At 39.3% G+C, this 576,716-nt stretch overlaps 5 protein-coding genes across 25 annotated transcripts; 3 read left to right on the forward strand and 2 right to left on the reverse strand.

The window, feature by feature from the left end:
* Positions 1-84,490: 84,490 nt before the first annotated feature.
* Positions 84,491-350,810, forward strand: ENOX2 (ecto-NOX disulfide-thiol exchanger 2). 9 transcript variants are annotated; one of them, XM_047715861.1, is made up of 16 exons: positions 84,491-84,665; positions 85,951-86,010; positions 193,098-193,241; positions 273,627-273,782; positions 285,817-285,951; positions 299,796-299,951; positions 307,044-307,250; positions 312,974-313,207; positions 315,722-315,934; positions 318,199-318,305; positions 326,776-326,890; positions 338,049-338,224; positions 340,734-340,841; positions 344,248-344,356; positions 346,859-346,944; positions 349,295-350,810. In XM_047715861.1, the coding sequence occupies exons 5-16, from the start codon at positions 285,855-285,857 to the stop codon at positions 349,424-349,426; spliced, it is 1,740 nt and encodes a 579-aa protein (XP_047571817.1). In that variant the 5' UTR covers positions 84,491-84,665; positions 85,951-86,010; positions 193,098-193,241; positions 273,627-273,782; positions 285,817-285,854; the 3' UTR covers positions 349,427-350,810. The 9 variants fall into 9 exon arrangements, with proteins under 9 accessions (XP_047571817.1, XP_047571816.1, XP_047571815.1 ...); XM_047715860.1 differs by lacking the exon at positions 273,627-273,782; XM_047715859.1 differs by lacking the exons at positions 193,098-193,241; positions 273,627-273,782 and adding an exon at positions 277,659-277,747.
* Positions 265,772-266,222, reverse strand: LOC125091826 (short transmembrane mitochondrial protein 1). The gene has a single exon (XM_047715867.1). The coding sequence runs from the start codon at positions 266,176-266,178 to the stop codon at positions 266,035-266,037; it is 144 nt and encodes a 47-aa protein (XP_047571823.1). The 5' UTR covers positions 266,179-266,222; the 3' UTR covers positions 265,772-266,034.
* An 81,514-nt stretch (positions 350,811-432,324) lies between the features above and the next one.
* RBMX2 (RNA binding motif protein X-linked 2) lies at positions 432,325-542,501 on the reverse strand. 3 transcript variants are annotated; one of them, XM_047714970.1, is made up of 7 exons: positions 542,402-542,501; positions 542,085-542,200; positions 540,905-540,956; positions 535,574-535,703; positions 533,586-533,763; positions 532,872-533,143; positions 432,325-432,348 (listed from the first exon to the last, which is right to left on the reverse strand). In XM_047714970.1, the coding sequence occupies exons 1-7, from the start codon at positions 542,404-542,406 to the stop codon at positions 432,343-432,345; spliced, it is 759 nt and encodes a 252-aa protein (XP_047570926.1). In that variant the 5' UTR covers positions 542,407-542,501; the 3' UTR covers positions 432,325-432,342. The 3 variants fall into 3 exon arrangements, with proteins under 3 accessions (XP_047570926.1, XP_047570925.1, XP_047570924.1); XM_047714969.1 differs by lacking the exon at positions 432,325-432,348 and adding an exon at positions 523,650-523,891; XM_047714968.1 differs by lacking the exon at positions 432,325-432,348 and having other exon boundaries at positions 531,676-533,143.
* LOC125091380 (fibrous sheath-interacting protein 2-like) lies at positions 444,435-521,962 on the forward strand. 11 transcript variants are annotated; one of them, XM_047714959.1, is made up of 24 exons: positions 444,435-444,745; positions 445,101-445,226; positions 447,785-447,946; positions 448,864-448,953; positions 449,319-449,458; positions 450,562-450,703; positions 451,395-451,505; positions 451,932-452,052; positions 459,685-459,750; positions 463,331-463,431; positions 465,344-465,398; positions 466,512-466,582; positions 468,515-468,575; positions 478,452-478,488; positions 483,909-483,942; positions 486,739-488,872; positions 488,906-495,622; positions 496,778-506,133; positions 509,140-509,631; positions 510,675-510,775; positions 511,888-511,934; positions 516,740-516,783; positions 519,784-519,850; positions 521,641-521,962. In XM_047714959.1, exons 1-24 carry the CDS (start codon positions 444,629-444,631, stop codon positions 521,784-521,786), a joined length of 20,538 nt encoding a protein of 6,845 aa, XP_047570915.1. In that variant the 5' UTR covers positions 444,435-444,628; the 3' UTR covers positions 521,787-521,962. The 11 variants fall into 11 exon arrangements, with proteins under 11 accessions (XP_047570915.1, XP_047570914.1, XP_047570913.1 ...); XM_047714958.1 differs by having other exon boundaries at positions 486,739-488,864; positions 488,898-495,622; XM_047714957.1 differs by having other exon boundaries at positions 486,739-495,622.
* Positions 542,502-562,084: 19,583 nt separating the features above from the next.
* On the forward strand, positions 562,085-563,092 carry GPR119 (G protein-coupled receptor 119). The gene has a single exon (XM_047716591.1). It carries the CDS (start codon positions 562,085-562,087, stop codon positions 563,090-563,092), a length of 1,008 nt encoding a protein of 335 aa, XP_047572547.1.
* The last annotated feature ends 13,624 nt before the right edge of the window (positions 563,093-576,716 follow it).

The raw sequence follows: 576,716 nt of genomic DNA on the forward strand, positions 1-576,716 counted from the left end.
TAGGGTTCACCCTTTGTGTTCAGTTGTAGGGGTTTTGACAAATGCAAAATCAACTTTAAAAAAAAAAAAAAGCTCTACCGGGGATCACCCGATCCTGAGCTTCTATCTCAGGCTAGAAGAAGGCTAAATGGGAAGCCTGGGGGAGCAAAGCACTTATTTGGGGGAAGAAGGCAGATAGCAGCCCCATGCTATCTAAACCTATGCCCCAGCCCTTTGTCCTCGCCCCACATAGTTGCATAGAAGACTGCTCCTGATGGTACCAGAAACCGGGAGCCAAGAAGGTGACTCTCATTGCTTCCTAGAATGCCAGGGGCATGAAGCAGGTGACAGGAAGGTTGAGGCCAAAATGTTAGCCAGAAAAGGTCAGCTTTCTATCCCTCCATGGGGCCCCAGCTGCTGGACTTAGCCCTGGCCCTGGAAACATGACCCCTATGACTGAAATCCCCATGCTAATTTCAAATTTAGCCCTGGGCCTCAGGCCAATTCATAAACTGCCACCTCATTTGTTCCCCTTCCTACCACCTCCTCAGAGTTCAGGGCCAGAATTTGGTAGAAGAGGGGAGGTATGAAATATGAACCTCAGTTTGGCCTGCTTAACCTGTCTTCAAAAAATAAATCTTAATCAAGTCACTGGAGAGAATCCTTTCTGCCCTGGCCACAATGCTTTCTCTCTCTGCTCCCTTTGTCCTTCTTCCACTCACTCCCTTTTCTGCCTTCTTGGAGCCCTTGCCCTTGGCCAGCCAGCCTTCCTTTCCCCTGCAGTCTTTGCTGGGCGCCACAGGGTGAAGTAGTGGAAAAAGCACGTGTTTGGGCTGCAGAATAAAAGTTAATCCTGACTCTGCCACTTACAAACTGTGAGATCCAGGGTAAGTGGCTCCCAACCTCTGAGTCTGTTTCCGCTCCTGAAAAATGGGAATAACAATTCTCCTAATAAAGCTGCCATCACAATTTAATTAAGTGAGACAAAATGTGTAAACATCTCCAACACCTAGTAGGGGCATTTGGTCAATATGTGTGTGTGTACACACAAGCATGTGTAGCCTCCACCAGCCATAGCTACTCCCCAAACTTGACCTTTTTCCACTGCTGTCAGCCTCAGCGAACGGCACCTACTGCCAGCCATCCTTGGTCATTCCTTTATCTTCCATGTTTGATCCATCACCACATAATCCCGTCAATTTTACGTCCCTGTCTGGGTCACATTCTGTCTCATGTTACCATGTACCTCTGTCACTGCTTTGCAAAGTTACAATTTTACATTTATGGCTGTGATTATTTGTGCTTATCTGCCTTCCTATCACTGTATTCACAGTATCCTCTACAGTGACGGTCATGCACTTAGGTGCTTAATAAATATTGTCGAATAAATGAATGAGGTAGAGTAAGCCATTTGAGACTCAGAGAAGTTAAATAACTTGCCCGGACTCACACAGATAGTAAGCAACCAAGCCAGGATTTGAATTAAGATTTGTCTGATTCCAGAGCTGGTGCTCTTAACCATGGTGCTAACAGTGATAAGGATGGTATACCAACAGCGCGGCACATGGGACAGGTATGGGGTGGGGCAGAAGGTCTCTAAAGTAGCTTTTTGCCTATTTCTGACTGTGGATTGGACTTTAGGTTGAGCTCTTTCCCTTTACTAATTATGGGCTGCGTCTGTGTGACTCTGAATCAGAATTCTAATCTGGTCAAGATGGGGTTTTCACCCTTTTCAGTGCTCATGGCAACTTGATCCAATTTGGAATGGTTATATGTGCATGTATGGAAGGATCAAGAAAAAGGGACAGGCAAGACTAGGCCAGGTAAAATGGAGCAAGGTGTGGACCAACATAGACTCCCTGAATGTTGAAGGCGATAGGAATAGGGGGTTAGTATCACCTGGTGGTTGCACAGAAATTCCTTAAGGCTCCAGGCTCATTTCCAAGTAGAAAATGAGTGGGGACAAAAATGTTGGAGAGTCCAGGGTAGAAGTGTGGAACCAGAATAGGAATAAGAATTATAATCATTATTGTTTAATGTATTTGATGCTAGTTTAATCCTCACACTGATCCAGATCAGCAAAGACCAGAGTGGTTAAGTGACTTTCTTGAGATCACATAGCTAGAAGTGTGTCAGAGCTAAGACTTGGACCCAGGTCTGTCTCTCCTGAGCTCACATTCTTTCCACTATGCCATAATGCTGTATATTGAAATGGTAAGGAGTACGAGAAGGAAATTTGAAGGAAGAACAGAAGTCAGTGCTCAGGGAAGTTCTGCTCAAGAAAAGCAACAAGCCACAGGCTTCTGAGCCCTGATGTTCCCAGGCCCCCTTGCAAGCTGCTGGTAAAGAGCTGACAGTAATATCAAGATGACAGTCATGTCTTCAGGCTTGCATGCTGGCCCAGCACCCTATCCCTATGTCATCCCCCTCACTCTACCTCATTGGCATCAAGTTCTTGATGCCTTCGTGTTTCAAAACATTAAGTACTACTCTCTTGGACCCCCTTCTACTCTGGCGCCTCTAAGACAGGTGGGGGGGGTGGGAGGTTGGGGGAACCAGGTGGTGGGTATTAGAGAGGGCACGGATTGCATGGAGCACTCGGTGTGGTGCAAAAACAATGAATACTGTTATGCTGAAAATAAATTTAAAAAAGGATTTAAAAAAAAAGACAGGAGAGCAAGAAACTTTAGGAAGGCCAAATCATACAAATTTTGTTTAAATTAAAGTAAATTTAAATTTAAATTAATTTAATTAAAAATAGCTGAGTGTAGGGGCGCCTGGGTGGCTCAGTGGGTTAAAGCCTCTGCCTTCGAGTCAGGTCGTGATCCCAGGGTCCTGGGATGGAGCTCCGCATCGGGCTCTCTGCTCAGCAGGAAGCCTGTCCCCCCCACCACCCTCTGCCTGCCTCTCTGCCTGTTTCTGATCTGTCAAATAAATAAATAAAATCCTTAAAAAAAATAAAAATAGCTGAGTGTCTATTCTAGAACAACATTCTAGTCTGGTTTTACATGGTCTTTAAGGTTATGAATTAAATGTACACCTGAAATACTGAACTCCTAGCTCTACCACTTACCAACTATGGGATGTTAGGGCAGTCACTTCCTTTCTCTGATCCTTGGATTCCTCATCTGTAAATGGAGATCATCCCTTTCTTTCAGTAGCATTGGGAAAATTAAGAGAGAATGTATATTAATTAATTAATTAATTAATGTATAACATGCACTGCTGTTATTAATGATGGGCTGTACCAAAGATAACATCTTATTCCAGAAGATCTTATTAGTTTCTAATTACATGTTTAAGGATTGTGTTTATTTATTCATACATTTCATTTTGAACACAATTGACAAGCTTATTCTATTCAATATAAACCTTAGTGAACCTAAGGACCAAACTTCTGAGTGATCAAACTCCTGAAAGAGCTGTCTATCTGTGACAAAGATGGGTTGGAAAGGTGTAGCACTTTCTGTCAAAAGTCTGCTCCTTGACTCAGGAACACATCCAATTCTAATGAATACTTTCATGTACTTACTAATTTTCAAATACATGAGACACATTTAACAATAAACATGATAAGGAAACTCTGTGATTCATTTTTTTATTTAAATTCAATTAGTCACAACTGAACCAGGAAGAAATAGAAAGCCTCAACAGACCCATAAGCAGTAAGGAGATTGAAACAGTCATCAAAAATCTCCAAACAAACAAAAGCCCAGGGCCAGATGGCTTCCCGGGGGAATTCTACCAAACATTTAAAGAAGAACTAATTCCTATTCTCCTGAAACTGTTCCAAAAAATAGAAATGGAAGGAAAACTTCCAAACTCATTTTATGAGGCCAGCATCACCTTGATCCCAAAATCAGACAAGGATCCCATCAAAAAGAGAACTACAGACCAATATCCTTGATGAACACAGATGCAAAAATTCTCGCCAAAATACTAGCCAATAGGATTCAACAGTACATTAAAAGGATTATTCACCACGACCAAGTGGGATTTATTCCAGGGCTGTAAGGCTGGTTCAACATCCGCAAATCAATCAATGTGATACAACACATTAATAAAAGAAAGAACAAGAACCATATCATACTCTCCATAGATGCTGAAAAAGCATTTGACAAAGTACAGCATCCCTTTCTGATCAAAACTCTTCACAGTGTAGGGATAGAGGGCACATACCTCAATATTATCAAAGCCATCTATGAAAAACCCACCGCAAATATCATTCTCAATGGAGAAAAACTGAAAGCTTTTCCGCTAAGGTCAGGTACACGGCAGGGATGTCCATTATCACCACTGCTATTCAACATAGTACTAGAAGTCCTAGCCTCAGCAATCAGACAACAAAAGGAAATTAAAGGCATCCAAATCGGCAAAGAAGAAGTCAAACTATCACTCTTCGCAGATGATATGATACTATATGTGGAAACCCCAAAAGACTCCACTCCAAAACTGCTAGAACTTGTACAGGAATTCAGTAAAGTGTCAGGATATAAAATCAATGCACAGAAATCAGTTGCATTTCTCTACACCAACAACAAGACAGAAGAAAGAGAAATTCAGGAGTCAATCCCATTTACAATTGCACCCAAAACTATAAGATACCTAGGAATAAACCTAACCAAAGAGACTAAGAATCTATACTCAGAAAACTATAAAGTACTCATGAAAGAAATTGAGGAAGACACAAAGAAATGGAAAAATATTCCATGCTCCTGGATTGGAAGAATAAATATTGTGAAAATGTCTGCTACCTAAAGCAATCGACACATTTAATGCAATTCCTATCAAAGTACCATCCATTTTTTTCAAAGAAATGGAACAAATAATCCTAAAATTTATATGGAACCAGAAAAGACCTCGAATAGCCAAAGGAATATTGAAAAAGAAAGCCAAAGTTGGTGGCATCACAATTCCGGACTTCAAGCTCTATTACAAAGCTGTCATCATCAAGACAGCATGGTACTGGCACAAAAACAGACACATAGATCAATGGAACAGAATAGAGAGCCCAGAAATAGACCCTCAACTCTATGGTCAACTCATCTTCGACAAAGCAGGAAAGAATGTCCAATGGAAAAAAGACAGCCTCTTCAATAAATGGTGTTGGGAAAATTGGACAGCCACATGCAGAAAAATGAAATTGGATCATTTCCTTACACCACACACGAAAATAGACTCAAAATGGATGAAGGATCTCAATGTGAGAAAGGAATCCATCAAAATCCTTGAGGAGAACACAGGCAACAACCTCTTCGACCTCAGCCGCAGCAACATCTTCCTAGGAACATCGCCAAAAGCAAGGGAAGCAAGGGCAAAAATGAACTATTGGGATTTTATCAAGATCAAAAGCTTTTGCACAACAAAGGAAACAGTTAACAAAACCAAAAGACAACTGACAGAATGGGAGAAGATATTTGCAAATGACATATCAGATAAAGGGCTAGTGTCCAAAATCTATAAAGAACTTAGCAAACTCAACACCCAAAGAACAAATAATCCAATCAAGAAATGGGCAGAGGACATGAACAGACATTTCTACAAAGAAGACATCCAGATGGCCAACAGACACATGAAAAAGTGCTCCATATCACTCGGCATCAGGGAAATACAAATCAAAACCACAATGAGATATCACCTCACACCAGTCAGAATGGCTAAAATTAACAAGTCAGGAAATGACAGATGCTGGCAAGGATGCGGAGAAAGGGGAACCCTCCTACACTGTTGGTGGGAATGCAAGCTGGTGCAACCACTCTGGAAAACAGCATGGAGGTTCCTCAAAATGTTAAAAATAGAACTACCTTATGACCCAGCAATTGCACTGCTGGGTATTTACCCTAAAGATACAAACGTAGTGATCCGAAGGGTCACGTGCACCCGAATGTTTATAGCAGCAATGTCTACAATAGCCAAACTATGGAAAGAACCTAGATGTCCATCAACAGACGAATGGATAAAGAAGATGTGGTATATATACACAATGGAATACTATGCAGCCATCAAAAGAAATGAAATCTTGCCATTTGCGACGACGTGGATGGAACTAGAGGGTATCATGCTTAGCTAAATAAGTCAATCGGAGAAAGACAACTATCACATGATCTCCCTGATATGAGGGAGAGGAGATGCAACATGGGGGGTTAAGGGGGTAGGAGAAGAGTAAATGAAACAAGATGGGATTGGGAGGGAGACAAACCATAAGTGACTCTTAATCTCACAAAACAAACTGAGGGTTGATGGGGGGAGGGGGGTTGGGAGGGGGGTGGGATTATGGACACTGGGGAGGGTATGTGCTATGGTGAGTGCTGTGAAGTGTGTAAACCTGGCAATTCACAGACCTGTACCCCTGGGGATAAAAATATATGTTTATAAAAAATAAAATTAAAAAAAATAAAATAAATTCAATTAGCGATCACAAAGTACACCATTAGTTTCAGATGTAGTGTTCAATAATGTATCAGTTGTATGTCACACCCAGTGCTCATCATATCACATGCCCTGCTTAATGCATTTTTAAAGCAGTAAGAAAATACATGGTCAGAAAGGCCTACAGTCTCATCCCAGAATTCTGTCAATATCAGTGTCTATAAATAGGAAGGCTTGGTTTTCTCATGATCACTGAATGCTTGGCGCACATATTGGCTGAAGATATCTGTGAAATACCCAACTGAATATTACATACGTAACTGAATATTACAGAACACACCTTGATAGGAAACGCTGGCAGTTAGTAGTCTGGAGCTCCCAGTGATGACAGCAGCATGTTGGTTTTGAGGATGGGGTGGGCAGGGAACTCCTGTGTTCAATGAACCCATAGCAGGACACACAGGTGAAATTGCAACACTAGAGCCTCCTTAGACATTAGTAGCAACTCTAGGGGCACCATTTACGTATACCATGAAATGTGCTCCCTCTAGAGTTGTACAGCGTGGTAGTCCTGTGCAGAGCAACAGAAGAAAAGGAAAGATATTCTACATAAACAGACAAATGATACATTTTCTAGAATGCATGGCTTGTCTGAGTTGGTCAGAGTGTAGCCTGACTGTCCAAGCCAGTCCATGGCTCTGTCTGGTGTGTGGAGTTCTCTCTCTGGTATGTCTGGACCTATCAGTCCCTCCAGAATGGTTAATGTTTCCAGTTTGTCAGTGTGTCCGGTTCTATGTCAGTCCGGTCCAGTGTCAGTGTTCTATCTGCCCATCAATCCCAACCATTGGTAAAACCTCTGGATTTCTTCTATACCTTTGCTAGGCCCGAGTGATGTTTCTCCAGCTTGATGTATAGCTCAAGAATGGCCATGGGTGAGACTAGAGCAAGGAAAGATTTGGGATACTTCAACAATTCCTTCTAAGACTCAGGCTCCTTTGACCTTAGCAGTATCCCTTTGCCCTGGTCCCATAAGGGAACTGTCTCCATTGGGAGGCAGGGATATAAGCCAGCTACAGAGGGAGACTTGACCCACTTCAGCATATACTCCAGGTGGCTTGGGCAAAAGGGCTTTCCCTCCCTCAACCACAGCTTCTCCCCAAACCAGCCTTTCACCCCAATATAACCTTGTCTGTGAATGACCTCTGTGGACCCAGGACCTGCCCTCTCCAACATTCTGGACTTTGTACAGAAAGGACAGGTAGGGCACTTCTGCAATAGCCATAGCTATCCTTTGTGACTATAAGGGACGACAGTTCTAGAGTCAGACACTTTGGATTTGAGGTTCTTCTTTACCACTAACCCAGCTGTGTGACCCTGTGTGAGTTGCCTAACCTAATTCTTTGTTTTCTTGTCTATAAAATGGGGCAATAATAGTGTCTACTTTGTAAAGTCATTGGTAATATTAAAAGAAATAATCCACATAAACTACAGCATATCCTTGGTCAAATTACTAAGCTTTTCTCTGTGTTAGTTTCCTTTACTTTAAAATGAGAAGAATAATAGTGCCTACCTCATAGGAATGTTATGAAAATTAAATATGTTAAAAATTTTAAAGCAAAGACTGGTACAGATTAAGTGCTGTATAGGTGTTTGTTAAATAAGACAATGTCAGATTCTTCTTCACTCATTCCACAAATATCTGTCAATTACCTATCATGTGCCAGGCATTATTCTAGTCACTAGGGATGCAGAAATTAGCAAGATCAATAAGATTCTTCACTTTTGTGGAGCTCAGAGACCAGTGAGGTAAGATATACAATGAGTCAACAGTAAAATAAACAAGGCAAATGTAAAATAATTGTTTCCAGGAAGGAGGAGAAACAAGATAACAGAAAAGAGAGTGACAGGGAGAAGGCACATGCACTGTTCCATAAGGTGACCAGGGAAGGCCTTCATGAGAAGGTGACATTTAAACCGGAACCCAAGTACAAAAACAGAGCTAGACTCCAGGAGACAGCCTTCCAGGCAGAGGGAAGAGATAGTGCAAAGATCCTGAGGTATGGTTGGAATAGAAAAAGGGAGGGATGAGCAGGAGATGAAGGCAAAGAAGGAGACACAGATATGATCAAGTAGGGTCCTGGGGTCCATATAAGAGTGTTCAAGTTTTATTCTAAATGCAGTATGAAACCAGTTTCATAGCCCAACCACTTGTTTTACATTTGGTTAATAATAGGAAGTGACTGTCCAAGATCACACACACACACACACACACACACACACACACACACACACAAAATGAGTAGCAAGTGTGGGATAAATACTAAACTTCTCTTATTCCCCAGTATCATGCATTCAATTCCCAGCCATATCATACTTAGCACAAGTTATATCATATTATACCATTGCAGATTCATTGAATATCATTTGAATAAATGAAATCAATGACCTAAAAATGGGTTTCAGGTCCTCTATTCAACCAGTCCTTCTAAACGTATGCTACTTGCTCAGCCCCATGCCAGACACCAAGGATAGATAAATGCCAAAGAGTTTCTGCACAGAGAGGCTCTGAAGCTGCCAACGCCACCCCTCTCCTTCCCGTCTCCTGGGAAGGAGCAGGAACTTCCACACTAGGAGGTAGGATGTAGGAGTCTGGTGGGAGGAAAGCAGAACCTGCTCCTCCATGCAAGCAAACAGATGAAGTATCTATCCTAAGGAGGTCAGTCTGACATGGGGAATTGACTGTATATGTTATTGTCTTCTTGGGATGACTAAAAAAGCCCACTTATTTGTAAAAGAATGTCATTTCATATTGCAGAGGCTGGCTTTAGCAAAAGAGAAAGCATCAGCAGAGCAGCCTGGACTGCTAGTTTTTTTTTAGACTACTTTCATAATGCTCCACTAATTCAGTTAAGCTCATCTGGGACACCCTGTCATTTTCTTCCTGGTATTTTCAAAAACTTTTGAAGGGGCAGGGGGTGGGAGGTTGGGGGAACCAGGTGGTGGGTATTTGAGAGGGCACAGATGGCATGGAGCACTGGGTGTGGTGCAAAAACAATGAATACTGTTACGCTGAAAATAAATTTAAAAAAACTATACAGTTACTAGTGGTTATCTCTGATTATGGAGTTACAGGTGATTTTAAATTTCTTCTTTACATTGTATATACAAATGTGTTTTGCTATCTAAAATTATGAATAGTGTCCCAATTCATTAAATATCCTCAAGAAACATGATCTCACTAATTTCTATAGAATAGTCTTATAAAATATATGCCTTAATTTATATAGTCTAACCCTTAGTGCAGCAGTTACCCAAGTGTGAAGATATTAGTAACTTTTAATTTAAAAATAATAATATTAAAAGAGGGATCCATGGTCAGGTGACTTTTCAAATTCTGACTCAAACAGAAATTCACAAGTTTCTTTTCGATAAGACTGATCTCAGAGCCATATTACATCAATCTGTATTGGATTCTTTAAGGTAGTGTGGTATGCAGCATTTCCTGTTTGTTCATGGATCCCCTTTATTGGACTGACGCTCTATAGAAAAACCATAGTGAGATACCGCCCCAGTGTGGACATTTAGAAAGTTGCAGTGCTTTACTCAAAATCATTCTGTCATAACCATACTTGCATAGACATCTTTGCACACTCATCTGGCTTTCTTTCTAGAAGAGATTCATCTAAAAGAAACTATAGTTTATATAGTTCTAATTCTGTCCCATCTAGCTTTTATGCTGGGTCTCCATGAACCCCACTTTACAAGGGACTCCAAGAAAAAGAGTATCCCTGTGACTGCGTTTTTTTCTGCCCACCTCAGGGTCTGTCTCTCTGTACTATATGTGTTTGGGGGGCGGGTGTGTGGAGGGGGGTAAATAATTTTTTTTTTATTTTAGAATGATTTTAGGTTGTAGGTAAAAAATGGGAAGATAGTACAGGAAGTTCCCTTGTACTCAACACCCACTTTCTCCTATTATTAATATCTACACATTAATATGTTACATTTGCTACAACTAGTGAGCCAGTATTGGTAGACTATAATTAAAGTCCATGCTTTATGCATGTTTTCTTTCTAATGTCTCATTTCTGTTCTGGGATCCCCTCTAAGATCCATATTACATTGACTCCCAATAACTTCTTAGGTTCTTCTTTGTCATGATGTTTGTTTCTCAGACTTTCCTTGTTTTTGAAGACCTTAAAACTTGAATATTTTCTAGAATGTCCCTCAATTTGGATTTGTCTGATGTTTTTCTCATGATTGACTGTGGTAATGCATTTTTGGCAGGTAGAAGTTAGAGGACAAGTGCTGTTCTCTTCACATCATATCAAGAGGATTCATTATTAATATAACTTACCATTATTTATGTTAATCATAGTCAACTAGCTTGAGATACTGTTTGTTAAGTTTCTCCACTGTGAAGTTACTCTTTTTCTTGCTTTCCATACTCTTACTCTTTGAAAGGAAGTCACTCTGCCAAACCCAGATTTAAGGAGTAGAAGTAGTACTCCATATTGGAGACCATTTTCAAACAGAAGATATAGCTATTTATTTGTGCCTTCTTTCTTTGAATGATTTCTTTAGGTCCATATAGTATGCAAGGTATCATGGTTATATTAAACAAAGTCTTCTCTAAAAACTTTTTATCCACTTGGACACATGTTCCAGATATGATATCCTACAAGCACAATGTAGTATTGACACCTGTGAAAGGAGGTTTGTTTGTTTGCTTTGGAATTCTGAATCCCCTTTAAGTTATAGAGAAAAGCAGGCACCAAAAAGTGTATGGCAATGAAGGTACTTGCCTCCCAGTAAAACAAGCATTAACTGGTAAAATTATTTTTAAAAACAGCACTTAAAGCCTCTCAAATTGTCCTAAGGCAATACGTCAAGTGAAGAAATATTTATTCAAGAAAATCTACTAAATCTTGGTCAGAAGAGTGACAACCCCGTGGCACTTGAGCCATGACTCCCTCCCTCCCTCCTTCTTCCCCAGCTGAGCTTGATAGGGATCCTTCTCTCTTCAGCCCCCAGTCAAGGGGCTCAGTAATTCCCTGAAAGGGACAGGACTCCAGAATTCCTCCTCCCTAACTATGAGCAGCAAAGGTTAAATTCCTAGTATGTGTGACCAAGAGGAATGGTGAAGGATTCTTTCCTCCACCCAGTCCCCCCTGATAGAACAGAGGCTTTACCCCAGGTATGGCTGGATAAGAACACTGGGGGCCCAACTGCCCTTGTCCCAGGTTTCTCATAGGGCAGAGGTCTGACATTAGGAAAGGCAAGCGGAGAAGACCAAAGCTCTGCCTCTGCTAAGCACCCTGGTCATAAAGCATAGGTGTCATTCTAAGAAAAGTGACCCACTGTCTCTGCACTCAGTTCTGGAACTGTGACTCAAAGATTTTTGGCCAGTGGTGTGGGCGAAAATAATGAAGGAATGACTAATTCTTGGAAAAGATGTTTTAATATACTCCTAGAGTCATCATAACCCTAGAAGAAGAAAGATACATATGTAGTAATCACGTCTCATTGCCTCACAGAGATTTCCCCAGCATTCTGACTCCCACCTCCATCAACACACACACACACACACACACACACACACACACACACACACATATACACACGGTGCAAAAACAGCCCATCCTTTGGAAGTGAGAGTGCTCTGTGGGCTCAGTCAAAGTTCACAGTGCAGTTGAGAGAGCAGTGAAGGGCTGGCAGATCTAGAGCTGGACAACACATCCCCATCCTGGGTTACTACATGTTCAGTGGCCTCTTCCCTGTGTCTCTTCTGGTGCTTCTCATTTCTGCCTTATAGTTTAGGAAATGGGGCATGGCTTGTGAGGAATAAATGAACTCGTGGAAAATACCTTTAGCTTATAACTGGCACACAGTAGGTACTTAATAAATAGAAGCCCTTATTACCTCTCCTACTGATTGAATTTCCTTCAGACTGTAATTTTTATTCTAGGTAAGTGGCTCTCAGTCTTAATAAGACCCATTCTCTCTCTTTCTATTTTTTTAATATACTTTGTGACATCTCCATTATTATCCTGAAATGATATTCACAGCTAATAAAACCTACACACCTACACACATGATTTCAAAAATACCAACATAATGCTCTACGATGTGAAAAAGAACAAAAAGAAGATAATTTATTATTATTTACATATTTATATAACATGTAAGTCTCAGGAATTGACTACAGTAGAACACTTAAGATGAAGTGGTCTGTATGAAACCACCAATAAAACACCAATTACAAATGCAGATTGACACAGGTATACTTTATCAGTGACTCTAATACTCTGAATGTTATTGATGTTGGTAACATGAATTTCCAAAGTGGAGAAAAACTTACAGCTCCTATAAAAAGTACAATTCCCTCTCAATTTACATTGCAGTTGGGTTCCTGAAAAATTTGGTGCCTACCAAAACACTTTATGTTATGTAAAAGAAATTTCCATTCTAGGCTCTGATCATTTATAATCAAGTCTTTCACCTATATAAATGTCCAGCAGGACATCTGAAAGTCTAGTGACACACAGGAGCAGTTTTCATTGGGAAGACTGTCCTTCAATTATATTCCTGGATTCTACCTGCTATGTGTCAGTAAGAGCCCCCAGTAATTACAAAATACTCCTTAGGGCATGATATTGTCCTGTTGAGAACCTTTGGAACCACTTATCCAAAGCCAAAATCATAAGCAAAAAGCACACGTGTCAATTCATGTCTCTGTGTGGGTGCATAGCTTTCAGATTCTTAAGGGGTGGGGGGGTCCATTACCCAAAAGGAACTAAGAATACATGAAGGGATCCTGCTACATATATCTCTCTGTATCTTCATTCCCACAATGCACACAACAATATAAAAGTATGTCACTGAATTAAACAGAATAATGTAGGTGCTGCCCAGTACCATGTGCTGGGTGTGAGGTTAGCTCAGTTGGTGGCAGAGCAGAACATGCCTCTAAAGGGGACCGTGTAGTTTATTGTTTAGGAGTGCTGGCTCTTAGTCGCATTGTCTATTATTGTGCAATTTGTTATGTGGATATTTAATTCCTCTCCTGCCTCTCCTCTTCCCCAATCAAAGAAAAACTCTTGCTTTCATGACCAATCACAAAGCTTTAAAGCCCTATTAGAGTCAATGCTTTGGTTAAGGCCCTAAGTCTCCAAGAAGCCCCTGAAATCGTGCACATATATTTCTTGAGAGGATCACCATAGTAGTGTTTCATCCACCTTAATGCCACCATGTTGGATGCAGTTATTTAAATTGTGAGTGGTGAGCGAAAGCAAAAAGCAAGGCCCTGAGGACTGAGCCACAGACTAAAGAGTGTCTGGAGGCTGGGTTGGGAGGCAGCACAGAAATGTTAGGAGAATAAGATAAAGGTGCTGACCAGAAAGAAGGGGAAACACATGAAAAGGAATTTTCAACCATTTACACTAGCCTGTTCTGGTAAATTAGCAAGCAATCACTTGGGCTTCAAATACTAGTTAGAGTGGTAATATATCTAAGTAGTTAAGAGAGCGATAATATACTATATGTTAACTAAGTTGAATTTAAATAAAAAAATTTAAAAAAGAAAAGAGAGCAGGCTGTGCACTTAGACTATCCGGGTTCAAAACCTACCTCCACCATGCATCATGCAGCCTCTTTGTGCTTCAGTTTCCCTTTTGTACAGTAGAGAGGGTGATAATATTTACCTCATAGTGTTACTGAGAAAATTAAGACATGTAAAGAGCTTGGAACAGTTCCTGATGCATAGCATACACTTGATAAACATTAGCTTTTAATTTGTACCTACTGTGCACACCACCCTGGAATATTGTGTGTACCTTGGTTTGAGAGAAGGAAGAACCTGAGCATACTGGTCTCAAATATCACCTTTGGGAGGGGTTATGATTGAAATCTTGTTTTTAACATTCAACAGATACTTTGTGCCAAATAGCACTCCAGCTGCTGTGAAGGATATAAAGACGAGCAAGCTAGTTCTGTGGCTTCAGTTACTACTTACATGCTAACAACTTTCAAATCTATAGGTCCAGCTCAGACATCTCCCTTAGCTGCACACATATCAATTTATTCTTGCTGAGCCTCTCCACCCAAAATGCCAACATGTACCTCCATGTCACTATATCAAAAAGAAAACTCACTTCCACACACCTCCCTAAACTGCCTCTCCTATGTACTTTACTGAAATTAATGGCACCATTGTTCACCCAGTCACCCAAGCTAGAAACCTAGGAATCATTCTTGGGATTTGTTCACTCCCCACATCTCATCAAACACTAAAGTAATTAATTCTACCTACTAGATACCCCTTAAATACATCCACATGTCTCAATACCCCCTGAAACTACTTTAGGACAATCATATCACTTGTCTGAATGACTCTAACAGTAATACTCTTGCTCCCAGTCCCTCCAATTCATTCTCCAGTGAACAGGTGTGATGAATTTTTTAAAAATATCACATCACATCACTCTCTCTCTCTCGCTCTCAAAAACCCTCTATGGGAAAAAGTACAAATTCCTTAATCTGGCCACCAAGGTGTTTATCTCTCAAGTTTCATCTCAACTCTGACCTATCCCACCTCCCTGGCACCTTCACTTCTAATGTTTCAACCAGACTGCTTTTTCTTCTCTTATTTCAAGATGTCAAGATTTTTCCAGTCTCAAAACATTCACCATGCTGTTTTTCCACTCCCACAATTTATTTTTGAGTCATTCAAGTTTCAGATAAAAGAACACATCATGAGGAATTTCTTCCCCAACCCATCAGATTAAGTAAGACCTCCCAGTTAAATGCTTTTATTCCCTAACACTTTTCATTCATTTTTTGGGAAGAGATAAAAATACCTTTATTCACAGATGACATGATCTTCAGTATAGAAAATCCCAAAGAACTCACACAAAAACTGTTAGAGCTAATAAATAAGTTCAGTGAGTTTCAGAATAAGAAATCAACACACAAATTTAAGTTGTATTTTTATACACTATTAATGAACAATTCAAAAAAGGCAATTAAGAAAATAATCGCACCTACAATAGCATCTAAAATAATAAAATATCTAGGAACAAATTCAACCAAAAAGGTGAAAGAGTTGTTGTATACTGTTAACAATATGCTTAATGTCTTTCTTCCTTAGTAGGCTAAGAGCACCTAAGGCAAAGCCGTGCTTTAGTCACTGTTACATCCCCAAATACCCAGTACAGTGTCTTTGCACACAGTACATACTCAATAAAAACTTAGGGTGAGGAAGGAAGGAGGGAAGAAAGGAAAGATGAAGGGAGGAAAACAGGGGAGGAGCAAGAAAAGGAGCAAAGATGTTGTAGGAGGTAAGAAATAAATCAAAAATGTTCCTTGACCTTAGGGACCTCCTAGACTGGGGACAAACAGACAATTCCATACAAGATAAAAGTGCTATGGCACCAAAATCTATAAAGAACTTATCAAACTCAACACCCAAAGAACAAATAATCCAATCAAGAAATGGGCAGAAGACATGAACAGACATTTCTGCAAAGAAGACATCCAGATGGCCAACAGACACATGAAAAAGTGCTCCATATCACTTGGCATCAGGGAAATACAAATCAAAACCACAATGAGATATCCCTCACACCAGTCAGAATGGCTAAAATTAACAAGTCAGGAAATGACAGATGCTGGCAAGGATGCAGAGAAAGGGGAACCCTCCTACACTGTTGGTGGGAATGCAAGCTGGTGCAACCACTCTGGAAAACAGCATGGAGGTTCCTCAAAATGTTGAAAATAGAACTACCTTATGACCCAGCAATTGCACTGCTGGATATTTACCCTAAAGATACAAACGTAGTGATCCGAAGGGGCACGTGCACCCGAATGTTTATAGCAGCAATGTCTACAATAGCCAAACTATGGAAAGAACCTAGATGTCCATCAACAGACGAATGGATAAAGAAGATGTGGTATATATACACAATGGAATACTATGCAGCCATCAAAGAAATGAAATCTTGCATTTGCGACGACATGGATAGAACTAGAGGGTATCATGCTTAGCGAAATAAGTCAATCAGAGAAAGACAACTATCATATGATCTCCCTGATATGAGGGAGAGGAGATGCAACATGGGGGGTTAAGGGGGTAGGAGAAGAGTAAATGAAACAAGATGGGATTGGGAGGGAGACAAACCATAAGTGACTCTTAATCTCACAAAACAAACTGAGGGTTGATGGGGGGAGGGGGGTTGAAGGGGGTGGGGTTATGGACATTGGGGAGGGTATGTGCTATGGTGAGTGCTGTGAAGTGTGTAAACCTGGCGATTCACAGACCTGTACCCCTCGGGATAAAAATATATTATATGTTTATAAAAAATTTTTTAAAAAAGTGCTATGGCAGAGGTGTGTATAATGTGCTGGGAGAACTCAGAGGAAGAAGCTACCCTGTTTGAGAGACAAAGAATGCTTCACAAAGGAGATGCTATTTGGGCTGGCTCTTTTTTTTAACAGCTTTAATGAGGCATAGTTTACACACTATACAATCCACTTATTAAAATATAAAATTCAATAGTTCTTAGTATGTTCACAGTGTTGCACAACAATCACCAACCATCAATTTTAGAACATTTTCATCACCCTGAGAAGAAACTCCATACCCACTAGCAAACACTCCTATTGCCCCCTCCCCCCAGGTCTTAGCAACCATTAACCTAATCTATTTGCTATTTCTATAGATTTTCCTATTCTGGACATTTCATATAAATTGAATCATACAATATGTGGTCTTTTGTGTCTGGCTTCTTTCACTTAGCATATTTTCAGTGTCCATTCATGTTATACTGTGTATCAGTATTTGACCCTTTTATGGCTGAATAATATTCCACTGTTTGCACTTATCAGATTTTGCTTCTTCATCAGTTGGTGGACCTTTGAGTTTTTTCCACTTTTTGGCTATTATGAGAAAGCTGCTATCAACATTTGTGTACAAGTTTTGGTGGAACATATATTTTCAATTCTCTTGGGTATATACCTGTGAAATTGTTGGGTTATATAATAACACTACATTTAACATTTTGAGGAGCTTCCAAACTTTTCCAAAGAAACATCACCATTTTACATGTCAATCAGCAATGTACGAGGGTTCCGGTTTCTCCATATTTTTGACACTTGTTGTCTGCCTTTTTGATTATAGCCATCCTAGTAGATGTGAAGTGGTATCTCATTGAGGTTTTTGATCTGCATTTCCCTGATGGTGAATGATGTTGAATGTATTTCATGAACTTATTGGACATTTGTATATTCTCTTCGGAGTAATGTGAATTTTATCAATTTTTAGTTGGATTATTTTTATCTTTTGAGTTGTAAATATTCTTCAAGTTTCTTATCAGGTATGTAATTTTCAACACTCTCACCCTTCTATGTGTTGTCTTTAGACTTTTTTGAAGATGTCATTTGAACCATAAAAGTTTTTAACTTTGATTAAGCTCAATTTGTCTATTTTTTCTTTTATTTGTACCTTAGGTGTCATATCTAAGAAACCATTGCCTAATCCAAGGTCACAAAGATTTAAGGTCATGAAGAGCACTCTTCTGAACATGTAGAATGTTTCCTGGGCTGGTCCCTTTAATTCCCACTTTCTATGAAACTGTCTTTTCTTGACTACAAAATTCCATCCAACACTTTCTGTGCTCCTTGATTGATCAGGTATTGCCTTGGGGGTGACAATGTAAACAACCTCCCTATTTCCCTGCTCTGCATTGATCAAGCCGTAGGCCTCTGGCTCTATAGATACCAGCAAAGTGGTGGAATTGATCCCTGCATTACTTACATCTCTGCTGACCAGTGTCTACACACTTCACAGGGCTGTTGAGAGCATTTAATGAGATGATAAGAGAGCTTCCCTGACCACCGCATCCAATGTAGCTGCCACCCATTTTCCCTTATATTACTGTTTTATTTATTTTACAACAGAATTATTATCAGATATCCTTTCTCAGATTTTTCTTCTTTTTTAAATGTTTTAAATTTAAATTTAAGTAACTAACATAGTGTATTATTAGTTTCAGAGGTACAGTTTAGTGATTCGTCAGTTGCATATATATATTTTGGGGAGGGTGGATAAAAATTTATTTTTTTAGTTTTATTTTTCAGTGTCCCAAGATTCTTTGTTTATGCACCACACCCAGTGCTCCATGCAATATGTGCCCTCCTTAATACCCTCCACCAGGCTCACCTAACCTTTCACTCCCCTTCCCTCCAAAACCCTCAGTTTGTTTCTCAGAGTCCAGTCTCAGTCTCTCATGCTTCTTCTCCCCCTCCAATTTCCCCCAATTCACTTTTCCTTTCCTTCTCCTAATGTTCTCCATGTCATTCCTTATGGTCCACAAGTAAGTGAAACCATGTAATTGACTCTCTCTGCTTGACTTATTTCACTCAGCATAATCTCCTCCAGTCCTGTCCATGTTGATACAAAAGTTGGGTATTCATCCTTTCTGATGGAGGCATAATACTCCATAGTGTATATGGACCACATCTTCCTTATCCATTCGTCCATTGAAGGGCATCTTGGTTCTTTCCACAGTTTGGTGACCGTGACCATTGCTGCTATAAACATTAGGGTACAGATCACCCTTCTTTTCACTACATCTGTATCTTTGGGGTAAATACCCAGTAGTGCAATTGCAGGGTCATAGGGAAGCTCTATATTTAATTTCTTGAGGAATCTCCACACTGTTCTCCAAAGTGGCTGCCCAACTTGCATTCCCCCCAACAGTGTAAGAGGGTTCCCCTTTCCCTATATACTCTCCAACAATTGTTGTTTACTGTCTTGTTAATTTTGGTCATTCTAACTGGTATAAGGTGGTATCTCAATGTGGTTTTGATTTGAATCTCCCTGATGGCTAATGATGATGAACATTTTTTTCATGTGTCTGTTAGCCATTTATATGTCTTTTTTGGAGAAGTGTCTGTTCATGTCTTCTGCCCATTTTTTGATGTGATTACCTGTTTTTTGAGTGTTGAGTTTGAGGAGTTCTTTATAGATTTTAGATATCAGCTCTTTGTAGTGTCATTTGCATACATATTATCAGATATCTAATTTGTTTTCATGTTGGCAGTTGGTATTCTCCATTTAAGACCTGTAAGACTCAATCTAAAAGCAGGTATCAACCTAAATGAATTCTCTCCCTCTATCTCCCCACTTCTCCCCTTTCCTCTCCCACCCTCCCTCCCTCCCCATTCTTGGGCCTCTCAGTGGCCAGTGTTGGACAAATATCCTTGTAGTACTCCTACCTATGACTACTATGGAATAGATTTCTAGAAGTGTGATGGCTGAGTACATGTTTTTCTATATTTTAAGTATTAATTTGTATTTCCAGATTGTTTTCCCTTTTACATTTGCACCTTCAATGTAGGATAGTATACTTGACTGCACACCACTTGGAATATGGGTTTTCACTCTCCTTTATTTTGTATCAGTCTGATAGGCGTAAGTAAGGTCTGTTTCATCATTTTATCCTAATTTCAACTTGCAATTCCCCACTGATAGGAAAGTCCTTTTCAAATAAGTGTTTGCCATTTTGTTGAGTTCCTCTATGAATACAATGTTTGACTGCTTTTCTCATTCGACTTTGTTTTCAATTTGAAAGATCCATATGTTGTATATGACTGATATATCCATGCACCTGATGTGTATGTGTATATATATATATATATATATATATATATCCATTTCCCCCAATCTACCTTTTCTTCCCACATAACTTACCATATTTTTAAAAGATTTTATTTATTTATTAGACAGACAGAGATCACAAGTAGGCAGAGAGGCAGGTGGGGGGGGTGTGGAGCAGGCTCCCTGCTGTGTAGGGAGCCTGATGTGGGGCTCGATCCCAAGACCCTAAGATCATGACCTGGGCCAAAGGCAGAGGCTTAACCCACTGGGCCACCCAGGTGCCCCAACTTATCATATTTTGCCTTTCATATTTTTATGAGTTTAAAAATGTATTTTATTGTTAATAAATGGCTTTTGGCTTTCAAAAATTAAAAAAATAAAAGCAGACGTCAAGCTTGTCTTGTTTATCACCATATCCTTAGTCTCTATAACAGTCTTATGTACAATAAGCTTTCAATAAACATTTATTCATTGAATAAATAAATGAGTGTACATATACAATAGCTATTACAGTGCTTAACATATAACTGATGTTCAATAATTATCAGCTACTGCTGCCATTGTCATTACTGTCATTATCACCATCATTACTATAAGACCTGAGCTACATCTATAAAATGAGATTTTGTTGTATTCCTCACTTGCTGTGGACATACTGGATTCACTCCTGGAATAAATGGTAAGTAGTCCCACTACCTATTTGGGTGACTTTGGGAAGGTCGCATTTCTTTCCTTTCCAGAGCCTCAGGTTCATTCATATATGTATATGGCAATATTACATAATGGTTCTATACACAGGTTCTGGAGCTAGTGCCTGGGTTTACTACCAGGCTTTGTCTTCTTTTACTAGCATTGTGACCTTGGAGAAGTTACTCATACACCTTAGTCTAAGTTTTGTTATCTGTAAAATGAAGAAAATAACAGTATCTAACTCCATAGAGTGGTTGTGAGGATTAAAAGAGATGGTACAGTACAACACTTAGCACAATACCTGGCACATAACCAACATTCTAATAATAATGATGATAATAATAATAATAATAACAACTATGACCCAAAACTTCATCCTCTGGCAGATCTTATGAAAAAACCTTCATATAAATGATGCCAACTCTGCTCAGTAGGTGAAAACCTGTCAACACTCAAATACTACTCTTGACAGTGCCCCCAGCCATTTGATCACCACCTTCTGCTGTTCCACTTCTTCCCACTGTCAGGGCATCATGATTATGCTAAACCAAAATGGCAGAGTAAATTGAAAGTTGTATCTTCCATTCTGATGCACAGCCCACATCCATGAGCTTTCCTCAATCAAAATACCAAGGGATGCATGTGTCTCTAAATCCCAAGATAAATCATTTGGGCACTGTTGCCACTCAAGATTATCTGCAAACATGTTCACCTCCATCAGAGGAAATAATTAAAATCTCACATAGTCCCTTAGAGCAATATTCTTTTGCACTTGATTCAGTTGGATGACCATGATTATAATTCCTTACATTTGTAAGTCTGATAGATTTCAAAGAAATAACATATTAGTCACTTGGAAGGATGCAATCATCTGCAGGGTGAGGAGGTTTGGAGTAATTTAGCCACTTTGAAACTGAATAAACAGATGTCTCAGACCTCCTGACTTCTAGTTTGGAGAATTTCTCTTTGGTACCCTAATTCCTCAGGGAAGACTAAATCATTTACTCCTCTTAACAGCCGGAAAGTGGTCTCTTCATCTTGTAACAAAATCTCTCCTACTTCTCCACCTAGCAGATTATAACCACTTTCTGAGTAATCCATATCTGGCTTACAGTGTGGGTGACCCTGCTGAATTATTGATGCTCCCACTCCTTTCCCTCATCACCTCTGCATGCAAACTGCACTCCATTCCTCTCTGTCTTGGTCTTTCCCAGTTTGACCCATTTGTCAATTTTCAATCTTTAGTTATCACTTACCACCCAGGTGCTTATTATAAGCTGCCAGTACATTTCCATCTCGTCCATCTTCTCAGCCTCTGAATCTACCACATGAAAGGTCGTATTTCTCTATTCCAATTTCTGCTAATGGCCTTAACAACACTAAATGGGAACGGAAAAGGATTTCACCTTTCAAAAGGTGTCGATCAACTTTCAACAGGTTTCCCATTAATTCTGACTGTGTTTCCAAGGATTAGTTGAGCAAGACTGCTGACATCCTCTACCCTGGGGTTGCTTCATGATGTTTAATGTTCTGCTAGATTCTTTCTGTTGTCTGAGGGTCACTTATAGTTTAGCAAGTTATATTTAATCATAATCAGCATGCTTGACAAATGGTCTTAGGGGGCTGGTTATCTCCCAAGCACATTAGCTGTCCACTTATAGTTGAGTGGCACCCCAGAGCTACCAAATTGCCCACCTTTTTCTCACAAAGCCTAGATCAGACTTCCTAAGCTGAGGAGTTGGCATACATTCCCTAGTCCTAGGCTATGGTTCTGCTGTGCCTGAGGAATTGAAGCAAGGAAAAGTGCTCAACATGTAGTGCTCACTGAGTTGGTGGTGGGAGGCTGCAAAAATGGAGTAACATATGTGTAGAGTCTTACAAAGGAGCCTTTTGGTTTTTGCAAAAATGTTCCAGGACAAGACAGGCAAGAGCTCTAAAGAGTTGTTCAGAGATGCTGCAAGTGACTCACATGACATTCTGAACACATGTTCCTTATCCATCATCCCAGCTCCTGCCCACTATACAACTGGTTCCAGCACACTTATACAGGACAGCAGGAAGAAAGTAGAGATCACTGAAGGGAGAGTGCATCCATTCACTGTGTGAGAACTCTTGCAAATCCATGGGGAGACAAAGTTGAAGACAGAAATAGACTGTGCCCTCAAGCACTGTAGTCGAGTCAAAGAGACAGAAAAGTAAGTAATTACACCAGAGGGCAGTGGGGAAATCACTATTAAGGGGAAAATACAAGGTGCTATGGGAACACAAAAAGGGTACCTGGTATCAAGGAGGATCTCTTTGGAAAAGTAACACCCATGCTGTGAAGGATACCAAAGAGGTAGACTAGTGAGTGAAGGTGAGTGCGAAGGAAGAATGTTCCAAACACTGAGAACAACTGCATACAGCCAGGTGGGGAGAGAGACAGAGAGACAGAAATAGAGAAACAGAGAGAAAGACATAGATAGAGACAGAAAGAGAGAGAGAAAATGCATGCCTGATATATCATCATTGAAGTTCAGTGAAGGTCAAAGATAAGGCGGGCATAGTGTGCAGGGACCAAACCACAGAATTCCACTAGTATAGACTGTGCAAGGAAATGAGTTGGGATTTGAATAGACTTACAATTTCTATTGTCTTCTATATACATAGCATTAGTATGAGGTATTTCAGGGTCAGAGGAAGTGAAAGAAATTTAAGATGTGGTCCCTGTCTTTAAGGTATTCTTAGTTCATTTGTAGTGCACAGTCCAGATTTGAGAAAGACTTCAGAAACCCACAAGGCGTAGTGGCAGGGATCTGGTGTGTCCATAAAATCTAGATGTTTACATAATAGCTGAGGTACCCTAGTAAGCCCTAAGGAGTAAGGAAATATTAGGGAAAGGGGAGAGCTTTATTTAGAGACTCAGGCTCCAATAGCCCCCTCATACCAGCCTCTTGCCCCTAGACCACTGTCTTTTTTGGGGTTAGCTACATACATCCAGCAAGTCAGCTAAGGTCCTTGTCAACATTATAAGGCAGACAATGACCTTCAGCAGCATCTCCTAATGTTCTGAGCTTCAATATGGTTTTCTATGAAATAGGTACAGGTGAAAGCAGAGTTGGCTTCAGTCACCCTAAAAGTTCTTTCCAAAGGAAACTTTCTACATCCTGCTCCCCAAACACCTCATATTACTTCTTCATGGTGGTAGTTTGCCTTCAACATAATCAGCATTAATTCTATCCTTCTGTGCACACTATTGTCCTTCCCCTGTGCACAGATAGAGTTTATTCCTCAAGCCCCCTTGAATCTGGGCTGGTCTGGGGCTGCTTTGACCAACTGAATAAGGTGGAAGTGCCATTACTCCAGTGCCAAGCCTAGACTTTAAAAAAACTGGCAGTATCTACTTCTTACTCTTGAAATGATGCCATATTGTGAGAAATCCAACCTAAAGGAAAAAGCCATATATAGATGCACTAGTCAACAGCTCCTGTTCAGCTCCCAGCTGAAATCCAGCATCAGCTGCCAACCACGAGAGTGAGCCATCCTGGATGTTTAGCCCAACTGAACCTTCAGATGACTGTATCTCCAACTGCCATATAATTGTAACTACATGAGAGATACCAGATGAGAACTTCCCAGATGAGTCCGCTCAATCCACCGAACCATGAGAGATAATAATAAATTGTTGGTGCCAGCCACTAACTTTTGTTGTCATTTGCTAGGCAACAATAAACAAATCTCAGGCCTTTGCTATTGTGTAAATCCAGGGCTTGGCAAATTTTTCTATAAAAGGTCAGGTAGCAAATATTTTTGGCTTTGCTGACCATTCATCTCTGTCACAACTATTCAATTGTACATTGTAATGAGAAAGAAGCCACAGACAAATAGACATGGTTATGTTCTAACAAATTTTTATTTATGAAATCAGGTGGAGAGCTGAGGGCTTTGCCATGGTTTGCCAACACCTGGGCTAGTTGAATAAAACAATCATTGCAGAATAAGAAAGACTGATAAGTAACTAGGTCTTTCCAGTAAAATTAATCTTTTAGCAAAAGTTTTCTGGAAACACGAAGCTTTGACTCAGTGTTTCCCAAAGTGGATTTTGTAAGATAGACATAGAGGGAGGAAAACGTGTTGCTGTCAAATAATCTTTTTAAAGCTCTGGATTAAATCTGTTATATAAAGTTGTATACTGTCAGATTCCTCAGAGCCTTCACTCGCTTATCCTAAAGAAGTACACTACTAGAATTTCAGATTTAGTGCTAGACTGCATGGGGAGAAATTTTGAAATGAGGGAATTTGGGGTGTCAGTTCTTCCTACATGTAAAATCCTTCCCAACTCATTTCCTAGAGCTGCTGCTATTTATCCCTCTTCATTCACCTTCTCTCACTGCTCTTCAAGTTTACATTTTCCATAACACCCTAGCTCTGCTAATAATATGCTCATTGCTATTGGCATTTACCCTCCCCAGGCCTTGGCTTCCCTGTTATGTAAAGCTAACAATTCTTGCAACAACTGCACTCCAAATTCCCATTCCAAGTTGATGGAGCATTCCTAGCAATGTGAAGAGTTAGAGTGAAAGCTATAACAAGACAGTGGCCTGTTCTGCTCAAGAAACATCAAGGAGGCCACTGTGGCTGGAGCAGAATAAGTGAGGCGGAGAAGAGTGGGAAATGAAGTTAGAGAGGTAAACAAGAGTCAGATCTTACAGAACCCTGTAGACTACTATAAGGACTTTATCTTTAGTTCTGAATGAAATAGGGAGTCATTGTGAGGTCTGCAACACAGGAAAGGCATAATCTAATTTAAGATTTTAAAAACATCTCCCTGTATGCACCAAAATACAGAACCTCAAAATAAATGAAACAAAAATAGGCAGAGGTGAAAAGAGGAACAGACAAATCCTTAATTATAGCTGAATAACTTCAACACTCTCCTCTCGATGATTGGTACAATTAATATTCAATCGCTAAGGATATAAAATATCTGAAAATGCAATTAACCAATGGGTTCTGGTTGATATGTACAGAACACTTAACCCAACAAGAGCAAAATACACATTCTTTTTAAGAGTCTATGGAACATGGGCAGCTGGGTGGCTCAGTGGGTTAAGCCTCTGCCTTCAGCTCAGGTCATGATCTCAGGTTCCTGGGATGGAGCCCCACATCAGGCTCTCTGCTCAGCAGGGAGCCTGCTTCCTCCTCTTCTCTCTTTCTCTGCCTGCCTCTCTGCCTACTTGTGATCTCTCTCTGTTAAATAAATAAAATCTTTTTTTTAAAAAATGTTCTCAGCCCAGAAACAACTCCTTACTTTAAAAAAGCGGGGGGAGAGTCTGTGGAACATTCCCTAAGATAGACCATATTCTGCTATATGAAACAAGCTTCAGTAAATTTAAAATAATTGAAATCATACAGAGTATGTTCACTGACCAAATGGAATTAAACCAGAAATCTAGAACAGAAAGATACAAAGAAATACCCAAACACTTGGAAACTGAACAAGACTTGAATAATCCATGGGTCAAAGAGAAAGTCTAAAGGGAAATTAAGAAATACCTTGACTGAATGAAAATGAAAATGAAAATAAAAATTTGTGTTAAATATCTAAAGTAGCGCCAACAAAAAATTTATAATACTAACTGCTCAAAGTAGAAGTAAGGAAATGTCCCATGGCGCCCAGATAGCTCAGTCAGTTAAGTGTCTGATTCTTGATTTTGGCTCAGGTCATGATATCGGGGGTTGTGGGATCGAGCCCCCATGTTGGGCTCTGCACTCAGTGCACAGTCTGCTTCAGATTCTCTCTCTGTCTCCCTCCTGCTCTCTCTCTCTCTTTCTCTCAAATAAATAAATAATATATTTTTTAAAAAAGAAAGAAAAAAAATGTCTCAAGTCAATAATCTAAATTCCTACCTCAAGAAACTAGAAGAACAAAACAAATCCAAAGCAAGGAGAAGGAAGTAATTAATAAAGACAAAAACAGAAATAAATGAAATTGAAAACAAGAAAACAATAGAAAAAAAATCAATGAAACAGAAAGCTCATTCTTTGAAAAGACCAATAAAATTGACAAACCATTAGGAAGACTGACAAAGAAAAAAAAGAGAAAATGCAAATTACCAATATCAGGAATAAAACAAGGGATAACATTCAGCACCTGCAAATGTCAACAGAGAATAAGGGAATACTACAAAGGACTCTATACAGTGTGGAAGTTCCTCATAAAGTTAAAAATAGAGCTATCTTATGACCCAGCGTTTGCAGTACTGGGTATTTACCCCAAAGATACAGATGTAGTGAAAAGAAGGGCCATATGCACCCCAGTGTTCATAGCAGCAATGTCCACAATAGCCAAACTATGGAAACAGCTGAGATGCCCTTCAATAGACGAATGGATAAAGAAGATGTAGTCCATATACACAATGGAATATTACTCAGCCATCAGAAAGGATAAATAGCCAACTTCTGTATCAACATGGATGGGACTGGAGAAGATTATGCTGAATGAAATATGTCAAGCAGAGAAAGTCAATTATCATATGGTTTCACTTATTTGTGAAACATAAGGAATAGCATGGAGAACTTTAGGAGAAGGAAAGGAAAAATGAAGGGGGGTGGAATCAGAGGGGGAGAGACCATGAGGGACTATGGACATCAGGAAACAAACTGAGGGTTTTAGAGGGGAGGGGTTGGGAGGATGGGTTAACCCAGTGATGGGTATTAAGGAGGGCATCTGCTGCATGGAGCACTGGGTGTAATATGCAAACAATGAATCATGGAGCACTACATCAAAAACTAATGATGTACTGTATGGTAACTAACATAACATAATAAAAAATCAAATATTTTATTTATTTATTTGAAAGAGAGCATACAAGCAGGCAAGGGGCAGAGGGAGAGGGAGAAGCAGACTCCTTGCTGAGCAGGTAGCCCGATGCAAGGCTCAATTCCAGGACCCTGGGATCATGACCTGAGCTGAAGGCAGATGTTTAACGGACTCAGGAACCCAGGCCACCCGCCAAACTGATTTTTTTTTATAAAATTGCCAAAATGTCTCAATGGAGGAAGAATAAACTTTTCAACAAATGATACTGGAGCCATTAGACATCCATGGACAAACAACAACTACAACAATGACAAAACAACATTTAAAAAAATAACCTTACATCTTATTAAAAAAAAAAAAAAACATTCAAAGTGGATCATGAATGTCAAGCAGAAATACCAGTTACCAATGTCAGGGAGGACTCCAACTTCACAAATGACAACAAAGATCATTACTGTGTCAACCACCATGATTTGCTCTGCATCTTAGTGTTGGAATTGTCAAGGAAAAAACAACACAGTTAAGCACTAAATAGAACAGTGTTTTACTCACATAGAGAGAAGGCAAGATGGGCTTCAGTAGTGGGTATAGGTCCCTCCTGGCAAACACAGCAGGGCAACTGGCCTGCCTATACCACTCACATCCCTGCTGTGGACAGATATAGCTGTGGGGTTGGTTAGGTGCCATATGATGTACACACGTAAGCATAAAAAAGAGACACATTGAGTCTGAAGCTGACAAAGATATCCTCACACGAGATGATAAGCATGGCACAGGCTGTGAGGGCCCCTTATCTCTTGATAGAAATTTCAGGTCCAAGGCTCTGATGGGCAAGTCTGGGAAAAGGCAACAGGTCATATAATGGCTGCTTTCCCAACAATGCACTTAAGTGTAAAATATAAAACTATTTTTTAACAGTAGAAGAAAATCTTCAAGGTGTTGTGTTAGGCAAACATTATTAGACTTGACACCAAAAACATGATCCATAAAAGGAAAAATTGATAACTTAGACTTCATCAAAATAAAAAGGTTTTGGGACGCCTGGGTGGCTCAGTTGGTTAAGCCGCTGCCTTCGGCTCAGGTCATGATCCCAGAGTCCTGGGATCGAGTCCCACATCGGGCTCCTTGTTCTGTAGGGAGCCTGCTTCTCCCTCTGCCTGCCGCTCTGTCTGCCTGTGCTCGCTCTCTCTCTCTCTCTCTGACAAATAAATAAATAAAATCTTTAAAAAATAAAAAAATAAAAAAATAAAAAGGTTTTGTTTTGCATAGGACTCTGTTAAGAGGATGACTCAACAAGCAACATATTGGGAGAAAATATTTGCAAATGATGTATCTGACAAAGGACAAGTATTTTGTATATATAATAATTTTCCAAAACATAACATTTGAAAAAATCCAATTAGAAAAATGGGTGAAATATATGAAGAGATTACAGGGAGGAGGGTATATAGATGGCAAATAAATACATGAAAATATATTCAGTATCATTAGCCATTAGGGAAATGCAAGACAGACAACAATGAACTATCACCACACACCTATCCAGAACGGCTAAAATGAAAAACAATGACACCACCAAATGCTGACAAGAATACAGAGTAACTACTCATGGGAATGTAAAATGGTATACTCTGGAAAACAGTTTGGTAGTTTCTCAACATATTAAATATCAAGTTCCCACACGACCCTGTGTTACATGGATGAGCCAAAGATGGCCTCAGTATATTGATCCTATGTTGTTTATTTCTTCAAAGCAGACGAGGACCCATTTGCTCAAAAGCCCACCAGTGGCAAGCTTTAATTTTTATACATCCTTTTGTTTTAAATATAGCTCAAACCAACAGGTTTTCAGCCATTTAGAACCTACCTTCTTGGCATACCCCACAAAACTGTGCCCAACATTTGCTAACAATAGATAAGGTAAACTCCAGGACTATAAAGCCCCCAAGCCACTGTTGTCCTTTAGAGTCCTGTGACCCAGAGACTCCCCCACCATACTGCTGAGTGACATCACCTAAGCATGTAAGCTCCCTGTCCAATCCTCCTCCCCTTCTGCAGTTCCCTTGCCGTCCTCACTTTAATAAAATGAAAAAGGGGACAATTTGGACACATAGACAGACATGCACAGAGGGAAGATTATGTAAAATGGCCATGTGATAATGTAGGTAAAATAGGACTGATGCAGCTACAAACCAAGGATTCCCAGACAGCACCAGAAGCTAGGAAGAAACAATGAAAGGTTCCACAAAGACAAACTCTTATAGGGATCATGACCCTGCCAACACCTTGATTTTGGACTTCTAGCCTCCAGAACTGTGAGAAAATGGGTTCCTGTTGTTTTAAGCCACACAGTTTATGGTACTTTCTTACAGCAGCCCTAGCAAACTAATATAGCATGGACTATTACTTGGCAGTAAAATGAATGAACTATTGTTAAAACTCAACAACTTAGAGAATTACACTGAGGGAAAAAAGTCAAATCCAAATGGTTACATACTGTATAATCTCATTTTTATATCATTTTGAAATGGCAAACTTTTAGAATTGGAGGGCAGTTTCATTGTTGCCATTATTTAGGGACAGGGCAAAGGGATGGGAAAGGAAGGGGATGGATATGGCTTAAAAAAAGGGGGCAACACAAAGGATTCATGTGGAAACGCTCTGTATCCTGACTGGTGGTGGGTACATAAACCTATATAAGTGTTAAAATTGTACAGAATGTAATACACACATACACGTGTGCACATGCACACAGATGAGTACAAGTAAAACTGGGGAAATTAGAATAAAACCAGGGAATTATATACCAATATCCTGGTTGCAATATTGCACTATAGTTTTAAAAATATTACCATTTAAGGAATTGGGCAAAGTATCAGCAATTATTTCTTATGGCTGCATGTGAACCTACAATTATCTCAATAAAATTATAAGTTAAAATAAAGCATCATTTGGCTGTTAAAAACAGACATCAAAGGGAAAGAGTGACAGAAGGGAAAATAGTTAGAAAACTTTTACAGAAATGCAGGAGAAAAATAGAAGGTGGCTTCAATTAGGATTATACTAGTAAGGTAAAAGCAATAAAGAGAAGTAGATGGATTCTGGAGGTATAGTGTTTTGTAGGTGAAACCAACAGAATTTTCCTACAGATGCATGTAAGATGTAAGAGAAAGAGAAGTGTCAAGGATGGCCTCAAGGTTTTAAGATGTAGGTGGAGAGGGTTTGGCAGTATAATGGTAAGGGAAGGGATTAAGATAGTAAAATTGGGGGATTGGGTATCATCAAGGGAATAATTGTAGGTGGAGAAAAGGGGAAAAAAACCTAAGAACTGAGACTTCAAAGAATGTTCTCAGAGAAGGGCACAAAAACAAATAGATCAATGGAACAGAATAGAATGCACAAATAAATGCACAAATATATAGTCGATTAGTCTTCAATAAAGGAGGCGAGAATATCCAATGAGGAAAACACTGTATCTTCAATAAATGGTGCTAAGAACACTGGACAGCAATATGCAAAAGAATGAAATTGGACCATTTTCTTACACCTTTCACAAAAATAAACTCAAAAGGATTAAGAACCTAAATGTGAGACTTGAAACCATAAAAATCCTAGAAGAGAGTACGACAGTAATTTCTGACATCAGTCATAAAAACATTGTTCTAGAGATGGTTCCTGAGGCAAGAGAAACAAACGCAAAAATAAGCTATTGGGGCTACATCAAAATAAAAAGATTCTACATAGCAAAGGAAAAAAATCAACAAAACTAAAAGACAACCTACGAATGGGAGAAGATATTGCAAATCACATATCTGATAAAGGGTTAGTATCCAAAATATATAAAAAAAATCAAACTCAACATCCAAAAAACCAAATAATCCAATTTAAAAATTGGCAGAAGACGTGAACAGACATTTTTTCAAAGAAGGTATCCAAATGGCCAATAGATATATAAAAAGATGGTCAGCATCACTTCTTCATCAGGAAAATGTAAATCATAACTACAGTGAAATATCACCTCACACTTGTCAGAATGGCTAAAATGAAAAACACAGGAAACAACAGATGTTGTTGAGGATGAGGAGAAAAAGGAACCCTCTCACACTGTTGATGGAAATGCAAACTGGTGCAGCCACTGTGGAAAACAGTGTAGAGGTTCCTCAGAAAATAAAAAATAGAACTACCCTATGATCTAGTAATCAACACTACTGGGTATTCACCCAAAGAATATGGGAATGTTAACTTGAAAGGATATATGCACTCCTGTGCTTATTGCAGCATTATTTACAATAGCCAAACTATGGAAGCAGCCCAAGTGTCCATCAATAGATGAATGGATAAAGAAGGAGGTGGCATGTATATACAAGGAATATTATCCAGCCATAAAAAAGAATGAATTGTTCCATTTGCAACAACATGGGTGGATCTAGAGAGTATAATTGTAAGTGAAATAAGTCAGTCAGAGAAAGACAAGTGCCATATGATTACAGTCATATATGAAATTTAAGAAACAAAACAAATAAACAAAGGGGAAAAATGAGAAGAACCAAAAAACAGACTCTCAACTCAGATAACAAGCAGATGGTTACCAGAGGGGAAGTGGATGGGGGAATGGATGAAATGGGTGATGGGGACTTACCCTGATGAACTCTGAGTAATACATGGAATTGTTGAATCACTATATTGTACACCTGAAACTAATATAACCCTGTAGTTAACTATACTGGGATCAAAATAAAATAAAATAGAGGAAAAATGTATCTTAAAAAGTTTAGGTTATCCAATTATGAAAGCACAGAATATTCAAGTGTATGGATTCACAGGCTATTTGCAATAATGAGTGTGTAGCCCACAGGGTGGAGATTATTGAACTAGGACATTTTAAAAGGGGATATGGGGTCTCATGACTTGAATTCTTTTGCCACCCAAGAAAAGTACCTCCCCCCACTGAAAGAAAAAAAAAAACTCAGACAACACAAAACAAAACCCAGCAGGCTCAAAGTGACTGCTTTCATATTCTGCAAAACCATCCCCAAGTGAGGGGAGACTTACTGTGTAAATATTGTAAAGAATTACTTCATTCTGCCACCTGATCCAGTCTTTCCACTGAGAGCTTGGCTGCTTCCCCCAGATCCAACCTGTCAGTCTCATGGTTGATACAGGCTCCAGGAGATGTGCAGCTCTGGCTGCCACCCTCTCTGTCATGCTTCTCAACCCATCTGTTGGTTGGTTCTTAATTCTCTGTACTGGTATTAGAATTTCCCTCTGGGAACCCAATTAGGGCATGCTCACCAAGCAAAACTAACATGCCCCCATATGAAATGTATACAGCAATGTTCAACATGTTGATTTGGGGGGGGGCTCAAAGCAACAAACAGACAGCATTCCCATAATGCCTGTCACTCCTGGACAGGACCAGTGGGAAAATAGAAAGAAGGGAGGAAGGAAGAGAGAATGGGGACACTTTGGGATACAGCTGCCACCTACTGCTGTTCCACCATGCCTGGAAAAGCAATGAAAACTAAAGACAATTGCTTATTTACCTAGACTCCCAGTGGGACAACAATATCTCTAAGCCAATTAGTTACATAGAGGGTGGTAGGGTTGCTCAGTCTGGAGAAGTGAAGCATGGAGAGGGTTGGAGAGGAGATGGAAGCTTTCAGCTTTGAGGAACATGGTTGTCACTGTTGGTGACATGGAAATGAGTGAAAAACCTGGTTTCTGCATTATGACTTCAAAGCTCAGACCTAATGTCAGCAAAGTATGAAAGGCAGAGGGAATAGGTTTAGGTGGGGACAAACCTTTCTATAGCCAGAGCCTGCCTGCCTATCAACTTGCCTCCACATCATCCCCGGTGTAGGTGGCTGGTACCTTCTAGGACATCCCATCATTGCAGACATAAGGGAGAGGAGACAGATGACCAGAATTTGGGGGCACTGGTTAAAAGCACAGACTCTCAAGTCCCACCCTTTCAGGCCTCCTGAAAAGGATTCTTTATAGGAGGGATCTGGGAAATCTGAATTTTAACAGGATCCCCCAGATGATGCTGATCTGAATCAATCTTTCTTTCTTTCTTTCTTTCTTCCTTCCTTCCTTCCTTCCTTCCTTCCTTCCTTTTTGGCTATTTATTTATTTAATTTATTTTTATTGTCTTATCCACACAGTAGTCTTTGGAAATCTCTGAGTGAATGGCCCTTTAAGACCCCTTCCAAGAAGCTAGAACTGTAGTCTCTAGTCCCAGTTCTAGCGAATGTAGTCTAGAAGAGAAATAGGTCAAGGAAAAAGTTGCTTTGTGGAGCCAAGGAAAAGGAGACAATTGTCTCCAAAGAAAAGACTAACTTTCAAGAGGCTCCAGCTCTCCTTGTGAGGGATGGTACTGTTGTAGGAACACCATGTCAAGAGTCACAAATCACTCCTGCCCTTGGTGGCTACACTTTACGCATTTATTATAGCTCAGATAGATTGAAAGTTTATATGTTCAAATACTTTTACATACTTTTTTCTTCATTATTTTTATTTATTTTTTTAGAGAGGGAGGGAGAGGGTGGAGGGGCAAAGAGAGAGAGAGAGAGAATCTTAAGCAGACTCTATGCCCAGTGAGGATCCCAACAAGGGGCTTGATCTCACAGTCCTGAGATCATGACCTGAGCCAAAATCAAATCAGACACTTAACTGGCTGAGCTCTTTTTACTTCCTTATGACAGCCTTCTGAGATAGATATTATTATTGCCCATTTTTTATAGGCGTAAAAGCTAAGACTCAGAAAAGGAAATGAAATTTGCCCAAGGTCACATAGCTCTTTTTAAAAAAGATTTTATTTATTTATTTATTTATTTGTTTGTTTGTTTGTTTTATTATGTTGTGTTAGTCACCATACAGTATATAATTAGTTTCTGATGTAGTGTTCCATGATTCACTGTTTGTGTATAACACCCAGTGCTCGATGTGATACATGCCCTCTGTAATACCCATCACCAGGTTAACCCATCCTCCCAAACCCTCCCCTCTAAAACCCTCAGCTTGTTTCTTGGAGCCCATAGTCTCTCATGCTTTGCCTCCCCCTCTAATTTCCCCCCATTCATTTTTCCCTTCCTTTTCCTAATGTCCTCCATGCTATTCCTTATGTTCCACATATAACCAAAACCTTATGATAACTGTCATTCCATAAGATTTTATTTATTCATGAGAGACAGAGGCAGAGGGCCGAGCAGGGAGCATAATGTGGTTTGGGGATGGCCTGGGTTTTAGTAACTCTCAGGTCCAACACGGATTATTGTAGGGGGTGATTGTATGCTTCTTTGTTGCTGTTGCTAATTTTTTTCGGTCTAAACAATTCTCTTTTTTTTATTATGTTCAGTTGGCCAACATATAGTACATCATGTGTACTATAGATTAAATAAATTAATAAATACATAAATTAAATAATGTTGGCCAACATATAGTACATTATGTGTACTATAGATTAAATAAATTAAATAAATACATAAATAAATTAAATAAATAAATACATAATGTTCAATGATTCATTAGCTGCGTATAACACCCAGTGTATGCCTCTTTGAAGTGGCTTTTCTACCTGCCTTGAGTCTCATTATTTCCCTCCTGTCTCCACACCAGGACCCATTCTAATTAACAAATAGCCTCTGTGAGAATTCTCTGAGAGAATTAGAAAAAGGTGTCCCTTCTAAGACATGTAGCCCAATGGGCACAGGGCTTAGAGAGTAGTTCAAAACTTTGGGCAAATTAGAAAAGGATGATGCTCTCTCTTGATCGACACAACCCTGAATCAGTGTATAGTTTAGGAAGTGAAGAAAGGGCTGGATTACAGCCTCCTTAAACTCCTTTGGCCTTACAATTTTGTATGGGGTCTAATCTGCTCAGATATAGACAGCAGACCTCTGTCCACCCTACCCAATACTATGTCTTGTCTCTAGACTCAGAGGTTGCCCAATCTCAGGGAGGTGAGGAGGGAGGGAGCTCCTCACTGACACCCAGCCGCTAGAGAAGGGAACCAGACTCTTACGGAGCTTCTTGAATGTGTAAATCAATACCCTTTGTCCAGTTTGAGAAGTGTTTAGTCATTACCTTTTCAAATATTCTTTCCACCCCTTGCTCTCTCTCCTTCCCTTCTGGGACTCCCATTATGCTTATGGTGGCATATTTGATGGTGTCTCACAGGTATCTGAGACTCTTCAATTTTTTCATTCTTTTTTCTTTCTGTTCCTTCAGCTTCACTAATTATTTCTTCTGCCAGCTCAAATTATTGAGCCCTTCTACTGAATTTTTCATTTCAGTGTTTGTACCTTTCAACTCTAGGATTTCCCACTGTGTTTTTTTATAATGTCTATGTCTTTATTGATATTCTCTATTTGATGAGAAATTGTCAATATACCTTATTTTAATTCTTTTTTAAAATTATTTAAATGTGGTTTCCTTTACTTCTTTGAACATGTTTATAATAGTTAAAGTCTTTTTCTGCTAAGGTCAGTATCTGGGCACTTTCTATTGCCCAGTTTCTATTGACTGATTTTTTTTTTTGCTTGTGTATAGCCCACACTTTCTTGTTTTTTTGTGTATATCTCATAATTTTTTGTTGAAAATTGACATTCTAAATAATATTGTAGCAACTCCGAATTCTAATCTCCCTCTGAGGCTTGTTGTTTGTTTTTTTCATTTGCTTTTTCATTTGGTGGCATACTTGGACGAATTCTGTGAAATCTATTTCAGCTGTAGTGTGTAGCCTCTGGTGTCCCTACCGAGATTCTTTTTCCCCTTTGTTTTTATTTTTAAGTCTGGCTTCCTAGGGTTTGCACCTAGGTCAGCATAGCTTAGTGGTTAGTCACTGGTTGGCCAGAAGTTGTGCATAAATACCCAGATCTGGTGTGGCTTGGAAATTGCTTTCATAGTTCAGGAGAAAACTGTTCAGTCAGGGAATTGTATTTTGGAAGTACTTTTTCTGGTCACCCCTAAGAAAGTGCAGCCTTGAACACAGAAGTGTTACAAATCATAGGAAATGATTGTAATTTTATCAGGACTCTCTTTAGACTGTCTCCTTCCCTGATGTACCTGTTAAGCTTATGGCTGATTTCACTCTATTGATATCACCAAGTTGTTATCCTCCTCTGATTTTAGCCACTATGATATTTTTTAAATTTTTATTTAAATTCAATTTAGTTAACATAGGATGTATTATTAGTTTCAGGGGTAGAATTTAGTGATTTATCAGTTGCATAGAACACCCAGTGCTCATTACATCATGTGCCCTCCTTAATGTCTACCCCCCCACACCTCCCCTTCAGCAAACCTCAGTTTGTTTCCTTTGGTTTGCCTCGCTCTCTGTTTTTATCTTACTTTATGTTTCCTTCCCTTCCTCTAAGTTCATTTGTTTTGTTTCTTAAATTCCACATATGAGTGAAATCATATATTTGTCTTTCTCTAACTTATTTGCTTAGCATAATAGCCTCTACTTCCATCCATGTAGTTGCAAATGGTAAGTATTCATCCTTTCTGATGGCTGAGTAATAGTCCATCATTTATATATATATATAAATGATGTGTTATATATGTATATATACATATATAACATATCTTCTTTATCCATTCATCTGTTGATGGACATCTGGGCTCTTTCCATAGTTTGGCTATTGTGGACATTGCTGTTTTCATAGCATTTAGGAACCTCCTGGGGGGCAAGAATTCCTCCATTCTCTGATCCAAATAAAGTCTACTCTTTGTCTTAACCAGATCTTCCAGTCTCTGCAGCTTGCCCCACACCTCTTCCCGGGCAGAATCTCAGTGCCAAGTCATGGGAAGAATTGGGGACACTGACTTCTCCATCCAGATGCTTCCTATGGTGTGGGTGTTGTGGATTGAGGAAACAGGTACTACCAACTGGCTGCCGTCACCCACCCAGTGTAGATTTTTGCAGCATGGAAGTGGGAGAGATGGGATATTAATGAACTTCTACCACCTTTCCAGTGTAGATCTTGCACACCAGGGGACTAGGGATGATACAAACTACTTTCCAGGCTGCATCTGCTGAGTCCACCCAGTGTGTGTCTAACATGGCTTTTCCACACAGGGAGCTGGGGGAGAGATAGATGCGGCTCTTGTGCTAAGGCCTGCCACTGTTCTTATAGGCTTCAGTCAAATTTGTTGAGCGAAACCTTCCAATTTCATGTAAGCCCATTGTGCCACCTCCAGAGATGTTAAAAGTTTTTCTTAGATAATTTTGACCACTTTAGTAGATGTCTCTCTGAAGGAGAGGATTTTGTAAGCTCCTCACACCAGAGAAGGGATTGTGTGAACTTTTTCTATAAGCCTGAGATCAAGATCATGGCTGCAGGTGATTGACAACCAGAACCAAGGGTAGTATTAGTAGCTGGGTGGGAAAGTAAAATCACCATCATTAGTAGTGTGGCTCAATACAGAAGCAGGCAAGAAGAAAATGCAGCTATGACACATGCAAAATATATATGCTATAGCCACACTTGAACTGAGTTTAGAACTAATTCATCCTCATAGGATGTCAAAAATGGTTCTCTTGGGACACCTGGGTGGCTCAGTTGGTTAAGCAGCTGCCTTCGGCTCAGGTCATGATCCCAGCGTCCTGGGATCGAGTCCCACATCGGGCTCCTTGTTCTGTGGGGAGCCTGCTTCTCCCTCTGCCTCTGCCTGCCACTCTGTCTGCCTGTGCTCGCTCGCTCTCTCTCTCTCTCTCTCTCTCTGACAAATAAATAAATAAAATCTTAAAAAAAATAGTTTAAAAAATGGTTCTCTTTGTACAGCCAGCAACAGACTCATAATCTGTTGAATTTGTATAGCACTTGCCTTCTGGGGTGTATGATGCTTCCTTTGGGTTCACCCTCTCACTCTTCCTAGAGCTAGCGAGTATAAATTTGGACCCAGTCCTAGCCAGGACTAAGGAAAAACTCCTTAGAGTTTACCCCAGATAAATGATGGAGATAGGACACACATCAGGGGGGAAAACCCCTCTAAGTTGCAAGAAAGAGACAAGGGAGGCAACAAAATGAGACCAAATCTTCGCTTGACCCCCTACAAACTTTATGACCTTGAACAAGAGGCTTAACCTCTCAATTTCCTGATCTTGTCCTCATCTTTAAAAAATGGGGCTATTGATGCTTACTTCACAGGGTTCCTGAGATATCTAGATAAGCTGCCCCCTGCTTAACTTCTAAAACCACAGCTTAAATATCACTTCTGGAGAATGGACTACCCTGACAATTCAATCTAAACCAAAACAAAGCAAAACAAAACAAAAAATCCCTGGCTGCTTCCCACTCCAATCACTCTATTGCACTATTTTATTTTATTTCCTTCACGACACTTACAATAGAAACAACATAGTTTAATGTTATAGTAATAAATTGCCTGGATTTGGATCTTGGATCTACCACTTCCTAGCCCTATGAATTTGGATGAATTATTTAACTATTCTGAACCTCAGTTTCTTCATCTATAAATAAGAAAAGTAATAGTATCTGCTTCACAGTGTTGTGAAGACTAAATGAGTTAATACAGGTAAAGTGTTCAGCACAGTGTCTGGTAAGACTCTCTGTCCAAGTTAGTTCTTATGGTAGCCATCTTCCAAGGTGCCCCTCCAATGACCACCACCATCTGGTATTAACACCAGGGTTGTTCTGTGTGATAAGGCAGCAGTGATAGTATGTCACTTCTAAGTTTAGCTTATAAGGAATTTCATCTTTCATCTTGGACACTCTCTTCTGCTTGCTATCATTCTTGGATCACTTGCTCTGGGAGAAGGAAACTAGCTGCCATGTTAAATAGACCTATGGAGAAGTCAATGTGGCATGTCAAAACAGAGGCCTCTGGCCAAAAGTTGGAGGGGAACTGAGGCCTTCCTACAAACTCATGTAGTTTGTACTCAGCTTAGTAGCAGATCTCAGTCCCTCGCTGACAGCTTAACTGCAACCTCATGAAAGATCCTGAGACAGAACTATCTAGCTAAGTCACTCCTGGATTCCTGATCCTCAGAAACTGTATGAAATAATATCTCTTGTTTTAAGTCACTACATTTTAAAATAATTTGTTATGCAACAATAGTTAACTAATGAAGCTATTAAATTATCTTGTTGGTTTACCTTCTCTGCTCTGTCCCTAAACCTTTTAGTGGACTACTGAGTTTAGAGAGAGCACAAGCATTTTATGTGGTGGGTATAATTCAAAACTTCACTGGAGGGCCTGGAAAGGCTTTATTTGATTATTATACTATTTTTTGCTTCATGGAAGAGCACTGGGCTAAGAATAGAAGTATTTTCACTGGATACATGAGTGATCTTAGATAAGTCATTTCCCACTTCTGAACATTCTCATCTCTCACATAGGGAAATAACACCTGTCATGCACACCTGTGAAGGTAATATGAAGATGAAATAAGATTATTGCTGGGAAACCCAGTAAAAGAACAACCAATGTCAGGTCAGCATCAAATTGCTGCTAACAGTTATTTTTGTTGTTGTTCATAGGTAGGTAGGAAAACATTTTCTGAATTAAAAAAAAATATTTTGTTATTAATTCCTACAGCATTATGTGGAATTAAAGATTCTAAGGTAGTTATATTACACCAGTATGCTTCATTCTAATTTGACAGTTTCCCAATTAGCAATCTTTCTGCCAGAGCAAAGATTTTCCCCTAATGAACCAAGGTGTATCAACCCTAAAAGAATAGTTGAAAGAGGTTCTCTAGCCAGAAAGGAGGTAACAAAAAGAATCTTGGAGCATGAGAAGGGAAGAAAGAATACAAAAGGCCCAAATATGGGTAAATACAAGAGATTTTTCCTTCTTTTTTTAAGTTTTTAAATGAAGTATGATGTGTAGAACAAAAATTATAACATTGCCTTATATCATTCGAAATATACGTGAAATAAATATTTAAGATAGTTATAAGTGTAGGGGGTACTTAAGGATATAAAGGGAGGTTAAGTTTTTACACTGCACTTGAACTGATAAAATAATGAGACCTATCGACTGATTACATATACTTACAATTGACTCATTATTCACTATAGTTATGGTTTATAAAACTGCTTGAGCAATGAATTTGTGGCTACTGAAACATAACTTCTAGTATAATAAATTGTATTATATATTTATAGTATATGACAGCATAGTAGTCTATATATTGCTAGATTTTATTTAATAAAAATTTTAGATTTTTGTATTTATGCTGATGACAGATATTGGTGCATAAGTGTCCTTTCTTTATAATGTTCTTGCCAGGTTTTGATAAAAAATTATGTTGGCCTTATAAAACAAGTTTCCAAGTATAACTTGTTTTTCCTTCCTCAGGAAAAAGTTGTGTTAGATTTCTTCCCCAAGTATTAAAAATTCGCCAGTGTCGTCATTTGTCCTGGTATATTTTTTCCTGGGCCAAGGTTTTTAATTATTTTTTTATTTCTTTTTTTTTAAGTTTTATTTACTTTTTTGACACAGAGAGAGCACACAAGCATGGGGAGCAGCAGGCAGAGGGAGAAGCAGGCTCCCAGCTAAGCAAGGACCCCAATGTGGGACTTGATCCTAGGAACCTTGGATCGTGACCTGAGCCAAAGGCAGAGGCTTAACCAACTGAGCAATCCAGGTGTTCCTATAATTCTTTAACAACTATAGGAGGTTTCACATTTTCAGTGTTGTTTTTGGTAAAGTATGTTTTTATGTGAATTTGTCCATTTCATGTATATTTTCAAAGTTATTGGCATAAAGTCCTTCATAATAACTTATTTAATATCTATAGGATGTATAGTGAGTATTTCCTTTATTATTTGTGGAACTGTTAAATTTTTGTATCCACTTTTTCTTGATCAGTCTTGCTAGGGGGTCATATTATTTTTCTTAATGTTTTCAAAAAACCAACTTTTACCTTTGTTGATTTTGTCTATTACATTTATATATTTTTAAGTATTTTTTAAAGATTTTGTTTATTTATTTGACAGAGAGAAGGAGAGCACAAGCAGGGGGAGCAGGAGGCAGAGGAAGAGGAAGAAGCACACCACCATCCCCGCAGAGCAGGGAGCCTGATGCAAAGTGGGGCTTGATCCCAGGACCCTGGGATCATGACCTGAGCCCAAGGCAGACGCTTAACCAACTGAGCCACCCAGGCGCCCCTATTTTTGGTTTGTTTGTTTGTTTGTTTGTTTTGGTTGTTTGTTCGTTTTTACTTGTAGTTAGTTAACATAGAGTATAATACTAGTTTCAGATGTACAATATAGTGAGTCAACACTTCCATATATCACCTGGTGCTCATCAAGATAAGTGCACTCCTTAATCCCCATTGCTTATTTCCTCCATCCTCCCACCCCTTTCCCTTATGATAACCATCAGTTTGTTCTCCATAGTTAAGAGTCTGTTTCTTGGTTTGTCGCTCTTTTTTTTTTCCTTTGCTAATTTTTTGTTTGTTTCTTAAATTCTACATATGAGTGAGATCATATGGTATTCTTTCTTTGACTTATTTCACTTAGAATTATACTCTCTAGCTCCATCCATGTCATTGGAAATGGCAAGATTTCATTCTTTTTTATGGCTGAATTCTCTCTCTCTCTCTCTCTCTCTCTCTCTCTCTATATATATATATATATATATATATATATATATATAGCTCCAGTGTGATTGCTGGATTGTAGGGTAGTTCTATTTTTAACTTTTTGAGAAATCTCCATACTGTTTCCCAGAGTGGCTGTATCAGTTTGCATTCTCACCAACAGTACAAGAGTGTCCCCCCTTTCTCAACATCCTCACCAATGCCTGTTGTTTCTTGTGTTTTTTATTTTAGCCATTCTGACAAGTGTGACATGATATCTCATTGTAGTTTTGACTGACATTTCCCTGATAATGAGTGATGATGAGCATCTTTTCATGTGTCTGGTGGCTTTCTGCTATTATTTATTGTTGTCATTTTCTATTTTCTGTGAGTGAAGTTTTCTGATATTTTTCTAACTTCTTGTGTTAGATACCTAGATTGTTGATTCTTTATCTTTCATGTGTGTGTGTGTGTTTAACCATACATTTCCCTATTATAAGCACTGCTTTAAGTATATCTCAAAAATTTTATTGTGCATTTAGGTATAGTTACAATTATTTAAAAGAACAGATCTTAAACATACAGTTTCATGAGTTTTAACAAATGAATACACTTGTATAATCAAAGCTCCCTATCACTTAGAAAGTTCCCACATGCTCCTTTATAGTTAATCATGCCCCTTCCACTTGGAAGCAACCTTTTTGAGTAATGTCTAATTATGTCAATATACCACAGTTCTCTTTTTGATGAACATTTAAAATGTTTCTGCTGTTTAGCCATTCTGAACAAAGTTGCAATAAATGTTTAAGTGTTTTGGTGGACATGTTTTAATTTCTTCTAGTAACTACTTAGGAGTAGAATTACTGGATCATAAGGTATGCAATATGATGGTTAACTTTATGTATTCATCTGACTAGTTCATGGGGTGCCCAGATATTTGGCTAAGCATACATATCTCAGTATATCTGTGAGGGTGTTTTTGGATAAGATTACCTTTTTGAATTGATAAACTTGAGTAAAGCAGATTGCCCTCCTTCATGTGGGTTAGTATCAACTAATCCACTGAAGGCCTAAACAGAATAAAAAGGTGCAGGCAGAGTGAATTTGCTTTTTTTGCCTGACTGCTGAGCTGGGTTATTAGTCTCTTTCTGCTCTCATACTACACCTTACACCATTGACCCGAAGGTTCTCAGAAATATGCCACCAGCTTTCCTGGGTCTCCAGCTTGCAGATGGCAGTTTGTGGGACTTCTCAGCTTCCTTAATCACATGAACCAATTCCTTATAATAAATCTCTTTCTCTGTGTGTATATGTATATCCAGTTTTTCTGCAACCTCTGCAACATTTGATATTGACAGTCTTCTTAATTTTATCCATTTTAGTTTGCATGTAGTAATACATCATTGTGGTTTTAACCTAGTGTTTAATGTTGTTGAGCATCATTATTAATTATTGGTAAATACTATTCTTTGAAATGTCCATCTTTTATTGAGTTTCTTATTTTTATTATTGATTTGTAAGAGTTCTTTAAAGGTTCTGAATATGAGCCATTTGTCAGTAATATATTTCGCACATATACTTTTCAGTACTGTAGCTTGTCTTTTCATTTTCTTTATGATGTCTTTGGTTTGGTTTGGTTTGCTTTGGGTTTCTAATGATGTCTTTTGATGTCCAGACATTTTAAATTTTTATGAAATACAATCATCATTTATTTCCTTTTTTCATTGGTGCTTTATGCATTTAAGGACTCATTGCCTACCTTCCAGTTCACAAAGATAATTTTCTATGATTTGTTAGAAGAGTTTTATATTTTTAATTTTATATATAAGTTTAAGACACACTTTGAATTAATTTTTATATATGGTGATGAATAAAGTCTTGTGTTTTTTTCAGTATCAATACCTAGCTGTTCCAACACCTTAGTGCCTTTGTCAAAAATCAGTTGATGAAACTATAAGAGATATTGAACTCTAGGAAACAAACTGAGGGTTGCTATAGGGGAGGTTGGTGGGGGGATGGGGATAATTGGATGATGGGCATTAAGGAGGGCACTTGATGTAAGGAGCACTGGGTGTTATATGCAACTGATGATTCACTAAATTATACCCCCAAAACTAATAATACCATATGTTAACTAAATTAAATTTAAATAAAGAGTATTTTTTAAAATCATTTGGTGATATGTAAGTTGGTCTACTTCCTGATGCCATTTTGTTCCATTGATCTATTTTTCTTATGTAAGTACCACACTGTTAAATACTGAAGTTTGGGGCACCTGGGTGGCTCAGTGGGTTAAAGCCTCTGCCTTCGGCTCAGGTCATGATCCCAGGGTCCTGGGATCGAGCCCCGCATCGGGCTCTCTGCTCGTTGGGGAGCCTGTTTCCCCCTCTCTCTCTGTCTGTCTCTCTGCCTACTTGTGATCTCTCTCTCTGTGTCAAATAAATAAATAAAATATTTTAAAAATAAATAAATAAATACTGAAGTTTTATTTTACATAGTAAAATCAGATAGTATAAGTTTTCCTACTTTAGTCCTTTTTCAAGATATTTTGGCTATTCTAGCCAAGATGCATGTCTATATAATTATACAAATGGCCTACTTACGTGTATAAAAAAGCCAGCTGAAATTTTAATCAGAATTTCATTGAGAATGGAGATCAATTTGTGGAGAATTCAAATGTTAAAAATATGAAATAATCCAAGTTGTGGTTGAGTTATATCCTTCAGTATGTTTAGGTCTTCAATGTTTTGAGTGTTCACTGTACAAGACCTACATATTTTTCATTAAATATATGCCTATACATCAGATAGTTTTGATGCTTTTGTAAATATTTTCTTATTTTTCATATTCCAATTATTTGTTACAAAAGTACAATTGATGTTTAAATATTGGCCTTTTATCTTGTAACCTTGTTGTTTTTGAAGATTCCATAGGATTTATATGTTAACAATTGTATTGATTATAAAAAAAAAAAAAAACTCAACCAAACAGCAACAGTTCAACTTTCTTCTCAATCTTTGTGCTTTTTATTATCTATTGTTAAAAATCAATATTTTTCCTTAAGATAGCTTATTATGTATAAAATAATAAGGTTAATTATGATACATGAATAACAACATAAACTTACAAATTGCACAATCCATAGGGTAGGCAGTCATGAAGAAAAGATCATGAGCAGGCTCAAACTCCACAGACACAGACCAAAATTGTTGTCCACAGGCAGAATTTCATCTGCCTTTTAGAGAAACCTTAACCTTGCTTTTAAGACTTTTCAATTGATTTAATTAGGCCCATTTAGATTATCAGGATTATCTTCCTTACTTAAAGTCAATGGATTAAAGGCTTTAATTTCATCTGCAAGATCTTATTATAGCAATACCTAGATTAGTGTTTGATTGAGTAACTAACTGGAGGCTGTAACCTAGCTAAATGGACATATCACAAGAACCATCATGCTATGAGTATATTTACCATGTTTTTCTATGTGGTTTCCTTTTTTTTCCCTCTTCATATTTGGGCCAGTTTGTAGCTTGTTCCAGTGCTTACCTTGATATTACCAACCTTTTATAATACCTTTATTCTCCTTCTACTATCTCATTTATCTGATTTAATCTTTATTTGTTGTCTTTTTATACCCACACATTCCCAGTGCAACAATAAAATAGAATATATAAAAGTCTAATCAAAAGAAAAACTCCAGGGGAACCTGGATGGCTCAGCTGGTTAAACATCCAACTCTTGATTTCAGCTGAGGTCATGATCTCAGGTTCATGAGATTGAGCCCCATGTTGGGCCCCATGCTCAACAGGGAGTCTGAGTTTCTCTCTCTCTCTCTCACTCTGCCCTTCCCCCTGCTTGCTCTCTCTCTCTTTCTCTCTCTCTCTCAAAATAAATAAATAAATAAATTCTAAGGAAAAAAAGCTCCAGAAATAAAAGTACATCTGGATCTTCTCAGTGATATGGGTCACCATGTACCTGGGAAAACTGACCCGGCATAGTTAACACTGAAAAATATCCCAGTGCAACTATTAGAATTTAAAGGTAAAGAAATAATGCTAAGGGCAAAAAATGAAGCAGCTTCATATGAATGTAAATCACCTTAGCATCAGACTTCCCAACAACAACAACAAGAAAAGCAAGCAAACAGCAGAGCAGCATTTTCAAGAAACTCAAGGAAATACAGTGTGAGCCAAAGATTTTACATCTAGCCAAGCTGTCCTTCAATGGCCAATTACAACATAACCATCATTTCTATGATGATCTTATCTTCAATTACTTCCCTGAATTCAGTCAACTCTTGTTTCACATCTGTCTGTTTTTATGACCACTTAATATGTGCAGATTTTTGTATAATAATTATACCTGATAAATCTGTTAAAAATTAAAAATAATGAATTTCTTTTTTTTTATTTTTTATTTTTTAATTTCTTTTCAGTGTACCAGAATTCATTGTTTATGCACCACACCCAGTGCTCCATGCAATACATGCCCTCCATAATACCCACCACCAGGCTTACCCAACTTCCCACCCCCTGCCCCTTCAAAACCCTCAGATTGTTTTTCAGAGTCCATAGTCTCTCATGATTCATCTCCCCCCTCCGCAATTTCCCTCAACTCCCTTCTCCTAATTTTCTAATTTAAAGGGTTTTTAAATTTTTTTCTTAATTATTTTTATTTACATATAACGTATTATTTGCCCCAGGGGTACAGGTCTGTGAATCGTCAGGAATACACATTTCACAGCACTCACCATATCACATACCCTCCACAGTGTCCATAACCCAACCACCCTCTCCATACCCACCCCAGCCCCAACAACCCTCAGTTTGTTTTGTGAAATTAAGAGCCTCTTATGGTTTGTCTCCCTCCCAATCCCATCTTGTTTCATTTTTTTCCTTCCCTACCCCCCAAACCTCCCACCCTGTCTCTCAAATTCCTCCTATCAGGGAGATCATATGATAATTGTCTTTCTCTGATTGACTTATTTTGCTGAGCATAATACCCTCTATTTCCATCCACATTGTTGCAAATGGCAAGATTTCATTTCTTTTGATGACTGCATAGTATTCCATTGTGTGTGTGTGTGTGTGTGTGTGTGTGTGTGTGTGTGTGTATGACATCATCTTTATCTGTTGATGGACATCTAGTTTCTTTCCATAGTTTAGCTTTTGTGGACATTGCTGCTATAAACATTCGGGTGCACGTGCCCCTTCAGATCACTACGTTTGTATCTTTAGGGTAAATACCCAGTAGTGTGATTGCTGGGTCGTAGGGTAGCTCTAATTTTAACTTTTTGAGGAACCTCCATGCTGTTTTCCAGAGTGGCTGCACCAGCTTTCATTCCAACTAACAGTGTAGGAGGGTTCCCCTTTCTCCACATCCTTACCAACATCTGTCATTTCCTGACTTGTTAATTTTAACCATTCTGACAGGTGTGAGGTGATATCTCATTGTGGTTTTGATTTGTATTTCCCTGATGCCGAGTGATATGGAGCACTTTTTCATGTGTCTGTTGGCCATCTGGATGTCTTCTTTGCAGAAATGTCTGTTCATGTCCTCTGCCCATTTCTTGATTGGATTATTTATTCTTTGGGTGTTGAGTTTGATAAGTTCTTTATAGATTTTGGATACTAGCCCTTTATCTGATATGTCATTAGTGAATATCTTCTCCCATTCTGTCAGTTGTCTTTTGGTTTTGTTAACTATTCCTTTGCTGTGCAAAAGTTTTTGAGCTTGATAAAGTCCCAATAGTTCATTTTTGCCCTTGCTTCCCTTGCCTTTGGCAATGTCGCTAGGAAGAAGTTGCTGCAGCTGACGTCAAAGAGGTTGCTGCCTGTGTTCTCCTCAAGGATTTTGATGTATTTTTTTCTTACATTGAGGTCCTTCATCCATTTTGAGTCTATTTTCTTGTGTGTTGTAAGGAAATGGTCCAGTTTCATTCTTCTGAGTGTGGCTGTCCAATTTTCCCAACACCATTTGTTGAAGAGATGGTCTTTTTTCCACTGGACATTCTTTAGTGCTTTGTCAAAGATTAGTTGACCACAGAGTTGAGGGTCCATTTCTGGGCTCCCTATTTTGTTCCATTGATCTATTCGTCTGTTTTTGTGCCAGTACCATAGAGTCTTGATGATGACAGCTTTGTAATAGAGCTTGAAGTCTGGAATTGTGATGCCACCAACTCTGGCTTTCTTTTTCAACATTCATTTGGCTATTTGGGGTCTTTTCTGGTTCCTTATAAATTTTAGGATTATTTGTTCCTTTTCTTTGAAAGAAATTGATGGTATTTTGATAGGGATTGCATTAAATGTGTAGATTGCTTTAGATAGCATAGACATTTTCACAATATTTGTTTTTCCAATCCATGTGCATGGAACACTTTTCCATTTCTTTGTGTCTTCCTCAATTTTTTTCATGAGTACTTTATGGTTTTCTGAGTATAGATTCTTTGCCTCTTTGGTTAGATTTATTCCTAGGTATCTTATAGTTTGGGTGCAATTGTAAATGGGATCAACTCCTTAATTTCGCTTTCTTCTCTCTTGCTGTTGGTGTATAGAAATGCAACTGATTTTCTGTGCATTGATTTTATATCCTGATACTTTACTGAATTCCTGTATGAGTCCTAGCAGTTTTGGAGTGGAGTCTTTTGGGTTTTCACATAAAGTATCATATCATCTGCAAAGTGTGAGAATTTGACTTCTTCTTTGCCGATTTGGATGCCTTCTATTTCTTTTTGTTGTCTGATTGCTGAGGCTAGGACTTCTCTGTACTTCTAGTACTTATGTACTAGTACTTAGACTTCTAGTACTATGTTGACTAGCAGTGGTGATAGTGGACATCCCTGCCATATTCCTGACCTTAGGGGAAAAGCTCTCAGTTTTTCCCCATTGAGAATGATATTTGCTGTGGGTTTTTTCATAGATGGCTTTGATGATATTGAGGTATGTACCCTCTATCCCTACACTGTGAAGAGTTTTGATCAGGAAGGGATGCTGTACTTTGTCAAATGCTTTTTCAGTATCTATTGAGAATATCATATGGTTCTTGTTCTTTCTTTTATTAATGTATTGTATTACATTGATTGATTTGTGGATGTTGAACCAACCTTGCAGCCCAGGAATAAATCCCACTTGGTTATGATGAATAATCCTTTTAATGGACTGTTGGATCCTATTGGCTAGTATTTTGGTGAGAATTTTTGCATCTGTGTTCATCAAGGATATTGATCTATAATTCTCCTTTTTGATGGGGTCTTTGTCTGATTTTGGGTCAAGGTAATGCTGGCCTCATAAAATGAGTTCAGAAGTCTTCCTTCCATTTCTATTTTTTGTAACAATTTCAGGAGAACAGGTATTAATTCTTCTTTAAATGTTTGGTAGAATTCCCCCGGGAAGCCATCTGACCCTTGGCTCCCGTTGTTTGGGAGATTTTTGAAGACTGCTTTAATCTCCTTTCTGGTTATGTATCTGTTCAGGTTTTCTAATTCTTCCTGGTTCAGTTTTGGTAGTTTATATGTCTCTAAGAATGCATCCATTTCTTCCAGATTGTCAAATTTGCTGGCATATAGTTGCTCATAATATGTTCTTATAATTGTTTGTATTTCTTTGGTGTTGGTTGTGTTCTCTCCTCTTTCATTCATGTTTTTATTTATTTGGGTCCTTTCTCTTTTCTTTTTGATAAGTCTAGCTAGGTGTTTATCAATCTTATTAATTCCTTCCAACAACAAGCTCCTAGTTTCATTGATTTGTTCTACTGCTCTTTTGGTTTCTGTTTCTTTTATTTCCTCTCTGATCTTTATGATTTCTCTTCTCCTGCAGGGTTTAGGCTTTCTTTGCTGCTCTTTCTCGAGCTCCTTTAGGTGTAGGGTTAAGTTGTGTATTTGAGACCTTTCTTGCTTCTTGAGAAAGGCTTGTATCACTATATATTTTCCTCTCAGGACCACCTTTGCTGTATCCCACAGATTTTGAACAGTTGTGTTTTCATTTTCATTTGTTTCCATGAACTTTTTCAATTCTTCTTTAATTTCCTGGTTGACCCATTCATTCTTTAGGAGTATGCTCTTTAGCCTCTATGTATTTGAGTTCTTTCCATCCTTCCTCTTGTGATTGAGTTCTAGCTTCAGAGCATTGTGGTCTGAAAACATGCAGGGAATGATCCCAATCTTTTGGTACCAGTTGAGACCTGATTTGTGACCCAGGATATGATCTATTCTGGAGAATGTTCCATGTGCACTAGAGAAGAATGTGCATTCTTCTTTGAAGAATGCTTTGGGATGGAATGATGTGAATATATCTGTGATGTCCATCTCGTCCAGTGTGTCATTTAAAGCCTTTATTTCCTTATTAATCTTTTGCTTGGATGATCTGTCCATTTCAGTGAGGGGGCTGTTAAAGTCCTCTACTATTATTGTATTATTGTTAATGTGTTTCTTTGATTTTGTTATTAATTGGCAGAGGCTTTAACCCACTGAACCACCCAGGTGCCCCAAGAGCCTCCATTTCTTTTCTTTTTTTTTTTTTAGGTCTGACAAAGGCCCAGGGAGGTTTATTATGCTAGAAAAGTGTTATTCTTTCCTTCAGAGCCCAACCTTTTCATTTTCTTTTTTTTTATTTTATTTTTTATAAACATATAATATATTTAGACAACTATCATATGATCTCCCTGATATGAGGGAGAGGAGATGCAACATGTGGGGTTAAGGGGGTAGGAGAAGAGTAAATGAGCCTCCATTTCTTATTGCACCTCATTAATAGCTTTTTTGTTTTTTAGTTTGTTAAATTTTAGTTATTTTATTTCTCCAGAAAGATTTTCTCTAATATCGTCCATGCCTCTTTTGAGCCCAGCTATCGCCTTGAGAATAGTCATTCTGAACTCTCGTTCTGACATATTATGAATGTCTGTATTTATCAGGTCCCTAGCCATTGGTACTGCCTCTTTTTCTTTCTTTCTTTCTTTCTTTCTTTCTTTCTTTTTTTTTTTTTTTTTTGGTGAGTTTTTCTGCCTTGGCATTTTATCCAGATAAGAATATACGAATGAAAGAATAAAATAATAAAAGAGTGGCAAAGATCCCAGAAAAATGTATGTTAACCAAATCAGAAAAGACCCAAAACTGGGGGGAGATGAAAGGGGGAAAAAGAAATAAAAATAAACAATGAAATATATATATTAGACTGGTGAATAGAACAGAGCCAGCCACTTGATTTTGGGTGTATTCTGGTCTCTTAGAAGGAACTACCTCCCAAAATTTTTTAGGAAGAAAAACTTAGACATATACAAAATAAGAGTAAACATGATGATGAGATGGAATATGACTGTAAAGATGAAAACTTAAAAAATTCTGAAAAAGGAATTGATAAGATAAGTTGGTTGGAAAAAGAAAAAAAAGAGGAAAGAATGTACTCAGGCTGGAGACTAGAACAAAGCCAAGTCATAGATTTAGGGTATATTTTGATCTATTAAAAGAAATTATATCCCAAAATTTTAAAGAAAAAAAAAACCTATATGTATACAAAAAATAAGGTTAAATACAATGAAGGGATAAAATATGACAATAACAATGAAGGTTCAAAAGGATTGTTTTTTTTAGAAAGGTGTCGTTAAGATAAACTAGTTTTAAAAACATTAAAAGAGGAAAGAGGAAAAGTTAAAAAATAGAATAAAAAAAACAAAATTAAAAAAAATTTAAATTTGCAAGACTAAAGGATCATGGGGGAAAAGCCACAAATTCCATTCATTGCTTTCCCCTAGCTCTGGAGTTCCACTGTTCTCTTTGATCGGTAAGCTTGGTCTTGGCTGGATGTTCTTGCTGATCTTCTGGGGAAGGGGCCTGTTGCAGTGAGTATCAAATGTCTTTGCCCAAGGCAGAATTGCACCGCCCTTGCCAGGGGTCAAGCTATGTAATCTGTTTGGGTTCACTCGGTAGCTTTTGTTCCCTGAACACTTTCCATAGAGCTCTGGAGGACGGGAATGAAAATGGCAGCCTCCCAATCTCCCAGAGGAGCCGAGAGCTCAGGGCTCTACTCCTCAGTGTGCCCTTAGAGAAAAGCAGTTAATCCCTCCCGTCTCCCTGGTCTCCAGCTGTGCTCTGTGTTCACCTGGCCTGTGACTGAGCATTTCTATCTCTGGCACATGGCCCATTTGGTGTCTCCAAACCCTGCAGATTCCTGCTGCCTGTTCCTGTACCACTCCTTCTAGAGGAGGAAGGAGGGGATATCTCCGGATCTGCCACTTGTGGGGTCCCTGCTCAAAGAGCAGTGGTCTGACTGTGCCTTGGATCATGGTCTAAGGTAACCCCAAGCTGAGAGCTCATGCCTCGGTTTTGTCTCTGTAGTCAGCTTCCTCTCTCTGATACCTGGGAACTCTGAAACATTCAGACACTCCCGATCTTTCAGTGACCCTGTGGGACCTGAGACCACACTGTCCCTGCAAGGGCTCCACCCCCGCTTATGTTCTGGAGTGATGTTCCTCAATGGAGCAGACTTCTAAAGTTCTGATTTTGTGCTCCACTGTTCCCACCACCTGCCGGAAGCCGGCCCCTCCCACTATAGTCTATCTTCCCGTCACTTCAGATTCACTTCTCCACACATCCTACCTTTCAGAAAGTGGTCGATTTTCTGTTCCTAGAATTGCTGCTCTTCTTCTCTTCTATCTCCTGTTGAGTTTATAGGTGTTCAGAATGGTTTGATAACTATCTAGCTGAACTTCTGGAACCTGATGTCATTTCAGTCTGCTACTCCTCTGCCATCTTGGCCCCCTACCTAAAGGTTTTTGTTTTGTTTTGTTTTTTACTATTTTGTGATGTATTATAATTTTCTTTTGTCTAATGCTTATTTTGGGGAGAAATTTTCCTATCACTGAAATACTTTCATTTTAATTTTCTGATTTTTGTTCACAGTCGCTTTGTATGACTATCACAGCAATTTTCTGTTCATTTTTAATACATTTTTAAACAATGTATTTCTCTGGAAAGCAATAATGGTTGCATTAGAACATAGAGTCTAATTCGTGTTTTGATTCTAGAGTGCCCTTTTCTGTGGTGCAAAGATATGGGATTTTTTTAATTTTTGGTTTGGGTGGTGGTATTGATAATGATGGTGATGACGACTGTGGCATGTTTTCTTATTCTGCCATTTTTTGTTGTTTCTGCAGGATTTTTAACTTCTCCCTCTCCTTCCCTTCATCACCAAGTTTCTATGGGGTACTCCTTTTCCAGTTTTTCCCTTCTCCCCAGAAGAGGTAACTTCCTGTGTCTACTTTCTGTGGTCCAAGGAACTTCTTTTTAATTAAAATTTTATTTTGAGATAATTGTAGATTCATATATATTTGTAAGAAATGATACAGAGCTCCTGTGTATACCTTTATCCAGTTTCTCCCAATGGTAATGTCTTGAAAAAGCATAGAAAATCATCACAACCAGGATACTGATATAGGTACAGTCAAGATACAAAACATCCCCAACACCACAATGATCACTCACCTTGTCCTTTTATATTCACATCCACTCCCCTCCTACCGCTACTTACTTCTTGACCCTTGGCAACCACTAATCTGTTTGCAATTTTTATAATTTTGTCATTCTAAGAATGTTATATAAATGGAAAACATGTAACTTTTGGGATTGGCTCTTTTTTGCACAGCATAATTCTCTGGATGTTCACGCAGGTTGTTATATCATAGTTTGTTCCTTTTTATTGTATGCAGGTACAACAGTTTAATGACTCACTCATTGAAGGATTTCTGGGTTGTTTTCAGTTTTGGGCTATCACAAATAAATTTGCTATAAACATTTGTGTATACATCTTTGTGTGGACATAAGTTTATATTTTTCTGGAATAAATGTTCAGGAGTATGATTGCTGGATATATAGCAACCATATGTCTAGTTTTTAACAGAACATCAAGCTGTTTCCCAGAGTGGCTGTACATTCCCACCAGCAGTATGAGAGATTCATTTTCCCTGCATTCTTGACAGAATTTGGTATTGTTATTATGTTTTATTTTAGCTGTTCCAATATGTAGGTAGTGTGCAGTGTTGGTGGTATAGTGGTGAGCATAGCTGCCTTCCAATATGTAGGTAGTGATATCTCTTTGTGGTTTAATGTTCACTATACAAATGGCTAATAAGTTGAATATTTTTTCATGTATAATGTTAGCTGTAGGTTTTTCATAGAAGCTCTTTATCAATCAAGTTGAGGAAATTACCCTCTATTTCTTATTTTTCTGAGAGTTTTTACTATGAATGAGAGTTTAAATTTGTCATATGCTTTTTATGTATTGATTAATATAATCATATGATTTTTCTTCTTTAGCTTTTAGGTTGATTACATTGGTTACTTTTCAAATATTGAACTGGCCTTTCAGCCCGGTATTAAATTCCACTTGGTCATGGTGTATAATCTCTTAATGTGCTGATGAATTCCATTTGCTATAATATTTTGAGAATTTTTGTGTCTATATTCATGAAGGATATTTGTCTGTGGTTTTCTTTTTTGTATGTCTTTGTCTGGTTTTTGTATCAGAATACTGCTAGCTTTATGAAAAGAAGTGGAATATTTTCTGGAATAGATTGTATAGAATTATTGCTATTTTTTTTCTTTAAACATTTGGTAGAATTCTCCACTGAAAACGTTAGGGCTTGGAGATTTTCCTTTATTGAACATTTAAAAATTATGATCCAATTTCCATAATTGTTACAGAGCTATTCAATTATCTATTTTGTATTTTGTGAGTTGTGGTTGTTTGTGCTCTCTGATGAACCAGTCCATTTTTTCTAAATTTTCAGATGTATGTGTGTAAATTTTTTCATACCATTCCCTTTTATACTTTTTATGCCTGCAGGGTATAAAATGCTATCCCTCGTTTCACTCCTGATATTGGTAATTTGTGTCTTTTCTCTTTGTTTTTGTCAGTATTGCTACAAGTTTGTCACTTTCACTGATATTTTAAAAGAACAGTTCTTCATTTTTTTGATTCTATTATTTTTCTGTTTCAGTATCATTGATTTCTACTTTTATTTTTATATTTCCTTCTTTCTGCTTGCTTTGGAAATATTTTCCTCTTCTTTTTCTATTTTCTTGAGGTGGAAATTTAGATTATTGATTTGAGATATTTCCTCTTTTCTAATGTAAGCATTTAGTGCTATATATTTCACTTTCAGCCCTGTTTTAGCTGTGTCCCACAAATCTTCATATGGCATATTTTCATTTTTATTCAGTTCAATGTATTTTTTATTTCATATTTTTATTTTTTTCAAGTTAATAATTGTATTCAGAGATGCAAATTTATAACACAACACAAGCAATTCTGAAGATAAGGAGCAGTCCTGCCTGAAGTGTAGTGGCTCTAGAGAGATACCATGTAGTGTAAAATAAATCCTAGGAAGCAAGGAGTCAAACTGAGACTATGCAATCAGATACAAATGTAGACTGAAGAAACTCATTAACTGACTATACTGCTCACTTTCTCATCTGTAAGATGATGCTCCTAAAGTATACTGTGGTTTCCAAGTGATACTTCTCAAACTATAAAGCAACTTCTACAAAGATGCTTTAAGTTTTCAGTAAATGAAAGTGTGTTTTTCACCAAACAATAAGATTTCAGTTTTCTGAGGAACCCATTAGTTCATCAATTTTATTTATCTATTTGACATTTCAGATTTCCTGTGTAATGAATCTGTGGAAAAGTAGGTTTTGGTATGTTTTTCTTTTTTTAATTTTCCTTGAAACTTCCTCTTTGGCTCACAGATTATTTAAGTTTGTTGATTATTTTCCAAGTGTTTAGAGATTTTCCTGTTATCAATCTTTATTTCTGTGTTCTTTTCCATTGTAGTTGGAAGACACACCTATATGATTTCAACTCTTTTAAAATGTGTTGAAATTTATTTTATGGCACAGAATATTGTCTATGTTGGTATATGTTCCATGGACACCTGAAAAGAACATGTATTCTACTGTTGGATGTAGCATTCTATAAATGTTGATTGGATCCTGTTGGTTGATAGTACTGTTGAGTTCTTCTACATCCTTGCAGATTTTCTTATTGAAAAATCATATTGGGGCGCCTGGGTGGCTCAGTAGGTTGAGCCGCTGCCTTCGGCTCGGGTCGTGATCTCGGAGTCCTGGGATCGAGCCCCGCATCGGGCTCTCTGCTCAGCGGGGAGCCTGCTTCCTCCTCTCTCTCTGCCTGCCTCTCTGCCTGCTTGTGATCTCTCTGTCAAATAAATAAATAAAATCTTTTAAAAAAAAGAAAAAAGAAAAATCATATTATTGAAACAGGGATGTTGAAATCTGCAACTATAATTGTGGATTTGTTTGCTTCCCTTTTCAGTTCTAGTATTTTTTACTTCATGTATTTTGCAGGTTCATTGCTTGGTCCATGCATAGTTAGGATAGCTTCATCTTCTTGGTGGACTGACCATTTTATCATTATATAATATCGCTCTCTGGTAAAGTTTTTGCTCTGATGTCTACTTTATCTAACATGTGTAAAGTTAAAAAAAAACTGAGTTGCCCACAGTACATGTTTCCAGCAACACAAGGCTCTGCCTTCTTGTTTCAGGTGTCATACAGTTGATGACCAAAGGATAGAGATGCTCCAGGAAGCTCTGGCTCTCAGGACAGTTGGATGGAGTTTGAATCCCAGCTCTGGTGCCTATTAGTGGGGCAACCTCAGGCAAGTCACTTAAGACTTTTAATCTCTTTCCCCCTTTTTTAGAATAAAGAAGGTTGATTTTATCAGGATGAGTTGGCTTTCGGATTTAAGATGATAATCTCTGTGAGAAATGTACAGATATGTACTTGGAACAATAAACATATAGTTGCTCTTAGTACAGAAAACTGAACTCTATCAAAATTAAAGTATTTTCTCTCTGAAAGACACCAAAAAGAATATTAAATGCCAAACCACAGATTAGGAGAAAGCATATACAAAACAAATATCTGACAAAAAAGTTCTACATAAAACACATAAAGATATTTTATAACAATAAAACAGGCAAACTTTTAACAATAAAACAGGCAAACTTTTAAAAGGTACTTCATAAAGGAGATAATACAGGAATGGCAAATAAACATGTGGAAAGATGTTCAACACTCTCCAAAATAGCCAAAATTCGGACTGTTAATAAGAAATGGTAGCAAGGATACGGAGAAACAGGCAACCTCATAAATTGCTAGAGGGAACGTTAAGTGGTACAACCACTGTAGAAGAGCTTGAGAGCATTTTACAAAGTTGAACATACACTTATCCCTACAGTTTTTCAATTAAACTCCAAAGTATTTACCTAAAAGACATGAAAGTGTATGCACACACAAAGACTTGTACATAAATATGTGTAGCACCTTTATTCATAATAACAAAAAAATTGGAAGCAACCCAAATGCCCATCAACAGGTAGATGAATAAACACATGTGTTTATATCCATGCAATGAAATACTCAGCAATTAAAAGAAACATACTACTGATATTGCATGGAGCACTGGGTGTGGTGCATAAACAATGAATTCTGTTACACTGAAAAGAAATAAAATTTAAAAAAGAAACATACTACTGAAACATGCAACAAGATAGATGAATCTCAGAAACATTTTGTTGAGTGAAGAAGCAAAAAATAGAGAAATGTGTACTGTATAATTTCATTTACATACAATTTAAGGAAAGCAAACTATAGTGAAAGAGTGCATATCAGTGATTGCCTGGAGTTAGGGGTGAAGGAACTGACTACATTAGAGTACAAGGTAATTTGAGTGTCAGGGAGAGATGGAAATGTCCCATAGTTTGATTGTATTGGTTAATCAGGTGAATATAGTTATCTAAACTTATCAAACTGTACCCTTTAAATTAATACATTTTGTTTCATGTATCTTATAATTCGATAAACTTAATTTTTTTTAAAAGGGCAAAAATACTTAAACAGGCACTTCTCAAAAAGAAAGAAAGAAAGAAAGGATATCCAAATGGCCCATAGGACATATGAAAAGGTGCTCAACATGAATGCTTATCAGGTAAATGAAGATTAAACCTACCAATGAGTTATAACTACGTGATCATAAGAATGAATAATACTAAAAACACTGACAGTAACAAGTGTCAGCATGAAGGTGTAGCAACTATAATTTTTATATATTGCTGGCATAGGTAAAAATTATTTCAACTGCTTTGGAAGACCATTTGGCATAAAATATTGAAATTACCCATATGTCTACCCTATGGTGCAAGTAATTACACTCCTAGATATATTTCCCAAGATAAATGAGTATGTATGTCAAAAAATAGGTTCAAAAATGTTCTCATTGTATTAGTCATAATAGCCCCAAACTGAAAGCAACTCAAAATTCCAGTAGCAGTACATGGGATAAATGTTAAATTTATACAGTAGAATACCACACAGAAATGTAAAAATAGACTACTAGTAGATGCAACAATATGGATAAATCTCATTAAAATATATTAAGTGAAAAACAAAAACAAAGACTACATACTGTATGATTCTATGAGCATTACATTAAAAATAGACAAAACTAATCTATGATAATAGAGGACAAAGTAGTAGTTTTTGATAGAAATAACTGAGAGGAAGGGAGCACTACAAGCCTGCTAAATGCTGGAAATATTCTATATTGTGGTCCGGTGGTAGTGACAAGGTGTTTACATGTATAAAAATTCATTAAGCTGTATACTTAAGATTTGTGCATTTTATTATATATAAGTTATACCTCAGTAATGCACTCAAGAATGCAAATATAATAAACAATTTAGTAAAAGGACAAGATTTTCAAATTAGACCTTGAAAACCAAATTCTGTGCTCTTTAAGAGAGGTGCTTTGCATAAAGCACAGAGAAAAGTCAAAAAGGAAAGACTGGGGGGCGCCTGGGTGGCTCAGTGGGTTAAGCCGCTGCCTTCGGCTCAGGTCATGATCTCAGGGTCCTGGGATCGAGTCCCACATCAGGCTGTCTGCTCAGCAAGAAGCCTGCTTCCCTCTCTCTCTCTCTCTGCCTGCCTCTCCGTCTACTTGTGATCTCTCTCTGTCAAATAAATAAATAAAATCTTCAAAAAAAAAAGTGAAAGACTGGGAAAAGATATATACCATGCAAGCACTAACTGAAAGAAAGCTGATACAGTTATATTAGTATGATGCAAAGAATACTTAAGGAAAGAGGAATATTGCATAATGAAGAGGAATATTGCATAATGACAAAGGGTAAATTTGACAAAGGAAAATGGAGGAAGATATGAAAATCATTAATTAGTGCGAGATAATCCATCTTCAACAGGGAGCTTGAAAAAAACATAACTTTTGTGCACACAATTTCACGTCTTCAAAATATATAACATAAATTGACTTAAAGCAGAAATGGACAAATTTACAACCATTGTTGGAGATTTTAACACATCTCTCAAAGTAACTCACAGAAAATGCAGAGAAAAAGTCAATAATTATACAAATATATAGGCTACACAACAAAGTTGACCTAATTGAGATATTTATATAGATACATAGATATAGATTACCATCTGCAAAAATTGCAGAAAACACACTACATTCAAGACCTCACAGAATATTTGCCCAAATAGACCATATGTTGAGTGATGAAGCAGGTTTCAATAATTTTTTAAGGATTGAAATAATATAGGAGAGCATCTGTTAACAAAATGGAAATAAACTAGAAAACTAGAAACCAATAAGAGATAAACAACCAAAAAAAAAAGCCTAAATGTTTGGAAATTAAGCAACATCTTATAAATAACCCAGGAATCAAAACATTTCAGTGGAAAGTCAAAAATACTTTGAACTGGATGATAAAAGATATACAAACAATGAAAATGTAGGATTCAGCTAAATCAGTTTCCAATCAGAAGATTATAGATTTAAGTGGATGCGCTAAAATGAAAAAGGTTTAACTTCAGTGTTCTAATCTTCCAGCTAATAAAAACCAGCAAAAATATCAACCTAAAGAATGTAGAAGACAGAAAATGATAATAAGAATAGAGGTCATTGCAATAGGAAGCCAATGTACAATAGAAAAAAAGGTTTTCAGTACAAAATTTGTCCCTTAAAAACATAGAATTGAAAAACCCAGAGCAAGACAGGACAAGACTTAAAAGAACACTAATCACTAATAACAGGAATAAAAAAGTATGTATCTTAGGTTTTACATACATTAAAATAATAGAGGAAGTTATGAAAACTTTGTATCAGTACTTATGATAGTTTAGATAAAGTGGACAAATTCTTTCAAAAACACCACCTAACAATACTGGCATTAGGAGAAATAGAAAATATGGGCAGTCTTATCTATTAAAGAAAGTGACTCTGTTGTTAAAACCTTTCTCACAAAGAAAACTCCAGGCTCAGATGGTTTCATAAATTATTTCAGATGTTAAGAGAAAAAAATGACACCATTATAAAACATATTATCTCAAAAATAAAGCAGGAAATAACACTTACCAATTCATTTTATGAAGTCGGCATTATCCTTTTTTAAAGATTATTTATTTATTCATTTGACAGAGAGAGAGAGAGTGAGAGAGGGAACACAAGCAGGGAGAGTGAGAGAGGGAGAAACAGGCTTCCCACTGAGCAGGGAGCCTGATGTGAGGCTCCATCCCAGGACCTTGGGATCATGACCTGAGCTGAAGGTAGGCACCCAGGTACCCTGAAGTCAGCATTATCTTAATACCAAAACTTGACAGAGATATTATAATAAATAAAACAATAGACCACTATTCTTTATAAACATAAATGCAAAAATCCTTAACAAAATATTAGCAAATTGAATCTAGCAATATATAAAAAGCACAACATATATGTCAAAGTTGGTTTTATCTCACAAATGCAAGACTGGTTTAACATTTGAAGATCAATGTAAGTTATCATATTAATGGGATAAAGGAGAACATCTATATGATAGTCTTAACATTTGCATAAAACACATTTGATAAAATTCAGTACCAATATTTCAGAAAGTAAAAATAGAAAAGAACTTCTTTAACCCGATAAAGGACACCTACACAAAACCTAAACCCAGCATCATAGCTCATGGTGGGAGACTGAATATTTCCCCCCAAATATCAGGAACAAGGCAACAATGTCCACTATCACCACTTTTATACAGAATTGTATTCAAAGACCTAGCCAGCACAATAAGGCAAGAGTATGAAATGAAAGGAATTCAAATTAGAAAGAAATAAGTCAAAACTGTTTATTTGCAGACATGATTATGCTCAGAGAAAATTTCAGGGAACCTGATGAAAAAGAAAGCTACAAGAACAAATAAGTGAATTTAGCAAAGTCACTGTATAAAAGGTCAATATACAAATCTTGATTATATTTTTATATTGTAACAATGAAAAAAAGAAAATGATACTAAGGAAATAATTCCATTTACAATAGCATCTAAATATAAACACATTTGGGGTAAATTTTACAAAATATTTTACAAGTTCTGTACAGTGAAAACTTCAAAACACTGAACGGAGAAACTACAGAAGAAACAAATGTAATAATGTGACAGGTTCATGAATGGGAAGACTCAATATTGAAAGATCTCAATTCTTCCCAATTTGGTCTATACATTTAATGTAATAACATTCAAAATTCCAGCAGGTTTTTGGAAATTGACAAGCTGACTTTAAAATGTCTATGAAAAGAAAAAATATATGTATGAAAAATCAAAGAACACAGAATAGCCAAGATAACAAAGGAGGAGGAGAAGGAGGAGGTAGAGGGAGAGAGAGGAGAGAATCATTACCTCATCTACCACCACCAAGCTGGAGTACTTAAACTATTAGAGAGCAACAATTAATGCAATGCTATAGCAACTAAACAGTGTGTTATTGGTGAAACCACAGGTGAACAAATGAGTGGAAGAGTATAAAGGGCCATGAAACAGTTCTACATATGCAGTAATTTATTTTATGACAAAGGTATTATTACCACTCAGTGGTGAAATGATAATGCTGGGCCAAGTGATGATCCATAAGGAAAAATTAAACTTGACCTCTACCTCACATTATACACAAACATTAATTCTATAAACAAAAATAGAAGAATTTTTCATTACATTCAGGGAGACAAATTTTTCTTCAATGGGGCACAAAACCCAAAAATGACATATTGATAAATTAGACTTTACTAAAGCTAAGAACATCTTTTGATCAAAAGACAGGATAAATATAGAGTGAAATGGCCCACCAGACTGGAAGATATTTACACATATTGACAAGTATCCATAATATATAGAGAACTACATATCAACAAGAAAAAGATTGGCAAACCAACATTTTTTAATAATTGACATAAAAATTGCTCTCAACATTATTATTCATCAGAGAAACATGAAACAATAAAGAGATCACCTACCCTATCCCTTTCCCAATCAGAATGGCTAAAATTAGAAGTACTAATAATAGTGTTACTGAGGATATGAAGCAACTTGAACGCTCATACATCACTGGCAGTAGTGTAAATCTGATGGAATATTCTTTGATTAAGTAGACATATGTCCATGTAAAAGTCTATCAAGGTGTACACTTGAAATTTGTGCATATTACTATCTATAAAGTACACCTCAATAAACAAATAAACAGAAAAAATTAGAAAAGACATGAGACATTGGAGAAATTTGGACAAAAAATGTATATTTGCTCATATGAAGGAATTAGTATTAATTTGGTAGGTGTGAGAACAGTATTGCAGTTAGGTTTTGTTTAAAGTCCCTATCTTTAAGAAATGCATCCTGAAAATTTTGTAGATAAAATGACATGATGTATGGAATTTACTTCAAAATAATCCAGCTTGGGTGAGAGAGAGGAGATGGAAATACACATAAAGTAAGATTGACCCATGTGTTAATAATTACTGAAATTGGATGATGGGTAAAATGGATTTCACTACACTCTCTACTTTCAATTTGATTGAACTTTTCCAGAATAAAAAAAAAGTCCTTATTCTAAAAGATTATAAGCTCTGTGGTCATGCCAAGCTCCCCTACTGATTAGTGTGTTAATGTAGAAAAGTTGCTTAACCTCTCTGAACTCTTGTCACCCCCACTTTTAAATGGGGATGCTTATATAACCTGCCTCAAAGAAGTTGGAAGGCTTAGGTAAGATCCTGTAGTTAAGCACTCAGCATATAGTAAGTGCTCAGCGCTGCCTGATTCCCTTATCTTCTCCTTTTTTACCAAGCTATTCCCTAATTTCCTGATGAACACAGACGGCATCTGCTTTTGATCTTTTGCTCCCTATGGGACAGTGTTTTCTAAACATATCTCAACATAATAAAGGCCATATATGTAAAACCTACAGCTAACATCATACTCAGTGGTGGAAAACTGAGAGCTTTTCCTCTAAGATTAGGAACAAGACAAGGATGTTCATTCTCACCACTTTGATTCAACATAGTACTAGAAGTCCTAGCTACAGCAGTCAAACAAGAAAAAGAAATAAAATGTATCCAAAATGGTAAAGAAGAAGTAAAACTATGATTATTTACAGATGATATGATACTATATACAGAAAACCCTAAAGACTCCACCAAAAAACTATTAGAAGTAGTAAATGAATTCAGTAAGGTCACAGGATACAAAATTAACATACGGAAATCTGTTGTGTCTCTATATGCTAATAACAAAGTAACAGAAAGAACAATCACGAAAACAATTCCATTAATAATAAACCAGAAAGAATAAAATACCTAGGAATAAACTTAACCCAGGAGGTAAAAGACCTATACTCTGAAAACTATTAAACATTCATAAAAGACATTGAAGACAACATAAACAAGTGGAAAAATATTCCATGCTCATGAAATGGAAGAATTAATATTGTTAAAATGTCCACACTACCCAAAGCAATCTACAGATTCAATCCTTATCAAAATTTGTATGGAGCCACAGAAGATCCCAAATAATCAAAGCAATTTTGAGGAAGAACAAAGCTAGAAACATCACGATCCTAGATTTCCAGATATACTACAAAGCTATAATAATCAAAACAATAAAGAATAAGCACAAAAATAGACACATAAATCAATAGAACAGAATAGGGAACCCAGAAATAAGCCCATGCTTATATGGTCAATTAATCTATGACAGAGGAGGTAGGAACATATAATGGGGAAAGACAGTATGTTCAATAAATGGTTCTGGGAAAAGTTGACAGCTACATGTAAAAGAATTTTACAAGACCAGTTTCTTACTTCATATACAAAAATAAACTCAAAATGGATTAAAGACCTAACTGTGACATCTGAAACCTTAAAACTCCTAGAAGAAAACATAGGCAGTTATCTCTTTGACATCAGCCTTAGCAATATATTTATGTGTATGTCTCCTCAGGCAAGGGAAACAAAGGCAAAAATAAACTTTTGGAACTAAAAAGCTTTTTAGAAAGTGAAAGAAGCCATCAACAAAATGAAAAGGAAGCCTACTGAACAGGAGAAGATGTTTGCAAATTATATATCCAAGAAGAGGTTAATATCTAAAATATATAAAGAACTTACAGAATTTAAAAATAAAAACAAATAATCTGGTTTAAAAAATGGGAAGAGACTGGGGCACCTGGGTGTCTCATTTGGTTAAGCATCTGCCTTCGGCTCAGGTCATGATCCCGGCATCCTGGGATGGAGTCCCACATGGAGCCCCACATTGAGCCCCTCCCTGATGAGCAGGGAGCCTGCTTCTCCCTCTCCTTGTGCTCCTCCCTCCCCCCTTCTCGTGCCCTCTCTCTTGCTCCCTCTCTCACTCTCAAATAAACAAAAATCCTTTTTAAAAAATGGGAAGAGGACCTAAATAGGTTTTTCTAAAGAAGACATGAAGATGGCCAACAGACACATGAAAAATTGCTCAACAGGGGCACCTGAGTAGCTCAGTCAATTAAGTGTCTGCCTTCAACTCAGGTCTTGGGTCCTGGGATGGAGTCCCATGTCAGTCTCCCTACTCAGCCGGGAGCCTGCTTCTCCCTCTGCCCTCCCCTCTCTGCTTCTCACTCTCTTATATTCTCTCTCTCAAATAAATAAAATCTTTTAAAAATGCTCAACAAAACTAATCAACTGAAATGCAAATCAAAACCACAATGAGCTATTATCTAACACCTGTTATAGTGGCTAGTATCAAGAAGACAAGAAATAACAAGTGCTAGGAAGGATGTGGAGAAAAGGGAGTCCTTGGGTACTTTGGGTACTGTTGGTAGGAATGTAAATCAGTGCATTCATTGTGGAAGACAGCATAGAGGTTACTCAAAAAATTAAAACTAGAAATCCCGTATGATCCAGTAATTCCACTATTAGGTATTTACCCAAAGAGAATGAAAACACTAATTCAAAAAGATATGTACACCCGTTTTTAAAAGATTTATTTATTTATTTATTTATTTATTTATTTATTTATTTATTTGACAGACAGAGATCACAAGTAGGCAGAGAGGCAGACAGAGGGATGGAGGGGAGCAGGCTCCCCGCTGAGCAGAGAGCTGGATGCGGGGCTCAATCCCAGGACCCTGAGATCATGACCTGAGCCAAAGGCAGAGGCTTAACCCACTGAGCCATCCAGGCGCCCCTGTACACCCTTTTTTTACAAGAGCCAAGATATGGAACAACCTAACTGTCCATTTATACATGAACAGATAAAGATGTGATAGATAGATAGATAGATAGATAGACGATAGATTGATAGATAAAATGGAATATTGACTCACCCATAGAACAAAAGTGAGATCTTGCTATTTGTGACAACATGGATGGAACTAGAAGGAGTACGCTAAGTGAAATAGGTCAGACAGAGAAAGATAAATGCCATATGATTTCACTTATACATGGAATCTAAAAAACAAAACAAATGGACGAACAAAAAAGCAGAAACAAACCCATAAATACAGAGAATGAACTGGCCAAAGGGGAGGGGAGGCAGGAAGAGGATGGGCAAAATGGTTGAAAGGGAGTGAATGGTACAGGCTTCCAGTTATGGAATGTATAATTCACAGGGATGAAATATATACCATAGATAGTAGCTACACTTGTAGTGAGCATAGCATCTTATATAGAGTTGTTGATCACTATGTTGTGCACCTGAAAGTAATGTAATATAAGTAATGTAAGTCCACTATACTTTAGTTAATTTTTTTACTTGTTTCTTTAACTTTTTTAAAATTTTATTTTATTTATTCAGTGTTCCAAGTTTCTTTGTTTATGCACCACACCCAGTGCTCCATGCAATACGTGCCCTCCATAATACCCACCACCAGGCTCACCCGACCTCCCACCCTCCTCCCCTCCAAAACCCTCAGTTTGTTTCTCAGAGTCCACAGTCTCTTATGGTTCATCTCCCCCTCCAATTTCCCCCAACTCCCTTCTCCTCTCCATCTCCCCATGTCCTCCATGTTATTTGTTATGCCCCACAAATAAGTGAAACCGTATGATACTTGACTCTCTCTGCTTGACTTATTTCACTCAGCATAATCTCTTCCATTCCCATCCATGTTGATACAAAAGTTGGGTATTCATCCTTTCTGATGGAGGCATAGTACTCCATGGTATATATGGACCATGTCTTCTTTATTCATTCATCTGTTGAAGGGCATCTTCACAGTTCGGCAATTGTGGCCATTGCTGCTATGAACACTGGGGTACATATTCAGCCATCAGGGAGATTCAAATCAAAACCACATTGAGATACCACCTTACACCAGTTAGAATGGCCAAAATTAACAAGACAGGAAACAACGTGTGTTGGAGAAGATGTGGAGAAAGCTGAACCCTGTTACACTGTTGGTGGGAATGCAAGTTGGTGCAGCCACTTTGGAAAATAGGGTGGAGATTCCTTAAGAAATTAAAAATAGAGCTACCCTATGACCCTGCAATTGTACTTCAGTTAATTTTAAAAGATATATTGAGGGGTGCCTGAGTGGCTCAGGCAGTTAAGCATCGGACCCTTGATTTCAGCTCAGGTCATGGTCTCAGAGTCATGAGATTGAGCCCCCCATTGGGCTCTGTGCTGGGCATGGAGTCTGGTTGGAATTCTCTCTCTTCTTCTCCTCTACCCTTCCCTGCACCCTCTCTCTAAAAAAAAAAAAAAAAAAAAGGCACAATGACACACTCCTCCACCTGAGGGCTTTAGAAGACCTAGAGTGTAGGGGTGTGGGCACAAAGAGATGTAGCAAGTAATACTGGCCTACTGGGATTCCTGGGAAAAAATACCCTTACAGCCCACAAAGCCCTGGTTAGTGTTAGGTGTGCAACATAGTAACTCAAATAGTTTATACATTATTTGGCTACAAGTGTAGCTACTGTCTGTAACCATACATAATTATTACAGTATCATTGGCTATATTCCTTATGCTGTGACTTTTATTTCTGAGACTTAATCATTCCATAACTGGAAGCCCATATTTGAAGGTGGACATGATAGAGGTGGAGGGGTGTATGATACCACTGATTCCCTTCCCTCCACTGGCTCCAGAGCCTGCCTGACCTAAGCTCAAAGTATTTAATGCTCTTCCTTGTTTTTTCTAATTCCACACCATATAATTACCATTGGAATTTGCTACAATTTATAACATCATGATTAAAAACATGAACACCATTTCTGCTACTAACTAGCTAACTCTGTGAGTTGCTTAACCTTTCTGAACCTCACTTTACTTGTCTGCTTCCAAAAATGGCTGTAAGATTAAGTTTTAAAAATACATGTAAAATTTTTAGCTCAGTCCTGGCATGTGATAAGCACTCAGCAGTACCTTTTGGTGCATTAGAGTCTGTAGGCCAGGGGCTTTACACATACCATCTCTATCGATCTACACTCCTCGACTCCCTTTCCATGTTCCACCAGCCTGGCCAGGCACCCAGTTACCCTTAGGGTGCCCTAGACCCCCTTGCCCACCACAGCACTTCTCCGGAGTCCAGCCTCACTTCCTTTCTTTCCCCTCAAACATAATCGCTCTATTTCCTATATCCTAGTCACTACTCGTTTTCTTTTCTCCACAAGGTGGCACCAGAGAATGCGAGGAGCCAAAGAGCTGAGCGGAAACTTTGAAGCTTATGAATTCTGAGAAGTTTCCTGGAGAACTAAACAAGAAGTTATTATGCGAGAAGAGGTTTTGTTTCTTATCTGTTTGAAGTCTGCCCCAAACCAGACTTCATGGACTGATATAGCCCATAAATCAGGTTATAGCCCTGCCCTTACTTTTCTTTCATCCTTCCCTAACCCTTCCTTTCCAGCTTTTGGGCCAGAAGGCCTTTAAGACAAAGTATGCCTCTGAAATCCTTTCCAAAGGTTCTCTGAATCCTCTTAATCCCCTCTGCCAGGAGACAGCTGTTCCACCCACACTTCTAACTTCTCCCTGTTTCCCCAAATTCACTCACTGGTACTTCCTGGAAGTACTCCTGCTGAGGACAGGTCAATGAGGTGGGGAGTAGCAGAAGGGAAGATAGATAGCCATGGTTGGTTAGATTTTCAAGTCACCTTGGCTTGGGAATCCTCAAAATTCTACAGTTTGAGCATTTTCTCTTATACACTAGAACATTATTGGAATAAAACGTTATCCAAAAGGGTGCCTGGGGGGGGGTGCTCAGTCAGTTAAGCAACTACCTTCGGCTCAGGTCATGATCCCAGGGTCCTGGGATGGAGTCCCGCATTGGGCTCCTTGCTCAGCAGGGAGACTGCTTCTCCCTCTCCCACTACCGCTCTCCCTGCTTTTGCTCTCTCTCTCTCTGTGAAATAAATAAATAAAATCTTTTTAAAATGTGATCCAAAGATAAGACAGTTCATTAGTGGGGTTCAGGGTAGAGGGAGAGAATCAAGAAAATAGCCCTGAGAAAAAGAGGTGGTTAGAGAGTATTTAAAATGCTTCAGTTTCTACAGCTGTAAAATGGTGACCATAATAGTTATATATAAAGTTCTTATAAATAATAAGAGTTACTCTTCATAAAGCAGTTGTAACAATACCTGGCATGTAGAAAGTGCTATTTTAATTTTATTTTTTAAGATTTATTTATTTATTTATTTATTTGAGAGAAAGAGTGGGGGCAGGGGAAGAAGGAGAGAGAGGATCTCAAGCAGACTTCCTGCTGAGCACGGAGCCCCAGTGGGGCTCGATCCCAGGACCCTGAGATCACGACCTGAGCTGAAATCAACAGTTGGATGTGTAACTGGCTGAGCCACCCAGGGGCCCCAGAAAGTGCTATTTTAATTTATAGAATTGTAATACTACGATTATCTCATTATTACCAGTCCTTGGTCACACTGAAACCCTCCAGAGAGGTTGCTTTAGGAGGCTGACCTTTTCCTCGTTCTCAGTTCCTTCAGAGACTTCAGATTCCTACTCCCCCTGAACTGTTTCTGATACACCGCAAGATCGACAACATCCTCCTCTAAAATGTCCTTGTTGATGAACCGCCACTTATAGCTAAAATCAATGGGCAACAAAAGGGCTGGGATGAATAAGCAGAGAGGTGTCTCAAAAGGCCAAAATATGGCCTACTGGTGGGACCAGCCCATGGGTAGATGTCAGAGTGAGGAATTGTTAACACCAACAAGAGACCTAGAACTTTCTCCCTGATCCCATTTCCCCCATTCCTTCTGGTTAGTAACTCTAGCAACTGGATTCTGCAGCAGCTTCCCATGCTGGCCTGAGTGATTCTTTCCTCACCCCACCACACCACGTCATCATGCACTGCTTTCTGTGACTCGACTGTTTATTTCTAGGAGATTGGGAAATGTGCAGTGTTTAAAGTCATACAGTAAAAACCACTAATCTTAACAGAAAATGCTTCAACCAAGAGGTGGGAGAACACTTGCTTAAAGTCACAATGCCAGTCTGTTCATTTCTTCCCAAAGACTCTAGGCTCCTTGAGGGCAAGGACCATGATTTCTACTTGATTAGTATTTCTCTCTATATAACATCTTATATGGTGGAAGGCCGATGATATCATAGAACTAGAACTTGTCGTAAAGTCAGAAACCTGGGGTTGTGAGCAGATATCACTTACTAACTGCATGTCCTAGGTTGAGTCACCATGCTCCTTAGACTTGTTTCTGCCTTTATAATACAGGGTTTATCATCCCTGATTTATCTTCTTTACAGAGCATGGTCAGGATGAAGTGAGAGGATGGGCACAGATGTTACTTATAATCCAGGAAGTGTCACCCAAACTGAGGCACTTAATAGGTCTGAGATAGGCATAAAGAAGCTACCAAATAAATGTTCTCTAAATGAATGTAAGTCTTCTTCTGTCATAGGGCCACCAGCAAAGTGACCAGGACCTCAAAAGGCAAGGGTACAGGCAAGGTGTCCAGAGTCTTGAATAAACGTCTGTCTTTGTGATCTTGGAAAAGGGATATAAGAGCAACATCTCACCCCCAGTTTTCCTGTGACACAGGACCCATTGCCCTAAATCTACCCTTACTGCCTCTCATGTCCTCTATATCCCCTTCCACCTTTTCAGCTTTCTGTAAATCCTTCTCAGGGAGTGAGGTCATAGGTTTCAACAAAAATTCCCATTAACAGTAGCCCCCCAAGAACTGGTCCCCCCCCCACCTCTTCACAATTTACTAGCATTTACTAAGGGCAACTGCACTGCACAATTCTGGGGTGGGGGGTGGTGCAAGGGGCACCATGATCCTTGCCATTATCATTGTGGACTATGTGACTAGCGCCCTCTGGTGAGCAACTCCTGGAATACAATGGGACTGGTGCCCCCTGCCTGTACTTCAGTCCTGTATCTATGCCCATACACAGGCTATTTCCTTTCCTTGAAATGTCCTATTCCCATTTTCCCCACCCATTCAAATCCTCCCCACCCACTGAGGTCCTATTCAATGTCTAACACCTCCACAAATCTCTGATTTCCCTAGCTGAAGTTGACCTCTTGCTTCTATGAATATCTGATACGTCAAAAGTGCAGTCCTAATTTATCTAATTGTAGCACTAATCTTTTTTTTTTAAAGACTTTATTTATTCATTTGAGAGAGAGCGTGCACGCACAAGCAGGGGGAGAGGCAGAAAGGAAAGGGAGAAGCAGATTTCCTGCTGAGCCAGGAGCCCAGCATGGGGCTCGATCCTAGGACCTGGAGATGATGACGTGAGTTGAAGGCAGACACCCAACCATCTCAGCCACCCAGGTGCCCCTACACTTAAGTTATTATTAGCAGTCTTTGGTCACACTGAAGCCCTCTAGACAAGGTGATAAGCCTTTCCTGACTCTCAGTCACTTCAATCTCTCAAGACTCCTATATACTACTTGCCCTTAAAGTCAACATCCCATAACTTAACATGTTTAAAGGTTCTCTAGTTTCTTCATGTACTTTAATCTTCTCCCCTTAAGTGTTAAGTAGTAGAGGGCAGTGACCAAGTCTTAGATTCCTCCTGGTGTAGTGATTAACATAAATAATGTTACAGGAATAATAAGAGGTACTATTTATTGAGCACTTGCAATGGATCAGGCACATCAAATGAGACATGCTTTAAATAAATATATATCACTCAATCCTCACGGCAACCTCGTGAGGCAGGTACTGTTCATCATTTTTCACAGATGAGGACATTGAGGTTGAGAGAGGCAAGCTAACTTGCCTAAGCCTAGAGCCACTCACTAGCAGCCTGGCTGCAGTGGTCATGCTAAACAATTATCCTCCTGGTTCTCAGAATGTGTTCTGCATCAACCACCTACATTAAAATCATTTCAGGTGCACGTAACAAATAGCTACACACCCGCTCCAGCTGAGCTGAATCAGAATCTCTGAAGATAGGCTCCAGCAATATTGGAGGTTTATTCTAGGTGGTGGACATTAGACTGAAGTTTGAGAACCCATGCATCATACTTAACAGGGGCATGCTAGCTGACACAGAATCATGCATGTAAATGCATATCCATGCATGCACATAAATAAAAACATAGCCATCAACACATAATATTTTACATCAGAGTGGTCTTTAGGTATCCATGAGGGAACATTTCCATCAAGTCTGCTTTTGCAGCCAAATCATCACATCATGATATTCTCATAATAAATTCCATATTCCTGCCTCCATAGGAAAAATGGATATGAAAATATCTTGGCTTCACTGGGTAGCTGGCTGGCTGGCTACCCCAACTCAGAGTTTGTCCAGCCCCCTTCCCACCCCACACACTGTGTAGCCTGTCCATGAAGTTATGCCATAAGCCAATTTTTAAAGAAGGTGAAGGTGCGAAACAGGCACAATGTATATCAGAGTCTATGCTTGGCTAATTCTTAGTTGTGTGGACTTGAACACATAATCTCTCTTACTTCAGTTTTTTTAATCTGGAAAATTGAGACAATAATAATAATAATAGTACCCATTTTACAAGATTGTTATGAAGGTTAAATGAGCAAATACATCTAAAGAACTTGAATTATAAGTCGTAGAACAAGAACTTGCTCAGTTGTACTCAATGTTAGTATAGCAGTAGTAGTTATCAGGTTTTGAGTTTAGCATCCAGACCTTGATTCCAGCTGGATTTCAAGTATGTCCCTAGACAGAGAACCCTAGAGAGCTTGTCAATATGGTGTGGGAGAATATTATTTTAAATATAACCTGGGATGGGAGAAAAAAATAAAGTTATTATTTTGTTTAACACTTCATCTTATGTCATACTAATATAACTTAATATTATTTATTTTATGATATGCAGCTTTACTGCAAAAAAGTTCAGTGGACCCATTCCCTGGCCCTGACAGATGTTGCCAGGTTATGAGATAAAGTGAGGAAGGTGGTATCAGAATGAGACAACAAGGAAGAAAGGATGTTCATGTCCAAAATTCCTCATATAGAATCCTCAGGGTCAGGTGTTTTCTGAAATTCATAATTTGGAGGTCTTTTAGACTGGTAATATGGTGAATACATAGTATATTATGTAACCCCCTTGGTAGGTGTTACAAACACTTTAATATTTCAGAGCAAAATTGATAGTCACATGAACAGGTTAGACTGTAAACAGCATCACATCGGTTTGGGTCAAGTTTTGCTGCCTAGCAAGTTTTGGTGGCAAAGTAATGAAAACTTCAGGCTTTTACAAATTACTGAATTTGGGGATTACAGAAAATGTATCACGGTCCGTGGTTGGGTAGGTCAAAAATGTGAACAAAGGAAATTAGGTGAAATTTACTAATAGGGCCATTCCAAAGGCTCATTAGTTGTAGATTGGAGGCCCATTTGGCACTTTCTCCAGCCAGACATCTCAATCTTCCTCTAGCCTGGTGTCCCCAAAGTGCATATGACTTGAGTGTAGGACTATGGATCGGCCTTAAGGCAAAGTTATTCCTGCTATGCATGCGGAGAACATGATCTTGGGATAGTAGCACCTCATACACCAGGGCCAAGTGTTGACCAGGGGTTGCATCAGGAATCCAAGGACTAGAACAGAGTCGCTCTGCCTTGCTTTTTAAATGTATTGAGTTCATGCACTAGATTTTATCTGTAGAAAGGGTACTACATTGTAGCCAAAGAATATGTCAACCATACTATTGAAAAGTACATTGAATTGTATAATTGAAATTTTCTAAGCGAGTAGAACTTAAATGTTCTCACCAAGAAAAAAAGAAAAGAAAAGAAATACAAACATGTTAAGTAGTAAATGTGTTAAGTAACTCCATGGGGGGAGGGGACTCTCTCACAATGTGTGTGTATATCAAACCAACACATCATATACTTTAAATATCTACAATCTTATTTATCAAGTATACCTCAATAAAGCTGAAAGAAACAGGCCTCTGATTTTATTCTTTTTTGAGTTTATTGAGTTCTTGGATGCATGAACTCGTGTATTTCCTTAAATGAGAGACAATTCTGGCCATTATTTCCTCAAATGTTCTTTCTGCCATCTTTTCTCTTTTTTCTCCTTATAGGACTCCTATTATGTTGGTCTACCTGATCATGTTCCATAGGTCTAGTAGGAGTTTACCCTGCCATATGGAAGGCAGAAAGATAATCAATCCCTTTTGACCTTAGCATAAAAACTTCTTAGGGGAAGATGTGGATGCCTGATACAATGCAGATAAACCAAGTCAAGAACAGGCTGTGGAAATTATGGAAAGTTGGCTTCAAGTTCTCTTAGAAATACTATTTGCAAGGCTGGTCCTTGGACAGAGAAAAAAATATGGAGGCCCATGTCAGCGATCATCTACCTTTTTTCTATCCCCGTACCCTTCATACATACAACCCACCATTAGTAATTTTCATTTTGTACTCAGGGAGGGATTCTGATGGAGGGGGTGCTCTACAACTACATGTAACCTCATGGAGTTTGTTGTATACCCCCTTGTGAGTACTTTCAATCCCTCTTAGGTTCAAATCACCATAGTAAATGACATAGTAGAAGACAAACATGTTCCTACCACAAAGTCCATCCCTACATCAGCCTGCACCAGAGTCCAAAAGGTCCATCAAAAGTCATTCCTGGAGGCTAAGGTATTTTGAGACAGCAAGATAAACCAGGGAATAAAACTTCCACTGAGGGTCAGACATATTTAGGTTCTAATCTCAGCTCTGCCCCTTATTAGCTGTGTGACTTTAAGAAAAATCACCTAACCTCTCTGAACATGTTTCCTCAACTGTAAAAAGGGGATAAAAAGGAGAACCATTTTACAGAGTTATGAGAATCAAATGAGACAAAGTTTATAAAGTTAAGGGGCAAAGGTGAGATGTAAATCTCACAAGCTTACTACAAACAAAGGGGTGGCATGAAAGCAGAATAGGAGATTGAAATAAGATAAAACTGGATTCAAAACGTGTCTCTGCTTTTACTAGCCCTGTGACCCTTTTGAGGTTTTTAAATTAGCATGACTGGTTTTCCTTGTCTGTGTATTAGGGATAAGAAGACTTATCACAAAGGACTGTCATGAAGGCCCAGTGGGAGAATACAAGAAAACCAAACCTATGTACATACATTCCACAAATATTTATTGAACATACACAGAATGCGACAAAAGAGCTCAGCAAATGGGAGATCCCATCCTCTGTAAAGTTTTCCACCCTATACCACTTCAACCCAGACAACTTGTAAAAAGCTTCTCTCCTTTAAGAAGCATGTATTCACTTTCTTGGGGGGGGGGGTACCAACTCCCTATTTGCCAGTTTTTTCCTTTCCCCTCAGTCTCTTGTGTTTGCCCTGCCCCTCCTCACCTAAAATTCTGAGATATCAAGAACAATACTGGTCTTAATTCAGTAGTCAGCCTCTTGCCCTGGTTCCTTCCCTGTATTGTGCCTATTTCATTTGTAGGAATCTTCTTTGCTTTTAACTTTTTTATGACAACTCTATTCACATAAAATTAATAAACTACCATCATTCCACATCCCAAGCAGCTGGTCTCTTAAGTCTGCTCAGAGACCAAGCTGCCAACCCTGAATGCAGTTCTTTTGTTTAACCCTGGGCACCAATGAAAAACCCAACCCAATACATAGCCTGAGTGCCTCACTTTGGACTTGAAGTCTTAACCCTAATTTCACACCAAGCCTTTAGCCCTAGCCCCAAAGGGAGATCTTAACTCTATCCCATAAACTGAGCCCCTTTCTGGACTTAACACTCCAAGGCCTTCACCCTGATTCAGTGGAATCTTTGGGTCTAGTCACATACTCACTGTCTATGCTTGCTTCAAGAGTAAATACCTATGACTGGTACCTGGATGAGTCTCTAGCTTTGATCTCCTATTGAACTGTAACTATGGCAGCTGATAAGCTTTCTTGTGATACAGAGATCCAACCTATCCTCAGACATGGCCTTTTACAGGCTGAGTGTCAAGCCTGATCTGTAGACTGTGACCTAACTCTGAGATATACTTAATATCTTACACTGACCACAATATGAGTGCTCAGCATTGATACTGACAGAGCTCTAACCCTGACCAAAGACTGAGGCTCTTACTCGGTCACAGCCTGAGATTTGATCTTGGAAACCAACCCAGCTACAATTTCCACAGTCTTAGCACTAATCAGAAAATGACCCCAACACTGGCACGAGAATGACTACTAAACCTGGATTCACACAGAGACAAAAACATGTACAGAGACTGAACTCTAAACTTGGCCAAAGACTGTGCCTTAATCCTGGCCAAGAAGTGAAACCAAATCATCTACAGAACTTGAGGATATATTCTGACCACGTCATATGCCCTAATCCTGCCCACAAAACCCTGAACATAGACACAGCCAGAGACTTAACTCTGTTCAAAGCTCAAATTATGAACCTGGCCAGAAACTGGGTTCATAAATCAGACCACAGAATAATCCACTGAACCTGAGACAGACTTTGCCTTATCACTGGCCACAGATTTGGACCTATATCTTATAGCTTCTAACTTCTTAAACTGAGTTTCTGGCCATAGACTGAATTCTTAACTCTCAACACAGACTGAGCCCTTAAGTCTAACCTCCAACCTGAGTTTTCACCCTGAAAATAGAACTGATCCTCCCCAAAATGTTAATGACTGAGCCTGAATCTTTGACATAGACTAGACCCTATCTCTGGCTAAATGCTAGCCCCAGACTGAATCCAACTGCAGCTTTAACCTTAACTCTAGCCACAGACAGATTCCCAATACCAGAAACTGAACAGCATGCTAACCCTGGGCTAGGACTGAACCCAGGCCTTGAACATGAATTAAGGACAAAATGAAACAAATACTTTTCAGACTCTTTGTGTGACACCTAGCAAGATATTGAACTTTAACCCTAAGCACAGATCCAACTCACCAAAGCCAAGATCTGAGCCCTATTCCTGGCTACATATTGAGTACCACTCAGGGATGAAAAATGTAAATCCTGTCCACAAATCTGAGACCCAAAGTCTGAAGCCTATTCCTGGCTAAAGAATAATTCATCACACTGCAAGGTTGAATAAAACCCTCCTTGTATTATTAGGCCTAATATCAGGCTGAGCCTGAGTACTAACCTTTGTCACAGACTGGGCCTTAAACCCATAAACAAAGTTCACTATATTAGAGGCCACAGAATGTGTCCTAGCACTAGCTTGAGGTTGAGCAATCAGCCTGGCCACAAACCTAATCCTAAATTGGGAGAGATATACCCATGACACTGGGCACAGTAGAGGCACTAAAAATTAGCACAGATTGAACTCTACTACTGATACCAGAATGCCTGCTACGCTAGCCAGTCTAAATTCCAAAGTGACAACAGGACATGAACACTCTGAACTCAAACCCTGGCAACACCCTGAGTCTCTAAACCTGAACACAAGCTGGATCCTATGTGTTGCCTATTCACTAACCTTGTTTGTAGACTGACACATAACATCAACAACCTATATGAGAAACGTGTTTACACTCAGCCCTTTAAACCTTCTTCATAGTAAGCCTTAATCTGGCCATTGGTAACCCCTAAACTCTGGTAAAAGCTTAATAGGATACAAAAATCAGCTGTATCTCTATATATTAACAATGAAATATCTGAAAATAAAATTTAGGAAATATCCCATTTGTAAAAGCATCAAAATAATAAAGTACAGGGGCACCCAGGTGGCTCAGTCATTAAGCATCTGTCTTCAGCTCAGGTCATGATCCCAGGGCCCTGGGATTGAGCCCTGCGCCAGGCTCCCTGCTCAGTGGGAAGCCTGCTTCTCCCTCTTCCACTCCCCCTGCTTGTGTTCCCTCTCTCACTGTGTCTCTCTCTGTGTCAAATAAATAAATAAAATCTTTAAAAAAATAATAAAATACAAATAAACTTAATCCAGGAAGTGAAAGACTAATACACAGGAAACTATAAAAGCACTGATGAAAGAAATTAAAGCATATTAAATAAATAGAGAAACATCCCTGGCTCATGGATAGAAGAATTAATATTGTCAAAATTCCATACTACCCAAAGTGATCTACAGATCCAGTGCAATCCCTATCAAAATCCCAATGGCATTTTAAGCAGAAATTTTAAAAACAATCATAAAATTCATAAGGACCTGAACAGACAGTTCTCCAAATGGTCTTATATAAATGACCAACACGTATATTATATGCAACTAATGAATCATTGAACACTACATCAAAAACTAATGCTGTACTATACATTGGCTAACTGAACATAATAAAAAAAGAAAAAAATGAAAAGATGCTTATTGTCACTAATCATCAGGGAAATGCAAATTGAAATCACAATGAAATGTCACCTTTCAACTGTTAGGATGGTTATTATCAAAGAGGAAAGACATAACAAGTGTTGACAAGGACGGAGAAATTGGAACTCTTTTTTTTTTTTTGAGAGACTTGAAGTTTATTTTGCATCCTTCATATCCTCTTTTTTTTTTTATTTCTTTTCAGCGTAACAGAATTCATTGTTTTTGCACCACACCCAGTGCTCCATGCAATATGTGCCCTCCTTAATACTCACCACCTGGCTCCCCCAACCTCCCACCCCCCGCCCCTTCAAAACCCTCAGGTTGTTTTTCAGAGTCCATAGTCTCTCATGGTTTTACCCCCCCTTCCAATTTCCCTCAACTCCCTTCTCTTCTCCATCTCCCCATGTCCTCCATGTTATTTGTTATGCTCCACAAACAAGTGAAACCATATGATAATTGACTCTCTCTGTTTGACTTATTTCACTCAGCATAATCTCTTCCAGTCCCATCCATGTTGCTACAAAAGTTGGGTATTCATCCTTTCTGATGGAGGCATAATACTCCATAGTGTATATGGACCATATCCTCCTTATCCATTCGTCTGTTGAAGGGCATCTTGGTTCTTTCCACAGTTTGGCGACTGTGGCCATTGCTGCTATAAACATTGGGGTACAGATGGCCCTTCTTTTCACTACATCTGTATCTTTAGGGTAAATACCCAATAGGGCAATTGCAGGGTCATAGGGAAGCTCTATTTTTAATTTCTTAAGGAATCTCCACACTGTTCTCCAAAGTGGCTGCACCAACTTGCATTCCCAACAGTGTAAGAGGGTTCCCCTTTCTCCACATCCTCTCCAACACACGTTGTTTCCCGTCTTGCTAATTTTGGCCATTCTAACTGGTGTAAGGTGGTATCTCAATGTGGTTTTAATTCGAATCTCCCTGATGGCTAGTGATGATGAACATTTTTTCATGTGTCTGATAGCCGAGAAATTGGAACTCTTGTACATTGTTGGTGGGAATGTAAAATGGTGCAGCTACTATAGAAAGCAGTATGAAGGTCCCTCAAAAAGTTAAAAATCGAACTACCCTACAATTCAGCACTCTCATTTCTGGGTATATATCCAAAGGAAATGCAATCAGCATCTCAAAAATAAATTAACATATCAATGTTCATTGCAGCATTATTCACAACAGCTAACATATAAAAACAACCTAAATGTCCATCAACAGATGAATGGATAAAGAAAATGTGGTATAGAAATACAGTGGAATATTATTCAGCTTCTAAAAAGGAAGGAAATTCTAACATTATGACAACACAGATAAATGTAGAGGACACTATGCTAAGTAACAAAACTAGTCACTGAAGGACAAATATTGCATGATTCCACTTATCTAAGGATTCTAAAATAGTCAAACTCGGGACCCCTGGGTGGCTCATTTGGTTAAGCGGCTGCCTTTGGCTCAGGTCAAGATCCCAGGGTCCTGGGATCAAGCCCTGAATTGGGCTCTCCTTGCTTGGTGGGGAGTCTGTTTCTCTCTCTCCTGCTCCTCCCTGCTTGTGTTCTCTCTCTCTCTCTCTCTCTCTCTGTCAAATAAATAAATAAATAATAAAATAAAATAGTCAAACTCAAAGAAGCAGAGAGTAGAATGGTGATTGCCCGAGGCTGGGTGGAATGAATATAATGTTTCAGTTTTGCAAGATGAATAAGTTCTATATATTTACTCCACAGCATAGTGCCTACAATTAAAATTACAGTATTATGTACTTTAAAATATGTCAAGAGGATAGATCTCATGTTAAATGTTCTTATCACAACACACACACACACACACACACACACAAGCAAGGAAATTTCTGAAGGTGATGGATATGTTAGGGCCTTAATTGTGGTGGTGTGATGGTATTATGGGTACAGACACTTGTCCAAGCTAATTGATGTGTGATGGTATTATGGGTACAGACATATGTCCAAGCTAATTGAAATATATACATTAAATATATAAAATTTTTGTGTATCAATTATACCTCAATAAAGCTTTTTAAAAAATGGAAGGGCCATTGCCCATGATTTTTGTTCCTTTAGCCAGGAAAATAAAATTTTCCACAAATCAAACCATATTTCCTTTTGTGCCTCATTGATATAAAAAAATAGCACCCAAGAAAAAGTAGTGTTAAATTTAGAGTCTGTATTTTGAGGAGTATAAAGCAAGGGGATATTTTAAAGTTATTGGGTTAACCAATCAACAGTATTGCCCCAGCAAGCCAATATCATTATTAAACAATCTATTTAAAAATGTTTGATAAATTGTCCCAAAACTCAATCCAGCTACTGATCATTATAAGCCTTCTTCAAGTATCTAAATAAGCAAAAAATATGTGTATTGTGTATGGAATAATACTGGAGTTACATCAGTGAATATGTTAAAAGACAAATAAAAGCTTGATCAGATGGCACTAACAGCAGCACTCAGTGAACAGAAACTCTACACAGAGTCAAAATAGGACCACTATTTGCAGAATCAACTCTGACACAGGCCAAGTGTAAGTGCTAACATAGGTCACTGACTGAGCTGTGCTCTGGGCACAGAATAAGGTACGACATTGGTCACTGCATGAGTTAGCTCCACAGATCATTTCTGATAGGGGATTTCAATGAAGAGAGAACACTGACCTTGGCTAAAGCCAGAAATTACACCTTGGGCTTTCTCTGGCCAGATATGCATCCCAAATCCTGCTCATATGCATAGTTGAAATCCTGGCCACAATCTCTACACTCATATTGTCCGTGGATGAAATGCTAACATTGATCTGAGACAAAACTCCAGGGCATATCACAGGTAATGACCTAAAATGACAAAAGATTGAATATTAAGCTTAACACTAACTACAGACTGAGTCTAATGCTGGACCAAGAAAAAACTTTAACTGTGAACACTAATTGTCACTTCAACTGATAAAAGACTGATCATAAATCCTATTCAAATTCTTATTTAGCCCTTTCCAAGGCAACAAGATCATCATGAACAGCAGCCTCTGGCAGAGCCATAACTGGTCTTTGTTGATTTCCAAGCCTAAAAATACAAGTGATTCCAACACTGACCAAAACACTAAAGTCAAACCTTGAGCTGAGCCCTATCCCTCGTTGTAGTCCATCTAAGGCTGACCCACAGACAGCTCTGACATTAGTTTTATAACAAAGCCTCTTCCTACCTACAGACTAAATCTTCATATTGGCCAAAATTTGAACCCAAATCTTGTATACTGACTTCCCAATGAGGTATAATCTAGGCCATACTGGAATAATGACAGCTTCCAAGTGAGCTTTCATACCAATCAGAAACAGACTCTAATCCTTGACACAGATTGAACCATGGCTATACTTCTGGGGCCTAATGTTGATATCAGGCTGAGCCTTAAATTTGGTTGCATGGTCCTTTAACAAGGGATCCACACCAACTTTTAAAGATAGCAACAGACTGACTAAGCCTTAACCTAAGCAAAGCCTGAAGCCAAAAGCATTCCACATTATGAACCTGAACCGTGACCATGGCTTGAACTTTACACTATCCCTTGACAAAAGCTTAACCATGGCCTACCGATTGATCTATAAATCCTGCCAGACTAACATAACCAGGGCCATTATTTCACAAATTCATCTTCTTAGACTCAGGTATTTCTTTTCCTGGATATATTTTCAGGCATACTTTCTACCCACAATCAAGAGTCTCACCTTTCTATGTGTAACACACACACACAAACACACACACACAATCTAATAAGCCTTGCAGAAATACTACTTGTCACAGCTATGTATTTTAATTATTAATCTTATTTATTGATATAAATATATTGATATATTTATATCATGATAAATTGATATAAATTTATTGATATATCCCCCCAATTAGAGCATAAGCTCCAAAGGAAAGGGATGTTACTTGTTTTATTCCCCACTTCTCTAATCCCAACATCTTGAATTATGCCTGGAAAGTTGTAGGTACTCAAAAAAATATTTGTTGAATGGATGAATGAGTAGTTCCTTGTTACTCTTCTGCCTCTTATTTGACCTCTCTGTGTTATATTCTAGTAATTATACTTTATTTCCTCTTGGTTCATCTATGTGGCCATTTCTTCTCAGCTTCCTTTGAAAGCAAGGAAGCTTGACTTCCTCTACATACTCCTTGAATATAGTTATTTTCTAGGATTCCAAACTTAATCTTTGTCCTCTAAAAATTACTATTCTAAACACTAAGTGAAATTTAATCCATATTTGCTGAGTTAATTACCATCTATATACTGAAGTCTCTCAAATGTTTAGTTCCAACCCAGACCTCTCTCCTGTGCTTCAGACCTATACTTCCTTGCAGCCACTGGTTATCTCCCCTCAAATGTTCCACAGACTCCTCAAATTTTAAGTGTCCAAAACTTAATTTCTCCTATCCTTCACAAAACTTGTTACTCTTTCTGGGTTCCCTATCTAAACAAGTGGTATGACCACATACTCTGTCTTCCAAATCAGAACTTGAGAGTCCCGAGACACTCCATCCTTTCCCTTACTTTCCATATCCAAATTATCACCAAGTCCATCTGATCACACCATGTCCTTGCTTAAGATCCTGTGATAGTTCTCTACTATTTTCAGGTTAAATTTTGAACTCATTAGTATGGCCTCCTATTCCTGCCTGATCTAATTTTTTGTGGGGAGAGGTAAGGGGAGGTGTTCTCTGCACTTTCTCACATTCTTATTCCTCAGTATAAAATATGGTTGACCTCCCTACCCCCAGATGCCTTACCAGTTCTTCAAATCTCACCATTCAAGCATGGCTTCTTCCAGGAGTAGAATGAGTTCTTCCACTTCTATTGTCCTGTAGAGTCCTATGCAGACCCTTTTTAAGAGCCTTTTCACATTGTATACTCCATCTCCTCTTGTAGATTGTGAGCTACTTAAGGGCAAGGGCTGGTTTCTAATTCTGTAGCAATAGTGCTTAGCCCAGAGCCTTGCACAAAGCAGTTTGCTGAGTAAATTATTCACTCCATTAAGTCCTCTTATTTTTTCACTTCTCTTTTAAAATTTTAGGCAATTACCTTAGCAAAATGCAAACCCTCTTTGTTTGCCTTCATTCCACTTGTGAGTCAAAAAGTTGTCCTGGCCAGTAAAATTGTAGTAACCCAACTGTAACGATCAATTCAGCTATAAGGATTCATCTCTAACAAAGAAAAAAAGTCAAAAATTAGGAGTGAAATCAACCTTAATAAACCATCATTTTCCTCAGCTTTTAAATGGCTTGAAAGTGCTAGATGTCTCCATCTATTTCTTTATCTACCCCTTTTTAGCACAACTTTTACTAAAACAATAGTTTATTTTTTTAAGATTTTATGTATTTATTTGACAGAGAGAGAGACTCATGCGAGAGCAGGAACACAAGCAGGAGGAGCGGGAGAGGAAGAAGCAGGCTTCCTGCTGAGCAGGGAGCTGGATGTGGGTCTCTATCCCAGGACACTTGGATCATGACCTGAGCCAAAGGCAGATGCTTAACAACTAAGCCACCCAGGCGCCCCTAAAACAATAGTTTCTTAAAGAAATATACATTTATTTCTTATTATTCATGTTGTACTCTCTATCTGTTCTAAAATTGTTGCATTACACTAGTGACGTGGCAACTGTTCTTCGTGGCAACGATATGGCTTCCTTATGGGTTAAGTGGGCTTCTGTTGGTCGGGCTTAGATCACATTGCTCTGCCTCTTATGATACTACCTCAAAGGAAAAATGTGACACCCTACTAGAAACATAGTATACATTTCCCCCAGAACCTTTGAAGTGATTCTAATGCAGGTGGTTCACACAGAACGCACTATGACAGGTTTAAAGGACCAGTTATTCTAAGTCTATCGAGAGCATAAATAACATTTTTAAAAGTCGTTCAACCAAACTCAATGAGAATTTTAAATCACGACATAAAGTGCTTCTCCCAAAATGCTAATAGCTTAACCAATAGTAAAATAAATCTTGAACCTTCATCTACTCCCACAAGCACAACACCATACGCCAAGAAGCGAGAGTCTGTAGGGCACTACATTGCAAACTACAACACCCACAATACCCTCCCACATCTGAACTCAGTGTTGATCCGACTGGAGGTAGGAATTGTGGGTATACAGAAAGAAGGACCTCAACTCCATCTCCCATAATCCTTTGTCCTCACTTGAGTCTCTCCGCCAATGCCGATACTAGATCCCCCCAGGAAGCACAGCCTCCAGCGGCCTAAAACTACATTTCCCATGAGGACAAGGGACTGAGACTCAGGCTTCCCTGGTGACCAGTAACCAATAGGAGAGGCTGAAGCCGCCGTGCTGTGGGTGAGAATCTGGCCCTGGGCCTGAGCGTCCGGCCTAAGCCGGCTAGCACAAGGCGCGGAGTTGAGAAGACGGTTGCGTGACGTGAGGCGCCGCGAGGGCGCTGTACTCTCAGAAGCTGTCATGCCGGCCCGATTTTCCATGGCTGTATAAGAAGTAGCCCTTCGGTAGCCGGGAGCTGGAGGTCAGAGAGGCAGAAAGCCCGAGTGGCTATGGCTGGGGACTGTGGGACCGAGGGGGGCTAGGGAGGAGGGTGCTTCCGGGCCGCTGTCTTCAGCGTTTAACTCCGCCCAACTCCGCCTCTGCCGGGGAGGGGGTGTCGGGACTGGGAGTCAGGGGTGGGTTTTTGAGTTTTTCTATGGCAGTTTCCTTGAGCTTTGAGCCTTGGGAGCGCGCCCTCTTCTTCTTTTCCTACTTCGCCCGCTTTCTTTTTCTCCTCACAACGCCATCGTCTGTCCCCGCTCCCGTCCGGTGCCACCTCAGAAATCTGAAGTTAGGGTTCTCTACCGGGATCTTCCTTAGGCGACGTCGGGACTCTCACTACTTGGAGGAGTTTCCTCTCTTCCCTCAGTTTACATTTCAGATTTGGGCACACACCATTCCCAATGCACACACTCCCCAACTTCCTCTGGGGGCGTGGGAATTCCTCGCCACGCCTAGGGAGTGACTTTTTGCCAAATTTTCACTTTTTGCTTCCTTGCTGGTGAGATGAAGATCGTCGCCCTCTCTTTATTGGCCCTTCCAGCCACCTGGCCCTTCCCTGACCAGATCTTTGGAGTGGAAAGGGTTTCTCATCGGTTTCTAGAAGGGGTGGGGAGTAGTAGATAGAAGAAATTTCGCTTTTGAGGAACATGTGGTTAAGGTTCAGTGCAGTGCTTTGGTGAGAGGCAAAGGCAAGTTAGACCTTTTTTAAAAACCGAGCGCTTTTGGGTTTTCCGGTACGGACTCATACAGCACTAATATTGACAATGATTTAGGGGGCGTACTGACTGCGGAATAAATTAGACGGCGAAACAGACCGTATCAATTATTTTATTATTACAAAAACATGCAAAAAATTTGTAATACTGATGGGGTTGGGAGTTGACATTGTCCTCTGTCTTCCAGAACAGTCCTGGTAGGCTTTGTGGAGGAGGTGAATTTTAAATTTCAGCTCCAAAGGAGTAAAGAGGATTTGAAATGGGCAAAGAGGAGGGAGAAAATGCTTTCTGGTACCGGAACTGGTATCTGAGAAGGGTAGATTAAAGAGAGAGCACTTTTGTGAAGGGCGGGCATAGGTATGCCTGATTGGAATAAAAGGTGTCATCAAGGTGAGATTGTGAAAGAAATAGTGTTGGAAAGCCTGGGGTCATAATAACAGGATACTTTAAAGCATCCACATAGTTTGGATATTATTCTATATCAAGTAAAACTAAAGACAAAAAATTAAGATTGGGTGATTTTTTTGTGTGTGTGTTTTTTCATCCTAGGGGAACCTGATTTGAGATCATTTCTTGGAGAACACAAAGAAGTGTGGTGGTATGTTCCAGGTGTGAGTTTAATTTAAATCCAAGAAGAACTTTGCCTTATAGATGTTTTATTAGTCACTATTCTTAGCTACACTCTACAGTTGTCATTTTAAAGCCTGGTGCTGTAAATTTATTGTCTTAAGAAATGTATTTGCTGTCCTTATATGTCATGTTATCTGAATTGTCATTTCACTGGGCAATAATAATCACTATTTATTGAGCCCATGTAATGTTCCAGGCACTATCATAAGCACTTTGTTGCATTATCTTAAGAGTTTTACAAAGTAGGTACTATTTTTCACAGTTTTCTAGAAGAGAAAGCTAAAAGGCCGAGAAGTGAAACAATTTACCCAAAGTCATATGGATTGTAAGGAGTTGATTTGGCTTGGGTGTATAGATCTCTGGCTTGAAAGCCCATGCTCTCTCTGCCATGGTTTACTAGTCTCACTGTTCACTTTTGTTCTTGACTTTCCATTTGTGGTAAGGAAAGATTATTGTGTTGATCACCCTGGCAGAAACCCAAATGATTCACTTTTAGTTTCTACGTCAGTATGTGTGTGCTGTAAAGTAACTGCCAAAACCGAATTAGCTTAACTGCTATTGCAGCCGTAGCTAATTGTGTCTGCCAAAACTATAGTCAGTATGGCTATTTCTGAATCAGATAAATTCTCTTTAAAAAACATGTCTTACATGTAAGCTATTTGGACCTGGACAATACTTTAGGCTTTATTATAGCTTTTGTTTTAAGTGACCTCCCATGTCACTAGGTCTCCTCCTTTGCTCACATGCAGTGCTCAGGATGCAACAGAGTATGAGATGTGAGCTCTCCCTAGGTCTATCTGGGGAGGTATATGACCGTAATTCTGAGAAAATGTGTAGTATAACAGAGATAGGGACAAAGTGCTATTGGAAGGGTAAAGGAAGGAGTGTCTAACTGTCAGGGAGAAGTCTTCTGTAAAGAGGTGACCTGACAGGTCTTGAAGGATAATGAGTTTGCCAGGCAGAGAGCAGCGAGAAGAGGCATTCCAGATTAGAAAGAATAGTCTGTGAAAGATATGTGGCTGTAGAAGAGCAAAGCATGTCCATTCAATATTTAGGAATTCAGCATGGCTAGGGTATAGATTGTTTGGGGAAAGGAAGGTTTGTAATGGAAAGATAGGTTGGGGCTCATTTGTGAAGTACCCTGAATGCAGTGCTAAGAAATTTGGATGTGCTCAGGGTGCCTGGGTGGCTTAGTTGGTTAAGCATCCGAGTCTTAATCTTAGCTCAGGTCTTGATCTCAGGGTTGTGAGTTCAAGTCCTGATTTGGGCTCCATGCTGGGCATGGAGCCTACTTAAAATAATAATAATAATAATAATAATAATAATACTTTTTTTAAAAAAAGAAAAAAACTTGGATGTGCTCCCATAGGCCATTGTTTTTTAAACTATAGGATATCTGCCAGTGGTGGTTATGTTGTACTTCCACGAGCATTTTAAGTTTTAGTAATTATATATTCTGATGTGTCTCATAAAAGGTAAAACTGAATTATATCATCAAACCTAAGGTTATGGAGGAAATGGCTTAGTAAAAATAGAAAGTGAACAAGTTTTATGTTTATTTAAAGACAAATGTTATGTAAATAATAGTACACGTGGTGTGTGAATATGATAGTACTCAAATAAAATTTGGGAATTAATGATTGTAGGCAATAAAAAACATTAAAATATTTTAGGAGAGGAGCACCATAATGAGATTTTTACTTTAGGATGCACTGGAGGGGGGCCTGACCAGTTAGGAAGCTAGAGATGATGAGGACCCAAGGGAGCTGCATATGAGAGGAGGGAACAGATATAAGAGACATTTAGAAGGTAAAATTAGTAGGACTTCGTAGAGGTGATTATTATATTCTGTCAGTATCATCAGAATATATTTTGAAAGTCTTATGTCACTTGTCTGTTATCCTTTATATTCTAAGATGTGCATGTTATTGCCCAAATCAGTCCATGGACATTATATAGATGAGGGTAACAGTGGAGTCTGTTTTCACGAATGGGTTTGGATTGCAGACTGGCATCTTCACTGCCTTACTGAGTGCCCTTGACAGCATTGGCACAAATATTCAAGGCACTGGTAAGGAATATGAGTATGATCTGTGACCCTTAGTCATCTGAGGAACTCCTCCTTCAAGACTCAGTTCAAATATCAACACCTCTTTTTTAAAAAATTTTTATTTACTTTTTAAATTTCTTTTCAATGTTCCAGAGTTCATTGTTTATGCGCCACACCCAGTGCTACATGCAAAACATGCTCTCCATAATACCCGCCACCAGGATCAACACCTCTGAAGCCTTTCCTGCAACTCTCCCTGCCCCCACACTACACACAGACACATGCAAGCATACACGAAACAATGTCAGGCTCCTGGCCTCCATGGAACCCTGCACTTACCTCTGTCCTAGGCTGCACCACACTATAGTGTGTCAGTCTGTGGATGTGTCTGGCTCTCCCCTAGACTGTGAGCTCCTTGAGGGCAGAGGCCTGGTCTCTTATATCTCCATACCCAGAGAATCCAGAACAGCTCTTAGCACTTGGTAGATAAATAGAAAATGGTTATTCGATGAAAAAGATGGATAAACATAGTCATATGAATGTAATTCAGAACTTTGGTACCATAGTGCCAAATGTTACAAGAAAATTAGCTGTGTGCTACATTAGCTGCTTTTGCTGAATAAATTTGTTTGACAGACAGAGATCACAAGTAGGCAGAGAGGCAGGCAGAGAGAGAGGAAGGAAAGCAGACTCCCTGCTGAGCAGAGAGCCCGATGTGGGGCTTGATCCCAGGACCCTGGGATCATGACCTAAGCCGAAAGCAGAGGCTTTAACCCACTGAGCCACCCAGGCACCCAATAAAGCAGTAAATTAAAGTGACCTGAATGCACAACTTCACTAGAGGTTTCTTTCTTTCTCATTTTTTCATTTTCCTTCACTCTCCTGTAGTCCCCTTACCTTTTTCATTCTCATCAGTTACCCACCCAGCCACCTGTTCCTTAGGCCTGCTCATTGCTTTGCTCCACTTGACAGAGTTCACATTGTTCCAGTCCCAATAGTCTGCCAAGGATCCATTCCTCCTCCACCCACCAAATGTAGTTGACTCCATCCTTGAAATCACTCTCAAATGGATCTCCCACTCGTAGATGCTACTACTGGGACTAATTTGATACAACCCTTCTGGAGAGAAATTATCAGTATGTATCAAAAATCTTAAAATTGGACATAGCTTTCTATCTACCACTTCAATGTCTAGGGCTCTATGCTGAGGAAGTAAATGTGATATTTCCAAAATTTTAGCTCTCAGGATAAATATCCCAGGAAAAAAAGGAGAAAAACATAGCATTTTAAATGTCCCCAATACTAGAGATTTGGATTGAATCAATTATGCTATATCTATAGAATAGATTACTAAGTAGCCATGTAAGTTGATGTTGCTAAAAAAATATGATGTTGAAAATTGTTTATGATATATTAAGAGAAAATTCAGGTTATGAAGCTGACAAATTCCAGTTTAAACACACACATACTCATGCACGTGGCCACACACACACACACACACCCCTATGCATGCATATATCGGAAATTATTATCCTGTAATGTTAAACACACAAAAATGCAATAGTGGTTTGCTGTAAATGGTAAGGTATCATGAGTTCTGTTTTTAACCTTTTACATAATTTTACTTTCTAATCTATAATAGTATATTTGTTACTTTTTTAAAGTTATTAAAAATGTCTTTCCCATGTCTACCCCTATTATCATTGCACACCGCCCCCCCCACATATACCCTGCAACACACACACACACACACACAACTTCTAGCCTGGATTACTACTGTTTCCAACCTGCTTCCCTTCCAATCCATTTTCCACCAGAGCTGACAGAATGATTTTTCTAAATCGCAAATCCGAAGCTATCCAGTTCTGTATAAAATAGTTCAGAGACTGCCCATTGTCCTCAAGATAGAATCCAAACTTCTTAGATTGGCTTATAAAACTTCTGAAAATCAGCTCTCTGCTTTTCTCCCCAGTGTCACTTTTTCCTCCTGTGATTTACTTTTTCTTGGTGTCTTAGGCCAGTGCCTGACATATAATAGGTGTTTAGTTACTGCTAGCCAAATGTTGATGTGGACTGTAACTCTTGTGTGCCAGGATTTCATTCCATCCTCAGTAAAAATATTAAATACATGCAATAGTTATCCCTACTTTACAGATGAGGAGAATTAATTTAAATACATAGAAGTGGGAAGAAAAATCATCATCATAAAGAACATTTTTTAAAGGAAAAAAATCGAAACTTCTTTCTATAACACAGTTCTCTTCATTTTCCTGCGGCCTCGGCCAATCTTAGTCAGTATACGCTCAGACTTTGTACATTCCCTTGGGCAAGTTCTAGGTGACCACAGCATAACAAGAACGGTCCAGACTGACATGCTCTCACCATGTCACAGTTCACATTGCCCTATTGTACAGAAATCTTTCCTTTGTGTACATAACACTTCATGCAGGAGACACAGAAGAGCTCCGATTGCTTTGTTTTTCTTTCTGTTTTGAAATTCTATGTCTTTTGGGATGGGGATGTCAGCAGAGAGCTACGGAAAACTGTGATAGAATTGAATGTACAAGAAACAATGTGTCTCATGGGAGCCAATGTCATTGGTTAATTTATTTTTTTAAATGTCATGTAGATGTATTTTCCAGCAATTTCTCCCCAGGGAAGACCTTGGTTGAATTCAACTGTTAATCCTATTTACAGAATGCAGCCCATGCGTGCACTATATTCCTGCATTGTTAAGTGGTCTTAGACATATGTAGTGGATTACCGTAACGACATACATTCAGGTGAATATGGGATATCTGATTTTCTCTACAAAATGTATCAGTGTTCATATTGTCAATCAGGATCCTGCAGCATGGTCTTTCCTTCATTTGCCTTACAAATAAAATCCATTGTGCAGAAATGGATGCTTTTAAAGGATAGAAGTCCTAAGCATGAATTGTCTGAATAAAATGATACTACTTTATAAGGAATTATTGCTTTTAAATAATTCAAGAAAAAGAATCTATAATTCTCTTGTTCCATGATCAGATAAGTTGAATACAGAAATTACAGATAGAGGTTCAATTCATTTGATGGATTATTGTGGGCTTATTATGTGCAAAGCACTCTGTTAGACACTGCACTAGATACTTACAAATACCCTCTTTCAATGCCTTCCAGACAGAGAGGCAGAGACAGAGGTTGACCTAATGTACACACAAGAATGAGTGTGCAAGAGCAAACGACAGAGAAGATTTTAACAAGCAGGTCCATCATACAAATGAAAATCTACCCAGCTGAAAACTGGGATATGCGCCAGTAGGGACTTCTTTTTTTTCCGCCTTCTTTCCTCTGTGGGATATATAGGCAAAAATGAGCTACCGGATAGCTGATAAGCAAATGATCTACTTCTCTGTTTACAGTTTGAGAGAAGGAACAGTGACTGTGTACAGCCAGCCCTTTACAAGCCTGCTAGTGATGTGAGAGTTATGACTGTGTCAGCTTTTCCAGGGTTTCTCTCTGCTGCGGAGATTTGGCAGACACCTCAGACAAATTTTATGTCTCTTAAATCTTCTGCAAGCTAGGCTTGGCTTATAGATTTATGTGTACAAAAAAAGCGACATGTTTACCAGTTTGACATTTTTGAAGATCAAAACAGACTCAGTTTTTTTTTTTAATTCAGCATACACCTCAGTTTAGTTTACAGAAGGGGCTAATTGCTTTTGCTGTTTGTTTAAAACAGCTGAAATGTTTACTTTCCAGAAGTGGCAACAGATCATATATCTAAAGATTTATATTCCAGGCCTCAATGTTGCTTCCTCTTTTTCTTGCCTACGAGCGTCAAGTTTTGCTAAAGTCTTCATTTTCTTTCTTTCTTTTTTTCTTTTTTTTTTTCCTGTACTGATACATAGTATAAACCAATGCAGGATGGGAGGTGCTGTGAAATATATAGGTAAGTAGAAGAAAAATAAAAGGTCATTTTTATTAGTTCTGCCCTGCCCCCCTTTTTGGCTCTCAGTTTTTCAGTGGTCCCGTCCCAGCAAAAGGTTGTTCCTTGGTGTAATAATGACAGGTGAGAATGTGAACTGGAGAACTCTCAGTGACTACCCGTTAACAAGTCTGGTCCATATGTATCTGTAGGCAGAGCACAAATGGAATTTTGGCTTAATTCAGAAGAATCAAAACACTGTGTGGAGAATGTTACGTAAACAACTTTACTTCATTCAGTGCTGAACTGTGAAAGATAATGACGGGAAAATCCCTAGTAAGGGCCCTTCTTGGCTGCTCCAGCTGTTCTTCTTTTTAGCCAGCAACAGCGGCCAGTAAGAGCTTCCTGGGGTAGAAACTGTGCCACAGTAAGACCCCATAATATGTCCTCCCACTATTTCTCCTTCAGTCAAGTCCTCAAACATACTTCACTAGGATTACTTTGGTCACATAATATTCTAATTTTTACCTTTAGAGAGATGCTGAGTTTGAGTTCAAAGAGCACTTGATACCAAGCTCATTTATTCAATAGACATTTGAGCACATATACAGGACCAGACCCTATGGTAAGCGCTAGGAAGAGTGATCAATTAGAAGTAGTCCCTGCCTGCCCTTGGGGAGCTCACAGTTAAGTGGAAAGGGTGGAGATAAACGCCCAAACCAATAATCATATTACAGTAGGAAAGATATATTATGTCAGAGAAGGAGGTAATATACAAGGTGCCCTGGAAACATGATGAAGGGAATAATTGCTAGAGGTGGGTAACATAGACCAGAGTCTAACTATGCCAAATCACAAAGATGAGTCGAAATTGCCTTTAATCCAGGTGGAAAAAGAGGTAGGTAGGGGGAGCACCAACACATGCAAAGTAGTCACATGTCAGAATGGATAGTTTAGAAAAAGCTAAGATCTTGTGTGTGATTCACTGGGAGTTGGGTAGGGGACAGGACAATCTGAAAGGTACTTTGTGGCCAGTTGGTGAAGGAAGTCTGCTTGCTAAGGAGCTGGGCAGGGGTGATCCAGTACAGGGTGTTAAATGTGTGAGTGACATGATTAGATTAGAGGATGGGCTGGGGTGGGGTGGGAAACGAAAGATAGAAAACATCCACCTTTTAGTTTGGAAGTCTTAGAGAGGTTTGACCCTAAATCACTTGTAATATATTTAGCAGTGTCATCTGCACTAGGTTTTCTTTCAATATCCAAAAATCACTTTGAATAGTTGTTTCCTTCTACACATAGGACATACCTTCCTGTACTCCTTCACATGTTGCTTAGCTGAATATTCATTTTTCCAACTCAGATCAATGATCTCCGTAGTAACTGGGGCTTGATTACCATGAAGGAAATCAGAGATTCAAAGCTTAGCAACTTGGTTTAAAAAACTGTATGAGGCTTATTTATTGCTTACTGAGTCAGCAAGGCTAAGGTGAGTGCTGGGCAACTCACCTTGGGGCTGGGGGAAGGAAAGGGATAGAGGCTGGAAAGATGACAGAAAGTGGCTGTTTTAAAAATGGGCAGCATTCAGAAAGTTGAAAAACCTTAAAGGCCACATCCAGATATGGGAAGTAGATAGAAGGGCCAGAAGTATATGAATATAAAACAAATACATGTTGAAGGTACCTGTGCTTCAGCAGACTATACTATCTAACCTGTCGGTTTAGAACATATTCTTTCCCCGACTCAGCTATTGTAAATGGCTTGCCATTATCCATAGGATGAAGTCCAAACTCCTTCGCATGGCCTTTGGACTTTCTGCCATCTGGCTCCAACCTACCTTTCCAATCTTCATACTTCTTCTCTCTTATGGAATTTTTCTCCTCCAGCCAGTTACCCTTTCAGACACTGTTTGTTATGCCCTCACCTGCATTGTGAGCCCTCTCAGGGCAGGGACTGTGCCTATTGTGTCTTTGCATCCTCTACAGTGCCTAGCATGGTGTCTTGCATATAGTAGGCACCCAAGGTATATCTATGGGTTGATTATTAGCCCCCCATTCTTTCCAGTTTCTCCACTACTATTGACCCAATATCCTCTCTACTAAAAATGGCAACTGAGACATTAGGTAAAAGGGGTCAGCATTCAACAAATTATCTTTTAACCTTCTATTTTGAAATCATTTTAAATAAAACTTTCACCAAAAATAATACAGGACTGTCATGCCATTCACTCAGATTCACCAGTTTTTAACATTTTGTCCTATTTTGGTTTATGCTGCTTTTTAAAAAAAATTAAAAATATATTTATTGGCAGGGAGGGGCAAAGGGAGAGGGAGAGAATTTGAAGCAGACTCCTTGCTGCGCATGGAGCCCAAGGCAGGGCTGTATCCCAAGACCTTGAGATTATGACCTGAGCCGAGATCAAGAGTCAGCCCCTCAACCGACTGAGCCACACAGGTGCCCATATGCTTCTTTAAATACGATATTTTGTTCTGAAACATTTGAAATTGAGAAAGCTATACTCCTTATCCCTCTCCTTTATTCTCAACCTCTTATGGTGAAAAAATTTAATATACAGAGACCATTTATGAATTGTACAGTAAGTACCCCTATATCCACCACTTAGATTCTATAACTAACACATCTCTCTATTTGCTTTATCACCTATCCACCCATTTATACATCTTTTTATGATTTCAAATTAAGTTGTAGACAACCATACATTTTTTTTTCTAAATTCTTCAATATGTATATCACTGACAGATGAACAAGCTACTTAGTACTCTGAAATCAACCAGATCATTTTGTTATATCTGCATTTACTATATTGCCAAAACTCCAGTCTACCTGTGTATCTTTGATCTATTTGGCCATGGAACACATGTCTCTTCAGTTAACTTTTGGATGTCCCTCCACTTCACCTAGTGCAGTGCCCAGCACATTCCATAAATACCACTTAATGTTGATGTACAGAGACAGAGCTATGGCCAAGGAAGGAATCACAATAAAACTAGAATAAACCAAGAGGAGTATATGAGAAATGGGCCAAAAGTGAATGGGTGAGAGAGAAGGTAGGGCTTGAAGAATTGAGGGGAGAAAAGGGTTAGCCCACCTGGTACTTCCAGTAGTACTTCTGTCTGCTACTTTCCAACCCTCTCTTTAGAAGGATAGGTTCCAGGAAATGAGGGACAATTGCTGCTCAGCAGACCGCATGACAAGTCTTCTTGCTACTACTTAGGCACTGCCAATTAGTATATTCATGTTGTCTCATGAATATGCTAATCTACAAGATGCAGCTTAGTTTTAGAGGGTACGGGTGGGCCACTGAAAACTTCTTTCATGCGAAGTCTGTTCTACAGGCCAGGGAGCACTTGAGTTCAATGAATCTTGGTTTTCTTTTTCTTTACAACGTTTCCTTTCTTGTTCTGTTGCTTATGAGTACAAGGATAGATCTAATATGCATTTATTGAACAATTTTGAGCCAACCACTGTGCTAGCTGCTATCACATCATTAATGTTTCTCAACAACCCAATCAGGTAGATACTTCTTTTCCCATTTGTCAGGTGAAAAAAATCGAGAGGCAGCATGATTAAGTACTTTGTCCATAAGCCAGAACTAAAGCAACTGAGGTTTGTTTTACTTTAAAGCCCAGTGGTCTTAACCACATTGTCTGATGAAATTTTTTTTAAAAATTGCCAACCCAGTGCACGTGCAAGGAAGTTTGTTTTCACTGTATTGACTCAGCGTGTGATTTATTCCCTAAGCAAGTCCAACTGAATCACTGAATTCAGAAGGAATTCAGTCATTCAGACTTTAATCATTAGAATGTTAGTATAGTAATGGATTCAGATTGCTTGAATTCAAATCCCATTTTTATCACTTATCAGTTGAGTGAGTGTAAGCAAATCACTTAACATCAGTAAGCCTCAGTTTCCTTACCTATATAATGAAGATAATGTTTAGCATATAGCTGTGTTGTAAGGTCTAATTTAAGAAATAATGTAAAGTACTATGACTTGTCTGGCATCCAGTAGGTGCTCAGGAATTTCTAGATTACTTTCTTTCTTTCCCTTTTCCCATTTTGGGCGGGACAACTCACCTATAGCTTTCATTTGAAGAAAAAAAACTGCTCCTGGGACATTTTTTGAAAAGAAACATTCTGAAGAGGAATATTAGGCTTACTGTTTCCAAGGCTAAGCAAACATAGTTGCTTAACTCTTCTGTGAGCGTATTTCAAAGTAAGCTAGAAACAGAAACCATGAGTAGAGTTAGAGGGTTCCATCTCCCTCCTTCCTGGAAATTAGGGCCAAATTGTGACAGTTGTTTTCTATTTTGTCACTAGAGTAAATTTCACAATCAGCATAGACTATCGACCTGGAATATTGGTAACCACAGCCCCAGCCATTCCAAAGTAAGCAAGCTGAGACCAAAATAGTATATAAGTGACTTGACCAAAGTCAAATGGTGGAAAAATTTGGAGAACCCAGTTCTCCCAGCTTCTTATCCAGTGTTAATTTTATGGTTCCTCTGTGGGTTCTTAGGCAGGTGAAACCAAGTTTTGATGTGTGTGCTCTTTGCAGGAATTTGGACTGATTGGACTCTCGGGGTTTGTTACAAGTTTGATTGATTCAGGAAACAGGAGGTTTTTTTTTTCTGGTTCAAGTCAGCTTACTAGTTGCTGCTTTCAGACAGTTAGCATTACTATTTTGTTTGGGGTTTAGCAAATTGGTATTGTTTCTCCCTGTTTTAAGCTCATGGTTTGATTCAAGTTCTTGGTTCTTTGAAATCTTCCACTGGTATTTTTGTTTTTGGCAAAAATATTCATAAACTAAGGTGGTTAACTGTGGGAACTCATTGGAAAAGGTGGGTCAGGCTTATTGATGGCTGCTGTGAGGCAGCTTGGGTGGATCAGGGAACCATTAGTGCTTGCATTCTGGAGCTTGAAATCAAGATAATGGAAACATTGGGAAGGTTCTTGGTGCATATGTTTGTGTGTTGTTTTTTATCAGGATGCTCTGATGCTTTCATTCCCATTCTTGCTAATCTGGGTTGAAACTGCGGCCTCCTACTTCATTGCCTTTTGATACATGCTGTCAGTAATGTTCTTGATGTTATCCTCATCTTTTCACCGTGAGAAAGAAGCTAACAAAAAATTATCTTCCTTGTACTTTTACCCTTTACTTTGAATCACCCTACTAAGGAACTTGGGGAATATGAATTTCAAGCTTAAATGTGTGGAAGAGTTCAGTTGCAGTGCCCAAAGGCAGAACAGCCTGATTCTGAAATACAGCCTTTGTTCCTTTTTTACCAGTGTGGTTTTAAAAAATCTCAGGCAGCCTCCTTTGCCAAACCTGAAATTTGGCCAACACTTTTGTTACTGGTCAGCCATGCCACAGGTAAGGCTGTGGTGGGGTGGGGGTGCGGGTTGCATTATGAAACCTCTGGAGAACTGTATCCCACCTGCCTGACTTTCCACATGCCAGATGAAAGTGAGTTCTGGTGCTAGGGCTGTCAGTGGCTTTTTCAAGCTGTTGACTGTTTACCTAAGCATTTGGAAGGCTAGGATAGCAGCTGTGGTGGTAAAAAAGGCTATTTCCAATACCTCAAAAGGCAAGCACTTTCTAGGAGGTGAGGTTTTGGATGATTCCAGCTAGTATGTTTCTGCTTAGGAAAAAAAAAGCTCTCACTTTGGATTCATTTGCTCTCCTTACCTCCTCTCTCTTGCCCCCCTTTTGCTCTCCTCCCCTCCCAGCCCTCTCCTTTCCTTTCCCCTTTTAATGGTTCACTTCTTCTTAGCTACCAGTCACCCAACTCTTTGTGAGTCATATTATCCATTTTCCCTATTGACGTAACATAGATTTTGGATACATATTTACTGGCATTTTCAGTATTGGCAATGGCATTCAAAGGGGGCAATTAGAGAAAGTTTTCTTTCTTCTCTTAGGAAGTGGACTCAGAGCACTTGTTTAAGGACACAGGTGGCATTAGAAGGGGCCAAGGAGAGCTGACATCTGATATTTTTGCTATAGCTCCCACTTTTTTTTTGGCTGCTTCAGATTTAGCCCATGTGGACAGACACACACTTGGGTAACCACCATACAGATGGAAATCAGGACATGTGGGATTTGGCTGAACCATAGGTCCCCAAATGTTGCCTGGATCATTTAGTGCCCCAGGTGTGGCCACCCAGGACTTCATGTGCTAAAATTGTGTTCCAGCTTAAGCCAGCTGGTCACTGTATATATAGTATCAAGGCAGCTTGGAGCCTCATAAAACATGACTTTGGATTTTTACCTTGTGGATTTAGACTTTGCTGATCAACCTGAATCGTTCCACACACACTGGGCAGTAAGGATATACCAGGTTAATAGAAAGATTTAACAGAAGGTGGTGCTCATTGTCCTGTAGCTTGGATTCTAGATGGGACATAATGTTAGACCATACGAAAACAAATGAACTGACTTTCCAGAAAGGAAAGACGGAATTAGAGGGCTTCCGTTTCTTTAATAAACGTTGATGTATTATGTATCAGGTTTAAAATTTTTTCCTTTAAAACAATTTCCCCTCTGTGGCGCTTAAAGAGAACAGTGCTTCCTTCCAACTTTAAAACTGAAAGAATTGAGAATTCTTTTTATGAAATTATATTGGCTCTTTTTATTTTTCTTATGTGATAGAGGTGCCTGACTTTAACCGTTTGGGCAGACTTTGTTTCAGAGTATAACAATAATAATTCCATACAATTGTATAGTCTTTTAAAATTTACAAAAGGGTTTTTATATCTATTATCTCGTTAGCGCTTCATAGGAGTCCTGTGAAGCAGTCAGGATAGGTACTATTGTGTAAAATTTATAAACAAGGGAACTTAAAATAAATGAAACAAGATGGGATTGGGAGGGAGACAAACCATAAGTGACTCTTAATCTCGCAAAAAACTGAGGGTTGCTGGGGGGAGGGGGTTGGGAGAACGGGGGTGGGGTTATGGACATTGGGGAGGGTATGTGCTATGGTGAGTGCTGTGAAGTGTGTAAACCTGGCGATTCACAGACCTGTACCCCTGGGGATAAAAATATATTATATGCTTACAAAAAATTTTAAAAAAACAAAAAAACAAAAAACAAAAACAAGGGAACTTAAGCTCAGAGAAGTTAAATGACTTGTCCAAGGTAACACAGCTAGAAAGTTGTAGAACTGGAGCCTGAATCCAGGTTCCCTGATACCCAGCCCCAGTATTCCTTCATTTGAGTCATGTTTCCTTTCTAAGCGACTGTCTCCTTTTTGTTCCTACTCATGATTAGTCTTCAAATTGGTTTTAAAAGTGTGCTTCAGTTTAGCAGATGAGTAAAACTGAAGCACTTACAGGCAAAGTGCCTTCTTAAGGTCATCTGTGGGGAGAGGCTTGCATATAGCTTTTAGCTTTTCATCTTGACTTTAACCGAACTATTTTTAGGTATACATAGGTTGTTTTCCAGTGTTAAATATATACACAAAAGTTGTGTGATCTTAGTGTTTATAGGTGTGAAAGCTGCACCTGGGGAATGGAACTAGAGATGAAAAGTTGACTTAAAATAATTAGCTTCTTGCCTTTCTGTTAAGAGATGTCTGATTCGATATAATTTAATTTCTTCATACTTCCTTTGCTTCCAGCCTTTTAAATATAATTCTTTAGGGGAAATTAGCAAATATTCATTTTGAATGTTGATTTCTCAGGAACAGGAGTAGCTAGAGGAAGGAGAAAACAGAGGGGTGACTTTTTCTGCTCTATAAGACTGGGGAAACATTATTTCGTTTGGAGCTATGAGCTAAGATTTCTTCTAAGGCATGCAAATCGTAAAGTTCTGATTTGTCAACTGCATGCTGTTTCTTTAGGCACTGATGTATGAAATCCCGAACGAATTCTCCGATGAACATACTGCTAATTGCTTCTCCACCTGCTCTCCAACCTCCTCCTCCCCACCCCCTCCACTCCCAGTTCAGCCTATAAGTGTCCGTCATTGGAGATGGATGGTGACACATGCAGTACTAGCAATTCATAAAAGCCAGTTCCAGCCCTTGTCTTCAAGGCTCCTGGGTTTTCCACTGCCTGCTTTTGTGTAAGTGAAGTGGATGGAAGTGCTACTGGCATCAGAATCCACCTCCCTATGCTCCGTTGCTAGAGCTCAGTTGCTCAGCTGGAGCTGAGCTAAACAGAAGCATCGGATCTAAGCTGAATTGTAACTGGGTTTTTTTTTTCCCTCGATAGGGGGGTGGGTTAGGGGTAGTGTGTAGTGAGGTTTGGGGTGCTTTGGCTTTTCTTTTTGTGGAGAGAAGAGGGTAAGGGGAGAATAACTCACATTAGGATACAACGTGAAACAGTTCCCTGAAGAGTGTCACGATGTTCCTGGTACAATATACAGGTATAGTATGTTTTATTTTATCTGAAATTTCCCTTTTGTTTCAAAGTGCGTTCCTCTCTTATTTTGCGTCCAGTCCTACTGTACTGAAGGACAAATAAGGTTCTAATGAACTAAACAAAATAGCTGCATGAAACATGCCTGCCCCTTACTATAATGTTTATACCAGATTGCTATGTAAAATCTGGGTTTTCTGTTAAATTGGTAGTCCCGATTCCTTAATTGTGCGTGCTTCTCTGCTGTATTCTTGTGTTGAATTTTTGAAGTCTTACGTCTGCAACTGGTAGTATGTGATATAGCCCAGAGTGTTTGCACAGAAGACACAGTGCTTTGGAAGCAAAAAGCAATTTTTAAACACTTAGTGTGTTGTGTTTCTCTTGAGTTTTTAACTCTCATATTTGTTAATTGGTTGTCTAGATTTGGGATGTAGTTAAGAGAAGGGAAACTTCAAATAGGAAGCATTCCAGGATACATTTATTTTGGTAAATTTATTTTTATTTCATTATTTAACTCAGATTGATGAACATGATCTATTATTGTTGTTTGTTCTCCTGGTAGGAAAAAAAAAAAAAAACAACTCCTGGAAACAGCAAGGCTAAACATGCCAGTGGCAAATCATTTTGTATTGTAAAGTATCATTGGACCGGAAGTGTTCCTTAAGTATTCTCTTAAGCTTTCAGAAACATATTGGTCCATAATAATGAAGAACTTGAAGACTGATCAGACATTGGTGAATGTTGTTTAAAAGACTTCTTATACAGCAGTTAGAAAGGATTCTTCCAAATGAAGAAACCTCGAGAAAGTTTCAGTTTCCTACTGAACAGAACAGAAGCTTAGTTCCTACAACTATATGTTTTTATGAGTTTAAATATCATTTATTGTCAAGGACTCTCACCTCCATTCATGCTTTATTGTCCTCAAAATACTGTGCTCCTGTGCTTAAGAGGTAAAAGATCATGTTCTGTTTTGATGCGTGGTTTGACAGTTGATTTCGCTCCTCATTAATTGGACAGCATGCAGATGATGTGGAGAAGTGAGTGAGTGACAGTATTTCAAGGTTACACTGCAGAGCATACAGTGAACCTTAGTGCCTGGACCAACAGCTGCTGAATTGAATTGTCTGCAATTAAAGCGACAGCAGGTTTGTGTAGTCTCCCTGCAGCCTGTTTATTTGAATTTATAGCTTCAGTTTCTTCTTTGGGTAGCGGTTGGTTTGTTTCACTGAGTGTTGGAGAGTTGTGCTTGTTGGATGTTTTCTCCATATCCCGATGCATGCTTGACTACAGAAGAGCCATCTCTGTACATTTTTAATGTGAGAAGTTCTTGTGGTTTTTCTCTTTGGATTAAAAACAGAGACTATCTTGTTTTCTCTACTAAAAAAGCAAATAGATACATTTTCATGGAAACTATTGCTTGGTTCAATAAATAGAGGTTTCTCATGGACCTGTATTACTGGTTTAAATTGCTGGCAGTGAAAAATGTTGGACTTTGTTATGCTATTGGATTACTATATCTGGGAAGAAGTTCTCTGTGCTAATAAAAGTGTTTATGTTAAAAAGATAGCCATTTCTCAATTCCAGGGTGACCTAATGAATGATGTCAAACCCAACTAGGTGCCTTTTATGACTGAATTTTATTTGCATGTCACCAATGAATACATATTTAATTTCCTCATAGTTTTACTCTATTAAAAAATAACTTCTAATTACAGTACAGTTGTTGGTTATTGGCTGATAGTGGATGTGGTGATTTTTACACAGTGATTTCACATATACTTGATCAGCTTATCCTCATGGCAACCCGGTGTGAGGGCTGTGGCATTATGATCTCCATTTCAGAGGTAAGAAAACTGAGACTTCCAGGATAAGTAACTGGTCTGAAGTCTAACATCTAACAAGTGGCAGAGCCCGAACTCATGGGTTAAATTATCTGATTCAAGAATTTGTGATTTTTCTCCTCATATACTGGACTGCTTCTCAGTTGTTGGATTCAGGGTAAATTTGACTTAAGCTGTTAGTCAAGAAAACTAAATGTATTCATTTTCTTAAAAGAAAAAAAAGGTCTTATTTGATAGAACTCTAGAGACTTTTTCCCAATATTTTAATATTTTATTTTAATATGTGCATGCTTTCCAGAGTAATTTTACAGATATATAAAAAACATTAGTCTTTTGATTAATTTATACATCAGTATGAATGAAGGTAGAGCCTTGTGAAATTTGGGGGAATTAAAATGTTCAATCAAAAAGGTTAATGTGAAATATTTTCCTTCTAAAGCAGGCTGATTTGTTTTTAATATTCTGTTCAATAAAGATATGCAGCTGTTTTCATGAAAGTATATGTATTTTAAAATACACTGGCCATGAATGCGAAGTGGTACATGTTTTCAAGTTTGCATATTTTATCCAGATCAACAGAAAAAATATACAGCTAACTCAGTTTTATACTTTTCTTTTTGTTTCTCTTATCTATCTACCTATCTAAATAATTAGGCCAGCTTTCTCATCTTTTTAAATTTCCAAATGGTTTCTCAATTTTAAATTCAATAATTTAAAGGGGAAAAACATTTTCTGTCCTACTGAAGAAGGGATTACTGTTTAAAACTGTGTTACCACTTCAGCAGACAGCCCAGATACTTAAGGAGTTCCTAATAGTTCTCTGGTAAATGGTTTTAAAAACCTCTTTAGGAAACATTCTTGAAGCCATCATTCTTAGCTCTGAATTTATTAGAGACTATGCCATAGACTGGGGAAATGATTGGATGCTCACACCATAGACAACTCTTCCTCAGTGTTTGACAATGAATATTTGAGAATATTGTCAAGAAAAGGAACCAGAGATAGGGCCAGTATTATTGGGACCTATTTATGAGACTTTTGGAAAGATGGTAATGGATATATTGTCTCAGAGACTGTGTAATTAGAATTTATCCTTATCTAGGATGACATCTTTATATTTTAACATATCTTAAGGTAAAGCTATTATTCCTTGCTAGCAAAAAGGAAAAGAGGATGATATAAAGCCCTTTTTGTCACTCTTTAAACTTAAATGGAATTTGACCCTTAAAAAAATGCAGGAGGGAACTTGGGGGAGTGGGTCAGGGTTAGAGGGAGGGGAACTGGGAAAACTGGGGCTTTGGATTAATTGGAAGCTACATATTAAACTTGGTTGCAGGTGACACATTTTCTATGCAGTTGAAAGCTCTGGCTAATATCCCTCACTCCATTCCTCTTTCTGGGAAGAAACACTCTAAATATAAATGAAAAGGAGCTTATTAGGACTTTTTAAAATTTGGCATTTTCTGATTGGAGAAAGGAAAAGTGTTTCATCTGCAAAACAATCATTTTTCCCCCGATGTTCTTTGAGGCCAAGAGAATTTAGAGAGGGAGTAGATTTCTAGGATCTGGCTATTCAGGGAGCTGAAGTTGGTTGTCTGGTGAATTTTTCCCTTCATTATATCTCTGAGTATGTTGTAGGGTCCTGAAGTCAGGTCTGATAGATGGGGGTATGAGGGTAGTATACACCAGCCAGTGGTGTGCTGGAGCTGGCTTGCACTAGCTTATGTAAGGGGATCACTAAGAATATCTACAAATTTAAAAATTTACTCATATCTGTCTTTTTGCAAAAAAGACTTAAGGTACTCATTATGTGCAATAGTTAAGGCATGCTGTCTATGCAGGACAGTATACTACAGATGCCTTTTGATCCTCTAAACTACACTGATCCCCATCCCTTGGATGCAGCACTAATGCCTTTGAGGGTTCTTGAACATAGCAACAAGTAAGTGTACTTATACACATGATAACAATAGCTAACATTTACCGAGTACCTACTGTGTACCAGGCCATGTTATAAATACTTTATATGTATGAACTCATCAACTTTCATAGCACTCCTATGAAGTAGGTAGTATTATTTCTATTTTAATGTTAGGAAAACTGAGACACAGAGTTTAAGTAACTTCTGTACCAGGCCACACAATTACTAAGTAGCAGCATCAGGATTCAAACACAGGAAGTCCATCTACAGAACCTATGCCCTTAACTACTATGCAATATGTTCTGTATCTTTAAGGGCACTTCACTGAAGAAGCTGTTTGCCTTTGGTATGCCACCCATTGTCCGTACTTTTGGAAAACATAGAAAGTGTAGAGCTGTCTTTCTGCTTACCAGACTGTGGACAGTTCTGCTTTTTTCTGACCCTCACTGCTGGTCCTCTATTGCCAGAGTCAAGGTGGATCGTTGTATCCCCAGCATCTTCTAAACACTGCCACTAGACATGTTCTTTCTTCAGATGTTCGGCTAAAACAAAATCTCATATTCTGTTCCCTCTCTCTCAATTCCCAGCTTTTTGCAAGAACAAACATTGTCAGCCAGGGTGCAGTTTTTCTTCCGTGCAGCCACATAACCAATCATAGGACATCTTCCCTGCATCTACTCCCACTCCATTTTATGCCTAGCTGTTGGAGTGTTCTTCTTAAATGCTGATCTTGTTATATCACCTTTCTCCTTAAGCATCTAAAGGCTTTGGTTGTGGTGTTTTTTGCTGTTTTCCAAACAGGCATTCAGGACTACTCATGGTCTTGTCCCAGAGACACGGAGCATTATCTCTCACTACGCAAATTTCTCTAAACCCTGTTCACTTCTAGACCACTTCTAGGTCATGAGGTACACCCCAAATTTTCAAGCTCTTGTGCTTTTCCTCATGCTGTTCTCCGCATTTTAATTACCGTTCTTCCACATCTTTGACCACCCTAGTGCCACTAAACATTTAAAGTTCAGCTCAAACGACACCTGCTCCTGTCTTGTAATACTTGTTTGTGGTCTGTCTTCCCCCACTAGACTGAGCTCTTTGAAGTTGAAAAACTTATTTTAGTAGGCTCTTAGCACCTAGCCTAGTGCCTTGTACATACTTAGCACTTACATGCAATATTTAGGTCTTCCGAAACTGTACCACCAAAGTTTTTCTCCTTTCCTGCCAGCACAGGGTTCAGAGCTCTTCCCAGAGCCTGAGAGCTCCAGAAGCTGAATGGCTAGATAGCTTCTGCCCTGCCTACATATTATAGAATATTCTGTTCAGAAGATTTGTTTTGTTTCTAGCATGACTATTTCCTTGATTTTTTTTCTCTGTATTCACCTTTGTTCAGATCGACTATACCTTGAAAGCTCCTTCTTTTGCCTTTGTGGAACACTTCGCACCTTTGTAGAGAGACAAGGTCTTGCCTGTGTACACATATTCATACTTATCCACAAAAGAAAATGAATCAGAATGTGTAAAATGATCAATGAAGATTTCTAATGCATAATCATAGTGTTTCTCAGAATGTGGTTTAGCGACTAGTTGTGTTAGCATTAGCTAGGACATACGTTTCAAATGCAGATTCCTGGATCCCCACCCCTGATGTACTGACTCACTCTCTGAGTTATCTGCATTGAGCAAATTCCAGATGATTCTTCTGTACAACTGATTTTTGAGAACCACTGTCCAAAGTCAAAAATAAAATGTTAAATCCTAATCTATAGTCTCTACAGATACGAACATTAACTGTGTTATGAAAAAACTGTCATTAAAATGGTTTAGATTTTTTGGTCTGACATTTTAAGTCTTGGTCTTCTGATATTTAACCCAGTACTGTCCAATACAACTTTCTGTGATGGTGAAATTTTCTATGACTTCATTGTCGCATAGCAGCCACTAGACACATATGGCTTTTGAGCACTGAAATGTGACTGTTGCAACTGAGGAACTGAATTTTTAAATTCAGTTAAATTGAGATTTAAATAGTTACATGTGGCTATTCAATGCAATACTGGAAGTGTAGATCCAGAAATGTTGGCTATCTAGAATAAATAATTTCCTTAGGGTCTAGATGGCTACAGTGATCATTATATCCTGTAATCAAACAGGATATAATCAAACAGTAAGTAATTAAACAGGAAAATAATTTTCCTTGACATAGAGGACATTGCATTTCTTTTTTTGAATAGTTTAAAATTTAAAAATGGCCTAAAGTGAGTTATCCTCAGAAATGATTTACCCAATTATGATATCAGTTAAATTTAAATGAGATCTACACTCTGCATTTCTCATCAGTACTATTTTTCTAATCATATTGGCTTGCTATTGAGAGCTGGCTGATAAAGCCCTGGTTTCTGAGCTAGGGATAAGAAAGTTGAATTAATCAGAGGAAAGAGCTCCTGGCTCCAGTGTTTAGGTCATAGACACTTTCAGAAATTTTAGCTCTCATAGACCTGTTAACCTTTCTCTTTTGGATTGATTAGCCCCTTAGCCACTCATTACTCATTACTTTTTGGCTTCCATTTCTTTTTCTGACAAATCTTCCATGAACCAGTAGTATATCCCCTTGCAGCATGATTTCATTATTTAAATAGCATTGAGACTTTGGAAGAGTTTGAATCAAAAATGGATTATGTTTACGTAAAGAGACATAAATCTAGGTACCCTGTTTTAGTGTGTGAAGTTCATCATGTGTATTTTTTATACTTGGTGGCTTTCTAAATGAACTGAGTGCCAGAATCTATGGTTTGGGGGGGAAAACATGTAGGTAAAATAATGTACTAGACTATTGCTATCTGTGGAAACTATATGATAAATAATTATGCCTGTCTGACATGCTGCTATCGCCTGGATTCCAGTTCTTCGTACTTTTTTCAGTTGCTAAAAATTTTAGCACATCCTAAAATTTCCTTTTCTCCCTTCACATTCTTCACTTGCTTTGGCTCTGGTTTCTGTTTTCAGTGGATGACAGACCACCCCCCATCCCACCCCCACTTTTTTTGTACCATTCAGACTCCCAGAATCTATTGTTGTATCCAGCCTCACTGAACTGCCTAGAGGAGTTCAGAGCACTCTGTAAATAGGTTCTTTTGTTTTGAGAACTGAAGAGATGGTATCACAGCTACAGTTTTGAGAAACGCATAAAGACAAAACCCATTTGAAACTAAAGGAAATGGTTATCCCCTTGCCTCTCCCTTCCCCCTAAAAACAAACTACATCTATAATTTTCAGTGACATTTTTACTTTATTTAGGAAGCCAGATATTTCTGCTTACAGTGAAAAAGCTTACTCTGATCAGGACCCTTCATAATTCAAACCAGGGTCGAGAAGGAAGCAAATATATTTTAAAGGTATATTATAGAACTATGCTAGGATCTTTATTTAAGTTATTTCATTTAATCTGCATTAGCCATCTAAACAAATGTTGTTTGTCTGCATTACCCAAGGATGTATATACCACTAACTTGTCTCCAGCTCTGTGCCTAGACTCCAAAGCTTGCGTCCCTGTTGCTTTTTTACTTACACATGAACTTAGGAATGGTTGTCTTTCCTGTCTGGTGTGTGTGTGTGTGTGTGTGTCTGTTTGAGAGAGAGAGAGAGAGAGAAAGAGAGAGAGAGAAGGTTCTCAGCACTAGGGCGTTAGAGAGAGAGAGAGAGAGAGAGAGAGAAGGTTCTCAGCACTAGGGTGTTTCCTCACAAAAATCCCAGATGAGTAAAATGAGAGAACGTAAAGAAAGCATTCTCCGTGTTAACTGTCTACCAAACAGGAGTTGGGATGTATCCAGTTAAAGCTTCTGATGAAGAAGTTGTAAAGAAAGCCTTCTTTAAATTCTTTATTTAAGAATTTAATCTGCTGTGCTAAATTGCTAACTCTTGCTGCTAAATATGTTTGTCATTTTCCTGAACACTGCCCTTTGGTTTAGAGATGGGGCCAGAACTGCAAAGAACTACAATTTTAATGTCCTTTCCTGAGAAATTTCCTATAGAAAATTTGCCCCGCTTATTCAGTGGAAATTGTAAATCTGGATTCATCTAAACTTTTGATAAGGACTGTGAAGAATATAAAATAATTGTGACAATGCATATTTAATAAAAATTACAATAATCTGCAAATAAGTCAGACTATTCGGGGAAAGCTTTTTGCATGGCATATTACATTTTTTTTCTTGGTTGCAAATGTCATACAAAGTGGTTATCATCAAAAGTAAATTTGATTCATGCTTTTAAAAGTCTGCAGGTGATAAGAGATAGTAAATTATATGAAGAGTGCAATATGATCTGACATTTAAAAAATGAGTATATTTTTGAGTAACTGGCATGGATATAGACAAATAACTTCTTAGAGCAAAGTAGTGAGAATCCCTTTTTAATTGGTAATAAGACTATGCTGAAGTTTCCATTCTCTGGAAGTAAGATGCTTGAAATGGAAATGAGCAGTTGAAATGTTTAAAAGATCCAGGGAGAGTGGTTTATAAGGATGGGATACAAAGTAAATGCAATAAAGATATCAGTTTGATTAGTTAGTGACTATTGGTGCCCATGACTGTTTTGAGTGGTGTGAGGAATAAAGAGCACGATCTGGCAGAAAAAAGGATAAACCTAGGCAGAAATATGACCATTGGAGAAATGAGCCTGAGATTCCAGTAGTATCTTTCCCCCTCCCAAATAGCATTCCCTGAGTGCTCTCCTCTTGGGCCTTGTGAGGGTTTTAACAAGAAGGGAAAGAAAAGGTCTGGAGAGAAAAGGTCTGAAAGACTTGAAGTGACAAGGGCATAATTGTTTTGTTAAATATTTACAGTTGTTTAAAATAAAAAGAATTCCCACCTAGCACAAACTCTCCAGAACATTTTCTTTGCTGGCCTCACATCAAGACTAGATGAAGCAGGAGCTGTGGGGAAGAACCTCACTCTAACATGGAATATGATCTCAGGCAATGCCCTTCTTGGAACTTCTCCATGGGGATTTATTACTGGAAGTAACAGAAGAGTTATGTTAGAACATTAGAACACAGTTCCAAGGCATGAACCCTGAGGTTAGGATTTATAGTACAGCTCCGGTGTACTAGCCGGACAATGAGTACAATTTCATTGCAGATGTTTTCCATTTGAGATTTTTGATATAGGGGTTTTGTGTATGCCTAAGGTATCAATGAGCCAGGATAAGTCAGAATTACTTTTAGCTGGTACTGACTATATGTGTTGCCTGTACTTCACCAGTCCAGGAGGAAGGTACTTGACTTGAAGCTGTTTAGTCATTTCTGATGCTCAGGTCACTATTGGTAAGCTGCCCCTAGCAGAATATTAAACTGCCCCTTGCTCTTATGAAACAGATGATGGATAAGCATCAGCTTTTCTCACTGTGTCCAAACTTTCCTTCTTCAATATGGCATCATTCCAGCTAGTTCTAAAATGTAAAATAGAGTAGAGGACTGCTATCCCAGGAGGTTTTAAATCTAGATCATAATGGACCACTGGACAGACGATTGCACTTTATGATCCCAAGTTAAAGTTATTGACAGAGAGAAAAAGCATTATAGAATGGAGTGCCAGTTTCTTATGGCATTCATGGATTCAGGCCAAAATATTTGAGTCCTTCAGCCAAGAGGTTCATTCTGGAGCTTGGGAAGCAACTTGTAAAAATCAACCCTGCATATTCTATATCTGATGAAAGGACGAAGGATGATAGAAAAGACAGAGTCCGGAATGATTTGCATTCATTAACTTGATTATTATCAGTATTAAGTGCAATGTGGGATCCTATTCTTATTAATATTTATGAAATGCTACCCTTAAGCCATAGACTACAAAAGAGTAATCCAGTAGATGGGCCATTGCTAAATGACTGAGCCAGAGATAGCATATAAATATTAGAAATGGCCTAGACCACAGCATCAGGTTTTATTATTTCATAAGAAATCACTATTGGGGCTTATGAATCTGGGGGGAATATGTAAATACTCATTCCTGACTAATGAGGAGATGATTAAGAATGAGAAAAAGATTTATAGATGAAACTTTATAATATATGCATTTTGATAGAATCTTAGGATTATAAGAAACCATAAAGTCTATTAAGTCGTGTCTCTGTCTTCCACCACATACATATACAGTCTGTTACATGAACCCATCTACTCAGTCTTCAAATGGTCATCCAGAAAAAAAAAAAAAAAAGGTCATCCAATTTATGCCTGGATACTTCCAGTAATTTGCCACTTTCCACTATGAAGTAGCACATTTGATCTTTGAATAGCACCAGTTATTAAATGTTTGCATAAATGAGCCAAAATATATCTTCAGTGTCCATCCAGTGCTCCTAATCAGGCATAGCACCATTCACACAAGATGCAACACGAATTGAACCCTTTGGAGTTATATTGTGTGCTGGCCCTGATTCTGCTTACCTCTTGGGGCTTACACCAAACAACCTCACCCTATTTCCATATAGTAACCCCTCAAATGTTGGAAACAATTATCGTGTGCTTCCTACGTGACTGATTTTTTTTTTATTAATGGCTTTATTGGGATATAATTTACATACCATACATTACTCTCATTTTAAATATATAATTTAATGTTCTTCAGCAAATTCAGTGCTATACAACCACCATCAAAAATTCAATTTTATAACATTTCATTGCTCCCCAAATAAATAAACCCTGATCCTTTTAGTCATTATCTCCCTAACTCCGCATTCTCTCCAGTGTTAGATAGCTACTAATCCATCTCTCTATGGATTTGCCTATTCTGGACATTCCATATGAATGGAATCATGGGAAATATGTGCCCCTTTGCATTTGGTTCCTTTCACTTAGCATATTTTCAAGGTTCATGCATGTTGTAACACATAGCAGTACTTCATTCCTTTTTATAACTACACACTATTCCATTGTATTGCTATACCACATTTTGTTTATCTGCTCATGAGTTGATGGACATTTGGGTCATTTCCACTCTTCAGCTATTGTAAATAATGCTGCTCTGAGAATTCATGTACAGGTTTTTGTGTGGACATACGTGCTCATTTATTGTCAGTATATACCTAGGAGTACATACTTGGGGCATATGGTAACTATGTTTAACTTGTTGATGAGCCATCAAAATTGTTTTCCAAAGTGGTCACATAATTTTATAATTCCACCAAGTAATGAATAATGGTTCCAGTTTGTCCACAATCTCATCAACAAGTATTATTATCTAATACTACTAAGGAGTCATTCTAATAGGTGTGAAGTGGTATCTCATGGTTTTGCAAATACTTTCTATCACTCTGTAGACTGTTTTTTCACTTTTGTGATTGTACCATTTGCAGTACAAACATTTCTGATTCTGATGAAGGCAATTTATTTTTTTTTCTTTTGTTGCTTATGTTTTGGTGTCATACTTAAGAAACCATTGCCTAACTCAAGGTTGCAAAGATTTATTCCTGTGTGTTCTTCTAAGAGTTTTGCATTTTCAGCCCTTATGTATAGGTTTGTGATCTGTTTTTAGTCCATTGTAGTATACAGTATGAGATCAATATCCATCTCTATTCTTTTGCATGTAGATACCAATTGTCCCAGCACCACTTGTTAAAAAGACCATTATTTTTCCATTGCATGATCTTAGCACTCTTGTCAAAAATCAACTGATGGTAAATATAAGGGCTTACTTTTAGATACTCAATTCTGTTTCATTTTCCTGTATGCCTATCCTATGACAGTACCATCCCTTCTTGAGTATTGTGGTTTTATAGTAATTTTTGAAGTTGGGAAGTGGGAGTCTTCCAACTCTGTTCTTCTTTTTTAAGGTTGTTTTTGGTTATTCTGGGTCTCCTACATTTCTACATGAATTTTAGAATCGGCGTGTCAGTTTCTTTCTTTTTTTTTTTTTTTTAAAAGATTTTATTTTTATTTATTTGAAAGACAGAGATCACAAGTAGGCAGACAGGCAGGCAGAGAGAGAGAGAGAGGAGGAAGCAGGCTCTCCGCTGAGCAGAGAGCCCAATGCTGGGCTCGATCCCAGGACCCTGGGATCACGACCTGAGGCTTTAACCCCCTGAGCCACCCAGGTGCCCCTTGGTGTGTCAATTTCTTTAAAAAAAAAAAAAAGCTAGCTTGGATTTTGAAAGGGATTGCATTGAATCTACCTATAGAGTGGCTGTTGCTTTAAAAGGCACAAACATCATTTAGAATGGGACCCCAGGAAGGTGACTCCATACACAGATTCCATATGCCCTTTCTTACTAACAACACCACCTCAGAACTAAAGCTTATACCTTTTACAACTAATCTTTTATTTCTGAAGTAGCCAGAATCCCCATGGTGTAAGTAATATAAGACAACCAAATGAAGTGCCCGGTTCAGTGACCAGCACATCTCTTGCATTTGACTGAGATTTTTCCTATTGAAGTGAAGAAATCAAGAAACAAAGTTGAAGGAGAAAATTGGCTAATCAGAGATGATTTCTTTTCATTCAGTCCTATCCTGGAATGCAGGCATATGTATGTGTGTGTGTGTGTGTGTGTGTGCATTTGTTTTTTTTTATGTGTGTACGTGTTTTGATGTCAGTGTCTGTGTGAGTGCTGAGTGGCTGTGTATGTGAGTGTGCATGTTTCTGTTTTAATCCATATGCTCAGATGTGTGCATATGCTTATATGTGTGCAAGTATGTATGTGTGTGTTGTTCTCGTGTCTTCTGTGTTGTTTTTGCTTTTGAACTCTAGCAGTAGTGCCTTTGGATAATGAAATAGAGTGTTCCAAATAAGCATTGTGTCATTTCATCCTTTTAGCTGAGCTTATTGAGATTTCATAGTTACACATGAATCTGGCTGTCCCACCCGTAAAGGGGGTTTATAATCTATTTTTTTTCTCTGTCTTTTTCCTCCATATTTATTCCCTTTGCTTTATACCAGTTTCTGCATTTGCTTCTTGGTTATTGAACAGTACTCCATTAGATTTCTGTATTTCAACCTACCTCTCTGCTGCTGTGATCACCTGTGCTAACCGTGGGATACTGGTTTATTGACCTTTGTTCTTTTTTTCCCACCTCTTACTACCAAGGAGTCAGTTCTACAAAGCCTTTCTAATTCCCTCATACCCCATGCCTCAGATGGTACCAAAAGTGCTTCCCAATTACAGATGAAACAACATGTTTCTAGGCCACAACAAACGCTTCTTAGAGTATGGAGTATGAAGCCAGTCCTTAAGAATAATTCAGTTTGTACATTAAACCTTAGTCAACTAGAAGGCTGGTGGTATATATATATCCTCTAGCATTTTTTTAAAATTCTCCCTGCCTTTCTTCCTTCTTTTCCTTTCTTTCCTTTTTTCATTTCTCTGATTAGTATGATGATCATGCAGAGGTAGATTGGGAATGAAGGTAGGTAATAGTTGGCAAGTATTAAGTCTAGGCCAATGCTGAAATCAAGTAGAGAGGGGATATTCCACCTTGGGGAAATATCAAAATATCAGGGGCTGGGGAGACATCTTTTGAAAAGATTTCTTGGAGATTTCTGATACGATCTTCAGTGGGTATTACACCAGCCTGGTTGAGGATCACTGAGATAAATAAAATGACTGCTCTGTCATCCATAAGCATTTTACTTTTCATCAATCTGAAATGACTCTCTGTATCTTAATAATTGCTTTTGCCTTACAAAATGAAACAAAAGAACAAATTCTGGAGACAATAGAAACTTACTTAGAACAACTTCACAGATCATTCAAAATGTTTGCAGTTTGCAATATCCGGGAGCCAAATGAGGTAAAGAAGCTCTAGTGCTCCCTGCAGTGATTCTGCATCTTAAATTCTAGCAGATTATGCGGGGATGGGAACAGTACTCTCTGAAATGGACAAAGAAAAGATAAATGCTCTGGGGGCCTCTCCTAGCTTCAAAATACCTTTTCCACATAATTGTACTAATTAGAGACTTTTTCTTTAAGATACCGGTTTCCAATGAGAAGGTTAAACCTCAATCATATTTTAGCATCAATTATCTTAATCAGATATTCACATCAGTTCTTATCTGAGGTTTCTGCCTGAGTGGCTTAAAAAGGAAGGTGTAAGAGAGGTGCGTGCATTTCCTTATCTTCTTTACCTGTTTGATGGTGTTCTGCAAAGGAACTTTCAAAAACACTTCTGTGGTAAAGAACTCAAGTGTTGGGATAGGGTGAAGGTACATGATATAGGTTAATTTGATTCTTAGTTTTTCCCCATTCTTCACCTTTCTAAATCCTATCCAATTTACCAAACTCAAATTCTACGCATCACAAAAGGCCTCCCCCTTTTGGCCAGGCTACATTGATTCCCCCTTCTCTGAATTGCAACAGTATTTACTCGGTGTACCACCCAATCCAATGTTCAGTTTGGTATTATGTCTCCTCCTGTTCTTCAGTGAGTTTATATGTGCTAAAATTGTTCTCCTTATACAAGACTAGTGATATATGTGTACTATAAGAGACTGGTGGAAGGAAATGATTGTAAGTTCTTGAAGGCAAGGACTGTGTCTTTCTTATTCTGTTTTTTTTTTTAAAAGATTTTATTTATTTGACAGAGAGAGAGACACAGCGAGAGAGGGAACACAAGCAGGGGAGTGGGAGAGGGAGAAGCAGGCTTCCTGCCAAGCAGGGAGCTGATGCGGGGCTCAATCCCAGGACCCTGGGACCATGACCTGAGCTGAAGGCAGTGACTTAACCAACTGAGACACCCAGGTGTCCCTTATTCTTTGCTTTATTATTCTTCATGGCATATAGGATGGTATATTTGGGTCCAGGGGAAAAATAAAATAACTACTGTTATAATTTAAATTTTATTTTATGCTGTTACCTGCCTTAAATATACATTTGCAAGTGGATGCTTATGATTGATATGCTTCTTGAAATGGCGTCAGTCACTCTGCCTAAGCTGAGCATTCTTTTCTTGCTTTGCACTAACCTTAGCTCATGATGGCCTTGGCTAATCCTGATAGCTAAGGCCTTGATTCTGGCTTTTCTCATATTGAACAGTGAGCAATTAGAAATGCCATTCAGGGGCGCCTGGGTGGCTCAGTGGGTTAAAGCCTCTGCCTTCAGCTCAGGTCATGATCCCGGGATCCTGGGATCGAGCCCCGCGTCGGGCTCTCTGCTCAGCCAGAAGCCTGCTTCCTCCTCTCTCTCTGCCTGCCTCTCTGCCTACTTGTGATCTCTATCTGTCTAATAAATAAATGAAATCTTTAAAAAAAATGCCATTCAGTAGCTTCATGAAATAGGATAGGTCCATTGAAGAAAATATAGTAGTTTTCTCTTATTTCCCAGATTTTCAAATCTGATATATGTATATCAAATCATCACATTGTATACATTAAACTTACACAGTGTTGTATGTCCATTATATCTCTGTCTGGGGGGAAAAAAGATCTCTACCTGGTAATCTCAATAGTTTCTTTGTTAAAGTTCTCTCTGTAGAAATAGTGGGAAAAGTTTATTTAGACAAAACCTTTTTTTTTTTTTTTTTTTTAAAGATTTTATTTATTTATTTGACAGAGAGAGATCACAAGTAGACGGAGAGGCAGGCAGAGAGAGAGAGGGAAGCAGGCTTCTTGCTGAGCAGAGAGCCCGATGTGGGACTCGATCCCAGGACCCTGAGATCATGACCTGAGCCGAAGGCAGCGGCTTAACCCACTGAGCCACCCAGGCGCCCCATAGACAAAACCTTTTTTTTAAAACATAAACTTGAAAGGGCAAGAAAAAAAAATACCCTTCTAGAAAGACAGAGTAGCTTTTAATTCTCCTTGGCAGTTACTAGAACAGTAAATCACAGTAGCCATTGGCAGAATGTGTGTTAAAGGGATTTATATATTTAATCATTCCCCTCTGCATTTCCTCACCCTTGTACTTCATCCTTGTAACATCAGGTAGAATACAGTGCGAATGATTGCTTCTCTTACCCCCAGGTTTAAGTTTAAAATTATGAACGCTGTATAATGAAATGGTGATTTTTATTCTGTCCTGGTGGTAAAAAGGGATTTGCTGATGTGTAAAATGAGACAAAGATAAATAACAAACAGATGTTCTCACAAAATGTTCATTAAATCCCTGCCTAGTGAAAGATGCTAGATTACATGTGTTCAAACTCTAAATGTGCTAGAGAATAAGGAGCTTTTATAACTTAATGCTCAATTTAGGAAAGACTATAGCTTTCTCTGTAAAAATCATAGTAATCAGTGACTTACAGTCTCTTCCTCATTTCAAGTGGCTTGTCATGACTGTTTTAAAGCTTTTTTTATTGATTTTGACAGTTCCAATTATCCAAACAGACATCACCTTATTGAGAGATTATGAAGTAAAGTTTAAGTGTCCTGCATTGTTGTAAGGCCCCACATAGGGGTTATCCAACATGTAGAAGTTAAGACTTTTCCTTGGATCATCTCCAAAAAACTGTCTGCTGTGGGGATAAGATGGTGATTGTGGGGGAATAAAGTTGATAAGGGGGAGCAGGAAAAATACCACCTTTACTTTGTTCTTCTCATTCTTTCATAAAATGTGGTTTATAAAATTATAGTTCTTGGCATAGTGTATTGCTTACAGCAAGGACTACCTGCTACTGGTAAGCCACTGTTCTGCTGTGCTAAGTGCTAAGCGGGTGTTTGTTTCTGGTAAGTTGTAATATCTAGTTGATGTTCCAAAGCTGTGAAGGAGTACCCAGCTACCTGGAGAAGAGGGTAGCCAGAAAAGGTAAGTTCAAAGAGATAATATTTAATCTGAATCTTGAAATATGGAAGAAGTCCATTAGAAAATAAAACAAAAACTTCTCAATCAGAGCGAATAGCAGATGCAAAGACACAAAATCCTGAAATGACATGAGAAACTTTAGATGGACTCCTAATGATTCAATTTGGCTTTGTTGCTTCAGTTTTTTTCAACTGGAAGTTAGGCTAATAATGATACCTGTATTAAATGGTTGTAAGGACTAATTATGAGTTAATGTATATAATTTGGACAGTGCCTGGTATATAAGAGTGATTAATAAGCCTTAGCTCTTATCATAATATTGATAACTGGAGTTTGGCATTTGGATAGGAAAGTGGATAAAAGCAAAATTGAAGTAATAAGTAGAAGGGGGAAGATTATAGATTACCACTTTGATAAGGGATATATATATATTTTTCTTATAGTTGATTAGAAACTATTATGAAGTTTTAAGCTGGGATTTTAAATAAGTGACCAGATTCACATTTTAGGTCACTCTGTTTGCCTTTTGAAAGATCTGGATGGGGCAGGGAGGGGAAAGTATTTGTGGGGAAATTGGAGCCAGAGGGATCAGTTATAAAACTATTGCAATATTCTACGTAAAAGATGATGGAGGACCTAAATTAGAAGAATGGCAGTGGAGGTGAAAGACAGGTGCAAATTCAGGAGCTACTTCAGAGATACTTGGTATCACAGACTGGCAACTGACAAATGTTTTGTTTGGCCCTTAAAGTGTTTGAATTTGAATGCCTATATATATATATATGTAGGCTCCATGCTAGAGCCCAGTGCAGGGCTTGAACTCACAACCCTGAGATCAAGACCCTAGCTGAGATCAAGAGTTGGATGCTTAACCGACACAGCCACCCAGGCGCCCCAGAGTTGAATGCCTTTAAATGAAACATGCATTCTCTAGTTTGACTTGGGCTTTGTTACCTCTTATTGTATTACAATATTGATGTTAATCACAATATCACAAATTGATGTTATCTGGCCTTTTATGGGTGAGTGAGAGGAAGGAGTTAAGGATGACCCCTAGATTTCTAGATTGGATGGCTGGATGAACAAAGGTACCTTCAGCCTAGATTGGGAATTCAGGACTATGAAAGAATTTGAGAGAAAACATGAATTACGTTTTGAGTATATTATGTTGAAGGTATATGTAGGATATTAATCAGAATACATGTCTGTGGGTCAGGAGGTGTCTGCATTAGAGATATAGATTTGGGGAATTCATTAGTTTATAGGTGGTAGCTGAAACCATTTAGGCAGATGATGTCATTCATTAAATAGAATGCTAAAAGAAGAGGACTACACTCAACAAGAAATGAGTCAAGTGATCAGGGGTAATGTGAAAGGAGGAAAGAGCCCAGGCATAGTGTAGACCTCAAAATGTAGACTCCTAGTGTAGATTCATAGTATAGAACCACTTTGAATGGTTCCTAACATGTGGCCCATGGACCCATGGGCTCCCCAAAACTCTTTCAAGGAGTCTGAGAGGTCGGAAACTGTCTTCCCAATAATTCTAAGATGTTATTTGCCTTTTTTTAAGTTGACATTTTTACCGCTGGTGCAAGAACAATGGTGGGTAAAACTGCCAGTGTCTTAGCAGAAATCAAGGGAGTAGCACCAAATTATGCTAGTTAGTAATTGTATTCTTTACTACCATATACTTACAGTTAAAAAACAAAGTCATTTTCACTTAGTAATTTCCTTGATAAACCAGTAAATATTACTAATTTTTTAAAAATCTCGACCCTTGTATACATCTTCTTAAAACAATTTTATTGAGGTATAATTGATACACAAAGAACTGCATGTATTTAATGTACACAATTTGATCAGTACATATCTTTTTAATAACCTGTCTATCAAAATGGAAAGTATGCATAAAGTACTTCTGATGCGTACATAAGTATGATAGTGTTTCCAAGTAAAGCACCTGAATGATTGAGTTGCAAACTGAACTAGCAGCTTTTTACATAGAACTCCAATTTTACTTGAAAGAACAACTAACAAACTACTCAGACTTGGGTGTCTGGCAACCATTTTCTCAAAAATAAAGTAAGCCCATCACCTTAAGGAATGTAGCTGACAGCATTTGTCAACAGTAAAATTTGAGCTTTCAAGTGAAAATGAGAATTTTGGAACAGTTGTATCTGCCATCATAAGCTTGAGAGTTCCCCAGTATGATAGCTTTTTCTGATGAGATCAGCAGTGATATTACTAATGTGATTTTTAAAATATTGTATAATGAAATATGTCACCACTTGGAAGATCTGCAGAACTCAGCAAAACAATATTTGTCAAATGATCAGTGCATGATATAAAAGCATGCCTGTGTAAAAGATCCATAAAGTATAAGACTAGAATTTAAACAGTGGATTTTTATATAACAAATTCTAAAAAGTTCATTAATATGGATTAAGATTCCCCATTACATTTATCTTAAGGAAACTATCACTGTCAAATTTTGGTGTAGTATTAGAGAAGAATATCCACAACTATCTGAAAAGACTACTCAACTACTCCTCCATTTTCCAATTAAATATTTACATGTGGCCAAATTTTCTTCATATACTTTAACCAAAGTACATACTACAAAAGATTGAATACAGAAGCAGACATAAGAATCCAGCTGTTCTGTAGTAAACTCTCTGTAAAAAACGATTTGCAAATTTTTAAAACAATGCCATTATTCTCATTGTTTTTATTTTGTTTTTGAAAATATAGTTATTTTTCATACCCATGTTATTTATGTTAACATGTATTAGATTAATGGTTCTATTTAAATAATCAATACTTAAGATGTTATAATTTCTAATATAGTAGGTATTAATTGATATAACCTATAAAAATCAAAGTCTCTTTGAGATTGTCAGTGTTTTTAAAAAGTATAAAGGGGTCTCAAAAGCAAAAAGTTCTGGAACTGCTGTGGTAGACCACTGAAAAAGTTTGTGGGGGCTACAAATGCTGACACTTGTCTTACTGTTAAGTAGCCTCGGCTCCTACAGGGAAACTGAGATCATGAAAACACGGTATGGAAAAATATGACTAAGTGCCAAAGCAAGTGGCATAGACAGTAGGCATTAACCAAGAAAAAGAAGAGTGTGAACTAAGGTGGTAAGAGATTTGTTGGAATGGGAGACCTGGGCATAGGTAGGATTCTGTAAGACAAGAATGGGGAAGATTCTCCAAGCTTGACAATCACCATGAGCCAAGTCCAAGAGGCCAAAATAAGCGTAATGTGTTCTAGGAATAGTAGGAGACCATCTTGACTGGAGTAAATAATTTGCAATGGTGAATGGCAAGAAATTAGTTGAATAAAATAGACTAGAGCAGATTATGGAAGGCTTTAAATGTCAGGGCGAGGAATTTTGCTTTTACAGACAATGAGAAGCTATTAAAGCTTTGAGATTCGGGATGATGACATGATGAAAGTGATATTTCATGAAAATTAACCTAGAAGTAGAGTAAAAGAGAGATTGGAAATAGACTACAAATCAATGAGGACAATAATATTGAGGACAATATTATAGTCATCCATGCATGAAGTGATGAAGACCTAGTTGTGGGAGTGGAAAGTAAATAATGGATACAAGAGATATTGTGAAGGCAGAATGAATAGGACTTGATCAATTAGGAAGAGGAGGTTAATTTTGTGATTGGATGACTGAGAGAATAGCGCTGTCATTGATGGAATATAAAAGAGCATAGGGAGACCCATTTTAAGTAGTTGGTGATGACTAGGTAATTAACTTGTTTGTTCAAAGTATGGGATCATCCTGATGGAAATATGTATGCATAGGGGGTCACTAGATAGGAAGTTGGATGAGAAGTATAGAACTGAGAGACAACAGGGGCACCTGAGTGGCTGAGTGGGTTAAAGCCTCTGCCTTCGGCTCCGGTCATGATCCTAGGATCCTGGGATCAAGCCCCGAGTCGGGCTCTCTACTGAGCGGGGAGCCTGCTTCCCTTCCTCTCTCTGCCTACTTGTGATCTCTGTCTGTCAAATAAATGAAATAAAATCTTAAAAAAAAAAGAACTGAGACACTACATTAGAGAGATGATTATTGGATTTAAGGAAATGAATGAGTTTTCTGAGAAACAAATTATATAAGTCAGAAGCCCAGGAACTAAGACATATAATCTAAAGTATTGGGTTTTGATAGGGAATCAGGGTAGAAGACTGAAGAAACAATTGAAAACTATTAGGAGAACAGAATAGTATCAGAATACAGAAACCAAGGAAGGATAGAGTCAAGAAGGAAATAGAAATCCACCATTTCAGATTCTATAGAGAAGAGATTAAATATATAATGTAACCTCTGAAAGCAAGGCTCTTTGTATTGTATGTTTTACTCAATGATGTTTCCTAAGTACCTAGAATTGTACTTGGCACATAGTGTATATGATGAATAAATAAATGACTATATTTGGCTACTGCTGCTAAAATGTTTTGCAAACCTTACAAATATAAGAAGGAAAATAATGAGCAGTATCCTCAGATACAAACCTCTGTAGATATATTGATTCTATTTGCTTATCAGGCATGTTATTGGAAGCTAGCAGAGTTTTGTTTAAATGCACAGTGAAAATGGAGGTGGATTCTTTAGCTACTGACTTGCATGTAAGGCAGCTAGAGAGAGGTAGATGATGTATGTCTCTTTGCATAACTCCACGACAGAAACACATCTGGTACCTTACCTTCCAGTCCTGTTAGTCCATGCTGTTCATCTATATAGGATATATTCCTTTGCTGGTGGTGTCTGATGCAGCAATCCTTCATTGAAATGAATAACCACTTTAGAATTTAAACAGAATCATAGCAATTAAGAAATTTGATTTTTATATTTATTTTGGTATCATTTATAAATTTTAGTTGCAAGTCTTTTGAAAGCTCAGTGCTTTGGTTAGGTTGAAAAGACTATGTCCAATTTGGTGGTTAAAGTAGTTTCTTTTGTTTCAGTTTTGGCATGAGTTGCCATAATGGACACTAGAGAAATATAGGTGAATTTACTGGAGGAAACAAGTTATTTGATATTCATGGATTTCCTCACAAATGAGTTATATAGCAATGACTGAGTTTTAAGTTTGGATTTTGGTATTAGTTATTATCAAGTGCTGTGTAAGAAAGTTATCCCCAAACCTCACATGTTAAATAGCAAACATTATCTTATGGTTTCTGTGGGTCAGGAATCTAGACATAGCTTAACTGGATGCCTCTGGCTCAAGATTTCTCATGAGGCTGCAGTCAAGCTATTGGCTGAGGCTGTGATCTTATCAGATGGCTTGAATGGACGGATGCTTTTAATCTTACTTGTATGGTTTTTGGTAGACCTCAAGTCCTTGCCATGTAGGCTGCTCCACAGGGCTGCCCCATGACACAGCAACTAGCTACCCCAGAAGAGTGATTCAAGAGAGTGAGGCAGAATGCCCAAGACAGAAGCCAGTATCATTTTATGACCTAATCTCAGGTGTGACATTCCATCACTTCAGCATATTATAATTGTTAGAGGTAAGTCAATGCATTCAGACCATATTCAAGGGGAGGAGATTACACAAGGAATTGTGGACACCAGGAGGCTGAGCTCATTGGGAACCAACTTAGCAGCTTCCCAACCACAGGTTTGATGACACCTGTTTTACCTTCAAAACTCACAGCTGAAGTTGTAGGAGAGAAGATTCAGAGCTAAAGTCCACTGTTTTGTGATGAAACCAGAACACATCCTGTCTCCTGAAGTATGAAAATTTGTATCTTCTTCTGTAAAGGATTTTAGAAAAGTGCCTAAAAAACACGTGTATATTAAGTTATATATAATTTTATAAACACACACACATGATTTTTCTTTTTTTTCCTTTTTTTTTGTTAATTCAATTTTTTTTTAATTTTATTTTTTATAAACATATAATATATTTTTATCCCCAGGGGTACAGGTCTGTGAATCACTAGGTTTACACACTTCACAGCACTCACCATAGCACATACCCTCCCCAGTGTCCATAATCCCACCCCCCTCCCAACCCCCCCTGCCCCCATCAACCCTCAGTTTGTTTTGTGAGATTAAGAGTCACTTATGGTTTGTCTCCCTCCCAATTCCATCTTGTCACACACATGATTTTTAAAGACATAGTGTATTTACTGAAACATAGTGTGAGAAGTAACTGAAAAGCCAAGTGAGAAAAAAAGTTAACAGAGATAAAATTTATCTTTCAGTGATTCTTTCAATTACAAAACCACCCAGAAAGACAACAGAAAATGTTTAACATCAACAGTAACTACATTTTAATTTCTGTGCTGTTATTCAATTAATGTAAGTTAATATAAATAAGATACAAGCTACAATTAAATGTAGCCCCCATATTTTTAGTGCATCTTTGAAGGCAGAGATAAAGTAGACTAAACCCATGAGGAATTGAATTCTAAAAACAAATATAAATTCCCTCATAGTTCCTTTTACCTTTTCTTTAGCTCTATTACCTTTTAGTTTAATAACTAAAATTATAAAAATACACATTTTTGATGATAAAATGGTAATTTAGCAGAAAGCAGAACAATAGTCTTGCAGCAGATCTTTAAATTCAATTTTTAACTAAATTAATTTCATGAGGTCTGAGTTGTTCTAAATCCAGAAATTATAGTATTCATTTACACTCAGAAACCATTTCCCATTTACTCTGAATAAAAGATATAACCCTGTCCTTGTCTATAGAGACAAAGAAAGGAATAAAGTAAGAGAGAAAAGTGCTTTATTAATCATAACAAAATCAGATGCCTGTTTGAAACTGAGGAAGGAGAAAATATGTATATTTTTAAAAGAAGTATATTCATGTACATGTATTGCAAAAGGGTTACATTTATGAAATAGTCACTTGCAAAGACAGACAACTTTGCTCTCAAAAGGGAAAATAAGTGAAAGAGGAAGAGCTTTTATAAGATGGTCTCTAAGGTCCCTCCTAGCTTAATGTTCCATGTTCAGATTAAAAATTTGAGGTTTAAGTATTGGTTATTTGTCTTAATGAGAATGAGAGAACATACACAATTAAAATCTGTAGATATCCCTAAACTTCATTTTAACCTAAACTTGATTAGAGTCAATACCAAATGTGTGTGTGTGTGTGTGTGTGTGTGTGTGTGTGTGTGTATATGTGTATGCATGTGCACGCATGTGGTCAAGGCATCTGGGCTTGGAGGTTATGGAAGTGGGGCAGTGCTGTGTACCTTGCAATAGGATACTCAAATCTTTCTGTGTCCTACTAGGGAATGTAGGTAGTTGCTTTACAGATAAACTATCTTCGTATTTTCTGTAGATTAGGAACCCATTAGCATAAGAAGAAAGCTGTGATTAGTCCTCCCTATGCCCTTGGAAATTCTGTTCAAATAGGCCTTTTTTCTCAAATTCCCCTACTAAGGTTGTTGCTCCATATTTTCTCATTCCCCCATAGGTTCTGTTTCATACTCATTTATTCATCAAAATTTTTGAGTGCTTGCTATGTGCCAGGCATAGTTCTAGGTGCCGGAAAAACATCTAGTACAAAAAAAAAAAATCTCTGCCCTATTGCTTAGGTTCTAGAAGGAGAAGATAGGCAAATATTTTTTTTTTTAAGATTTTATTTATTTATCTGACAGAGATCACAAGTAGATGGAGAGGCAGGCAGAGAGAGAGAGAGAGGGAAGCAGGCTCCCTGCTGAGCAGAGAGCCTGATGCGGGACTCGATCCCAGGACCCTGAGATCATGACCTGAGCCGAAGGCAGCAGCTTAACCCACTGAGCCACCCAGGCGCCCAAGATAGGCAAATATTACACACACACACACACACACACACACACACACACACACACAGTCTTCAGTGATATATGTGAGATATATATGTATATATATAAAACATGATAAGTAATTATGTGTGTGTATACATATATGGTCAGTGGTATGGAAAAAGTAAAGCAGAATTAGGGGGATCGAGAGCTTTGGTAGGATGCAGGTTGTAGTTTTAAATAGGATATTCAGGGTAGCCTCATTGACAAGGGATATTTAAACAATTATTTGAAGGAGAGTGGCTATCTGAGGGAAGGGCATTTAAGCAGAGGAAACAACCAGCACAAAGACCTTCAGTCAAGAGAGTGTCTGGATGGTCAAGGAGCTAGTGTGGCTAAGGTTAGAGTGAGTAAGGGAAGCAATAAGAGATTAATTCGGAAGAATATAATTGGGGGAGAGGGCAGCTCTTACAGGGCCTTGCAGCCATTGTAAGGCTTTGGCTTTTACTCTTAGTAAAGTGAGAAAACTTTGGAGGGTTTTGAGCACAGTAGTAAGGTACTCTGACTTTTAAAAGGATGGTGCTGGCTGCTATCTTGAGAAGAGATTATAGGGGTATGGGTAGGGTAGAAGCAGGGAAGCCAGCTAGAAAGCAGCTGCAGTAATCCAAGCAAGAGATGATGGTGGCTGGGAGCAGTATGGAAATGCCATTAGATAGTGAGAGAAGATAGATTCAGGATATCTTATGAGAATCTAACAAACAGGATGTACTGGTAGATTCTTTATGGGGTATATAAGGGGAAAGTCAAGGATAAATTGAAGGTTTTTTGGCCTAAGGAAGAAGGGGACTTTTATTGAGATGGGACTGATTAGGTGGAATAAGCCTGACATGTACGAGTTCACTTCACGTTTGTTTGCGATATTTAATAGATTCGTAAGTGGTAATATCAAGTAGGTAGGTGGGTATAAGAGTGTGTAGTGCAGTGGAAAGTTGTGGGCAAGAGCTATACATTTGGGAGTCTTGTACATATGTAGCATTTAAAGCGCAGGGGGTGAAGACAGAGAAGAGAACCAAGGACTGAGCCCTGGGTCAGTCCATTATTAAAGAGTTGGGAAGGGGGCACCTGGATGGCACAGTCGGTTGGGCATCCAACTCTTGGTTTTAGCTCAGGTCACGATCTTGGGGTCATGAGGTTGAGCCCTCAACGGGTTCCACACTTAGTGGGGATTCTGCTTGGGATTCTCCTCTCCCTCTGCTCCCCCTTCCCATCTCAAGTAAATCTTTTTTAAAAACGGTGGGGAGAAGAGGAGGAACCAGCGAAGAAAACTGAGAAAGAATGGCCAGTGAGAGGTAAGAGGAAAGTCAAGAGAGCATGGCATCTTGAAAGCCAAACTGAATAATCTGACCATTGATTATAATCTCTTTTGTTCTCTCTATTTCTGTTGCCTTCCTTAGTTCAGCATCACATCATTACTTATCTAACCTATAACAGTCTCTTAATTGGTCTTCATGCTTCCCTTCTTACCCCTCTGATGCATCCCCTACACTGCCCAACTTTTCTATTTAAAACACAAATTAGATCCCATCACTTCTTTGCTTAAAACACTTACTCTATTTGTAGTTTGTGCACACTCTGATGCTTCTCTCCTCCCTGCCTCTGCCTCTGCTCATGTAGTCCGTTGTGTCTGAGATACCTTCTCTACATTTCTCATTACCTAGTTAACTCCTACTTGTCTTTAAAAACTCAGCTCAGGCACTGTCTCATTTAGAAAGCCTTCCCTGGTCTTTCCTCAGTACTTCAGTCATGCTTAATTTTTTATTGTTGCCCTGACCATACTATTTTGTAATTATCTGTTTTTCCCATTTAGGCTGTTATTTCTTGGAGTGCAGCAATGATATTTTACCTATCTTTAAATGTTTGGCACCAGGGCGCCTGGGTGGCTCAGTGGGTTAGGCCTCTGCCTTCGGCTCAGGTCATGATCTCAGGGTCCTGGGATCGAGTCCCACATCGGGCTCTCTGCTCGGCAAGAAGCCTGCTTCCCTCTCTCTCTCTCTCTGCCTGCCTCTCTGACTACTTGTGATCTCTCTCTGTCAAATAAATAAATAAAATCTTAAAAAAAAAATGTTTGGCACCTAGCACAAAGCCTGACACATAGTAGGCACCTAATAAATGTTGAATGAATGAGGGAATGAATGAATGGTCACTTTTTCTGCTTTGGATATGTTGGTTTCAGTGTAGAGGGTTATACATTTTTCTCTATAACTTTGAATTGTTTCCAATTCTTCAATTTAAAATTCTAATATAATAGTTATAGGACAGAATAACTGATTTGCATCTCAGATGCAGGAGCAGCATGCTGAATAATAATATGCTCTGGGTTTGATAGCACTGGAATATTATCTCCCCCAGTGTAATCAATATACATCTGAGTCACTGTAATGCAGCCAGTCCTCAAGATAGATTCGTTAGGTTCTGCATTTACCTCTCTGGGATATGTTTACCATGTAAAATAAGTTCTTATGGGAAGACTGAAATTTGTTTGTACCTCTGGGGAGAAAGAAAGAAGGTATTGCCATCCTGGACTTTTAAAAGGGTACTTAATACTCATTTACTGGGGCACCTTGGTGGCTCTGTCATTAAGCATCTGCCTTCAGCTTGGGTCATGATCCCGGGGTCCTGGGATCGAGCCCAGCATCTGGCTCCCTGCTCAGCTGGAAGCCTTCTTCTTCCTCTCTCACTTCCCCTGCTTGTATTCCCTCTCTTGCTGTCTCTTTCTCTGTCAAGTAAATAAATAAAATCTTTTTAAAAATACTCATTTATTATAAGCTAAAAGGGTAAATTTTTTTTCCCACTGGTGGCCTTTATTTCGTGGGTAGAAATGTAAAAAATGTCCATGATGATGCATACCTGTCATCCACCTGATTCAGTTACTCTATTTTCAATAGGGTTTTATGAGAAAATAATCATATGTCCACCTAATAACAGTCTCAAAATATGTAAAAACATGTAATTTCTTTCAATAGTCCATTATAAATCTTTGTCTGTGATTTTATCTAAAATTACTTGAATTTGTTTATTTGTAATTTTTAAAAATTTCACTATATTTGAGACAGAAGAGTTTTAGTTACATTTTGCTGTTTAAAGAAATACTTTTTAAATATTGAGGTAAAATTTACATAATGAGATGCATCAATCTTCATGTACCTTTAGGTGATTTTAACAGATGCTTATACCCTTATAATCAACACCAAAAGGGAGACAGAAAACATTTTCATTACACCAGAAATTTTCCCTATGATCCACTCTAGTTGATCTCTAGCCTACACAGGCAACCTCTATTCTGTCACCACAAATTATCTGTTACAGAACTTCATAGAAATGAGATCAGGTACTATGTACTTTCTTGTGTCTGGCTTCTTCTCCTCAGCATTTTTATTTTTTAGATTAACCCATATTGTTGAATATTATCAGTAGTATGTTCCTTTTCATTATTGAGTAATGTTCCATTGTATAAATTAACTATAATTGATTTAGTCATTCATCAGTTGATGCATTTTGGGGTTGCTTCCAATTTTTGTCTGTTTTGACTGTCTGCTCTGGGCATATTAATGCTGTATATTCTGCTGTAAGCACTGCTTTACTCTATCCTACTTTTTTTTTTTTTTTTGAGAGGGAGCAGTGGGGAGGGGCAGAGGGAGAGGGAGAGAGAAAATCTTAAGTAGGCTTCACACCCAGCACAGAGCCTAACATGGGGCTCCATCTCACGACCCTGAAATCATTGCCACTCTTCATTTGCTGTGAATACGTTTCCTGATCAAAAGGGATTCTATGTGGAATTCATGATGGTGGATGAGACATTCAATATGTTTTTATGAAACTGATAAACTTTTAGAGTGTGCCATTTTAATTCCCACTGGCAGTATGAGTGATCCAATTTCCCTGCATTCTTGACAGCATTTGGTGATGTCATTGTTTTTTATTTAAGCTATTTTGATAAATGTCAGTGATATCTCATTGTGATCTTAATTTGCATTTCCCTAAAGGCTAGTGATGTTGAATGTCTTTTCATCTGCATATTTGCCATCTGTATATCCTCTTTGGTGAATGTCTCTTCATGTCCTTTGACCTTTTTCTAATTGGATTGTTTGTATTTTCACTGCTGAGCTTTGAAAGTTTTTTATATATTTACGTACATGAGTACATTGCCAGATATGTGCTTTGCAAATATTTGTTTTGTTTTGTTTTGTTTGCCAGTCTGTAGCTTGTCTTTTCATCTGCTTAATAGTCTTTCACAGAGTAAAATTTTAGATTTTTGATGAAGTGTAGTTTATGAATTTTTTTTCTTCTGTGGATTGTGCTTTTGTTGTTATGTCTAAGAAATCTTCACCACACCCTAGATCCCATTGACTTTCCCTTATGTTGTCTTCTAAAAGTTTTAGTTTCACATTTTACAGACCCCATAATCCAAAATGAATTAACTTTTGCTTAACATGTGAAGATTACATTAATGTTCATTTCTTTTGCCTTTGCATATATAATTGCTCTAGCATCATTTGTTGATTACTGCAGCTATATAAACCTTGAAATTGGATAGACTGATTCCTCTTATGTCATTATTCTTTTTCAAAATTGTTTCTTTCTATTCTAGTTCCTTTGTCTATCCAAATAAATTTTAGGATGTTTATCTATATTTAGAAAAAATCTTGCTGAGATTTTGACAAACATTGCATTTAACCAATAAGTCATTTTTAAAAGATTTTGTTTATTTATTAGAGAGAGAGAAAGAGAATGAGCATAAGTGGGGGGCAGAGGCAAGAGGGAGAGGGAGCAGCAGGCTCCCCAGTGATCAGGGAGCCTGATGAGGGGCTTAACCCCAGGATCCTGAGATCATGACCTGAGCTGGAGGCAGTTGCTTAACCGACTGAGACACCCATGCCCCCCCCCACCCATATGTCAGTTTGGGGGAGAAATGACATCTTTATTATGTTGAGTCTCCCAATCCATGAACACAGTGTTTCCATTTATTGATATCTTTTATTTCTTCATCATTTATTATAGTTTTCAGCATATAAGTCATGCACACATTTTATTAGGCTTATACCTAAACATTTCTCTTGTTTTTGAACAAATATAAATGGTATATATATTTTTAATTTTGTTCACATGTGTATTGCTTGTATATAGAAATAAAACTAATTTTTGTAGTTGGTATTGTATCATCTGACTTTGCTGAATTCCTCATTATTTCTAGGGGATTTTCTACATAGACCATTATGTCATCTGCAAATAGGGACAGTTTTATTTCTTGTTTTTATGTTTCTTATTTCTTTTTCTTGCCTTATTACACTGGCTAGAACTTCCAGTATGGTATTAAATAAGGGTGGTGACAGAAATTATCTTTGCTTGGTACTAATAATAGGAGGAAAGTATTCAATCTTCTACCTTTAACTAAGATGTTAGGTGTAGTTTTTGGTAAGTATTCTTTACTAAGTTGAGGAAACCCTCCTGTTTTCTGAGACTTTTTCAAATGCTGTTTCTGCATCAGCTGATAGAAGTATGGGATTTTTTTCTTTTTAGCCTGCTTATATGGTGGATGGTATTGACTGATTTTTAAATACTGAACCAGCCTTTCATCCCCAGAATAAACCCCACTTGGACATGATGTATAATTTTGCTTATACCTGCTATCATTTTAATTGCCTTTCCTTTATAGGTAAAGGTGTTGTTTTTCTCTCACACTGATTTCAATATATTTTCTTTGTCTTAGTTTTCAGTACTTTGATTATGATGTATGTTGATCTGTATTTTTTTTGTTTGTCATATTTGGGGTTAGCTTTTTGATTCTGTAGGTTTATTGTCTTTGGAAAAATTTCTGAAAATTTCACCCATTATTTCTTTGAATAACTACTCTCCTCCTCTTCTGGGAATTCAATCATACAAATGTTAGATCTTTTGTTATTATCCCACAGCTCCCTGAGGATCTGTTCACTTGTATCAGTCTATTTTCTCTTTATTGCTCATATTAGCTATTTCTATTATTCTGTCTTTAAGTCTAGTAATTGTTTCCTATGTCATCTCCATTCTACTGTTGAGTCTATCCAGGGAGTTTTTTATTTTGGCTATTGTATTTTTCAGTTCTAAAATTTCCTCTTGGTTGTTCTTTATATCTTCTAGTTCTTTGCTGAGACTTTCTATTTTTTGATTTGTTTAAAGCATATTCAGAATTGCTTCTTCAAGCATGTTCATGATGGCTGGTTTTAAATGTTTGTCAGATAATTTCAACATCTGTGTGATTTTGGCATTGGTGTCTATTTTCCTTTAAGTTGAGACTTTCTGGGTTCTTGTTATGACAAGTGATTTTTTTTTTATTGAATCCTTAGCATTTTGAGTATTATGTTGTGAGACTGGATCTTATTTATAACTTCCATTTTAATAGGTCTACTCTGATGGTATGCTGGTAGGGAAGTAGTCACTGCTTCATTACTACCACATGGAAGTAGAAGTTCAGCTTCTCTACTCAGCCTTCAATGATACTCTGGAAAAGTGGATGGGGACCCCATTACTGCTGATTGGTGTAAACTCTAGACCTTTGCTCCCCTCTAGACCTCTATCACCCTGACTGATGGAGGAAATGGCACCTCATTCTCTGCTCACCTTGTGGCCTCTGCTGACATTGCTGGTTGGGAATGAAGGACCCATTTCACCTTCTCTGTTATACCACCCCAGTAGACACATTGGGAAACCTCATTAGAGACTGGAGAGGGTGGAAGTCTAGGTTTCCTACTTAGGCTTTGCTTATGGGGTGAGGGTAAGGCCCAAATTTTTCTTATGTTTTTTTGTCTATAGTAGGGTAATTATTGTCTAAAAGTTTTCTGTATTGCTGTTTGCCCCTTTCTTGTACTTTTGGCTAGAGAGATCAGGTTTTCTTGAAACTGGTTTTGTCTGTGCCCGTTGGCATCTCTGAGTTGGTGGCTTCTCCAATATCCAGTCTGGGATATATAAAGTAAAAGAATGCCCACAGAAGTCACCACTTTGTCATTGCTTGGGTCCTAAAGTCTCCAGCCAGTCTGCCTTCTTTTCTCCACCTTTTGGAGTCTTCTTGTGATTGTTTTGTGTGCTTAAAATTGTTTTATATGTAATGGCCAGGTTTTTAGCTGCACTTAGTAGGAAAAATAGGTAGAAGCGTGTCACTTTAACTTGTTCTGGAACCAGAAATTCGGATATACTTTTTATTATTCTAATTTACAACCTATAAAGTGTTTTTATACAATTGGATGTATCAGCCTACAGACTCACATTTGTAATGTTCAAAATGGTAATTGAAATTATTTATTTCAATCATGTCTTCTCTCAGCCTTCTTTCATCCCTTGAATCATATAGTTGACCTTCAGTGAATGATCTTTTCAGCTTTATTATGACTTCCTTGAATATCCTGATGGTTTTCCCCAAATTTCTCAACTCTGTATCTATTCTTTCTTCTAACTCCAAACGTAGTAATTTTAGTGACCTCCTGGATTTTTTTTTTAATAAAGGGAAAAGCCCCAACAAGTCTTCACTTCATTCACAGCTGTGCTCTAATGTCACTTCTTCAAAGTTGCCTTTCATGACCATTCTCTGTACACTTAACTCTGCACTTAACACTTACTCTGTACGCTTATTTTTTCTTATCACTTAACACTTGTGATATTTGATATCTAGGTTATTTGTTCATTGTCTCTCCTTCCCCCAGATAAAACCTTTATAAGGACAGGGACTGTGGTTTGTTCACTGCTGTATCCCTCATGCTTAGAAAAGTCCCTGGCATATAGTAGGCTCTAAATAAATATTTTAATGGGCTGAGTGAATATACACTTCATATAGGATTTGAGTAGATGACTGAAGGGAAAATACTAAGTCCTGGACACTTAGTCTAAGGAATTCCAACTAACTTGTGTGGTACTAGACAGTAACTTCCAGATTAGACATATACAGAGCAAACTTAGATTAAAATGTGTGAGGAGAAGAAAATAATTTTTTACTCTCGTTATTTTTTTCCCTCTCATCTGAGCCACATTTCTTGTTCTATGAAAATATTTTAGAATAAGAACAAAGTCTTTCCAAAGATGGCATTTGTAGCCCTCTGATGGGGAATGGCAAATTCAAAAATTGAAGACTACTGACCAAAGATTTCCACATTTTTCTTAGATAATGGGAGTCAGTGACAGTTTGGCCAGCTTCCCCAGGTGCATTAAAACTCACGTGGTCCCTAGAGTAACTGGATTTATTCCAAATCCAAGTCTTCCAAATGAAGCTCAAGACCTTGAATTAAATCCAGTTTTTACAGGAGAGTAGTTAAAATGAATAGAAGAAAGCAGTGATGTCATCTGTTGTCTGCAGTCAGAACCTTGCCATATTTCTCCCCACAATGTGACTTTTTGTTGCAGCTACCTATGAAGCCCTACATAGACTGGGATCTCTTCACTGGTTACAGCAAAGGAAGGGATGTGGCCTTTTCTCTTAAGATGTCATTGCACCTTGGAAGAAGGCTAGAAAGTAATGAGCTATTTCTTACTTTATATTTTAGCTTGATACCTCTCTAAGCAACTCATTCCAGGCACCGTAGATGGGGGGGGGCTGTTTTACACCCTCCCAGGATGTTCATAAAAATATGTCCATTCATAAGACATATTCAGAATAGGACTTGTATATAGTATACCATAATAAAATATTAGGGCTGTGCTAAAACAAAAATGGAATTTAAACTCACTTTAATATCTTTTCAAATGTAATAGCCTTCTAGGGAAACACAATTCAGGTTTGAGAACATTTGTTATATACAACACTTGTCCTGGATAACTGATAATACCTGAGCTATAAAACTACAGAACCACCTGGCCCTTTCCAGAGAGATTTCCTCCTGAAATTATATTGTTTCTTAAACAGGCAAAGCTTTTACTCAAATGAGCTGTCTCTAGCAAGCTTTCCGTCAAATTCTATGCCATTGGTGCAGTTGCCTTAATTTTACTTAAGTGCCTGCTGGCTGACTTTGACTCCAAAAAGACAAAGCATATCTTATGGGACAGAATTTAAGATTGGGAGGAAAAAGAAAAACAGTTGCCTTCTTGACCTCTCTGCCTTTTCCCACTACTAATGAAGATGAGAAGGAGGAGAGCCAGAAAATGGCCCTCATTTCTAACTTGATTTACCCACTTAAGAGACTTACTTATTTCTTGGAGCATACAAATATCTCTGTATTAACAGGCTTGTTGAAAGGTTGAAATGTTTCCTGCCAAAGCACAATTTAGTCTAATTATTTGCTCCCACAAAATTATATCTCAAATGGTTGAGCAGAATTTTGTCTTTATTTGTTCTGCTGACTCAAGTTGGGGGAGGGGCTAAATAATGGAGTGTACTCTTTGCTTTGTTTTTATTCTAATAAAATAATCATCATAAGCAATTGTAGATAGTAGATAGAATGAATAATGAAGAAATTTGGTTTCTTGTAACACTGTGCTTATAAGAAAAAATTCTCTAAATTATGGAAAGTGCTTTTATCTCTACACATTTTGGCTGAACTGCAATGAACATGAATAAGAGAACAGCCTTATCCATCCATCCATCCATCCATCCATCCATTTATTCAATATTTATTAAGTGCCTGCTAACTCCAGGCATTGTTAATATAGCTACAAAAAAAAAAAAGAGAGAGAAGTGGATCTTTTCTTCCATTTAGTGGGCCTTGATGGTGTCCTGCTCCTTAAAACCCTCTTTCCTCTGAAGTCCATCCTCATTTTTTTTTATTTTGTCATTTTATTTATTGTTGTCTTCCACAACAGGAGGGTGAGTATCTCCAAGGTGGAAATCCTAGCCTGTTTTTTTCTGTGATATTAGGCAGTCAACAAATATTTGTTGGATTAGATTGAACAAAGATTTTTGAAGGTGTAGGTGAGGAAAGTTTCAGGGTTAGCCATAGGAATATTAGATGTAGAAGGGCCCTTAAAGGTCTCCTAGCCCATAGACTTCAAAAGGTATCTATATAGGTACCTTTAGGGCTGTTTCCAGGGAATGGGGAAAGCCCAGCAGAGGGATTATGGAACTGTTATGACCTTCACTGTGCTTCTAGCATAAAATTTGCACTTCCAACCTTTTTATATGGAGGGTATTCCTATAATATTTCATTTGAAGAAAGGTTTGGCTGCTTAAAACAACAGAAAACCACTGATTGGTCCAACACCTCTACCTTATAGATATTTTATATAGGCCTAAGAAGGTTAGGTAATTTTTTTCTAGGTCACATATTTAGATAATCATACTCTTAAGACTGAAACCTAAATTTTCTAATTTCCAATTTGAGGTTCTTTTTATGACATTCTGTTGCTTACTAGTTCACAACTTTTTTTTAAAGATTTTTATTTGTTTTTTTGACAGATCACAAGTAGGCAGAGAGGCAGACAGAGAGAGAGGAGGAGGCAGGCTCCCTTCTGAGCAGAGAGCCCGGTGCGGGGCTCGATCCCAGGACCCTGGGATCATGACCTGAGCCAAAGGCAGAGGCTTTAACCACTGAGCCACCCAGGCGCCCCTAGTTCACAACTTTTGCATGACTAACATAATTCTTGATGTAACTGAAAGAAGGAATGTTAAAATCTACTTGATCCCCCCCCCTTGGACGTGGTTCAGTATCTCTGCACTTAGTAACGTGACTGGCACACATAAATGCTTAATGGTAGTTGTTGTATAGGTGGTAGATATCCATGACTGATTCTTTCATCTGTCCAGATTGTGAACTCTAATCCTTTTAGTCTTTTCTCCTAGCACCTCCACCCTCCACCATAGTTGCAGACAGCTTTCTTGCTCTTGTTCTCTGACTGCAGTCATTGGGGTGGACTGGGTGTGGAAACTGGCCCATGTATAGGAGGTTCTAACCATAGCTACCACTTAAATGGTTTTAGCTTACATATTTAACTATTCAACACTCAACAGTTGTCTGTTGAGATTAAGAAAATAAATAAATGGTTGTAAAACATGAGCTGTACTAAAACTGCTTTTGAGAGTTTAGTTGGGTTTTTTGTTTGTTTATTATAAAATGTAAGCATTGTTGTGCCATCATTTAACTGCACCCTTCTCACTGCATCTCTACAGATGCAAGTTTTGTTTTAATGAGTAGTTTTAGCTCTTGCTGTGGTAGCTTCCGCTTTCCTTCGCCTTGCTTGTTGCCTATTTACTTCCTTTTTCAGTTGAATGTGAACTGAATTCTCTAGTCCAGATTACCAATATCACTGACAAGGATTTTGAGCTTTCCTCAAGGGGAGGTTTCTTGGAATTGTAGTTTTTCACATTTGCAGATAGGTCCTTTAGGACCAGTTTAGCCATAATGCCCCCTCTCTGACACAGATATTTAAGGCTGCTTTAGAGCGGGTCTGCTGCCACCAGCACTCCTACTATTGCCATTACCAGTGCAATGGGAGAGAGGGGATTGGCTTGGTAAGGCCAGACAAAATTGGGTTTTCTTTGTTTTTCCAGTTTATTCTCGCTCTTGGAAGCTGTTACTTCATTCTTATCAGCATCCACAGAGAAAAGCATTGTAACAAAAGTTTAGAAATCAAAGGTGGATCTCACCTCCACTTTAAAGGTTCATACTAAGTTTGCAACATTTAATTTAAGGCTACTTTCACAATTTTCACAGTTTTCTTTTGCTTTCCACTTTTTTTTTTTTTTTTTTGCCTTAGGGATGACTTTGTTATAATGAATGACAAGTATATTTTATCCTTGCCCATCATTTTGAAATGGATGGATTATCATAAGGCAGTGTATCTACTGTGGTATAGATTTTGATATCATGTAAAATTCAATCTTTTGAATTTATAATTTAATCATTTGGGTATTCATTTTTATTTGTTTACATCGATAAAGATAACTTTGGCTTTTCTGTTCATAAGAACCACATTAATATCATTCTTAATTACAATAATTAGGTAGTACAGTTATCATTTTTAAAGTCTAGAGTTAAAGAAACCTGGATCATCATCATTTCCAGATAGAAGATGGCCAGACTATTTTTAGAAGAGATTTGAAACTGGGATCATTAGATGATTTGAGAGTATGAGACAATGACTTGGTAAGCTAGTTAAGTATGTTCTATTACTAATTAAGTTTTTTTTTTAAGATTTTATTTATTTATTTATTTATTTAATTTATTTATTTGACAGAGATCACAAGTAGGCAGAGAGGCAGGCAGGGGGGTGGGGAAGTAGGCTCCCTGCTGAGCAGAGAGCCCAGTAGGGGCTGGATCCCAGGACCCTGGGATCATAACCTGAGCTAAAGGCAGAGGCTTTAACCCACTGAGCCACCCAGGCGCCCCCTAATTCAAGTTTTTATACTGTTAAGGTATATAGATTATTCCTTAAAATGTATCTCTAAGTTAAACAGAAGACTAGGCAGCTGTCTGGGTTTTAGTCCTGATTTTTCTGTGGATCCTCTGTCTGCTGGCCTTTTTTTCTTAGAGGTTACCTAATAGATACCACTTTGCTAATGCATCAACTTGATTATTTCTTATAATTGGACTCAAGAAAACATCTATCACAAATAGAATTAATATCTAAGTAATATGTCTGTGCCATAGAATAATATATTTTTACAAACTTGGGGCATTTTTTAAAACACTGTATTCTGATAGGAGCCACCAGCTGTACATAAAACCAGAAATTATGCGTGTATGTTAATATATACGGACAGTTAAAAACAGACTCAAGGTTTATTTATTTGTTGATCTTAAGTATGTCAGACCAATACTTATATATAGTCTAAAAAACACCTTCTCCTCCAAGATCTATAAAGAACTCCTCAAACCCAACACACACAAAACAGATAATCATGTCAAAAATGGGCAGAAGACATGAACAGACGCTTCTCCAAAGAAGACATACAAATGGCTAACAGACACATGACAAAATGTTCATCATCACTAGCCATCAGGGAGATTCAAATCAAAACCACATTGAGATACCACCTTATACCAGTCAGAATGGCCAAAATTAACAAGACAGTAAACAACATGTGTTGGAGAGGATGTGGAGAAAGGGGAACCCTCTGACACTGTTGGTGGGAATGCAAGTTGGTGCAGCCACTTTGGAAAACAGTGTGGAGATTCCTTAAGAAATTAAATATAGAGCTTCCCTATGACCCTGCAATTGTACTACTAGGTATTTATCCCAAAGATACAGATATAGTGAAAAGAAGGCCATCTGTACCCCAATGTTTATAGCAGCAATGGCCACAATCACCAAACTGTGGAAAGAACCAAGATGCCCTTCAATGGAAGAATGGATAGAGAAGATATGGTCCATATATACTATGGAGTATTATGTCTCCATCAGAAAGGATGAATACCCAACTTTTTATCAACATGGATAGGACTGGAAGAGATTATGCTGAGTGAAATAAGTCAAGCAGAGAGAGTCAATTATATGGTTTCACTTATTTGTGGAGCATAAGGAATAACACGGAAGATGGGGAGATGGAGAGGAGAAGTGAGTCAGAGGAAATTGGAGGGGGAGATGAGCCATGAGAGACTGGACTCTGAGAAACAAACTGAGGGTTTTGGAGGGGAGGAGAGTGGGAGGTCGGGTGAACCTGGTGGTAGGTATTATGGAGGGCACATATTGCATGGAGCACTGGATGTGGTGCATAAACAATGAATTCTGGAACACTGAAAAGAGATTAAAAAAATAAAAATTTAAAAAACCCACTTTATCCTCCATTTAATGAGACCTTAATGCCTACCTTACTCTGGGCTCTTCAAAGATTCATTTTTAACCAAAATGTGAAAACACACTCCTTTCCAAATATAGACAGTTTAATTCACTCTTTTCAGGAGACTTATAAGTACCTTCTTCTCATTTATTACATTCTTCTGAATTTAGTCTCAGGCCTTTAAAATATTTCCAAAAAAATGTTTTTTGGTCCCTTTGTCATAAAACTCTACTTCCTCAATGGGAACAGTGATTTGTTGGATACTGTCTCAGTCTCCTGGTTTGGAAGTCTGGATTTTCCCTCTTCTGCCTGCCTGCCACAGAACAGGCATTCTAAGCTTTATGGAGACCCAGCATGCCCATACTTAAATTTATAAAAGAAAAATCAAAAGCAAGACCACATGAAGCTTGGTGGTACAGGGATGCCACACTTTATTTAAAAAAATGTGTTTCTAAGAAACCAAATGTATAAATTCCGTATCTATAAAAACAAATCTTACTTGAATGTACAATATTAGCTTTGCATTTTGAAATATTCCTATGTGGACTGCATCTGGCATTTTAAAATATTACTATGTGGGACTCTATCCCCAAATAGAATTTTTCAAGAAATGACTTGGATTTCTCAACGTGATCTCCCATGGTCTCTTGTGGTTTTATCCCAGTGAGTCAGGTGTACTTTCCTGCCCCTTGATCTCTGTTTTGCTATCACATATTAATATATCAGAATGTAATTATATATTTCTATATTTGTATGTGAGATATAGTTAGAATTTGTATAGGAGCCCTATAAACTATGTATTTATCTATTTACCTAAATTCCATGGTATCCAAGATGTAGGCACAGTGGGCATTGCTAGGGGTTGCTCTCTTTTTTTCTGTATGTTGCCATTTATGCTAAATATTCTTATTTTTCCTCTTAACCTTTACGCAACGTACTAACTCTATCCACTACTGAAGTGTAACCACTTCTGAAGTGAAACAGCATCTATCTAACAGTGTTGAAAATGCTGTTGGTTTTCTTTAGACTAGAAAGTGGACACTCTTCTTTTTTCTTTGCACCAAAAGAGTTTAACTCATCTTCAGTGTTGGCAAAGATAATGTTCTTTTGATTTGTTTTTAAAAGGATATGCACTTGTAATCTCATTTTAGACTTTCATTTTCCTCCTTAACTATTCTGCCCCTTGGCTTCATTTGCCTCTTCATAGGGAAGAATGCATCTGAGGTTTTCTTTGCTTCTACTCTTGCCATGATATGTAGACTAATTTATGGAGAAATACATCAACTGCCTGCTGTGCATTTAAATTCCCCACTTCCCTGCTGCATTTGTGTGCAGCAGCTGAAAGACAAATAGATGAATGCAAGGCCATTTTTGTCAGTGAAAGTTTTTGGATACATACATTACTGAGCACACGTATCATTAAATACGAGTTTAATATCTGGAAGCAAAAGTGGTAGTATATCAACTTTGTCCACAGAGGAGAAAAGGGGTCACTGTTTATGAGAACTAAATGGAAGCATATTCTTCCTTATCAATCAAAGAAATTAAGAGATGGGCATTGGTCTTTTAGGCCATCTGGTTCCTGCCCCACGGACCAGTATAGGATTGGTCCTTGCCTTCTTATATTCTTAGCGCTGATTATTTTTGTTACATATTCCTGTAGTTTTTCAGTAACTTCAAATGCTTCTGTAACCATGGTTCTTCAACTTCTCTTGACCAGAGAAGTTCAGGTTGTATGTCACTTCAAAAGAGATGTCCCCCTTTCTTTTAAACTTTCAGTAAGCTTTATTCACCAAATTTTATCAAGTTACTGGGACTCAACCTTTTTAAAGATTTTATTTATTTATTTGACAGGCAGAGATCACAAGTAGGCAGAGAGGCAGGCAGAGAGAGAGGAAGAAGCAGGCTCCCTGCTGAGCAGAGAGCCTGATGCAGGACTCGATCCCAGGACCCTGAGATCATGACCTGAGCTGAAGGCAGAGGCTTTAACCCACTGAGCCACCCAGTCACCCGGGACTCAACCTTTTTAAAATAACTTATGTCTACTTGGCCCTAACTTTTTCCTTACCTGTTTTTTGGGGGTTCATTGTTTGTTTTTGGTTTTTTCTTACTGTTCTGAGTGCTCTCAAACAATTTTAAGAATTTTGTCACCATACAGTAATTTAACATTGCCAACATCTTAAAATTAGACCTCTGAGAACAGCTATCATTTCTTACAAAGGATAGAAATGGGAAGGGAAGGATGTCCAGAAACTGCCTCACTATGTTTTGTTTCCCTTTTCCTCTCCCCTAAACTCTCTCACTTCCTTTCTTCCTCTTCTCCTTCTCTTTCATACACACAAACACACATATACATATTGGTTTTATGTCAAACCAGATCATCATGGTGCCATTTGGGTGGGGGTGGGGCATGTAGGGAAGAGAATGGAGGACCTGAAGTGGAATTTGGGGCATGAGAATCAGATATGTTAAAGATGCAATGAATTAGAGAATTTCCAAGCCATTAGGGACCAGACCATGGAGAATGTCTCCTTAGTTACACAAGTGAGGAAAGTGAGGCCTAGGGAGTTAAGGCCAAATTAAATTGGCTGACTTCTCTGGAGTCCATTGTTTTGTTCCTATGCTAAGTTGAAGGCAAAAAATTATGAGAGTTAAGAGTATAGTGTCAACATCCTGGATTTCCCATCTGTCCATTAATTCATTTAGTTAATCATTGTATATTTATCGATTAATTGTTTTGTGCCAGACACTTTGCTGGGTGCTAGGGAAACCATATGGCCCCTGACCTCAAGGAGTTTATAGTTTACCAAACTCTAGGGGGAAATAGAGAAGCAGAAAAATAGGCAATCACAACATAGAATGATATGTTTCCATAGCACATGTAGGATGCTAGCAGAGTATATAAAAGCATCCCCTAACCCATCTTTAGGTAGCTGGGGATAGGTTCCTGGCAGAGGTTACCCAAGCCAAGTGAGGCAGAGTGTTCCAGGCTGATGCTAAAGTATATGCAGTCCCTGAGGCAAGAACTGAAAATGGTTCAGTATGCCTAGAGAATATAGAGTGGTTAAGGGTTGAGAGGAGAGGGGGTTAAGGGGGTTAGTTAAGGGGACTGTAGAATATGGGTAAGACTATAGAGACAAGCAGGAGGCAGGAGCCAGGTCATAAAGGACCTTATTTGTTGTGTCAGGGAGTTTGAAGTTCTGTGGTCTAAAACTCATAAGTCGCTGAAGAGTTTTTAAGCCAGGAAGTGACATGATCATGTTTGTCTTTTAGAAGGATCTCTCTAGGGGCTTCTGGGTGGCTCAGTCAGTTGAATGTCTGACTCTTGATTTCGGCTGAGGTCATGATCTCAGGGTCATGGGATCAAGCGCTGCATCAGGCTCCCTACTGGGCATGGAGCTTGCTTAAGATTCTCTCTCTCCCTCTCCCTCTGCCGCTCCCCCCTCGCCCCACTCTTTCTCTCTCTCTCTTAAAAAAAAAGGGGGACGCCTGGGTGGCTCAGTGGGTTAAAGCCTCTGCCTTTGGCTAAGGTCATGATCAGCAGGGAGCCTGTTTCCCTTCCTCTCTCTCTGTCTGCCTCTCTGCCTACTTGTGATCTCTGTCAAATAAATAAATAAAATCTTAAAAAAAAAAGAAGGATCACTCTATCTGCAGCTGGAGAGCTGACTGGAGTCAGAAAGATATGTGAAGAGCCTGTTGGAGAAATCCACGTGAACTGAGAGATTGATAGTTGGGGTGAAAAGAAAAGTTCACATTTGAGATAGGAGGTAGAGTCCATAGGACTTGGTTACTAGATGTGGGGAACAAGGGAGAGGGAAGACTGGATAATTTGGGTACTGAATAGCTAGGTGGGTTGTGTGCTGTTTACGGACATGGAGAACATAGAAGAAAAAGCAGGATTATTGAGTAAAAATAATGGGTTAAATTTGAAGTACCCAGGGCTGCCCATACCTAGAACAATCTGGACTAGAGATATGATGTAGATATCAGAGTTATGAGCCTATATAGAGATATGATTTGAAGTCATGGGATCCCCAGAGCCAGTCTGAGGATCAGTTGCCCTTAGACTTTATTTGGCCATAGACTCTTTTAGGTATCTGACAACTATAGACCCTCTCCCCATAAAATTTGTAAATACACTTCTGCATGCAATTTTAGGAGCTTCTTAGACCTCTTGAAGTACATCCATGAACCCTTATGATGTCTAGATTAAGAACCTGTGGTTGTGGAATTAGAAGAAAAGCAGTGAGGCACTGGCATCGAAGAAGTGAGTAGAGGGTGAAGGAGACAAAAAGAGAAACCAGAGAGTTGGGGAGTTTCACAGAAGGCAAGGAAGAGTTTCAAGAAAGCAGGAGTGGTTGGCAGAGTTAAGTACTGTAGCGAGAAAGAATGAGATAAGGACTGAAAAGTGGTGACTGGCTTTAGCAGTAAGACTGTCAGTGACATTTGCAAGCATTGTTTCAGTAAAATGCTGTGGACAGAACGCAGCGATTCAGGAGTGGATAAGAGGAGGGGAAGTAGGGACAGCGAGTGCTGGCCACAAGTTTCCAAAGGGCAGAGTATGGAGGGAGGCTTGTCTTTTGTTAAGACAGAATTGAGGGTACTGAGTATCTTTTAGAATTTTCTTTAAATTTGTCATGTCATTTTCTGAGTCCTTACTATCAAAAAAGAAAAGAACAAATAAGCCAAAGAAATTAGGTCTGTAAGAAATAGAGTTTCACAGCTTTCTAGTGCTTCCGTTGAATATTAATAAATGATGAATTGTGGTTTTAAACCCTTACAGTTCTATATTTCTTCTTCAGTTTTGCTTAAGGTGTCCATCTATCCAGAATCTACAATGCCTCAGGCAGTACTAAATTAGCCCTATAGGTGTATTCAGGCCAGCCTGGCTGGGAATGAGAGAGGCAATAAGGCTGGCTTTAGACCCTTGATTGAGGAGCCAGCATTGTAATACCCAGCTTAGTAATTATGGGGGCTTTGTGTTTGCGTGCGTGAACCTTAGTTAAGCTTTGTCGTAGGTTTTCCAAAACAGCTGGGGCTTTTGGTCTATGAAGACATTAATTTGTGTCTCCAGGGGCTATGCATAAATCAAAGTGGGAAAGAGGGAGGAGGAGCGAATTTCTTTGTGTGAGTCCCAGCTCCCTGTTAACTGTTTAATTGAGGAGAAGGAAAGAGTCCTATGACAATTACTGAATTAGAGGTGCACTATTATCTTCTGCTTGATGTATTCGTTTTGGTGTATTTATGCTAAGAAAGGCAGTAAACCTTGTCTCCTCTAAGAAGGCCCTGCTTTGTTGACCTTCAGCAGAAATGTAGAATCAGATTTCACAGTTCCTGTTGTCTCAAAGGGAGGCTTAATGTTGGTGGTGATGGTTGTTAATTTAAACTTTGGTCCTCTTTTCTTACCATCTGCTGTGTAGTGGCCTCTCTGTCATAGTTCAGGGATAACAGCAAGAATCCCACCTGGGAAAGCAGAGTAATGGCACAAGCCTTTGGAAATTCTGCTGTTTTTTTCCCCTCTAGCCACAGAGAAGATAATTGGGAGACTATGTCATCATGGAAGGAATTGTCACATTGGAGTGAATTAGCAATGGGGAGTGAACCTGGACCTAAATTCTTATGACCTTTAGAAATATCAATATAAAAAAAAGAAATATCAGCATAAATGATGCTGTGGTGAGCCAAGCCACCCCCACAACTATTGTGGATTTATTGTTCAGCCACTGCATTAATTCAACAACAATGCCAGAATGTTGAAAAACAGAGGATTTTCATGGTTTTTCCTATCTTCATATATGCTGCCTTTTTAGTCTGATGGAGAAATAGATGTTAGCAAATAGAATATACTCTGTAAAATACTATAGGAATTCCTACCCTACCGGCGTGTGTGTGTGTGTGTGTGTGTTTGTGTGTTTTACTAAACATTCTTAACATTTAAAGGCATGATCATAGAGGGTAAGGATCATGTTCTCCTCTAAAACAGTCCTGTGATGCGATTGTCAGAGTTCAAACACCAGAATTCATAGCCCATGACTCATTATGGTGTTCCTTGACTTAGAAGCCAAAACCCACAAATTTTATCAGTGTTTTATCAGATTTTTAATTAATAAATATAACTAGCAATGTTGCTTCTTAAGACTTCTATGGGTATTGTATCTATAGATTTAATAAGAGTAGAGTAACAGCCTTCATAGACTGTCTTCTTAGAGGATTATTTAAAAAGGGGGTAACCTATCTAAAAGATCAACTTGCACGTTGGAAATCTCTCATAAACAGATTATTTTATATGCACCAAGAGTAAAAGGCATTGTTCTACAGTAGTTTGACTATTATCTTAAGATTTAACTTAATGGGGCACCTGGGTGGCTCAGTTGGTTAAGCCACAGCCTTTGGCTCAGGTCATGATCCCGGAGTCCTGGGATCGAGTCCCACATCAGGCTCCAGTTCCACGGGGAGTCTACTTCTCTCTCTGACCTTCTCTCCTCTCATGCTCTCTCTCTCAAATAAATAAATAAAATCTTAAAAAAAAAGATTTAACTTAATAACAAAAATTTTAAACATGCTTATGGTATGATTGCCAGCACAAGGTAATGGGTGCTGTATGTTCTGAGACATCTCCCAGCATATTACTAAGTTGAACTATGAGGAATGTAATATCTACTCAGGGTCAGGTTCCAAGTCATTCCTTATGGTTAATATATTATATAAGTCTTGCTCAATGTAGCTCTCTCTATTGTACCTCAGTCGCAGGCATTGAGCTTTCTCGTTCAGCGTGGCTATATAACAATAATCTTTGTAAAACACAATTTCATTAACTGCTTTAAAATTAAATAAGCAAGAGGTTGAGAAAATAAATATTCAACTATTTCGGTTCTCTATTTAAATGATAAAAGTTGTTTAAAAATCCCATTTTGTCTGGGCTATTCCTCAGCAATAACTGATTTAAAAGTTAAATATGGTACAGGAAAATAAAATTTTTAATTTATCCATAAAGCACAGACTAGAGCTATATATGTATAGATCCAGAAGAGACACTACAATTTAATCCAACCTTCTCCTTTTACAGATGTGGAAACTATGATCCAAATAGGTAAAATGACTTACCTAGGATCATATATTAAGTTAGTGGCATATATAGGGCACTATCTCAAGTTCCGTGATTCTTGCTTAGTGGTCTTCTCAGAATTCTGTACTGCCTCCAGAAAATTGGAAAGGTGGAAATTGAACTCCAGCCTTATACTTTCAAAGCATACACTCTACCTCTCTAATGTGCCTGGAGGTGCTTAATCAGTACTAACCAACAAGATTAAAATTATTATATTTTTAATTCAATAAGTTACATAGGAAAGCAGCCACACAAAGCGGATCGGAAGAGACACTTTGGCAGTAATGCCCGTCAGTATATGTGGCAGGAATTAGATTTACTGCATTATTATGCATCATAACCTGCAAAGAAAGCAGAGTCCCAGGAAAGAGCTACTGGACCTGGCGTACAACTGCTCTGCTTCAATAAGTAACTTGAAGTTTTGATGGAATTGATCACCCATTAGCCTGTGGGCCAGGAAAAAGGAAATCAGTGAGCAAAAAGAATAATGGTGATACGAGAATACACCTATCCTCTACCTTGCCCACATATGCCTTTACCTGAGCTGTATCTTCCCAAGATTAAAGAACCTTAAGATTAAAGTCCCACTCTACTCTGCACAGCGTACATGGGTCAAACCTCTAGAATAATGCTTTCTATCCCAGGTACTACATCTTAAGAAAAATGCTTGACAAACTAGAATAAAACAAAGATGGTCAGGGGCTGCAAAACCTGCCATATTAAGGAAGGTTAGAAACTGCAACTTTGTGCCTGAAAAAGAGAAGAGTTGGGCATAGAAAATAAGAAGGAGACTGATGTATTTTTAAGTACCTACTGTGTGCCAGGCATTTTGCACATACCTCCTTTCATCTTCATACAACTCTATGACCATACCTCCTAATACAGAGTTAAGAGTAATAATACATTTTAAGAGTAAGATAAACTCAAAGATCCATTTCAGCTCTAAAATTATATGAATCGAAGTTGCTACATCTACTGGTTAGTGAGCAGCCATGCTCTTTCTAGGCCTTTTGTGGACTTTGTTGGGTACTCAGAGCTCACAGTTGGACAGGCTTTACTTCTGTTACTATGTAGATGAGCTATCAGCACAGGTGAAGTGTAAGGTAATGCCCTGATCCATCAAATGGAGAGAGGCCATTTCAAGGGTTTGGTGTAAGAAGAAATTTGGAAATCACTGGACAAGGTCAAAAGAAATCCATTAATGAAAATTGATTAGCTTCCAGGGTTCTCTTTTCTAATTGCAACAGTTTATAATCCAAATGAATTTAGTACCCACTTTCACATTCCAGCTCTTTCACTTTATCTTAATAATTCCTTGCATCAGCTTACCATATGGTTCTTCCCTTTCCAATCTTATGATAATGTCATTTATCTATTCTTTCAGACATCTTTGTATTTCTAATATTGGCCACTTACAAAAGCCATCTGTGATTCATATAGCATTCTCACCTAGAGCACAAAGGGTTTCATTTAATTTAAAAATACAAGTGTATACCATGCCATGAGGAAAATAGCAGCTAGCTAGCTAACCCTTTCTACCTCGCCTTCAGCCTTCCTTTACCTTTCTTTGGCTACCTTTCTAAAATAAAGTATTGTATGAGAAAAATGAGCTCTTCAGGAATTCCATTACTGTCAGTGGTAGAAGTGAGAAGACACTATAATTAACCTCCTTTGCTCAATGGCTCTTGAGAGAATTGGAAAGGCAGCTAGGAGTATGGCTTATCACCATTTCCTATGGCAGAGATGACAGCGGGCTGTCACCTGGAAAGGCAAAGGGGCAGAGAGAAGCTAGTGAAGAGCTACTCTGGAGAAATACAAACATAAAAACTTAAGACTTTTCAATCAGTTGCTCCTCCAACTGGCTGGAATCCCTATAGAAAGCCAACTGAGTCTTTAAATGTGTCCATTCTTTTTGGAGACTCACTAATCAATTTGGCATTATGTATTGTACAAAGGGTCAAAAATCAGGGTCTGCCTACACTGATTGTGATCCAGTGTGTCTTGCCAAAGTTATGTGAGGTTTTTATAAAATTCCCAGATTTTCAGTCCCCTAGAGAAGGGAATTCACTAACTATGGTCTACTTATGTTTCACAGGTAGCCTTTCTCCCAATTTAACTTTACTAAAAGCACCAATGATATTTCAGAAACAATGTATGAGGCTTATATTCTTGGAACCATTTTTATTGACCTGAGGCCTTTGATTTAGTCACCCATAAACACTTTCTTCGGAAATTCCATGATTCTAGGCTTAGCAGTGACCCTGTAAAATGGTTTTCTCTCCATTTAGTTCTTGCCAACTTAGCCTCGACCTGGAGGTCCAAAATACTTGTAGACTGTCATCTTTAGTGAAGATTAACTGAAGCCTCTCTTTGGCTGATGGTGAAGGAGAGTTCAAAGATTGTACTGGCAGCACCATTTGCAATCATAAAAAAAGGTTCTCCTTTTGAAATCCTCTCCCTCTTTCTAGCAGATCTGCCTATTATGTCAGGAGTACACTTTTTAGCGGAATCTATTCCTCAAGTTGCTTTCAGTGTACATTATCCCCAAAGGCGAAATATTCATGGTAATACATATGACATAACTTATGTCAGTAGAGTAATAGAATGGCAGGGCTAAATGGGATGCTATAGAACTTCTAGCTTGATATCCTTATTTTGTAGATGAGGAAACTGAGGCCCAGAGATGTTGAATGACGCATCTGAAGCCATACAACTAATTAGTGTCAGACCCTAGACCCAGGTCTCAGGACTCCTGATCAAGTGCTTTTTCTGCTAGGTCATGATGCTTCATGCCTAGCTATTTTTAGGAATTATCTGTTATAAATATACATACATATTATATATAAGCATATATTATATAGATATGTCGGTTATGTATTCCATGAGTGGCAACATAGCCTAACAAGTAAGAGTAGATCTGGGTCTGAATTTTACCCCTTATTACTTGTGTGGATTTACACATCTAACTTAATCTCTGAGCTTCAGTTGCCTCATCTGTAAAACTGAAATAATGATACCCATCTGTTAAAATTATGGTGAGAATCAAATGAGAAAATGTATATAAAACACTTGCATAGTGCCCTAAACATAGTAAACTCTCGATGAATGGTTGCTATTTTTACTGTGTAGCTTTTTTCTACATAACTCATTCAGTTCTCCCTCCCCACTCCTAAGGTTGAGAATTCTCTTGGAAATCTTAATTTTATTAACAATAGTATGCAAATGTGTTAAAATGCAGCAAAATGGTTTTCGCTAACTGGAGTCTAGTGTATCAGGTTTTTGCTAAGTTAATTGCAACCTAATTTGGTTCTGCTCAGTATCACATCTATTTCCACAAACAGAAAATTGTCTTTTCTAGATTTTGATTGGCAGGAATGGTCTTAGAAACTTTATTGAATTACATTAGTGTTGCTCTGTGGTGAAGACACTTTCGTTATAAGCCTCTGTTCCTATGTGCTTATCTTTTTCATAAAATTACCATTTGGACTGAAATATTTTCAACTTGTTTTCTATTTAAGAAGGGATGGAAAAAATTGGAGGGTAGGAAAAAATGGAGAAATTTCTTATAACATTTTATTTGACTACTGAGTAATCACATTTTAAGATTTTCCTGTTTGAGCCTGTGGTTTCAAAATGTTAAACCCCATAAGAACCCAGAAATGCACAACACAATTATTTTAAAAAACAGCTTGCAGAAATTCCACAGGAAGCAACCATGTATATATGAGATCAGAGTCTTATGAAGACATGGTACCTGGCCCCAGAAGCTTTCTTTTTCAAATTATTTTGACAATTCCAGTTTTTTTAAACAAATAAGTTTATTTAAAATTGGGCCATGCTGTTTTATATTTCCAACTATATTCCTTTCTCAACTTGGTTAAGAAATACTTGTCAGGAAAAAATAGAGATACAAAGTAAACAAAAAGAAAAGATTACAGAGGAATAAAGGAAAACAAGGATTCATGCATGGAGCTGGAGGCTCAACTAAGAGGCTAAGGAAAGGTTAACCAGAGATTCTCAAGATGAGAAGCCAGAGCCCAGTGAATGCCCTGGTGATTTTGGTCAAATTGATGTCACCAGGATCTAAGAAAGATGGGGTCCCATTGCAAGGAGAGCTCTGTTCATTAGAGATAGTCACACTACGAGGAGCATGCCTGAAGACCTGAGTGGAGGCAGCTGAAAGAGAGCAAGCATTTAGGCTGGACCTAGGAGTAGAAGTGGAGTACAGAAACATCAGAAGCCATAGAATACATAGATGTCAAAGTTGGGCTCTAGAGTAGAAGCTAGAGAAACGAGGAACAAGAAGGGACTGTAATCATGTAAAACAGTATTAAGCTACCTGGTTATTGCAAAATTGACTGCAGTTTACCTTAACAACCCTCATTTAAATTGTAAACTCCATCAGAGTAGGACTGATCATCTGTTTGTTTACTGCTACATCCCCCACACCAAGAGTCATCCTTGGCTCACCATAGGTCCTCACTAAATATTTTTTGAATGAATGAATGAATGAATGAATGATCTGTATAGAAATTTAAGCTGAATAAAGATCATTATATATGTGAACTGCCTGATTGTGCTGCATTGGAGTAATGAGGAGGAAAAGGTGAAGAAGGACCTTCAACCCAAGATATAAAACCAATGGCAGTGGAGACCCAGGATCAGGGCAGGGGTGGTTTGGAGGGCTGCCTTTGGAGAGGGTTCCATTTGCCTTAGAACAAAATTGCCTTCATTTTTCAGATCTCCTTTTGCTGGGTCCTGAGCTGTGCTATGCTGGGATTAGGAGGGAAGCCAAAGTGATGTCGTCCTGAGGAAGAGGCTCCCCATTTGATATCTTACCTGCTATGGATAGCCTATGGTTGCTATTCCATTGCCTGATTAAAAACAAAAAAGAAATAGCCTTAGAAATCAGAAAGGCTTCTCTCCTGTTACTCTCTTAAGTTCATTTGAACCTGTACAACCCTTCTGTGGGCTTGTTATGCCAGCTTCTAGAGCAGTGCCTAATACCTAGCAGGCACTCAGTAAATATTCGTGGAATGAATGACCCTCCCTGGTTATGCAGTTTTGAAAGACCACCCAGTATGCTGGGCCCTTTTCCATAGTCCCTTAAAGAAGACAGGGCTATATCGGGATGAACAGTTACGAAGAAATTGGAGAAAAGGAATGGAAAGTAATTATAATTTTATATATTCCCAAATTCTGGTGCATTTTGGGGCATCCCCTAAGTGTCTCAGTTGAGTTGCAACTCCAAATCAACATATAAAGCAGTTCTTTTAAATGTGCAGTACTAAGACTCAGGGACGTTTAATACCTCCTTTCCTTCTAGGGTGAGAAGGAAATTTTGTGCTTTCTATATGTGTCATTGTACCTGAATACTTACACTTGGGGTGAAACTTAAAACATTTGTGTCTTTCTTGTGTTTCTCTGGCCCATCTGTTAATAGGTTATACTTAGATATGTAATTCAAGACTTCCTCACTCCTAATCCCAAAGCATTTGAGCATAACCAACGTTTTGCTAGAAGGGGGTGGCTTGTGTAGGCAGATAGGCTTTCTACAGGATGAGAGTTGGAATTTGAATCCCAAAAGGTTTATAAGCAGGTTTTGGAGGCTCCCACTCTAGAAGCCAGGAAGCAAAACATCATGGACAATATTTTTAATACTAGGCTAGAAGTGTAGGATGTGAAACTAGTACAGGAAATGTAGAACAAGAACATTTGGCAACTGTGTGCTTCCTGTCTAAAATAACTGCTATAGAACATTAGTGGGAGGTAGTATACTAGAGTGAATTTTATCATTTTCCTTCTTAGACTCCTTATACTACTGAATAATATTATAAATTTTTTTTCTCTTATTTTTCGTTCTTAGGTCACATCCCAACTGTGTATGTATAAGGGGATATCTATATTTAGTTTCTATCTTTAGGTACATTTGTTTTCCTGAGTTACCTCTTCAACAACTGACATGGTATTGTTCGGGCAAGACATTTATTTTGAGCTCTATAAGACTTCTGATGGGAGTGCTGTAAACTCCAGCTCTAAATTGATGTTGAAGAATCAATAAACTACTTAGCAGAGGAATAAATGACTCGAGGTAAAAATAACCAAGTAAAATGTAAGTCCTGCCTTCTGTGCAAACATGTATAGTGAGAAGGAACATATTTGATAGAGCCTTAAATGGTTATCGTCCTCAAGGTCCTGTCCCTCATCTGGGTTAACTTTGCAGATTATTTGTTTCTTTCATTCAGAGGGATATCATCACAAAGGAGATCAGAACCTGTTGATTACAGTTTGGCAAAATGTTTGGGATCGTGAAACCAGCCAGATTCTTTTCCTAGAAAAATCAGAATTATTGTCCTCCATTTAGGGTATCTTTATTTGCTAGTAATGTGTCAGTTAGTGATTGTAGAGGACCTAAAGAAGAACTCTTGCCTTCTTGAATTCTTCCTTTTTTTGATTTATTCTAAGGACTCTGACTCTCCCCATTTGATCATTGTTTCAGGTATTTTTCATGGGATCCAGGGATTAATTAATTCATTTCATAATTGAGCAAAAAATATATTGAGCACCTGCTTGGTGCCAGATACTCTGTTAGATATTGTAAATACAACAGTAAAAAAAAAAAAAAAGATATACAAAGTTCCCTGCCCCCATTGAACTTTGAGGCAGACAAGTGAACAGATATAAACGAGTACATATATAAAATTCTTACTGATGGTGATAAGTACGAGGACAGACAGCTATGGATGAGAAAAAAAAATGGCAGGACCTACTGAAATACCATGGAAAGAAGGTTTCTTTGAAAAGATGCATTTCAAGCTGAGATGTGATGAAGAAAAGGCATCTGTCACACAAATAGCTTGGGAGATGGCAAGCACAGGTTAAGGCAAGAAAGGCTGGGTATGTTGCAGGAACGGAGGGAAACCAGCATAGCTGAGCGAACGGGACCATGTCATGAAATAAGATTGGGAGAGGTAAATGGTGCCACATCATACAAGGTTTATAGGCCTTAAGAAGTTAGGATTTTATTCTAAAAGCAGTGGGAATCCATAGAAAGGTTTTAAGTACAGGAATCATATGAATTGTTTTATATTTTTTTGTAAAGACTACTTTGGCTGCCTGTGGAGAGTGAATAAAAGGTGGACAAGAATGGAAGCACCACCGCTAATTAGGCTATTTATTTATTGCAGGAGTCTAGGTAGGAGAAAATGCTGGCTTGGATAAAAATGATGTTAGCAATGGGGCACCTAGTTGGCTGAGTCGGTTGAGCATCTGACTCTTGATTTCAGCTCAGGTCATGATCTCAGGGCCCCGCCCTGCATTGGGCTCCATGCTCTGTGGGGAGTCTGCTCAAGATTCTTTCTCACCCTCTCCCTCTTCTTCTCCCTGCTGCTTGCTCAGTGTCTCTCAAATTAATAAATAAATTTTTTTAAAAAAAATGTTAGCAAAGATGAAGAGAAATGGAGAAATTCAACATGGATTATGAAGTTAGAACCAAAAGGCAGGATTTACTGGTGGTAGGGAAATCAGAAATGTTGAAAGAGTAGAAGTCAAGGCTGACGTCCAGTAGAACAGGGAAAAGTGATGATGCAGAAGAAAAGTAATATCAGCAGGAGCAAAGTCTTTGAGCAGGCAAGAGATGATGGCATTGGGGAACACTCCTTCCATTTCAACAAAACAGAAGAGAAAGAATGGATAAAGATCTAGGTCAGTGTGTAGACTTGGTGATGGGAAGATGAGAGAGCTCTTTCTGATGACTTTTGTTTTCACAAAGTATGAGGCAAGATCGTCAGCTAAAAGCAGGAAGCGGGAGAGAAGTGGGAAAGATGTGGAAGGTTTGAGGAGAGAGGTGAAGATATATCATGGTCACTTTAAAGAATGGGAAAGCAAGTTTAATGCAGAAGTAGCATTTTGGGGCAGAGATGAGTGCTCAGTTGAGGCTTGTGATCATATTGAATACTTCAAATGAAAGTAAAGCCCATCAACTCAGCTATGTGAATTTTGTACAGTCACGTTCAGTAGCTCAGGTGCAAGCCCACAAAAGGCAGTTCAATTGAATTTGACTTGTATCTTGCCATATGAATGTATCTGGAAGAACATAATGTGGTAGAATGGAATGAATGCATGTCTAGGGTTTAGAGAAGACCTGGGCTGTAATGCAGTCTCAAGCTACTTGCAAACCATGTGACTTTAGGCAAGTCCCTTAAACTTGGTCTGCCTCCTTTTTGTCATTGGTAAGATAAGAAGGTTGGACCAAATAATCTTTAAGGTTCTTTCTGGCTCTGAAACTGTGTGATTACTTTTTCCCTTTGGGACAATTCCTAATCTCAATCAGTTTCTCATTAATATAGTGTTGTGATAAGTGTGTATACTCTGGAGCCAGACTGCTTGGATTTGGATTCTAGCTCCACCATTTCCCAGCTGTGTGACCTTGAGTAAGTCATTTTACCTTTCAGTGCCAGTTTTCATTTTTGCAATGGGCATTACAATACCACATATTTTTACTTAGTAGGGTTGCCAAAAGGATTAAATGAGTCAATGCATGTGACACTCTTACAACAGCTCCTGTACTGGGTCATCAACAAATGTTAGCCATTACCCCCAACAAGTTCTAGTTCTACATCATCCCTTCAGACATAAAATGTCTGAAAGATTGGAATTTCTTCTGCTTGCAGGCATGCATACCACCTGACACTATATTTAGAGTACATCATTTTGTTTCGGATTGGCAATGTGGCATAGAAAAATTATTCTGGGGCCAGATGAGCCTTGGTTTAAATCCTGAGCTTGCCTTTTACTTAGCTGTGAGATCTTGAGTAAATAAATTAATGAACTGATATTCAAAGTCCTCTTCTACAAAATAAGAAATATTTATCTGATAGTTTGTGGGAGAAAATGAAATGAGATAGTGCGTGTGAAGTACATGATAGTACAGGGCTCAGCATACAGTAGGCATTTAATCAAAGCAATTATTACGATTATGGTACCCTGCCCTAGTATTTACCTTCTTATGTCAGTTCTTGAGGTATAGACAACTTTTGTTCCTGTTACTTGTTATTTTCCTGAAGCACGGAGGAGCAGCAAGTAGCCCATCAGAGAGAAAGACCTGAAAGTAAAAGCAGTATTAGCTAGTACATTAGAGACAGGGTAAAGCTAGAAGGGTTGGATTAAAGGGGCGTACAATGTTATTTGTTAAAATAAATACTGTAAACACATAGATTTCTTTTTAACATTGAAATCTTCCTTTAAAGTTTAAATATTGTCTGCCAGTGAGAACAGGTTACTAGAGTCCAAGAAAATAGTATGCCTGATCTATTCCACTCTGTCTGAGAAGGTCACCATTGCCTTTCACTTCTGGACAATGGCACCTTCCACGGATCCCTGCTGATCAAGCTCCAGAGAAGTGGCTGTTCCTGTGAAGTCCGCGAGCTCCTTGATGGCAAGGCTTCACGTGAGGCTGAAAATGTAATAAAATCTCATTCATATATGACCCTCAGAAAACTGCTTTGGAAGCAGCACCTACTTTGGTTCCTATATTTGAAAATACCCTACTGAGTTGTATTGATTTTTTTTTAAAGATTTTATTTATTTATTTTACAGATAGAGATCACAAGTAGGCAGAGAGGCAGGCAGAGAGAGAGAGAGGAGGAAGCAGGCTCCCTGCTGAGCAGAGAGCCTGATGTGGGGCTCGATCCCAGGACCCTGGGACCATGACCCAAGCCGAAGGCAGAGGCTTTAACCCACTGAGCCACCCAGGCGCCCTGTATTGATTTTTTTTAAGGAAAAGAAATAGGGAGGAGAGCAGTTCATTCCAATGCTCTCGTGTACCAGTATTCAAACTAGATCATTTATAAGGCTCAAAAGGAGCTCAATTAATATCAGTGTTTTAATCTCAGTGTTATTTTCCACATGGCATTAATTAGGAAGATGAATCAGACTCAACTTTTTTCTTATCAGTTATAGTTCAAAAAATAACATATTTAATTCTAGCTGAAATCTTGGACATTCTTGTTAAATGCATTGCATCTTATCAGCCTGCTGATTCTTGTGCTGAGCTGAATGACCAGTGTTAATGCAAAACTTTATCAACTTAAATGAAAAGTAAACTTTCATCCCAGTCCTAATATTTCCTTATATATGCCGGTTAAATAAGTAACTTAAACTAAGAAGCTAAATTTCCTTTATGAGAGCCTACAAAAAGCGGATTAGTCACTATGAATTAAGGGCTTTCTTTCTGTCTCAGGTATTTGCTTATGTCTCTTGCTCCAGCTCTAAAAAGATTGTGATAGTACTTGTGATCTTACTGGAATATACTGTTCTAGTGGCTGGAGCATCAACTTGGCTATTGTGATTTGGCAAGTTCACTTCACTTCTCAGTCCAAAAGGCAATGATAATATCTGTCCTTATCTGTTTTGTTTGGAGGTTGTAAGATTAAATGAAACATGGATGGAAACAGTTTGAGCATAAATATATAAATCTGAAAAATTATGACTCCTCAGGAATTATTTAGGTCTACTTGTATTTGTGTTCTTAGAAAGTCCCTCCCTCTCCATAAACAGATGTGTAGTATACTCCATCACCATCACATTTAAAGAAACACACATAGAGAGCCTCATGTTATCTAATATACTTTTAAAAAATGGTTACCTTGCCCTGTATAGAGTTTGATCAACACATTAATATTTGGCTACTTATGCATCCATCCATCCACTCATTGATGTATTCAGCAAATATTTGTCAAGTTCCTGCTATGTGCCAGGTACTGTGCTTTGCTGGATGAAATTTTTAAGAATCAAGACAGGGCTCATGAGTTATAGTCTAGTAAGGGAGACACCAGAAAGTTAATATAAAAGTTAAGTACTATCTTGGGTGATTGTCAGAGTGTAATAGAGTACCAAGAAGGAGTTATAGAACCTGAGATGTAGAGGGTAGAGAAGTTGGAAAGCCTTCATAGCTAAGGCCCAAAGAATGAGTCATTGTGGCCTCACAAAGCTGAGGAGGAAAGACTATTCCAGAGGCGACAGTATCACTTCACAGCTCTGCAGCATTTTGGAATGTGTATCCACATTGAGAAATCAGCTCATTTATAGGTACCTCTACCTAAATTTGGAGGTACTTCATGGCTTTTCAGACCTTGTGGGTTATTGGCTCTGTTCCTGGATATACCATGTAAATGAAATCCTGCCTTAGCATGAACTGATTTTGCTCTTTGATTACTTTTCTAACTCTGGTCTACGGCCATACCACCCTGAACGTGCCTGATCTCTTCTGATTACTTTTCTAACTCCTAAAAGTCAAGTTCTCAATTTCAAATGTTTTATTAAGGCCTTCTTATGGTTCTGAGTCTTGTTTATTTTGGTTATCACAACTGCAGATAATTGCATTTGCATTTAACATGAATTTAAATGGTTTTAATGAGTTTCTGAATTTTGACTGGGTTAATTAGTTTATTAGTAGGGAATTGTGTCCATCAACAGAAATCTGTTTTATCTATATAAACCCCAGCAAGTGTGTATAATTTTCTGATATTAGCGTAGGTTCAGAAATCACTCATCTGTGTGATTTAAATAGTGACCATTTATTTATAAACCATTTATAAAAACCATGTGAATCACTGTCTAAAATTAGTTGAAGTCATTTCCCTCCCAAACTTTCTAGGATTTTCTTCATCACTGAGTTCTGGCTACTAAAGAGTTTTCAACTGGGTATGTTTGAACTGTTTCTTGTTCACTTTTAAGAATTTTTCTATACAATTTCAAAGCATCAGGCTGCTGCCTTGTGTTTTCCTCAAGCTAAAAACAGCTTACCCTCCCAATTAATGTATGGACCTAATGCAAGCATGTCAAAGTTCACCTGAAAATAAAGAACCTTGTGGGTAAACAACAATAGGGCATAGTGAGTCATCTCACTGGATTGAATATGGAGCTAATGTCTGCAGATGCTATCATTTTTTGAGGCACAACAAATGAATGACTTAAAATGTAATCCTGGTATGCACTTGACAGTATACTTAGTGTAAGTTTATGATATGTTATTACATATGCTTATCTCTTTATGGGACTTTACTTAAAATAAAAAGGGCACCTAAGCCCAACTCTCTTTCACTTTGGAATTTAAAAGCTGATGGGTGACAAAATAGGGCTCAGAGTTAACATAATTTCTACCATATGTCTAAGTTTAGTTTTTCATCAAAGTGAACATTGATAGTTGTAATGGAAATGTACTTCTCTATTCTTTTATAAAAATACTGTATTGTGAAAAACTTCAAATACGGGCACCTGGGTGGCTCATTTGGTTGGGCAACTGCCTTCATCTCAGGTCATGATCCTGGAGTCTCAGGATCGAGTCCCACCTTGGGCTCCCCGCTCAGCGGGGAGTCTGCTTCTCCCTCTGAACCTCCCCTGACTCAGGCTCTCTCTGTCATTCTCTTTCAAATAAATAAATTCTTTAAAAAAAAACTTCAAATACAGAGAACATGGTATATACAGTTATACCCACCATACAGATTTACCAAACATTAATATTTTCTGTATTTGCTTCCAGTCTTTTAAGGATACAAATGTCATTGAGCAGTTGACGTTTACTTTGTGTCCCTCTCTGATCCCATTTTCCTACCGTCTGAAGTTGGTGTGAGTCTTTCCCACCCATGTATTTGTACAAATTTTTCACCTAGAAACAGTATTTAGCAATTTTAATATTTACAAAATTTGTATCATACTATACATATCATTAAGCAACTTGGATTTTTCACTCTATTTCTGAGATTTATCTATCTTGATGTGCATACGTGCCTACTCATTTTAACTGCTGTGGAGTATTTCATTTTATGAATATTTCTCAGTGCATTTATCCATGTCCTTGTTGATAAATTTTTTAGGTTTTTTTCTCATTTTTCACTATTATAAAAAGTACTCCAGCATACATCATTGTACATGTCTCCTGTGTATGTGTGAGATTTTCACCTTGAAGTGACGTTACTGGGTTGCAAAGCATAGGCATCTTTCAACTTTATAAGAGACACCTAAGTTATTCTTCAAAGTCGTCATGCCACCATCTTTAGCTTGGGCTGCTATAACAACTACCATAGACTGAGGAGCTTATAAATAACACAAATTTATGTCTCACAGTTCTGGAGATTGGAACTCTGAGATCAGGGTGCCAGGATGGTCAGGTTCTGGTGATGGCCCTCTTCCAAGTTTCAGACTGCCGACTTATATATCCACATATGGTAAAAAAGAGGACTAGAGAGCTCAGAGGGGCCTCTTTTACAAGGACACTAATCCCATTCTTGAGGCCTCTACCCTCATGATCTAATCACCTCCCAGAGGCCTCACCTTCTAATACTAACACATTGTGGGGAGGTAGGGATTTCAACATATATATTTTGGGGATACATAAAGCATTCAGTGCATAACAACTACTTTATACTTTCTTAAAGTGGTAGAGGAAGGTTCCTATTCCTCCACATCTTTGAGCACTCAGTATTGTCATTTAAAACATTTTGCCAATTTTGTGGGTATGAAATGATGTCTCACTGTGTTTAATATGCATTGTCTTGTTTACTAGTGAGGTTTAATATCTTTCCACGTATTTATTAACTATGTAGGTTTCCTCTTCTGTGAATTGACTATTCATATCATCTATTTTATTCATCCCATTACTCTGTTTGGTTGTTAGTCTTTTTATTATTGATTTGAAGGAGATTATTCTGCATACTAATTACTGTGCTTTGTAAATACCATCTCCCAGCCTATGGCTTGTCTTTTAACTTTGCTTATGCTGCCTCTGTTGAACAGATGTTTATTATTTTAATTAACTATAATTTATCAAAGTCCCTATTCTTTAAATATAAAACTGTGTGGAAGAAAATAATCATTCCCATATGATCTCGAGCCCTCAATAAATTAAAATGAAGCAACTTGAAGTAAGACACCAAATTGTATTGCTAGCTTCATATAACATAAACTTGGGAGGTTATCTAGAAATGCACAAGAGTTGCAGTCACTAAAAATATAATGTGAATGGACCATTAAAGAAAGTACATAAAGCTATACAAGATGAGGGGCTCCTGGATGGCTCAATTGGTTGAACTTCTGGTTTCAGCTCAGATCATGATCTCAGGGTCATGAATCAAGCCCCACATAGGGCTCCATGCTCAGCAGAGAGTCTGCTTGAGATTCTCTCCCTCTGTCCTCCCCCTACTCTCACATGCTTTCTCTCTAAAATAAGTAAATGAATCTTTATTTTTTTTGTGTTATGTTAGTCACCATACATTACATCATTAGTTTTTGATTTAGTATTCCATGATTGTTTGTGTAAAGCACCTAGTTCTCATCTTTAAAAAATACTTATACAAGATGAAAAACTCTAGAGATTTGCTGTATAAGAATGTGCCTATTGTACAGTAAGTGACAATACTGTATTGTACGTTGAAAAATTTGTTGAGAGGGTGGATCTTATGTTACATATTTTTTTGCCATAATAAAAAAGAAACTAAATTATTCAGTACAAAAAAAAGGTAATTGTATTCCTTGGACAAGTCATTTCACCTGTCTTCTAACTTTTTTCATATGTAAAGTGAGGAAATTATGTGGTCTCTTAGGTCCTATTCCAGCTCTAAAAGATCTATGGTATATGGAAATAAAGAATGGTTTGGATATGTTCTTACGATTTCAAACATTCATTAAGAATTTTCCCAATTTCAGGGGCTGCCTGGGTGGCTCAGTGGGTTAAGCCTCTGCCTTCAGCTCAGGTCATGATCTCAGGGTCCTGGGATCAAGTCCCGCATCGGGCTCTCTGCTGGACAGGGAGTCTGCTTCCTTCTCCTCCCTCTCTCTCTCTCCCTCTCTGCCTACTTGTGATCTCTCTCTCTGTCAAATAAATAAAATCTTTAAAAAAAAAAAAGAATTTTCCCAATTTCAGGAGTGCCTGGGTGGCTTAGTCAGTTGAATATTGCCTTTGGCTCCAGTCATGATCCCGGGGTCCTGGGATAAGGCAGCATCAGCCTTCCTGCTCAGTAGCAAGTCTGCTTATCCAGCTCCCTCTGCCCCTCCCCCTGCTTGTGCTCTCTTGCACACATGTTCTCTGTCTCTCCCAAATAAATGAAAAATAAAATCTTTTATTTTAAAAAGGTTTTCCCAATTTCAGACATACAGATTTTCAAGAATCCTACTAGTATTTCTTGGAGGCCTCCTAATATACATCTGTACTCCCTTTTGAACCTTGGGACCATCGATAGTGCTAAAGCAATTCCCATGCATGCTCTTAGAAGAACTAAGCTAAGAGAAGCAAGAAGAATGAAGAACAATAAGTTGTAGAAGATCAGAAGGGAAAGAGGGAGTGAGATAGGTATTTGAAGGGGAAGCCTTGGTACTGTTCTGTATTACCAAAGGCATGTGTTGGTGTCCTGTGTTCCAAAAGTCAGAAAAATGTCTTTACTTTGATTAAAAAAGAAACAGGTCTACTATATAGAGGTAAACTGATCAAATATGTGGGTCTTGATCAAATGCATCCATCAGCAGTATCTTCTGTAGAAAGCACTTCTCTTGCCAATTTAAAGATGACCCTTATCATGGCTGCTGATCTTTGTTGGCAAATGAATGCCTTTTGCACACTACTTCCATGTGAAAACTATCCCTTGATTTACAGTCAAAGCCATTACTAGATTCTTTTTTAATCTGGCTGTGCTGTGGACACTCTGGGCCCAAATTCTGGCTCAGAAACAACTACCTTGGGGCACCTGGGTGGCTTGATCAGTTAAGCGTCTGCCTTCAGCTGAGGTCATGATCTCAGCGTCCTGAGATTGAGCCCTACATCAGTGGGAAGTCTGCTTCTCCCTCCCTCTCTGCCCCCTCCCTTCCATGTTCATGCTCTCAGTCTCTGTCTCTCTCTCAAATAAATACGTAAAATCTTAAAAAAAAAAAAAAAAAAGAAACAAACATCTTATCCGTAAGGTCTGCTCCCATACCCCAGCACTGTCTCAGGTGCATCTTTAAATCATCCCTCTACTTTCCATTGTCCAATTTCTTTTTCCTGATTATCTTTCCATTTCATACTTTTTTTCTGCCTCTTTGTCTATATGTCAGTAACCTGGTTTCATTAGAGAATCTTAGTGTGGTTGGTATTCTTGTGTAAGACTTCTTGATGATGGGGACCCTGGATGGCTTAGTTGGTTAAGTGTCTGACTTGGTTTTGGCTCAGGTCATGATCTCATGGTTGTGAGATGAAGTCTGATGTCGGGCTTCACGCTCAGCAGAGAGTCTGCTTGAGATTCTTTTCCCCCTCCTCTCCTTCTCCCTCTGCTCCTCCCCATGCTCACTCATGCAGTTGCTCTCATAAATAAGTAAGTAAGTAAATAAATAAATAAATATTAAAAAATACTTCTTGGTAATGCTGATGAAACTATGCAAGAAGTCAGATAGCATCCAAGGCTCATAGCAAAATAAAAGGATAGACATGGCTGTTCTGCCTCTCAGTACCCTTTTACATTATACTGAAGCCCCACAAGACCACTAACTTTTCCTTGAATTTACTTTTATATTCTGCAGTCTGTGTCTCTGCTCCAGTGATCCCTTTTGCCTGAAATACTCTCCTCTCTTGGTCCTTCCTCCCATCTGCTCTACTTATTCTTTAAGAACCAGCTCAAATATGACTTACTGAAGAGGTTATGGAAGAATTAGTTACTCCATTTTTTAACCTCTTTGTTTATACTCTTTACATTGTGTTATGTCTGCTTGCTTACATCCGTCCTGCAGGTTCCCCAAACAGACGCGCGCGTGCGCGCGTGCACACACACACACAATACACATTCTATAAACTTGTTGTGTAAGTGGGGACTTAATTTTCATTTGTAATAAAAATGTGCCCCTTTCCTAATGGGAAATAAAATTTTCCTTGTAAACTGTTCTGTCCACAATTTTAATACATAAAGAATGAGAAGAGGGGGGACAAATAAAAGGAGTGACTTGGTTGTGGGAATCAAAACAAACTTCATGTTAGTCCAGTCCAAGTGGATTTATTTTCTCATAGGGAGAAAATAAAAAACAGAATTCTTGGACATACGCCTGGGCCTTATTTAAAGGACCATGAAAGAGCGAATTTTCACTTCCACTCCAGTAGAACCAAGTTCTACAGCAGTGATGCCAATCTTGGCAAGTGTGGAACTAGAATCATTACTTTAGGTAGTATACTGTCAACTTTCTTCATGACAGTGTTATAGATGCTATCTAAAGTGGGTATTCCAGCATCAGCACTTGTTAAAATTGTGGTGACTGGTTCATTGTGTTTTCAACAGCTGCACATAAATCAACTCCTTCTCTGTAATGGAATGGCTAGGGCAGCTACCAACAAAGATGAAACAATTGTAATTTTCTGATATCTTTAGGTAACTAAAGTAATGTGTCTCTGTTAATAAACTTAATAAAACTCTCATGAATATTGTCACTTCTTCCTTGTGTCACCTTTATCACCATTTCTTATTGGTCAATAGGGTCATAATAGAACTTACTTCCAGGACAAAGGATTTTGAAAAACATATTGACTAGTTGTAGTGAATCATCTAAAAATCTACTGATTTTATATCCTACACGAGGGCTATTGGGAGACTACCATAAATGTGTACTCCATGGCATGCTGAAAGATAAGAAATTGGTGGTTTAGTCTCTCCTCCTTTGAAGCGAGCAACAATAGACAAAATGAAGACCTGTACATTCCACAGCTCGATAAGGTGAATAGAAACAAAGTGCTTGGAGAATACAAATCAAGGAGAGGTCCTTACTTATGATATACATTTTTCCCAGAAGGCTTTTTTTGTCTTGTTAGGCTATTTACTCTCCCACCCAAATCATATTTGCTTGTTTGAGGTCTACTGTTTCTGCTACAATAAGTTGCAGATATCTGAGAACTTTGTAGATGTTACGAATTTTGAAATTTCTTCCCAAATTGAATATACCCTCCTTTATACCTAATTGGTGGTGATTTTATGCACATTTTGTTTGTTTGTTTGTTCCAGCTTTAGCATAAGATTAGAACCTGCTCTCCTATTCAGTAAACTAGAACCATTTTCTAAACTGTTCAGATATATAACTTACCTACTCATATCTTTTTTTTTAAATTTATTTATTTGACAGACAGAGATCACAAGTAGACAGAGAGGCAGGCAGAGAGAGTGGAGGAAGCAGGCTCCCTGCTGAGCAGAGAGCCCGATGCGGGACTCGATCCCAGGACTCTGGGATCATGACCTGAGCCGAAGGCAGAGGCTTTAACCCACTGAGCCACCCAGGCACCCCAACCCTACTCATATTCTTGTTCATTCCTCTTTACACCTCAAGATTAGAAAGGGCCATGTCAAGAAGTCTTAGTTTTTTGTTGCCCAAACTCTTAAAAAAACAAGTAGAGGACAAGAGACAACAAATGCTTCTGAGTCAATGCTTTTGTTAATAGGCCTAATCTAATGTACTTACTGATTTGGACAAAGCACTTTATCACTATTTGACATACAATATATTTTAATTATTTATTTTGTTTATTTTCTATATCTGCTACTGGAATGTGAGCTCCATGAGGGCAGGGATATTTAACCTGTTTGGTCACTCTTGTATTTCCAGAGCCTAGCATGTAATAACTGCTTGGTAAATATTGGTTAATTGAATGAAAGGAAAGTTACACACATCTTACTGAGGCCAGTATTAGCTCATGTACCAAGGGTAACTACAAGTAAGGAAGAGTGAGTAAAAGGTAACTGAGTTTTACTGAGTATTTTGCTCAGTATCAGATCTTCTGTTGACTCTCTTTTACTTGGATTATCTCAAAAGTTGTATAAAGCAGACAGTATCCTCATTTACAGATAAAGAAATTAATGTTCAAGAAGTTAATTGTCTTGCCCAAAGTCACACCATCAGTAAGTGGCAGGCAAGATTGTTACGCTAGAGTTCAACTCCAGAGCTTTGTTCTTCTACCACACCACTCTGATCTGGGAAGTCCAGGAGAACATTTATCTGTAATACAACCTGCTGCCATTTAAGTTGTAATCTAAGGGAACTGTATGTTCCCAAGGAGGGCTATATGATAGTCACCTTTATTAAGCAAACAAATTTATATGATAGGAAATCTCTTTGGCTGACACCTATAGAGAGGATATGAATCTCTGCTCCCATGGGGAGTTCTGTCAATAATGAGGCTTGAGTCTAGTTCTGGATCTCCCTCCCATTAGTGAGCCATCACTTTGCCCCTTAATTACCCGAGTTCTCAGCAAAATGGTAGTGGGGGAGTGGTTAGGCCAGATGACTGCCACAGTCCCTCCCAACTCTCAGACTTCTTTTCTCTGAATATGAATGAATGGAAGGTATAACAATTTAATAGGCATTGTTTATTTTCATAGTGGGAGCTCAAATGGCTTTCTAAATGTTACTTTTCCCATTATGTCTTACTGAAAGGTCCCTCTCCCAGAAAGTAATAATGATAATTGGCCCATCATTTTTTAAATACCCTACAAAATTTTCAACAACTCTATTCCAAACTTCACAGTGACTGAACACTGAATATCTTATGCTTTCAACTCACAGGCCTTATGTTACCAAAATACATGGTTGTATTAATATTCACAATGACTTTTTCTTTCTTATTGGAAAGCAAATGATATTATCATCCACTCTGGAATGTAGCTATAGGACTCTTTGCATATGAGCAAATGTAGTTAGGGGAGGTAGTGTAATAAGTTCATTCATTAAGTCAGTCAACAAATATTAAAATTACATATGTGTCAGGCACTGTTAGGTCTAGAATACTAAATTTGCTGTCTTTAGACCAATTCAACGCCTTATAAGCTATATTGGGCAAGTTAATATCTTTAAATCCGAGTTTTCTCATTTTTAAAAGAAAATAATAATAATTGCTTTACCAGCCCAACCCCCAGAGTTATAAAAATTAAATATGAAATGGTACAAAAATGCCTTTTAAAACCATAAGACACTATTTAGTATTGGTAGTTTTTTATTTTGGACTCCATGTGTAGGATTTTAATTAATGAGGTTCTTTTAGTCCTTGGACCCCATTAGGATATTTCAGAATAAAAATCATGAACATGAATTCAGTTCATTGATTCATCCAAAATATCTTAGTGTGTCATTGGTAATTCTAGAAGCAGAACTCTAGCTCTACTAATGATAAAAGTTAAATTATAGCACCTCTTGCTGATTCTTTTAAAAATCCTTATGATGCTTGTTCATATTTTAACATTCTATAGATCACTCATTGCTCTTCTTTTTCACAGGAATTTATAGAAATATTTATGCAATCATGCATTCCTTATTTGTTTTAAATTAGTTTGTATGGGTGTTAAAAGTATTTGAATCTGAAATGGTGGGTGCTCTTTCAGTGTGGCAGAGATAGCAATTTCCTATGTAGTCAGTCACACAAGGGTAGTATTAACAGCAGTGTTATTCTGTAACAATAGAAATGTTTGAATGAAGTGAAGTGGGCTACAGGCTGCTGCCAGGATGGGTTGTAAACTTCTCCTCTTCCCTAACAAATGTTAAATATCAGCCAGATTGTGTATATGAAAGCAACAGCTTTGCTGGTTCTATCTGCTGTAATCCATAGCATCCTTTATTTAAATGATGATGCACCCAAAGACCATACCCTGCCTAGTCTGGTAAAGGGAGTCACCTGCAAACAGATACAACTATGTCCATGTGAACTCTATCAGTTAAGCATATTATTGCAGCTGTGGTGTGGCATATGATGGGCTGCTGGTTTCTTTACAAGAAAGCCTTGGAGATGAACATTTCCAGTTTGGTTTTCCTCTGTTCCCCTTCAGCTGCAAGCAGGATCAGAAATTGTCATCACAAAATAAAACTCAGTTTTGGGTTTTGACGTTGGCATTGCTCCCTAAGTGAAGCCAACAATAACTCCATTCACTGTCTACCTCAGTTCCATGTCTCTAAGGAAATGAGAATAAGGAATGGCAGAAAGAGAATGAGTTATCAGGGAAAGATGTCCAGAGGATCATTATAAAATAGGTCCTCAGGCATTTATTGAGTGTCTGTGGAGTATAGTGTGGTATGATGTACTGCAGTGTGTGTGTGTGTGTGTGTGTGTGTGTGTGTGTGCACGCTTGTGCTGGGGACGGGGGCACGGTGAGCAAACGAGATGTCATCTGCTTAGGTGAAAGAAACTGTACTTACACAGCATGGCTTAGAAATAGTTCTAAACTAAAAAGAATTCAGGTAGAGTATGGAATGGGTAGCCAGGGTAGGAGAAAGATGCTAATAGTGTTGGCATGATCACAAGTAGTTAGTTACTGATGCCATCTCAGACATCGTTCCTAGGAAGCTACCTTTCTCTAAGTTAAGGAATCCTGGACTTTTATTTCTTACGCTTTTTAAAAATTTCTTTATTTATACCACATTCAGCTTAAATTTCTCCCAGAAGGGCTTACTTTTTCCCCTTTATTGATGACATTATTTGTAGAAAGAACATTTTTGAAAATATGGAAAAGCAGTTTTGAAGTCCAAAGCTGCCTTGAAACCATCATTGTAGTGGAACAGGCAGTTTTACCAAGAAGTGTGAGATCTCTGGGAATTGAAGTACTAATAGTTTATATAGCAGGGAAGTTAGCAGGTTTGAGAATGTGGAGTTGAGAAATGAATTTGGATCCGAGTTGAGTAGGTATCACAGGAAGACTGTCATAGACTGACATGAATTCTAAAGATGATATTAACTACTTAGTGGCAAGGGATAGATTGTGTTTTTGTGCAAAGATCCCACACATTAAGGAATGAGAAGTAAGAGGAGGAAAGAAGCTTTAAAGCAAAGTCAAAGAGAAGGGGTAGGTGAATGCAAAGGAACAGATCCCCCACAGCTAAAGTCTGGTACATGCATTGAGAGAGAAATCTGATGCTTAATTCCTAAAAGGCAATTAGCCAATACACTGATGCTACTGGAACGTTGACTCCTAATGAATCAACTCATCCTGCCTAAGGAACAGGAAGTACTGCTTTCAACCATCTCTTCTAGTGTTCAGGGCTCCTACAAGGGTTAGCAACACCTTTGAGTGCCAGAGACAAGCGAAATAAATAGAGGGACTGTCAAGAGGCTACTAATAGTGGTCCCAGTACCATCACTGGTTTGGCCATCACTCCCTACTAACGTTCCTCCAAACAGGGGCTTAGAAAATAAACCACAGTTCTGTGTTTGAGATGCCAAAGAAGAGTATACAATGATGGGTCTGAGTTAGAAATAATTGAGGTTTAAGTAAAATCTTGATTATTCAAGAGCTCATTATTGGTTTGTAGATTTTCCATACTCTTGGTATTCTTTATTCTCCATTCTGCTGTCTGCCTTTTGGTAATTTTACTGCTCATTAGTTATTTTACAAGAAGGTGGACAGGGAAGGAATAGGAGAATGACAATTTTATCAGCCAATTTTGCTACTTATTAGTGAAAATTCTGATGGGGAAGGAAACAGAAACCATGGGCCAAAATGAGAGGCTTGAGGTCTATATGAATTTCATTTTTCTTCACAGCCTCTATCCCCTGTGAAAAGGTGAACTAATTGTATGGCTTTTTGGGGGGTGGGGGACAGCTTCCTGATAAATGAAGTAAAATCAGCCCCTTTTAAAAAGTGCTGAAAGTTCTGTTTTTCAGACCCTTTTATTACTATATTAGGCCAGAAAATACACTATTAAGCAAGTGTCCTTTGGTTCCTGGGGGGTAGATTAAAAAAATTAATGTGACATTTGTAATAGTAAGTTGTGAATTTTTTTAGTGGTGGTGGTCAGAATTGTTCAGTTTTCTGAATTACCTCTAACAAGTTTGTTATTCATTAACACTATCATCTATGTTTGACCTCTCTTATAGTTATCCCAGCTCCTGTTTTAATCCCTTTTACTAGAATGACTGGGCTGTGTTCTGTTTAATTCATTTCCTTACTCCCAAACTAATTATTTAGGGCTGCTAATTAAGCCACATATGTCATTTTTGGCTTATGAAGCACAGATCTAATTGTGTTATAATGCATGTTTTGGAAATGTTAAGGGTTTTTATCATGGGTAAATTGATTTGGATCACAAAGGTCTATCCTTTGTGGTGGTCCAGGAAGCAATAAAAGTGACATTTATTTTAATAAAATGTAGCATGTAATATAGCTTGTGGTTTACTTACAATGAGGGAGAAAGAAGTCAAAGGCTTAGAAAAATCACTTAATAAAATCCTAGGTAATCTTCAAGAAGAAAAGGAGTTAGAAAGATGAAGAAATACAATTGTGTTTAATAAAATATTTTTAAAACAAAATGTTAGGCAAATCTATATTTGCAGAATTAAATAACAAATGATAATAAAAAGTCAGAAGTTCTTCAGTTTTTGTATAAATTATTCATTTTAAAAAATATTACATATGTTCCAGCAAGAAAATTTTGTGTCACATATACATGAAACTAATATTCTTATGTTTTAGAGGGAGTCTAGAAACAACAGAAATGCCTCATAAGTAATATCAGGTATGCCTTCAGTATTTGTGAGTGAAAGATGTATCATGGCATAACTAGCTCCATTCTTGCAGAACTAAAAGTTCTAATACAGAAAAAATATTAGTACCGTTGTTTTTGTTTATTTAAATCCTACCTTTTAGGGCTTAATAATGTTCAATTTGGAAGGATTGCAATGAAGGCTCAGTGTTCTTGAAAGAAGTTCTTTGTTCAGAATTGCCTGCTTACTGTGATGGCTTCCTCACTTCTTGTTTCTAGGAAATCATTTCTAAATGATTAACTAGGCAGTGGTACAAACTGACATAATTGATTAGTTTTTCATGACTCCTAGTAATTCTTAAAAATACAACTCTCCTGATGTCTAGAAGCCCTAACAGCCTGATCCTTGGAGTGGTTGTTGGGAGACCCAACCCTGCCACTCGCTTGCTGTGGGACTTCAAACAAATCACTTAACCTTTCTGAGCTTTAGAATATCATATGTTAACTGTATAATCATACTGTGGTCACTTCACAAAGATGTGAGATCGATATGAAGGAGAGTTGAAAAGGAACATAAGGAATAACATGGAGGGCATTAGGAGAAGGAAGGGAAATCAGAGGAGGAGATGAACCATGAGAGACTACGGACTCCAAGAAACAAGCTGAGGGTTTTCGAGGGGAGGGGTGTGGGGGGTGACTTAGCCCAGTGATGGGTATTGAGGAGGGCACATATTGCATGGGACACTGGGTGTTATATACAAGCAATGTATCATGGAACACTACATCAAAAACTAATGATATGCTGTATGGTGAATAATATAACATAGTAATGAAAAAAGAAAAGGTAATAGCTTCATCCTTTTGTATGTTGCTGCTCATTTGTTGAAGAGATGGTCTTTTTCCCATTGGGTATATTCTTTCCTGCTTTGTCAAAGATAATTATGTAATTTTGGGTTTATTTCTGGATTTTCTTTTCTGTTCTGTTGATCTATGAGTCTGTTTTTGTGCCAGTATCATACTGTTTTGATTATGACAAATTTGTAATATAACTTGAAGTCCAGAATTGTGATGCCTCCAGCTTTGCCTTTTTTTTTTCAAGATTGCTTTGTCTATTTTAGGATTTTTTTGTTCTACTTCCGTGAAAAATGCTGTTGGTATTTTGATAGGGATTGCATATTTTGATTAGGGATTGTTTGAGATAGTATAGGCATTTTAGCATTATTTGTTCTTCCAATCCATGAGCATAGAATGTGTTTCCATTTCTTTGTGTCATTTTTAGTTTCTTTTACCAGTGTTTTATAGTTTTCAGAGTACAGGTCTTTCACCACTTTGGTCAGGTTTATTCCTAGATATCTTATTATTTTGGGTACAATTATAAATGGAATTGTTTTTTAATTACTTTTTTCTGCTGCTTCATTATGGATGTCTGGAAATAAAATAAGTTTCTATACATTAATTTTGTATCCTGCAACTTTACTGAATTCTTTTATCACTTCTAGCAGTTTTTTGATGGAGTCTTTCAGATTTTCTGTATAGAGTATCATGTCATCTGCGAAGAGTGAAAGTCTTACTTCTTTCTTACCAATATGGATGCCTTTTATTTTTCTTTGTTGTCTCCTGTAGCTAGGACTTCCAGTAGTACTATGTTGAATAGAAGTGTTGAAAGTGGACACCCTTGCCTTGTTTGTGACGTTAGGGAGAAAGCTCTCAGTTTTTCCCCATTGAGATGATGTGATCTGTGGGTTTTTCTTATATAGCCTTTATTATGTTGGGGACTGTTCCCTCTAAACCTACTTTGTTGAGGGTTTTTATCATAAATGGTTGTCATTTGTCAAATGCTTTTTCTGCATCTGTGAAATGATCATATGGTTCTTATCCTTTCTTTTATTGATATTATGTATCATATTTATTGATATGTGAATGTTGAATCACCCTTGCAACCTGGAAAAATTCCACTTGATTTTGGTGAATTATTTTTTTAACATATTATTGAGTTCAGTTTGCTAGTATTTTGTTAAGAATTTTTGCATCTTGGGCGCCTGGGTGGCTCAGTGGGTTAAGCCGCTGCCTTCGGCTCAGGTCATGATCTCAGGGTCCTGGGATCGAGTCCTGCATCGGGCTCTCTGCTCAGCAAGAAGCCTGCTTCCCTCTCTCTCTCTCTCTGCCTGCCTCTCCGTCTACTTGTGATCTCTCTCTGTCAAATAAATAAATAAAATCTTTAAAAAAAAAAAGAATTTTTGCATCTATGTTCGTTAGGGACATGTAGTTCTGTAGTTGGTCTGTAGTTCTGGTCTGTAGTTTTCTTTTTTAGTGGTGTCTTTATCTGGTTTTGGTATCAGGGTAATGCTGGCCTGATAGAATGAATTTGTAAGTTTTCCTTCCTTTTTTATTTTTTGGAACATTTTAAGAAGAATAGGTATTAACTCTTATCTCTCTCTTTTTAAAAGATTTTCTATTTGTTTATTTGGCATATAGAGTGAGGGAGGGAGAGAGACAGAGAGCAAGCGCAGCAGGGGGAATGGCAGGCAGGAGAGAAGCAGCCTCCCTGCTAAGCAAGGAGCCTGATGTGGGGCTTAATCCCAGGACCCTGGGATCACAACCTGAGCCAAAAGCAGCCATTTAACCAAGTCACCCAGACAATCCATATTAACTCTTTAAATGTGTGGTAGAATTTGCCTGTAAGGCCGTCTGGTCTTGGACTTTGTTTATTGGAATTTTTTTGATTACTGGCTCAATTTCTTTGCTGTTTATTGGTCTTTTTAAGTTTTCTAATTCTTGTTTCAGTTTTGGCAGGTTATATGTTTCTAGGAATTTACCCATTTCTTTTAGTTTGTCCAGTCTGTTGGCATATAGTTTTTCATAATATTGTCTTATGATTGCTTGTATTTCTCTGGTATTGGTTATTATTTATCCTTTCTCATTTCTGATTTTATTTATTTGAGTTCTTTCTCTTTCCTTGATAAGCCTGGCTAGAGACCACTTTCTTACACCATACACAAAAATAATCTTGAAATAGATTAACAACCTAAATGTGAGACCTGAAACAATAAAAATCCTAGAAGAGAGAACACAAGGCAGTAATTTCTTTGACATTAGCTGTAGCAACTTCTTTCTAGCTTTGTCTCCTGAGACAAAGGAAACAAAAGCAAAAATAAACTATTGGGACTACATCAAAATAAAAACCTTCTACACAGCAAAGGAAACAATCAACAAAACTAAAAGGCAACCTATAGAATGGGAAAAGATATTTGCAAATGACATATCTGATAAAGGGTTAATATCCAATATATATAAAGAATTTATAAAACTCAACACCCAAAACCAAATAATCCAATTTAAAAATGGATGGAAGACATGAACAGACATGTGCCCAAAGAAGGCATACAGATGGCTAACAGACACATGAAAAGTTGCTAATCATCACCATCAGGGAAATACAAATCAAAACTACAATGAGGTATCATCTCATACCTGTCAGAATGGCTAAAATCAACAACACAAGAAACAATAGGTGTTGGCAAGGATGTGGAGAAAAGAGAACCTCCTTGCACTGTTGGTGGGGATGCAAATTGGAGCAACCACTGTGGAAAACAGTATGGAGGCTCCTCAAAAAGTTAAAAATAGGGGTGCCTGGGTGGCTCAGTAGGTTAAAGCCTCTGCCTTCGGCTCAGGTCATGATCCCAGGGTCCTGGGATCGAGCCCCATGTCGGGCTGTCTGCTCAGCAGGGAGCCTGCTTCCTCCTCTCTCTCTCTCTCTCTCTCTGCCTGCCTCTCTGCCTACTTGTGATCTCTGTCTGTCAGATAAATAGATAGAATCTTTAAAAAAAAAAGTTAAAAATAGAACTGCCCTATGATCCAGCAATTACACTACTGGGTATTTACCCAAAGAATACAAAACACCAATTCAAAGGGACATGCATCCCCATGTTTATAGCAAGCATTATTTACAATAGCCACTATATGGAAGCAACCCAAGCATCCAGTTATTGATGAATGGATTAAGATGTGGTGTATATATACAATGGAATATTACTCAGCGATAAAAAGAATGAAAACTTGCCATTTGTCACAACATGGATGGAGTTAGTATATACTGCTTAGTGAAATAAGTTAGAGAAAAATACCATATGATTTCAGTCATATGTGGAACTTAAGAAACAACAAAAAGGGGGGGGGATAAGAGAAAGGGAGAGAGACAAACCCAGAAACAGACTCTTAATTATAGAGAAGAAAATGATGGTTCCCAGAGGGGAGGTGTGGGGGTCGGGAATGAGTTAAATAGGTGGTGGGGATTAAGGAGTGTACTTGTCATGGTGAGCACAAGGTGATGTATGGAATTATTAAATCACTATGTTGTACATCTGAAGCTAATATAACACTGTATGTTAACTAATTGGAATTAAAATAATAACTTCAAAAAAAGGTAAAGGCAATCTCTGAATATAAGTTATTATTGTTAACCTAAGAAAGTCAAGTATTTATTTAATGATAACAGTATGGAAATGTTCTTGCTTTTGAGGCTTTTTCGAATTTATCTACATTTTGTCAATAAGCTCCAGCTTCTCATTGAATCAGACAAGACAGTACATTTGGTGATACAGTTTGCCACTGTGCTGAGGGGCAGAAGCAACCATTTTTTTTAAAATGTAGCTTTCTAGAAGATTTCTGGGAAACAGCAACAGATATATTGCCATTTTTAGCCTAATCGTTTTGTTGACCACAAGGCAGAACGGCAGCAAGCTCAGATGGGAGAACTGTAGTGATTATCCAAAGGTCAGACTTGATAAGCAGACTGCTGTTTCTTCCCCTAACTCCCATATGTCTGGAGGGGCATGTGGGCAACAGGGTAAGTCAGAAATCTTACTGTCAAAAAAGTATTTAAGTGATTTTTTGCAAATAGAACTGGATATATTCTGAACAGAATAACAGTCCTGTCTTCAAGGAGTCCTTAGTCTCAAGAAATGAGGCAATAGCAGGAACTTCAGGCAGAGTCCATATCTATCTTGTTGCTTGGCTCAAAGTAGGCATTCCATAGATGTCATTTGTATAGTGGGCTGAGTGAATGGTTGGACAGATGAGTAATGAATGAACAATAAACTCCAAAAGGTAACTCCTTGGCATTACTGTTTGGGAAAGCAGAGACAACAACTTGAAAACCTTTAGCAGTGTATCTTGAGAGTCAAGCATCAATTTTTTTTAAAGATTTTATTTATTTACTTATTTGACAGAGAGAAAGAGATCACAAGTAGGCAGAGAGGTGGAGCGGGGTGGGGGGGGAGCAGGCTCCCTGCTGAGCAGAGAGCCCTATGTGGGGTTCGATCCCAGGACCCTGAGATCATGACCTGAGCTGAAGGCAGAAGCTTAACCCACTGAGCCACCCAGGTGCCCCAGTCAAGCATCAATTTACACTAGATATTGAAGTAATTGAAATTTAGACCAAGGGTGGAAAATACATTTATTATTTTTATTAATTTATATGTAAAATGAAAATGAAACTTAAAATTAAGAAGTCTAGCTCTTCTACACTCCATTGAAATACTGTATTATGAAGATATAAGTTATGTTGAATAGTTTATCGTATTTTTTTTAAATCAATTTGATTTATTTTCTACCAAAACATCTTGGAGGTAGCATTTACACTTTTTCTTTCACTGGTGGTGATCTATCCATCAATAAAAACTTTAATCCCGTATAAACCCTATATGGAAGGTAACATACTACAAGGGAAAGGATATATAGCCAGAAGATGTGGGTTCCAGCCCCTCTCCATATTCATTATAACTTTGGGTAAATCACTGAAGCTTCCCTGAAATACAGTTTTCTCATCTACAGACCAAGGACATTAACCCTTTTCTTCATCACAGGGACGTTGTGGAAGTACTTGGTAAGTATAAAATTCTATAATAATGTCATTTATTGTTAGTGAAAGAATTAGAAATAATGTTATAGTGTTCCAAGGCTTTGGTTTCTGACATTCTGGTGTAGAAGGTAGAGTGTAGTCTCTGAATGTTGGCTACCACCTTGAGAACATTCAACTTAAAGATGGTTATATAGAAGATTCCTGGGGTCCCTGGGTGGCTCAGTTGGTTAAGCATCCAACTCCTGATTTTGGCTCAGGTCATGATCTTAGGGTCATGAGATCGAGTTCTACAGCGAGCTCCAAGCTGAGCTCAGAGTCTGCTTCAGATTCTTTCTCTCTCCCCTCCCTCTGCTCCTCCCCCATTCTCTCTCTCTTAAATACATACATAAATAAAATCTTTTTAAGAAAAACATTCCTGAACATTACCATTAAATAAAATGTATTTACATTTAATTGTTGAACAGATTGTAAGGTATAAGTTTACAATCCGTTTAGATGGTAGTACTCTTTTGAAGATTTCTCTTTATATATCTAGGCTTTATTTATATTTGCCAAACTACATGGCATATACCATGCATTTCTCTGGTCTTCAGTGACCAGAATCAAGTTGTTTCATTGATAGACCCTCATAGCATTTGACAAGCACCAAAGTTGTTAGAAGCTTTGCTTTAATATAAGTGTCACTCCCACTAAACTGTAAAATAACCATTTCAATTTGGAGGCTTATTATTCTATTAAAACATAAATCAATTCACTGTCCTTTAAAATGTAACTACATTTAAGAGCAATAGGCAAGACACAGCCATTCTTTGTGTGTTGGATGAGGTTTTAAGTGTGTCACCAAGTGCTCAAATCTGGTTGTTACTGAAACACAATCCAAACTCCAAGAGGGAAGACAACTATTAAAAATGAGCTTAGAAAAAAGACATTTTGTAGATGTATTAAAATAGAAAACATAAGCCGATTAGGCAAAGTTCCAAAGATTCATTAGTTTATTAAAGTAGATTGAAATGAATGTTTGAGAGATTTAAATAAATTAACCTTTAATGAGTACCCGGGGGCCAAGGAAAAAGAATGACAGAGGATTAGGAGTATTTTGTCTGATTGTTGCATAATGCACAGTGATTAGGTTTTTTTCTGAATGCTCATTGCTGTATAACAATACCAATAAATAAAAAAGATTAAATTAAAGTATCTCCAGATTGTAATTGTTGCCTGCTCTTACGTGCACACAAATACCATGCTTGGATTTAATAGCAGTCCCTATAACTCTGGCAGAGACAGATGAAAATTTTTGTCATTACATCATTATTTTTTGAAATGTCTCATATGTGAGCAACGCTTTGGTCCAATTAGGGTAATTTATTCCTGACATGCTGGACATGCCTTTGTCATTTTGGCATTAGATTCTTATTCTGAGTTTTGCAGTACACGTGCTCTAAATAATAGTAACTGATAACAAGTTACTTAGAAGATGTATTGGTATTTAAACATCTTTTTAAAAAAAAAAACAACTTTTCTGGACTTCCTTACAAGTTCTGGTTTATAATTGGAAAAATTCTTAAGGAGAGTTTTTGGGAGCAGTGTTAGAAATGCTTTGGGTTTTTTTCAGGGTGCCTTAACAGTATTACTTTCAAATCATTTATTGACTGTTAAATAAGTTTTGAGTTGGGGGTACTAGGACAGCATTCTTCTAGACCTCCCTCCTCTCTGATTTTTTTACTCCATTACTGAGTTTTATATCAAGTTTTTATTAATTGTCTTCCAGCTACATTTTTGCTTTTGTTTTACCTTAAACTCAGAGCTTGCCAATCACATGGTTCTACTCTCATTTTTTAGATGAGGAAAGCTCCACAAAGAACGACTTGCCCATTTGCCATCTGAGTTGATGGAAGAGCAGACACCATGGCCTCTGTCTTTATGACCTGTTCTTCCACTATACCTAACTGCCTCCTTTGCATTTTTCACATTTTACCAGACTGTTTTTTTTTTTTAAAGATTTACTTATTTATTAGAGAGAGAGGGAGAATATGCATGATGGGGAGGGACAGAGGGAGAGGAATCCTCAAGCAGATTCCCTGCTGAGCATGGAGCCTGACGTGGGGTTCTATCCCACAACCCTGAGATCACAACCTAAATCGAAACCAAGAGTTGGATGCTTAACCGACTGTGCCACCCAGGCGCCCATTAACAGATCTTTCTTAAAGTTCCAGTTTTATCACTGAAGAATCATTGAGATTGCAGGTGACATAGGCAAACCACACTGTAGCCTGATTTTATTAACAGTAGTTGTAGTTTAGACACAGTGCTTCCCAGCATTCTTCATGACATCATACATATAGTTAAGTAAAAAGAATGATTTACTTGAGGGCAGTGGTGACTGGCCTGCAGTCCCAAGGGTTGTAAGATTTGAAGCCAATCCCCTAGGCTGTTTGGACTCTTTCTCTGGGGATAAGAAGAGAGACACAATATTTTGAATTATTTTAGCTGGTATCTCCTGGAGCAAGGAAAGGAATGTAATCCCATAATTATACTTGCCTAAAATTTTTCCAAGACTTCAATTTCTTTTTGTTTTTGCCAGCAACCCTTCTAATCTTTCTTTCCATTATTTTCCATAGAAGCATCATAAAATGGACAAATTTAGGTCTAACCAATTTATACCACACAACCAATGCAGTATTCTACATATTGTAGATAATGAGTAAATGAACTTACCCTCTAAGTGTTGCCTGAAATTATCTAAAAAAAAAAACACACTTTGGTCAGCATATACTCATTTGCTCCGTTTATAGCAGTGGTTTTCAGTCCTGGTTGCACATTATAATCACCTGGCATCTTTTAAAAACTAGATCCTAAGGCCCCACCCAGACCAATTAAATCAGATTTATAGGGGTAGGGCTCAGGTGTTGGTATTTTTTTTAAAAGTTCTCCAGGTAACTTTAATACGTAGCCAGAAATGAGATGCACTGCAAAGTCTTGATCTTTCCTGGGACACTCCTAACAAATCTGTGAGGTTAGGGACTGGGTCAAGACAGAAAGTGCTTGCTGAAAAACAAAGGAATATGGGAGCTTCTTTTGACATTGTTCACTTTGTGGCAAACCCGATTTGGGGCACATGTGTATCAGAGAAAACAGTTGCCTTTTAGGAGCCCAAAGGGAAGACTCCTAAATAGAGTTGGTTTAATGCACTGGAACTATATGGTCATGTTTGGCATCTGCCCAGGAAGCTACGCTACTTGGTTAGATATTCATGGCCTTAGTTCATTGCTATTCTGTTTCTTCTTTCCACCATCGTCCTACGCAAGTGTGCAATTTCTAGGAAAATCTGAGCCTGTAAATATACCAAGGCTATAAATTTATCCATCCACATCTGTCTTCAAAAAATGCCTTCCCCCAGAAAATAACAACAAAAAGAACCTAATGGGAGAGGGAAATGGATTCGGTTAGGGACAAAAGACAAGTTGGAATGATCTTTTAAATCAAAGTAACCCATTTCAAGATCTCAGGAATGTCAGTTGGACTGAAAGGATGTTTGGGTCTGTTCCAGCCCTGGATTCTTCTTAAAGGCAGTTTTAGAAAGTTGCTGTGCTTCATGGTGCTCCCTGCTCAGGAGGGAGCCTGCTTCTCACTCTGCCTGTTCTGCCTACAGCCCTCTGTGCTTCTGCTCTCTCTCTGACAAATAAATAAATTTTAGAAAAAAAAAAAAAAGAAAGTTGCTGTGCTTCACACTCTAGCTTCACCTGGTACAACAGATTCCTTTATAGTGTAATCAGAATAATTGGACACTCCATTTGCTGCCTCTGGGGTGCCTAGAACTCTTAGGTGCTAAGGATCTGTGCAGTGTTTAAGGCCTTTACCTCATGAAGTAACAGAACTTTAATTTCCATGTAGTGCTCTTTTGTTGCAGAGAAATTCTTTTTTTTTTAAGATTTTATTTATTTATTTGACAGAGATTACAAGTAGGCAGAGAGGCAGGCAGGGGTGGGGAGCAGGCTCCCCACCAAGCAGAGAACCCGATGTGGGGCTCGATTTCAGGACCCTGAGATCATGACCTGAGCCGAAGGCAGAGGCTTAACCCACTGAGCCACCCAGGCGCCCCCAGAGAAATTCCTAAGCTGAACCGTTCATGGAACTGAATTCGGCTATAGGACTCTTGTAATGCAATCCATCACTTCACAATCTCCTAGAAACCCTGACTTACTCTGTCAGTTGTTTGTCTCAAAGCATCTTTCTAAAATGAATTTACCTTAAAGTTAAAGATGATTAGAGTGCTTCTTCTCCAGGAGACAATTACATTGCTATATTCTGTGGCAGAGTGAAAAACAACATAGCATTAATTTTTCCAAGTTTTCTTTGAGTATTGTTTTTTTTTTTTTAAAGATTTTATTTATTTTACAGGGAGAGAGAGAGAGATCACAAGTAGGCAGAGAGGCAGGCAGAGAGAGAGAGAGGGGAGGAAGCAGGCTCCCTGTTGAGCAGAGAGCCCGATGTGGGGCTCGATCCCAGGACCTGGGATCATGACCTGAGCTGAAGGCAGAGGCCTTAACCCACTGAGCCACCCAGGTGCCCCTTCTTTGAGTATTGTTAAAAGGAGAAATATCCGCTTAATCCAACATACTATAATAGCCAACAGACAACTGCTATTAAAATGCAAGATTTTCTAATAAGACCATTTTGAGGAGTTCTTTTGGGAGGAGAAGAAAGAGAAATATGAAGGGAAGAATGGAAGGAATTTATTAAGTCTTCCTGACCTTCAAATACACTTTGTCAGTGACTGTTGTGGACAAAATAAACCAAGTCTGAGAGCTATTATTAAAATGTTTTTCTCTCTCCTTAGCCCAATAGTATGTTATCCTGCCTCTTAGACTATTCTGCTTTATATTTTCTGGATGAATTGATATCTTTTGACAGGCTTTGTTAAGGATACATAGTAAAGGTCAAGTATAAGCCATTTGCTGGCATTCCCTGGCAGCCTTTATTTCATGGTAAATAGAGATTGGAAGTGGCTTTATTTTCAGCACAGCTTTGTGGATATGCTTCCAATGGATTGTGCTTTTTCTCATACTGAAGCCCACAAAACTTGCATGATTTTCAAGACTGAGATTTAAGAGCTTTAAAATGGAGTCATCTTGTACTCCGTTCTTCCCCCTCAACTCCCAGATCTAATTAGACACCAAATCCAGAGTATTCTACTTCATGGATATCCTGAAATCCACTCATTTTTCCCCCATGCATCCCCACTGTCTGAAATAATATTACTGTCATCTCTCCACCATGTCACTCTGGTGTTCTAACTGGTCTCTCTACCTCTGGTGACTTCTCACCTCCACTGCATCCTTCATTCTGCCATAAATGTAAGCTTTCTAAGGCACAGATCAGATCTTGGCAACCTTCCACCCATAATACACAGCAACCCACAAACACCCAGGAGGAACCCCAAGGTCCTAATAAGTGCTGTGATAGAAAGGTACTGTGTATTTCTGTGGGGTGAGCTTTTGGGAATTAAGAAACATTTCACTGAAGAGGTAACATTTCATCAAGGTTTTGAAGGATCAATAAAAGCTCTCCGGGTGGAAAAAGGGACAATTATAGTTCAAGCAAAGGGAATGGTATATACAGAGCACAGAAAAGAGAACCCAGAAACAAATCCATGCATAGAGTGTCCATTGAACACCAACAAGGGTGCAAAGAATGTACAATGAGGAAAAGATTCTCTTCAGTAAATGGTGTTGAGAAAACTGATACCCACATGCAAAGAATGAATTAGACCCTTATCTTACACATACACAAAAATCAACTCAAAATATGTTAAATATTTAAATATAAAATTTTAAACTAAAATTCCTAGAAGAAAACATAAGTACAAAGCTTTATGACATTGGTCTTGGCTGTGATTTAATGATATGACACCAAAATCATAGGCAACAAAAGCAAAAACAGACAAGTGGTACCACATTAAACTAAAAAACTTCAGAAAGGAAACAATCAACAGAGTGAAAAGGCAACCTACTAAATGGGAGAAAACATAAAGGCCTAATCCCCAGAATATATGAAGAGCTCCTACAACTCAATAGAAAAAAACCCTTAATAACCCAGTTTTTAAAAAAGGCTAAAGACTTGAACTGACACTTCTGCAAAGAGGATGCACAAATGGCCAACATGTAAATGAAAAGATGCTTAATGTCTCTCCTGTCAGAGAAATGCAAATCAAAACTATAGTGGATATCACCTCACACTTGTGAGGATGACTGTTAAAAAAATGAAAAGTGTTGGCAAGGATGTGGAGTAATTGGAACCCTTATATAATGTTGGTGGGAATTGGAAATGGTACAGCTGCTATGGAAAATATATGGAGGTTCCTCAAAAAATTAGAAATAGAACTACTATATGATCCAGCAATCCCATGTCTAGGTATTTATCCCAAAGAATTGAAATCAGAATCTCAAAAAGATATTAGCACCAGCTAATAGCTATGATATCTAATATCTACAATAGCCATAATGTGGAAATTACCTAAATATCTGACAGATAAATAGATTAAAAATAGTAGGATAGGGCACCTGGGTGGCTCAGTGGGTTAAAGCCTCTGCCTTCGGCTCAGGTCATGATCCCAGGGTCCTGGGATCAAGCAACACATCGGGCTTTCTGCTCAGCGGGGAGCCTGCTTCCCTTCCTCTCTCTCTGTCTGCCTCTCTGCCTACTCGTGATCTCTGTCTGTCAAATAAATAAATAAAAAATAGTAGGATGTACATACCATGGAATATAATTCAGCCATATAAAGGAAATCCTATAGAATGTAAGAACATGGATGAACCTTGAAGACATTATGCTAAGTGAAATAAGCCTGTCACAGAAGGATAAATCTTCCATGATTCCACTTACACGAAGTATCTAGAATAGTTGAACTCATAGAATCAGAGTACAGAATGGTGGTTACCAGTGGCTGAGGGGCAGGAGGAATGGAAAATTGCTAATCAATTGGCATGACGTTTGAATCACACAAGATGAACAAATTCTAGAGATTTGTTGTATAACATCATGCCTGTAGTTAAAAATCCAGTACTGTACACTTAAAATTGTGTTAGTGGTATAGATTTTATGTTGTGTTATTACCCAGTAAAGCAACTTTAAAAAAAAAAGCAGCACAGATGTGAAAAGGCATAGCATGTTTGAGGAATTTGAAAAGTTTGGTATGAATGAAGCAAAGAGTATTTGTGGAAAGTAGCAAGAGACAAAGCTGATGTAGTGATTTGGGCCAGATTTCCTGTTTATTTATCTGCCTTCCTTTCCGATTGTAATCTTTTTGAGGAAAGAAACTGTGTCTTATTGAGTCCTGAAATGCTAGGGCCCAGCACACTGCCCAGCACACAGAATTGTTTGAATGAATTCGATGAATGAGAAGAGACTATCTGTCAATATTATTTCATAGATTCAGTCATTGCAATACACATTGAATATCTCAGACTCCAGGCTGGAGCAAAATTAAGATCCTGCTTATTCTTTCATACAACAACAAGTAAGACTTGTTTCAAATACAGATTAGTTCTTTTTTGCAGGCTTTTTCCTTTAGAGTCATGTTATCTTCTCAAGGAGTAGATTCTAGCTTTTGCCTCAGTAGTAGGTTTGACTTCAGCCCAGGGACATCTCTAAAGGAGCTAATCACTGTTGACACCCCGATACTCCTCAGGGGGCATTGTTATAGTGAAGCTATGGATCTATAAAAGATGAATTACCATGTTACAGAAATCTGTTTTCTCCTATGTGTTTAATTTTGCAGCTTATGCAGAGTTGTTTTTCATACATTCTTGAAAACACTAATCCAAAGGAGGATCAAATATTAGGAGTGCAGTAAGCATAACTCCAGAACGGTAGTGATATAGTATAGCAAAATTAATGGGGTTGTGGAGGGAAGAAGGGAGGATAACATTTTTTGAATGTGTGAATGAAGATTTACTGTATTATCTTTAGGGAATGCTAAATCATAAACCCATCATTGGTTAATTAGAAGGCAATTAAAATTGTAGCACAGTGATTGGATAAATAGTTAATAAAGGCTAAATGAAATGAAAAAAAGGAAATCCAATGAAATTAGTGTGTACATTTTAGAGAAAACAAAGATAAAAATGTTATTCATGCAGTGCCTCAGTCTTGAAGGATACCAATATCCTTCTAGCATTAATTGATAAAATTAACTCTGCAAAGATCAGTCCAGCTCTCACTCTCCCCTCCAAAGCATCCAACACTGAAATGCAGATTTATCTGATTGCTACTTCGATTTTCACTGACTTACAGCATGTGAAATTATTTTGCTGAACCTTGTTTACAACGTATTTACTGGTGTTTTAAGAATCTGCTAGAACAATTTGGTGTACTCTGTGTTTAGTAACTTTTCCTACTGAAAGGGTTGGCTCAGCTGAGGCCCTTGACCAGATCCAGCTGACTTGCTAGTTTTCAAAACCAGCCGAGTGGTTTCTACAGGGAGAACTGTGCTTGCTTTTGATAATTACCTCAGTTTTATGAAATCAATCAGCCTGAAGGGAAGACCTCATTACAGATCTGACAAGATAGACTCCAGTTTCAATACCAGAACAACTCTCTGTCCTCAGGCTCTGAAATCTGCAATTATTTATTTTATTTAGACAGAGACACCCATAATACAGTGCCTCTGGGCACATTCTCAGGCAAGTATTAAACAGATAACCTAATGGTCAGCCTGTTGGGAACCCGCCCTTTTGCTGTCATTCAAGTGGAAAATTGGTCAACAGGAATTGTAGCATGGCCTAGAGCCAGCTCAAAGCAGGCACTGATGAATCACCATCTTTCTAATCCCTACCCTCTAAGATGTGGAGAGAAGGGTGGTTGCTGTAACTGTTCCCTGGGCTAAACTACAGGAAAACAAGACTTTTTCTTCTGAGTTCCTCTGAAAACCGCCAGACTTTATCCTAAGGAAGATGATAAATCGCCTACCATCTGTCACTTTGAACTGTTCTATCAAATCAACATTTTTTTGAACTTTTGTATCTCTGCAAGTTAACTATTTGTTTTTCATTAACATCTGGTCCCTGTGGCGCCACCGCCTAACCGCCCTGGTGATGTATGACTAAGTTGTTTTTTCAGGTTTTAGCTAGTTCCTCTTATCTCAAGTCTCGTACACCGGTACACCGTACACGGTGTCTGCCAGTTAGGGACGCTCGGTAAAATGGCTTCCCGTCGTTCAGGATGGCCATTCTTATGCTAACCCACTCTTACAGTTTTCATTGAGGAATATGATTTTGCTGTGTTTCCCAACCCTTAAATTGTATAGGGGAACAGAATCCTGAAGCATTCTTCTTCTTGAAGTTGGAAATATATATTTTGCTTTCCTGCTCATGGAACTCAAGCACCTTAACAGATTTAGTTCAGACTTTTCTGGAATAATTCACCTTTACTAGCCCTGAGACATGTCAGCCCCACAGGAAAAACACAGAGAACATTCTGAGCATAGGAAAATATGGATTTGGAGAGAAATCGTCCTTCTCCATTCCAGCTCTCATGTCACTGTTTGAAATGTTCTCATAATATAGTAGCCAGCTGAAACAGCACTGATTAAAGCTTCGAAAGGAGGCATTTCAGTTGTAAGGCTAAAGTGTGGTTCTTTTATGTTGGAAAGTTCAAGGTTACAAATATGGTCTTCTCTCCTAAAAATAGTACAAGCAAAGAGCCATCAGTGACTATTCCCAGCATTATTTATTAGTGTTTTACCTTGATGGTTGTATATTATCTGAAAGAAAAAGAGGGTTATAAAATGGATGCAGAGCTAGCATCTCCCAAACTGTAAATAGGATGTAGCCTGGGGACCTAAAGAGCCAGCCACTCAAACTTTCTTATTCCATTTTTGAGACAAATTCATATAAACCCTCGATTAGACTAGAAGAAGGGAGCTATATGCTTATTTAGTGTCTAATATGTGCTAGACCCTAAATATACATTCTCTCATTGAATTTTCCTCACTTCCCTATAGGAGTAGGCATTATTCCCATTTTATGGTGCAGAAGCAGTCTCAGATCAAGGAACTTGCTTTATACCTCTTGTAAATGATACACCTAGTAACTAGCAGGTGTGGGTTTGAATCCTGGTCTATTCTAGAGCAGCACCGTCCAGTAAAATTTTCTATGATGATGGAAATACTCCGCACTGTGCTTACTACAGTAGCCACTAGGTGCATATGGCTACTGAGCACTTGAAATGTGGCTTAGGGCTGCTGCCCACAAACTGAACTTTTCATCTCATTTCGTCTAAACTTAGATTTAAATAGTTGTATGGCTCCCGTGGCTAATGGCTACTGTGGTGGACAGCACATCTGTAGGAATTGCCTTTTCTTGGCTGTAGTTTGTAAAGCAGGAATCTGTAACCTGGCGTACATAGAATTCTTAAGAAAAGATCCATATATGGAGTTTCTTTTCTAGTGTTTTCTCATATAAGGGTCTTAGTGGAAGGACAGTTTTGCCTTTGGAAAGGGAGAATGAGGTTATGCAGAATCAAGGTTAGGGGTAGAGTGTATGACCATCTACACCACTCCCCAAAGAGTCTTCAGGCATCCTAGGATAGAGGGGAATGCTGAAGGAACCCAAAAACCATACTTCCTTCTTTCCTTCATGACAGCCCCAGCAGCAGGATGGTTGGCATCCAGGGTGGGAAACAGGACTGTGGTACCCAAGTTGTAGCTGAGTTCAGTTCAACATGCATTTCTGGAGTGCTATGACATTGTACAAGCCATTGTGTGGAGCATCATGGAGGAGGAGATTTTAACAATGACTGGGATGTAAAGTGTGTGTTAAAACAATTTATAATCTAGTGGCAGTGGGTAAGGCAGGAGAGAAGGGAGGATAAGACAAATACTCAAAGAACTATAAAGCAAGGTATGCTCTAAAAGGCATATGAAAAATGCAGATAAGATCTAAGGAGAACCAGAACAGTGTTTTAGAATTAAAAAGAAAAAAAGCCCAAGTTCCTTGCTATATTATTAGCTGTATGACCTTGGGAAATTTAAACTCTGCAAGTTTTCCTTTCTTTATTGTAAAATGGGAATAATAACTAAAAATAAAACTAAAAGATCATGTTTGTAAAGCATTTAAGTTTGTAAAGCATTCTTTTTTTTTTTAAAAGATTTTGTTTATTTATTTGACAGAGAGATCACAAGTAGGCAGAGAGGCAGGCAGAGAGAGAGAGAGAGAGTAGGAGAAGCAGGCTCCCTGCTGAGCAGAGAGTCCAATGCAGGGCTCCATCCCAGGACCCTGGGATCATGACCCGAGCTAAAGGCAGAGGCTCAACCCACTGAGCCACACAGGCACCCCCTGTAAAGCATTCTTAACAGCCAGTGAATGGTTGATCCCCTGGTAGCCCCGCTCCATTGCTGTATATGTAATGGGTTGGGTGAAAGTGGATGAGGAAGAGCATCATGATGGAAATAGCATCTGAGACAAACCATCAGAGAAGGATAGTGTTTTGAAGTCTGGAAATCAAGAAGTAGGTGGTGGAGCAGTGTGAGCTAAAGGTTTAGAGATAAGAAAGTAATGGAGGATTCATTGAACACCAGGTAGTCCCATTTTGCTAGAGTGTCAGTCTTTTTTTTTTTTTTCTTTTTTTGTGTGTGTATGTCAGTCTTTTCTACTCAAAGTGTGATTCCCCACACCAGCAGGATCATCAGCATTATCTGGGACTTGTTAGCAAAGCAGTCCACAACCCAGACTTTTTTTTTTTTTAAGATTTTTTTAAATTTATTTATTTGACAGATCGAGATCACAAGCAGGCAGAGAGGCAGACAGAGAGAGAGGAGGAAGCAGGCTCCCCTGCTGAGCAGAGATCCCCATGTGGGGCTCGATCCCAGGACCCTGAGATCAGGACCAGAGCCGAAGGCAGAGGCTTAACCCACTGAGCCACCCGGGCGCCCCCACAACCCAGACTTTTTAAAACAGAATCTGCATTTTATTATTATTATTTTTAGAATCTGCATTTTAACAAGCTCCCTTGAGAACATGTGTGCACATTGAAGTTTGAAAAGTGTTGGGGTAGAGTACAAGCTGGTGCTTGGTAAGAGACAGTGCTCAGAATGGGTAGGGCCTTATTTTGAAGGACTTGAATGCCTGACCGAGTAGTTTGGGGAGTCCCTAAAAGTTGCTGAATGATCACAGCCAATAAAAATCTGCCTGTCACCTGTATCACAGCTTGAGTGACATAAATGTACATTTTTCCCTGGAAGTTTTTGTGTTCACCATCATTCAAGAAAGTCCCTTAGTAGAAAAGGATTTTGGCCCTTTTCTTTCTCGTCACTTCCCTTGTTCTCTTCACTCCCCTATTAATCCTTTATGATGACTCTTGTTTCAACTAAACCAGTTACACAGAATATTGAATTCATGAAATTCACGAAAGTAGGTTTCGTTTGTTTGACATCAGCTAAGACCTGGAACTGAGAAATGTTCATTGGTTTTGGCTGCTAACCCCTGTGGCTGGACAGTGATATTGCAGCCCAAATCTGTGACACATTGCAAATATTCTCTCAGAAGTAGCAAGTGGAGCAGCTCGGTAGTGAGAGCTGAAAAAAGGGAGTCAGACATTTTCAGCCCTACACTGAGGAAGGAGGAGAGGCTCCCAGGGATGGATAAATCCTACAAAAGTACCTGCGAGCACATTAAGGTCCTGACCATTATCCCAATAACCCCGTGTTTCTCCAAAAGTTTTGAATTAAAAACTAATTTGGAGACCATCTACTTTCCCTTATTACCATGGAGTCCCATGTCTGATTTCAAAATGAAATCACTTGGAAAATAGGACTCAGGTTACAGAAAATTGTTTTATACATGAATTAGCTATAGTGTTACTTTTGCCAAAAATTGATACTCTTTTTTTTTTTCAATCTACATGTCTGTCTGGAGATTACTGCCTTGAATTGAATTCACCAGATTTCTCGGGACCTAACCATTTTCTTTGAAAGGGAACTAATCCAGAGTATAATTGTGTTTCCTTTTTGCTAAGATTGTGCCACCTTAAGTCTATGGGCCACAGCTGCAAATAAGAAGTGGCTGGGCCCCACAGGGTCATATTTCCCAACGATTACCTGGAGCAATCATTAAGTGTTAGATTGCATCTTGAAGGTTAGCCCTCATTTGACCTGATAGTGGAAAGCTCTGTAAAGTGAATTGTGACAGTAACTATAACAGCAGCTGGGCACAAAGAGATCATTGATCTTCTTTCACAAGAGTCATGAAAATTCTTCAGTGCTCTCCTCAAAGCCCAGGAATCATTTGCATCTGTATGGCAGACATCATTGCATGTGAACTCACTGAGAACCACACTTCATTCGGAGAGATTTAATTTGCTGGTTCCATTGGATGAGAAATGTCATTCTCCAAGGACCCCACCTCCACCCTTCCCTAATATGCATACTCTCTAAAGCAACCTCATTTGTGTTATGAAGTCAGATAATCTGTATTTTGACTTGACATGAAATAACAGCTGGTCAGCTCTCTAAATCTGTCAACCTGGTTGTAGATGAGATTACATTACTACATGGACTTGATTGTGATCATAAGCTACAGCAGTAGCAAAAACCTATAACACCAATGTTTATTGTTTTCCTTTATTTTTTTTATTAATTTATGGTTCCCTTTAGACAAACTGTATATTTTGTGGGATTAGGCAATGAGGGGACTAGATGTGAGGAGAAATGAACGAGCAAAGTTCAAAGTTTTATTAAATTTATCCTCAGGAATAAAAGGCAAGGACTATGAGAACTATGTAAGACTTTAGAAAATTTCTCCTTTTTTAAAGATGTATTTATTTACATATGAGAGAGAGAGAGAGAGAATGTGGGAGTGAGAAGCAAAGGCAGAGAGAAGGAGAGAGAGAGAGAGAATATCCCAAGTGGACTCCCTGCTGAGCACAGAGCCCAACACCAACTGCATCTCAAGACCCTGAGATCATGACCTGAGCCGAAATCAAGAATCTGATGCTCAAATAACTGAGCCACCCAGGCACGCCAGACTTCAGAAAATTTCTAACATTGCTCTGTTAACTATTCATGAGTCCCTCATTTGGTTTTTTTGCTGTAATTATCAGTAGAACCCTTAAAAAGTTAGACATGCCATGCTCTCATTTTAGGGACAATAAGCAAGTTAATAGTTGAATAAAATGCATCATTCTTCACAGGCAGTTTAGGGGAGATGAACCCTCAATGAGGCGGTAGTTTTGAAAAAGGTAAGCAAAGCAAGGTGAATCTCTGGGAACACAGCAAGGAATGGTCCCCAGACAAAGAAGCCCCCCTTAGCCCCTCAGGATTTAGGCCTGTCAGGAATTCTATAGATAAGATTCCTATATTGCTTAAAAGAATGAACTAAATAACCTCAAAAGTTTCCTCCTCATCTAATATTTTCCTAATATCTTCCTAATTTAATTCCTACTAGAAAAATAGGAGAAACAGCTTCTGTAAGAGATTTAAAGATAAATTCTATAGTTTTGGTGAGAATTACAATATGGTCATTGCTAATATTTTACATTTAAGTCATAATTTCTGCAGTAATAATTCTTTTTTTTTTAAGATTTTATTTATTTATTTGACAGAGAGATCACAAGCAGGCAGAGAGGCAGGCAGAGAGAGAGGAGGAAGCAGGCTCCCTGCTGAGCAGAGAGCCCGATGCGGGGCTCGATCCCAGGACTCTGAGATCATGACCCGAGCCGGAGGCAGCGGCTTAACCCACTGAGCCACCCAGGCGCCCCTCTGCAGTAATAATTCTTAAAATTAAAATGGTAGTTTTCTTTTCAGAATTTAAGTCATTTTATTGTGGCTGTTTTATTTACCGTAGCACTCAGCTTGAGTCACAAATACATGACACAGAAAAGCCTCTAAGTACCTATTGATTTACTAATTTATTGGTTTATTTAGTGTTGTCTTAGGGGAGAAATAAAACAATACAATCCAAGTGTCTAGAAAGCACTGGTGTCAAAGGATTTTGCTATCTCTATAGCCCTTGTTCTTAAACAACAAATCTTTAGAGACTGTATTGGGTCCCAAATAATACAAAATGTGGATTCATATTCAATGAATCAACTTATTGAGTGATATGTCTTTCTCAACTTGATATGAGAGCATTTTCTATAAGAAACTAGGCCTGAGATGGTGTGCTAAATTATCAGGATTTTCACATATCTGGATCATATATGAGGTGGATACACAGAAAATACTTGAAATCTCAGTTTTATTTAGTGTCAAACAAATATCTATATGCTAGTATGAGGAACAAAATACCTAAATCCCTAAAGTTAACATCTGGGACTAAATAAAAGACAAAACAATTATAGTCAAATATCTATGACTGAATACTTTTAATTTAGCAGATTCTTTTCCCAAACTCCAAGTTTTCAAACAGCAATGAAAAGACTCAGTTGAAGAAAGTAGGTTCTATCCTTGGATCAGAGCAAATTGAGACCACTCTCCTCACATTGTACATCAATAATTCTAGAAGTTGAAATGGAATAAAAATCAAATTCAAAATATGGTAGTGGCAGTTAATATTTATTGAGTATCTGCTGTATGCCAGATATAATGCAGAATGTTCTACATACATAATTTCATTTTACTCCTTTTAACAGTCCTATGAGTTAGGCACTGTTATTAGCCTCCTTTTATAGATTATGGCTCTGAAGTTCTATAACATCTTCGGTCAGCGACTTAATAAGGCAGGGAAATGGGCTAATATATTATTCTGTAAAATTATCAAATGCAAAACAAAATAAGAAAAAATTTTCTGATTAACGGTCATTAATCAGAACCTCCTAATCCCTGAGCATTCCTTTTGATCAAGCTTTCACAGTCCTGCAGTATGGTACTCAAATGATGGAGATGCATTTGAACTCTAATTATTTTAAGTAATGTTGATATAATCAGCATCAAAACTTTTAAGTTGTGGCATTAATTCTTGATTATCAGCTGTCACATCTTTACTCTAACTACATAGGTTAATAGAATGAGTCACCTACCCCCTCTCTATTGAGTATTAATTCATTCAACACTCACTATGTGCCAGGCGTGGTAATAGGCACCAGGGATACAGATGGGGGTGAGGAGAGAGGGTAGAGTGTTGGGGAGGAGATCCTCTTAAGAGTTTACAAACTTACAGGGAAAAGGTTTTTTTAATTCATTTAGAATAGTAAGATAATAACTTTAAGTATATATATATATATATTTTATCTTTTTTATGTTTGCAACAACTGGGTACAAATGTTATCAGTCCTCTTTTACACATTATGAAACTAAGACTATGGGAGATTATGAGAATTGCCAGATAGTAAAAGACACAGGATTTTAACCCCAGTCGGTCAGCCTCCAAAATATATACTTTTCCCCCAATACCATGCCATCTTACATGGAATTTGTTTTGTTCAGTATAATACTGCAGGAAGAAATACCAAGAAAAGGTTTGCAATAGTACACTACTCACATTTGACTTGGACCACTCAGGTGCAAGAAACCTCTTTATTTGTGAATTGTATTAAAATCTTGTCCTTGTAAATAGTCTTGGTCATTATTGGAATGTTTTTTAATACATAGCAATGGTTGTTTGTTTCTTTAGTTCTAATCATGGTAGGGATTTAATAGAACATAGATATGATGCAGTGAACAGTTGACTTAAGATGCAGAAGTGAGTTTTCATTCATTCACTTACTCAGGTGATATAAGAAAGAATATTTGACAAGTTCCAGAAGACTTTTAATGGAGGTATTCCAAGTGGAGTCTGATTGCTGAAGGAATGGTATTTGTTACATGGGCTGAAACATTAGCATAGGGATACTTTTAACTAAAAACAATAAAATGTAAGGACAGTTTGTTAGAACTTAGCATCATTTTATCGAAACTTGATTGATTTTAGCTGACCACACTCCAAGCTTTTATTGACCTTTTACAACATTGTCTCAAGGATTAGGGGGCACCTGGTTGTCTCAGTAGGTTAAGCATCTGCCTTCGGCTTGGGTCATGATCTCAGGGTCCTGGAATTGAGCCCCACATCCCCACATCGGGCTCTCTACTCAGTGGGGAATCTGCTTCTCCTTCTTCTTCTGTGCTCTTGCTCTTTCTTTCAAATAAGTGAATAAAATCATTAAAAATACATATTAAAAAAAAACAAAAAACAAAAAAAGAATTATACAGGTATGGGCTGCAGAAAAATTGAGGGTTAAAGAATGAGCCATGCCAAGTCAACCTGATTCCTCTTTTGATAGGATTAGAAAATCAGTGGCTAAAAGGCTTAAGAGAGATCACCTAACTTTGGTCTTTAACAAAGCTTTTGATTCCACCTTTCATGAAGTTTTAATTGAAACACTTGAAATTCCAGGTGCTGCTGTCAGAGGAGTAAGAAACTCTCTGCATGTCTCTGGCTAAACCATGTAAGACTTGGAGAGTAGAAAGTGCCTTTTGCCATTTTAGATGGTGTTGGAGCAAGTAGTAAAGTAACCATGCTCCGGCATCATTTGAAAAGGATAGGAGTAAAGCTACCCAAACCTGGGTCATAACTCCCCGTCACTCCAACTTACCCCTTGCAAGTTCCATATCTTTGTTTTCTTTTCTTGTTTGCTATAGTTGTGGTTTCCTTTTTTAGCAACTGCTATGTTATCATTGGCAGTGACTTTGACACCACGGTAGTCTAATAATTATAGCTACATTAACTCAACAACCCTTGCAGTGAAAGAGAGAATGGAAAAATGTCAAGGGATAACTGCAGAGAGGCGCCTGGGTAGCTCATTCCATTAAGTGTCTGCCTTTGGCTCAGGTCATGATCACAGGGTCCTGGGATCGAGCCCCAAGTCACGTCAGGCTCCCTGCTCAGCAGAGAGCCTGCTTCTCCCTCTCCCCTCCCCAACTCGTGCTCTCTCTCGCTCACTGTTTCTCTCAAATAAATCAATAAAATTTTCAGAAAAAGATAGAGAATCTGAGGAATACTTTTTCAAAGGAAAAGTGTGTTCAGCCATAGCCACATTTAATGAGGGTCCTATCTCTTTAAGGAAGGAGGTAGGAGATAATGGATAGCTTGTGGCCAAAAATGTTAATTTCCCAGAAACATCAGGGATCTTCTCAAAGATGAGCCACAGTCTTATAAGACCCTTTATTTTAATTCTGTACTCTTCAATAAAATTTGGAAAAATTACACATGGCAACTAGCTTTAAGGAATTCACCTGTTATTCCTAGGCTCTTGAGATTTAGAGTTTTCCTCTAGTGGCTCATAATCTAGAGACATCCCAGTCCTTAATAGAGTCTGGATTTTGGCTTTCTTTTTCTTCTTTAGGATTGAACCAGCTGCCCTTTGACCCTGCCAACAACAACGAACCCCTGCAGTTTGGTAGTGCCAGTGGCCCTCTGGTCACAGAAGGCCTCATTGAGAATGGAGGGGAGTCAAGCAAGAAAAGAAAGAGAACAAATGCTCCTTCAGGTAAGCTAGGCAATAAGACACCATCTTGAGCCAGTGATGTTGAGTTACCATTTTCCCAGAGCCTAGTCTGTGACTGGCACTGTGTGGGCATTTGTAAGAACTACAGAAATGAGAGAGTCCCCTGCCCTCAAGGAACTAATGGTGGGATAGAGAGGGGAGTAGGAAAGCACAGAGGTGAATAACTCTAATAATGAGGGTATCACTGGTGTTGTGGTTAAGTGTGGAAAAAGGGGAAAAACCAACAGGAGCACAAACGGGGAGGAGTGTAATTCAGCCTTGTGCCTTGTGGAACACTTCACAGCAGAAGTGACATTTGGGTGGCTCAGGCTGTTAAGTGTCCAACTCTTGATTTCAGCTCAGGTCATGACCTTGGGGTCATGAGACTGAGCCCTGAGTTGGGCTTTGAGATCAAGTCAGGCATTAGGCTCTGTGCTAGTTGTAGATCCTGCTCGAGATTCTCTCCCTCTCCCCCTCCCCATCCTTTCTCTCTCTCCCTCTCTCCTTCTCTCCACGTCTCTAAAAAAAGTGATATTTGTAGCTGACCCTTGAATGGGTAGGCTTGAGATTAAAAAAAAAGATGAGGGGACGCCTGGGTGGCTCAGTTGGTTAAGCAGCTGCCTTCGGCTCAGGTCATGATCCCAGCGTCCTGGGATCGAGTCCCACATCGGGCTCCTTGCTCGTCAGGGAACCTGCTTCTCCCTCTGCCTCTGCCTGCCATTCTGTCTGCCTGTGCTCGCTCTCTCTCCTCTCTCTCTCTGACAAATAAAATCTTTAAAAAAAATGAGTGAAAACATTGATTTAAGTAGGAGCATTGCATGAATGAATGGTTTTATTGTATGTTTTTCTTTGTATGTACATGTGGTGTGCTACCTTCACTTTTACTTGTAATGCAGATAACCACATATATCTGCCCCCCACCGCCACCCGCCTTTTTCCCCACAGTACACACTCTGCCACATGCATTTTATGCCCTCATAGCTCTCTTGGAACAGGTAATGAGAAGATTTTCCTAAATCGTTTATAACAGCCAACTGACTTTTTGTCCTCCCCTACAATCCCCCTTTACCTTCATGTTCCATTAGCCTATTCTCAGGTTAAATTTCTCCAAAATGAGTGGGGAAGCATTAGGAGAACCAAATTTTAATTCATCATTTGGCATTTTAAAATGTATCTCTTTATTTCTTGGCTATTCATTTGAAAACAGTATCCTCAGTATGTAGAGACTGACTGAGATTTGGGGGCGGGCCTAATACACAGGTTCGTGGTGTTTTTGTTTTGTTCTGTTTTTTTTTTTTTTTTTTTTTACTATTACTTTTATATTCTCCTTATAACAAGGAGCATGTTTGCAAACATATAACATCCTATCAGATTCTTAGATTATAGATCCTTCCTGCTTCCAAATCAAGGTATTTGTGAAATATGAGTTCGAAAAACAAAAACACAGTAAAACAGGTATCTGGATCCCTTGAGAAAAGAGTGATTTTTAGAGAACTGTATTTTCTGAAACATTGGAAAGGCATAGTTTCTAGCTAAGGAATTGGTGTGAGTTCTAATCCCAGCTCTATTTCTGTCTGTGGTCTGGTGGTATTTCCTTAACTTCTCTGAGTTTTACTTTCCTCAGCTGTAAAGTAGAAATGATACTAAAACCCACCTCTTAGGATTTAAATGCAATTATCTAGGTAAAGTGCTTAGCATGATATCAGTAATTATTTAATAAATGTTGCTATTGTTTTAATTATTATATAATATTATGAACTTTAGCTTTTTAAGCATCAACACATTTCAGGTTAGGTTAACCATTATGGATTATTTTAGGTTAACTGTTATGAATACAAGTTGTGTGTCTGTGTGTGTGTGTGTGTGTGTGTGAATGGATCTGCATTTTTAAGGCATGTATTCAACTCTGCTTGATCATTTAGAGGCATAGTTGTTGTACTGCATCATAATACTGTATTACAGTTTTCAGAGTTTGCTAACGAATATATAGGCCTTTTATCTCTACTCTAAAATGTCCTAGACTCTGGTAGCTTTTAAGTTATTACAGCCATATTTTATATATATCCTGTCTCTTTTCTACAGCCTGCAATCACTTCTGATTTCTCAGTGTCCTTTCATGCAACAGCCCATTTTCTCCTTCTCATCAGTTACAAACTTTAAAAAAACAAAACAAAAAGCCAGCCAGCTCCAAGTTGGTATTTCAGATTAGTATATTAAGTAAGAGTTAAATCAGCTGTAAGAGAACCTGCTATGGAAAGAGTTACAGGATTTAGGGCATCAACTTTTTTTTTTGATAAGGAGTTGTGTTATTTATTCAGTTATATTTTGTAACACCTTTTTAAAAAATTTTTTGAATTTCTTTTCAGTGTACCAGAGTTCATTGTTTATGCACCACACCCAGTGTTCCATGCAGTACGTGCCCTCCATAATACCCACCACCAGGCTCACCCAACCTCCCATCCCCCGCCCCTTCAAAACCCTCAGATTGTTTTTCAGAGTCCATAGTCTCTCATGGTTCATCTCCCCCTCTGATTTCCCCCAACTCCCTTCTCCTTTCCATCTCCCCATGTCCTCTGTGTTATTCCTTATGCTCCACAAATAAGTGAAACCATATGATAGTTGACTCTCTCTGCCTGACTTATTTCACTCAGCATAATCTCTTCCAGTCCTGTCCATGTTGATACAAAAGTTGGGTATTCATCCTTTCTGATGGAGGCATAATGCTCCATAGTGTATATGGACCACATCAACTTTAATACATCTATTTGGACTGCGCTGAGGCCTTTTTTGATCACTTACTCATTATTCCATTGTGTTCATGGTAAGTGATGTGCTAGTTTAGAGTAATACCTCCTGAACTGTAGTTAACTCATGAGGGTGAGGAAAGGGGTATGGGTTCATCTGAACTGTGAACTAACTTAAAAGAATTGCAGTTTTATTTCTAATGAGCATATTCAGTGAGAGCAAAGTAACTGTTGCAGATATAGGATTTTAATAGCAGATTATGCTAATCTATAATTAGCCAAATCAATTTGCATTCAAATAATGAATATGCTAAAGTTCTTAAAAAAGACTTTTTTCTTTAAATAGGTGAAATGGGCCCTGGCAGGCTAAATTAGCTCCCTTGCAATCTTTTTCACACTCTCTGCCTGGTGAACCCTTTCTTTGTAAGTAGCATCCTTTCTTTGTAACGCCAGCCCAGGTTAAATTACCACAAATTACAAAAAGGTGAAGTCCAAATTAATGAGGTTTTACTACATAGGGAGTGTCTTATAATTGTTCTGTTGACAATCTTATGGTATTATAAATGAGCAGATTACTTTATAATCATTTTTCTTCCTATGCAGTATGAGACATAAGGAGGAGAGAAGATATTTTGTGAATAGGAACTTCCTTCTTCCTTTGTCACTGTCCCCTCCCTGTATCTTGGCAAGGAGGAAGGCTAGGGTTGGAAGTCCTTAACATTTACCAACCATTTCATTTCTAAGCTGAGCTCTACATCCAGCCATTATATCGTTCAACCCTGTGACCCCTTTAAATCAAAGCCATCTTCCTCCCTCTCCTGTCACTGCAAATGAGGAGGGGTCTTTGACGGTAGTTCTAGTTCCTCACCATACCTTCTGTTTTTCTTCCTTTCCCATCCATCCCTCTCAGCTCATTTTAGCTCATCTTTTTCTATGATCTACCGCTCTCCTTTTATACTAAAATTGATTTCTTAAAGGTCACCAGTGACCTCCAAATTGTCAAAGTCAGTGGTCTTTTGGCTGGTCTCAACCACCTTGACCTGTTTGGTTCATTTGTTGCTATAAACAACCTCCCCTACCTTGAATTCTCCCTACTTCAGCTTTCCCTGGCAATATACTTTACAGATTCATTTTCCTTTGCTGTCTCCTTTAAGCACTCTTTCTCCTTTTTCTCCCTATCATTACTTTCAGTGGGTATACTATTATCCACATTTTTAGGTGAAGAAATAAAGGCTTGATAAACTAAACTAAGAGTGAACATCTAGCAAGTGATTTAGTCAGGCCTATAACTCCACACCCTTTCTCTAATTACTATGCCACATTTTCAATGCTTGTAGATATTAGGAGTCTGGACCTGTTACCAAAATGTATGTTAAACATTGGTGGCACACTAGGGAAATCCATATTCATGTGAGAATAAGGTGAGCAGAGCTTAGATTTGATCATTTCTAGGATCCTTTCAAACTCTGAGATACCATGGCCTCTTCAGCTTTTTGTTTTCCCCTGCAACTCCCCAAAACAAGTCTTCTAGTTCAGGCAAGGTGATCTGCTACCAAACAAGCATTGCGCCCACCTACTTAGCCCCTTGCTAATGCCATTTTTTTTTTAATCTAGCATGATCTCTGTCTTCTTTAACCTGTCAAAATCCTGTCCAACTGAAAGCGCCTAGTACAAGTCCAGCCTTCTCCAGGAAGCCTTCTGGATCATCCATTAGAATTATTCATTTGTACCTCCGAAACCCCTTGGTCATTATATTCATATGACTCATTTGACACTGATTATAGGTTACCTTGCAGTTATCTGCTCATAGGAATATGTCTTAGCCTTTTAACTCAGTCATTAGACCCTTAATGGAAGGGCCCTTGACTCACATGACTATTAGCAGAGATACAGTGTCTTGCACATAATAGATGCCCAAGAAATATTTGTTAAGTGGTGCCTGCGTGACTCAGTCAGTTGGGTGTCTGCCTTTGGCTCAGGTCATGATCCGAAGGTCTTACAATCGAGCCCTGTGTTGGGCTCCCTGCTCAGTGGGGAGTCTGCTTCTCCCTCTCCTGTCCCACACTTGTGCATGTACTCTTTCTCTTTCTTTCACTCACTCTCTTAAATAAATAAAATCTTAAAAAAAGAAATATTTGTTGATTGATCATGTCTCTCACTAAATAATTGCTTTATTGGCCTTAATGTTCGCTATTATTCTCCTATCATTGCTAGAGTGGAGCTGTGTATAAAACTTGTCACTTGGTATCTAATGTTGATCAGTTGATTTCCTCACTTGACCCTAAAGGTCAAACTCCAGACATTTGTAAGATTATATCCTTAGATAAGTCACACATCAAATCTGGGTGCTTGTGAAAAGAATACCTGACTCTAATGGAATCTTTGGCTCTTTACTAGGTGAAATTTCATGAGTGCCCAAGGGAAACTCATAGGTGGAGTTTGGGTGTCCTGGCCCAAGTCCTCTATGAAATAGAGCAGTAATCTGGATTAGACAATACTGCAGTATTTGACCACAAACTCCTCCTTTATAGATCCGGCTGTTTTGCATCCTTTATCTTTTTTATCAATTTTTTGAGGGGGTAGGAGGTGGAGGGAGAGGGAAAGAGAGAATCTTAAGCAGCCTCTCCACCCACTGCAGAGCAGGACATGGGGCTTGATCTCACAACCCTGAGATCATGACCTGAGCCAAAGTCAAGAGACAGATGCTTAACCAAATGCTGAGCCACCCAGGCACCGCTGCAGCTTTTATCTTAAGGTGAGCTCAGCATTCTTTAGTGTGTTTGCTCTCAAATTTCACCTTTTCCCAATGGAAGTATTTCCTTCATGATGATACAGTAGCACAAATTGTCAAAGATTGCAGAGTCCACTTATTCAGATGATACTCTATGGCTAAAGAGTAGACCACCATTAAGCCTTCATCAGATCATGATGCCAAGTTCCTGTCCAGAAGATGCCAGCCACCCTCTGGTGTGAGATCCACCTGAACTTGCAGAAGCAGAGATACCAATCTTCTTTCCAAATACTTCCACAAAAATGAAGAATCCATGAGTCAGTATGGCCATTGGGATGATGACTAAAATTGAATGCATTGTTTTAAGCAACATCATGATATATTAGTATTCAAAGGAAGTGTCAGCTCTCTAGAGGAGTGGGCAACTAACCTGGGGATAATTATGATACCAGAGTGATGATGCAGATGTAGACATTGTCTTGTTTCCATTATCTTCTCTCATAGGCCTGTTTTGAAAGAGGTTTGCACTTAAAGACATGATGCCCAGTACTAAACAGTATTACCGAAGTTCATGTGAATAATGAATAGCTCAGTATAAAAAGAGAGATTTTCAGCCATTTTCCTTTTGTAATAATGACTGAATCCTAAGAGTTCAGGATCTCCAAGAAGACCCTTCTATTCAGTAATAATTTGCATTGCTATGGTGATTCTTTCTTTCCTTTATATATATTTTTAAGTTTTATTTATTTTTTATTTTTTTTTAGAAAGGGGGCAGGGGAGAGAGAGAGCAGGAGGCAGAGGGAGAATCCCAAGCAGGCTCCATGCCCCAGCACAAAGCCCAATTTGGGGCTTGATACAGACTGAGCCACCCAAGTTCCTCTCCTTAATATATTTTCATATTTGTTTCATTTTAGAGATGAAGTGCTAATAACCAGGGAGAAATGACTCACTAAGGTGGGCTAGCATCTTCAGGGATGTTTGATACAATAGGGACCTCCAGTCCCTACACTCAATCAAGGAGCTCCAGATAGTATCTAAACTTGATCAGAGACCCCTAACTCAGTTTCCCAGGTTTCCTTTATAATTTCTGGAAGTCAAAATGAGACTTGACAATATGAAAGATGGTGAAGAGTTCTAGCACTGCCAACGCAAGATTAGTAAGAGGAAGTGGACCTGAGCAGCAATAATAATGAGTTGGTCAGACTTAAGGAAGAAATATATTGGAGTGAATTATTAGGGAAACTTGCTTAAGCCCGTTTGAAAGAGAAATATAAAAATGAGATGAGCATTCGTCTCTTTGGGAGTACTTTTGTTTTTTTCCTTTCTTGCCTAGAAGAGGGGCAATGAAGCAGGAAACTTCTCTATGACACTTAACAGCCTTTTGATTTACCTTGGACTCACAGGGCTGAGACTTTTATTTCACATGTACTTTGAAGTCCATAAATGAAAGCATTGATTGTTTTTAAAGAGAGAAAATGCCACTGTTTTATATCTTGGTGTTTGGTATTTCTAGCATGTCAGCTGAATTATTATATTGCCAAAGGCAAGAAGAGCCTATTGTTCCTTCAAATGGAATTAAAATAAGAAAAAAAACTAGACTAATAGCCCTACTCAGTTTCTTTAGTCCTTTGGACATTTTTATCTGATTATAGGTTTAAGAAATAAAGCTGTATCTTGATAACTAGAGGATCAAAAAAGTGCACTGACTTCTGTCTTTCTCAGGTTGATAGAAACTCAGTGTGAAATTTTTATATTCATGGACTGTCAGAGGGAGGGGAGATTGAAGGTGACACAAAAGAGGGTAGGGATGCCTGGGTGGCTCAGTCGGTTATGCGTCTGCCTTCACCTCAGGTCATGATCCCAAGGTCCTGGGATCAAGTCCTGCATCAGGCTCCCTGCTTTTGTAGGGAGCCTGCTTCTCCCTCTACCCTTCCCCTTGCTCTTGTATTCTCTCTCTCTCTCTCTCTCTCTCTCTCTCTCACACACACACACACACACACACACAAATAAATAAAATCTTAAAAAAAAAAGAGGCAGGATAGAAAAATGCAGATGTATCTCTCTTAAGTTGACCCAACCGTGGGAATAGCTTTGGAATGATTTTATGACTTTATTGTATCTAAGCTTTTAGTACTTCTCTCAGCAGACATGAAGTGTGAGTTAAATTTATGTGATGCTAATATAAAGGCTAGTTGTAGATGTTGAATCATAGTATTTTAGAGTTGGAGGCAACCTTGTCTAACTCCATCATTTTTACAAATGAAGAAACTAAGACCTAGAGAACGGGCTTTTCTAAAGTCGGATGGTTAATTAGTGGCAGAACCAGAACCGATTACTACCAGACCCATATAATCATTTCAAGTTGGTTAGGGCTGTGGCATGCAGTTGATTCATTTGTACTGCAGAAAGTATGTCTATAACCTAGAGGAGCTAGCTTCCCCCATGCTAATAGTATTGCATGATTTGTAGCAAGCTAACACAGTGGTATATGACATCCCATATCTGTTCTGCCTGCTACACAGGGGAGGGCCCTTTGATCTCAAGCTACAAAAGGAGTTTGAGACTGGGAAACACCTATGAGGAAATTGCTTCTGTAGAGCTGAACTTCAGCAGCTCAGAAAATCATAGAATAAGCTCTTGGTGACCCCTGCTTCCTTGGCAGGGGATGGTTTGTGTTCCCTACCCCAGCCTACCCTTATGGCCACTCCATCCAAATGTATTATGTTTATGATTTTATCATTATTAATTATTATTAGTTATTATTATTATTATTATGTTCAGTTAGCCAACATATAGTACATCGTTAGTTTCTGATGTAGTATTCAACGATTCATTATCTGCATATAACACCCAGTGCTCATCACAACACTTGTTACAGAAGGAAGGAGGTGGGGTAACTGGGTGATGGGTGTTTATCTATGATTTATACATTGTTGCATAACTTTTTCTGGAGGATCTCTTTCAGTTTCTTGATTTCTAAGTAAAGACTTGTCTGGAAAAAATCAGTTTTAGAGTTCAGAGTAAGAGAATTCTTAGATTTGAAGAAGTTGTTTTCCTCTCCTGGTAACTTAATAACATTATCACAGCTACTGCCCTTCTTGGCCTTGAGGTCTGTTCTGGCCTCCTTGGCTTTAATAGGAGAAAAGAGCGTACTCGCACGTGTACTGAAAAGAATACTGAAGATTGTAATTTGAGTACTGGACATGCCACTTAGTAGTAGTGCTTTGACCCTGGGTAAATCACAGAAGCCTTTGTGTCTAAGCCTCACTTTCCACATCTGTTAAATGAGTAAAGCATTTTGAAAATGGTCAGATTTTTACTTCTTTTACTTTTATAGTTCCTGTTTCTGCTTGTTAGGGTTTGAGAGGGTGAGTGCTTTTCTCCTTCCAGTTCTAAAACAAACTGAAAACAAACACAAAATGCCATGTGAGGAACAAAATTTGGTATCAGCTTTATTGTAAGTAAAACTGGGTGGAGGAACATGGCTTAAGCCTAAGGCCTAATGAGGCTCCCTACCATCTTCAGCTCCAAATCTATAGTTTGATATCCACCTATGGAGAAGATCGAATCTGCAAGGCAGACTACTTACCCAGCCACTGTCATTGAGAGCAATGACTTGTGTCACAATTCAGTGGAAGCTACAAATTAAGAGCAAGGTGGGCCTGTGGGCACACCACTAGAAAACATTGGGAAACCAACCATTAGAGTCCACTGTGTGGTACAAAGAAATAGGGTTGTTTTCCTACGTGTGTCAAGTATTCTCCCTGTATAGCCTCAAAGTAGTACTTCACAGTGAAGAGATTTCATTTTCACAAATTTCAAACACAGAATATCGCTGCTACCATTTTAGCACGGTCATTCACATGGGGTTGCAAACTCTACAAATATTCCTTTCTCTTCCATGACCCCAAGGTATAATAATTACTTTATTACTACTACTAGCTAATACTATAGAACACTTACTTTGGCCAGACACTGTTCTAAGTATTTCAAATGTGTCAACTTATTTAATTTTTCACAGCAACTCTATGATATCTTTGTTTTACTGATAGGGAAACTTAAATCCAGAGAAGTTAAGCAATTTGTCCAAATAGTAAATGGAGGAGAGGAGATCCAAACCCAGGCAGAGTAGCTCCAAAATCAGTGTCCAGAATCAATTGAATCAGAATAGAAATTGAGGGAGGGGGCAGGCATCAGTGTTACTCATTTAAATCAGAATTGATTTATCTGATGACTGGGACACCTGGGGAACTCAGTCAGTTAAGCCCAGGACTCTTGATTTCAGCTCAGGTCGTGATCTCAGGGTTGTAAGATTCAGCCCTGCAGGAGAGATTCTCTCTTTCCCTTTCCCTCTACCCCTCACTCCTCCCGCACTTGCACACTCTCTCTCAAAAAAGAGAAAGAAAAAAGAATTGATTTGGCTGATGACTGAGGATAAAAGTAAGTGCTCATTCAAGGCTTCACTTCTACAGTCTGGCTTTCAGGTCAAAATGCCCTTGAGTTAAAATGTCCCCTGTCTCTTATAAAGTAAGCAGAGCTTTGTCAGAGCACAAAGCACACACCCCAGATGATCCCACTTATGCAGCCAGGCTTAAGAACTAGTGTAGCTACCCATACTGCATCAGAGTAGCTAGGTATTCCGGGACCACTATGGTTCAGAATGTTAGACGTTTGTAGTATTCCATGACAGAGTATGCCTAGAGTCTTCTGCCAAGAACTGAAGTGACAGTAAAGCAGTAGACCAAAAGGTGGCAAATAAAAGTGGTTGTGTAAATGTTGGCTAGGTATTACAACACAGAACGAAGAGACCTCCTAATTTGCAGTTTTCTCTTTTTCTGCTCTATTTCCTTATATGCATTTATTATATATCAAAATAAAAATCCATGAAATTCCCTCTCGTAATGGGGTAGGAGACAGTCTTGATTTTTTTCTAATCTTCAATTTCCTTGATAATGTGAGCTATTCAGTGTAAGCCATGTAGGTTGTAGCATTTCACATTGAGCAACTGCTTGTGTTATAGAATGAATTTTAAAATATTTTGCTTATTATACATTTGAGCTTTAAGCAAAAGCAACTTTCATCTGCAAGTTGTTTTATGGAATGTGGTGAGTGAGGGTTGATGAGAGTGGCACAGAAGTCCAGTAGAGATATGTCTGACTGCTGAGATGGAGTGCACTGTTCTGGGAGGGAACAGGTTTCTGCAGGTGGCATTCCCCAGCTCCAGTTACTTCCTTCTGCATATTGGATTCAATGGCAATAGTACAGGAGTAACAACTCTTATTAAATATCTGTTATGGGGCACCTGGGTGGCTCAGTGGGTTAAAGCCTCTGCCTTCGGCTCAAGTCATGATCTCAGGATCCTGGGATCGAGCCCCACTTTGGGCTCTCTGCTCAGTGGGGAGCCTGCTTCCCCCCACCCCCCGCCTGCCTCTCTGCCTACTTGTGATCTCTGTCTGTCAAATAAATAAATAAAATCTTAAAAAAAAATAAAATTAAATAAATAAATATCTGTTATATGCCAACAACTATAACCAAGTGCTTTACATATACAAGCTCAAGAAAACTTCACAATAAATATGTAAAATAAATACCACTTTCTGTTTTATTTATCAATAAGAAAACTGAGGCTTGGAAGAGTAAGAAAAGCTTCCCATGCTGCAGCTAGTCAGTGGTAGAATGACTTTAACAGAAGGGGACAGGATAGCATTATTAATAGCATGCACTCAGAGTCCTGGCTTTGACCTTAGGCAAGTTATTGCAGTTCTTTGAGCCTCAGTTTCTTCACCTATGAAATAGGAAGAATAATATCAAGTACACAGGTTGTCTGGGGATTGAGTGAGACACCGAATAAATAGTGCTTGGTACACGGTGTTTATTTGTTCAGTGAGTATTTATTTGGTCTTAATGAGTGTGAGGAACTGTGGTAGGTATTAAGAGTACAGCTGGAAATAACACAGACTGACCCTGGCCTTGTGATGCTCACAGTCTAGTGAGGAAGATAGTCATTAAGCAAATAACTGTGCAAGTAATTATTTGCAATTATGCTGAGTGCTGTGAAAGAGTGACTGCTTGCAGTGAATACTCAGTAAATAAGAGCAAATATTTACTGAGTGTCTATTATATGCTCGGCACTATTCCAGGTAGAGAACTGAGTGCAAGTGCACCATGGAATGAAGAATGGAGGCATTTTCATGGAATTTTATTTCAGATCAGGGTTGAGGTTAACAAAGTCATCTTTGTTTGTCTAGTACAGTCAGGGAAGTAGGAGAAAGAAGATACACTTTCAGAAGCTGTTTGGTTAGTTCACTGAGAAGGGAAGATACCAAGTTGACAATGTATCTTCTTTCCCCAAAGTTAGTTTCTGGGGCTTATGCAACTTGTTTAATGTAAGAAGCATCGTCAGTACGAGTGGCCTTTGTATCTGGCAAGATAGAGCTTTTAAGAGGCTTGTGTGACAAGCCACAGGGACGAGGCTTGCTGTCTAAAATGAATGCTAAATGCTGAATTTGCCGTAGAACTTGGCATAAAGTCTGAGCAGGAAACAAGTCATAACTATATACTGTTTTCAAATGCTGATTTAAATATCATCCCATGTGAATATAGTGGTTCTACTGGCAAGCTATTTTCTAATCTGTTCTTTTTTATTCCTCTCCATAATTACACTGATCTAGGATGAACAGCCTGAGAAACATTGACTAATGCATCCTAAATTATCTCAGCAGGGTAACCACAAAGATTTCAGCTTCTCTTGATTTTGTGCCAGGTCTCTGTTAAGCAGTTATTACCAACATTAAGTGCGTGCAGAGGGAACTGGCGATTGCCATCAGTGAAGACCGTTGTCCTTTGCCATGAGGTGTCACTCTCTCTTGGGCATAACAGGCCAAGAGGGAGATGGCTTTTACTTTTTGTCCTCCTGTCAAACAGCTGGAGAGCTTTGTGTTGAAGCCAGACTGCCCAGAAGTGTTCTCTGTCTTGGTCAGAGTGAGTCAGATAAAGGTAACCAAGGAACTTGATTCTCTGCCTTTATTCTGGAACCGTAGCTAATGAAGTTAAGTTTGATTTAGAACTTGATGCATCTGTACCTGAAAGTCTGTTCTACATAACTCTGTGAAGGAGGTTTAATTTTGGACTTGTAAGCGTTCTTTCATATCATGGAAATTAATCTTTTTTTCTGTCAAGTGTGTTGCAAATGTTTTCCCATGTATTTTAACATTATGTTGTGTTCTTTCAAATCAAACCTATTATAAAGTTATTTCCTTCTTGTAGATTCTGTTGTCATTCCTGTTAATATAGAAAATCACATATTTTGGATTTTTCAGAGCAGCCCTAGTGTAACAGGTTCCAGCCTGTTGTCTCCAAAAGTACAAGTACATATGTCAAATCATGCTTTCTCAATTATAGTCAGAAAATTTAATCATTCCACCTATGGTGGTTGGCAGTACAGTTCTTGATCTGTATTCCAGACAGGATCCAGGGGCTCTTTGAGGGAAAAAAAATAGGGGAGCAGAACACACATGTCTCATAGCTCTGGAATCTGGTATGTGCTAAAGGGAATGTGAATATGGTGTAAACACTGACCATTGTCAACACCGTGTCCCCAGCTGTCTTCTAGTGTGACACTCAGACAGCTTGTGTATTTTGGAATGTTTGGTTGCCACTTGAAAATATTTGGTTACACAGAAGAAGGTCTGGAAAAGTTCTGCCTGGTGTCTGTAAAGGGAAATGGAGCTGCTTCTTTTGGGACACGGAAAAATCTCTTAAATTCCCACCTGTATTCTTTGAATCTAAGAAATAAAAAGTTTGCTTATCAAATTTGAAAGATTTTCAGATTGTACTTAGCCTATTTATGCAATCAGTTTAAAAGCATTCTCAGCAGTAGGCAATTGCAAACAAATAGTATGCTAATGTATTTATTCAGTAAACTTTTTTTGGATGCCTACTGTGTGTCAGGTGATATTGTATGGAAGGGTAAATGATATGCTAATTTCTAGCAGAACCTGAGAGTTGGATAAGACCTGGCTTTTGTCCACAAGATGCCTATTATCTGGTAAATAGAAATTATTCCCTTCTACTGATGAAAAATACATCCCTATGAATCCTAAAGGGACCATATTGGTTAGTTTTTAGTCAGAATTACTGAGTTTTCTTAAAAGCAATAAAACTACATTCACCTTCATTTAATCAGTACCCATACCTGTTTCCCGTATTTTTCTCTCAGGAGCCCCATTATTATACACTGTTTTCAGGAAAAGCTTGTATGAACATTCAAGTAAGCAAAACAAATATGTCTTGTCTTTTTCCATAATTTCCTCTGTCCAAGTGTCAGTGACACCTTTGGGATAGATAAGAAATGGTGAAAATAATTTTGGTTTGAACTGATGGGTATTTAGATGATAGAAATAAGAGAAAATGGTAATTTCGGGGCTTTAAGCCTTTTTAAGCCTTAAGTGCCATAAGGAATAACACATTTTTCACTGAGAAATGTTCTGGGGGTGATAATTGGCTTCCTGTTGCATACTGAACATGGCTTGAGAAGAAAATGCTTCCCCTCGATTATAAAATAGGCAGCGTTGGTATTGTATTTTAAAAATTAACTCAATAAACATTTGTTCTGATAATTAGACTACATAGAGCTTCATGCTGAGGGTACATTTTCATTTGTGTATGCAATTTAAAAGTTTCTTAAGAGTAGGTCAGCTTTAAAAAATGATATGAATATTGGACTGATACTTTTTCCCCCCTCCTACCCTGCCCTCTTATCTCCATCAAGGCTTTATTTGATGTTTGGGCCCCATAGTGAAGTTCTAAAGCATCAGAATTTCAAGGATAGCTCTGCAATTTGGAATGCCATCTCTGCACCCTGCCCTCCTCACAACATACATACTCACATCATTTCTCACAATTGTTCTTTGAAAGGATCAAGGTGACTTTGCTTCCAGGGGTGCTCCTGAGTTATTTTTACAAGTTAGCAGCATCCCAGTAATTCTGTCCCCTTCCTTGTAGAACAGGCTCTCAAGTCTTTCAGATTTCTTTGACCATTCTTGGCTAGTTTTCTTCCAAGATGAGAATTTGCAGTCCTGAGCATCACCAGTAGGGCTCAACAATTCCTGTAGAGGGTGGGAGATGGTCCACTGTTATACTGAAAGCTTAGTTTGGAATAAGAAGAGAATCAGAGCATGGAGTGGGGGTATTGGGAAGAAGAGGTGGGGCTGTGTGGAAAAAGGGACACTTAGAAATCATCTAATCCAGGGATTCTCAACCAGTATGCCAAAGGGATGCATTCATCTCTGCATTTGTTTTTCTTTGTCACTACAGCAGTAATCCTTGTGACAGGGTATTCTAATTGGAGTGGCTATTAAGAAAGAATATATGTGTAGTTTTTTTTTTTTAAGTGTCCTCTCCTCTCATTTTAATTGAATTGTTTCCAAACATCATGCAGCAGTTCAGTGTCAGAACTGTGACTTAATCCCAGATCTCTGGACTCCCTATTCCCTTTTCTTTTTCACTGTGCTCTGCTGTAAAAAGAAGAAGAAGAAGAAGAAAGGCAGCAGATGAAAAAGGAAGGAAAGGAAAATAACTGTCTGTGGCGGCCTGCCTGCCTCCACTATCACTTAGTCCTTAAAAAGTTTCAAATGGCCCAAGTTCTTAATTTCAGATCCCAGCCACACTATCTTTCCAGCCTCATCTCCTACCAGCACCCTCCCTAGAGCCTTGTTACAACAACAGTGGACTTCTTGACAGAATATGCCATGTGCTTTCAATCCATTCTCCCTGCCCAGAATATCCTTTCTCTTAGCCAGGCAAAGTCTAGTTCGCTCCCCACAGTGAAAATTATTTATCATGGTGCTGGGTACTTTGTGCCAAGATATCTGTAAGTAGTAGCTTTGGCTGAATAAATACGTACTAAACTTACACAATTTTCACCTTCTTTGAAGGAAAACATTGCCAAGCCCAGCTCTACCATGACCATGTGTAGCATTAAGCTTACCTTGATCTCCCAGTCTGAATTAAATTCTTTCTCCTGTGTTCAAATTAGCATTTTGTTCCTCTTGTAGCTAGTTACTATTTCTTGTCTTATATTGTAGAAATTTATATACGCACACATAGATTCTACTAGCTTGTAAGTTAATGAAGGCAAGGATTGTGCCTTACTCATCTTTATATTCTTTCCTCAGTACTCATCACAGTGCTACACATAAAGTAGGTACCCAGTAAATGTAGTAAATGAATGAGTAAATTTTTCTTATTTTCATGATTTGTCTTGAACTAACATGTTCCTTGCTAGATTGTCAACTCTTCAGAGACAGAAGTCTTATCTTGTTTATTCATTCATTCAGTCATTCATTCATACATACATACATTCATTCCCTAAATACTTGTCATGTGCCTGCTATGTGCCAGGCATGTTTTAGGTGATAGACATATTGCAGTTAATAAAACAATGTTGGTTCCTGCCCTCATGGAGCAGACATTCTAATGAGCGAATCAGAGAATAAACAAATAGATATATAAGTTCAGGTACTTAGTAACCTAAAAAAATAATAATAAAGCAGGTTAATGGTTCAGAATGGACAAGGGCTACAATTTGGATAGGGTGCTTAGGGAAAGACTGAGTAAGTGATATTTGAGCAGAGACTTTGTCTTTCCTTTATAACCTACTCACAACTCTACCTCAAACCACTTTATAGCTAGTATAGAGCTAACTATATAGTTTACCGCCTATGATATTTACTGACTTTTACTATATCCTTATGAGGTAGTAGTGTAAGAGCCAGTATTAATTATTGCTTAAACCCGTGGACTCTGGAGTATTGGGGTTGGAGCTGCCACTAGTCTGCGATCTTGAACAAGTCACTAACATCTCTAAGCCTTAGTTTCCTGAATCTGTAGAATAGAGAAAATAGCATCTACCTCATGGGGTAATTTTATGGATTACATGAAGTAATTTATGTTAGGTTGCTTCTTATGAAGACTGCATGAAATAATTAAAAATTTTTACAAATGTAGTAGAAAATCCAGAAATAGACCTATACATGTATGGAGCTCTGATATATAACAGAGATAGCATGTCAGATCAATAGGAAATGTAGAGATTATTTAATAAATGAAGCTGTAATTATGGTTATCCGTATGGAAAAAAGATGAAAATAAATCCTGTCTCATAGCATACATAAGATCAATTAAGAGTATAAATTTCAAAAACAAAATCTTAAAACTCTTAGCAGAAATTGTCAGTGAATATCTTCCTACCTTTGAAATAAAAAAGATACCTTAAAACACAAGAAGAATTAACTATAAAATAAAATATTGATAGATTTAACTGTTTAAAATTTAAAATGTTCATTAAAATATACCTTAGAGAACAAGAAAATACAAGTTACAAATTGGGAGAAAATATTCACAAAATATTCTGACAAATGATAGCAAGAATAGATGAGGAACCTGTAAAGATAATTTTAAAGCACAAGCAATCCCATAGAAAAACGGACAAAAGACATGAACAGACATTTCACAGCATTGTAAACACTTATGGCCAATTAACTTATGAAAAGATTCAACACCATTATTAACCAGGAAAATGTATATCAAATCATAATATGACACCACTTTATATCCAGTTGGTTGGCAAAAAAGTGTAAGGTGACAATACAAAGCAGCCTTTCTCGACTGAGGTTACTGGAGAGAACAAAGTGCTAATGCCCCAAAGCATCAGTTGTAAGTAAAGAATCAACTTCTTTCCTATGCACTAGAATGATAGCAGTTATGCACCATCCTTGAGAGAATTGAGGAGATAGTCAAATAATTTTCAGTGTTCTGTGGTTCAGAAGATGAACTCCGGCTTAGAAAGTAAAGTAACTCAAGAACATGATTTTCTTACATATTATTGGTAGGAATGCAGTAGTCCCCCCTTATCTGTGGTTTTGTTTTCCATGGTTTCAGTTACCCATGATCAACCACAGTCTAGAAGCAGATGATCCTCCTTCTGACTTATCATCAGAAGGTCACTAGTAGCCTAACATTGTATCATACTGCCTAGGTCTTTCAGTCTCACTTCATGCCATCCCCTGGACATTTTATCATCTCACATAATCACAAGAAGAAGGGTGAGTACAGTACAATAAGGTCTTTTGAGAGAGAGAGAGAGACCACATTCACACTTATATTACAGTATATTGTTATCATTGTTCTATTTTATTATTGTTAATCTTTTATTGTGCTTAATTTATAAATTTAACTTTATCATAGGTATGTATGTATAGGAAAAAAGGTAGTATACATATAGATAGAGTTCAGTATTATCCACCATTTCAGGCATCCAGTGAGGGTCTTGGAACAGATCCCCTATGGATAAGGGGAACTACTGTCTATATAAATTGCTGAGAGGACTTTGGGATGTATTTTGCCATTATCTCCTAAAGTTGAACATTCATATACCTTATGACCCCAAAATTCTACTAGATTTTCTAAGAGAAAACCTCTTATTCATATATGACAGAAGATACATACAAATATGTTTATAACAGCATAGCTCACAGTACAAAAATTTAGAAACAACCTAAATTCTATCAACATTAATAATGGATTAATAAAGTATAGTATATTTGTGCACTGGAATATTATATGGCATTCAGAACAAATGAACTATAGCCCTACATAAAAAAATGAATGAATCTTAGCAATAGTATATTAGATGAAAAAGTCCTAAAATATTACAGAGCATGTTATATTTTGATAAAGTTAAAAATTAAAATATTTAATTTTTATATTACATATAGGTGTAATAAACCCAATTTTTAAAAAGCAAAGGGATAATAAACACAGAAATCAGGATGATGGCTGAAGGAAGCTGTCCTTGGTTGGGAAGTAGAGGGGATGTAGGATGGAAGTGAAGGAATCTTTATGATTAGATTTAGATTATGGTCAAGGACTTAATTTTTATTTTGGGTTGTGAATTTGTGGGTGCTTATTACATTATGAAAAGGAACTAGCTAAATAAATAGGGGACCAGTGCTAAGAGCATGTCATAATGAAGTTTTATGATTAATCCAATTGTATGCACCTGAAAGCCTAAAATAAATGTATGCATAATAAAGTGCTTAGCCCAGTGATTTTGATATAAAATAAAGTTGGGTATATAACAGTTGTCATTACGAGCATTTTTTCTTCCTCCTACTGCTCCTCATTTTGCCTCTTGTCAAGCAATCACTCTTTTCCTATTGTGCCTGAGAATTAATGATTAGAAATATTATTTTGCATGAAGTTATACCAAATGACTGAGAGAACTATGTTCAGAATGTAATAGTTCCTGAGTTTTCAACCTTTTATAAATCCATGAGACCTCTTTCACTAAATTGTGCTTTAAAAAAATAAAAGTACTCTGCATATATATTTTTAGGATGTTATCAACACCAAAAATCTTTAACCTCTGCATATTATGACTTTGGTACTCAATATCATAATAGTAATCTAATATAATAGTGGCAGATGGTACTGAATTAAGAATTAAGACACTCTGCCAGAAGATTATAGTATGTGATGAATGCCTAGTTAGAGGAAAAAAATTGCATTCCCAGCATGGATCTGTAAGTCTGTCAGCTATGATTATTTAGTTATTTATTAGACCTTACATAGTACCTTCTCATCATTTCTCTGCCACAAATATTACTTTGTTCCCACCATCAAAAGAGCAAAACTATAGCTTTTTAGGAGAGTAAGTTTTCTTCTGTTTTACCATTTTATTTTGTTTAAAATTTTAAATTTGAGTATAGTTGGCTATGGAAGGCAATATGGAGGTTCCTCAAAGAGAAATACCATATGAGCTAATAATTCTACTACTGGGTTTTTACCCAGAGGAAAAGAAAACTCTAATTTGAAAAGATACAAACATATATGCACCCTATTTATTGCAGCATTATTTACAATAGCCAATATGGAAGTAATCTAAGTGTCCATCAGTAGACAACTGAATAAGGAAAATGTGGGACAGAAACACACACACACACACAGGAATATTACACAGCCATAAAAAGGATAGGATCTTGCCATTTGTGACAATATAGATGTACCTACAGGGTATTATGCTAAGTAAAATGGTCAAACCAAGAAAGGCAAATGCCATATTATTTCACTCTCCTTTGTGGAATCTAGAAAACTGAACAAATGAATAGGAGAACAAGTTTTTAATGTCACAGTGGGGGGGGGAAATGACTTGGAGATTGTCTGATTTTAGTATCTTTTTGTGGTACAGAATTCAGTGCATAGCAGAAAAAAGAATCCTATGAAAGATTACAGGGTAAAGGCAAGGAAAATGGAGTAGTACAGGGGGAGGAGGGGTGGAAATATAGGAACGAGAAGCCAGAAGACCTGGGGTTTAACTAAGCTCTGCCCTCATATCATTATTTGAACTTAGGCAAATTACATACCTTCTCTAAGTTTCCATTTTCTGGGATAAAATGAAGAGATTAGACTATGTCTCTTTAAGCATGACCATTTTTAAATGTAAGACAAATAGGGTGACTTCTACTTCCAGGAAGATGGAGTAGACATACTTTTTCCTGTTCTTCCCACTGAGTACAAGTAAAAACTCTGCGTATTATCTATTTTAAACATCATAAAGACTGAAGGATACAGAGATGGCAGATTATTCTAGGGACATTGGAACCTGAGGAATGACATGGTGATGAGTTCCCTGGGTTTTCCTTTTGCCTCATCTGTCTCACACTTGGAGCTAAAGAAACCAGCAATCAAGAAACCACCAATGAGTGCAGATAAAAAAACAAAGGCCAAATAAAAGCTTGTTCTCTCTAGCCAAAATATCAGGAAAAGAGGAGCCTAGTAAGAGGGAAAATCTGTAGATAGTAGCTAAGTGCTCTATGGTAGCCAAATAGCATAGAAGAACTGGCCCTGTTTCCACCCATTCTCAGTCAAGAGGGAAACCTGCATTTCCATCTTCAAAAGGCTCTAGCAAGGCACTCCAATACCCCTACCAGAGACCCCTGCCAAGGTAGTATCAGAGAAGACAAGGTACCTAGCTAAAATTTTCAACCACATTGGCCAACAATGAACCATCCTTCCCCCACTCTCCCAGTGTTATTGGGGGATCATCTGGGATGCCTAGACTTGGACTTCTCTCCAAGAGTTGACAGTTGTAACGCTGTCTCTCCCCACTGTTGTGGTGTCGGGGAAGTATTAGAAATTCTTGTCATTATCACCCAGGAGTAATAAAGCCTCCCCCACCACCTGGTGTCATTGGAGATTATGTGGGTGTCTGGAACTCATACACCTGCCCATCAGTAATGAGGAGACCACCCTGCTCAGATGTCAGTGGAGGCTGTGGAGAACTTGGACTTCTCCCTCTACCTGGGAGTAATGAGGCAGCATTCCCTTCCTCCTACTAGAATGATGTTAAATAATGCCCACTAAAACAGAAGATTTAAATAAAATCCAGAATATATACAAAATATACAGGCTGCAGTTGAAAATCACTCCTCATACAGAGAACCAGGACAGTTTCAAACTGAATGAAAAATAATATCAATAGATGCAAGCACTAAAATAGATTAGAGTTGTCTGACAAAGATTTCAAAGCAGCCATGATAAAAATCTTTCAATGAGCAATTATGAACATGCTTGAAACAAGTGGGAAAAAACAGAAAACACCAGCAAAGAAAGTCTTAGCAAAAATATAGAAGTTATAATGAAGAACCAAATGGAAAAATTTAAACTGAAAGATACAGCAATGTCCAAAATAAAAAGCTCCATGGATGAGATTAGTAGCAGAGTGAGAATAACAGAGGGAAAAAAAATTAGTGAACTGGAAGATAATGCAATAGAAATTACCCAGTCTGAACAACAGAGAGGTAGTAGACAAAAAAATGAACAGAGATTCAGGGTCATGTGACACTACAGTAAAAGATGTAACCTTCATTTCATCAGAGTTAAGAAGAAAAGAAGAAAAAGGATGCAGCTGAAAAAGCACCTGAAGAAGTGATGTCTAAAAACTTCCCAAATTTGGGAAGAGATAGAAACTTACGAATTCAAGAAGGTGAGCACACCCAAAGAAAGAGGGGCAGAGAGAGAGGGAGAGAGAAACTCAAGCAGACTCTGCGCTGAGCCTAACCTGGGGCTCAGTCTCACAGGCTGAGATCACGATCTGAGACAAAACCAAGAGTCAAATGCTCAACTGACTGCACTGCCCAGGTGCCCCTAAGTTTCTGGAAATGAAAGGAAAAGAAACAATCTTGAAAGAAGACAGAAAAACAACACCTTACCTACAGTAGAAAAATAATTAAAATGACAGCATATTTAACATCACAAACTATGGAGGCCAGAAGGAAGTAGCATAATATATTTCAGGCGCCAAAAGAAGTATCAACCCACAATGCTATACCCATGAAAATGTTCTTCAGGAATGAAAGGAGAATCAAGACTTTCTCAGTTGGGGGAAAACTAAGAAAATTTGTCATGGGTAGACCTTCTGTAAAAGAATAGCTAAAGGAAGTTTCCTAAGTAGAAAAGAAATGATAAAAGAATCAATCTTGGAATATGAGAAATAAAGAAACAACACAGTAAGCAGAGTTATGGACAAACATTAATCACAGGAAAGCAAGAGTAGTTATATTAACAAAAGATGAAGTAGACTTCAGAGAAAAGAAAATTTCTGGGGATAAAAAGGGTGACTATATAATGATTAAAGTATCAATTCACCAAGAAGATAATAGTAATCTGTGATGCATATGCACCAAATTAAAATGCTATAAAATGTTGCAACAAAAACTGATAGAAGTGAAAAGGGAAAGAGACAAATCCATAAGTATAGTTAAGTAGCTTACCACCATTCTCTCAACAGTTGATAGAACAACTAGACAGAAAATACATATTGATATAGAATAATTCAACAATACTGTCAAACAATAGGACCTGACATTGATAGTACACTCCACCCAATAACAGCAAAATACATTTTTTTTCAAGTGCTCTGAGAAGATATACCAGGATAGACTATATCCTGGGCCCTAAAACAAATCTCAACAAATTAAAAAGAGTTGCAATCATGCAGTATATGTTCTCTAACTCCAATGGAATCAAACTAGAATTCAGTAACAGAAAGATAATAGAAAAGTCTTCCAACATTTGGAAACTAAACATCACACTGCTAAATAACCCTTGGGTCAAGGTAGAAGTCCCACGTAAATTTTTTAAAGATTTTATTTATTCATTTGAGAAAGAGAGAGAGCACAAGCAGGAGAGGGAGAGGGAGCAGCAGACTCCCCACTGAGCTGGGAGCCTGACATGAGGCTCAATCCCAGGAACCTGAGATCGTGACCTGAGCCAAAGGCACATACTTAACCAAGTAAAAATTAAAAAAAAAAAAAACACACATTGAACTGAAGGAAATGAAAATCCAATGTATCAAATTGTGTGGAAATCAGCTAAAGCAGTGCTGAAAGGGAAATTTTTATTCCCAAATACATAAATTAGAAAAGAGGATAAATCTCAAATCAACAATCTAAAATCCCATTTTAAGAGTGTAGAAAAATAAGAGCAAATAAACCCAAATCAAGAGAAGGAGGAAATAACAGAAGTCAATGAAATTGAAAACAGACAGTAAAGAAAATTACTGAACCTGAACCTTTGAAAAAAAAAACAACAGTAAATTTCACAACCCTTTAGCAGAATTGACAAAGGGGGAAAAAAAGAGAAAAAAGAAAAGGGAGAAAAGAGAAAACACAAATTGCTTATATGAAAAATGAAATGGGATATCACTATAAACTGCAGATATCAAAATGTTAATAAGGAGGGGCGCCTAGATGGCTCATTGGGTTAAGCCTCTGCCTTCAGCTCAGGTCATGATCTCAGGGTCCTGGGATTGAGCCCCGCGTCAAGCTCTCTGCTCAGCAGGGAGCCTGCTTCCCTCTCTCTCTTTGCCTGCCTCTCTGCCTACTTGTGATCTCTCTCTCTGTCAAATAAATGGATAAAATCTTAAAAATAATAAGGAAATACTACAAACAATTCTGCAGACCATGTAAATTTTTTCCAGCTTTATTGAGATATAATTGACATAGAACATTGTGTAAGTCTAAATTACACAGTGTGATGGTTTGATACGTGCATATGTTGTGAAAAGTACACCACAGTCAGGTTAGTTGACATATTCTTCACCTTAGACACTTTCTATTTTGTTGTTGTTGATGTTGTTATGGTGAGAATGTGACAGCTCTACTCATAGTAATTTTCAAGTATATAATACAGTACTGATAACTATAGTCAACTATGCTATATTAGGTTCCTGAAACTTACTCATCTTATAACTGTAAGTTTTTACCCTTTGACCAATAGCTCCTTATTTCCTCCATACCTCAAACCCTGGCAACCAATATTCTACTCTCTATTTCAATGAATTTGGCTTTTATATATTCCATATGTAAGTGAAATCATATAATATTTATCTGTCTTTGTCTGACGTACTTCACTTAGTGTAATACCCTCAGGATCCATCCAAGTTGTTCCAAATGCCAGGATTTTTTTTGTAGTTCCAAATGCCAATGCAAGTGCAAATGCAAGTTGTTCCAAATGCCAGGATCTTTTTGTAGAAGAACAATATTCCATTGTGTGTGTGTGTGTGTGTGTATACCATCAAACATGTACCAGAGTTCCCTTTTCTATACATCCTTACCAGCATTTGTCATCTGTTATCTTTTTGTTAAGAGCCATTCTAATACGTGTGAGGTGATATCTCATGTGGTTTTGATTTCATTTCCGTGATGATTATTGACGTTGAGAATCTTTTTATATACTTGATCATTTGCATGTCTTCTTAGGGAAAATGTCTGTTCAAGTCCTTTCTGCATTTTTAAATTGAATTGTTTGAGGGTTTTTTGCAATAAGTTATGAGTTCCTTATATATTTTGGATATTAATCCCTTACCTGATAGATGGCTTGTAAATATTTTCTCCTATGCCTTAGGTTGCCTTTTCATTTTGCTGGTTGTTTCTTTTGCTGTGCAGAAGTTTTCTAGTTTGATGTAGTCTCATTTACTTTTGCTTGTGTTGCTCGTGCTTTTGGAGCCATATTCAAAAAATTGTTGCCAAGATCTAGTAATTTTACAGTTTCAGGTCAGACGTCTTTAGTCCATTTTGAATTAATTTTATGAGTGGTGTAAAATAGGGATCCAATTTAATTCTTCTGTGTATGGATACAGATTTATTGAAGAGACTATCCTTTCCCCATTCAATATCATTGGCTCTCTTGTCAAACATTAGTTAACTCTGTATGCATGGGTTTATTTCTGGGCTCTTGATTCTGTCCCCTTGGTCTCTGTGTCTGTTTTTGTGCCAGCAGCATACCATTTTTATTATTATAGCTTTGTAATGTACTTTGAAATCAGGAAATGTGATACCTCCAGCTTTGTTCTTTTTCAAGATTGCTTTTGCTATTTGGGGTCTTCTGAGGTTCCATATGAATTTTAAAGTTATATGTTCTTTTTCTGTGAAAAATGCCATTGATTTTTTTTTTTTGCCATTGAAATTTTGATAGGGATTGCATTGAATTCATAGATAACTTTAGGTAGTAAGGACATTTAAAAAATACTAACTCTTCTGATCCACAAACATAAGATATCTTTCCTTTTGTTTGTGTTTTCTTAAATTTCTTACATCCATGTCCATGATTTTTGGTATATTCAACTTTCATTTCTTTGGTTCAATTTATTCCTCAGTATTTTATTAATTTTGATGCTATTATAAATTGGATTGTTTCCTTCATTTATTTTTCAGGTAGTTTATTATTTTTTTTCCTCATGTGTTTTTTTTTTAATTTATTTATTTTCAGCATAACAGTATTCATTGTTTTTGCACCACACCCAGTACTCCATGCAATCTGTGCCCTCTCTAATACCCACCACCTGGTTCCCCCAACCTCCCACCCACCACCGCTTCAAACCCCTCAGGTTGTTTTTCAGAGTCCATAGTCTCTCATGGTTCACCTCCCCTTCCAATTTCCCCCAACTCCCTTCTCCTCTCTAACTCCCCTTGTCCTCTATGCTATTTGTTATGCTCCACAAATAAGTGAAACCATATGATAATTGACTCTCTCTGCTTCACTTATTTCTCAGCATAATCTCTTCCAGTCCCATCCATGTTGCTACAAAAGTTGGGTATTCATCCTTTCTGATGGAGGCGTAATACTCCATAGTGTATATGGACCACATCTTCCTTATACATTCGTCCGTTGAAGGGCATCTTGGTTCTTTCCACAGTTTGGCAACCATGGCCATTGCTGCTATAAACATTGGGGTACAGATGGCCCTTCTTTTCACTACATCTGTATCTTTGGGGTAAATACCCAGTAGTGGTAGTTTATTTTTAATGTCTAGAGAGGCTACTAATTTTTATATGTTAATGTTGTATGCTACAGCTTTACTGAATTTATCCCTTAGTTCTAACAGTGTTTGAGTGGAGTCTTTAGCATATATACATGATATATACTGTCACTTTGTATATTAGATATATGATATATAAATGATATATAAATATCTAATATCTATATTAATCTATAAATATCTAATATAAATATATTAGATATATGATATATAAATGATATATATCTAATATATACATATAACATATGTAATATTACATATGTCATATGTAATAATAATATGTAATATTATATGTATATATAATATTACATGTCATCAGCAAACAAAGACGATTTCATTTCTTCCTTTCTGATTTAGATGTCTTTTTTTCCTTTCCTTGCCTACATGTCCTGGCTGGGACTTCTAGTACTATGTTGAATAGGAGTGGTAAGATTGGGCACCCTTGTTTTGCTCCTGACCTTAGAGGGAAAGGTTTCAACGTTTCATTGTTGAGTATGATATTATAGCTGTGGCCTTCTCATGTGATATTTATTTTGTTGAGGTGTGTTCCTTCTAAACCCAATTTGTTACTAGTTTTTTAATAAAAGGGTGTTAGATTTTGTCAAATGCTATTTTTTAATCTATTGAAATTATATGATTTCATCTTTCATTCTCTTAATGTGAATTTATTAGCATTCTTTATTAGCATATACTGAACTATCCTTGTATCCCAGGGATAAATACCCTTTGATCACAGTATATGATTCCTTAAATGTGCTGTTGAGTTCAGTTTACTAGTATTTTGTTGAGAATTTTTACATTTATATTCACTAGGAATATTGGCCTGTAGTTTTCTTTTCTTGTAGTATCCTTACTTGACTTTGCTATCAGGATAATACTGGCCTTGTAAAATAAGTTTAGGAATATTCCCTCCTTTCTATTTTCTGGAAGAGTTTGAGAATAATTAGTATTAATTCTTATTTAAATGTTTGGTAGAATTCACCTGGGAAGTCATTTGGTCTTGGGCTTTTCTTTGTTGAGAGGTTTTTGGTTACTGATTCAACTTGTTATTGGTCTGTTTTGTTTTTCTTACTTCTTTATGACTGGGTCTTGGTAGGATGTTTGTTTCTAGGAATTTACTGTTTCTTCTAAATTGTACAATTTGTTGCCATATGATTGTTCACAATAGTCTCATGATACTTTATATTTTTGTGGTATCAGTTGTAATGTCTGCTCTTTCACATCTGATTTTATTTGAGCCCTCTCTTCATTTTTCTTAGTCTAGCTAAAGGTTTGCCAATTTGGTTTATCTTTTCAAAAAATGAACTCTAAGTTTTATTGATCTTCTCTATTATTTTTATATTCTGTATTTCATTTACTTTAGCTCTGATCTTTGTTATGATCTTCCTTCTGCTAACATTAGACTGTTTATTCTTGTTTTTCTAGATCCTTGAAGTATAAGATTAGGTTATTTATTGTCTTTTTCTTAATGTAAACATTTATCACTATAGAATTCCCTGTTAGCACTGCTTTTGCCACATCCCATAAATTTTGGCATGTTCTGTTTCCATTTTGTTTGTTTCAAGATATTTTTTGATTTCTCTCTTTTTTTTTAAAAGATTTTATTTATTTATTTATTTATTTATTTATTTATTTATTTGACAGAGATCACAAGTAGGCAGAGAAGTAGGCAGAGAGGCAGGCAGAGAGGGAAGCAGGCTCCCTGCTGAGCAGAGAACCCAAAGTGGGGCTCAATCCTAAGACCCTGGGATCATGACCTGAGCCGAAGGCAGAGGCTTTAACCCACTGAGCCACCCAGGTGCCCCTGATTTCTCTTTTGATTTCCTCTTTGACCCATTGGTTGTTTAGGAGTGTGTTGTTTAGTTTCCATGTATTTGTGAATTTTCTGGTTTTCCTCCTATTACAGATTTTATTTTCATAGCATTTTTGTAGGTGGAAAAGATACTTGGTATGATTTAAATCTTTCTAAATGGACTGAGACTTGTCTTATGACATAACATATGTTCTCTCCTGGAGAAAGCTCCATGTGTACTTGAGAAGGATGTGTATTCTAGTGCCATTTGATGAAATGTTCTATATATTTCTCTTAGGTCCATTTGGTCCAAAGCATAGCTCAAGTTCAGTGTTTCTTTGATAATTTTCTGTCTAGGTGTTCTATTAGTAGTTGAGAATGTGGTATTAAAGTTCCTTACTGCTATTGTATTGTTATCTATTACTCTGTTCATATCTGTTAGTATTTACTTAATATACGTAGGTACTGCAATGTTGAGTGCATATGTATTTATTAGTTGTTATATCCTCTTGATGAATTAACCTCTTATCATTATATAATGACTTTCTTTGTCTCTTGTTACAGTTTTTGACTTAAAGTCTATTTTTTCTGATGTAAGTGTAGCTATCTCTGTTCTCTTTGGGATTCCATTTATGTAGAATATCTTTTCCCATTCCCTCAGTTTAAGTCTACATGATTCTTTGAAGCTAAAGTTAGTTTCTTGTAGGTAGCATATAGTTGGGTCTTGTTTTTTACTCCATTCAGCCACTCTATGTCTTTTGATTGGAGAATTTACTCCATTTACAGTGAAAGTAATTATTAGTAGGTAGGGACTTACCCTTGCCATTTTGTTAATTGTTTCTTGGCTCTTTTGTAGTTTCTTTGCACCCTTCTCTCTCTCTTTCTGTCTTCCTTTGTGAATTGATGATTTTCTGTAATGGTATATTTTGATTCCCTTCTCTTTATCTTGTTTGTGTCTACTATTGGATTTTGTTTTGTGGGTACCCTGAGGCTTACTTCAAACATCTTATAGATATAAAAGTCTATTTTAAGCTGTTAACAACTTTTACCTCATACAGAAACAGTCCTTTTACTTCCCTCACACACATTTCATGTTCTTGAAATAAAAATTTGCATGTTTTTATATTGTGAAACCATTAACAAATTATTGTAGCTTTATTTTAACTATATTTTCAACTCTTTTAACTAGCTTTAACTAGTTTAACTGTGATTATTTTAACTATAAGTAGTATTAATACTTTTGTCCTTTAATCTTTATACTAGAGTTAAGTGATTAACACAACTCCACATTACAGTATTAGCGTGTTCTGAGTCTGACTATATATTTACCTTTGCCAACATGTGGTATATTTTCATATATGTTTTCATGTTACTAGTTTGTATACTTTTATTTTTATCTTGAAGAACTCTTTTCACAGGTCATGATCCTGAGGTCCTGGGATCGAGCCCCACATCAGGCTCTCTGCTCCACGGGGAGCCTGCTTCCTCCTCTCTTTCTCTGCCTGCCTCTCTGCCTACTTGTGATCTCTGTCTGTCAAATAAATAAATAAAATCTTTAAAAAAAAAAAAGAACTCTTTTCAGCCTTTCTTGTAAGGCAGATTTGTGGTGACAAACTCCCTCAGCTTTTCTTTATTTGGGAAACTCTTTATCTCTCCTTCATTTCTGAAGAACAGTTTTGCTCAGTAAAGTATTGTTGGTTAGAAAGGTTTTTGGTTTGTTTTCATTTTTGTTTTTGCACCACTTTGAATATATCATCCCATTCTCTCCTGGCCTGCAAAGTTTCTGCTAAGAAATCTGCTTATAGCCTTTCCCTCATATGAGATAATTTTTTTTCTTGTTGCTTTTACAACTGTAAAAGCTTCTCTCTGTCTTCATTTTAGACAGTTTTTTTTATAATGTGTTTTAAAGAAGATCATTTTGGATGGAAATTTTGGAATGACCTAGTAACTTCATGAGCTTGGATATCCAAAATTTCCTCCAGGTTTGAGAAGTTCTCAGTCATTATTTCTTTAAATAATCTTTGTACCCCTTTCTTCGTCTCTTCTGGGACTCCAGTAATGTATAAATTACTTCTCTCAGTGGTGTTCCAAATGTCCCATAGGTTTTCTTCATTCATTTTTATTCTTTTTCTTTTTGCTTTTCTTACTGCATAATTTCAAAAGACCCATCTTATGTCTGACTGCTTCTTTCTTCTGCTTCGTTCAGTCTACTGTTGAAGCTCTTGATGAAATTCATTACTTCAGTCATTGTATTCTTCACATCCGGAATTTCTTTGGTTCTTTTTTATGTTTTCTATCACTTTGTTGATCTTCTTATTTTGTTCTTATATTGTTTTCCTGATTTCATTTAATCGTTTATCTGTTCATTTGTAGCTCTCTGAATACCTTTAGAACAACTATTTTAAATTTTTCTCAGGCAATTTATGCATCTCCATTCCTTTGGAGTCAGTTATTGGAATTTTACTGTGTTCCTTTGGTGATGTTGTTTCCCTGATTTTTTGAGATCCCACTGTCCTTGCATAGGTGTCTGTACATTTGAAGATGAGGATGGAAAGACCTTCACCTGCATATGGGGGCTTGCTGGAGTGTGATGTGACTCCAAGTCTAGTAGTGTAGGGAACCATGTGTGGGGGCCTATGGTGGTTCAGGGTCCGGGGGGCATGATAACTCATCAATGCAGTTCACTAGGGTCCACAGCATTGATGAATTTGTGGTCCTTGCAAGTGCTCTAGAGGTCTGCAGAGGCTGAAAGGGCTGTTAGGGTCCTTAGCGGCTCCTTCAGGTACAGCAGCTAGGGAACATGGAAGGCAGCAGTGGTAGCCAGAACCAGCAGGGGCCAGCTACAGCTATGTAGCTGTGTCATAGTAGGGACTGGTTGCAGACACCCATATCGTGATGGGGGCCAGGACAAGGAGCAACAGGCAGACCACATGCTTACTGGCCCCTGGCTGTCAACATGTACTGCTGTGGCTGCTGGGTCTCACCACAGATACACAGCAGTAGAGGCTGGTGTCAGATGTTAGATTGGGAGTACGGAGGTACAAGGCTAGCAGGACTAGTCCTGCATGCAGATATGATAATGGGGGTTAGCCATGGAGATCTAAGCTTGTGTCTCGCTTTCCTGCAGCTGTAGATGTCTGGGCTGATGACTGATGCAGATTTCAGCCTCCAACAGGGGAAAGAGGGATCAGGGAGAAACTCAGACAGCTGGCATATTTGAATGTGAATATCTAAGGAGTGAAAACCAATGAAATCTACCGGCGATCCATAGCAACTATGCTGAACATTGGTTTCTTCAGTGGCAAAAGGTGTCGGGGTTGTCTGCAGAGCAAGTCCCTGGGAACCATAGTCATTCCTGCTTTATAGCTGGTATTGGTAGCCCCTGTTTTTTTCCCCCTTTTCCTAGCTATCTCTGTACTTCTCTGCTTTGCCAGTCTCTGGGTGGAATGAAACCAAAGAGGGTCATTCATGTGGTGCCCTGCAAGGCAAGGGTAGCTTGTTGCTCATCCCACTATTTCTTTCCCAGCAAGGGGAGCTCTTTCTAGCTGGGGTGTTCCTTCTTGGCACTAAAGAATGCTGGCTTAGTGCAGGCAAAATGAAGCTGTTTGATGCTCCCTTGTTGCATGGTTATTCTCAGGGTTTTTTTTGTTATTGTTGCTGTTCCACTATGTTGCTGAAGTTTCTTAAATGGACTCCAGAGCTCTCTCAGAGCTGTTTTTAATTGAGGATAGCTACAGAGTCTCTTCCAGGAAATAGAAGAGAGATCAATTTCCAATTGATTTTATGAAGCTAATGTTATCCTGCTATCAATATAAGACAAAGACAATACAAAACAGAAAACTATTAGACCAATATCCCTCATGAATATAGATGTAAAATCCTTAACAAAATATTTACATACCGAATTCAACAATATATAAAAATAATTATACACCATGATCAAGTGAATTTTATTTTAAGGCTGCAAGTGTTGTTCAATATTTGAAAATCAAGCAACGTAATCTACCAAGCTAAGGTTGAGAAATTTTAAGATTAATCAATACAGAAAAATAATTTTAAAAATTAAATATTAGTCATAATAAAAAAAACTTTGAAAAAATAGGAATAGAGTATAATTTCCTCAACTTGATAAAGAGCATCTACTAAGAACCTACACCTAACATTGTGCTTTCTGATGAAAGACTAAGCTGCTTTTCCCTTAAGACTGGGAAAAAGGCAAGGATGTCTACTCCCACTACTCTTATTCAACAAAATGTTAGAATGTTTAGCCAATGAAATAAGGAAGGTAAAGGAAATAAAAGGCATACAGATCAGAATAACACTGTCTTTCTTAGTAGATGACATGATCATCAACATAGAAAATTCCGAAGGATCTACAAAGAAAAAATTTCTCCTAGAACTAATACATGAGTCCAGCAAGGTTGCAAGATATAAGATAAGCATACAAAAATAGCCTCTATTTTTACTGAATCACTATATTGTATATCTAAAAATAATATGACACTGTATGTTAACAATACTGGAATTAAATAAATAAAATAAACTGTATTTTTATGTATTAGCAATGAGCACATAGACACTGAAATTAATAACACAACCATTTAAAAAATCCAAATGAAATGAAATATTTAAATACAAATTTACTAAAACATGTACAAAAATCTATATGCTGAAATTTATAAAACACCTATGGAAGAAATCAAATAAGACCTAAATAAAGGGAGAAACACACTGAGTTCACTTATCACAAGGCATGACACAGTAAAGATGTTGAAACTCCAAACTGATCTTCAGGTTCAATACAATTCCTATCGTATAATTCCAGCAAGGTATTCTCAGAGACATAGACAAACTTATCCAGACATTTATACGGAAAGGTACAGGCCCTAAAAGAACTAAATCAGTCTTGGAAAAAGAATATATTTGAAAGAATCAATCTGCCCCATATTGTCTTGCTGTACAGCTACGTTATCAAGACTGTGTGGTATTGATGGAACAATAGTAACATAGATCAACAAAACAGAATAGAAAACAGAAAAATAGACCCACATAAATGTACTCTACTGTTTTTTCAAAGGTACAAAATTAACTCAATGGAAGGAGGATCATTTTCAACCAGGGGTGCTGGAGCAATTAGACATCCATAGGCAAAAATAAAATAAAATAACCTAGATCTAAACCCCATTCTTTATATAAAAATTAACTCAAAGTATGATAGACTTAATAGTAAAATGTAGTGTTATAAAACTTCTAAGGCAAAAATAGAAAATCTTCAGGACCTAGGGCTAAGGAAAAAAGTTTACTTACATGACACAAAGGCAATCCATGAAAGCATATATTGATAAATTAGACTTCATCAAAATTGTGCTTTTTTTCTGTGAAAAACCTTATGGATAGGATGAAAAGAAGCTATAGACCATGAGAAAACTTTTGCAAATCGCATATCCAACAAAGGATAAATAACTAAGGTATATAAAGAACTCTCAATGCCAGCTATGAGAAGAGAAACAATCCAATGAGAAAATGGCAAAGGACATAAACAGCTATTTCATCAAAGAGTATATACATATCATTAGCCATTAAGGAAATACAAATTAAAATCATGAGATATCATTTGTCAGAATGATTAATATTGAAAATAGCACCACCAAATTCTGGCCAGGATCTGGAGAAACTGAATCACTAATACATTGCTGATGGGAATGTAAAATGGTACAGCCACTGTGAAAAAGTTTGTTTTCTTAAGGAAAAAAAAAAACTAAACATGCAACTATTATATAGTCTACCAGTTGCACTCTTGGACACTGACCCCAGAGATATGAAGACTTACGTTCACATAAAAACCTGTCCATGACTGTTTACAGCAGTTTTATTCCTAATAGCCAAAAACTATAAACAACCTGAATGTCCTGCATGGGATAGATTATTAAGCAAATTTTGGTATATCCATACCATGGAATACTAATCAGCAGTAAAAAGAATGAAAGTATTGATACATGCAACAACATGGATGAATCTTTAGAGAATTATGCTGAGTGGGCAAAAAAGCACCAGTCCTGAAATGTTACATACTCTATATGATTCCATTTATATAACATCTTGAAACTACAAAATTATAGAAATAGAAAATAGATTGGTGGTTGCCAGGGGTTAAGAAAGGAGTTGGTGAGAGATGGAAGTAGGTATGACTATAAAAGGACAACATGAGTAATCCTTGTGATGGAAATGTTCTCTATCTTGACCACATCAGTGACAATACCCTGGGTATTATATTGTACTATAGTTTTTCAAGATGCTACCATTGTGGTTAAGTGGGTAAAAAATGCACAGCATTTCTCTGTGTTATTTCTTATACCTGCAGGCAAATCTATGATTATCTCTAATTAAAAGTTCAACTACAAAGAAAAAATTAAGACAAATGAATGACCACTCAAGTGTCAAGATTCTTAAATACAGCTGAATTCCCATTCTGAAAAGCAGTGCTAACAAAATTGGTACAACAGGGATTGGGCAGAGCTGTTTTCAAATTGATGACCAGACCACCCTTTCCTCTCTGGCCATCTTAAGGCATGGACAAAGAATTCAGCTGTGGCAGTGTTTTTTTGTTTTTTGTTTTTATTTTTCTCTTTTCTTTTTCTTTTTCTTTTCTTATCCTTTTTTTCTTTTTTTCTATTCTCTTTCTTTCTTTCTTTCTTTCTTTTTTTAATTGCCTGTCGAGCCTTATTGCAGAGAATGTGAAAGTGTAGAATCAGGCTGTATTCTTTCTGGAGGTATGTTGTGTAAATTATATGGATCTGCCCCCTAAGGCCTGTAATCCTTAGTATAGAACTTTGTTCTTTCACCTGTGCAGTTTAGACAAAATGCATTGTGCATGACTGCAGGATTGAGGACCATGAATTTGTAAAGAAAGAAGCATGTGTATGAGTGAGCACAGGTATGCTAATGCTGACAAGATTAGGGAAACAGAGACTAGACAAGGCATTAAGGACAGATGAATGTTGCCACATACCCACAGAGATTCTGACATCCTCATTCCAAGGAAAATATTGGAAGATGAAGAAAACAGGAGAGTAGATAAATAAGATTTGAAAATGTTTGTAGAATGTGTAGAAATTTTGTGCTTTAATGATAAGAAATATTCTGAAAAAATTATGTAGCATTATACCTCCAAAGGTGAAAATTCATTTACCACAGTGCAGAGTACATTATGCCAAGACATTTGGAAGTAATGGCTTTTGCCTGAATAAATGTTTTGTGCTGCCACAGTTTTTATCTTCTTCAGAAGCAACCATTGCCAATTATTTACTCTAGTTAATAAGTTAGAATTTTTATGCCGTGGGTTTTTGTCTCAGGTCCAAAGTCAATTTGCGAATCGATACTCTTTCTTTTCCCCAGTAGGCTTCCGCCCCCAGTTTATCCATCCAGAAAATGGGAATACTGTGCAAAGAGATTATATTTACTGAACACAGTTTTAAGCATGAAATCCATTCTGTCTGGAGAAAATATTAATGAGCTTGCCAGTAGTCAAGTTACAAACCCAAAATACCAGAAATGTAAAACATAGGTATATACTAACACAGTTCTCCTTCAGAAGCTGCATGGTAGAAGCATTCTCAAAAAAGAAATCAGGGGCGCCTGGGTGGCTCAGTGGGTTAAGCCGCTGCCTTCGGCTCAGGTCATGATCTCAGGGTCCTGGGATCGAGCCCCACATCGGGCTCTCTGCTCAGCAGGGAGCCTGCTTCCTCCTCTCTCTCTGCCTGCCTCTCTGCCTGCTTGTGATCTCTCTCTGTCAAATAAATAAATAAAATCTTAAAAAAAAAAAAAAGAAATCAATGTTGAATGTTAAAGAGTCCCTAACTTGGGGGGCACCTGGGTGGCACAGTTGGTTGGGCATGTGACTCTTGGTTTCAGCTCAGGTTGTGGTCCATGGGGTCATGAGATCCAACCCTGAGTCAGGCTCTGTGGTTCAATGCAGAATCTGCTTGAGACTCTCTCTTCCTCTGCCCTTCCCACTCCTATTCATTCATTCATTCATTCATTCATTCTCTCTCTCTCTCTCTCTCAAATAAATAAATAAATCTTTTTAAAAAGTCCCTAACTTGGAAGATGATTTAACCACAAATTGCATCCAAAGTAAAGTACAATATCCACACACAGTATTCCAAAACAAAGGGCAACATTGAGGTACAGCATTCCTAGGGAAGGCAGAACATTCATTGGCAGCATCCCAAGAAAGATACAGCATCCATGAATACAATTCCCAGGAAAAGTACAACATCCACATATAGCAATTTAAAGCCAAGTATAACATCCGTCCCTACCAAAAAGTATGACACTAGCTAATAAGGAATCTATGTCTTTGTCTCATTATGGAAATGTCCACTATCACAACTGCTTAATATGGGCAACATTGGATAAAGAATTAGAATGAAAATTGGTCCAGAATTTATGTTTTTTTTCTTGTGATCCTGTGAGAAGTAAAGAAGTCAATGAGAAAACAGAGGTTTGTAGATGTCAGGTTAGCTTTAGAAATATTTGAAAGTCAAAAGTTTATTTTTATGGATTATTTCTTTCCTTGGTAACTGACAGATATGACAAGACTTTGAAGAAAAAAAATTGTATCATGGAGCCTGATCTAAGATAGGACCCCATCTGCTCAGTACTTAGACACATATGGAATTCTAGCTCCATAGAACCATAATTGAGCTTAGAGGTACATCTTCATTCTTTAGATAAGGAAACTACCCAGAGAGCAGACTTGCTGTTAGATGTTTATATAATAATAACAATGGCAACAATTATAATAATAACAACAGTAGAAGTAATAATAACTAACATTTTTTGGAGGTCCTATTATGCCAGGCATTGTTCTAAGACCTTTACATGGATTATTTCATTATTCCTCCTAACAGCCCTCTGAGGTCATTTATGATCATAAGCCCCATTTTATAGACAAAGATACCGAGACTCCGAGAGGTTTAATAACAGTGTTCCATATATATTTCCATATGATTGGAACTTTTTAATCAACCTAGACTATCAGGTAAAAATCAGGTGAATGTTCTAATATAATACATTCTGCAGAATTCTGGGCTGCTCTATGTTTCAGTGAAGATAAAATTTTCAGAGATAATCTATTCAGGATCTGTATTTTATGTGATCAGTTCCTTAACTCCTGTTCTCATTAGAATAGATTTTCTCAACATTCTTGACTTCTGGAAGCTTGCTTAAGATGTAAACTCAATGAAAGATTTACAAGACATTTTTTTTAAAGAGTTTATTCATCCATTTGACAGAGACACAGCGAGAGAGGGAACACAAGCGTGAGGCGGGTGGTGGGAAAGGGAGAGGCAGGCTTCCCACCGAGCAGGGAGCCTGATGCAGGGCTCGATCCCAGGACCCTGGAATCATGACCCAAGCCAAAGGCAGATGCTTAATGACTGAGCCACCCAGGCATCCCCTACAAGACATTCTTTTTTTTAAAATTTTTATTTATTTTTTAAATTTATTTTCAGTGTTCCAGAATTCATTGTTTATGCACAACACCCAGTGCTCCATGTAATACGTACCCTCCACAATACCCACCACCAGGCTCACCCAACCTCCCACCCCCATCCCCTCCAAAACCGTCAGTTAGTTCCTCAGAGTCCACAGTCTCTCATGGTTCGTCTCCCCCTCCAATTTCCCCCAACTCCCTTCTCCGTGTACATGTCCTCCGTGTACAAAAATTTTGTTATATTTTTTAGTAATGGACAAATAAGTAACAGTGCTTGAAAGATATCACAGTTAGTGTATACCTGTGTTTTAAAGGTACCAAATCGACATATTAGATTTATATTTCAGAAAATCTGTATAACCTGTGCATTTTTGGCAAGCCAGGGACTGTAAGTCATTTCTCTGAGATACGTGTGTTCAACTGGCAGAGGTTGGAAAGAGATTTACAGTTTAGCTCTTATAAAAGGTTAGTGCCATTAATATCAATTTCCATAGCTGCTTCAAAGGGGAAACAGAGATGGACAGCTGGCCAGGAAGAGACAGATGAACAGTCAGAAAACTAGGAATGGACAGAGTTCGACAGAGGCAAGAATAGGCAGACATGGAAGGAAGACCAAGAAAGAGACATAGAGACAGGTGGGAAAAAAGAAAGGCAAAGAGAAAGGCAGATAGTTATAGAGATCAACAGACAAATTAGAAAGAAGCATATCAAATGAGATGAACAGAAAGATGCAGATAGGCAGATAAACTATAAGGGACATAGGAAAAGAAGGGGAAAAGGGAAGAGAGACAGAGGCGGCAGTAAGGAACAGGAAGAGAGGCAGAGATAGAAACATGGAAAAGATGGAATCAGGGAGAAAGTCAAAGAAGAGAAAGGAGTACAGAAAGAGAGAGACTCAAAACAGAGGAAATTAAAGAACTAGAGGAAAACAGAAAGGCAGAAACTGAGCAAGGAAGAGAGGGTCAAGCAAAGAGAGAATGAAACTGACAGAAAGAAGAAGAGAGTCACACTCATAAAGCAAGACAGCCTGAGACGCAGAAAAATGGGGAGGGGGAGTTGCAAAGAGAAACAGGGATAGATTGGGGACAGGAATACAGAGAGAGACAGAATATATGGACTAAGTGAGAGAGAAGGAGCAAAGGACAGACAGGGAAAGGAGGCCATACACAGAGCCAGAGCCAGACCAACAGAGAAAGAGACAATGCAAGAGACAGAGAGAAACAAAACCAGACAGACAGGGAGTAAGAGAGGGAAATAAAAAGTGAGAGAGCCAGTGAAACAGACAGAGATAGTTGGCCAGAGATATATTGGAGAAGCAGGGGAGCGAGACGATGAGACAGAATGAGAGATTGACAAGAGAGAAATGAGAGACAAGCCAAGAGAGAAACAGGAAGAGAAAAAAAAAACTGTCACAGAGAGACAGATACAGAAAGATAAAGCAGGAGAGTCAGGAAGAACATGACAGAGAAAGATTCATGCTGAGATGGACACTTATGGAGACAGAGATGGCAGGAAAAGGCAAACACAAAGAGAGGCAGATGGTCAGAGATGGGTTGAGAGAGTGACTAACCAACTGACACAAGAGAGAAACCAACAGAGATCAGAAAGACACAGAGCAATACAAAAAAGTAGATGGAGAGATATAAGAAGAGCCAGGTAAATGAACAGAGAGACAGATGTGCTAGGGCTGGGGGAGAGAAAAATAGTGAAAAAGAGGGAGTTGTTGGCAAACAGGAGACTGACAGGAAAGCAGAGAAACTAACAGAGAGGAAGGGAGAGGGAACAGTGGAACAGTGGGGAAGGGAAGGGAGAGGGAGAAAGAACAAACAGACATGATAGAGACAGATTGATGCAAAAAGACCAACAAAAAAAGTAATCAGAGGGGCGCCTGGGTGGCTCAGTGGGTTAAGCCGCTGCCTTCGGCTCAGGTCATGATCTCGGGGTCCTGGGATCGAGCCCCGCATCGGGCTCTCTGCTCAGCAGGGAGCCTGCTTCCTCCTCTCTCTCTGCCTGCCTCTCTGCCTGCTTGTGATCTCTGTCAAATAAATAAATAAAATCTTTAAAAAAAAAAGTAGTCAGAAACAAGCAGACAGAAAGACTCAATCTGTCAGAAAGAGAGAAAAAGAGATGGATGTTAACTAGGTTTATTGCAGTGATTATTTCAAAATATATACAAATATCAAACCATTATATTGTACACCTGAAACTAATTTAATGTTATAGGTCAATTATATATCTCAGTATTTTTTGAGAGAGAGAGAATGCGTGAGCTGAGTGGAGGGAGAGGGAGAGGAAAAGAGAGAATCTTGAGCAGGCTCCATGCCCAGTGCAGAACCCAGCATGGGGCTCAGTCTTACAACCCTGAGATCATGACCTGAGCCAAAATCAGAATCAGATGCTTAACCAATTGAGCCACCCAGGCACCCCTGTATCTCAATTTTTAAAAGTATGAAAAGTAAAGGTTGAGGGGATTAATAGACTGGGAGGAAATACTTGCAAACTATATATCTAGTAAGGGTCTAGCAGGCAGACATATAAAGAACTTATACAACTCAGTAACAAAAAGGCTCAAACAAATGAGAAAAAAATGGGTTAAGGACTTGAATAGGCATTTCTCCAAAGATATGCAAGGGGCTGCTAAGCACATGAAAAAAATGCTCAATATCATTAGTCATTAGGGAAATAGAAATCAAAACCACAAGATACCGCTCTGTATCTATTAGGGTGACTGGAATCTAAAAAATGGAAAATATCAGCTGTTTTCAATGACGTGGGAAATTGGAACCCTCCTAAATTTCTAGGGAGATTATAAAATGGTTCATCTGTTGTAGAGAAGTTTGGTGGTTCCTCAAAAAGTTAAACATAGAATTACCATAGGACCTAGCAATTTTACTTCTAGACATATACCCAAGAGAATTGAAAAGGTATTCAAATAACATGTACATATATGTTCATAACAGTAATATTCACAATACCAACAGACAGAAATAACCAAAGTGTCCATCAATGGATAAATGAATTGTGATGTATCTCTACAATGGACTATTATTTAGCCATAAAAAGAAGTGAAATAGGACTGCCACTGTCCAGTTCTACATGTAAGGAGCTTATAAATCACCACTCCATCCTAACAATAAGTTAGATGTTTATTACAGTTTTATGTGATTGCCAAAACTTGGAAGCAACCACGATGTTCTTCAGTTGGTGAATGGTTAAACTGTGGTACATTCCAGCAATGGAATATTATTCAGCACTAAAAAGAAATGAGTTATCAAGCCATGAAAAGACATGAAGAAAATTTAGATGCATCCTACTAAGTGAAACAAGCCAGTCTGACAAGGCTACATTACTATATGATTCTAACTATATGACATTCTGGAAAAGCCAAAACTGGAGATGGTAAAAAGATCAGTGGTTGCCAGGATTGGGGGGCAACTGAGGATGAATAGGTAGAATATAGAGGATTTTTAGGGCAGTGAAAATATTTGTATGATACCATAATGATAGGTACATGTCATTATACATTTTGTCCAGATCTGTAGAATGTACATGAAAAGTGAGCCTTAATGAAAACTATGGACTTTGGATGATTATGATGTGTCAACATAGGTTCATCTGTTGTAACAAATTATCCCACTCTGCTTGTGCAACTCTGATGAGGGGTATTGATAATGGGAGAGGTTATGCATGTGTGGGGGCAGGGAGTATATGGGAAATCTCTGTCTCTTCCTCTCAACTTTGCTATGAACCTTAACCTTTTCTAAAAAAAACAGAGTCTGCAATAAAGGAAAAGGGAAAAAAGAAATGAAATAGTGATGCATGTTACAACATGGATGAACCTTGAAAACTTCTGCTAAATGGAAGAAACCAGATTCACAGTTTCATGGGTTATGTGATTCCATTTATATGTAATATCCCAGAATAGGCAAACCTATACAGACAGAAAGTAGATTGGTGGTTGATGGGCTTGGGAGGAGGGAATGGGGAGCAACTGCTTAAGGCTTGCTTTCCTTTTAAGGTGAAAATATTTTGGAACTAAATAGAAGTGATGGTTGTACAACATTCTGAGTGTATTAAGTGCTGCTAAATTGTTCACTTTCAAATGATTAATTTTATGTTACATGAATCTCATGTCAGTAAAAAGAGACAGAGAAATAGAGAAGAAAAAGGAGACCAAGAGAGTGAGACAGGAATTTATAGAGGAAAAAAAAGACAAAAACAATGACAGACAAAGTGACAGAAAGAAAGACAGGAAGACAGTCTGAGAGACAGAGGGCCAGGCAGGGAGGGAGACAATTAAAGGGAAAGGTAAATACAGACAGACAGACAGACACATAGGCAGGCAGAGTACAGGGAGACATACAGATGGAGTGAAATATTGACGAAAACTGAGAGGGACAAAGAGTCAAAAGACAGGGAGTTAGAGACAGAACATGTAGATGCAGGGAGAGAAGAATGCTGAGAGAGGGACTAGTGTGAGATACTACGAGATTATGACACAGGCAGAGAGAAACAGAAACAGAAAAGAAGAGAGAGAAAAGAAAATCAACAGAGACAGACTGGCAGAGAAAAAATAAAGAAATCAAGAGACAGACCATGAAACAGACAAACAGAGCATTAGGAAAGAGAGAGAGGGAATAACAGAGACATAGGGAGACTGACAGACTGTGTGATAGACTAAAAGACAAGAACAGAGGAGCTAAGAAAGAAACAGCAAAACAGACCAGAAGAGAAACAACAACAAAACGAGGCAGAAAGACAGATTGATACAGAGGGAGGAAGAGAGAGGAAAAATATATAAAGATAGCTAGACAAAGAGACAAACAGAAGTTCAGACTGATATAAATATATGCAGACAATCAAAGGAACAAGCAAGGGTGTTGGAGAGATAGGCCGACAGACTGGGCAGATTGCCAGAGCACAGACAAACAGATACGTGTAGAAAGAAAATGACAAAGAGGGAAACAAAAACAGATATATACAGAGATAGAATGACAAATAGTTGACAGAAATAATTGGCAAACGAATAGAAAAAAAAAGGCAGAATAGCAGAGAAACTGATAGACAGGAAGGCAGACATACAGCACCAGACAGACCAAAAGATGGACAGACAGACTGAGACAGACATGGGCAGTTGAACAAAGACTGATGTACAGAGAGAGAGAAAGAAGTAGAAAGAGATGGTCTTAGCCTCGAATAGCCAAAGGAATATTGAAAAAGAAAGCCAAAGTTGGTGGCATCACAATTCCGGACTTCAAGCTCTATTACAAAGCTGTCATCATCAAGACAGCATGGTACTGGCACAAAAACAGACACATAGGTCAATGGAACAGAATAGAGAGCCCAGAAATAGACCCTCAACTCTATGGTCAACTAATCTTCGACAAAGCAGGAAAGAATGTCCAATGGAAAAAAGACAGCCTCTTCAATAAATGGTGTTGGGAAAATTGGACAGCCACATGCAGAAAAATGAAATTGGATCATTTCCTTACACCACACACGAAAATAGACTCAAAATGGATGAAGGATCTCAATGTGAGAAAGGAATCCATCAAAATCCTCGAGGAGAACACAGGCAGCAACCTCTTCGACCTCAGCCGCAGCAACATCTTCCTAGGAACATCACCAAAGGCAAGGGAAGCAAGGACAAAAATGAACTATTGGGATTTTATCAAGATCAAAAGCTTTTGCACAGCAAAGGAAACAGTTAACAAAACCAAAAGACAACTGACAGAATGGGAGAAGATATTTGCAAATGACATATCAGATAAAGGGCTAGTGTCCAAAATCTATAAAGAACTTATCAAACTCAACACCCAAAGAACAAATAATCCAATCAAGAAATGGGCAGAGGACATGAACAGACATTTCTGCAAAGAAGACATCCAGATGGCCAACAGACACATGAAAAAGTGCTCCATATCACTCGGCATCAAGGAAATACAAATCAAAACCACCATGAGATATCACCTCACACCAGTCAGAATGGCTAAAATTAACAAGTCAGGAAATGACAGATGCTGGCGAGGATGCGGAGAAAGGGGAACCCTCCTACACTGTTGGTGGGAATGCAAGCTGGTGCAACCACTCTGGAAAACAGCATGGAGGTTCCTCAAAATGTTGAAAATAGAACTACCCTATGACCCAGCAATTGCACTACTGGGTATTTACCCTAAAGATACAAACCCTATGACCCAGCAATTGCACTACTGGGTATTTACCCTAAAGATACAAACGTAGTGATCCGAAGGGGCATGTGCACCCGAATGTTTATAGCAGCAATGTCTACAATAGCCAAACTATGGAAAGAACCTAGATGTCCATCAACAGACGAATGGATAAAGAAGATGTGGTATATATACACAATGGAATACTATGCAGCCATCAAAAGAAATGAAATCTTGCCATTTGCGACGACGTGGATGGATCTAGAGGGTATCATGCTTAGCGAAATAAGTCAATTGGAGAAAGACAACTATCATATGATCTCCCTGATATGACGGAGAGGAGATGCAACATGGGGGGTTAAGGGGGTAGGAGAAGAGTAAATGAAACAAGATGGGATTGGGAGGGAGACAAACCATAAGTGACTCTTAATCTCACAAAACAAACTGAGGGTTGATGGGGGGAGGGGGGTTGGGAGAGGGGGGGTGGGGTTATGGATATTGGGGAGGGTATGTGCTATGGTGAGAGGTGTGAAGTGTGTAAACCTGGCGATTCACAGACCTGTACCCCTGGGGATAAAAATATATGTTTATAAAAAATAAAATTAAAAAATAAATAAATAAAAATTAAAAAAAAGAAAAATAAAAAAATTTAAAAAAAAAAGAGATGGTCTTAGGTCATTGGTCACAGACCAGAAGGCAGGCAGGCAAAGAAAGAAACATAGATAGAGTGAGATAAAGACAGGCAGAGAAAGGGAGAGATGGGGGAAGGGGAAGAGATAGGGAGGTAAGAGATTGTGAGAGAAAGAATGCACAGCGGAAACCCACAAAGCAGCAGGAGGGCAAAGACAGACTAACAGAGAGACAGAACCTGAGAGACATACAGATAGGAATCAAGAAGGTAGGCAGACAGAGAGTGTCAAGACGGACAAGGGCAGACAGGAAGACAGGAAGAGGTGCAGACAGACTGGGAGACTAACAGAGAAACAGGGAAACAAAACAAAACAACAGTCAGAAACAGACATGCTGACAGAGAGACACAGGGACAAAAATGCAGGCAGAGCAACAAATTGCAAAATGTAGGGGCACCCTCTCGTGCCTAACCCCCACTCTCCCTGCCATCATCACCACAAATGCCCCTCACTATTTAGCCTTAGATGGGGGACAACAGGGAGAAATTCTAGCAGGGTACCTGAACATGCTAGAGATTTGGAGGAAGGTGGTGTATAACAAAAATCATTCAGATCATTCTGGAAAGGGGTTGAAGTCTGAACTTTGCCTTTTAGACACACTCCAGGGCCATGTGCTATTAGGTAGGATAGCACTGTTTTCATGTCAATACTGTGAACATTTGTCTCTTATCAATACCATAGAGTTTGGGTTGTTGTTATTTTGTTTTTAAGAAAACATGTGAAATTTCTCAGAAGTCCATTGTTTGCAGATTTCCCATCATGCTTCCTTCCACCCTGAAAGAAAATGCTTTGTTTCCTTGATAATGCAAACTTATCACTTTTCTCTTTTACCGTTTTCTATTGAGTGTCTTGTTTTCATAGTTTAGAATTCATATAGCTCTCAGGCAAGTTTCTCTAAGATGTTTCTATTTAATATTCAGCTGAAGCTCCAAGGAGTTTAACATTATTTTTTAAATAAAATTTTTGTTTTTTAAAATGAAAAATCTGGGGAACTTTCTCTTCTTCCTGAAGGCATTTCACCTTAAAAGTCTTCAAGGGACTTCTGGCTTTTTCTTAATTATGACTGGCATCTGATATTTGCTGCCACGAATTATATAAATAATGTGTTAATAAATAAGATGGGCTTTATGGGTGGCCTTTTTTTGCTCCAGACTCTCAGGTGATCTTAGTCAGCCCAACTCCTGCCCAGAAGGAGAGAGGTATGGAAAAGGGAGCTATATACTGAGGACCGGCTCAGCCTCCCTTCTAGAACCACTGGGCATTCGCCATTTGGCCTGAGGGAACTAGAGGGTGAGAGAAAAACTGTATGCTTTCTGCTTTGCTAAGGTGGGGGTGCAGAGATCAGAAGTGGCCTTGTCTCCTAGAAAGTTCCCCAGTCTGCTTTGTGGAGGCCACTCACCCTATAGAGAGAGGAACAGGAAAGTCAATCCTCTAGGGCATCACCTAGTGTTCCCAGGAGAAAAAGTTACACAGCGTATGATTTAAGATCCAAGTTAGAATGTTGTCTACTGAAACTGTATCCACACTTGGCTGGAAGAAGGATAGCTTTTTTCTCTCACTTTCTATGAAATTACTGGGTTTTTAGAATTAGGAGGATTCTAAGACCAACCATTCCATAAATCCCACTTATAAGTGAGGAAACAAAGGAACAGTGGTGCTATAGTAAGCAGTCCGTGTAGCTTAGTAAGTAGGGAGCTTAGTGTGGAAGACAAGCAGTGATACAAAGAAGTTAGCATCAGACAAACCTGGGCTCTGTATACGCTGTGTTATGTTCAGCAAATGTTTGACTTCTCTATTCTTCCTGTAAAATGAGGAAATAATAGGAATCACAGAGTGGTTGCAAAGGAATAAATGAGATAATGTAAGTAAGAAGTAACGTTCCCCACAGTTTCTGGCACATAATAGGTGATTGATATGTTCACTTTTATTAGCTTAGAAAGAAATGACTCAGTAGAATTAAGGCTTCTTGATTCCTGCTCTGGTTCTCTGAAAACTGGGATATAAGTAGCACCCCTGAATATGTAGCAATGTACCTAATATGCACCCTACCTTTGCAGCATCAACTTTCTGTGCCCTTTGCTGTTGTTACTCTAAATTTTCACAAATTTGGGGCAAATGAGAGCCTAACAAGCACTTTCCTCTAGCTACATCACTTCACATTTACTTTAATCTTTACTGCCTACAGGACTTCTTAAATAGTGGCTACAGCCTGAGCCAGATTCCAAATTGTCCACAGGCCTCCACATGTTGAATAAATACATCTGTCCAAAGACTGAAGATTCTAAAATCAATCAGAGCCACTTCCCTAAATTGGGGGCTTGGTAGATCTGAGTAATATTCCAAGTCTGGTGTGCTTTGCTGCAAATCTCTGTTACTGGGAGACACATCAGATGCAGAATAGTTTGTCTGCTGGTTGAGCCTAATTGCAGTGTGCAAAGAGCTTGCTCAGCAGAGAAGCTCTTTGAAAAGCCCTGCTTTGGGGGCACTAGGCTCACAGCTCAGAGCTGCTTTGCATCTTAAAACAGGTCATCCATACACAGTATCAGGAGTCACCTGAGGGGTTTAACTCCGGAATAAATTCAGGGAGATAGTGATCAATATTCTGCTGAAACCAGGAGGCACTTGGGCTCCTTTTATCTGCATGGACCATTACAAAGTTGAACAGAGGAATTAAATTCTGAAAATAAGCTGAAACTCTTGATATTAACAGGGTCTTAAGCTAGGAATTGATTCCAGTTTCTTTTATAGTTCAATCTTTTCATTTGAAAAGCCATTGCCCATATAAATAGGTTTAAGGAAATTCAGACTTTCTGCTAAGTGCTAATTGCTGTCTTAAGTATACTGGGGAAAAAGTAGAAACTTGGTAGACTTATCTCCTATCTGTTAGGAGAGTATAATCTAAGACTATATGTCATTTATAAGGGCTTCGCTTAAAGTTCTGGCCTTCCTCCCTGGCCAAGGAAAATGCCTCAGATCACCCTTTCACCCAAATTTAAAAGCTTGGGTTTGATGGTACTAGCTGCCACCATCAGACAATTTTGATGGCACCAGTCTCCATCTTCATGTTGCAGTTAATATTTAAGAGTGGGAGATGAGCATGGATAGCATTCCTTTTACATTTTCACTGTCACCAGCCTATTTTGTTCTCTAAGAACCTCTTAACTGGCCCATTGGCCTTCTGATGTTTACTCATCTGGCTTACATACAGCTGTCCTATTGTGATGGAGAGAGGAGACCTTCATTGGAGCCCTGGTTCTGTCTGTGCCAGTGCCCACCCTGTGTGGATACAACCACCCAGCTCGGTTTGGGGTTGGGGTTAAGGGACAAAAATATAGTCAGCTTCCCTTGAATAGACCCTAGTCTCACTTTCACATTCCTCATCAGCTAGTTGGAAATGGGTTTGCTTCGTGCTTAGGGACTACCTTAATTGTTCTTTCCCTTGTGGTAGGCAGTTTTGTCAATAGAAAATCCTTGTTGGAGGGAAAGGGGAATCCTAGGCCCATATCAAATTGGAGGCAACGGCAGGGATATTTAAAAGTCGTGCTAATTAAGGCAGGAAGAAATCTGGCCTCTAGGAGACACGGACTGATTTGCAGCTATTATACTACTATATTCAGTACCTAAAACAAGGAGGGTATCTCAAGTGAAACGTAAGAGAAGGCAAAAAGCAAGATCCCAAGATAAGGAAAGATGAGGCTATGAGTTTATGAGGACTCATGTGTTGACAGTGAAGCAGTTACACATTAGTACAGTAGGAAATGAAGCTATGTCAGGCTACAGATGTGGCTGAAGTTCATGATTCTGTAATTGTTCCTGGACTGTCCTGTCTGGATGAGAAAAAATGGTGAGTACAGTGTTTGCTGGCAAGCCCATTGACTCTCATTAACAGGAAGCTTAAGAGGCATGTGTAAGCTGGGAAATGCACTGGCCTTTCACCAATTGCTTAAATTGTCACAGTAGCAATTTCTCTTCACACCACTGATGCCTTCTCGGAAGTAAAAACTTGAGGTCTGTTTGATTCAGGGGTTTGAATTCATCACAGGCTGTGGAGAACACATGGCAGGTTTTGAAAAAGGGCTTGAAGTTGGAGCTGGTCAACCAAATCTTTCCTGGCAATCCTTAGTACTTCATTGCCATCTTTTGTCTCTACTTTTTAAATCCTGCTTAAGAACAAGTTGAGCTCAGGACTTTCTCTAAACTTCACTCACTTATACTAATGGGGGAGGAAGGGTGAGCATGACACTCCATCAAAAGGATGACTGCCTTTGCAGCAAAAGATCTTTGATCAGGATACTTGCAGCATTGCTTTAGAAACTTCATCAGTGGCACCCTTCAACTGGGACCACCCCTATCGAGGGAACTCAGTCCTTCTTCTCCCTCTAGATCTTCATACAATGGACGTTGCAGGGTTCTGCATGTAGTGAACAAGCAGTAAGCGATATCATATGCACTGTTCGGTTTCCCATCTTTCTCATCTCTCAGCAATTTCAAATCTAGATTGCAGGAAATAGAGGAGCACCTTTCACTGGGCCATCTTCCTCCAACAGTTCTTCACGCACCTTCTTTTTCTCTTAAAATCAAATCTATAGAACAGGTCAAGAATCTCCAAATTTCTTCCCATCTGCGCTAAAGAGACCAGGTGTTATGTTAAAATGTAAAGTTTTTTTGAGGCAGAGATCATGTGAATCTGGATGTTGGATGTTAAAGTTGTTTATCAGTTGTGCTTTTAATACCTTCCTATCACAAGTGGCCATTTCAAAGTGCATTTTCAAAGTGCTTTGTGTTAACAGAGGAAAGAAAAGGGAAGAAGGGTTTTTGATTTAGTGTAGTAGACAGTAGAAATCAGAAATACCTGTGTTCAAATCTTGGTACTCCTGTGTCCTAACTGTGAGATCTTGGATATGTTGCTTCTTTTTGAGACTGTTTCCTCAAATTTAAAATAGAAATAACATTTTTATACCAACCTTGTCAGGTTGTTTGAAAGATTAAATAAGGTAATACAATGAAATCCTTTAGCATAGTGATGGATACAAAGCCAAAGTTAGGGCTTTGTAAATTATTATCTTTATACTCCACAAAGACAGAGCAAGAGAATCATCCTGTGATTCAACCATTGAGATGAAATCATTTTTACATTTGTATTTTCTAAATTTTTGTCATTATCTGTTTTTGAAAATGTAAGGTATATTTCAATTTCTTCCTATCATAAATATAGCATATGCTCTTGTCTCACTTTATTTGATTGGCTTAATTAATAGATTGAATGTTGTAGGATTCTAAGTTATTAGAAGCTTCCATATATTCAGATAGTATCCTTAAGCTTTTTCCTTAAACCCTGGTCTCTGACTTAAACAAATAAAAGTATGTGTGTGTTTGTGTGCACATATAGACACATAGCAATTTTATGAAGAGTTCAAGATGCTGTATTTGGACTGTCATATTACAGTGTTTCATGTTATAAAGTTGAAAGCAAATAAAGTAGATTTACTGAGTCTTAGATTAAACAAGGCTTCACACAGTCATTTAATTCAGCTCCCACCCCCCACCCCACCACTTCAGTACAAAATTAAATATGATACATTCCTGCCAGGCATTCATCTAACTTGTGACAAGTACTCCCAAGTGACATTAAGATCCCTATTTTACAATGTAGCCACTCCCCCTCCATGGACTTCATGGATTCTTGTGGGAAACATGAGATATGTCAACTGTAGACCATAATGCTGGGTACCTAAATGTTACCTATTGTTTTTATCACTCTGTGGTTGGACCACTCTATTAGGAAATTTTTCTTATACTGAACATTAAGCTGCCTCCTAGGGTCCTAGGTTTGTCCTATAAAACATGTCAGACCAAGTATAATCTTTTTTCCACATGACAGTTCTTGACATATTTGAGTATCGCTTGCATGGTCCCAAGTTTTCTCTTCACTAAGTTAAATATTCTGGTTACCACAAAGTGTCCCTCATAGGGGATGGTTTCCATATGCTTCACCTCAGTCACTTTCCTCTGGGGATGTTCAGTATTGCTTTTAATACCTTCCTATCACAAGAGAACCCAGTGGCCAGAACAAAAGATAGTGTGCCTTTTATTCCTTAGGCTCTAGAGTCCACTGAAGTCTCCCATTAATATAGTCTGAGTTATATCTGCTTTTCTAGAAGCTAGTTCATATTGTTATCTCATGTAAAATTTGCAAAGTAAATGCCCTGTTTGTAATATGAGTCACACAGAGGTCATATTTTCTCCATCCTGTTCTTCTATGGCTTTTTCCCCCCCATATTACATTCCATTTTCATAGTTTTGAGCTTGTCATTCCAGTCACTTTGCCTCCTACAAATAAAGATGATATAATAGCAAAGCCAGGAAATAGTAACATTCACTGTCTTCTAAGTGAGAATATTCTAAGCAGATTATATGTCCAAGTGCTGGTTTTCACCATCACTTTAGCAACACGCTGGTCCTTCAGAAAAGCCATGGTAAATCTATATAGTCTGATTCTTTCTTGTTTCTCAGAGCTTTCAGCCTCTGCTCAGTTCAGTCATATCTTCAAGAGAAATCATATTCTAGGCTAGTTTGTCAAGACAATGTAGAGTAGTAGCTGGCAGTATAGTATATGAGAAAGAGCATGAGCTTTAATAGCAGACATGTTTGGGTTTAAATCCTGGCAATATCACTTACTAGCTATGTAGCTTTGGACAAGCTATTTAAAACCTAAGACTTAATTTTCTGTAGTTTTATGATATCAGTAAGACAGCTTATATACAGTAGTGTCTAGAAGATAATAATTGGTGGTGACAGTTATTTTTGAAACTCAATTCTATCAAGTAAGTTACATATACTTTCCAGCTTTGTCTTATCTATAGTTGTAACAAGCAAGCCTATTATACTTTTATCCGTATAGATTAAAATATTGGACAGGACAGGGGCAAATAGAGAGCCCTCTAGCCCTCCAAATTGTTGTCAGTCCATTCATCACCACCCTTTGAGCACAATTCTTCAACTAGGAATCCAGCCAACTAAGCTGTCATTTGTTCCATATTTCTCCATCTTTTTTATAAGGCAATTGTGAAAGATTTGCTGTAAAACTGTCATTCTAGTATCCTTTTCAAAGAAAAAAAAAGTAAACAAAAGTATCCTTACTTAACCAGACATGTTCTTAACACCTGCTTCTCTGGTCACCACTTACTTTCCTAAGTGCTTATATATTGTCTGTTTAGTAAACCATTCTTTAACAGTGACAGCCAATAAATTCATTCATTTTTAGAATGTATGTTTCCATTCCCTTTTTGAATAAGAAAAAGGGAGAAAAACATAACAAAGATTATATGTGGTCATAGAGAGTGGCTTCCCAACATTGCTTAAAAAGCAACTTTGCCATTCACCCTGGACCAAAGAAAACTATATATGAAGACTATTTGAAAACATGTAATTATTTGAAAACACTTAATTTGGCATAGTTTCTAAGATGTGGTTAGCGTTACCTGGAGTTAATGGGGTAATTTTGTCAGAAACAGCTAGTTTCACTCTCTTGAGTTCCTCACATTTAAATATTACATTGTTCTCTGTCTCTCCCTCTCTATCCCCCTTTAATTAGTGCATCCATCTGTTTTCCTGGTACTAAGGGAAGGCTTATTGGTTGGTAATTACAGCAATGTCCCTGGGCTCCCATTTTGAAAATGTGCTCCACATTCATGACCTTCCAGGCTCAGGTAGCAGTTGCTCCTTCCTGGGATTCTGTCGCTTATTGTTGTTGGCACCTGTTATTTCTTCCTACTACACTCAAGCCAGGAAGTTACTTCCCTAGAGTTTCTCAGACAATTCCTCAGTAAATCTCACCCTTTGCTTAGATGACCCTAATGTCTTACTAGAAAGTGATTATACCCAGGGCCTCCAGAACAAAAATGCTAATCCAAACTTCCATCTATCAGGAAGTATGTGTGTGTATGTGTGTATATATATATGTGTGTGTGTATACACACACACACACACACACACACACGTATATATACACATATGTATACATATACATATATATATATATACATATATACATATGTATAGATGTGTGTGTGTGTGTGTGTGTGGCGAATATGCCCAGCATACCATACCTTTAAGAAATACTCCTTAGTGAGAAAATGAAAGGAGCCCAGAGTGTCAAATGGATGAGTGGAAGGAGGTAAGGATGAACAGTTTGCAAGCTTGGGACACTTTTGCCAGCAGTTGGCTAAGAACCCTTGAGCTGATTCCTCTGGCTCCTTCTCCTTAGTCAGAAGGCATATGTATTCTCCACAGGACAGTCTCCTTAAGCCAACCATGAAGGTCCTGCAGGATCTGATCTTAACTTTTCTTTTTTTTTTTTTAATCTTAACTTTTCTATTCAACACCATCTCTTACTCAGTCCTCACTACTATGGTTATCATGTTTTTGAATCAAAATCTGATTAAAAAAATCAAAACAAGTGATTGGATCAAAAACACTGTGCTTTTTTAAAAAATTATTTTTATTAACATATAATGTATTTTTTGCCCCAGGAGTACAGGTCTGTGAATCATCAGGCTTATACATTTCACAGCACTCACCATAGCACATACCCTCCCCAATGTCCATAACCCAACCACCCTATTCCTACTCCCCACCTCCCTACAACCCTCAGTTTGTTTTGTGAGATTAAGAGTCTCTTATGGTTTGAGTCTCCCTCCTGACCTCATCTTGTTTCATTTTTCCCTTCCCTAACACCCCCACAAACCCCCACCCTCCCTTTCAAATTCCTCATATCAGAGAAATCGTATGATAATTGTCTTTCTCTGATTGACTTATTTTGCTCAGCATCCACGTCACTTTTTTCTTTTTAATGTGTCCATATGAAAACCTTCAGAAAGGTATAGAAATAAATTCTCATTCAATGGATCATCTATATTAGAGTTCACATTTAGTGAGCCTTATTGTGTGCCAGGACTTTGATAAGTACTTGATGAGCATTATAGCCCTATTTTACAGAGAAGGAAATTAAACCCCACGAGGTTAATTAATTAACCCAAGGTCATACAGTAAGTAAGTAGTAATCCTGGACTCAAACCCAGGTCTGTCTGACTCCAGAGCCAATCTTTTTTAAAAACCATTGTCTGCCTTCCGTGTCATTTTATTCATGAGTGAATAGAATGATATGAAAAGCAGACAATCCTGTGCCTGAAAATATAGAATGAATCTGTAGCTTTATCAGACCCTCCTCCACCATTCACCACTCAGATCAGTGTCCTCACAGATATCCAATCTCATGTATGCCTGCCCCTTTTGCCTTTAGTTCAAGCAATGCTCTTTCCACACCCTTCATTCACCCTTCAGCCTAGAATTGTCTTCTTCCTCCTCTCTGCCACTGAAATTCTGCCTATCCTCTAACTGCTTAATTCAATTCCATTTCTTCCACAGACACTGCACTCATGACCTCTCCCTTTCCCATGCCCCTATAGCACTTACTGTGGCAATTATAATATTTAGCACTTTACTTTACACTATTTAGTATTTATGAATCCCTTTTAGATCAGCAATCATGTTTTATATTTCTGTTTACCTCCATATAATCTTGTGCAGGGTCAGTTATATAGATGTTCAATAAATATTTGCTTTGACTTTAGTAGATATATAAAATGATAAACTGAATTCATTGTGTCATATGTACTTTCTCAGAGTTCTCCTAGCCACTGATCCCATAATGAGAAATTAAACCTATGTCAGAAGTCTTCAAATGAGTGTAAAATTACTTTGCAGTATCTAGACACAGTACTAAAATCTCTGATCTTTAACTTGCACTCCTGATAACACCTAACAATAAGTATAACAAGACAGTTAAAAAAGTATATTGGTGAATTAGCTGAACCAGCCAAGATACAGATTCTGCTTTCAGCTCTGCCACTTACTATGAGACCTGGGATAAATCCTTAACTTCTCTGAGCCCTGGTTTCCTTTTCTGGTAAATGGGGAATAATGATTTTCGTCATCTCAGTGGGTTGTTAAGAAAATGTGAAATGAAAAAAGACATTAATTGGCATGTTTTGTAAAATGTAAAGCTTTATGCAAAAATAGGTCCTTATTATTATTTTATTTTCTAAGCATTTTAAATTATCTAGGAGAGCCACAGTTATCAATTATTTAGAAGTAATTCCATCACTTCCTGTGGAAAGGACTCCAGCTTAGTCCTCAAAGCAAGTGTTAGGCTCAGCATAGGGTTTCTGTGAGTTGGCCGGGATTCCTTCAGTGATAGAATCATATGTTCCTGATCTAAAAATGGACCCGTGTGGGTGCAAAGAGGAAATCACTTTGTTTTCACTGGGTAATAGGGCAGCTCTCTCTGGCTACATAGTTGGGGCCTTTTATAATAGTACTTGCCTGCTGTGCTGCCCATGGGGTGAGTTAATGAACCACTAGAGAGCTGCTCTGAATTAAAAAGGTCATATCTGACATGAGCCATTTCAGCACAAACATCCTGTTCTTTTCACCTCTTCAAGGGGGAGATTTTATTTAAGATCATCCAGGATTTACCGAAAACTTAAATTGTGTGGATGGCAGAATGGCCCTTACAAATAAATATCAGGAGAAAAAACCCACCAGAAATCACAGAATCATAAAATGTGAGCGGCAAAAGAGCCTTTAGAGAGTATGGAGTCCAACCTTGTCATCTCACAGGTGAGGAAACTAACATTCAGAGAGAAAAAGTGATTTAGTCAAGATCACACAGAAAACTTAGTGACAGAGCTGACACTTGAAGCCAGCTTTCCACAAGTGTCCATACTTCCTGTTCACTGTACTTTCCTCTACATGAACTCATTTAAGTTGAATGTTTGAAACTTTTTAGGTAGTGATAGCAATTTGAGTATCATTCTCCAAACTGGAAAACTGTCTCCAATCTACTAGCTGGGAACAGCTGGAATGACCCATCCCCATTTATTCAGATTCTGGCACGTAGTCATTTTAAAGCAGTTTGCACACCTTAAAAATTTCTGCCATTTCCTCAGAAGAGCCAAACAACCATTTTATACCTATATACTACACGGTATTTTTCTTAAGTTTTTTAAATCATCAAGAAGGTGAATAGGCACCAGCTTCGTGAGCCGCTGGGTGGCATGGTGGGTTATAACATAAGAGTAGAAATGGAAAGAGTGAATTTTCATTTCAAGGCAACTGACCTGGTATCTTGAACAAGTCACTTAACCTGCCTCTGTCAGATGGCAACTACAGGACTAGCAGCATTTCTGTGCTCTCTGCTCCTCCCTTTTCATACTTAGCTCAACCAACAGCTTGACTCCATCACCCATTCCCTTTTGAATCTTCCAAACACTGTCTGTTGAATTTTCTTGGTTCTCTTGAAGACCTTTTCCTGCTTCCCTTTCCTTTTCCCACCTGAGCTGAGCCCAACTCTCCATTCTTCTGAAAGGGCTGTTGTGTGAGGCTGGTCCACAAGTGCCCTGGGCTGCCTGCAAGTCTTGAGATTCTCTATTAGTAAATTTTTGGTGCTATATGCCCAGTTTTCCCAGATTAGAAATTCAGGACATCTAGGTCTGCTGTAACCCAGAATCTGATTATTTGCCTCTGGTTCCCTGGATCCTGTACCTAATACATTCAGTTCTTACATGACTTCCTTTGAGTGGCTAGACTATTAAATGTGATCAAACAGTATTTTAGATAGAAGGATAAGGGTGATCTGGAAGCTGTGTTTTTGGAAGCATTTCAGGGGTGTGTGTGTGTGTGTGTATGTGTGTGCATAAGCAATAATTTAATCTTCCTTACTTTGAAGACAAAAAAAGAGGGAAAAATACTCTGTACAGATTCGATATGTCAAGTAAACTGCTTTAATAAACTGCAACACTGATTGTAACTGAAGGCAAAGGCAAACACATGAACTAAATCCTTCTTGCACTGCTCTTCTGGGAATCAGGTGGGCTGTCGGTGACTAAAAGTGCGTGGCCATCTTACCTAAAACTTCCCTTTTTTTCCACATGTGTATTATGACTTAGCTATGTAAGTCTTTTAAACTCTTAAACTAGGCTGTTGTTGGACATTTTAAGATTCCTTGCAAGTTTTCCTGTGGACAGATGTAATTATCCACCTCCTCAGAAAACTCGTTTATGAAGTGTGTTAGTACTTGTGGGCTACAGGAAACATTTATTCTTTTGGGCTTTCTGGGTTTAGCTAAATTCACTCAGTTAGTGATTGCAAGTTCTTCAACCCATTTGAGTTCCTTAGGGGGCTTTTGTATCCATGGCTTTATCTATGGCAGATCTAGGGTTCACTCTGGTGGGCAGAGTAGCCTAGATAAAGCATGGCCCAAGTATGGAATAAGAAAATTCTCAAACCAAGAAGCAAAAAGTAGGAAGTTCCAGTGATGTCTCTAAGCCATTTTGGCCTCAACTTCAGAGAGCAGCAATCTCTCCCTTGTGTGGGCCCAGGACAACAGAGGAAACCAGATTAACTCTCAAGGCACATGGAACTTCAGCCTCCTCTATTTAGCACTCTGGAACAGGGTTTTTGGTAAACTACAGCCTGTGGTTGAAATCCAGCCCACGGCCTATTTCTGTAAATAAAGTTTTATTGGAACATAGCCATGCCAGTTGTTTACATATTATCTCTGGCTGCTTTAGCACTCCATGAACAAAGTGGAGGAGTTATGACAGAGGCAACATGGTGCACAAAGCCTACAATATTTACAATCTGGCCCTTTACAGAAGAGTTTGCCAGCTTCTGCTCTAGATTAACAACTAGGGATTGGATGGAAATATAAAGGTTGCTCAGACTGTAATTTCAACTAAAAATAGTTTATAAGTTGTATAGTTACAATCCCATAATGTTTTTTGTTTTTTGTTTTTTATTTTATTTGATGGGGAGAGAGATCACAAGTAGGCAGAGAGGCAGGCAGACGGGGAGGGAAGCAGGCTCCCCGCCAAGCAGAGAGCCCGACACGGGGCTCGATCCCAGGACCCCGAGCCATGAACTGAGCCAAAGGCAGAGGCCCAACCCACTGAGCCACCCAGGCGCCCCTCCCATAATGTTTTTTTTTTAACAAAATAAGTTTGCTGTGTATATTTTTAAAATATTTTTTAAATTGTTTTTAAATTTTTAAATATTTTAAATATTTATCATAACATTTAAATACTTAACAAACTTTTTAAAAAATATATACACAGTAAAGAAAGATGTGAAGAACAAAGTGAGAATCATTTGCAACCACAACACCCAAAGACAACATTTTGGTATATACCTTTTCTGGCTTTCTTGGCCAGTGTGTCTATTTTTTAAATAAAAACAATTTAATCATATTGTACATACTGGTTTGTAGCCTGACTTTTTTTCACTTATTAATGTATCTTGGAATCTTTCCATGTCAGTAAGCATAGATCTACAACATCATTCCTACTGGCTACAAAGTATTCCATCATATAAATATATATCATATAATTTATTTAACCAATCCTCTATTACTGGATTGTTGGGTTATTCCTGATTTATCTTCTTCTTATAGCAATGTCATAAGAGACGTTCATCACATGTACATCTTTTCACAGTTGTATTTCTTATATTCTTTTATAATTTTTTAGAAATCACCCATTAATTTTATGATGTCAGAAAAAAACCTATAGCCCTCTCTTCTGAGGGTGAATGGATGCTTTCATAAATGGAAGAGGTTTCAGTTATATTAATGTAGACAAAGAGCTAGAAAGACTAGGAGGTCACCTTTCCTCACGGGTAGGTTGAAATAGTGTATTCACCCGAGATCATTAAATAACAGCTTTGCACTTAAAGCATGTGCATCTCAATAGGTTTTTGTGAAAGCTTCTAGTCACATTAAATATTAATGACTGACGGCAAAGCATTGCTTCAGAACATGATGGCCCAAAGGATACCAGAAGGCTCTATTAAAAAAAAAAAATAGACACACAAACTCCACAGCACTTCTAGCAGTATCAAATTTCTGATGGAGATAACAGAGCTGGCAGCCAGAAGAGAAGGTAGGAAAGACAGGAAGGTGCTATGCCATGTGGAAACGGGCTGAACACAAAATGCACTGGAAAGCCCAAGAAGCCCCTGTCTGCCCCCTGTAACATCAGGGAAGGTGGGAAATGGGCAAGTAGAGCTATCCCTGTACTACTCTCAAGAGACAGCCACATCCCTATTGCTGTAGCAGACATTTATATGAATGGAGTTCTTAGTTCACCTAAGAATGCCTTAATTCAGACACATGTAATATTCACCTAACCCCAAGGAATTCTGCTGATTGTAGGAAGACCACCTGGGCTAAGCATTTTTCAGTGGATCTGTAAACAGAGAACCCGTGTATGGGGAGGCCTAAAAGTCAATGTTAATCAAATCGGATAGTTGAAAGACATCACAGAAAAGAAGAGTGAGAAAGACTATAGTGTTTGTTTGAAAATACTCAGCCAGTGTATAAGTGCATTCTCCCAGTAGTGATCCATCATCCAGATGGAAAAGCAAACTAGTCCTTACTGTTTCTTTCAAGCATTCATCTGTGAACAGTTATCCTTTAGAAATGAGGTGTCGGGACACCTGGGTGGCTCAGTTGGTTAAGCAGCTGCCTTCAGCTCAGGTCATGATCCCGGCGTCCTGGGATCGAGTCCCGCATCGGGCTCCTTGCTCAGTGGGGAGCCTGCTTCTCCCTCTGACTCTGCCTGCCACTCCGCCTGTACTCGCTCTCGCTCTTGCGCTCTCTCTCTCTCTGACAAATAAATAAATAAAATCTTAAAAAAAAAAAAAAAAGAAATGAGGTGTCAACACTCAATTGGTCTTTACTCAACACTTGCCTTCCAACTTGCCTGAAGTACTACATGGTACCTATGATAGGTAAAGAGATGCCCATTTACCCAGACACCTGGAGGCAGAGGAATTTCTACTGTCTTCTTCATCAAGCCTGTAATCCTCAGTCTTTTCTCCTTGACCATTCTCAGGTTTCTCTTTCCTTTCTCCATGCTGTCTTTAAGAAGAGAGTGTCCTATGGCTGCTCTCTGTTGTCTCTTCTCTTCAGAAGCCAAGCAGAAAAATACTGTTGTGCTCAGACATCCCCTCTGCTTAAAGGATCTCAGAGGAGGCTTTGGTACCAGCAACAGAGCTGCCTACAGGACTTTTAGGAACTTAGCTAGTTCTGACTTGAACCCAGAGCTGCTTATTAACCTTCATTAATTGTGTCATATATCCCCCAGTATCCAAATTTGTAAGAGCAATAACTAATAACTAATATCCCAGTGAGAGGAGCAAGTACTGTCTCTGCAGGAAAAGCCTGCCTTGCTCCTACACTGTGGGGGGAGCTCTGCACTACACTGGATTAGCTTGCCAAGCTAGAAATCCTGCTATAATCTGGGACACATATTTGAACTGTATTGAAGACAGGAGGATCTGTCTCTATGCCGCTGCTTCTGTCTTTCCACATCTTTCTCCCCGCCCTTCCTTTTTTGAAAAGTTAAACTTCTTTTTAATTTTGAGATCATTGAAGATTCACATGCAGTTGTAATAGATAATACAGAGAGATCCTATATACCTTTTACCCAATAACATCTTGCAGAACTATAATATAGTAGCATAACCAAGATATTGTCATTGGTACAGTTAAGATGCAGAACAGTTCAGTCACCACAAGGATCCCTCATGTTGCCCCCCCCACCACTGCCTTATACCAGCTACTAATATATTCTCCATTTCTGTAACTTTGGTATTTATATAAATGGAACCACACAGTATGTGACCTTTCTAGATTGTCTTTTTTCACACAACATAATCCCCTCAAGATTTATTCAGGTAATTGTGTATATTAATTCAGAGATTGTGTAGTATTCCATTGTATGGATGTGCCATAGTTTAATATTCACTCGTTGAAAACATCTTGTTTTTTCCACTTTTTTGGTATTTTGAGTAAATCTACTATTTACACCCATGTACATGTTTTATGTGAATGTAATTCTTCATTTCTCTGTGATAAATGCCCAGAGTATAATGTCTGAGTCATTTGGTAGTTGCATGTTCAGTTTTTAAAAGAAACAGCCAGACTTTTCCAAAGTGATTGTACCATTTCACATTTCCACCAGTAATATAGGAATGGTCCAGACTCCTCACATCCTTACATATTTGGTGTAGTCCTTTTTTCCCAGCTTTACTAAGGTAAAATTAACAAAATTGCAAGATATTGAACGTGTATGTGATGATTTGATATACATATACATTGTGGAAGGATTCATCCCATCAACTTAATATATCCATTACCTCATATATTTACCTTTTTCTGTGAGAACATTTAAGTCCTACTCTCTTAGCAAATTTCAGTTATTCAGTATAGCATTATCAACTGTAGTCACCATGTTATTCATTAGATCCTCGACCTTATTCATTTTATAACTGAACATTTGTACCCTTTTGTCAGCCTTTTCCTATTTCCCCTATCCCGTAGGCCCTGGCAACTGCTTTTCTACTCTGTTTCTATGAGTTTGACTTTTTTTTAGACTCTCTATATAAGTGATACCATAATGTATTTGTCTTTCTTTGTCTGGCTTGTTTCACTTGGCATAATATCCTCCATGTTCATCCTTGTTGTTGCAAATGACAGGATTTCCTTCTTTTAAGGTTGTATAATATTCCTTTGTATATATCACATTTTCTTTATACATTCATCTGTCCACAAACACTTAGGCTATTTCCATACCTTCGCTATTATGAATAATGCTACTATGAACATGGGAACAGATATTTCTTCAAGGTACTGATTTTATTTCCTTTAGATATATACCCAGAAGTGGGATTGCTGGATCATGTGGCAGTTCTGTTGTTAATTTCTTGAGCCTTCATACTGTTTCCCATAGTGGCTGTACCAGTTTCCATTCCCACCAACAGTGTACGAGAGTCCCATTTTCTCCATACCCTCGCCAACATTTATTATCTCATCATTTTTATTATTATTAGAGACGTCCTAACAGGTGTAAACTGATTACTCATTGTGGCTTTGATTTGCATTTCCCTAATGATTAGTGACATTGAGCACCTTTTCATGTACCGTTTGTATGTCTTCTTTGGAAAAATGTCTACATAGGTCTTTTTTCCATTTTTAATTGGGTTTGTTTTTTACTATTGAGTCATGTGCATTCCTTGTATATTTTGGGTATAAATCCCTTATTGATATGTGGTTTACAAACATACAATTTTTCAAATTTTAGCCATTATGACAGGTGTGTAATGATCTCTCACTGTGGATTTAATTTGCATTTTAATAAGGGCTTATGATGTTGAACACCTCTTTGTGTGCAAATTTGCCATTTCTATATCCTCTTTGGTGAAATGTCTCTTGATATCTTTTGCCTAATTTCTAATTGAATCATTTGGGTTTTTTCTATGGAGTTTTGAGTATTCTTTATATATTGTAGATACTAGTCTTTTTTTAAGATTTATTTATTTATTTGATAGACAGATCACAAGTAGGCAGAGAGGCAGGCAGAGAGAGAGGAGGAAGCAGAGAGCAGAGAGCCCAACATGGGGCTCGATCCCAGGACCCTGGGATCATGACCTGAGCCGAAGGCAGAGGCTTTAACCCACTAAGCCACCCAGGCGCCCCTGTAGATACTAGTCTTTTGTCAAATGTGTGGCTTGCAAGTATTTTCTCCCACTTTGTAGCCTATCTTTTCATCCTCTTAATAGGGTTTTTCATAGATCAGTAGTTTTTAATTTTGATGAGATCGAGTTTATCAATTTTTCCTTTTAGAGCTCGTGCTTTTGTTATCCAGCCTAAACACTCTTTGTAGTACTAGATCCCAATGATTTTTTTTTCCCTGAAGGTTTTACATTTAACATTTAAGTCTGGATTTCATTTTGAGTTAAGTTTTTTATAAGGTATCTATGACTTAGGTCAAGTTTCTTTTTCGAATTCTTTTTTTTCCCTACATATGTCCAATTGCCTCAGCAGCATTTGCTGAAAATCACTGAATTGGTTTTGTACCTTTGTCAAAAGTCAATTATGAACATGTATGTGGGTCATATCTTTTTACCCCCAGCAACACCACCTCCATCCACACCTCCAAAACCGGCAAAAGAGAGGAAAGCAACTGAGGACATAATGACAATGTGCCTTTTAAATAATAGTATAGAAATAATAGTAACTAACATACATAGAGTTTTTGCTGTTTGCTAGTAATGTTATTTATTCCTCACAACATCCTATAATGCACATACTACTGTTTCCATTTTGTAAATGAGAAGATTGACTCAGAGAGGTTAAGTACCTTGCTTATGGTTAGTGGTGAATCTGAGAGTCAAATCCAGGTCTTGATCTTAGGTCCCATCTTAAGTATTAGGCTACCCCTCCTCTCAATTCCACTTCATGTGGCAGACCAGCCAACCACCCTAGCTAAAAACGAATAATCTATAATCATTATAATGACAGCAACAGAGGACTGATTCCTATTTTGAAAGTGAAGGCAAGTCTGCACTGGTTTACAGCAATCCTTGGTTTATATCAGTGTCCTTCTGACTCTTCAGGAAGTTCTAACTGGGTCAACAAACCCCTGCATATCACCTATTCTACCTATCCCTTCAAGCTGCTACAGTACAAACCATCAAACTTCTCCAAGGCAATGCTCCTTTTCTCATTCCATTCTTAGCTATGTGATCCCTCTGTGTGTATATGTGTGCATATATGTGGGGGATGGAGAGAAAGAAGGAAGGCTAGTGAAGTTTTTTTTTTAAGCTTTTTTTTTTTTATTTATTTGACAGACAGATCACAAGTAGGCAGAGAGGCAGGCAGAGAGAGACAGGAGGAGGAGGCAGGCTCCCTGCTGAGCAGAGAGCCCGATGCGGGACTCGATCCCAGGACCCTGAGATCATGACCTGAGCCGAAGGCAGAGGCTTTAACCACTGAGCCACCCAGGCGCCCCAAGGCTAGTGAAGTTTTACAGGGACTTGGGCCTGGGCCAAAACTGGAAGGAGCAAAACAAGAAGGGAAGAAGAGACTACAGTTGGACTGATTTTCTGAAACTGTAGTTGGTTAGTTTTCTAGCTGGAGAATCATACTATGTAAAATGGCTCAAACTTCTCTCTTTTCACTTATGCTGTTTGGGATCTTCACCCAGAACATGAACATATGGTGCTCTGGATGATCCAGAAGACAACCAGGAAGCCTCTCAAAGACCATAGGCATTATAGGCAACTCCGGCTGAATGCCCTTTATTGAAACCCGCTGTGGCTCCAAATGTGGTTGTTATTGCTGTGAGGCCTCTAACACATGGGAAGTGTATACTGGAAACTTCCTAATGATTGAGCAGGCTGGCTGATTAACTATGATGCTTTTAGTGACTCTGAATTTGATCTGGGCCAGTGCTTCCTAAAGTCTCCAAAGAATCTTGTATCATGTATAGGGAACATTTTAGTTGATTATCAGACCCTGAGATTTACATTTCCTTATTCTCTCCTACTTAACTGCTTTCTATCCATTTTGCATTTATTGAGCTTTGGAGAGGCAGGATTGCCGTGTGAGGTGGTGGGAGGGGTGGGGATGCATAAAGGCATAAAGAGAACAAAAATTAAAGAGGTGGTAGTTAATTACCAACATGTGTTTGAAAAGATGTTTTATTGAAATTCAAAAAGAACTCAGCTGTACAAATCCATAAGTAATACAAAAATTATGAAGATGTTCTGTCACTGTTGAAAACCATTTCCCTTATGGCACTTGGAAAACATCATGACATACTAACTCCAAACACCTAACTTCTAGCAGAAGTTTTTCCAGAATTCATAACATTGCAAGCTGTCTGGAAATTTCTATAAATGTGTTCACAAGAAAGCCAGGTCAAAAAAAAAAAAAAAAAAAGAAAGAAAATATTTTATCTCAAGTGGAGAAAACAACCCTGAACTTTGAGTGAAGGATTCTGTGGGAAATCATAGAGATTTTGAATTCAGTATTCATCATTTTTGTAAAGAGCATGGTCATTTTAAGACCATCTTCCCAAATAACCACTTCTCCTTTGGAGCACCTGAACTCTGGAACTTCAAGTACAGTTTGGACTAGGAATGATCATAAACCCTTTAAGTCTCATGTCCCAAGCAGTCTTCAGGCTCCACTTACCTTTCCTATCTAGCAGGTCTTTCCTCTTCATTGAAAGAATTCTAATAGCAAAGAGGCCACGGGTGTTCTAAGTCATTTTCTTTAGTGGAAAGTAAGACAGAGAAGATATCTACTGCCTCCTGAAAAATTAAGATGCTTTTTTCTCTTTAGACCTTGTTTCCAGGATAAAGCCATCCTTTTTACCTACACTCCCTTCCTTTACCCTATGAATCACCTTACTTTGAGCTCTAGGAAGAGGGAGTTAACCATATTGGTCTGGGAAAAATCAAGAAAGAGAAACAACACAGTAATTTGAACAGTGTAATTAAACAATACTATAAAAATGTAGGAATAGCAGATATAAAGAGCATCCACTATACCTACTGCTAATTTAGAGCAACCAACATACAACCCTTTCCCCAGGGGTGAGATCAAGACCTTATAGTAAAGGGCACAGTTATGGCTCACTGGATTTAGCAGAGAAATTTCTGTGGTGCTGTGCCAGCAGAGCTTGCTAGAATTCTGCCTCCTGGTTTGTAGAAATCTACCCTATGGAACTTCTGGAAAACCTACTCTCCACAGTGCCAGGGAAAGCTGCTCACAGGGAGTTTTCTTAGCATAGGCACTCCACTACAAAACCAGTCAAGCAAGGGATACTGGGAGATGCTGCTGGATGCTGCTGATTACCATGTACTACAGGAACTGCATGCTGGGAAAGCTGCAGGCACTGCAGAAGCCTGGGGCTGGGGATGCTGTGTGTGCAGCTGGAGTGAGGCAGTGGGAAGGTGGGTGTTGGCACTGCAGGAGCCTGCAAGGCAAGCACACCAGCACATGAGTACCAGAAAGAAAACTCCCATCCTTCTAAAATGTTTCTCTTGTGTCCCTTACTGACAAAGCTTAATATTGTGCCAACTGGCAAAGGCAAGATGTTTAAAAGGCCCAGAACCCTTTGCAGAGAGCAAGCAACAAGGGCGAATTTAGAGCTAAGAAGCAATATATGGCTAACTGGCACACCAGGCCAGCTCAGGTAATAGTCACTCTCTAATAGTGTTAGCTCCTAGATCCAGCTCCTGTTCTGAGTGGTCTCTCTTCCTCTTATAATTAGGGAATGAAGGGATAGAAATCAATTACCTTTGTCCTTTGTCTTTAATCGCCCCTCACCACATCCTGTGTAAAACCAGCCCTCAGGGAAAATGACAGCCATAGCTCTAGCTCCACCATTCAACCTCTCCTGCTCTGACTACTAAATTCAAGTTACCTTCAACCCTTTGTTCTTCATCTACCTTCACTGTACCAGCTGGAATAGGGACAATCATTTACCAAATGTCTGACATGTAGAGGTAGTAGAGTTCAGTGGTTAAGAGCCTGGGCTCTGGAGTCAGGCTTAGAGTATAATCCTCTGCCACTTACTGCCTCTGTGATCCTGGGCTAGTTGCTTAACTTCTGTGAGCCACCATTTCTTCAAATGTGAATGAAGATGTCATACCTGCAACTCAAGAAGGTCGTGAAGACTAAGCATAAGCAATGTACCAAATATAATGCCCGATACTAGGGTTAAAGGATAGAAAACTTCATTCAAATCTTGGCCCATCTTTTACTAGTTGTGAAACCTTTGAGCAAGTTACTTAAACTTTAAAGACTCAGTTTGCTCTTCCATAAAATGAGAACCAAAATACCTGCCTCATAAGGTTGTTATAAGTATAAAATGCATATAAAACACTTTCTGCAGTAAAATGCACAGAGAAGGTGTTCAGTAAGTGGTAATTATACATAGAATTGTACCCACTGGACATTGTGCTATATACATCTGTTAATTTGTTTACTGTCTATGTCCATTGTCCTCCCCACACTCACCCTAGCCTCTCTACTCCAGTGCCTCTACCTACAGAAGGAGCACAAACAATATTCTTAACCATCTGACTGCCTGTTGCTCTAGTGAACAACCCTAGACTGCCAGCCAGACATTCCTCTTAGCCCAGAGGCCCTCTTGAGATAGAGACAGAAGGGCCTAGTTATTCATTCTGGCTTATGACAAAAGGTCTTCTTCATCTCTTGGCAAAGAACTAATTTCCTTAGTGGTTACACAATTGCTTCTTTGAAGTTGGTCACACACCAAGGGAAGAAAGAGCCAACTCACAGACCTCTAAATCATCCTAAAATCGAAGTCTCATTCTACTTCCAGTCATTAGAGACTGTGAAGAAAAGGGAAATGAGACTAAATCTTTTTGAAAAGAGCATGTTTTCTAATGTAAGTGTGATACGCTCCTGGCAGAATACAGACCAAATGACACATAAAAACTCCTCCTTTATCGAAAAAACTTTAGGTGCTTCACAAGGAGCTATTTATACTCATATATACCTATTTTGTTGGTCTATTGCATAAGTGAAATCCCGGGGTAAGGCATCTTAACCTGTGTGTTGGAAGCTCATACAACTTAGCAGGAGGCAGGGATAGGTGTGAAAATTGGAGGAGTCTAACTGTCCAATCAGTATCTCCCACTGGGCATGCTTGTCAGAGCTCTTCTGTGCTGTCTGCCCCCAGCCATTATTTTCAGTATATACCCATAGGCATTAATCCTACCCAAGGAACCTGTGTTTCACAGGGAAATCTCCTACACAAGTAAAAGGGCTTTACTTTATTGGCGTTCTCTTTATATTATAGTCGATGAGGACTAAAGGCACTATTTGGGAAATTTTTCCTTGGAACCCACAAATAAAGACTTGTAGCAAGTTGTCTGCCTCTGAGCCAGTATGTGACATGCCATTTGAAACTGTTTATTAGTGTGTATCCCAAGTTTTTTTGTCTGTTCAGCTTGCAGTCTGAGAGGTGTCCCAGAAAGTAAGGCATACATGATGTTCCTGTGATTTTTTTTAACATAAATTTATGAGAATGCCTACTTTCTCATTTGATGCTATTACTAAGTGAAAATCCCAGGCTTGACTCCCCAGCACTCGAGTATGCTGAACACCCCGTGCACAATATTATTTGTTTAGACATTCCTTCCAAGCAGAAATTGTGATCTAACTCACCCTTTTACCAAGCCTGTACCTAAGGAACTTGCAACTGGCATCTACTCACAATAGATAGTATAGCTGCAACCATCACCTCTAGAGAAACAGGAATCAAGTCACCTTGCCAATTTCCCACATATCCCATCCAACTTTCTGAGCAATTTCACTAGCATTCCTACAAACTAAACTTAACACTAAATGGCAAAGACAAGGTTACCCAAACCAAGACCTTGGAACCCAGCTGGTCTTCTGGTAGAGAGATAATTGCTGCTCATGGCAACCCAGCTCCAGTAAGTGGACATGTACAGGTGGGAATGGGTGACACAAGGTACCTCAACAGCTACTGATTGTCAAGGTGGGTTACGTCTACTACCCAGAGACGAGGACGTTGATGGATTAGGATAAAAATGATTTTAAAAGAGCACAAAAATGTGGCACTGTTTTTTAAAAGATTTTATTTATTTGACAGACAGAGATCACAAGTAGGCAGAGAGGCAGACAGGGAGAGGAGAAAACAGGCTCCCTGCTGAGCAGAGAGCCCTATGTGGGGCTGGATCCCAGGACCCTAGGATCATGACCTGAGCTAAAGGCGGAGCCACCCAGGTGTCCCCCAAATGTGGCACTCTTATTTCCATTGATTCTGATGGTCTGAAGGGAGATCTCTTTGTTATTCAGCCTCTGCCATTGTTTTAAAAATGTTTTTCTTTCTCCACTCAAGCAGGAGAGTGCAAGGACAGCTACTGAGTCTCCCACTATATGTCTCTGCTTCTTGGTTACCTCTACCTGACTCACCTATTACAGGGGGTGGGAAAGCTATAGATGTTGGGATTTATTTTTCTTTGTAGGCTCAAAAAAACCCCCAATTTTAAATAATAATTCCTTTAAAGGGAAAAAACATGTTTAACAGATAAAGAGTGGCTAGCCATTCATCCCCTGGGAAGACAGAATAAGAGAAAATAGATTAATATTTCTGTAGGAAAGGTTTTTTTCATGTGGGCTTAATATAAGGAATAACTTTGATTTCCAGGGTTTCCATGAGGATTAAGACAGAATGGTTAAAGAGACTGTAGCTGGAGGTAGGAGTATCTGCTTACTTATGCTGCATGTTTAGGTCCCCTTCCTCCAGGCAAATATTCAGACAGTGTACACTGAATGGCTTTATCAGTTTAATAATACTGAAAAAAAACTCCTGTACCAGTTGGTAAATAGGTACTGCCAAGAACCCCGTAAGTCATCATGGGCTACCCTGGCCAAAAAATAATCACTGTCCAGATCCCCCTAAATGACCACCTGTCACCCAGGCCACCCTGATCCTCCTGGCATTCCCCTAGGCTTCTCCGTGGCCTAGCAATAACGGATTGCCCCCTGGCACAGCCAAGGGGTCTCCTGGGCCCTGCTCTACTGCTAAGGTTCAGCGTCCAATTCTGTTTGCTTATGTGATACTGGTATTTGAATATCATCTCTGGTTCCCTGATTTTATTCTCATGACTTGATATCATTTTGGTAGATAGAACCAACCAGTTTATCAGAGGTATCCTAAAAGAGTTTATTATTCGCTTATAAGTTAAGCTTACAAGTTAGTGAAAGAAAAAATTAATGTGGAAAATATAGCAAGATTAACTTAGGAAACATTTTTAGAAAAGTTAAGGAAAGCATTTCTATTTAATAAAATAACCTACAAGTAGTGTTAGCCACAATTATTATCAGGTATTACAGTGCTCTCAGCAGATTGAAGTAGGTAAAAACTGATAGTGCTATGCTGGCTGTTTGTTCCTTTGCTATGCCATATCCTGAGGATAAGTTAAAAGTACATGAGGTACCATTCCTGCCCCCAAAATTCTTAAAATCCCATGGGGGAAATTTTGCAGACACACAGTTAACTATTCATACGAGGTCAAATGCTAACAGCCATTTAGAGAATCACATTAGTGCTAAGTATCTCTTCGGATACAAGGTTAGCATACTTTCTGTGGTAGAAAACCCCCAGACTGGAAAATGTTCGGTTCCTTTGAAACAAAGTAAGGGGGTTCACTTAGAAAAAAACAGGTTATCTGTGATGTTAAATTAGTACTGACTTTGCAATGATGAGTAATATTTAATGCTACAAATCCTATTAAAGAAAAATTTATTGGAATCAGTACAATGATGCAAAACAGAGCATAGAAGGATTCCTTCTGCTCCCGTGGTGGAAACATATTGGATGATTTTGATTCACTTACCATCTTCTCAAATTATATTTCCTAATAGAATGCAAACATCATTGGTAAAGAAAGAAGAGCAGAGATGAATCATTATAATGAATGTTCAAATAAAGAACATCAGATTCAGAAAGTTACATTATTATGTTGCCTAAATAAAACCAATCAGGATTTTCCACTGCAAACAGTCTTGGGCCTTTATATACAACACACTTGTTAAAGTGCAGCAACTGGAACACTGACTCCTTCTGGGTAATGCTGGAGTTGGTACTGCTGGTACAGAGGCTTTCTAGAAACCCAGCATTGTTCTCCTGTGTGAGATTCTCTTAGCCCTCTTGGGGAAAATGCATTCTTCTTAATTCGTTGGTATCTACTTTGCTTTCTCCATTTCCATTTAGTAATCTTCTGCCCCCACTTCCTACCACCAGCAGGAATTGGAAGAGGAATACAGAAAGATGGCATGTCTTGTACAAGCTTCCAACACACTCACCTTCCAGCCTTACCTTGGGATCTCTGGCACTTGCAGAATGGCTTTCCTATATGAGAAGCTCAAAAGGATTGAAGTTGTATGTGTGTATATGGTGGGGAAGAGGCTCTCTGGGTGTCAGACATGAGATTTGTGTTACTATTTTGCCTCATTCAGTGAATCAGTTCTCACTGATTGCCTACTGTGCACCAAGTGAAACCTCTTCCACTTTATTCCTAGAAGTCTGTCTGCCTTTTTTTCCCACGTGGGTTTGGCCCATTCGTTGGTGTCCTGAAATGTATCAACCTCAATTCTCCTCTCTGATGAGCTTAAGTGGAATTTAATAATCCCTGCTAAATTGTCCTGTGACTCTGTCACATGGATAAAGTCCGTGGACTCTAGGTTAGATTGTAAGCATCAAATTAATTTTACTGCCAAGGTCAGGCTGCTCTCCTGGTATTCTGTTTTGCTTGAAGGTTACTCACTGCATGCTTGACCAAAACCTTCCTGTCTGAGCTGTATTCAAAACAGATTTCAAGATACCACCAGACTGAAAAACAGACATTTGGAGATAAAAGACAGTGTACCCTGACCCCCTGGAAATAGCAGGCAGCTGTAGTGATTTTATATGTATATACAATACATCATAGTCTCCAGGAGATGATAGGCATTAAGCTCAGCACCTCTTGCTCCCAAAACAAATGTCGGCTCATCTTTTCCACCTCATGTCAGAGGAAAGAAATATTTCTTCCCAAATGACTTCTAAGCTTGCTTGCCCGGGAGGTGCTGCCCCTGGGGAAAGAGGGCCTATCAGTGGAATTTGACTCAAAAAAGACATAATTGTATTCAGATCATGGCAGACACCTCCATCCTGGTTCCCTTTAACCTTCATCTGTCTCCCTAATCTACCACGGGCTTCTCTTTCCAGCTCACCTCCTTTGGCCAACCTTGTGAGTTCATGCACTCCTGGTGTATGTGTCTAATGTACTTGTCAGTTCAAGTTCTACAAGTAACATTCATGTAATAACTTGCCATTCATACTCCTGGAAAAATCCAGAGATTAGCTCTGGGGCCATAAATTTGCATCCAGTGTATCATCAGAACTACAATACCTTAGGGTGCCTGAGTGGCTCAGTCGGTTAAGTGGCTGCCTTCAGCTGAGGTCATGATCCCAGGGTCCTGGGATCGAGCCCCACATCAGGCTGCCCACTCAGTGAAGAGCCCACTTCCACCTCTCCCTGTGCCTGCCACTCTGCCTGCCACTCTGCCTACTTGTGCTCTTTCTCTATCTCTCTTTCAAATAAATAAATAAAATCTTTAAATAAATGAAAAAAAGGACTGCAGTACCTTGAAACTATAGGGGCTGGAGTCACAAACTTCTAATAGCGTGACAGTTCCTTTGGGCATAATTGTGGTCTCTTTCAAATTTCCCATAAAGAGATAATAGTGGTAGAGGATAGGTCCTGTAGAGGAAGATATAGTCGGGTTGCAATTCTGAATGTAATCTTCTCAATGAGAAATTTACAAATAGATCTGGGGGAGCTTTTTAGCTGTTGTTCCTTATGATGTCAGCTTTCACCTGTGACAGTCACACTGTTGGCCACTGTACAGAGGACAATGTGTGTGTTCAGTGGTTGAGTTTTCTAGAACAATCTACAGCCCTTGCCCTAGTCTCCTACCGCCAGCTCTGTTTGCAAGACAAGGCAAGGTAAGGTGTATAGCCTGAGGCTGTGGATAGGGGAAAGTGGAAAGTGAAATGGCTCAGGAAGGCATCATCTGGAATACTGATGAATTCCGGCTAAGTCACTAGAACAGATCCAAAATGCTTTTTTCAGGAAAATTCAGTCTTGTTGTAGATTCCCTATAAGTGGGCTAACACCCCCCTTGCACAGACACATGAGTCAAACACTTTCATTTCTTTTTTTTCTTTTTATTTCTTTTCAGTGTTCCAGAATTCATTGTTTATGCACCATACCCAGTACTCCATGCAATACATGCCCTCCTTAATACCCACCACCAGGCTTACCCAACCCCCACCCCTCCAAAACCCTCAGTTTGTTTCCCAGAGTCCACAGTCTCTCATGGATCATCTCCCCCTCCAATTTCCCCCAACTCACTTCTCCTCTCCATCTCCCCATGTCCTCTGTGCTATTCCTTATGCTCCACAAATAAACGAAACCATATGATAATTGACTCTCCCTGCTTGACTTACTTCACTCATCATAATCTCTTCCAGTCCTGTCCATGTTGATACAAAAGTTGGGTATTCATCCTTTCTGATGGAGGCATAATACTCCATTGTATATATGGACCACATCTTCTTTATCCATTCATCCGTTGAAGGGCATCTTGACTATTTCCACAGTTTGATGACTGTGGCCATTGCTGCTATGAACATTGGGGTACAGATGGTCCTTCTTTTCACTGCATCTGTATCTTTGGGGTAAATACCCAGTAGTGCAATGGCAGGGTCATAGGGAAGCTCTATTTTTAATTTCTTAAGGAATCTCCACACTGTTTTCCAAAGTGACTACAACAATTTGCATTCCCACCAACAGTGTAAGAGGGTTCCCCTTTCTCCACATCCTCTCCAACACATGTTGTTTCCTGTCTTGTTAATTTTGGCCATTCTAACCAGTGTAAGGCAGTATCTCAGTGTGGTTTTGATTTGAATCTCCCTGATGGCTAGTGATTATGAACATTTTTTCATGTGTCTGTTAGCCATTTGTATGTCTTTGGAAAAGTGTCTTTTCATGTCTTCTGCCCATTTTTTTTTTGTAATTAAAGGTCACATTTACTAATCTAGCACCATAATTCCAGTCTTATGCCGTCTCAAGTGGCTGGAAGGAGGAAGGGACGAGGTGAGGAAGCTGGAGAAGGGTGGTTCTTAACTTGTGGCCCCATCTGTGCTCTCAGGCAATGCAGGATCTAACAGGAAAATTGTTGAGGCTGGAATTTAAAACAAAAACTTTTGGTTCAGATGGTAAGGAGGCCCTCAAGAACAGCAGAATCAGTATATCCAGAAGGCAGTGCTGGAGTCCGCCTCATGAGCTAGGGGGTTTCTTCTTGGCATCCAAGTCCTTTTTTATTTCTTCTAGTTTTTTAGCCAGGTTTGGTATGTCATAGTTCTGAGCCAGATACATTCCAACCACGTTGCCAAGAGTAAATCCAAGCAGGAACTGCAGCATGGCGTCGGCGAGGAGAGGCGCGAAGGGCTGCGGCAGCTCGGTGGGCCGGTAGTCTTCTGCCCATTTTTTGATGTGATTATCTGTTTTGTGTGTGTTGAGTTTGAGAAGTTCTTTATAGATCTTAGATATCAGCCCTTTGTACTGTCATTTGTGAATATCTTCTCCCATTCGGTGGGCCTCTTTGTTTTGTTGACTGTTTCCTTTGCTGAAACACCTTCATTCCCAAAGTAGAATGACAATTTGGCCACTTTGTCTAACAGCTAAAACATGTGGGCCACTCTTCGGCCCACAACATAGACTATCTGCCTTCCATGTGCTCACCAGAGTACTACATCTCAAACTATCTGTCCTCTAATTCTTAGCTGTACATAGGGACATGCCAACCAAATGTACTTGCCTGAGTAGCACTATCCCTAAGGAATCAGGCTCTATCAGAAGAGTTTGGTTCAAAAAGGACATGATCAGGGTGCCTGGGTAGCACAGTCAGTTAAGTGTCCCACTCTTGGTTTTGAAGGTGTTTGATCTCAGTCAGGGTCCTGAGGCCAATCCCCACTCAGTGCAGAGTCTGCTTAGGTCTCTCTCTCCCTCTCTCCCTCTCCCCCTCTGCCCCTCCCCTCAATGTGCTCTCACTCTCTCCCTCTCTCTAAAATAAATAAACCTTTAAAAAAAACAACAACAACACGATCGTATTCAAATAATGGCAGATACTGCCATCCTGGTTCCCTAACCTCATCTGTCCATCTAATTTTCTTCATGTTCTCTCCTGTTCATCTCCTTTAGCCACTACTCTTGTGAGTACTTTATTACTGATGGAAGTGTCTAATATACTTGTAAGTTTATGTTCCCCTGATAACATTCATGTAGGAATGTACTGACACCCTACCTTTCAGGTTTTCTCACCTTTTTCCTTTAATGAGTGGGACAAACAGAACTGTCACTTTATACTTAGGTCTTTTATGAGTTTTCCTTGGTCTTTATTTTGTGTGTGAATTTGCCCACCTCCACCCCCAAGTAGATAACAAGCTGTCCGAGAGAAATAACTGTCTTTTACTTCTCTTACATCCCTTTCAGCCACTAACAAAAAGTATAAGAGGGCCTCAATAAATACTGTTCATTCATTCATTCATTCATGCCACTAGGAAATACTGTCCTAGATGGATTATACTAACTTCTGAATTCAGGTGTACTCTTTTTTTTCTTCTCAGAAGTAAAATTTTGGAGAGCACCTGGTAGCTCAGTCAGTTGAGCATCTGACTCTTGGTTTCGGCTCAGGTCATGATCTCATGGGTCATGGGATCAAGCCCTGCATCAGGTGCAGGAGTCAAGAGTCTGCTTGAGATTCTCTCTCTCCCTCTGCCCCTCACCCGTGCACTCGCTCTTGCTCTCTTTCTCTCTTTAAGTAAATAAATCTTTTTTTTAAAGAAGTAAAATTTTATTCTGAGCTTGTATTGTAATATGCCAGAGTTAAAAGGTATTCTGTGGTTCTGTGCTTTGTGCTACAACTGGACATTCCAACTGTAGTGACTTAAGCAATCTATGCTTTTCACTGTAGCTGAGAAAGTGACTGGAAGCTGATCTACCACATTCAGTAGGCAGTGCCATCATTGAAAGAGCAGCCAAAAGCCCTTTGCTTCTGTACCTTGGCTGCCTTTGTAACTCAGATTCTATCATGGAATGGTGGTAATGCCTCTGCTAATTTTCACTTAACCTCTCCATGTCTCCCTGTTTTCTTCAAAAAAGCCCATCAATATTGACCTGCCTTCCAGGGATGTTTTGAGGACATAATGCTGTAGCCACAAAAGGAGAGGACACTCAGCAGTAATTGGGGGCCTGTTTAGCCACCCAACCACCCATTATCACTAGTACTCACATTGCTTCTAATGTATCATAATAATGCAACTTGTAATCCACATATGGGGGTAATTTATATCAGGTGGTGATTGTTAGTAATAACAAGCTGTTTGCACATGCTCAGAATATAGTTGTACGCATCTCTTGTTTCTCTTCCTTTGTTTGCAAGTCTAATTTTGTAACCTTTTGCCCAACCTGTTTTTACCTTTTGCACTGCATATACCATTTCTTTTATTCTTTGAATAAGCTTAGTATCTCAACGAACAGCTAGAACTGATTTGGAAAGGAGACTGATTTGGAAAAGCAGTTTAAGTAGCCAAGTCCAATTAACGAATGGTGCTGGATTTTATCACTCAGCTTTATTAATGGACTTCATTCCCGCTGTATCACATTTCTTTCCCTAACACATTTGTATAAAAGCCCTTGCCTCTCTCATTAACCCCTTTGGCTGGTGTTAACTCATTCCTGGGCATTTGTTGCCATAGCTGCAGCCATCCCTCAGCTGGAGCCCTCCTGTTAGCCCCTGCTGTGGCCATGCAGGTCTGGCTTGCTTGTTCCAGGCGTCAGCTGTTAGGCGGAGGGCAAGAGCCTTGCAACCTCAGAGGTCAAACTGCTGTCCCATATACTTAAGCCCTGTCTATATTTTTTTCTTTGCAGCAGATGGGCATGTGGCTGTCCAGCCTCAAGGCTGGGAAATGTGTATGGGAATATTACCAGCCCTCTTCTTCTCTCACCCCCTCCTGGGCACCCAAGCAGGTAGCCTAGCTCCATATTCAAAAAGATGATCGATATTCCCCCTCTGTTGTTTGAATCTCTTCCTTCAACACCTGCGGCAGCTGTGGGGAATCATGCACAACTTTTGTCTGTTCAGTGAAATAATTGCCAGCAGTTTTATGGAACATCTCTTGTGTGTATTTTTACCCATTTATAGATTTGATTATATCGTTTGTAGAATGGAAACGTGGCTTTTCACTGCTTACTCTCATTCTCACAAATCTTCAAGGAGAGACTCTTTTTAAAAACAAAATGGAAATAACATGCAAATGGTTATGTTAATATCGCACAGGCAAAAGTCAGGATCTTCAGGTGGTTCCTTAGGCACAAACTGATCAGATGATGAGCATATCCTGCATGCATTTCTGTTCAAGTTACCAGCTAGAACTGTCCTATGAGAAATGACTAAGAAGAGAAAATGTTAGATGCCTGTAATGTGTGACTCCTTTCTGCCCTAGGCTCCAGCACTGACGTAGGCCAGAGTAAACTCCCACACACACAGATTGGACAGGTACGGTGGGATTTGAGGAGGATGTTTGTAGGTGGAAAGTTTCCATGTAGACAGTAATACAGAGTTAGAAAAGAAAATTTAATTTTGTCTGCGCTGTGCCAGCTTTGCCAGACAGCTAGCAAGGGTAAATCTGGGAATTATCTTCAGACTTAGAAAATTCATAACTATCTAGTCTTCTACTTTGACGTTAACAGAACTGATATTATAGCATCATCAACAGCATTAACAACTAACATTATTATAGAGTATCTCACAGCTTTCAAAAACTTTTACAATGGATATATCTGGTCTAACCATCTCACCAATCCTCTAATATCAGTATTATAGTTGTCTGCATTTTTGTGATGAGGGAGCCAAATCTCAGAGATGGTAGGTAACTTGCTCAAGGTGACACAGCCAGTAAGTAGCATAGTCTTCTGATTCCAAAACCCTGAGATACCCATGCTAGGCAATACACATAGCCCTGTCACCCTCTCTTTAGCCCACTGCCATCTCCATGTCTCCAAACCTCTGGGTAAACAAATTAAGGCCCATGCAGTGATTTGCTTGGAAAAAAAAAAAAAAAACAAGGAAAAAGAAGAAAAAGAAAGTAGCCATATTACAAAAGAATTACTGTCTTTCCAAATGGGTTCACCATTAAATGATATCTTTTTTTTAAGATTTTATTTGTTTATTTGACAGACAGAGATCACAAGTAGTCAGAGAGGCAGGCAGAGAGAGAGGAGGAAGCAGGCTCCCCGAGGAGCAGAGAGCCTGATGGGAGGCTCAATCCCAGGACCCTGGGATCATGACCTGAGCCGAAGGCAGAGGCTTTAACCCACTGAGCCACCCCGGCACCCCATTAAATGATATCTTTAACACACATGTTCGTTCATGGATCACAGACTACTACTGGAAAAGCTGCATGGGGTGGGCAGAGAAGCAAGGGAAAGGAGAGAAATGTGAGAGAGAATAACACAAAGCAAAGCTCTTGGCAACTAAAGAATCCTTCAGAAATTCAGACAAAATATTTCTGAAGAGATAGCATTGCCATATCTAGTAGTACTGTAAGGATACACAAGTAATGATTAACACAAAATTCAGAATAGTGGTTACCTCTGAGGGGAGATGGAAGGAATTAGGGAGGGGCATGTGAGGCCTTTAAAGGTAATAATTATATTCTTTTTCTTAAACTGCATGTTGGGTACACAATTTTCATTGCACCTTTTTTTTAATACTTTACACTTATCTCTTATAATTCCCCCTTTGTACCTATTCAGTTTATAGAGACAGTGTGAATCAGTGAACAAATAGGATTTGACATATAGAAATTAGCTTTACATTTTTAAAATAGGTAGCCACTCTTGAAAGCTAGTTTCACTTTAGTTAAAAAAAAAAAAAAAATAGCCACTTTGCTCTGACAAAGTGTCCCAGTGACATACCAGTTGGTTTCTCAAGAAGTTGTGATGTGTAGGGAGGGCGTGCTTTCCCATAATTTTCCCAGGGTCTTTGAGCATTTCAGCTGTCTTGTCCCTCCCCTCTTCTTTCTCACAGTGAACTTCCAGGTTCTAGGAGAAGAAAGAACAGTGGCACGGTCATTTGGAAATTTGAAATTAAGTGCTTGAACTATAACCACGGATTTTTGGGTTGTTACCCAGAGAGTTATTATCTTTTGGCTTTCCTTGGTGTTGAACCTGACAGCAAATGCAGTGAACCAGTGGGCTTGTGTATTTGTTTTCGTCACTGGTTGATTTCTCTCTGACCAATCTAGGAATTCTATAAGCACAGGCTGACAGGAATTATGGCTTTTCTTCCATGTGGAAATAAGTGGATAAGCAAATACTCCCAGCCTGATTTTCTTTCCAATTCGTTATTTACAGGGAATTCACCCTCTGTAATCATTTTCAAATCAAATTTGCTCTACCAATCCCTGTAAGGTTTGCTCTGGAGATCATCACCAACGTAGATATCTTTTACTTTTTAGCAGCTTATGTCCCCTCCACGTTAATGCCAATTAAAAAAAAAACATGAATGGATTAAAGGTGTTGTCACTTGTGGCCTGGAGATTAACTCAGGAAGAAAATTTAAGTCACAGCAGAAATGGATAAAAGGAAGGAAAGTCAATAACTCATGCTTGTTTGCTATTTGGACTACTATTGCTGTATTAAAATATTCAAGAGAACTATTGCATTAAATGGGGAAAATATATCATATGTTAGATAGATTCCGGGAAAGGTACTATTATTAATATCATCCCAGAATCACAAAGTGCCGACCAAATCACTTGCATATAGATTGTTCCTGAAGTAGGCTGATACAGTGGGTGTCCTCTGCCCAGCTGTCAGAGGTCTCAGCTGTGGCCATAACCTCTCTTTGTCTTATTGAAAAGATGGCCATGAAAAGCAACTTTTCCCGCCTACCCCATTGCCTCCATCCTTGTCATGGAAATGAAGAAGTGATGCTAAGTAATTCTGGCTTTCCTGCACCACAGATGGGGTGATCACAAGTGAGCGCATGGATGTAAATGCCGTCCATGCTTTTGGGAAAAAAGCAAATAGGTTTTGGCAGCAGGTCTGATGGGTTTGGGGTATATATAGTGGAGGAGGACGGTTAACACCGGAAAATATTTTGAGGTTTTATTAGCAGTACCACTTTAAAAAAATGTAGCAGATGAGAAGCATATAAATTAGTCCCACTGTTCTTTCTGGCAGTTCTCTTGGTAAAGAACTGGTTAGAGAGAAGCCATATTGTTCTTTTCTGATAAATACATACCCCCATATTAGTAATGACTAGTTCCTCTACTGGTATTTTCCTGTCCTTTTCATAACTTAAGGAATTATAATATCCCCTTTTTTCCCCACCCCAAATGGCCCCTGTTTTCTATAAGATATCAGAGTTAATGCCACTATTGTTAATATATTAATAAAAATTACTAGTATTTTACTACCACTTACTGAGCTAGCTGCTGTGATGGACTTTTTTTCACGTATTTTCTCCTTTAAGCCTTACCACAGCCCCATGAGATAGATATTATTGTTGTCCTCATGTTTCAGATGTGGAAAATGAAGACAAGAGACATTAAGTTACTTCCCAAGAATCACACAACTAATAAGTGACAGGCCAGGATTATATCTAATACAAAAACCATGATCTTAACTAGTTATAACCTCATTTTTTCTTTATTCAGGGTCACACAGCATTAAAGGTTGAGAGTTTATCATGCTTGGTCTGGCCAAAGGCATGATGGGGGTTGGTGAAAGTGTGTTGCAGTTTTGAAAAAGAAATCATTTATTTTAAAACATGATTTTGGGGGGTTGGCAATGTGAAGTTCTGTATGGTACATGCTATTGTTTTCTGATTATTTGTTCAATTAAGGTGAAGTCTGAAAACTTGACTTAGGCTGCTTGTCAAGGTAAAGAAGCTAGAAAGGGCCAGAGTTGCTGGCATAAGGCAGAGCCATTAGTCACTGCTTCCTGTGGCTGTATGCGTATATATAGCATCGCCCTTAATATCTGAAGATGACTCTGCTGAGGCAGCCAGTTCTCAAGCCAAAGTTCCTATCATCAGTAGAATTTAACACTTGACTTGTTTATAGTGGTCATGGCCAGTGTCCCACCCCTTTGACTTAGACCATAGCCATGTAGTTAGTGACTCACAAAGCAACTCAACAATAAGTCTAATACCCATCCTCTTAAAGTCCAACCAACTGGAGAATACAAAATTACTCTAGTTTTTAATATTTTACTTTTAGGAGAGAGGAGTAATAAGTAAACTGATATGGAAAATGTTCTCTGCTCACGCCCATTCCCCCAAAGACAATTTCTATTCTAGTTTTTAGACCTGGCACAAATACAGCCTTATCTCCTACACCTTTTAAGATACCCACAGTACCATCATAATTGGTTTATCCTTCGAAACTTACTTCCATCACTTCTCCAGATTAACATCACTTCCTCTGTGTTCCACCTTCCTCTCTACCACCACCTCTCCTTTCCTCCCAGCAGAGTAACTGCCTCCCCTTCATATCTCTGTTTAGCCAGTATCAAGCTATACAGTAATTTGTCTATCTCTCTCACTAGTCTGTGAACCCCTTTAAGGGCAGGAAAACATGGATTTTTCACTCTGGTACCACCAAATAGTGCATGGGTTTAACATGTTTGTTAAATTAATATTCAGAATGGATCCTGAAGCCCTGCCGTAATCTTACTCAATGATTCAGATAGAGCTAGCACATATTGACCACATGTGTTTTCACCACAGTCTTGTGAAAGGAGCGGCATCATTCTTATTTATACATGAGGAGACCAAAGTTCTGTGTTTCTTTAATTTGTAGTAGGCCTAAGAGTTATCTTGGGTACTTGCTCAACAGGCAGATTCCTCAGCACCACCCAGATGGAAACCTTAGCTGTGGACCCTGGAACATGGCTGGTTAGCAAGCACCCCAGACGATTGTGATGCACATGATTGGACTGCACTTTGACAAATACAGGTGTGAGTGATTGCTACACAGCAAGAAAAGAGTCAACCCAGAGTTGAAACTCAACCCTCCAAATTCCAGATCTAGTTATATTTCTCTTTGTTGCACTCTATCTCCTATGGCAAGCAAGTGGACTCAAACATGTTGGAAAGATTTTCAGGAACAAGGGATAAAGTAAGATGGCTTATGGATTAACCCCAGGACTATTTTTTTTTCCTCCAAGAGATCTGGCCAGACTTCCAACAGCATAGCAGCAGGGTTGTCAAGTTACCTCTTACAAAACTTACGTCAGGAAAGCATAGACCACAGAGCTTTGGAAACTTACAGAATTTATGCTTCTCTTTTTTTTCTTTCTCTGTCCTCCCCCCGCCACCAGCCATACCATTAACTTAAAATCTGTTGTTTAATAGGCAGTTAGCACAGACATTAAAATAGTTGGGGGGTAAGGTATTATTTTGGGGGCCCATTTATGCTTTTGGTGTTTTTGTCTAAATATTAGGTAAGGAAATATGGAATGAATGCAATGATGCAATCTCAAAACTAAACCACCATAGTCGACTATTCAACCTAGACCAGGGTAATATGAGTTCACTGGGATCTCAGAAGCCCAGGAGGCCAGGGATGGGAATGACAGACCTTAGTCCAGAAAAGCCCAACAGAGTCTCTAGTGCAGCTAGCCCTTGCTTTTACTGACTGAGAAAGCTTCCAAGATCCTAATGGTGGAGCATATTGGACTTCCAGGACCCCTGCCTCCAACCTCAACTTATTCTCTTGGCTCACATACAGCTTATAACCTTGAAGTGACAAGGACTATTCTGAGATTCTTCAGTCTGTGCCAGCCCATCTTGAAATAGCAAAGGAGGCCCCCAGCTCCAGCTCAGAGAAGTGGGAGAAGAGACCCCCACAGGGCAACCAAATGGTTTCTTTCTTAATGGGAGCTAAAACAATGGAAAGATAAAGATTAAGTGGGGTTAAGATCATGATTGATTATTTGCTCAGCATTCTTTATAGTATAGTTGTATATAGCTCAGGGGTTAAAAGTATGGGCTCTGAAACTGTAACTGCCTGAATTTACATTTCAGTTCCAGCATTAACTCCATCTGTGACCTTGGGCAACTTCTAGCTTCTTTGTCTTTCATTTTCCTGAGCTGTAAAATGGGTATGATAAATATTACCAACCTCATAGGCTTGTGAGAATTAGATTACATAATACATATAAAGCCTTAAAACGGTGTTTCGCACATAATAAGCATTTAATCAATACTAGGAATTAACATCATTATTGTTAGGTGAATAACACAGGTGAATAAAAAGGCTAAAAAGTGTGCAGAACTTGCCTAAAGTCACACAGCTATTAAATAGTAGAGCCAAGATTTGATGTGGCGTCTATCTGGCTCAAAATCTATATTTCTTCCACTATACCTTGTTGCCTTTACAAATGCAGGATATATGCTGTGAGTTCCTTGGAGAGGTGTATGCCAAGACCTGTGTCCTTCTTCTTCCTTGCTACACCCCATCCCCACTGCAGCTGCCATCTGGAGGGCTGGCTTGGCACTCTAGCTTCTTGTATGTCTAGTTAAAAACCTTGAATATCCATGGGACACCTGGGTGGCTTAGGCAGTTAAGTGTCTGACTCTTGATTTTAGCTCAGATCCTGATCTCAGAGTTGTGAGATCAAGCCCCACTTCAGGCTCCGTGCTGGGCGTAGAGCCTGTTTAAGATCCTCTCTCTCCCTCTCCCTCTGCCTCTGCCCCTCCCCCATCAAAAAAAAACACCTTGAATATCCTTGTAACTGCTCCAGTATGGAGGTGGCTGCGTCCAGGACCCTCCAGCTTATAGACTAAACCAATGAAGCTTCCAGCATGAGGGTTAGTTTGAGAAACTACTCTCTACACCAAGGTTCTCATCTGTATACCTTGAGGATCAAGTTATTATCTCCCAGCCTCTACCCTGCCACTCTCACAGCCCTTGTGAAAATGATTACCTACAATATAGACTAGCACAGAACCTTTCCCCTTCCCTCTCTACCCTTCCCCTCCTCTTCCCCAAGAAAGAATATGTTGTGACAGCCTGATCCCCTTGAGTGTCTCTTTGATCCATTCTTGGAAACACTCATAAAGAAATAAAGCCCTTGCTTGTCTAATAGTATCATCTTTCTCAAACCATCTAGGAGCCGTGTCTTATAAAAGCTCCTGCCAGTTCTCTCACCCTGCATAGCCATGATGCAAGCTGTGGTGTCACTGCTGGTGACGTCTGTAATCAGAGAGAGTGGGATGTGCCTGGGGCTTCAGTGCATTGTTCACAAATAATGATGGATTGTTAATTTTCAAAGAAAATGAAGAGAGATTCAAAATAGCCCCTGCGATGCACAATAGATTGCTTCATGAGCAATAAATACCAAACAGAAGATAAAACCTTGAGCCCTAGGCTTAATGCAGAACCAAAACGTGATTTATCCTGCTGTTTACTTTCCCTTAGCCAGAGAACAGAAAGCACAATGTTACTCTGTTCTAGGACACCCAACCCTGCCCTTGTGCCATACTCTTTTACAACATGTACTTCTTGAGTGCCTACTGTATGTAAGGTCCTGTATGATGTACTAGAGATGGTGTTTTCTTCTGTGTTCCATGCAAGTATTTTCTAAACTTCCTCTCTCTTTCCTTTGTCACTGTATTCCTAGTGTTATTGCAAGACTTCCAAGGCACCTAGACTCTCCACTGTGAGGATCATTTCTTTGGTGTGAAGCATAAAATTAGCCATGCTAAAAATGTTAGTGGATTCTTGATGGAGGAGGTAGTCTGATTTGTTTTAGTACAATGGCATAAGGGAGTAGTTGGGAGGTGGGTTTGGCTGCACATGTGGTAAATGGGAAGGGATTGTGAGGAAGCCAAGGGTATGGGATACCTGGGTGGCTCAGTCAGTTAACTGACTGCCTTCAGCTCAAGTCATGATCCCAGCGTCCTGGGATTGAGTCCCGCATCGGACTCTCTGCTTAGCAGGGAGCCTGCTTCTCCCTCTGCCTGCCTTCCTCCTTGTGCTTGTATGCTCTGTCTCATTCTGTCTGTCTGTCTCTGACAAGTAAGAAAGTAAGTAAGTAAGTAAATAAATAAATAAATAAATAAATCTTAAAAAAAAAAAGAAGCCAAGGGTATAAAGCACTCTCCAGTAAGAACACATGGAAATTGCTGCAGTAGAGCAAGGTTTCTCAGCCTTAGCACTATTGACACTTGGGATCAGATAATTTTTTTTCTGTGGCAGGGGGTGGGGGTGTCCTGTACATTGTAGAATGTTTAGCAGTATCCCTAGCCTCTACCCACCAGATTCCAGTAGCACCTCCTACCTCCAATCATGACGATCAAAGGTATCTCCAAATATTGCCAAATGTTTCCTGATGCAGGAGTGGGCAACTTAGCCCCAGTTAAGAATTCCTGCTATAGAGGACCTAGGGAACACCCACCTATGTAATGATGAACTCGATAGCCCTCCCAGCTCAAATATTTTATAACTTTATGCTTTCCGTAGTTTAATATAGTATAGTGGTTAAGAGCATGAATTGTGGAATAGACTGCCTAAGTTTGAATCCTAGCTTCACTGCAAGCTAACTGTATGACCATTGACAGGTTGCTTAACCTCTCTGTTCCTGTTACTTCAACAGAAAATGGGGATGATGAGAGGTCTTACTTCATAGGGTTGTTGTTAGTTTTAAATGAATGTACATAAAGTGCCTAGAACAGTGCCTGGCACATAGTAAGTATTAAATAAGTGTTAAGTATCTTTAGTCTTGTTATAATTACTATCATTAACACTATTATTCACCATTTATCTAAGTACTGGTATGTTCCAGAGGTCTGTTTCACCCAGCTTTGGACCACTATCTTCCTTCTACAGAAATGACTAGAGGGCTAAGTCCACGGTGCAGTACTACACAATGCAAAGAGATTTTATTTGGCTGTGGGTCTATGAAATAGGCTTTGCAGGTAAGCCCCACTTCGTACAATTGCTGAGTTCTTCCAGAGTTCAAAAGAACACTAACTGACACCTACTTTGAGCTAATCACTGTTCAATGTGATAAAAGTAAATGAGATTTATATCCCCTGCCCTCAAGGAGCTAACAAATATGGCTGCTACATGCACATTTATTTTAATAAGTTTAACTACCTTTAAATTGTCAAAGAAATTCTAGTCAGTTCCTTTTTACTCAGGAGGAATTTATTTGTGATGAAAAACATCTTCCCATCTACAGATATATCTTCCTTAAAGTTTGTATTTATGGAATTGTTGTTTTCTTATATATAATCAGCATGTTAAGATTATAATCTTCAAATAATCACCATTTATCTTCCCCTCACTCTCCACTTAAAATTTTTAATATTTAGTCCTCAGAAGAATCCCATCAAAAGAGATTTTATCTTAATAAAACAACAGAGTGGTATCTGAATAGCTTGGCACCTGCTATACACCTACCTTCTTTTGGGAAGAAGAATGTCTTTGCAAGACCCTCCTACCTATGTCATATATTTTCTCATGCATTTATTTAAAATCATTTATTAAACATCCTCTCTGTGTCAGAAACAGTGTCTAGGCACTAGAAATAACAAAGAGGAATAAGGGAATCCAGAGTCTAGGAGGAGAGGCAGACACAGAAAGAGGTGACCAAAAATACAATGTGAAAAGGGCTATCATAGTAATGTGTTCAATGAGCTAGGGGAACATAGAAGATAAAGGGCTCTTTGAGAGGGAGTTCAGTGAGATGGATAAAACTGTGGGCATTAGTACCAGAGCTGCCTGGGTTCATTTCCCTGTTTTACCACTTCTTAGCTGTGCAATATTAAGCTGATTACTTAAACTGCCTGTGCCTCTGTTTCATCATCTGTATAAAGTATTGTTATAATTCCTGTATATGCTTTGTCTCTCAGTAGACTTTGAACCCTTCAAGGGCTAGGACTACTTCATTATGATCATCTTAATTATTACCATGTTACTGTTACTACCTACCAAGTACTTACTATGAGTCAGAAGCCATGCTAAGTTCTTTACCCACATTATCTAATTTAATCTTCAACAAGCCTATGAGGTCGATACTATCACTTTCCTAAATTTGTAGCTTGCCATTTTTTTAATCATCAAGCCCAGTTCTTTATTCAGAAGACTTACCATAGTATATAATTATTTTATGTTTGTCTGTATTTTAATATCTCCCTCTTGCACTAGAGAGCTTCATAAGAACAAGGTTGAGGCCTGTTTGACTCACCATATTGTCTTCAACGTCTAGGATGGACCCCAACACATAGAAAATGTTCAGTGAACATACAGCAAATATAAAAGGAAGGCTGGAAGGCAGACCGGCAAGAAGAAAAGAAAAGGGAGAAACAGAATGAGCATATTGTGGTTACTTAGTAGAGCTAGACTCTGGTCTCAAATCATTTGACTCCCAAATGCATACTCTTGATCACTAGGCAAGATTGCTTCCTACTCTTAACAAACCTTCCATAAATGCTGGTTGACAAAACTCTCTCCTCAGTTTTGCACAATACTGTGTAATAAAATTACAGCAAGCATAAAAGCCAATGGATATAAGCCTGGGCATAAGAAAGAGAATTACAGGAGAGTAAATTGCCAGAGAAGGACAGCTTTTGTCTTAATAAAAAGAGTATGGTTGATGAGATAACACCAACATACTGAACTTGTTTCAAAGGAAATAAAGGAAACATATGAAATAATTAAGTCTACTATAGAATGGGTGTATCACAGAATGTGTGTGTGTGTGTCTGTGTCTGTGTGTTTTCTTCAAGATCAAATAACTGACAATAATGGATTAGTTCAATCAACTGAAGTATAATATAAAAATAAACAGATGACAATGACTTGATAGTTATGGAGCAATACCAAGTTAAAATGGCTAATTACTTCCAAATATTTTATTCTTCTGGCACTAATGAACTCTTGCTCCAAAGTGCCATAAATTCAATCAACTTACCTAGAAATTGATTCACAATTACTCTACAACTCGTGATCTCTTGAGGAGTCGCCGCACAAGGCAGAACGGAAAACCAGCGTAACAGGAGATGTTGTTCAGATGGGTAAGGAATTTTGAAGACTATTTGACAGCACTTGATTGACTTGTCAATATTCTTGGCCACTGCCGGTAAATGTAGGACTTATGGGAAAATGAGCAATCTCTTCCTTTAGTGACATGGGACGACTTTCATAACACACTTAAGGAAATTGCTAGATGTCCATTTTTAGTCTAGAAAGTGAGTCAGGTCTGGACTTAACTTTTCCACCATCAAGTGATGATTCTAAACAGATGTTCAGCACAGCATATTTTGTTACTGCAGACCTTAAATCCAGTTTGCTGCCGGACAGAAGATCATCTGGGATTTCTCTTTGAAAGTAAAAATTTACAAGCTTGCTGATATGTACTACTGTGCCTATATGGGAGAAAGATTATAGCTAATGCTATCAAACTGAATTATTAATTGGGTTCATCTATCTCTAGTTGTAACTCTCAGTAAATTTCTACATGTCAATTCAGTTGTCCTGGAAAGAGAATTAGTTTAGCAACTATGCTATCCCTTTTAAGACAATTTTATCATTCTGAAAAGGTATATAAATAATCAGTTGCCACTGCATGGATTGCTTTTTGCTCAAAATCAATGTAAGTTGACTTTCTTTATTCATTCATCCAAATTTTTCTCGAATTCCTACTTTATACCAGACACCGAACTAAGAAACAAAGACACCTAAAACCAAATCCCTTATGTAAAGGAGCACACAGGCTAGCTAGCAGAAGAGAAACATGTGATTCAAGAGAGACTATAATTCAAGGCAGTCGATGATAATGTTCAGTTGTTCTTGCTTCCTGGAATGCTCTTAAACCCTAATCCTCCATTTACTACCTGGAGGAAAATCCTATCCCTCCTTAAAGACTCATTTCAAATTATTCTTACCCAGGAAACCTTCCCTAGTATTCCTCTTGCTCTCTGTGCCCCCAAACACATACAACCAAAAGCCATTCCAGCAGATTTAATTATTCCTTCTCTATTCTCATAGCGTTTTTCCTCATAGTTTTACTGCAGCACTTATTAAAATAATTTATATTTAGTTGTTTATATGTCATGTTCTCATTGTATTATGAGTTTTTCCAGAGCAGTAAATGAATTTTGTTCATCTCCATATTTCTAGTCACTAACACATGACCTGACATGTAGTAAGACTCAATAAAAGTTTGGTTTAGGGGAAAAGAGTGAGAGAATAAGCAAACACATAAAAATCAAATTCTAGATAAAATGTTAATGATAATACACTAGGAGGGAGTAATTGATTCCAGGGAGGTGGTTTCACAGACAAGGTAACATTTCAGATGACCCTTGAAAAAGGAGTAGGATTTGACAGGTAGAGATGGGTGTTGGGGGAATGGAGGGAAATGAAAAAGCAGAACTCCTTAAGAATTTAAGAACTGAATTTATCATAGCAAAATAATGCTGTTAATTACACATGGTCCTTATCTAAACCATCTGGTTCATGTAAACAAGCCTAGCAGGAACTCTACTTGCTAACATTTTAATAGGCACTTTGAATTAATATATATTTTGAAAATAGTAATACTGTGCTATCCTTTTTTTTTTTTTAAACTGGTAATTTAGATAATTCTCTCCCCTCCCCAGAAATTAGTCCAGAGTTTGGCTAGGTTGGTACATTGTAAATTCTGATAAATTTTGATCTCAGAATTCTTTATTAAGAATAATTCTTGGGTTATGGACATTGAGGAGGGTATGTGCTATGGTGAATGCTGTAAACTGTGTAAGACTGAGGATTCACAGACCTGTACCCCTGAAGCAAATAATACATTATATGTTAATTTAAAAAAGAATAATTCCTGATTCTCTTATGTTTCCCAGAACTACAGAGCCAACGAGGAGCCAGACTCTTGCAAGAAATTATTTTTGGTATGGGGGCCCAGTCCTTCTAAACCTAGATGTTTCCTCATCTCACCTGGACTGGAGATCGGGTGTTCAGATGAACCAAATAATCAATATGTAAACTCTTGACCCAAAGGATATTTGATGCCCCATGATTGTTTCCTTAATAACATTTACAAGGAGACTATTTCTAGCCATAATATGCCTTCATAGGAGAGCACTGAAAACTGGGTGTGAGGGCTAGAGTTTCTACCCATAGAGAAATTACCAGTTCTGAAATGTGACTTCTGACTATAGTAACAAATGCTTAAGGCCATTAGTCACTCTGTGTGGGGGCGGAGGGAGTGGTTTATGGAGAAGATACATAGACAGGATAGAAGAATGATAAAAACTAATATTTCAGAAATAATGTTTCTGGACATTTGCATTTGCTTGTTCTGACCATTTAGTGTCCAAAATAGCACTTTTCTTAAAAAAAAAAAAAAAGGCCAAGAATCATCCCTGATGTTCCCAGGTTAGAAGGATGTGATAGATGTTAACAAATAGCAAGCTACTATTAGAAGGGTTGCCTTCAGGAGTGTAATTGGCAGGAGTGTACATGAGAGGTAGAAGAGCCATGGAAAGATTTTTCTAAGGCAATAATTAATCAGAGGGAAATTTTCCAAAATAAGTCTTTCTGTGCTCCAATGACCTATGATTATATATCTCCCAACTATGAAGTATATACATGCACATGCACATCTCACCCACTTCAATGTCTGCTTATGTCATCACTTCCCTCTTGCTTCTGTATCTAATAACTACCCATCACTCAAGACATGCTCTATAGAAATCTGGCCCATTTGTTCAAATCCTATCTTCTCCATGAAGTCTTTCCCACCTACTCAAGCCACAGTAACTTTTCGTTCCATAAACTTCAGTAACATTTCTGGTCAATTCCATTAAATTCTTTGATTGTTTCTTAATTGTTCACTGGAGATAATAAAGCGAAGTGGCTAAAAGTATATAACCATGGTGACCTCGGACAACATATGTGATTTCAAAAGCCTCTCATCTATTAGGGGTGCCTAGGTGGCTCAGTGAGTTAAGCATCCGACTCTTGGTTTTGGTTCAGGTTGTGATCTCATGGGTCCTGGGATCCAGCCCCAAATCATGCTCCTGCTCAGTGGGGAGTCTGCTTAAAGATTCTCTCCCTCTCTCTCACGTGCACACACTCTCTCTAATATAAACAAATCTTTAAAAATAAATAAAATAAAATCCTCTCATCTATTAAATTGAGATACAAATAGTTCCTCCCGTAAAGTTGTTTTAAAAGTTAAATGAGAATAATGCATGCCAAGTGCTTTACCTAGTGCATAGTGAGTGTTCAATAATTATTGGTAGTAATGGATGAAGGTGGTGAGAGTAGTGATAATAGTAATAATCATTACCACCATCACTGGTCTCTTAAGTTAGATTGTAGAGCCTTTGAAGGCAGGGACTGTGTATTCTATCTGCTTCTATCTATACTCTCTGATGTACCCCTAATTCCCAAAACATTTAGTTGGCTAATTTGATATCTGTTGATTGTGTGTCCATTTCTATTCAATGCTACTCCCTCAAAGATATGAGATAACATCAAAAATATAATTTTTCATTTCTTATTGCTACTGTGGAAGCCCTTGGATGATTTTTCTTCATTTGCATGCATGAGTAATTTGGATGGAAGCTGCTGAAGTAATTGTAATGCAACTAGACTATGAGAAGAATGAGAAGCATCCCAAGCTCCTATGGTATATACAGTTGGGGAAAAAAAAACCAGAAAACTATAAAACTCTGATGAATGAAATCAAAGAACTGGGGTACCTGGGTGGCTCATTTGGTGAAGCCTCTGCCTTCAGCTCAGAGCATGATCCCAGGGTCCTGGGATCAAGCCCTGCATTGGGCTCCCTGCTCAATGGGAAGCCTTCTCCCTCTCACACTCCCCTTGCTTGTGTTCCCTCTCTCACTGTCTCTCTCTCTCTCTGTCAGATAAATAAAATCTTTAAAACAAAAACAACAAAAAAGATTTCAAAGAACAAAATAAATGGAGAGATATTTCATGTCCATTGATAGGAAGACACAGTACTGCCAAGATGTCAGTTCTTCTCAACTTGATTTAATGCAATCCCCATCAAAATCCAAACAAGTTATTCTGTGTATATCAACAAACTGATGCTTAAGTTTATATGGAGAGGCAAAAGGCCCAGAATACCCAGCACAATATTGAAGAAGAACAAAGTTGGAAGGCTGATGCTACCCAACTTCAGGATTTACTATAAAGCTACAGTGATCAAGCCAGTGTGGTATTGGTGAAATAATAGACAAGTAGATCGGTGGAGTAGAATAGAGAACCCAGAAATAGACTCCACAAATAGAGTCACCTGATCTTTGGCAGAGGAGTAAATGCAATACAATGGAGCAAAGATGGTCTCTTCAACAAATGTGCAAGAACTGGAAATTTGCATACCAAAAAAAAATCTAGACCCAGATTTCATACACATCACAAAAATTAACTCAAAATGGATCAGAGACCTAAATGTGCAATGCAAAACCATAAAACTCCTAGAAGATAACATAAGAGAAAACCTAAAGGACCTTGGATATGGTGATGGCTTTAAATATAACACCAAAGTCATGATCCATAAAAGAAATTATTGATAAGCTGGAGTTCATTAAAATTAAAATCTTTTCTCTTTTGCAAAAGACACTGTAAAGAGACTGAGAATACAAGCTACAGACTGGTAGAAAATATTTGCAAAATATGCATCTGATAAAGGACTATTGTCTAAAATATACAAAGAACTCCTAAAACGCAGTAAGAAAACAACCCCATTTTAAAACGTGTCAAAAAAACTTTAATAGATACCTCATTTAAAAAGATATGCAGATGGCAAATAAGCATATGGAAGGATGCTCCACATTATGTACCATCAGGAAAATGCAAAGTAAAGCAATAAATACCACTAGACAACTATTAGAGTGGCCAGAATCCAGAACACTGACAACACTAAATACTGGTGATGATATGGAGCAACAGAAACTCATTTATTGCTGATGGGAATGCAAAATGGTGCAGGCACTTTGGAAGACAGGTTGACAGTTTCTTATAAAAATAAACATGCTCTCAGTACAGTCCACTGATTGTGCTGTTTGGCGTTTACCCAAAGGTGGTGAAAACTTATGCCCACACAAAAATGTGCACATGGATGTTTATAGTAGTTTTATTCGTAATTGTCAAAACTTAGAAACAACTGCAGTGTCCTTCAGTAGGTGAATGGATAAACTGTGGTGCATCCATATGATGGAATATTATCCAGGACTAAAAGGAAATGAGCTATCAGACCATGAAAAGACACGGAGGAACATTAAATGCATACTACTAAGTGAGAAAAGCCAATCTGAAAAGACTGTATGTTGTATGATTCAAACTATATGACATTATAGAAAAGGTGAAATTATGGAGATGGAATAAGATCAGTAATGGCCAGGGGTTTGGGGCAGGGAAGGATGAATAAGCAAACACAGAGAATTTTTAGGGCAGTGAAAATATTCTGTATGATACCAGAATGATGTATACATGTTATTATATATTTGTCCAAAACCATGGAATGTACAACATCCAGAGTGAACCCTAAAGTAAATTATGGCATTTGGGTGATTATGATGCATCAGTGTAGACTCATCAGTTGTAAAAAATGTGCTTCTCTGGCTCAGAATGTTGATAATGAGGGGACTGTGCATGTGTGGGGGCAAGGGGCACATGTGAAATCTCTGTAACTTCTCCTTAATATTGCCGTGAACCTAAAACTGCTCTAAAAAATTAAAGTCTTCATTAAAAAAAAGAACACAAGGGAGGGAAGGAACAGAGGGAGCAGAAAGAAAGAAACACACTAAAATGCCATCTGGTAAACTGCTTTCAAATTCTATGACTTACTGCCAATTCAAGCCGTATTGTTTTAACCCTTGTAAAGAGCGGGCGTTAAGGCCCGATCTACCATTTGTCCATCAGTCCATTTCTGTAAAGAGTTTGACAGTTTATGTTAAGCAAACTACATACTGAAACCTTAATACAACAAATTATTTTGTTTGTCATTTCTCTTTAGCTGATAATAGTAGAAATCTGAATGTGGATTCCACTGCAATGACACTACCTATGTCCGATCCAACTGCATGGGCCACAGCAATGAATAATCTTGGAATGGCACCACTGGGAATCGCTGGACAACCAATTTTACCTGGTATGCTATTTTTAATCACATCACAAGTGTTTCTTTTTATTGGCCATGTGGTAATAAATATAACAGTATGACACAACTTCTTTTTAAGTTGGCATTTACCAGATTCTGCCTAGAGTGTGCATTTTTTGTAATATGAGCTTTGTAGGCTGGGTGGCCAGAAGTTACTAGTATACTCCCTATCGCACTATGGGCAAGGTAGGAATATATCTGATGCAGGATATGGTCATTAAATATTTAAATAGCTCATTGAAATAAAAGACAACAAGATTTGGCAAGGAATTACAAAGTTTATTTAATTTTATAGATTTAGAGGAGACAAATAAACATGGAGTGGAAATGAGAATTGACTTAGACATCTCAAAAATCACAGATTCGTAAAGTGGGGAAAAGGAGATGGTGGGGACCATCCCAAAGTTCTTCATATTGAATAACTGTTTCAATTTTTTTAAACAAAGTAACCAGCAAGAGAATGGGCATGGTGTACTAACGCCATCTCCACTAAAGATAAAATCATCTGAGTGAAATAAGTCAAGCAGAGAGAGTCAATTATCATATGGTTTCACTTATTTGTGGAGCATAACAAATAGCATGGAGGACAAGGGGAGATGGAGAGGAGAAGGGAGTTGAGGGAAATTGGAAGGGGAGGTGAACCATGAGAGACTATGGACTCTGAAAAACAATCTGAGGGTTTTGAAGGGGCGGGGGGTGGGAGGTTGGGGGAACCAGGTGGTGGGTATTAGAGTGGGCACGGATTGCATGGAGCACTGGGTGTGGTGCAAAAACAATGAATACTGTTACGCTGAAATGAAACTAAAAAAAAAAAAAAGATAAAATCAGAAGAAAAATGCCACAGCATCTGAAGCATTTGGTTTAAACACACACAAAGAAGTCTTCTGTGCTGTCAGAACTATTAACTATTAAAATGGATTTGTGAAGACATTAGGAAATTGCCATCTCAGGAAGCCTTGGGTTCTTTTAAAATACCCTAAACATTAATCTCCCCAGGTTCATTTAATTGTGATCCTTCTTAAATGAATGACAGAACCAGGCTGATCAAGTACCTTGCTACTCAAAATATAATCTGCATAATCCAGGAGGTGTTAAGAAGCCCAGAATTTTCAACCCCAGCTCAGAGCTACTGAATCAGAAGCTGCATTTTAACATGATCCCCAGGTTATTCAAATACAGTATAGTTGAGAAATGGATCTAGAGTGATGCCACTTTGTTGTGCCATTTGTTTATATAGTTAGTGACCCCCACTCCCCCCAAAATACTTTCACGATTCCAGTTCAGATTTTGAATCCTTGTAAGTTATAATGGGAACATTGTAGGGTAGGCAATGATGCTTAATAATCTTAATAATAAATTAAGAAATGTGATTTCCCAGTAGAAACTGGGAAACCAGCATAAAAGTAGCCAAATATAAAGAAAAAAAATATGTGAATGAGAAATGGGTGGAGAGCAAAGGAACTTGGATTTTATATATGTCAGAGGCAAAGAACTCTCCCATCAAACTATACTTCATGCTCTAGACTATAGTTGCCTAGATTGCATCCTGCTCCGTTAGACCAACCATGGTTGAAATGAGCAACCAGGGATCCTTTGAGGGCCGAATGATTGGACCATTGACCTCCTTGGGTTTTGAATGACTATTGGGGGCAATCTGGAATCAGCAGGTGCTATGACAGAAGCCAGTATTGCATAATAGTTAAGTGCTCAGACCCTGGAGTCAGTCTGCCTGACTTCCAAGCCTGTTTCTTTCACTACTTTATTTTGAGTAGTTAAATATCTTCTAGGAGACTCAGTTTCTTCATTCATAAAATCAGACTAATAATACTTAACCCCTAGGGGTTTTGTGACAATTAATTGTGCTTAGAACGATGCCTGGCACATAGTGCTCAAACATGTTGGCTATTATAATACTTTAAAACATTGTTAATATATTTCTTACAGATATTTCTAAAGGGTGTAATAGGTCTTTAAATTTAGTTCTTCATTATTTCACTGTAATACAATTTAAACTAAAACATTATATATTATTTTATAGCTCCATATGGAGTTGTCCTGAGTCACAATCTCTTACACTATAGAGTTTATGGAAATCTGAACTGTATGGATCTATGACCTGGGAAAAATGTTGAGGCCATATCTGCTTTGATGCCAAGGGGACTCTATGTGAGTTATAGCAGATAATTTGTAAATTACCACATCAAAACATAAAACCTGTGCTCACACAGTAATCTTTGATACTTAGCCACCGGTCTATAATGTGGAGGGAGAAAAGCTTAGCATTGAGAGTAACAAAATCATCCAAACCATCATTATAGGCCCAAAGCTTATGCTGAGGACAATAACTGGCCTAAAAACCTGGGTAGGTTTTCTTAACAGTAACTCAGAGGGCTGTTCCTGCAGAGAAGGTATCTTGCTTAGTATTTAACAACATAGGCCTCAAAGACGGACTGCTTGAGTTTGGATCCTTGCTGTGCTGCTTACTAGCTATATGACCTCTCTCCAGTTACTTGACCGATCTGTACCTCAGTTCCCTCATCTCTAAAACGGGAATAACTATAGTATCTACTTCATAGGATTGCTGTGAAGATTAAATAATATACTTAGCTCAATGTTTGGCCTATAATAAGCACTCCATAAAGGTTTATTATTACTATTAGTAGTACTATATTCTCTTTAAGATAAAGGAAATACTAAAATACCTCCTTCAAATGGCTGCTAAGCTGCCACTTAAATTGAAAGCATTTGGGTGCTCTGCAGCCACTGTCAGCTCTAATGAGTGTTCCTCACATCCACTTCCAACCAGACATTTGAAACGTCGGGAGTGATTTTAATTTCTACTTCTAGCCCCCTTTATCTATATCCTATTTTCTTTTTTCTTTTTTTTTTAAGATTTTATTTATTTATTTGACAGAGAGAGATCACAAGTAGACGGAGAGGCAGGCAGAGAGAGAGAGAGAGAGAGAGGGAAGCAGCCCGATGCGGGACTTGATCCCAGGACCCCGAGATCATGACCTGAGCCGAAGGCAGCGGCTTAACCCACTGAGCCACCCAGGCGCCCATCTATATCCTATTTTCTTAAGCACTATGAAGAAATAGATTCTCAGGGTCTCCTTCAACTTTGTGATTCAGTGATCTTTTAGCTATGCTCTAGGGAAAGTTACTTGACTTTTTGGAAACCAGGTCTTAGAAATGCAGATTTTTAAAAAAGATTTATTCATTTATTTATTTGAGAAATAGAGAGGTTGCACGCATGAGAGGGAGAAGGGACAGACGGAGGAGGAGAGAAGCAGACTCCCCGCTGAGCACAGAGCCCCACACCAGGCTCTATTCCACCACCCTGCCATGGTGACCTAAAGCCCAAAACAAGAGTTGGATGCTGAACTGACTGAGCTACCCAGAAATACGGATACTTAGTTTAGTAGTGCCCTTCTTGTCTTAAAAATACATGGGACAGTAGTATTGGGCTGAGACATACTTTGTGAAGCTACCTGTAAAATTGCTTGAATTTTGGGTGAACTAATTTTTCTCCTCTCTGTATTATTTTAGGAAGTCAGTTTAACCACTGAGATTAGAACATGGATTCTGGGTCTGGATTGCCTAGGTTCAAATAAATCTGTGTTCTACCATTAAGTAGCTGTGTAAACACTGGCAAGTTACCTAACATCTTTAGACCCCAGTTTCTACATCTGTAAGACAAAGATAATAATAGCATCTATGTCATAGGGTTGTTGTGAAGATTAATGAGTAAATACGTTAAAGTCCTGGAATGATGCCTGGTTCACAGTAACCTCTCAGTGAACTTAACAATTATTACTGTCTCAAGTTCACATCTGATATATGGCTCACAAAAAAATTGAATTGTGCCTCATTTGTATTCTTAGCAACAGTGAAGTGTAGTGAATGCAGAAACAAAATCTTCCCCAGGAGAGGTGCTGGATGATGGCGCCACTGACTGCTCCCTGTAAATCTGAGGGCGTGTCCACAGAAATGGAAGGTTGGCACCACACTCCAATGCTGCATACCCTTCTTTTTTCCCAGGTTCTGGGAAAGTGTCCCTATTATCTTTATTATGTAACATGTTAACCGAATGGTCTAAAACATCCCCAGTCCTCTCTCTGCCCCCTCAAGATTCCTTAAAATGGAAATGGCAGCCAATGAGCCACATGGAACTGTTCCCTGAGGTCACCCACTAATGGCTCAGTAATTCAACAACTTTTCTGCCCCTTAGGTTTCCTACTGAGACAACAGACCTTTTTTTGTGTGCTGTCTCATCTGGCCTGTGACAACAGAAAAGGCTTTTGGCATTGATGAAAAACAAATGATACATAAGCTTTCTTGACTTGCCCTAGAGAGCTCAAATCCATGCTGTCATGGAAGCTGAGTCTCTTGGACACATACTTGTCATCAGGGCAGTGGGGAGCAGAAACAGGCCATCTCTGGGGTTTGGTTGGGAGCTCCCTTTCATCTAACATGGTGTTTTGTACAGCAGCTATTCAGTAAAGTTAATCCATAATGATGGCAGATTAGGAGGTTCCCTCTGACTGGCAGCTGTCTTTCCTGAAGGAATATTTGTTTTTCCAAGCTGGTCAAATAAGACTAATGTTAGTTTTCACATGAAGAGAGGGACCAAAAAGAGTCAGACCTTCTGTTTAAGGAGCATTGTTCTGCCCATCATCGCAGATGAATCCAAGAATGAACCAATTATTGAATACTGTGTGCTGCTTCCTTTATTTTCCCCTCAATTAAAATATTCTTAGCATCCAAATGTGGAGCCTATGAAGTCCCAAAGGAGACAGTCTTTTATTATGGTGTCTCCACTTTATTGACTGTGTCACCTCCATAATAGGAGATGTTGGAAAGTATGTACTTATGGATCTTATTCCCAGATCAAGATACTGCCCATCCATGGGCATTGTCCTTTTTAAGAAGACAGTTCTCAGGATGCCTGGGTAGCTCAGTCAGTTAAGCATCTGCCTTTGGCTCAGGTTGTGATCCAGGGGTCCTGGGATCAAGCCCCCCATCAGGCTCTGCTTCTTCCTCTCTCTCTCTCCCCTCTCAAATAAATAAAATCTTTAAAAAAAAAAAAAAAGGAAGAAGAAGAAGACCGTTCTCACCGAACCCAGAAGGCCAACTCTGATGGGAACAGAAAGAAAGAATGGGATGTGTGACACATGACAGGCCACTGCTCTACAAGCTCTCCAAGGAGAGCCAGACTTGTGGTTCCATTATTTTTAATATCTTCCACAAAAAGAATATGGCTTCAGTGGCAGATAAGGCTGAAATCCTGAGAAAGGAGAGCACTATTCATCTGCATGATGGACACTTCACTGAAAGCCAATGATATGTAAAACACTATAATGAACAGAATTAGTGCCTCCATAAAACAAGCTTAAAGCCTACCCAGTGATCATACTCTCAAGACTCCCCATGGAAACTATTACAAAACGTGGCCAAGTGATATCATTTGCACATTCATTCATACAAGAAATATTTACTGAGATCTGCTATATGTGAGGTACTGTGAGAAGCCCTGGGGATAAAGCAGTGAACAAAAAAGACAAGATTCCTGCCCTCATACTGGCCTCAGTACTTTTAGAACCCCCATGTTTTCTCTCGAATACATCTCATGTATGAGATGCCTCTTGAATGACAAATCAGAGGCTTCCTATCCATTTTGTTCATTTGTGCTTTTATTCATCCATCCATTCATTAAAAGTATATTGAGCTAGGGTCAGGGGGATCCAAAATGGGCATGGCTCAATCCTTGCCTTCAAGCTCAAACTCCAGTAGCAGAGGCAGCAAAGTCAATATCACGACACTACAACGTAACAAATGTCTACATAGAAACATACAGAAAAGTACTGTTTTAGCCAGGATAGGATGAGGGGGAGTGATAGGTAAGTGGTCATGATCTAGGAACATTCACAGAAGTGGTAATATTTTAGTTCAGTATCCAGGGATATGTGGCAGGATATGGGGAAAAAATGTGGCAGGAGGGAAAAAAAGAGCTAAGGATGGTCCAGGAAGCGGAAATGATGCATCAATGACTGAAAAGTATGTAAGAGTGTATGGTACAGGGATAATGACTAAATGTTGAGTGGAATTACATCACCCCATTCCATAAAGACTTTGAGGCAGCTTGTAAGTAAGGTTATAATAAAAAAGAAAAATTATAAGTAAAATAAACCAGCATCTAGGAAAATATAAATGAGTATCAGAGGTGAAGACCAGGTAGGGAGGTTAATTAGAATTCAGATGTGTAGGTTATAGGATCCTATCCAATTTCTAAAGGTGAGCCATACAGTGACCAGATAACCAAAACAAAAAGGGAAACATGATCAATTACATAATTTGTATTTTCCATGAGGAGAAAATATACCAAAGCTCAGAGAAGTCAAACTTTTCATAGCCCTTCACAATTTTGTGTGTGTTGGATATTTTTGTTCTGAAAGAATCTTTTCACAGGGAGCTTCATATATAGGAATGGAGACAAAGTGTGGTAGCTGAGTGATTTCTGAAGCCCAAGCATGGGTGTGTAGCCCAGGATTAGTCAATTACTTTCCCTAGTTTGTTGCAAAATGTAAGAACTAAAAATACAGTGATTTTTACATAAAGCTAAATTTGCACAATTGAAAGCACTGTTCTTTATTCTGAGATTATAGACTTTCTATATTTTTGGTTTTAAAATATTCTGTCTTTTATGAACTGTGCAAATGGTACACTGGCTAGTTTCTGCTATTTTTCTCCACACCTTCTCTTGGCAAATTAAGAGGGTGATAATTAAATGTATACATGTACGTAATTTTATTTTATTCCTCTCTAAAATCTTGAAATCTGGGAACCACAGATGAAGCGTGAAATGTCCTCACTAATGCCCCTCTACAGGTGTTCACAGCATCCCATGATGAGAGTCAAAGTCATGATCCTGAATCTGTCAAATGTTCTAACAAGGCAAGAACACAGTATAAATAAATAGGAAGGAATAGGTGGAAGATTGGCTAGAAAAAGTAGATATTTGCAAAAATTTATACTAAAGAAATAAAGCTTCATTAGTAGAAATTTGAAATCAAAGTTGAGACTTACTAGGGTGAGTCTTTGTGAACTAAAATTAAAAACATATAACCCACCCAAGCCTAGTTTGCTACCTTATTTGCCATTGTACATGAACCAGGCCCTGCTTCAATTTTCCGGCTGGCCTGAAGCAAGGGTTTGGATGATCTTCTGCAGAAGCAGGCAAATATTGGTAGAACTTGAGAGTCATTATGCAAAAATTTGGAGACTTGTGCCCTATTTCCAAGAGGACTAGTGATAACTGCAGGATCATCTCACAGTGCAGCCAGGCTGTCCTTAGAAATATGTATTCTCTCTTTACCTCAGTGTGCAAATGATGGCTTGAAAAGTCTTTTTGAGGATTTGCATGAAGAGGAGGCAGTCAAGACTGTAATGGGTTAAAATTTCTTAATACCCAGGCATAATTCTTAATTTTCCAGTGAATTTTGTGGGAACTCTAAAGAAAAAGCAATAATGTCCCGGAAATGTATACCTGAACTGGAATCATAATTCTCTGTGAAATACCTTAATATATTTAGATCCCATTTGGAGCACTTATTTTAGCCTAATCTATGGTTGCATTACAGTGGTTTTACTGTGAGTGCAAACTACCTCCTGGTGCTTAAAGAGTCTCTGGAACATCTAACAGAATAGAAGTACCTTTATGGGCAGGGCAGCCCTTGAATGGGGAGAAGTCACTAAGTTCAGCAGAGCATTCTGAGGGTATGAAGGGGCTCCCAGCTAGCCAGAACCAGGCCCAGTTCTAAAAAGATAAGAGCAACAGTAAATGTGTCATCTCCTACCTCTGCCCACCTCCACTTCATACACTGCCACAGTTTCAACTTCTTCTGTGGGTCAAAGTTGAAACAATGGATTTAAAACAGAAGCTTCTAAATTACCTAATAGTGTGACAATACATATATCAAACATCTCAACAGGAAGTTCTAGGTATAGAAATAAGCAACTGGATGATAGCCTTTTGGACATAAATATTTGAAGGCGTGCTACAGGTTGAGTAGTTAGAAACAGAATTTAATCTGACAAGGAGTATCTTTTTCTTCCTGTGGATCCATGGACTTTGTGGGAAGCAATATAGAGTAATGGTTGAGAGTATGGTTAGTAAAAGCCACCTACTAAATGGCCTTACAGTGTTAACTCTGAGCCTCAATTTCCTTATCTGTAAAATAGTGAGTAATATATTGCCCATTCCTTAGAATTACGAGGATTAAATGAGATGATATGTATAAAATCAAATCATAACCTAGAAATTAATGTACATTGAATTAATGAGTAGTAGTATTATGGACACCATCCCTCTTCCCCTGCCACAAAAATGGAGTTTGCATTTTATAGGAAGAACACCACCGTGAACCGTCCTGCCAGAAAATATCAAGGACTGAACCATGAAATTGGCATGTGTGGTATCTTTCTCAAGCATCAAAAATGGTGAACCTCTAAGGTTCCTAGTGTTTTGTAGACATCTGTAGTCTTAGTCCACCTAGTAGAGTGTTAGTCCCCTGACATTGTTTCAACTGGCCCACTTCCACACAGCAACAGTACAGTGACAACAGTTTCTCAAGATAGTGGCTCTGGGGCCTTGGAAGGTCACAAAGCACCTTTCAATAATCTAAGAAAAATCATGATCAGTCTAGTTTGGGTGCTTACTGTACTATTTCCATTCATTGAAAATAGCCAACTCTATTGACTAATCACATCCCATTCCCTAGCCATACTGCATACTTTATATATCTACTGCTGTATGACAAACTATTTTATAACTTAGTAGCTTAAAAAACAATCATTTTATTCTATTTTATGAGTTTCTGGGAGAAGAATTTGGGTAGGACTCATATGGGCAATTCTTCTGTGCCATATGGTATCAACTGGAATGTCTTAGCTATGGTAGGCTAGTCTGGAGGTTCCAAGACAACTTTATTCATATGCATGGCACCTTGGAAGGGACAGATAAAAACACTGAGCTCAGCTGGATCCCTCTCCTTCCATTTACTCTGAGGCCCTCTCCACATGTCTCTCTACAACCATACTCCAACATGTTACACAGTCTCTTGAAGTTTCAGTAGCAGGTGTTCCCAGAAACAAGAAATGGAAATGGTATCTCTCTTAAGGCCTGAGCCTGAAAATAGACACAAGACTTCTTCTGTCAAAGTAGTCTGGAGCCCATCCAGATTCAAATGGGGGTGGGCAATATAGACCTCACCTCTTAATGAGAGGAGTCTCAATTTGTATCCACCTTTAATCTGTCACACTGGGACAAAAAAATAATTGTATGGAAGCACTTTGTTGCTCATCTGCCATGTTGGGTTTTTTTTTAGAATTTATTTTTTTAAAGATTTTATTTATTTATTTGACACACAGAGATCACAAGTAGGCAGAAAGGCAGGCAGAGAGAGAGGAAGGGAAGCAGGATCCCTGCTGAGCAGAGAGCCCGATGCGGGGCTCGATCCCAGGACCCTGGGATCATGACCTGAGCCGAAGGCAGAGGCTTTAACCCACTGAGCCACCCAGGAGCCCCTCATCTGCCTTGTTTTTAATCATATCTGTTTCACCTTACACCTATAATTGAGTTAATTGATTAAAACAATTTTCATACTATACTGAGAGGCAGTGTAGTGGTTAGGAGCATTATAGTTAGACCAGCCTAGATTTGAATCCTAGTTCTGCTTCTTATTGGCTTGTAATCTTGGACAAGTAACTAAATACTCTGAGCCCCAATTTCTGTATAAAATGAAGGATAATAACAGTAGCTAGTTCACAGGTTTGCTGGAATGTGATTTTATAAAATGCTTAGCACAGTGCCTAGCACACTGTAAGCACCCAACAGTTTGGGTGTTGATTATTGGTGATACAGCATTTTAACTGTGTGAATGTTTCTAAACTAGACTATGAGGCCGAGGATTTTTGCCTTAGTCATTCCCTCAATCCAACACCTGGTACAGGGCCTGGCATCAAACTATTGAATGGATGGACATATGGATGACTGGATGGCAGCATAGAAATGGTATGTGCCTCCAGTGTAACTCCCTGGCTCCAATGTGTAAGGAAAGCAGAGGATGATTTTACTTCGAGATAACTACTCTAGGTTGAATGCGCCCAAGTTGCTAGGGAGCGGGAATATTTAAAGCTACAATGAAGTATTACTTGAAATCTTGTAGTAGAGCTGCAACACAGAGGAGCAAGCTGGCCCAACTAACACCACATTCATAGCATCTCTAGTACACTGAGATTTAGGGAAGTTCATGAATCAGAAGAGGGAATACAAACCAAGGCCTTATGACAGTTCCAGGCATGGCAATGCCAAGAGTCAGAAGGCTGTAGGGAAAAGGTGCTAGAAGAAGAGATATAAAAGCAAAACAGGGTGTTTATTGTGGAAGGACTTTGGAAGAATACCTTGGCCTTTTCCATAATCCTTATAAGATTATTTCAAATCTCCTCCAAAAATTTGAATTCCTAACATAAATGTTAATACTATGCACTTGTTAGTGTACTTGTCAAAGCCAGGCTGGGGGCCTTGATGAGGGAGATAATTTCTCTTGATGTTCTATTCCCAGTGTGTTTCAAATTGACTTCTTTGATTTTTCAGGTTCTGCAATACTTGTTTAAGTCCAATGTTTTCAAATGGTTATTTTCTTGGTTGGCATTGGAAATTCACATCAACTTTGGTGCTTAATGGTTGAAGATAAACAAAAGAATAATCAATGTGTTAGGAGTCTTTGAAATGTCTTGTACAACCTGCCCTCTAGCAAGCCCTGCTAGGCAATGTAGCCTATGGAACTCCTGGCATATTGAACACAAGAAAGAAAGGGAGTTTATCTATTCTCACTTTAGCCATATGTCATGAATACATTTGCTTTTAAATGAATTTCATAAAATATTAATGTAATCATACCAAACAGAGTGGTGAGTACATCAGTCAGGAGTTATATTTATCCCGTGTATTTGTTTTTTGTTTGTCTCCATTTATTAGTAGACAGTACATGGAGACAGGCATTTCTTTCTCAGCCAAAGCGGCAGAACTTGTTTAATGAACTGATGTTTCTGTAATCTGTGCTAAGGTAGAGTTGTGAGTGACAGAGCTATATGAATAACAATGAGGAGGCAGGCAGAACAATAAAAAAGAAGACAAACATTTCAGTTGGAGGGGAAAAAATAGATGGAATTGTTTAGTTGGCACACAATCTAATCTGATCTTTTCCTACTGAAAATTAACAGTTTGTAAATGGGTGAGATAATGTTAACAATTTTTCCAAAATCATATACACAAGGAATCAAATTTTCCAAAGACATAAATGGCATTTTTAACCACAGTGCTCTTATTCTATAGCATAGAAACACAGGGTATCAGGGGCCTAAGATGGAAAGGAAAACCTGGACCCCCTGCCCCCATAGATCCTGACATATAAAAAGCTATCATAAATGCTTATAGAATGTGGGAATGAATGCCTGAATAAGTGAACTTATTGATATGTGTACAGATGTTTTGACTGGAAGGATGGAAACTTAACTATCAAGACACCCACCTATCATGCCAGAGGTTTTCATACCTGTTTTGTCCTTTCATCCTTTGAGCTAAATGTCATCATTTATCCCCACTTTTATCAAAAAAGAAATAGTGTTATATTACCAGATATTAAGAAACCTTCCTTAAGGTCATGTAACTCGTATGTGGAGGAAACTAGAGATATGAGAGCCACAGGGAGGAAGTAAGGGAGTGTGTGTGTGTGTGTGTGTGTGTGTGTATGCACACAGTCACATGCATGTGTACAAGTGCATGTTAGGTGAGCTGACATGTGAAAGTAAAAGTAAATTTGTTTTCAGAAAAAAATTCTTCTAATTTCTCGGAAGACATCTTTTTTTCTTCCCATACATATCTGGGGTCTTGATATTTCGGCATGTGGGAAGATAGGGAATGTGCTAGCTCTTATGGGCTGACTTTGAATAGAAGATGCACATGTGCTACCCGCCTGCCCATCTGCCTGGTCATAAGACTCACTTTTCTGGGCCTATTATACCTGAAGTTCTGCTTCTCTATGGACCACAGATTTTTTACCCTGTTTAGATCTACCCATTTCAGTATCTTAGAGAGCCATCCAGGGGATTCAGAGCCAGCTTAAGGACATGCTTTTAGGCATTGCCCCCTCAAGCGTCTGTGGTGAGCAGAGTAAGGTTTTTGGGAGTCGGACCTGCTAGTGCTACTGCAACTACCCTTGTATTATCAGAATTCCTTATGCAATACTTTGTTTGTAGTGCATTGTGCATTCTGTAGCAGAGGACAGTGGTGAGAAGTGGGGAAATAAGGAAGTAGCATGCATTCCCTTCTCTCAAAGAACTTGTGTTTCAATATAGAGACAAAATTTAAATGAAATCAGTATCACCCTTAGACCCATGCAAGTGGGAACATTGCCTTAGGTTCACATCTCAGGGGACCTCGTGCTTTGAAATGCCTGCCCTGATACTGTCTAAGTCCCCATCTGGTGCTAAGGACCAGCCAGGTAGGTACTGTGATCAGGGTAGTTGCCCTGAGTCCAGAACAGATCTGTATAGGTTCTAATCTTATGAAGCACCTTTCTTGAAATTTTTAAATTTCCTCTTCATTGCCTGGAATTGACCAGGATACACAGTGTTGTCTAAGCAAGGAGTCCCATTCTCATACTGAACTTATGTGGATCCCAGTCCTCCTTTCTCCCCTTTGGGCACTCTCCAATCCTCTACCCCACATGTGGGGTCAGCCAGATTCTCCAAGAAGCTTTGGAACTCCTCTTTGGACCTTTGGAGTCCTCTCAGAGTCTTGGTTCCAGGAAGGTAGCCTGGTAAGTAAATCACTCTAGCTGCCTGGTGTGGCATTTCTTTCATAGTATCTCATGAGAGATTATGCCACTGAATAGTGGTGATACTGATTTAGGGTAAATCAAACTGTGTATGTAGATGAACCTCACAGAAAAAACATTTGTGAGGGCTCCTACACATCCAAGAAGCATCCCTGAATGAAAAGATGATGCAAAATAAAATAAAATTCAGTGGCAACAGCTGCAAAACAGTTTTTCAACACAGATTTGAGAATGAACCAGAAATATCTGGAAAAAGTTCTTCAGGAAGAATGGCCTTGAAGAGTTCTTTAAGGCAAGGCTTGAAGTATGGGGAGAATTTGGGGAGGCTCAAATGATTCCAGGCAGGGAGAATAACATGAACAAAAGCACAGAGAATGGTTATTTATCGAGTATTTTTGTGCTATACATTATGCTAAGCACATCACATTTATCATTTTGTTTATTTGTCACAGCTCCCTATAAGGTAGGGGTTTGTAAATGAGAAAATGGAGGTTCAAAAGATTCATCCTGCTAAGCAAACCAGGTCTGCCTAATTCCCAAATTGTATGCTCTTAGTACCATGCTATAATGCAAAAAGACAAGTGTTACAAGGGAGAGGAAGAAGCCTTGTCCCAATGGAGTGGAGGGTGTGCATTGAGAACTAGTGGAAGGCAAGATCAACAGACAAAGCACAGTCATAGTATGAAAGGCCTGGATATCAAAGTGAGATATAGAGATAAACAGATTGGTCAAGCAAAAATAAACAGCCCTATCCCAAAAGGAAAATGCGCAAGTAGAATATGATATTTAAGACCTGGTGATGCTAATACCATGTTTTCTTAAATATTTCGCCTCTGTCTTAGAAATATTTGGTTTGAAATTTGTAAGCTAATATTCTGCCTCCACTTGACCTTGCCTGGTGTCATTTATTGCTCTCTCTTTTCTCTCCTTTTTTAGATTTTGATCCTGCTCTTGGAATGATGACTGGAATTCCACCAATAACTCCAATGATGCCTGGCTTAGGAATAGTACCTCCTCCAATTCCACCAGATATGCCAGTAGTAAAAGAGATCATACACTGTAAAAGCTGCACGCTTTTCCCTCCAAATCCAAGTAATATTCTGCTTTTCCTCCACACAAGTCACAATGTTTTGGTGTCTAGGAACACTCTTTTTCAAAAGAATACCCAAGGGCTTCAAAGATGTATGTATAGAAGCTTCACCTAGAAAACAAAAGACAGGAAAATTTTCTCTTACGAGGCATGGTTGAATTTTATGCACAGAACAGTAGATTTTTGTGTGCTGGTTGCAGTACAAGTGATAAAACATGTTTCTAATGCTATCTGGTAAGGAATTCAAGTGTGTTCATACAGAAAGAGACACCGGACACAAATTGTTTAACACTGTCATTTACAGACTCTGTTTTTCATAACTGGCCTAGCGTTGGTGGTATAGTGGTGAGCATAGCTGCCTTCATAACTGGCCTGCATGCTGATGATAGCAGTAATAGAGTGTGTCTGAGCCTACCTGAGGCACATAAGAGTGTTCATCTGGTGCTAAGAATCCTCCACTGCCACCAGCTATTCACACATCACTCAAACTACTGCTATTCCACTGATGGGCTGCAACAGACAGTGGGGTGAGGTTTAACTTGCAACGAGGGCAAAAAGGAATACTGAGATGAAGTCAAACCACTTGCATCCATCCAGGCAGTGAAATTCATGTGGAAATGGTCTAGGGATCTGTCTTGTCGGTAACGAATAGTTTTCTCCTTAGACTCTTAAAAACATCTGCAAAGATATGGTGGATATATTTCACTTAAAACATAGCAGCAATAATTGACTCAAGACTTTTTTTCTGAATCTATTTGGGGTTTTATTTACTTTAAGCGATCAGAAGTTATTTCTACACATGACTCAAGCCTCATTAAAGCTTTTTCCACAATTCTAGTGGTGGTGCTGGGTGGCCTACTTAAGGGAGCTGCTACCACAGTGCTGAGATTAAAGCTGTTAAGGGACACATTCAAGGGTTCAGGCCATAGATCAGATGAACTTGCCTTATCACCATAAACAGAAATTCTATCATGTGACTTCAGACAACTCTTTCATCTCCTACCTTACATAGGAATCAGTTAATCATGGAATCAGGCCCTGGCAGGGACCCAGATTCTACTTAGGATAGTCTGCTCATAACCGAGAGGATTTTAGAATCAGTCGGGGTTGGTTAGACAAATCACCTTGGTCCCTTTTGTTAATGAAAAATGTTCTTAATGTCTTTGAACTTGAAGGTCAGCAGAATACTTCCTTCCAGGCCAATAAGAAATCTAGGAGACTAGCATCTCAGAGGACTGAATTGGGAGAAGAGCTAATATGTCACAGGAGAATTAGGGAATGGAGACTAAGATTGTCTAGTAGACCTTACCTGCCAGCTCAAGTGGCCATTCCTGGATTTGTGTTTAGTGCCTAAGTGAATGAATGGCACTGTGGTACACTTGTCTCTTACTTTTACTGCCACTGTCCTTACAAAAGGGCAAGGACTTTTTTCCCTTTCTTCCCGTGTATCACTTTTAGATTAGAGAAAGCTGTGTGTCACTGGTACTACCTTTTTTCACTTCAAAAGCCATGAATTTAGGCATTTCCAGTGTTAAAACCTCCTACATATGTAAAGGTAGAATCCTGCTGGTGTAATCATCCATTTATTACATAATCAGCCTGCATTAGGCTTCATTGTCTCAATCAAGTCCACTGTAACAGGATGGCTCATAACCTGTAATATCTAGGTGGGGAACAAGTGATGACTTTACAGGCTATTCAGTTGCTGAATTTCCAAAGAATAACAGATACCTTGTGTATAACACATAGATGACATTGTTGAGCATTCCCAAAAGAATATAGACATACGCAGCTTAAAGAGGCTCTAACATTTTTAAGAGGCTCTAATTTTTTTTTATAGTCTCTAGGAAAAGAAAGAGACAGACATCTCTCAAATACATTTATCTTTCTCCACCTATACCATGCCTTTGTAGTTCTGATCTAAAAGGGCCATAGAGTGAAAGGGAGCATTTTACCTTCATGATTTAATCATTTAGTTCTTCATCCCTGTGTTAAGAATATGGACAGAGCAATTAGTGCCAGTAAAATGGTGGCTTCTGGGAAGGAACCTGGCTTTGGATTGAATTAAAAACAGACCCTTCTGACACAGCTTAAAGTAAACTGGTGTTCTATTTCCTGTTTAGATCTTGGATTTTGTTACAAGGGGTCTCAGGTTAATTGTGTAGGGGGAAAACGCTAATGGAGAAGATTCCCTTAGTTCTGTGCTGAAAACATGGCAAGTATGATTTTTGTTAACACCCCCAGACTGTGAAGGTGTGGTGGGAAGAGGGATTTGATATGCCTGAATTCCTTATCTTCTCCAGAGCCAACCAAACTTGTCTGCCGGGCCTTGATTATAAACCCCAGTACTTAGCCTGCCTCTGGTATATTCGGCCTCTGTCTCTGGTATATTCTCTTGTATTCAGTGGCCTCTCAAGGAATAAGGTCCTGTGAGCTGGGGACTTTCAGTCTCTTTATGCAGCCATCGAATCTGCTTCTGTCTTGCTTCACTAGAAAGTATCTTTACCATCACTTCCTTACCCCTTCTCCCACCTGACATTTCATCCAGGTGATTGTCACATATACAGAACCCAAAAGTCCTGGGGCTCCCATTACCCACAAATGCCAAGTCCAGCTCCTGACTTGACAAACTTTTCACTGGTATGCTTCTTGTGACTGTCTTCAATCCATCATTTCTACTTGCCACTTACCCACCCCTTAGTCAAGTTTAACTGCTTCCTGGTATCACATTCCTCTCCAGCCCAACTACAAGCCTATCTTCTCCTGGAACATTTCCACGTGAAACATACTGAAATTAAAACAGTAATCATTCATTGCTCTAACGCATTTTCACTTAAATATTGGGTGCTAGGTACAATGGATAATTTTTTACCCCTTAAATTACGTTATCTCTCTGCTATTTTTAGTACTAGTGACCCCTTCATCCTTCTTGAAACAATGCGTCATTTGAAAGTATAAGAATGACAAAGACCACCAGAGAGATTATAGATCAAGAAAGAATGACAAACAAGCAGAGTGCCCTGAGGAATTCCAACATTTCAAAATTTAAAAGAGAAGCAGGAGGTTGCATTTCTGTACAAAAACCATCTTTACTAGCTCTTTCCAGTTTTTTTTTCAATTGTCTTTCAAATCTTCTTCATTTATGCCCCACCCCTCTATCAAAATGCCCCTTGTTTAAGAACTCTAGTGACTTTATAATACTAAATTCAGTAGTCAATTCTCAATTCTCCTCCTAATTGACCTAATAGCCATATATGACACAGTTGGTTACTTTTCACTTATTGGTATGCTTTCTTTACTTGGCTTTCAGGATACAACGCTATTGGTTTTCCTCCCACTTCAGCTGATAGACCTTCTGCATGGAGAGGTTGCATTTTGAGTCTACTGTCCAGTTAACAGGAAACATGGAATAAATGGTGGAATATCACCTGCCATGTGTGTACGGGGATGTGGGAAAGCACCCAAGAGCACTTTTTTAATTTTACTATCTCAGAACAGGCCAACCTCATTTTGGCTCCTAGGGCTGGGTTCTCTAAAGAAAATTAGAGAAAGTGGGTAAATTGAGAATTATTTTTTTTAAGATTTTATTTATTTATTTGACAGAGAGAAATCACAAGTAGGCAGAGAGGCAGGCAGAGAGAGAGGAGGAAGCAGGCTCCCTGCTGAGCAGAAAGCCCGATGTGGGGCTCGAACCCAGGACCTGGGATCATGACCTGAGCTGAAGGCAGCGGCTTAACCCACTGAGCCACCCAGGCGCCCCTAAATTGAGAATTATTAAAGATCCACCAGTCTTCTGGTTATTTCCATTCAGTTGGAATTACATTAAAATATATCTGACCCCTGCTCATTGTCTAGGGGTCTTCAGTCTTGGGCTGTCTAATAAAATCAACTCGAAGACTTTGCAGTACATAAATTCTGGCAAACCAGGGGAGTGATCTGTGATGCTCCTTTGAGAAACAAGATACGTGCAAGTGGTTTATAGGTCTTCCACACTGCCCCCTGCCTCACTTCTCAAAGATCAGCAGTGACCCTCTTCTTAATGCTGATTACCCTAAAAGAGCTCCTCAGAGTAGGTGCTTAGTTGTAATTAGAGTTGCTAGAAACTCCTCCTTTTCTATTACTAGAGATTAAATTACTCTGTTATCTTGAATCATTTTACATGCAGTTTTCTTCTCTATCTAGAGTAATGGTTGGGGTGTTAGAAGAGTTTAGCACATTACCTTATTAATAGGTAGACTTTGAATTTGCCCTCCTATGGAGTTATCCTTGCTGTGCCCAGAACACTGTATTTCAGTGGGATTAAAAAATCAGGCCCAGACAAAAAAGTACTTTGAGCTGTTAATTAAAGTACAAGTACTGTCCCTTAAGGAAGATAGTACAGCCCATTGCCTTATTGAGTGGCATACACCTAAGTCTCACCGAATGCCATCAAAGAGGCTTTCTACATTTCCCCAAGGAAAATAAATAAACCCCAGCATTCTTGACCCCACTCTTAGTGGTTTTTATGCTTTCTTACTTACCAGTTACCACAGAATAATCACAGCATCTAATAGGATGATGACTTCATCACAGAATTTTTAAATCTCACAGAATTTTTAAAGGGAAAAGCCTTTATATGTTCAGTGTTCTATGTAACTGTGGCAGTAACCAGACATTCCTTAGAGTCTCTCAGTGGACCAAATGTAGACCTAACTAAACAAACTTAAATAATATAAAAAGGTGATCCTTTGCTCCACAAAACGTTTCTTTACAATCAAATTCCTTAAATAGTAAACTTCAGAATGATTCTAAAACAGGATTTTCAGCTAAAGCCCTTGATTTGAAAACATGGCTCTGTGTTCCATGGTCAAAACCCTATGTGTCTTCACAGCTATAGATTCCTCTATTGAGAAGAGTGATTCCTTCCCAAACCAAGCCTTATCTGAAGATCTGGATAAAGCAAGGAGCTGGGAATTTAAAAGTCCAGGTCTTAAGCAACCACTCCACTCCAGACTTGTGGTCGGGCTTTAGAAAGCCTCAGATTGGTAATCAGGAAACCCTGGTTCTTTAACAGTAAATAATAATAATAATGCTACAGTAACTACTATTTATTGGGACCCTATCAAGTGGTAGGCATTGTACCACTTGCAATCTAGACAGTAGATTATTATCCTACAAAAACCCTTGTAGGGTGGAAGACAGTATCCCTATTTGACAGATGAACGAATAAGGTTCTCACGTTATGTAATTTTTACAAGGTCCTACAGACAGTTATTACGTTAAGGTTTAAATGCAGGTTTGCCTGCTCCAAGTTCATGTTCTTTCTCTTTCTATCTAATTTGGTGACCTTGAATGAGTCACTCAGCCTCACGCAGCTAAGGTTTTTCTCTGTAATGTGAGAAGTTTAAACCAAGTCAGTGGTTTTCAATCCTACCTACCATTAGAGTTGTCTGAGGAGCTTTTAAAAAACAATGCACAGGCTGTGTCCAAACTAATTAAATCACTCATTGGAGTGGGCCCAGGATTTTTTTGTTTGTTTAACTCCCAAGTTGATTCTAATGTGCTGTCAGAATTGAGAATCACTGGAAGTGTATAATATTAGAATCCTTCCTTTCCTTAAAAATTCAGAAGCAGAAGTCTCAAGAGATTCTGGACCTCATTTTTCCCCTTTTTGGCTAAAACCAAATTGTGCCAGTGCCCATGACTAAGACATTTCAGATTCCTGTTCCCTAGGTTATCTTCATTTTCCTTTTAAACTTCTCCTATGGAACAAAGGAGTACAAAGTGAATTCTTGAAATGACAGCAATTTTTAAGATTAACAGAAACTTTATAAGTTCCCTGAATCCCTTTACCCCTTTTATTGACTAGAGAGGAAGAGAGCATCATGAGAACCTGATTATTCTGAGCCACACTGATAAGACAGAGAGTGGTAGCAAAATGAGGGAGCTAGAGATGCTCATACCCTAGGAGGTTCCCAAATCATCCACTTGCCAACTTGGATAAGCGTCAAGCAGGGACCTTGGCCTGATCTACAAGTGAGACTCATTTATTTTTGCATGGGAGCTGTAATCACTAGTTGTTGAGCTCTCCAAATCTTAAGCTGGGAGAATTATTGTACGGAGCTGAATGGAAAGAATGGATTACACAAAATAAATCCTTGCAGATACAAAACCAATACTAAAAAAACCCTTGACCATCATGCTTTGTTTTGTTGGGCTGTGAACTGTAAAATTTTGCTTGGAAAATGCTTGGATACATACAAATAGCAAGACAGAGCTGGCAGATACAGCAGGCTTCATGTATAAGATGAGTGAGTAGAAAGCATATTTTTTTTAGCAGAGGAAGAATCATCCATTAAGTAGGTTTTTAATGACTCTCTATAGCCAAATTTATCTCACTTTAGTTAACGATTTCCCAGACGAGCTTACTTTTCTCTGCTGTCTTTCATACTTCCTTCTAAATGCTGCAGGATTGACTCTGGACCTCACCTCTCCAGCCAGAAATTGGAAGAAGGACTCACTGGTATCAAAAGACAAAAACCTAGAAAGATGGTTTATAGTGTGGCTGACTTTGTCAGCCAAATCATTCTGGTACCCATAAATATTTTTGTAAATATTTACCCCATCATTGTCAAATTAATTCTGAAACAGTTCCTTCAGTAAGCACGAACAGATAATTTAGTAACTATAAACTGAATTAAGCAACCCTTCGCTCAGGGACCTTGGTTCCAAGAATTACAGAAAGTAAGAATTTAAAGTGAGTGGGATTTCTCCCCAACTGTCATCTTAGCAAAAATGACTGAAAATAGGGCATAGCTGAGTTGTCATAACAAAAGTAAAGAACAGAGTTAAAGAACTCTGAATGGGACAGACAAACGGGTCCGAGTCTTTATCGTTTAGGCATCATGGTCACCAAACCATTGAATAAAATGATTTCCACACTCTGTGGAGCAGAGATGAGTGCCTTAGAGGCCACATGCTTCTGGCACTTGGGTCAAAGTCTGATGGGGACCATACAGCTATCTCTGGGACATGTTAGTTTTCTAAGAGGTCTGTCCCAAGCAAACATCTTAATTTTGTAATCTAATTTTTAATTTAATTGCTTTTCCACTCAGATCTTCCACCTCCTGCAACTCGAGAACGACCACCAGGGTGCAAAACAGTATTTGTGGGTGGCCTACCTGAAAATGGAACAGAGCAGATCATCGTGGAAGTGTTCGAACAGTGTGGAGAGATCATTGCTATTCGGAAAAGCAAAAAGAACTTTTGTCACATTCGCTTTGCTGAGGAATACATGGTGGACAAAGCCCTTTATCTTTCTGGTAAGTGTTTAGTTATGAGCAGTGTGCCCACCAGACACAATGCAGAGATTGCGGATCAGTGTATTTGCATTTGTGGCAGATAAAGTTTAGGCTTAATGGTATCCCCTCTTGCCTTCAGAGTTGGAAAATGAATGTTTGCACCCAACTTCTTACTTTAAAGTTCTTTAGCAGTTCTCAGTTGTTTCCGTTATCCAGAACTCCTTACTTGTCACATCTGAGGTCCTTGATTACTTGGCTTACCTCATAACACCATCTCCTAGTCCTTCACTTACATGCCATGTCCTAACCACACTAAGCTAATTCTAGTTCTCAGAATGTGCCATGGTGTTTTATGCTTTTTCCTCTGACTATAATTACCTTTTCCATCCCACCTGCCATATATACATCCTCACACCTCAAAGCTCCAGTTCGAGCATAACCTCTTCTGGAAAGCTTTTTCCAGAAACCTCTTTCTGGAAAGCTGACTTCTCTTCCCACTGTGCCCCAAGAACCCCTTCCTTAGCACTTCCACAGTACCCAGTGTTTCCTCCTAGCATGACACCTATAGCACCATGCTAGAACTGTCTCTTTCCACATCTACCTCCCTGACAAGAGTATGAATTCCTTAAGGGAAGGGACTGTGTTTTATTTAACTTCGAATCCCCAGCATCTAGGAAGAGGGGAGGTCAGTTAGATGCCTGTTGCAACAGGCCAGGGAAAACGTAATGAGAGTATGAAAAAGTAGGCTGGTAACAGGGAAGGAGAGGAGGAAGAAGATGTAGAATATTCCTTTGTATTAATTTTTTTTAATTTTACTTCCAGTTAGTTAACATATAGTGTTATATTAGTTTCAGGTATACAATATAGTGATTCAGCACTTCCATACATCACCCAGAGCTCATCCCAACAAGTGCACTCCTTAATCCCCATCACCTATTTCCTCCATTCCCCCACCCACCTCCCCTCTGGTAACCATCAGATTGTTCTCTATTGTTAAGCATCTATTGCTTGGTTTGTCTCTCTCTTTTTTCCCCTTTGCTCATTTGTATTGTATCTTAAATTCCACATATGGATGAAATCATATGATATTTGTCTTTCTCTGACTTATTTCACTTAGCATAATACTCTCTAACTTCATCCATGTCATTACAAATGACAGGATTTTATGGCTGAATAATATTCCATTGTATATATATACTACCTCTTCTTTTTTTATTTTTACTACCTTTATTTTTATTTTTTATTATTTTTTATTGTTATGTTGGTCACCATACAGTACATCATTTGTTTTTTATGTAGTGCTCCAAGATTCACTGTTTATGTATAATACTCAGTGCTCCATGCAATACGTGCCCTCCTTAATACCCATCACAAGGCCAACCCATCCCCCACCCCCTCCCCTCTAAAATCCTCAGTTTGTTTCTTGGACTCCACAGTCTCTCATGGTTCATCTCTCCCTCCAATATCCCCCCTTCATTCATCCCTTCCTTCTCCTAATGTCCTCCATGCTATTCCTTATGTTCTACAGGTAAGTGAAATCATATAATTGACTTTCTCTGCTTGACTTATTTCATTCGGCATAATCTCCTCCAGTCCCATCCATATTGATGTAAAAGTTGGGTATTTATCATTTCTGATGGCTGAGTAATATTCCATTGTATATATGGACCTCATCTTCTTTATCCATCCATCTTTTGAAGGGCATCTCGGCTCTTTCCACAGTTTGACTGTTGTGGACATTGCTGCTATGAACATTGGGCTATACTACCTCCTCTTTATCCATTCATCTATCAATGGATGCTTGGGCTGCTTCCATAATTTGGTTATTGAGATGTAGCATACTCTTACTACATTTGCTAAGTGCTGTGAAATGTACAGAAGATTTGATAGCACTTAGGAATGATAATAGAACATTCCACAATAGACTGTTTTAATAAAAACTTAAAGGTCTTGCAAAACTCTGAAGAGTTGTACATAAAAGACAACATGCTGCTCAGGAGGTATCCATCTAAACATGCTCTGTGGCAACAACTACATCCTAGAAACATTTTCAAGGCTGCCAGGGGAAAGGGGATTGCAATCATCAGCGATGTGAAAATAACTAAATTTTGCCCTTTAAATTTGAACCCACTCCCTGAAATCTCATAAGTTATAGAAATGCCCTGAATTGAAAATCTTAAAAAAAAAAAAAATGGGGCGCCTGGGTGGCTCAGTGGGTTAAGCCGCTGCCTTCGGCTCAGGTCATGATCCCAGGTCCTGGGTTCGAGCCCCACATCGGGCTTTCTGCTCAGCAGGGAGCCTGCTTCCTCCTCTCTCTCTGCCTGCCTCTCTGTTTACTTGTGATTTCTCTCTGTCAAATAAATAAATAAAATCTTTAAAAAAAAAAAAAAAGAAATGCCCTGAATTGGATGGCTGATGAAAACAAACAAAAATCATTTAGAAAAGGGGCTGGGAATGTAGAAATAACCATTTTTTCTATTGGAGTTTGAGCATCTTAGGGAACTGGCATTGTGCACGATGTACCAATCTCATAACATCACAGTATCTGTTATGTGTTTATACCAAGCTTTCATATCATCTTCTTGTTTGATCCTCTCCATGATCCTAGGAGAATAGGTAAGGTAATCATTAATAGCCATTTTTCTGATGGCTCAGATGATCAAATAAGAGGACTAAGTGTGAAAGTGCGTTCTAAATTGTAAAGAGCCCTGGTAAAATGTGCTTATGAAATGTATTTATTCTTCCTCTTTCTAAAAAGAATGTGTAGTGGTTTTTGTGTTAAGGGGCATTGTTCTTTATAACAGCTTCATTGAAGTATAATAATTGACATACAATGAAATTCACATATTTCAAAAATACAGTTTGGTTTTACTGACACATACATACAGCTATGAAACCATCACTACAGTCAAAATAATGGACATATTTACCTCCCCCAAAAGCTTCCTTCGTACTCCTTTTGTGATCCCTTCCTCCTACCCTACCCTTCTCTTCCCAGGCCACCGCTGCTCCATTGTCTGTCAGATTAGTGTGCATTTTCTAGAGCTTCATATAAATGGAATCATATATTATGTATGCTCTTCCTTCCTTGGTATCGACTCAAATTTCCATTTGGTATCACTTTCCCTGTGCTTGAGTTTCCTTTAACAATTTTTATAGTACAAGTCTGCTCCTGATTAATTCTTTCCACATTTGTATATATCAAAAGGAATTTATTCTACCTTTTTTTTTTAAAGAGATGTTCTCTGGATGTAGAATTCTGGGTGGACAGTTTGTTTTTCTCTCTCAGATGTTACTTCATTATCTTCTTGCTTGTTTTGTTTCCAATAAGAAATATGATGTTATCTTTTTGTTTCTCTGCACATTTCTTAAGTCTATGGAAGCTTTTAAGATTATTTTCTTTTTTTATTACTGGTGTTGAGAAATTTGATTATTATATGCCTGGTATAAGTTCCTTCATGTTTCTTGCACTTGAGGTTCATTGAAATTCTTAGATCTCTGAGTTTTCATTAAATTTGGACATTTTTCTGTCCTTATTTCTTCAAATATTTTTTTCTATCCCCTCCGCTCTCTCCAGTCAGGGCCCCAGTTAGGCTATAGTAGGCCCCTTGAAATTGTCCCACATCTCACTGGTACTCTGTTCATTTTCTTTCAGTCCTTTTCCTCCATATTTCATTTTTAATAGCTTATATTACTGTGTCTTCAAGTTCATTAATCTTTTCTTCTGCAGTGTCTAATTTGCCATTTGTCCTGTTCAGTGAATTTTTTTCAACTTAGACATTGCATTTCAAATCTCTAGAAATTTGATTTTGGTTATTTTTTAGTCTTTCATGTTACTAGTTAATATGGTTACATTTTCTCTAACTTCTTAAGTATATGAAATCTGATTATAATAATTGTTTATATGTCCTTTTATACTAATTATATTATCTGTATCACTTCTGGGTCTGTTTTGATTGGTTGATTTTTTTTAATCTTTCTTGTGATTTTCCTTCTTTGAATATTGGGTAATGTTTTTATTGGATACCAAACATTATGAATTTTACTGTATGGGGTACCAGGTATTTTTCATTCCTATAAATATTCTTGAACTTTGTTCTGGGATGCAGTTTAGTAACATGGAAAAATTTTTATCCTTGTAGGTCTTGTTTTTTAAGCTTTGTTCAATAGAACCAGAGCAGGATTTAGTCTAGAGCTCATTTTTCTCCACTAAGGCTAAACCCTTCTGACTACTCTACTCAGTACTCTTTGAATTATCCATTTTTTTCCCCTGCTCTGGCTTGTGGAGAAGAGAACTGTTCCCAGCCCCATGTGAGCTCCAGGGGTTGTTACCTCTAATGCATAGGTAGTTTCCACATACACACACACACACACACACACACACATCAATGTGCAGCTAAATAATAATGGAGGACCCTCTGCAGATCTCTGAAGTTCTTTCTTTGTATAGCTTTCTTCTTTCCAGTACTCTGCCATATAAACTCTGTCTGCCATAGTCTCCCTGGATTCCTAGTTCAGTCTCTTCAACTCAGGGAGATCACCATGCCTTGACTGATTTCCCCCTCCCTGTCCCGAGGCCTGGAAACTCTCCATGTAATAAACTGGAAAAATCATAGGGATTGCTTCATTTGCTTCTTGTCTCTCAGTGATCTCTCTCTTCAAGGCCCAATGTCCAGTGTCTTAAAAAACCATTGTTTCATATATATTTTCCATATTTTTAGTTATTTAAAGCAGGAGTTGGTCTGCAAGCTTATGCTGAGAATGAAGTGAGATAAATACATGTGGAAGCAGCTAGCTCAGCTTCTGAAACTTAAAAAGCTAATAAAAATTTAATAAGTGTTTTTCACATTTTTGTTAATAGATTTAACTTGGGTAGTACAGCTGACACAAAAAGTGGACATATGGACTTGAATCCTGGTTTTCTGAATTCTGCTCTTACACCACTAGATTGTAAGCACACTACCTCTTCCTTTTAAGGATCCCAAATTATGTATCACCTGGTTCACATACCACTCCCCATCATATCCATTTTTTCCCAGAAAAAAAAAGGTTCAGGCTTGCCAAATACATCTAGGAAGTAATTTGGGGGATTGAAATGTCAAGCTGATCCATTTAAGTTTTATCAAAATTCTATATAGTGGTATGACTGACACTCCTGAATTTATCCAAAAAAACACCACAGTTTGAGGCTTCCTTTCCCATTCTTCCCAACCCATGGTGCCATATGAGGCATCATTCTTTTTTTTTAAAGATTTTATTTATTTGACAGAGAGAGATCACAAGTGGACAGAGAGGCAGACAGAGAGAGAGAGAGAGGAGGAAGTAGGCTCCCTGTGGAGCAGAGAGCCCGATGTGGGACTCGATCCCAGGACCCTGGGATCATGACCTGAGCTGAAGGCAGAGGCCCAACCCACTGAGCCACCCAGGTGCCCCCTAAGGCATCATTCTTAATACCATTACCCCTAGAGCCTCCCTCTGCCAGGGGCAGGGTGGCAGACGAAAGAATAGAATTCCTAGGAACAAGATTGCCCCAACCCATAGAATAGTAAACTGTGATCAAAAATGGAACTATACTCCAAGTCTTTTGATGGTTCACCTCCCTAGTAGTAGGGAGAGAATTTAAGGTTGTGTAGTCACTTGAAACTACTACAACCACATTGGAAGCACTAAACTTGGAAAAGTACTTAATAGTTGTTCCCACTAAGCTACTCTTGTACTCCTCTCTCTGCCTCTTGTACACTTAGGTTACCGCATTCGCCTGGGCTCCAGCACTGACAAGAAGGACACAGGCCGGCTCCACGTTGATTTTGCACAGGCTCGAGATGACCTGTATGAGTGGGAATGCAAACAGCGTATGCTCGCAAGGGAGGAGCGCCACCGTAGAAGGATGGAAGAAGAAAGACTGCGCCCGCCATCCCCACCACCAGTGGTCCACTATTCAGATCACGAATGCAGCATTGTTGCTGAAAAACTAAAAGGTACAGAAAACACTTGAGCTTTGTGATTAAAAGAACCCCTTTCTTTGGGGGAAATTTAATAAATATATTTGCATTGTTGGCAGTTATCCTTTGAATTTACCACTAACGAATTCTAAGCATTTCTTGTGTTAGAGTTTTGCAGATAGAGAGGTGTACCTAGTAACTGAAGAAGGAGAAAAATTTGTCCCTCACACCTGTGTCTCTCCTCCTTCACTGCCTCAAGGGATGGCGTTTTTCTCTCTAAACATGAATAGGACAAGATACATTTTTCCCACTTTTCTACATCAGAGAATTTTAGCTGTGATTCATGACTTGGGATCTGTCAGCATCCCATTTCATTGTGGATAACAAGTTAGTTTTGAATGATAAAAGTTGATGTCACCCTGGAAAACTCTGGTAAAAATCCCTTTCCACAGATGAGAAAATGAGGACCCAGAGAGTGGTCACAGTGTCCATTCTTAGATTGCTCAGAGACTTAGTTACCACCAACCAAAAGACGACTTCTTTAATCACTTAAAATGGCCAACTTATTTCATGTGGTGATTGTGGAGACTTCGAGACATTGCCAAATCAGACGGTTCTCCCTTTAGTTTTTGTTCCTGTTTCCCCAGCTTGACTCTCAGAGCCATTATTCTAATTTAACATTAATTGCCCTGCCTGGCCTCCTGTGGTAGTAATTCAAATCCGGTCTTTTTCATTCTCCAAATATGGTTGATTTTATTGGATGAATGCTGGTGTCCTATTGATCTTGTTGATGATACCAACCTGGCTCTAATGGTATGAATTTTCCCTGCTTCTTGTGCTCTAGACTCAGCAAGATGCTGCTAATTCCACTTTCCAAATAGGTCTCATTCACCAAATTTGTTTGCAACATAATAGCCTAAGGGATTCACACATTTTAAGAAATCCTTCATTTAGGGGCACCTGGGTGGCTCAGTGGGTTAAGCCTCTGCCTTCAGCTCAGGTCACAGTCTCAGGGTCCTGGGATCAAGCCCCACATTGGGCTTTCTGCTCAGCAGGGAGCCTGCTCCCCCCCCCCCACCGCCTACTTGTGATCTCTTGATCTCTCTGTCAAATAATAAATAAAAATTTTTTTAAAGATTTTATTTATTTGACAGAGATCACAAGTAGGCAGAGAGGCAGACAGAGAGAGAGAGAGGGAAGCAGGCTCTCTGCTGAGCAGAGAGCCCGATGCGGGGCTCGATCCCAGGACCCTGAGATCATGACCTGAGCCAAAGGCAGAGGCTTTAACCCACTGAGCCACCCAGGCGCCCCAAAATTTTTTTTTAAAAGAAATCCTTCATTTGGATTATTTTGTCTTCTTGTAAGAAAAGAGACATAAAGTAGAGACAGAAACAATGGTACATTCTGAAAAGCTGGAATGGCTGAAAGCATTGGTAAAACGTCAAGTTCATAACACACCAAATAAGTCAATCTGATTTTTTTTTTTAGAGAATGAATGTGATAGTGTGTGGACCTCATGCAAAAAATGAGCAGCAAACATAAAGATTGTATGCAAGTAATGAAATAAAAAGTGGTTTTAAAGGGAAGGCTTACCTCTCATTATATGTCTACACTGAAAAATGGCAAGAGGCAAGAAGTCAAAACCACAGTGAGAGCTATTCCAATGGACATAAGGGTTTCTGGCCAGACAGGGATGTGGAGCCCTAGAACAGGCCTTCAGTGGGATGCTAATGGATCTCTCTCTCAGGAGCCTCTGACAGAATATATAAGTGCCTATCTCAGGAAGCTGGGCCAGAAGCTTTGGGTAAGTTTTGCTACTATTTTAACATCAGGGAACAGCTCCTAACTAGCTGCAGAAATCTACTTGGAGGGTTCCTCAGGCAAGAGAATCAGGATGTGGAGAAATGTAGAAATAGAATGAATTACATCAAAATAGATTGTGACTGGGACTGAGTGAAAAGCCTGGGGCTGTGAACTGAATGCAGGAGTGATGCTATAAAAGGTCAAAAATGTAAGTGTTGATGCCTAAAGAACTACCCGTGTAACTCTTTCTTAAGGCTCCTTCCAACACTGCGATTTTACGGATCCAGTATAAAGTTACTCTCAAATTCAAGCTAACTCAAGACTCAGGTTTACTTTTCCTTATTAAAAAAAAAAAACAGGAATTCATACATTACACACCTGCATACACACACACACAGTCAGAGAGTTTAAGAAATTCTCAATATGTGAAAACACTGATCAGTAAACTTTTACTCTAATCAGTAAACTCTCTGTTAGCAAAGAAAATGTTTTTTAAAGAAGAAGAAACAATTCTCTTTCTGAAAATTCTTCATAGACTGCCACCAGTTTGATGACTTTTGGGGTCTTTCGTCCTTTCAGCTGGCCTGGCTACCTGCTGCCTGTGGGTGCATGCACAGCTCCTCATCCTCCGCAGTTCATTTAACAACCACTTTAACAACCAACGAGCCACGGTGGTCTCCTTGCCAGCCTGTTGGGTAGACAGAGACATGGTTACTTTTGATGATTTAAAAAATCCTCTTTTTTCAGATGATTCCAAATTCTCAGAAGCTGTGCAGACCTTGCTCACCTGGATTGAACGGGGAGAGGTGAACCGTCGCAGCGCCAACAACTTCTACTCTATGATCCAGTCAGCCAACAGCCATGTTCGCCGCCTGGTGAATGAGAAAGCTGCCCATGAGAAAGACATGGAAGAAGCAAAGGAGAAATTCAAGCAGGCCCTTTCTGGAATTCTCATTCAGTGTGAGTAGAAGTCAGAGTTCTGTGGAAGGATGAGAGGGTGCTTCACTTAGACTCCACATTCCCCACGAGGGAACCAGGCCCACAAAGCCATCCTGTGTCGAGGGCCAAGGACCCCTTCTTCACTGCCTTGTGCTCTCCTTAGATTGCCAAATGCCCAAGCTCCAGTTTAATGGGATACATGTGGGCGCCTCCTATATTCATTTTTTTTCTGTTATATCTCCTTCATCTCCTTAGAAACACCAACACCGAACCACGGTCCTGTGCTTTTACTTTTGCTTGTTTTCAAAGTAAGTTATAAGCAGCCTCAGGCCTCAGTGGACAGTTTGGTATTTCACTGCTAAAGTTAGATTACAGCATCAGCATTTATAAGCTCTGTGCTTCAGATTTGCATCATTATCATATTATGTTTTCTCAGATACTACATTTTAGTGAAAGTATAATTATGTTTCCCAGGGTGATTGAATAGAAGCCAAATTTGCTACTTCTACCTGTTGTTTTCACTTTGCTTTCTTCTTCTTCTTCTTCTTTTTTTGGTCTGGATGTTATAGACACTGGGTGGGATGGGAAGCCATCAAAATGGACATTTTCAAAAAGAAGTACTACTCCTGGCAGCTCTTTCTGCCCATGAGTCCTGTCCCTGTACTTGAATAAAACCACCTTTTTGCACAAAAAAAGAAGAAGGAAAAGAACTACTACAAACCTTTACAAGGACTCTTAAATGAGACAGATTAGAAAAATTCTCAACTGATATTTTTAGTTCAACATATTATACAACTATGCACTCTTTTTTTTTTTGAGTAAGGAACTATATTCACCTTAAAAATAAGAGTATAGTTTTATGATTTGGCTTTTAAACAATTAAGGCCCACTCTTCCCATATGTGACTTCCCACACTTGACTCACACATAATTAGGATTAAGGAAGAGTTCTTTCATTTTCCATTTTTATTTTGAAAATATATATGGGCATAGAATCCAGGCAGAGAAAGCACATGTTTTTAGGACTTTAGAAAAAAAGAGCAGCAAGCATCATGGGACTATAAATCCCTAAATCATTCACAGACAGGTTACAATCAGGGCTGTAAAGAAAAAAATAACACCTCTGGATTTTCTTTCACATTTTTTTTTTATTCTTGTAAATGTTGCTTTTCGTTTTTTGTTTTTGTTTTTGTTTTTGTTTTTTAATTTTATTTTTTATAAACATATAATACATTTTTATCCCCAGGGGTACAGGTCTGTGAATTGCCAGGTTTACACACTTCACAGCACTCACCATACACCTCTGGATTTTCTTAGTGTGACTACCCACCAGGAAGAGGCTCTTATCCTTCTGTTTCTCTCCCCCAAAATGTCTTGTCTAAGTTTCCCTTCTCTTGAGCTGGTTAGGTAAAAGCACCAGAGTATTTGTACACATTTTTCCGTTTGACATTTTTTTTTTAAGATTTTATTTATTTGTCAGAGAGAGAGGAGAGCGAGCGAGCACAGGCAGACAGAATGGCAGGCAGAGGCAGAGGGAGAAGCAGGCTCCCCGCCAAGCAAGGAGCCCGATGTGGGACTCGATCCCAGGACGCTGGGATCATGACCTGAGCCGAAGGCAGCTGCTTAACCAACTGAGCCACCCAGGCGTCCCCCGTTTGACATTTTTAGAGAGACTCTGAGAAATATGCTTTAGGACTACACTTGCACAGTATTCTTCCATAAAACTTCTATTTCTCCAGTCAACAAGCCCATCTACGTAGACTTAAAATAGATTCTGTTCATCTTGGGTTCCGATTTGATGCTTCTGGTTCAATATACCTCAGGATAACAATAGGATGGATTCTGTTGAAGTCAAGTATGCAAGCTCATTTTGTTTATAAAAGAAGCCTATGGTCAGAAGGAGCTGGTACAAGTTCGCCGCTCGCTGCCATGCTGTGCTGGGTTATTAGTACTAAATTACATTAGTACTAAGTCACATTCACTGCAACTCTTACCTCACCTGCCTAGATAAATACAGACTGCCTGTATTAAAAATTTAGTCACCATTTCACCCCAAACCTTCTGGAGTTCCCTTTCTTCGTTCTGTATATTGGTATCTCTGCCTTTGAGTCTTCTCTAAGATCATGGTACCCCAATACATGTAACATTTTCTGAGCATAACCATAGCCTACTGGTGTCATACGAGAGATGTAACAAGCCTGATGCTTCTCTTACTTCTTTTCTCCTCTCTTTCGCCAACCCTGGATGATACTCCGACCTGATTCAACTGCTGATCTGACACTGCAGTTGAGCAGATAGTAGCTGTGTACCACTCCGCCTCCAAACAGAAGGCATGGGACCATTTCACAAAAGCCCAGCGTAAAAATATCAGCGTTTGGTGCAAACAAGCTGAGGTTGGTAACTTTTTACTCTGGTAGCCCCTCAGGGGGACAGTTTCTTTCTTTAACAAGTTATTGATTTGGAGTTTAGTCAGAGTTAAATAGTGCCAAGCTCCCATGGTCACAACAAGGCTCTAATGAAACACTAAGATGTGTTCTATAGCCTGTCACTGTGACCAGACCGTGTGCCGCCAAAAGGGTAATAAATGTGCATGTGTTGTCTTGAATGCATTCTGCTAGATGAAAACCTGAGTGGTGAAAATGTAGCTGTGATAATTGTAAGTTTACTTCTCCAAGCTAGCTAGTCTTGAGTACAGTGATAATTACTAACCCGTGTGTCTAGTGTTAGAAATATTAGGGCTGTCTTACATTTATTAGAGCATCTTGAAAGTCCACGCTGGTGTTACATTGGAACGTTGAAATTTCTGTGCCTCTTTGATCAAATCCACTCAGCCATCTTTACAGGTGGCAGCTTTAAAGGTAACAGAGGACTCTGATTTCAGATTAAGGTTGACACCTAGCTCTGCACTTGTGCTCTGGTGCCTTTTAGCACGGAATATGTCTGATGTGATTAGGTTGCTATCCTGAGTCCAAGATTTAAAACCAAGATGGGAGGTTTGTTTTCACAGATCTACCTTTGGAATGGTGTTACCTATACTTCAAGGTCTTCTGTTCCTGTGGGCAGCTTCCTTACCCAGCCCCTGACACTTTTGATCTGTGTGTGCAGCAGCTTTTTCAACTTTGCTTCTGAGTCCTCTTTGCTAGTGTGGTAGCAGGTTGTCATATTCCTTAACATTTATATAGCATTTGTAAGGCATTTACATTTTATAAAGCACTTTCACATTGTTTGTCTCACTTATGTGAGCTTCCAGTAGATGTGGTGTAGTGGAAAGAACACTGGATCTGGAGTCAGAGAATCTCGATCACAGCTGTGACACATTGCAGCTCTGACATTTTTGGTCTCTGTTTCTTCACCTGTAAATTGGAGATATAATGAAACCAGTCATGTGGGATTAAATGAGAAAAGAGATATGTAGAGTTTGAAAAATGTAAATGCCATATAAATGACAAATAGTAATATTTCAGTTTATCATTCTCAACTCCACAAGGGATAATAACTAGATATGATAGCCATGGTTTACACGTGAAAAAACTGAGACACAGAAATGTTAAGGGATGTACTCAGATTATACAGTTAGTAAGTGATCAGTTCAAAACTAGAAATTCTTCTCGGAGTGTTGATGTAAACTGTCTTGTGCTCTTGAGTGAGTCATTTAATCTTTGTGGACCTCAATTTCCTAACCTATAAAATGAAGATAGCAATCTATTCTTTCTGTCCTTCATGAGAATACATGGCATAGTTTGTGTGGCAACAATTTGAAAACTGTGAAGAGCATTTAGAGGAAAATAAGCCAAACCATGTTCATAAACTGATAGCTTCTGAGCCATCAGTTCTGGCTCAGCAAAGGGACCTGGGAGTCACTGAAGAAAACTCCCTGAAGACATCAGCCCAATAGATAAATAGAATAATACAAAGCTCATGATATTTTAAATTATTTTTTTAAAAGATTTTATTTATTTATTTGATAGACAGAGATCACAAGCAGGCAGAGAGGCAGGCAGAGAGAGGAAGGAAAGCAGGCTCCCCACTGAGCAGAGAGCCCAATGCGGGGCTCTATCCCAGGACTCTGGGACCATAACCTGAGCCGAAGGCAGAGGCTTTAACCCACTGAGCCACCCAGGCGCCCCTTAAATTATTTTTAAAAAGAGAATTAGGAACAAAACAGGGAGCTATTGTCTTATAGTAGCACAAGATGATTTCAGAATCCTAGGGCTACCTGACTTTGTTGAGCCTCAACAAACAAAATTCAACATTTCAATTCAAAAGTTAACTGAAGCACATTCTCTGTCTGAGGCATCATGACAGGCAATTCAGGACGAGATGGTCTTTGCCTTCAGGGAGCTAGGAAGGTAAAGAAAGTGATCAAGGGTGGGGAGTGGAGTTTAATACCCTAAACTGAAAATATCCACTCTTTAGTCTGAGCAGTTCAGAAGAATAAAGTTTGAGGGAGAATGCTCAATATGTCTTATAATTGTAGAAAAGCAGTTTTAAGTCTCTACTTTTCTTCAATGTATATACACATGTATCCATTCTCAGGGTGGGAAAAAGCTGTCTGAACTGCCCCCCTTCCCAGTGGAAAGCCCTGCCAGTATAAAAATGTCTTTTCATAGGAGGAAGGGAACCTCTGGTTTGAGCACTGACTTGTCCAGACCACAGCCCTTCTATAAATGACTTTGCAATAAAATATTTCCATGAATATTATTTATCAAGGCTCTCTGTAGAGAAGTATAGTTCTATCAAGCCTGCCTCTCTGGTGGGTACATGAGTTTAATTATCTTCTCAGCAAAGATAGCCTATAAGCCGGACATTTCTCTGGCCTGTAGAGGAGAGCTATCTACCCTATCACCTAATATTGTGGCAGAGCTTCCTTGATAGAGTGATGAGGATAAAGCACATGGCTAGCATGACTGTTAAGAGCTACATGTTTCATAATGTATTTTGTAGACTTTGTAGAAACCCAGAAAAATGCTTCCTGCCTATTGGATTGGACTAAATTAAGGCCTACCTTGAATACCTCAACCTTGATCAGTAAAACTACTGAAAGTGGAACATAGCTCATGACCTTCCTCTGGCATTGCATTTCCCAAACCTAAAAAAGACCTCTTCTACTTTACATCTTTAAATCATGGCTTTTTTTAAACCTCTGCATACTTTAACTTGATAATAGGAAACTCTAGAAAGTGACTGTCATCCTCTTAAATTGGGGCTGTCTCTGAGCACCCCACTGAGAACCAGAGCATCTCAGTGGCTTAAACCAACTAGACCGGCTTTTTCTTGGCCTGTGGTTCAAAGCTATAATTCCTAAGCCAGAGGTTTCATTAAGGTGAAAGTTTCTGACATTGAGCCTTTTTCGCCAGTTGCCTTTGAGAATGACCTAGCCAGTACCCTCCTCATGTCACAAAGCACCTGTTCCTTGTCTTATTTTCATCCTACCAGCAGCCAACAGTGTCTTACTCTGCTGAGAGTGGGGTTGTTAAGAAGGGAAAGTCCCCACCTTCAGGGAGCTCAGTCTCTCGCCTCCACCTCAGTAACATATGCTGGACATACTAGTTTGCTAATAAATCTTTCATTGGTTTACTTTCCTGATTTATATGTGTGTGAGGCTCCTACTGATAAAATTGAAAAGGGTAATAAGAGAAAACTAAAGTTCCTCTTTACTAAAAATTCGTATCTACAATTACTTTACAGACAGCTCTCTCTACTGTAGAAACTCTTTTTCTATAGAACTGTTTAAAACCTTGTGTTTCTCTCACTGAGAAGCTGGCCTAGATTAGACGCTAAACCTTGGATGATATATAGAAACTAGAGCCGTAGCAGTAGGCACTAGAACAGACCCACTTGCATCCTCCCCACTATGAGATTTTATACCATCAGGCCAGAGGAAAAGGGACTTGACAATTGCTAGCATTCTTGTAAAATGAGATACCGTGATTGCTAAAATAACTTTCTCTCTAGATTTCTAAGTCTACCATTCCAAACTCTGAAGAACTGTTTGCAGACAGATTGTTCAAGTTATCCCGCATACCCTTGTTTTAGGACCCATGTATTCTAATACTAGCTGTTAGCTTTCAGGCATCAGAACACCTATTAACACAGTTTGGATCAACCTAATTTTTATTTCCATGTGTATCATACAATGGGCATTAGGAACTTGTGTTTGTGCTTTGCTTCATTGTACTGAATGATAGCTCAGATTCAAATTTCTACGTAAGTCTAGAAACTATCTGTTCCTTTCCATTCCTTCATCTGACCCCTTCCTCACCAAGTATCTTGTTAATGTTGAAAGTCTAGGTAAGTACAGTTTTGTTACACTATTAAAAAGGAACTTTGCTTTACTGATAACCTTGTTACTATCCTAACAGGTGAGTAAGATGAATTTAAGTTCACATAACTTCTGCGGAACTATAGAATTAGATATTTAATGTACAATGATTGAAATTTGCTTACTTTATCATAAATTTTAAATGTCAGCTGGTACAAAGGTGATTCTTTCTGTGCATTTCCCTCTGTCTCCAATTTCAGTTTAATTCTATGTTAAAGTTCTTTCCCCTCCATTGTGGAGCAGTTTGTGAATTTCTAAGTGTCAGAAAAAGTTATCATTAAAACAGACTCAAAGTCATCATGATGCATTTATAGAAATCACTAACAGTTTGCTGTTCAAATGAAAAATATCATAGGTTAACTGTGGTCGGGAGAATGGAATAGAAACTTGAAGAGTGCTATCTTTCCTTTTTCAATACAGTCTCTCAGTGGCACGGCCCAGTCAATTTCAGGTGGAGATTTATAAATGAAAACGTCCAGAAAATGTTTATGCCTGCCATTGCCACTCTTTTGGTTTCAGTCCTAGATCCAAATGTCAGGCTAGGAAAGGGGGCAAATCTGGGAGACAGCTAGTTCCCTTGCTGCTTGCACTTCAGTGGCTCAGAGTTCCCCTCCTGGTAGAATGTCTTCCTTGGGGAAATTACCCTAAGGATTTACCTTTTAGTCCTTCACTCTGAAGGTATTTGTTAGGGTTTGCTCCCCAAAATAGAGCTTTCTTGACACAACCAGAGACACAGAAATAGGTATCTTAGATATCAAGTGCTTTAAAGGTAAGGCTTTCATAGAATTAAAAACGTACTTGCTTTACTTAGGGGTACTGTCATTTGCTATATGCTCCTCATGAGTTTGCCTTGCTATGATACCCTATAACCTCTGATGTTCTCTTTGCCTTTATCCTATTCACGTGTCTTTCTATTGGATATTTATAAGAGAGTAACAGTACAGGGCTTAGTTTCTTTGTAGCTAAGGGGGACTGCCTGATGGTTAGTTGGCAGTCTCTAAGCTCCACCACTTTGCATGCCTGACTGAACAATGGAGAACAAGGTCCCCTTAGTTTTTCTTACCCTCATTTCAGTATCAGCTAAAGTAATTGGTAACTCTTGTTCCTGAGGTATTTTCAGGCATTGACGTAAAATTTACCCATAGGTCTTTCTGTTTCTGGAGATTTTTTGAAAGACCATGAAAAGACCTCTAGATAAGCTGCATTACTTAGTTATTGAACTTTTTATACTTCTCAGAAGAAATTATGCTTTCTTGCCCAGCTGGAAGCAGAAAGATGTTTTGTAGGGCTGAGCAGCTACCGGGCATGTCTTATCTCTCAGCTAGATCTTCCTGCCCAGGGACATTTCCCTAGAAGGAACATAGTTTACTCTGCTGAGAAGCACAGTAACTTTCCCAGAGTCAGATGACATGTTTGTGAATTGAGAATCAGTCTCTGCTTACACCCTCTGACAGGCTACATTTTTGTTAGGCAACTAGGAGAGCCACAACTTTTCCTGATGCCACAAGTTGTACAATATTCGAATTTGCCAGTGTCAAACCTCATTATAATCACCTTGCCAGTAACTGTTCTTTGATGATAACTGAAACCCAGACTCCTGAGACAGAATGAATTCTTAAAAATGAGCAATTCCTTTCTTCTCTATGCAATGAGTTTGAATAAGACATAGCAAATCTCTCTCTTGACACAGCCCTTTAAAGTTCATTTTTCTCAAGCAAGTCACTGTTTTCTTCTATTTTAAGTAATGCCCCTGTAGCACATGAGAGATGCTATGTTAGTAGTTCTATTTTCTATTATTTCTGTTTTTCTATTACCTCTTAACTACCTGTAAAAATACTGAGTACCTTGTGTTTTTAAAAGGGACTTTATCTGTAGTGAAAACTTACCTTGATATAGAAATTATCATTTTTTCCAGTAAGAGGCATAAGAAAGGAGAATATTAGTTGAGATACTGATTAACTATAGCATTAATTATTAAGAAATCCATTTGAAATATTTATAATCCCCCTAAATGGAGGCAGTTTTCACCAGACAGTGTTGGATATTTCCTGTATTATGGCCCAACTGGGGCTAACGTAGGCAGAGAATTCTGAGCTCAGTGCTGAGAAGCCTCTGACAGGCATTAAGTGGTCTCTAAATGGTTGCAAAGTGCTCTAAAATGCACAGTTTTCATGCTGACTTTTTAAAAGTGGCTTTTCCAGTGTGATCTCCGTCATTTCCAAAAAGTTCTTCATGCCTACGTGAAGATCTGTGTTTATAGCTGGTAGCACTTCCCTCCAGCCTAAGGAACTTTCTTCCACACTTCTTATAGTGTACATCTTTGGATGACAAATTCTTGCATTTACATTGTCTGAAAATAGATTTAATTCATCTTCATTCTTCAAAGAATTTTCCTCTGCATATAGAATTCTGAATAAAGAGATATTTTTATTTCTTCCTGCACTTTAAAGATAATGTTCTCCTGACTTCTGGCCTATATTGTTTCTGAAAGAAATCAAAGTATTCAGATTGTCTCCTTGTATATAATATGTCTTTTTTTTTTCTGGATGCTTTTAAGAGTTCCTCTGTTCTTCCAGTTTTACTGAGAGTAGAACTGACATATTGTACTGTATAAGTTTAAGATACACAGCATTATCATTTGACCTACATGGATTGTGAAATGATTATCACAGTGAGTTTAGCTAACTAAAAAGTTAGAGTTTCTCTTAATGTTTTAGTTTGTGGCAATTTGACTATGATGTTCTTAGACATACCTTTTTCACACATCTCCTGCTTGGGGTTCCCTGAGCTCTTCAAATATATAGGTTAATGTCTTTCATCAAAGTTGAGACATCTTCAACTATTTTTTCTTCAAGTATCTTGAATCATTTCATCTCTCCACTCTGTGATTCCAGTTAGTTTCTCTGTTCTTCAGATTGGATAAATGTGTATTGTTCTCTCTTTAAGTTCTCTCTTTGTTCTGCCATCTCTATTGTAAAGTTAGGCTCAGCCAGTTATTTTTATTTTGGATATTATATTTTCAGTTTTAGAATTTTCAGTTGGTTCTTTTTTAAAGTTTCTGTTTCTCTGCCAAGATTTCCTATCTTTTCATTCATTATGAGCATGTTTCCTTTCTATCATTGAGATAGTTTTAATAGCTGCTTTAACTCCTTGTCTGCTAACTCCCATATCTGGTTCATTTCAAGTTTTATTTCTGTTGATAATCTTTTCTCTTAAAGGTGGGTCATCTCATCTTAGTTGTTCATAAATCAAGTAATTTGGGGCTTTGCCTGCATTTTTTGAATATTTTTCTTTTAAGGCTCTGGTTATATTCTGTTATGTTCATTTTGTTATATTCTTCCAAAGAAGATTGACTTCAGTTTCTTTTGTTTTAATGGTCAATTTACTTAATCGAATTTAAGCTGGAAATTATCTCTCTTAGCAGCTCAAATCTAGGTTCAGTTTTTTTAGACTTAGCTGTTTTGTTTGGAATCTGTCCTGTGCTTCCATGGTTCAAGCGTCATGCAGAAATTTGAGCAGCTATTACAGGCAGAATTTGGATCTCTCTCTCTTTGGCTGTGTCCTTTCTGGGATCCCTTCCTCACTTTCCTGTGGCTATCTTGATTTCTTTAAGACATAAAGACAGGGTTTCCTGTTAAAAGTGTGGCCACCCCGTGAGCTGCTAACTGTTGTCTGCTGTCAGACTAAAAGGCTCTTAAAAAACTGAGAGACCCACATCCTTCTTCCAAGTGTCAGCCATTCTTTAGGATATGCCTGCTTTCGTTCGCTCCCCAGGGCCATCAAGTAGTTAGGGGTTTGGCTTGGTTTGATTTTGTGTCTTGTTCAGAGTATAGTTACTATCCCTGGAAAAGTTCATCTGATAGAAGTTCACCCCTGACAGCTCATTTTTGATGTTAACTTCTAAACCTGCAAAAGTTAGATTAAGAGTTCTGTTAAGTCTGTAAGTAGAGAGGGAAGAGGATGGAGATGCAAAAATGTTTTTAAATATATTTATTTATTTGACATAGGGAGGGATTAAAATTAGGCAGAGAGGCAGACAGAGAGAGGGGGAAAGCAGGCTCCCCGCTGGGCAGGGAGCCCGATATGGAGCTCGATCCCAGGACCCTGAGATCATGACCCAAGCTGAAGGCAGAGGCTTAACCCACTGAGCCACCCAGGTGCCCCTGGAGATGCAAAATTAAAGAATTTGATATGGGAAGGTGAAAATGGTAGAACCCTTCAAGGAAAGTCCAGAAATCCACTTAAGAGGTGAGAGGCCTTTCATGACCAATAGTACTTTCTAATATAGGAGGAATATAAGAATCATCAACTGCCAGAGCTCTGGATATGGAAAGAATGCCTTATGGAAGACAGAATGTGCAAAGTCTGCTTTGTCTTTCAAGACAGTTTCAGCCCCAGTGTGCCCCTTTGTTCTTGCCTTGGGAGTACTCTGAAGTTTTTTCATATGTCAAAAAACCCTGCTTCATCTTCTCCTTAACTCTGTTCATTTCTTCAATATTTTCAAAGCTTCCCCACTAACAAAGCATAACTTTTAACCTTAGGAAATTCGCAACATACATAATGATGAATTAATGGGAATCAGACGAGAAGAAGAAATGGAAATGTCCGATGAGGAAATAGAAGAAACCACAGAAACAAAAGAAACTGAGGAATCAGGTAAAGATAATTCTGCTTTGTTTCATTTAATTAGCACCTACTTGTAGGGATGATATTTTAAAACTTCTAACATCCAGTAAGGTATGGACACAAAACCATCAGCCTGGAACCAGCTAGAAACAATTGGTAAAGCCATAGAAGTACACAGTGGTTGAATATCAACCCTGTGGCTAAGGATCTTTTTATTCACTCCCATCTTCTATTACAGTCCCAAATTAAAAGTGGACTGTCTTCTCTTAGGAAGGCTAGACATTTAAGCAGCACTTGATTTGGATTTATTAATAATATGTTCTATGGTAGAAATCATAAGAGAGCTTACACATAAATAGACAACTAGCCAGACACGTTAAAAAGTAGTTAGATCCCTACATCATATATATACCTTACACCAGTATTAGTAATAGATGGATTTAATATTTAAATTTTTTAAAAACTTAGCAAAATAAATCCTGGAAAATATAGGAGTTGGTTATATAATTTGGGATGAAGGTCTCCTAAGATAGAAATCATAAAAGATACTTTTGATAAATTTATCTTCATATAAATTAAATATTTTTCTTTAAAGAATCACAAAGTTAAAAGAGACTCTACCAACTAAGGGGAAATATCTATAATATATGACAGTCTACCTATCTGCTGCCTTTTATTGTGGTTACTAAGGGGTTTATTGGGAACCAAACAGGAGTCTACAGACAGATGTTTGGGTAAAGGCTTTTGCGCTTAGTGTAGTCAGGACCTCACCATGAGACAGGCCACGAGACTGTGGGTCCCCAGTGGAACTCAGAAGGCAAACCTGCTGAACAATAGGACACTACACTGCGTTTCAATTTCATAACAAACCAGGGAGAGAATTACCAGAAGGGAGATTAAAATATCAGCCAAAAGTCCAGTGTTTTCAGGTAAGCCATTCTAGACAGTCTTAGGAGTCAGTAATGTACAATGGACAAAGCACTGGACCTAAAGTTAGAGGACCTGAGTTCTAGTCCCAGCTCTGTTCCTCTTGACGCCAGAAGGACTTCTGTCCCACTGAGCTCAGGTCCCATCCTTGTAAGAAGTACATTATACAACCATCTAACAGGAATGTTGGGATGGCTAAATAAATTCATTCATTTAATAACTATTGGATGCCAAACACTGTGCTAGGCATTGGAGATATCTTAGCAAACTGTCCCTACTGTGTGGTGTGTGTGTGTGTGTGTGTGTGTGTGTGAGAGAGAGAGAGAGAGAGAGAGAAAGAGAGAGACAGAGACAGAGACAAAGACAGAGACCAACAGAGAACCTATTGACTATAATGCAAATTAGAATTTCTTGGTTTCAGTACTTGCATATTGAAGTCAGCAGCTCTATAGCCACTTGAGTGGCCCTAGAATCTTTACTCCATGAACAGAAACTCTTAAGGAAAGGCACTACCAAATCAGACTTTTAAAAAGGCATTTGTAGCTGTTACATCTGAATTTCCTCTATTTCTACCATATCTTAGATCCCTAAACATCTGAACCTCCATATATATTGAATAAATCCTTTGTAATCAGTAGATAATATTTTCAGAATAGTGAACTAATTATTGCAAATGCATACTATAAACTTAAAGCTAAAAAAACAAGTTTCATAATAATTGAGTTATTCAAATTAGTTAAGTGCTTAGCCAAGATGTTTTATAGCTGACTAATCTTTGACTTATAGAACTGTCTCCATCTCAGTATCTGCAGTATTGTATACAGTGTTAATCCAGTGTTCCCCTGAAATGAACGTGACCATAAGTTTGAATATTTGCTTGATAAATTGCTGAATTTAAGGAGTTATTGAGGGAAGGTGGGTGAATGGGAGATTCAGATTAAATGCACTTACTAGCGTTATATAATTGCATTTTGCTTCTGTATTTCTTTGAGTTAAAAGCTGTATTGGCTACTGCACAGAATCTTATTCGTTTAGAGACTAGAAACTCCCTGACAGATCATCTTATAGCTATTTTCTTTCCTGTTCCACATGCCAGGATGCTGCTTTGTCAAATAAAGCTATCTACAATAGACTTAATGGAGCTTACCAAATAGCTTTTCTCCCAGAAGGTTTCAATTCATTTTAATTCAAGGACTTTTGTGCATTTTTCTTCCCTTCGATCGTATCTAATTTTGTTATCTTGCTTTTGTAGTAGTCAGCTGCAGAAATCCTGCTCAGTGTGAGCCAGTAAGTGGGTCCTTAGGTTTTATCTAAATCAGCTGCATGTTTTAGTTTCACTTGGTTCCAATTAAAAGCTTAAGCATTAGATCTCAGAGTTGTTTTTTTTTTTTTTCTGTCTCCATGCTACCAAACTTGAATTCCAGGAGCCTAGAGCATGTGTCTGGTTAAATTTTACTTCCTGAAGAAAGCAAGAGTCACAGCTAGCCTAGCAGTCTCAATTACCTTTCCTTGGTAACTTGGTAACAAAATTTCTATTCCTGAAGGGATTCTGTATTACCCAGCCCATATTTGTGATGTACTACTGGAAACCTTCTTGCTGTGGAAGAAAGAAGTGCTGTGCTCAAAGCAATGTGTTGAAGAGGGGGAATCACATCAAAGCAAATCATGATAGTGTAAAATCATTCTATTGTTAGCCATGATGGAAAGTACATGTGCCCAGTAAACCTAAGAACAGCTGTTCCTTTTCAACATCTACTGTCTGCGTTCTCCACTTAGACTAGTGGTTCTCAGATCTGATATATATAAGCATCATTGGGTTACCTTTAAAAAATCAGATTTTCTGGGGTGCAGGGTTTGATTAAATAGACCCATAATGAAGTTCAGGAATTTGCATTTTATTAGGCACCCTAAACAATTTAGATGCTGGTGGTTCAGGGAGCACATTTGGACAACATTGACTGAGACTCATTCTCCTTCATTGTTCTAGCCAAAGTTTTCACTTATTTTGGTTTCCAATCTCCTTCCTTCCCTCCCTCACCTCTCATTATTCCCTCTTTCAGAGTTTGATCAATTAATTAACAAGAACTGCATCTTATAAGGTTATGGAAATAGAGGTGCAATAAGTGCAAATTTACATAAAATATAAGAAATACCACTTGGTTCTAACCTGTAAGGTACTGATTAGAATGCAGCAAGGCCAAGAGATATTAGTGTGGCCAGAATAATTGCATCCAGTGAAAATTGATTGGTATCTTGAAAGATGAACAGGTTTGGATGAGAAGAAGGAGAGTAAGAAAGTTTCTTGATATGGAGGCAGGAAAGGAGAAGGAACAGGGCTCAGAGAGGGAGATAAAGATGATGGGTATAGAGGGATAAAAGATTGAATGGACAAGATAGATCCAGATTATGGGGAACCGTGAATGCCAAGGTTACATTGAGCATAATAGACAATATGGCACTATAAGCATGTCTTAATCATGGCACTAGTATGATAAAAGGAAATAAATTTATTTAGGAAATAAATTTTGGAAAAAGAGAAACCTGCCAGAGACTTTTATAGGAATTTAGATATAAAATGATGAAGCCTGAGACTAGAGTGAAGGTAATGGGAACTCAGATAAAATAGTAAAAGAAAAGGATATAACAGAAAATATAAGATTAAAGATGCTAGGAGTCACTTCAGAAGAATAACTAAAGTCTTTGGCTCCAGATTGGATATAGATGATGAAGGAAAGGCAAGAATTTGAGATGAGGCTAGGTTTCCTAGCCTAGGAGACTGGAGGGTCAGCAGTCATATTAGTTCTTTAGGGCTACTGCAACAAAGTACCACAAACTGAGTAGCTTAAACAATAGAAGTTTATTGCCTCACAGTTCTGGAAGCCAGAAGCCTGAGATTAAGGTGTCATCAGGGTGCATTCCTCTTCAGGGCTGTGAGAGAGAATCTGTTCCATGCCTCTCGCCTGGCTTCTGATGGTTTGTTGGCGATCTTTGACACTCCTTGGCTTGTAGGTGCATCATCCTAATCTCTGCCTTCATGTTTACATGACATTCTCCCTGTTTGCATGTCTCTGTGTCCAAATGTCTCCGTTCTGTGTGTACACCAGCTGTATAAGTCCATAAACCCACCCAAATGACTTCATTTTAACTTGATTACCTCTGTTTAGATCCTTTTTCCAAATAAGGTCACATTCTGAGGGCTTCAACATAAAGGGTCTTTTTGGGAGGGGGGGTTACAACTTATATACTAGTACCACTGACAGAAATGGGCTAGTACATGGGATTGATTTGTAGAATATGAGATCAGTTTCAGATAGTAGATAGTTGGGAAATAGATATAAAAGATTTATATTCAAATCAGGGTTCAAGAAAGTAGAAGGAATAGAAGATGGCAGTACGGAGGTGTTGGCTGAAGCTTGGGGAATATGATAAATGATTGTGAAAAACAAGTGAGAGAAAGAAGAGCAAAGGGCTAAATACAGAACTTTGGTGGCTACCCACAGTAAGGGAGGAGGAAAGAAAAGGAGTTTGCAGAGCAGTTAGAACAGTCTGTGTGCACCTGGATGGCTCAGTTGGTTAAGCATTGGACTCTCAGGTCTTGATCTCAGGATCCTAGGATAGAGCCCTGTGTCAGGCTAGGCACTCGGTGGGGAGTCTGCTTGAGGATTCACTGACTGTCTCCCCACCCCCTCTCTAAATAAATAAACAAACAAATAAATAAGTCTTTTTAAAGGGAAAGAGCAGCCTAAGAAGCTGGGAAAAAAAAAAAAACTAGAAAAACACTGGATTATAGAGACCATGAGAACAATCTACAGAAGAAAGAAATTGAGGACAGCATTGGGCAAGAACTATTTAAGTAGGGTGATAGAGGTAGGGGCCAGAACATACGACGATAAGAAGAGGAAGTGGACAAAGACCACAGGTCAGAAAGTTAGGTACTGAGCAAAAGCAAATGCAGGCATTATAAATGGCAGTTAGAATGGGTGACAAAGTTAAAGTTAAGTTTTTTGTTGTTGTTCAATAGAAGGGAAGGCAGCCACGGAGAGAGCAAAGTTGAAGATGCTTGAGAGTGAAAGAGTACTTACGGATAATTATGGAAATGGAATCCTGGAGAAGAATGGGAAGTGATCCAAACTCAGGTGGAGTTTTCTTTAGAGAAGGGAGACCCCTCTTCCTCTGAGACAAGGGAGGTAAAGCTAAATGTATGCATTCCATGCTTCTCCATATACCCAGAGATTAGTCAACTATTGATTAGGAAAATGCTTTGGAAATAAGACCATGAGGAAACAGGAGCAGACTTGGAATATATACCCTGGGCAGGATGGAAGGAAGAAATCAGTGAGAGGTAAGAGACCCACCAGCAAGGCCAACATGAGTCTGTATTGACCAGGACTGCCCAGCTCTGCAGCTTCCTATAAGAGTCCTCTGCAGCCCAGGATAAGGTGCAGACAAAGTTGAATCAAGTGACCATGAGCTAGAAATTGGCATGGTAAGACTGGCCAAACGTTTTCAGGAAGGTGAAGGAATATAGAGTACTAAGGAGTTTGCAGTGGAATCTGTTTAGCCAGAAAATAGTTAATGGACTGGGTGAAGTTGGCCACTCCAAGACATTAAAGGTCCCAGCAAAGAAAGTGAACAGCATCTCAGGGTGATGAGAGGCAGTGAAGTAACTGACACATGAAGATACCATGTTTGAGAGCGAAATTTAGAGATCTCAGAGGAGAAACAGTGAAGTCCCTGGTGCATGCATACTGGTAGAAGCCCCACTGAAGTAATGACCTGCAGAGGTAAGGAAAGCAAGGCTTTGGGAGGTCAGGGAACTCAAAAATTTCCCTGAACTGGCCTGCAGCCATTCATATCATCTCCCTCTTTCGACTATGTTCTTTTTGGCTTTTTCTCTTTGTGAATCACTCCAGCTCAAACTTTTTTGGGGACCCTTGAGAGGAATGTTGCACATTTTCCCTTCTTGAATTTGGTAACATTTGTTACACATCTTCCTTCAATAATTTGGTGACATTTTTAAGCATCTCTTATAATGCAGCTTTGTGAGGATGGCCAAGCCCCTGAATTTGCTTCCATTAAAATTGTTGTTGTTTTCTTTGTACCATCAAAGAAACTTAGGCATTAATTTTTTTTAGTATTTTATTTATTTATTTGACAGAAATCACAAGTAGGCAGAGAGGCAGGCGGGGGGGTAGGTGAGCAGGCTCCCCGCTGAGCAGAAAGCCCGATGCAGAGCTCGATCCCAGGACCCTGAGATCATGACCTGAGCTAAAGGCAGAGGCTTAACCCACTAAGCCACCCAGGTGCCCTAGGTATTAATTTTTTAATGGTTCAAAATCCTTTTAGATCTTTTGTCATAGAAAAACATCTGGAATTTTGTTCTGAGTGGCTCCTCTAAAAAGAGGAGCTTGTAGCTACCTTCATACTTTCATAGTGCCATGATGAACTGGCAGCCTTCAGATCTGAGGAGTCATCCCCATAAAAAGAAACATTTTCCCCACATAGGAAATAGTCAAAAAGGAGCAGCCGAGAACTAATGATGGCAAGATACGAATAAATTCACTGTACTATGCTCTTTGGTATCAGGACTAATGGATTCACCTACTCAAACATATTATTAAAAGGTAATATTGAACTTTTCAATGTTCTGGCAATGTACAAAGAACTCCAACTTCAGAAATGGGCCCATTAATATTAAGTTTGTGAAAGTAAAAACTGGGTGTCCTCATTAAAATGACAAAAACCCTCATTTCAGGGAGTGGGAAATACATTTCGTAAGTAAGGTGCCCTGGTGGCATTAGAGGAGATCACATTCTCTTTTACTTAGTGACATGTTCAAACTGAGGAGATTATTATCTGTTTGCACTTGGCTACAGGAATCTATCTCCTCATGTCAGCATGCCCTTTCCCCTTGGGAGAGAAGCAGTCTCTCCTCCTCATTTGCTCAGAGAGAAAATATTTTCACATTTAAACTGGAGACAGCACCTCTAACTATTCTCCTAGATCTCTACCCTTTTCCACATTTCTCCACAAGACTCATAAGACATGAGCATAATCACTAGCCTGCAGTACAAGAAGAAACAAAAGGAGGAAGAAGAAATATCACTACTTAGTGATATTAGCCATATGCCATATGCCTTGCCAGAGGACAAACATGCAAACCAAAGCAGAAATGAATAACTGTCTATCTGTAGCAGTCCCTTGATTTACAGAGGAACCTCTGTGTTATTCAGTGGAACTCCAGTCCAGTTTGAGATGCTATCCTTGGTACTGATCCAACAAACAAATCAAGTATTTCTTCCCATTGGCAGATAGCTTGTGTCCCTTCTGCCATACACTTTCCTATATACATTCATCTTCACTTTTAGCATCTTCTTTTAGTGCTGTGATTGTGAGGAATGCTGCCTGCCCAACAGCAGGTATCCCAGCTGTTGGGAGAGATGGCAAGGATAGATAGTATTTACAGTGCTGGCACTTCAACTCCTCGTGTAACAGTTTTCTCTTCAGAGACCAAAAGCTGTATGATTACAGCAAAAATTAAGATCCATAATAAAATCAAACATACAATGAATGTGTCATGCCAAATTTTTAATAATTTCTTTTAAAAACTAAAACACAAGGTTCAAACTGCCATACCAGGATAATTGCATAGCCATTCACAAAAAAAAAAAAAAAAAAAACAAGAAAACATGTAAACAGGAAGGATTGCCACTCTCTTATTTGGATAGACAGTCTGATTACATCAACCTATATCGGTACCGGATTGTTTCAGGAAAACCCTCAGGTTGAAAGCACAGAATTAAACCCCACCCCACCCCTGAAGGAGCTTTCTTTTAAGAATACGGGGTGTTTTCTCCCCCAGAATATGGTTTTATTCTATATATTTCATCTTTGTAAAGCACAACTTCCTTCCATTTATTGTAGAGAATGAATCTTTTCTTTGAAATCCTTTTAGAGAACTCTTCTTCCACCACTTATAGCTAATAATCTTGAAGATTTGATTTCCATTACTTTCTTTTACTTTCTTCTACCCAAAGTCCCTCCCTCATAAGTAACTGAAAAAATTCACACCTTTGACAAGTTGTCTTTTAACATTCTTTACATTTAATATACAGGTTTGTAATTTTGATTCATTTTGATAACATCTCTTTTTGGCTTTTTGCTGTGTTAGGAATCAAAAAAGGAATAAACTACAAATGTTTCCATTAATTTAGACTGTGAGCCATAGAGATTAGTGAAATCTCATTTTTTATCATTATCATAAGCCTGGTACAGGGAAGGTCCTTGGTGTTTGTTGAATGAATGAAAATCCTCTGATTAAACATTTTGTAATAGGTTTTCAGATTTTTGGCCTTGAAAAATGAGCCCTAACCATAAATAAAGCTAACCAAGTTCTCCTCTTGTGTCTTAGGGGTTTTTTAATTAATAAATTAATGTTTTAGAGTAGTCTTAGATTTACAACAATATTAAACAAGAAGTAAAGAGCTTCCAAATACCTGTCTCCCCCACACACATACATAGTCCCCCCCGCCACTACTGACATCCTGCACCACAAGGGTACATTGGTTACAATCAGCGAATACATCATTATCACCCAAAGTTCATAGTTTGCATTAGAGTTCACTCTTGGTGTTGTACATTCTATGGGTTTAAATGTTTAAAATGTATGTATCTACCATTACAGTATCATACAGAATAGTTCCACTGCCCTAAAAATCCTCTGTGCTCTGCCTGTTCATTCTTCCCTCCCCCTAACCCCTGGCAACAAGGTTAGGGATTTTTTTTTAATCTTTTTACTGACTCCATTGTTTTTGCCTTTTCCAGAATGCCATATAGTTGGAGTCATACAGTTATGTAGCATTTTCAATTGGCTTCTTTCACTTAGTAATATGCATTTACATTTCTTCCAAGTCTTTCCATGACTTAATCACTAATTTCTTTTTAGCACTGAATAATATTCCATTTCTGGATATACCACAGTTTGTTTACCCATTAATCTACTAAAGAACATCACAGTTGTTTCCAATTTGGGGAAATTTTAAAATTGCCAGAAGAAATCTGCTATAAAATCCATGTGCATATTTTTGTGGGGACATGAGTTTTCAGTTCACTTGGGTAAATATGAGGGAGCACGATTGCTGGATTACATGGTAAGAGTATGTTTAGTTTTATAAGAAAGTGCCAGTAGAATTTTGCATTCCCACCAGCAATGAAGGAGAGTGTCTGTTTGCTGCACATCCTCATCAGCCCTTGGTGTTATCATTGTTTTGGGTTTTGGCCGTTCTAATAGGTGTGTAGTGGTATCTTTTTGTTCTTTTAATTTGTAATTCCCTAATGATGTATGACATATGACATATGATGATGCTTAGATGCTGTGGATCTATCCTTGATGGGGTGTCTTTTCAGGTCTAATTTTTGGGCATTTATCCTGCTTGATGTTCTCTGAACTTCCTGGATCTGTGGTTTGGTGTCTGGTAATAACTTGGCGGGAAAAATTCAGCAATTATTGCTTCACCTGTTGCTTCCATTCCTTTCTTTATTTCCCTTCTAATATTCTTACATGTATCTTTTGTGGTTGTGCCATAGTTCTTGGATATTCTGCTTGGGGTTTTTTTTAATGCTTTTTTTCTCTTTGCTTTTCAGGTTAGGCAGTTTCTATTGTCATACCCTGGAGCTCAGAGATTCTTCTCTCAGCCATATCCAGTCTTTTAATAAGCACATCTAAGGCATTTTTTCATTTCTGTTACAGTATTATTATTTTTTTAATCTCTAGCATGTCTATTTGATTTTTCCTTAGAATTTCCATCTCTCTGTTCACATTATCCATCTGTTCTTTCATGGTATCTACTTTTCCCATTAAAGCCCTTAGCATACTAATCATAGCTGTTTTATATTCCTGGTCTGATAATTCCAACATTCATGCTGTATCTGACTTGTATTCTGATCCCCATTCAGTCTCTTCAAACTGTGTTTCTTTGGTTGGTTGGTTGGTTGGTTTTTGTTTTTGTTTGTTTTTTACCTTTTAGTATGCCTTGTAATCTTTTGTTGAAATCTGGACGTGATGAACTGGATAAAAAGATCTCCAGTAAATAAGACTTTAGTGGTGTGGTAGTTAAGTATGGGAAAGCTTTATTTAGTCCTGTGATCAGGTCTCTGTCTTTTAGTGAGCATATGCCTCTGGACTGTGAATTTCATAAGTGCTTCTCAGTTTTTTGTCCCCCCCCTTACTTGGGGCAGGATGGCTGGAGGGTATTTCCCTTCTCCAGGTCAGTTAGGCTTCGGTAATACCCTAGCAGGTTAGGCTCCAGTAAAATAGTTTCTTATGAAGGCAGGCCTTGTTAAGAAGAACAGAATGCTCCAGTGTATTTCAAAATGGTTTCTTTTCCCTACCTCCTGATGGAAGCACAAGGGGGATTTTTCTCTAATATTTGTTGTAAGGACTTGGTTATGCTTCAAGAGATAAAATTCACGAAAAGATAGCGAACTTACTGTGACTGAGTCCCTCTGGAATTTTTAAATCTCGGACTTGCCCACACTGAGCCTCCAGCAATTAGCCAATTACAATTTAGGTTTTTTTACTTGCCACCAGTTCCTGTGGAGCTTCCTGCCCATAGGTTTCTGGTCTGGTAAGTTATGATTGTCTAGATTCTCCTGTCGCTCTGGTTTCGGGGGCAGCAGTTTGCCATGTGACCTCAATTCTCTGGTGGCTCTAAGATGAGTTGTTGATTTTTCAGTTCATTCAGCATTTTATTCTTTGTTAGGTTGGAATGGTGACTTCTAAACTCCTCACACACTAGACCAGAAACCAGAGTCTAGTGGACTTAATTTTTACATTTACCTTTCCTCTGTAGGATAGTAAAGATTACACTTTTTTAAAAACTGCCTTGCAAGATTATCACATGGACAGTCATCAGTTCAAGAAAAATAGCCCTATACTTTATCATTACAGAACTTACCATTTGCTGCCTTCCAAATAAAAGTGACCAATGTTAGCTGGGAATATCTGAGTTATATTTGTGGTGACAGATATGAAGCATGATGGGGATTTCAGGGTGTTGGAATCCTATGTTCCTTTACAAAAATGGTTCTGTGTGCTTTGGGGTCCATCTCTTGCTGCCATGGCCACCTCAAACCTAAAGGTGCTCAAGAGATTTTTTTATACATGTCAATTAAAAACTACTAAGTTTTCATGGGGCTAAAGTGAACCACAAAGAGTATGGATAGATGGAGGTTTGACTTCATATTGACCGCTTAACTTTAGTATCACAGGCAGAAACTCTGAAGGAAGAAAATGACAGCCTCCGTTGGCAGCTCGATGCCTATCGGAATGAGGTAGAATTGCTCAAGCAAGAACAAGGCAAAGCCCCCAGAGAAGATGACCCAAACAAGGAACAGCAGCTGAAACTCCTGCAGCAAGCCCTGCAAGGAATGCAACAGGTAAAGGCTCTTTGGTTTTCTGAGCTTTTAGGAAGGCTAATATCAGCTCCTCACCTGGAAAAATGCCCCCTTGCCAGCAAAGAGAATAGCAAGCCTCTTATTTTTCTTGATATTCTGTTCTCTGGCATAGCCGAAGAAAGGTCTATGTTACGGTTAATGAAATATTCTGGCCAATTCAAAGGTAGCAGTGGATCACCAATTTTCTTTTTCTTTTTTTTTTTTAAGATTTTATTTATTTATTTGTCAGAGAGAGATCACAAGCAGGGGGAGTAGCAGGCAAAGGGAGAAGCGGGCTCCCTGCTGAGCAGGGAGCCTGATGTGGGACTCAATCCCAGGACCCTAGGACCGTGCACTGAGCTGAAAGCAGACATTTAACCAACTGAGCCATCCAGGTGTCCCGTGGATCACCTATGTTCTTTTTTTAAAGATTTTTATTTATTTATTTATTTGTCAGAGAGAGAGAGAAAGAGAGAGCGAGAGAGCGAGCACAGGCAGGCAGAGGCAGAGGGAGAAGCAGGCTCCCTGCTAAGCAAGAAGCCCGATGTGGGACTCAATCCCAGGATGTTGGGGATCATGACCTGAACCGAAGGCAGCCGCTTAACCAACTGAGCCACCCAGGCGTCCCAGATCACCTATTTTCAAAGGATGTACATTCAGTAAAAAATACTTGACACTCAAACTACACCAAACATAATCTAATCTTTTCTTTCTGCTTCAGAAGGTGCTTTGGAGTCTGTACAGGGCCTCGAGGTGTTTATGAAGGTCTTCAGTTACTTAGATAGAAAAAGTAGTATCTACTTGATCCAGTGCTGGACCATGCAGCCTGTTAGAAGAAATGGCAGGAATTTTACCTTGTTTTTTTACTATCAGTGCTTTAGGCACATAATATCAATTGGTTTTTATTTTGTTTTGTTTTCACAGTCATTTCTGTGAATGAGTTTACCTGCACATTATTCCAACTATAAAAAGTAAAGTAAATAGATGCATCCAACTGTAATTGCATTCAAATACAACAGTATGTAATAGATGCTCAATGTCTAGATGTTTTATGTAAGCATCAGCACAGTGAGCTTACCATTTAAAAGATATTACCATCTGTTCCCATCATAATAAAGGAGTAGTATTTTTGAGTAAGGGTGCTATCCTCTTCTGTCTTGTCAGATGACCAGCCATTTTCCTTACAATTTAAATTGAGCAATATTTTTTAATTGTATGCCTTGAATTATCTGGGGCAAAGCTTATTGCTGACTGGAAATCACACATTGTGAACAAGGAGTCTCTTCTGGCACTAGGAGCCCTGTGTTCCTATTACTTCTGCTACCACTGTCTTCCTGTGTGACAAGCAATATCACATTAATATTTCACCTTTCCTATTAGTAAAATGTGTGAAGTAATGCTTACCTTCCTTTTACTGTCACTATGGAATTTAATTAGAACATGTAAATTATATCTGAGATCTTTCCACCAAAAAAAAAAAAATGCATCTCTTCAGCTAGACTTCAAAGAATTTTGACAACATATATTGTACCGTGTGTGTTTTAGCTCTTCCAATGGTTTTCTTCAAGCCTCTGAAAAGCAAAACTTTGGAAACATTTTTTGTTGTTTTTCTCTCTTACCTTGATTTTGAAACCATTCCACAGAAGGACAGTTCTGCTACTGAAATACAATTTAAAGATGATGAACTTTTTTTTTCATTTCATCACTTCAGAGACCTCTGAGAAAATTAGGTCTCTACATCCTGACAAATTAATTTCGCTCATTTTGATTACTTTTTATTGGAAAATAGCCTTGTAAACAAGATAAAGGTTCTCCTATCTTATCCCAAAAAGAAGTATAGTCTAACATAGTGGTTAAAAGCATGGACTGTAGTCTTGACCCAACCTGGGTTTCAATCCTAACTCTGCCACTTACTATCTGAATGGCCTAAGGCAAAGCACTAACAGGACTATGTGTAATAGGGTTACTTGAGGTTTATATGAGATCACACATATGAAACCTTATCCACATGTGTGACACATGTTAGATGCTAAATAAGTAATATTTTTGTAATCAGTAATGATGATGAATCCAGTTCCTTGCCTACTGATGTGGAAACAAACATTTGTGAAATGTTTCCCTCACAGAAATTGAACTTGGCTTGGAAAATGACTATTTGATAGAATGCTTTACAACATTAAGTTCTACACAGCAGCCAAGATGTTGTCCACATGAGATTAACACTATACCCTATCCTTACCCCTGGCTGAAATAGAAAAGTTAAGTGATTAGATCATTTAGTTTCTCAGATGCTTTCTAAAATATGAGTAAATCCAAAAGAAGTTCCTAAGAGCTAGATAAAATAACTTGAAGTGAAAAGTACCTTGATTCTCCCTTTGGTATCTCTGCCTGGAGAGAGGATTGTGTGGGCTGGAAGAAAGTGAGGCAGGCCAGCCTACTATCTAACTTCAGCCAGGGTTTTGAAATGAAGTGTGGCTCCTCAAGACTTGATTGTCTTTGGTCTGTCTTGTAGCATCTACTCAAAGTCCAAGAGGAATTCAAAAGGAAAGAAGCTGAACTTGAAAAAGTCAAGGATGACAAATTGCAGGTGGAAAAAATGTTGGAAAATCTTAAAGAAAAGGTACATCAGCACCTGTGAACCCTTGCCCTTGCCCTTCCCTCCACCTTTTGCAGTGGCAATGAAAATGCCCTGCAAGTTCCTAGAGTAGGAACCACCCTAGAATGCTTGGCTGAGTAGGGATTAAAAGCCCTCTCTCTGGGGTAATTCTTGAATCAAGGGCTCTGCCTTTAGATGCGAGCCCTTGGCATATCTAAGGATTCTGATGAGTGTACTTTTCAATGAATACAAAGTTAGTCCATCCCTAAAATTCCTCAGTCTTTCCCTCTTGGAGAAGACCAGCGTGTATACTTCATTCTTGCTTCATCTTGCCAAGCAAATAGCAACATAGAAAGCGCAGGTGAAAAAAAAAAATGTGGGTGACACAGAGTACCTTTAATGAAGCGTTTCATTAAAGGAAGATACCCAAGTACAACTAGAACATGGGCGTTTCTTTGCAGACACTCCATCTCGTGTAATAATGAGCAGCTGCAGGTGAAATAGCCAAAACCCGAAGGGGAGAAAACGTGTGGAAAGTAAATAAAAAGACAGAATATTCTAATGCTTGATGATTGCAGCCTAGAAGGGCAAGATGGGACTTTGCAGCAATAAAAGCTGCCAGTGAGGGCCTCTTAGGGAGCCTCCTAACATCTGGATAAGTTACTGTGTCACAGGCAGGAATCAGGTGCCCAGTCTACTTGAGGTGTGTAAAGTCTACTGTGGTGTCTTCCCACCCGACCTCCCTAATCATTTGTATGCCTGAACATTCAACTGAAGCAATCCTCTGAAAAGGAAGACCCATTGACTGTAACTGCCTGATTTTAATGTCTCAGAAGGAAGAGATTAGGAGCTCAGACCAAGAGCAATCAACCAAGAGAAATCAGCAATGCTACAGTTTCATAAGAATGTGTGCTCTTTATCTCTCGTGCTCAGCTCAAAAAGATGCAGTGCATATAGGCCCTGGGTGTGTTTGCCAGCATAGTGACTTCCCCCAGAGTGCCATCGAGAACTGGCAGCCTTGGTGTAGTTGAAACAAATGATTGAAAGTGTTTTCTTCTGGAGGCCATTTGCAATATGCTTTTAATTCTTCCACTTCATAAAACCAGCTCACTTTCCAGTTTTGTGGGTGCTATTAAAGAAACGAGTGCAATCCCAAAGAAATTCATTTATCAAGCATTTAATTAAAAGTGCCAAAGCTGCTCTGTGTAGCAGGAATTTCCCTATACTTTCAGAGCTGCTAAAATGTCTTGGAGCTGCTGCATAGCTGTTTGGCTTCTTGCGTAAAATGGAATGCGTAACCAGAAGACTATTGATAGGCATGAGGTTATGCTAATAACATTACGCTTAGGATCATTCTCTAGGATTGACATCACAAATTAATTTAAGAGCCTTTTTGGCGCTTTAGTGTAAACCACTTTCTGCTTTATAAAGTATTTCATTTGAAGAAGCAAGAGGTCAAATGGCACAGAAGAACCTTAATGTATTACGCCTTAGTCTGTTTTTCATCCTGAACCTGAATATACCCTGAAGCAGCAGCTAAAGAGGATAATGAAGGAGAGCCGATTCATAATAGGGAAAATATGAGTCAGGATGTTTTTTTCCTGTTACTGTAAGCAAAGCTTCTCTCAGAAAAAGTCGTGGCAGTGCATTATAAACTGATCTTCTCTGGGAAGCTGATTTGTGACCAAATATTTCAACCTGACACAATTAGGTTAGGAAGCAAAGTACCATTACGTTAGACTGCAAAAATAATTCCAGGTTGAAAGGAAGGCAATAAGTTTTGGTGAGAAGGGATCTCTTTTGTTTTTGTTTGGGTTTCTTGGCAGTAAACCATAGTGTGAGTTATTGTCAGTGTTTTGCAACATAACAAGGTGACTTCTGTCTGTCTTACTGCAAAAAGAGCTAGCTCTTTGAATCTGCCAGTAAAATTCAAGCTGATAAACATCTCTTCAATATGCCTTCCAATTTTTTAAATGCCAGCTATAATAAAATTGAAGTCAGGTTTCAGTAAGGCTACATTTCTATTCGGGATGGCTAAAACTTCTTAGGATGTGTTTACATCTTAAATCAACCCCAATCTGTTAAACTCTCACACTTAAGAAATGGCTTACTGGATCATTTAATGTTTTAAGGGGGTTAGAAGGAGATGTACAACCCGTGGCTTAGAAGTGAGCCAGTCTTTTAAATCAAACTTGGCATGATGGTTACTGCCTGGATTGGATTCTAAGGGCCAAAGATTGAGTAGGTCATCAAGAAAGCCTTCCCTTCTGACTACAGCCAGGAAGCCTGTAAATCCCCAAAACAACATGCCTTGTAGCATAGACCATTCATTTCATTCATGGGCAACATCCTGGACGCTTTGAAGGCATCTTTAAAGAAAACAGAAGGACACCTGTCTGTGCTGAGGGCTTGTGGAAGGGAAAAAGTGACAAAGCATTTGAGTCAGCCATGATCTGCCCCCGCTAGGAGCATTTCCCCAACACTTTCTTTTCTAATAGCAGTAAGACTGGAAGCAGTGATTTCTTTTATTCCTTCTTCTCAAGGCTCTTTCTTCACATGTATAATACAGAAAAGATGTTCTCAGTGCCAAAAGAGAGAAAGAAAGATCCATGAAAGGTCTGGACGTATTTTTCAGTTTGATTGCTGGTCATTAATGGTCATTAATTTCACCTGAGTATCTTTTACGAAACATACATGCTATGCTCAGAAAGAACTTTCAACAACAAAGAAAGCCACTGAGTAATGATATTTTGGTCATGGTCATTTCTTCATATGAAGTCAGGAATATCCTAACTGATAATGTCTTTATCAGGGAGAAGAGAGAGTTGATAGTCAATAAATGAAAGCTCTAATTTTTAGTTCAAAAGCCAACAGTTGATTATTTGGGAGTAGATTAGCTACACTGTAGAATCACCACTCAGATATGGGACCTGCCTTTAGCAGAGTGTGGACCTAAAATGGAAAAGAACAATGGTTTTGGCAGTGGCTGGCCCGGCGTGAAATCTAGGCTCTAGCACGTCCTAGAAATGTGATCTAAGGCAATTTACCTAATTTACTTAAGCCTCAGTTTCCTCATTTGTAGAATGGAGATAACACATACCTAACAGTGCCTGGCACCTAGTAGGCAGTAAATGTTGGGTCTGGTTCCCCAGATTACCTGTACAGAGTCAAGAATGATGAAGGCAGGGGAAAAAAAAAGTGGCCAAGATGAATGTCTAAATTTTTCTATGTTTTGGAGCCATGTGAAGAAGTTTTGGATGATCTGTGATGCTTTTGCATAAATTAATGTTATTTTCTCTCCCATTCAGTCATCAAAATTGTACAGTATCGCTTTTGGGGTACTACATTTAAAAGTTCCCTGTTGTATAATCAAATCCAAGTCTGTTACCGAGTAAGGTAAACTGACTCAGGAAGCATATTATTCCCACAGGAAAGCTGTGCTACTAGACTGTGTACATCAAGCCAGGACAGTGACTACCCTCTTGAGAAGACCCTGAACAGCAGCCCTATCAAATCTGAACGTGAAGCACTGCTCGTGGGTAAGGAACACACGTACAACGTATTAACTACGGTGGAGGGGGAAAGGGTTTCACCTAAGATGGAATATACCCACCAGGCACTTATGAAGCATGACAATGCACGGACCCGGAGTCCTGAAGACGACAGGATAAGAATAAGTATAGACTTCATAGAAATGGTAACAGCAGCTCCCAGTCCTCCTCAAGCTCCTGTGGTTCCTGCCACATCAAATGTGTGGGTGTAAGCACAAGAAAGGGACTACTGGAGAAACACGTTGTACATTTTTTAAATCTCTATGTGAGGATAGCGGAGCCCTCTCACTCCCACTCAAGGTTATGGTGCGCACACTGTTTGGCAGAGAACTTTCCCAGATGAACCTCTGGAGGAAGTATATGCCTCTTAGAAATTTTTCTTCCAGGTTCCTGGCAGATGACTCAGGAGGTTGTCTGTTGAGTGTTGGACACTGGAGGGCTCGGACAAGATAAATGCTAGAATTGCTCTCATTATATAAAAATCATCCGCAGAGGCAAGATAGAGCACATGGTTGAGGAGTCAACAGATCTGGTTTCCCATTTGACCCTACCATTTCCTTTCTGAGCTTCAGGAAGGAAGCACAATGGGCAGAATCATATTACCTGTCTCAAAGGGCAGCTGCGAGTATTAAATAAGATTCATCTGAATCGCTTAGCACAGTGTGCAGCCCACAGGAAGTCCTCAGTAAAATGAGAGCCATTTTGCACTTAACAGTATTCTGCACAAATTCTCGTTGACTTGATATTCCATTTTGGAGAATAGTGACAGCTTGAAGTCCTAAAATATTCAGTCATTTCCAAGGGGCTGATACTGGGCCTCAACAGATAATCCCAGCTGCTTTCTAGGAAGCTGAACCCCACAGCGGCCCCACCCCAATCTCAGAAGTTCTTCACACTCATTGGCTTCTGCATAGTTTGAAGATTTATCTGCCTTCTTTGGTAATGGATATTGTAGTCAGATTTAGCACTTTGATATGTTAATAAAGATGCACAAGGGGATCTGCCATTGAGTCTTCAAGAAAAGTGACAACTTATTTCCATTTTACAACTCAAAGTTCTTTAACAAATTGGCATGGCAACGGGGAGAGCTGACAGAGAGAGAGTAGAGGGAAGCCTCTGTGAATGGATAGTTCTAGAAACAAAGATTCTTAAGATAAGTGTTTCTTGTTTTGTTTTTCTTTTTGTTTTTTTTTTTTTCTTGTTTTGTTTTTTAAAGAATATAGTCTTGGGCTGACAGGAAAATCTATTTTTTAAAATTGGTTCTTTGGGTGCGAACCCACAGAAACTGCTTAGTGTTTTGAAGCCTATGGAGTTATTTCTCATTATTTGACAGACAGCCTGTCTTGGCTGTAGCACCTAGAATTCCTTTGGACATGAACGTCTTTTTTAGAATTTAACTTTCTCGGCTTCAGTCAGTGTATAGCAATTCAATTTACTTTGTCATTTAAGAATCACATAGTGTTATAAGTAATAGCACCCATTTCGAACAGATTTTGAACTCTACCATCAGCTCCTCTTGGATCCCCCAGCCCTCCTCCTTGCCCTGTGATTTTTGGAGGATGTTCACAAAGAACTGATTTGAACTTCAAGCTACAACTCAGACTGGTGATATTCTTTATCAGTCACTTGAAGGAATAGACAAGTTGTAGTCTATAAACCAAATCAAATTTAGCTTTTATTTCTTGGCAGTTCTCAGCAAATTCAATTCTAGGACTATTTGATGTACTTAAGATCTTATGAAAAGAGAGGAATTCAAAAAATCCGAAGAAAGAAATAGTAGGCCTTTGAACAATTTATGTTCTGCCTGTTGCCAGAGAAAAAGTATTAGAACAATTAACCTGATGTCCAGAACAATCACGGCAGTGTGTATAGCTGCCAATCACCCCATAGTTACACTGAGTGAAAATTATGTACATTCCTGAAGGCTCTAAACTTCTATTTAAAAAAATGTGTTACTTGAAATTTAGAGCTCTAAACACAAACAAATGCTAGTGACCACTTGAGTAAATGAAATGTTTGGCTTTTCTTTATGGAGCTACTCACAGGATAAAACGAAATATAATCAGCAGATTTTCTTGTGAGAGGCATGAAGTGAATCAGGCAAAGTACCTGATTTGTACATTTACCACAACAGCAAGACATTATTAATGCAAAAGAAGCTCAAGTCCAATTTAAAGACTGTGCAGAATAACTGCAAAAGGCCAGCACACTGTAAATTCATTATAAAATTCCAAATTCATTGTGAAATGTAGAACTCCAATGGTCTTTAGCCATCATGAATGATGGAAGTGACTCTTCCAATGCCAGCTTTTCCACAGGTGATACAGTGTTGTGAGAGGCAGTATATGCACTGGGTTGTTGTACAGATTAAATGAATAAAATGTATATAAACTTAGAATAGTGCCCGGTATGTAGTATGTGGTACATGTGAGTTAGCTCTCATTTCAAATATAATGCTCAAGTGTAACCTCCATGGTATTGTCACTATAGGGATTATTTCCACATTTCTTCATGTCCACCCATTTGGAGCAAGCATTGAATACATCTGTTCCTACTTGCACCGTCTAGATAGTAAGGTATGTGGGGTCCTGAAATGGGTATGCAAGGGGATGGAGGGTACTTTCTTCAAGCATAAGTAAGTCGTTACTAATCACTGTAAGGAAATTTCCCTCACCTGTTCTCATTGCAGTGCAGTGCGGCGCTTCCCTCTCACAGGCAGGGTGACCAGCTGCTTCCGTTTGCCCGGGACTGAGGGGTTTTCTAGGACTCGTGACTTCCAGTGCCAGAACCAGGAAGTCGTGGGCAAACCTGAATGACTTGTCTACTCTCCTTCCAAGATACATCTTAGAAGAATTTTCCTCCGTTCTTTTAATTTCTGTATAAGCTACAAATAACCCACTCTCTCTCACCAGTCATACTTTCGTACTGACCTTTAGCCATTAGCAAATGCTAATATTCAGAACTAGAAGCCTTACTCCAGCCAAGACTGTCACCACTGCCATTACCTAATGTTGAAATGATCAAGGCAGAGGCCAAAACAAAACAGAGGAAACAGTAAGTCTGTGACATGGACTCAAGTTCTGCTCCCAGCCGATCTCATGGGTCACTTCCTTCCTGGGATAATGTTCTATGGGGGACACAAAGCGTCAGGGACAAGAGTAAATATTAGTTCCCTAGAAAGTTAAAGATGCCTCACAGAAGCAGGAGAGGACTCTTGACTCCTCAGAATAAATAAACCGACGATAGATTTTTTTTTCAGAAGCTGCATTCAGTTAAATGAGCTCATGGATTATATTCACTATTTCACAGGACCTGGGGCTCTTGAGACGTGGCCACTGAAATGCAGATTCCTGATAGCTAGATGTCCAAAATGTTAAGCCATTTAAGCATATGCCCTCTTAACAGAGGCGCTTGCCCATGTGGGCATCCAGCTGTGGTGACGCATCCTTCTTGTAGCATTGGTTTTAGTTTGAGCCAGCGCACCCCTTTCATTTAGCTCTGGGAAGTGATACCATTCTGCAATTAAAAAGCCCATTTGACAGCAAAGGGAGAGATTGAATGTGAGCACTAGGACCAAGTGGTGAGTTGCAGTGGTGTGAAATTGAACTATATATCAGTAAAAATGATCTGGCCCTTTTTTTTTAAGTTGTAAAAAAATAATGCTACATTTTATGTTAAAAATGTAAGCAACAGAAAGACAATGAAGGGAAAGGGAAAGTGACCCAGCCCACCCTTCCAGGATCGCCACCGTTAACAGTCTGGCATATCTTCTTTCAGACCATTTTCCGTATGTATGCTGCACCCGTATTGTACGAATACATCCAGAAACATTGTATATTTATAGTTTTTGGAATGGATACTCAACTCTATATGATACCCTACATGTGCATCTTTCACTTAACCGGCTACCGTCCACTGCTAGCACTAGGAACGACCTCACTCCTACTCTCGGCCCATTTTCTCCTGAGCAGCTTCCTGCCAGAGTAGTGACAGGGCCTCCCAAAGAGCCTGCAGTGATGCCAACAGAATTGTTTGGTGGGGGAATCCCTCCGTCCAACTTCAGGAACATTCAATGTGGCGGCAACTGAGGGTTTCTCCCAGGATCCCCTAGTGCTCTTCAGTAGAGCCCTGGTACCCAGGTTCACAGTTGGTAAGGATGCTACTCATGTCAGGTGGTGACCTGAAACAAGTCCTAAAGGGGCCCACAGATTTTTGATTTTGTGTGTGTGTGTGTGTGTGTGTGTGTGTGTGTGTGTGAGAGAGAGAGAGAGAGAGAGAGAAGTGGGGAGAAGGAGACGGTACACAGAAGTAGAAATACAGGGCATTCCTTATTTCTGTCATTTTTCTTTTGTAAAGCAATGCTTGTGTGAAGAATTCTGTCCTGCCTCCCTCCCCTCCCAAAAGGCTTTGCAGCTTCAGTAGGCCTCCACGCAGCAGCAGCAGCGGCACCGAGCAGCTGTCATTCAGCTGGCTGCAAACCCAAGCCTGTCCACGCAGCTGACACTAGCTCTTTTCATTAGAAAGCTCGGTGGTGATCAATCCCCAAAACGTGATGTGAAGTGAAAGGAACTAGTCACAAAAGATTATATATTGTATGATTGCACATATATAAAATTTCTAGAAAATTCAAAACCACAACGAAAAAATCTGAGTCAGGGATTGGGAGGGATAATTGACTACAAAGGGGCATGAAGGAAGCTTCTGTGGGTGATGGAATGTTCTAAAACTAAATTGTGGTGGGAGTCGCCCAACTGTATAAATGTACTAAAATTCATTACACTCTACACATAGAGTAGGTGAATTTGTTGTATGTAAATTATTACCTACATACGGCAGTTACAAAATCCGTGCAAGGGAAGCTCAGGGGGCCCTGTCCACAGGCTAGTAGAATTCCTTCTCAGTGAAGCTTCTCTGTCTGGCCCGTAGATCTGCACCAGCGATGTGGAATGTCTCATGAGCAGGCTGCAGCACACCTTCAGGCAGGAAATGACCGGGGTCGGAGCCAGTCTGGAGAAGAGGTGGAAGTTCTGTGGCTTCGAGGGCCTGAAACTGACCTGAATGCTGCGGCCTCACAGCCTGGGCTCCTGCAGAGAAATGTGCCATAGACACGCCAAGGAAATGATTTGTATTCTCAATGGTTTTCAAGTGAAAGTGCTTTAAATTTGCTGGGTCATTCCCAGAATATCTTATGAGTTAAAATAAGGATCCTAGAGCAGCACCTCGAGCTACAGGCCCTAAAAAGACATGGACTCAAACCCTCAAGCGCTGTAACTTGCTCCCCTTCTGTCAGTGGCTTGTGTCTTTTATTAGTGATATTGAAAAAGGCCTGAGGCTAAAGAGTATTTGGGGTATTTTCAGTGTCTGTACTACTGTCCTAGAGTTTGGTATTTTTTTAAACACTGTTAATTGAAATGTTTTGATTATTTGTATGTGATTTGTTTGTGTTTTAAACTTCTCTTCGCATTAATGTTGCTACTGGTAAGAGGAATGAGAGGAGCACTGGGTACTCCGTAAATGACATGGTCTTTCCGATACCCAGTAAGCCAGTAAGTGAATAACACGGCATCTTCTAGAAGGTGCCTGACCAAGCTCCTCTTTTAAAAGAGAAAGAATGGTTTGTGGCTTTTTGCAAAATTACTGTGAACCAAAAGTTGACAAATGTTCCAAAGTTATTTTCTCTAATATATCAGATTAAAAACATCTGGATGTATACACAGAAAGCAAGTGTCCAGTGTGACTGGCTTGTGTTTGTGCTATTCAGAATCACCTTGTAAATAGTCTGCTTTTAAAGGAGGGCATGTTTAGTTTCAGTGAATGAAAACACACCTGTGTGCTTGTGCACATGCACGTACACAAACAAGTTAGCAGAAGGGATTCATTTTAATGCCTTCCCTCTGGCATTCTTATGAAGTCTGTTGGTCCCTTTTCTTCTGCCATCAGCGTGTTGGAAGTGCAAACCATGTACCGCTGTAAATACTATGTTCACTTCAAGCTGAATGTTTGCAAACAGTTGATAGGAGTATTAGTAGAAAATTCTTGGTAATGAATGAGCCTGGGTGCGTGAGGCTTCCTGCAAAGAGCTCAGCTCCTCCTGGAGCACCGATGGCCGAGGACACCTCCAGTTCTATGGTGCCCACCAGCAGATTGCAATGGCAAACTGTATGTGGACCAGTCAGGAAGTCCTCCTTGATGGAAACAAAAGAGAAAGGATGAGGATTTGGGGCTAATATCCTGAGGCACAGATTATCTTTTCTTCTGTGGTGTTGCTGGTGCTTAAAGTAACACAAGCATGCCCTCCCTTGAGTCTTGATTCAGAATAAAAGAATGTACTAAGTAAGCAAAGCCAATGAAGAGTATTTCAGGAAAATACTTTGTAAATGAGATGTCGGTAGTGTTCAAAGTTGTATTTTTCAAAGATAAATATTCCTTTTTTATACCTCAACTTGGTGTTCTGTTTTGAATTACTTGCTCTCTAGTCCTTTAGTGAATCATCTCAGTTTCTTCTTTGGAGAACCAGGATGTTGAAAGAAGATGCTAAACCTTCGCCTTGACAACTCGAAATAGGGCCCCACAGCAGCTCAGTCTCCCAGAAAGCTGGCTTCCCCCTGAAGTACCCAGCTATGGCAAGAGCAGGGAGCTAGGATTATTTTTACTCTAGCCCCCTCCTGGAAGCATTCTCCCTGTCGTCAGCATTATAGAAGCCTTTGATTTGTCAATCACAGAGGGCCTTGAATGCCTTATTTTAATAATATCTCTGAAATCAAGGGAAATTTGCCACTTATCAATTAGTTCTTAGTTAAATAACTTAAATACCATGACACTTTAAACCAACAAATTTTAAAGCAACTGTTAACACCTAGACCCCTTGCTATCCTTCACTTAATCTCCTTGTGCTACAAACGGTCTCTTTCTATTATTTCCGCCCATTTTGTCCAGGTGTACTCCTCCCAGCCTGCTTGAATACACTGCCTCTGAGGGTTACCGTTGGCTAGACTACAGTGCCCAATTGCTTAATCAAACACCAGTCTAGACATTGCTGTGAAGGCATGTTTGAAAAGATATCATTAACGTTGAACCTGGTAGACTTTGAATTGAAGCAGATTGTCCTCCATAATGTGGCTGGGCCTCATCTAATCCATGAAAGACCTCAAGTCCTCCGAGGAGAGAGGAATTGTGCCTCCAGATCGCCTTTGGATTCCTGACTAGCCTTAACACCCGCCAGAATTTCCAGACTGCTGGCCAGCCCTACAAATTTCAAATTTGCCAGCCCCTACAATCACATGAGCCAATTTCTTAAAATAACTCTGTGTGTGTGTGTGTGTGTGTGTGTGTACATCCCACTAGTTCTGTTTCTTTGGAGCACCCTGACTACTATGCTAGTCCAGAGTTGTCATAATGTTTAAAAATAAAATACATTTGCATTATATTACATAATCAAATTGCAGCACACGCTATCTCACAATTCTTTCCATCCATTATAGAAATATATTAATGAAGCTATTTTGCCTTACAAATGCTCAGTGCTATTTATTCTAATTATTGTTCTGTTATTCTGCCCAAATTTTGAAATATTACTGTTTTGTTATTTTTAGGAGATTCAATAGTTGGATTTTTTCCAGATAATAATGAATAGAAGCATTTTTTAATTTTACAAATGGTTGTTTTGTCTCTCTTCCTAGTCCTGTGACATCTCTAGTTCTGATTCTTTAATACTACCAAGTTGCTTGTTATAATGCCCTCAGTGAAAATGAAATAGTTTTTGGTTTTTGGAGCAAACTAAGCACTTACCTATGTTCTATTTATACAGGGTTTTGTTCTTAATTGGGCCCAAAACGTTATGTTTTTCACAGAATACAGAATAAACTATATCCCTTGAAAAGATAGCATAGAAATATAAGATCTTTGACTCGCCTGCTAGAACTGGGTAAGCCCTTGGGATTCTTAGCTCTGTCTTAGACAGTCTCTCAAATAGAGCCAGATTCACTTTTCACCACACTTGCTACCATCTGCTGAGCAACTATTATGCTATCCTGCTGCCTATAGTCACTTCCTGCCTGTGTGTCAAGTTACACAGGCACAATGAGAGCTTCAATTTCCCTATGGGTAAATTTAAGGAGAAATAGTACCTGTCTGAGAGTGGTGGTAGAGTCATCAAGATAGCATGTGCAAATTGCCCACCCAGTGCCTGGACCTTAGTGAGTTCACAATAAAGAGTTATGACGATGATTATGATTCGGCCAAAATTAATTATAAGCTATGACCTTACCCTCGCTTTAAGAAAAATGTTTTTGTGTTCACACCTGGAATTGTGGAGCTACATCATGTTGCCGAACCTCAAGAAGGAAAATAGCTGTTCAAAGATCTTCCAAACATTTATTCAGGCCCAGGCACCCTGCCAGGCATTATGGCATATAAAAGGAGTATGCCTGGTGCTTGCCCTCAAGGAGCTAGAAGAGTAGGCTTTAACACAGTGGACTTAAATCCTTCACCTGGTAGCCAAGACCATAAAAGCTCAGCATGAAAAGTATTCAGTGTTGACCAGCTGTCAATGGTGTGAATGAGGTGGTAATGATGGCTCACTCTTGAGACCTGAATTATTATTCTCTGTGCCCCCACGCATCCCCCCACATCCAGTCCCAGAGTATAAATTCTAGGAGAATATGGTCCTCATTTGTCTTGTTCACTCTCACATCTCAAAACCTGGTGCATTGTAGATGCTCAGTAAATGTTTGTTAAATAGTATTTGTGTAGCACTCTATGCAAACTACATTCATATGCACTAATAATATAAGCTAACATTGATTAGTAATTCCTACTTAACCGGTGATGTGGGTGTATATGTGTTTGTGTGTATCTCTATCTAGAGAGGCAGAGACAGAGAGATTTATTTGTTTTTACTACAACTGTGAATAGTAGATAATATTATCCTAAGTTTTATTGGAGTCTCTGAGATGTAGTGTAACTTGCTTAAGTTTCTAAGAAGCAGAGATGAGATTTGAATCTTAGTCTGTCCAACTGGAAACTTAAAACTTCCTACTGCTCCAATATGTTATTTATCCTTCATATCAACCTATTTGGTATTACCATAAGACCCACATTGTTCATTCACATGCCATTTAAAGCACCTGATATGTACAACTCTTAGAAATTCAATGGTAGCCGACGCAGAAAGTTGTTTGTGGTGTGCTTTGTTTGGTAGAAGTTTGTCTTACTGTTTCTCTACTAAGAACTCTTTTTAAATGTTTTGTTATTGTAGCACTTTTTACAACAAAACTCTACTTGACCAGTTCCAAACTGTAAAAACTGTATGAAGCTCCTCCTCCCAGTGGGTTTCTTATTTCTATGTGGACTCTCTTCTCTTGCAGTGTCCTGTAAATAAAGATTAAATTCCACCCTTTTCTTTAAAAAAAAAAAAAAGAAATTCAATGGAGAACAAAACATGACCTGTCCTTCAAGAGTTTACACTCTGGTGGGGATGCCTGCTAAATGACATAGTCACATACAAGGTACTACAGGGGGACATCATGGAAGGCTTCACTAATGTAAAGAAGCTTGAAATATGGTAAGAGGAGAAAACAGGTTCAAACAGGTTAAACTACTTGCCCAAGGTACACAGCTAGTGGGGATAAAGCCCAGGGTTTGAACCTAAATCTGTCTGGCTTCAATTCATGCTTCTATTATACCATGGTGCCCAAGGTCACCTCCTAACAATGTCACTTAACCTCTCTGAGCCTTTGGTTTTCATGTATAAAATGGAAAGCATATTTCCCTGAAAGTGTCACTCATAAGTCTTTGCTTAATGCAAAGTGCCCAGTACTAACCCTGCCTGGCAAAAGTTTTTAAAAAATAGCTATAATTATTATTCAACTAATAATAATATTAATAATGCTTTGATGACAGCAGAGCTACCTTTCTAGTGTCTGGAATCCTATAAGGCCACGGAGTAACTTAAGAATGAGACCTGGGATACAAAATCAATGCACAGAAGTCTGTTGCATTTCTACACAGTAATAACGAAGCAGCAAAAAGTGAACTTAAGAAAGCAATCCCATTGGAGCGCCTGGGTGGCTCAGTGGGTTAAGCCTCTGCCTTTGGCTCAGGTCATGATCTCAGGGTCCTGGGATTGAGTCCTACATCGGGCTCTCAGCTCAGCGGGGAGCCTGCTTCCCTCTCCCTCTCTCTCTGCCTGCCTCTCTAACTACTTGTGAGCTCTGTCAAATAAATAAATAAAACCTTAAAAAAAAAGAAAGCAATCCCATTTATAATTGTACCAAAATAGTAAGATGCCTAGGAATAAACCTAACCAAAGAGGTGAAAGACCTATATTCTGAAAACTATAAAACACTGATAAAAGAAATTGAAGGTGATACAAAGAAATTTAAGGTGACACAAAGGAATGGAAAGACATTCCATGCTCATGGACTGGAAGAACAAATATTGTTAAAATGTCTATACCACTCAAACCAATCCACACATTTAATACAATCCCTATCAAAATACCAACACTATTTTTCACAGAACTAGAACAAAAAATCCTAAAATTTATGTGGAACCACAAAAAGCCCTGAATAGTCAAAACAATTTTGAAAAAGGAGAACAAAGCTGGAGATATCACAACTCCAGTCTTTGAGTTATATTACAAAGCTAAAGTGTTTTCAGAGCAACCCTGTACACAGACATTATGTCATCTGATCTTCACAACAGCTTGTGAGCTAGCAGGGATGGATGCTCTCTCACCATTATTACAGCTAAGGAAAACAAGCATCAGAAGGATGAGGAGCCATACCCCAGGTCACACAACTAAGCGGATGGTGGAGCTGGGATTAATATGCAAGGTACCGGAGTCCTCCCAATATCTATGCCACTTCATCTTCAGCCTCTGCCTAGTATGGGTAAGAGAATAGGAAGTAGGTGTCCTTAACAATTTTCAGTGCCATGGACCCTTAGGAAGTCTGGTGAAGTCCATGAACCCCTTATGAGAATAACATTTTTAAATGCATGAAAAAAAAATACAAAGGATCCCAACTATATTGAAATAAGTTACCAAAACACATTTGTGATAGAGTAATTTATGTGCTTCTTTAACACATTAAATAGCAATACGTAGTGACAGGCCTAATAACTACTGTAGTTTTGAAGTAGTGATAAACACAAATATTTCAAGAAAGCCGGGATAACTTATGACACCATGGTATCCATGATGCTGGTGAAAAAGTCACAGATACCTTGAACCCCTTACTTTGTTGCCTGCATCTGTAATGGAAGAAAATGCTACATTTCAGTTAGAGGTTAGTGAAAAATCTAAGTGTAATATTTCCATCCAAGTTCACATGCTTCCTAAATTCTACCCACAATCTTGAGGTTGATGAAATACAAATGGAGAGCTCCCAAAGTGGGGCCAGGATTAATTTCAATAAATACATTAATATTTATAAATTACTTAGAACAGTGCCCATCACATAGTAAGCTCTATATATGTTCATTCAATAGAAATATCTTTTAAGCAATACATTTTACAAATGATGGAGAAACTGATTCTTAGCCCATTTTGAAATAGTGAAACTATTATAGCAGGAAGGTCCCTCAAGTGAAGACATAACAAATGAGCTTTAGTGTGAGCAAACACAAAGAACTGCATTTAGAAGAAAATGAGCCAAATGCTCTTCACAAGATGTTAGTCTCCAAACCATGAGTTCTGGCATGGGAAAGGGATCTGGGAGTTGTTGGAGAGAAGTCCCTGAAGACATCTGTCAATGTGTGTGGTTGGAATCATAAAAAGGCAACAAATTCTAAACATGGTAAAAAAAAATAGAAACAAAGTATGACATTATCTTATTCCCTTAAAAAAATTGTTTTGTCCCAACACCAGTAAAACAGTGTGTTTCTTGTGGCTGGACCTCAAGATTTGAAAGTCAATATTTTAATTCACAGGTTGTTCAAGTGCTTGAACATTTCTGTTCAACACACTGCCAGCCAATGGGAGGTGCAAGGATGAATATGACATATTGAAGAGAAACTCAAAGAATCAAGAGCGTGGGTGTGTTTTAATACATTAATGAACATGTTCTACACTCTAGACCAGAACCATATAGTCTGAGAGAGAAAAACCTGGAATTCAGTGTTTTTCATAAAATAAGCTCTTGTTCCTCTCTCTCCCTCCTTCTCTCTCTTTCTCTCTCTCTCTGTCTCTCTCTCTCTCTCTCACACACACACACACACACACAAAACAGCACTTCGTAAAGCCAGCATTACAATCATGCCTTGTTTACTCAGCAAGAGAAGACATCTGAGAATTTAAGTGAATTTACCAGATAACTGAAACACACTCCTTCCAATACAAATCTTTTTACTTTAATCGTTTTAAATGAGAATGTTTCTAAGATGTTTTACATCATTTCCTGTGCAATTAAACAGAGGATAATAGACCTGTGCTGGCCTTGCCATGATGATTCCATATGGCCACTAAGAACATTAGTTGTAATAAAACTTCTGGGAAAGAGCATTCTTCCCACTAATTTAATAGTACAAAGAACAGTGAAAGGGCTGATTCTCTCATAAACATTCTTCCTCATTAAAGGGCTAGAACCAGCCTTTGGCAGCCCTGACTCCCTATGCTCACCCAGGTTCACCATTCTAGAAACACTGGGGCTAAGAGATGCTCACAGAACCACTAGCAGGGATGTTACTCTGAATCTCAGCTGTCTAAGGGGACAAAGGTATGTGCCTCTCTGCTGTCCTAACAGCATGGGTCAGTATTCTCCAACCTCTGCCCCAATATGGTAGTAAGAAATACGACCTTGAAAAGGCAACTTGGTTTATTAGGCAGCTATGTCAGGAGAACTGGACTTCCTGGTTCTGTCACTAGCCCCGAGACCTTGGGCAAGTCCCTCAACCTCTGGGTCCCATAAGAAGGACAGCCGGAGAGATGTGACAGTGCTAACTAGATTTCTCTTTCTTGTTCACCTAACAGAACCAAGTAGGGTCATGATACAGGTTTCTCCCGTGATCTGAAAGTTGGCTTTATGCCACTTTTCTTTTACAAAATACCTACCTTAGGGCCTGTTTTCTTTGAGTGAAAAAAATCCAAAGAGAATTTTCGCTTTTATGAAATGGTAATTGCTTTTTTTGCTTTACATCATTGCAGCTTATGAACAGTTTCATAGGAATGCTCTACTTTGAGATAGCGGGGAAAATTGTACAGTCTGTCAGCCTGTGTTGGCTGAGGTTGATGACCACTGTGTTATGGCCAGTGTTCAGAAAGTGAATCTGCAGTATTCTCAAGCTAGCAAGCCAGGGACGGTGCAGGACCTATGGCCCACAGGAGTCCTGAGAGACAAGGGTGCAGGGAGGCACAGGTAGAGAAAGACTTTGCTTCCATCTGCCCACATGAGCCCTCTAGCAACTGTACTCACTTCTTCTGCCCCCAGTTGGCCCATGACTCCCTCCTTCTTCACTTGGCAGAGCACAAGGACAAAGTGAGATCATTCCTACTACAGGAACCAAGTCCCAAGGCCAGTCCGAAATAAGACTCTCCAGGGCTGCCTTAGTGTAACTCTCTGCTGCATCCAGCGTCAGAGTCGGGGCCTTTAGCACCAGCCACTTAAGCTGGGGCCCATCCTTGAGGCTGTCCTCTGCAGGGAAGTAAAGGGGACTTGTTAAGCCTGTCGGACTCCCAAGGCAAGCTGCTCACACCACACTTATTCATGGTGACAGTGGGCTGGATTAAAAACATCCAAGCTAACAAATAGCATGGAGGACAAGGGGAGATGGAGAGGAGAAGGGAGTTGAGGGAAATTGGAAGGGGAGGTGAACCATGAGAGACTATGGACTCTGAAAAACAATCTGAGGGTTTTGAAGGGGCGGGAGGTGGGAGGTTGGGGGATCCAGGTGGTGGGTATTGGAGAGGGCACGGATTGCATGGAGCCCTGGGTGTGGTGCAAAAATAATGAATACTGTTACGCTGAAAAAATTAAAAATTAAAAAAAAAAGTCCAAGCTCAGGTTCACAGTGAAGCACCTACGTCTCACTTGCATAAAGGCTATTGGTCCAGGAGACCACATACTCTGAAGGACTCAGTGGCTCCTTTACTTCTTCATTTCTCTCTGAAACAACCAGATAGGTTTACATGGCATCAACATACACATAGATTGGTTCCCGATGGATGATACCCTGACTGCACAGGCTGCAGGTCCCAAGAAGTGTGAATGCCTTCCAAGTTCCCTTTTCATCTCTCCATGCCCAGCTGGGTCCCTGCTGAGGGACTAATACTCATCTGGGCATCTAATAGCCAATCTCAAGGGCTCTTGCCCTTCTTAGCCTTAAGAACCGGTCCCACTGGGACATCTGCTCACCCCAAAGCTGGGAGCTGAGACTCAATCAATTTTACTTGCTTGCATGCAGCTGCCTCATGGTTCTCATGGGTCTCCCAGCACATGCGCTGGTGCAGGTCAGGCACACTGTGCTTTTCACTGCCCCAGGACAGCAGCACTGTATGTAGTCGAATGGGACAATCTTTAGGGTACCACTCTGCCCAGGACAAAAAGGGAATGCCAAGATCTCATCCAAGGACCACAAGGCAAGCAGGATTTGCTGAGTCTTTTGGTTCTAAAAGTCCCCTAAAAACTCCCAAGAAAAAGGGAAAGATAAGCAAAAGTGAAAATGAATACAAAAGTTTATGCTACCCTGAGCATAAGGGAACAGGCACAACCTCTCTGATGGTGGAAGTGTGAACAGTAAAACCTTTCAGAAGGGAGAGAGAGCTTTAAAAAAAAAAAAAGTATAGTCATATGATATTCTAACAGTTCTACTTCTGGAAATCTGTCCCTACAGAAATAAGCAAAGGGCTATGATGACTATAACGAGGATATTTAATAGTAAGCAAGTAGAACCAATCCAGATGTCCAAAATAAGAGCTAAGAGAATACTATGAAGCCACTAAAACTGATATTGATTCAGGAAATATCCATATGTCTTTTGTTGAGTGAGAAAAGCAGGCTATTTCATATCTGGACAGCATAAGTTTTGCTTGAAATATGTAAATATATATGTATATGTGTCTGTGGACACATGCAAAGAACAGTAAATACCCAACTGTTAGCAGTGACTGTCTCCAGATGGGCTTTTTTTTTCCTATGCTGTTCTGTTTTCCAAATGTCTTTTATTGAACATGCATTACTTTTTTTTTTTCAGTATTCCAAAATTCATTGTTTGTGCCCCACACCCAGTGCGCCATATAATACGTGCCCTCCACAATATCCACAACCAGGCTTACCCCACCCTCCACCTCCCCCCCTCCAAAACCCTCACTTTGTCTCTCAAAGTCCACAGTCTCTCATGGTTTGTCTCTCCCTACGATTTCCCCCACGGTTTATCTCCCCCTAAAATTTCCCCCAACTCATTTCTCTCCATCTCCCAATGTCCTCTGTGTTATTCCTTATGTTCCACAAGTGAAACCATATGATAATTGACTCTCTCTGCTTGACTTATTTCACTCAGCATAATCTCTTCCATTTCTGTCCCTGTTGATACAAAAGTTGGGTATTCATCCTTTCTGATGGAGGCATAATACTCCGTTGTATATATGGACCATGTCTTCTTTATCCCTTCGTCCATTGAAGGGCATCTTGGTTCTTTCCACAGTTTGGTGGGTTGCCTCTGTTTTGTTCACTCTTTACTGTGCAGAAGCTTTTGATCTTGATGAAGTCCCAAAAGTTCATTTTTCGCTTTTGTTTCCTTTGCCTTTAGAGATGTATCTTGAACAAAGTTGCTGTTGTCGATGTCAAAGAGGTTATTGCCTATGTTCTCCTCTAGGATTTGATAGATTCTTGCTTCACATTGAGGTCTTTTATCCATTTCAAGTTTATCTTTGTGTATAGTGTAAGAAAATGGTCGAGTTTCATTCTTCTACACATAACTGTCCAATTTTCCCAGCACCATGCATTACTTTTATAGTCAGGGAAAAGCTTGTTAAAAGAATGTTTACATGCAGAAAAAAAAAATCTTATTTATTAGATTGTACAGTAACAGAGGCTCGAAGCCTTCAGGTCAAGCAACCATAATAGCCCTTCTCTCCCTCCAGGGCTGTCTATTTTCAGATTAAACCTCTCCTCCCCCTTTCTCTTGTTTGCTTCTTATCTGTGGGTAGCCTAGGAACCCCATCATCAAGGCTGTAAAGAACTTAGAGTTATGTGAGAAACAATTTGAGTAAAGAACTGAAAGGGAAATCAGAGAAAATCATTGCTTTGTGACTCAAATTTTTATTTCTGATTCTATAACCTTTATATCCACTCCATTTCATACCATGCCCCAAAGTAAAACTCCTTAGTCTGGCATTCCAGCACTAGACTTGATTTTTAACATTGTTTCTTACTTCTACTTGCCTTTGGGTATCCACTTCAGCCTGACTGAATTCCCTGTGCTTCCCTGTACATCCACAAGTCCAAATACTACCCACTCTTCAAGGCCCGGGTCAAGTGGTACCTCCTCCAATAAGCTTTTCTGGATTCCTCCCACTCTCTCCCAATATCTGAATGACCTCTCCCTTCTTTTAGCCCCACAGATCAATTCTCAGTTCTCACATTAAGTCCTACAGTGTAGGTACAGAGAAAGGGATGGATGCAGAGGGCAACATTGGTCCTGCAGTTTCAGTAGGAGTGGGGGCAAAAGCCTGACTGGAAGAATTTGAAACTGAATATTATAACCCTTTCAAAGAGTGTTGTAATGAAGAGGATCAGAGAAGTGAGGCCAAAGCTGAACTGGGGGATGGAACCAAGAAAGGATATTTTAAGAGAGAAAAATGACAATATTATGGCACACTGCTGAGAATAATCAAGAAGATAGGGCAAACGGTCAACAAAGAAATTTCACAGGGAGAGGGAGTGAACTAGAAAGAAGGAAGACAAAATTAAAAGGAGAAAGGAAGGGCAGGGGAAAAGAAATACAGGAAGCAGCAAGGGACAGAGAGCAAGAGAGAGTTAAATTTTTCACTCTGGGCATACAAAAGATGATCTTGTCCATTAGGCTCCTTCTCTCTGCTACAAAGACTGACAGTTAAATGTCAAGAGCAGAGAATCTGGCTGCAAGGGTACAGGTCCTGAATCTGTGACTCTGGGCAAGCTATGCAACTGCCCTGTGCCTTGAAGTCTTCATTTATAAAATGGGTATGATAACATTACCTTCCTCATAGGGTTGTTTTGAGGCATCAAGTGTTTAAAGTGCTCAGAGCATGACGGACTTGTGAGCTGTCATCATAATCAGGAATTATCAAAGGCCAGGAATCCCCGCCCCCCTGGGTCTGTCTCTACTTCTATCTGCAATATGACTTCATTCTTTCCTCTCACTACTGTCACCAATAACTGCAGAGTTTCACAGTTTAACAAAACCAGCTCCTCAGGGGAGAGATCATTATTCAACTACCTTCTGCTCTTAAATACAGGAACAATGGGGAGAGGACTCATTGACCAACTTTGTTCAAGTGCCCAGACCCAGTGGCATGGGGCTAAGTGCGATGTAAAAACAGTGGACATTCCTGAAGAAACTGTTGTTGAGCCATGCCGAGGAGAAATGAAGGTGACTGGAGTGGGGAGTGGAGTGGAGTGGGGGAAGGGGAGGAGAGACTGGAAAAGATTGAAAAATAAAGAGACTGGAAAAGATTGAAAAATAAAGGGCTATGAGAGTTTTTGTAAGAACAAAGAACACAGTGAAGAGATTGCAGCCATGTGGCCACAAGCCATGGAATGTCAGTATCCACCAGGAGCTGGAAGAGTCAAGGAAAGCAGTCCCCTTTTGATCCTCTGGAAGGAGCATTGCCCTATGGAAGACTTGCTTTGGGCCCAGTGATGTTGATTTCAGATTTATGGCTCCAAAACTGAGATAACAAATTTCTGATGTATTAAGCCAAAAATAAGAAAAGAGAGAAAGGGAAGGCTAGTCAGCCAGAACAATTGCCATACCCTCCTCTCCCCATGCCCTGCCTTAGTGCCGCCATTGAAAAAAGGAGAGCACAGGGACGGTATGAGGATTCCTTATAGAGATTCTGCTAATATGAAGAGGGTTCTCTCTGGTCTGGACCCTTGATAAAAATCGAAATCTGGGGGCACCTGGGTGGCTCAGTGGGTTAAAGCCTCTGCCTTCAGCTCAGGTCATGATCCCAGGGTCTTGGGATCGAGCCCTGCATCGGACTCTCTGTTCAGCAGGGAGCCTGCTTCCTCCTCTCTCTCTCTGCCTGCCTCTCTGCCTACTTGTAATCTCTGTCTGTCAAATAAAATAAAATCTTTTAAAAAAATCGAAATCTGGGTGTTGAGCAATGAACCTCCTAGTGTAGGGGGTCACCAGGAGGCCTGCCTGCTGGTGTACTTCGTTCCTCTGGTTACAGCCCTTGATAAATTACAGCCTGCGAAGGAGACCCCCAAGTCTACCCTAGCCTAGAACATTTCAGCAAGATTGCCCACCTGAGGACTGATGGTTGTCTCTAGATCACTTGAGTGTGAAGGCTGATGAGTATTCTACCTTTTTTTCCTGATCTCCCCATTTTGAGCAGCCTCTGCTGTGTGTTTATGCCCCCCAAATTGTAAAACCACAGTCTTGCCAAGATGGAGGATAATTGGAATGCCAAGATGCACCACAGAGCAAAAGCAGCTGGAAGTCAGGGAGCCAAACAAGTGGCCGTGAAAACTTGGTGGGCATAAGACGGTCAGGGCTTGGATCGGTGACAAAAATAGGACTGGAGAGGAAGAGAAAGATGTGAGAGACATTCCACACACACACACACACACACAAAGTAAATGGACAAGTGGTCCCAGAATTAAACTTTAGTTCTGCTTCTCTAGGCGGATACTGAAAAACATACAACCTTTAGCTTGGGTGGGCTCCTGATCTTACATTATAATAAGTCGGAACAACTTTTGCTTTTTGTATTGTCTCTCTGATGCCTGCCTGGCTTTCAGACACTGGTCACCCAGGCTTCGATAATTCCTTCCTTCCTTCCTTCCTTCCTTCCTTCATCAAGTTGAGCACCTATGGTGCCTAACATGCTTCTGGTAACCGGGAATACATCAATGAACAAAAGAGAAAAACATCACTTTTCCACTTTCTTGTGGACTTAACATTCCAGTGGAGGGAGACAAACAATAAATAAATATACACGTGTGTGTTTTATGAGAGTTACATGATGATATGTGCTATGTAAAAACTAAAGCAGAGAATACTCATTAAGAAGATGAGACAATAACCCATACAAATAGAGGAGAAGGGGGAGGTCATGTTGGGCCCAAGAGACTCTAACAGCTTTGGGTGAGATAAAGAGCCTTGGGGGGTTTTAAGCAGAGAAGCAATGGGATCTAGCACGTGCACTGACAAAATTGCTCTAAAAGCTGCATTAAGAACACACTGTGGGGTGTGGGAGGTGGGAAGAACAGGAACACAGTGAGGAGGCTGCTGCGATAATCAAAGAGAGATAATGGTAGCTTTGGGGTGATAGCAATGGAGGCCAAAAGTGGCCAAATGCAGGAAGTATGTAGATATTGAAGCTAGAACCAACACGATATTCACGATGTGAGGTGTCGAGAAAAAGAGGAGTCAAGGATGACTTCAAGGTATTTAGCTTGAGAAACTGGGTGGATGAAGAGCCATTACCTGAGAAGGGGAACACTATCAGATGAGCAGACTTGAAGGGGAATTCAGTTCTGATATGTTATGTTGGAGACATCTATTCTAAATCCCAGTGAAAATGACAAGTAAATGGGTAGATAGAGAGATCTGGAGTTCAGAAGCGAGGTCTGTGCTGGAGATATACATTTGGGCATTGTTCACATATAGATGATATCTAAAGATATAATTCAGGATGAGCCACAAAGGGAGGGGCCTTTGTTAGAAAAGAAGTTCAAGGACTAAGGCTTAGGGCACCCCAATATCAACAAATTAGCCAGGTGAGTGGGAAATTGCAAAGGAGACTAAGAAGGAGCTGAGAGAAATGTAGGAGGAGACCATTTTATGGGTTGTCACAAAAATCATTATCCTACCTGTGGGAAAAGCAACAGAGCCTGTAGTGTTGCCTGCAAAACACAATGAGTGGATGAGTTCAAATTAAAATCTCTCACCAATCCTGATTGATCTTTATGCACCAACTGTATATTAAGCAGCATGTGGACTTTGGAGGAGGACTTGGGGTCACCAGACAATTTTGCCAAATTAAAGACACAGGCCATCATCTGGGGACATTACTGTTCGGCTCCTCCCCCACCCCCCACCAAAGTTCTGGGAGTAAAGTCCCTGGTCCTTATTTGATCTATACCTAGATTTCCTTTCACCAAATCCTGTGCTCGAGCCTGGACATGGAAAATTAGCTCACTCTGAAATACTTAGGGAGCATCCTAATGAGTTTCATTTTCAGCTGTTAAACTTGATGGAACTCACAGAAATGTTTAAAAAAAAAATCGACTGTGACAACCCTGACAGGAACGAGGAACGCTACTAGCAGTGGAGGAGTGTGGGTACCAGGGCATCTCCTCAAGCAGCAAAACATAGGTGGTGATGCTGAGAAACAATCACAAGGGTCAAAGCTGGGTTAGGGCAGAAATAAAAGGAGGGGGCTTTATTTTCCTTCCATTCATTATACTTCCACTTTTCCTGCCACTAATATACATTATATAAACACTTCTGGAACCCACAGAGAAACAACAAAAGATCTTCAAATGTTATTTGCTTTTCTACATATCTATAGATAAGAATATTAAGTCTAATAGCACTCCTGTGATGGTTCTATCATTACGGCTGCAGCCTGTAGGAAATTCTCATTTTGAAATCCCACCTCTTGAGACTTATGATTGACAGGAAAGAAAGACATTTTTAAAAACCTGCTAATGCAGTGTTACAAATTTGGTTTTGTGAACCAAAGAAGTAGTAGTAGAAAAAGAAGAAGAAGAGGAAGAGGAGGAGGAGGAGGAAGAAATCCATGAATATATTGTATTTTATTCCAATTACAAAATATCAAAGCTGGAAAGGCCCTCTAAGACTACCCAGTCCAAGTCTCTCTTTTTAAAAATGAGGAAACAGAGTCTCAGAGCAAGAGAATTCAGAGCTGGAACATTCTCAACTCCCACTCCCAGCTCTCTCTTTCTTTTCACTACACTTGAACATGTACTAATGGAAAACAAATTAAAGCAGAAGATTGCAAAGGGGTTAGAAAACCTAAAATTGCTCATAAAGGATTGTTATTTTCTCAACTGGTTTTTTGCAGCACCAGAAAATTCTAGTTGAAGTAATCCACAGAGCAAAACAAAGTGGATGACAGTCAAATACTAATCACCACTTTCATTTTAAAGCATTGTTATTTACAGCCTTTCTTTATCTTCACAGGGTGAGACTCCGCATATGTAAAAATTTGAATTTAATTCCATTGAAAGTTTGTTATAATGACTACTGAAAATCACGGGTGATTCATGGTCGCTCAGGCACACCTGTTATGCCAGCTAGCAGCTAAAATTCCCCACCAGCATTGTTGGAACCCAAGGGTCAGTCCTTCTGTGAGATGTACGGAGAAATTCAAACTACTGGTGGCATCAGACTGGAATTTTTGTGAAGAGCTAAAAAGATTAATTGCATCTGCGCATGTATGGGGGGCCAAGTGGGTGGAACTAAATACCATTCTTTCCTGAACTCCACGGGGAGGCACTGGAAGTCCCCTGGACCGAACCATCTTTAATAGCTCAGTTGGGAGCTGAAAGTGTAGCTAGAGCCTCTTGACAACAGGGATAGAAAAGGGGAACTATTGTGTTTGCCCGCATGCTTTTATTGTCGCAGATTTTCCATGTGCCCTTTAAGAGTAATAATTTTAAAAAGTGATTTTGCCATTTAGTTTCCATCCTTTGTTCAAGCCAGGAAGCAGCAGCCACTGCAATCAGGAGAAGGTCTTTTGAAGAAGGTAGTCTTCCTCTTTGCCAGAGCAACATAGGGTTAAATTAGGGGCCATCTTCTAGCCTTCTCCCAATGTCTGTGAGAGAGAACATCTACTCTCCAGCCATCTATCTCTCACTTTCCAGTTCATTCCTGGACTGGAATTAGACAATACTGGCTTCTCACCCACCACCAAACCTAGAGAGAGAATCACCTAGAGATGCAGACCTAGTGCTCCTTTCATGGAAGTCCTTCCCTTTCCAGAACAAAAGCACTGATGTCAACAGATGAAATAAAAAGGCAATTCTAGGAGTGAAAAGTACCATTTTAAATTTTAAGTTGACATTTACTCTAACCAGTGGAAAATATGCCAGAAGGATATAGCAGATAGACTTTGGAATCACAAAGCCACTATTCCAGTTGGGGAGATAAAATGTACACATTCAATAATAGCAAACAATATAAGAAAATACAGAGACTAAGTGAATCATGTGCTAGAAATTCACACAAAAAAGAGAATGATTAGGCTACAGACCTCAGTGAAGTCTTTGTAGAGGAAGGAGAACTGCATGAACACAAAGTACAGTGACCACCATATTGATCCAGGAACAAGTGAGGACACCAGCCTATAAAGAAGAAAGTCAGGTAGAAGAGATGGGGCTTTGAGGGACAGACAGAAGAGTCTGGACCTGATGGGCTGGCCAATAGGGCACTGAGAAGGTCTGGGCTTAGGAACAGTTTAGGAAAAGCAGCACTGCAAAAGAAAAAAAAAGGAAGACAGGATGGAATGAGGAGAGAAATAGACAGAAGGGAGACAGTTATGGCATGCTCAGCAAGAGACAATGAAGGCTTAGATTACAGAATTGCAAAGATAACTGAAATTAGCAGGGAAAAATGTGACTGACCTGAAAGAAGAAGAGAGAAAGGTTAGACAATTTCAATTTAAACAATTTTGTCCCTGGATGCTGTGCACCTTTGATGATGCTCTATGTCATTTCTCTGGGATAAACAGGAATGAGAATCAATATCTCTCTCTTTCTCTCTCTCCTCTCTCTCTCTCTCTCTCTCTCTCTGTGTGTGTGTGTGTGTGTGTGTGTGTGTGTGTGTGTGTGTGTGTGTTTTACATACTAAGTAATTTCCCTATCCCTTTTCCTGCTATTCTGAGTGGAAATGTTAGAAAGAAAACAGGGAGGTGGTCATAGGAATTAATATATACAGATACATTTTCTGGCTTAAATTAATGACATTTATTATTTATTATTTCACATAATAGAAATCCAGAAGTAGAGTAGACCCCAAGCATAGTCCAGTCAAGTGCTGGAACAATCGGCTATCCATATCATATAAAATGAAAATGAAACTCAATCCTTATCTCACAACAGACACAAAAATTAACTCATAATGATATTCACAATCCAAATACCTGACATAGGACATCTATCCGGAATATGTAAAGAACTCTTGCAACTCAAAAATAAGAAAGTGAACAGTCTGATTCTTTTTAAAGAACAACAAATCCAAACAACATATAGGAATGGTCAACAGGCATATGAAATGATGCTCAATATCATTAGTCATTGGCAAAATGTAAATTAAACCACAATGAGATACCACTCATTACTCACCCACTTGAAAGACTAAAACTAAAAAGACCGACAATAACAAGTGTAGGTGAGCATGCAGATCAGCTGGAACTCTCATACTCTGCTGGTGGGAATGTAAAATTGTACAAGCACTTTGGAAAACAGTTTGGTAGCATCTGGTAAATTTAAACACACACAAGCTTAACCATATGTCTCAGAAATCCCACTCCTGGCTATTTTCCCAAGAATTTTAAAAACCTATGTCCACAAAAAAAAAAAAGACATATAAATGCTCAGAGTAGCTTTATTTATAATGGCCAAAACCAGAAAACAACTTAAATGTCCAGTAGCAGATGAACAAGCCAATAGTGTGTATCCATACAGTGAAATTCTAGTCAGCAATACAAAGGGACATGTTACTGATACACTTATTTTCGTGTATGAATAGCAAAGTCCTTACGTTGAACAAAAGAAGACAGACACAAAAGCGAACCTAGTGTATGATTTCACTCATATCAATTGCTATACAAACTAAAATTAATCCAGTTACACAGAGCAGATTCATGATTGCCTGGGGCCAGAGGTGGGGAGATTGACTGCAAAGGAACTTCTGGATCAATGGGCATTTTCCACATTTTGATTGTGGTATTGATGTCACGGGTGTATATATTTGTAAAAACTCATCAAACTATACAATTCAAGGGGCACCTGGGTGGGTTAGTTGGTGAAGCGTCTGCCTTCAGCTCAGGTCATGATCTTGGTGCGGTCCTGGGATCGAGCCCTGCATCAGCTCCCTACCCAGTGGGTAGTATGCTTTCCCCTTTCCTTCTGTCCCTTTCCATGCCTCCCGTTCTCTCTCTCTCTCAAATAGGTAAATAAAATCTAAAAAAAAAAAAAACAAAACAAAACCTATTCAACAGGATACAATCTATTGTATGTAAAGATTTTTAATTCTTTATTGTTTATCATGCCACCAGAAGTGGAGGTGGTATACCGTGGTGATTAATGAGTGCATAGCCAATACGTCCTCTTTTCTTTTTTTATGAAAAAGTATAAAATATGAATGAATTCAAGCATATAAATTACAGAAAATAATATAGCAGATTCCATTGTGCCTACTACTAAGGTGAAACAGGTATAAATACTTTATGCTATGGAGCTCTAAAAACAGTAGAAAAAAATTTTAAAAAGAGGTAAAACGTACAGGTGAAGCCCAACTTCCATTCCTTCTCCCTCCCTTTCCTCTCTCCAGAGAGAAACATTTTCCTTAAGTTGATGTTTATTAATCATCTATTTGCTTTTAAACACTAACTATAAAAATGTATGCCCATAAATAATGCATAGCATTATTTTGTATATTTTGAATGTATATAAATGGAACCTACTGGATGTATCTTCTTCCAAATTGTTATTATCACCTGACGTTATTTTTTAAATTATACGTGTTGATATAGATAGATCTATTTCATCCATTTTAATCACTATGTGAGTAAGTCAGTTTATTTAGCCATTCCCCAACCCAGAAATGGTACATTGTTTCAACTTTGCTACTTTTATATAGAGTGCTGCAATAAACATCCTCATATGCATTTTGTACTCGTTCCTACAAGAGTTTATTAGGGTAAGTACAAGCAGTCAAACAAAAACACAGAAACAGACTCCTAAATGTGGAGAACAAACTGGTATTTGCCAGAGGGGAGGAGAATGGAAGAAAAAAAAGAAGAAAAAGAGATTATTAGGGTAGACGTATAGATATGAAATTGCTGGATGGAACGAGGTTTTGGTTATTTATGCTGCATAACAAACCACCCTAAAACTTAGTGGCTTAAAAACAGTAACTATCATGTATTTTCGTTCATAAATCTGTAATTTGGGTGGGGATGGCTCATTTCTACTCCACAGGGCATCACCTGGATGGTGCCATTGAAACTGGAGTAACCACTTCCAAAATAGATCATTCTCAGTCCTGACAAATTGGTGTTGGGCATCAACTGGGAGGTCAGCTACCACTCTCAGCCAGGGACCTCCGTTCTTCTCTACATGTTAACTCTCCATATGGCTGCTTAGATTCCCTTGCAGTGTGGTAAGTGGATTCCAAAAAGTCCCAGGCAGAAAATCAACGTTTCTTCTGATCTTGTGACTAAAATCTTAGAACATCATGTCTATTGTATGCCACTAGTCAGGCCAGATTTGATGGAAGGAATGACAAAAATTTTAAATGACAGCCATTTTTAATTGGCCACATTTTCTCCCAATCATAAATTATTTACATTTCTCATGCATGCAAAATATACTGACCCACTCAATAGAACCTCCAAAAATTTGGGATGCTTTGACATCAGGTACAAGTTTGAGGACCAGGATCTCATCAGCTAAATCAGGTCTAGGTGGGGAGAAGTCTCCTCAAGTAAAGTTCCTTAGGTAAAAATCTTCCCCCACATTTCCAGCCTATCATGGATAGATACATAGCAACTGTACTGGACACTCCCATTCACACAGGAGAGGAATGGGAGACATAGCATCCCATAACAATTCTGAGATCCAGGGGGACATATATCACTGGTCTTTAATTTTGCTTGGTTGGTTGGCTTGTTTTTAGGGCTCAGTCCTGATCTCTAGGAATGATTGTCCATAGCTCTTGGCTCCACCCTCTGAATCATCCTTTCTTATGTATAAGAAACGGCCCAGGGACAGGTCGGACTTCTGGAACGGTGGTAGAAGTTTGATGAAACTTTCTGCAGTGAAATGACCATTTCAGCGTTGAAAAATTATTTTTGAAAAACATTCAAAGTCTCTAAAATTTGTATTAAGGACATAACAGCAAATGAAGAAACATTTATCCAAGAAAATCTGCTAAATCTCAGTAAGAATAGTGAAACTCTGGGGCATCTGAGCCCTAACATGCTCCCATGCCCCACCCCCTAGCTCTGTACAATGAAGCAGGTGTGATAGGAAGACAGGTGCTCCCTTTCCCCACAATTCCTAATCTAGAGCTACAGTTTCACCCTGGGAGAGGCAAGCTCCCCAATGTCTTTCCTCCTCCCCAGCCCTGTGTTGCCGAGGCTCTATTCTGAACAGGAGAGTCTGAGCAAATGGAAACTACCTTTCCTCATTTAGCTCCCATTCATAGGGCAAGGGCTCTGCTGGAAGAAAGACAGGATGAGAACATGAGCACCCAATTGGCACCACCCCAGCTCGCTCATACAAGAGAGATTCCACTATGGCAGCGGCAAGCTATGACCATCCCTAGCACCCAGCAGTAAAACAGGAGTGTCACTCTGGAAGAAGAAGGCCGCTGTCCATGCCCCCTGCTCCAACTGTAGTGGGACAGAGGTTCTGCCTAGGCTGAGGGGTAGGCCAGAAGGACTGAGCATCTGACAACCGTACCTAAGATAATGGACTTTATTTTTAAAAGAACATGAAGAAGTTCATACCTGAGGGCATTGTTCAAAAGAAAGGAACTTCTGGTGACGAGCATTGAAGAGCGACTGGTAGCCCCATGAAAACAATAAGCAAAATGGCAGACCAGTCAGAAGATTAATAGAATCTGGAAAAGAAACAGCCAAGAAGAGCCCATCCTGGGATCACACTCACCACAGAGGCCAAGGTCTCTTTGATGAGACATTGTCATTATACTTTACTTCTTTAAGCATGGTTTACTTTGGTTGCTTTGTTTCTTTGAAGATATTTGTAATAGCTGCTTTGAAGCCTTTGTGTTTTTTTCCATTACTTCACATCCAAAGACACATATCAGTTAGTCCCATTATTAGTGATGCTAATTTAATCACTTGTTTAAGGCAGTGTCTTTCAGACCTCTGTACTATAACAATATCTTTTTCCTTTGTAAATAATGCTAAAATTGTCTTAATATTGGCAAGTGAGGGCCCAAATGAATCAGTCCTTATATCCTTCCAACATGCCCTGCAGGTTTGGACCACTTCATTTTTTCCTGGCGTCATAGATTACCTTAGGCTCATCTGTTTTTTCCCCTTGCCACATACATGGACTCAGTCATTTCTCCAAGGAACTATGAGAGTGTAGCCCTTGAGGGCTCTAGTTTTATGTAAGGATCTCAATTCCATCTGCTAATCTCAGGCAGGCTGATGGGCTTATCTGCTATACTTACATAAACTCCCATAAACTCAGGTGCCTTGGTTGTCAAGACTAACATTCCCCCATGCCAGACAAGCTTTAGTTTCAGCTGGCATACTTCCCACTCAGTTTCAATTTCCTTCCTAGGCTCTGACTCCTGGAGATTTCCTTTCTTAATTGTACTCTCAACTATGCATTTTTTAAAAATGAAATATTTTATCTTGCAATAGGTGTTTTAGAGTCAGAGAACTGAAAATCTATCTCATCTGTCAACCACCTTTATTTCTAATTGTGGACTTTGAAAGTATTCAGGACTTGAGAAGAAAATTCAACAGAATTCTACTGGGTTTCTTCTTTCCTGGACAATTTCCTGGACAATTTTTTTCCTCTAGGCTGAATGAAAGACTACAAGAACCCCTTCTCTGTCTCAGGCCATTCTCTGTGTTCCTTTCTTTATAGCAGGCTGCAAGACCTTGGCTTCCTCTCATCTTCTTTCCATAATTGCTAACTCTTCTGCTCTCCCATATTTGTGGTTATGGAAGGGGCCACTGCCTCCCTACCTTCTCCCTTCCTTGGGGTTCCAGATGATCACCTGCCTTTAAGCTCTTCTCATGTTAAGTGTTTTATAGCTGATCATGTAAAGAAACATATAGAGGCTAGCAAACCAGGAGAATAATATACAGCTCTTAGTTATAGTCCCCATTCTGTTGACCTTTTGCGTAAGAGGGACCCTGACACAAATTTTCCCAAAGACCAGTGTGCAGCAGACTGCAAAGAACCAGCTTGGTTTCCCAACATTGGATTGACTCCTCTTGGCCCAGCCCTGCCTCTCTCTGTACTTAGTGAATGATGAGTGTGCTATAGGGGATACCGGCCTTTTAGAAGATTTTTTTAAAGATTTTATTTATTTATTTATTTATTTATTTGACAGAGAGAGAGAGAGAGAGAGAGAGAGTACAAGCAGGGGAAATAATGGAGGGAGAGGGAGAAGCAGGCTCCCCGCTGAGCAGAGAGCCCAACGAGGGGGCTCAATCCCAGGACCCTGGAATCATGACCTGAGCTGAAGGCCGACACTTAACCAACAGAGCCACCCAGGTGCCCGGCATTTTAAAAGATCTCATTGATTATACATCAACAACTGTATTGCAAATGCACCATTCTTCAACAGCAAGTAGGGCTCATTGAAATTCTGATTTGATAAAAATAAAAAAACAAAAAAAGGTATTCTTCAGAGATCCACTTATGTGCTAGAAAACTAGAACTATTGGAACATCTGCAGCACATTATATTATCTTAGGATTTTGCTTTATCTTGGAGAAGAGTAAGGTGGACGTATTTGGAAGGGGGTTGCTAATTTCATCTCCATGTACCCAGGTAAGTATTAAAAATATGTATTTCTATACATCAGCCTCCCAGAATTTGATCAAATCTCCCTTAGCGATTTCATACCAGCTCTCCACAGACAAAACCAAAGAATTAAGACAACGATTCCCCCTCCACTTCGTGTAAATGAGCCATTTCATTTTGGCTCTTGAAACCAAGCCTCTTTGATGTATCCTCATGTATGTACAAGCACAATTCTGAGAAAAAAAGACAACCCATGATTAAGATAAAAATGTTTCTGAAACGTACTGTTCATGTGCCCTGAGGCCAAGAATGAAAGTTTCTATGGTCAAAATTCCAAAATCAAAAAAAGTTTTATTCCATTAATCCAGGGATTCCTATCCTAGGGTCCATATATTCCTACAGGTCTGTAGCAGACTTCAGGAAGACTTTGAGCTTCTCAAAATTGTGTACTAACTTGTGTACAAGGGGGGGATTAAAGCTTATGTGTATTCTTTTGGGAGTGGAGGGCATGGCCTTCATCAGAGTCCCCATGATATTTAGAACTCTTAGCAAAATGGCTGGAATAATTATATTTACCACTGGACCCTACTAGTCCTTCCCTACACCCCAAATTACCTCTTCCTACAGTTACTTAATACAGATATTCTCTCGAGGTATTGGCAACCTCAGAAACAATAACAAAAACATTTTAAAAATACTTACTGTGTGCCAAGCACAGTGGTAAGTGTTTTTAGTACAGTATCATATTTAATGTTAACCATAAAATCCAGTACCCTATTGCATAGTGCATAAGGAAACGATACGGTTAGGGTTGGAAGTACAGGTTTAGGAGTCAGACTAATATTTTGCAAAAGATGAAGAAACTGATGCTCAGGGAGGCTAGATAACTTGCCCAAGATCACACAGGCCATAAGTGACAGAGCTGAACCATGAATTTAAGATTATCTGACTCCAGGGGCTGTGTTCTTATACACAAGAAAAATCTTTTAATATTTTAATGCAATGTTAAAACAATTGTTCATCAACATTTGTAATATTTTAATGGTAGAGAGGAGAAGATATAGATACCTATCTTCATTTTCCCTTTCCTGTGATATTTTCCCTTTCCTTGGTCTTTCTCCAGGTGACCCAGCCTCACATGCAGTAATTTGTGCTCACACAAGCATAATGAGACAGAGCCTAGACACTGTGCATACATAAGCCAAACAATGCACTAAGCTTCCAATCAACTAAGCCATTCATGCCAGATTTATGAAGAGAAAAGAAAAGGGCAGAAGACGTGACCAAAATATACTCACTGAGAAGGACTTTTTGTCCACCGCCACCCCTGCTTTATTGCCTTGTTAAACAAGAATTATAGCATAAAGCACATGGCTTATATCACAAGCAGGTGACAAGTGGTGCTGGTGACCTGCAGCTCTTATCTACCCCTAGCAGATTCACTTATAGTACTCTTCTGTCTCAGCACACTTTCCTGAATATAAACGTGATTGCTGAGTGCTCTGGACCTTGCTTCCATTCTTTCCGGCTCTTGCCTTGGGTAGGAAACACACAGCATATTGGGACTAGACATGAGAATCCATAGTGAAACAATAGTCTTCGTTTCAATAAAAAGAGGGAGGGCTACTGTGTCTCTGTTGCAGATGGCATTAGGGGAGGAAGAGAAGTAGTCAGAATATTAAATTGCCTTTCTTTGCATGCATGGTCAGATTTTCTATTCGAAATTCAGCAAGCTTTGAAAATATGTCGCTGTGCACCCTCCAGGCTTGGCAGTGCTTTCTTTTCTGTTGGGATGAGTGCCCAGCCTCAGGGAAGAGTTCCTTTAGGTGTCAGCTATACACCTTTCCCAGACAAAGCTTCTAACAGCTTGACTTATTCCAAAGAACCCTCATAGCAACTGAGAAGCTATCAGCATGGTTAGATGTCAGGTAGGCTAAGCTGCATTTGCAGAAAGGTAGAGAGATGGAGATGAGAAGGATATTGTTCATAGAAGCTTTCCAATGGGGATAAAAGCCACTGAGAATTTGTCGTAGAAGAATCTTAGGCTTTTTTCACCAAGGTGGCATGAAGGTCTACAGTAAGGTTAGCTTCTAGAGAATTCTTCAACTCCAGATTGTAGTGTCCCAAGAGAAGTATACCCCTTAGGAAAGATTGGAACATTTCCAGTATGATACTTGGAAATAACATTATGAGCCTGTCAACTTGAGGATGTCAGCATTATCACCCTACACATTCACTCATTTGCACAATCCTTAAGCAAATATTACAAAAATATCTCACATTTATAGAGCATTGGGGACTTTCCTAGCACTTCCACGGGGCTTACTTTATCAAAGGCATTTTACAAGCTAATGAATTAAAAATATTTATTGTCAGCCTACTATATACATAGGCTACACACACCATACTAGTGTAGAGTGCATAATAAAGCAGCAGCTTCAGTGATTAAAAGAACAGGTTTAAGAGTTAGTACCTGGCTTTGAGTGCCCTCTCTGCCACTTACTGACTGTATGACTGTATGACTCAGCCTCTCTCTGAATCAATCTCCTCATCTGTAGACTGGATATCATGACTATCTCACAGAATTTTTGTAAGTATTAAATAAGGAGATAATGTATGTAAAGTGCCTGGCACTGCACCTAGTACACATTGAGCTTGGACAGATATGAGAGGTGACAAGCAGGTAGAATCTACTGAATTTGTTTACACATTAGGTGTCGGTAGTAAAAGAGAAAACAAGAGAATAAGATCTAGATCTCTTAGTTGGGCAGTTTGATGTAATAAAATGTCATCCATGGAGGTGAGGAAAATGTTAGTTAAGGTGGTGGATTGAGATGAGGAGTTTTGGGTTTTTTTCCAAATTTCTATTTAAATTCTAGTTAGTTAACATATAGTGTAATATTGGTTTCAGTAGAATATAGTGATTCATCACTTACATACAATACCCAGGATTCATCATAACAAGTGTGCTCCTTAATGCACATCATCCGTTTAGCCCATTCCCCCACCCACCTCCTTCCATCAACCCTCAGGTTTTTCTCTATTAAGAGTCTCTTATGGTTTGCTTCCCTCTCTCTCATTTTTTTCCTTCCCCTATGTTCATCTGTTTTGTTTATTACATTCCAAATATAAGTAAATTCATATGGTATTTGTCTTTCTCTGACTGACTTATTTTGCTTAGCATAATACTCTCTAGCTCCATCTATGTCATTGCAAATGGCAAGATTTCGGTTTGTGATGGCTAAGTAATATTTCATTATATACATATAGTGAAATATGTATACTATATATAAATATTTATATACATAAATTATATAAATATTTATATATAGTATATATTTATATATTTATATAATATAATATTTTATATTATAAATTTATATATATAAATATATATATATATAGAGAGAGAGAGTTTCATTTTGGACATATTATGTTTGGGGGGAGACATCTAATACATAACTGGATATATCCAGAGCTGCATGGAAAGCTAAAGATGTGGATTCAGGAACAAGATGGTAGCTGGATTTCAGGTACCAGAGGGTCTTTGAAGCCAAGGGTTTGAATGAACTCACAGAGATAAGTGAAATCCTGATGAGTAACTATGTTTAAGGAGTGGGCTGAAAAAGAGCTTGCACAGTATATTGAGGAATAATCAGAGAGGTAGGAGGAGAACCAAGAAGGAATGTCACCATGGAAATAAAATGCAAAGAGAATTTCAAGAAAAGAATGGTCTTATTCGCAATGGCCAAGAGATGCAAACAACCTAAGTGTTCATCAAAGGGTAAATGGATAAAGAAGATGAGTAGATGCAGCTATAGAGATAGAGACAGAGATGGATAGATATAGATGATACAGATTATGCAATGGAATATTACTCAGCCATGAGAAAGAAAGACATCTTGTCATTTGTGACAGTGTGGATGGACCTTGAGGGCATTATGCTAAGTGAAATAAGTCAGACAGAGAAAGAAAAATACTGTATGACCTCATATGTGAAATCTAAAACCTCCAAACTCATAGAAACAGGAAGTAGAATGGTGATTACCAAAGGCTGAGGGGTGAGGGGGAAAAGATATTCCAGTCAAATAGTAAAAACTGTCAGTTATAAGATGAATAAGTTTTGGGGATCTAATGTATGGCATAGTGATTATAGTTAATAATACTGCATTATATACTTGAAAGTTGCTAAGAGAGTAGATCTTAAATGTTATTACCTCAAAAAAAAAAAAGGAAATCGTAATAATGTGACATGATGCAGGTGTTAGCTAACCCCATGGTGGTAATCATTTTGCAATATATAAGTGTGTCAATCAACAAGTTGTACACCTTAAACTTATACAACATTATATGGCAATTATATTTCAACTTTAAAAAGAAAGAAATGGTCATTGTTGACAATTACCAAAATAAATTAAGTCAGATGGGAACACAGAGTCCATTGGATTGGAGAAAAGGAACTTACTGGAGCCCTTGACATTAACTCAGAGGAGTAACAGGGAGTAAGGGTGGGAAAGAAGCCCTATGGTTATGGATTAAAAACAAAGTGGAACAAAAATGAATATAGGGAACACAGGCCATTCTCTGGACAAGCTTGCATGAAAATTATATAATATAGATGAGAGGAGTAAAGAGTTAGAGACATCCAGAATTAAGGAAGTTTTGTTTCATTTTGGTTTCCATTGTTTCTTTTCTAAGATTGGATATCTCTGAATTTGCTAAATAAACATTCCACAGAGAGAGTGATTTCATGCACAAGAGTTAGAAGCAATAATACATTAGGTAAGATTTCTGAGACTGCTGGTGGGAAGAATGGAGCAATGGCGCTGAGGGTATCCAAAGCAAAGTCAGAGGGACTGGCATTAACAGAGAAGTCCTCTCTGATAATAGGAAGGAAGCAAGTTTGCATAGATGTAAATGCATGTAGATGGAAATAGATTGCTAGGTTTACATTAAGGAATTGAGGGAGTTCCTGTTCAGTGGCTTTTGTTATGTGTCCAAGGAATCACTCATATTCTGAGATTAAGGGGGAAGTGAGGGGTAAAGGGTTTGAGAAGAGTAGAGAACTTTTGAAAACAGCCCCTGACAAGAATGTGAGAGGACACTAAAGACAAAGAGCAGGATGGCTGAGCAGCACTTAGCACTCAGGGCTCCACCAAGGTTAGAAATGTAAATTTGCAGTTATCCCAATCTGAAAAATTTTGTGATTTTTCTCCATCAGTGTTTAGCAGCCTGGGGAGAAGAAAAGGGGAGCTAGAAGTTTGGGTTAATTTAGAGTTTGAATTTTACATGGTGGACAAGCAGGTGGAAGAATAAAAGCAAGATTCAGGGGATCCCATGATGAGCCATGGGATCCGCAGAGGGGGAAAAGGTGTTCAAAGGGAGATAATAATTAGGAGAAAAATGAAGTTGTTTGTTTCACTTATATCAAGGAATGGATATGGTCTGGGTATGAGAGTGAGAAGTTTGGGAGAGTGCAGACTTGTGGACAGAGGGATGTCAGACGATTAGATATCAACGATGAAATGTGACAAGTTCTGAGGTGCAGCCTTGGAAGAATATGGCTGATGTAGAGGGGAGGTGGAGTCAAAGAAGGGTAGAGAAGGGAAAGACCAGGAATTTGGACAGATCACCCCAAATGATGCCACCTGTGTGGAGATGAAGATAGTGATTGGGGTAGCAAATGTTTCACCAAATAAAAGGAAGCATTCAGGGGGCTGGAAAATTACAGAGGAAAGAAGGAATCGAGGACGGTGGACCTGGATGAGACAAGCCTTGATGGGGAAAATCTTTCTACGTAAGGACAGAGGAAAGGTCAGTTGGAAGTAGCAGAATCAAAGATAATACTGATCTGAACCCAGTCCTACAGTTTGTGCCCATAGGAGAATAAACAGGAAGTATTCAAAGAGTCGCAGAACACCCCTACACTGGGAGAGAGCTAGGACTCATTTGAGGGCTCCAGAAGGCACTGTGGAACATGTCGATAGAAAGAGTAGTAGGGCAGTGAGTTCAGAGTGAGGCTGGTGTGGAGGAAACACAAGGTGGTTTGAGAATGACCAGAGATGAGATTTTAGATAGGATGACCACAGAGGTCAACATTGGGGGAGATGCCAAAGAAGAGCAGAGATGAGAAACCTAATGGGATTGACCAGTAACAAAGCTTTAAAAGGAATCATGAGGAACATTCCTATGTCAGTGCAGACCCATGCACTGGGTGCCACTGAGGCTCTGTGTTATCAGCTGTATGTACTCTCCACAGCATTCTGCAACTAAACTTCTTTGGCTTGGGATTTCAAAAGAACCCGGGCTCAGAAGTCAGACTCTTGAGGCTCTAATCCCAGCTGTACTGTTTCCTAGCTGTGTGCCTTCAAAAAAGTCACTTTACCTCCCTAAGCTTCCTTGATAAAATAAGAATAATAATAGTACTGACCTCACAGAGTTATAAAAAAAAAAAAAAAAAGGCTAGGTGAGATGCCGTGTGCCAAATGCCTAGTATGTGGTAGGCATTCAGTAAAGGTTAGCTATATTTGCAAATGTCGGTGAAAATTAATTCTGGCCTCTCCATTAAGCTCTGGGCTTGTATAGCCAACAGCTTACTTTACATCACCACTTGGATATCTCACAGGCAACTTCAACTGTCTAACACTTTATTTATGGGCTTATCCACCTTCCCCTTCTTCATTCTCTCTTGTCCTCTTATGCCATTCCCCATTTCTATGAATGACATTTCCATGCACCCTGCTCTCCAAATAAAAACCCTCGATTTTATCCTTGATTCCTCCCTATGGAGTAGCTCTCTATATCAAACCCATCACTAAATCCTGCCATTTTTACCCACGAAATATCACTCAACTGGGACCATCTGGGCAGTGTACGTGACGGAACTCAGTTAAGGCCTCTATATAAATTTCTAAGATTCTGGCAGTAGGTTCAGAGATCTACTTCTCTTGTGGGGACCCAAGACAAGTCTTTTTTTTTTTAAGATTTTATTTATTTGACAGAGAGAGATCACAAGTAGGCAGAGAGGCAGGCAGAGAGAGAGGAGGAAGCAGGCTCCCCAAGGAACAAAGAGCCCGATGTGGGGCTCGATCCCAGGACCCTGGGATCATGACCTGAGCCAAAGGTAGAGGCTTTAACCCACTGAGCCACCCAAGCACCCCCAAGACAAGTCTTTTAAGTCGATTCCCTTACTTATCAAAACTGCCACCTACAAATCAAAAGTGATTTGCCTCCTTCACTCTCTCCTTACCCTCCATGTACAAGGGCCAGTTTGCAAACCAGCAATACACCATTTTTTCTCCCTTCTCTGCTTAATGTTCATTAGGATTATTTCACTATTGTGAATAATGTGGTTATGGGTACTCATGTGTCTGTGCAGACAAACGCTTGTGTTCCTCTTGGATGACTACCTAGCCATCTAGGGTATGGGACTGCCGAGTCACATGGTAAGTTTGCATTCAACTTTTTTTTAAGGAACTGGCAATGGCTGTCCTATTTTCCATTCCCACCAGTCCCAGTTTCTTCAGTTAGCATTGCCTATTTTATTAGAGCCATTCTAGCAAGTGCTATAGTGTTGTGTCACTGAGGCCTTCATCTGCATTCTCCTAATGATTAATAACGTTGAGCATATTTTATGTGCTTTAAGCCATTCATACAACTTTTTTTAAAAAAGATTTTATTTATTTTTTTGACAGAGAGAGACACAATGAGAGAGGGAACACAGGCAGAGGGAGTGGGAGAGGAAGAAGTAGGCTTCCTGCCAAGGAGGGAGTCTGATGCAAGGGTCGAACCCAGGACCCTGGGATCATGACCTGAGCTGAAGGTAGATGCTTAACAACTGAGCCACCCAGGAACCCCCGTTCATACAACTCCTTTGGAGAAATGTCTGTTAAGAACTTTGTCCACTTTTTGAGTTATTTTCATTTTATTATTGAATTATAAGAGTTCTTTAAATTTTTTAATATAAACCTTTATCAAATATATTATTTGCAAAACTTTCCCAGTCTATAGCTTATATTTTTACTTATTTAATGGTGTCTTTTTAAATTAAACTTTTATTTTGAGATAAGCACAATTCACATGAAGTTGTAAGAAATAATACAGAGGGGTGTCTTGTTGGCTTAGTCGGTTGAGTGTCTGACTTGATTTCGGCTCAGGTCATGATCTCAGGCTCATGAAATTGAGCCCTTGTTGGGCTCCTTGCTCAGCACAGAGTCTGCTGGAGATTCTCTCTCTCCTTTCTCTTTGTCCCTGCCCCCATTTCTCTCTCTTTCTCAAAAAAAAAAAAAAAAAAGGAAGAAGGAATACAGAATTCCCATGTACCCTTTACCCATTTCCTCCCTCAGTAATAGCTTGCAAAACAATACAACATTGCAACCAAGATATTGACATTGATATGGTCAAGATACAGAACAAGTGCCATCCCCACATGGGTCTCTCATGTTGCCCTTTTATAACCACACCCAACTCCTCCCTTATCCTTAACTCCTGGCAAAAACTAATTTGTTCTCCATTTTTATGTATTTTTCCTTTTAAGAATATTACATAATTTACATTATACAATATGTAACCTTTCAGGATTGGCTTCTTTTCTTTTTTTCTTTTATTCAGCTTCATGGAGGTATAATTAATAAATGAAACTGTAACATATTTAAAGGATACAATGTTTGATATAGGTATACTTTGTGAGAGGATTCCAACCATCCAGTTAATTAACACATCACATTACATATTTACCTTTTTTCGATTATATAATATTTTCAATATACAATATTTTCGATATACAATATTATCAACTATATTCACCATGTCATACATTAGATTATCAGACCTTATTAATCTTATAACTGAAGGTTTGTACCCTATTACCAGCCTCCCCTAGTTCGTCAAACATTCTACTCTCTATGAGTTTGAATTATTTTAAGATTCATGTAAGTGATACCATGCAGCATCTGTTTTTCTCTATCCAGCTTATTTCATTTAGCATAATTTCTCTAGATTCATCCATGTTGTTGCAAATGGCAGGATTTCCTTCCCCCCTTTTTTTTTCAATAGAGAGATAGCAAGAGAGAGCACAAGTGGGGAGGAGAAGGAGAAGCAGACTCCGTGTTGAGCAAGGAGCCTGATGCGGGGCTCAATACCACGACCCTGGGATCATGACCTGAGCTGAAGGCAGATGCTTAACTGAGTGAGCCACCCAGGTACCCCAGGATTTCCTTCATTTTTAAGGCTGAATGATATTCCATTGCATATATATATATATATATATATATATATATATAATATTTTCTTTATCCATTTGTTGACACTCAGATTGTTTTCACACCTTGACTACTGTGAATAATGCTACAATGAATATGGGAGTACATCTATCTCTTTGATACAGTGATCTTGTTTCCTTTATATATATATACCCAGAAGTCATATTGCTATATCATATGGTAGCTCTATTTTAAATTTTTTGAGGAACCTCCATACTGTTTTCCATAGCGGCTATAACAGAATATATTTTCACCAACAGTGTACAAAGATACCATTTTCTTCCCAACTTCACCAGCATTTATCTCTTGTCTTTTTGATAATAGAATTCTTAATAGTATGAGGTGATAGCTCATTGTGGTTTTGATGTACATTTCCCTGATGATGAGTGAGTTGAGCACATTTTCATTTACCCATTGGCCATTTTGATATCTTCTCAGAAAAATGTCTGTTCAGGAACTTTGTTCATTTTTAAATTGTATCATCTGGGTTTTTGCTATTGAGATGTATGAGTTCTTGTATATTTTGGATACTAACCCCTTACTGAATATGTAGTTTGCAAATATTTTCTCCCATTACCTAAGTTTTCTTTTCATTGTATTTATGGTTTCTTTCGCTGTGCAGAAGCTTTTTAGTTTGAAGTAGCCCCATTTGTTTTTGTTTTTGTTGCCTTTGTTTTTGGTGTAAAACCCAAAAAATATTTGTCAAGGTCAATCTCAAGCTGTTTAACCTCTATGTTTTCTTCTTGGAGTTTTATGGTTTCAGGTCTTATGTTTACATCTTTCATTCATATGGAGTTAATTTTTGTGTATGGGGTAAGATAAGAGTCTAGTTTCATTCTTTTACATGTGGATATCCAGTTTTCCCAGCATCATTTTTGGGAAGGTATTCTTTCCCCATTGTCTATTCTTAGCTGTTTTATAAAAAATTAATTGGTCATATAAGCATGGGTTTATTTCTGGGCTCTCTATTATGTTCTGTTGACATACGTGTCAGTCTGTATGCCAGTATCATACTGCCTTCATTACTGTAGCTTTGTAATATAGTTTGAAATCAGGACGTGTGATGTCTCCAGCTTTGTTGTTCTTTTTCAAGATTGCATGTCTTTTATGGTTCCATATGAATTTTAGGGTTGTTTTTTCTATTTTTGTAAAAAATGCCATCGGAATTTTGATTGAGATTGCATTGAATCTGTAGATCACTTTGGGTAGTATGGACATTTTAACAATATTATTTCAACCCATGAGCATGACATATATTTCCATTTATTTATGTCTTCAATTGTTTTCCTTAATGTCTTATAGTTTTCAGTGTACAAGTCTTTCCTATCTTACCCCATACACCTCCTTAATTAAATTTATTCCTAAGGATTTTAGTCTTTTTGATGCTATTATAAATGGGATTGTTTTCTTAATTTCTCTTTCTGATAGTTCATTGTTAGCACTTGGAAACACAACTTAATTTTGTATATTGATTTTGCATCCTGCAACTTTACTAAATTTATTTATTAGGTCTAATGGTTATTTGATGGAGTCTTTAGGGTTTTCTATATAATACCATGCTATCTGCAAAGAGGAACCATTTTCATTCTTTCTTTCAAATTTGGATGCGTTTTATTTCTTCTTCTTGCTTAACTTCTCTGGACTTCCAGTACTATGTTGAAGGAAAGTAGTGAGAGTAAATATCCTTGTCTTGTTCATGACCTTAAAGAAAAAGTTTTCAGTTTTTCACTATTAAGTATGTTGTTAGTTGAGGGTTTGACATATATGGTCTTCATGTTGATGTACATTCCCTCTATACTCAATTTGTTGAGAGTTTTTAACATGAATGGATCTTGAAATTTGTCAAATGCTCTTTCTGCACCTATTGCGATGGTTATATTTTTGGACTTTATTTTCTTAATACAGTCTATCACATTGATTGATTTGCATATGTTGAACCATCCTTGCATCTGATGAATAAATCCCATTTGATCGTGGTGTATAGTCCTTTCAATGTATTATTGAATTCAGTTTGCTAATGTTTTGTTGAGAATTTTTGCATCTATGTTCATCAGGGATACTGGCCTCTAATTTCCTTTCCTTATAGTGTCCTTGTCTGGCCTTGGTATCAGGGTAATGCTGCCCTCATAGAAAGAATTAAGAAGTTTTCCTTCTATTTTTTTTGCAAAGTTTTAGAATAGATATTAACTCTTCTTTAAATGTTTGGTAGAATTTAACCTCTGAAGGCATCTGGTCCTAGATTTTTGTTTGTTAAGAATTTTTTGATTACCCATTCAATTTTGATACCAGTAATTGGGCTGTTGAATTTTTCTATTTCTTCATGATTCAGTTTTGGAAGACTGCCAAGCTGATTTGACCCTGGACCCTCAGGCAACAGTTTAGTCAAATCCATTCCAGGGAGAAACTAGGAGGTAGATAGATTTTATGTGTTCCTTCTAAATGGGACGGGGTGCTCTGCACCTATTTAAAAACTCTGTTTTTATTTGCTATGGGACTCGTGAATACTAGCCCCATTAGCTTTTAGAACTAGGTGATTTGGAGGCCTACACTTCAGGTGGCAGTCATAAAAATTACGGCACTAGATGTGCAGGCTCTTTCCAGGGAGATACTGGCAACTTGGTTTTATTGTTGTACACAGTTAGAAGAAGATTGGGGAAGTGCCCACCAGCATTTTCAGAGCCCAGGGAGGACTGCAGTCATCATTTAGCTTCATGCTAATTAGAAGCCCAGGCAGCAGCTTGGAAACTATGCAGTCAAACCCTTTCCAGGGAAAGACTGAGAGATGAGCATTGTTGCCTGCTCCCTCTATACTGAGCCCTGGAGGATTACCACCACAGTGAGTAGTACTTGCATGCCGTTAAGAACCGCATGCAAGCAGTTAGAAGCATTAGATGCTTGTTCTATGGAAATGGAATACATGAACAGATGTCCCATTGTTTTTCATAACTAAGTGTTTGGGAGCCCGTCCCCCAAGTGGAAATCTTAAAAGGTGGGGCACTAGATGTGTGGTCCAAACCTTCTGTTCCCCAGGGAGAAGCTGTGAGTTGGGAATTCCCTCCCAATCTTATGGTTCTGTGCTAGGGGTGGTGTTTATAGCAAGAGTGTGTCTTACCCTTTCCTATGTTTCAACGTTGATATCTTCTCAGTCACCCAGTATTTAGGAGTCACTTAACCTAGTTTCTGGATTTCTCTCAGAGGGAATTGTTCCAGGTATAGCTATACATTTGATGCATCCATGGAAGGAAGGAAATTCAGGAACCTTCTCTGTTTCCATCTTGGTCTGGAGTCCTCCTGGACTGGATTTTTTTTACTCAGCATAATTCCCTCCAGATTCATTCAACTAGATGTGTCTATTAATCATTCATTCCTTCTTCATTGCTGAATCCATGGTGTGGATGCACAATCTGTTCAATTATTCACCTGTTGAAGACCATTTGGGTTGTTATACTTTGTGACTATTGAAAATAAAGCTTCTATAAATGACTTATTTAATAAGGGGTTAATATCCAAAATATATTAATAACTTATACAACTCAACACCAAAAAACCACAAATAATCAAATTAAAAATGAGCAGAGGACCTGAATAGACATTTTTCCAAAGAACACGTCCATATGGCCAACAGACACATGAAAATATGCTCGACATCAGTAATTATCAGAGAAACACAACTTCAAACCACAATGAGGTATCACTTCACACCTGTCAGAATGGCTAAAATTAAAAAAACATAAGAAATAACAAGTGTTGGTGAGGATTTGGAGAAAAAAGAACCTTCCTGTATTATTGGTGGGAATGAGAACTGGTGCATCCACTATGAAAAACAGTGTGAAGTTTCCTCAAAAAATTAAAAATAAAATTAACCTATGATCCAGTAATTCCACTAGAGGGTATTTACCCAAAGAAAATGAAGGCACTAATTCAAGAATATATATACACCCCTATGTTTGTTGCAGCATTTTTTACAATAGCCAAGATATCAAAGCAACCCAAGTGTTTGTTCATAGATGAATGAATAAAGATGTGATACACAAACACACACACACACACACACACATACACACACGACTATTACTCAGGCATAAAAAAGGATGAAATATTGCTATTTGCAACAACATGGATGGATCTAGAGGGTATATTGCTAAGTGAAATAAGTCAGTCAGAGAAGACAAATACCATATGATTTCAAAAGAAAAAACAGACAAACTAAAAAACAGACTCTTAAATATAAAGAACAGCTTAGTGAGGAGTCTGCTTGAGATTCTCTATCTCCCTTTCCCTCTACCCCTCTTCCCAACTATCTCTCCGTCAAATAACTAAATCTTTAAAAAATTTTTAAATAAATAAATATGGAGAACAAACTGTTGGTTGCCAGAGAGAAGATGGGAGGGGGAATGGGTAAAATAGGTGAAGTGGATTAAGAGTACACTTATTGTGATGAGCACTGAGTAATGTATGAATTGTTGAATCATTATCTTGTACAATTGAAACTAATATAACACTGTATGTTAATTATACTTGAAAAAATATATGTAGAGCATAAAAATAGAAAGAAAGAAAGAAAGCTGCTTTTAAAATTTATGTATAGATTTTTGTGTGAACATCAATTTTCATTTCCCTAGAAGAAATGAGCAATAGTACAGTTGTTTATTGATGTCTTTTAAAGTACAAATGTTCTTAATTTTGCTGAAGTCCACTTATCAACTTTTTTTTTTGAGCTTTAATTTTTATTTTTTCAGCATAACAGCATTCATTATTTTTGCACCACACCCAGTGCTCCATGCAATCTGTGCCCTCCACAATACCCACCACCTGGTGCCCCCAACCTCCCACCCCCCACCCCTTCAAAATTCCCAGATCGTTTTTCAGAGTCCATAGTCTCTCATGGTTCACCTCCCCTTCCAATTTCCCTCAACTCCCCTCTCCTCTCCATCTCCCCTTGTCCTCCATGCTATTTGTTATGCTCCACAAATAAGTGAAACCATATGATAATTGACTCTCTCTGCTTGACTTATTTCACTCAGCATAATCTCTTCCAGTCCCGTCCATGTTGCTACAAAACTTGGGTATTCATCCTTTCTTTCTTTTTTTTTTTTTTTTTTTTTTTTACAGCTTTATAAACATATATTTTTATCCCCAGGGGTACAGGTCTGCGAATCGCCAGGTTTACACACTTCACAACACTCACCATAGCACATACCCTTTTTTATGTATTTGCTTTTGATGTTATATCTAAGAACTCAAAGTTATGAGTTCCCAAGGCCATGATTTTCTCTCATGCCTTCCCTATAAGTTTTACAGTTTTAGCTCTTATATTTACCTTGATTATCCATTTTGATTGGAGTTTTGTTTATGACCATGATGGGGCCCAAGTTCATTCCTTCTGCAAATGGATATTCAATTATCCCAACATTATTTGTTAGACTATTTTTCCCTATTTAATTGCCTTGATGCCTTTGTAGAAAATCAGCTGACCATAGCATAAAGGCTTATTTCTGGATCCTCAATTCTAGTCTATTGATCTATATGTCTAGCCTTGTGCCATCACCATCCTGCTTGCTAACTATAGCTTTATAGTAAATTTTGAATTTGAGTAATATGGTCCTTGAATTTTATCTTTCTTTTTCAAAATTATTTTGGCTTTTCTAGGTCTTTGTATATCCACATAAATTTATGATATATTTATAAGTTTCTATAAAAAGAGCCTGCTAAGATTTTGATAGGGATTGCAGTGGTTTATAGATCAATATAGTGAAAATGGCCATCTTGAGAGTATTGCATATTCCAATCTATGAATATCAACTGTCTCCATTTGCTTAGGTTTTCTTTAATTTCTCTCAACAATATTTTGTAGTTGTTATTTATAGATCCTTCACTTCTTTTGCTAAGGGTATTTCTAAATATTTTTTGATGCTTTTGTGAATGGAATTATTTTCTTAATTTCAATATCTGATGGTTTATTATTAGTGTGTAGCAATACAATTTACTTTTGTACATTGATCTTGTATCATCTAACCTTACTAAACTCATTTATTAATTCTAATAATATTTTGTGAATTCCTTGGGATTTTCTACACCATGCAATCTGTGAATAACAGTCATTTTAATGCTACCATTCCAATTTTGATGCATTTTACTTATTCATTCATTTATTTATTTTTATTTATTTTTGCTTTATTTCACTAGATACCCCAGTATAACGTTGAAAGAAATATTGAAAGCACACACCCTTGTCTTGTTTCCAAACTTATGGGAAAGCATTCTGTTTTCACTGTTAAGTCTGATGTTAACTGGATGGATTTTTTTCGTAGATACTCTTTTTTAGGTTGAATAAGTTCCCTTTGATTTCTGGTTTGTTGCATCATGAACGAGTGTTAGCTTTTGTTAAATTATTTTTCTGCTTCTCTTGAGATGATCGTGTGTCTTTTTCTTTATTCTATTAATATAGTATATTACATTAATTGATTTTCAGAGATTAAACCAATCTAGCATTACTAGACTAAATCTCATTTGTGTCATGGTGTATAATCCTTTTTATATGTTACTGAATTTGGTTTGCTAATTATATTAGTTTTCTATTGCTGCATAACAAATTACCACAAACTCAGCAGCTTAAAACAACACCCATTTATTAGCTCATAATCCTATAAGTCAGAAGTCTGGTGTGTCATGACTGGGTTCTCTGCTCTGGGTATCACAGGCTAAAATCAAGGTATTGGTCAAAATGAGTCTCATCTAGAGGCTCTGAGGAAAAAGTATGCTTCTAAGCTCTTTCTTATTGGGAGAATTGAGTTTCTTGTCATTGTAGGACTGAGGGACTTGTTTCCTTTTTGACTAACATCTGGGAGCTGCTCTGAGCAGTTACAGACTGCTGATATCCTCGCCCTCTCCATTTTCAAGTAGCAATAGCATATCAAATCCTTGTCATGCTTCGGATCTCTGACTTGCCCTTCTGAGACCAGCCAGAGAAATCTCACTGCTTTTAAAGGGCTTATGTTTTTAAATCGGACCCACCTGAATCATTTCCCTATCAGTCAACTGATTTAGGACCTTAATTACATCTGGAAAATTCCCTCACAGCAATACATAGATCAGTATTTGATTAAATAACTGAGAAAAAATGTGTATACACCTATGGCCAGGAATCTTGGGGGACCCTGTTAGAATTTTATCACATTAATATTTTGTTGTGTATTTGCATCTATGCTCATGAATGATATTGGTTTGTATTTTTCTTTGGGATATCTATGATTTTGATGTCAGGAAATACTGGCCTCACAGAAGTTAGGAAATGACCCTTTTTCCTTTATTTCTGAAAGTGTCAATGATTGGTATTATTTCTTCTTTAAATATTTGATAGTAAAACCATCTTGACATGGAATTTTCTTCTTTGAAAATTTTCAAGTATTATTTCATTTTCCTACTTGTTATTGGTCAATTCATATTTTCTATTTCTTCTTGAATCAACTTCATTACTTTCCCTTTTTCTAGAAATTTGTCCTTTGCATTTAAGTTTCCCAAGTTATTGATACAAAATTGTTTATAATGCCATATGTATTTGATTTAATTATCTCCCCTCCCAAAATTCATGTCCATCCAGAACCTCAGAATGTGATTTGGAAATAAGGTCTTTACAGATGTAATTAGTTCAAAATGAGGTCCTATTGGATTATGACCATTTGGACCCCAAATCCAACAACTAGTGTCCTTATGAGAAGGTCATGTGAAGACACAGTGTAGACACACCTATGGAGAAAGCCCTGTGAAGACAGAGATTATACTTATGACACAACCCATGGAATGCCAAAGATTGCCAACAATCACCAGAAGCTGGAAGAGGCAATGAAAAATTCTCTTAGAGCCTTTAGAGGAAGTGTGACTCTGTCAATACCTTGATGTCAGATGTCTAGCCTCCAGAACCATGAGATAATAAATTTGTGCAGTTTTAAGCCACCCAGTTTTTTGGTAATGTGTTACAGCAACCCTAAGAAACTAGTACTCCTCCTTATAGTTCTTTTAATTTCTTTAGGGTCAGTATAAGTCCTTTCTTTCATTCCTGACTTCAGTAATTTTTGTCTTTCCTTCTTTTTTGGTAGTCAGTTTAGCTAAAGATTTGTTGATTTTGCTCACCTTTTTTCAAAGATCAATTTTTCTCTTTACAGATTTTTTTCCTATTTTGTTTCCTCTGTCATTGTTTTCCATCTCATCATTGTTATTTCCTTCTGCTTACCTTGAATTTAGTTTGCTCCTTTTTTTTATTTGTTCTGTTTTGATATTTAGAAGTTTAGATTGTTGATTAGATTTTTTCTGACATATTTTCTGATATAGGCATTTAAAGCTATAATTTTCCCAAAAAGCACTGCTTTTAGTCATATCCCATAAATTTTGGTATGTTGTGTTTTCATTTGCATTCAGTTCAAAACATATTCCACTTTTCCTTGTGATTTCTTCTTTTGCCTATGGGTTATTTAGAAGTATGATATTTAGTTTCCAAATATTTGGGGATTTCCAATATTTGTATCTTTGTTGATTTCTAATTTAATTGTGTTGTAATCAGAGAACATACTTTGCATTTCAACCCTTTCCAATTTATTAAGACTTGTTTTATGGGCCATTGTGCTCTATTTTGAAGAACAGTCCTCATGTGCTTGAGAAGAATATATATTCTGGAATTGTTGAGTGGAGTATTGTATAAATATCAGTTAGGTCGAATTGGTCAATACTGCTCAAGTCTACATCATGTAATTTTCTGTCTAGATGTTCTATCAGTTATTGAGAGTATTGAAATCTCCAACTACAATTGTCAAATTATTTCTCCTGAGTCTCTGTTTTTAGGTTCATATATACTTATAACTGCTATATCTTCCTTATGTATTGACTCTTATGCTTTTGAACTGTCTGTCCTAATAATATTTCTTAAACTCAATTTTGTTTGATATTAATCTTTTACTTTCAACCTATTTGTGTCTTTTGAATCTAAAGGATGCGTCTTGTAAGCAGCATGTAGTTGTATCATGTTTTTTTTTAATCCAGTCTGACTATGTCTATGTTTTGTTTAGGATATTTAGACTATTCACATTTAATTTAATTCTTGTTATAGTTTAATTACATTTGCCACTCTCAATTTGTTTTCTTTTTTTAAGATTTTATTTATTTATTTGCCAGAGAGAGAGAGGTGAGAGAGAGCAGAAGCAGGGTAAGCTGCAGGCAGAGGGAGAAGCAGACTCCCCACTGAGCAAGGAGCCTGATGCAGGACTCGATCCCAGGACCCTGGGATCATGACCTGAGCAGAAGGCAGCCGCTTAACTGAGCCATCTAGACGTGCCTCTCAATTTGTTTTCTATATGACTATCTTTGCTCTTCTTTATTAACTGACTTATTTCATGTCAAATAAGCATTTTTTAAAGATTTTATTTATTTATTTGAGAGAGAGACAGTAAGAGAGAGCATGAGCGAGGAGAAGGTCAGAGGGAGAAACAGACTCCCCATGGAGCTGGGAGCCCAATGAGGGACTTGATCCCGGGACTCCAGGATCATGACCTGAGCTGAAGGCAGTCGTCCAACCAACTGAGCCACCCAGGCGTCCCCAAATAAGCATTTTTAATGTATCATTTTAATTTCTCTGTCAAATTTTTTACTCTATTTTTTGTTTTGTTCATGGGTATTCTAGGGATTACAATATTTATCACAATCTACTAACTTACTATGATCTATTTCAAATTAATACTAAATTCTGATAAGCTAGAGAAACTTTGTTCCAATATAAATCAGTTGATGCCTTTCACCCTTGTGCTATTATTGCCATATGTATTAGATCTCTGTATATTTTAAGCCCAGTAATATATTATAATTATAGCTCTATGTGATCTTATATGTCTTAAAGAAGGGAATAAATGAGAAAAATATAGTCTTTTATTATCCCACATACTTACCACTTGTGGGCACATGTCATTTCTTCCAGTGGATTTGAGTGTACCACATGTTACTTCCTTTCAACCTGAAGGAACTTAAGTTCTTAAATCATTAAAGTTGTCTTTTTTAAAAATATTTTATTTATTTATTTGACAGAGAGAGATCACAAATAGGCAGAGAGGCAGGCAGAGAGGGGGAAGCAGGCTCCCCACCGAGCAGAGAGCCCAATGCAGGGCTCAATCCCACGACCCGGAGATCATGACCTGGGCCGAAGGCAGAGGCCTAACCCACTGAGTCACCCAGGTGCCCCAAAGTTGTCTTTTTTTAACTTTAAGTATTTCTTGTAAGGCTGGTGTGCTAACAAAAAATTATCTTAGCGTTTGTTTATCTGGAGGTGTCATATTTTGCCTTTATTTTCAAATGTAATTTTTATGATAAATAAAATTCTTATTAAATAGATTTTCCTTTTTCCTTCAGCATTTTGGACATGCTATCTTCCTGACTCCTGGCCTCCATTTCTTCTATTGAAAAAGTTGATAATTGTATTGATGCTGCCCTGTAACATAATGAGTTTTTTAATTATGAGCTGCCTTCACAGTTTTCTTTGTCTATGGCTTTAAACCGTTTGACTATAATGTGTCTTGGTGTGGATCTCCTTGTATTTTTCCTACTTGGGTTTGCTTAGGTTCTTAGATGTATATATTAATATTTTTATCAACCCTGGGAAGGTTTGGACCATTGTTTCTTCAAATATTTTTTTGCCCCTTCCCCTTTCTACTCTTTTTCTGTTCCTGTATCTCTCTACTCCCATTACATGGTTGTTCATAGGCTTACTGTTGTACCACAGGTCTCTGTTCATTTTTCTTCAATCCTTTCCTTGTATTGTTTGTGTTGGATAATTTCGATTGATATTATCTATCTTCAAGTCCACCGATTCTTTTATCATCTAGAATCTGTACCTGAGCACATGTAATACATTTTTTTCATTTTAGTTATTAGAAATTTCAACTTCAGAATTATCATTTGGTTCTTTTTTATAATTTCTAGCTTCTTATTGAGAATCTCTGTTTGTTGATTTATTGTTGTCAGACTCACATTTAATTCTTTCAACATAGTTTTCTTTAGTTCATTATACTTATTTGTAATACATGCCTTGAATTCTTTGTCTGCTATATCCAACCTCTGGGGAAACTTGGATATAGCTGCCACTGATGTATATTATCTTGGGTGTGGATCACACTTTCTTGTTTATTTGTCAGTTTTGTGGGTTTTTTTTTCCTGAAAACTGGACATTTTATTTTTATTTTTTATTTAAAATAAATTAATTAACATACAGTGTATTAGTTTCAGAGGTAGAGTTTGCCACAGATACCCACTGTTCTTACCCAAAGCTCAGCAGTTGGTCAAGTATAAATACCCCTCAGAGGGGCCCCTCGATGGCTCAGTGGGTTAAACATCTGCCTTCAGCTCAGGTCATGATCCTTTGTTCCTGGGACCAAGTCACACACTGGGCTACCTGCTCAGCCAGAAGACTGCTTCCCCCTTCTCCCTCTGTTTGCCTCTCCCCCCTGCTCATGCTCTCTCTCTCTCTCTCTATCTCTGTCAAATAAATAAATAAATAAGTAAATAAATAAATCTTCTAAAAAAATACTTCTCAGAATGTTGAATGACTGTTTAATTTCCAGAACACCAAAATAGTTGCTTTTGGAGGGATGGATTGCCTATCTTTTCACTTAGCCACAGCCTAAAGTCTTGCTCCTGACAGACTTTAAAGTTTTTTTGCCACTCAAATGGGTATTTAATGGTTTTTCACTATGGTTCTCATTTGCATTTTCCTGATAATTAATCAGGCTGAGCACTTTTTTATGTTTATTGGCCATTTGAATTTCTTCTGTTACCAAGTACTTGTTTGAGTCTCTTGTTTATTTTTCTATTAGGTTGTCTCTCTTTTTCTTTCTGATCTTTAAGTGTTCTTTATATATTCTGGACATGAGTTTTTTATTGCTTTATAAATGTTGCAAAATCTTCTTTACATTTGTGGCCAGTCTTTGAACTACTCTCTTATGATATCTCTTGATTAAAAGTTCTTAATTTTTGTAGTTCAAGTTTTATTAACATTTTTCTTTGTGCTTACTATTTTTTTCTTGTTTTGTAAACTTTCTTTACCCTGAGGTTATGACCCTGAGGTCTTCTTGTGTTAACTTATAAAACTTTTGCTATCCCATTTAGGTCTTTTTTCATCCTAGAGTTGATTTTTATATACTTAATGTGTGTTGTAGGGATTTGCAGTCCTAATTAGTTTTTTAAAATTTATTTATCCTCTATTTCTTGCTCCAGACTGTAAAGTCCTTGAAGCCTGGAATATTGGTTGTCTTATTTACCATCATATTCCTAGTACCTAGCCCAGTGCCTGGAACATAGTAGGCACCCAATAATTTTTATAAATAATCAATGACCTTAATCAGACCTCAGATATGGATGAAGGGCATAGCTTGGTTAGGGTTGAATCAGGATATAAGCAAATTCACTCCAAATGGTTAGTAAAGACAGGAAGTTCAAGTGGATCTGATACTCAAAAACAGTGAACAGGGACGCCTGGGTGGCTCAGTTGGTTAAGCAGCTGCCTTCGGCTCAGGTCATGATCCCAGCGTCCTGGGATCGAGTCCCACATCGGGCTCCTTGCTCATCGGGGAGCCTGCTTCTCCCTCTACCTCTGCCTGCCATTCCGTCTGCCTGTGCTTGCTCTCTCTCCCTCTCTCTCTCTGACAAATAAATAAATAAAAATAAAAAAAAAAACAGTGAACAAACCAGAATTGAATAAGAGCCTTGAATGCTAGACTAAGGAAACCTTATTTTTATCCTAAACACATCTGAGAGCCATTGAAATTTCATCAGGAATAGATTAAACAAGGTGCCCCAGTTTTAATATGCAATAGCTGAGCCAGAACTAAAAGCAAGGTTCTTGACTACCATTTCTCTATATTGGGTTGTTGCTCTAAGTAATAGCACTTGGAGTAGAAATGTAAAAGTACAGTAAAGTGATTGGGCTCTACACTCACCCTTCAGCTTAGAAGGACCATCTCATTCCCCCCCCCCCTTTTTTTTTGGATCTTCACCTGCATCATCTTTTGAAAAGACAAATGTGAATCTTCAGCAATAAATCTCATTGTTCTTTCTGCATTCTTTCTGATACAGTATTAGAGGAAGGAACACCAAGTTGGACTGGGAGCTCCTATTTTTCAAAGATTATCATTTATAAGGTTCCAAGATACAGAAGATGGAAAAATTTAAAGGAGAGTCTTCATTCATTTTATTCAGAAATAAAATTTCTGAATTTCAATTCATTCCCTTGTTAAAAGGAGTAGGAAGGATGCACACAGAGAGTCTCCAGCTGAAGAATTAACTTCTAACCTGCTTGAAATTTCAGGAACCGCTCATGTGAATAAGCTCAATTTCACACTCTGTTCTTCTCATCTTCAATATCCAAGAAAGTAAATTCAACAGAAAACAGTTCTTTTAGGCAGTGCCACATCAATTTACTTAGTGTTTCTCAAGTGTTAGTGCAGCTGGGAGAAGACAAGTTGGCTCAATTCAAAAGGGCAGAAGCATGAGCATTGCTGAGCTACAATGCCCCTAGTGGCCTAACACATTAACCTATTTCTTGTAGTCCTCTTTCTGGAGGGTTGCTGGTTTCCAGAGTTGAGTGACCTAGATACTTTCTACATAACAACTTTTTAACCCGGAACCCATTGATGGGCTTCAGGGGTTCTCTGAACCCCCTAAAATTATACGCTCAGTTTTGCGTGTATGTGATTTCATCAGATTTCCAAAGGACACTATGACCCAAAAGCAGACACAGCACTAAAAACAAATGCGAATGTGACGTTACATTTATCATTGTTATAGTTTATAAATGCATGCAAAGAAATAAAACCTTACTGGATTTGTAAAGCCATGAAGAGGAGGGCCAGCAACATGGATTAGAAACCTGCATATATGATTTAAATAGAGAGACTCTGAAAATGTCACTTGCCTTAAATATGTCCCCTCTATTGGTTTACCAGCATGCCCAAAACTCTTTTCAATAGCATATCCCTGTAGGGGCTTCCTTTGATTAGGCTCAAAAGCTTCTGGGGACTTCTATTCCATTAATAATAGGCTAGGTTATTCAGAAGAACCAACTTGCCAAAAACAAGAAAAAATCCTAGATAATTAATAAAAATATTCCTTTAAAAATATTTACATGATTAAAAGATAGTGTGAGACGCCGGGCGCGGTGGCGCGCGCCTGTAGTCCCAGCTACTCGGGAGGCTGAGGCAGGAGGATCGCTTGAGCCCAGGAGTTCTGGGCTGTAGTGCGCTATGCCGATCGGGTGTCCGCACTAAGTTCGGCATCAATATGGTGACCTCCCGGGAGCGGGGGACCACCAGGTTGCCTAAGGAGGGGTGAACCGGCCCAGGTCGGAAACGGAGCAGGTCAAAAAAAAAAAAGATAGTGTGAGAAATCCAAGGTCATATTATCAGGAAAAAGTCTGATCTCAGAGAAGTAAGCTGAATATCAGAACACCAAAGCCCCTTGAGCCCTAAGAGCATTTGCTGATACTGCACACTCAGAGCATCAGTTCCACAGTCTCAAGAGGCAAAGTGCAGAGAAGTCAAGGCTCAGAGTCTGCCTAAATTAAGGAGTCTTAAAGGATACCTAACCCACATAAAGCAGACACTGTAAAGGGCTCTAAGTTAGGGTATGGACAAATCAAAATTCAAATAGCTTCCCTATATTAATGAGGGCTCAGTCAAGAAAAACACAAGTCACTGTACATATACCAAGTATGAAGAGTTTTAACATAAGGAAACAGACTTACATATCTGTTGGAAGGGCTAGAGGAACAAAGGTCAGGGAAGCGGCTGCCAGAATTCTCAACCTGCAGCACCAAAGCAGGTGATTCTTTTTTTAAAATTATTTTTATTAACATATAATGTATTATTTGCCCCAGGGGTACAGGTCTGTGAATCATCAGGTTTACACATTTCACAGCACTCACCATATCACATACTGCCCCCCAATGTCTATAACCCAACCACACTCTACCTACCCTCCCACCCCCAACAGCCCTCAGTTTGTTTTGTGAGATTAAGAGTCTCTTATGGTTTGTCTCCCTCCTGATCCCATCTTGTTTCATTTTTTCCTTCCCTACCCCCCAAACCGCCCACCCTGCCTCTCAAATTCCTCATATCAGAGAGATCATATAATTGTCTTTCTCTGATTGACTTATTTTGCTCAGCATAATACACTCTAGTTCCATCCACATCATTGCAAATGGCAAGATTTAATTTCTTCTGATGGCTCCATAGTATTCCATTGTGTATACATACTACATCTTCTCTATCCATTCGTCTGTTGATGGACATCCAGGTTCTTTCCATAGTTTGGCTATTGTGGACATTGCTGCTATAAACATTCGGGTGCACGTGCCCCTTCGGATCACTACATTTGTATCTTTAGGGTAAATACCCAGCAGTGCAATTGCTCGGTCGTAGGATAGCTCTCTTTTCAACTTTTTGATGAACCTCCATGCTGTTTTCCAAAGTGGCTGCACCAGCTTGCATTCCCACGAACAGTGTAGGAGGGTTCCCCTTTCTCCACATCCTCACCAACATCTGTCATTTCCTGACTTGTTAATTTTAGCCACTCTGACTGGTGTGAGGTGGTTTCTCACTGTGGTTTTGATTTGTGTTTCCCTGATGCCGAGGGATTTTGAGCACTTTTTCACGTGTCTGTTGGCCATTTGGATGTCTTCTTGGCAGAAATGTCTGTTCATGCCTAATGCCCATTTGTTGACTGGATTATTTGTTCTTTGGGTGTTGAGTTTGATAAGTTCTTTATAGATTTTGGATACTAGCCCTTTATCTGATATGTCATTTGTGAATATCTTCTCCCATTCTTTCAGTTGTCTTTTGGTTTTGTTGACTGTTTCCTTTGCTGTGCAAAAGCTTTTGATCTTGATGAAGTCCTGATAGTTCATTTTTGCCCTCGCTTCCCTTGCCTTTGGCGATGTTTCTAGGAAGAAGTTGCTGCGGCTGAGGTCGAAGAGGTTGCCTGTGTTCTCCTCAAGGATTTTGATGGATTCCTGTCTCACATTGAGGTCTTTCATCCATTTTGAGTCTATTTTTATGTGTGGTGTAAGGAAATGGTCCAGTTTCATTCTTCTGCATGTGACCGTCCAATTTTCCCAACACCATTTGTTGAAGAGACTTTTTTCCACTGGACATTCTTTAGTGCTTTGTCAAAGATTAGTTGACCATAGAGTTGAGGGTCTATTTCTGGGATCTCTATTATGTTCCCTTGATCATAGTACTACTAGGTAGCACTATGTACAGTCTAAGTACTAGAAGGCCTGTTTTTGAAAGCAGGTGATTCTTAAGAGATAACCTGGAAACCTCTGTGAATCTCAAGAATCCCTGGGTAGTTCCCATCAACATGTATTTCTGACTTCTTTATGGTAAAAATCTCAGTTCCTAATAACATTAGCATACTTATTTGCTTCATCCAATTATATATATATAATTGTTTCAAAATTGAAATACTATTAACAATAAACCTAATAAGGAAAGCTGTCTTTGTAATTCTGTGTCTTTAGAATATATCTTACCAAGTACTTACAGAATAGTGTGCTCATAAGTTACTTGAAAAATTATTTACTTTGCATATATGATCAGGTTCTTTGAAAGTGTGGTAGAACCTTGGTGGAGCCATCGTCATCTAATCCAGAAGTTTCTTTACAGAACAATTTTCTTGCAATTAAAAAAATTTTAACAAAATGTTGAAAGAACTGTATAGTGTATGGCCACATACCTTCTACTTAGATCCAACATTTTTTTTACATTTTGCCATATTTGGTTTATATGGATAGATAGTAGATGTACACGTTTTAATTTTTGCTGAACCATTTGAAAGTTGCAGGGATCATGAGAGTTCACCTCTAAATTCTTCAGCATGCTTCTGCTAAGAATACATTCTTCTGTATAACCACAATATTATTATCACCAACACAATTAATAATAATTCCTTAGTAATATCTAATAGTCAGTTCATATTAAAATTTCCCCAGTTGTCCCTAAAAGATCTATGGCTTTTGTAAAAACAGAATTTGTGAAATGCATTTGGTTTTTATGTCTCCTTTAATCAAGAACATTTCCTCTACCTATGACATTCACTCTTACTGAGTCCGGGCACATTTTCTTATAGAATGTCCCATATTCAGGATTTTATTTTATTGTTTCCTTCTGATGGCTTTAATTTGTTCCTCTCTCCCATGAATTTCTTATAAGCTTGAAGTTAGATCTAGAGTCGTGCTGTCCAAAATGTTAACCACTGGTACATGTGACTATTAAGTGTTTGTAATGTGGTTAGTTAAGATGAAATGTACTAGAAGTATAAAATATGCAATAGAATTTGAAGAATTATTTAAAAAAGTAAAATATTTCATCAAAAATTTTGTATTGATTCATGCCGAAATAATGGATATATTTGATTAAGTAAAATACATTATTAATATTAATGCCACCTATTTTTTTCTACTTTCAATGTGGCTATTAGAAATTTAAAATTAAGAGTGCCTGGGTGGCTCAGTTGGTTGGGCAGCTGCCTTCAGCTCAGGTCATAATCCCAGGGTCCTGGGATCAAGCCCCCTGTCAGGCTCCCTGCTCAGTGGGGAGTCTCTTCTCCTTCTCCCTCTTTCCCTTCCCCCCTTGCACCCCTCCTCTCTCAAATAAATCAATAAACTCTTTTTAAAAGGGAAATTTAAAACCACATGTGTGGCTTTATTATATTTCTTTTGGACAGCATTTGATAGAGGTTTGATTAGATTCAGGTTAAATGTTTGGACAAGAAAACCTCACTGATGGTATCATGTACATCATACTGCATCACATTAGGAGACTATCTTAGTCCATTCACACTGCTGTAAAAAAAAATACCAGTCTCATCTACTTCTCACAGTTAGGAAACTGGAAAGTCCAAGATCAAGGTGCTGGCAGATTTGGTGTCTGGTGAGAACCTGCTCTCTGGTTCATAGACAGTTGTCTTTTCACTGTGCCCACACATGGTGGAAGAAGCAAGAGAGCTCTCTGGGGTCTCTTTTATAGGGGCACTAATCTCATTCATGAAGGCTCCACCTTCATGACTTAATCACCTCCCAAAGGCCCCACTTCCAAACACCAACACATTGGGGGTTAGGATTTCAACATATGGATTTAGGGGAATACAAACATTCAGTTCATAATATTCCACCCCTTATCCCCCAAAATTTATGAATTTTTTGCATGCAAAATGCATTCACTCTACCCCAACAGTTCCAAAATTCTTAACTGGTTCCGGAATCAATTCCAAAGTCTGAAGTCCAAAGTCTAATCTAAATATCATCTAAATCAGATATGGGTAAGACTAATGGTCTGATTCCTCCTGAGGCAACTTTCTCTCCAGCTGTGAATCTGTGAAATGAGGTAAGTTGTATGATTTCAAAATACAATGGTAGGACAGGCAGAGAATAGACTTTCCTATTCGCAAAGAGAGAAACAAAAAGGTGGAAGGGGCAATGGGTCGCAAGTAAGTCCACAACCTAATGAGGCAAATTCCATTTTAGGCCTTAAATTTCGAGAATAATCCTCTTTGGTTTGATGCTTTGCCTTTCAGACCCACCTCAGTAGGAACATCACCCCTACCACTTGGTAAGGTCCTTCCCGTGACAACAGTCCTCTGCAGAGGCCCCACCCCCGAGGCCTGAACAGAGAGGCATCCTCATCCTTGGAAACAACTCCACCCCCCAGGGCCTTGCACTCTAATCCTAGTGGGAATGGCACCCCTGATGATCCCTGAATCGCCTGGCAGAGGGAGAGTTCATTCTTCCCTTGTCTTGAAGAATAGTACCTGGTTTCTTTTGAGATGGCTGTTTAAGTCCATGGTTCATACCCATTATAATCTCCTTATCAAACCATCACTTGGCTACACCCCTAGTTCTTTTTTGAATGTGCCTTCTCATTCTTTGCAATATGATAAACGGAGAATTTTCCAAATCTTTAAGTTCTGGTTCCTTTTTGCTTAATAATTCTGTCCTCAAATCACTTTTCTCTTCTCACATTTTACTATAAGCAGTCAGGAGAAACAAGACTTTCACATTTTGCTTAAAAATCTCTTCAACTAGGAATGCCTGGGTGTCTCACTCTGTTGAGTGACTGACTCTTGGTTTCAGCTCTGGTCATGATCTCAGGGTCATGAAATCAAGCCCCACGTCAGACTCCACATTGGGGCATGAAGTCTGCTTAAGATTCTCTCTCTCCTTCTCCCTCTGCCACTCTGCTCACTCTCTCTCTCTCTCAAATAAATAAATCTTTTTTAAAAAATAAATCTTTTCAGCTAAATATCCAATTTCATCTCTCAGAAGTTCTACCTTCCATAAAACACTAGTACATGGTTTCACTTATTTGTGGAGCATAACAAATAGCATGGAGGACATGGGGAGTTAGGAGAAGGGAGTTGGGGGAAATTGGAAGGGGAGGTGAACAATGAGAGACTATGGACTCTGAAAAACAATCTGAAGGGTTTGAAGAGGTGGGGGGGTGGGAGGTTGGGGGAACCAGGTGATGGGTATTAGAGAGGGCACGGATTGCATGGAGCACTGGGTGTGGTACAAAAACAATGAATACTGTTATGCTGAAAATAAATTTGAAAAAATGATTAAAAAAAAACACTAGTACATGAACACAATTCAGCCAAGTTCTTTGCCACTTCATAATAAAGATCACCTTTTCTTCATTGTTCAATAACATGTTCCTCATTTCTGTCTGTGACCTCATCAGAATGGTCTTTAATATCCATATTTCTAGCCACATCCTGTTTATGATTACTTAAGTGTTCTCTATGAGACTGAGGTTTCCCCCATAGCTCTCCTCTTTCCTTTCTGAGCTCTCATCAGAATTTCCTTTAAAATTCCGTTCACATTTCTAACATACACCTCAAAACTCTTTCAGCCTCTACCCATTACCCAGGTCCAAAGCTGCTTCCACACGTTTAGGTATTTGTTACAGCAGCACCCCACTTCTCAGTACCAATTTCTAAGTCAGTTTAGGCTTCTATAACAAAAATACCACAGACCGGGTGCCTTGAACAACAAACATTTATTCCTCACAATTCTGAAGGCTAGGAAGTCTAAAATCAAGGAAGATGAAGATTCAGTGTCTGGTAAGAACCCACTTCTCAGGGTGTCTGGGTGGCTCAGTCATTAAGCATCTGCATTTGGCTCAGGTCATGATCCCAGGGTCCTGAGATGGAGCCACACATCAGGCTCCCTGCTCAGAGGGGAATCTGCTTCTCCCTCTCCCACTCCCCCAGCATGTGTTCACTCTCTTGCTGTCTCTCTCTCTGTCAAATAAATAAAATCTGAAAAAAAAAAAAGAGAACCCACTTTCCAGTTCGTAGACAGCCATCTTCTTGCTGTGTCCTCACATGGCGGAAGGAGCCAGAAAGCACTCTGGGGTCTCTTTTATAAAAGCACTAATCCCATTCACCCTCATGACTTAATCTCCTAAAGGTCCTGCTTCCCAATACTATCACATTGGAGGTTAGCATTTCAACATATGAATTTTGGAATAGGGGTGTGGACACAAACAGTCCATAACAGAGGCATATAATGTCAGATCATCCCATGATTAATTATTTGTTAGGTTCAGGTGGTGACCTCCAGATATCATTAAAGCACAGTTTTCCTTTTGTAATTACTAAGTAAATTGTGGAGTGATTCTTCAGCACCATGTGAATATGCTTTTTTCCTAATAACCTTTTATCTGATGGTTATAAAATACACTGATGACCCAGCCAGCAATTATTACATCAAGTGTAATAAAATAATGATATCTCTAATTCTATCATTCTTACATTCATTCATTCTACTATGAATGAATTCTACTATACATACATTCTACTATGAAAAAGAGCTTTTCTTTTCTCTGCTATTCTTTTATATAGATATAGATTACAATAGATGATGAGAGGTAACTAGATAGATGAGAGATACATAGATGATAGAGATATCACAAAGGACTCATGGATTTTTAAAAAATCAATGTGTTATTAAAAAATTATAATCATTCTTATTTTGATACTCAGATTGTTCCAAATTTAGCCAGAGGGTTCCCCTACAAGCTGTCTCCCATGGTCTTTTGATATGAGTCCATTATTCTTTGTGTAGTTGCTGCTTTCCGGCACAACAGGTTGTCCCATACATCCTGTACTTTCCCTGCTCCAGATCTGGAATCAGCTATTTCCATAAAGAGCCTTTGTTTTCTTTTAGTAGAAAACAGTATTGAGAAACCAAGGTCTGAATGCTGGATAAGCTCTTTGATACTGAAGTATCGTTACTTCTAAGTCATTTTAGTTAACAGAGATGGGAAATATGTTTTTTGAGTCATGAATTTATATGCATACAAATAAAATTACTGTGACAAACAAAGAAAAGCACATTTTTCGAGGTGCCTTACTGGCTCGGTCAATGGAACGTGTGGCTCTTGATCTTGGGGTTGTGCATTGTACCCCCATATTGGATGTAGAGATTACTTAGAAATTAAAAAAAAAACTTTAAAAAAGGAAAGAAAGAGGGGCACCTGAGTGGCTCAGTTGGTTAAGCATCAGACTCTTGATTTCAGCTTGGGTCATGATCTCAGGATCATGGGACCAAGCCCCATGTCAGGCTCCACGCTAGGCATGGAACCTACTTAGGAGTCTCAATCTCCTCTCCTTCATCCTCTGTCCTTCCCCCACTTTCTCAAATAAATAAATAAATAAATAAGGAAAGTACCTTTTTCTTCAATATATTTTATATTTTTAATACCTATATTTTTCTTACTTAGGTTTATACTTAATTATTTCTGGTTAGCAAATGAATATATTCTCATTCTAGAAAATGTACACAGAAACATGTAAACAAAAGCAAAAGAAGAAATCACCCAAAATCCCAGCAGCAACCATTTCTGATATGCTAGAATATTTCTTCCCTGCCTTTTATCTATATATTTCCCTTAGTGCTTTTAAGGGCATATTGTCTGTAAAATTTTGTATCTTTATTTTTAATCTTGTAAGTCTTTTCAAAACTCATTGAATAAATTTTTATCAACACATTTTCAAATGACTATTGTATTAGTTTTCTATTGCTGAATAACAAATTACCACAAAATTATTGGTTTAAGACACAAATTTATTATCTCATGTTGTCTTTGGGCCAGAATTCCAGGCATTAGTTAGCAAGGCAGTCTACTCAGGGTCTTGCCAGGATGAAATCAAGGTGTCAGCAGCCAGGGCTGTGCTCTCATCTAATGCTCAGGGTCCTCTTGTCAGCTCATTCAAGTCTGTGGCAAAATTCAGTTCCTTGTGGTTATTTTCTTGTTAGCTGTCTGTCAAGAGTTGCTCTTGGCTCTTAGAGGCCAATCCCAGGTCCTAGCACATGGCCCTCTCATAAGCCAACTTACTTCTTCAAAAACAGAGTCTCTATCCAGCCTGCTACAATATAAATATGCGAGTGACTATCTCATGATGCTTATCATATAATATAACCTAGTCAAGGGAAAATTATCCATCATATTCATATGTTTTGCCCACACTTTAGGAAAGGGGGTTATGACAGGTGTATATATCATGGGCTGGAAATTTGGAGGCTATCTTAGAATTCTGCCAACTACAACCATAGAATATTTCATCCTGTGTTTGTACCATGAGTTATTTAACAAGTTTCCTATTATATACCACTTAGCTTGATTTCAAATTTTCAAAATCATAAGGGATATTACATTGACATCACTGAAAATGGCATATTTTTATCAAAAGTCTTATAATTTATATGTTTATTTATCCAATTATAATTCTCAAGATGAGAATTGACACTAACACTTCATCTTCACAATGAGGCTTTTAATAGGGGTTACCCCTTTTCTATCATGTGACCCTTGAACTTTTAGACAATGATTAATTAACAGAATGTACCAGGAACAGGCATTGTAAAATTTTTACTCAACTCTTCTATTAGGTCTCCAAAGCAGTCACTGAGTATTGCATTGTTTTTGTGCTATGTGCAAATGGCAAATCCTTCATCATTGTTCACTAAGATTTGGACACTTCACCCAATGCATATGTAAATTGATTCCCAGAAATTACCATTCTGACTGAAATGTCAAGAACATTTTGCCCATCCTTGAGTATACTGTAAGAAAAGAACTCTGAATAAACTCTGTAAAATACAAAAGGGTTGGGGGAGGAACAAGCATCTTGTATAAGGATTAAAGAGAAACACTAGTAAAACTAGAGGGACTGAACTGAAATTTAATTTGGATATTTGGGGCTGGTTGTTCCCAGCACTCATCCACGTGCAATATTTGAGAACTGGATTCCTAGAATCAGAGCTCTGAGATGACAGCATGGTATTTGAGGTGGCTTTCCAAGCCTCATCCTGTCACATACACAAAACATGGGAAGTTAAATATAAGAGTATTGGGAGGACCTGAGGACAAAGTCCCACCTGTAAGAGTGGGACTCTACTGATACCCAGTACACCTTGCCCTGGGTTACATGAAAAAGCCTCTTCTAACTCTAGAGTTCAATGTTTCTACAATACTCTGATTTAGAATTCATACCTACTTGCCAAATAATTTGAAATGAGTTTTAAGATTAAACATAATCCAGGGGTGCCTGGGTTGCTCAGTGGGTTAAGCCACTGCCTTCGGCTCAGGTCATGATCCTGGAGTCCTGGGATCGAGACCCACATCAGGCTTCCAGCTCTGCAAGGAGTCTGCTTCTCCCCTTTCATGCTCTCTCTCATCTCTCTCTCTCTCCCTCTCAAATAAATAAAATTTTTAAAAAAGATTAAACATAATCCAAAAATAGGACAAAAACATGAAAGCAGAATGGAGGCTATTAAGGAAGTAGAGAGACTCATACTTAATCAGAAACACAGGGAGACAGATATCCAGGTAATGTTTTTTCAGAATAGTGATGAACTTTGAGACATTAGGAAGCCACCATTAATATCCTACTAAATAAGCAGTAGTGCCATTATCATTTTTCTTTTGCAGAAAAGGATTTTGAACCACTGGCCTCAGAATCACACTGCCTATGCTACAGTCCTGGCTAGCACAATGGATGGCCTTTCATGATGTGCTCACACCTTTCTGCCAGCCTTCATGTCTTCTAGCATCCCCTTCTCACACTAGGCTCTGGACAAATAGAAACACCTGCACTTACACAAGTGTTCCATGTTACCTCAACTCTCCATGCCTTTGTTCCTGTTATTCCTCTGCCTGGAATAGCCTCGCCTCCACCCCCAATCTGTCTAGTGAACACCTAGTCATCTCTCATCTATGAAGCCTTAGTTGAATCTCTCTGGTAGAACTGACCATTTCCTCATCTATGACCTTGCCATGCATTGAAACACTTACATATTTTAGAACACTTTTATATATTTCCTGCTACAATACTATGAACTCCTGGAGGGGAAAGAACATGTCTTTTCATCTCTGTATTCCCAGTGCCTGGCACAAAATAAATGACTAAATTAATCAATTTTGAGGCTAGGATGTAAAAGTAATTTCATAACTGTTTTTAACATCATTTAAATTATTATATAATCCCACAGTGACTACTTTGAAGGCAAGAACATTAATTTGGGGGATTATAAATTCTGGCAAGTTGTTAAAAACCAATCACATTAACTTTATCCTCACTTTTCATGCTGTGTCCTCAAAGACTAGGTATTAAATTAAGGGATGCTTTGCTTTTGCTTTTTCTGGTATATAAATCAAAATAGGCCAGGTTTTATTGCAATAGCAAACAATTTCAAGATCTCAGTGGGTTAAAAGAGACTGAGTTTTTTACTTTCCCATCACAGGTCTGGGTGACTATCTTGGGTAACTGTCTTCCATTAGTTGGCTCAGTATTGCATTTCTGCTAGCATAGTACTGCCCCATTTGGCAAGGCAGAGGAAGAGAGTACTAGAGAATTGAGAATCAACAATTAAGTGCTCCACATAGAAACTAAGCATGTCACTTCTGCTCATATTCCATTTACCAAAGTAAATCATATCACATCTAACTTCAAGAGAGGAGAAAAGTATAGTCCCACTGTGGGCCCAGAAGAAAAAGTACCAGTAATATTAGTGAGCAACACTAACATTTACCACAGTGGGGCACTGGCAGACCCCATCTAGGCAAGGAACAATGTTCTCAGGCTACCTTTTAAATTATGAGCCCAGTTCATATGTACCAACTTAATTTCACTCTTCCTAATACCTCTGCTTTTTCCTTCATCATCCCTTTATGGAGCACTCCTAGGTGCCAGACTTTATGCTAGATGATTTCCTAGCTATTATCTTACTAGATTCTCACAACTACCCTAAGAAATAGGTCCTATTGGGGCACCTGGTGGGGTCAGTCAGAAGAGCCTGCAACTCTTGATCACAGGGTCGTGGGCTTGAGTCCCACACTTGGTGTAGAGATTAAATAAATAAATAAGAAATAGGTCCTATTATTGCCTCCATTTGGCAATTATGGAAACCGAGGTGAGAGAGATTAAATGATTTCAACAAGGTCATAAGTTATGAAGTAGTCAAACCAAGAAATAAGAACCAAATCCGTTAATATTATAAAACCTATGTTGTGTCCATTGGACCAAACATATGCTCCTGTCCACAGCTGAGCTCTCCAACTCTGCCCAGCCCCCCTCCCCTCCCACAACTCCGGGAGCTCACTTCATTACTGATTCCCCACCCTCACTGATTTACTTGAACCTCAGTCTCTCTTCTTCTATCCCCTTCCTGTCAGTTGTTCAAAAATCACTTAGTATCCTCCCTTTGAAATTGGTTTTCTTCAACCAGAATTCTCTCCTTCTTCTCTCTGCCCTGTTTCTACCCAGCCTCTGCATCCACCTGTGCCCTGTTCTCTTCTCCTTTAATACTCTGCAGTCTGTCCTCTGTCCCCACCAGCCTCCTGGTTGCAACTTCTCTGAAGCATCCCAAGTGACCAAATCCAACAATTAGGCACTTCCATGTGACTTTGTCCACTGTAGTGACTTAGAACCATTCCAAACTCTTGGCCCTTGCCTCCTAAAAACTCCTTCCCCCACTCCAACCTCCAGAGCACAGCACTCCTCTGACTATCTATCATCTCTGTCTCTGTGTTCCTTTGCCTCCTTCTCTCTCTTCCTGTAGACATTCTCAGGTTGTATTCACACTTTCATGATTTTTCTTCTCTTCTCTTCTTTCTTCTCTTCTCTTCTTTTCTGCTATGGACTGAAGTGTGTTCCCTCAAAATTCTTATGTTGAAGCCCTACCCCCAATGTGATGGTATTAGGAGATGGGGCCTTTGGAAGGTAATAGAAGTTAGATAAGGTCATGAGGGTGAAGCCCTCATGATGAGATTAGTGCCATTATAAGCTCGTTTGCATCCCCCCCAATAGACACACACACACACACACACACACACACACACACACACACACAAAGGCAGCCTTTTCTAAGCCAGGAAGAGAGTTTTGCCAGGGAACCAAATCTGCTAGTACTTCTACCCTCCAGAACTCTCCTATTGTTTAAGCTCCCTAGTGTATGGTGTTTTGTTATGGCAGCAGAAGATGACTAAGACACCTCCACTTCCTTTTTACTTGCCTCTCCTCTCCTCTCTCTCTCTCTCTCTTCTGTCGCCCTCATTATCCTCCTCAGTAAACACATCTACTCCTAGAGCTTCAACTATCACCATTACATACACAGCTATGTGATATAATCACAGTACAATTTAGACAAGTTACTCTGCCTCTCCAAGACAGTTTCCTCATTTATAAAATGAGAGTAAATATGATGCTGTACTTTACACCACTGCTGGAAGGACTAAATGATCTGCTGAGTACAGAAGATTTTATACAGTTCATGGCATATAATAAGTGCCCCAGATATGTGGAGTTTTGTTTTCTGTTTTTCTGCATAGCTGAGTAGATAGAGCCAATATAGAGAAAGCAGTTGAAAGTATGGTAGGGAAAAAAATTTTGAAGAAATGGCACAGACCTCAGATTCTGGCACAGTTAAACCTCAGTTAAAATCCAGTTCTACCACTTATGCACCTTGAAACCTGGACAACTTTCTTAGTTTTTTGAGCCTCAGTTTCCTCATCTGTAAAATCGAAGTAAGTATACATTCATCAGGCAGGCATTTAAGCATGGCCCCTCATACTCTGGCCTCAATGTACTTTTCTAGTTTTCTGACCCACTATTTTCCTAAATATACTGTATGTTGTAGCCAAACCACATTACCTGGTGTTCCCTATGAGGAAATTAATCATTACATTGAATCCTTAGAAGGTAGCATGGTGTAGTTGTGTCAAACAGACATAGATCTCAGGCCCAGCTCTGGCACTTAGTAGCTATGAAACCAAGGGCAAATTATTTACTCTCTCTGAGACACAATTTCCTTTTGTGTAGAAAGAAAATAATATAATAATGATAATAAAACTCATCTCAGTACCTCAACCTTACTAGCAGAATACACAAAACCCTTTATGATCTGGCCCAATTTAATTCTCTAGCTTTACTTCTCACCATTCCATGCTCACATCTAAGTTTCAACCAACTGAACTGGTTTTATCTCCCCCCAAAGTCATGCCCTTCCTCACTTCTGGATATTTATACAAACTACTACTTGTGCCTAGAATGTTCCCATTTCTTTTTTTTTAAGATTTTATTTATTTATTTGATAGAGATCACAAGCAGGCAGAGAGGGAGGAGGAAGCAGGCTTTCTGCTAAGCAGAGAGCCCGATGCGGGGCTGGATCCCAGGACCCTGGGATCATGACCTGAGCTGAAGGAAGAGGCTTTAACCCACCGAGCCACCCAGGCGCCCCTAGAATGTTCCCATTTCTTCCCCCTACTCCCATCCCTTTTTTCCCCTTGCCTAATTCTGACTTACATTATAGATCTTAACCTGAATGTCATTTCTTCCAGGATACCTTCTCTTCCCTGTTCCCAGACCATGTTAGGTACTGTTTTTTTGTACTCCCACATACCATTCATGCCCCAAATTATATCTTCTGTTTACTTCCCCGTGTCCCCAACTAGTTGTGAGAACTATGAAGGCAAGAGCTATAGCTTCTCCAATGTCACCCCCAGAGTGAGGACATCTCTGGCAAACAATCTAAAATCACTGTGTACATATTACCCTATTTCAATTTCTTCAGAGTCTTAATTATCTGAAATTATCATATTTACTTATTCATTTATTTGTTTGTTGTTTATTTTCCTTACCAGAGTGTAAACTCCACGAGAAAAGGGACTGTGTGTTATTCTCACAAATTTCCAACTTCTAGAAGAAATGTAAAACATTATAGGAATTGTCCTCTTTTGGGTTTAGGAGACCCAGGGAATAGAGAGAATATTTTCCAAATTTAAGAAAAGTTACATGCAGAGTGGTTTGATACAATTTAGAGTATAAGACTATAAGTACGTAGTTAATAGGAGAACTGTGAACAGCTTGGAATGCTGGACCAATGCATTTTTTACTTAACCTGGTAAACAGAGGGAGCCACAGAGAATTTTTGCACTGGGGAGTGACATAAGGTATGAGGTATGTGCATATATATTGGAAATATAAGAACCAACAGGATGATTAGAAAGCACCTACCATTTTACCCTTTGGAAAACAAAAGAGGGGTTGCCTAACCCACTGTATTAGTCAGGATTCTAAAGAGAAACAGAACCAAAAGAGAGAGAGAGAGAGAGGTGTTTGTGCACAGAGAGAGAGAAAGGGAGATTATAAGGAATTTGCTTCTGTTAATTATGGTGGCTTTATAAGAACAGAATCTGCAAGGCAAGCTGGTAGCCTGGAGATCCAGGGAAGAGTTGATGCTGCAGCTCTAGTCCAAAGGCAATCTAGAGGCATAATTCCTTCTTGCTCAGCAAAGATCGATCTTTGCTCTCTTAAGGCCTTCAATGATCATATGAGGCTCACCAACATTATGGAGGGTCATCAACTTGATTCAAAACCCACCACCAATTTATTTTTGGTCATTTTTTTGAGGGTGGGGAGGGACACACCCCAGGACAGAGCCTGACACAGGGCTTGATCTCATGACCTTGAAATCATGACCAGAGTGGAAATCAAGAGTTGGACTCTTAACCAACTGAGCCACCCTGGCGCCCCCTCCACCATTGTTAATATCATCCAAAAAACACCTTCACAGAATCATCCAGAATAATGTTTGACTAAATATCTGGGTACTTTGACACAGCCAAGTAGATACAGAAACTTAATCACACCTACACAGAGCCAATGTGTACTGAGAACTCATTACAGGGACTAACTAATCTCGTCTTGTTCAGAAAACCATGTAGCCTAGGGATGCCTGGATGGCTAATTGTTTAAGCATCTGACTTTGGCTCAGGTCATGGTCTCAGGGGTCCTGGTATCGACCCCACGTCAGGTTCTTGTGTTCAGGGGGAGTCTGTTTTTTCCTCCCCCTCTTCCTCTGTCCCTCCCAATTGGTGCTCTCTCTGTCTCTCTCCCAAATAAATAAAGTTTTTAAAAATTAGAAAACCATGCAGCCTACTAGAAATCTAATATCCTCCTCACATAGTCTAACTTATATTTAAAAAGTAGAAATACCATCCACGACTTCCCTAATCAAGCCCTTTTCCTAGAAGTATTAATTAACCCAGCACTAAGAGAGTCTCTACCAAGTCCTGCGATTTCAGAAGCAATTTTATCTTCTGTATGTCAGAGCCTTTTTGAGTTTTTAGTATGAATTGCTTTGAAGGTATGTGGTGGGACTGGAGAGAGAGGCAGGGTCAGGGAGCAGGGAGCAATATGTGCTTGTGGAAAGACATACATGAGGTTACAACTATATTTGTAATATATAGTTGGTGATGAGTGTATTTATGTTTGCTATATTATCCTTTTTTTTTTTTTACCTGTGAAGTATTTGAAATTTTCATATCTATATTACCATATATGATCTATATAATTATATTTAAATATATTTATACTATATATAAATGGCTCAGTAAATTCAGGTCATATTTCTAAAGTCACACAGAATTTGAACAAGATTTGGGGTGATGCCAAGGCCCTTACTGTTTTCATTCTGTCTCACAGTACCCATTAATAATGTAAGGTTATACCAATTTTCATCACCAGTTGCTTTAGTCATGGCTAGATAAGCCCTGTTTCTTCTCCCCGAATTCAATGCAATCTTCACAGCACACTGTTAGCCAGCTAAGTTTCAGCAGCACTACAAACACAGCCCTGGGAAAACACCATCAAGAAGATTACAAACAAAGATCCCTGTTAATGAAAATTCCAAAACATCTGTCATAAGGTCTGGTTTGAGTATTTCCCAGTGTAGATAACAACTATACGCGTATTGACAATTCTTAGTAACTGCACCAGTGCCAAGATGAGGAAGAAGGTAGTTATTGGTATGAATTTGTTTGCTTCTATGTTTGGCAATAAATTATCCTTGGATCCTGTCACTGTCCTGTAAGATTTCAGTTACAGCTGTATTACCAAGGCAATAGTATAAAAGACCTTCTGTTAGCAAGGCCCAGATAGATGCACTGGCTTGAAAACAAGATGGAGAGAACAAAGGTGTATCTGGAGAATGCCACACAGCAGAGGACCTATAACAATCCTCAAAAACTATAACTATGTCTAGAAAAACGATGCTGGCCATCACATCTACTATATGTAACCACCAACCAAAATGTATTCCTCACAAATCCTACAAATCTCAGAATATGCACAAGCAACAATAAAATGATTTTACGGATTTAGTAGAAGGCTTGGGCAATCATAACACAGACACCACGGTCATTTTGTTTAGCTCCCAAGTACAAATACAGTATAATCCAAAGCAGACTAGACTAATCGTGTGTGCTAGGTACTTACTCTTTTGACAAATTTCCCTCTCTGATTTAATAATATTTAAACTTTGGGGATTACAAAAGTATCCAAATTGGGTGTATTAGTTTCCATGGGCTGCCATAACTAACTACCACAAATTGGGTGGCTTGAAAGAACAGCAATTTATTGTTTTGGGTGCCTGGGTGGCTTAGTCGGTTAAGCAGCTGCCTTCAGCTCAGGCCATGATCCCAGGATTCTGGGATTGAACCCCGCATCAGTATCCTCGCTCAGAAGGGAGTCTGCTTCTCCCTCTGCCTGCTGCTCCCCCTTCCCTACTCTCTCATTCTCTCTCTGACAAATAAATAAATAAAAATCTTTAAAAATAAAAAAAAATAAAAATTTTAAAAAACTATATTGTTTCAGGATGACTGGGTGGCTCAGTGGGTGAAGCCACTGCCTTGGGCTCAGGTCATGATCCTAGGGTCCTGGGATCGAGTCCCACATCGGGCTCCTTGCTCAGTGGGGAGCCTGCTTCTCTCTCTGCCTCTGCCTCTGCCTGCTGGTGTGCTCTCTCTCTCTCTGACAAATAAATAAATAAAATCTTTATATATATATAAATAAATATATATATATATATATATATAAATAAATATATATATATATATATATATAGTTTCACAGTTCTAGAGGCCAAAAGTCCAAAATCAAAATGTCAGGAGGGCCAGGCTTCCTCTGATGGAAAAGAATCTTTCCTTATCTCTTCTTGGCTTCTGGCATTTGCTGACAATCCTTCACATTCCTTGGCTTGTAGGCACATCATTCCAGTCATGTGGACATCATCGCCTTGTGTGTTTTTGCACCATCTTCCTGTGTTTGTCTCTGTACCAAATTTTCAAATTTCCCCTTTACATACAGACATCAGACTGGATGAAGGTGCACTCTAAAGAACTCATTTTAACATGATTACCTCTGCAAAGACCCTATTTCCAAATAAGGTTGTATTCTGAAGCATTGAGGGTTAGGAGTTCAACGAATAATTTTTTTTTTAAAGATTTTATTTATTTATTTGACAGAGAGAGATCACAAGTAGACGGAGAGGCAGGCAGAGAGAGAGAGGGAAGCAAGCTTCTTGCTGAGCAGAAAGCCCGATGCAGGACTCGATCCCAGGACCCTGAGATCATGACCTGAGCCGAAGGCAGCGGCTTAACCCACTGAGCCACCCAGGTGCCCCTCAACGAATAATTTTTGAGGGACATGATTCAACACATAACTGGGAGGCCAGAAACAATTTAAAAATGGAGGACTTTGGGAATAAATAAAAAGAGAAGAACTGTCTGTAACTTATGGCTTAATAAATTAAAAAGCAGTGTGATGTAGGATAGCATCTTGACTAGTGTCAGGGCCTTGGCCTAGCCTCAGATATGTCATGAATCCCCTTCCTAGCCCTGAATAAATAAGTTGATATCTTTGAAAGTCAATTCCCTTTAAAACAAGTGGTTTCGGGATACCTGGGTGTCTCAGTCAGTTAAACATCTGCCTTCAGCTCAGGTCATGATCTCAAGAGTCCTGGGATTTAGCCCCATATCAGGTTCCCTGCTCAGCTGGGACTCTGCTTCTCCCTCTCCCTCTGTGCTCTCTTGCTCTCTCTCAAGTAAATAAATAACATCTTTTTTAAAAAGTACTTTGGAGGGGTGCCTGGGGTGGCTCAGTGGGTGGAGCCTCTGCCTTCGGCTCAGGTCATGATCCCAGGGTCCTGGGATCGAGCCCAGCATCGGGCTCTCTGCTCAGCCTCCCCCTCTCTATCTGCCTGCCTCTCTGCCTTGTGATTTCTGTCTGTCTGTCAAATAAATAAATAAAATCTTTAAAAAAAAGAAAAGTACTTTGGACTTATGGTCTCTAAACCACCACGATTTTTTCATTTAGAGAAAAGCAAACCAAAAAATCAAATTCAATAAAATACATGGTGGGTGGCATAGGAATATAGACCTTGATTTAGCATCCTCTCCAGTCTTGAATGCCACCATCAGATTTATGCAGGGTAAATAGAGGAATGAAAAGAAAAGAAAACAAAAGAAAAAAGAAAAAAAAAAGAGGTGAAAGGTGGACAATGATTTCCAAAGGTAAAATTTATATCAACCATCACAAAGCCCTGGAGCAGTCCACACAGAGGGCCATACAGATCATAATGTAAGGGTTTCTGGAAGGTGGCTTATGCCACACAGTGAGGAAGACACAGAGCCTTCTAAGGAGTAATGGGAAATGTGGTCTGTTGCACTAATTAGGTCAGGTACACTGGAAATATTCGATGATATGACCACATTGAAGCAAGATGGCATAATTATGAGGATTCCTTAAACCCTTGGATTGAGAATCTAATGATATTTTTCCTGCCTTCCCATTCTGTTTTCCAAAAAAAGTAACTGGCAAGGGAGCAGTTAAGGGTTGTGCAACTACTCAGGCTCTGTTCTAAGTTATTTGCACACATCATCTCATTTTTTTAAAACCCTATGTAGTAGGGTTTAAAATAATGATCAGCATTTATTGACTGCTCACACTGAGCTTGGCACTTCATATGTATAATTTATTACCTCAGACAATACAAAATACTGTTAAGCACAATGATTCCCATCATATAAACAAGGTACTGTGGGCTCAGAGAAGTGAGATAATTTGCCCAGGTCCACACAGATAATAAGTGGCAGGACTGGACTACCTGGCTTCCAAGCCTAGGTTCCTTATATTTTAGCATGCTAATTCCCCATTTACAGATGAGGAGAGACTGAGAGAGAAGGATGAGGGAGGGAGGCAGAGACAAACAGCATGATCCATGGATGACTACATTAGTCTTCTGTTGGGACGCCTGGGTGAATCAGTTGGTTAAGCATCTGCCTTCAGCACAGGTCATGATCCCAGGGTCCTGTGATCCAGTCCCAAGTCGGGCTCCTTGCTCAGAGGGAAGCCTACTTCCCCTTCTGCCTCTGACCCTCCCCCTGCTTGTGCTCTCTCTCTCTCTCACACACACACACACACAAATAAATAAATTAAATCTTGGGGCACCTGGTTGGCTCAGTGGGTTGGGGCCTCTGCCTTTGGCTCAGGTCATGATCCCAGGGTCCTGGGATCAAGCCCCACATCAGGCTCTCTGCTCAGCAGGGAGCCTGCTTCCCCCCTCTCTCTCTGCCTGCCTCTCTGCCTACTTGTGATCACTGCTTGTCAAATAAATAAATAAAATCTTTTAATAAATAAATAAAATCTTTTTAAAAATAAAAAATAAAATTAGTCTTCTGTTAATAGAAGAGGCTATGAGAAGGACAAAAGGAAGGAAGAGACATGCTATACACTGATGGAGGAAAATGAAACTCTTCTACAGAAGTGATTCACAGATCATTCTTATCAATTCCATTCTAAGTGACTATGAATATTAGAGGGACTGTTCCAGGAAGGGGAGAGCCCAAGGAGGACTAGCCATGAGAGGCAGTTAATTAACAACAGATCCACCGAATGAGATTGTGTGGGGGGGGTGTGTCTGTGTGTGTGTATGTTTGATGAGAAAATCAGGGCAAAACAGCAGCAGATGCTGAAGTAATACTCTCCTTTTGGAAGAAGGGAAGTTGGGACAGGACATGCAGCTATAAGACAAAAGCAAAAACATCCCAAGGAGAATGTTATTGTTAGTGCTTATTACCCCATGGAAATGACCTTCGATCAGGATGCATAATCACCATATTGCATCCAATTACAAATTGAAGATGAAACATGATTGCCAGAGTCATGTTTGTATCTAATCAGAAGTTGGGAGACAATTATGGTAATGATGTGGGGTGCTGGGGGAAGCTCATATCAGGAGGAGAGGGCAAACCTTGCTCAAGAACTAATCTCTTCTCTGCAGAATAGTAAAGGTGAACTGGGGCTCTAAAGACAAGCCAGCTAAAGGATAATACGGGGTCTCAGACTGCAGAAAGATTTGCACTGTGGAATGCCCAGGAGTGCCACTGGGGTAGGGAGAGGATGGATCTCACTGACCCATGGTTTTCAAAGTTTGAGTTTTAGACCTTGGCATCTCAATCACTTGTGGTGCTGATTCCTGGGTCCCATTCCAACCCTCCTGAACTGGAACCTCTGAGGATGAAGGTCCAAGAGACTAAATTTTTACAGAATATCCAGGTGCCAATTCTTCTAATGTGTCCATTTAAAAAATGGTGGATCAAAGAGAAATGAGATGTTGCCTACCTCAGCTAATACCAAATATAGGCCCCTGGGTCTCATCACTTGGCATATTTTTTTTTTAAATGGATGGTTACCAATAGTGATGTTATAAATTATGGGTGACAAAACACAGAAATTCTTTGCAGTCTTGAATTTTGAGGATTTTAGCAAGGGCATATTATTGCACCCTTCTTGTAACTTAGTTTAAAACCTTAATTATGGAACTCTAGAGTGCAAAGAAAATTGACATGTGGATATACATTTTTTACCCTTCTATCCTCACATTTATGGTTTCCCTTTCAAAACACCTTTAATCAAGTCAAATAAAATGAATCAATCCGCAAAGTACACACACATCCATTTCACTACGCATTTGCTTTAAATGACTGTTATTAACATTAAACAACAAGGAAGGATCCTTGCGTGGTTCAATCGGTTAGGCATCTGACTCTATGTTTCGGCTCAATCCATGATCTGAGATTGAGCTGAGTCACGCTCTGAGTTCAACACTGAGTCTGTTTCAGATTCTCTCTCTCTCTTCTCCTCCTCTCCCCCTGTCCCACTTGCTCTCTCTCTCTCTCCCTCTCAAACAAATGAATAAATAAAAAATCTTTTTTAAAGAACAAAAAAAACAAACAACTATAATTTACTTGGCCCCTACTATGTGTCAGACACTGGGCTAACCACTCCAAATGTATTACCTCACTGAGCACGTGCAACAATCCTCACAGGTAAGTACCATTAGTATCATTTCTATCCTACATAGGAGGAACTGGGTTCAGAGGACTTATGTAAGTTAGCCACGGTCACACAGCTGGTCATGGGGGAAGCCGGGATAATAATAAACTCTTTGAGTGCCTTGCCCTGCAGCAAAGAAGGGAAGCCAAAATACACATGCTATAAAATAATAGGAAATTCACAAGCCCTGAAGGGTTAGCTTTGGAATGCAGTAGGTGATTTTTGGCAGCAGAGCAGCCTCCCTAATTAAATTTATTTGGGCCACTATTAAAATTAGTCTGCTGGTGCTGAACTCTTGTCAGCTGGGGCCACTGAGGAATAAGGCTTGACCTCATTTTAAAAAAACCAATGAATAATCCAAACTTAACAGTATTTAAGAGTAAAAGTGATATGAGATTAAGAGTAAAGCAAGGAGTCTGAGCAGTGTGCTTGGTGTTCATATCTTGAATAGAAGCACTTGCTTTCACATTGAAATCTCCTACTTCTTCTAGCCAATTTAGAGCTTTCATCTTCGTGCTCCCCACAGATTTACTCTTATAGTAATATCCATGTCATCTAATGACAAGGTGCGATAACTAATGTGAGGTTGTGGCTGACCCCTAATATTCCCACACTGAAACTCTATTAGATTCTACACTGACAGCTCCTTCTGACTCCAATCTACGAGCTTTGCACTGAGCCAAAGAGTACAAGGTCCCTCAAGAGCAAAGCAATTTATTTAAATAACACAGTTAAGTAGATGGGAAAATGTGTTGCATTCAGAAAGTCAACACTCTCCCACAGAAAGCAAAAAGCCCAGTGTGGCCACTCCCAATGTAGTGGTATAATGGGCGCACGTTTCTCTGACTCCCACTTCAGTCCTTCTGTTGGGTCATTTCCCAGTTCATTTCAGCAGAACCAGCTTAATTAGCTTCTGAAAGATGTATTTGCGAGAGGGTTGTACGCTTTCTGTGAGGAAAACCCAGACTTTGGCTTACTGTCCTCAACACCCAGGGACTTCGACAACCCTGGGAAGGACGGATACTGAGGAACCAACATGCCTGTGTCCAGATGGGTGCAACAGAGCAAAAAGCTTGATCTTCCCACTGTTTAAAGACTTTCTTGGACTCCTTTCTGTTCAGAAAGATTCAAGGGATCCTTCCTACTATCTAATGACTAAGAACTTCTACTCCCCCCTAGGGAAGGTGAAAACATCTAGTTTCTAAGGTCATGTTTACATCCTCCCCTGGCAGTAGCTGGGAATTCCTTGACTGTAAGATGTGTGATCATGGAAATGCAAAGTCTGCTCAAGCAGAACTTGAACTGCCATTGATTCCTTTCAACTGATAGAGGTTTAATTGGTTGTGTAATGAGGCTGCCTAGGTGCTGAGTGCAGCCTGTGCTCAGGAGAGAGCCATTTATACTGTCTTTGAAGCCCACCAGAAATTGTGTCAACTCCCTACAAGGAGGGCTGAGCCAACTGCAGCTGTCAGGTTATCTCTCACAGAAGCTGAAGAAAATCAATCAGGCCATAAATCTTTTGGAGGAAGCCTGGGTGATGGGCAGGCATTAAGAGGTGTGTTCTTAGCGTTCTCCTGAGACACCAAAGCTCTATATGTAGGCCTGAACAAACTTTTGTTGCTTTTTCCTTTTCTTGTGGCTCATTCCCTTCCTCAAAATATTTCCTCATTTCTCTTCCTTTAGTCCCACATCTGAAAAAGAAAATTAAGCTCCTTTCCAAGGACAATCCTTCCACTAATTCTCGACTTAGCCCTCCCCCTCCATGATCTCTTTGTACAAATTAACCAGTCTCTCTTTCCCCACAGACCCCTTCCTCTCTGCCTTCAAAGACGCTCAACTCCATAAGCCTTCCATTCTGGCCCCCCATGCCATCAGGTGCTAAGACTCACTCATCTTCCTTCCACTACCGCATTCATCCCTTTATGTCTTTGAAATCTGGCTTCTACTCCCACCATTCTACCAAAAGTATTCTTTACGGAGGTCTCGAATGCATCATGATAACCAAATATGGTAGCCTTTGCTTCATGCTCACTCTCTTGACCTCTCTCAAACTGTTGTTTTACAGAAGAGCAGTGTTCACCAATCTAGGTCATTATTCTGTGCTCAAAAGTCTTCAATGGCCCCCTAATGCCTGCTAAATAAAGGGCAAACTCCTTAGTCTGGCTTTCCAGGTCATGATCTTCCTTCCCACCCTCACTCCCCACTCCTCCCTGACATACTTTTTTTACTCTGGCCTAAACCACTCCCTGTTTCCAGTATACATTGTGACTATTTTATTGTAGCAAGAACACTTAACATGAAATCTACCCCCTTAAAAATTTTTAACTGTACAATACAGTATCATTAACTATACGCATGATGTTATACGGCACATCTCCAGAGCTTACTCTTCTTGCTTAACTGAGACTTTCTGCTGATTGATTAGCAACTCCCCATTTCCCCCTTCCCCAGCCCCTGGCAACCACCATTCCACTCTTAGAGTCTACGAATTTGACTATTTTAGAGACCTCATATAAGTGCAATCATGCAATGCTTGTCTTTTTGCGACTGGCTTACTTCGCTTAACATAATGTCCTCAAGGTTCATCCATGTTGTCCCATATTGCAGAAATCCCTCCTTTTAAAAGGCTGAACAATATTCCATTCATGTGTATGTCATATTTTCTTTACTCATTCATCCATCAATGGGCATTTAGGTTGTTTCCAAATCTTGGCTTTTGTGAGTAGTGCTACAGTGAACATGGTGAAGGTACATCTTCAAGATCTTGACTTCATTTATTTTAGATAAATATACAGAAGTGGGATCACTGAACCATATTACCATATGGTTCTATTTTTTTTATTTCTTGAGGACCCTCCATACTGTTTTCCGTAGGGACAATACCATTTTGCCTTCCAACAAACAGTGTGCAGGTCTTCTAATTTCTCCATATCCTTGCCAACACTGGTTGCCTTTTGTTTTGTTTTTGCTTTTTTATAATAGCCATCCTGACATGTGACTGTTCTTGCCTCCACAATATTTCTTACACCATTCACTCCATTTGTGATATCCTCTATCATATTTTATCTAACTCCATTTTAATAAATATTTCTTGAGCACCTATTTTGTGCCAGAGCCAGATCAGATATCACTTCACTTTGTGAAGCTTTCTCTGGTCCTACAAACACTGGGTCTCCACAGATTTTTTTTTTCTTTTTTTATATTTTCCTTGTGGAAATTCAAACTCTGCAAAGACTTTAAAGGTTGTTTTAGCCCTCTATTAATTCATACCCTCTGTAAGGAGAGAGATCATGTCTTTGTTTTCCTGCTGTCTTCAGCACAGTGCTTTCTTCATAACATACATTCAATAATTTTCTGTCAAATAAATTCAGACCATGCAATTAATGATTCCCACTCACAATTCCAATAAATTCTGAGTCATTTGTCCTACTCAGTCTTCACTCTCCCCAAGGTCAACAAGACAAATATGCCCCCTTTGCACCCTTCAGCTGGGTAAGAATCGTAAGGCTCCAGGAACACCATATGCCAGCAGTACTAAACAGGGCTTATGTGAGTGATACCTAAAAGGGCAGGCTATTTCAAAATAAAGAACCAACACCAAAGATGCAGAGATTGTCAGTTGCCATAGCCAGCAATGCCATATGCCCAAAAACTGAAACCAAAATTGTGAGTGCAACATCACATAGAAGATGAGAAAACATAAAGGTCTTCTGAAAATGTGATGTTTCGAATTTCCTACATGCTCCAAACCCAGTACTAGCATCATTGTCATAAAGATACTGAGACTCCAAAAAATCCTTAGACCTGAGCCCCTTGTGTTTGGGGTGGCAGTAATTTACCTGAAAATAAAAAGCTTCCAGAAAAGTAGATGCTTAGCAGGAGATGAAAAGGCTGAAACATCAGAAATGCCTTCATTTCACAGAAATAACACTAATTTAGTAAAATAGGGAAGTGAGCTTTGGAGAAAAAATATATAGTTCCACCATACTGTAGGTAATAAACAGCTACTTTTCTATGGGGTTGAAAGCGAGTGAAAGGAGCAGCCAGGGTAGCTCAAGGGCTAAGGAGCATAGTTGGGGCTTGTTATTATTTTGCAGTGAGAGCTGACCTTGTGCTTTTTTATATATATATTTTATTTATTTATTTGACAGAAAGATCACAAGTAGGCAGAGAGGCAGGCAGAGAGAGAGAGAGAGAGAGAGAGAGAGGGAAGCAGGCTCCCCGCCAAGTAGAGAGCCCAATGTGGGGCTCGATCCCAGGATCCTGGGACCACGACCTGAGCCGAAGGCAGAGGTCTTAACCCACTGAGCCACCCAGGCGCCCCGACCTTGTGCTTTTCATTTCTGGGATAAGAACAATGTATCTGGGAAACATCATGGAGTGGCAGAATGATCACAGGCTTTGGGGCAGATCAATCCTAGTTCAAATGTTAGCCTTGTGCTTATTAATTGTACTTTGGACAACCTATTTAAGTCCTCTAAGTTTCAACTTTCTCAACTATAAAATGGAGGTAATTCTACCTATTTTGCAGGTAGCTGAAAGGCTAATGATAATAACAACTGCATTTACTGGGTAGCAGGCATTCCAAAGTTAACATGCTTGTTATTAACTCACATGTGGCATCACACAAGCATCCAAGCTAAGCTCTTTTAACTTCCCTATCTTTCCTATGAGGAAACTGAGACTCGAAAGAGTGAAGTGATTTATTCCAGGTCATACAGCTAGTGTATGACACAGCCAGGACTGAAACCTAAATCTGGATGTCCTCTTACTCACTACAGTAGTCAGCCTTGATAAAGACAATCTTCAAAAGTAGTCACGCTTTCTCCCCAGGGCTAAGACTGGGGACAGTTGTCAGCTTATTCCTTACTCCTCTGTTGGTTCCATACCATTGTTCTTCTGCCATATCCCAAGAATATTGTACTATCCTATACCCAGCCGTGTTGCTCTATCTGGCAAGAATTTTGGTTATTAGACCCTGAAACTTGGCCTTTTCAAGGTTATTGGATATGTCTTATTCCAGTAACTCAGAGTAGTAGAGGCAGAGATGGTCATAGTGGCAGCGATAGTAACAATAACAATAACAGCTCACTGTTATTGATGACTTGCTATACATCAGGCACTGCACCAGACACTTCATATACATGAGCTTGCTCAACCTTCACAACAGCCCAGTGGGGTGGGCACTATTCTTTTTTTTTTTTTTTAAAGATTATTTATTCATTTATTTGACAGAGAGAGATCACAAGTAGACAGAGAGGCAGGCAGAGAGAGAGAGAGAGAGGGAAGCAGGCTCCCCGCTGAGCAGAGAGCCCGATGCGGGACTCGATCCCAGGACCCTGAGATCATGACCTGAGCCGAAGGCAGCGGCTTAACCCACTGAGCCACCCAGGCGCCCCAGGGTGGGCACTATTCTTAAATAACATAATGTATGTTAAGTGTCTGGCTTACTCTGTAGGCTCAATAATTGCTCCTTCTTATTGTGAATATTGTTTTTCAACAAGTTTGCAAAATACAAAGCACCCATAGAAAGGAGGGAACCATCGTTTTTCTATTAAGAGCAACTGTCCCCAAGGGGAAAAAAAGACAAAAGAAGTTAACTACATTAGGTTTTATGGGCAAGAAATAAAAGAAATCCCACCCACTTGTTTTCACAATATAAGGTAAAACTATTCAATAAATAAAAGTGACAAAAGAAAACTTTGTTTCCATTGTATGTGTAAATAAGGGAAAGAGGCCTTGGGTTACATGGGAAGTGGAATAGAGAAGCAGCCCCTTTCAGTCTTTTGGGAGTTCTGGATCTGGGAAAATCAAAGAAGCTTACACAAACTACAGATCCTTCCTTTCCCTGAAATTTCAAGGAGCTCATAGCCTCTCTGAAGCCCATCTTTCACACTCTCTGTCCCAAGAGGAACAAGGAAAGAGAATGAAATCAAGTCAGCAAGAGGAGAGAAGAGAAATAAAATTTTTTTAAACAGTCAGTATGCTCTGTTTGACCATTTATCAACCACTGTTTCAGAAGACTTTACCCCTACACCCCTTCCATCTTTGCCACCTTAATGTCACCTCCAGTTATCACTCAGCAAGCTTGGCAAACCCAGGATCATCAACCCTTCACCTTCACTAACTTCCTCTCAAACTTAATCATGTTCAGCCCAAAGGTGGTGCAGACTCCATAATTTCTCCCATTGGTATCACCCACCCAACTCCTCCCCCCTGAAAATTAGGTCTCTCTGCAAAGCACCGCTCCTTCTCCAAGGCCATCTCAGGGTACTGAGGCCTGCCTCTTAACACCCAGAGGTCTCTTTTGAATTTATGCAATACTCACATTGGACTTGACTTGGAGAAATTGTCTGTGTATGTGTGGGTTTGTGTAGGTGGAGAAGGGTAAGAACTCAGAAAATTGCTTCAAGTTTTTCTAAATTAATCCCAAGGTCACATCCAAATGATAGGTCAAAGGTTTCTCTATCTTTGCACTATGGTATAAAAATAGCTTCTCCTTCTTGCTCTTGACTCTTCTCTGTGGCAGTGGAAATACAATTATTTTTCCCAGACAATTTCTATTTTCAATTCGAGGCTTTGGTGCACTAACCTATTGTACTTCTCTGAAAAAGCCTGATATTATGATGTATTTTAAGACTTCCAGGGACTCTAAGCACCAAAATTCAAGTGCTCTTGCAATTCACTGATGGAGAATGAAAGCAGGTGGATATTTATCATCTGTATGTGAACAATGACAATAAGTGATCAGAAGCTCAGGGTCATGAAATACTGCATGAAAGGCCATTACATTATTTTTTTATTTTTATAAGATTTTCCTTTTGTAAGTAATCTCTACACCCAACATGGGAGTTGAACTTGTGGCCCCAAGATCAGGAGTCCCATGCTCCCTCATCTGAGCCAGCCTGGTGCCCCAAGGAAAGCCACAACTTTAATATGCTGTGCTTGTGCAATATTCATGATAAAAGGTGAACCTTTTTAAAAAATGAAATTCCTATTTCAGTCAGAAGGAGCATCTGCTGGGCGAGTAATTTTCTGGAAGGAATGGAATTTTACACTTGTCACAGAGCCCCTTCCCTGTTAGGCCTTTTAAATTAGAAAAGGTTAATTATTTCATGTCTGGTTATAAAGACTTCATCGAGATTTCTTGTGAAATCTGATTAGAAGGCAAATATCTGACTGTTGGCCTGATAGAGATCACCACTGTGTCTTCTGCAGCTGGGTCAGTATGCCTAACCTGACAGAGCACATGTGGTGTTTGGTAATGAAGAGTAGTGAGTTAACATTAAAGAGTTTAGAGAGTTGGCATTAATCAGACATACATTACTATGACTTATTCTTTGAAACTAAGGAATTTAAAAAGTGAAAAGCCTGGCGTTTTCCAATGTTAGGCATGATAGAAATCAGTCTTATTTTGACTATATCAGGGTATTTTTTCTTTGTTTTGCAACATAGTCATTTAACAACTGAGGTTACAAGTCTGTAAGGCTCTGAGTATTGCTTCTGTTTCCAAAACGATAGGAATTTTGGGACACTGTTGCTGATGATACGGTTCCCATTGCCTATCAACTTGCATCCAAAGTTGGTATGTTCTTCATTTTCCTGCCCCTTTGCCAGCTGCTCAGTTGGCCACCACTTTCAACTTTGGCCTGCATCTATAACGCACATGAACAGGCTTCCCTTCAAGGGCTTCATTAATAGCTTTCAGCATCTGCTTGCATTCCAAGCATTGAGTACTAAACCCAGAGAGGGCCTGGCATATGGCTGCATTGTTCTACGTAGAAAATGAAAAACATAGGAATGCACCCTCAACTACTGAACTTTAAAATTCCATCCACTGCTGGCTTAAAGCAAAAAACTTAAAGAGCCGTGTGTGTGTGTGTGTGTGTGTGTGTGCATGTGTGCACACATGTACATGCACACATCTGTTTGTAGAAAAAGATCTGAAAGTATTCACACCAAAAATACATCAAGATGTTAATGGTTACCCATAAGAACTGAGATTGGGGGTGAGGGTGTAAGGAAATTTCTCTCATACTATGTAGGTCTTTTTATTATTTGAATTTTTTATAATAATTACACAGTCCTTTTATTATTAAAAACAAAAACTAATATATATGTATATATATTATATATTATATATAAGCATAGAAAAAATTAACATAGAAAAATAAGCATAGAAAAAATTATATATATATATATATATATAAGCATAGAAAAAATTAGCAAGGGTTCACATCAAAGTGTTTAGAATTGTTACCTCTGGAAGGCAGGATTAGAGAAAAGGACTTTTACCTCTTTATAGATTGTATATGCTTATAAATTTTAAATAGATTATGGTCATGTTTTCTTTTTTTATATGTAACACTATGTTATTTTCTTTTTTTTTTAAGGTTTTTTTTTTTAAGATTTTATTTATTTATTTGTCAGAGAGAGAGGAGTGAGAGTGAGCACAGGCAGACAGAGTGGCAGGCAGAGGCAGAGGGAGAAGCAGGCTCCCCGCCAAGCAAGGAGCCCGATGTGGGACTCGATCCCAGGACGCTGGGATCATGACCTGAGCCGAAGGCAGCTGCTTAATCAACTGAGCCACCCAGGCGTCCCCACTATGTTATTTTCAAATTAGTTTTAAATTACTTTAAAAAGAATAATGGGGAGCATCTGGGTGGCCTAGTTGGTTAAGCATCCAACTCTTGATTTCGGCTCAGGTCATGATCTCAGGGTCATGGGATCAAGTCCCACAAGAAGCCTGCTTAAGATTCTCTATTTCCCTCTCTCTCTCTTAAAAAAAAAAAAGAAGAATCATTACAGAAAAGTGTCCTAGACCTCATGAATTCTGTTAATATCTATTATTTGAAATAACTGATTTGGTACTCCCATGTGCTAGTGGTATGATTTTAAGTCTAACAATTTCCACTTCGTTTTCCTATTATCATTGAAGGATTTGGGATTATAAGCAATCATATGAGTCTTGGCCTATTGGATAAAGTTGAGATAAAGCATAAACTTTCTGTACATTCTGTAGAACGTAAGTTTCTCAAGTTCAGAGATCTTATCTGCTTTGTTCACCACTACACCCCCAATGGCTAACATATAGCACATATTCAATAAATATTTGTTGAATGATTAGATGAATAAATGTTCAAATTAAAAGGAAAAAGTGAGCCAATCAGATACCTTTAAAGTGAAAGAGCAGAGAATATGCCATGTAGATGGTAAGAGAAGAGAGGAGCATTGTTTAATGGGAAAACAAATACCCCACTGAAATGGGGAGTCAAAGCAACCTGGATCTAACCGACTGGATGAATGACCTTGTCCTGTCTCTGGAACTCAATGTCCTCATTTGTTGAGTGAGAGAATTAGAATAAGTTTATAGTATTTGAATTGTTTATAACAATGGGCCCATATTATTTAAAAGAGAGCATGTGGGGCACCTGGGTGGCTCAGTGGGTTAAAGCCTCTGCCTTCGGCTCAGGTCATGGTCCCAGTGTCCTGGGATCGAGCCCCACATCGGGCTCTGTGCTCTGCAGGGAGCCTGCTTCCCCCCCTCTCTCTATCTGTCTGCCTCTCTGCCTACTTGTGATCTCTGTCTGTCAAATAAATAAATAAAATCTTTGAAAAAAAAATAAAAAAATAAAAAATAAAAGAGAGCATGTAAAATAGTTACAAAAGTAAAAATTCATATGCAGTTGTCTGAAATGATGTTCACCTAGCATTAATGATGGTTATTTATGGAGGTTAATTTTCATTTTGCCTTCTTCAACTCATTAAATATTTAATAATGATCATGTATTTTTACAAAATTTTTACCAAAAAAAATTTTTTTTACAAAAACAAATATCATTGCACTATTTTAAAGGGATGATCAGCCTATGGGAAAAAACAAAAGAATTACTGTAATTACCTAACATGATTAAAAGGAAGGCACAAGGGTTACAATCCCTAAGCTTAAGATCAAAACTCTTCCAGGCTTGACACCTCTCTGGAGAAGGTCATGGGGTGCCCAATGTCCAGCATGCTCCTGTTGAGACCACCACTCCACTTCCCCCTATAATCCCCATTACCAATTGCTATGCACTGAATAAGGCACCAGTCCCAAGAAGAGGTTACCCTAAAACTGACCATCTGCTCCCCAGCCAAGAGATCATTGGGACTCATCAAGTTTTAAATGCCTATTTACTTCAGTCATCACAAAAATTTCAAACTACCTAGATGATCCATTATCTTTCACTTTCTTTTCCACATGAAAATGAATTCCTACATCCATTAATCAGAGTCAATCTACCACCCCTCCTTAAACTTCCCAACCCTTCTGTTCTGCTGCCTGCAAAATCCCTAACATCCTTAATTTCTCTAAAATTTTCCTTGAATTTCTTGCTTTATCAAAAACTTGGCTCCCTTCTGAAGATGCTGCTTCCTGTACAGTCTTCTTAAGTGGTGACTGTTTTTATTCATACATGATGTACTACTAGGCTGAGGGGCAGGGTATGTGTCCTTGATCTTCCTTGGCACTTTATGTTCATGGGTCCTCCCTCAAACCCCTGACCCAATTCCTTTTAATCACTTTGCTCTCAGACTATATCACCAGCTACACCTCCTTATTGCAGTCATCTATTCTCCTGTTCAATCTCCCTTATTCATTCCTGGTTTTAGCTCATGGGTTTATTCTTTCTCACAACTGCTCATGTCATCATTCTTGGAGATTTCAATATCCATGTGGAGTCTACATACATACATACATACATTCATAATACATACATACATTGTCTATGTTGTAAACAATCCATCCAGTACTCTGGCCTGTCAGTCACTTGACCTCCAATCCAAAGATCTTATCCTCTTACCAAGCTCAGCCACCCCGTTCTAACACTCATTTCTTAGACCTTGTCATTATAAATTACTGCAACATCTTAAAAATCTCAATTTTAGTACCCTAGTCTCATCTCTTTCTAATTCCCTCTAATACATCTACTCCACTAATCCTCCTACCCCTAACCATTATTTTTGCTCTCCATTACCTCCCTCAAATCCTCATTTCCACGTTTATCCAATTTAGATCCCACGGTACATTATTATAATCACTCTGTGGCATCCATTCTCAATTCTCCAACTCTCTTTTCCACCATCACACCTACCTGGAAAAACCTGAGCCAAGACTTAATTGGATTCTCCATCTTCTTTATATCTGTATTCCAGCAGCTGATTCTAGCTGGAGCAAGTTTCAATTTAAGCTTCACGACCTCAGATCAAAAGTGGACTCTCATGCTCACTAGAAATCACTCCCACACTTTTATCTCTAGCTCTGAATCCTTTCCCAAGTTCTGGGCTCATATAGCTAACTGCTTGCAGTACTGGACATCTGCACTTGAACATCTAATAGGTATCTCAAATTTAATTTGTCCAAGATCAAACTAATTTTTTCCTGTAAATCAGCTCTTTGTCTACATTTACTATCTCAGTTCTTGCTAATTTCATCCTTCCAGCTTCTCAAGCCAAATGCCTTGGAGTCATCTTGCATTCATCTCTTTATTCCTCATCTCTGTATTCTTCAGCAAAGCTTTTTCGCTCCATCATCAACATATATTCATAACCAGATCACTTCTTGTTACCACTATGGTGCTGCCCTGGTTGAAGCTCCCCTTATCTCCTGCCAGGATTACTGCAACATCCTCCTGTTTGGGGTTAAATGTGTCCCCCAAAAAGGTATGTTGGAGTCCCCATCCCCCAGGACCTCAGAATGTTACCTTAGTTGGAATAGAATCATTGGGGATGTAACTCGACAGGTTAAAATGAAGTCATACTGGAGGAGGATGGGCCCTTAATCCCATATGACTGATGTCCTTAAAGAAGAGGGGAGAATCACAGAGAGAAGTTGCCCATGTGATGATAGATACACAGGGAGAAAGCTACACAACAACATAGGCACAGAATGAAGTGTTCCAGCTATAAGCCAAGGAATTATAAGGATCAACAACCAACAGGAAGAGGCAAAGATGGATTCTATCCTGATTATCAGAGGGAGCATGGCCCTGATGATAATTTTATTTCAGACTTCTAGCTTCCAGCTCTGTGAGACAATAAATTTCTATTGTTTTAAAGCCACCCCATTTGTGGTACTTTATTGTGGTCCAAAAAACTGATGTACCTCCTAACTGGTTTTTTTGTTTGTTTGTTTCTACCCTTGACTACCCACTGCCTCACTTTAATGCAGCAGCCAGAATAATCTTGCTAAACCTCTGAGTCAGATCACGTCTTTCATCTGTTCAAACCCTGCAATGGCCCCACTTTTCATATAGACTAAAAGTCTTACAGAGGTCTGTAAGTCCCTATAAAATCTCTTCCCTTTTTGTGAATCTGGTCCCTTCTATTACTCTCCCCCACAATCACCTACTCCAGCCACACTGACCTACTTTGCTGTCCCTCAAACTTCCGCACAGGCTTCCATCAAGTCTTCTCATTTGACGTTCTCTGTTACGACAATAACAGAGAGTGCAAATTCCTGAAGGCTTGCTTATCTTTAAGCTGAGTGTGGCCCATATGTGCTTTGTGGCTTATATAACTTTACATATAAACACATGCATACAGGCTAGAATTGGGGGGGTGGAAATCATGGTTTTACAAACTGCCCACTTGCAAAGGCCATATGGTTTAATGGCTAAGTAAATAAGACTTAGGGAGTCTAAAAGACCTAAGTTTAGGGGCACCTGGGTAGCTCAGTGGGTTAAAGCCTCTGCCTTCAGCTCAGGTCATGATCCCAGGGTCCTGGGATCGAGCCCCTCATCGGGCTCTCTGCTCAGCGGCGAGCCTGCTTCCTCCTCTCTCTCTGCCTGCCTCTCTGCCTACTTGTGATCTCTGTCAGATAAATAAATAAAATCTTCAAAAATAAAAATTAAAAAATAATAAAAGGCCTAAGTTAAGTCATCAAATTACCTAATAGTGAAAGAAGGAGAATGACCCATCTGATTTTTACTTTTAAAAAAATCACCCCCCTCATCTGTAAAGTGAGAAAATAAAAATTAACTGCACTATTAAACTAGATGATGCATGCAAGGTACTTACCACATAGCAAGCTTTGGTAAATATCAGCTATTGTTATTACTATCAATGAAATTTAAAAGAAGTTTAAATATGAGTGCCAAGACACCAAGAATAATTATTTTGAGGTCTACTGAAGAATAAGCTAGGTTAGAATTTGAATGGACAAATTTCCCTTTAGGACAAGTGTGGGCTTAAAAAGTTCTTAATAAAATTCATATCAAATATTTGTGGAACCCTAGGATTTCACCAAGTACAGATAGAAAATGATGCTGTTTGTTTAGGTCTCTCTCAGCATGACACTTTCTGACCATGTCCAAATGACGTATTCATCATAGCACCCATGAACTGAGTCTTATAAGGGGCTTGGTTCATGGCCAGAGTTCCCCAGAAAGTATTGCCACCCTTCAATACCTCCTCAAATAAACCCAGCTCTGCCCACACACACACACCCCAATATCAGGATCGATTTGCCTTTTTTTCAAAAACTATCAAACTCACAGAAGAAAACGTTTAATCTATAAAAATTGAAATCAGTCTCATAGTTCCAAAGCAAGGATGACCTATTAGGACAAGATCACTGACAGGGTAGTTGTGATGATTTCCACCCCCGGGAAAATGTGAGAAAATTGTAAGGAGAATCTACAGAACCTCAAGTGGGTTCATACTACTACCTAGGGCAGAGAAGTAGAATTAGACTTAAATAGAAAAGCCAATACTTTTGACAGCCGCGGTGTAAACCACAGACTACATCTTCTCATTCTAAAAATAAAGTAGTCAGACTTAAGATAAATGAAAAGGATGCCAGGATACCGTGCTGGTGCTGCAAGAGATGGACGGAAGTTCCTTTTTTGTTTGATTTCAAAAAATTTGACAGTATTTTAGTTTCAGAACTTTGTGTGGTCTTTGATGACAGTGCGCCCTCCGGTGGCTCCAGCCATGACTTGCAAGTGAATGAGCACCTTAAGTCTGATGCTCTCCACCTTAAGCGACTTCAACTTCTCTAGAGCTGAAAAAAGGAAAATAACGTGATTTTAACTTTAAAAAATCACCCACCCTTCAAAAGCTTATACCATTGAATTCAATTTACTTTAATCATTCTCTTTTTTCAACATAAAGGAAGGTACCCAGTATTCACTTTAAGTGATGAGTTCACGCTTGCTTTCTTCTTTCCTCTAATAAGCATGTATCACCTTTCATTTTCAAAAATTGTTATTTTGAAATGTTATAATCAGATAGAAAACTATACCTGTGCATATACCACTCAGGTCTCTAGGATTATAATATTTGCCATATTTGTTTCAGAGTTTCTAATTATTTTCTATTTTGAAATTTACAGAAAAGTGACAAGTACAATTCAGAGCTTTTTTCTAGTTGCTGATTTGGTGCCCCCAAATACTTTAGCATTCAATATGAGCAAAGACATTTTCCTACATAATCACAATGTAACCATGAAAATTTTCAGATCTCACGTTCTGCCAATTATCTCAATAATATCCCATGGCAGTTCTGATAACCCATACCAGACTATCCACACAGATAGTCACCTTCCTCACCTTGCTTGAATTCCAACACTCCTAGCTAGGTCGTCCCTCCTATATGGATGCCTTTTTCACCCCATCAGGCTCTGGCAACCCATATCAGACTCCTCCCCTCCTCGTCCCATGTAGAGCACAGCCTCGCTCACCCTGTTCAGGCTCAGAAACCTGGCACACTTCTCATAGATGCTATGGTCATCTTCCTTGGCCTCATACTCCCCTCGCCCAAGTTTTTCCTGAGTAGATATCCTGCTGTTCAGGGTCTGACACCCCATACCATACCATTCACACATGTGGATGCCCTCCTCACCTTGCTCTGATTCTCATGCACTGATTCTCAGCAGCTCACCCCAGGCTGCCCACACAAAAGAAGAATCTCTTAACCTTGTTTAAGCTCTGTTATGGGTTGAATTGTGTACCCCCCAAAAAAGAAAAAGTTGAAGTCCTAACCCATAACACTTCAGTACCTTGCAGATGTAATTAGTTAAGATGAAAGCATACTTGAGTAGGATGGACGCCTAATGCAATATAACTGGTGTTCTTATAAGTAGATGGCCAAATGAGACAGACATACAGAGAAAGTGTCACATGACCATGAAGGCAGGGATTGGAATTATGCAGTTGAAATCCAAGGAATACTAAAGGTTGCTGGCAAATCACTGGAAGCTAGGAGGAGACAAAGAAGGATTCCCCTACAGGTTTCAGAGGGAGCACAGCCTTGCTGATACCTGGAGTTCTCAGACTTCCAGCCTCCAGAACTGAGAATAAATTTCTGTTGTTTGAAGCCATCCAGTTTTTTGTACTTTAAGGCAGCCCCAGAAAACTAACAGATTTTGGTATTGGGAAGTGGGATACTATAAGGCTGTAACAAATACCTAACAATGTGGCTTTGGAATTGCTAATAGGTAAGGGCTGGAAGAATTTTGAGGTTCATGATAGAAGAAATCTAGATTGCCTTGAAATGAATGTTGCTTGAAATATGAATGTTAAAGGTGCCTTTGGTAGGGTCCCAGACAGAAACAGCAAACAAGTTGTTGGACACTGGACAAAAAAGTGATCCTTATTATAAAGTGGCAGAAAACTTGGCCAAATTATTTTCTACTACTGGGAAAAAAGTGGAACTTGTAAGTGATGAACTTAGCTAAGGAAACTTCCCAGCAGAGTATGGAAAGCACAGCCTGGTTTCTCCTTACTGCTTGTAGTAACGTGATAAAGGAAAGAGATAAAGAATGAATTGTTAAACAAAAAGGAGACAGAACTTAAAGATTTGGAATATTCTCAGTCTAACCACATTGCAAAAAAAAATGGGAAAGCATGCTCTGGAGAGAACAAAAAGATGTGGCTGGACAATCTCTAATAAAGAGATTATGAGTGTGACTCAAGGATCCAATCAACCATCTCATCAGATGCTAGGAATAGATGTAGTTATCTAGTTAAGATCTGTCTAGAACCTTCTTTTCTGATGGCTTGGACTTCTGTGAATTGCAGGGGAGGCTGGCAATTTTTTTTAAGAATTTTATTGCTCACAAACACTACCTGCATGGACTAGAAGGAACAGAGAGGGACAAAATGAAGAAAGAATGACTGGAAGAGCCATTGATGCAGGTACCTGGGCAAATCAGGCCTCCTTGGTTCCAGAGGGCAGAGCCACCACTTCCTTCTAGAGGACAGAGCCACTGCCCAGGAATGAGAGGGTGGGGCCACCATCTAGATTGAATGGGGTGTTACTACTCAGGACACGGGTGACGGGGTGGCTAGGGTAGGGATAGGGGGCAATAATGAGACTGGTCATGTCCTGGGTTCCAGAGATCAGAGCTCCCTTCTGGGCATAGGGACTGGGGCCTCTTCCCAGAGCTAAGAAGGCCAGGTCACCATCTTGTTTCCTGAGGGAAGAGCCACCTCCTCAACTATAGAGGGTAGGGTAGCTGCCCAAGACTAAGTGGGTGGGACGTCCACCCAGGGCCTAGGGGGTAGAGTTATTGTTCAGGGGTGGGGTCAGGGAGGCCACCTAGAGCTAGGGGCCAAGCCATCTCTTCTTTCCAGATGGTGGGCTACCACTCAGAGCTGAGGAGGTGGGCCCAGTGAACAGAGCCACAGAGAATTATTCTAAAGCTATAAATTCTAATGGGATTGCCCTGTTATGTTGCAAACTGCTTTAAGCCAGTGACACCTTTTCCCCCTTCCAATTTCTCCCCTTTGGAATGGAAATGTTTGCTCTATACTGTCCCATCTCTGTATCTTGGATGCAGATAATTTGTTTTCTACGTTTCACAGATCCACAGCTGGAAAGGAATTTTGCCCCAGGATGAACCATATCCTGAGTCTTAACCATACCTATTTTAATGATATTTAGATGAGATCTTGGACTTGGCCTTGATGCTGAAATGCGTTAAGACTTCTGAGGCTGTCGGAATGGGGAAAATTGCATGTGGGAGGGCCATGAATTTGCAGAGAGAGGGCAAAAAGCAAACTATTATTGGTTGAATTGTAGCCCCAGAAAATGATATATTGAAGTTCTCACCACCAGTGTCTCAGAATGTGATCTTATTGGGAAACAGGGTCATTGTAGATATAATTAGCTAAGTTAAAATGATTTCATACTAGAGTAACGTGGGTTCCTAATCCAATATAATTGGGGTCTTAATAAGAAGATGACTACATGGGGCGCCTGGGTGGCTCAGTGGGTTAAAGCTTCTGCCTTCGGCTCGGGTCATGATCTCAGGCTCCTGGGATCGAGCCCCACGTCTGGCTCTCTGCTCAGCAGGGAGCCTGCTTCCTCCTCTCTCTCTGCCTGCCTCTCTGCCTATTTGTGATCTCTGTCAAATAAATAAATAAAATCTTTAAAAAAAAAAGATGATGACTACATGAAGACAGAGACACACCAGGAGAATTCCACATGACAACAAAAGCAGAAACTGTAGTTACGCAGCTGCAAGCCAATGAACACCGAAGATTGCCTGCAAACCACCAGAAGCTAGGAAGACTAAGGAAAAACTCTGAAGGCTTCAGAGGGAGCATGGCCATGTCAACACCTTGAGCTTGTGGCATCTCTGTTCCTTCCCTCATGAACCTGGGGGGACTTTTGTAACCGCCTCAATTAATAAAATGTGGTGAAAGTGATGTTGCCTGACTTCTGGGGCTAGCTCATAAAAGACAGCATAGCTTTTGCCTGGCACATGCTCTCCCTATGTCCATCTATCTAGCTCGCTCTCTCTCTCTCTCTCTGCCCTTGGAATCCAGATACCATGTTGTGAGGAAGCCCAGTCAATATGGAGAGACTAGGTGTGGGTGTTCTGGCTGACAACCTCAGACAGGCTCCTAGCCAACACCTAGCATCAACTGTCACACATGTGAGTGAACAAAGCTTTAAGATGATTCCATCCTCCACCTTCAAGTCTTCCAGCTGAAACCCTAGACATCACGGAATAGAGTCAAGCTATACCTTCTGATGCCCTGTCCAAAACGGAAGACAAGGAAGTAATAAATGGTTTTGAATTATTTTAAGACACTAAGTAGAGGAGTAACTTGTTACACAGTAATAGGTAAGTGATGCAAATTATTCATAGTTCATAGTTCTCTGGAATAACAAGAAGCTATCTCTGGATATAACTGTAGATGACAAATCCTGGACTTTGGAGCTGATGTTATAATAGGGTAAAACGTTTTGGGGTCTTGGGAAAGGTAAGTAGATTTTACGTATAAGAGGAACATGAACCACAAGGACCAGAGAGTGGAATGTGCTATATTGTTATATTAACCACCTCCAATGAACAACACCTCTCCATATCCATGCCTGTGGTTAATCTTCTCCTAGGCTTAACCATGTGACTTGCTTTGACCGATGTGATTCAATAACAGTCTTGAAAGTACTTGTACTTTGGAGCTTGCCCTTTCTCAATGCTGGGACCCGTACAACCACTATGTGAAGAAGCATGGCCTCATCTGCTAGAGGAAAAAAATATAAAAAACTCATGAAGAGAGAACCCAGTTATCCCAGTCATTCCAACTGAGGCCCCAGAATTAACCATGCATTAAAGGAACATCGTCATGCAAGGCAGAAGAGACAACATGAGCAAAGGTACAGAGTTATAAACTAGCAGGCTGCATGCAGAGGACCAACTAAAACCAGTTATGTATTACTGTGGGGTCAATTTTGAGAAGTGGTATAGCAATAGTGTCTTGGAAGACCATGCTGCAAAGATATTTTATGCTTTGCTTTCATTCTTCCTGAGCATCATTAGAAGTTTTAAGCAGGGGAGAGACATGATCAGTTTGTGATTTAGAAAGATCACTTTGATGGTAAAATGAAAGATGGGTTGGAGAGGGGAAAGATGGAAGAGATATAATGAGGTTATGATAATAGTGAAGACAAAAAATGATGAGTGACTTAACCGGAGCGGTGGTAGAAGAAATGGCAAGGAGGGAAGAGATACAGGAAATATTTAGGAGATAAAAACAGCAGGACTCTGGGATAGATTGAATGTCAAAGCTGCAGAGAAATAGAGGCATCTAGGAGCATTCTCTGGTTTCTAGCTTAGATAGAAGTGGTACCAGTCACTGAAAGAGGAAATACAGGAAGAATGATGAGGCTTTTGTTTTGTTATATTTCACTGAGGGGAGGTAGAGTTGAATCTTGACTAAGTCAATTTGAGTTGCTTATCAGACATCTATGTAGAAATGTTTGGCTTGCAGTAGAGTATATCACCAGGCTAGAGTTTTAAACGTAGAAGTTTTAATTATATATGTGGAATTAAAATAAGAACACATGCAAGGGTGCAGTCCATTGATTAAGAATACAGCTTTCGGGGGCGCCTGGGTGGCTCAGTGGGTTAAGCCTCTGCCTTCGGCTCAGGTCATGATCTCAGGATCCTGGGATCGAGCCCCGCATCCGGCTCTCTGCTCAGCAGGGAGCCTGCTTCCCCTTCTCTCTCTCTGCCTCTCTGCCTACTTGTGATCTCTCTCTGTCAAATAAATAAATAAAATCTTAAAAAAAAAAGAATACAGCTTTCGGAGGGAGTCTGGGAAAATGGCAGAGTAGGAGGAACCTAAACTTACTTCGTCCCATGGATACACATAGATTACAGCCACATCAGTACAACTAACTCGGAAAACAACCCGAAAACAGACTCTCCCCAGTTAATCATAAAGAGGAGGCCATATCAAGAAGGTAGGAGGGGCAGAGACCCAGTTGGGAATCATACTCTTGGGGAGACTAACCACAAGTGGGAGGGACACCAGAATCATGGAGAAGGGAGAGGGAGAGACAACACACCAGACACCCCACACATAGAAGAACTACACTGGGAAGACAAGTCCCCATTAACATTTGGCTTTGTAAACCAGTAGGGCTTAACTTCACTAGTTTATACAACCAGTAGGGCTTAACTCTGGTTACCTTAAAAATCAGCAGCCTTGGCTCATGGGCAGCCAGATGGTTATAGGAAAAAAAGTCCTCACCCTTAAAGAAACAGCATAACAGACAACCTCTGAGAGATACAGCAAAGAAGCAGTTTGAAAAGTATCTGGGGCATATGGGAAGGAGATTTATTTACTAATCTCAGAACATATGCTGGAAGGGAAGGAATCTTTAGGAGACTTCTCCAAGAACTAAAGAGTTGAAGGGCAACATTTCTCTCCCTGTTCCTCCCAGCCTGGACCCAGACACATCTGGGAACCAACATGAACACTCTCCACCTAGCTTGCCAATACTGCAAACCCCAACCGTGCATTCTCCTGAGGATCCACTCCATCCCAAACTGCCCCACTCAGCAGGAGTCCCTCCAAAGTGGAGTCTCATTGTGCAAGCAGCCATGACAGTGACCAGTGCCACTCCAAAGTGACTCCTGAACTGGGGAGAGGGGAAGATAACCACATATACCACTTCAACTGCAGCCCAAGCAGCAGGTGCGGGGGGGGGCAGACATCTGATCTGATTGCTGGCCCTACCCACCAACAAAAACCTCACAGGGGGCAGCACATAGAGAAAGCCCTGTAGTTTGGGATCACTGCAAACCTGACAGACAGGGGACAGTCATCTGGTCTGACCGTAGACCACACTCACACACACACACACACACACACACAAAAGTCACTCAGGGGTTAACGCAGGGAAAATGTCCTACAGTTTGGTGCCACCACAGCTCCTTCAAACGAGCTGAGGGCATGCAACTGGTCTGATTCAACTATAAGCCCAAAGCAGCCTCAGACTGGCCCCTTAAGGGCAGAGGGACAAAACCCTGCCCACAACAGACAACATGGGCCATTGCAGCTGACTGGACTAAAGGCAAAGGCAGCTCAGCCACAAGAGTAGGACACATGCAACACACATAGGAGACACCCCTGAAGCACCTGGTTCAGGTGAACAGGGAACACTGCACTATGGGGCACTAAAGGATCTCTTCACAAGGACACTACTTTTGAGATCAGGATACATAGCTGACTATCCTAATAGAAACAAACACAGAGTGCTGGACAAAATGAGGACATAGAGGAATATGTCCAAAATAAAAGAACAGAACAAAATCAAAGCGAAAGAGCCAAAGGGAACAGAAATAAGCAATATGCTTGATGGAGAATTCAAAGTAATGGTCATAAGGATACTTACTGGACTTGAGAAAAGAGTGGAGGATCTCAGTGAGACCTTTGACAAACAGAAAATATAAAAAAGAACCAATCAGAGATAAAGAACCCAATAGTTGAAATTAAAAGTACACCAGAGGGAATCAATAGTAGCTTAGAGGAAGCAGAAAAATGGATCAGCAAGCTGGAAGACAAAATAATAGCAAACAAGCTAAGCAGCAAAATGAAAAAAGAATAAAAAAAAATGAGTTATAGGTTAAGGGAACTCAGCAACATCATCAAACATTATAACATTCACATTATAGGGATCCCAGAAGGAAGACAGAAAAGAGAACAGAAAATTTATTTGAAGAAATAATAGCTGAAAATTTCTGTAATCTGGGGAAGAATATAAACATCCAAAACCAGGAGGTAAAGGGAGCCCCCAGCAAAAGCAACCCAAAGAGGTCCACACCAAGACACATAATAATTAAAATGGCAAAAAGTGATGATAAAGAGAGAATTTTGAAGGCAGCAAGGGGAAAAAATTACATACAAGGGAAATCCCATAAGACTATCAGCTGATTTTTTGGCTGAAATTTTGCAGGCCAGAAGAAAGTGGCATGCTATATTCAAAGTGCTGAGAGGGAAAAAACCTGCAACCAAGAATACTCTATCAAGCAATACTATCATTCAGAATAGAATTAGACATAGTTTCCTAAATAAAAACTAAAGGAGTTCATGACCACTAAACCAGCCTTATAAGAAATGTTAAAGAGAATTCTTTGAGTGAAGAAAAGGCCATAATCAGGAGTAAGAAAATTAGGAAAGGAAAAAAATTCACAGGTATATAGGAACATAATAAAAGTAATAGTTTAATCACTTATAAAACCAGTATGAAGTTTATAAAGCACAAAAGCAGCAGAATCAATTATATCCATAAAATTCAGTCAAGAGATTCACAAAATAAAAGGATGTAAAGTAGGGCATCATATACATAAAACATAGGGATAGTAAAAATGTAGTCCCTTCAGAAGGGGTTCAAACTTAAGCAACCACCAACTTATATAGATAGCTATATGCATAGGACTTTTTAAAAAAGATTTTTATTTATTTATTTGACAGAGAGTGCACAAGCAGGGGGAGCAGCAGGCAGAGGGAGATGGAGAAGCAGACTCCCCGCCAAACAAGGAGCCCAACATGGGGCTCAATCCCATCACCCCGTGATCAAGACCTGAGCCAAAGGCAGATGCTTAACTGATTGAGCCACCCAGGCACTCCTATGCATAGGATGTCATATGTCAACCTATTGGTAAGGAATATGTCATTGGTAAGGAATTTGTCATAACGACAAATCAAGAAACCAGTAATAGATATGCAAAAATAAAGAGGAAGGAATCGAAGCATATTGCTAAATAAAGTCATCAAACCACAAGGGAAGAGAGTAAGAAAAGAAAAGAATAGAGAAGAACTACAAAAACAACCATAAAACAAGTAACAAAGCAACAATGAGTACACACCTGTTTATACTTACTTCAATTGGAAATAGACTAAATGCTCCAATCAAAAGACATAAGTGGTTGAATAGATAAAAAGATGAGAACCATCTATATGCTGCCTATTGGAGATTCATTTCAGACCTAAAAACACATGGAGGTTGAAAGTGAAAGAATGGGAAAACATTTACCATCAAAATGGAAGTGAAAAGAAAGCTGGGGTAGCAATATCTATATTAGACAAAATAGACTAAAACAGACTATAACAAGAGACAAACAATGACACTACATAACCATAAAGGGTACAATCCAACAAGACTATATAACAATTGTCAATATTTATGCACCCAACACGGGAGCACTCAAATACATAAAACAACTATTAACAGACATAAAGGAAGTCCAGACAGAAAATCAACAAGGAAATAGTGACTTTGCATGACACACTGGGCCAGATGGATTTAACAGATATATTCAGAACATTCCATCCAAAACCAGCAGAATCCACATTCTTTTCAGGTGCACATGGAACATTATCCAGAATAGATCACAGGTTAAGCCCAAACAAGCCTCAACAAATTCAAAAAGACTGAAATCATATTGTGCATCTTTTCCAACCACAAGGGTATAAAACTAGAAATTAACCACAACAAAAAAATCTAGGAAAACACAAACACATGGAGGTTAAATAACATGCTACTAAACAATAAATAGGTCATCCAAGAAATCAAAAAGTAAAAGAATACATGGAAACAAATGAAAATGAAACTATAACAGTCCAAAATCTTTGGGATGCAGCAAAAGCTATTCTAAGAGGGACTATTATAGCAATACAATCTATCTAAGGAAGAAAGAAAAATCTCAATTTAACCTTACACCTAAAGGAGCTAGAAAAAGAAGAAAAAAAATCCCAAAGTCAGTGGAAGGAAGGAATAATAAAAATTAGATCAGAAATAAATTATATAGAGACCTAAAAAAAGTAGAACAGATCATCGAAACCCAAAGCTGATTCTATGAAAAATCGACAAAATTGATAAAACTTTAGTCAGATTCATCAGAGAAAGGACACAAATAAATAAAATCAGAAATGAAGGAGGAGAAATAACAACAGACACCAAAGAAATACAAAGGATTATAAGAGAATTTAATGAAATACTATATGCCAAAAATTAACCAAGCTAGAAGAAATAGATAAATTCCTAGAAACACAAAACCTTCCAAATGGAATCAGGAAAAAAAATAGAAAATTTGAACAGACTTATTACTAGCAATGAAATTGAACTAGTTCAGTAGAATTCACCTCTGAAGCCACTTGGTCCTGGACTTTTGTTTGTTGAGAGTTTTTTGATTACTGTGTTCCAAAACAAAAGAGAGAGAGAAAATACAGCTTTTGGAGTCAACTTGGATTCAAATCTCAGTTCCATCACATAATAGCCATTACCATTGTAAGCAATGTCTTCATCTACAGAGATGGAGCAAACACAGATGAGGTGTTGTAAGGATTAAAAGAGTGTTTAGCATAGCACCTGAAATTAGTAAATTCTCAATAAATGGTAGTTATCTTTACTAAATGCCCAAGAAAACCAAGAAGTAGACCAAACATATGGAGATAAAAAATGGCCAACAAGCATATGAAAAGCTGCTCACTAATCATCAGAGAAATGCAAATCAAAACCACAATGAGCTATCACCTCACCCCATTAAGGGAGCCACTGTCTAAAAAATGAGAAAAAAAAGAACAGAAAATAATAGTGAAGACATGAAGAAATTAGAACCCTTGTGTACTGCTGGTGAGACTGTAAAATGGTGCAACCACTATGGAAAACAATACAGAGATTCCTCAAAAAATTAGAAATAGCATTATCACATGATTCAGCAATTCCACTTCTGAGTATATAGTTAAGAAAACTTTGAAGTAGGTTCTCAAAGAGACATCTGTACACCCATGTTCATGGCAGCACTAGTCACAATAGCCAAGAGGTGGAAGCAACATAAATGTTCATTGATCGTTGAATGGATAAAGAAAATGTGGTGTATACATACAATGTAATATTATTCAGTCTTAAAAAGGAAAAAAATCATACCATACGGTACAACATGAATAAACCTGGAGGACATTATGCTAAGTGAAATAAGCTAATCACAAAAAGACAAATAGCATGTGATTCCACTTATACCACTTATATAAGGTATCTGAAATAGTCGAAGTCATATTAACAGAAAGGGTTACCAGGGCCTGGGGGGAAGGGAAGAAAGGAGAGTTGTTTAATGGGTATAGAGTTTCAGTTCTGGAAAATGAAAAACTTCTGGAGATCTGTTGCACAATGTGAATGTACTGAACAGTACAGTTAAAATGATTAAGATGGTGAATTTTATGTTTTGCCAGGTGTTTTTTTTTTTAGATTTTTTATTTATTTGACAGACGGAAATCACAAGTAGGCAGAGAGAGAGGAGGAAGCAGGCTCCCCGCGGAGCGGAGAGCCCGACGCGGGGCTCAATCCCAGGACCCTGGGATCATGACCTGAGCCGCAGGCAGAGGCTTTAACCCACTGAGCCACCCAGGCGCCCCACCAGGTGTTTTATTTTTTTTAATCACAATAAGAAGATGCATAAAAAGACACGGAGACAAAGTACAAACTCTTGACACACCAGCCCTGAATGTATTTACCGTCTGGTGAACTCCTAGGCAGCAGGGATTGTTTTACTCACTGTTGTATCCTCAGCACCCAGCACAGTGTCTGGCATAGGGCAGGCACTCAAGAAATGTTGGCTAAGCTAATGAGAAGGTAGAAGGAAATAGGAGAAAGGGGGAGAAAGGGAGGGAGAGCAGGCCAGAGATGAAGAGCCCAAGACAGGAAAAGGGAAGACAAGGGAAGAAAGCAACGAGCCCTAAAAAAGTTATTGTGTCCTATGTGGAAACTGGAGAGAGTATACCTAGGGAAAGAGGGGTCGTGGTGTCTATGAAGTCAGCTGATGTGGAAAGTCAGGCCTCTGGCCCTAGGACAAACTACACAATTACTGGTGGACGTGTATTGAACAGAATCACATAGCTTGTTGGGGGGCCAGGATGAATTGTAAGAATTACAGCCAGCTACCCACTGACGAAAGTTGGTACATTCCGGTTTAGTATAAATAAGGGGTGTTGGAACGCCTGGGCGGCTCAGTCGGTTAAATGTCTACCTTTGGCACAGGTCCTGATCCCAGGGTCCTAGGATGGAGTACCCCGTGGGGCTCCTTGCTCAGCAGGGAGCCTGCTTCTCTCTCTGCCTGCTACTGCCCCCTGCTTATACTCTGCCTCTCTCTGACAAAGAATTAAAATCTTCAAATGAGGGGTGTTGCTCTCAGAAAGGAACCTAATCTCCACCGCGCGCTCTCGCACCACACCTTTGGACCTTCCCCAAACTCTGAGGCTCTTAGACCTGCGCATGCGCCAAAGGTGGGGGGGCGCGGTTCCAGCGGCCAGTAGTCCGCGATCCCTTTCTCCTCCCAGAGGCCTCTGCGCGTTGAGGACGTAAGACCGCCAGGACAAAGCACCGCACAGTGGGGGGCGTGGCTTAGGGGACGCGTCACCCTGGCGACCACCTTCTTGGCTGCCCAAACTTGATCAGAGCGTAGAGCCGGAAAGGTGTGAGTTAGGAGGTGAAACGGAGACGGCTTGCAGCCCCAGCTCCGGCACCCTGGGGGCTGACCGAAGGCCATGGATCTGTACCTCAGCAACTGCTACAAGGCTGCTGAAGCCGCTGCCACCAAGGCGGCGGCCAGCAGCCTAACACGCGACAGAGAGCACTGCGACACCGCGAGTGGCGGCGAATCGGTAGCTACCCTCCTCCTTGCTCCTGGGCGGGGTCTCGGGAAGGCGGGCGGACGGAAGGGGCGGAGACCTCAGCAGAGCGAGGTGTGGGGGGAGGGGGCGGGTGCTTGACCACTCAGCTTCCAACTCCCAGGGCCCGAAGCCAGTAGCGAGAGCTGACCGCGGCCAAGAGATTGGGCTGGTAACCGGGGGAAGCTGGGAGGCCTTCCGGGTTGTCAGCCGGGCGGGCTCCTTCAATCCTGAGTGTACAATTCTTTGGTGTCCTTGGAGGTATTAGCCCATTTTAATGTGAGTAGATTGGTGTAAACTAAAAGAACAGTTCTTAAAAATAGCCAGAATTTCTCACTGTACCTGACAGGGCTCGCACAAAAAAGACATTCCAGAGGTCGGAGCAGCTAATCTATTGGATCTTCCTCTTGGGGTCAAGCTGCCTATTATCCCAGGAAGCAACAATATATTCTATACTACAAATATAAGTGAAAAGGTAAACTGAGTTTTAATAGTGCTTAAGTGATTTTTTTTTACCCTTTTCAATAGCTCGCTCTTAAACTTGAAACACTGCTATGATTTCGCTTTGAGTCAACTAACACTTAACACACCCAGTTGAGTTAAATGAATTGAAGTGATTAGTGCCTGAGCTTCACTTTAATGATGGAAGACCCCATGATCTGCCTCAGCCATCCAGTTCAGCCTTATTTCCAGCCCAGAGCTTCAGTTCCCAAAGATTGAGCGGGGGGTCTTTTCTGCCTACCTACACTTACGTTGCTAATTCTTACATCAGTGCCTTTGTCCACCTAGCTCCCACAACCTGGCAGGCACTCTTCTCTCCTTTCTGACCTTCAGTCTGAGCCATCCTTTAAGAGCTACTATACAAAGCCTTTCCCAAGTGTTACAAACACCCAACTCTCTCATCTTTCCATAGAATTTACATGCCCTTGATCTGCACTATCTTACTCAGCACTGAATCAGCCCTGTTAGTGATGCAGTGTGCTGCACTTATATCGTTACACATTTTAAGTCCTCTGCCTAACACCCTGTGCTCTGTCCAGAATTTAGGCCAAGCCTGAAGGAGGTTCAGAACTTTCTAGTTGAGAATGTGTTTTGATCACAATAGCAAAAGAGTCTACAGGAATAATTCTAATTTCCTTACTCTTGCACTGTCTAGCACGGCATCAAGGACGAATAGGGGCTTCTTGGTATTTCTGATAATTGTTTGATATATATGACTTTTTTAGGTTTTATTGCTGGAAAATTATAATAGAGTTTCTCTTTTGAAAACATAGTGTTCTACTAAATAAATGCCAACCTTACAGAAATTGACTGAGTCACATTCCCGCAAATTAGCTTTCCTGAAACATATTCAAAACCTATTTCACTACTAGTAATAACACTGCTTCCTACTTTGTATCTGTAGGCCAATCTGTTGGGTTTTTTTCCTCAAACATCTTCTATTTGCTATATTTCTATTCTGTTCCTGTTGTTTGCTTGTTAACTACTTCTTATTTCCAGATTTTTCTATACTGAATTATACTGATTATCTCTGTACTTTATTATATTGATTACCCCAAAATATATGCATTTGATCATGATCAGGCACTACATTCAGCTACCCTGAACACTAACTTTGTGGGATCTTTGTCTTTTAGCAGGATCTCCTCAAGAAAGTAAGAGTTAATATTTGACACCTTTAGGTATTTTTTTTTTAACTCATTTTACCCTCATGACCACCTTATAAGATGAAGCTAGGATTTACCTAATGTCACAGGTAGGTAATAGCAGAGTTCAGACCAGAACCACTGTTTCCTGACTCTTAGGCCACACTCCATTACTTGACCTTGCTGCTTCCTCAACTGCAGACTACTTTAGCAGATCACTACAGAAACAGGGAATTTAAACGTCCTTCATGTTGTTCTGAATGCAGATAGAAGCAAAATGGTATTTGACTGTCTTTTTTTCTGTAAAATTAAAATGGTAACAATGTTACCTACCTGTCTTTAGCTATGCATTAATCCAAACCTGACAAGTGATCCTAGATGACATTCTGATACCAAACTTATTCTCACATAATGTATTTATAAATTAATTTGCTTATTAGTATACTAAGGTAGCAACTGTTCACAAACTCCTAAAATTGTTTTTATTGAATGCTAATAGTAAATACTTTGCCAATTAACCTAGACATTCTGCTCTCAAGAAAAGATAACATGTTAAGTGAAGAAAACAATTTACATACTTTTAAAAGTCTCCCTAGTGACCTCCCACTGGCATATAGTGATGAAATAATAGACTCTTCAGTTCAGGGAAACCAATTATTGTAATTGACAATAGAAAGCTTAACCTGGCCTCAACAAACGGATTTGTCTCCTTCTTGATAGGTCAGTAGCCCAGGGTTAGTCAACAAATCTGTTACCAACAAAAGTCAACACCTAAAAGAAGAAGCAATAATCAGTCTGCTGATTGCAGCAGTGTTTCAGCTGCCATCACTTTTGATCACTTCTCTTCTAGGAAAGATATGGGCTTCCTGTCTAGTCTCACTGTGAATTAAATCATTGCCCATAAGGATGTCTTTCTCTGCCTTTTTTTAAGGAAACATTGGTACTAAGGGAATCCAGTTTCCCGATATAGGTTCATTAGGAAAGACAAGAGGCTGGCATCAGTCAAGCAGTCAGAAATTTTAAAAGGAAGCTTCTAAATGGAAGAAGAAAGCTAGAACCCTATCCTGCCTCTCTCTTTTCCCCCTGCCCACATATAAAGCATTCCACCTGCCTTTCAGGACTCTTAAGGCCACACCTCAGTGTTCTTAAATTAGACAGAGGTTGAGGCTACCACCACCAACCTAAAGACAGCTCTGGTCAAGGAGAGGGGAAGAGAGAGGCAGTTAGATTTACCTAAATCAATTCATCTTCCGGATTCCCTCACTTCAGGTTCTGTTTGCATGTTTTATTTTCACTGACCAACCTAGTCATTTCAACAACTTGAGGTTTAAAAGTGCAATTTCATTCGTTTTACACATGTAATACTTTTGAATCCGTATGTTTGCAGCTTTATCACCCTTCTTATGACTTTAACCTGAGTGATCCTTACTGCCGACTTTTGGAAACCAGCTATAAAAGCCTGCATGATCCCCATTTAAAAGCATACCATAAGCGAAAGGATATCCTAAGGCGATTAAAGAAGGGCGGTTACATCACCAGCAATAATAAAGTAGGTCGAAGCCTCCTTCCTGTTAACCATTAGAAACCTAGGGACTCGATAGACCCTCAGTTCTGTACTTCACTAGGAGCCCGTATCAGCTTTGGTTAAACAATAAAGAATATTTATTAGAAAACTCAATTAATTACTCATATTTGGATTTCTAAATAAGACTACTTGTTCCTTCTTGACCTTTTTTTCTTTGAAAACAGCAAAAGATAAGCACCAAATGATTCAAGTATGTAAAGACATACATACAAATGTTTTAACTTAGGTATTTTCTCCCTGCTGTAGTGTAGTGACTTTCCTCTGGCTTTAAAAGTAATAAGAGTACAGGGACGCCTGGGTGGCTTAGTGGGTTGGGGCCTCTGCCTTCAGCTCAGGTCATGATCCCAGGGTCCTGGGATCGAGCCCCGCATCGGGCTCTCTGCTCAGCGGGGAGCCTGCTTCCCTTCCTCTCTCTCTCTGCCTGCCTCTCTGCCTACTTGTGATCTCTGTCTGTCAAATAAATAAAATCTAAAAAAAAAAAAAAGTAAGAGTACAGTATACCTATCAGGCAATATTTCCTATACTTCTTGAGAAGACTAGAGACAAAATGGAAACCTAGCAGAAAACAGCATGATGAAATAAATTAGAGGGGTGTTAAATATCATTATTACACTGATGTTTTAATAACAAATACATTGAGAATTGTAAATGCCTGATTATGATGTGAACCATATTACTGAAATAATACTACTTAGATAGAAATTTCCTGGTGATACAGCAATTTTAGATACTGCTTTCCAAATTGCTACCAAAATGTACTATTACCCTTGATCCTAAAATTGTTACTAAAACAAATATTCCTATGTCACTCTTCTCTGGAAAGATTTATGATTGTTACAACTTTCTATTTATATCTTTGGTTTTTGGTTTTGCCTTTATAGGTCATATGTACCTTGAAAGAATTGAATAAGTACAGGCAGTATCTGACCACTTTAAAATTAGACTTTGAAAGAAACTATGTAAGAGAACAAGTAAGTTAATACTTAAATTTGTTTTATTTGGGGTCTGTAAGATAGTTTTTATGTAGGGTTTGGAAGAAAGGTTTGGTTCTCTGCACGATATTTACTTATAATTACCTGACCTAGAATTATGAAGATAACAAATCAAATAAGATCCCTAGCAATTTATAAGAGATAAAAATAAGACCTTTGCCTTTAATTTACAGAGAGAATTTTCACTTACCTGGAATGGAGCCACACTAGACTTAAATGCAGGTTAAAAGAATAAAACATTTGTAAAGTACAGAAGGTTTCCCAAGCCCTACACTTAAGAGGGCCTATCAAAGTACAGGTTTATTTCTATCCAGTATAAAGACTTTGATTTTTTTTCTCCTCAGAAAATGATTGAAAAACAAGTAAATAAATTGTATGAAACCAGAAGAACCTATGAAAATTATGGAAATGAACAGTTCCAAGAATGGCTATTACAGGAAGATACACAAGCATCTCCAGACCAAGAACTGATAATAAGGCACAGGTATGACTGAAGTCAATACATATTTCATGGACATGTTATAGACCCCAGAAAGCTATAAAGTACTAGAAAGAATTGAAATCAGGACCCAAAAAAAGGATGAGACACTATTGAGGCCCCTATAATTTCAATGTGGAGAGAAAGGAAAGGAGATTAAGAGGTAACGGGATTGGGAAGCCCCTGGTACCAAGGCTTGTGGGGAGAGTTTCTACTGGAGAAACTGGACTTAATAGAAGCCCAAGAGGTAAGCCAAACTGAATTTGAAGAAATCCAAAGTCCAAATCCATGAGCTTAGGAAACCCATATCCATAGTAGCAGAGAGAGAGAAGGTGTGTTGAGTATGTTTCAAAATTAAGTTGAAGGAAGTCGCTGCAGGGTCAGAAAGGGAGAGTTCCTATAACTTTATCTGATGCTAATACAAACAGGTGTTGTTCCCCAATCAATGATGTATGTTCATTTAGCTACCACCCACACACATTCAGTGTCACTGTTTAGAGGCCAAGCCCTTGCCCCAAGAGGCAGAGATGAGCTGTAGTTCTTTCTCTTTCTCCTTTATCAGGGACAAGGGCCAGTTCCCCTTCCCCTGCCTCTTGAAGTCCATGGGTTCATGTCATGATATGCCACAATACATGCTGATCCACCCAGGTCCCAGACTGGGAGTCTGCAGACCTCTCTGTACATGGAAGGTCATTCAGGAACTTGGGAATTACAGAGAAGCCAGTACCCACTTATTTTTAAAGGAAATTCAAATCAACTTGTGTTTTGAACTCAGTTTTAGTTGGTTTCAGCTGTCTTTGCAAATTCCCGTTCCCAAAACTGCAGAGCTGTACGTAATCTCTATGTAAAATGCTTTTAATCACTCTGTTCCACATTTTGCCATTGTCCCAACCACGATAACAGACTTGTATAACAGTGTCTGGTAAAATTAGCACAGTATGGTGAGCTGGTGGATCAGATTAGCTCCAAGGTCCCTGAAAAACTCTACATTTTCTATATTCAGGAACTAAAAAGCAACCCAGAAGGTAGTTTGAGAATATCAAAACTGGTAATACCATAATAGGGGAAACATTCAATTTACCTTCACTTATATTTGAACTTTTCTTTAGATACTTAGATATGATTAGTAGGGAATTAGGCAAGGGTGAGCACACGGCAGGAAAGCAGAGCATACTCAGGATGAAGGAAGAACAACACCGACATCAGGACCACATTAGAAGAAAGCTTCGTCTCCGTAGACAAATTGAAGAGGTGAGGAAAACCAAATTTTAAACATTGGAGGGGAAACTACATATGGTTGCTGCATTGATAAACATTTTTAGCAGTCCCACCAAATCACCTGAAGCTATTTGAGGTCTAAAAAGTAAACCACTATTAAAAATAATAATAATTTAAAGAATAAACCACTATTAATCTTTTATCACTACTATAATAGACAAGCTTTTACTTAACATAGTGAGATTGATACCACAAATTGTATTGCATTTATAGTAACACATCATCTACTCTTAAAGTTTTAGAAATTAACCCTAATGAACAATAATCATGGCTGTATTCCCTCAAAATTGAGACAAGCCTATTTATTTATCTTCTCTACCAAAATATATTTAAAGGCAACAAATTACGTATGATATGCCCCTTAGGCAATAAGAGAAAACCCTCTTGTCAACATCTTCTTAGATCCATCTTTGAAGCCAGGCTTATACTTGAAGTAAGTTTCCAATAGCAAAATAATTTCCTTCCTTTTGCCATTCTATTGCATCCACCAACATATTCCCAATTAAAAAGCAGTAAGAGAAGCCCATTCCAAAGCCAACATAAGATTTTCCCAGTTTTTGTAAGGCCCTTGACTTGATCTAATTTGCTTATTGACAAAATACAAAAAAAAAAAAAGATAATGAAACAGAACCCCAGCTAACTACCATAACATTGTGCTCCTTAGGAATGGAAGACAAAAGAAATGTTACTTCTGACAAAGATTGGAGACGAAGTAAAAAGGGAAGCAAAAGTTGAAGAACAACGTCAAAAAGTCAGGGAGGAAGCTCACCGGAAGGTAAAGTGAGCTTTTACTGATAACTTGGGCTATTTGAGGGAAAGCTGTTGCCAATTTTGATATTTTAAAGTGTGAATTATCAAAAGTGGCCTAAACTCACGAGGACAGCTATTGATGGAGAAACCCAGTTTGGTCTGAACCTGGACTTCAAGGACTGCTCTGCAATGGGACCAGTCTCCAGAAAGGGCACAATGACTTAAATTGGGTCTAGTTGTTACAATTTATTCTTCTTTATGCTGGACAGCAAAATGAAACTTATCCCTTACTATCTTCCTAGTTTTGTACTCATTGTGACTTCAGAAATCTCAAAATAGGAATGAGGGCGCCCTTCAAGTAGCCATCAGTTTTGAAATATCTGTTTTGCATATCCAGTGGCAAGCTGCTATTAAATTTTTAAATGTTAAATATATATTTTTAATATTTTAGAAACAAGCACTTCTAGAGAAAAAAATAGCTTATCATTTACAAAAAATGCAAAGAGATGACATGAAGAGAGACAGACCAGAAGAAAATATATTTGAAAACAAAGGACAGGATGAAAGAGAAGGTGAGAGACAATAAATGATAAGGTATCTAAGTAGAAGATGCATATCTATATACTAAACATTGGTGGCTTTGTAAAAACAAAACAAAAACAAAAACCTCGGGTGTGTTTATGGGGTGAGGTCAGAAGACCCTTGGAAAGGGAAATCCTAGTTCACACTACCTGTGCCAAGCACTATGCAAGCCACGTCCCAGTTACAGCTCAAGTTGTAAATAAATTCAACACTTCTGTAAAGTGGCTCAGTAGGCAACACTGCCTGTACCACAGATTTGAAAAGGAGCCAGGGGTACCTGGGTGGCTCAGTGCAGTGAACAGGTGAAGCATCTGACACTTGATTTCAGTTCAGATCACCGTCAGTCTCAGAGTCACGAGATTGAGCCCTGTGTCGGGATCATGCTGGGCATGGAGTCCGCTTGGCGTTCTCACTCTCTTCCTCTCCCTCTCTGCCCCACTCCCCACTCCCACTCATGCGTGGTCTCTCTCTAAAAAATTAATTAATGAAAAGGGAGCCAGTAAGAGGGGACAATTTTTTAAAAAAAGATGACAAAGAGGGAGAAAAATGTATATAAAGGGAGAGACAAACAGAGAGAGTAAGAGAAAAACATTACCAAAAAATAGACTGAAACAGAGGGAGACAAAAAATATTTTAAAAAAGAAAAAATTTTAACTGAGGACTAGTAAGAAAAAAATTATACAAAACAGAAAGAGAACAAGCTAGTAAGAGAGAGGGGAAAAAAAAGGTTTTTTTTTAAAGGAGACAAAAAAGAAGAGTCATAAAATATACCAAGCATGAAACAGAGATAGATACAAAAAATAAGACCAAAAACATTAAAAAGGAGAAGGCAGTAAGAAAATATGGTACAAAAAGAAAAAATGAAATGAAGAAAAGAAGAGGGAAAGAATGAGTAAGAGAGAAAAAGAGAAAACTGAACAGAAGAAACCAGTAATAAAACACATACTCACACACACACACACACACACACACACACACACACACACTCTCCCTCTCTCTCTCTCTCTCTCTCTCTGTGGATGAGTGGGGTGGGAGGAAAACAAAGGCAAAGAGATTAGAGACAGACTAGACAAAGGAGAAAGAAAAACAAACCATCAAGGAAAAAAGAGTGAAAGAAAAGGGAGAAGAAACAGACATACAGGGAAAAAGTAAATTAACAGAGTGAAAGGAAGATGGAGAACAAAGTTTAAAAAGGATGTCAGTAGGACAAAGCCAAAGAAAAAGAGATTGCGAGAGTGAGAAAGGAGTTTGAAAGAGAGATCTAAAAAGGAGGGAATGTATTGCATGGAGCACTGGGTGTGGTACATAAACAATGAATCTTGGAATGCTGAAAAAATAAAATAAAATAAATTAATTAAATTTTTAAAAGAAGTCAGTTTAGGGGCGCCTGGCAGGCTCTGCTGGAAGAGCACGCAATTTTATCTTGGGGTCAAGAGTTCAAGCCCCATGTTAGGCATAGAGCTTACTTTAAAAACTTTTTAAAAAGAAGTCAGTTTAAAAATACATTAAAATTAAATGGATGGATCAATCAATCAATTCATACATACATGCATACATTCATATACAGACACGTAGATAGAACTGATTTTTAAAAAGAAAAGCCAGCAGTAAAGACAAGACAAAAAAAAAAAAAAAAAACAGAAAAGGGCGCCTGGGTGGCTCAGTGGGTTAAGCCGCTGCCTTCGGCTCAGGTCATGATCTCAGAGTCCTGGGATCGAGGCCCGCATCGGGCTCTCTGCTCGGCAGGGAGCCTGCTTCCCTCTCTCTCTCTCTCTGCCTGCCTCTCTGTCTACTTGTGATCTCTCTCTGTCAAATAAATAAATAAAATCTTTAAAAAAAAACAGAAAAAAGAGAAAAATAATTTAAAGTAGTGAATATAATGAGATTTTTAAAAATGGGGGGAGTGGGGAGGGGATTAGATTAAGGGAAGGAAGGGGCAGGAAGTAAAGTTTATAAAAGGGATGAGTCTGGGAAAAGGAATTACAAAGAATATGACATGATAGAAACCGGATGCTGAAAAGAAGCTAGTAAGAAAATTACATATTCATGAACAGGAGAGGGGGAGATTGAGATCTGAAAAGAAGAAATCAGTTAATAAATATGGTAAAATTAAATAGATATAGAGATAAATACATAGAAAAGACTGGACTTTGAAAGTACTGTCCACTAAGAAGGAAAGGAGCATAAAAACAATAAATAGGAAGACGTTCAAGGAAGCGGGTATGACAGCTGAAGAAGGAAGGAAAAGATGGAAGGACAGAATGGAGGGAGGGAAGGAGAAAGAAAGCAAAGAATTTTGAAAGGGATGACACTAGGCAACTTGGTAAAATAAAATAACAGGATGTGAGAGTAAAGGACACAGGAGTTTAAAAGCAGGAGCTGCTGTGAAAATTAAGTACAACTGAAGAAGCAGGGAGAGAGAAAGATATAAAAAGAAATTACTTAGGGCGCCTGGGTGGTTCAGTGGGTTAAGCCTCTGCCTTCAGCTCAGGTCATGATCTCAGGGTCCTGGGATCGAGCCCCACATCGGGCTCTCTGCACAGTGGGAAGCCTGCTTCCCCCTCTCTCTGCCTGTCTCTCTGCCTGACTCTCTGCCTACTTGTGATCTCTGTCTGTTGAATAAATAAATAAAATATTTTTTTAAAAAATTACTTAAAAATAAGAGTAAAATAAAGACAAGTAAATTGATGAGACAGCTCAACAGTAATGGGTGGATGGACGGACAGACAGACAGGATCTCAAATAGGAGAAACCAGGAGTAAGACAGGACAAAAGACACACAAAATTAGAGAGAGAGAAGGAAAGTTGTTATAATGAGCTACAAAAAAAGTGAAAGGAAGGGAGGGAGCAAGAAGAAGCAAAGGAAGAAAAGTTTATACAGAATGAGTCAGTAGGGAAATGTTCCTTACAGGGGAGGGGTGTGAGAGTGTAAGGCAAGTGCAGTAAGAAAATCAAGTGCAACTGTGATATGCAAGAGATTTAAAAACTAGAACTCAGTAGGGGCGCCTGGGTGGCTCAGTCATTAAGCATCTGCCTTCCGCTCAGGTCGTGATCCCAGGATACTGGGATGGAGCCCCTCATCGGGCTCCATGCCCAGCGGGAAGCCTGCTTCTCCCTCTCCCTCTCCCATGCTGCCCCCGCTGCCCCCACATTCCCTCTCTCACTGTCTCTCTCTGTCAAATAAATAAATAAAATCTTAAAAAAATAACTAGAAGGCAAATAAGGAAACACAGTAAAATAAAGACAGAAAGATGATTGATAGCTGTATAGATAGCCAGCTAGGCAGGTGTACAGGTAGAAAAAAAAAACTGATGTTTTAAAAGATTTTATTTATTTATTTATTTGAGAGAGAGCACAGGCTCATGAGCAGGGGGAGGGGCAGAGGGAGACGACAAAGCAGACTCCCCACTCAGTAGGAAGCCTGCTGTGGGGCTCAATCCAAAGGCAGATGCTTAACCAACTGAGCCACCCAGGTGCCTCCCAAAAAACTGACTTTTAAATAGGGGAAAGCAGCAGTGAAGACAGGACAAAAGATGCATAAAGAATGAGAGGGGAAGGGGGAAAGGTTTAAAAAGAGGAGTAGTAAAAAGAGTAAAAGAAGAATGACAGGAAGAAAGGAAGGAGGAGGAGAAATTGAAGGAAGGAACACAGATGGGAGAGAGGGTGAGCGGGTGAGCAGAAGGATGAAGGTAAGAAAGAAGGAAATAGGAGGAAAGGAAGGATAAAGGAAGCAAGAGGGAGGGGGAAGGGAAGGGAGGAAAGAAGAAGGAAGGCTGGCATGCAGGCAGGGAAAGAAAGGAAAGAAAAAGAGACAATGAAAGAAAGGGAATAAGAAAAATAAAGGGTATCCAGAAGAAAGGGAGGGAAGGGGGAGGAAGGGAGGAATTGAGGGTAGAAAGATCTAAAGGGAAGTCAGATAAAAAAAAAATAAGGGTGAGGGGGTCTGGGTGGCTCAGTTATTAAGCATCTGCCTTTGGCTTGGGTCATGATCCTGGGGCCCTGGGATCAAGCCCTGTATTGGGCTCCCTCCTTAGCAGGGGGCCTGTCTGTCCCTCTTCCTCTGCCTGCCGCTCCCCCTGCCACTTTCTCTGTCAAATAAATAAAATAAAATCTTTAAAAAAAATAAGGGTGAAGGGATGGATGGGAACCACGTAGATAGGTAGACAGGATTTTCTGAGGAGGGTCTCGTACAAAAGACAATATTAAAAGGTAACAGGAGAGAGAGTGAGGGGGGAAAATTTCAAAGGGGAACCATTATAAAGGAGTATATGAGGAATGGAGGGAAGGAGGGAGGAAAGGAGCAGGAAAAAGAAGAAAGGAAGGGAGGGAGGAGGTGAGGAGAGAGGGAAGGCAAGAAGTAGGGATAAGCTGGGAGGGAAGGAAGGAAGGCAGAAGTGCAGGTTCACCGAAAGACACAAAGCAATACAGAGGAGGAGAGTGAAAGGAGTAGGAAGGAGCCATAGACACAGGAGATGGAGATAGAGAGGTAGAAGGGAGGGGAGGGGAAAGAGGGAAAGAAGGAGGCAAGAAAGAGAAGAATTCTAAACTGGGGTGAGGCTAGGAAAATAGCAAAATAAGAAGAACAAATATTAGAGTGGGACACAGAGGAGTTGAAACGGAGGAGCTAGTAAGACCATGAAGTACAGAGGAAGGAGAAAGTGATCTAACAAAAGTTACGTAAAAACTGAAATAAAGATGGAGGGATGACAGCTAGATGGTAGGGGGATAGGTGGTAGCTAGAGAGATAAGGAAAGGTGGAAGCCACTAAAGGAGAATATATGGAAGAGGTAGAATGAGAAAGAGAGGAGAGAAGGAAAGGAAAAAGATTTGGAAGTGGAGCCAGGACAAAGAGAGTAAAGAGAGAATGGGAGGAGGAGGGAGGGAGAAATGGGGGCAGAGGGAAGGAGGAAGGGAGAGAGAAATGGAGACTGGAGGGATGGAGGGGTGAGGGGTGAGGAGAGTGAGAAGGAATGTAGCAAAGAAAAGGGAAAGGGGATGAAAGGAAGAGCAGGAGTAGGGAGATAAGGGGGAAAAGACAAGTGTATGAGCAATGAATCCATAGAGGAAATTGTTAAATAGGAGAGAGAGGGAGACAATGGGAGAGAGAGGGAGGGGCTGATAAGTAAAGCAAGGGCAGTTATGTATGATGGTGGGGAGGGGGGTGGATTTACAAAGTAGAAGTCAAGTGTGTGTCAACTCTACTTCAATAAAAAAAGAAAGTCAATAAAAGATACAATATGATAAAGATAGATAGATATCTAGGTAAGTAAATGTGGGTAGATGACAGGCAGACATGGATAGAAATAGAGATACCTGATAGATAGGCCTGATTTGAAAAAGGAGAAACCAGTTTAGAGTACATACAAGAGTGAGTTAGAAAGGGAAGGAAATGGAAAACTGTTTTAAAGTGGGCCAGTAAACAGTAACAGCAAAAGAGTGGATGGGTAGGATAAAATAGGGCGGGGGAAGGTAAGATAGAGCAGGACAGGATGGGGCAGGACAGGATAGAGTGGGGTAAGATAGGGCGGAATAGGAGAGGATAGAGCCAGGTTAGGATGGGGCAGGGTAGGATAGGGCAAGGAAGAGGAGAGAAGGGAAGCAGGAGAGAGGAAAAGGAATAGAGAGAAAAGTTTTAAAAAGAGTACAGAAAATAAAGGGCTTTTTAAAAGATTTTATTTATTTATTTACTTATTCACGTATTTGAGAGAGAAAGAGAGAGCATGAGGGGGCAGGGTGGGGGGTGAGGGGCAGAAGGCTGTGGAGAAGCAGGCTGCCCGCTCAGCGCTGATCCAGACTCAGGACTCCATCCCAGGACCCTGAGATCATGACCTGAGCCAAAATCAGCTGCTTAACCGACTGAGCCACCCAGGTGCCCCTATATAAAGGGCTTTTTTTTTTTTTTTTTTTTTTTTTACAAAATGAAAGAGAAAATGTGTGGAAGAGAAAGTTTTTAAAGGACGAGCTGGTAAGAACAGACAATATGAAAGGAAGAAAAGAATGAAAGTTTAGGAAAGGGGAGTCAGTAAGAAAAGGTCATAATACAGTTCAGTGAAATGATAAGGCTGTAACCTCTGCCTCTGGGATAAAAAAAAATCATTTCATAAACAATGAATCTGGGAACGCTGCATCAAAAGCTCATGATGTATTTTATGGTGACTAACACATTATAAATTTAAAAAAATAACTTCGGTGGCTATATTGCTTCGTCTTTAACTGTTAACTGCTACTTTAGGTAGGAAAAAAGTTTCAGGTAGGCATCTTAAAGAGTGGCCACCTCAAATGGTTTTTAAAAAGGAAAATGTAAAAAAGAAATCATATTCACAGTATCACGCAGGTGACAGGAGAATGAAGAGAGCTCTTTCACATACGAAATAGACTTCTACCACTATAATAAGGCTGTCATCTTCCACCACGGAGACCCAAAGGGATGCACACCTTTTTTTTTTTTTTAGGATTTTATTTATTTATTTGCAAGAGAAAGAGAGCAAAATGAGAGAGAGAGAGAGCGCGCGAGAGAGCGCGTGCCCGCAGGCAAGCTGGGGGAAGGCCAGAGGGAGAGGAAGAAGCGGGAGCCCCTCTCACCAGGGCTCCATCCCAGCACTGTGGGATCACACCTTGAGCTGAAGGCAGAACCTCTAACTGACTGAACCACCCAGGTGCCCCATGGGTGCACATCTTAAAACTCTAGCAGAAATGCAATCAGCACACACAGTTTGGAATCCTTTTGTCTATCTCAATGATGAGAAACAGGAATTTAGGTCACCTCCTTCCCAGCTGAGGTCCACACGCATTGTTGCCTCTGACTGAGCTCAGAGGCAGAGCCGAGGACGACCACGACCACGAGCACTCTCATGGGGTCCCCAACATGGTTACTGCGCTGCTGTGCCCGCCCCCTCCCAGGCCCCCAACACAGAGGAAAGGCCATGTTCTCATTGGGCGGGCTGGAGGGATGGAGTTTTTCCCTTCTCCCAGAAGACAACTCTGTTTCCCCCAGTATAGCTTTAATTACACAAGATAATACTGTAAAAGCAATTGGCCTGCCTCCCCATCGCATCTCTCCTCCGGTTTCTCAACCTTGCCGCTACTGACATTTTGGGCTGGATGGTGCTCTGTTGTGGGGACCGTCCTTTGCCTTGTGGAATGTTCAGCAACATCCCTGGCCTGTGCCCACTAGATGCTAGGTGTAACCCTCCCTCACCACATCTGTAACAATCACCATGTCTCCAGACCTTTCCTAATGTTCCCCTAGGGGACACAAGGGCCTCCCACTGAGAACCCACCCACTATTCACCCTCTCCAATTCCTCCCTACAGCTCCATATGTAGATTAGCATATGGCTCTCCTCCTATCCAGCCCAAAAGAATAAAGAGAATCTATCTTGGATAATTTTATCATTTCCACAACTTTTTAAAAACTTTTTTTAAAGATTTTATTTATTTGACAGAGAAAGAGATCACAAGTAGGCAGAGAAGCAGGCAGAGCGAGAGGGGGAAGTGGGCTCCCTGCTGAGCAGAGGACCCTGAGATCATGACCAGAGCTGAAGACAGAGGCTCAATCCACTGAGCCACCCAGGCGCCCCTCATTTCCATGATTTTAACAATATTTTCTTGTGTTTCTTTAAGCTTCTTCAAAGATGAAGAAAACGAGTGGTAATGCCAGTGACCAGCAATCCCACCAGGAACAAAAACGTAATTGAAATGATTACAGTTAGAAGTGCTAAAATAGTAATCTGTGGGAAGATGGGACTTGGCACTGACCTCCTCTACTTACAGTGCAGAGAAGTCCTCCCTCTGTCCTCTATTGTGAATGGTGGATTTGGGGGAAAAAATCCCATAGTCAGCCCCTCTTGCCGACTGGAACTGACTCCCTAATTACACGCTCAGTTCCTGTCACTGCCTCCACATGCCCAGGAGCTGTGCAGCCCACATTTTGCGGCTGACAAGTCCACAGCTCAGTTCAGAGCCCTGCTTCTCCAGGGTCCCTGCTCCTGGTCTCCTTTCTGTCCTTTTCCATTACCAACAAGACCCTGAGGGATTTTTTTTTTTTTAACCTGTTCCTCGCTGGCTGCTACTGCCACTGCTGCCTCTCTTTGCTGGACCTCCGCCTCCCAGGGAAGCCTTCACCACGTCCCTTGTGTTGCATTCCCCTGGAGGGTCATCCTTGCAGATGGCTGACTGGAGGTGCCATGGAGGTTCCTGAAGCCAGTGGCCCTGGGGACCTAGTGAGGACCAAGACCCCAACTAGTGCTCCTTCTCAAAACCGTGCCCTTCCTCAGACTTTGGACTTTCCTGGCCTGAAGTGACTTCTGTCACTTCGCTGGCAGCAAAAATACTTTATTCTGCCACATGTTTTTCTGCAGCAGTGGAGCCTGCCGCTCATTGTAGCCCATTCTCCATCTCCTGTTCCTTTTTGAACAGCCTGACAGAGTAACAGGTGTTGTCGTTCTAAAATGTCAACCTATTTCTTGAGTAGGCTTCTTTAGTACATGTAGGGCTAGTGCTGTTTGCCGGATCTAAGCACCTGCCTTCCTTTTGCTTTCTTGCTCGGTCCCCAGGTTTTCTAACATACTTCTTTGGACTTTGCCTTCGTGGGGTCCCCATAATGGCCCAGACTTTCAGGGAGCCTCCCCCATCTTTCTGCTTCTTTCCCAAAGATGATGTCCAGATGTCTGGGGTCAGAGGTGTGGCTTGTGTTCTTACTCTTCTGTGTGTCAGGAGGATGGGTATCACCTAAAGAGCTCATCAGAGATGCAGATTCGCAGGCCCCACCCCAGACCTACGGAATCAGAATCTGCATTTTCACAAGATCCCCAGGGCTTTACATGCACATTAAAGTTCAGGGAACAGTGGCTTACGTGACCTCATGGAGGTGGAATAAAGTCATGGTGCTTGGATGAAATGTCTTCTGCCTCCTCTGGTCTCCAGAGAGATGTCCTTACCTGCACCGAGATAGTGCTTGGCCTGTTAGCATTCACAGTTGAATTCAGCCATCAGTGCAAGGACTCATGGTCTGGTCTCACTGAGCTTAGAGCCCTCTGGGCTTTCCCATCCCACGTCCATTCTGGCTGGTTGCTCTGTAACCACTCAGGACAGAGCCCTCTTACCTCCACCCCAGTCGACTCCCCTTGGCAAGCTCCCCAGCTAGACTCTCCAGCACTTTCTGGGCCATGTCCTTCACATAGGAACCAAGAGTGGCTTAAGAAAGCAAAACCTCAAGAGGAAGAGGAAATAGTAAAAAGGTACAAACTTTAGCTATAAAGATGAATAAAGTCTGAAGGGCTGATGGAAAACATGGTGACTATAGTTGACAGCACTGTATATACCTGGAATTTGCTTAAGAGCAGAACTTAAAATGTTAATTAACTAGATGGATGGGGTCCTTTCACAATATATATGTATATCAAATCACCACAAGCTACACCTTAACTATCTCACAATTTTATATGTCAATTAGATACATCACTAACAGTGAACTTAAAAAGAAAGAGAGGGAGAAAGAAGGAAGGGAGGGAAGGAAAGGAAGGGAGGGAGAAAGGACCAACCTCAGAGAAAGCCTTGCTCTACTTGACCATACTATCTTGTGGTGTTTCTGGGCCATGTCCCAGGTGAGGAGGAGGAGGCAGCAAGTGGGAGGTAGCCTAAGAGATTTTATTCTAGAGTCGTAAATGGGGAGCAGAGCAATAGTTCTTTTCTCTGTGTGCTAACTTCACTTGTCTGAAGCAACAAAGGCCCAAAGTAAGAAAATGTGAAGCCTCATCTGATTTCTTTATTTTTCAGCCTCTCCCACCACCCTTCACTTTCTCACCATCTCTGAGCTATTAAAGGAGTGAACCCCCCCTCAACTTTTCCTTAAGTCATATCTTCTTTCTGAGTCCAGATGACTCTTGGTGGGCTAGGGTATCTCCAATACACTAAGAGAGAGTTTTCTGAGCTAAGTATTCCAGTCTGTTGCTACACAAAAAGAAGGTTAAATTTTGGGGAGTTCTTGAGACAGCTGCATGGCTTGCAAAGTACACCGTCTTGGCTATGTCATCCTATTCTGAATGACAGGTCCTAAATATTACTTGGGTGTTTATTGTGGCATTCCTCCTGTTAAAAATTCTAACCTCCTCTCCCCTAGTTCCACCCCCAAGCAGGTAGATGACTATGGAGGACTAGGGCAGAGTTCTTGTACTTAGGGAGTCAAAAATGAGAAAATAACATAAAATTTTGGAAACAATAGCCCTGTTGCATAATGGCTGTTTCGCAACTGTCAAGCCCCTAAAGTAAGCACAATGAAAGATGGGTCTCCAGACCTACCACTAGAAGATATGCTTACTGTAAAAAAAAATGTAAAGTATAGAAAAACATGTAATATATAGAATGCAACAACCTAATAAACACGGGGAAAAGGCCACAAACATTTTACAGAAGACATGCAGATGGCAAGTAAGCCCATGAAAATGCTGCTTAGTATTATTAGTCATTAGGGAAATACAAAGTAAACCACAATGAGATACCACTACATACCCATTAAAATAGCTAGAACTTAAATAACTGAATTTAATTAAGTATATGCAAGGACTTGAAGCAGCTAGAACTCAGGCACTGCAGGTTGTGGTGTAATATGGTTGAACAACTGTGGAAAAGAGTTTCCTAACTTGTTAAACTACCATGTGATCCAGCCATCCCCCTCCTAGGTATGTACCCAAAAGAAATTAAAATATATGTCCACATAAAGACTCACAGCAGCATTATTCATAATAGCCAAAGAAAACTGGAAACAACCTATATGCCCTTCAGTGGGCCAATGGATAAAATGTAGTACATTCCCATACCATGAAATACTATGAAGTAAGAAAAAGGAACAGACCATTGTTGCAGGCAACAATATTGATGAATCTCAAAATAAATATACTAAATGAAGGAAGCCAGACCAAAAAAAAAACAAAAAACAAAAAACAAAAAAAACCAGAGAGATAGAGAGTACATCCTGTTTGATTCCACTTATAGCAAACTCTAGAAAATGCAAACAATTTATAATGACAGCAGATCAGTGGTTGCCCGGGAGACAGGGAGAACTAGAGGGGGATGAAGTGTAAGGGGAACAAGGACACTTTTGGGGGTGGTGGAAATGTTTATCTTGATTATGGTGATGGTTTCATGGGTTTGTACATATGTCAAAATGGAACAGATGGTATGTTTTAAATGTGTGTGGTTTCTTGTACTTCAATTGCATTTTGATAAAATTGTTTTAAAATTATATGACTTCTCTTTCATTTACTTTTAGAACCATGCCATTCTCATAGTTTTATAAAGATTCCTACCCAAAAATCATCAGTCTTCATATCTTCTCCGCAAGATGTACAGAAAAACAAAACAGAACTAAAGGTAGATGCTTTGTATTGATTATTAATTTATCTGGTTAACTTATTTCTATGGGATATCCTCTTCACTGGCATGGTACTGACTGGTCAGAGATAATGGGGTCCTACACAGGTCTGGCTCCTCTCCCTAGCAGAGAAGGTTCTGAGTCAGCTTCATGCTAAATGTACCATACAGTTTAGCAGAAAGTGACTTCAATATTTGACGATACTGATCTAGCTAATGTTTACTGAGAACTTGTTATGGGCCAGGGCCCGTGCAAAGCTAGAAGAGGGGAAAGAGGCAAAACAGTTGACATAGATAGGACACAGACATGGAAGAGACATCACTACTCATGAGAACTCACTGTCCAGAGATTTAGACACGTATAAACAGAAGTCCTTACAATAAAATAAGAGGAGAGTTTTGATTTGTTCAAAATGCAGGGAGAGCACAGAGGATATAGAGACTAGTCCTGCCTAGCGGAGTCTAAAAAGGCTTTATTAAAGAAGGGCTTCATCAAATTAGGTCTTGAGGTGTGAGTAGGAAGTTTCCACATGAACAGAATGTGAGGCTGTGGTGAGGCACTATTAGACAGGTTTTAAAGTGTTAAGCGAGAGCAGCAGTTCAAGCCAGCAGAGCCAGGGCAGGGCCAGAGAGGAGACTGAAAAGATAGGTTGCAGACAAGTCTTTGTATATTTTGCTGGAGAATGGGTTTAGCCTCTCCGTAGTAGAGCACCATTGAGGCTTTTTGAATAGAGATGTGAAATAAGAATGAGATGGGTTTTAAAAAGGTAATCTGGGGACTCCTGGCTGGCTCAGTTGGAAGAGCATGCGACTCTTGATCTCAGGGGTCGTGAGTTCAAACCTCACATTGGGTATAGAGATTACTTAAATAAAGACACTTTATTTTTTAAAAAAAGATTTCATTTATTTGAGAGAGAGAGAACGAACGGGGCAGGGGAGGAGCAGAGAGTGAGGGAGAAGCAGACTCCCTACTGAGCAGGGTTAGGGTTAGGGCTGGATCCCGGGATTCCAGGATCATGTCCTGAGCCAAAGGCAGATGCTTAACTGACTGAGCCCCAGATAAAGACACTTTAAAAAAAGAGAGAGAGAGAGATGTCTTTTTTTAAAAAAAAAATTAAAAATAGATAGATAGATAATCTAGTTGAAGTATGTGATATAGATATAGTGTTCCAGAGAGAGAGAGGAGATTAGAGGGAAGATAGTTTTGAGTCTACTGGGATGGTCCAGATAAAAATGATACGGCACTGGCAATGAGGGTGAACCAGAGGTCACAGATTTAAGATATTTCAGAGTCAGACTATGTCAGAATTAGGTGACTCAATAGACATGTAAATTGAGAGAAAGAGAGAGGATGACGATGATGAAGATTTAATTTTTGCATATAGGTTCTCTTGAAGTGGGACGTCTTTTCTCTGTGCTCCAATAGTGCTCAGGCTGGCCTCTGTGTCAGAACACCTATTTTCTTTTCCTGTCTGTCCTACTGGAAAATAAACTTCTTAAGGTCAGGAATTGTATATCTTATTTTAATCCCAAGCAGGGTGCTCAGTAAGCGTTAGACTGGTTGGGATTGGTCCTATCTGAAATAAATGGAGTAACTCTAAGCTTTCTAGAAGAGATTACTGGATGGATTGTTATGTCTTTAACCAAAAATATGGAAGACAGAGGAGGAGCAAGTTTGGAAAGATGGGAGTACATGGGTACGTGATAAGCTTCATTTTGAACTAGTTTAGGTATCTGTGAGAAATAGTCAACAAAGAGGTTGATCCTATGTATTAGCATTAAGACCAGAGCTTAGGAGAGAGGTAAGGGATGGGAAGCAAAGGGAGATATTGTATCAGTCTGATTGCTCTAGAGCCAGCAAGTCTCTTTTAGAAGCTTAATTACTAATGAATGCTTTTTTCTTGAATGTTAGAGCATACAGAAAGATAAAGAAATGACTAAAACATCACATACTTTAAATGATAAAGGTAAGGAAATGAACAATATTTATAATTGCTCTGTTATCTTTCAGTTAAATAATTATAGTTTTGTCATGTAGTTTTCCAAGTTATGTTTTTCCCCTGATTAAAAAATCTGTGATTATTTTGATTAAAGAAGATGCAAAAATTATTCATGGTTGTAAATGTCAGTATCCCACATTTTTGAGTGACTGCTGGGTGAATAGGCCCTTTGGAATTTGCAAACCAGGGAGAAGTTAGAGTCTCTGCTGTGGCTGCCTATACCAATAGGCAGAATAAATTTCTGAAGTGCTGTGATTTGTGCAGAGAATTTTCCCCAGGAAAGTCTCTATCCTCTAATGCCACCCTTTCTCCCCAGATGTAAAAATACATCCACTTTCCCATGTCCCCAGCTAGACTAGAGTTTAGCTAAGTCTCTGTCTCAGCAAAAAATTCCCATGCATATTCTATACACACACCAAGAGCACTGGGACATCTCTGCCTGGTGGCTAATTAGCACCTCAAATCCAGTATGCACAAAACCAAATTCATCATCTTCTAGTCACCCCCAAAGCTAGTCTCTGTTCCTCCTCTTATTCAGGCACAAAGCCAGAGTCCCCTTTGACTCTTTCTTATCACCCATATTCTATATCCAAAAGTTGTCACATTTTGTCCAATCTACCTCCTTTAACAATCTCATAATCTTCCTCTCCTTTCCCTTCACACCATCCATGCCTTAACTACCGCAATAATATGCCTCCAGTCTCTTTTTCCTTCTGTCAGTCTGTGCTACAGTTTGTTGTGAATATAATCATCTTGAAATACAGCTTTGAACATATAATTCCTCTATTCACAAGTCCTTGATGGTTCCCCCTTGCTTACCAAATAAAATGCAAAGCAGTTCATTCTGGGGCAGGAGGAGTGGTGGGAGATTAAGCTGGCAGAGTAATTTAGGGCCAGAAGTTAGGGAATTCAGGCTTGTCCCTCACGGTGGTGGTAAGACACTGGAAGGCATCTTCTGTTTGGAGATACTACCTTTACGTGCATAAATGAATACATCCATGCTGCAGTAATCCCAGACATTATGGCAGCAAGAACTATATCATTTTTTCATACTTAAAGGTACCTTTTCTTTCCCCCCAGGAATAAAAAGTAGCTCCCTTCAAGCTCCGGGTGTTTCTGCTAAAACAGAACAGGCTATTTTGAAACAAGAGGCAAGTAATATTTCTTTTGTCCCAGATACAGACAGAACAAATGCAGTGTGAAATTATGATCAAGATTGGTATAACACAGTTTCATTCATTAAGAGACAATTCAAAACAGCCTTATCCCTTGAGATTAACCACGCTATAGTAAGATGTTATAAAAATTGAAATGCAAACCCACAGTGATAACACTGTGCTACTTCAGACTTCCAAAGCTCATAGCTATCAGTTATATTAGTGTTGTCATACTGTAAGCAGGGGGAATATCAGTAACAAGTTATAAGCCAGCAAAAGTAGTAAGACTGAGACTTTAAATGTGTTAAACAGATCCAAAATTTGAATGTTATATTTGCTTCCATTTAAATAGAGATTCGCCAGAAGCAACTTGAATGCTCTCACTTAGCCCTTAGGTTAGAGGCTTCCTAAATGCTGAGCTTTAAGAGTTTCAAAGTACAGATCCGTGCCCTGCAGAGAAAGCAACAATTAGGGCTTTGAGACTCATTTTCTTTTAGTGCTGATGGGTTGTGCAGGGACCGCCATGCTGCCTCGCCCTGTCCCCTCTGTGACCAGTGATCACTCATCTGATGGTGGAAAGTTGGCAACATTCAGGGTGTGGCCTCTAGTCACAACCTGGATTGCCTTTGTGGACTGCCAGATTGTCATTTTAAGAATCAAATCCATACATCCTTGCCTCTGTTAGCACTGTATTAACTGGCCCAGCTATTCTAAAAAGTTAACATGGTTTGAAAGAGATGTTATCAAGCAGGAAATTCACTAAAGTCTTCCAAAAGTCTACCTTCACAACTAAGGTAGAAAGTGGCATCATTTCCAGTGTCCTACACGAAATGCATAGAAAGCAACAGACTCAATTATATGTAGCTGCTCAAATGTAGCATGTTAGCCACAAGATGCTTCTCTGTATAGACAAGTATTTGTCAAACACCTGCCACGTACAGGGCACTGTATCATTGTGTCCACATCCATAATCGCTATCCTTCGTTTCCAAAGAAAAGAAACTTCACTACTTTGAGTTAGTTTAGTAGTTGTACATCAGGAATTACTTTTTTTACTAGCCTCTATTTAGAGCCAGGAAAAAGGTCTTTGCTGAGTGTCACATGGATGACAAACCTCATCCTACATAGTTTGCCTCCAAAAAAGTCAATAAACAAATTTAGACTGTTTAAAGGAGGCCTTAAAATACACATGAACAATATGACTACATCAAATGGCCACAGAAACCTAATTTATTTTGAGAAATAGCATGACCACTTTTATTATGATAGAATAGGGTACGATTTCCCAACTTACTTCACTCATTCCATCAGTGCCAGAGAATGTACTTCTGGTGGCTTTTGTTTAGCTCTCAGACCTGGGAAATAATTGAAGTCTACTCTGCTGGATTTATCTTTCTAAACAATTATCTCAGTATATAAAGCTCTTGGCCAAATCAAAGAGTCACATCCTATGCAGGTGGAAAACCTGCTCTCTGCCTTCCAGCTTTCTTTTTCTTTAAATTTAATTTAATTTTTTTTCAGTGATCCATAATTCATTGTTTATTTTTTAATTTTTATATATTTATTCTTCTGTACTTTTAGTCGATGTATTCCTACTATGGATTCTTTTTTTTTTCTAAAATCATGTCCCCTATAGTTAACTTTGTTTAAAAAGCACACATTATCTTTTTAGCTGTTCAATTACCTTCCATGCTGCTAAGTGTATTCCTCAGTTAATTTTAGAATAGAAATGAATTCTATAAACCTGTGAATTCTGTAATACATGTAGTATAAAGCAAATAAAACATGTACTTTTATCACAAATAAACTTTTAAAATCATTTTCTTATATTTCTGTATTTTGAATTTGAGAAATAGCCTACATTCAAATTCTTTTAAAACTCCTTTGAGGATTTTCACTGTTTTTTTTTTTCTTTTGGCATATATAGGTGACATATGCTGATGTTAATGAAAAAAAGGCCAAGAAACCAAGCTTTAACTCTACGTCAGGTAAACAATAGCAAGTGTTATTAAGTAAATCCAGCAATCTACTCATCTATTCGTTCTATGAACATTTATTGAGCTTCTACTACATGACAGCCATTGTGCTAATTACTGCATACTTACAAGGTAGAAACCATATAAAACAGAAAAGCTATGTTCCTAATCCTGTATTTTACAGCTAAGTGGGGGACACTCGTGCCAATATTCCCAACCTATTATGGTAAGTATAATAATGGAGGTATGTACATAGTTCAGGGGAAGCATAGGGAAGCCAGGGAAACTTGTCCAGAAGAAGCCACAATTGGGCTGAGACATGAATAATATGAAAGAATTCTCTCAGCACACAAATGGTAGGAGAACCTTCTAGGAAAAGGGAATATATTTACCAAGATATAGACATTTGAGCATAGTACGTTTTTGGAAATACAGATTTTCTCAGAATTTCTTTATCTAAAAGTTCAAGCTAGAGAATTGCAGGAAATGAAGTTAGACTGCTAGAGAAGGGTTAGATAATTAAATTTCTGGTAAGCTATGCCAAAAAATCTACCTTTTATCCTGTTACTGAAGGGCAACTATTGAAGAATATTGGCAGGGTTGTAATATAATCAGAATTTGTCTTTTCTAAAAAAGGAAAAAAGAGGGGCACCTGGGTGTCTCAGTGGGTTAAAGCCTCTGCCTTCGGCTCAGGTCATGATCCCAGGGTCTTGGGATTGAGCCCCGCATCAGGCTCTCTGCTCAGTGGGGAGCCTGCTTCTCCCTTTCTCTCTGCCTGCCTCTCTGCCTACTTGTGATCTCTGTCTGTCAAATAAATAAATAAAATCTTTAAAATAAAGGGAAAAAAGAATTAGAGATGAGGGGACTAGAGGCAATGAGACAATAAAAATAATAGCATTTATTGAACACTTACTATATGCCAGTTACTATACTTAACTCTTTATATCCTCTCATTTAACCCTCTGAACAACCTAAGGAGGACAGAAGTATTTTTATCTACCATTTTACATATAAGTAAACTAAGTCTCAGAGTGGTGAATTACCTGCCCAAGGTTTCACAGTGTATGTGACAAAACCAAGGTTTTAACCCAGTTCTGTCTTACTCAACAAGTTCTAGCCACAATGCCATGCTGCCACTTACTACAATTAAAGATGCTATTACAATAGTTAGTGCTAGAAATGAGGCTTGAACAAACTCAGTGACAGTGAGGATACAGATTTGACTCTAAGGTCATCAAATGGATGAGATTTGGTTACTGATTGAATATGGGAGATGTAGGCGTTGAAGACAACTCCCAGATTTCTAGACTGGGCAACTAAATGGGTAGTGAACAGTGGTACCATTCAATAGAAAGGCAGTACAGAAAGATGAACAAGTTTAGAGGAGAAAAAATTAGTTCAGCTTTTTGAGGTAGATTATACTTTGTCCTCTTAATCCCCTTTTCAATCCGAGAGTTATCCATAAGTATGTTTCTTAATTATCAAGAAATTAATATTTTGGGTCCCAGCTTTTTTTTTATCTACTATTATCATTTTTTTAATTTTATTTTTTATAAACATATATTTTTATCACCAGGGGTACAGGTCTGTGAATCGCCAGGTTTACACACTTCACAGCACTCACCATAGCACATACCCTCCCCAGTGTCCATAATCCCACCCCCCCATCCCCCCTCCCCCCATCAACCCTCAGTTTGTTTTGTGAGATTAAGAGTCACTTATGGTTTGTCTCCCTCCCAATCCCATCTTGTTTCATTTACTCTTCTACCCCCTTAACCCCTCATGTTGCATCTCCTCTCCCTCATATCAGGGAGATCATATGATAGTTGTCTTTCTCTGATTGACTTATTTCGCTAAGTATGATACCCTCTAGTTCCGTCCACGTCATCGCAAATGGCAAGATTTCATTTCTTTTGATGGCTGCATAGTATTCCATTGTGTATATATACCACATCTTCTTTATCCATTCGTCTGTTGATGGACATCTAGGTTCTTTCCATAGTTTGGCTATTGTAGACATTGCTGCTATAAACATTCGGGTGCACGTGCCCCTTCGGATCACTACGTTTGTATCTTTAGGGTAAATACCCAGCAGTGCAATTGCAGGGTCATAGGGTAGTTCTATTTTCAACATTTTGAGGAACCTCCATGCTGTTTTCCAGAGTGGTTGCACCAGCTTGCATTCCCACCAACAGTGTAGAAGGGTTCCCCATTCTCCGCATCCTCGCCAGCATCTGTCATTTCCTGACTTGTTAATTTTAGCCATTCTGACTGGTGTGAGGTGATATCTCATTGTGGTTTTGATTTGTATTTCCCTGATGCCGAGTGATATGGAGCACTTTTTCATGTGTCTGTTGGCCATCTGGATGTCTTCTTTGTAGAAATGTCTGTTCATGTCCTCTGCCCATTTCTTGATTGGATTATTTGTTCTTTGGGTGTTGAGTTTGCTAAGTTCTTTATAGATTTTGGACACTAGCCCTTTATCTGATATGTCATTTGCAAATATCTTCTCCCATTCTGTCAGTTGTCTTTTGGTTTTGTTCACTGTTTCCTTTGCTGTGCAAAAGCTTTTGATCTTGATAAAATCCCAGTAGTTCATTTTTGCCCTTGCTTCCCTTGCCTTTGGCGATGTTCCTAGGAAGATGTTGCTGCGACTGAGGTCGAAGAGGTTGCTGCCTGTGTTCTCCTCAAGGATTTTGATGGATTCCTTTCTCACATTGAGGTCCTTCATCCATTTTGAGTCTATTTTCGTGTGTGGTGTAAGGAAATGGTCCAATTTCATTTTTCTGCATGTGGCTGTCCAATTTTCCCAACACCATTTATTGAAGAGGCTGTCTTTTTTCCATTGGACATTCTTTCCTGCTTTGTTGAAGATGAGTTGACCATAGAGTTGAGGGTCTATTTCTGGGCTCTCTATTCTGTTCCATTGATCTATGTGTCTTTTGTGCCAGTACCATGCTGTCTTGATGATGACAGCTTTGTAACAGAGCTTGAAGTCCGGAATTGTGATGCCACCTTTCTTTTTTTTTCTTTTTCAATATTGCTTTCTTTTTCAATATTGCTTTGGCTATTCGAGGTCTTTTCTGGTTCCATATAAATTTTAGGATTATTTGTTCCATTTCTTTGAAAAAAATGGATGGTACTTTGATAGGAATTGCATTAAATGTGTAGATTGCTTTAGGTAGCATAGACATTTTCACAATATTTATTCTTCCAATCCAGGAGCATGGAACATTTTTCCATTTCTTTGTGTCTTCCTCAATTTCTTTCATGAGTACTTTATAGTTTTCTGTGTATAGATTCTTAGTCTCTTTGGTTAGGTTTATTCCTAGGTATCTTATAGTTTTGGGTGCAATTGTAAATGGGATGGACTCCTTAATTTCTCTTTCTTCTGTCTTGTTGTTGGTGTAGACAAGTGCAACTGATTTCTGTGCATTGATTTTATATCCTGACACTTTACTGAATTCCTGTACAAGTTCTAGCAGTTTTGGAGTGGAGTCTTTTGGGTTTTCCACATATAGTATCATATCATCTGCAAAGAGTGATAGTTTGACTTCTTCTTTGCCGATTTGGATGCCTTTAATTTCCTTTTGTTGTCTGATTGCTGAGGCTAGGACTTCTAGTACTATGTTGAATAGCAGTGGTGATAACGGACATCCCTGCCGTGTTCCTGACCTTAGCAGAAAAGCTTTCAGTTTTTCTCCATTGAGAATGATATTTGCGGTGGGTTTTTCATAGATGGCTTTGATAATATTGAGGTATGTGCCTTCTATCCCTACACTTTGAAGAGTTTTGATCAGGAAGGGATGCTGTACTTTGTCAAATGCTTTTTCAGCATCTATGGAGAGTATCATATGGTTCTTGTTCTTTTATTAATGTGTTGTATCACATTGATTGATTTGTGGATGTTGAACCAACCTTGCAGCCCTGGAATAAATCCCACTTGGTCGTGGTGAATAATCCTTTTAATGTACTGTTGAATCCTATTGGCTAGTATTTTGGCAAGAATTTTTGCATCTGTGTTCATCAAGGATATTGGTCTGTAGTTCTCTTTTTTGTTGGGATCCTTGTCTGGTTTTGGGATCAAGGTGATGCTGGCCTCATAAAATGAGTTTGGAAGTTTTCCTTCCATTTCTATTTTTTGGAACAGTTTCAGGAGAATAGGAATTAGTTCTTCTTTAAATGTTTGGTAGAATTCCCCCGGGAAACCGTCTGGCCCTGGGCTTTTGTTTGTTTGGAGATTTTTGATGACTGTTTCAATCTCCTTACTGGTTATGTGTCTGTTCAGGCTTTCTATTTCTTCCTGGTTCAGTTGTGGTAGTTTATATGTCTCTAGGAATGCATCCATTTCTTCCAGATTGTCAAATTTGTTGGCGTAGAGTTGCTCATAGTATGTTCTTATAATTGTCTGTATTTCTTTGGTGTTCTTTGTGATCTCTCCTCTTTCATTCATGATTTTATTTATTTGGGTCCTTTCTCTTTTCTTTTTGATAAGTCTGGCCAGGGGTTTATCAATCTTATTAATTCTTTCACAGAACCAGCTCCTAGTTTCGTTGATTTGTTCTATTGTTTTTTTGGTTTCTATTTCATTGATTTCTGCTCTGATCTTTATGATTTCTCTTCTCCTGCTGGGTTTAGGCTTTCTTTCTTGTTCTTTCTCCAGCTCTTTTAGGTGTAGAGTTAGGTTGTGTACCTGAGACCTTTCTTGTTTCTTGAGAAAGGCTTGTACCGCTATATATTTTCCTCTCAGGACTGCCTTTGTTGTGTCCCACAGATTTTGAACCGTTGTGCTTTCATTATCATTTGTTTCCATGAATTTTTTCAATTCTTCTTTAATTTCCTGGTTGACCCATTCATTCTTTAGAAGGATGCTGTTTAGTCTCCATGTATTTGGGTTCTTTCCAAATTTCCTCTTGTAATTCAGTTCTAGCTTCAGAGCATTGTGGTCTGAAAATATGCAGGGAATGATTCCAATCTTTTGATAACGGTTGAGACCTGATTTAGGACCAAGAATGTGATCTATTCTGGAGAATGTTCCATGTGCACTAGAGAAGAATGTGTATTCTCTTGCTTTGGGATGAAATGTTCTGAATATATCTGTGATGTCCATCTGGTCCAGTGTGTCATTTAAGGCCTTTATTTCCTTGTTGATCTTTTGCTTGGATGATCTGTCCATTTCAGTGAGGGGAGTGTTAAAGTCCCCTACTATTACTGTATTATTGTCGATGTGTTTCTTTGATTTCGTTATTAATTGGTTTATATAGTTGGCTGCTCCCACGTTCGGGGCATAGATATTTAAAATTGTTAGATCTTGTTGGACAGTTCCTTTGAGTATGATATAGTGGACAGTTCCTTTGAGTATGATATAGTGTCCTTCCTCATCTCTTATTATAGTCTTTGGCTTAAAATCTAATTGATCTGATATAAGGATTGCCACTCCTGCTTTCTTCTGATGTCCATTAGCATGGTAAATTCTTTTCCACCCCCTCACTTTAAATCTTCAGGTGTCTTCAGGTTTAAGATGAGTTTCTTGTAGGCAACATATAGATGGGTTTTGTTTTTTTTATCCATTCTGATACCCTGTGTCTTTTGATTGGGGCATTTGGCCCATTAACATTCAGGGTAACTACTGAGAGATATGAATTTAGTGCCATTGTATTGCCTGTAAGGTGACTGGTATTGTATATTGTCTCTGTTTCTTTCTGGTCTACTACTTTTAGGGTCTCTCTTTGCTTAGAGGACCCCTTTCAATATTTCCTGTAGAGCTGGTTTGGTATTTGCAAATTCTTTCAGTTTTGTTTGTCCTGGAAGCTTTTAATCTCTCCTTCTATTTTCAATGATAGCCTAGCTGGATATAGTATTCTTGGCTGCATGTTTTTCTCGTTTAGTACTCTGAATATATCATGCCAGCTCTTTCTGGCCTGCCAGGTCTCTGTGGATAAGTCTGCTGCCAATCTAATATTTTTACCATTGTACGTTACAGACTTCTTTTCCCGGGCTGCTTTCAGGATATTCTCTTTGTCACTAAGACTTGTAAATTTTACTATTAGGTGACGGGGTGTGGACCTATTCTTATTGATTTTGAGGGGGGTTCTCTGAACCTCCTGGATTTTGATGCTTGTTCCCTTTGCCATATTGGGGAAATTCTCTCCAATAATTCTCTCCAGTATAGCTTCTGCTCCCCTCTCTGTTTCCTCTTCTTCTGGAATCCCAATTATTCTAATGTTGTTTCGTCTTATGGTGTCACTTATCTCTCGAATTCTCCCCTCATGGTCCAGTAGCTGTTTGTCCCTCTTTTGCTCAGCTTCTTTATTCTCTGTCATTTGGTCTTCTATATCGCTAATTCTTTCTTCTGCCTCATTTATCCTAGCAGTCAGAGCCTCCATTTTTGATTGCACCTCATTAATAGCTTTTTTTATTTCAACTTGGTTAGATTTTAGTTCTTTTATTTCTCCAGAAAGGGCTTTTATATATCCCAAGAGTGTTTCTCTAATATCTTCCATGCCTTTTTCGAGCCCGGCTAGAACCTTGAGAATCGTCATTCTGAACTCTAGATCTGACATATTACCAATGTCTGTATTGATTAGGTCCCTAGCCTTTGGTACTGCCTCTTGTTCTTTTTTTTGTGGTGAATTTTTCCGCCTTGTCATTTTGTCCAGATAAGAGTATATGAAGGAGCAAGTAAAATACTAAAAGGGTGGCAACAACCCCAGGAAAATATGCTTTAGCCAAATCAGAAGAGATCCCAAATCGTGAGGGGGGAGAAAGGGGATAAAAAGAGGTTCAGAAAGAAAAAAAGAAAAAAAAAGAAACAATTAAAAAAAGAAAACCAATAAAGAAAAAATATAAAAAGGAAAATATATATATATATATATATATAGATATATATATATATAGATATATTAGATAAACTAGTTAAAAAACGTTAAAAAAGAAAAGGGTAAAAGTTAAAAAAATTTAGAAGAAGAAAAAAAATTGAAAAAGAAAAAAGAATTAAATTAACTGCAAGGCTAAAGAATCATGGGGAGAAAGCCATGAGTTCCGTGCTTTGCTTTCTCCTCCTCTGGAATTCCGCTGCTCTCCTTGGTATTGAAACTACACTCCTTGGTAGGTGAACTTGGTCCTGGCTGGGTTTCTCGCGGATCTTCTCGGGGAGGGGCCTGTTGTAGTGATTCTCAAGCGTCTTTGCCCCAGGCCGAGTTGCACCGCCCTTACCCAGGGCTGGGCTGAGTAATCCGCTCGGGTTCGCTTTCGGGAGCTTTTGTTCCCTTAGCGCTTTCTGTAGAGTTCCGGAGGGCGGGAATGAAGATGGCGGCCTCCCGGTCTCCGGCCCGGAGGAGCCGAGAGCCTGGGGCCCCACTCCTCAGTGCGCCCTCAGAGAACAGTGCCCAATTACTCCCGTCACCCTGGCCTCCGGCCGCGCTCGGAGCTGACTGAGCCTGCGACCGGTTCAAGGTAACCCCGAGCTGAGAGCTCACTCCTCGGCTCTGTCTCTGTAGCCGGCTTCCCCATTCTAATACCTGTAAGCTCTGCAACACTCAGACACCCCCGATCCTTCTGGGACCCTGCGGGACCTGAGGCCGCGCTGACCCCGCTGGGCTTCACCCCAGTTAAGCCTCTGGAGGATGTCCCTCAGCGTAACAGACTTTTAAAAGTCCTGATTTTGTGCTCCGTTGCTCTGCCGCTTGCCGGGAGCCGGCCCCTCCCCCCGCGGTCTATCTTCCCGTCGCTTTGGATTCACTCCTCCGCCAGTCTTACCTTTCAGAAAGTGGTTGATTTTCTGTTTCTAGAATTGCTGTTCTTCTTCTCTTCGATCTCCCGTTGGATTTGTAGGTGTTTGCAATCTTTAGATAAGCTATCTAGCTGATCTCCCGCTACCTGAAGTAGTTTCAGCCTGCTACTTCTCCGCCATCTTGACTCCTACTATTCGGGTCCCAGCTTTTTAAATTACATTCAGAGCATATAGCCTGTAAATCTTGAATACACTGAAGTTGTTAAGGTTTTCTTTGTGGCCAAATATGTGACTGCAACTTGATAGTGTTCCATGGACATACCAAAATAATGTGTATTCTCTATATGAAGGATGGAAAGCTCTAAATGGATATTAAATTACGTTTATTGATTTTATGTCTTTACTGATTTTTCCATCTACTAGACCTTTTTTTTATTGTCTGCAAATGTGTCCAGCTATTAAAGAGGTGCATTGAAGTTCTACACTCTAATTGTATATTTATAAAATTCCCATTGCATTTGTAACAGGTTTCACACAGGCTCTTCAGGACATTTAATCTACCATATTCCTAGAAACCATGGAAGAGTTATTTTTTCTAACGGTCACATTAGTTATCTATTGCTAAGTAACAAATCACCCCAAAGTTTGGCAGCTTAAAAAAAATTGTCTTATATAAGATTCTATGGTTAGGAATCCAGGAACAATTTAGCTGGGTGGTTCTGATTCAGGGTCTCTCATGAGGTTATGGTCAAGTTGTCATCCAGGGCTGTTGCAGTCATTTAAAGGCTTAACTGGGACTGGAGGCTTCACTTCCAAGATGGCTCACTCACATGGCCGTCAGTAGGAGGCCTCAGTTCCCCGCCTTGTGGACCTCTATATAAGGCTTCTTGAGTATCTTCATAATATGGCATCTGGCTTCCCCCAGACTGAGTGATCCAAGGTAGAGGGGCTGAAACCACAATATATTTTATAACCTAGTTTCAGAAGTTATATACCATCATTTCTGCCCTGGACTGTCCATTAGAAGCAAGTCACTGAGTCCAATCCACACTCAAAGGGAATAGAGTTAACCTCTATTCCCTTTGAGAGAGTATTACCAAAGAATTTGTAAACATACTTTGAAACCACCACAGCAATATTATCTTCACACTTAATTTTTCAGGTTAATACACTATTAATTCCAGTTCCTTCCTTTCCAAAACTATACACATGTACAAATATACTCATAAACAAACTCAGGAAGGCACATAGAATTTTAAGTAAATGTTTTCAAACAGATCATTGGAATTTACTGGTTACTCCCAATACACTTTACATTTCTTAGGAGAAAGATAAATAGCAATTTTCCTTGACTTTGACCTGGCTCTAATTGGCAATACTATTTTCTATTATTCAGAGCATTCTGTTTGTCTAAGACTGTTTAGTGATGTATGTGTATAATTGATATACACCATTCTAGTATTCCTATGGAGATGTTCTACATGAAGACTTGCTTTACTGTAATTATTTAGAAATATTTTCTAATATCTGCTCATGGAACTTTGCTAGATGGCAGGCAAGTCATGTTAGACAGTATTTGAATAGGAAGAGATTAATGACTGTTAGACTAATAAACATTGACCCAACACCTGTGTTAAAGAATTGTTTCAATAAATAAGTGCTATTAAGTGCTTACTATATGTCGGACACTGTAAACTATAGCACAGTAAGTCCTATAATAGAAGGAAGTATAGGGTGCTTCAGGAGCATTGACAGAGGATGCCTGTCTGTGCAGGACAATTTCAAGTAGGGCTCTCTGAAAGAGGTAACATAAGCTGAGTGATTCCTAAAAGGTGAGGAATTTAAAAGAGCGATGTTAGAGTTACAAACTAAATAGTAAGGGCACAGGCAAAGGGAATTGCATGTTGTTCAGGATCTCTGGAGCACAGAATATATGTAGAATGGTGGCCAGAGATTGAGGCTGGTGAGGTAGGCAGTGGGTGCAGATTGTAAACCATACTTTATGTCTCCCTGGCAGTCCCTGGAGGGTTTAAACACAGCAGTGACAACAGGGAATAAAGACCTATTAATAGATGTTAATTACCATTTTACAAGTAGCTTGGGAAGGCTACCGACAGGTAGTAATTTTCTTTTTCTCTCTGAAAATTCATCTGTAGCTCAAGGAAACTTCCCTTCTCATGATTCGTCAATTAAGTAAGTATCTAAGAAAGCTTAATAAATTAATGCATTATTTTAAATTAACCTTTTAATAATTACACAGGAGTGCTGCTTAAGGGCAGATGCTCCCACGGAATCCTCAGTTCTTATAGTCCTACTTACATTCATGTTTTGCAATCTCTCGGGACTCAGCTAAAATTGTAAAGTAGGCAAAGTTATTTATGTTCTCTCACCTTCCCTCTAGTCTTGCTTTTGTTCTGTACTCCCCTAATCTCTAGGGCCGTCACCCCCCTTTCAGGTAGCACTACCTCTTCTTTCCAGGTAACTTTCTGGGATCTAGAACTATTCTTTTCCCCTCTCCACATTCAAACGTACATTACTTGTGCCTTTTGAGGTTATTGGTTTTCTAATAATGATGAATTAGTTTACCATGTAGTATTAATGAGTTACTCTGTTACCCCATCTGAGGATATTTATACTGTAATCTAAAGTAATAAATCTCTAATGATACAAAAATCAAGGACAGTGGAGAAGATTTTTTTTTTGGCCTAGGTGCCTTTCAGCCCACAAACCTTGGTGGCCACTTATTCTGCTAAAGTGCAACTCCTGGGGCGCCTGTGTGGCTCAGTTGTTAAGCATCTGCCTTCAGCTCAGGTCATGATCCCAGGCAGGAGCCCCGCATCCCCATTCGGCTCCTGCTCAGCGGGAAGCCTGCTTCTCCCTCACCCACTCCAGCGGGAAGCTTGCTTCTCCCTCACCCACTCCCCCTGCTTGTGTTCTCTCTCTTGCTGTCTCTCTCTCTGTGTCAAATAAATAAAGTCCTAAAAAACTAAAGTGCAGTTCCCCACAAACTTGAATATGCCATGCATATCACATAACTCCTGATGGATCTCACTTATCAAACACCATCATCTTCTAAATCCTCAAACCAAATGAAGTCCAGGATAGATTTTATGAATTCCAAATTCTGATGAAAATGGTTGGGTAAGGTGAAGTAGTATGTGGTGGTAAATGGTTTTGACATTCAGAGCAAGCTTCCTAGAAGAAGGATTTTATGCTTAGGAGTAATGAAGTCAGTTTGCCTTACTGAGTGCCCATAAGATGCAAAGAGGCTGAAGGAAGGAAACTGACTAGCCCAATATTAGGATAGTTTAAAGAAACAAAGGTGAGGATGGGGCACCTGGGTGGCTCAGTGGGTTAAGCCGCTGCCTTCGGCTCAGGTCATGATCTCAGAGTCCTGGGATCGAGCCCCGCATCGGGCTCTCTGCTCCGCAGGGAGCCTGCTTCCTCCTTTCTCTCTGCCTGCCTCTCTGCAAGCCTGCTTGTGATCTCTCTGTCAAATAAATAAAATCTTTAAAAAAAAAAAAAAGAAAGAAAGAAAGGTGAGGAGTGATAATTATGTAGTTCTAGAAAATGTTAATTCTTCCTTCCCTCTTCCTCCTGCCTTCCCACTACCCTAGACTGTACAGCTACAGAATCACTTGACTCTTTTCAAAAGCAAATGCTCTGGATACCCTTTTGCTAAAAATCTTAGCTCAGCTAAAATGAAGAGCTCTGCACATAATCTGGGAGCTTCTTCCTCATTCCTCTCAAACACACAGGGTTAAAGTACTTTTAACTATACCTAGGACAATTCCAGGCCAGAGCACAATAAAACATGGCTAACAAGACCATCTGGTCTGGCTCTGTCCATTGCACCCACGTCACATCCCCTTACCTTATAGAGAGGAACACAGGTTCAAGGGCTTGGACTTGGTCCTTTCTCTGATGCAGCTTAGTGCTTCCCAAGCCCCAGTGCTAGATGCATCACATGTGTTCCACTACTTACCTCTCTCCCTTCTCTCCTCTCAACTTCTTCTCTGTTTTTCCTAAGGCTTACACAAAGGCCATACACAGTAAGCTTAACAAAATATAATTAGAAACCAAAGAAATCAGGACAAAAGGAAGCAAATATGATAAGATAGCAGTGGGGTAAACAGAATAATTAAGCTTTGCATTTAGATACCGAGTATGTTCTTATGATTGGGATGGAAGATGAGAGGAGAAGACTGTTCTCAGAAGTATTTCATCCACTGAATGGTGTGGTCTAATGGCTTTGAGGAGGGATGTGATATTATCTAGTCACTCTCTCTGCTGAACACCTGTGACAGGAACATGTAGGACAAATGAAAGCTAGTTAAATAGGTGCCCGTTACAGAAGTTCATTAATGATTTGTGGCCTTGCACGATGGCCTTCCTTTTGGAATAGAGAGAAGTAATCATCTAAAACACGTTAAGTGGGAATTTGTGTGCCAGACTTTATTGAGAACCTACTGTGTTCAAAGTATAGTTCTGGGTATTAGATACCAAGATGAATCAAGCACTACCTGACCTCAGTTGTGCTTTACACAGCAACAGGATAAAAGACAGGGAGACTTGAGGAATGCCAGAGAGTGAAGTGGGTACAGGGCAGTGGCTGAAATGTCAGGAAAAAGGAAGGCGACCCGTGGTACCACCGAGGTTTGGCTTTCAGATTAAACCACTGATGTTAGGATATAGAGGTGCTACTTTAAATTCCCATTTAGCCACTGGAATGAGTAAATGGATTTGGCAATAGGATGGACTATGTGTGTGGATGAGCAGGAGGTAACAGGCACCACCTCAAAGCTATGCGCCAGAGATACAAGCAGAAGGCCACCAGTTAGATTAAAAATTAGATATGCACAAGGATTAGGCAGACTAAAATTTAGGCTTGTCACATTAATCCTCAAAGGGTGGCTGGCCAATCATATGAAGATGTCTTTAAGTTATCTTCTGGACTAAAGTGAGCTTGTATGGAGGAGAAGGTCAGAAGCAGAAAGGTATATTTATAGGGGTGCCTGGGTGGCTCCATGTATTGAAGTCTCTGCCTTCAGCTCAGGTCATGATCCCAGGATCCTGGGATGGAGCCCCACATCGGGCTCTCAGCTAGGTAGGGACCCTGCTTCCCCATCTCTTTCTCTCTGCCTGCCTCTCTGCCTACTTGTGATCTCTCTCTGTCAAATAAATAAATAAAATCTTTAAAAAGAAAGAAAGGTATATTTATAGTTTTGTAACATGGCAAATTGAACTGTGAAAAAGTGTGCTTTATCTTTGGGGCTTCTGGATTAATGGTCATTAATATCACTGCCCTCTTTATTTAAGAAGTAGGAAGTTAGCAATACAAATGACCTAAATCTTAGACACCTTCCTAGAAGCGTCAGCCTGTGGAGGAAAACTGCCTAAGACTAGGGAAGAGTAGATGGACTATCATGTCACTCCTAGAACGGTGATGGAACTTTCCAATATAACATCAAGTTCATTTGCATGTTTCTGTTTGATTTCTGTTTGACTCCAACAAAAATCTGATAATTCATTGTGAGTTGTAGATTGAATGTGATATCACAACTATTTTCTAGTGGCCTTATATGAGGCCATCTCATTTATCTGGTTAGTTTTGTTCTCAGATCTTTGCTATTTCCTGTTATCTAAGTGTATGCCTTTGGGGCAGAAAGCCTGTGAGGACAGGTAGCAACAAATACACAGGACTCACTGGGTTCCACTTGCTGCCAGCCATAGAGCAGAAAAAAGAATCTGGATGCATTAGGTTGCAGAGGACCTACAAGAAGAAATTGCACTAGAGTTGGCCTGAGAAATTGAGTCTTAGAAAAATAAATGAAGCCAAAGGATAGGAACTGTGTCACTGACATCAGCACTCATGTTCCAGGTTCCATACTGCAAAAAGGTACTAGTCTGAGGATGAGCTATTGCTCTCTAACCCTAGCTGAGACCTGGAAGTTTTTCTTTTCCTACTAGGAATTATGTTGTAATTTCAGAGATGGGCTATATTTTTCAAAATCGAATTGTGGGCCTTGGGGGGAAAAGTAATTTTGATAACAGAAGGGCAGGCCAAGTGAAAATGAAGATAGAGTGTGCTTTTTCCTTTAAGAAGGTCAGGAAGAAGAGAAGCAAAAGATCCACATAGGCAGGAAAATATGAAAATAAATCAAAATTAGAGTCTTGGGCCTTATTTTTTGTAACTTTTTTTAGAATTCTATAATTTACATGACTGTGTTATTCTCTGGCTACAATTTAGTAAAATATATTTGTGGTTCCAAGTAGTAGGTGATAATAAATAGTTTTGATTAAAACATAGATAAAAAATAGATTGCAATGACATGAATAGAGCTAGAGAGTATAATGCCAAGTGAAATAAATCAATCAGAGGAAGACAAATACCGTATGATTTTACTCACTTGTGGAATTTAAGAAGCAAAACAAATGAGCAAAGGGAAAAAAGAAAGGCAAACCAAGAAACAGACTCTTAACTATAGAGAACTGATGGTTATCAGGGGGGAGGTGGGGGGATGGGGGAAATAGGTGATGGGGAGTTAGGAGGGCACTTGTGATGAGCACTGGGTGATTAAAAACTTTTAAAAAAGAGAAAAAGGGGGGCGCCTGGGTGGCTCAGTGGGTTAAGCTGCTGCCTTCGGCTCAGGTCATGATCTCAGAGTCCTGGGATCGAGCCCCGCATCGGGCTCTCTGCTCGGCAGGGAGCCTGCTTCCTCCTCTCTCTCTCTGCCTGCCTCTCTGCCTACTTGTGATCTCTCTGTCAAATAAATAAATAAAATCTTTAAAAAAAAAAAAAGAGAAAAAGGGATGCCTGGGTGGCTCAGTCATTTAAGCATCTGCGTTTGGCTCAGGTCATGATTCCAGGGTCCTGAGATTGAGTCCCATCCCATTCCTTGCTCAGCGGGGAGCCTGCTTCTCCCTCTGCCCTTCACTCCCCCTGATTGTGCTCCTGGTCTCTCTCTCCCTGACAAATAAATAAATGAAACCTTTCTAAAAAATAAAATTAAGAAGAGGAAAAAACATAGAATAGAATGTTATGATACCTAGAAAAGGGCTGCCTCTGATTTGCTATTGCATATGATCAGAAACACATTATTTTAATCCATTGTTACGAAGAATCATCCGTGGATCTTTTCCTATTGTAGGGTGAGGGGATGAGACTAGGAGTTTTGAGGAGGTGGGCAGAAAACACGTTATCAGGAAGCTCTGATCAAGCAGAGCAAGCAGAAAGGACTAGCCCACCCCCTCTCTCCCCAACCCCATGCTTTTCCCAGCTCACTCTGAAACAAACACGACTAAGTGGTTCATGAATAGTAATATCAGACAGATGTTAGTTTATGCAACAGCTGTTTACTATTCTACCGTTTATTCAGCTATCATTCTACTCCTGTGAGTAATGGAGCATGTCCTGTACCCAAAGTAGGAAGCTAAATAGGGGGATTAGACAAAAAATAAAGCTTAATTCTTTTTTTGTGAATTGCTAGGGAGAAAAAAATCTCCCAAGCACAAAGGAAATAATCTGATTCAATGCTGAGGAATTGGGGGTGGGTGGAGTTACATAAATTATTGATCAGAAGTAATAAAATCAATCTCTTTTCACCTTTCAGACACCACCACTGTCAAAATTGCTGTCAAAAAAAAGTATGTATAATGAAATTCACTGATAAAGCAACTTGTTAAGGATATTTTGTCATAGGAAGTTAGAGAAAAGTCTGTGAATCAAATAATGAGCAAAATCATCTGTTGACATCAGTCAGTTTCGCTCTTTGCCTTCTCTTCTTGACTTTCACTCTCAGTTAATCTTGAATTTTGCAGGGGTCCAAAGTTACTGTTATTGGCCTGTTGGGCAGGGGGCTCAGGAGGATGGATTGGGGGAGCATTAGGAGGTTTAGTTATCATGAGAAAAGCATCAAATACCACAAACCTGCTCCATAATGGGAAGCCATAAAGGGAAATGCCTTTGCAGACCATTGAGATCTGGCTTAGGGCTGAGCATACTGTCCCTTGGTCATGTGAGACAGCCTGGATCTGTCTCCTAATTTTCCCTGGAATAAGAAAAATCTTAGGATGGTACTCTATCAAAAGAAGGGACCCGGTCACCTGAGAACTCCAACTTGGACTAGGCAAAGATGAGGGTGAATTTGATGAGCCTCAACTCTTGAGGCTAGACAGAGGAATCATGAACACAAGAGGGGTGCAGGGGAGTAGTACACACATACACACACTCTTTCACATATACACCTGCTCAACTCAGAGAACGTGCAACAAACACAAAGAACTAGACATACTGGCACCAAAAGAATATTTCTTGGTTTAATAGTATAGTGGAAATAAGATGAAAATCAGATTCTATTTATCGCATTTCATTTCATTAAAAACTTTAGGAATGCCCTTGTTTTATATATCAAGGTTGAAAATGCCTCTTCTCAGCTACCTTAAGAGTAATAATGTAGGTCTTCTGTACATTTTCTCTGGAATTAAGAAAATAATATATATTGAAATTCTTAGCTCATATGTATTAGAACATATCCGGACCAATTTAGACTAAGAAGGTAAGTAACTTACCTATTAATGGTTAGCTGTTATTCTTAGAAGTGTTTGATCAGGACATGTTTATGTAAAAGAAATGTTTTTGACCATATGTTGTTATTCCGAACTATGTTTTTCAAACTCAATAGCCATTTTCTAGTCAGGGCAAAAGGTGACAAAGAATGCATTAAGCGAACTAGATAGTGGTGATGTTTACATAACGTTGTGAGCATACTTAATGCCACTGAACTGTATGCTTTAAAATGGCAAAATGGTACATTTTATGTTCTGTGTATTTAATCACAATAAAAATGCATTAAGAGATTTGGGAATTGGCATGGAAAAAAAAAATAGCTTTATCTGAAGTGGTTCTCAAACGTTCTCTAATGGATCAGGAGAGATATGCTACATTTGACAAAGTGTTAACTTTTCACTGAATACTGGCCTAAACCTGAACATTCTGGAAGCCACCTTTGGAGGTAACTGGGAGGTAACAACCACATTCTAGGGTGTCTGGTGCCCAAATGCCAGGATGTAGAACAGCGCATAGCCAGAATGCCAGGCATCCGGCTTTTGCTGTCACTGACTTGTATCCACAGCTTTGAGAAATAAGAGTTTCTGCAGAAGGTATGCATTCTTGGTCTGACTGTCTTGAGGGCAACAATAACTTAAAGACAAATACCATTTTAATATAGGCAGGAGGATTTTTATGTTCCCAAAATACATCTGCAATGAGAAGTACATAAACACATACAGAGTTCTGCAGGTGAAGTTTGCTTTTGCCTCCAGTCCAGTCCAAGCTGTGACAGTGAGTGCAGTTTACCATAGAGAAAAAGGTCATTCAGGTCTGATCCCTGGGTTCCTACTTCAGCTCACAGTGAAGGAGACCCCCAAATTCCCTCTACTGCCCAGCCTTCTGGCCCTTTGAGTCCATCCCAGTTCTAGCTCAGCGTTTTTGACCAAGATTAATGTGAACTATCCTCTGCCTCCCTCTCCAAGACAGTTGGTGCTGATAATCTTTTGTTGGACCCAAAGCCTATTCATTTCCACTAAATCATTAGCGCTAATTGTTGACTATTCATTAAACCTTAACAAGTAGCTGTAGTCATCTGCCTGCCTAAAAACAGAGCGAACTGACAGAGGAAGGCAGCAACCAGTGGGCCACAGAGCCCACAGCCTGACCCTTCTGCTGTGGTATTTTTTCACCTTTAGCTCCTAGCTGGAAAAATGTCTACACAAAAGGAGGCTATTTCTGTATATATAGACTACAAATCTGTTTCATGAAATAGTTTGTCAAAGGTAATTCTGGTTTGTATTTTTAATAAGAAACAAGTGCAGTCCTTAATTCCCAGAAAAATAATGATGATGGGTGATCATTTTTACTATATAGTAAATAATATTAGTTAAGTCATTTTTTATTTCAGATATACAAAATATTTTTTTCTTTTTATCATTAAGACCATCACTTTTCACTTATGTTAACCATTAAATAAATTAGTTTAAACTGTAAAAACAAAAAACAAAAAAAGAAAAGAAATAATGCTTGGATCATCAACACTGTCTTACTTTTTGCCAGAGCAATTGTTTTCTATGAGCCTAGACACCCACTTGGCTATTTTTTTTAACCAGGAAGACATTTGTGCTCAGCAATAAATGCTCAAAATCAGTGTTCCAGGGGATTTTGAATCAAAGGGAATCATATTCAAAGAACAAATCACAGCTACAGAGAATAAACCAATTTGAAATTAATCTCTTATTCTAAGATCCTTTCCTATGTTCTCTCTATACACCATGGCTAGATTCCAGCTATGCATTGTTTGACACAAGGAATTAAAGGTTAGCCCCTGTCCCTACAATAGAGTAAATCCATATGTGATTTCCTTTGTGTCCTGCTTACCTCCTTTCCAGGTAACTTCAGAAGAACTGAACAGTATAGTTCATAATATAATGACTTGGGTTGTGGCTGCAGTGACCAGTATATTATATCCAGCCATCACAAAATATGAAGAAAGGTTGCAAAATATTATATACCCAATGCCTGATGACTCTACCCTCTCTTCACATAGTGTGAGTTGCTGTAGCACATGCAGTGAAATGCTTCTATATGAAACACGTATTCAGGCAGAGACATTTCAGGCAGAGGCCTGTGCGGACACAGCTGACCGGTCAATAGGACAACCAGCGACACCCGTAAAACCATCTGCCCACAAAGAAAAAAGAGCAATGGGGAAAAAACATCACAGAAAAGGAAAACATAAAGACTCTGAACCTAAATATAATAAAACCACTGAATCCCCTAAACCTAAAACCAGTAAATCCAATACTCACCTTTCTGCACCAACTGAAACAGGTTCAAAGAACTCTGAAGATGCTATCACTGAAACAGATGCCTTAAAAGAGCCGCCATCTTCTGATGAAAGAGCAAAAGTTGTAAATGAGATGCAGGAGTTAAAGAATGTTTTTGATAACTTTAAATATCACCTCAAAGAGGAATCCGAGTTGATTTTAGAAAATATTTTTCATGAAATGGTGTCTGAATTAACCAAGACCATCCCCAGTCTTGCTTCTGTTACGGCCGAAACTTTGGTTGATCAAACGGACATTGACAAAGGAGGCTTGCTCTCCAAAGTCAATATCTCCTCAGCAGCTGCTGAAATTATGGAAAGTGTGCTTGAGAAGCTACAGTCTGCAGTTGAGAAAAAATGTACTGAGGTATTTTCACAAGAAAATTCGTCAGTTCACTTTAAATCAGACTTAACAGCCGGTGGGGAACATTTCATTTCTCCAGAAGAAAAAACTTCAAAAGCTTCATCACCTTATACTATGGAGAACATGAGTGGTATTGCAGAGGATATGGTTCATGTGATTTTAGAAAAGCTGACATCTCTTGCATCTTCTAAGCAAAATGAACTTGCTCATCTTGAAATCACTACCAAAGCTGCTTACCAGAAACACCAAAAAGATCCAACATATGCATTCCTTCAAAGAGCCAGCAAAAGTAAATCCAGTGCTGAACCTGATGCCGCCAATTTGATTAGCAAAGAAGACATACAAAACTTGGTGTCAAATATTTTTTCCCAGTCCTCTCTGGTTGGTTATATAGAAGAAGCAATCAACACTATACTAAGTTATATACAAATTGGACTTAATAATGAGAGACTCATTGCATCTGAGGAAACAATGACCATCCTTCATCTACTTGATGATCTCTTGGCTCAATTACATCAGAAACCAGCAAAAACAGATGTCCCAAAGAGAAGACACCCCAGACTGAGTAGTCCTTCTGACACTGAAGAAGGGCACAGACTCAGCAGTACCAGAGTAGCTTATCATCCTAGACATGGACACCTCTTTCCACCCATTAATGTTCCTGGCATGGTTCTTTATTCTGAAGATGAAAATAAAGAAATAGACAAGATTGTGGAAAATGTACTGAGTTCATCAGTCAAAGATGAAAAAGCAAAATTACAAGAACAGGTTCCTGATCGCGGGTTAACAAGGGAAAATGCTGATTTGAAGTACAAAAGAAATATGAACTTACATACAAAGCCTACTTATCAAGATGAAGTAGCATTTCACAATTGGGGATTAAAGACTGACCTCTCAGGTTTTAATAATAAGGACCTTTTTAAGGACAAGCCATGTTTGAATAGAGACCTTTTGCTTTTCTGTGAAGATGAAAAGCATCAAATACAAAAAGCCTCAGAGGATATAATTACAAGTATTTTAGCACAGGTGCTCCAAGACCTATCTTCTGGGCCCTCTGATCACTCAGGTTATAAAAATAAGGAAGCCTCACTTCTTACATCAGGAAGCCCACAAGATCTGTCCAGTCAAGAAAGGATGAACCGGATGTTCTGTGCATCAGAAATCCAAATAGTAGCTCAAGAAATTGTAGATGCTCTATTAAAAATACTTCACATAGCTTATAGTCACATTATCAGACATTCTTCATCAGTACCTCAAACATCTCTAGATAATGCTGACATACCCAGTAAAGAGCCATTAAAAATATGGCTTGAGAGTAAAGGGAATATGAAATGTTTATCTGTACTTGGCATAGACCCTACAAAAGATCCCTGGTTAGAACCTGAAGAAACTGAATCAACACCTGAACCTATAGTTCACATTAATGATAAGATCACTTACACAGTTTTTAAGAAGCTGAACTCATTTATTTGTCCAAAATTGCAAAACTGCTTTAAACTAGAAAGCCATGCTGATCACTCAAAATCTGAACCTGACAAGAAATCTTCATTTCAATCTCACCTTAGTACTTACACAACTAAAGTTGTAAAAATTGTTTTGGATGCTATCCAGAAAGAACTCAAATACAATAAGAAAAATCTAAAGCTTGGGAAGTGTGGCCCTCCCAAAGACTTTATAGATACAGGAGATTTTGCTGACAGTGAAAAAGAATTAGACTCTCTTGTCACAAAGCTAAATAATGACATTATGACAAGTTCATTAGCAACTTGCATTTGTGAATTACTAAGTGGAAATACAGATAAAAACAATATTCTGCTCCCTTCAGATAAGCTAAGGTCTAAAATCTCGTATGAAACTGCTGAGATTGAGCAAAAACAACGTGTGCCTTCTCAGTGCCCTCATATGCAAGAGGAAGTTCACAGAGGTACCAGACTGCAAGTGTTAGATAGAATTGGGGATACCTTATGTGACATGTTACACAAGCTCATAGGATCCTGTCCACATTCTCCACAATCTGATGAACCAAACAGAGAGTGGATCAAGGAGAATTTGAGAATAACCACTGCATTACAGTCTAATATTCAGCTCATTTCTTATACAATTCTAGAAGGTATCATTGGAAAATTCTGTAGTGCTGAGATGGATCACATTTTCACAAATTCAGAATTTAAAGCTATCTCAGATTATATTGATACTGACAGCCTATCATTTGCTTTGCTTATTGAGGAAATGGGCAGATGCTCTGACATAATCGCCAGCATGTTGTCCAGTATGATCCAGCCATGTAGTCAAGAGATGACTAACAACAACGGAAAGACAACTGCTCCCAAAACAGGGACCACAAAAGAAGAGCACCCAAATAAACTAGAAGTCATGGCTTCTGATATCTTTGAAATGGTTTTTGCTAAATTGAAAGGGTTTGCCCAAAGAAATTTAGAAACTCTAGGCACTATAATTAATGGAAATAAAAAGAGCAACAAGAGGTACTGGGAAAGTGAAAGTTTCAACATTTGTGCAAACACACGTAAAAAACAACTGGAGTCTGCTTTATACATGCATGCAAAGAAAGTATCAAGTACTATTTTGAAGGCTATTCAAACGGAATTAAATGTGAGCTTACTAGATTTGGAAACAGGCATAACCAAGCCACTACAGGAGAAAGAAATGCTTAAGAATCTAGTCGATTTAATTTTAGATGCAGAGCCTCCTCAATTATTTAATGAAACTGAACCAGAAAAGCAAGGGATTGAAAATTATAGATACAGGCCAACCTATGGAAATTTTCTTCCAGGAGGGGCTGACCCAGAGTCCTACCTAGAAGATCCTGCAGACACAGAGAAAAAAAGTGCTGGAGGGGAAAGACCAACAGAAGAAACTAAATCAGAATCTCTTCAGCAATGGGAGCTAGAAAGAACATTTAAAAAATTTGAAGTAGAACTCAAAGAACCAGAAAAGTCCCCAGTTGTACACATTATAAGAAATATTTTGAATGAAATTTTTCAGAATGACTTAATTGATCAATTAAATGTGCTTACTCTCTCCCAGTCCCCTTTATGTGACATTCCTCATCCTGGTGATAAGCCAGTTGCTCAAAACTCAATTCAATCTATGGATAAAATAATGGCTCCTTTAGTGTCTGAGGCAGATGTAACTGCTGTTGCAGATAATGTTGTTAGAACCATACTTCAAAAACTTTATTCTGCTGTCATGACAGATAGAAATGCAAGTGAAAATAGATCTAACATTATCACCTGTCCAGCAATTATCTCTTTTCCTGAATATGACAATGAAGAAAAGGCCTCTCTCCAGTCTACTATACTGGACAGAAATCCATGTATATTTCAGTCCACATTTAGTAGTGGTAAAATGACCAAAATGAGTGTAGTTGAAGATATTATACAGTCAGTATTAACAAATTTAGAAACATTTGCTACTTCCAAAGTAAAAGCTCTCTTTTGTCCTCACATCAATTTCACAATTCCAACGGCTTTGCCTTTACAGGAGGATGAGACTGCTTCCAGCCAACCATGGCTATCAACCAAAGATTCATATTCTGGTGATCAATTTTCTTATTGTTCAATGGATCATGACAAGTTAGGAAAGACCACATCAATATGTCAACTGACTGCCTGTAAATTAAATTCATATGCAACAGAAGTGGCTAGACAAATTTTACAAGGAATCAAACATAAGTTAGATAAAGAAATAAAAAGTCCATTCTTAATCCATAATATTGTGGTTTCTGGCAGTATCCCAAGCCAGATTGTGAACACAGTGTTAAGTATTGTGTCTGCTAAAGGCAAATATGAAAAAAACCTATTTGACAGAGAGATTGAGCCAGGTCAGCCAGAAGATATTGTTGGAAAGCTGTTCAATAAAAGTGATTATCAAAAAAAGCTTCAATTTCAAATACTAGATACCATCGAGGGTATCTTAAGTGACATCTGTGAAAAAACACTGGACGAGAATAATCTCCTACTTACTGCATCCACTCTTAATAAATTTAACGTAAGTGGGAAACATTTAGAAGCAAACTCTGAAACAAACCCCAAGTATGCAAATAAAGCTATTCCAATGCTTTTAGTTCCTAGGTCGTGTGTCACAATGATTTCCAATGATATGGTGGATATTGTTCTTCAAAATCTCACTTCTGCTATCATGCTTGGTGTAAATGCAAAGGATTCTATTTCCCTGAAATTGCCCCTGGCATTTTCTGATTCATTTCCCAAAGCAGAGCATCAACGATCTACTGTTACAGACTCAATGAATAAGGGGGAAAGGGGGAGATTTCTATTTGCAAGAAAGGGAAGAGATGTACAGCTGAAATCAGTTTATTCTGATGATTATCAGACAACTGTACTTAAAAAACAAGATGCCAAGAAATCTGCTGACCCATGTGAGGAAAGTGTTCACTTTATTACTAAAGCCATTTCTAATAGATTAAAATCTTTTGCCACAGAAAGAATAGATATGCTACTTACTCTTGATACTCAGACTACAGAAAAAACATATGTCGGCCCAGAATTAACAAATTGTAACCAAAACAGCGTATTTCTTGAAGCAAACCAAATGCCATCGGATGTGAATATCCTAGAAATATCAACAGCTAGAACCGTTCTCAGTCAAGAGGTCACAGATGACACATTTGCTAATTACAGGAAAAAACATGGACCTGCAATTCATATATCACAAGCTTGTCTTAGGGAATATGCTGACATAATCGCCAGTACCATTTTGATGCTCATAAAAAATGACATAGATTTAGAAATCCAAAAGATGTATTCATATCCAAACAATACTTTATTCCAAGAAAATATAATTGCAAGTGAAACTGTCAACAACATCTTAAGGAATTTACATGATAAAATATCTTTGAAGGCAACTAAGTTTTACTCACAGCAGAATCCTAGCCTGTTTACACAACTAGTTGTACAAAATGAAATATTGCCAGGTCAAAGAAAGATGGATGACAACACTGAATTATCTCTTTTTTCAAAATACCCATATCAAAACCAAATTATATCAGAAGCAGAAAACCTGAGAAGGGTTTTGGAAGAAATATTTAGAAATGGAAACTCTAGACAGGAAAAAACTGCTTTGTTAAGTGCAGTTAAGGAAATTTTAAAGAAGGTGTATCAGAGGGTAATGGAAGACATAGACCATTGGCTTCCATTTACTGAATGCCCCCACTTTACATTTGATTCTAAAATGAAAACATCAGCAGCACGGAAAAAAACCTTACAGTCACATATAAGCAGTGTTGCAAATGACATAGTTGAAAGTGTTTCCAGAAAAATGTTCTCAATAGTAATGACATGCTTATATGAAAAGAAGGAGACCAGGGAAGAATTGGAAGCATCTGGCCATGATGAATTACTATTGAATCCATCAAGCTTTCAGGAATCAAAACAAGCAGAAAGAAGAAGTGTTTCCCCTGAACATGTGATACTACGAGTTTGTCCTTACACAGGCATTAGAAGTGTCATTTCTTTGGAAAACACCTTATTGCAATTTTCTCCATGGCGAGTGGGTGAAGAATTGGTCCAAAAGGTTCTCAAAAAGATCACAAATTTTGTTTTGCTGAATCTAGAAGAGAATTTGTCCCCTAAAGATCAGTCTGATGGAATGCAATCTCCAAGGCCATGCAGTTCTAATGCTAGTCTCAAAGACAGCCCTAATAGAAGTTTTAAAACGAACTTGAAAGCAAAATCGGAAGTTATCTCTTTGCCTAAATGTGGAACAAAACCACAGCTAGGACCTAGTGGTGCTAAAGCCAAAAGTAAGTCCAAGTTAAGTCCTAGAGAGAAGACTTTCAGAGGCAATCGGTCCAGTACTGCCATTGGTCTGCCATACCTGCTGTCAGATGGGGATGCCAAAAACTCCTTGGTGAGAACAAAACTCCCCACTGCAGAATTTAAAATGCATGCCAAGGATATAGTAAGCAATATCCTGGAAAAAATTGTGAATGAATTTCAAAAGGTGAGGCAAAATAGACTAATGGTAAATGTAGACACTTTAACTTCTGATCAAATCATGACAGCAAGTAAAATAGTTAATGCAGTTTTGCAGGGATTATATGCTATGAAAAATGACAATTCAGCTGACCAGATAAAAGGTTCACACTCACATGATCTCAAACTTTCACAGAGGAAATTTAGGACAATCTCTCTTGCAAATCCAGAAGTCCATTTCTCTTTGGAGAATGTTTCTTCCCAGCTAGAGAAAATCTTCCCTAAAGAAGGTATTTTTACACAAATGTTTGATGAATGGCAAACAGAATCAAATGACATGGGAAATGAAAAATACAAGCTATTGATGGTAGCTGAGTTTGTTCTGAATGAAATTTTAGTGAAAACAAAGGAATTAGAACAATCTGTTTCACTTTTAAATTTGTCACCTCTTGAGGCTTATGAAAGCAGGTGCCATAACTTTAAAAGAGCTGCTTCTGGTGCTGAGAATTCCCAAGCACAAATTAGTATATTTGGTCAGGAAATTGTTAAAAAACTATTAGAAAAATTAGACATGTACTTCATGATTCAGATGTTCATAACAGATGGTAAAGAAATGCTAGAAAGCAAGAAAGAAACTACAGCTAGAAGTCAAGGTGGCTCCTTAAGAACAAACAACCTCAACAATGTACCAATCTATGACACAAAGCTAAAAGACAAAATATATGAGGGCTCTAGCCACCGAATTGCTCAAGAGCTCGTGGAAGGGGTTCTGAACACCTTCGAATCATTTGCAGACCTACAATTTAAACAGATCTCTACATATGCTTTTTCTGAAATTGTGAAAATACCTATTGAAAACTTTTTTGCTGTCCAACAGAAGCCATTCATGAAAACAATATTGCCCGAGTTACCACCACGGCATAAGTTTCCTCATGGATCTAAATCATGTAGTATGATTTCCCAGGAGAACATGCACTATAATACCCTTCGACAGCTTCACTCGTTCCATTTAGAACTGCTTACTTACACTGCTAATACTGTCAATGACATGCTTGGTATAATAAAGAACAAGGTAGACAAAGGAAAATGCCAAATGGAACCATCTTCAATAAGCATATTTGAAAAAAACACTGTGGCAAGTCAGATCATCAGCACACTGATGGACCAGTGTACTCATTTCTGTGAGTTGATGATCAAAAGCCATCCAAAGGAAAATCTGCTCAAAGTAGCCAAAAAGGTCTGCACTGCCAACTGGCCCAGATCTGCAACTGGGATGGAAATGGTCCCTTCAGAGTCAAAGGGAATTAGCTGCAGGGATGATCTTCCACAAATCCCTGGCTTATCTTTTTATTCAGAGAAAGATAGAAAAGTAAAGGAGAAGGCTTCTTCTAATCTACCTTCAAATGTCAGATACTCTGCAGAGGATACACTTAAAACCACAGAGCCATTGGAAGGGCTCAAATCAGAACTTAAACCATTATATTCTAGAAGTGAAGCCCAAGGCCTTAGCCATTTTGAACAAGTCGTGAAAGGAAACCGCTCTCTCCCATTACCAAAACTATTTCAGAAATCCAGTGACCCTGTGCAAGCAGCACCAGAACACCCCATGTCCTTCACAGAAATGGAAGGTGAAAATCCAAAAGTTCTTCAGTATGAGTGCCCCAAGCCAGTTAAGCCAAACCATATACAGACAACCATTTCTCCACTCAAAATAGGCATAGCTGCGGAAAATATTGTCCATACCCTGCTGTTAAGTTATGGCCTTCCAAGTCAAACCCCGTATTCTAACGAAAGTATAGAAACAATGAAGCCATTTTTTGTATCAAAGGAAGGGCCTTTGTCTATGATGTCTGAAGAACAAAAGGATGAGAAAAGTTTGCTTAAAATATGGGAACAAAGAATCAACTCTAAAATCAAAGAAGAAAACCAAAGCCTTGTAGCAAGTGGAGAAGATTTCACTTTATTGGAAAAGTGGAAAGATAGGTACCCAAAGTTAGAGAAACCAGAACCTCCTGAAGAAGCTGAAGTCATTGCTTTTGCAGATCAGGAACTGGGACCAAAAGAAATCCATCTAGTAGCAAGATACGTTACTACAGCTGTGGTCACACATTTCAAGAACTTTGAAACCAGAGGTGAGTGAGGGATGACTTATAAAAAGTTGGCATCATTTTAGAGAAAAAAAGGCAATGAGTTTTGTCACCTCACATCCAAGAAGCTGCATTCATTGCTTCTCTGAAAATAGCCTTGGATTTGGGGTGGCTGTTTAACTATGTGTTTTTTAACTGGTCAGTGTGCTAAAAGAAAAAAACGTTGAGCACATTTACTTAATTGTTATTTGGAGGAGTATGGTTCAGCTTTTGCTAGCAACAGATGAAATTAAATGGGTATAATTTAAAGTGAGATATTTTGGTTGGACATGTGGTTTGCCTATGATATGATGAAATCAGTTGTTGTCTTACTTGGGACATATAGCTGCTCGACAGGCAATACTCAAATAGAAGTTCAAAGAGGGTTTTCTTTTTCATGTACTTTTCTAAAAAAAATGACTTCTGAAATTACAGTCAGACTTCATACATAGTTGACTGTAATGATCCAACTTCTTTTTGAGATATACAGTTAAATTCTTTGCAGTCATCGATGATAGAGTTTATAAGAACAACGGCATTAAACATCTTGTTGTGTTCATGTTCCAGTGCTGTGACTTAAGTTCTTTTTAAGTACAACACTCCAAATCCATGTTTACAAATAGGATATCTGTACTCCCTTTCTATGAATATGATACATGCATATATTGGGTTGAACCATATGAAATAACCATTTTGTGTGTCAAAAAATGTCAAACATCAGCAATTTCATCCAGTTCAATTTACTCTATACTATATAGTCCCATACTGGATAATTAGATAAACAGCTGAAAATATTTTCAAGAATTATATGAGGTCTGTAGTCATCACTGGAATCACGCTAGGGCTTTGCAGCTAACGCTGAAAATCATTTCTCTGCCCTAGAATTTCCAGCTTTTAAAGCTGGAAACATAGCTATACAAGGAAGAAACCAGCACTTAGAGATCTGAATTCTGTTAGACTATTTTCTTAACTTCATGTCTGAAGTAAGGTTCCACAGGTGGGAAATAGAGATATGAAGAGAACTCAGTTCTGAAATTTCTTGACTAGATTTTTCTACTTACTGAATTAGGTAAAATTCATGTATAAAATGTTGCTAGTATTTTGAATGCTCAACATTTTCTCTTAATGCATGTTAAAAATAGTAATGTTTTCTGTTTTAAGGTCCTCTTGATGAAAAAGTATTTACTGTTTCCACACCATTAAGGAAAAAATATGAATCAAAGCAGCCTCTAAGAAACATTAACTATGATACTTCACTTTATCAATTTTGTGAACATCTCACTGAATTAGTTATTTCCTACATAATGTCTAGCATTTCTGATTGTACTGAAGATGGTGGAACAAAACAGAAGTCACTGGAAAACCAAGATGCAGCTTTTAGCAAGGTTATTTTAATTCATTCACAAGTATTTGCAAGTCGGTCAGTTTCCATCAGAGGACTTGCTTTAAGCATTTCTGAAATCATTATTCGAATCCTTTTTAATAGTGACATTTTAAAGGCAGACATTACACAAGAAGTGGTTTCCGTGAAAACAAAATATAGATACTGCCCAAGAGTAGCTGTGGCTGACTTCAACAACCTCTTTCAGGATCTCTTAATAGGAGTGATCCATGTTCTGTCCAAGGAAATAGGAATAAAGCATCAGCCTGACAGGAGAGGAAGAAGGAAACCACTCTCCAGGCTTAAAACCCATAGTTTGCCCATTCGCAACAAAACCAAAACTATGAAGAGACAAACAGGCTATAGAGGTTGGAAATCATCTCCTACTCACCGAATTAATCAACTAGTACAGAAAAATAAGCTAAATTCTCTGGCATGCAAATTAAGCACTCTGTTTGGTAGCCTAAAAACTCATGAATCCGAAGTAGTCAATAAAATTTCCAATATTTTCAATTTGGTTTTGCGAGATGAATGCCCAAATTGGGATATGGATTCTGGTAAAATATCAGGAAAAAGATTCCTATCTTCAGATAACCAGCAAAATCATAGAATACCTAGAAATAACCCAGGGCTCTCCCCAAAATCAGTTTTTCTTCTGAACACTGTATGTGAGAAATTTATTAAAATACTTTTGGAAGAATGTACAGCCAACAACCTCCTTACAGATGGTCCTCTTTCTGGTGAAATACCAACAGAAGGTCAACTGCTCAACATACTTCAAAACATAGAGAATTATTGCAGGGGAACAATGGACCATGGCTCAGCATTTGAAGAATATAATGTGTCAGCCCTTTTGGAAAATCTAGCAGAAATAGATCAAGAATCTATGCTTAGTATTACTTCCCATACCTTGGTAAAATCCTTGATGGAAAAACTGTCCTGTGGTACATACCGACCTCCCAGAAGTCCACTTTTTGCAAACAAGCATTTAAGGTATAGAAGAAGACAAAGACTCCCTGGTTTTCCAAAAGGAGAAAGGCCAAAATTAAAGGAATCAAGACAGGATAAATGCTCTGTAAGATTCACAAATTATGACAGTAAGCCTTTGAGAGAACCACTGAATAACCTCACTGTGATTCATTCCAAAATGCAAGCCCCATTTGGTAAGCAATGTTCAGGAAAATTCTCTCCTCTACCTCCTCTTCAAAGACCAGGTAAAAAGGAAGTGAATGCAACAGCTATTCTTAACCCGCAGTATCCAGGAGGCATGAACACAGGAGTTTACTCTGCCACATTTCTGGAGGAAATAATTGCAGAGATTTTCCTTAATCTCTCCACCTCCTTGCAGAGCAAAAATGTAAACATCACTGAAGCTCAGCTCAATGAGGTAAACATACTAGATGTCAACTCCGTGGTGAATGAGTTTAACAATGCTCGAGTCACCGTTTTAAGGGATGTTGAAGAAAGGATATGTTTTCCAGCAATCCATAAAGAAACTGTTAGAAAGATTGCTGACTCAGTTAATAGTGCTGTTTCATGGGAATATGCATTACAAGTTACTGGTGGCAGTCATCTGACACATGCTGCCACCTCAATAGCAGAACGGATAACTAATAGCATATTGAGACAGAGTGTAGACCACCAACTCCCACTGTACTTTGTAGGAAAGCTCATGCCCAATTCATATTACCCTCTTAAAGCTGAAAATATATTGCAGAAACTTCAAAACAACTTGAGAGAACTTAATGACCAAGGCCAACATTCAGCGGGCTATACTACCACGTTATCACACTCATTTTTAAAAGATGTCATCAGGAAGCTATTATCTCAGCTCATTTCTCCACCCTGCAAGGCTTTGTGCTTGGGAAAGAAATATTTATTGACTTCAGATTTTAATGAGGTGTCTACCTGTATAATAAACAAGGTTTTGTCATCCATTTCAAAGCATAAGATTTGGCTCACTAAATATGATTGTCAACATCTATATACAGAAAAAAGCCTTCAAAACATGGTGGAGTCTGTTTATAATAATGTTTTACAGATGTCTGACTCCCTTGTGTCAGTCCAGAAAAATATAGTAAGCCAAAGCCCAATAATGATTGACCGAATGGCCAGTCTCATTATTCAAGAGATTATTGAAAATCACCTTCAGCCCTTTTTGTGTGGAGAGGGCTTACCTTGTTCAGTGACTCCACTGGATGAAATATCAAATATGGTTAAAGAGGTTCTCAGTGAGGTCACAGAGTCACATAGACCCCAGAAGCCATCATCACTAGGTATGGGCTTTTATCCTAATGCATTTGTAGAAGATATTGTTGCCCAGCTATTATCAAAGGTCTTTAACCCAAAATATAACACTGAATGTGAACTGGATAAAATGACCCAAAAGATAGTAAACTCAATAAATACCCATTTTAACAAAGCTAACATCTGCATTCTTCGTGATGACCAAAAGCAGTGTTTCCCCACTGTAGATCTAGACACTGTGGATGAACTTGTCAATTCAGTTTATAAGAATGTTCTGCAACAGCACGGACTAACCACTGAGGTTGATAATGAAGAATTCAAAGATAGTGATATTTTTGCAGAAAATGTTAGCAATTTAATTGTAGCAGCTATTTCTGATTATCTTTTTCACCCCCTATTTTCTGGGGACTTGTCAGCTTCTTCCTATGCTACTTTAACAGCAGAGAACATTATTCAGAACATCTTTAGTGGCAGCAGTGACTCTATCAAGCCAAGCCAGCATTTATCTCCATATAACACCTTGCTGCCATACACATTTTTAGAAGACATAATTAGAGAGCTGTTATCTAGAATCTTTCCTTCTACATATAACATGTTTCCATACACCAAAACTCCAAAAGGTAGATCAGGAATTAATTGTGATGAAATCTCTTCAAAGCTAATTAGTGATATCAGGAAGAAAATTTCCCAACATGAAATTCGATTTTCAAAAGATGAAGACGAAACCGAATCTATTTATTCAGAGACCGAATCTATTTATTCAGAGGATGATGCTCAGCATCTCGTTGATTCTGTGTTTAGAAATATGTTGCAAAACTCTGGGTCTCAAGAAACAGTTGAGCACGATATAAGTAGTAACAATGTTCTTATTGATAGAATAGCCAGTTATATCATTAAAAATATATGTCAGCAGCATCTCCATCCATTTGTGTATGGAAAGTCATTACTTCCTCCATCGTATACATACTTTGACGATGTGAGAAGGCAGCATTTTTTTGCTGGTGTTTACTCCTCAGCCTTTTTGGAAGATGTGATTTCTGGGGTTTTAAGCAAAATATTCCACAGGGTATTAGGTATTGTCCAAACAAACTCATTAAGAGATTCAGGAAAAGAACTGTTGGAAACAGCTGAAAAACTCATATATTTGATAACAGAAGAATTCTCAAAAGCTCAAGTTACCATCCTAGAAAATGCTAAGGAACAATTTTGCTTGCCACAAGTGCATACAGAAGTAGTGACTGAAATTGTTGACATGGCATATAGCAAAGTTTTACAAGAATATGAACTGGAACCTGATACAGACTTTCTCAATGATACAAAAACATTGGCTGAAAGGGTAACTAAAATTATCCTGGCTGAAGTTTTTGATTTCCAAATTCATCCAGATTTCATAGCAAAGCTGCCTTTTAAATCATATTCAAGACTCAATGGTGACACTTTGATAAAGAGAGTTCATTATGCTATTAATAAATCAAGACTCCGAAGACAGACTTATACACCATATACCACCATATTATCACACACACATTTGGAAAAAATCATCACTCAGGTTTTAGATCAGATAAATCCATTGAACTGCAGTGCAGAAGACCCAGACTTTTTGCAGTCAGACTTCCACAACACAGTTGTGAGGCTGATTGATGAGATCATGTCAATAATTTCTAAACATGCAATATGCATTATTAAACATGGAAATGAAAAACAAAATGCAATTTCAGAAAAAGATATCCAGGCTATGGTTGATGCCATTTATGCTGATATTTCTCATTCAAATCTATACCAGTCTCTTAAAAAAGATAAAAAAGGCATAAGTAATATACCTGTTACAAAAATAGCAAGTTATATAATAAAAGAAATATTTAACCATCATCTTGAGTCATTTCTATCTGCAGATAAAACTCTTCCTTCAGGTACAGTGGGTCAAACTTATCAACAGAGAGCAACAGATCCTCAACAAAGAGAATTGCTTTTTATTGTAAATTCAGCTATCTTTTTAGAGGATGTAATTTCCGAGCTTTTATGCAGAATCCTTTATGTATTTTCACATAATTTCTTGGCTGCTGAAAACCCATGTAAAGCAAAAACTAATGTAACTAACATTGTTACAACATTAGTAAAATCAATTGTGCTAGAATTCACCACATCAGAAATTTTAGTTGCAGATCACTTGGATGAAAATCTGCATTTTTCAGAGGCATATAAAGAAATAGTCACAAAAACTGTCAACCTAATTTATGAAAAAATATTGGATGATTATAAATCTCTGATTCATATTTATAGAGCTATACAAAGTGATGCTGTCGGTTTTGGGCAAAAAATATGTTATTTGCTATTAGGAGAAATTTACAATTATCAAGTGGAGTCCTTAATTTTGGGAGAATTATCAACTTCTTCCTATTCCTCCCTCCAAGATGAAAAGATCATCAGAAATGTGCTTGACAGCATCAACGATGATAGCCATGTTTTGCCGTCATGCATCACTGTACTGCCGCATTCCCTTTTAGAAGATATGACTTACAAGCTTCTAGCACATATATTCCCTTTATCTGAGACTGAAACTGAACTCAGTGAGAAAGAGGTGCCACTAGATTATGAATTTGTGAATGCAGCTTCAAAACTGACTGATGAAATTATAACAGAAATTTCTGAACATGAAATTAGACTTACCACAGCAGAGGAGCATGTGGAAAGTATGCAATTAGGGGCAAGTGAGAACTTTGTTAACTCCATATGTAATAATATTATGAAAAAATTTAAATTAGAAAATGAAGCACAGAGTGATACATACAAAAACGGAGGCTTGTTCCTCAGGAAAATAGCTGGTTTCATTATGAAAGAAATTGTGGACCACCATCTGCAGCCATTTTTATATGATGAAGAATCCCTTCCCTGTGATTTACCCAAAAATGACCTTATCATTGAACCCTTGAATCCTGATAAAGAAAAAATACTCACAGGCTTCCCACAGGCTTCTGTGTATTCTGCTACATTTTTGGAAGATGTCATAATTGATCTTGTTAGCAAATTTTATACTCTCCCAAGCATTGCTGAAAACCCTAAGGACAAAGAAATATCAGAAAAAGACCCCATGGGCATGGCTATAAAATTTGCAAATGGCCTGATAGAGGAATTTAGGAAAAGTAAAATTAAAGTCCTAGCAAATTCTGGAAAAATGTTTTCTTTTCCACCAATAGATAAAGATACAGTCAATAAAATATCTGATTCTGTGTACAATGAGGTCATAGAAATGTGTGGCTCTAACAATGTTCAGAAAGATGATAGCAGTACCATTGTTATAGAGATGATAGCTGCTTTAGCCAAAAAGGCAATCTCTGCTTTCAGGATTCAACCACTTTTTTCAGGAGACTGGTCTTCCACCTTCTTTTCATTTCTAAATGTGGATAACATCATCCAAAAAGTTCAACACCTACCATATAATATCTTTACAAAAATAAATAGAAGCTTGAGGGAGAACCCAGTTTCTTCACTAGAACAATTACCTACATTTACTCCTCTAACCTCAGGCCTGAAAGACATAATGAACACTTTAGAAATAGGTAGAGGAGCACATTATGGAAAAGAGAATTTCAAAAAGGAGAAGACATCTATGAAGATAGGTAGCATCCAGGAGCCAATATGTACCACTATAACTAGCATTATGAAGGCTGAATTAACTACCCTAGCATCAGGGTTAGTTGGAGGTGTGGCAGATAAAAAGAAAGGGGATGAAAAGAAAAAGGAAAGGTCAATTGGAAAAGAAGAGAATGAGAAGGCATCAAAAGTTACTCTCCCAACAACTAATACGGGGCCAGATTTGAGTATGACACCTAGAAAGAAGGAAAGCAAGAAGAAACACACTTTGGGTATAAAAGAGGAGAAAGGGCAACGTGATGAGGTATACCAACATCTTTCATCAGCTACTGATGATACAAAAAACAAGAAGGTTGTGCTGGAACCAGCTTTAAAAACAGATAAAAAGAAGAGTGACCAGAAAAGAGGGAGTTCATTAGAAAAAGACGATAGACCTTCTGAATTACCATCTCTGAGATCCAAAGTGAGAGACAGAAAGATCCAAGAGAAGAGGAGAGATTCTCCAGCTTACGGAGTTACAGATGACAAACAGACCTTGCGTCTTAAACATGTCCAAAATTTCACTGAAAGCATTTACAGAAATGTTTTAGAAATGTCCCCTTTCCAAGAACCAGAAGATGATTCAAAATCCCCAATTCCCCTAGGTGATAAAGCGGTATATTTAACTCAAGCAGATGGCAAGGTTTTAGCCCAGCCTGCTTCAACAAATCCAAGTAAACACAATGCTCCTGCAAAGGAGGAAGAGAATAAAAAAAGTGAAGATAAAGAGATTAAAAGTAAACCTAGTAAACCAGACCATCCACCAGAAAATAACCCTGGGATTTTTCCTGCTAACTTTTTAGGAGATGTTCTCTCTGAAATAGTTAACAAATTGGTTTTTAATTCCTCACTGGGTACAGATGATGCACGTCAAAATGTAACCAAAAATGTAAATCAAACTGCACTCGATGACACAGCTATGAAACTGATTGATGCCCTGTTAAAGGAGTTTTCAGATGCTCAAATTAAAGTACTGAACCCAGGTCAGGGAATTCAGTTCCTCCCATCTGCCGATATAGTTTCATCAGTTCCCAACATACCTCTCAGGCAAAAAGAACCATCTGTGGATAAAGCACCTCATGAGAAAAAAAAGGCAGCTGCAACTAAGATAGATTCTTCTGATGAGGCACCTTCTATGGCTAACATACCATCAAGTGATAAAATGTTGGTCAACAAGATTGTTCACTCCTCTATATGCAATATTTTGCAGGAATATAGATCTCAAGACTCCATTTATAAGGACATAAATAGTAATGGTGGAAATTTAGCAAGAAAGCTAGCTAATGCTGTCATAGAAGAAATTTTTCAGCATCAGCTAAACTTGCTACTTTATGAAGACGTTCCAGAGGCAGCATGTTTGCCTCTAGAATCTAAGGAGGTTATGAAAAAGGTCCACAAGGTAGTCCAAACAGCCTGCAAAGGATGTCAAACATCATCACCATATACCATAATGCTACCTTATGAATTTTTAGAAAGTATAATTTCTTCTCTTCTATCAAAAATTTTCTCAACAGTAGCCAGTGCTAAAGCAGAAATATCTGAAGATAACTTGTACACAGAACTGTATTTCCTTCAAATGAAATTAATAAGTACAATTATGACAGAGATCTCCAAAGATAAAGATATGATTGTACAGTATGTAGAATCCTTACATCCTAATGATGATGAAATTATTCAATTAGTGGTTCAGACCATTTATAATAATCTCTTACCACAATTTGGATCTCAAAAGAGCATACAAAATTGTGTCAGCAGTGGTTGCAAAATCCTTTCAGAAACCATAGTTAATTTAGTTGTACAGGAAGTGGCTGGCAACCAGTTGCAGAACTATTTTTCTGGAGAGCTAACGCCACATCAGTGTACAGAAGTTGACAGTGTTGTTGAAAATATCCTTAAAGATGTCATCCAAACCACTGAAGTTCCCCAGTCTCAGCCATCACAGGCTTATAAACTGCCTTTTCACATAATAGAAGAAATTGCTGTAAATTTTTTGTCAAAGCTTTTATCTATGTTTCCAAAAGTGGGTAAGAAACAAAACAATTCTCTGCATGCTGAAATGCAAACAATAATCTCAAAAATCTTAAGTTCATTCCAAGAATATCTCTCTAAAAGTCAAATTATAGTAGTGCCACAGGCCAAAGAATCACCCACTGTATCTTTAGCAGACAGCACAACTATTGAAAAAGTAGTTACTTCTGTTTATAACAGTGTTTTAAGGCATTCAGGCTCCCATATTTCAGTGTATAAGGATTTAATGAGTAAAAGCAATGTCCTTTCTGATATAATAGGATTTTTAATGGTGAAGGAAATTTCCAGTTCAGAACTTCATCCTCAAGTAGAGGAGGAAGCATCAAGTTCAGAGTTAGTTCTGGAAGCTGTCAAAATTATGGAAAAAGTGGTTAAGATCATTGATAACCTTAAGTCAAAGAAAAAGCCTTCAACAAAAAAAGAGACTGTGTTAGATGCTAGGTTTTTAGAGGAAATGCTGGCCTTGTTCTTGGCTAAACTAGTAAAGCTGCCAAGTGCCTCAAGCAGAGATGCAAAAAATTTATCAAAGTCTGAGGTAAATAAAATTGCCTCTCAATTGACAAAATCTGTGACAGCTGAAATTTCCAGAAATAACATTAGTGTTGTAGCTGCTAATCCTGAAGAAACCTTTTTAAGTCCAGAAAGTATAGAAATTATTTCTGAGATCGTCGAGTCTGTTTATAATCAGGTACTACAACAATCTGGAACTCATGAAGAACTTTATGATGACATGAAAGGTACAAACAGTGTCTTCCCTAAAGAGGTAGCTTCTTTACTCATCAGTAAAGTTTCCAATTGTCCATTAGAAACGATTAGCTCAAAAGATTCAGAGGCTGATCTCTTTGGTGATTTGGATCTTGGTCGAATTGTTGAAAAGGTGCATGAGCATGCAGTTAAAAGAGGGCCCAACCTAGAGCAAAAAGAATTAGGTCAAGATTTAAGTGAAGAGGAACTTCCAGTTAAAATAATTCCTCACCGTGGGAAACAACCAATCAATATCGATCCAGACATTGTGGCAGAACACCTAGGAGTCATTTCTATAAAAACACAACCTCTTGAGAAACTGCAGTTGGAGTGTTTAACTAGAACTGGATGCAGCATTGAGGCACTGAGAAGAGTGTCAGTGAGCGGGAGGAGTCACTCAATGGGCACACCTGACGCAGGAAAGCAAAAGCGAGAAAGGCGCATTTCATTGGATGAAGTGGGACGACTGAATGTAAAACCATTAGAGGTAAGTGCTAAACCCAATGGTGAAAAGATGAGTAGTTACTGAGACCTGGTTGTCCTGTGATTTCCTTCTTTAGGCAGGTCTATGGGAATGCATTTATAAAATATTGTCAATTTTCTCTTGCCCAGCCCAGTAGAATTGGGACACTCTGATTTAGCCACTTCTCTGCTTTCCTGGGACTCACCCATCAGCAGTGTGGCCCAGTGTAAAGGTGGAAGGCTATTTTCCATTAGCCAGTCAGACCAAACCTCCATTTCTTGAAGAATGGGAATACAGGGAAATACCCTTACCAGCAAACAGGACTCATTGGAACCGTAGTCCTCATTTGGCAACCCAGAAGAAATGCAATTTTTATAATCCCTACAGTTCTTTTTAATGGATATACATTATCATAGTATTACATGGGTCCAAAGGGGCCAGTTAGAATTACAGGTCAACCTGTTAAAGATTGAAATCCTCAGACTTAAGTCTCCACAGTAGTATTGTTTTACTTAGCAACATTCATCAACAGACATCAGACTGCAGGCTCTTTACAGTTCATTTGTTTCTTCTTATTTCACTTCCATTACATAATATTTTCACAGAACCCTATACTCTGACACACTCACGAGGAACCCAGTTTCTTTCCTATTCTACCCTTGTTCTATACCCAGCTGTCTTCATACCTCTATTTTTATGAACTAGTTTTTCTGCAGTCCTATATTTGGGTTTTAAAAATACTTTAAAGGGGCCTGAATTGCCAAAACACTGTTCTTGGTACAATGTAACTATTGAAAAAGTAGTTCTGTTTACAGATCTTAGGGCACTAGGGCCTAGGGATGGTCTTTCCCGGAGATGGAGTTGTTACACTGATCCAGCCCCACATTCTCATGTAATACCAAAGTCCCTCCATATAAATGAGCCTCTTGCAAGGATGATGGTGTGCAGTCACATTCAGGATATAGTCTGTGATTTACAAAGTGAGCAAAGTTCTACAGAACCAGCCGGCTTGGAGCATAAGCCTAGGACCGTATTTTCCTTAGCATTATTTTCCAGCCCAATGAACTAAGTCTCAGAGCTGGTGAATACATTACAGGTACTTTTTTTTTTAGTCTCAGATACTCAGATTGTCATAGACATTGATGGAGTCCCCTTGGTCCTTAGTTTCTTGAACCAGATGAAGGTCCTTTCCAGTTCTAGAATGTTCTTTTCTCTCTGGGTTCTCAAAATTACATTATCATTTACTTGGTAGCTTTCGTTTATATATAAGTAATTCCTTGGGCACAAGATCTATGTGTCAAAAATATAGACAATTACCTCCAAGTCATTACCTCTTAATCATCTGTCAGTTTTGGCTACCTGCTTTCTTCTTTCACATCCTTTATCAGTACTTTAACTATCTCTTTATAGCCCACAGAAAGTTGGAAGAGAATAGCTAATCCAAAGCAACTATTGCTGCTACTCACAAGGGAAGCAAAAGCTGTCTCAGGGAAAGCAAATGGACCTAGCTAGCCCAGTTAAGTCAGATGCTTGGCAGAGAGGTGGACAGTGGTGCCGTCCATCCCCAGTGTAGGCGTGGAGGTTTCGGAAAGAACAGGAGACCAGTTTAAGGAACCCAGGCAACTCCGAGGCTAGTCTTTGGTCAGGAATCCATAAGCAATGCTTCATTTGCTATTCTGAGTTACCAGAACTTCCCAACACACCAGACACATGTCTATCAAAGACTCCTACAGTGACACATCCTGGAGCCATCAGGGCGACTTTGAGCTTTTGAACCACTATTTCCCTCCACCAGCACAGATCATCAAGACTGATTATGTTTCAGTTTTTTACAGGATTTCTTCTTTCATTTTGTTTTGCACAAGAGCTACCACTGTAGGGCAGCATTTATCTGAAACTCTGATTTGCAGTTTTACAGAGATCTAAGATTGATAACCCAAATTAATGTAAAGGTTCTGCAGCATCATCAAAGGCTACAGAAATGGAAAAGTCATTTATGACCGTCTTTTCCTTGATCTGTCTTTCCCATTGCAAAATGGAAAGTGACATTTGACCAGGGAGGTGAGGAGGAATGAAGAGTTACTCTTTGAAGCCTCCTTTGGAAAATATGTTCAAGGGTTAGAATGTGTGGAGGGTGAACATGCAAAGTCTTTCACAATTATGTTTTAAAATCCAGGTCAGCCAATACCTCGTCTTTTGTTCATGAAAATATCTACATTTAGGTTGCTTTTATGATTGGTTCTCTCACTGAGACACTGAGACTTAGACAGGACTTAGATGTCCTGTCTAAGTCTGTCACAGAACTTTCCAGGTAAATGACGAAAACAGAATGTAATTACAGTATTTGTGCATTTTGCATTTCTTGACAAGTAAAAAGTAAAACTTGAACCAAAAGACAAAACTTACTAGGATTCCCTTCTTTGGACTGGATGACATTATTCTTTAATGCAAAAAAAGGATTACTGAAATGAACAAATATTGCTTATGATTTTTATTTATTTTTTCCTTTAAATATATCACTACTCAAATATATATATTATATTATACTATATTATATATATATTTTATGAATATAGTATCATTTAGTGTACACCTTAGTTTTATTTACCATAAATCCAGAAAAGAAGTTCATGCTTGTAGATAATATCAACTGTTGATTGGAATATCAATTCCACCGTATTTACTACCATTTCACATATTATATTATACTATATATAATATATATAGTATATATTAATATATATTATTATATAGATCATATATAGATTATATATTATAAGATTATAAGATTATATATTACATATATAACATAATATAATATGTATATAATATATATATTGAGTAGTGATATATTTAAAGGAAAAAGAAAAATATATATATATATATCTCACCACTCTACCAGTAAGTGGCATTTGAGGATAATTTTACTAAATTGAAACTGAAAAGCAAGCGAAAATTGCTTTATTACTATAGAACCATAGGAAAAATGACTGAGGCAGTAGTTTTTAATAATTTTCTCTTCAATTCCAGACTGCTAGTAGGAATTCATTTCAGAACTTAATAAAGCCTGACATCACCAAGGTGGAGCTTTTAAAAGATGTCCACAGCAAAAAAGATCTTATCATTCGTTTGGTAACTCATGATATTAATCAGGAAGTTTCAGAAAATAAAGTGGAAGAGGGCTTAACTTCTGATGAAGATGAAGTTGTTTTACAAGACATTGTGAGAGAACTTCCAGAAGACCCATTGGAAGATCAAGTAAAAGAAGACATGAAGCCCATTATGAGTACAGTGGCTTTTTCCAAGCCACTGAAGAGCAAGAGAAATCTGAAAAAATTTTTGTCACTAGGAAAATGTTGTCAATGCAAATCCACTGTAACTACAGATAATACTGAAGCATCACCAAATCAATGGACAGAAGCTGAGGAGACACAACGAACTGTTTCTAATGTTGATGTGACTACCTCCAAATCTTTGACTGGCATAGATTCTTCCTTTTGGAAGAGAAATACACAACTAAGTGTAAGTGACAAACGGGACTCTCAATGACCGGGTTTCTATAGAGAAGGTATAGAGTTTCACAAACTTAGCTGAAGTAATTTTCGTTTGGTAGGAATAAGAGTGCATAAACTGAATCTGGGCAGTCTCTCCCAACTTTGCTGATATTTACAATAAAAGGGAAATGATTAACGGATGAAGTCAGAAGCCTCAATTGAAGAAAAATAGATCACAGAAAGGGTCCTAGGTTAGTTAGAAGGACAAGAAAAATAGAAAAAGGAAACCACTTAGGAGAAATGCAATCTAATTATTTAAAATCATAGATTTAAATTTTTTGGTACTCTAGCCTATAAATATTCACTGGGAGTTTTGTTTGCAGAAACTCCATGCCAGTGGGCAGGACCGGAAGGTGGGCTGGAGGAGAGTAAAAAGATTCATGCAAACTCAGCCTATCTGGGTTTGAATTCTGGCTTTGCCACTTAGTAGCTATGTGACATTTGGGCAAGTTCCTTAACCACATTTTTTCTCAAAAATTATTTACCCAACTTGTCGAAACATAGCAAGTTATTCAAAGTATGTTGAATATTCCTCAGTCCGTAAGTCCCACTATCACTCTGACACACAGCGCCTTTCCCGGTTCTGTATCCTTCTAGTGATCGATCAGGGCCTTATCATCCTCTTGGCTTAGCCTCACCAAAAACAGTGCATTGTGCATGCATTTGGAAGATACACGTGAGTTAGGATTTCCTGGTGAGGCGATCCCCTGGATTATCCGTTTGCAGGGATTTCCAGGTTAACCCAGACACTGCAGTGAGCCAGAGAAAAGACAACACAGAGCTACAACTCTGGCCACTTCAGAGGCTCACCAGGACAATCGCCTCAACATAAACTCAGATCTGTTCATTAGGATCTATTTATTAGGAAGCCATGTGAGATTTTAGGAGCAAACACGGTGTACCTGATCAGAAGTGCTGGCTATATGGATAACTAAGGAAACATTATGGCATATTTTACTTAAGTTATTACAAAATCTCCTTTTTATAATTATCTGACTTGCACTTTTCCAGAGAGAAGGAAGGAAAGCTACTACTGAACCAGCATATTACTTCCTACATAGAATGATGAGTTCATCTTCATACAGTGAAGAGGAGCTGCCCTCATTTTCTAGGTACAGTCAATTAAAGCAATATGAGTTGGCTAAGAAAATAGAAATCCAAAATGAAAATTATGTTGATGTGAAACATGGGCCCCTCAAGTAATCATGTGAGAAAGCCAGTGTCTCGCCCCTCAAACTCCCCTCACTCCTTCCCCTCGTTCTCCTCTGTGGTTACTTCTTGGGCCTCCCCTTTCCATGTTCTCTCCCATACCTATTTATCTGGTCTCTACTTCCTTCTTTCTAGTATAGTAGTCTAGTTAGTATAATTAGTCTTTAATGTTTAATGTTAGATTCTGGAACCTAAGAGATAGGCCCTGGCTCAACAGTAGTTCCTGCACTAATGGCCCACCTGAAGGGCTTCCTACTTACTTTCCTTATGTACATAAACACTCAATAGTGTGGCTCTGTCACAGGGATCCCCAAAATGGAGGGGTTATGTAAGTTGGAGCATTCAGGGAAGAATTCTAAAAAGCAGTAGAGTTTGAATTGGGCCTTGAAGGGTAGATGAGCTTTAGACAAGACCATCCAAATTGGGGAAGACTGTAAGAGAAAGGATGGAATCTGCAGTATTTATAGGAGACAAAGAGGGAAAAAAAGTACATGTACACTTGAAGTCTGATTAATACTTTTTCTAAAATAGCCTTTTTCTAAAAAGTGCCTAAAATCGTTCCAATGTTTATAAGAATATTCACTAACTGGGAAGGGTAGCACTTTGTATCAGGAGAAAACTAGGGTATAAGGAGAAAATCTACCTGATTATAACTATATTCTTTCCCACTTGGCACAATGAAATTAAGGTTTCTTTTTGACCTGATGCCATTTTAGGACACCTACCCCTGGCCCACCATTAATCCTTTCTCCCTTCATGATTGCTATAACATACATAAGTAGTAAAGCAGGTGACTCTCAATTATTTGTGCTACTGGAAAAGAAGAGGGCGCATAGAAAAAACAAATAAAAGTCATTGTAGCAGTCATTTTCACTTGATTTGAGAACTCGAAGACATACCATTCTAGATGTACTTCTATATGAATAATGATTTTGACAGATTGTTCTTTTACTTAGCCAGCATTCCTTCATATATTAAATACATAGAAAATGAAATGTCTTTTATCTTTTTTTAGTGATGAGGATGATCGTCGCTCAGACCCAAGTGCCAAAATAACAGAAGGTTGGATTGATTTTTTTTTCTTAGATACTATTTAAAGGAGACCTTGTTGTTTGCATTGACAAATTTTCCTATTAGGGAACATGAAGTTAACACTAAGTTTTCTAATAGGTTGATCTACTTTGGGGGAATAGTTAACATGAGCAAACAAGTTTGCTTTTTCTGAATCACTAAGATTTCATTAATAATTTTGGTATAAAGTACATGGTGTGATATTATGGGTTTAAAATTGCCATGCTCCTATATGGAAATACCCAGGAAGTACGGGTTTATCACATCTAAATGTGGACTAGAGCTCAAGCTACGAGGATTTAATGTCTGAGTGTATCCTTGCTTTGTAGGACTAGCTTAGCTCTAGTAAAATATATTTAAAAAGCTTTTTATTTTTTTAAGATTTTACTTATTTATTTTTGAGAGAGAGAGAGAGCACTAGCATGGGGAAGCAGCAGAGGGAGAGGGGAGAAGCAGACTCTCCACTGAGCAGGGAGCCCAATGTGGGGGCTCCATCCTAGGACCCTGGGATCATGACCTGAGCCAAAGGCAGACTCCTAACCAACTAAGCCACTCAGGTGCCCCCAAAATTTGAAGCTAAAAATTAAAACTAAATTTATTTGTTTATGTTAGAATCTGGCTAGGGTAGACTCCACTTTATCTTTTGTCTCTGTTAGAACTGACTCATTTAAATATTTACAACTTGAGTTTTTAGTCTCCTGTTCTGTATTTTTAGAGCATGAAATAATATACAGTTTTCAAATAATTATTTTTCCATGTGATATGACCATCTCCCAGGGTTTTTTTTTTTAAAGATTTTATTTATTTATTTATTTATTTCACAGTGAGAGTGAGAGAGAGAGAGAGAAAACGAAAAGGGGGAGGGGCAGAGGGAGAGGGAGAAGCAAATTCCCCCATGAGTGGAGAGCCCAAGGCGACGCTTGATCCAAGGACCCTGGGATCATGACCTGAGCCAAAGGCTGAAGGCAGACACTCAACAGACTGAGCCACCCAGGTGCCCCAGTCCCCCATTCTTTTAAACTGCAAAGGATCAATGTGGTTCTCACAGTGGCAGCACTGGCCTAGAGTTGGGAGTGTAATGTTTACTATAAAGGTGGCTTTGAAACACAAACTGCAGGACTGGAGTTGACCTTAATTATTTCAAGCCTGCAACTCACTCAAAAGGTTATTCAAGAAAGCTATCCTCTTCATTTGTAAGTGGAAACATTAATTTTAAAAATGAACCATAGGGGCGCCTGGGTGGCTCAGTGGGTTAAAGCCTCTGCCTTCAGCTCAGGTCATGATTCCAGGGTCCTGGGATCGAGCCCCGCATCAGGCTCTCTGCTCAGCAGGGAGCCTGCTTCCCTTCCTCTCTCTCTGCCTGCCTCTCTGCCTACTTGTGATCTCTGTCAGATAAATAAATAAAATCTTTAAAAAAAATGAACCATAGAGTATTGTTAAATTTACCAGAATTCCATGAACAAGTCAAAGTCAGAAGATGAGATGACATATCAGTGGTGTGCAGCCTGCAGTATGGAATCATGATTGGCTGTTAAAGCCAGAAAGAAGCCATCTAATATAACCTCATTTTAAAGATGAAGAGCCTGAGGTTCAGGGTCAGGAAATGACTTGTCCAAGGTCACACACTGAGTCAGAGTATAGAAGTATAGATCCTAAGTGTCCTAAATCTAAATCCATTGCATTGTTTTCCTCAACTTCATCGCACTACATTATGCTTAGTTCCTATATCCTTCAGTAATATTGCACCTGTCCAGTTGGCTCAATCACATTCAACAAAGAATCTCTGAGCACTTTCTTTGTGCTAGATATGTTCTGAGTTCTGGAGATAAAGCCATGAGTAAGAGAGAAAAAGTCCTTACCCTCATTCTAACTTGGGAGCCAGGGGGCAACATGAACACAATAAATCTAGATAAAAATAAGTACTCCCCTCCCATCTCACACAGGGTAAAAGCCAGTGGCTTACAAGGCTCCACACGGTCTGGACAGCATTTCTCCCTCCCCATGACCTCTCGGACCACCTCTCCTGTTCACTCCTAATCACTCCTATTCGTGCCTAATCACTCCACTCCAGCCACACACACCCTCAGACATGCCAGGCATTCTCCTTTCTCAGAACCTTTGCAGCTGCTAAGCTGCCAAAAAACATTCTTCTCCCAGGTATCTGCATAGCTCACTCCTCACCTTCAGATCTTTGCTTAAATATCATCTTCTAAGTAAGGCCACCTCTGAGCACCTTCTTTGAAATTGCAACCCCAGCATTCACTGCCACCCCAGCACTCCCTATCCTCTTGCCCTGCTTTAATTTGTTCCCCAGCATTTATACTGATAGATCGTATGTTTTTATTTGTTTGTTGGCTGTCTCCTTCCCCTAGAATTTAGCTCCATGTGGGGAGGGGTTTTTGTCCACTCTATCCCCACGTACATAGAACACAGGCACATTGTAGGAACTCAGTAAATATTTGCTGAATTCGTGAGTGAATAAGATGAAAAGAAATATAGTGGCTGACTAGATTGGTCGGTCTAAGAAGTCCAGAAACATCAGACCTTAACAAAAGAAAACAGCCACAGGAAGATCTGGAAGCACAGGATCCCAGGCACAGGGTATAGTAAGTTCAAATACCCTAGGATGGGACGAGCTTGACACGTTAGAGGAAAAGAATAAAGGCCAGTACCTAGAGCCCAGTGAGAAGGAAAGTGGTATGAGATGGGGTTACAGAGATAGCTAGGGGTCAGATCATGTTAGGGCCTGTTATAGATAGTGGAAATGACCATGGATTACGTTTTGGGTCGCTGTAGGAATCCTGTGGAAGACTTTAAGCAGAGAAATGATAAAATCTAATTTATGAATTTAAAAAAATCCCTCTGGCTATTATTCCAAATAGTAAGAGTGAACTAAGTAGGGATAGGATTAAAGCAGGGAGAACAGTTAGGAGGCTTTTACAATAATCCAGCCAAGCAATGATGGTGGCTTGGACTAGAGGCATAACAGTGGAGGTAATAAAATGTGAACAGACACAGAATGTATTCTGAAGGTAGAATCAGCAGGAACTGCTAATGGAGTGGATGTTGGCAGTGAGGAAAATAGAAAAATCAAGGATGATTCCTACAATTTTGGCTTGAGCAACTAAGTGGCTTGTGGTACCATATGGTGAGACAGGAAGGGAAGCAAAGGTGGAGAGGAGAGAGGGAACAAGAATTCTATTTGGGCTGTGTGAGATTGAGGCCATTAGACACTCAAGTGCAGAGATCACATGAACGTTGGATAGTTAAGTCTAGAATTAGTGGGAAGGTCAGGGCTGGCAATACAAATTCTTAGTTTCACAGAAGAGACAATAAAATCTCAACTTGACTCTGACCATCTGGAACTCTCAAGTACCTGGAATTTTTCCATTTCCTCTATCAAATCAACTTCTTAGATATATCCAGAAGGAATGCCATGCATTTAGCCTAGACACTTAAAAATTATATTGGAATGATGGCCCAGGTAAACCCAAATAGTCCCAATCACCAAAGAAGTCAGTTCAAATATGTACAGTATACAAGACTTCCTAAGGTAGGAAAGTACATTCAGACACTTTTGAACAACTACCAACTGATAATAAAATTGAGTGGATATTCTGGTTAACCAGGTTCATCAGATAATTCAAGTAATGGGATCTCTCTCATATTCAAGGTAACTGAGGTTTTACTGTATTTACTGTATTTTTGCTAGAATCCTTGGCCCAAAAGGTAATCCAAAGAGAATGTTCTCATCTTGGTCTTTTGTGATTACACATATATAAATGTATGTCAAATACACATTACTTCATCTGGTCCGCTTGTACATATGAGGAAACAGAATCAGAGAAGTTAGAACTCACCAGAATTCACTGAGCTCTAGACAGTGAAGCTAAGATTCAAATACAGTTTTTCTGACTCCAAACAAGTCCATTGCTCTTTTTTTTTCATCTCCCATATTCTCATCATTCTGTGTATTTTACCCAGTCTTGAATTTGTTTTAATAATTTTTAAAATCATTTTTTAATTTATTTTCAGCATAACAGTATTCATTGTTTTTTGTAACACACCCAGTGCTCCATGCAATCCGTGCCCTCTCTAATACCCACCACCTGGATCCCCCAACCTCCCACCCCCCCACCTCTTCAAACCCTTCAGATTGTTTTTCAGAGTCCATAGTCTCTCATTGTTTACCTCCCCTTCCAATTTCCCCCTCTTTTTACTATTGGCTCCTTCGCTGTGGGCCTTTTTCAGACTTCCCTCTTGGTATCATATCTACCTCCTTAGGGCAACTTTCAATGGCTGATGTCTCCTGGAATTCAGGATAATGTCTCAGAGCCCTCCCAATTTTCACAGAAAGTAACCATTTCCGAAGACCAGCCACCTTCCTTTCGAGCGTTCCTTTAGCTGGCAGTCTCATGCAATTATTTTCAACTGTCTACAATGAGAGAGCTATAGGGGTCCTTAGAAATCACCCTCGGCCTAATTTCTCACTTTATGATGAACAAAGAAGCACACAGAGTTTGAATGGTTGTGCAAGGATCCATAAGCTGGTCAAAGCCTGCCTTTCCTGATGTTCCGACTTGTGCTCTTTCCACCACATCATGCGCCATCTTTCCCAGTTTGGGAGTAAAGAGCCAAGACCTGTACCCAGAATTCTAGGGATCTCACCTCTTTTCAGCTTTTTCTGTTTGCCTAATTTCTGCAATTCTTTACTAAAGATATTAAGGTAATTTTTGTGCCAAAATTTGTATATGCCTCTGAAATAACTCTTTTCCAATTTTGTATTTTGACCACAGAAAGTTTTGAATATCCAGATCTGGAGAATGCAAGCAGTATTAAGGTAAATATCTTTCACTGACCCCTTACTGTGAGCTAGTGAAGCCCCGACAGAAATAAGGGACTCCCTGAAAATAAGGGACTGCTTGTGTGTCTTGCTGAGGGGGCCTCAGGAAACATTCCCTTGTCCACACCTTTCCACACACAAATCTCTCCCAGCTGGGGCCAGCCCCTAGTGCCTGAAAATCCCTTCATCGAAATCCTCACATTTGGGTTAAATTATTATCTTAATGCAGATACACAAAGTAAGCCACAGCCCCCTTAGCACCTTAGAGCAATGCCACTCAGTTTGGTTCCTGTAGCCTCTAGAGAAAAGCTGAACAGGAGTGAGTCGCAGTGCGCTCCCAGGTAGGCCCTGGCAAGGGACCTGGTGTGGGCAGGGAGAAAACAGATGCTTCGAAGAGGAAGGGGCAGTGCTTGAGGGAAATGAGTGCTGATTCCAGCTACTTCCCAATGTTCCTGAGCAATGACCCTTCATAGGCAGCTTTCCAAAATTCTGGCCGACTCCTCAGTGTGATCCCAAGAAATTCCCCTTCCCTAGGGTGCTGTTAGGAAGTTTTCGATAATGGCTGAAGCCATAGATCCACCTGGAACCTCTTCTCTGTTTTGTATCACTTTTGCTTTCCTCTAGGTTTACTCTAACTGTTCCCCAGTGTGCGTGTACATACACCCTCTCATACATCCATCATCAGTTTTCCAGAGACTTCTCATTTAGCAATACTAACATTTGACCCTCAAGCATCACTTAGAGGCCTGTCCGGAGGCCTGCTGACAGGCTTTTCCATTGCTAAGCTGATTCCCTGGCTCATCATAATTCTTCTTGCTGATTGTCCTTCTCACTTGCTGACTGTTTTCCCAGTGTAAAATTAGAAAGGCCTGATCCATTAAGATATTGAGCATTCTTTATCGAGTAGCACAGAAATTCCTGCTTGCATTCAGCTCCAGGTAAACATTAGTGCACACATGAGGACATACACTCTTCAGTGCCAGACACAGAAAAAGAAGCCATCATGTTTCCCTTAATGCCAGAGTTTTTACCATAGTCTACAGGCCCTATATGAGCTGCCCATCCTCTCTCTTCCCAACCCCCTTTACCCATATGTCACTCTCTTACCCCTCTGTCCACTCACTGTCATTCCTCCAGCCTCACTGGCCTCTTTACTGCTCCCCTAAAATGTGAAGCATGCTCTCACCTCAAGGCCTTTGCACTTGCTCTTCCTTTGCCAGGAACACACAATTCCCAGATGGCTGTGTGTCTTCCTCCCCCTCTCCTTCCAGTCTTTGCTCAAAAGTCACCATCTCTGTGAGGCCTTCCCTGACCACCCCATGTAAGATGGAAACACATACACTATCCTCCCTTACCCTGCTTTATTTTTCTTCATAGCACTAACATCATTATTCAGTCAATCATTCATTCATTCATTGAATAATTTTTTATCAAGTGCCTACTATGTGCCAGGCACTGGAGATTCAGCAGTAAAGAAAGCAGACAAATATTCCTGCTCTCATCCTCTGGCAGACTTTATATTCACTTGAATATAAGCTTCGTGATGGCAAGGGCTTTGTTTTGTTCATTACCCAGCACCTAACACAGGACTGAAATAATAGATGTCCAACAAACTTTTTTTTTTTTTTTAAAGAAAAGCCTTAACCATCAGAGCCAAATCTAGTCTCTGTGTTGGGAGCTCCCTAGCCCTCTCCCTATTAGTCGGATATATGCCATATTTGGGAACTACTGCACAGAGCAGAGGTTCTGGATCCTGGCTGCACGTCCGAATCATCAGGCAAACTTTAAAAACTGATTCCCAGGCCTCAGCCCCAGAGATTCTGATTGGTCTGGGTGGCAGCCTGGGCCTTGGGAGTTCTAAAGGGTGCCCAGGTGATTTTAATGGCTGACCAACATTGCAAACTCTTAACCTACTCATGTCAGGCCATTCAGAAGCATCTGTCCTCCCACTCCCCACCCCCACCTTCCTTTCTATCAAGAGCGCTCAGCCTACTGGCTGCACATGAGAGTCATCTGGGCAACTTAGATAAATGCTCGCCCCACCCTCAGGGGTTCCTGTTCAATTGTGGTGGGGCCAAAGCATGCCTATTTTTAGTATTTATCCAGATGGTTCTCTGGTGCTGCTAGTGTTCAGAACCAGTTCTTTAGATTGTCCCCATCCCAGTTGATCCCTTTAAATATCCTGTTTCGCAATGACTTAATCCATAAACTGCCTTGAATCTTCTTAGAAGAATTAGAGTCAAACTTCTACAGTAATACTCTGCCCTCCACACCATCAATACAAAACAGTTTCTCTCATCGTGCATGCATTTATGCCTCAGTGCATGGATTTGCCACTTCCTTTATAACTGCCACCACGATGCAGTGGCTACCCTGCAGCCTAACCACTTCTCCCAGCCTATTTTGTGCCCTTCTGGGGTCAGGCCACTTCTGCATCCCAGGTGATAAAGGGCCATAGAGCAGAGCCAGCATCCAAGCCCTTTCCCTGCCTTACCACCTCCATGCTCCTGCAGCCGCACACTAGTCCCTGACTTGCTCCACACCTCACAGTTGTTAAGTTTAAAGGGAGATTGGGGCAGTGAAATGGACATCCCTTTTCCCCCTTCTCCCCTAAAGACCCGCCAATCATTATCTTCTCTCAGAGAAGGATCTAAAACATGCCATTTATTCCAAGCCCCAGGAGGGAGGGGGCATGCATGGCTGGCACTTTCTGCAACCTGGGACACTTGAGCCCTTGAAATGATCCTACAGGGGCAGTGCATGACCAAGTCTGGGACCAATCCTGGGTGTCATAAGTGGCAAAAATCATGAGAAGTTATGCCTAGAAACAGCCCAAATCCCAGAGAATAACTCTTTGAGACTGCAGAGCACCAACACTGGGGTGTACAAGGGCCACATGGTTGTGCTTTGTCCTTTGAGGGTTTCTAGGCATTCCTAGTGTTTGCTGTCCAACAAAGGACAGAGGCTTAAGCTAGTATTTCACCTCTGTCTTGGCAGTTTATCACCCTCTATCAACGCGAAAGTGCTCTGGCCGGCCTGTATTCTTCAAATGATGGCATTTCAGGTACAATATATTTATCATTTTCTAGTAAACCTCTCAATGATGTCATTCTAAATATATTCATTCCCCCTGCAGTGAGTGGCTCCTGCCTTGCACCCTCCCCCGCCACCAATGTGGTGGTTGAACCTATATTACTTACTTATTACTTTCAATGTGGGGTTGAACCAATATTACTTACTGTGTATACAGATTGTGGTTTGCGAGTTGTTACGTAGTTCCCAGTTGAACCTCCCAGCAAACGGGTGACAGTTCCTGGCAATAACATTTATCAGGTCTCGGCCACATACCAGGCATTCTGCTAAGTGCTTTTCTCACATCCACCTGGTGAAGCACCATGTCCCAGGGCAGTGTCCCAAAGTGTTGTCAGTGACAGCTCATTTGCATCAGGATCACCCAGGATGCTTGTAGCACATGCCTCAGTCCTATAACTAAAAGTCATTGGCTTGCTTTTTCAGACTGTGGATCTCTCCATTCAAGACTTTGTCTTTACCTCTGCAGATTTTTACTTTTTCCTAATTTCTAGGTGGTTCTTATTTTGTCAGCTACTGGCACAATCCAGCACTGGATTCTTAATTTGAAAAGCTAAACTTTCCCCCCTTATTTGGGAGGAAATGTGTTGTCTCCTACCTTACTTTTAATCATCGATTGTTAAGATTCCCAAGGTTATACTGCTGGAGAAGATTAAAAGCTAGGTAACTGCAAAAGCTAGAGGAGAACTTTGTCATTTACTAGAAACAAGAAAGTATGTGCTTTATTGCCCTGTGCTGTGTCTTTTCATGACATCCTGTCATGATGCATCAGCAACACAGATAAATGCTCGTTTCTGTCCTTATAGATACAGTAATCATTCTGTTAACATAAACTATGATATGATTTGCACAAGTGGTGCAGAAAAAAATGGGTCCAAATGGAGACTCTTATTGGCTCCACAAGTCCTTTATAGCTCACACAACAAACAGATCATTTGGGGGTCAGTCAACTGAAAATTTACCCAAAGCGAGTCAGAGATGATAACATTTTTTAATGCACTGCTGCTTTTACCTGGACATTCTGAAACGGATGCCCACACTCTTGAGAACTGGAAGTTACCTGTTCGTGGGGAATCAGTCCCTCAGGCTGTTTTGGATAGCTATCGATGGCATGAGGGAGAAGGTGCCACTGAGCTGGCTCGAGAAGCATCAGGGAGCGGGAGTACAGAGCAGCACATCAGAGCCTGCACTCTAGTGCCAACCTGGCCACCTTCCGTCCTCATCTAAAGTCACTAAGGTCCTCTGAGATGAGGCATCCGACCTCACTGAATGTCTCTGGTTTCCTTCCCAGGCGTGTCAGAAGGAGAAAATAGAGTGTGTTATCATGATGAGTACTGAGTAACGTACAGAATTGTTGAATCACTATACTGTACTCCCGAAACTCATATGCCACTGTGTGTTAACTACACTGGAATGAAAATTAAACACTTAAAAAGGGGGGGCACCTGGATGGTTAAGCATGTGCCTTCAGCTCAGGTCATGATTCCGGGGTCCCATATCGAGCCCCACATCGCATTCCCCACTCGATGGGGAGTCTGCTTCTCCCTCCGATCCTCCCCCTCAATCATGCTTTCACTCTCTTTCTCTCTCAAATAAATAAAATCTTTAAAAAAAACTTTTGAAGAAGACTGTGAAAGCACTTTAAAACTCAAACGTTATTACATAAATGCTTCTTTCTCAATCCTAAATCATCAACCCCAGCCTCACAGTCTTAATTGGAAAGCCCAATAGATGACCACATTTCTCTTTTTGGTTTGTTCACAGATGCTGATAAGCCCAGTACTTCCAAACACGGGTCTGAAATGATGAAGAAGGTATCATTAGCTCTGTCCAAAGCGTTTTCAAGATCCAATGCCAATGCTTCCAAATCTTCCTCACCCCCACCCTCCCCTCACCAGGACAGAAGCTGAGTCTGCAGCACCTAACATCAATAAGGGTGCTGACCTTCCTCAAAAAAATAAATGGTTTTTGAACCATGACATGGTGTCCTACACACCGATTCTTATAAATACTTTTAAATTCTTATAAATAAATAAGAGCGAAGAACGTACACAAAGGCATCTGGAGAAAAGAAGGGTTTGATAAATGTTTCTGCTAGGCATTTGGCACAAAAAGAGGGACTCTGCCTCCCACTGAGATTCATCTGGTAACAGGATTCAGTCTCTGCTTTTGAGGGCACTGAAGCATTGCTGGGAAGAGACTAACTTAAAAGCAAAAGGGTAACACCAGTAAGAGTGAGTCATCACATATTTTGTGTGCTCTAGGAGTTCAAAGAAGGGACTTGTGGTTGTGAGCTAGAGTGGTCGGTATGAGTTTCCTGGAGGAGCTGGAATTGAGGCATTCTCAAAGGGCAGGTAGGATCAGGTAGGTCTGGAAAGCACCGGGAAGGCTTTCACCTCTGGTCCCAGAGCTGCATACGATGCCACCATGCCTGAATTCCATGTTGTCCCATGGAATCTTCTATGATGATAGAAATGGCACACACACACACACACACACACGCTCCCTCTGGCCACATTTTCATTCCAGTACAGTACCCACTAGCCCCGCATGGCTCTTGGCTAGTCACTAATATGAGTGAGGAACTGAATTTTTCATTTTATCTCCATTTAAATAGCCATGTGGAGCTAGTGGCTCCTTCACTGAATAGTGTCAGTCTAGTTAGTGCATAGCCTCATGGGCACTTTCCCACTCAGATTAGGTTGAAGAATTCCCTGAAAGTTCATTTCCAAAGTCTATCCCCAAAGACCTAGGGCAGTGCAAGGATCTGACTCCTCAGAGGGGCTTTGAAGCCTCCAGTCATCCTCCTGATCCATTCAAAACATATGAGCCATTGATGTGACCAGAGGGAGCTCATGCTTTCCAGTCATATCTGTGCTTCTGCACTTGCCAAAACTCCACTGATGGTGATGCCTGGATGGCTCAGTCAGTTAAGTGTCTGCCTTCAGCTCAGGTCATGATCCCAGGGTCCTGGGATTGAGCCCCACATCGGGCTCCCTGCTTCTCCCTCTACCTGCTGTTCCCCCTGCTTCTGCTCTGACACATAAAGTCTTTAAAAAAACAAAACAAAACAAAACCCTCCAACTGATAAAGAATAGGCCCCTTGGTTAAGGGGATAGGAGAAGAATAAATGAAACAAGATGGGATTGGGAGGCAGACAAACCATAAGTGACTCTTAATCGCACAAAACAAACTGAGGGTTGCTGGGGGGAGGGGGGTTGGGAGAAGGGGGTAGGGTTATGGACATTGGGGAGGGTATGTGCTATGGTGAGTGCTGTGAAGTGTGTAAACCTAGCGATTCACAGACCTGTACCCCTGGGGACAAAAATATATGTTTATTAAAAATTAAAAATTAAAAAAAAAAAAATAGGCCCCTTCTAGAACACCAAAGTCAAGGAATCATAAAGAGCAAATCAGAACCTGTACCTGCCAACTGGCCTCAAATACAGTGCTTGGCTAGAAACTACTTCCATGAGACAGAAACACCACGCTGGTACTGAAACCACCACTCCGGCTTCCCTCTATCCACTCAGTCAACAGGAAGAGGATCACTCAACCAGTCATTCTCATACCCCAGCTTTATCCAAAAAGTTAGGTGAGAGGAAGGTCCCAGCCTTACCCAAAACTCCCTGGGGAAATACTTCCAGGCAAGTAAATTTCCTTTATGTTGTACCTATAGTCCTTTTGCAAATAAAATGGCAGGCAGTTCTGCACAAATGTCACCTATCCCTAAATTGGCTGCCTTCATCTGTTCCCTCATTCCTGCCCCTACATACTGAAATTCATCACATGCAGCACCCTAAGTTTTAAAGTCATTTTTTAATGGTTCACAATAATGACAAATACTGACCTTACATATGGATTTAATTTGTCTTTACTTGTAAGTAACATAAATCCAGTTTGGAAGTCAAAAGTACAAATGGTTGAGTGAAAAGTAAGCCTCTTCACCTCTGTTCTTCTAGCTGCTACCTGGTTCTCCTCTCCAGGAGCAATCTCTTTTACCAATGGATCCCTCCTAAAGGCAGAAAACAGAGAAAGGAAGAAATGGAGTGAGGTGAGAAAGGAAGGAAAGATAGAGAACGAAAGCATGAGATTTGACAGGTACTATTTCCTTGAGCCACTGATTTGGTCTGTTTCTATGGTTGCATTTGTAGCTTCAAATAAAGTCAGCACTCATTTTAAACAATGTTTTTTTGTCAGATGAACTAAATGTCAAAAGGTAAGAACCACAATGGGAGGAAAGATGCCTACCATAGTGATTCAAAGCCTGCTGGCCAAAATACACTAAGCATGTTTGAGCTAGTAGCTACACTCCTTGAAAACGGAACCATCCAAATGTAAAGAAATAGATGAAAGCACTAAAAGTAAAAATGCATAGCTTCACTTGCAATGAAAGCAAATGCAAATTAGAATAACCTGAAGCAGGGGCGCCTGGGTGGCTCAGTGGGTTAAGCCGCTGCCTTCGGCTCAGGTCATGATCTCAGGGTCCTGGGATCGAGTCCCACGTCGGGCTCTCTGCTCAGCAGGGAGCCTGCTTCCCTCTCTCTCTCTCTGCCTGCCTCTCCATCTACTTGTGATCTCTCTCTGTCAAATAAATAAATAAAATCTTTAAAAAAAAAAAAAAAGAATAACCTGAAGTTATCACAATATACCTTCCAGAGAAGAAAAAAATAATAAAAATAATTTAAAAATGATAGAATCCAGTGTTGTCCAGAATATAGTGGGAAAATTACATTTAAACTCTACAGTGCTGATGATTGCACAAATTTGATCTTTCTGGAAAGCAATCTAACAATAAGACAAGCTATGGCTCTGTCTGCACTTTTGGATCTGGTAACTCCCCACTGGGGAGTGTGGTCCGAGGGAATAATACAAAAAGAAAAATTTCAAAAGGACTCTGTATAAAAATGTTCATAATAGTATTAATTATGATGCAAAATTAAAACAATCCAAGCAGGAGAAACTGGACAGTGTATTAACATTTTCAGCCACTGAAAACAATAAGGATAGTGGCAACCTAAACAAATAGAAATACACATTTGAAATAAGCAAAACCAGCTACAAAATAAGATATGCGCTCTGACAAGAGCCAGATTATACTTTACGATTTGGTAGTCATCTGGTATACTAATAAAAAAATCCAAAAAAGAGATTTACTTTAATAATCGTGAAGGTTTTTGCTGTTGTTATCTACTTGCTAATAAATGCCTTTCTCCCGAAGAAACATCATTATAATCATCATTGACATCACTTTTTAAGCTACTTGTAACCCAATCCTAAGCCAAATGGAATGATATCTAATACCTCAGTTTCTTACAAAGCATGACGAGAAGGAAAACATCAGTTCAGACTTTTTAAAATGGCTTCTTTAAAGAAGCTAAGTCATCTCCAATCATCCCCAAAGTATTCTGCTAAACCCTAAGCTGGCAAAAAGTAGTCACATTTTTGACTGAAGTTCATTGTAGAGAGTATACTGGCCTTAAATTAAATGTGTAATCACAACAGCCATATATCTGCATGATACACATATACTTTACTTAAAACTTGTTTTTCACATGCACTTTAGAGTAACAATTAACTTATGTCATATGGTTTTGCCCTTTTATAGGACATGGCACAACCCTTCAGTATTTTTAATGATTTATCTAGGGACCAATGTATCTTTGATAACATACTATTGGTCATACTTAATTTGTAGAATAGCAAATGCTTATCGTAAATGTAATTGTTGATTATTTCCTACTGAAAACTATGACCTGCTCTTATCTATTTTATGACGCAGTTTCCAGTAACACTTGCAGGAATCGGGAGCCACTTATTTAGTAAAGGAAGAATGCTAGGTTAAACCCTTCTAGTGCAAATAATCACACCCAAAATTATGTCTTCTAAGTTTACATTTTCAGATAAAATAAAAGACATCAGGAAACATTTAACTTTATTCTTTGGTCCTAACAGCACAGAGCAGAGCACTTAACACTTCACTAGAAGCCCACTTAGACAATGACCAGGTTATTCCTTTCAAAGAGCTTCAAAACATGTTTACAGAAGGGATGTCCTGTACCAGATAAGGATTATCTCCAATTTAGGACCCAATGAGTCCATAAACTGCTGAGATAGATACTTATTAGGTACATGCCCCAATGGGTTAGAGGAAGCAAAAAGGGACGGACAGACGGACTAGGGTGTTAATTAGGCCACCATGAAAGAAATCCCGCTGTGGCCAGAACCAAAAAAAAAATCCTTAGTTAGCACTTCATTCAATGTGGCTGTTTAGCCTTGAGATCACTGGGAATTTGTCCACCAATGAATGCCAACTGTCTCCTGTGAAGTGAATCCATGATAGGAACAGCTAAACATTCACTGTTCCCAATGAGCCGCTGAAACCATTTGCTAACTGGTTCTTTCAGGCTTGGCCTGGTACAGGGTGTATGTGCGCCTCTCAGATTTTCGATTGCATCACGAGTGATGAAAAGCCACAGCTGCTGAGCTCTGAAATCCAACGGTGCTGCTGCTGCTGCGATCCCTTAGCCCTGCATTTCCACCAAGGCCAAACTTCCCACAGGCTGCTCTCAGTCAGTGACTGCATGTGGCAGGGATATTAAGACAGCCCATTCCTGTAAGACATAGGACTCCCTTCACAGGCGACTTGGAGTCAGGGATGCTCCCAGAGAACTCCTCCGGCCTCACAAAGGACAGCAAGGACTAGGCCTGTCCACATCACAGGTGTGGAAAGTAGATGTGAGACTTAATGGGTTAGAAGAAGACAGTTTATTACGGCACAGCAAACAGCATTAGGAGTACTGGCATAGTGTCGCCAGTTTCCCTGTCCCAAGTCCCACAGGACAATGTAATGGGCTCGGGAGGATGCCACCCACGAGGTGGGTTGCATGACAGCTGAGGAACCCGAACTCAAGGGCCTGGGGCTTTTTGAGTAATGAGCAAACCAACCAGTGCCCCTCCCCTGGGAAGCACTCAGTTAAACAGTAGTCACACTGTGGTCATCTTGCCCTACAGAAATGGCTCAGTATTAGGAGATCTGTAAGCCTTGCTTTAAAAACGCTCACTAAGAATGTACAAGGATGCTCGCGACCCACAGCAGACTGCCTCTTCCAACAGACGCATTTGCTTTGCCAGATGTTCTTAGAACTGCACCACACATTCCAAGATCTTTCCTACCCAGCCCTCTGTCCTTCCTGCTCTCCTCCACAGGATTTAGACCTGCATCTAGTCTGTTTGGCAGCTCTCCTTGACTCCTCTGGCCCCCACCCATTTTCCCTCACAAGAGTTTTCCCTAGGAAACCTCTTCTGTGCCTAATTCCATTTTGGCACCTGCTCCTCAGAGAACCCAATCCAGCACGAGTGGTGCCAGTGGTGGTCCAAGAAAACAGGCTGTGATAAGACGGGGTCTGGGACAGCACCAGGCATTGCCTGGTGGACAAGACGGACACTGTCCTGATGGAGGTGTTGGGCACAGATAGTCTCAGGCATGGGACGGCAGTCCAACTACTAAAGATTTCTCTGGAGATAACCTGCGAACCCTGGGAGAATGGCCTGGCAGATGTGGTGATTCAGATTTTTGAAACACAGGAGAAGAATAAGGCCTACAGAGACAGTGGAGATGGCTGGACACTGTGAAGTTGTACTGGACACACTGTAGCCGAGGGAACGGAAATGGAAGACAGTTAATAAGTAGCTAAAGACCAAGTGTGAGAGCCAGAGGGCTTCTGCGGAGCTCACAAAGCCCTTTCTCTTGCAGTGGAGGAGCAGACCAAGAGAGAACATAATGGAGAGGCCCAACTCAAGGGAGATTGGATCCTCAATATTTAATATGTGGCGCATCTGCTTTGTGCAAGTCAGGGCCACATGATTCCATGTGGTTGGAAAATCCTGGGATCCTGAGACATGGAGTGGGAACATCTGGCCAGACACTCCTCAGGGTGTTGGCTCTGCGACCCCCACCCGGGCTTCAGTTTGCAGAGGGGACCACTCTTCTCTCCTAACAGCTAGCATTTCCTCTGGGCTGAAGATGCCGCAGAGCCTGCTCCAATGAGGCAAATCGCGCCCCCCTCCGAGAAGCTGTCCCTGGAAGCTGATAACTAGGAGTAAATCCCAGCATAACCTGGCCGCGTTAGTCGTTAGCCGAACTAAGAGAAGAAAGTATATACCAAAGAGCTGCAAGAATTAGCTGACAGGTACTGACAGGAGCCAAGGAAGCACTGGGGTTGGATTTCAAGGGCGCTATATCAAAAGGGGGCTGAAAAGCAAAAATTCATAGACTTGGGAGCACATTCTCAGAATACAGATTTAATCCCCCAGCAAGGACCCTCAGGGGGTACAAAGTTTCTACTAAGGTGGTTGGTTCTTAGAGGCCTGGAGAAAGTGATGGCTACTACTGAGCAAAGTATTAACGCCTGAGCTGGCCTGACCAACGGCAGAAGGAATGAAAAGGCAGAGGGAAGCAGACACAGTGCAGTGGATAGATTGCATGAGGTCAAAAACCCCATGAGAGGGTAGTATTCCACGGTGGTGGGCGGGGTGGGGGGGCATGGCAGGAGGCAGAGGACACCTCCTTTACCAAGGCCATCAGGAAGGCAGTGGGAAAAGGGGCACTGGTAGCACTACATTCAAAGATGACCCCCTCTGTAGGCCAGGGATGGCAGTAAGAGACCATCACAGAGCTGGGGCCCAGAGAAAGAAAGACCAGGTCTCCACCTGCTACCCACCAGAAGCCAGGAGGCCCCATTACCAGAACAAACCACAAGGCCTGAGAGGCAGCCAAGGGACATTTACCTAGGGAATTGCAGCGATGGCAGATGTACGATGTGTCCCTATGGATAATACAGATGGGACAGCCAGCAAGGGTATCAAAATCTACAAGCTGAGAAAGGCAACAGGGCAGGAACAGGGGTTTAAGGGAGGTTTTCCCCAATAAAAAGTCCTAATTCCTTGCTCAGTTTCAGACTTCAGCTGTTTTCTGACCTGGAAGAGGTAGCTGGGTCCCTAGAAGGAAGGACAATGATGAATTCTGCCCCACTCCACCAAGTACCATAGCCATTTACTTCCATGTATATATACATGGGGAAGAATAGCCAGACATTGGAGGAATATGGACTCGAGATCAAAGCTGACACTGATACCTACAGACCTGAAGCGTGATCATAGCCCTGTTAGGGTGGGGGATTCAGGGCTGAGTAATGACTGAAGTCCTGGCCTGAAACAAGATTCACAGGGGGCCTGCAGAACTACCTAGTGGTCATGTCCTACTCCTCAAGGGTGTAAGAAGAATTGAGTTGGCACTTGAGAGTAATGCCCACGTGGGTCCTGGGCCTGTAGGGCAAGAGCTGTCAGTGAGGAAAGTCAAACCTCTGAAACAGATCCCCTCCACCAGGGATAAGAATAGAGATGGTTACTTTTCTGTGTCAACTTGGCTCAGGCTATACTACCCAACTAGTCAATCAAACATCAATCTAGGTGTGCTATGAAAGTATTTCACAGATGTGATTACCATCTACCACTGGTTGATTTTAAGTAAAGGAGATTATCCTTGATAATCAGGGTGGGCCTTACCCAGTCAGTCGAAGAACTTAATAGCAAAACTGTGATTTTCCTGATGAAATTCTGCCTGTGGACTGCAGTTTCAAGCTCCTGCCAAAGCATTCAGCTGCCAGCCTGTCCTATAAATTTCAGACTTGCCTAACCAGTTCCCACAACTGCGTAATTCAATTCCTTGCCATACACACACACACACACACACACACACACACACACACAGGCACACCTCAGAGCTATTGGGGGTTCAGTTCCAGACCACAATAAAGCAAGTCACTTGTATCTCTTCATTTCCCAGTATATATAAAACTTGTTTACACTGTACTGTAGTCTATTAAGTATGCAACAGCATTATGTATTAAACAAAAACAATGAGCATACCTTAATTTAAAAATACTTTATTGCTAAAAAATACTAACCACCATCTAAGCCTTCGGTGAATCATAACCACTAATCACAGATCACCCTAACAAATGTAATAATAATGAAAATTTTGAAATATTGCGATTACTGAAATCTGACAGAGAAACAAAGTGAGAAAATGCTGTTGGAAAAATGACACTGAGACTTATTCAACACAGGGTTATCACAAACCCTTAAATTTGTTTTAAAAAAAAAGAAAGAAAGAAAAAGAAAAAAATAACAACAACAAAAACCAGTTATCTGTGAAGCAAAATTAAGCAAAGAGCAATAAAACGAGATATGCCTATATGCTTTCTCATTAGGAATTGGCTTACAGCAGGATATATATAACCTATTGGTTGTTTTCCTGGTATAACACTAATACATAAATCAAAACACTATTACATCTCAGGAGAGACAGTAGATCAGTGCGACCATTAAGAACCTAAAAGATGCAGAAAATGGTAGCCCCTGTACCTTTGCACCTATAGCCAAATGGGGGTTCCTCCATGACTAGCTGAGGCAGAAAACAGCTTGAGCTTAGTTTCCAGGTGGGTCAGCTCTGTATGTGGGTGCAAAATGAAGAGGAATGGTATCTGCATTACAGCCACATTCAGGGGTGGAGAAGGAAACTTTCCAAGGGACAGGACCTCAAGAAGTGCATCTAACTTGGTGTAAAAGAACTGGCCTAAAGTGAGAATATTCATTGGATATATACAGACTCCTGGGCAGTGGCCAATGGCCTGGCCATCTCATTGGGAGACTGGAAGGACCAGGGCTAAAGATCAGAGACAAGGAGGGCTGGTGTAAAGACAGTGGACTGACATGCGGGAGGAGGCAGAGTGTGAACATTTCTGTATCCCATGCTAACAGCCATCAGGACATCCACTATGGAAGAGGCACTAAACTGCCCAGCAGATAAAATGACTGAGCCAGGGCCTTTGTCAGCGGTTACCACAAAACCAGCACAATGGACACATAAACACAGTGCCACACGGCTGATGAAGGCCCAGCACCAAGGACTCCTGCTTCCCCAAGCGGATCTAGTGGGACTCCTCCTGACAGGTGCTTTGGCTCAAGGACTCACGCTACCATTGGTCTTGCTGACACATTCTCAGAACTCCACAGCAGTCTGAGACTTTTCCTCCCCAACCTTCCTTCCTGCCTTCCCAATTCTCCAGAGGTTAGTCCTCTATCAGAGTCTGACTGCTTTCCCAGACTCCTCCGACCTCCTTTCCCATCTTCTTTCATGGGCATTTTCCCCTAAAAAAAAATCTCTCACACATCTAACCTTGGATTCAAACTAAGATATGAGGTCAACTAATTTAATGGGCTCACTAAAGCTCTGTTCCTTTGTTCTGAAGGGTCAGAAGTTCCATTTTAGTGATTCAGCAGCAATACCAAGGTGCTGTGAACTAATTCCTACCTAACTCATAAGGGACTGATCGATAAAATGAAAGGACAAGATTCTCCAGATGAGAAAACAACTGCCAAGGAGACCAGAGAGATAGGCATTAAGCTGACAAAGCATTCCTAGCTCAGCAAGGACGGCTACTTGAAAAGGAAACTTGGCCCATAGGTAGGCTGGTATGTCACAAACATGGAAAGGGAGCTGGCTAGCCAAAAGGCATAAACAAACCCAAATGACCATCCACTGAGGAATGGATAAACAAAATGCGGTCTATTCGGTCTATGCGGTCTATATTATTCAGACATAAAAAGGAACAAAGTATTGGGACATCTGGGTGGCTCAGTTGATTAGGCGTCTGCCTTCAGCTCAGGTCATGATCCCAGGATCCTGGGATCGATTCTTGCTCAGCGTGAAGCCTGCTTCTCCCTCTCCCTCTGCCTACCACTCCTCCTGCTTGTGCTCTCGCTCACAAATAAATGTTTAAAAATCTTTAAAAAAAATAAAAAGGAACAAAGTACTGACCGATACTACAATATGGATGAACCTCAAACACACAAGTGACCGCAGACACAAAAGCCCGTAAGTTGTAGGATTCCACTGAAATAAAATGTCCAAAATAGGTAGTTCCACAGAAACAGAAAGCAGATTGGTAGTCGACAGGGATGAGGAGGAGGGAATGGAGAGTAACTGCTTCATGGGCACAGGGTTTCATTCTGGGGTGGTGGAAAGGTTTTAGAACTACACAGGGGTGGCGTTTTGGTGCACCATGAATGTACCAAATGCCACTGAATTGTTCCCTTTAAAATGGTTAATTTGATGTTACATGAATTTCACCTTGATAAAATTAAATAAATAAATAAATAAATAGCAAGGAGATGCATGGATGTTAAAAAAGAGACATTTTTTTAAAAATTTTTTAAAAGGAGGGTGGGTGCAGAGGGAGGGGCCTGGTGTTAAGAATCACTATTGCATTCATATCAAGTTGTCCAGACCTAGTCAAACCACCCTTCTCTATGCTACGGCTGTACCTGCCAACGGAAAGGTCACCCACACCTCTAGCACAAAGACTAGAATTCTAGAACTGCTTGGTATTTCCCCTTTCCTAGCAATTTCGTCATGAATGGGGGTCGTAAATTCAAGGGCCACATTTATGAAACCAAATCTAGGATACCTCGTCTGCTAAGTACTGAGCAAATTCCCAGGAAAAAGAAATTTACTCAAAACTCCAGGCTCTGTGGCTGTTAAAACTACAGCTCTCGGTGACTCTAGTACTCAAGGGATTGGAAGAATTCAGCTTCAGAGAGTTTACTTACAGTAACAGTAAAAGCCTAACTGAATATGACTGCATTTGAAAGCGCACATTCATTTCCAGTTCTATCGGGCCACCAGACAGGCCGCGGCTTCAATGGTGCCTGCGGTCACTGAGGTTAGAGGACTCCCGGTCCCAGGAGTGCCGGGCCCTCTTATGCCTGTTCGACCTCTCTCGGCTCCTACTTCTACTTCTCTGACTACACCCCTCAGAACGCCCACTGGGCCAGCTGGAATATGTGTCTGAGCTTCGAACTCTCTCTCTATCTCTGTTCTTTTCTTCTCTCTCTTCCTTCCTGATTGAGGACTTATGTTCATGCTTCACCTTCTCTTTCTTCAGCTCCCTCTCTCTGTCCTCTGCGCCACCGCGGCAGGTCGCCCTGACCTCAGGAGAGCTGTGCTGGTGCTTTCGCAGCTCTCTGAGCTCTGACTTCTGGCCCTTCTCTGAGTTCTTGCTGCTGTGCTTTTTAGAGTCAGGGTCATCCTCTTCCTTTACCATCTTGTTTCTGGGTGGTGAAGAGGAGGGTGGCTGCTCTGCCTGTACCTCCCGGTCAGTCTTCTCTTTGTCTTTCTTTCTTCTCTTTTTTTCCTTTTTGTCTGGAGGAAAAAGGGGCACAACCAGTAAGAGGACGATGGAGGAGAGTGAGGGTATGCAAAAGGAAAGCCTGTGGGCAGCAGTGAGAAGCAGTCATACTCTACACTTCCAGAAAGTGTCTCTGAGAAGCCAACTTGGATGGCTCTCCCCCTTGATATGTCAAGTTGCTGTATAAGGCAATTCTCACCCTTAATTACCATTTTAAAGATGCTGCCTCCAAATACAGTCACATTCAGAGGTACTGAGGGATTAGCACTTCAACATATGAATTTGAGGAGACAGAATTCAGCCCGTAATATTAGTCTTTCCACTTTCCCAATTAAAATAAGATTTCCCACACCTTTTCCCTTCATACTTAAGAACTGATTATCAACTCTCAGTGAACGCTGGGAAGAACAAACACTAAGACTACCCAGAATCTTCTCTTGGGTCTTAACGCTTTACCTTTTTTGTGTTTTTTTGTGGGTTTGTCATCTTCAGAACCCTCAGCTGAACTCACTGAGGGGGTGCGAGCGCCACAGCCCTTCTCCTGGAGTTCTTTGGTCACATCATCTGTTTCTTCTGAGTCCTTAGGAGCTCGATAGTTAGACACATGATCCACTCGGATAGTTCGTCCTTTGATCTAAGACAGAGGCAATGCTTCAGCAGAGATGGCCCTCCCATTGAGCTCTTTGAACCCAGCTGCAGAACGCCATGCCTTTGAACCACACCCTTTACCTTCCTGCTAATTTTGTTGCTGGGGAAATCTCTAAAGCAGACCTGCCCAACTGGTGTGTCACAGCACACAGACCTAGGTAATAATTTCCTCAGCCTTTGGGGCAGCCAGCTGGGGCCTGGGGCAGCTGGAGTCCCTGAGGCTCTTGTACCAGGCAGTCTTGTACGTCACAGTCTACCCCAGTGTGCCACACAATAACCTTCATGTTCTACATGTACCATTAAGTGAAAAAAGGCTGGGGCAGTACTGCCCCGAGGGGAAACTGAGAATTTACATGCATAAACAATGAATTACCGGCAGTCTGTAACATTAATTCACTGTAAAACATGATGTGGCCTGGCAGCTAGAATGAATTCCTGAAATCAAGTGCAGTGATGCAGCTGTTTTCTTGATACAGCAATTAGGATGAGGCCAAGGCAGACCAACAGCTGGGAAGGGAAAGAGATCTTTCTTCTTAAGCCCTCACACCTTGCTCTACTCCCACCATACTGGAACAATGGCTCACACTGATATTTTTGCTGTGAACCAGAACTCTCTGGGTGAACAATAAAAAATTAACCCCTCCCTCACTTAAAAAACATTCAGGCAGAGCCCCTGGGTGGCTCAGTCAGCTGAGTGTCTGCCATAGGCTCAGGTCATGATCCCCGAGCCCCACGGCAGGCTCCCTGCTCAATAGGGGGTCTGCTTCTCCCTCTCCCTCTGCCCCTCCCCCGGCTCCTTCTGTCTCTCTCTCTCTCTCTCAAATAAATAAATAAAATCTTCAAAAAATTCAGGCAGATACAGACCTATTCTATGGGCAAAATCATCCAAAATGTTAAAAGTCTGGCTTTTGTTGTTCCCACACAAGAGCAGATTTTTATTCTTACCTTTAAGCCTGAGTAGTCAGTCATTTTTCCTATTCCCCTTTTGAAAACATTTTTGAAAACCTCCCTTTTATAGTGACTCCATTTGACTGCTGGCTCTCTTAAAAATTAAGCCTAGTACCTTGTTCCACCCTGTCCTAGAGTCTCCAGCTGTTCCACACTGGTGCAATCAGTGACAAACTCTCCAGGTCAAAAGTCAACCCCCCAACCTATGACAGTGCTTATCCAACTGCAGTGCTTTCCCTAAATAAGCACAGGGACCAGGTAGAGCACCGATAGGCCTGACCTGCCCATCAACTTCTCTCAGGCCAGGGGTGGAGAGGGAACAGAGGAGAAACAACTTCAGAATGAGTTACTTTTGTAGAATTTGTCATCACACTTTAACTAGAGAATTTCCAGGGCCCAGTAATGTTAAGTCAGTAGAGATATATGACAGACCCACAGAGCTCTGTCTTAGAGCATGAAGCCATGAGAGCCCCAAATCCCAATAGAGCATAGCATGGAAGAGCAGCATTTGCTAGTCTTTTTGTTGCCCAGTACATCAGAGATGAGAGTGGGTATGAGAATGGAAAGGTGTGAAGCCAGAGGCTTGGTTGGGAGCGGGGGGCATGATAACTATGCTCCTGGGAAGATGAACATGAGGAAAAGGAACAAGTGTTAGCAGGGTCGTATGCTAGTGAAATTATTTCCTGGGATCATTTCCTGGTCAGTACGTCCCCACACCTCGGCAACCCTCTCAACACACCCAAGTGACCAATACTGTCCTTGTACCTGTGGCAATCAGGTGGGAAATTAAACTGAACCCTTACATACAGGAAAAGTCCAGCCAAATCCTGCTTAGTGAACACACTCACCTTGATCCCATTAAAATTGTCAACAGCCAGAATTGTGCTCCTCTGGTCTTCATAGCAAAGGAAACAGAATCCTTTGGATTTCCCAGTCTTCTTGTCCCGCACCAGATTAATGTTAACAATCTCCCCATATCTATTTATTTTATAAAAGAGTAAGACACTATTGATTTAAAATGCAAAAACTTCCAGATTGAATGACAAAACAAAATTCAGATAATATAATCTGTATAGGAGACACATCTAGAACAAGATAACATAAAAAGGTTAAAAATAAAAATTAGACAAAGACAGAGCAGGAACACCCAATTACAAAAATTATGGGTGGTAGTATTAAGATCAAAGATGAATTCAAGGCCAAAAAATATTTAAATGGGACTAAGAGAGCTCTTTTACACTGAAAAGGGTCCTAATATATTACAAAGATATGTCATGAAACCTTAGGCATAAATTCACAAGTCAAAAATTTAATTAAAGAAACTATTAAAAATAAAAGGAGAAACTAATAACAAAAGTAATGCGATAGTTTAACATGCCACTTAAGTTTATAACACATAAAGTTGACAAAAATAAGGTCAAAGGAATTAATATCAATATATAACTATATATCATAAATATAAACATAACAATGTAACAATTATGTTGTTAATAAATATTAATGTCAAAGTACCAGATACATATATTTGAATCTTACAAAAAGAGGACAATTTCTTCTCAAGAATCCACGAAACATGTATTAAAATTGGTTACAGAATAAACCTCAATAATGTCCCAAAACAGAACAGAACGTGTTCTCCAATCACAATGTAATACAGCTGGAAATCATATTTTAAATAAAAAAAATGTGCTTCTAGCTAACTTGAAACCTAGCTAACAACTGGATGAAAGTGAAATAAAGAAAAAAAAATCAATGGCAGACTACTTAAAAAACAACAAAAATGAGAAGAATATATACCAGAACTTACAGGATGCAGCTAAAATCACAATCAGAAAAATCTGTGACTTTTAGGAATTTTACTGTTAAAAAGGCAGAATGAATATAAAAGAAAACAAATCGAAGAAAAGCCAATGGGAGTTAATAAAGATAAAAGCACAAAGTAATGGAAAAAAGAAAAAAGTTCTACCTTACTCCTTATACAGAGTTAAATTCCAGGTAAGTGAAAGATTCATAAGCTAAAGAGTAAAGTCATAGAAATAAAATAAGAATTGATGGATACTTAATAACATGTTCACATACATACAGCCCGGCCAGCTATGTAGCACCTTACCTAACAGAAAATACAGGTTTCCCTGCTACCTGAATGCCCCTTCACTTTTACAAAAGACCTATATTAGTACCTGTTTTCACTAACCGAAAGAAAGCTGAAGAGGATTTTCACTTTTATGATATGGTAACTGCTTCATCACTTTATGCCACTGTAGCTTAGAAAGCTTTCACAGAACACTCTACCTTCTGATAGCAAGGGAAACCCATATTGGAGCTGATTCAACTAAGGACAGGAGCTATTTAACACTGTTTAATATTGTAGGTACAGGCCAGTGCAATTAGAAAGGAGAAAACAAATGTAAAAAATGAAAAAGTAATCTTTTTCATTCTATTTGAAGATTTATTTATGTATATGTTTATATATGTATAGAAAACTCAAGAGAATCGACGACAAAAACAAGCAGTATAGTAATTCAGTAAGGTAACAGGATATAAAGTTAAAAAAAATAAATCACTCTCTTACAAACAATAATCAGAGGATATAACCAAAGAGAAACCCCATTTGTATTAGCAACAAAAAAAGATAAAATACTTAGAAATAAACTTAACAACAAGCAATGTACAAAGTCCATATAGAGAAAATTTTTTAAAACTGAAAGACACACATAGTATTGAATAAATATAAAGACATCCTTTGTTTTTAGGTAGGATGACTCAACATCATAAAGACAGCAACATCTTCCCCCAAGTTAATATTGAAATTTAATATAGTACAAGTTGTGTTTCACTTTCCTGGAGCTGGATTCATTGATTCTAAAATTCTCATGGAAAAATGAACATGTAAGAGTAGATGGAAAATCTTTAAAAAAGAACACTGAGGAGTAACTCTCCCAGATATTAAATACACTGAAAAAATGCTATGAATAACTAGTGTGCTACTGGCACATAAAGAGACAGACAGACCAACAGAAGAGAATAAAAAGCCATGAAAGAGATTCAAGTATATATAGAAAAATTAGTAATATGATAAAGGTGACATCCCAATTTGCTGGGAGAAAATATGAACGTTTTTATAAATGTTGGGACAACTGGAGAGCTACTAAAAAAACACAATGAAATTGGATCTGTGTCTCATACTATACATCAGAATAACTCTAAATGGACCAGATACTTCAATTCATAAAAATGAAACTATACAAGTACTAGAAGGGAGCACAGATGGGCGGGTGGGGAGATTACTATCTAATTATGACTCAAAATCCAGAAGCAACAAAAAAAAACCCTGATAAATCTGACCATATAAAACACTAGAGTGTGAGACTATACAGGGTCAGCACAAAGAAGTTTTGGGGATGATGGAATTGTTATTCATCCTAACTGTGGGGGTGACTACACAAATCTATACACGTATTAAAGCTCACAGGACTGTACACTCCCTAAAAAAATCAATTTTACCATATAATTTAAACACATGAATGAATAAAAAAATTTTTTAATTTTGCACAGCAAGAAAAAAATCACAACGAAGTCAAAAGACAAATGACAAAATTCGAGAAAATATTTACAACTCTTATCGTAGATAAAGGACCACAAAGCAGTTTTTTTTCCTTTCGCTATAAAGAAGATCATCAAGACAAGTGGTGAAGCTGAATAAAGTCTGTGGATTAGATAATAATATTGTATCAGTGTTAACTTCCTGAATTTGTTCCCCATACTGAGGTTAAACAAGAGAATGCCCTTGTTGTGGGGGGAAATACATATTGAAGAATTTAGGGATAAATGGGCATCATGTCTGCAACTGACTCTCAAATGGTTCAGAACAAAATAACAGATACACATGGGGAGAAATAACAACAAAGCAAATGTAGTAAAATGTTAATATCTGGGGAATCTAAGCGAAGGGAAACAGGTATTCTTTACGATACTTTATAACTTTCTTATTTTAAACCTGAAATTATCTCAAAATAAAAAGTAAAAGAAAAGATAATATAGCAACTCATTTAAACGGACTCCTATAGACCAAACTGGGCCAATTTGAACATCAAGAAATAATAATGATGATAATGTAGTATAATACATCAAATTAAGTAAAGTAAGTCCACAGTAACACAATACATGACAAGTGGTATAACAGAGTTAAAACCATTAAGAGCTTTTGTAAAATCACTAAGAAAATGAGGAACACACCAACAGAAGAAAACAAGCAAGAATATGAAAAGACAACTTAAAATTAACAAGAAATAATGGCATGTAAATCTATAAAAGATGTTTTACCTCACTGATGATTAGAGGGAAAGTAAACTCATAATGAGAAACCATATGACAAATATATTTTTTTAAATAACAGCTGCCAATTAGGATTCAGAAAAATGGACATTCTAGTGAGAGTAGAAACTGGTACAACCTTCTCAGACAGCCATTGGCTATACTTATAAAACATCTTAAAAATGCTAACATGGGGCACCTGGGTGGCTCAGTGGGTTAAAGCCTCTGCCCTTCGGCTCAGGTCATGATCCCAGGGTCCTGGGATCGGGCCCCACATCAGGCTCTCTGCTAGGCGGGGAACCTGCTTCCCCCACTCTCTCTCTGCCTGCCTCTCTGCCTATTTGTGATCTGTCAAATAAATAAATAAAATCTTTAAAAAAAATGAAATAAAAAATAAAAATGTTAACATACTGATCTAGTAATTTCACTATGGAATCTATCAGGAATGCATACAAAGGATGTATGTACTACAATGTATACTGCAATACAATTTATAACAGCAAATAATGCCCAACATTTAAAAAAAGATGATAAAGAAATATACCAAAATGTTAACAGTTTTTCTTTAAAGTACATTCTAATTTCTTCTTTATGCTTTTCCTTTTTCCAAATGTTCTATAATGATTATACATTACCTTGATAATCAGAAAAAATTTTTTTGAAAACTACTGTTACCAATGGCAAAGGCAATCTTCATGGAGAGCAATGTGTACAGCCAAAATAGACAAACACACCAGCTGATCATCACTCAATGCAAGTAAGACAAAAACACTCCCTAGATGGAAGGGTGGACGAGGCAGAGGTATCATAAGGGGTGGAAGTTACAGGTTGCACCTGCTGTGAACTTCCAGCTCCCCAAAAGTAGGAGGAAAGAGCCTCTGTCCCTCTCCGGGTGCTTTGCCAGTGTGGGCTGCTGAGGCCCTCTCCCACGGCCTTCTCATGTGTGCTGCCCAATTTCTTTCCCATGGCCCTCTCCCCCACATGCTGCCCAACTAGTGAGGGTCCTTTTCCTATCGGACAGCCCAACCATCCCCTGCCACAGCAATGTCTCTCCCATGGTGTGCTGGCTGTTTGCTTCCACAAACCCTTCTACCCCAGTCCTCTGCCTGTACATGCTGTCCAACTTTTCTACAACAATCCTCTGCCCTCAGGGCCCCTCTGGCCTTACGGACTATCCAACCATTCTGTGTAGCTCTGGGTTGTGCCTAGCCCCTCTCCTACCAGCTTCCACTACTAGTGCAAGCTGCCAAGATGCTCTCCCACCCAATGCTGCTGCTTTCATCTCACAGCAGAACGAGGAAAGTAAGGTTCACCTCGTCATTCTTGTTCCTCATCAGCCTATAATTCTCAGCTTCTGGGTAAAGAGATAATGGCTCTGCTCATTAACCTTACACTCATCTATAAACTAAGAAAACAAACTACTGACTAAAGCTTTTTGCTTTTTCTCCCATTTCTCTGTGCTTTGCCCTAATGCTACAACACCACACAGATGTAGGCCAGGGGGCCCTGTGATCATGGATTACCCTTAGTTTGCAGGAGCCCAAGGAGCCCAAGTAGCCCTGTGAGTTCCAGTCTGTTCCAGTGTAGGCCCAGGCTGAACAAGCTTCACTGAAAAAGCAATAAAAATAGGCCAGAATCCCCAAGACAGCCTCCTAAATCATCCAACTTCTTGGATTTTCCATATTGGAAGAGCTCTACAACCATGTCCTGGGGCTGATCTAGACTACAGGAGATGCTCCAGCCCTCCCCATGCAGGGAGGCCAGTTAGCTTAGCATAAAATAAATGGATTTTGTGTGATGCCACAAAATGCATTATGGAAGCACACTCTGATGACCTAGAAGTCAGGAAATGAAAAAGGACTTACTGTGAGAACACACAGATGATGTCCCCTTCAGTCAGTTCATAAGGAAGCCCTCCTAGAAGAAAAAACCACATTTAACATTTACCAAGTGTCTACAAGCATACCATGCACTAGGCCCAGCACTGGTGGGTGCAAAGAAAAGTAAGCCAGAGAGTCTGCCCTCAAAGAAGTCAGTCTGATGATACGACAGAAGCATATATAAAGTGCAGTACTAGTGCAGCAAAAGGAGTGATTAACTGTGGAAAAGTCGGTGTCACCACTAACCAAATACTCCTCACACCCAAAATCTTAGGGACAAAGCAGATAGTTTCCGGCATAAAACTCTGCTTCCACAAACATATCTCGAACACACCTGCTCTTTACCCAGAAATTCACAGCTAAGATCCAAAAATCAGTTTAAATATGAAAATATTAACCCCACCTCACATAGACTAAGGATTTTAAAATTCTTTTAAAATTCTTAATTGTCTTTATAGACAACTTTCAGCATTTCACAGGACATAAATTCCCCTGCAAATCTCTCCTTCTTCATCTGTAAAATGGGGACTTTAGTATTTACTTCACAGAACTGTTGTAAGAATTAAATAAAACAATGGATATAAGTGCTTAGCACAATATCTGGTGCAATAACTTCTTTGAACAAACCGTCATATTACTGGAAGTGACACAAAGTGAATATAGATATGACAATATGGCCATGGACAGAAGGCAGGAGCTAATTAGATGAGAGAAATTAATTCTGAGGGAAGGGGAAAGGGCAGGGGACTAGCAATCATACAGGATCGTGCCTAAGACCGTGAGTTCTAGAATCCCATAGTTCTGGCTGTCCCACTTACTAGCCATGTGGCCTTAAGGAAGTCCATTAACTTCCCTGCACCCCAGTTTCCCTAGCTGTGTAATAGGGGGACGCGGTATAATAATGGTCTCTGAAACCAAGAAACCAAGTGGCAAGACTCTTACCACAGTGAATGGCAAAGGGTTACTATCATGGACACTGACGTGACAGGGGGAGCAAACTAGAAATGGGAGAGAAAAGAGATATGGAAAACGGATTTACGGGGCAGCCAGCAGAAGGAAATAAAAGTGCGTGATGAATGCTGGGAGGAATGAAAAGGCGGGAATGCCGAAAGGTTAGGAGGCAGGCCAGGAGAGGAGCAGCGCGGGAAAAAGATGTGGACCTCACCCAGGAAGATCCAGGCGCTGTCCTTGTACTCGGAGTGCCAGGACACCTTATCTGCCACCCCAAGCTGGACCTCACGCTCATTCAGCTCGTTGATCAGCTTCACTTTAGTTAAAGGGCTGCAGGGGGTGGGGGGGGCAGAAAAACGGACATTAAGAGCGGCCTGGCCAGAGGTAAGGGAGAGCAAAACTAAGGGACTAATTTTCCAGTCTCTGCACCTCTCCTGCCCCTCGGCCCGGCAGACGCTCTACCACCCAAGTCCTGGTGGGCCACCTCCCGCGGCCCGTCCCTACTTCTTCAGAGGTAAACTGAGGCCTTACTTCATCTTCTCAAGTTCGCGCTCAGCACCCAGACACTGACTTCCGGGAGAGTCTGCACCGCGCCTGCGCGGCCCCAGCGTCACGCTCCCATTGGACTCCGCGGAGCTCGCGTCGCGCCGGAAGAGCTTGGCCGCGCCGGGGCGTGGCTCCTACGCACTAGCGCGGGAAAACATTTTCCTTGCTCCGCGGGTTTTGCTCTCCCGGGGAGTTTTTGTCTAGTCCCTCGGTTCGTCTCTCTGTGAAGCGGGGGCACGGGTGTCAGCCGGGTTTATTACAGGACCCTCAGCTGCTGGACTACGCCTGGTATTGATTGGGCTCCTATAAATATTTGCTGAATAAAGACTGAAAAAGGGTGCCCATTAAGGCGACTTTAGCCCCAGCCTTTGCTCTCGATGCAAATCCCTACTCGGGCTTCACTCCCAGCCAACTGCTCACGCACACACACATCCATCAAAGCATCTCTGTTCAGGAATAAGAAGATAGGTGAGAGGGTAAATCTTTTTTTTCTTTCTCAAATTCAAATGCATAGGCAACTGACCATTGTGCCTCCATAGGCTGAGTTGAATACCCAGATTTGTGTTAAGAGCTGTTACCCTCACCCACCCTTTTCCATTGTCTCGCTCCTACTTAAGCAGGAGGCAGAAATAGTGAAAAAGCTAATAATTGAGCAGATGCTAGATTGTGTACCTAGCAATTCACATGTACTGGCCCTCCATCCTCACAACCACCCTCATGGAATCAATACATACAATTACCCTCCTCATTTTACAGAGGAAGAAACAGATTCAAAGGAAGTACTCTGCCTCTACCTATCAGGTCTGGTTGATTTAATCGGTCCTTACTGAGCATCTGTATGTGTCCTGTATGGCATGTCTGCAGACAGGAATGTAAGGTGAGATTCTCTGCCTGAGGGAACTAAATAATATCATTGAGGAGACAAGATATATTTGCTTGGTAGACTTCACTCCGAAAATAACCAGGAAATCTCCTATAGAGAAGAGATGGTGGCATATAATGTGTGATTTAAGCCATACTGAAGTTTTGAATCCATAGTGTATGTGTCATCATCAATAACTGGTATCAGACCATGCATGGTCTAAAAGTGAAGTTCCAGAGCTGTGTAGTTCTCTGTGTAAGCCTACCTCAGAGCCCCAGGAATTAGGCACTTCATAAAGTACTTTGATGATAATGATGGTGATGATGACTACTGTACCCTCAATGACTCAACATCTACCCATGTCCTTCCAAAAACCAGGAGACTCCCCACTATTGACAGTTTCGCTTCATTCATTCTGTTTTTGCCCTTCTCCCAGTCCAACCCAGCTATTCATTAATTTTGTGGAATTAACTTGGCAATGAAAACTAAACAGTGACAGACTGCATACAGGTTTTATCTGCTTCTGGGAATCTTAGGTTGCTTAGCTGTAGGATTGAAGTAGACACTACAAAGTGGTAAACTAGTAAGCATTATCTGGCTGGATTCTTCAGGCAACTGTAAAATGAGAGAAATAGGCCTACACCTGGGTCTTGGTCATCAGGAAGTTTCAAAAGGAAGCTGAAGCAAAAGAGGAGATTAAGACCAACCAAAGGGAAGGACAGTTTAGTTGGCTGGTGGAGGACATGGAAAGACTGCTATCTAGCTAGTGGGTTCAGCAGAGATATTCTGAACCTGGGAGAACTGAAAACCATCCCAGGTTACCTGGGACATCTTCATCAATGTGCTTCCAATTGGTAGGAAATGGTAGATAAGATGATGCCTAGAGATTTCCACCAGTCTAAGTGGAAAGGGGATGAGGATCCAGGGAACCCTGAACTTTAGTGTCTGAGAGAAGGACCAGGGTTTGCTATTCAAGGTGGCTATTAGTGATCTCCACCAGTAACATGGATCTAGCATGCACTGTATGGAGAGCTCAGGTCTAGATTATCTGGCCAATGCTAAGGAAGCCAAAGGCAATCCTCATATTCAAGGTAAGGCTAAGCAATATGTCCAGCCAATTTCATCTCTTCACTTCCCACCACAGCACATCCCCAAAAAACTTTCCCTCCTCACTTCCCTATTTCAAGCAATGCTATCACTATTTTCCTGGTTGTCCAGGTACAAAACAGGGGTTTCATATTTCAGTCTTCCCTATTTCTTACCCAAAGATATCTATCCAATACCAAGTCCTAATAATTGTGCTACTGGAATGTCTATAAAGTGCATCTCATCCAGTAACAATTCTGTTTCTTTTTTTTTAAATTTTATTTATGTATTTATTTGAGAGAGAGAGAGAGACAGAACATGAATGGCGGGGGAGGGGCAGAGGAAGAAGTAGGCTCCCCACTGACCTGGGAGCCAGATGTGGGCCTCTATCCCAGGCCCCAGGATCATGCTATAAGCTGAAGGCAGATGCTTAACTGACTGAGCCACCCAGGCGCCCCTACAGTTCTGTTTCATTACCACATGCCTTCTAGGTCTTTCAGTACTTGTCGAACTGTCTTGTCCCCTATTCTCCAGTCTTTCCTCCCACTGCTCCCCAACACAAAGCCTCAACTTCAGCCAGGCTTCACTTCTATCCATTTCCTCAGGGGCTCCTTTCATTATCCAACCTAGACACCCTGATGGGAAATCCCCACCACCCTAGGCTGCTCTTCTCTCTCTGAAACCTGCCCAAGCTCCAAACTCCCATCCAGGCATCTCTCAAGCAGGAAATACCCTGACCTCATCAGTCCACAGCGGTGGTTCCCACTTCTGAACTCTGCAGCACATCACAACTCTTCATGTTATCTCCCCAGAAAGAATACGAGATCCTGAAAAATAAAGGTTCTTCCTTTTTAAGCCCTCAGCACCTCAAACACTTTTCTGCACGCATAGCAAGCAACCAATACAACTATTGGTTAATGAAACTGAAAACACAGAGAGCTATGGTTACCTTTAGGGAAGCAGATGAGGAAAGGAAGAGAGGCTTTTACTTTCCCTTTTTTTCTTTCTATACTATTAGAATTTTCTTCCCTTTATCCAGATACCACTTATATTTTGTATTCTTATTCTTTTAAAGATTTTATTTATTTTATTTGACAGAGCACAAGTAGGGGGAGCGACAGGCAGAGGGAGAGGGAGAAGCAGGCTCCCTGCTGAGCAGAGAGCCCAACACAGGGCTTGATCCCAGGATGCCGGGATCATGACCTGTGCTAATGGCAGATGCTTAACCAACTGAGCCACCTAGGTGTCCCATCACTTAAATTATTTATTGCCATGTTATCTTGGCAGAGAGTCATGACCTTTATTTTCTCACTTTTGTCTCTTATTCATTCAACAAATATTTATTGAGCAACTATTACATGCTAGACACTGTTCTAGGTGCTAGGGTTATAATAATAAACAAGGCAAGGAGAGTTCCTGTCCTCATGGAGTTTACATTCTTGGGGAAGAAGGAAAATAAACATATAAATACACATCCAACATTCAAAAGTGCTATGAAGGGTTAGGGACAGAGAGTGACAAAGTTTTGCTATTTTAAAAAGGTGATGGGTCAAAGAAGTCCTCTCTTATAAGGTGACATGGAGATAGAGACCTGGAAGAAGATGGGGAGCAAGCCATGGGGGTGTTTGGGAGAGGAATGTTCAGTCAGAGTGAACAGTAAGTATAAAGGTCCTGAGACAGGAGTGTGTTTGGGAAACAATAAAGAGGCCCAAGTGGCTAGAGAGGAACAAGCAAGAAAGAGAATGACAGATTTTTGTTTATTTAACAAAATCTGATTCTGTACCCACCATGTACCAGATACTGTTCTAGGTACTTTCCACATATTAACACATTTACTTCTCACAACAATCCTACGTGGTAGATACTATTATCCCATGTTGCAGATGAGGAAATTGGGGCACAGAGAGGTCAAGTCATTTGCCCCATGTCACACAGCTGGTTAATGGTAGACCCAGGATTTGAATCCATGTGGTATGGCTCTAATGTCTGCATCCTTAGCCACTATGCACAGGATAGGTGGGGGTAAGAGGAAGAGATCAGGCAGGGACATGTTGAGTAGCAACTTTAGATTTGACTCAATGTGAGGTGAGAGGCCAACAAAGGATTCTGATCTGGCTTACATTTTAGCAGAATGATCTTGGCTGCAAACTGTGGGGTTGAGGAGAGTAGGTAGAGTCAGGGAGACTAGGAAGCTTAGCAATAATTCAGGCAAGAGATGATGGTGGTTTGCCTCAGGGAGCAGCTAGGGGGAGGGTGACCCATGCTGGTATTTTTTAAACTAAAAAAATATATATTTTAAAACATAAAGAACACACATGACGCCAACAGAAAGGCATATCCTATGTTTATGAGAGCTCGGGTGCTGGGCTAGATACTGAGGATACTGAAGTAAACAAGATCACAAGACCTAACCCCTGCCTTTGAACAGCTCACAAGGTTGCCAGATAGTTGTGTATGTGAATAAACAGAATACAAAGGGATGAGGGTCAAAATGAAGGTGTGAGTGAAATGTCATTGGAACCAGTTGAAGAATCAATTAATTCTGACTACTGGGGGGGGTCAGTGGGAGTGGAAAGCAGAGTGTCAAGGAAAGCTGCAGCAAGGCAGGGGACAGTTGGAAGGCAGAGAGGAAGGCTGGTGTGGAGAAAACAGATGAATTTTTTTTTTCTAAAGATTTTATTTATTTATTTGACAGAGAGAAATCACAAGTAAGCAGAGAGGCAGGCAGAGAGAGAGGAGGAAGCAGGCTCCCTGCTGAGCAGAAAGCCCGACGTGGGGCTTGAACCCAGGACCTGGGATCATGACCTGAACCGAAGGCAGCGGCTTAACCCACTGAGCCACCCAGGCGCCCCGAAAACAGATGAATTTGGTTGGCAAATTGTTGAGTCTAAAGTACCCAAGGAGCCAACAATGGAGACCAAGGGGGAGGAGGACAGATGAAGATGAAGCAGCTGGGGAAAGTAGGATTCAAGAAGAGAGCAAAAGGTGATCAGTGGGGGCACCTGGGTGGCTCAGTGGGTTAAAGCCTCTGCCTTCAGCTCAGGTCATGATCTCAGGGTCCTGGGATCGAGCCCCGAGTCTTGGCTCTCTGCGCCACAGGGAGCCTGCTTCCTCCTCTCTCTCTCTCTCTGCCTGCCTCTCTGCCTGTCAAATGAATAAATAAAAAATCTTAAAAAAAAAAAGGTTATCAGTGCTGTGAAGCACTGCAGAAAAGTTCTCATGGTGGAAGCACCTTTAAGTTTTCAGTGTTTATGCCTACTTATTTCAACTGGTCCAAAACAATGTCTGATCCTTAATTATAGGTTGCCTGGAGGAACAGAGAATAAGAAATGATGGGTTCTGTTAACACCATCTTACCATCTCTTCTGGGGATGTTAACCTGAATCCATACATGGGCTTCAGGGAGTGTATAAGGACCCTGCATTTGTTTGTATGATGTGTTTGTTACACGAACATGTATATTTTTAAGGAGAAGGTCCATAGCTTCCAACAGATTCCAAAATGGTTCCATGGTTCAGAAAACAACAGCTAAGGACCACTGCGTTAGAGCATGTAAGCATTATCTGTGAACACTGTCATCCACACATAGTTCAGAGCAGTTTGCAAAGCTTAGCAAGAACAGTTGCAGGACTGGCATGAGCTATGTGAGTCAGATATTGATCAACTGGAAGCACATCACAGCCCTGCTGGCTCCCCCCAGGTTCAGCACAGCTGCTTGCTCCCAGCATCTGACTCTTAGGTATAATCTTGAGCTAGACAGAGAATCCCAAACTCTTGAGGAAGTAAGGTCAAGTCACTTCCGGGGTGAACATGCCTTCTAGAAGATATATAGCAGATGTCCTTTTATCACTTGCTTGTTGTTGTTCTACTTTTCTCCAGTGCCCAGGTCAAAGCAGTAGCTTTCCAAACCTCAAACAACATGAAATCCAGAAGTGGCTAAAGGTTATGATGAGCTGACTTTAAAAACAGAATCCAGTTTCATGGAAGAAGGAAAAGAGTAAAGAAGAAATTGCTGGGGCAGTAGATGGCTCTGATTCCCATAGGAGCCCACCTATAATGACAAATCACATTTACTCTAAATTCATGATGTTAAGTCCCCGTTGGCCTACAGGCCTAAGGACCATGCGACCAGAACTGAACTGAAGGGAGTTATTAGACCAGGTGGGATGAGGAGTAGAGGTAGGCTTAAGGAACTAGAGCTGAATACAAAAGTAATTCTGAGGGATGATAGGAGCCTGCCTAGAGCAGGAGTTCCTAAAACATCATCACAGTGGCACTGAAGCAGGTTGATCTCCAAGCCAATGACTAGTGAGTGTCCTACCCTCCAGTCTCCAAAATATTCCTTGCATTATCAGCTTTTACTCCCCTCTCAGTGATTCTCACTGTTTTGAGGTAGACTTCTTCTAGGGTGTTCTGTTGTTGAGCTACATGGTAGGATGACATATTGCGATCAAGGGGAAGAAGCCAGTTAGCAGGAGTGCCACAAAACACTGATCCAGAGGGTAGGAAACAGTCCACAGATTAGGGAAAGGGGTAGGTGGCCACGCGGCAAAGAAGCCAGACAACTGAGACACATGTTTGTAGAGACCAGAGCAGATGGGTGATCAGAGGGACAAACTGAGAAGAAGGCAAAGCTCTCAGAGATGAGACACAGGACAGGGCTGTGTCCTGGCTCAAGGCCCAGTGACACTGGAGGTAGGCTGGCTGCATTCCTCCTGTGCACAGTGGATGCTGGCATCTGTCACGCAGCTGGGCATAAGTTCGCAAACCATAGGGTGATGCCATAAAGCTTTCACTCTGCCTCTGGTCAGTAACTTACATTTGTGTGACAACATTACAATTCTAGAGAGACCAGCTGGCGTGGTTAGATAAATATAAACTCCGAGACTTGGCAGGCCTGGGTTCAAATCCCAGTTCCATCACATGCTAGCCATGAAACTTCAGGGGGTTAATTAGCTTCGATTAACTTCTATGCGCATTGGTGATAATATCACCTCATGGGCATATTGTGAGGATTAAAGGAGTTCATGCACGGAAAGTGTGTGCGTTAAAGGTATCACTAACATTAATAATAATCTCCTTAGATTCCAAATACCCCTGGCCATTGTTACAATCCCTCCACCCCTTCTGCAACCCCCAACTCTTACCCTCAGACCTTCCTCGGAAGGAAGCTGGAAATGACCATCTGGGAGCCAGAGGGCTACAATATAAAACTACGCTAGAATGGCCCCTCGAGTGCAGTCTTTCTTGAAGAACACCCTGAATAACCTTCAATAAAGATTTTCAATGAAAAATGCAAGAAATGTTAATTGAATATATACTTTCTCCCCTCACCCCACCCCCACTGCACAAGCCATGGGAATGAACCAAAACTATTTGTACCTCATTACCCAACTCCTAATCTCCAGGGGAGGGAAGGCTTTCCATGCTCTAGTCCTAACAATATAAATAAATAAAAGCGGCAAGAAACTTCTGAGCCCTGGGTGGCAGATGAAAACATCTCTGTACTTGCCGTGCCCCTCTGGCCTGCATGAAGGCATAGCTAAGATGCAACAAGATCAGAGCAACCCAGAAGTGCCTAGAAGGATCTTTCTTTCTTTCTTTTTTATTTATTTATTTGACAGAGAGAGATCACAAGTAGGCAGAGAGGCAGGCAGAGAGAGAGAGGAGGAAGCAGGCTCCCTGCTGAGCAGAGAGCCCAATGTGGGGCTCGATTCCAGTACCCCCAGATCATAACCTGAGCTGAAGGCAGAGGCTCAACCCACTGAGCCACCCAGGTGCCCCAGGATCTTTCTTTCTTTTAAAGACCCTTATAGCCTAGCAGGGAGCAAAGCTTTACAAGGCTTGCTTGTAGGCCTCCAAGAGGGCAGGCATTCTGCTGGGCTTCATGGTCATTAGCATTTGGCACCTGAGTCCAGCAAGGGGCTCTTTTTTTTTTCTTTTTTAAGATTTTATTTATTTAACAGAAAAAGAGATCACAAGTAGGCAGAGAGGCAGGCAGAGAAAGAGGGGAAAGCAGGCTCCCTGCTGAACAGAGAGCCTGATGCAGGGCTCGATCCCAGGACCCTGAGATCATGACCTGAGCTGAAGGCAGAGGCTTTAATGCACTGAGCCACCCAGGCACCCTGAGATGCTCTTTCCTGATAAAACCTTCATGGTATCACAACCAAATCTCTTTCAGGCATCAGGCACTGCCAAACAGCAATATAGTCAGGACTCAGTTTTCGAACTGTCTCCTCATATTAACCCTTTAGTTCAATGTATGAGTTTTCTATTGCAATATAACAAATCACCACAAACCTACTGCTTAAAACATCATGAATGTGAGGATGGGGGGGGGAAGGGAAGGAAAAAAATGAAACAAGATGGGATCGGGAGGGAGATAAACCATAAGAGACTCTTTATCTGACAAAATAAACTGTGGGTTGCTGGGGGGGAAGGAGGATAGAGAGAGGGTGGCTGGGTTATGGACATTGGGGAGGGTATGTGATATGGTGAGTGCTGTGAAGTGTGTAATCCTGATGATTCACAGACCTGTACTCCTGGGGCAAATAATACATTATATGTTAATAAAAATAATAAAGTATAAAAAATGAATTTATTATCTTACAGTTCTCAAGGTCAGAAGTCCAAAATCAGTTTCACATCAAAGCATCACAGTGGAGGCACCTAGATGGCTCAGTCGGTTAAGCATCTGCCTTCGGCTCAGGTCATGATCCCAGGTCCTGGGATGGAGTCCCGCATCAGTCTCCCTGCTCAGTGGGGAATCCGTTCCTTCCTCTCCCTCTGCCCCTAACCCCCTCATGCTTGCTCTCTATCTCAAATAAATAAATAAAATCTTTAAAGAAGAAAGATAATAAAGTGCTAAATGAAAGAGGCACTAGCAAGAACAGAAAGCAGGAGTGGAAGATAAATGGAGAGGTATATGTGAGTCCAGAGTCCTAGATTTCATTGGGCTTAGGGTAAAAATTAATCCTCATTTTCCACAATCACTGGACTTTGCTGACCAAAAAAGAGGGAAGGGTCTTCTACTTAAGTTCAGCTCAAGCACCAGTGGAGAAACCCAAAGCATAGACTTGTCAGCTTGAAGGCCAGAGGTCATAGGATGAGCAAAGGCACAGAGACACAAACTGGTAAGAAAAGGGACAACATGTAGTCTCTATGGTTGATAAGAACCAAGACAAATTCTTGGTGGCTGTCCCACACAGGCTTCTGACCTGTTTTCAACACCTGCTGCTTATGAACTGTATGGCCTTGGGCAAATAAGTCACCCTCTGAATGACTTGACTTCACATCTGTGAAATCAAGGTATTACTAGTACCTACCTTACAGAAGTTTTGTGAGGATAAAAGGAGAATACATTGTATATTTAGGACAGACTCAGCATTTAAAGGCCCCATAAGGGGTGCCTGGATGGTGCAGTCAGTTGAGCATCCGACTCACTCTTGATTTCAGCTCCAGACATGATCTCAGGGTCTTGGCATCGAGCCGTGCATCCGGCTCTGTGCTGGGAGCAGAGCCTGTTTGTCTCTCTCCCTTTGCTTTTCCCCCTGCTCTCTCTTGTAGATAAATAAATAAAATACTTTAAAAAAATAAAGGCCCCATAAATGTTAGCGGGTATCACTGCTATAAGGAGGCTCAGAAGTTCCAGAAATCTAAGGCTGTTTCCTCAAAGTGTCTCCCATTCTAAGAGACTAAAGCCTCAAATACTGATTTTTCCCACCCTGTTTTACCATGCCATTTCTCCCAATCTGCACACACACACCTCGTTCTACAGCTACAGCACAGGCAAGTAACAATATGAGCAAAAGCAAATACATAACTACATATATTCGTATATAAAATGTGTGTGTGGGGCGCCTGGGTGGCTCAGTGGGTTAAGCTGCTGCCTTCGGCTCAGGTCATGATCTCAGGGTCCTGGGATCGAGTCCCGCATCGGGCTCTCTGCTCAGCAGGGAGCCTGCTTCCCTCTCTCTCTCTCTCTCTGCCTGCCTCTCTGTCTACTTGTGATCTCTCTCTGTCAAATAAATAAATATAAAATGTGTGTGTGTGCCACATACGTTTTTGTGTGGTCTGCAAAGGGCCTTGGCAAAGTGGTTCCTGAGCTGGAATGGGGACGAGGTTGAGGAGGTTTTTTCCTTTTGAAATTATATGAATAGGTACTCGCTGTGAAAATATATAACAAGTCAGAAGTATTCAAAGTAAATGTGACAGTCACTCTCTGAACACCACCCCCAACCCCGGTCCCCTCCTCAGTTATTCCCTCTGTTAATGTGCATTGATTCTGATTTCTATGCATTTTTTTCACACACATAAAACTGGGGTGTGGGGTTTTATTTTCATAAGTAGGTCCAGATTCTACATACTGATGTGTGACTTGATTTTCAATCAACAATATGCTTTGGAGGTCTGTGTTAGGACACATAAGTCTATCCCATTCTTTTCATATCACTGCATAATATCTAATAGCAATGGAGGTACCAGTCTAGTCATTCACAAAGAGATATTAAATGTCACTGCTGCCTTTGTCCTTGGGCTAGATGCAGCTAAACCATAGAGGCAAATGGCTGGTCTACGCACAACAAGGAATCCGGTGTGACTTGTTTTGGATATCTTCCTAGAGCTCCTCTCCCAGAGGCCCAGCTCTGAAGGCGGCCTCTGCTGAAGCCTGGCTCCTCCTCCACTCCCACTCCAGGTGAAGGTCTGGTTCTCGGTCCCATGCCCTCAGGGTGGATGAAGCACCCTGCTGCATCCTTGGTGAAAGCCCACTATAACCCACTATGACCATTTAATTCATTGGTTATGGGAAGTTTGACCAGAGAATAAGCCCTCTCGTCCTTCACCTTCCTTCCCTTTGTCAACCCCAGCTTGTTTACCTTGTCAGTGCTCCACTCTGTAGACTCTGAGAACCCTCAGCCTCAGGACCATGAGGACTGACCACCGAGCTTCCAGGAAGGAACCATGTTCTCTGTGGTGTTGATCCCCTGGCATGGGCACAGCCATAGGACATATAGCTGAGTCCATGGGGTAGTGTGAGAAAAGGGACAGAAAAGCTCAAGGAGGACACAGAGGTGGGGAAAGCTAAGAAAGAAGGGAGGGGGCTAAGGGGGGTAAGGATTCCCAGGGGCCCCTTCAAAAATAGGTTGCATAGGGACTGAAAGCCAACTCAATGGAAATAACAACATTTTGCAGATGTTTTGCACCACCACAAGAATTCCCTCTATTGGCCTCCAGACAGGTGAGCATTCAGGCTCTGCTTGCATACTTCCAATGGTGGGGAGTTCACTATTCTCCAAAGCTACTGAGATTAGTTTAAATCAGCTTGTGGGTACCTGAGAGGACAAGACAGAAAACAAGAAAGTGTTGACAGCTAAAACAAATAAACGTCTAGGACATGAGCAAAGGAAGATTACACTAAGTAGAGGATCTTTCAGGGATGGATAGAGAAGACATGAGCAGCAGAGAAGACTGGTGTGGTAGGCAGAAAAATGCTCCCCCCAAAGATGTACATGTCCTAATCCCCAGAACCTGTGAATATTTTTTACCTTACCTAGCAAAAGTCACTTTGCAAATATGACTGAGTTAAGGATCTTGACACGTGGAGGATATCATGGATTATCTAGGTAGACTCAATATAATTACAAGGTTCCTTAAAAGAGGGAGGCAGGAGGATCAGAGGAGATGTGACTATGGAAACAGAGGTTGGAGTGATGTGCCATAGGCCAAGGCATGCAGGCAGCCTCTAAAAGCAGAAAAAGGCAAGGCAAGGAAACTATTTTCCCCTGGAGCCTCCCAAAGGAATCCAGCCCTTCCAGCACCTTGATTTAAGCCCTGTAAGCCCTGTTTCAGACTTCTGACCTCAAGAAAGGTAAGATAGTATATTTACGTGGTTTAAGCCACTAAATTTGTGACAGTTGAAGCAGAATAGTTAACTCATGTAAACCAGGCACCTGAGAGTGGGAAGGAAGAAAGGACAACTTGAATGTGTACACAGATCACCTGGGATCTTGCTCCAAGGCAGACTCTGCTTCTGTAGGTCTTGGGCAGGGCCTAGGATTCTGTATTTCTCCAAGCTCACAGGTCATACCAATGCTCCTGATCTGAAACACACTTGGATTAGCAAGAGACTAGAAGACACTCCATAAAGATATGTGTGTAACATTTTACAGTTCACGAAGCCTTTTCATATCCATTATACTTCAGGCTTACCAGCCGGGCTCAGTCCATGGAGCATGGGACTCTTGGTCTCAGGGTTGTGAGTTCAACCCCATGTTGAGTATCAAGATTAGTTATAAATTATCCATCTTACCTCATTTTTTCATCCCTGCAATGCTATGACATCGGAATTACTGTCCCCATGTTGCCACATAAGGAAGCCAGTGCTAAGTCAGAGAGCTGAAGTCATTTGTCCAAGCAAAGTCAGAGATCGTGCTGGGCTGGCCCCCAGATTTCCTGACTGCAGCCGCCTGTGCTTCTGCCATTGAACAGCAGTTCTTGTCACTGGCTGAATATTAGAATCACGTGAGATTTCCAAACTCCAGATGCATAGGTCACACCCCAAACTAATGATATCAGAAGCTCTTGGTATATGACCCAAACATCCATATTTTCAGAATCCCCAAGTAATTCCACAGCACAGCTAAGATTAAGAACCATTTCACTAGAGCCGTCATTCTCAAATGGGGTCCCCGAATCAGCATCAGCATCACCTGGGAGCTTGTTAGAAATGCAGATTCTTAAACTGGGAGCAAGACGGCAGAGGAGTAGGAGACCTAAATTTCATCTGGTCCCAGGAATTCAGCTTGATAGTTATCAAAGCTTCCTGAACACTTACAAACTCAACAGGAGATCAAAGAAAATAGCAGCAATTCTAGGAACAGAAAAACGACCACTTTCTGGAAGGTAGGACATGCAGAGAAGTGAACCCAAGGCAATATACAGGAAGATAGACAGTGGGGAGAGGGAGCTTCCATCAGCGGGCTTCTGGCAAGTGAGAGAGCAGCAGAGCACAAAATCAGAACTTTTAGAGGTCTGGTCCACAGAGGGACATCACTCCAGTGGCTAAGTGGGTGGCGGAACCCCCACTAGGATAGTGTGGTCTCAGGACCCTCAGTGACACAGAAAAGACCGGGGGTGCCGGAGTGTGGTAGAGCTCCCAAGCGTCAGAGCAGGAAAGCTGACTGCAAAGACAGAGTTGAGGAGTGCGCTCTCAGCTCAGGGTTGCCATAAACTGAGATCCATGGTACAGTTGGGCCACAATTCTTCAAAGTAGTGGATCCTACGAGCCTCCCCTTCCTCTACTGGGAGGAGTGGCATGGGAGTTTGCTGCAGGAATCTGCTGGGTTTGGAGACTCCAAACAGGTTCCATCTGCCAGAGATAGAAATGTTCAGTCACAGGCTGGGTGAATACAGAGTGTGGCCAGAGACCATAGAGATGAGAGGGATTGCTTTTTTCTGAGGGTACACTGAGGGGTGGGACCCCCATTTCTCAGCTCCTCCAGGGCCAGATATTGGGAGGCTGCCATTTTCATTCTTATCCACCAAAGCTGTACAGAAAGCTTTCAGGGAACAAAAGCTACTAAGAGCAAACCCAAGCAGATTACTTAGCCTGGACCCTGGCAAGGGCAGTGCAATTCCTCCTCAGGCAAAGACATTTCAGAATTACTACAACAGGCCCCCTTCCCCAGAAGATCAGCAAGAACATCAAGCCAAGACCAAGTTTACCGATCAATGAGAACTGCAAAATTCCAGTGCTAGGGGAATAAAACACATAGAATTCATGGCTTATTCCCAATGATTCTTTGGTCTTTCAAAGTTAATTTTTTTTAAGATTTTTTATTTATTTGACAGACAGATCACAAGTAGGCAGAGAGGCAGGCAGAGAGAGAGAGGAGGAGGAGGCAGGCTCCCTGCTGAGCAGAGAGCCCGATGCAGGACTCGATCCCAGGACCCTGAGATCATGACCTGAGCTGAAGGCAGAGGCTTTAACCACTGAGCCACCCAGGCGCCCCTCAAAGTTAATTTAATTTTCTTTCTTTTTTTCTTTTTTTGATTTTTTTCTTCTTTCCTTTTTCAACCAACATCTTATCTTCTCAATACCTTTTTAAAAATCTTTTTTAATTTTCATTTTTACAGTCATAGTCTATCCCTTCATTGTATTTAACCTTATTTTTTGTATATATGTAAGTATTCCTTTCTTTAAAATTTTGGGATACAGTTTCTTCTAACAGACCAAAATATACCTTAAATCTAATGATCTAGTGTATGGCTTGTTTCCTTTGTTTATTTCTTTTAATTTTTTTCTTTCTTTTCAGCCAACTTCTTATCAACTCCCTTTTTTTTAAAGATTTTGTTTATTTATTTGACAGACAGAGATCACAAGCAGGCAGAGAGACAGGCAGAGAGAGAGGAGGAAGCAGGCTCCCCACTGAGCAGAGAGCCCAATGCGGGGCTCGATCCCAGGACCCTGGGATCATGACCTGAGCCGAAGGCAGAGGCTTTAACCCACTGAGCCACCCAGGCGCCCCCCACATCAGTTCCTTTTTTAAAATCTTTTTAAGTTTCTATCTTTATAGTCATATTCCATCCCATTTACCTTTATTTTTGTGTGTGTGTATATATATATATGTTTTTCTTTCTTTAAAATTTTGGGAGGCAGTTTCTTCTAACAGACCAAAATAACACCCAAAATCTAGTGTGTGGCTTTGTTCTATTCACCAGCCTGATCATATTCTTTTGGGTTTTTTCCCTTTCTTTTCTCCCTGGTTTCGGGTCTCTTCTGATTTGTTTAGTGTCTATTTTTCTGGGGTCATTGTTACACTTTTAGCATTTTGTCCTCTCATTCATCTATTCTTCTCTGGACAAAATGACAAAATGAAAAAACTCACCTCAAAAAAAAGAACAAGAGGCAGTACTGACTGCCAGGGACCTAATCAATACGGACATTAGTAAGATGTCAGAACTAGAGTTCAGAACGCTGATTATAAAGATACTAGCTGGGCTTGAAAAAAGCATAGAGGATACTCAAGAATCCCTTTCTGGAAAAATAAAAGAACTTAAATCTAACCAAGTCAAAATCAAAAAGGCTATTAATGAGGTGCAATAAAAAATGGAGGCTCTAACTGCTAGGACAAATGAGGCAGAAGAGAGAATTAGTGATACAGAAGACCAAATGATGGCGAATAAAGAAGCTGAGAAAAAGAGAGATAAACAACTACTGGATTGTGAAGGGAGAATTCAAGAGATAAGTGATACCATAAAATGAAACAAAATTAGAATAATTGGGATCCCAGAAGAAGAATAAGAAAGAGAGAGAGAGGCAAAAGGTACATTGGAACAAATTATAGCAGAGAACTTCCCTAATTTGGGGAAGGAAACAGGCATCAAGATCCTGGAGGCACAGAGAACCAAGCCCAAAATAAAAAGAGGTCAACACCCATCATCTAATAGTAAAACTTAGAAGTCTGAGAGACAAAGAGAAAATCCTGGAAGCAGCTCGGGACAAGAGGTCTGTAACCTACAACAGTACAAACTTTAGATTGGCAGCAGACCTATTCATAAAGACCTGGTAGGCCAGAAAGGACTGGCACAATATATTGAGTACTAAATGAGAAAAATATGCAGCCAAGAATACTATATCCATCTAGGCTATCACTGAAAATAGAAGGAGAGATTAAAAAAAAAAAAAAAACTTCCAGGACAAACAAAAACTAAAAGAATTCATAAACAGTAAACCAGCCCTACAGGAAATATTGGAAAGGGGTCCTCCAAGCAAAGAGAGAGCCTAAAAGTACATAGACCAGAAAGGAACAAGACAATATACAGTAACAGTCACCTTACAGACAATACAAAGGCACTAAATTCATATCTTTCAATAGTTATCCTGAATGTAAATGAGCTAAATGCCCCAATCAAAAGACACAGGGTATCAGACTGGATAAAAAAAAAACAAGACCCACCAATATGCTGTCTGCCAGAGACTCATTTTAGACCCAAAGACACCTCCAGATTTAAAATGAGGGAATGGAAAACCATTTACTATGCTAATGGACATCAAAAGAAAGCTGGAGTGGCAATCCTTATACCAGACAAATTAGATTTTAAGCCAAAGACTATAATAAGAAATGAGGAAGGACACTATATCATACTTAAAGGGTGTATCCAACAAGAAGATCTAACAATTTTAAATATCTATGCCCCTAACATGGAAACAGCCAATTATATAAACCAGTTAGTAACAAAATCAAAGAAACACATCAACAATAATACAATAATAATAGGGGACCTTAACTCCCCCCTCACTGAAATGGACAGATCATCCAAGCAAAAGATCAACAAGGAAATAAAGGCCTTAAATGACACACTGGACCAGATGGACATCACAGATATATTCAGAACATTCCATCCCAAAGAAACAGAATACACATTCTTCCCTAGTGCACATGGAACATTCTCCAGAATAGATCACATCCTGGGTCACAAATCAGGTTTCAAATCAGGTACCAAAAGATTTGTTATCAGTCCCTGCATATTTCTGGATCACAATGCTTTGAAACTAGAACTCAATCACAAGAGGAAAATTGGAAAGAACTCAAATTTGGGAGGCTAAAGAGCATCCTACTAAAGAATGAATGGGTCAACCAGGAAATTAAGGAAGAATTAAAATTCATGAAAACAAATTAAAACACAACTGTATCCCTAGACACATTGCCAAAGGCAAGGGAAGCAAGGACAAAAATGAACTATTGGGACTTCATCAAGATCAAAAGTTTTTGCACAGCAAAGGAAACAGTCAACAAAACCAAAAGACAACCAAGAGAATGGGAGAAGATATTTGCAAATGATGTATTAGATAAAAGGCTAGTATCCAAAGTCTATAAAGAACTTATCAAACTCAACACCCAAAGAACAAATAATCCCATCAAGAAATGGGCAGAAGACATGAACAGACATTTCTGCAAAGAAGACATCCAAATGTCCAATAGACACATGAAAAAATGTTCAATATTACTCAGCATCAGAAAAGTACAAATCAAAACCACAATGAGATACCACCTCACTTGAGTCAGAATGGCTAAAACTAACCAGTCAGAAAATGACAGATGTTGGTGAGGATGTGGAGAAAGGGGAACTCTCCTACACTGTTGGGGGTAATGCAAGCTGGTGCAGCCACTATGGAAAACAGTATGGAGGTTCCTCAAAAAGTTTAAAATAGAGCAATCTTATGACCTAGCAATTGTACCACTGGGTATTCACCCCAACAATACAAATGTAGTGGCCCAAAGGGAGAGGGGCATCCCAATGTTTATAGCAGCAATGTCCATAAGAGCCAAACAATGGAAAGAGTCTAGATATTCATCAACAGATGAATGGATAAAGAAGATTTGGTGTATATATATACACAATAGAATATTATGCAGCCATCAAAAATTGAAATCTTGCCATTTGCAACAACGTGGATGGAACTAGAGAGTATTATGCTGAGTGAAATAAGTCAATCAGAGAAAGACAATTATAATATGATCTCACTGATAGGAGGAATTTGAGAAACAAGACAGAGGATCATAGGGGAAGGAAGGGAAAAATGAAACAAGATGATACCAGAGAGGGAAACAAACCTTAAGAGAATCTTAATTTCAGGAAACAAACTGAGGGTTGCTGGAGGGATCGGGGGTGGGAGGGTGCTATGGTGAGCACTGTGAATTGTGTAAGACTGATGAATCACAGACCTGTGCCCCTGAAACAAATAATACATTATATGTTAATTTTAAAAAGAAATGCAGATTCTCAGGCCCACCCAAGCCATAAATAACCCAAAACTCTACGTGAGGCCCAAGAATGTGGGCACAAACATGCATATCCCCCTTCATGGGATTCTGACACACTCTCCAGTTTGAGCATGGGCTTCAAAAGGACCATCTTGAGTCCATTCATGGACTCAAGCGCTAAGGAAACAAGAGCACAACCTTTAATCCAAGCATAATATCAGGCCAGGTACCAAGCAACTAAAGTCAGCTTCCTAATGGGGGGGGGGCGCAGTGGCAGGCTACCAAAGAATAACTGTTCTCAGACTTGCAGCTGGGATACTGAGCCTCCATACCATGGCCCTTCTGCTCCTTTGTAGAAGAGACATCTGTCAGAGGTCCTCTCAGACTGTCAAAACATCCTGGAATATAATATTTGCCTCCAACTCTGTACCTTGCTCTCCACTCCCTCACTTAAAACACTAACCTTTCCCATTTGTGCTCTCACCTGAACAGAGTAAATACACTTCAAACCACTCTTCTCCCCACCCCTCTCTTCTTGGTATCCAAGAGTGGCAGGCAAAAGGTTAGTTCTAATGTACCCGAACAAATGGATATACAACCTAAAATAGGAGTGACCGACACAGCGCCCAGCCTGAGCACATCTCATTTGCTTCAGCAACACTGCCGCCCTTCAGCCTAACGCTATCCACAATGGAAAATGGAAAATTCCACAACCAAACATGAGAACAGACGCTTTCCAGAATGCAGCCCACCTCTTCTTCTCCTGTCTCAGACACTGGGTCTACAGGATCAAGAAGGGCAAGGCTGGCAGCCACTACTTGTGATCAGAGACATGTCTTCAATGAGTATACACAACATACAGCAGCTTTTTTAAAATAAGATTTTATTTATTTATTTGTCAGTGACAGAGCACACAAGCAGGGGCAGTGGCAGGCAGAGGGAGAAGCAGGCTCCCCAATGAGCAGGGAGCCCAATGCGGGATTCTGGGATCATGACCTGAGCCAAAGCCAGATGTTTAATTGAATGAGCCACCCAGGCATCCCCGGAGAGCAGCTTTAGACAGGGAGTGGGATCTATTCTAAACTGAATAACATATGGTAACTAACATAATAAAAAAATAATAAACTGAATAACTACTATTAGCAATTCTCTCCTTTTGTTTTCCTGCCCTCCTGAATCAGCTGATTTCTGAGGGATGAGAAAGAGGGGAACAGCACACACTATTTGAGAGAATTAGAATCCGGGGGTGTTAGGAAACAAAAGATTAAAACAAACAAACAAACAAACAGCTTAAATGTGTGGTAACTCCCCTGAAAGCATGCTGGGCCCTGAAATTGCCTGCCTGCCCTCACTTCCCACTTCAGCTGATTATGGTCATCCTGCTTGATTGAAAGCAGTAATAGTAGTGACTGAGAATTCGTTATTCAGTAAATGCTTCATTAAGCCGAGATTAGCTGTTAAGCTGGTCCTTGAGGCTTAGGAAAAGAAGAAGTGGAAGTTTAATATCAAACTATGGAGAAAGAACAAGTGTGATTAGAGTCAATCATATCTTCTGCCAGACAGGAGACCTGATGAGTGACCCAGTCCCTCCAAAAAAGTCCTTGAAGCATCAACGAAGGAAGAGAGCCTGGGGAGACAGTATGCACCAGGTACTTGGGAGTTGTCTAGTAACTCGGATGTTGGAGGGGGAGGGACTAGCTCAGGGTCCAGGGGGAGGTCCGCACTGGGATTGTTGCCTTCAGACAGCAGGAGAGGCAAGAGGCTGAGGACTGAAAGAGTGAGATTCATAGGGACTGGCAGGATCTCGCAGATGGCAAGCTGCCAGCGTGGACTGCCAGTGGCAGCCAGGGCTTAGCTGTGGCTCTGAACAACGCTCTTCCTCCCCCAGCCCATGAGAACTGGAGCTGGAGAGACAGCATGCCCCGGTAAGTGGAAATCCTGCCACTTCAAGACATGGAGTCATCTTTGCCATTTGGAGTGATCCTTGCTGTCCTCGCCTCCCTCATTATTGCTGTCAATGTGCTAGTGGCCGCAGCTGTACTGTTGCTGATCCACAAGAATGATGGTGTCAGTCTCTGCTTCACCTTGAATCTGGCGGTGGCTGACACCTTGCTTGGTGTGGCCATCTCTGGCCTAGTCACAGACCAGCTCTCCAGCCCAGCTCAGCCCACACAGAAGACCCTGTGCAGCCTTCGGATGGCATTTGTTACTTCTTCCGCCGCTGCCTCTGTCCTCACGGTCATGCTGATTGCCTTAGACAGGTACCTTGCCATCAAGCAGCCCCTCCGCTACTTCCAGATCATGAATGGGTTCGTGGCTGGGGCCTGCCTTGCCGGGCTGTGGTTGGTGTCTTACTTCATTGGCTTCCTCCCACTGGGAGTCCCCACATTCCGGCAGACTACCTACCACGGTACCTGCAGCTTCTTCGCTGTGTTTCACCCACGCTTTGTGCTGACCCTCTCCTGCGTTGGCTTCTTCCCAGCCCTACTCCTCTTTGTCTTCTTCTACTGTGACATGCTCAAGATTGCCTCCATGCACAGCCAGCAGATCCGAAAGATGGAACACACAGGAGCCATGACCGGGGCATACCGGCCTCCACGGAATCCCAGCGACTTCAAAGCTGTCCGCACTGTGGCTGTTCTCATTGGGAGCTTCACTCTGTCCTGGACCCCCTTCCTTATCACTGGCATTGTGCAGGTGGCCTGCCAGAAGTGCTACCTCTACCTGGTGCTAGAACGGTACCTGTGGCTGCTCGGTGTGGGCAACTCCCTACTCAACCCACTCATCTATGCCTATTGGCAGAAGGAGGTGCGACAGCAGCTCTACCAGATGGCCCTGGGAGTGAAGAAGGGGCTCGCCTCATGTCTCCTTCTTCTCTCAGCCAGATATGGTGGCCCAAAGGGGCCCAGGGAAAATTCCTATCCTATCGCCATTATCTCCCACTCAGATCTCGATGGCTAAGACGGTAAGGGCAGGGAATTTTCCAAGTGCCTGCTCCCTCCCCTCTCTGCACCCCAACTAGGAAATCAGATGGAGCTAGGGGAATGAGAGTACTTGCTTCAGGCAGCTGACCACCCCTTACCCCAGACTGAGAGGAACTGAGGTAGGGTGCTGACTTTTTTCTGTAATCCATTTCCTCATTTGCAAATCTCTATTCCTATCTTTCTTTTGCAATGACTCTGTTTCTCCCATACAGGTATACTTACTTAAAGAAATGTACTACTGAAATGATGTTAAAAAATCAAATCCTAGTTTTGAATGCACTAGAGCAGCACTATCCTATAGAAATATCATGCAAGTCATATATAATTTTAAATGTTCAAGTAACTATATGTTAAAAAGGTAAAGAAAAAAAACTAGGCAAAATTTATGTTAATGTTTCATTTAACCCAATGTATCTAAAATATTTCAATATGTAATCGATATAAAATTACTACACTGTGTTTTTCATGCTAAATCTCTGAATCTCGTGTGTATTTTACCTTTACAGAACATCTCCAACCAAACTAGTCTGATTTCTAAAGCTCAGTAATGACAGGGCTAGTAGCTACCATAGCAGATAGCGCAGTTCTAGAGAAAACAAGGTGGTTCCTTCTGTTTACTATAGTGACTGATTATAATAAAGTGAGAAGTCCTGCCCTCCCTGATGTGAATCAGACTTTTTAGGTGGTGAGTTTGCCTAAAATGTAGGAACCTGAATTAGAATCTACAGCCACTCTTCTTTTACACTTCATGGTGTTCAAAACATTGTGTCTTTGGAAATAGCCAATCTTGTGGTTGTTTCTGCTACTACCCCTCCCAATGCACCACTTTTGTAACTGTGGTACCCCTTCCCCTCAGTTGGCTTCTTACTTGCTGATAACAAAGCTGAGCCACCAATTCTGAGATACTCAAAGGGAAGAAAGAGGCAAAAGGGGTCAGTATGAAGAAAGGCACTGCCAAGCTCTCCACAGCTTGGACTCAATTTTTCCCTCTGAGCTTGACCTTCTTAAATCCTCATTTTCCTAAGAAACTCAGTGGCATAGGAGGATGCCTCCAACATATCCCAGGAGACCAGTTGAGGAAGCAGTGTCTCCTCCTGCTTTCTGTGGGTACAGAAAATGACTGTTGGCAGCCAGAAATTATGTTCAGGCTCCCTCTGGGCAAACCTAGCAGCAGCAATTCAAGAACAGAGTAGGGTAGAAACCTGGGAAATATCATCAGTCTCCTTGAGCTTCCCTGTAACCCCTTCTTAATCTCCTGGTCTCCACGTAGATTCCTAGAAAGTCTGCCTCTTAAGGCCCTCAACTAGATTATCTCCTAGAAAGCTGCTGAGTGGACAACTAAAGAAGGCAAGAAGAAACCAAGAGAGAATGGAATAAATCTGTCTGGGATTTGGTGCCAAAATAACCTTGGAAGGTTAACCCCTGATATGTCTAAACTGATGGCCTGAGGATGCATTTGAATTCAGTGTGTACAGGTCAATGCCAAGAGGCCCAAGAAATTTTTCATTTAAATCTGAAACTATAATGTTCGGAACGAGCACAAAATCTGGCCATCCTCCTCTTGGCAGTATGGCACCACACCATGATGTCTTGCACGTGGGTTTTAATTCCCCTTCAGTCTTGGATTAACTCCCAGCTGGCTTCCCTCAGTTGTTTGGAGGTTAATGATCCTTCCTTTCCATTTCCATATTCCAGAAAATCCCCTTCTATTTTCACCCTCTATCTTCAGCACAAATGGCCTGTTGCTCACTACCTATTCTAATACACACCAACTCTCCTTTGGTAGACTTTTTTTTTTTTTTTTTTTTGCAGTTGCTTTGTTTACCACTCCGGCCCAGAGGAGGATCATATATGCCTTCACCGCAACAGGCTTTATGCTCCTACAACTGAAGAATTTTTTGGCTTTCAAATGGCTGATGGAACCCAATGCACTCTGAAGTGCTGAGCACCCAGCAAGTGTCATTTATGCCAGCAATAAGGCACTCTCTTGGATTGGGTTAGGAGTTACTGGGAACTATGTAAAACACAAATAGCAACTGGGTTTGGGGGACAAGATGGGAAGCCGGCTCAAATCCATGTCCTCCTTACTGGTGGGTCAAAGCTTAATTTCCTAGCCTTGCTGCAAAAGACTGATCTTGCCAAGGTAACACAAGCAAAGTGGAATGGAAATTAGTTACAGGAGAAAGGCAGGAGCTGAGGGGAAGCTAGGTGACTGCTGTGTTGTTAGGTTCAGTGCAAGAAACCGTGCTGTCCCTGGGAGGCAATATGTTGAGTAGAAAACTCACAGGCTTTGAAGTCCAATAGACCAGTGTTGAAATTATGATTCAGTTGTTTAAACTGTCAAAGCTACAGTTTCCTCATTTGCAAAACTGGGGTAATAATGCCTACCTTATATGATTCTAGAGAGGATTAGCTTGGATAATGTATGGGAAAATGCCTAAACTACAGCAGATAGTACTCAAAGAATGTTCTCTTCCTCATCCTTAAAAATCCTGAAGAATTAAAAAAAAAAAAGAATAAAAAAATCCTGAAGAATAAAATATTCAGCTGACCAATTTAGGGAGTCTGTCCTATCTATAGATATTATGGCCTCCAGGACAAGGACACTTGGGCTCCAAACTGTGAATTCCTTAACCCCTGAATGTTTTTGATAATGAGTGATGAAAGAGGACTCAGGTTGAAAAAGACAAATAGCAAATTTAATACCTGAGCAGGATCAAGAAACAGCAGATACAAACAAGGCACTATTATCACACACTGGGGTTTAAGAGTAACTCTAATTATGGACACAGTATTTAATAAGCCACCAAGAGCAGAGATACAGAATGCTATGCAATGCTCTTTGACACAGGTTGCAGCACAGATAAGGGAATGTTTTGGGGAGGAAACATTTAGATTTCATTCATGCATTTGATATTGTCTCCTGGTGGACTTGCAAAGAAACCAGATCCTGTTTAGCAATTTATCAAAATAGCCAAAAAGATATTACAACCTTGTAGGACAGAATATAGGTCAATCAGTCTCATTTATAATTACCATAAAGAGCTTGTGAATTGGTTATAAAAACTGTGATATGACTAGGTTTTCTACGACTTCTCTGGATAGCTAACATTATGCACAGCACACCTGTTTCAGAGTATTACTCTCAAGAACATAAGAACACACAACCCTCTGTTCAGGGGCATTTTGAGTGGTCTCACAAGAGTTAGAGGCTGGTTGCCCTGATCTACCAAATGCTCCCGCTTGTCTAAAAAGCCCATCTCTGAGAGTTGGCCTTGGGATATCTTCTCCCCATATGGAAAAGTATTTACTGATTCAAATGGAAAATGAACTCATGACTTTGATTTCATTCACACTTGCTCAGTCAATGGCCAAACTGAATAGAGACCAATGAAAATAGCAGGCAGGAGATATATTTCAAGGGCACACACAGAATAAGAGGAAACATGGTGTTGATAGCTAGGCAACAAGAGCAGCAATGGACCCAAGGCCAGACCACAATTCCATCCGCCACGCACTTATTTTGTGACTCCTTCAGTACCTCCCATGCCATCCTTCAAACTGCTGGTTCAAACATCCTTCAAACTGGTCTGAAATCTTCTTTTAATTAACAAATCTTCATTTGTTATTCCTACAGTCATATAAACTTGTTAATGTTACCTGCAAGTGTCAACTGTTATTCATTCATTCACCTGTCCATCTATCGGTCTACCTATTCCGCAAACATTTTTTTAAGAGCTAGGTGCTAAAATTGCCCCAGCTTTGCTGGGATTTCTTTCAGAGATATGTAATATATGTATATATATGAGGTTCATTATTCCTTTTTGATTATAAAAATAATTTTTGTTCATTTCAGAAATTTTTAGAAAATACAGAAAATCATAAAGGTGCCGATAATTGTACCATCTAGAGATGATCACCATTATTCTCTATGTGTTTTCTTCACTTAATGTTATATTGTGCAAATTTTCCTATGTAATTAACTTTTCTTCAAAAACATGACTTGTGGAGCCCCTGGGTGGCGCAGTTAGTTAAGCACCCAACTCTTGGTTTCAGCTCAGGTCAAGAGCTGAGAGTCTTGAGATTGAGCCCCGTGTTCCTCTTTGAGCTCAGAGAGGAGTCTGTTGGAGTCTCTCTCCCTTTGCCCCTCCTGATGTTCACTCTCTCTCTCTAAAATAAACTAAATTTTTATAAACCATGACTAGTAATGGTTGCATGTTATTTCAACATATGAGTATATAATATTCTAACCACTCCCCTATAGTTGTATATTTGTTATTTCCAATATCTCACTGTTATAATACCACTATAAATACCTTTGTGTATAAATCTTTGACACATCTGTTTAATTCCTTAGGATAAATTCTACAAAGAAGTATTACTAGGTCAAGGAGCACTAAACATATATAAGAATTTTGATTCGTATTTTTGCTGGCATTTCTTAAACTGTATAGTTTGCCTAGGATATTTGCTAAGAGAAGTCAAGAGCGAGCCATGAATGAAAAGACCACACTGATATGAAGATCTCAAAGAAATAAACGTACATGGCTTCCTGAAGGCATAAACCATACCAGGGAGTTAACCAGTTGCTGTTGTTGCTGCTTCTTTTTAACAAACGGAAGCTTATTGATCTGTCCTACTGCTAGAGTTAATCTGCAGATTTAGAAATCTGGACTAGCGGGACACAGCAGTTGAAGAATACCTCTTACAACTGCATCATCAATATGACACTGTGTAATATCCAGGTATCAATTTCAATGTGCTTTCACTCTTCAAATTTTCTGAGTTAGTTGCTTTGTGCAACACCATAAAGCGCTAAGTAGGCATGAGAATATGAAAACATAATCACATGGAGCCAGGAGAACCGTCATGATGCACTTGAAGCCTTAAAGCCATAGTTTTGCTGAGTTGCTGAAAGGGAAGATGTGCTCCCCCTAATGGATCAACCGTGCAGTGTAAAGTGCATGAGCTTAACATGCTACTGCCCAGCCATATGTTCACTGGATTTACAAGCTGTTGAGACCATAATCAGCCACTGGGCTCAAAGAGCCCTCTCAGGAGGAGTCCTAGAAACAACCAATGCAGCTGTTAAGGGTCTCAGAGTCTGTTCTAATGCACAAAGCAATTCCTGGTTCTTTAAAATGCCTCCTACACAATAGGGCAAGCAGGATCCATTTGCTTCAGCACACTGGAGAGGACCAAAGTCATGTAAGACCAAGAGCCTGAGGAGGGTCTCTTTATTTGCTTAGGTTTATTTTTATTTGGTGCATGTTGCCCAAAAATCCGATTGAATCATATTTCCTATTTACTATAATAAATCCGTTATCAGTTCCATTTCTGTCTTGGTTGTGTTGACATTAAGGCACTAAAAAGCTGATAAACATGCTGAGATAACAGTCGTTGGCCCAATAAAATGCCGCACTGTCTTATAAAACTGTTCATCGTGCTTTTACCACTCATAATATTTTTGCACATTTGCCCACTGAGCCATTCAACAAATACTAAAGCAGTTTCTATAGAAAAGCAAACTGGTGTCATGTCATCTCGGAAGTGGTTTAAAAAGTAAGACAACTGGGGGGCACCTGGGTGGCTCAGACAATTGAGCACCCAACTCTTCATTTTGGTAGTCATGAGATCAAGCCTTGCATCGGGCTCTGCACTGGGTGTGGAGCCTGTTTGAGAGTCTTTCTCTCCTTCTCCCTCTGCCTCCCACCCCTTTACTGGCATGCTCTCTCTCTCTCTCTCTCTCAAAAATTTTAAAGAACTAAGAAAACTAAACCAAGAAATTATAACCAAATGGCTATGAGGTTATTTCAAGTGTGGATTATTTCATAATCCAAAATTCCAACTACCACTTTAAGATTACCAGGTCCCTTAGTATTTTTTTAAGGTTTTATTTTTATTTATTTGACACAGAGAGAGCACAAGCAGGGGGAGTGTCAGAGGGAGAGGGAGAAGCAGGCTCCCTACTGAGCAGGGAACCTGATGCAGGTCTTGGTCCAAGGAACCTGGGATCATGACATGAGCCGAAGGCAGACGTTTAAGTGACTGAGCCACACAAGGGCCCCTCTCTTAGTCATCTTAAGCAATGATGCATTAAATTGTTTTTCTTATTTGCTAAATAAATAGTAAAGACAAGGATGCAAAAAGAGTGTTTACAGTGACTTTGGCTCAGCCCAAAATACAACTGAATTCTGACACTGAGAAAGCTATTAGAGGAAAAAAATGCTCTAGTGAAATCTCAGGAATTAACACGGAGTAGCTACTATGAGAAGATATTTGTTTTTTTAAAAAAGCAATTTTATGACTTTAGCTTACATGCAATATCCTGAAGAGGCTGGGCTAGCAAAAATATTACCCCTTAAGTGATATACTTTAGTAAACAGAAAATAAGTATATATAATCAGGTTTTCAGTAAGTTTAATCATTCCTCCCACAAATCTGTTTATAAGCCTAACAACACACTTGTTTGCATTAGAGAAGAGAGGGTGAGAAGTCTAGCCCCATGTGCAAATTGTTCCATTCCAAACTAGTGAAATCTGTATCAATAATTACAAGTTCTTCAATAAACAGTACAACATAAAACAAAAACATGTTCCTGTGTGTATGGTGAACTGTGCTTATTAGACTAGAGAAAGAAGGGGTGGGTTCATGAGGAAGGAAGTTGTAGAGAAGAAAGGCCAACAGAGAAAAGAGAGGGAAGAAGTAGAAAGTGGAGAATAAGAGGAAAATTACATAATTGCAGTTACAGGTCTCCAGGAAAATAATTTAAAGCCAGTGTTACAATGAAGTGTCAAAGAGTGACCCACCACAACAACTATTGACCTTCTTTCTCCCAGGGTGCTATAAAGATAGGGGAATTAATGAAATCAATATTCTTTACTGCTCACCTGCGATAAACTTTAAGTGACCCTGGACTAGGCTGAATCGGTACACCTCTAGCAAGGTGATTATAAGCATGGGCTCATGAGCCAGACTGCCCGGGTTAGGATCCTGGGTCTGTCATTTCCTAGGAACAAAGTATTCTACCTTTCTGCGCCTCCGTTTCTCATCTAAAAATAAGAATAGCATCTACCTCCTAGAGTGTCTGAAAGGATGTAAACAGTTTTATAAACATGATACACTTAGAACAGTATCTGACATAATAAAAGCCATATAAGTATTAGCTATTATCATCTGAGTTGCCTCATGCTTTAGCCCCTCAAAAGAAAGGGAAAAAATTTGAAAGTTTTTCGTCTTACAGCGTACAGATTTTGACCATCATTTTCTCTCTTCAAACCCGGGGTTTCCTGGTCAGAAATGTCAGTGGTTTGATCTTCGGGTTGCTGGTAACACAATGGATTTGCTCATTCTAAAGGAAAATACCCACGTGATCCTCTAGAGTTAAAATGAATCAATCTTTATTTTGTTACCAAACAGCTTCACGGAAATTCCTCACTGGCCATCCTAATCAAGCTAAACCGCATGCTAGGTTTTTAAAAAATTTTATTGAGATGTAATTTACATACCATAAAGATCACCTGTTCAAAGCATACAATTCAATGTTTCCTAGTATATTTAGAGCTGTGCAACCATCAACCATAATCGAATATTAGATCATTACATCCCAAAATGAAAACTTGTACCCATTAGTCGTCCTCCCCATTTCTCCCAGCCCTAGGCAATCACTAATTTACTTTCTATCTTTATAAATTTGCCTATTCCGGACATTCTTTTTTTTTTTTTTAAGATTTTATTTATTTGACAGACAGAGATCACAAGTAGGCAGAGAGGCAGGCAGAGAGAGAGAGGAGGAAGAAGGCTTTCCACTGAGGAGAGAACTCGATGCGGGACTCAATCCCAGGACCCTGGGATCATGACCTGAACTGAAGGCAGAGGCTTTAACCCACTGAGCCATCCAGGTGCCCCTGATCCCAGTTTTTTTTTTTTTTTTTTTTTTTTTTTTTAAGATTTTATTTATTTATTTGACAGAGAGAGATCACAAGCAGGCAGAGAGGCAGGCAGAGAGAGAGGAGGAAGCAGGCTCCCCGCTGAGCAGAGAGCCCGATGCGGGGCTCGATCCCAGGACCCTGAGATCATGACCTGAGCCGAAGGCAGCGGCCCAACCCACTGAGCCACCCAGGCGCCCCCCTGATCCCAGTTTTAAATAGAATGTCCAGAATAGGGGCACCTGGGTGGCTCAGTGGGTTAAAGCCTCTGCCTTCGGCTCAGGTCATGGTCTCAGGGTCCCGGGATCAAGCCCCGCATCAGGCTCTCTGCTCGGCAGGGAGCCTGCCTCCTCCCCTCTCTCTGCCTGCCTCTCTGCCTACTTGTGATCTGTCTGTCAAATAAATAAATAGATGTCTTTAAAAAAATAAAACTGGGATCGTCCCCGATATGAGGAAGTGGAGATGCAATGTGGGGAGTTTGGGGGGTAGGAAAAGAATAAATGAAACAAGATGGGATCGGGAGAGAGACAAACCATAAGAGACTCTTAATCTCACAAAACAAACTGAGGGTTGGGGGGGGCAGGGGGGGCGGGGAGGGAGCGGGATAGGGAGAGGGTGGTGGGGTTATGGACATTGGAAGGGTATGTGCTATGGGGAGTGCTGTGAAGTGTATAAACCGGGCGATTCACAGACCTGTACCCCTGGAGCTAATAATACATTATATGTTTATAAAAAATTTTTAAAAACTATTTAAAAAACCAAACTGGGATCGTACAGGAGTAGCTCAGTTGGTTAAGCATCTGCCTTTGGCTCAGGTTGTGATCCTGGGGTCTGAGGATTGAGCTCTGCATTGGGTTCCCTGCTCAGTGTGGAGTCTGCTTCTCCCTCTCCCTCTGCTTCTCCCCATTCCCCCGCCATGGGCTCTGTCTCTCTCTCTCTCTAATAAATAAAATCTTTAAAAATAAATAAAACTGGGATCATACAACAGATGGAGTTTTGTGTCTGACTTCTTGCACTTAACATGTTTTCAAGGTTCTTCCATGTTGTAGCAATGCATCAGCCCTTCATACACCTCTTTACTGCTGAATATGCCATTGTATGGATATACCACAATTTGTTTATCCATTCATCAGTTGATAGATGTTTGGGTTGTTTCCATCTTTTCATTATTGTGAATAATGCTGCAATGAACATGTACATGTATCTGAGTCCCTGTTTTTAATTCTTTTGGGTACAGAATTACGGAGTCTAATGGTAACCTATGACTAAGTTGAGGATGTGCCCAACTGTCTTCCAAAAGGGCTACACCATTTTATAAACTCTCCTGCAATGTACGAGATTCCAATTTCTTCACATCCTTGCCGACTCCTGTTATTGTCTGGCTTTCTTTTTGATATGTTGGGCTTTTTACCTAGGAAAATCATTATTTCTCCTTCAAATCAGTGGTGCCTGCTCATCTTTGTGCTACACTCTTTCATTCTAGCATTTTTGAAAAAATACTTTTTTATTGATTTAAAGACTATTTATTTATTTACTTATTTTTTTGAGAGAGAGCATGAGCGGGGAGGGAAAAGCAGAGAAAGGAGGAGAAGCAGACTCTCTGCTGAGCAGGGAGCCCGATGTAGGACTCCATCCCAGGGATCATGACCTGAGCCAAAGGTAGACAGTTAACCAACTGAGCGACCCAGGTTCCCCAGTAGACTTTGTTTTTTTGGGTTTTTTTTTAAGATTTTATTTATTTGACAGAAATCACAAGTAGGCAGAGAGGCAGGGAGAGAGGGGTGGGGGAGGCTGGCTCCCCGCAGAGCAGAGAACCTGATGTGGGACTAGATCCCAGGACCCTGAGATCATGACCCGAGCCGAAGGCAGAGGCTTTAACCCACTGAGCCACCCAGGCACCCCAAGACTTTGTTTTTTTAGAACAGTTTCAGGGGGGCCCCTGGGTAGCTCAGTGGGTTAAAGCCTCTGCTTTCGGCTCAGGTCATGATCTCAGGGTCCTGGGATCAAGCCCTGCATCGGGCTCTCTGCTTAGCGGGAGCCTGCTTCCCTCTCTCTCTGCCTGCCTCTCTGCCTACTTGTGATCTCGCTCTCTATCAAATAAATCAATAAAATCTTAAAAAAAAAAAAAGAACAGTTTCAGGTTTACACATAAATTGAACTGACAGTACAAAGAGTTTGTCTTATTTTGTTTTTTGAAAAAGGGTTTTCACCCAATTTTTAGTCCCTTTAAAGATTGTTTCCTTGTACTCACTAACTCTGAAATATTTCCCTTATCAGTCTACCTTCAAAAGACACTGGTGGGTCTATTTCATACCTGTTACATCCCTAAAAACTTATTTTTCAATCAAAAATGGCAATTCAAATATACAATGGGGAGCTGTTACTTAAAGGAAGCCTATGGTGAATATTTTTGTGAAACACTGAATTCTTCATACATGTAAAATAATCCCCTTCGAATGTTCTGTAGTAACAGTTAGACCCTTAATAACTCTCTGAAGCACCCTTACTGTAGTAGCCTGTTTCACTATAGTTTCACTATAGTCTTCAGTCAAAATACTCTATTCATCATACTTGTTAACTGAACGGATATTGTATTAATCCATGACTAAGAATAGGATAGGATAATACACCTAAAATAAAAATAACAAATCAAGTTCTTTAATTTGAATTACCTAACTGAGATTACGGCTACTCTAAGGCATCAATCTTTAAAGCTTTGGTAATTTGGATAAAGAGATCATCAGCTTCAAACTCTTTCTTCAAATTTTGCAATGAAAATAATTGGCCCTTCCTGCCCCTTTACTTGTTCTCTACCATGAAAATATTGGTTTTTAAATATACTTCAGACTGATTTTTAGTCATCACCAGTGTCCTCTGTGATGTCCTCCCCAAACTGTTTTATGCTAGACTGGCCCAGGCTCAGTTCTTGGACCTCTTCTCTTGCTACTGACACTCCCTTGGTGATTTCATTATTATGACTTTAAGCACCATCTATATGCTGATGATTTCCAAATGTACATCCCTGGCCCATACCTCTCCACTGAACTCCACAATTCTATGTCTCACTGCCTACTCCACATCTGTATTAAAATCTAGTAGGCACTTCAAACTTAACATGTACAAGACAAAATTAATACTTTTCTGACCAAAACAAAAACAACCTGTGCCTTCCAGAGCCTTCTCCGTCTTTATGGCAATACTGCCCTTCTAGGGGTGCCTGGGTGGCTCAGTCAGTTGGGTGTCTGCCTTTGGCTCAGGTCATGATCCCAGGGTCCTAAGATGGAGTCCTGCACTGGACTTCTTGCTCAGTAGGGAGCCTGCTTCTCCCTCTCCCTCTCCCTGCTGCTCTCCCTGCTTGTGCTGTCAAATAAATAAATAAAATATTTTTTTAAAAATACTGCCCTTCTAGGGGCGCCTGGGTGGCTCAGTGGGTTAAGCCGCTGCCTTCGGCTCAGGTCATGATCCCAGGTCCTGGGTTCGAGCCCCACATCGGGCTTACTGCTCAGCGGGGAGCCTGCTTCCTCCTCTCTCTCTGCCTGCCTCTCTGCTTACTTGTGATTTCTCTCTGTCAAATAAATAAAATCTTTAAAAAAAAAAATACTGCCCTTCTAGAGACCCAGGCCTTGGAGTAATCCTTACCACTGCTCACTTTCTTACAACCCGTGTCCCATGCCCTAGTGGGTCATTATTTGCTCTTCTCCAAAATATATGAATTTCAACCACTTCACACAGCCTCCACTGTTGCTACCCTCATCCAAGCCACCATCACTTCTTGTGTGAGTCATGAGACTCTCTGTAGACTATCACCTCAGAGCCTTTGCATTTGCCTTAACCCTAGATTGGCTCCTTTTCTCACCCCCCTCTATAGACTTAAATTTGGCTTTCTCTGTATGTGACCTTGCCCAATATTCCTCCTCCCTTGCTTCATTTTTCTATAAATGATTTATCACCATCCAATAAACTATATATTTTACTCATTAATCTTTCTGTTATATCTCCCTTCTGTACACAATAAGCTCTATAAGGCAGGGATACATGTTTAATGAATGAGCAGATAATCACTTAAAAAGATTAGGTATATTAGGGCACCTGAGTGGCTCAGTGGGTTAAGTATCCAACCCTTCATCTCAGCTAAGGTCTTGATCTCAGGGTCATGAGTTCCAGCCCTGTGTTGGGCTCCCCACTGGGTAGTGGAGCCTACTTTACTATATAAAATAACAATAACAATAATAAATAAAAGATTAGGTGCATCTCCCTCCCCAAACACCTCTATTTATCCTTAATAACCTACTCTTTGGGGCGCCTGGGTGGCTCAGTGTTTAAAGCCTCTGCCTTCAGCTCAGGTCATGATCTCAGGGTCCTGGGATCGAGTCCCACATCGAGTTCTCTCCTCAGCAGAAAGCCTTCTTCCTCCTCTCTCTCTCTGCCTGCCTCTCTGCCTACTTGTGATCTCTGTCAAATAAACAAATAAAATCTTAAAAAAAAACCTACTCTTTATCATCCCATCCTTATCTAGTAATTCAAAACTTCATTTCATTCCATTTAAATCCCACAGTATTTGTTTAATTTCTGCCATGTTTTGGGCATTTTATCAGATCTTTGGATACAGATAAATTCATTTTTTCATTTAACAAATATTTACCAAATATATATAACAGTGCTAGGCATGGAGAACACAGTAGTAAACAAAACCAGCAGAATCCCTATTTATTTATTTTATTTTATTTTCTTCAGTGTTCCAGGATTGTTTCTGCACCACACCCAGTGCTCCATGCAATACATGCCTTCCTTAATACCCACCATCAGGCTTGCCCATCCCCCCACTCCCCTCCCTTCCAAAACCCTCAGTTTGTTTCTCAGAGTCCACAGTCTCTCATGCTGCATCTCCCCCTCTGATTTCCACCAATTCACTTTTCCTTTCCTTCTAGAGAAGTAAAGTATCCCTATTTTAATGGAGCTTATAGACTAATGGGAGATGCTGATATTAAATCATCACACAAATAATAGTATGTAGTTATAAATATGTGATATAAGAAATTATAAAGAAGAAAGTTATTTAGATTGGTAGAGAGAAAATCAATGTAAGGTTTTCCCAAAGGAATAACATTTAAGCTGAGGTAAATAGAAAACCAATTTCCAATACATATAAATCCTTTAAGAAACTACCTTTCAGTCTATACCCTTGTGAAAAAATGGCTTCCTTTTTACTCATCTATTCAGGAATGAGTAGAGTATCTGACTAGTACGGTAGTCTTAAAAAGTATATATACACAATGGAATATTATTCAGCCATAAAAAAGAATGAAATTTTGCCATTTGCAACAACATGGACGGAGCTAGAAAGTATAATGCCAAGGAAAATAAGTCAGTCAGAGAAAGACAAACACCATATGATTCCACTCATATGTGAAATTTAAGAAACTAAACAAATGAACAAAAGAAAAAACAAAGAAAGAGACAAACCAAGGAACTGACTCTTAACTACAGAGAACAAACTGGTTCTCTGATGGTTACCAGAGGGGAGGTGGGGGAATGGGTGGATTAGGTGATGGGGAGTAAGAGTACACTTATCATATGAGTAATGAGTAATGTATAGAATTGTTGAATTGTTGTATTGTACGCCCAAAACTAATATAACACTATATGTCAACTCTCCTGAAATTAAAGTTAAAA

This window comes from Lutra lutra, chromosome X (assembly GCF_902655055.1).
Source record: "Lutra lutra chromosome X, mLutLut1.2, whole genome shotgun sequence".
Taxonomy (NCBI): Eukaryota; Metazoa; Chordata; class Mammalia; order Carnivora; family Mustelidae; genus Lutra; species Lutra lutra.

Excerpts from the sequence above, each read along its gene's own strand:
- RBMX2 (XM_047714968.1), bottom strand. Across the intron at positions 535,704-540,904 it reads ATCATCTGTGTGTTCTCACA|ATATGGGGAGATTGTTAACA; the intron begins GTAAGTCCTTTT and ends TAAAATAAATAG. Across the intron at positions 533,764-535,573 it reads ACAATTTTAATGGGATCAAG|ATCAAAGGACGAACTATCCG; the intron begins GTGAGTGTGTTC and ends CCTCTGTCTTAG.
- LOC125091380 (XM_047714957.1), top strand. The coding sequence starts at position 444,629 with ATGGATCTGTACCTCAGCAACTGCTACAAGGCTGCTGAAGCCGCTGCC. Across the intron at positions 506,134-509,139 it reads TGAATGTAAAACCATTAGAG|ACTGCTAGTAGGAATTCATT; the intron begins GTAAGTGCTAAA and ends CTTCAATTCCAG. Across the intron at positions 510,776-511,887 it reads GAGCTGCCCTCATTTTCTAG|TGATGAGGATGATCGTCGCT; the intron begins GTACAGTCAATT and ends ATCTTTTTTTAG.
- ENOX2 (XM_047715859.1), top strand. The coding sequence starts at position 277,699 with ATGCAAAGAGATTTTATTTGGCTGTGGGTCTATGAAATAGGCTTTGCA. Across the intron at positions 338,225-340,733 it reads CCCTGCAAGGAATGCAACAG|CATCTACTCAAAGTCCAAGA; the intron begins GTAAAGGCTCTT and ends TCTGTCTTGTAG. Across the intron at positions 344,357-346,858 it reads ACGTGAAGCACTGCTCGTGG|GGATTATTTCCACATTTCTT; the intron begins GTAAGGAACACA and ends TTGTCACTATAG.
- GPR119 (XM_047716591.1), top strand. The coding sequence starts at position 562,085 with ATGGAGTCATCTTTGCCATTTGGAGTGATCCTTGCTGTCCTCGCCTCC.
- LOC125091826 (XM_047715867.1), bottom strand. The coding sequence starts at position 266,178 with ATGCTGCAGTTCCTGCTTGGATTTACTCTTGGCAACGTGGTTGGAATG.